Here is a 458,770-nt window from a genome sequence, read left to right as displayed (position 1 = left end):
GACAAGGGTGTATCATCTCCCCTCTGATATTCAATCTGTATTCAAAAAAGATATTTAGAGAGGCTCTGGAAAACGATGATAATGGAATTCTTGTAAACGGTGAACTGCTGAATAATATCCGATATGCAGATGCTACCGTCATAGTTGCAGATAGTATAGAAGGTTTACAACAGCTAATGAACAATGTAAATGAAGTAAGTGAAAGACTATAAATGAACATCAACAAAACGAAATTTATGGTCATAAGTAAAGAAAAGAAAGAAAATTGCCAACTATTTATTAAAAATATACCAATAGAACGGGTATCCAAACTTGTCTACCTGGGAACCTTAATAAACGAAAAGTGGGACCACTCACAAAAGAGAGATGTAGAGATGTAGAATAGAAAAAGCAAGAGATGTATATATACATATATAACCTCAAATTAGGTATCAAAGTAAAACTGCTGCGCTGCTATGTGTTCTCCATATTGTACTATGGCATGGAATCCTGGACATTGACCGAAGCTACACAAAAGAAGCTCGAAGCCTTCGAGATGTGGCTATACAGAAGGATCCTTATGGGTTATTTATTATTTATTTTTGGTTATATATTTATTTATTATCCTTATTTCTTTCGCCAAAAAAATATGAAAATAAACTCGTACAGTTAAGAGATAACAAGTTTTCATGCAAAAATTATCGGTAATTTTTATGCACTCGTGCAATTACCCCCGACAATTCCACTCATGTACAAAAAATGCCATATATACGTCATCAAAACACGTTTTGCTATCGGCTAATAAGGAAGGAAGAGAGTTTGCTAGCGGATAAAAAAATCGGATAAATTTTGCTGTTGATTTCATCGTTTCCACGGATTTTCACTACACTTCTATTGTTGCAATGTCTCACCTTGAGGTTTTTGCTGGCACTGTCAATTTTGATGTTTGTTCGTATTGTTTTGGTTATGGCTCGCTTCGGATAGAGTTCTACTGCAGAAAATCAAAAGAACCAAAAAAATTTATTTCTGCCAGTACAAGGCAGTCGCAGTCTTATTATATTGTTGATTATATTCATGGAATTGTCTTATCAAATACCATTCGAGCTCAGATTTTGAACAGGATAATTTTTCCGCTTGTCTTCTCATACTTTCTTTATGGTACAAAACTCGACCTGTTTGGAAAAATCACTCGAGCTACGCTCTCGTGATTTAGTTACAACAGGTCTCGTGCTGTTACACCAAAAAGAAAGTGTTCTAAGACAAGCACAAAAATTATCCGGCTAAATCTGAGCTCTTATGGTATTGCCCCCGATAATCCTGTCAGTCAGTGAAAATGGCAAAAGCTGGACAAAATTCAAGAAAATATATAAGAAAATGCAGCAAAAACTAACGAAAGGTGGTAACCTAACCTAACCTAACTTAATAAGTCAAGAGCATCCTAGGATAGAGAATACAATATTTTTATGCGCTTTTTTTACAGCTGTACGTTTTTTTACAGCTTTATAATATAGGTATAGCCAATAGCAAACAACAACTGTGCCTAGGGGGTATTACGTAACGGAAAACTATGTGTAATTAGCTATTTACACTGAGGTCGTAGGTAAAATACAATACATCATCATCCTTTCATGTGGCGAAATGTCTTCTAACGCAATAATGGCGTTATTAACATTATTACTTGAGATACGACAAAGCACGTGCTTTCGGCTTCACTAATCAACATCACAAATAGCACCAAACCCGTTCAAAATCAAGGTAATACGACTCCATCGATAAAGAATGGAAAAGTTTAGAATTCAATTTGTATACAAATTAATTTACACTAAACTGTAAAAATGACAATTTTTGTCGTAAACTCCTCCTAAACTATCAAACAGGAGTTTCATTGACCGATATCCAGTCAGTTGAAGTTTAAACTTTAGATTGTCATTAACAGCCAGATATAAAACAGGAACATAATAATAACCCGCAGTTTTATTAAACTCAACTTATGAAACTGAACATGAATGGGGTTCTTAACTCACAATCTAATTTCAGAATATTCTAGTTGTTACACAGTGTAATAAATGATTGATATTTGTATAGTCAATATAATAAAAAAGTGGTTAATCAACATAGGCTACAGGACCATATTCTAAGTTAGTTAAACTTAAGTGTTAAAAAGTATTAAGTTAGTTACACTAAAGTCCAGTACTTTCAGTTCAGAATAACTTTATTCTAAGGATAATATCTATGGAAACCGTGAAATCAGACGCTGCTATTGGTCAATTCCGTCATTTCTATAGAAATTATCTTAAGAATAAATTTATTCGGAGGTAAAAGTACCGGCCTTAGGTTGGTTAGACTTAAGTTACAGGGTGTCTCATTATAGACGGCCCCTCAGTAAAGGGCTAAAAAATGTTCTAACAAAAGTTGTAGAATTTGTTCTAAAGATTTGAACGCAACTTACTTGAATTATACAGGATGTTCCAAAAAAGTGTGACAGACCAAACTTTTGTTTTTTTTAAGTGGAACTGTGGATTTCAACGTTATATGGTTGGCTGGATTTATCTGTACTACTGTTGTGAAAAAAATGAGAAAAAGCAAATCAAGTGTTTAGTTATTAACGAGGCTATTAATAACTATTTTTTTATAATAATTTTTTTGTCAGTAAAGACGGGAGTAATTAGGTATTTACTAAGGCATTTTTGCGATGGAATATGTTGATTCGTCTGTTAATATTCTTTTTTATTTCAGTTTTTTGGGAAGTATTACAGATAAATCCAACAAACCATAGTATATCGTTAAAATCGTCTCGACTATTCAACAGTTGAATAATATACAGGGAGTTTGGAAAAACATAAGTTTGGTCTGTCAGACTTTTTTGGGACATCCTGAATAACTCAAGTCAGTTGCGTTCAAATCTTTAGAACCAATTCTACAACTTTTGTATAAACATTTAAGTTTTTAGAGTCTTTTTAATTTTTTTGTAATTAGTGCACTTTTTTGTTGTTTTGCCAAAACTTTCCAATAGATCGGTAGATAATATATTTTATGTAATTGTTCCAGTTTGTTTATTGTGTTTAATTATGAGGTTGTTAGGCCTTTCTATTTGACAGGTTAAAAATACTAGAGAGCTGTCGCAAAGTACAGACAATTTGACTACTAAAGGAAGAACAAATAGTTTTATTCTAACTTTTAATCAAATGTACACAGAAGCCGAACTATCGCAAACAGATTATCAAAATTGGACTAGCAATGTTCCAACTACAAAATTAATTTTGTAAGTAAAAGTAAGTAATTTAGTCGACGAATTTAGAAAGACATTTGAGAGATACTTTTAGTGGATTTCTGTCTTTGTCTCGCGTATGCAATTATTGTCTGTTTCTTTGTCCGTTACACGGTTTCCCTATGGTCAGTTTTTAAAATTAAATAAATTTGGAAAAAGTTTATAAAAGGATTGAAATATCGATCTTAAATGTTGCTAAATGCTGCTAGCTAAAGCTTACTGAATAACTTTGTGCATAAAATTATACAATCTAAAGTACCTTTAATAATACCTTTAGAAGCAGCACAATTTTTTTCACACATCACAAAAAACAATGTACCGACACTGATTTTTTTTTATTTTCAAGTAAATTCTCCTTCACTGGATTTGTGCAAACAGCATATAAACATGGCCGCCCGTATCAATCAATCGATTTATCAATTATAATCAAGTAACGATAACAGGTCTGCGTATCTGGCATTATATTCAGGTGTGTCTAGGAAGTTACTAAAGTCGGTTTATTTTCCAAATCAACATGGCGGCCACTCTAGAGGACAACATGGATTCAGTGCCAACGAACAAAGAAGATGATCCAGAACCTCAACTGGTAAGATTCTTTTTTATGTACGGTGAACGACATACACATCAGTCTCTTCAGAGTGCTACATTCTACTGACTAATCATATCATGAAAACTTTTGTTGGCTAAAGATTACTATATCTTCGAATGATTAGGTTCTGAAAACAACTCTGATAATAAGCGGAGATAGCTATATTCAATTTAACAGAACAGACTATATGGCAACCATATTATATCATGAAAAATATATTAAAAAATTGTTAACAGAAGAGTCTCGATCGTATGAGGTGTAGGTTGTGTAAACAGCTGAACCAAGCGGGTGCGTATGCAATGTCAAACAAAAGATAAGGCGATTTAGCAATTTTGGTACTAAAAAGTACCGCTTTGACTTGTTTAGGCAAATAACAAAGTAAATCTAACTTAAAATTAACCAGATCATACCAACAATCCACTTTAACTAGTAAATTTATGAAAAATTTAAGCGAAATTATTGAAGTTAGGAAGAATCGTCTTGAAACTGTAGCAAATATCGATGCGACGTTACTTGAACGGAAGTAAATAGTTATTTTGTAGTTATATCAATCACTCATATAAAAAGTATTGCAATTCATCTTGTTGAAACAATCAACTTTGATAGAGAAGAAACTTTTGCACTTTACACTCACTTAAAACTTGAAATTAGCCGAAGAATCACCAAATTAACTGTTAAGATAGATAAAATCTGTGCGGTTATACTAGAAAACTGAACCGACACTGATTAAAAACTCAAACAACTTCCTATGGGGTAGGTAGTTGAATATATGCATGCTAGATTAGAATGTTGACAATATTTTGATAAAAACTTTATTACACTTACCGAGATACTATAAGGTTAAGGTTAGATATAGATAATATCAAAATAAAAAAAAAAATATTTGTAAAAAGACTTTCCATTATTTCATTAGCAAATACGGCAGTTTGTGATTTACGTGCAATATTGATGTGCTAGTCGTAAATCGACCGCCATTTTGTGTTGCAAGATTATTTATATCAGCTGCAGATGGCGCTGAATTACGTACGTATTATTCACCTGAGACAAATTAACCGGTAAACTCAAAACTCGAGTAAATGGTAACGCAGTTACGATACTGCTGGCGGTTACAGACATCCTATACGTATTTCTCTTCCGGTGGCCTTATTTACCCGGTTTTGTTTAAATATATCACAGGATAGAACCAGGTAAGTTTTAAGGTTTGATTTAATTTTATTAAATTTTTACATCAACTTTAAGTAAAAATGCATTTAGTCAACTGCTACTAAAATGGTGGGTTATCATTAAGGAAAATCCAATAAATGTTTTAACAATTTGTTTCAAATAACAGTTATTAAATACAAGAGCAGTACTGTATATATTTTGTTTTGCAATATAAAATTTTATGGTACAGTTTGCTGACATTTTTTGGAAATACTGCAACGTTGTCAAGTTAATAATTATTCGCTTCATTTTTATACAAAAGCCAGCACTGGAATTAAAGATGCAGTAGGTCTAATAATGAGAATTGCCAAAATCAATTTATACTGGGTGAGTCTTTTTCAATGTTAAAAAATGCAGTTTTAGAATATGTAACAACATAAAACCGCTTTGTTTATTTTGAAAAAGGTTGGGACTCACTGTTTTTAAGCAAAAAACTAGCTTTGTCAATATTTTTAATACCATTTAGTCGCGATTTATTGATGCTTCTACAGGGTAGTCCAGTTGTTATGCAAAAGTTACACAGTCGGTTAAATTAGGTTAGGATAGTTGTCAAATTTTGTTTAATTTCAGAGATAACCACACTATTTTTTTATTATATTGAAAACATGTTTTATCCTAATTTTACTAATGCGTTCTCAAAAGTTATAATTTTTACGTGTACTCACCGCTACAGTAGAAGATTTAAAAATGAATAGAGTTTTTAATTATTTTTTAAGTTTTGGTTTTATAAACTGCAAATAACTTTGAACTTGGTTTAGGTCTTTAGGTATTGAAACCTCACATCTAAATAATATTTATGTGTAGAATTAGTTTGTAAATGAAGTTTACAACAATTGAATTAAGCTTATCATTAATCTTCAAACGGTTTAGCATATAATATGGTAAAATAATAAAAAAAGTGTAATACCACTTCTCATCAAAATTTACAAAAAAAAAACTGTGTTTCAGTTTTAGGGACAACAAATGAAATTCCAGTTTCTTTATTTGGTTTTACCTGAAAAATTGTTGCACTCTTTGCAGTTACGTCAGTATTCTGCTGAAGCAACCGTATGGGTGTACCCAAGAATAGCTAGTTGTACTTTTTGTTAAAAATGCACTTTTAACACGAATACCATACAATATTTTTTCTAAAAACGCATTAAAAATTTCAATAATTATTTATATTTGAATATTATTTTTCTGCAAACAGTCAAACCAGTTCTATTTGCCAATAATTCCATAACGACCATTGTTGCCCTCTTCGTTACGAACGCTGTCATCCTGTCTTTAATACGTGTTAATAACAACTTTGTCGCACAAATGTATGAAAAAAGTGCCATGGAACAAATTGATGAAGCTGCAAGAAAGGTTGGACATACTACCAAAAAAGTCCCGACAATGATTCGAAAAAGTATTTAATTAATTGTTTGCTTTTAAAATTTTAAATAAATTAAAAGTAAATTACTTTTAACACGGATGTCTAACACGCTATTTTTAATAGTTCACTAGCATGTTGAAAGTTGAATTTTTAATGCGTTTGTAGAAAAACGTATTTTATTATTGGTATACATACATAAACTGTTCCGCTAATTCTTTTGTTGTTTGCTACATATTTTGGAACTGGCTGGGCCATATACTTTGGTGGTGTGGTGTGGTATCAATACTTCAACTCAAATCAACAGTGTAACAACTCCAAAAATATCAAATTTAAGTTATTGCAGTCATGACGTTGCTAATTTCCACCAATTTCAATATTGTACATATTGTAATTTGAATAGAAGATGATTGTTGTTAGTAGAAAAAAATACATCACTGTTATTATGTTCCAAATTTGTCATTTTCGACTTGTTGGGTATCAATATGTATTAAATCGGTAATTTAGGTACTCCATGATCAGTAATAGTACACAAACACTGCATAGATTATATACATACAATGAGCGACATTACTACGGAATTTTGTTTAAAAATCAAGCAATATTTTTTGAATAATTTGCTCGAACAAGTAATTTAATAGCTTTTTAATCCTGAACCATTCAGGAACTGTTTTCGAACTGACTTGGGCCATCTGCATGAATGGGATTGCTGTGTACTGATTTATAGAACTATGTACAAATTATCATGCTGCAAATGGTCCAAGCCTATATTCGAAACAGTTCAGAATCAATAACCCAAACAAAGCTATTATTTCTGGCCCTACTATAGGTTATGATGGTTTTTTAAATTTCCAGGAAGAGGATTCTAAGATAGGATCTTTGCTCTGATTAAAAATAATATATTTTCTTTTTGTTTTGATTTCGAATTGCTTTCTTAAGATTATAGTCGCCTCTGTTTTCTTAACCAACTCTAATCTTATCTCCTTATTAACAAAATTACCGATTTTCCAATTTGATGAGTGATCGACTGATGGTTATAGGTCATATTGTAATCAGTCGATATCTCGCCCCTTTCTATGAAGGAACTGTTAGAGATTTAGAGAGAGACAGGTATACCATACATTTTGATGTGCAAAAGTACAATAAAAAATCACATTAGAAAATATGTATAATAAGTAAATAAGTAATTTTTTTTTAGCAGTTTATTTTTATACGAAGCCCTATACACTGAGGATGGATTTTCAATTGGAGAGTGTCAATATTTAACGCTTTCCTTATTTTTGTAAAATGTGAAATCACATTAATTATAAATTGTTGGAATTTTTACGAAAGATGACTAAAAACTAACAAGCACCTGTTTTCAGTATTTACTCACTAATCCATGATTAGATAACAATAATTGTCAATATGAAATTTTACCACCTATATAAAATAATAAGTACTTTATAATATGTATTTAAATGAAAATATTAGTAGTATTTTCTGTAAATTCTCAAAGGATAAAATGTCAGTTGAACAGTAATCGTAACATTTACGGTTAACGTCAAGATTGATGCTAATCTCTACTGTTAATTTAACGAGGATGGCATACTGTGAACTCATTTTATGGCCTGCTTCTTACAAATATGGGAAGATTTCAACATAATTTTTTATGTAAACAATATGTCAATCTTAATTAAAATTTAGAATTCGTGCCAACATAATTGGCAACGAAAACAATACTTGCATTAAGATTAAATTAATTTGACGGTTTTGAAGCGGTTCTGGTGTTGCACTTCAACAAAAACTAACAGAGAAGATATTCTTTCAGTTGCAGACAAATAAAGAAAATTTAAATAAACTGGATCTGACGATCTTCTTAAAATCACAGTCAGCAAAATAAAAACCTCCCTCCCAGACAAACAAAATTATCTACACTAATTTTTTTCTCATTTTTACCATCTATTCATAAAAATCACAACAATGTAGCTTAGTCTCATTGTTCTGAGAGTCAAAATAACTGGAAAAAACAACATTCATGATATTGTTTGTCTTAATATCAGACAATAGTGACGAAGCCACGCAAATGCTGGAAAGATGTCAACAATCCGCAAATATGGCTTGATTGCAGATAAACACGTCGAAGTCCCAATTTATAAACAATAGTATATGTAAGTAGACGAATTCTCAGGTAAAACTGAAAAAGCTGCTACATACAAATATCTCAATAAATTCGTATAAAGTCTCCTTCCTTAGCCATCATCATATTTTTGAAGATTATATGACAATTTTTTATGATATGTTGGCAAGTAACAAAAAGTAACTTTCTAAGGATAAATTAAATATGATAAAGTCTACTTACAAAACTATAAAATCGAAATCTGTTGTGGTCTCTTTAGAATTTAGATCATTATGTTCAACCTATCCTTACTAAACTCGTTGTACCATTACGTCTTTATGTTGTTAAATCAATAGTTTGTCTGAGTGTTTAAAAATCCATCTTAATATCATAATATCGTATGTGCCTGTTTCCAATCTAGGCCAATGGACATTCTCCAGAAAGTTCCACAAGAATCCATTAGTTTTTTTGTATGAATAAATAATGAGAAGAGTTCTTTTCGTTGTCTGTGCGTTTTAACCGGGACACTCTGTATAAATCTTATTACGTCATTTGACTCAGTTGTCATAGTCTGCTTTACAATTTACCATGTACTGATTTAAAGAGTACCTATAAATTCCGAGTTATACAGGATGAAAGTTTCAACAGAAAATTACATCAAACTGGTTGTCTGTGCGTCAAAAAGTGCTTATTTTTTTGTTTATTTTTAATGAGACACCGTGTATGTTATTAAAGAATTTGTTTCAGCATGTCATGCCATTATTTACTACCCAAAAAACAAACATTTTCGAAGATATACAGGGTGAAAGTCGCAACAGAAAAACAAAGGTGTGGAAAATCCAAAACTGGCCATAGGAAAACCGTGTAACTGACAGAGAAACAAAGACATAAAACGCAATAGGATATCTAGTAGGCTATAATTTTGCGGCAGCGTTGCCAGATTTGAACGCTTCAAATGGATTAGTTACACACAGTTACATAATTTTATTATTGGACTATTAGACCAATCAAAATTATTTCGATAAAAGGATGTTTACTGTTTGGTTACTGCATTTATTTTTAAATAAAATGAAGAAATATTTGCTTTTTAGCTGTATAGCATTCTAGTTGCGCGTTTGCAACAGCTCCCTAATGTTTTAATTTTTATCTGTCAAAAAATTAGGAATGTTCCATTAGCATGATTAATTAGGTAGAAGTCTATATTCGACGAGTTTAGAAAAACTGGTGACAACGTGACAACGCCGCGGCACAATTCATGACAAACTAAGTTTTTTGACTTGTCTTCCATCTTTGTCTCGCGCATTAATTTGCAATGTTTCTTTGTCTGTTACATGGATTTCTGATGGCCAGTTGCAGATTTAACTAAAAGATGTTTGACTTGACGGTTGACAAAGAAAAATTACATGAATAGGATAGATCCAAAAAGATCGTGAATAAACTAGATTAGATTGCGACAATCAAAGAAACAGGAAGATTAGATGCGTTGTTTGGTACAGTCAACATTTTACCCATTTTAAGTGACGTCAAGCAAGTGATGGAAAGAGGTGTGAGCTTATCTGCACTTGCCTAAAATAGCAAATGTAACTCTGTAAGTGTGCATAAAATTATAAGATAAAATGAGAAATGTATAACAAGATAATAATATAAGAGTAGCTCGGTGAGTTACTAATTAATTGTGGTAAATTCACATGTATCTTAAAGCAATGAAATCCCAAAGCCTTCTTGATTGAATGTGTATAGATAATGCCTAAAAATGTAAATATATCATATTTATTTTTTTTTATCGTGTATTATAATATAACTCTATCTTGTGTACATCCTTCATTATCTGTTCTAAACAGTGCATATAAGCTTAAAAGATAAAATAAGATAATCTATATAACCACAGTGAATCCCAGACATTGTTTGCAAATTCGAAGCTAATCAGGTGATATCGGATTCAAAGTAAATTACTTAAGTTTTTTGGAGACGTTTGGAAAGTTTTTATGTTTCTAAAATTCTCCAAACTTTCTGTGCAAATATTCCATTCAATGATGGTTATTATTTGCGTCAAATAACTATAAATACTTTTTTAAAAAAATAAGAATGAAACACGTATCGAAAGTATCTTATTGTGTTACTTATTCAAATTGCTGGATGTTTCCTGATTACATAAACAGCTATTTTCTAATGCTAACATTCACAACACTGAGTTTTCGTAAATATCTATCAAGTACCAAAGAAATATGTACACATTATTCTCACTTCTACGCATGTGTCTGGCAAAATGTGACTTATATTTGTAAGTTTGCCGAGGCTAAGCAAACAACTTGACTAAATAAACGCGTTTTAAGTATTACTACGGATATTCAGTACTTGTAAACCTTTTTCAAATAATATAACTGTACCAAATGAAACTACGTTTTACATGCCACAATTTGCTTACGGATTTTCGAGGTACAATAAACTTATGCATCATATAGCAATTTTTTATCATGGTTTAAAAAAAAGTGGGGTTTAAACAGTGTGAGAGAGTTGGTGGTGGTAAAGACAAATAATTTCCTTTGTTTTGCGCACATTTAAATTATAGATAGACAAACAAGAAATATGTTTATTGTAGACATTAATTTGTATTGTAAAAAAAAACAAATTTAATTTTATTTTTAAAAGAAATTTCTAAACTTGAAAAATTCACCAAAATACCAAATAAATTTCGAAAAACTTCAATCAACATTCATAAACTCATTCAAAACACTTGCAAAGGTAAGTGTAAAACTATCCCAGGATCCGGAAATAAACAAATCTTTGAATTTCAAAAAACAGCAAATTTAGTGCCACCACAATGGTAGTGAAGTCACTAGCACAAAGTGATAGTCACAAAGGTAGGTAATATAGTTGTAAATAGAAAATATTTGCTTGATTAAACTATGTAATTGGAAATATTTCAAAAGCTATTATACAGGTTGTCCGTTTTTCGAGTCGTCTAACCATGGGGATTTCGGTTATTTGAAGAGATACAAGAAAATTTAAATTGGGGCAAAGTTGCGCAACTTGAAACTGAATAAAAATCCGCTTTAAAAATTTAAAAAGCTTTAGTACATCTGGAGATATCCGAAAATTTGGAAATTAGTTTTTATTTTTTTACTAATTTATTTGATGACATAACTGAAAACTAATGACATTTTACCATTGTCACTTTCTTTCCTCTACAACTTGGCAATATCATATTTTAGATCCGACGTTTCGGTTTTTAGTTACCATAATCAACTTACAAGCGCCATATTGGATTTTTACCTTTTTCCATTGAACGATAATTTGCCATATGTCACGGTTTACACTGGCAGTTGAAAATAATAGCTCAACAGTTCTCTGTTAAGTCACATTTACGTAATTTACTTTAAATCTCCCAGGGATTAGAAGTGCACTTTTAATTCCTAAAGGACATTTAAAAATTTTCCTCGTGACGCTTATTTATTTTGGAGATTACGCTTTTGCAAGAGAGTATTATTTATATTAAAAATACACAACAATACAGTATGTCATACTTTTCACATGCACTGTAAGGAACAATAAGCTTCTGAAACAGGCCTTCCCTCAAGAAAAAGTCACTTGCAGTAGCGGATATCTCGGATATGATTAGGTTGGCTGTGACGTCATCGTAGTTTACTTTGATTTTTCTTATACTAGGTTTACTCATTAAGCGCTAATGACAGTCGGCGGCAATAAACGAATACAGTTTCACGGAAACCTGAATATTTGACAAACGTGACATGGACAACCCCACCCATTTTAAATGATCCGCTTTTGACGCAAACATGAGTACACTGCACTATAGCTCAAGGACTACGGTTTTTTCGGTAATGATCAGACACGCGCGGGAAACGGAAACTCTGTTCAAATATCTCCCAGTATACACCTTCCGATGGTATAACCGGGTCTAATGTGATCGCACCTTTTATACAGGGTGTCCCGAATTAAAATTTCTCCATTTAAGAAGAGTATTATACTTAAAAAACTTTGTTTTAGTTTGCTACTAATGCTAATCACATTGCAACTTAGTGCTATCAACAGAGATGGCACCGAACTCTTCTACTAAAAATGAATGAGCAAAGGTGTAATAAAATATGTTTTATTCCATAAGAGTAGTAGTTATCTTCTTTCACTTTTAGGAGGATAGGATAGTTTTAGGTTACGTACCTACTGTTTTCTGTCTCACTTCTTCATTCATCTTATTCGCCCGATGTTGCACTATCGGATTTTAATTTATCCTCTCAACACTTTCATAACATTTAAAATACAGTCTTCATATTATACTTTGCTCAGAAACGAATTGTTTACATTGAACGTTTTGATTGATTGAAATTGAAAGTTTGCACACTATTTCCAAGGTTGAAGAAAATGAAGGTGGTAATATTATTGATTATAAATAAAAGCTCCTCAAAAATGAATAATCTAAATGCAATAAACGACATTACTTTTTGTTCCTCCTAATACAAAATTGGTATTATATTTTTCACTGTTTACTGTATTCTTTTCCAGAAAATGGAACCTAAAGAAGAAGTTTCTGAAGATTCTTCGCAAGAAGCAAAGATTTCAACCGAAACGGCAAACCTAGACAAAACCCAAGATGATATTAAACAAGAGATCGTAAAACCAGAAGATCAAACGTCCGCTCAACACGAGGATATTCCTGTGATGAGTGTTGCCACCGAACAAGTCGAACAAGACGGCACATCGACTCCCCCAACAGTAATTAGAAGGAATGTTCTAACAACGGCGGGAAAAATTGAGACATCGAACGAAGCACTAGAAATTCAGAATGAAGAAATCGTAAATACTTCAGAGTTGAGTTCTCCTGAAGAAGAAAAGTTGTCTCCCACAGTTTCCCACGAGGTAGCTTCGTTCCAAATAATCAATCAGGATCCCTCAAATCATTTAGAACACTACGTTGTGACAACAGAGGGTGATGGTGAAGGTTACCAACAAACTTTTGAGACATCCTCTAATGGACAACAATCCCAAATTTACACATTGGAAATTCCTACATCGGAAGGTACTACCGTTCCAGTGACAATTGAAACTGCTAACATTGATGCATCCGCTGATTATGCCAATCTGGAAACTGCTCAGTACGCTAATGGGCAGTATCCAGCTGATGGATCACAGTATCTTCAACAACGCCAATACAACACTATGCAGTATCAATTGGACAATAGAAGTAGCGGAGAAAATTCACCAATTAATATTAATAGCAACGTTCTAGTGCGCAGCAATGACCCTATTTTGGCTTCATCTAGGTATCATCATCAGGTAAGTCCGAGACGTTATTACAAAGTTTTAAAGTGGTGATTTTTGTTAGTTTGTTACTGTAGTTTTGTACTGAAAAGTAGTGAAAAAATAAAGTTCACATAAATAGACAAATTTAATTAAAATTAATCGGATCACTGTTGATTTCTGTTGACTCGTCCATACATAGGGACAAAGCTGCTCCTCTGCTCTGTGCCTTATTTTTGTTTATATCTAACGTTATTATTATTCTACTTTTTTCTCTGTCTATTCAAATGGATGTTTACATCATGTTTTTTCTGTCTATACCAGTTCACTGTTGTTGAGCCATTACATTTTCAAATTTTGCAGTGTCATAATTTCTAATTAGAATGAGATACCTAGAGCAAAACGGCTTGCATATGCTTAACTTTTTGAGACCTAATGCGTGGTAATATTGGAAAATTTTACAGGTCAATTTTCTTATTGTTTTTTTAGTTTTGTGCCTCAATATTGTTCTGCTGTCAACCTGGACATAGGGTTTCTGATTATTGGCGTTGTGGCCTCCGGGTAGAAGTCCTTGTTCTGACAATTGAGTAGAATATCTTTCTATTTTTCTGCCTCTTCATTAGCAATGACTTTTCTGAGCTTTTTATTGTTTCTCCCTCGGCAGATTGGAGTGCTGATGATGACCTAGTGGGCCTAAACCGCTTCACAGGTCATCAGTACTCCAACAAGGATCAATAAAACATTTGCACGTTTTTTCTTATTGATACATCCTGAATTCTACACCATGCACCTCCGCATTTCCAACTAGACTTTACTATTTTACCGACTTTTCAAAACTTTCATATCAGTAGTGTTTCTTATATCGATGGACTTCTTCAAAATGGCGATTATTATTCCAGTTATTGTCAATTTGTATGTATGTATTTTTATTGTTCTTCTGCAGTTTCATTTGTCTATAGCTTTGTTTGGGTTATTGATTTGAACTGTTTGTAATATGGGTTTGGATCATTTGCACAATAATTTGTATATAGATTAATACTTATCCCGTAGATCCAGATAGACCAAATAAGTTCGGGAACAGTTTCTGAACGGTTCAGAATCATGAAGCCGAACAAAGCTTATGTGATGGTGCTTCATGTTGACACTAAAGTAAAAAACTATTAAGATCAACCTATTTTAAAACTTTTACTTCAAATTTCTAAAAAAACTAAATACTAGATCAAGTCTTTTTAGGACAATTTAGCTCATCGAATCAAAAGATTAGTAATTCAGAGAACATTGTTGCAGAATAACTACGAGCAACAACTAAACCAAATCACTTTGCCCACCCCACATAGCGGCCAAACATATCAAATAACTCCCACCACCACCTCGGACTCGTGGAATTCAACCACCGCAGTGTCGTACCAAGGTTATCCAGTGCCCGGCAACGTGAGCGTCCATCAAGCTGATAGCAGCACGTCCCAGTACTACATAAACAGCACCTGGACTGGAACAGGGACATTGGAAGATGGCAGCACAGTTTCGGCCGTGCAAAGACAAGCATCATCAGAGGTACTAGTCAAAGAGTGCGTAAATTGTGGGGCGAGCGTCACACCCCTTTGGCGCAGAGACGGTACGGGGCACTACCTGTGCAACGCGTGCGGTCTCTATAACAAAATTAATGGTGTGAACCGACCGCCCATTAGGCCCACCAAGAAACCGCAGGCGGTAAGTCTTCGTGGGGTTGATGTTCGTGTTTTTTTGGGGAGGGGTGCGTGTTTTGAGGGATTATTTGCAGGGTGTTGCTAATTTCGCCCCCGCCAAGTATAATAGTTTTGCCGAGGGTAGATTTCAGAAATGAATACATTTGCCCCCAGAGCCTTATCGTACTGACATGTGATTGTCAACTGACAGTGTTATTTTCCAATTTTGGAGTTAATGGACGTGACTATACCGTGTGTCAGGATAATTGAGACAACCGCTTGAAAAATTCACCAAAATTTCAACTTATCTCAGCTCTTTTTGGAGAACGTTGTTTTTCTAAATGTTTACTCTTACTAGACGTGATGCAAGTGGTAGTCAAAAATTAACAGATCACAGAAATTAGGACAAATTCCAATTAAATTTCAGTTTTAAAATTAGGTTGCTGAACGTCAAACAAGTGCTTAATCAAGTGTCCAGATAGAATTGTACGAAAATTCACCAAAATTGCAGTTTTCCATTTAGAATTTTTATTTTTTAGGTTCAAAGTAGCTTGAAATGATGGAAATTTGAATTTTTTTATTTATGATTTTAGAGGCAACACTGTCCATTTAGAAAGTGGTACGTTACATCATATCCGATATCGTTGACGTACGGCCTGACTGATACACTTAACACCATACAAATTTCAACGCGGTTTCATATAGGATGATATCACTTGTGTAACTGGTGTAAATGGGTCGTATTTACTTTGGCTGATAAGGAAACGAAACGAATTTGGCTCTCCGAATCTTGACGGTACTAAACTAAAAGTGTCATGGGCTATTATTGAAGGAGAAGTTTAAGTCAAAAGTAAATTGCTTAATTCACAAACCGTAAATACTTCAGGTGCTTATCAATTTTGCTGTTTACTTTTTTGCATTCATTTTAAAGAGAACAAAACAAACAATAGTGATTTTTTAAAATTGTTGATAAGTGAGTTGAGTAGTTGTAAATGAATTTCAGTAAAAGTACTTTTAAAAAATTGTATCATAGTTTAGTCGTTTTAGAGTTACTTTTTACTTGCTAGAATTTTTCTCAGAAAATGTTGTTTGCAATATGGAACATTGATGGGTGGAAACCTTTTCATTATTAAAAAATACGACAAATTACAACGGTGCCAATGATGTTTTTTACATGTTTAAACCAACAATATTTAATCTACTCGCAGTTTAACTACAATATTTCCATTAAAGAATAGGAAATATTTTTTGGCATTCGGACATAAGTTAAAAATAGTGTTCCGCATTTAGTCGGACTAGAACCAACGACCTCTATAATATATTTCCGGGGTAACGCTTTTCTATCGAAGACAAGATTTTTGTCTGATTTTTAATTAATGTCTGAATGCCAAAAATTACTTTCTATTATTTAGTATATTTACGGACGATAAACAATTCCACTTAAGTACTCATTATAAGTTAAGTGAATCATAGATAAGCGAAGGTAGCGGTTCCCTGAAATAACCGATAGATCAATTTATTTTTTGTGGAGTGAACTGATTGTGACTGTACCTAGTCAAATTGTTTTTATCTCTTATCACGCGTTGTCTTCCCTTAATTTTATTTTTGACAATTCCAAAGCTATTTTCAGTCCAGGGCTTTAATTTAGAAAAAAAAGCTTTTTTGGCCGATGTAAAAATTTTAATTTGAGAATGTGTCAACTTTGATTAAGTTTTAGTATTTTTATTTTCTTGCAAATAGAACATCGGTTTTGTTAAGGAATATTCCGATCGTAAAGTAGACAAAACCTTCTACTTTTGATTTAGATGAAAAGTAATCCAAAAAGGATGTTTATGTTTTAGTCAGTGGGCATATTCTGCTCTATACTACGACTGTGGGAATGTTGTGGTTCACACATAATTATAGCTCATCCAGGGTCTCCAGTTATTTCAGAAAATGGATAGTCTTTGTGGTCGAGACAATGGGTCTTAAGAATAAAAATCAGCATAGAGTTTATACTCAAAAACGCGGAGCAAATACTCCACAAGGTTTAAATAAAAACAGAAGCAAATACTTTGCTTGAGTAGGTAGGTACTCATGTGCCATTGCTTTTTGGGTTGTCTGTGTGATGCAGGAGATTGTCGGTCTTTATCTTGGAAGACCACTTCATAAATTCCTTAAAATGAACCATCAGCCATAGATTAAATGTCTAAATATTCATCCTAGTTTCATTCCGAAATTAATCTCTTAGATTCATCTCCAAGCAGTACAAGATACATCCGTAGAGAAGTTCCAAACGGTCGCCATTATGTTGTACGCCCTGCTTCCTGTTCTTTTCACCTCGATGCTCCATATTTCGCTAAGTCACAGGTTGTATGGTATTGTCGGTAAGTGACTATCCTCATCTCTTTCTTCATTAAACTTGGACATGGATTAAATTAAAAAAACACTCCAACTCGAAAGTTGGTGTCATTTTCATTTGGCTTGTTTTCGTATTGACAACTTTCCCCAACGCCATAACAAAACTTTTGCTTGTTGAGCGAGACTTTCCTTGTACGGACTCTGGTTTCTTGAAAGTTTTATGGTATTGTTTCACCAGATAAAGAGCAAGCAGTTTGAGAAATTCCTGTTTTCTCCTGCTGGTAAATGTTATACAAGCTCTGTTTTTATGGGAGATTATATCCTTAAGGTTCCTTCTCAGCATAAGCCTGAACATTAACGTCCCACAGGACGAGCATAGGCAATAGATCCACTAAAGGACAGCTAAGGGAGGACGCAACCCCTTTCTTAAGACAAGGGCGATAACCTGAACATCTCCCCCTTGCTGCTCTGTCATTGGTCTTTGCATTAGCAGCGCCTTGATCCAATTTTAGTCGCCACAAGTTTTTCCTTCAAGATTACTCAAAGCTAGGTCTGCTAGGAAAGAGCGTACTGCAGAAGATTTTTGCTGTCAATGCTATGGCCCTAAAATCCACCAGCCTTTCCAGGAACGACGAATGAGAATAGTTTATCCAAGCTGGAGCAGCGCTTAAAAAGTACTATTGGTTCCTGGGAATTTGTGAGACTTAAATGTGGTAATGGCCCGTTTAAGAATACATTGACATCTTGTTCACTCTATTCGGCATTTTTGCTGTACATGTATTTGTTCTGTGACAACAGGTTTGAAATAAAAATTGTATTCAGAAATATATCTAAAATATGTTTGTGACATCCAAATTGATTGTAGGATAATTCAATTCAAGGGTGGAAAGTAAATATAAACTCGACAGTGTCATATAAACTGTAGTCCAAAGGTGACTCGTAGCGGAGCTAGCAAACCTTAAAGATGAGCCACAAAAACCAATTTTTTAACTTTAATTCCTCAAGAAAGAAAAGTAGTACATGTTCATCATTTTTAAGTGATCATTTGGGAATGCTTTAAATTTTTTAAAATAATCTGGTGAGATACGGAGGCCGCTCAAAATGTTTGATGACTTTGTCTGTACATTTTTTTTTCAGTTTGCATAGCTTTTCAAATACCGTCATTTTTATACACTAATGCATGATGAAAAAAATTCTTATCTATCCAGATTATTTTAAAAAAATTAAGGAATTTTTAAATTACCTTCAAAATCGTGCCAAATTTCATAAGTTTTTTTTACAAATTAAAAGTAAAAAACTGTTTTTTTTTTGGGAAACATATCGCTAGCTCCACTAAGGGGAATTTTATAACCATAGTTTGTATGACTTTTGGCGTTTATTTTGTATGTATGTACTTTCCATCTTTTAAGTATCCCACAATCAATTTTGACCAACCTGTTTAAAGTTAGTGGCAACAACGTATTTTTGTTCGACACACCTGATTATATTTTCCGATTTTGTTGCTTAATCTCAACTCTATCTTCAACTTTACAACTCTTTTGCCTGCTAAATATTAATTTTGAGATTCATCAAGGCACCTATGTCAAAATGACACAAATATCAAAAATACAAGATGAGTTATGATTGGTTTATTTTATGTTGCAGGGAAAGAATTGTTTGTGATTGGTCTATTTTATATTTTACTTTTACTTTACTCACTCGTTTAACTAAATAATATAACTACAGAATAGCAGCTACCAAGCAAAACCTATGTGAAAGAAAAGTTAGATTAGTTAACCCCTCCCCCCTCAAAACGTTTAATCCGAAAATCATTCAACCTCACTAGCACTGTATGCTGTCTGAACTAGTATTTCTGATAATATAATACAATATAAAAGTGATGTTTTCAGAACAATAACCGGCGAAATGGAGTTGCTTGTGCTAACTGTAAAACTTTGAATACGACATTGTGGAGAAGAAACAATCAGGGTGAACCAGTATGCAACGCTTGTGGTTTATACTATAAATTGCACGGGGTGAGTACTAACATTTCTTTATAATAAAGAAGTATTGCGCAATAGTTGTATAAATTGTGTTTTGGGCGCACATGCACTTACCTAAATACGTTATTCTAAGCTGCTATTGTTTTCAAATAAGACAGTGGGTTTTTTAAGAGGTATCGATTATCGAAAAGTAAATAGTAATTAAGATACCAAGGGCATTATAAGTATTTAAAAAAAATTAAATTTACTTCACAGAAATTGAAAGTTCTATTTTACTAAAGTTTATTGTGCAAAGCTGTAAATCCTAATATGTTCTCTCACAAAACAATTTGTCGACAACCCTAAGTTTTCGGTTTGTAAACGAAAAAACGTGTTCTGACCAAATTTTTGAGACTAACCTAAATTCGGCAAGTCTCGGTATCTTAACTGGTCAATTTCTTGTCATCAAATTTGACAGCTTTTGTCTAAAGTAAAATTTTTGTCGACTTAAAATAATTAGAATAATATAATATTATACTTAAAATGTGTATTTTCTCCTGAAACACTGAAAAACTAAGATTTGCAGTTATTTTTGTATGGGTTATTTACACTTAGTACCCTTAAAATATAACAATCAAATTTTACTGTTCCAGTTCAAAAATGTGTACTTTTCCTTTATTTACACTAGTTTTTACGTCACCTGACCTATAGGATTACTTGCCTTACTTTAAACACAAACCATCTTTCGTTGTAACGCTATTAATCCCTTTATCAACAATTCCCAGAAATGTCGCATTTATGGTGTTTGTTGCCACTTTTCGTTTGCTAAATTCTTTAAAAAGTCGTGTTTTTGTCTATAATACATATTCATTTGCGTATCTGCTACCTGTTCTGTATCAGAATACGAATTGATAACTCCAGACTAAATGTAACTTATATCTGGACCAACGTAACACCAGATAAAGTGGATATCTTATATTTACCAGAGATTTTTGCGTTGTTATGGCGCCTTTATTCTAAATAAGATATAGCAATTTTGAATATTATCAACCCCATGGATAAACTGATACGATGGCATTATCACAAGAAGATACTGTATCGTTGGGCATATCTTAGATTACAGCTTACCAAACTAACTAGACAGTTTTTCGTGGCAAGTTGATGATGATACAAGTTGCTTTTAAAAGTCTGTCAGATATGGCGACGTGGATAATAATCCGCATAAATTTCAGGTCAACCGGCCAATTAGTATGAAAAAGGAGGGAATCCAGACAAGGAAAAGACGTCCAAAAAGCAATTCCTCGGTACATAATGGCGCAGGTGTGTCAGGAATACAACAAAGAATGAGTGAGTTGGCAATTCAGTTTACTTAACCGTTTCAAAATATCAATAGCAACATAAATTATATTTTTATTAATAACGAATGGTATACGTGCAAATTGAACAGTCGAAAATTTGAAGTCTGTCGAAGATTACACATTTCTAGATAAAAATATAAGTGCTAAGTCAACAAAGCGGCTAAATGCAGGGTAGATAAGAATGATCTGAAAATATCGGTTAATGTGGAAAAACATGGTATATTGTCGCTGTACGACAGCAATAAAATGTGATTATGCTGTATTTCAAGCCATGTCGCATTGCAACCTTGAAAGCTTATAATATAAAATAATCAATAAAACTTAAGAATGTAAAGCCTTTTTTATTAATCTTTTACTTCGAACTACGATTAACAACATATTCAAAGTGCACTAGTACTATCGATTATATGCGTTGATAAAGTTTAATTGATTGGAGTTTATATTATTTTAGAATAATGATTAATTTAATTTGCGCTTCCGTTTTTAAATTTGTTTTTGCTGGATGCTTGATGCAGAACTATTTCATTTTTACTCTAAGCTATTCACAGGAAAGCTACAGAGTACAGACGTATGTGCAAACTTATCAAGCTTGAATGTCTAGTAAATTTGAACAGATCACAAGAGAGCGTAATAACAACTTTAAAATAATAAAGGTCATATATTATCTTTAAATACAATGGCACTTTGAAAATACTTGCAAAAACAAGCTATGTTTACTAGTAACATCTTTAAAAAAAGTCAAAAGTTGCTTAAAGGAAATTGAGATATCGAAACCTTTTGTCGTAGAGTTTGCCACCATTGAAAATAGCAGGTTTTTTCTATTACATGCACTGTACAAAATTGTTTCTGACAGGTGGCACTTTTTACAAAGAATGGAGTCGTCTACCATAGTGGAATTTAAGGTTCAAAATATAAACTTAATACATTTTTATGCGTTACAATGTGCTATTAAGTCTTTGCTTTTCAATATTAAATCGCCAGTATTTTTATACAAGGCTTAAATAAAATGTTAAAATGAGCTTGGCACGATCCCTCGTGACGTAATTAGAGACTCTTCAATTCCATAACGTAAGTGTAGATGGCTAAAGTCGGGAGGCAAATTATTCATTCTTTGTAACCAGTGCATTATTTCCAAAGTTATTAACACTTGCCTAATAATGTTCAATCAAGTATTTTTTATTAACTTGGGTATGTTCTGTTGTACTAGGAAAGATTGCAGATCTAACAAGTAAGAAGCTGCAAAATGTTTTTTTATGATCTGGGTTTAGTTCAGCAGACAGCCACAAATTTCTAGCTTTCTTCTATTTTAAGTTATTCACAGAAAATCTATTTTCAATAAAATCTTCATTTTCCAACTGATGTTTTCAAGCAATTTACAATAAATATTTGGAAAAAGAGTAAGTAGTAGTAGTAGTTTCTGTTATGAACGTTAAAATTTGGTAACGTCAAAACAAATAAGTGGACGCCACGTGAATGACGTCGGTCTTTTTGATAGAGGACGTTGATTGCTTATGGAATAAGTAAACTAAATGGAACATTGTTTTGGGACACTCTACAGAACAGAAAATGCTCTTTAAAATGCCGCAAAAACGAGTTTCTACGATTAGCCGTTTTCGAGATATTTCATTTCTTTCAAAGCAAACTTTGGGTTACTCCTACCACTTTATTTGAAAAGATAGAAAAACAGTTAAATAGGAAAATTCTTCGTAGAGAATAGGGGATTACTTTTATGAGATTTTTACCTTTCTATTTAAATTTTCAGAGTTTTTGGACATTTTTCATTTTAGTGGTATCGAAACGCCCCCTAGCGGTGGATTTAGAAAGCTGAAAATTATTTGCAGCATGTTCCCTTGGCCACATTTACTAAATAAAAAATTTTTTCGTAGCCATTCCATGTATAGTTTTCGAGAAACAGCCGTGTGTACGGCTTATTGGGACACCCGGTACATATGTATACGTATACAAGATGTTCGTCATCAAATTATTTGCAGAATTTTTGGTGATTCATTAGAAAAAACCACCATTATTGACTGTAGCATTTTTATTTTGAATATTTGAATTTAGAATATTTTGGCAGTATTTTTTGATTCAACTTTTTAAATTATGTACATCAAATGAGTATTTCAGTTTTTTAATTAAATACAGGGAAGCCCAAAAAGGGGGTCAATCCTCAGTAAATGACCCTGTACATTACTCGTGTGGTATGGCAAATTAATAAACCACCCTAGTAATGTAAATTACTATTCCATCCTTTCTGCTTCATACTACAAAATATTAGCCTTTTTGCACATACCTACGTGGTACAATATACAATACATACAACAAGTTTCTGGGAATAATGGTGAATGCAATGTATACAGTGTGTCCTAAATTGGTTTCAATATGTTTTGAATTGTTGATGGTAATCATAAAGGTTTACTGAATAAATAGGTTAAATGAGGAATGATAAAAAAGTTTTTTGAGACTTAGTAGTATATCCGATTTCCAGTAGTTTTGGACTCGAAAAATGGGAAATTCTCCGAAAACGTTGACCGTTGACAAAAGAGTGCACTAAACGAAAATTGTGTCTAACTTGCGCTTTATTTCAGATAACAATCAAGGACTGTATTACCAAAACATAGCGCATGATGCTGAGATGCCTATGGATCAGTACCAACTGCCTCACAACATCACAAATTCCACCGTATACCAATACAGACAAATTCAGACCAGTGATCACATCAATCGTCAAATGGGCAAGTAAGTGAGTACGTGTGATTTTCATAAAAAACATTTTTGATCTACACAGGTTAGGTATACTTTTAATCGGGAAAATTGTACTAAACAAAACTATACAACAAAATAAGGAAAACTTTTCATATATACAAGTTTTTACAATTTTGGAAATGCTCCAGATGCTTAAATTTTCAAATAACAAAATTTCGATAAGTTTGTATTTATGCAAAACTCAAAAAGTCAAGCGGAACAAAGCGGAAAGTCTATATTTGACATTCTGCTGGTTTTGCCTAACAACAGTGTTATTATAATCAACAGTGCTATCTAATATGCCAGAAATGTCTAGAACCACTCGGAAAGTTGATCAGCTATACAGGGTGTCCCGCGAAGTTAGGGACAAAAATTTTACTATGTGTTCTTTAGGTAAATTTAAGTCAAACATGGATCCGCAAATGCTTCCTTACCAAGATATGATTTTTTTTTAAATTTAATAGTTGTGTCATGTTTATAGGACATTTTCGACTCGAATTCACCTAAAGAACATGTAGTGAAATTTGACACACTGTATAAACCTGGCAACAACATTCATTACTACCAAAAGCCAACGAAACCTAAATCCACTTAATTTTCATTCAAATTAGTGTGTCACAAGACGAAACATCATGCCTTGCTTGTTGAAAAGAGTCCTGGGATATTATATAGGGTGTCCAAAAAGTCTGGAATATTGCAAATATCTCGAAAACTACTGATTTTATTTTTCCTAAAGATTGCATATTGTTATAGTAAACATGAAGGTGAAACGAGGTTTGCAAGTATACAGGGTCAGTCACAAAGGATACCAACTTTTTTAATTCAAACTTAACACTCTGTATATTACTTCAGTATTCATAAAGACCAATTCAGTGATACACGATTTTATAACTTCATTTGAGTTACTGATATAAAAAAAATCCAAGAATAACTTCCTATGTATACCTATTTGCCTATTTAATTATTCAAAACTAGTGTTTTATGAAAGGTTTACCCACCTATAAGATTGGTAGGAGTAATAATAATAGATATAACGTCAATATGATGTTGAAGTGTTATCAATTTTTCCTGTGTCCTAAAATTAATCAAATTTTTGTACAAGTACATAAAATTACTGTTTTTGACTCTGAAAATAAGTTGTAAAAGTAGTAATTCTGTAAATCGTTGAATTGGTTTTTATGAGTACTCTTAATATACAGGGTGTAAAGTTGGAATACTTTGTGACTAACCTGGTATACTTGCAAACCACGTTTTACCATCACAACATGCGCTTTTATTTGCTACAACAATATGCAAACTTTGAAAAAAATAAAATCAGTAGTTTTCGAGATATTTGCAATACACAAAACCAGAAAAGAAAATATATATACAAAACGAGTATAAAAGCCAAACATTGTGCAATAATTAGTAATATTTTTGGTTACAGTGTGGCGCAACTTCAACCGATAATGGGCCCCGGGGTAGATCCTAATCGAGTAATTAGTTCGAGTTCACCTCAGGTCCAGGTGCAACAGGTGCAATATCACGTGGAAGAAGCCACGGAAGAGACTGACCTTCACTGACGCCAGACGAATTTTTTGTACTTAAATTTTTGTATAGTATTTATTTTCAATTTTATATATTTTTCATGTAATTTAAGAAATTTCTTTATTGAAGCATTTACTTTAAAACAAATTACCAAAAATATGTTAGTTTTGTACAATATTATACACTTACACGCAATTAAGTGGTTTACCAAATGTACAAACTTTAAAAAGATAATAATATAAAGGTAAAAACATTTTTTGCAATCATTATTAAAAATCTATTTATTATAAGCTTGACATAATAATATCCAGAAAGTCGAATTAGTGTACTATGTTTATATCCAGCTAGATTTGCAACATAACTCAGCAAACTGTATCTAAAACTTGTTTAATAGACTATGTTAATATAATATTTCATATTTTTATGTATGAAGTACCTGGGAGTTTTGTAAATGTAACTGTGTTATGTTATTAATAGTCCGGATTTCTAGAAATTTTGCTTTTTGTTAATAATAAAAGCAACCAAACTTTAACATCTAATGTGAACGATTTACGCAAAAACACGTCACGTCTTCTTTCTTTCAGAAGCTTTTCAACTTATCTATAGAAGCTCTCAAAAGATTTCAAGAAAGTAGTCTAAAAAGGTTTTAAAACACTACAGAAACTCCAAAATGCTTCTCAAACAGTCGAAAGCCTTCCAAAATCTTTTAAAACAATCTAAAGGCTTCCAAATGATCTTCAACTAGTCTAAAAGCTCTCAAAAAAATTCAAGGCAGTCTAAAAGCTTCCGTATGCTTCTAAAGCAGTTTAAAAGCTTCCACAAGTTTCTAGAACCAGCCATAAGTTTTCAAATGCTTTAAAAGTAATCCAAAATCTTCAATGCTTTTTAAACTTTTCAGAAACCTTCCAAATGCTCATAAAGTAGTCAAAAAAGATGTCAAAATACTATAGAAACTACAAAATGTTTTTAAAACAGTCTAGAAGCTCTCAAAACATTTCAAGATAGTCTAAAAGATTCAGTATGCTTTTAGAACAGTTTAAGCATCTAGAACCGTCTACAAGGTTTCAAATGTCTTAAAAGCAGTCCAGAACCTTCAATGCTCCTAAAGTGGTCTAAAAAATCTAGAAGCTTCCAAAAACTTTTAGAACAGTTTAAAAGATTCCAAAAAATGCTCTTTAACTAGTCTAGAAGCTTCCAAAAATTTTAGAACTGTCTCAGAATTTCCAAATGCCTCTAAACCTTTTCATCACCTTTAATATGCTCTGTCCAAAAACCTTCCAAATACTCCTCAAGTAGTTTAAAAAGGTTTTTTCTACTCCTACAGGGATATGTTCATTCTTTAACAGTTTAGAGAACGGATAAGTAGGCAATTGCCAACGGTTGAACGAATACAGAATCCTAGAGAAAAATTTGCATCTCTGAAAGAGTTTTGTTCTTTTTTTAAACCTTTTTTACAGATCGGGGAAAATAATTTTGCTCTTTAAGCGCTTTTTTTTACGATTTTAGTGCTTTTTAATATGGACTCTACTGATGAAATTAGGTTAATTTTTGTGTTATTAGCTTGCGTGAGTATTAGAGAAATTTTATAATTATCCGTACAAAATCAAACGTGAGAGAGGACTGTGGAAAATCAAAAATTTCATATAGCTCTCAGATCGATCCTCCAAGTTTTTAAATAGAGTATAGGAGGAGCGAATGTGCATTAAGTTGGTCAAATGTGACTGCCCAGTGAGTGGTATGATTAACACAGCAGAAATCATAAATAAACAAATTATGTCGAAAAACTCAGGTTCTGCCACCATTTAAACATTTTATTTTTAATTTCTGTCAACGATTTTTTTTCTACTCCACGTACAGTTTAGCGGCCGTGAAATGCACTTTTACAAAAATACAGCAAAAAAGTAAATTCACAGTCACTATGTCACCGTTTGTGACATAGTGATGGTTGCTGGTTATGATTTTTCTATGTGACCACTGTGTGCACCATTTACAGCAGTACACCCATCCATACAACAATCTTCGTCTCCCAATTTTATTTTCGCGTATATGAAAAAATTACAGTTTATTAAGCATAACCAGCATAACCAGCAAACATAACAATGTAAACGTCACCGTGATTGCTAGACCCTTCTCATTTTATTTATCAAAAATTAAGAATTTCTTAATAAATATCGTTTGAACAAAAAATGTTGTGTACCTCGGCCGTGAAATATTTTTTCGTCCTCAAGATTTTTTTTTCGGCCTATAAAATACCATTTCACAGCCTAGGTATACAAATAACTAATACGTATACTGATTTACTAGCATTAACAATAATTTCAGACTTTCTGGCCATTATAGTCTGTTACGATTATCAACTCGTAACAAATTTTATAGGTAACAGATATATATAGTCTGAGATAATTTTAAACACCCTACTTTTACGATCTTTTGGTTATACGAGCATGCAACTTATACAAATAAAATTAAAAGCACTAATGCTTTAATTTACCTGTGTAAAGGTCAAACTAAGCAAGTTCTTTGAAGAAGAAGCAAACTTGCATCATCAGCATTAAAACGCGAATAACATCAAAATAACAGATCCAAAGAGTGTTTTCATGTCATGGAGCAGCTAAAAAGTAAAAAAGACAGGTCGTGATTGTTGTTTCGTGCCGCGGTTCCTGGAAACGCCCGTGGGACGCACGAAACGTAATAATATATCGAATGGACTTAAGTCCGTTCGGCTGATATTAATTCAAGCACGAGGCCGATAACGGACTTACATTTTGCATATTTATGCGCTGGACTGTGCAAATAAGTAATGAAACAGAACCGTTTGGTTATTGCTGGATATAGTTCTAGGTAACGCTACTTCTGTGCAACATACAAGTCTTTTTTGATCAAAGCAAAAACTCATGCGCATTATAGGAACTAGGAAACTCACTTTCACATAAACATCAGTAATTATATTAACAAATCTGAAGATTTGGCAAGTATGTCAATTTCGACAAAATATTTTACTTGGAATGGGAAATATTTTTGGGTAGAAGAGTGAACGGCTAGTTGGATTGAACCTGTATTGAACAATGTGTACCGAAATAGTAAATATCGATGACTTACATGAACTTGATTACGACAGCTGTCAATAATTTATTTGGAATAAAAATATTTTACATTTGTAAATAAGAAATAGTTATTTGTATACCTAGGCCGTGAAATGGTATATTATATTCACAACATAATTAACATAAATTAAAATATCAATTAATAGAAAAATGTAACTAATAATCTACACATTTTCTTTGTCGGTATTCGAACTATGAACCGTCAGTTTAAATGAGCAATTTTCAAATTTACAATTCTGCCATAAATGAAATTCCTGCCCCTTTACTTCATGGTCTACATTTAAAGTAGGTTGTTGTTGTGGGTTTGTTGAAATTACTGGTTCTCTGATATCATCTGTGGTATTGTTCTCCATTGGTTTTAAATTACAATCAGTTACATCCAGAATTTTCAGTGGTGTGTCATTTTTATTTCTTAAAGAATCGTCAATGTAGCCTTCTGCTACAGTTGTAGACCTCCAACCACCCTCTTTTCAATCAGCAAATGTCTCCACCATTATCTACAAGAAGAGTTGCAGAGGTTCGGCAAAGGCAGTGACCAGTATATTCTTTGACATCAGCCAATTTCAAAACAACGCTATTTCCTTGGGAATACTTGAGATTTTGTGAATACCCATTACAACTCTGTGGCAAACTCCATTTTGATATTTACCTAATGAAAAAACGATTTGTATCAATAACATCTGGACGAAGAGACAAGTATTTTTTACAAATATTTATGTAAAATTTTCCAACAATTGGGCTTGTAATTTTTCGTGTTTGGAATTTTAACCAGAATTAATTTTTCCATGTATTCAATATCTTGAATTCTCAAGTTTACCAGTTCATTACATCGACATGCCCCTGATATGCCATATATTAAAACAACCTAAAAATGTTAAATATAGGTATTAAAAAAAATCATAAATTCATTTTTGTTTCGGATCTTACCTTCATGGCTAAATACTTTTTGTCAGGTGCTTCTGTTAAAAAAGTATCTACTTGGTTCTTGGTGAAAGTTTTAGACTTTTTAGCTGCATAGTTTTCACTTTTTCGCTTTAAAAATGCTTACTATCTTTAATATTTAGCTCAGCTTTAAGCATGGAATATTGCGCTCACATTGTCGAACTCTTCAATGATTTACTTAAATGGGCAAAATAGGCCAATACAACATTTTCGGTAAAATTGACCGCTTGGTGTTCTCTGGCCCAAGTGGTGAATTTATTGTACGCTCGTTCATACATTTCGTGGGACCTGCCAGGAATCAAATTATTTAGCGTATTTGACGTTATTGCTGCTAAAACAGGTGGTGTACAACTTATTTTATCACTATATCACTCATTTCGGCGATTTAGGATTTAGGTTGCTTTACGGCTTCACTGAAACTTTATTTGACTGAAAATACACGATTTTTGACAGATGACACAGTGAAAGCCTAATAAGGTAAACATAGGATGTGTATCGTTTCCTAGCCAGGTTAACCGATTAATTCGGACTGACGATACATATATAACGGTTACTGAAAAAATATCATTCTCATAGAACAACGGCGATTTGAAGCCAGAAAACCAGAGCAAATGGCCGATAACATTTTTGAAAGCCTATTTTCAAGAACCGCGTTCCGTGTGAATTCGGAGCGCGTAACCGTAATCGACAGATGACGCTAGACAGCCATGATACGCCCTCTGTTAGACAACTTTGGAAATAGCTTCGTGTTGTTATCGTATTAGCCGTGTTGTGTCAATCAGTTTTTGTCTTTTTGTGTCAGTCCGTTTGTTTATGTTGATTTGATTGAATTTGATCACAAATTTAGCCCTGACACCTTCAGGAAAACTGTATTTCAGAATAAGAACATGAAAGGATTGTATTGCAGACCCAAGCCTGACAAGCCAATCAAAGCAAAGTAAGTGTTGCATTAATTTTATCTGCTTTTTTCTAAATGCAACGCTTTTAGTCTGGATCAAGTTCTGGACATTATTTTTTTACCTCATGGGATATGAAATAGCCTTTCTACGCCGGCAGTACAGGTATGTACACAATAGGCTTATTTTAGACCGCTTGAAAAAAAACGATATTTATTTAGAAATTCTTAGTTTTTTGATAAATAAAATGAGAAGGGTCTAGCAATCACGGTGACGTTTATTGTTATGTTTGCTGGTTATGTATTGTTGATATACCTAGTGATGTTTAACGCGTGAACGCAGTGAACCACCCTATACTAGAAAGCCTAAAATGTTAGCTGCCATTAAAAATGTTAACACTTTTAATGGCAGCGGTTTTCGTTTTATACACAAACGTATGCAGATGCAGTAAAAAATATGTTTTTTTTTTTTAAATTGTTTCGTGTAGTTGATTGCAAGTTGTGAGTGAAAAATCAAAAAAAGGTTCATTCTTGATCCAGATATGTATAGATAGAGCTTTTTATACTCAATCAAGTACAGCCTAAACAAATTGGTTAGAACATTTTTCCTGGAAAGTACAACAAACAGCAAACTAGTTTAAACACTGTTCAATGTAAGAAAATCTGTAAATTCAAGGATTTACTAGGTAAGCAAAACTGGTAAATGGTTCTTATGTTATTACCAAGAACATTCATTCAAAATTATTTTTGTTGCTCTCACATTGAAGGATGCTTTAAAATGTAACTCACATACCTGTGCATGTAACAAGTGCCTAATAAGTTTACTGTACTAGAAAGCACTTGTACTTACCATAGTGTTGGAGTAAAATCATCCCACTTCAAAGTGTTCATAAAATGTTGAGTTAGATCCGGTTTTTTGTAAAGTAAAACTGACACGGTTGGGCTTTTTCCTGAATTGCTGTTACAATGTGGCTTGAAACACTTATGAACGGCAGCAAACAAAAATAACTTACTCAAATAACCTCAAGTTTTGATTTTAAACCGTAAAAATACATCTAATCCTCAAAAAACTCAATTTCCACAATACAAACTGTCACCACTATTTCCGCCATATTGGAATTTTTGACAAGCACCTTCTAGGCTTTCTAGTATAGTAGGCGGTGAGTGAATGCGTTAATTAAATTGAGATTATTAATCGCTCATTAATATAAGAGTTGGTTACAACATTTTTCCGTCGACTGTAGTTAATAATAAATGTTTATTATTCTAGAAAGTTTGAAACAAACTAATTGTTAGTTGTATAGGCAATACGGCAAACCGAAATCATAGGCACCCTTGAGAATGACAGTGACAGTTGGTTCTGTCGTTAATGGTGGATGTCAACTGAATAATATGCGTCTATTTCTCTCTGTTTAATACAAATAAAGTAGAATGGAACTATACTATGAGACCTATTTGGTTGCCTTTGATAAAATCGTGCATGAAAGTAAAACAATTGAAAAATCATGCATTAATAGGACTCATTAATGAACGATTTTGTATCCGTTATCGTCCATTAAAAAAGCTTTTAATACGTGGTCGACGGAAAAGTGCATTTCCCGGCCGCTAAACAGTACGTGAAGTGAGTACTTCATGTCCGTTTGAACAAAAATCTCATTTAAAGTAGTGATAATTGAAAAAAAAATTACAAAAAGGGAAAAAACTTTTTTTAAGCCTCTAGTGAATATTTTTTTTTAAATCGTTGCTAAGAGTTGAATAATTACGCTAATAATTGACATACCAATTTTCCGAGAGCTTTCAATGGCCGTTTGGGACCCAAGAAACCCAAAAAAACACCTTCTGTCATACATAACCCAAATTTTGTTAGGTAGTGTAATTAACAATATTCTTATAGGACCATTTTTAATTGAGAGATAGGATCTCAACAGTAATACATTTTTGGATTTTCTTCAAAATCCAATCATGTCAATGATATAAAATTTAGCCATAGGAAATCTGTGGTCTGTGGTTTTAAATGGATGGACTTTTGCTGAGTTAAATTATCAATGTAGAGCTGGTCAAATGATAAATTCCTCGGAAAATAACTAAATCACACTCGATTGAATCTCAGGTGTTTACTTGCTTAGTTCGTAACATCTGCCTGAATCAACTAGGAATTAATCAAATGACGGTAGCAAGCAAACGACAAATTGCAGAATCTTCGAAATTTTGAATTGCTTTGCGATTTGCTATGGCACTTGGTAAACGCCTAGGCAAACGGCTATACTCGTATGCTTACAGATGATTGTCTCCGACATGCTTAAATAGCATGTGAATGGAATGTTAAATTTCTTATTTAATAAAATTTGAAAAACAGTAATTATACGACTATACAAATAAACATCAATCACTAGACGAGACTAAATAGATTTTTTCAATCTTAACAAACGAGTAAATCGAAATCACCGATCAACATCATCACCTTATCGAAATCAACGTAAGCGAATCGAGCTCGCCACAAGTCGCTATAGGCGTGGTCCATGTACGACCGGCCAATCGCTGCCCACCTCATATGACGACGGTCGTTTGACACGATATCGTTTTATTGTAAATGGGCCCTTATTTATGGTGCTTTTACTGGGTGCAGGATCGGAGGCGCCACAGCCTAAAACGCGACTGGCAAATGCACTTAGATTTTTTCTCGTTTTTCGGATCGTTAGAGCTCTAGCATGTCACCAACAGGTATTTTTTATGTTGTGCTATTGATTCTCGTCTTTGGTATTCTTGTCCATTGTTTTCTTGTCACATTATAGTTAAAGTCTCAAGTTTTTAATCTATTCCAGTCGCGTGTTTTAAAGATCCTCTTTTCCTAGAACAACAAAGTAATCATCATATTTTGGCCCTTAAATGAATGCTTATATTTGAGGTTTACTGGAGAGGTTGGAAAAGGTGATGGTTGCAGTTTTTTGCACCAAATTTATTTTTAGTTGCAACTTTTCTGAACATAAGCGTACGATCGTTTAAAACGAACAGATAGCATATTCAAAATTAATTGAAAAACTATTAAAAAAGAAAAGAAGAAAAAATGATGTCACACGAAAACTGCTCTTACGTCACGAGGCACGTCCCGTCGCCTAGATTTCCTACTCAGCGAATTCGCGACCGGTCCGATTTTAATACTATCAATCAATTCTTTGTATGTTTTATATATGAATCATTTTTGCAATGGTTTGAATATATTCGGTTATTAAAAAAAGCTACAACCGCAAGAAAGGGAACAAAAGTATTCCCAAAATGGGTGAAGAAGGATTTGTAAGAAGCTCAATGTAATAATTCATGAGCGTTAAAATCGTTTATTCAAAACTGCTGATGTTAAACTTTACCAATTCAAAGCAAAGATTAGAAGAAGTATTTAAAAAATTTGTAGATTTTTGGAATAAATCAATCATAAATTAAGTCGCTTTACTGATTCTCAGATATAAGTGGTGTCCCATAATTAATGGTAACTAATTTAGTAGCGTTTTTATGGGTTCAGAATAATACGATTTAGCGCCTTATTACCTTATCTTAGATGAAAAGTTAACGGAAACCGAACTACAGGGGGTCAAGTTATTTTATAAAAATGCACTTTTAAATATAAATATAAAAACTTAAAATTTAAAGAGCTTGAAATTTGCAAATGCTGGTTTTCTGGTAAAGGGAAGTGACAATTCAACTTCGAGTATCGTTTATTCAATAGTAGTACGTATTCCAAGATCAATAGTTTTCTAATCATTTATTTCTAAGTATTCGGTGCCATACATGAAGTATGATATGTGTGATAGATAACCGAGACAAATTATTAATTCAGATTCGAAATGCTGTTGAGACATTTTGGAACAACAATAAGCAGTTATTTTAACCAAAACTTCCTTAAAGTTTTCCCGTAAATGACTTATATACTTATATTTTGAAAACCGGTGATTTTAGGGATACTAACTAAATATACCTTTTTTCTACATTCAATAGTGATGCATTTTTCGCTTCCAAATTTCAACGAAAAGTTATCCTTTACTGAGGAGTTTACTTTGGCCGCATTCGTTTTCAAGCTCCATGGAGCGAGCAGAGCGTTTTTGACGTCACAATGACGTAATTTGACAGTTGGTTAAATGATGCTTTTGCTAAATTACGTCATAGTGACGTCAAAAACGCGCTGCTCGCTCCATGGAGCTTGAAAACGAATGAGGCCATAATCGCGCATTGCCAAGGGTAGCGAGCGATAATAGTTATTTACGTACGTTACGTTTTGATCCTGTTTTTGAGTACCTACGCAGTAAGTTTAGTTGTATTAGATATTTAGCGATGTTTGTAGAAAAAATATTGTATGTATTACGCGCACAATGTGACTTTTATGCTCTCGAATGATTGCAAACGTCATTCTCAGAGCATAAAAGTCATGGTTTGCGCTCTTAATACATAAATAACTATGTTGAGTATAATATATTGGAAAATAGATATTCGCTTTCCAGTTTTCACTAGGCTATCGACTATACAAGAAAAGTATGTAAGCAAAGTAGAATAGCAAGTATGTACATTTCATCGAAAAAAAAGTTCTTTAAAATTGCAAAACTACACGAAGTGTTAAATAAAAAAAAATGTTTGCACCTTAAAAACCCTGTCCAGTAGAATAAACAGTAAACAGCTACACTATATCCAAAAAAATTGCTGCTGAAAGATAGTACCTAGACCGTTTTGAAAAAAAGGACAAATTTTCAGGAACACCCTATATCAACTCTTTTCGCCTTTAAGTTTTTTTGTCAAATTTGAGTCTCAGACACCGTTTTGCCTGAAGATAATCTTTATTAGAAACAGGCAGTTGATATTAAAAACATCCAATTTGGCCCGCCCTGTACAAAAGTCTTAACTTTATCTTTCGTAATGGCTAATGTCTAATGCTAATACGTTGTCCGTTAAAATCGGTAGAACGTAAAAAAAGACGATTGATTTACTGAAAGATTCCCAATAATTGGCCCTGTTTGGGTCGGTAAAAAACAACCGATTAGACCTTAATACACTGATCGCGTTTTAGCGACCGGCGCCACCGATCCTACACGATAATGGCATCCAAATGTCCACCGAAAACAATTCGAAAAAATCTTAACGCTCTATCTTATTTGAATTCTTGCTGTCCGACATCAGTGTCTCTTTCTTTTTATTTTGACCGTCCTGCTAAAGTAGGTAGGTATACTCTAATGTTTTTAGACTTCTTATAAACACTGATTTATACTTTAAATACAGGTACACATACCGATAGATTACTGTAGTAATAAATATTACATTAAATATTTAATGTGGAACTTCTTGGAATGCGGTCCCTTATTGGAAAATTTGATCGGCAGAGTATATTCCAGACAGAGAGAATAAGGTAGATATGAAAAACGTTTCAGTAATATTTCCATCTCTTTGTTCATTTTCAGAGAGACCTGTTGTAGATTGTAGCTGTCGGGATGACAATTCACTGCGGTCATGCCCCCCATTACTAGGATTTGGGCTGAGGCTAGTCTTATCACAGTTTCTCCTCCAGTTTCAAGACCTTAATAAAGGCCATCGGCTGAGACGGTTTTAGAGAAGAAATCTCCCCATCATTTAACCTTCATCCCCACAGAATCTGCAGTCTCCGTGTTTTCGAAAGCTTATCCGCTTAAGGTGGCCTCTCAAGCGACAGTGTCCTGAGAGGAAATCTTTGAGTGAGTGTAGGTTTGATTTGCTCAATTTTACAAATTCTTTACTCTTGTCCCGGTTGTCGTTTGCACTCTAAGAAGTTTTTTGTTCTTCCTTCAATTTGAGCTCGAACAACCACAAAAAAGAAAAGTGATTTAGAGATAAATGTAACTGCTAGTTTTGTCAACACATTATAGTGTTTAAATTGTTTTATGCTGGTATTCTAAATGTTTCAAAATGGTCTACCTTTTTCCACAAGGTGAAAGCTACAAATATGGAATTTTGGAATATCCTCCTCCTCCTACTCTTTCCATTATCCTGCAAAGGATGTAGTGACACCGTTAATATTTGATTCAGCAGCTGATTCCATGCTTGCCTATCCTGTGCAATTCTTTTCATGCTTTTTTAGGGTTTTGTTTGGTCTACCCATCTAGTTGGAGATCTGCCTTTTGTGCGTTTGCCTTCTACTTTCCCTTCTATGATTAGTCGTTCCATTGTTCCTGATCTTCTAGCTATATGCCCAAGGTACTGCAGATACATGCGGTTTATTCTGTTTAGCAGCCTTGAACGTGGACCAATTTCTTTGTAATACTATACTAGATCGGGTTTCGTTTTTTTGGTGATAGATCTGTCTTTCCATATTTTATTTAGCTTGGTAGTCGTTGATCTTGCCATAGTAATGCGACGCCGTATTTCGCTTTCACATTTCCCAGTGTTGGTAATCAAGGAACCAAGATAATTGAAATTGTTTACCACTTCATAGCCAGCAATTTCTAATATTTGTCGATAATTGTTGTCTTGTCTATCAACTATCATTATTTTTGTTTTAGATTTATTTATTTTTGACCCATATTTTTCGCTAGTAACTGACAGTCTGCTCATAATTTCCGTTATTTCTGGTATTGTTGACGCTATGATCAGTGTGTCGTCGGCGTAACGGAGGTTGTTAATCCGCCTTCCACCAACTGGTATTCCGCCTTGCCACTCATCTAGAACCTCTCTCATGACGTATTCGCTATAAGCGTTAAATAAGGTAGGTGAAAGAATGCAACCCTGTCTAACTCCTGGGGCATATTCTTGAAATCAAGGAACGGAATTCTCAAAAAGTGTTGATAGAATGTGATAGAAGAAGCTGGCAATGGCGGGTTCCTGTCACATTCTACAGGTTCTAGAGGTTCTACTTATAATTCCCTTCCCTCGTTTCAAGAATACGCACCCTGCAGTAGTTTTGAAGCTCCCCGAGTACCTAAATGCCGTCGATTCTGACTTTCGCGCTGTTTTGATCCTCCTCTCCATTATGATCCAAAGGTATAGCTCCAGTTTACTTTATCAAATGCTTTTTGATAGTCTACAAAGCAGAATTACATTGGGATATTCAATTCTCTAGCTTTTTCAATGAGTTGCCTGGCATTCGTTCCCTAGTTCCTTTTCCTGGGCCAAAACCTGCTTGTTCCTCTGAGAGCTGCGGGAAAAGAAATGGTTTAAGACGGTTATGTATTGATATGGAGGAAGATCTTTCTAGCGTGAGATAAGAGATTTGGAATATCCACATAATGTTAAAAAACCTATTTCTTGATGTCGTATCGAATTTTTAATACCTAGTCTTCGTACGTATTTTTTCTCGTCCGTATTAAGTAAGTAACTCTTGGATTAAATGTTTGCTTCATTTTCTATAAATTTTGTTGCTACGTAGATTCCATTCAGTAGCAATATTAGTCACAGTCAGGCAGGAACAAAATTATCTAAGTAGTTTACTCTTGCAAATGAATTAAGAGTGAATACGAGTACAATCGTATAGTTTGTCATGAAAGATAAAACAAATGTGCTTAGTTTACCTGCATGAGCGAGTAGTGCATACTTACGTTTAATTAACATACGACGGTTTATTATCGAAGAAATGTAATGTGCAGATAAAGTAATTAATTCAACATTTCTTGTACCGATAATTACGATTATATATTGTTTTGATAAACTTGTGTGAAAAATGGGACTGAATCAGACCTATCATTTATTTGCACCGTTTTTAGAATTTAATCCAGATTTCTCCCTATTTTAATAGCAAAGCATTTCAATTTAGGGTTAATTACTTTTTTAAAAAACCTCGAACTTTAACACACATTTGCAATTTCACTGATACCGTCAGTTTATTCTATAGTTATTTAGCCCCAGAGATATGTATTATTGTCCCTTGATTATCCTTGGAGTAGCTACCTCTATACCATGATTGTCGAACCAGGCCTTAGACGAATAGAACAACTGACAAAATGGTATTCATACAAGCTATTTTAAACATTGTTTGTCAAAATGTTATATCCAAAAAACCCTAAATTTATGAACTATTGTTGTTCCGTTCAAAAATACTCAAAAAAATAAGAAAATCACTTTCTGACAACCTAGAAAGTGTTGAACCTAATGAAAAGCCGACTTAGTCCGTCGTTCATTGACAGATCAATAGTAAAAATACATGCGTAATGAGTACAAATGTATGTACCAACACTTTATTGTGCTTATTAATACTTAGTCATTATTTGTTAATTTATGATCTGAGTTCAACAATTTTCACATAAAGGACATTCGACAAAACGGTCATTTATGAATAACAACAAGTGTTATCACTTTATTATAAGATTACATGTTCCTTTTGATATAAAACCGTATTTAGTCACCAAATTCTGCTACTTCCGCCACAAACAGATATGTCATATCACCTTATCAATTCTCCTGTTATTCCACGACATTATAACAAGCTGGCATTTATCGATAAAATGTGGTATAATATTTAATAATAATAAATATCGAGGGACTCAATGAAATTTTAGGGGGTTATTGCGATATTTAAAATTGGTTTCTTAATGACTTGGTTAACATAAATTTGGTATTTTGATCTCATTGTCTAATATTAATAACTTGTCTACCTTATTCAAATTTGATCGTTTCGTTCTTAACAATATTAAACTTGCCTTTTTTAAGCCTATTGTCGTTAAATCATGTTGCAACTTTGGTTGTTAATTAAATATTTACTGTTACTCACCACCTGCAAACGGCATTTATTTCCTACAGTTAAGTTGGTATCGTCAGCATAGTCACGCTACGGAATATACGTCACTGAAAAAAATTACGATTTGACCCAATAAAGTCAACTTTCGTATCCCATATATTTCCATTTTATTTAGTACTAATCGCGATTTAGACAGTACAGGTGGTACAGCAATTTTTATGATAATTTGACATATTTTTAGAACTAATTGTTAAAAACTACCACGCAAATTTACTTTGTTTTTTTATTATTTTATTTTAATGCATATAAGTATATCCAACTTATACAGAGGTTATTTTCTCAGAAATAGCCGAAGATAGATATGGGATATATAAAAAATATGATTGGATTTTTTAGTAGAATCTAAATATCCAATAATATTCATATACAGGGTGTCTCCAAAAAGGTCACACACACATGGCCACCACACAAGGTGGGTTATGTAAAGGGTGATTAAGAGTGGTTTTTACTATTTTAATGATACTTTTGCGTTATTGAGCCTGATGAAAGCTTAGTCTTAGCGTGTTTAGGAGATCCTGAGTTGAAGGTTTTGAGAGCCAATGTGTTTTACTTGGCATTTGTGTATAAACTTTGGGTAATAGTGGAGATATGTTTGTTAGGCCAAGTTCAGGAGTTAACAATTTAAGGTTTTTTTTATTGGTTGGATTAACTTACTTATGTTAGTAAATGGTACTCAGTACTTTAGCTTTAGTGCTGCAGTAGTAGGCTGCAGGGTGCTTCCTTACCAAGATATTTTTTTTTATTTACTTGTGTTATTGTGCCAAAAACTACAATAATGCCGAAGATTAATTTAATTTAACAAAAAAATGTAATACTAGTGAAAACATAGTCTTTTAATGATGTGTCTGATAGCTTTCTCAGTAACACGGGGGTTATTACTTTAGATCCTTAGCAATATTATTAAATTTAAAAAAAAAACATATCTTGGTAAGGAAACATTTTCGACTCGAAATTCTTCGCGGGACACCCTGTATAATAACTATTAAAAAAATGTAGTCCTTATTTAAAAACATCCAATTGGGCCCTGTACAACCGGGTAAACCAGGCCTCATTGATAAAAATTATTTCTCAAATAGGTACTATAAAAATTGTTAATGATAAAGTAAAAAACCTAAACTCATATCATCAGTATTAAAATTTAAAAGCTTGTTATTAAAAAAATTATTCAAATAAGTCAATAATTAAAAACCATAACAAGCTTAACTGATATTATCTAAGACTCGAAATGAATACAATCAGGCAACAAAAAGCTGACAGTCTAAAAATGGAATACTTGTATGCCAAGCACACTCACACACATCAGACCTGTTCAAGCAGCCTATATCAGAAATCTCTTACTAATTTATGGTGATTTGATAAAAAAAGCTTTATCCAGTGGGCGGTGTAACCCCCGCCACGCAAAATTGTGGGGCGGGACTCCGTTAAGCCCCTGTTCAAAGTCAACGTTTTCTTCCTGCTAAGTTTTAGCTCTAGAGTAGGGGCGCGCACAGTCTTTTGTTTTAGCTTCTTCTCGGGTAGTCTGATTAGCTTGCAACACTTTTGATTGGAAGAGTGAGATAGTGCGGACAATTAATTGATTTTGAACGATAAAGTGAACTGAAAGTGCAGAATTTTGATACAGCTACTGTGAAGTGAAGTTTTTCTGATTTTGTTCTCTATGGTTAACATTTGAGGGGTAAGTACATTTTTTTTATATTCAAACTTACTAAGCCCAAACAAACAAAAAAAAACAACTGATAAACATGAAAATAATCTAATTTGACACTGCCCGATTTTTTTGTGCAACAAACGGAAATATGTAGAAAGGATAATTAATGTTACGTTCTAACATTGTCTTATCTGCAACCATTAGGGTTATCTTGAGTGCAGTAGTTGCTATTGCACAGTAAGTATCTATTAGTGATTAGCTATCATACATACAAATGCATTTCCTCTTTTTCAAACATGTTCCTAATCGATAGGACTGACATTTTTAAATTACCGTTGGATAATGTCATTCACTGATAGTGAAAACAAGTAATATTGTAAAACTGAGAAAAAAATCCCTCCAGAAATAGTAATAAGTTAATTAAAATTAAATTCGATTTTAAGCGAAATATTTAAACACTAACAACACCTTAAAATGACATCATAGCTTTTTATGTACCAAGGGCGTTAGAGATAACATACCTACCTATATACAGTCTGTCCCAAATTTGATGCTCACCATTGGGCTCTCAGTTATTATTGAAGTAACAAAAATGTTTAAATTAGAAAAGTTTTTTTGTTTTCAAGATATTTCAAAAAAACTGAACTGCAGTGATGATTTCTTACATGGCCATTATTTTGCAAACTATTTATTGGACAGCCGGTAAACTTCGACATTGTTAGGACACTTTGTTCTGAAGAATAATTTGATTGTCCCAAAAATGTTCTATCTTTAATTATTTTTGAGGTTACGACACTAACGTTTGTTTTACTTATGAAAGCCATATCTAATTTTATTATCTAATAAGCAAAACAATTTTATTGATGTATCGCATGGTATAAAAATATTTATTTTAGTTTAACAGTTGTCCATTAAATGATTTGCACAATAATGGCCAAAGAAAAAATCATCATTCATCATCAATTTACTTATTTTCAAAATCTGTGACGTCGACCTAGAAAATTAAATTGGGCAGTTGTTGCGCAAATTGCACATACAGTTTGAACGATTCTGTATCTGCGCGCTTTAATAAATCAATAACCCTGTATATTGCCTTTAATTGTGTGAAAGAGTGGTGAGGCCAAGGCATTTTATTTCAAACAAATTCCATATAATTTTTTTCTATTTTGCGGTTTTGCGGTACATTTTAGGTAATTTTAACGACTTACAAGTAATAAAGGTATTGTTAGGTTAGGTAGAAAAAAGTTATAATAGTTATTTATACAACAAGTAACATAAATCAAGTTCTTGGAGTGAATAAACAGGAGTAATTTTTTTTTTAATAATTTTTTTTTAAAACCTCTAGTGAATAAAAAATTGTTTTAATCATTGCTAAGCGTTGAATAACTGACTAATAATAGGACGAAATTTAATAAAATATTAATTAAAATTAATAAAAAAAAAGCCTGAGTTGATACTCACCGAGATTGATAACACCGTTTGGCCGCTAGAGGGCGTCAAATTTCCTTTACCATAATATCACATATTATATTGTAAATATTTTTTAGTCAGATTTCATGTAAATCTTAATCCGGCCGAGTTCCTGGCAAAGAAATGGTTAAAATGTTAAATTTTAGGTCCAACTCTGCTAGTTTTTGAGATATCAAAAAACCGACTGCACCAGCGGCAAAAATACAGGGTGAGCCAACTTAGACAATGAATTGAGGGTATGTTTGTTCTTATGGAATGACTGTTTCAATGACAATTTCATAAAACATGTTGTATGGTTAACTTGAACAGTGTGGCAAGTTCTTAAATCATCTAAATTTATCGGTTTTGCTACATATACCTTATTTTGTAAGTTACCTCATAGAAAATAATCTGGAAGCATCAAATTTGGTGATCTAGGCGGCCATTACTTTCAAGCAAAGTTTTCTCCACTTTTTGAGAACTGTTGCCCGCTAATGGTACTAAAATGGATACTAACCTCAAAATTTTTCGATGAATAGCTTATGTATGACTGAAGATTTATAATCATTTCAAATTCTTGTACAGGGGGTGTTAAATAATCAGAACCCTTAAACCCAAATATTAAAAACCATTGTTCCTTTTAATAATAATTACAATAATAATGGTATTTATTTAGCATATAGCTACAAAGTAAACACATAAACATAACATAAAGTATATGCAAATATAAAATAAATGTAAAAATAAAATGGACAAATACGAACATGTTTAAGCCATGTTTCTAATTAAAAATATCCAATCCACCCAAAAATATTGATATAATATCTCGGGTAATACTCCTCTAAAATATTGAGTTACTTTCCGAAAAACATGCTAAAATTGTGATAAAGTGTATTTTTCCATAATATCATGGGTTATACTCCGAGTTATATTCATTTGATTAAAAACAATTGAAATACATTGTCCTATATTATAGGAGAAAATAAAGTTTATAAAAATGTAACCGTTTTGTAAATCAACCATATGCTAGCTTACGAAATATTTTGGAAAGTGAAAAAATAGATTCTCCTCAATGAATTCTAATAAAATTTTAGTGAAAAATGGTACTCTATATTCCTACAGTAAAGGTGTCAGTGTAAGTAAAAAACACACCAGGACATCGAAAGTGTTTTTTTACACTTGTATATTGTAAAACCGGGAAAATATATTACTAATATCACAACAACAAAATTTGCTTGGTACTTACTACTTTATGTTTGTAAGGAAAAACCCATTAGGACAGTGATTTATTTCAAGCAAAAATAGAAGAAAGTTGACATGCAAGGTGAGTGAGTTAATCGAAGATTAACATTTCAATATTCTAAAAACATACATATTTAGATTTTCCTTCTTTTTAAAAATACACTGGAAATAACAAACTTTGATATAAAACAAAATATTATCTAGTTTTCGAGTAAACAAAAATTAATCCTTTTTAATGACAACCAACTGTTAACATTTATTTGCTTAGCATAATACTTTGAAAACAAATAAATAAACAATTACATAATTCAGTCTACATTATAAATATATCCAACCGCGTATTTACATAAAGAATTGATTAGAAATTAATGTATGCAGTAAATTATAATTTACGTTTCTTCAGTCTAACTCATGTTGACTGTCATTTAAATTGCCGAGATAATTTTAATTTTTTTTCTGACCCTTTCAGTGATTATTATTGACTTCCATATATTTATTTAAAAAAGCAGTCGTGGTGAGCAAAGTCTGTTCCCTGTATGGTCAAAAAGTGATTATTTCCTTCACGGTATTCGTAGCCAATAAAATTTTGAAAACCTTTCAAATTCGACCAACGACAATAGTTTTTTTCTTATCGTCGAATTATTTAATCTCAAATGTTTTCCAGGCAAAATTAAGCAAATAACCACTTACGCACATTTAACCCAAATCCCATGAAGGTGTCAGAATATAGTACCTAACCTATGATTATCTCTGCTTCTTTTCTAAAATTTTAAAGTAAATTTACTCTCATGTAGTATTTATTTAGGGACCAAAGTTCATTGAAATATTTATGTGACAATAAAATGTAAAATGAGCACATGGCCAAAACAACTTTTTCAAAGTTTTTCTAACTAATATCTTTTCAGTCAATTCTTCCAATCAGTAGCACACAAACTTAACACGTGACACACAGTTTTGGTTGAGTGTGGCAAAAGCCCGAACAGTCAACAGTATCTTCCAACCAATATAGATTATATTAATTTAAGTAACTGGATTGTTGTTGGGATAAAGAATTGAAATTTCGGAGTAAAAAATAGCTATTAACGGTTGATTTTCGGCAGATGTTAATCTGATGATGATGGTAATGATTATCTTATTTATTTGGTTACAAACCCTACAGAAATACATCCAATTGTAGGGTAGGTTAGTCGAACACATTTATTACTAAACATAACAAATACACAAAGTCACAAGAAAGTTAACAGCATTTTTTGAAGCTTTTTAAATCCATTTAAATGTATATCACATTGTATATTCATCAATTGGCAACCAATTGCTATTTTTTGAAAGAATGGACACGATCACAACCAAAACCTTATGCGACAGACCGGTGCTAATAAGATCTTATCTTTAATCTCGGATCTGTAAACAAGGAGCTGTCAATGACTGGCGCCAACACAGAACCAGAATCACCTTTTTCAGGTAAATTTGGAAACCGGAAGTAGAACCCCATGATACCAACAACGTAAAATTATTTTCAGTTTGAAGTGCGACTTTTTGTTCTTTGGCCAGACAGCGTTTGACGAAATAAACTGAAATCTTATACGGTCAAGTTTTTTTTACGTGACTTCTGCTGACTTAACAATTCAAGGTACCAACCAATTAATTGGCGTACCAGACGTTTTCAAACCTGACAGAAACTTAATGAAGAAATTCCTCTTCTGTTCAGGTGCAGTCGTAGTAACATATCACAGAAAAAGTTAATTGAGACAGAGTGTCCTGGTCGCCAAGTTATAATTGTTTGTTTGCAGGTTGGAAAACACATCATCTAATTAGCGCATAAAATCCGCGTATTTTGACTAGGTCCGCGTCAATATTTCTTTTAATTCACTTTTCATTTTCAAGTTCACAGTGTTCAACGAGGTGTTCAATAAATCCAAAATAATTAGGTGTTTAATTTTAATATTACCAATTTAAAAAAATGCGTAAAATATACGGAATGCCAGGTTAAGTGAAATTTTCTTCACATCCCCAATGACAGTGATGTCCATTTGAATCATACTTCATTATTAGTGACTTCATTATGAGTGCACTTGTTTCTGAATTACAGTTGCCTATTCTGAATTACCTTTGACCTTTTCTGAATCTCACTTGGCCTTTTCTGAACTACATTTGGAAATGATGTAGTAGTGAATTATAAGCTTCTCATCATGTACTATGTAGAATCACAGTCAGATGCAGAAAATCTAGCTCACTCGTGCTTTTTAGTCTTTTCCTAACCTAAACTATTTTTTTAGATTCTGATCATATTGAATCAAGTTTCTTTTCAAATACTCTTCCTTATTTACACTTGTTTTGTCTCTAGGACGCCATTTTAATATTCTCTTCCTCCAGCATCTATTATCAGACTTTACTGCCACGTTGTTTCGTGTTCTTCTACGTAGTTATCCATTCCGTATTTTATGTGAAAATGTCATGCCAAACAAGGATTTATCTATGGCTCGATAAGTTTGAAGAAGAATGCCTATTTGAATTCATGTGTCAACCTGCCAAAGGAGGCCAAAATGTTACGTATTCAATATATTTTTCTTCTATCACTAGATTATTGCTGTCGACTAAATTTGTCATAAATTGGCTTTTGGGAGCTGCGGATAGTGTTCAAACCATCTTCTGCCTCTCATTTAGTCGGTGTGAAATCAGTAAAATAACATCCGGAAAATGTAGGGGTTAAGCTCTAACCTTTTAGACATTCTGCGTTTTTTAAATGATGTTTTTTATTTCTGTTGAGTATTTGTTATAAAAACACTGAAAACACAGGACCAGCGAAAGTAAAAACGGGCGCCAGTAAGCGCAGAAAAAATGTCTTCCTTCGATAAAACTCCCTATAAAACCACCGAACCGCTTGATTTACGGCCTGGATTAGTTGAGTCAATTAAGACTTAAGTGTATTTCTTCGTATTTGAGACGATAAATCGGCCGTGAAATGCGGAGAACGGACTGGGCGCCGCCGAGATCACCGGACACGTCCCTTATTTACCTGAGTTTTTGGCAAATTGGGGTTCATAAATCGAAAGGGCGCGTGGCCTCACGAGATAAACATCAAACGGGGGAGTTATTACTGTTAAGGTAGCGATTGTTTGGATGCCACCCGTAGATACCTTTAAAAGAGATAAAATATTATACTATAATCAGATTTTCATTGATACTTTACATCCAAAAATGTGTTTTTTTTACGCCTTTAAGCACATTTTATTTCTTACAGTTTGCCAAATAGACGTATTAAATTAAATTAAAAGACCCACAAGTTGTGCCCTTAGTGACAAGAATAAGCACCAACGTACAGCTTTGACAATTCGGTTTGCTGGCCATTTTCTAGCAAATAGTTTGAGCCCAATTAGCAAAATTACGTCTCAAGACGTCTAGATTACGTGAGAATGTGACGTAACCTTTGACGTTACTAAACGTTAACTTAATGTCACAACAATAGTGACGTAAATTGGTTCGTAATGAAACGTTGATACCGACCACACACAGCAAATGTAATATGACATCAAGTAACATTTTATAGGGCTATACAACGTTATAAGACGTATTAGGACGTTCCTTCTTAATGCAATTTTTACTAAAAACCTTATAGTCATAGGCGACGTCATACAACTAGCGACGTCAGTCTTCTAGCCGCATTTTAAGGTCATGGCACTGGGAGGTCACTGGTGACTGGCTCACGTGACGTAAGAAAAGTAAAAAAACGTACCTTAACGTCAGAATTGTCAAATTTGATTCCATGGAGCTGTAAAGACTACTTACAGTTTGGTTCCTCCAAGACACACAGTTTATTTGACATTTTATACTTTCTTATCACTGATGAGTGAATTTTGACAGTTATGACAACTGTCACGTGACGCAAGCACAGTATTAAAGTGTTCCTTAACGAACGTGAATCTGAACTGTCAAATTTAACTTTACGGAGTTATGAATAAAAATTTGTGACGTGATTCATCAAATAGACGTAACTATTTGACATTTTTTAGTTTTACGGCACGAAATATACTAAAATGTCACTTGGCTTCACAAATGTCAAGTTTGCGGCTCTATCGAGGTGGAAAAACAATAGGTACCACTGTTTGCATTTGATAAATTCATCTCACTGCTGAATGAGCTTTAATAGTTTTCAACAAGTGTCATCTGACTATAAGCCTACACTGTAAAGTGTCATAATTGTCAAATTGGCAACAATTGAAGACTTGAAGTTTGAGGGTAGATGTTTGAAAATTTTTGTTTTGATTGTCAATAAGTATTTGCTTACAAGACATAACAGTAGAACAGTAAAATGGGTTTATACATATTTTTTGAGCACAGTAATGCGAACATTTGTATGTGATTTAAAATGTACAATCAATTCCACCCAGGGATACTATTTTTATTCAACATATCCCGCTTCAGGCAAGTATACAGAAAAGTTAAAAAAAAAACAAGTTTTCATTTAACAAAACGTTATTAATAAATTATTTAAAAAAAATATTAATTTGTCATAATACTTTTAAATATTCGAAGATTAAATAAGAATTGTTAAAAAAAACTTTTAAAATGTTGCCCAATTGAACCTCTAGAATATTTCGTTATTATTATAATTATTTACAATTTTGTTCAATTTCTATCTGGCTTTTCCCGACTTGTAAAATTTTATTTTTTTACTATCCAATGTAAAACGTATAAAAATGTAAAAATAAATTAATACACAAATATGTGCAATTAACAAATATGACTTGGTACATTACTCAAAATGATAATTTATTAAATATTACCTTTTTTGTTTTATTAATTTTTATAATTGTATTTTTCTAAGCTCAATGAATATTTTATTTTCATTAAACTTTCAAGGCCTTTTTAAAAAGAAAAACAAAAAATTACGTACATTTTTACTCGTGTCAGTCGAACAATACTAAAAGAAGAGCAAAATGGCGTTCATAACATATTATAATATATATTCCAAATCCAATTAGGATATATTTTTTTTCTGAAAAATGTTTATTAATAAACGTACGTAAAGTTCGATGAAGTTATCTTTAAATAAAAACAATCTTTTAAAAGTGCTTTTGGCGTGATTTAAAAACCTTTATTAATCTTTAAGATGCAGTGTTCAATGTTTTCTCATTCTTTAGAAAATGGGAAAAAATAATCTATTTTCGAAAGCAGGTATGAGTTTGTCATAAAATTCGCTAAAACTTTTTTATTTAATCGACCCGGTATTTTTATTATAGATAAATAAAATTTCCATACATGCATTGACAATTTTTTCGAACCGGAACTAACTTTTTTCACTTAAACATGATTCTTATTTGATCTTTGATCTTATTATTTGATAACCAAATGGTATGCACACCATAAAAAGCATATATCAATAAATAAAAAGAAAATTAGATTGAAAGCGGACAGACGCAAGGCTGACACACACGAAGACAGGCCAATCAATTACATCGACAAAACAGGAATTTAAATTAATATTCGTCCCACTGGTCTCGCCAATTAATTGCTGATTAAGCCGCATTAAACTGAAACCAGACTGCTGGTCTGCAGGCCATTTATTTACCAAGCAAATTGGAATATAAGAAATACTTGTCCGTTCAACTATTTCTAGCACAATTGCCGCTTTTATTTGCCAACTGTTCAAAAATTATTTCGTATATTTAATGCGACAAAAAAATATTTTTATTGCTAAATATTCTTAATATCTTTTGCACAGCATATACACAAATACCATTGCACTTTCAGAAATTTTCAAGTTGCATAAATAGTGAAAATAATATGCATCAATTTATCTGCCAATAAATCATAATTTAGGTATGTATTTTACTATATTCTTGCAAAATAATTCTCTAGTGTATAAGCTTTAAAATTACGAGTACTACATAGTTGTGAATCTCGAACTAATGGATGGAATTTGCGTGAGAATTTATATATGAGATTTGATTTAAATGCACCTAAAGTTATCGTACATTAATAACTTACACAAATAATGCAGTAAGCTCTTATACTAATAGTTATTCTGAATTGTCTGTATGTAAAATATCCAGGTACACCCATTTATTTTGTCGAGGTAAATAGTTTAACTTGCTACACGAATAACAGAAGATACACAAATTATTATCATACACTTTGGTACATTATTTCTGTTTGGTGGCTTAAAGATCATCAGATTTTCAACTGTTATTGATAAGATAAATAAATGGTGATTAAAAATGTTCTCCACACAACATTTCAATTCTCCGAGTAAAAAAACTGAAAAATTGATTTTTTGTTTTTATTTATTTCTAACCCTATTTGAAGAAACATTCCAAAACTAAAAGCATCTTTTCATTGCCACTTTTTTGTGGCTATACGACGTTGGTTTCAAACTTTCCGTCCGACGTTTCTTCATCATCACCTCTTGTTTGTTATGTACGCCATATTAGACTTTTACAACAACTTATGATTTGCTGTCTTTTCCATAAGAAATGCATTGCTGTCAAAGTGACATTTCTGACATAAACCAGGTTCAAGGGTTGAACCACTATTGTACAACTGGGCCTTAAAGAAGTCTTATTAATTTCCTCTTAATTTAATTGTGCTTGATTTTCCGCAGATTTTGTATTGTGACGATAATACTACAAAACACGCCCTGCATGTTAAAAAAAATAAACAAATCGGCAGATAATTATTCAGAGGTTTATTTTGAAATTCTCACTATTGTTCGCTTATATCCAAATAAATTTATACCCATTAAGCCATAGAAGTCCGACAATACCTGAATCCAATCTTTCCTAACCAGTGGATAGGAAGACGTGGACCCATTGAATGGCCCCCCCAAGATTGCCGGATCTTACGCTATTAGACTTTTACTTTGAGGTCATTTGAATAATGTTGTATATTAAACTAGACCAGAGAATATTGATCGTCATTATTAGGGTGCAACAAGAGTTTGTTGCCAGATTGGGGTGTTAGAGGGGCGTAATTTTGATCTCTTATTCAAGCCATTTCTACGTTTTTTTAAATTCTCCATTACTAAAGTTATAATAACCAATTTATTGACAAAAAATTAAAAAAAATTTTTTTTTTTTTGTTTAACTGGCTCTAATTTCCGAGCTAATTTCTAAACTATGCTATGAGTATTAGACCATAAGGTACTTGCATTGAAAGCTTCACTAAACAGTAAACAATAGATCCTCGCTTTGACGGACCATCTGGAAGAGGCTACATAAAATCAATATAGGTATATAAATAAAAATGTTATATTTTTGGAAAGAGCGTCTATTGGCGCATTTAAGTTTCCATTAAAAAAAAAAAGATTTATAACACAATTTTTTCTTTCGGGTTTATCCTTGATATTAAATGTATTACCGCTTTGTCATGTCAAAAAACGAACAAGAAATAATAGTTGTCCTAACAAGTGTGCAAAGTAAGTCTTGTATGCACGATGGATGGATATGCACGAACGAGTATTACAAAGTTTTCAAAAAAGGTTTAAAAAATAATGAATTTATTCCATACTTTATGTAGGTACACACTGTTATAATTGGCTTTTGCATCAACTTCATCTTGTTCATGTTTCAGTATGGGCGGTATCATAATCCGTAACTTTTGGGGAACTTTTGGTCACGAAATTTCACAATAACCATAAGTCTTTTTCGGATTAACGCATTGCAAAGGCGGAGGGTGCGTGCTCACGAAAACTGGGTTGGTCCTTGTGATTCGGCTGTGTAGTTCTATTTTTTTCCCGGTTTGTTAGTAACACGTGTGTGCCACGGATCGGTGTCACCGAGGTCTTGAAATATTGCCCTCATCAATTTCAGGCGCCCCATCTGTCCTTTTGTCACTTTTTCAGGACGGATGATTTATTCTTCTTTACTTAAGTGAGGTGACATTCATGTTTATTGACTGGGCTTATTTTTTTATATGGCAATGTGGAAAAGAAAATATTTTACATTAATAAACAACTTATACGGACATAAAAAAACCAGCAATAATTTTCAATACGCTGGATCTCAGAAATGTCTTGACCGCACTTGAAAAACAAAAAAGTCTTATAAAATCAGGTCTGGAGATTGAGTTTAAATAAAAATTAGATCTTTATGATTATACGAGGTATTAAAAAATGCTCAGCAAAATTTGTAGCAATTCGCTGTATCTCACATACGACAAGGACAAATTGCGCGATTTAAAGCTGAACCAAAGTCGTTTTAAAAATTTCGATTCCCAAATACTTCCTAACCCTTAATTTCTAATCTTATTTGAAAAAATATTTCAAAACCGAGAGCATAGTGTCATTTCCACTGGTTTCCAAGGTTTCATATTTGTCGCCCGACGTTTCGTCTTTCCGCAGTTATCATCATCTTTTTTTTTAAAAAACTTTAACTCCGCTGGCTTTGAGTTCATCGACACTTTGATGAACATTACTTGACAGTCCCTGTAAAATGCGATTATTCTGTCTGCACTATTTTCAATTAGAATGATTTCTTTCAAATAAAAAATTTCATTACTCACTTTTATTACATTATTTTTATTTATAGATTCATTAGAAATTTAATACGACAAGAAAAAGGGGATTATTTCGAAAATTTTGATTTATTTTATAACGTTAAGTGTAAGTTAGATTAACCTAACCTTTTTAAAAACACCAAATTTTTTTTAGCACAAATGAAGCTTTTTCCTGGCATACAATGCTGAAGACCTCTCTAATGGATCTAAACCTGTTGAGGTGACCATTTTTGTTAGCTTTCTTTTATGTTATTAACTTACTATCAAGTTTGTGATAAATAGAATCCGGATTTCTAGGAATTTTGCTTTTTGTAAATAATAAAAGCAACCAACCTTGGACATCTAATGTGAACGATGTACGCAAAAACACGTCATTTGACAGATTTTTTTAATGCTTTTATTGCTTCTTTCTTCCTTTTGTGCTTAATTTAGTTTTTTGTGCTGATTTGCTGCTATTTTTTGTATGGTTTTAAGTTGAATAGGCTAATTTACAACTGCAATAGCTATATTGAGATATTGAAGCCTTCTGAGAGACAAAAACATACCAATTATCTGTTTCAAAGTGGGTAAGTGTCAATTTACAAATTTAAACTGACAAAATAAATTCCAAATGCTCCGAAGTAGTCTAAAATGTGTAAAAACATTCCAAAACACTATAGAAGCTTCCCAATGCCTAGCAAAAGCTTACAAAATAGTCTAGAAGCTTCCAAAAGCTTTTAGAACAGTAGAAAAGCTTGTAAATCTTATCTATAGAAGAATCTCTCAAAAGATTTCTAATACAGTCTAAAAGCTTTTGTATGCTTCTAGAGCAGTTTAACAGCTTCCTAAAGTTTTTAGACTGGTCTACAAGGTTTTAAATGCCTTAAGAACAGTCTAGAACCTTCAGTGCTCTTTAAACTGTAAACACTTTCTAAATGCTCCTAAAGTAGTCTAGAACGGCAATTTTAACTAGTTATGGCATGGAGAACACGAACCTGGTGCCCGATTTGCTGTAACTGCCGCCATTTAGTCACTGACTTGGTGACATTTTTAACAGTTTTCAAGTTTTCTACCATTAACCTAAACTAATTAAGGCAGTTAAAGACAGACAGACAGAAATTTCTCAACGTCACGTGATAGCTCTAATCATTAGCCACTTACGCTCATTTAATGTGTCTATACGGTACGTTTCAAATAATCAAGTTATTCGCGATTTTTTGGAAAAATGCACCAAAATTTTCTCAAAATGAAGGTTTTTCCTGGCCTACTATACTGACCGCCGCCTGAATTTAAGTGGTTTTTAGTAAATATTTCGAAAACAGTTAGATTTACATAAAGAGTGCAAAATTGTTCCTAATGGACCACTAAACCAAACTACGTAACGTTTGAACTTCAATACAGTTACCTGTATACAGGGTGTGCCCAAAATTGTTAGTGGATCATTATTTTTGCTCACCCTGTACACAATTTTTTTACTGACTGACTGACTACAGGCCAGTTACCTTTTGCCTTTTTTTAAATTTAACACGAGCAGTTATTAGCGATTTGAGATGATAGTTTGGAAGGATTTCGTTATATTGAAACTAATTTATCTTTTGTTAACTATTAATTGATTTATGATTTAATTGATTTATCAGCATTATGTTGATTGTGATCGATCAATTTTACATTTAGCTGTTTTAATACCCAGGTTACAGGATACCAAATAAGTAAATTATAGCCATATAATTGACTCACTTTAATTCCTTAGCTTCAGCATTAACTGTAAGTATCAAGTTTCTTTGTGGGTGATACCATTTTAGCTTCTAGTTTGGGTCAGAAAACTATCAGAACATCGGAAAGTTTCTGCTCTTAAAAGTCATGCTTATTTGCACGCATTTTTTAAAAAAGAATTAGTGGACTGAACCAAAGTGCCTGTTAATTTTATTTACAATTTTTTTTTTTTTTTAAATGCTTTAATCAACTTTTACGTGTAGCAAATTTCAGGATCGACTAGTCAATCCTAATGGTCGATCCAATTCGTTTATGTCGTGTTTTTTCTACTATAGTCTACCCGGCGAACCTACGGAGTAATAAAAGCGAAAATTAGGAGAGGTTGACCCGCCCTGTCCATTAGTATTGGTCTATATCCGGTCCGTTTTACAATATAATATCTTCTTCTCTCTCTAATATAAGGGCTTCTCGGGTCTCATGTCTCGATTCACTTTTACGTACCTGTTTTACAGTGTAATGCGGACCGACCAAAGTTGCCGCCCATCGAATTTTATTACTCCGTAGGTTCGCCGGATAGACTATAGTTCACCCAATTCGATTGGATAAACGGATCAAAATTACTCGAGATATACGTAGTGTATGAGTATTAGGTCATATGTTTGTTATATGTTTAGAATCAGCATCTTTTGGTGCATTAAGATTTAACAGGAGTTTTAGTTTAAAAAAATTGTTGATTACAATTTTTTTTGTTTTTTGGCCCATCTTGTATATATCGCTTTGATGTCAAAAAATGTGCTGAAGAAAGTAACTATAGATGTGTATGAAAAATTTAATAAAAAAGTTTCATACTTCATGAACACACTGTATGAATTTGGGGGTTATTTTAACACACAAATAAATGAAGTTACAGGAGAATCCGGAAAGTAAAAACTTCTGAAAAATGTCTCCATGTATCAAGAGGACAGGAACCAAAGTACACGGACGACCGCAAAGTGGTGTTAAAATATACCTGGCGCCCAACAATGTCACTTTTATTGGGCTTTGATGAGAAAATGATGTCATTCAAGCGGCATACGTGTATGTGGTCCCATTAGCTCTGGTCCGCCGCTATCTCCCGAGTTGAAGAACCACTTTAAATTTCGAGACAAAAACGACGTCTTCTCTACCAATGACCCCGATCCTCCGATCGTCATTTATTAAAGTCCCCTTTAATTCCTCATACCTGGGTGCGATTCGTTGTTACGCTTCGAGAAGTTGACAACCGGTGAAACGTCTGCATTTCATCGGTCTAGCGAAAAAAAAATTGCAAAGTTACGTGCAGGAATTTAATTAGAGTAATTGCGTACTTCAGCCTATCAAGTTTTAGTTACTTTTTCTAGTGAAACGGCTTAGTGCGTCTCAATCTTTATGCTTGTGGACTTACTTATGAGATATTCATTAAATTGCATTTTAATGTCCCTGATGAGTCTCTCTTTCAGCACACATTATCACTATTATAGGATCATATTTTACATACTTAAATTATTAAAACATATACAGTGTGTCCAGGATAAGGAGAGTCACTATGGGGATCTTGGAAACGGTTAGAGATACAGATTTGGTTAAATGGGAGAAAAATGACATTTAGAAAACATCAAAATATTTTTTGGTTTTGAGATATTTTGAAAAATCCAATTCTCTAGGCATGGTTTGGCCGTTTAACCCTGGCTCACCCTGTATAGTATTATTTCCCAATAATATAATTAATCACTATTTATCACAAAAATTTACTTTATCAAAAAAAAATAATGATTTAGTTAAACAAGCGCAAGGAAGTACTGAAAAACATCAAACCTCACATAAAGAGATAATAAGAGAGACCGCTCAATATATGTTCGTGCTGTGTGTGCATTTTTGTCATACTCTAATGATGTCTTGAACGGAATCTCAAATTTCGAGATCATCATAAAACCATCTAGTAAAATCAGGTTTCTTTGAGGATTCTGTACTGGAACTCCGTGTAATGTAGGTAGACTAGAATTCTATTAGTCTACCATATTCTTGTTATTGGGCCTTTTGTGCTCAAGCCACAACATCTCGTGAATTTGGCACCTCTTCAAAATCTCATGTTTTGGCTTTCTAGCTCTTTGTGCATAGAATGTCCGACATCTAAAATATAGTCGATAAATAGAATTGTACTATACTATCACACGGAGACCCAGTGCTGTGGACCACTCTTCTGAGTGTGATAACTTCTTAACATTTTAATGAGACTGTTATGAAAATTGGAATTACGTAGTCTCAAAAACAAAGATGCCCACGAAAAATGTTGCCCCAGAGACAACGATAAGAATGATAAAATGAAAAAAGTTTTCCGTATCTTAATAGTACTGGCAAGACTACTTAATGTATCAACATTGGACTGGACAACAAAGGACACTGTCGCTTGATTAAATGCCTTAAGCAGATAGAAAGGCAGGAAGACTGCCTGATTTTATGGATATGAGGAAGAAACTCCTAAACATACGCTTTTTGAATAAGGCGCAGTCCGAAACATAAAGCACAACCTGTTTGGTAGCAGTATGATTAATGATGGGAATATTCTTTGTCTAAAGCCGACTCATCTTCATGAAGGCGTTGAAGCTGGAGGGAAGGCTGTGATGAGATGAACCTCAACCGGCATTCTAGAAAGTGTCTTCTTTCAGAATGCACTAATTTGGTATCAAACATTATAATAATTAGGTTCTGTTTTTACATTTTTCCTTACACACATTTAATTGATATTCCGAATAACGGAAATAAAGCAAAAAATAATGCAAACATGCGCCCACAAACCGAACTATCTCGAACTGGCGCATTCCAACTGCACCTATGTATTCGCACACACGTTTTTATTTTTCAGATTTGCTTTTTAATTACCACCATGATACCTTTATTGCGACTTTTGAGATTCACGTGGGCGAGAAAAGGAAAGAGATGCGTATCGAGAAAATTTACGACGATCTCAGGAATACATTAAAAGCTCTTGTCGGCTTCGACCGAAAGGGCAGCGCCGCGTATAAAACAGACTTGGTGTCGTGTGATTGTGGGAGTGAGATGGCCTCTCAAGCGTACTAATAGGGCTTGTTTTTTAGATGGGGTATCGCTTTGATTTTAGGCGCCCCGATCTTAGACAGGCGCCGGATCAACTTGAATGATACATTAATTTGAACCGACAATATATTTTTTTTTAATTCGTCACTCATAGATCTATTTACACTTAACCACCTTGAGCGAGTGTCAAATGTTTTAGAAGGTTTTTAAACTCATAAACTAATAATATTCAGTTAAAAATGGTGAGGTTTTGTTTTTTGTTTATCAATCCCAATCCTCTAACCGGTTTCGCTGTATTACGGCTCATCAGAGAGGCATAGTCAACTGGATGCTAGAAATGACAAACTAAAAATCATGGCTTTCTACGTAAAAGTGACGTCCCGCGATAAGCCCTCTTACGTCACTAGGCACGTTGGAATTCCTACTTAACAAATTTGCGACCCGTCTGATTTTAATACTTCCATTAATTCTTGGTCGTCTTGCATACCTCGTAACCTATGTTTTATTCTTGAATTTATTCTGTTATTAAAAAAGCTCAATCTAATAATTAATCAGCAGTAAAATATTTCAAAATTGCTGCTGTTGATCTTTACCAATTCAAGACGAGACAAAGGTTTTCATATGCCATCAATCAATTTATCGAAATAAAAAAAGAATGCAACGGCCCTTCAGATGATTTTGGTTTTAATGTTTAACTTTCCGAAGCTCAACAGTAAATGCTTTGCTTTAACAGATGTAAAATAATTTATAATAATTGTATTTCAAGTGATTTCAAGTACGAGCATTTGATGAGTTTTGTACACTTCAGACTAAGAGGAACTAAAATAAAATTACATCTTAATTGTATACGTTTTCATAAGGCCCACTGTATAGTTGTTTCTTTATTTGGGCTTAAACAGTAAGGGGAGCTAAATCAGGATATCTCGCAGGCCATACTATATTTTTTATATTTAGTTAGCCGAACATAATCGTGTTATACATCCAGTAGTAGTAGTGTAAGAACTAGAATTAAATAAATTTCAAAGTCGATAGGGGTAGTTTATCTAAAATACTTTTATATTCTTGTATATATTTTTTTGTCGAATTCTAGGCATATTTCAAATTAGTCCATGTTTCCGTTTCTAACTTTCTTTTATGTGAAATTTGACATTTTCAATGGATTTCTGTATCATTCATTTTTTCTAAACACTGCTCTTTAACTTTTAACATACGCACCTTTTTGATGTTGTGCTATAACTCTTACGTACAACAAAACCGTCTCTCAGATACGCAAAAGCGGATTAAATCTTTAATCTCACTGACTGCTTATAAGTGGATACTTTAAACGCTCTGAAACGCTTTTTTTGTTGAAAAGTATACGAGCTGCCGTTTAGCTTAGATCTTTCTTAATTGTTTTGGTTTACCATGCAACATTTAAAATAACCTACACGGTAATCTCCGTTGATATTGATATCTGGAACGAGCTCCAAGAGAAGAAAAATTGTTTTTTGATGCCCTATTTGCAGAAAAATTCCCAATTATAATTCTGTGCGTATTGTATGCAAGCAGCACATTTCAATCACAAAAATTTATCTGTCTGCTGACAACTAACTATGGACTCCGCTGGGTATGTAGTTTTTACCCATAAGGGACCAAAAATTTACATCTACTTACACTTAAACATAAAATTATACATATACAGGTATGTTGTGGTTCTAGTACACCGTGATACTTAAACAGGCCTGTCTTTGTATTAAAGACAATTGCGAGGATTTACCTTACGGTATTCCTTCGAGCATTGAGCACTTCCTGTATTTTCTCTCAACAAACTTTAAGTGCATTAAATTCAACCCCCTTCTGTGAAGATCAGAAGCTTGTTCTCAATCCGCAAGAAAGTCAAAGACAACGACTTAATTGTCACAAAAGCCGACAAAGGCAATTGCGTCGTGGTTTTAAATAAGAACCAATATGTTGACAAGGTTCTTGATTTTCTCAGTTCGGATTCTTTCACAATTTTAACTTATCTTTTCAAATTCTTTGTTAAATTCAAATCAGTCATCAACAGAACCCACACCAGACTTTCTCCTTTAGAATTCAATAAATATAGACTTTTACGTATTAATTCTTCAGTCCCTAAACTACATGGTCTTCCTAAGATTCATAAACAAAACATCCCTCTCAGACTTGTAGTATCCTTTTGTGGTTATCGCTGCCACCGTCTTTCTTCCTGGTTGAACGACACAATTCTTCAAATCACCAACTTTAATAACAAATACTCTATTAAAAATTCCACTAAACTCTGTTCATACCTCCAACCGCTATGATGGTATCTGGTACAAGAGTTACTATCCAGCTGTGAGAACATTGACCCTTTCCAGGTAGAAGATTTGGTGGCTCTAGTAGCTTTGGTTCTTGATCAGAATTTCTTCCAGTTTGACAACAAGTTTTATGCCCAAACTAAAGGCCTTGCAATGGGATCATGTCTTTCACCTCTATTGGCGAAAATTTTCATGGCAAATCTTGAACAAACACTAAGTTCCTACCATTCTTTTAACAAGGTTATGTTTTATAGAAAATATGTCGACATAATATGTATTTTCAATGGCACTAATGCTGAACTACATCAATAGTTTACATGGTTCGATCAAGTTTACCATTGAGCTGGAGTCATCAAATGCGTTAGCTTTCCTTGACATTCTTCTTTACAGATCAGTTGGCCACATAGAATTCTCAATCTACCACAAACCAACCAGCACTGATTGTTTAATACCCTACAACTCCAATCATCCCTTTAACCAGAAAGTTGCATCCTTAAACTCCTTTTTCCATCGCCTTTTCAGCATTCCAATGTCCCAACATAGCTTTAACACTGAACTTTTATGGATAAAAACAATAGCCTTCAATAATAAGCAACCAACCTTTTTAATAAATAAAATTTACAAAACAAACAAACTGTTTCATTACAATTAAAAAACATTTTTAAAGCACACAACATTAACATTTGTTTTAAAGTCCAACACAATTCCAGGCATTTCCTGTGCAGCTTAAAAGATCCCACTCCCTTACTTCAGAGATCTGGAGTGTATCAGTTGTCTTGTTGTACCCCGCAGTGTAGAGCCCTTTACATCGGTCAAACACTTGTGGAAAGCATCTTTTCCACACTCGACTGCTTGACCGAACGACGCGTAACTGCAATCGCTTGCGGAAAAGTATCGCTTTCCGCACTTGTTAGGAAAATAACTATTTTTATTACTCCTAATAGAGATGAAAATGCAGGGTTTTCAAAGAAGTATAAAGAAAAATTAATTACGACTTCTCAGAGCCATTCGATTCTAAATTGTGACTTACGGGTGTAGAATTATATAGCCACGCACTTGGAAAAAAACAATCATTGTGCTAATAAGCATAACGTATATTGAAACACTTTTTGTATATTAAATATCTCAGAACGTCCAAAGACATTGAAAATCTCACATAATTGTAACGCGAATAACTCAATGTTATCGTAAATGCAAATTATCGATATAACAGTGCATAAATAGGCAAAAATAAAATAACCACGACTTAGTACACCGAAAAGTATTACGCGAATCATTTATATAGTGCATAAGAGTATTATAAATGCAAATTAAACTAATCCACCTCATTCATAAAATTTCTTAGTCAGCATTTGCACTTCATGTATGTTTACAACTGTTAAGTAAAAGAACATTTAGTTGGAATGTAGCTCAAGTGCGGCTTGGGTTAGCACCAAATTGCGGAAAACTCTTGACTACTCCGCTAATTAACATCTAATGATAATTTGTTTGACTTTATTTTATTAGACATTGAAAATGTAAAATCCAGTTCAGAAATTGACTGTAACAATAACTCTTAGCAGAAAGTCATTAAGGAAGCAACAAACTAAGGCACTATTAGGCATAAATAACCTAACCAGCAGTGATAAGGTTTAAAACATACGAGAATGTTGATAAGTGATATTTCCATTACATACATAATGGTTGTGATAGCGCAATGGTACTGTACGCGATAATGCCCACATGTACTAAACTGATAAGAAGGTTTGGTGTCATACTTTTTGGTATTATAACAAAGCAAACTCATGCAGGTTGAATTTAGAGTCAGAAATCAACTTTTCTACTTTCAACCATGATATAAAGCGGGTCAGATTAAAAAAAGGCTATTACAGACCGAACAAACGAATGTTATATTTCTAGAACCGAAACCGACGCGACGGAACACAGAAACCCTTTTTGAATGCGGCTCCGCTGTCATCGGTTCGTCTTCCGAAGAAATTGTATCAATTAGGCTTAGGTCGGGCTATTGCGGGGTCCTAATCGCCAATCGATATTCTTTTAATTATACTCAGACCTGATTAATTTAACCTATTAATTTGTCTAGCTTATGTCGGATCTCTGATGGGAACCAATTGATAATGCGGTATTTGGTTCAGATAACTACTGAATATATTATTAAATCAGTCAAACATGAAACAAATTATTACTTTTTTACTTAAACTTTGAAATTCTATGTTGGTGTATTATTTAACAAACCTTTTTATGAGAGTCTTTCAGTGTTAATTATGTCAGCAAATGATTTGATCATATGTGTGTCTCGAGAAAGCTTTTAAAAGGGAAGCTTTTCTACAAGAATTCTAGACGCCATTTGAACGAAAACTATTAAAAATAAATACAGGGTGTGTTATAAAAAATTTGACAACCAGACAAATGAAGACGCATAGACCTGGTATGAGTTGCTTTTGGCAAACTGAGAAACAACACTCTTAAGAAGACACTGCCTATTTGTCTGAAACGGAAAATGTTCATCCAATGTATGCTACTAATAATGACGGAAACTCTGACCTTAACGAACAAATCAATAAAGGAACTTAGTAGCGCAAAGAGCAATGAACTAATCGATGCTGGGAATAACTAAAAGAGGCAGAATGCCGAACACAACAATAAGAAACAGAACAAGATGCCGATATTATCGAACATTAGCTATTCCAAATTCCAAGTGGAGATGGGCGGACGTGGCTCGACAAAACGAAACCGGGAATGGAGACCTAGAGAAGACAAGAGAAGCAGAGGAGGACCTCCCGTCAGATGAGCGGACGACGTTAACGGCGGAAGACATTCTACATCTGTAGAATGTGACAGGAACCCGCCATTGTCAGCTCATTCATCAACACTTCTCTTGAGAATACCGTTCCCTGCTTTCAAGAATTAGGCTCCTGATAGAGGAGACCTAAAAAAGAGGGTTTCCATTTAAAAAAAGTTGGCCTCTTAACTTTTTTCGGGTCATTCAGTATAAATAAAATTTGATTCTGAAAATACGCAATTGAAAACAAGAATGTGAGTGGTCCAAATAAGTGGTGTGGTGTAAATAAAAATGAACAGTTTACTAAACTCAAAACTTTGTAAAATAATTATGGGATATAACAAGATTGAATCCAATTCTGTATCTTGGCAAACTATTATTCACCGTGCTCATGATACCTAGCTTAGTTGTAGCAAATACATGTAAATGCAACTCATCGCTGTTGACTAGTAGTCAATATTTAACAGCAACATCTTCTTCATCAGCCCTTCTCCGTCCACTTCTGAATATAGGCCTCTCCGAGTCTCTTCCAATCTTGTCGATTTTGGGCTTATGTCATCCACCCAGCGTCTTTGTGGTCTTCCTCTATCTCTCTTTTTTCTCTGGGACGCCAATTGATTACTCTAATACTGGTCCATCTGTCATCGTTCTGTCTTGCTCTGCCCATCTTCATTTCATCTCAACTATGCGTTGGATTATGTCGGTTACTTTCGTTCGTCTTCTTATGTCCTCATTTCGGATCCTGTCTTTCAGGACATTGCGTGTTCCATCGTCCTCTGCGTCCTTCTTAGACGGTTTGCGCTGTGCTTTGTGATAGTCATTGTTTCGATGCCGAACGGTGTCACTGGCAGTAGTTTAGTGGAACATCGGGTTTTTTAGGATGTGCTTCAGTTTACCAAAAGCGGTCCAGGTTTAAGTCTAACTAGTCGGTCTAACTGGTCGGATGTTAAATGCGAAAGACCTTTGTATTCTTCTTTTTATGTGTAGTGCCTTTCGTATATTCGACTGTCGTCACAGCAATCTGGACCTTTTTGACTGCACCTCTGAACAGTTGCAAATTGTTACAGTTAAACCAATCGTTTAGAGTTTTTAGCCAGGACACACGTCGTCTACCAATGTCTCGCTTTCCACTAAAATTTCCTTGGACTATCAATTGGAGAAGTTCATATTTCTGTCCTCTCATTATATGACCCAGGTTCCTAGGTATTGAAGCTATCTATCCTTTATGGTTTTAATGACGTTGCAGTCCTTCTAAATCGGGTTCAGCACTTTGGCATTAGTAATTCATTCTATCGGTCCAGGAAATACGCCACATTCTACGGTAGCACCACATTTCGAATGCTTGTAGTTTGTCTTTGTGATTCTTTTTGAGTACAACTCCGTACAACAGGTCAGAAAAAACGTAAAAACGCAGGATCCTCATCTTAAGCTATGTTAATAATCCGACACGTAAATAACTTTCGTTTTTACAAATGTTGATCTTGTTTAGTTTCCCGACTTTTCTACTCAAGTTGTTAGATATTTATGTGTTGAAACACTCTATCTTTAGATTTTGTGGGAATTTTGTAACTACCATTAATAGCAGAATTTACAACATTAGTGCGATAATAAGTGTTTTACTGTACTTAGTCTTTACCAGACTAGTTCCAGATAAATTACTATTTCACTGGTAAATGTCAGTTTGTAAGCAAAAAATGCATCATTAGTTGATGTTTGAAGACAAAAGTGTTTCATGTTTCATTTAATATGGTCCGATATTGTCTTCCTCCAGAATATTTAAATATTAATGACCAAAAATAGACTTCTTTATGTCTGAAAATCAAACTAAAATGCTGAAATTAATGTCAAAATAAATCTAACAAGCTACATCCGCATAACCCAAGAAAAATCTGTCATCGCAAACGTGTGCCCCCAACACGCATTCCAGACGAGACATTAAGCCACAAATCTGCACTAGACATCCGAAAGTTCACTTCAGGAATGCTTCCTTCTTCTTACTAATGAGCTTTCATCATTCCTTAGTACGGTGTATTATGACTCCTCTCAATTAGGAGCGTCAAAAACCCAAAATTGATTTGTGGAATGCAAAATATGTGTAATGCTCAATATCTTATAAAACCGGCTGCTAATCTTTTCATACTTCCTGATTTAACTATTCTATCATTATAGCAATAGTTAAATCCTATTAGAATATAATTACGAAGTGTAATCATCCAACAGTATCGTATTTGTTTCCATTGCGGGTAATTGAAGTGGTGATACTTATTTGTTAGTGTGGTTCACCAACCAATAAAAACCAAATTAAACGAAAGCTTTTAAGCCTAGACGGTTTGTCATTGTTCAATCAGCATTATGGCGTGCCCATCTTTATATTATACAGGGGAATGGCTCTCGAACGGCAATCAACTTAATTGATACTCTAATGGAGACTGGTCGTTGGCCGTCTGCCTGTCCACGGTGTTTCGAAGAATACCGTGTGAGGCGGGGTTTGGTTTAAGCCGGTGCCAGTGGTTGACAATGGCCGATGCAGAATAAGAATCAAAATTATTCAAAACATGTCCGAATACATGAGTTTACTTTGAGATTAACACAGATAATGTTTACTATACCTACTGTTTTTACTATATTTGCAAACTAACCACTGGACACCATACACCATACAAGGTGTCCAGTATCAACTTTCGCCCGAAAAAATTAAATATCGAAAAATTTTCTTCAAAAAAACTGTCGATTTTTTGAAAAACTGCTAAAAGTAATTTTTGATGTATAATACTTCAAGCCTTTAGAAAATGTTTCCTAAGCTCCCAGTTTTTCAGTGACGTAGAGAACTTAAAAGCAAAGAAACATTGTCAAGCTTTCCGCTCCTGGTTTATGAAAAATAAATCGATTTGCACTAAAAAACTGCGTTTCCTAGGAAACTATTCCTGCAAATTTACTTTCAGTACGACAAACGCTTCCGGAGATATTTACAAAAAACGACATTATTTTTTAAATTTGAAATCCTGTATCTTGAATACAGTCATTTAAAAGAGAACTTTTTCTCATATATTTGAATGTAAACTTTGGATATAGCCAGCTATCACAAACTAACAAAAACATTTTTTTTCAACAAACAATTATTGATTTTTATTGAGATAGATATAATTTCGTCTCGTAGAAACAATTTGTTCCATAACATTTGTGAAAAGCATCTTTTTCACCCTGAAACACACATAAGTATGACAATATTGAATACATAGAAAACAGCAGAATCAGTAAAAACAACACCAAAGAAAATCCCCTAACACAGAAATTCTTTCAACAGAAATGTTAATATAATCTATTTACAAGTTTCAAGTTACTTTAAATTATTGAAATTTACGAAAAATAAAAACTAAAAGCCGACTCAAATGTGGTACTTTAGGTGTACGGTGGTTCCCAACAAGACTCACGTTATTATAGGAGATCTCTTGAGTGCCTTCTATGTACAGCCGGTGTTGGTTTGTTCCATCATTGTTTTACTCAATTGTGCTAAAGGGTGCTAGAGGGTTCAGACTTTTGAGAAGATTGATTGCATCGGGTTGGCCTTCGTCCTACCACATTTTACAAGCTCTCAACGAACCGAACAGATAAATATCTATTGAGTACTATAGCTCATACGTTTTAAGCCAAAAATACTATATTTTGGACCATAATTGTCGGTCATAACCTTGCAATGGTCGAAGATAAGAAAAAAGTTTCGTCTCATGGGTCTTTATGTCAAATCTTGAAGAAAAAAGGACCGTTCTCGATAATTTGAGAGTATTTGGTGTTGTTTTTCAGACTTTTTGGCCCCACTGATTAGGAGTATTTTGCCAACTCACCACGAAGCAGGTTCAGTACACCTCTGAAACTCAAAAGACTTTGCAAAAAATATCTGATGAAGGGCACATTCCTAATAAAGACAATAGTTACTTCTCAAGAGGAGTATAACCCTCTCTGTCACATCCACGTGGCGTTATTGTAGGTTTTTACCCTTTCCGCATCCAGGAACTTTTTCCACAGACGACAAGTATCTGCAAACTGTTAGGAATTGACTTTTTCGCTCAGAACTCTCACTTGATCTCTCTGATTGCCACTGACAGCCACTTCTCGGCCACTCCTGAACTTAGGACTTTCCTAATTTCTTCCACTGGTCCCTGACGAGCCTTCTGATATCAATTTTCATCCGTCCACCGTAGTGGGAGTCTGCCTATACTGCGTTTTGTCTCTCTCGGTGTCCATTTACCCATCTTTGATGACCATCTCTCGTCCTTCAGCCTTGCTACGTCGCCTGACCACTGCCAGTTCAGATCTGCAATTTTCTCAACTGTCTTTGACCTTAGTTCTTTATTTGGTATTCTATCCCTCAAACTGATACCGAGCTGAGCATTGACCTTTCCATTGCCCTCTCCATTACGCGGAACCTGTGGGCACTTGCTTGGTTACTGGTAATTGTTCGCTAATTCTTAACCTGTTTGCAAAGTTTACCAAATGCAGCCCAGGAAAGTTTTATTCGCCTTGATATTTCCCTTGATCGGTTTCCTTAGTAATGAACGAGTTATCTATAGAAATCGGTGTATTTATTGGACTCATTATTTTTGTCTTTGCAATTTACATTTTTAATCCCACACTTTTCGATTTTTTGTTTAGCTCCTGGATCATTGACTCGATCTCTTTTATATAGTCTGATAGCAGCATAGTATCATTTGCAAATCTGAGGTTGTTTAGATAGGTTTCATCGATCTTGAATCCCTTGTTTTACCACTTGAGATTCTTGAAGACGTCCTCAACGGCTAATGTAAATAACTTTGATACGTATGTACGATTTTTACATGAAGGAATGCATTTTTGTAGGAATTTGATTGAAAACTTCAAATTTCAATAAACGGCGTTTCAGAAAGCAAATGCGCTTTAGCGATTAAAAAAAAAGCAGCCCAAGAAATTAAAATGTGAACTATTGCATGTTGATTAAGACGTATCTTCTTAAATACTCCCAAAAACACGCACTGTCCATCATACTTCACCCTAAAGTCACTGTAGCCAGCTGACACTCCTATTCTTTGACAGAATAATGTCATCCAACACATAACATTATTACAACTCATGTGACTCTTGCTGATTGATCATTGTTTACGATTTCAATTTGTGGAATATTGTTTGGAATATTAACCTCAAATTAATATGGCAAAAAGACAAACTTTATTACGAACGTAGTATGTTAAAGACGTAGAAAAAGTGATAATTTCTCTCTTGTCAAAAGGCTCTATTATTGGGGTTAAAAGTTAGGTTTTCGAGGGCAGCAAGCTGCACTTTCAGCTGCACACGCCCTAAATAATAATGAGGGGTCGTTAACAAACTAGATAAGATAGTGCGAATAGTGGATGTGCTCTGCTCTAAAGACACAGACCAAACTTGACACTTTAGATCGATAACTCACTTAGGCGTATCTCTTTGCCCTCATTTCTATTTTCGCCGCATGAAGGTAAAGTTTAAAAGTTTTCAAACACAGAGCCGTCTATTTCTTCGGCATTAATACAATAGTAAATACCGAAAAAGCTGTGGTAATAAATCAAAAATTGACACAAGTTATGAAATTTCAATAAAACTTGTTCGACATTATTTTGCGCATATTTTGATAAGCTACTGTTTGGAACGCTTCAAAGGCGTGGGCCGTTTTCGACGATAAGATATGTCTGCGCTATCAATTCCGACTTTCGATACTGTAATGACACTAATTGACTGACGATAAAAAGGCGGGCTTATCGCAAGATCCTCGATAAATTTGACCACATTGTCAAATGAGTTGTGAAGTCGCTTTACTTAATGCTATTACTTAAGTTATGAGTATTTACTAGTACTAAATTAAATATTTGGTTTTTCAAGTTCTTGACAGACAAATTACTTATCACTACTTTATTCATTCTCTTAAGCTTGAAAATTCAGTCAATTCATAAATCCTTAAAAACTGCAACTACCTGTAAATTACCATTTACATCTACATCTAACATAAAATGATTGAATTTTTAGATGAAGTTTCATTAGCATCCCTCTTCACCTCGGTGGATTAGACGAATCATGTTTCATTCGGCGGTCAATTCTGCTGGCTACAACGATACAAATACAGGATTCCATCAGCACCTCCAGCAATCTCCAGTTTACGTGCCAGGGAACAGAACATCGGCAATGCCACAATATGCGGCACCTGCTGGAGGACATTTTGGTACTACAAGCCCCATCTATTTCGTAACTTTTAAGATTTATTATAATTTTTTTAAGGGAGTACAGCGCATCAAAATGCTTGGCATACAAGTACCGGCTATGCAGATATGACAGGTCCATCTGCTCATAGTTTAGGAGCAACTTCTCACCATGCAGGCGCTTTGACCGCTGGCCAGTTTTATGCTCAAAACATGATGATGCGGTCATGGGGCGCTTATGATGGTGGTTTTCAAAGAAGTACCGCCTATGGTGAGTTGTTTCATGCTCTAAGGTCTTAAGAAAGTACAAATTACATCCTGCTTCCAACACAAGTACACGAGCTGTGTATCCTGATTTCTGATAGTTTCCAGACAACTTTAGAGAGAGGAAACAACCGCTTCACGCGGTCGGTCGTAATAGAACATCGATAAAAATGTTAAGTGTCTGGTCGTGTCTGGTGTAAGGCTAATGCCGAAACCGCTTTGATGTCTGATTTACACTGATGCTTTTCTTATCGATGGTACTAATGCGATCTTAAATTATGCGGTTTAACATGAAACACTTTTGCAACTGTACTTTTCAATTCAATTTTTATGCCTGGAGTCAAACTTTATTTCTTGATAATCAGTGGGATGTATGACGAAACTTGATTTGTTGTGTATGGTATCAATCCCTAACACCATTTATACAGCGTACGTAGTTGCCAAAATATGGTATTTTGTACAAGAATTAATTTTAATACCATTAAAATCCAAACAGATATTACAGTAATTTGTAGAATCTGAATTAACACTAATCTCTGACAAATCACACAGAGAAAAATATTATGGCAATGTATCTCGCTTGCAATAAATCCGAAGTCTGACTGATGATTGATTGCAAGCAAGATTGAAGTATAAGTTGTAATTATTATTGCTTTCTTATGTAACTGAATGTCCATAACATCATAAAATAGAAGCCTATGTAGTAATACCTTGTTTCAGTCCTGGTTTAAACAAAATCCAATTTACATACATATGGCTGATATGCTTCTTGCAGGAAAGTGTTTTTTTCTACTTGCATGCAGGATTTGACATTTTTTCGCATGCATGTGATTGCAGAAAGTTAGTCTTTTCCGCACTAGTGGTTAGTTAGTTCATTTAAAGTTACTTTTTTAATTCAAGTTCAATGCAACATACTAGCAAAAAGGCGTCATGTGACTTACCTACGCCGTCAGTGAGGTTATGAATAGTAAACATATCAATTACAAAACGTGAAGTACATCAGTTTGAGTATTATTTGCTGCCAAAATATATTGCAAAATGCAGTCATTGGACTTATCAGATGAAGAATTCGTCCAGAGTTGGCCGTATCCACCGGGTCAACCGCCAAAAGTTTGTATTTATTACCGTCAACATCAACAGCACACTACAACAAGGAATATGTGTTGGAACACAAGGATGAACTGCTTTTAGTGATGAAAAGTACTACGAAGCTAGAAAAAATTAAGATTTCGTTATAATTTCTAACCGCTCGTAAATATTTTGTTCCTAAGACTTGTGGAAAGCATCTTTTCCACATTCGACTGCTTGGCCATCTGCCTGGCAACTGCAATTGCGTGCGGTAAAGTATCGCTTTCCGCACTTGTTAGGAAAATAACTATATTCGTTAGGAGCTTTTCTTTAAATATCGAAAGGTCTTGTAAAGATTAAGCATTCACAAATTTTACGTTATTTTTTTAAAACACTTAGATTACGGCTTTTATTTGTATAGGTAGACTAGGGGAATATGGCTTCTGCTCCCTTTACGAGGCAATTTGCCAGAAATCAACAATCTTCTTCGGAAAGTTGCGATAAAAATCCTTAAAATGCACGATAATTTGGTGGAAAAACCACACTTCACAGGACAGGAAATCAGCTGTTCGGCGCTGTGTCGGTTCGATGTTGCCAAATGATCTACATAATACCTATAAGCTCGAAAACTGCGGCTATTAAAAACCAAAATAATGCTTGGCACCCTAGTGGCCGATTCGTATAAGTGCCAATATTTGTTTATTGCAAATTTAGGAAAAAAATATGCATTAATAACTGACCTAGACTAACCAAGTGCGAAATTGATTCATCCACCCTTCTTGTAAACAAAGGAAAAAGGCGGCAACAATGCTTTAACGTCATAATTGAAGGAACAATGAATGACATCTGAAGTTGACGTACATCCTGTCAAGTATCAGTTATCCTATGTGAATTATGCGACGTTGCCAGACGGTTTTTTTTTTTCATAATAGATTGTGATAAAAAGTGTCATGTTTTGGGTTGCAGTTCTTCAATTTCTTCGCACTTTTTTTCATAAATGGTTTCTTTAGCTTTTTTTTTTTTGCTTATTTTGTGTACTTTATTATACTTTTGTCTACATTTTGTCTTGCAGTCCGAAGATCTTTCCTGTTATCCACTTTGGTCTCTTTTTCTTTTTCTCTCTGATAAGCATATTCTGAGCAGGTTTTATTATAGTTTCTTTTCAATCTTGCCACTTGTCTTCTAATATGCGTGTTCTGTGTCTTTGTCCGAAACTAGTAGAGAGTTTACAAAAAGTACGTGGTCGATTTATTAAAAAATTCTGTTCCTACATGAAATTTCAGACTGTGTTTAAGCAACTTAACTCTTAAAGCACATTTGAAGACCACATTATGTTACTAGTACAATAATGAATTTTTTTTTCGCTCAGTGGACAATCTTCTGAGCTCAGCACAATAATCGCCTCTTTCTACTCCTAGTAACATAATATACTATTTTTCTAGATCCAACGATGGAGTTTCAATTCGGTGAAGGTAGGGAGTGTGTTAACTGCGGGGCAATTTCCACCCCTTTATGGAGAAGAGATGGTACTGGTCATTACTTGTGCAACGCATGCGGACTCTATCACAAAATGAATGGTATGAACCGACCGTTGATCAAACCTTCGAAAAGACTGGTGAGCAATAATGTTTTGCAGTGTTTTATATCCATTTTACCGTTTACTGCAGTTTAATGGTTAATGGTCATGACCTTTCGCTTGTAGTGACATTCACCTTGCTACAAGCCGAAAACCTTGTATTATTTTATAGCTTGAAAAGGCAGTCAATTTTTTTTATTGGACCTGGCTGAGCTTATATCTTTAAGAATTTTTCATATTGAACCTCAAAGGTTGGGCCAAACGCAGCTAAAATAGAAGTATCCTGTTGGGAACGGCCAACAATTAATAATTGTCATTGTCAAGCTGTATGCGCTGTTAATAATTCAGAATGACCAAACCTACACAGGAACGGTTCATTGCGCAAGCAAATAATAACCATCTACCTTTCGCCTATAAATTTATTTTTAATTATCGATATCTGAACCCCACAAACACAGGGTGTTCCTTAATGATATGCTAATATTTAAGGAGGCGATTCCTGGATCTATTAAAAAAAATTGAAACGTAAGACATAAAACGCACTTCCTTTTAAAATTCAGGATGGCAAAGTTTCCAGAAAAAAAATTAATAAATGCTGTGATAGTATTGTAGATATTTCTATAGACCATTTTTTATTTTTTATGGATGCATTGGACGTGATGTACAAATTACTTTATTATTTTTAAGGGTGGTGCTTTTTACAAGGTTGGTTAAATTAGACAACGAATGTCCATTTATAAGAAGAAGAAGTTGTAATAATTGCAATTGATGTTTCTCTCGTACATACTTATTAAGTTATCCTTTAGAAACCGTAAATTTTATTTTACTTTAATTTTAAAAATCTAATGTAGAACGAAATAATCAGGTACAAGGTCAGGTTAAATAAGGAAACATCAAGGAAAATTCAAAATACTTACTGGCGATAAAGCAAATCATAATTTAGTGGCATAGTTAATGGCTATAAGGCCCATTTGTATAACATCAGTGGTTCAAGTTAGAAAAGTCACTTTGACACCAAAGCATTTCATATGGAAAAGTTCATTTACCAGTTGCAGTTCAACTGAACCAGTCTTAAATGTCTAAACTATTTGTAACCAAGACAAAAGTACTCTAAATAATTACAAATGCTGAAAATGTCTTCCATTACTTGTCGGTGCAATCAGCCCTTAAAACTGAAATCCAGGGTCGGACTAAATGAGAATTGTACTCTTTTTAATTAATATATAAATTTTGACAACTGTGTCGCTTGAGATTTTAGCTTGTTATTGAATTTGAGATCTTTTATCTTTTACGGTTTAGAAGATAGGACGTTATATACGTATAGCCCTTTGTACAAACTCGTTCATTTATTATGTAGCAAAATAAAATTTCTAGGCAATACCATAATTCTAATAATGTCAGGGGGAGTGGCACCTACACTAAACAGGAACATGCTCAGAAATAAATAATAAATTTTCCTTTAATCATTCATTTTTCACCAAGAGAATCAATAATTTTAATTATTCTAGAATGTCGCCCGTCGTTTAGGGCTGTGTTGCACCAATTGCGGCACACGAACAACGACGCTATGGCGTCGCAACAACGACGGAGAACCGGTGTGTAACGCCTGCGGTTTATACTTTAAATTGCATGGCGTAAACCGGCCTTTAGCAATGCGTAAGGACGGCATACAAACGCGCAAACGAAAACCAAAGAAACCGGCATCAGGCGGTGGCGCAACGAACGGATCAGAGAGGGAGGACAGCAATCCCGCCCCACATGAAGGTAAGTTCCGCCTATAGGCGGACTTTTATTTAATTCCTTGCTTTATACTTTAAATATATACGAGGAAAGAATAATAAGTGTCAGACCAGTTCATTATTGTGTTTTAACTGCTTAGTCACATAAATTTGAATCGCCACCTAGCAGGAGAGTATCTATCTATAAGGGGGTCTTACAGCTTCTGCCGCATCCCGTATTTCGATCGCCAAACGCTCTTATCTCTCCACAAATCTCTCATTGTTTGCCTAACTCCGCTTATCCATGTAGTTGCTGGTCTTCCCCCTTTGCACTTTCTGGAATGTATTTTAGAGCTCGTTTGGGGCACTTATTCTTGTTCATGCGTTGTACGTGTTCATACCATATTAACTGTCGAGCTTCTATTCTTTCTGAGGTTCTGTGAGTTCTATTTGTTCTCCGCCTAATTTCATTATTCAACCTGTGCTCTCTCCCTGATATGCGACAGGCTCTTCTTAGGTAGTCCATCTCCACACAGACTATCCTTCTTTTTGGCTTTGCAGTCATTTGCCAGCATTCTGCCCCATATGTTAGGATAAGCTTTACAACTGCTGTGTAGATTGTCTTCTTAGTCCTTTGATCCAACCAAACTAATTTGGTTGGATCAAAGTATTGAGTTGAAAATATGTATCGTTCTCTGACCCTGTTGTGCTTTGTGTTTTATGTCATGTTGTGTCCCCCTCTCTCACTCGCATATATTGCGTTTTTGTCATGTCCATTCTCCCATTTTTCGTATTCTTCTTGTAGTTTCCAAAGTATGTAGTCTGCATCTTCTTTGCAACTAGCCATTATTACCTGGGCATCTGCGAATAACAGGGTGGTCAAATAGTAACCATTGATTTCCAGACCCATTCGTGAGCATTTCCATCTCCACTTGCACAGCGCTTCATGGATGTATATTTTGAACAAGGTAGGAGAAAGGCAGCATCCTTCCAAACTAGATCTGTTGAGAGGTTTCGAGTTGTCCGTTTTTTTTTATTAGTTGTTGTAGAGTAAAGATATTATCATTGCAGGATCTTCCCATTCGAAAACCACCCTGTTCTTCTATTTCCACATATTGAGCTTCAATTCTGTTCTTTAGTACCTATACGGCTATACAACCGTCCCATCGATCTGATCACACTGATACCTGTATAATTTTCACACTTTTCTATCTCCCTTTTTATTTTTATATATCGAGCTAATGTAGGCTATATTCGACTCTCCCGGAATATTTTGGCCTTCGATCAGGCACTTATTAAAAATATCTGCTAGTGCATCCAATATGTCCCATACTTCACCAGCTCGATGGGAATGTTTCCCGGCCCTGAAGCTTTTCCGTTCTTCATTTTCTTTAACTCTTTTCTTATTTCTTCTTTATTTACTTGAACATGAACATCTATGTTCTCTACCTCCGTGGTAGCTTCTATCTGCTCTAAAAATTGAGGTCGGTTTTCAGTCAGTAGTGTTTTATAGTGCTCTTCCTATTTTTCTGTTTTGTATCAGGTTAATATTTCCTTCTTCTTTTCTCTCCTTTTTTAGGTTCTTTATAAATTTCCAAGCCTAACTGACCCTAGTTCCCCTTAAGTATCTTTCCATCTCTTCACATTTTTGCTTCCATATTTCGTTTCTTCTTTTGGTAACTAGTCTCTTTGTTTCTCTGTTCAGTCTCGTGTACACTTTCCTGTCTTGTAGTAAGCCATTGGTACGCTTTCTTATAATCGTTGTATCTTGTTTGGCTGTTTTTTTTAAACCCTAGGCATTATTTAACATTCTGATGTTGTGCCTCAGCTGTTTCCCTTCTATTTAAGCCTTTTTATTTAGTTTATACAGAAATTTTCTGACTTTAAGTTCAGAAACTTCCTCGTCCTTCTTATCGTTCTGGTTGCTTGTTCTTATGAAGTGTATGATAATCTTTGTTACCACCATATAATTAATGATCAGACCCGCACTCAGCGCTTTGATACACCCCTTTGAGACATCCTTCGTTTGAAATCTTGTATTTTGAGGTTTATTATTATTGATTTTAATTTTTTCTTTGGTTGTTCCCAGGTGTACTTATGAATGTCATGGTGCTGATAAGAACCATTCATTATTATTAGGTTCAGGCTTTGGCATAATCTGTAAGTCGTGGTTAGATACGCAGTCTTTACAGGTACATTGCATATAAAAAACTGTAATTAGCAGTTTTTAACAAGCAAAAAAGGAACCCAGAACAAAGTTTTTATTTTTATTAGTTAGCAAATTATTATTATTACAGTATTTATAATGTTTTTCAACTTATCACCACACTTCTTCATAATTTATAATCGATAACTGTTTTTTTTATTGTAGAAAACAAAAGTTCGAACTTAATTCACCAACAGTCACCTACAACCCATCAGCAGCAGCAACATTCGAATCAGTCACCTTCACAAAATACTCAGAGTAGTCAGCATGAAAAGTCCTCATTTAATATAGAAAGGCCTTACCTTGGTCAGACTTCTCTGCTACCTGCCACCAGTACGACGAGTTCAATTAAAAGTGAGCCAGGTTACGAATATAGGTAAGTTTTGAGGCAAAGCCTACGCCTTTTTCTTCTTTGTATCATGTTTTCCCGTGTACAGTGAAAAAATTCACTGGATATATGTATTTTTGAGAATGGTGAATGGTATAATCATAGGCTATTAGTGGTTAATAATTGAAAATCAGCTTCCAAGTGACGCATGTGTTTTAATAAACCAGGTTTTGGGAATTAATGTAGGGTAACTTGAAAAGCTGGAATAGTAGGTATATTTCATTACCAGTACCGAAAATAGGGTTTTCTGGTGCGTGCACTACAGTTTGAGTTTGCCGTGGGAGGCAAAGCCGAACTAAACTAACTTACTATACTGACTATTAAACCTCCTGAATATAATACATTAAATGATAACTGAGAATAATTTACCAATACCGTACCATTTAATTACCATTGATTAGCATATTACGGCCATAATACTTCTAATACTCCTAATCTAATTTAACATAATTTTATTTTTTCTAGCTGTCTACAAAATCAACCATCCTATCCTTACCAGCAGCTTTTCGGATTTCCTAGTCAGTCATCTGGCAACAACGAAATGGCATATCACCATCAACACCATGTAACAGCAGCAGCCAAATTGATGGCCTCTTCATAACCTTATTTGTACATTTCGTCCATGTTTTGGTAGCAAGTCGACGCATATTTATTAGTTTAGTAACGTAGGAAAGCCGAAACGTATGTATTTATTGTATAAGGTAAACATAAAATTTATGTTTACATTATTATTTATTCTTATAGTTGAGCGTTTTTTTGTGCTTTAAGTATCAAGATTGTTTTCAAATTGTATAGTTCTTAAATCGGAAAAGTCATCTTTTTAAACGATCACATAGATTGTGGTCCGTAATAAAACCTAAGGATCAATTTTTGTTTGATCGTATGTATATTTTTTTATTGGATCCATAATGCAATTTGACCTTTGTGTTTTATTACCACAACAGCAAGAACCTACCCATAAGCAAATTATTTTTACAGGACGTAGGTATCCTAAGTCTTTTTAGCTATTCTATGAGATAGCAATATTGCAGATTTGTTCGTCTGTTGCGTCATCCTAGTTTACTTTGATTTTCCGTACTTCATATTATAGATACTTAAATTTTTAAACACGTTAATTAATCAATAGTGGAGCTGATTATTGTTGACAATATTATTATTATTTTTTGTTTTGGCTTTAGTAAATGACAAATAGAAAAATATTAGCGACTAGTTACTTCAAGTTAATAATTATATCTTCGATATCACAGAGGTTCTACTAAAATACAACTAGAATAAAAATACTTACTTTTCATATTATAACAAATTTTTATCAAGTGAACCTATAAAAACCGAATTTTAAAATAGTTTGTGTTTAGCAATTCAGTAGGTAATAAATTAATAAAATTTAATTGAAAAGATTATGTTTTTTATGAATTTTTTGGAAATTCAGATTTTTTTCTGATAAATCACATATCAAAATATCAAACAGCTATTTATTAACTTGTAGCTGTAATTAAAAAAAACCAAACAATAGCCATTCTAGATACTTCCAAATATCTGTAAAAATTCGACTGTTCATTGGTATTTTATCCAGCTACCCCACTTTATTTTGATTCTTCTATCCACTGAACTATATGGAAATATCGCATATCATTTATTACACTTAATTCACGTAGAAACCTGGCTCAAAAAACTACTGGTGTTGTTATTTTGTTTTTTGTGTCCGATATTAAAATGTGTAAAAAAGTTATTGGCTTTAATCTGTGTATAATGATATTTTGTTTATTCAATTAAACTAAAATTTGTATTATTTAAATTCTTTTTGGTTACTGTACAGGGATATCCAAGTAAAAGTGTTTAATGGAAGAAAATGTCAAATACGAAATATTTAGGGATGTACTTGGTTTAATCATACAGGGCGTTCCAAGCTATTTGCGTCAGTCTATAGTTAACGCCTTTGCTTAATTAGTATATGGTACATTTTTATTTTGTAGCTTTACCGCCCGTTGTCGGCGGTAAAGCTTGAGAATCGGGCCCCAAAAATAATAGAAATGCAAACAAATATTGAACAATAAAGAATGTTTAACTAAAACTGAGGCTAAAACACAAACCAAAAAAATAAATAAAATAAAGTAAGACAAAATGCACATTCAAAATCAATGTTGTTTATTCAAATTCAAAATTAGATAATATGTGAATGGAAAATACATTATCACATTGACAAGTAAAAAGAGTCAAAGTAAAGCATTTGAAAAAACAAAGCCAATCTTGTATAAATTTACAGTTAAAAGGTACCGTATTAATATTGCTTTTTCAGTATAATTTTACCATAATCTTTGATTGATAAAATAGCTCATTTGCAAGATTAATTAATAAGGTAATTTAGGGAAACTAATGGCGTTTCTGATTGGTATGTTTAGTGCAAAATCAGTGTATTCATATACCGTTTCAATGACATTTGATGGAGCAGAATACATTAGTTTTGCACTAACCCTGCCAATCTAAGACGCCATAAAATAAAATATGTCAATCTTGGCACACCTTTGTCTGCTCTTTGATGGAATGCTGGATAATGACCTCTGTGCTAAATCAATTTCACCTTCAACTTAATCATAAAATGGATACGCATGGTCTGTTATACAAGATATGTGCAAAATACTTTCTAGAATTTAAGAATGTGACCGATTTTCTATTACCTTGCAACGTAATTTGATACTTTATAAGTGAGTGATACTAAGTGTTAACTTGTTTTGATTATGTTGAAAGATTGAAACCTGAAAGCACTACTCATCCCTTATCCACCTTCAAATTATTGGATATTAACAGATATTTTTGTGGATAATGAATAGACCTTCAAAATTTCAATAGCTAATTGGAAATTCTGATACTGAGACAGAATTACAAAAATTTTCGCAAAAATTAATTAAAAATATTACCAATCGTTCTTGGTCCAAAGGTCTAGTTCCTAAAAATTCAAAACCAAACAAAAAATCCTTGACATTTTTTTCTATTTTCAAAAATAAAAAATTGTTTGGATATCCCTATACAATTATAATAAGATATGTAAAGTTAATTGCCTTGTTGCGACTAATAGTAGTACTGATATGTATTATGTAAAATATGACTATGTATAAGCTTTTTGTTAAAAAGACTGCTTAAAAAGACAATTTTAGTATGTAATAACACTAATATATAAATTGTGTTTTTAAATCTCAAATAGAGTTCCTTCATTTAGCTGTACTTTTAGTATTACTATGCAAGTATTTGATTATAAACTATTATGGTGTACGTTTTGTTTCTACTTTTTATAGATGTAATTCATGCAATGAATTTATTTATAAGAACAATTCAATGTGAACCAATAACCGCTTAAAATGGAATATGTAAAATATCGTAATACTTTTTTGCGAAGAAATGTCTTTTTAACTTCAAAAACATTTATCTTTTTGTGTAAAAAATTATTTTTATGTTTATTTGTACTATATTAAGTTTCTTAATTTGTAAATACGTTGTTAATATGACGCAGTATTTGTTATTAAATATTACTTACGTTGTTTGTGTTTGTACATATAGGATAGTGCAATACTGATCTAAGTACTGGCAATAATAAATGTGTTAGCAGAGCAGTGTCTCATTAATTTTTGTATATTATATATTATGTATACAATGTATTATACAGGGTGTTTAAAAAAGACACAGCAATATTGAAGGGGGTGATTGCCCAGGCCATTTTATGATCAAAAGTCACTTCGTCAGATCGGACGAGTGCTGATGACGGCCTAAAAGGTCGAAACCGGTCCACTAAGGATTTAATAAACTACTTGGCAGTTTGAGTGCTGATGATGGCTGAAACCGGTTCGCAAAAGTATAGTAAAAAGTTACACTTTTTCTTCTATCTGTCGAATCATGCTAAATGTATAAGAAACGGAGCAAGAGAAGAAGATATGCTCTTTCCGGGATCAATTATTAGATAAAGAGCTTATTAGGCTGGGTGAAAGTATTTGGTGAATGCAAGTGTGGAAGGCTGGAGTACTACTAAAAATAAAGAAATAAAGAAAAGTTAAAAAAATGGAGAATAGAAAAAAAGGGTGTGTATGTACAGGCTTCTGACTGTAGACTTGTTGAAGTTAGCTTACTTCGGTGCTCAAAAAAATCTGTTTGGATGCAAGGATACAAAATGTTTAAGAATACTTATATGAGTATAGAGACGAATACAAGACGGGAGGTGGAAAAAGCAAACTGGAGTGAGACTAGGTTATGAGAAAGAAAATAGGTTAATGAATGAAAGTCAGAAATAATGGAAATGCTCAGAAAAGGACGAAAAGTTATCCAAGTGTGTTGAAAAGTGAGGTGAAACAGGCTACCACTACTACTACTACTACTACTCCATAGCACTACAACCCAGGGTGGGTCTTGGCTGCCTTGACTATCTGCCTCCACCTGGAGCGGTCGTGGGTCATCTCCCTCCATTCTTGCTGGTCTACACCAAGGATAACCAGATCCTTAATGATGTTATCTCTCCATCTGAGCCTGGTATCCCAGTACTCTTATTCCCAGTACTCTTATAGCCAGCCATCTTCCCAGTACTCTTATTCCTTTTGGTGCTTCCTCCCATACCCATTTAATTAGGCGATCGTTTTGGCTTCTTTGCAGGTGCCCTGCCCATCTTAGTCTGCAGAACTTTATCTCCTGAATAATGCCGGGGCTTTGATATATTTGGGCACCACTACTATTCCAAAAACAAACAGTTCAATTTCAAAGGCAGTTTGGGGAAACTTCCACAGCTGCTTGTGCTCTTTCCAAGCTTTTAGATTAACTTATTCCATAAATTTGGAACTATGGGACACCAAACTAAGTTAACATAACAAATGCTAAAACAATGTAATGTAATTTTCTTGGTTTGTGATTATGTAGTTTTCTTGGGATTATTAGCAGCTGCCTTTGAAATCCTAAATTTAAGGCATTTACTTTTATAGATTCCGACAGTTTATTATATGTATAAAAGGTCGACTTTTGCCTTCAATTCAAATTCAATCAATCAAAAAGTTACAATTAATTTTCAATATGTATACTCAATATTTATTCTATATTTTTTACATTTTCTATTGCACTAAAAATAACTGTCAGTTAAGTCCTACAAAATTGGCTTAAATTTAATATGTGGGTAGACTAAAAATATATATTTGAGTAACCCACCAGTAAAACATAACCTGTCCGAATAATGATGTAGTAATGATCTGTTGTCTTTTCCATTACAATGGTCGAATGATCAAACATTAAATAGACAACCTTTGAGGCACGTGTCAGTGAAAGTGGAAAGTAGGAGGGTTTTGTATTTCTTTCTTCAGTGGCAGTCGGGTTTAAAGAAAAAAATACACAAAACAGTAGGTATTTTAGTTATAACATTATTTGTAAGTTGAATTGTATAATGTGAAATGATACATGTTTTTTTTTGCATAGAACCCCTCTAGCTTCAAAATGTGCTTTCAGTTTAATAAGTAAATTTACTAGCCTTAATACAAATGTGTACGCCATTGTACAAAACCATAATAACAAAAGATTTTCTTGCTGTTATAATCACCACTTCAAAATGCTTGACACCGCAATAATCGCCTCTTTATGTCAATTAGAGCACTACAAACAACTATAAATCAGGTGAAATGCCGCTGAAAGGGTCAATTCACGGAGCACTTCCTAGTGAATATTAAGGGATTTGCTTTTTATAGTAGTTTAGACATCAGCTTTATAACATGGGTAAGTTTTTTTACTTTAGTAGGTTTTATGAAAAAATCAAGACATCTAATGTGCTCGTTAAGTCGGACCAGTATGATAGCTATAAAAGTTTCCTTTGTAAAGCAGACTGCTTAGATATAATTTCCGTATGTCTTTGGGTAACAACCAAAAAGAAAAAAGGCAGAACAGTTCACAAGAACATGTCCCGAGGCCTCTTCATCTTCTACACTCGAGAACCTCAGCAGTACCCATGAAAAAATTATGACAAACCTAAGCCACACTAAGCTGGCAATGACCGTTTGTTTAATAATCCTATTACCGTTCAGTTCAGATTACTTTTGTTGAGTTTCAATCATTTACAAGCTTTAGCACATTTTTCAGTTTCAACTGAACATAACTCAACAAATTAATGTTTTGCTATTGTTTAGAAATACTAATATTATTATGTTTATAGGGCGAACTTTACCAACTCCAATATCGTGTCAAGTTTGCGGAGATCGGTCTTACGGAAAACACTATGGAGTTTATTGTTGTGATGGATGTTCCTGTTTTTTCAAGCGCAGTATTAGAAAAAACGTGTTTTATACTTGCATATGTAAGTAGGTTAGGTTAGGTTAGGTAGGTATTTTAGCCGGTTTAACAGTAATTTCGTTCATTTGCAAGCAGACAGGCATAAAACAATCTAAACAAGTTTCGCTAGATTCACCTTGGACTACATAATGAGCCTAAACTGTCTGACCAAACACAGTTTTAGATAGTTCAAATTGGTTATCAAATTCTAACTTACGTTCTCCAATATTTCTAACATTTTAACCATTAAAGTCAATCAAGATTTCTTTTCAACTCTCCCGGCAGGTTAAGGCTTCAAAAGAAAGAGAACCAAATAGAAAACTCTCCGCCGACATCACTCTACATAAAGAAGTTTTGCGATGACTAGTTTTATCGCTATTTCTGCTTTCTTTGTTAATTAATAATCTATATATCGAATAATACCAATGAAAATACTGACAACTGAGCGTGCTTTTTATTTGTTAAAGCTAAATAAACTTATTCTGGACTTTTTTATATTTGGGCAGATTCATACGCCTTCACTGGAAAACAATGGACTTGCCAAGACTTATAGGTTTACTATACTTTCCTACATTTTCGGATAAAATTTTTTAATGAGACTATTTTATATATAACCCTGTATCCACTAACATAAGAGAAAAGAATTCTACAATATTAACTAACTCCAAACTAAATTTGTAGCAGGAGATGGCTTATGCGTTATTGACAAAGTTAGAAGAAATTGGTGTCCATACTGCCGACTGCAAAAATGTTTTGCTGTCCAAATGAACATATTCGGTAAGCAAATACTTTTTAATACTTATTTCTTAATTATCCAAAATCTCATACAGCCGTTCAAGGAGAACGTGGTCCAAGGAAACCAAGAATCTACTTAGAATGTCAACACAACTATCAGCTGTCGCCACAATCCTACGAGATGATCGCTCATTTATTTTTACTGACCATAAAAGAAGTGAGAAAAAACGCAGGATTTGCACTCATAGACCGGGAAACTCAAAACCACATTCTCGGTTATCTTTGGGCGAGCATTTTCTGCTTTAGAATGGCGCTTTCCAAAACGGAAATTGTAAAAGATATTTTATTTTCACGCGTCAAGTCTACTTTTGACGTAATGAATGAATTGAATTTAGATGGGGCTGAGCAGGAACTTGTAGAAACCATAATTCTTTGTAGAAAAGATCTGTTATCAGATAAAAGACAAGAAACTTATGTGGAAATGCTGCAGGAAAAAGCGTTAGAGGCACTATTTCGAAAAAATGTTGCTAGTAAGAGCAGGTTTTTTAAGTTGATGATATCGTTACCTTTGTTTTCGAATGTCAATGCGGAACAAGTTTACTTAAAATTGTTTAAACCCATTGTAGGGGATGTTCCAATGGAATCTATTATCTGTACTATTTAAAGTAGGTATGAAAAATCAATCATTCCACTTTAGAAGTTGGTATTTGTTTGCAGAGTTATTGACAGTTGTGTGTTTGCACATTATCCTATACATCTAAGAATAACTATAAGGAAAATAGACATAAGAAAAATATAAATTACCTATTAATTATCTTGAATTTGAGTTAAGCTTATCCGGGATTACCTTTCTAGTTTATCTTTTCTCGTTACAATAACTTTTGCATTTTAAAATTAAAAAATAAAATTTGATTTCTTATGTAGTTTTTTGCAGCAGCTTAAAAAACTGACGATATCTAAAAAACTTTGCCAGATAAAAATGTCAAAACAATTTTTTTGTTTGGTTTGACAGGAAAAAGTGATGATACCCCATATACTTAATACTTTATGTGTAGTATCACATCTGCCGCATGCCGCATCAGAACGCCCAAAATCACAGCGTACAGAAATTAAAAAAAATTTATAAACTGTGATAATTTAAATAAATGATTAGCGTTAATAATAGTCTTGATAATACAAATTAAACTGAATAAATGTAATCAAAATCAACAGAGGACTTCTCCTAAGATTAGAAAGGATCAATGTAGTAGAGATTAATACCTAAGTTCAGGCTAGATGGCACTGCGAACTGTAATCTTAGGCCGCATTCGTTTTCAAGCTCCATGGAGCGAGCAAAGCGTTTTTGACGTCACGATGACGTAATTTGCCAAAAGCGTAATTTATCCAACTGTCAAATTACGTCATCATGACGTTAAAAACGCTTTGCTCGCTCCATGGAGCTTGAAAACGAATGCAGCCTTAATTTGTAATTTCAATCTTAATGGTATCAAACTGTCAAATGTCAAAACATTTAATATTTTTCGGAAATCTAACCAAACTTTTTGTGAAAATAAATACTGGACACTAGACTGGTTCTGGGTCTGGGTTTCTTTCCCCATTTTTTACTTAAAGTCGTACTTTTCATATTTAGAAAATACAATTAGATAAATATGAAACCAGCAATTGTAGCAGACGAAATGTTTCCGGAGGGCGCTGGCCCTTATATGGACTTTGATGAGGTAACATGTCAGAATTAATTTCAATTTGTATTGTTATATTATTTTTAAAGGTCAAATGTTAGTTACTAATTAATACCAATTGCAATTTGTTATTATTAGTAGGCTAGTTAGTATTTTAAAGTGGTCCTTTTTCCAAAAGGAATAGCCTCAATTAGCTACCATTTGTCTAGTATCACTGTTGTTCAGAGCCGAATCAATTGTAGTCAATTTAGATGGCTAGGCTTATTCATTCTGATTTTAAATGGACTAAGGGCCTGTATTGCCATCTGCCTATAAACTTTCTTGAAAATATATTAGATAAATAAAACTTAGTTGTGTAATCAATCGCCAAACATACTTTATTCAACCAATAACCCAGTTTATTAGAAGATTTTTTATTTGTTACATAAAGAGCCTGTATTTTCATCTGTCAATAAACTTCCCTATAAATACATTAGACAAATAAAACTTAGTTGCATTGATTTTGCATACAAATAATAAAGTAATTCAAAGAACATTTTTAAGACACATTGAAGAAGGTTTGTGAGAATGGATGTCCTCTTTCAGTTTTATAGTATTCTAACTTGTTCCTACATTTCTTTAGATTAAAAAAGAGGGTTATTTCCCTCACCAATACATCATACTTTCTTTCCAGAACTTAAGATTGTTTTTATAATAATAATATTTTTTTACAATTTTGATTATAGAATTCTAAATTAATATTTCCTTAAGTTTCCTTTTTTGCTTGCAAGTTACTGCATCCGTTTTTTTATTTTTCTAGACCAGATAGATGGGCAAGTACCTACTGTGTAATTATAATTACATAGGGACACCTGATAATGATAAATCTTCTATAATAACTTTTTCTTATTTGGTTTTTCCATTTCATGATCAGGAAAGAGGAATCTTCCAATTCTTCAAATAAATTGTCTTTGGAGGGCTTAATTAACAGACAGAGATTCCGAAGAAATGACAAATTAGACACTTATTCAACAATTAATCTTTGGGATACACTTTAGTGGCCAAATAGTTATTAACTACTTTATACCCAGAGACACCTATTTATAATCTACTATTGCTGACCTTTCTTGCTTATTATTTTCATTTTATGGTCACAAAATATGTCCCTTCTGCTTGTTCAAATAGATTGCGTTTAAAGGGCTTCATAATGCATCTTTTCAATCCATCAAATAACAATTCGACAAATAAAGTTGCAATGAAATAGGGATGCAACTTATTCGACAATTAGGTAATGTTTGGAATACACTTTAGTGGCCAAATAGTTATCAGCAGACGGAAATACCGGCCCTAAAGGGTGGCAATTATTTCAGCCTTTTAGAACACCAGGCAATAACACAATAGAACATTAAGTATTAAGAACAATAAGGAAGCATATTTTAATTGGAAGTCAAAGATTTGACTTGATGCTTAAACTGTAGTATTGATTGTTAAGGGTTCTATGTAGTAGTACCCAATTATCCAATTTTTTTTTAGATATAGACAACTTCAGTACTCAATCTCAAAATGGCAGCAGCTTTCCAACTGTCATTCTTAATTGGGTGTAAATCCAATATTATCTGTTACATAATCTGGAATCAAACCACATGTCTGATAAGACTATACAGGATGTCCATAGACAGTCAAAGTGGGAAAAAAAACTTTAGTTACAGTCACTGTTTTTGTTATTTTTTTACATTTTTAGGTTCTTGTTGTTTAGGTCAATGCTTCAGGATGTTTTAGAATGTTTCTTAATTAATAATGAATAATAATAATCCATTTATTTCATTTTTATATAACATAATAAAATGTAACTGCTTAAAACATTAAAAGATTTAAAAAATGTAATAAAAATACAATAGTAACAAAAGTTAAAATTATGTCTGTCAATCCTCAAAAGCGTCGCAGAACTGAAAACCCGTGCCCTTTAAAAAAATAGCCATACAAATTTACCATTGCCATTAAAATACTAATCCAAGAGTCCGTCCATATTTTCAAAGGAAAACCATATTTGGATTTAAATAATTTATTATAGAGACTCGAACTGTATAAAGTTTAAACAAACGTTTTTCTTTAAATTCACCATGTGTAAAGTTGTTATTGCTCCTAGTTGTGTGTTTAAGTTTTAATTAAGACACTTTTTTCCTTAGGCGGGAGGATCTGCTTCGCTTCTAATAGATCTTACGGCCAATGAGAAGGCAGTTCATGCGGATTTCTTCAATGGTAATTTTATTGATTTGTGTAATGTTTAGTATATTATATTTTTTCTATAGATTTTGAAGACTTGTACGATGACGACGATTTGCAATAAATAAAACAATTTATATGTTGATTTAGTTTTTTATTTTGGGAATGGCTTATTGTTCTGATAAAACTGGCTAATTCGGAAAATGCGCTTAGTAGGATCCTTGGTACTATAAAGTATGCATCAAGGTATGCATCCTTTCCTTGTATAATTTAATTATAACGATCACAGATCAAAACAGTGTAAAATTTATTTTTTTTACAATAATAATAATATTAATAATAATTTTTCAGTGGTTGCGTGCTTGAATTCTTATATATACAATATAGGTACAGTAATTATTCTTATGTGTATGTTAGTAGTAAAATAATAGATGTAATAATGCAATAAATCAAAATGGCATCTTATTAGGACAGTACGTACTATTTGGGATTCTCTCTACACATGCAGTTTTTCATACCAGTCCGAAGATTAAATAATAGATGAGTCTATCATATTTTGTACAATATAACGGTTCTGCAATCGTACTATAAAAAAATATGTCATCTATACAGGGTTTACGATGATGGCATATGAGAAGTATATCTAGAGAACGGCTTAACATACTGTTTATGTCATTTGGAGTGTAGCCTAGGTTGGTCCTAAAGTGTAAAATATTTTCGATTTGCAATGTTTTCCGATCGTACCGATAAGAACTGCCAATTTTTGCATTCCTCATAATCCGCTCAGTAACTTGGTACCTAATTGTAATATATAAGGCGTCTCAGAAACGATGGTACAGATTAATATCGGGCTATAGAGCGTCAAAAAATACACCGACTACGCTAAATATGCATTACAGAAATTTTACTATTTTTTTTACGAGGTGTGAGCAGAAAATAAGTTGCCTTAAAATTTCGTCGGCTACGTCCGTTGGACTTTGATGTTTTTATGTTATTTTGGTACACTGGTATCGAACATCTGTGCACAATTTCCAGTGTATAGCGATATTCTGCTGTCCTAAAACACGGATCAAAGAGTTTTGTGTTAAAATGGAATCAAGTGTTTCAAAACACTTGATTCCATTCCACACAGACAAAAAAAAATGTGTAGAAGTGGTACAAACTCTTCCAAGTAGGCCGAGAAGACACAAATTCGACGTTCTAACGCGCCAACAACTGAAAATATTGTTGGAAAATCGTCGAATTCCCTTCAGAGAAGTTGCTGATATTGGCATCACACTTGATTCGGGCCAACCAATTTTAACGGATGTTTCGGGCATGAGACGTGTGTAAGCGAAGTTTATTCCGAAATTGCCCAATTTTGACGAAAAGAACCGTCGCATGAGCATCGGCCAAGAGCTATTGACTGATGACAACGATGACCTAGATTTACTTAAAAGAGTCTTAACAGATGACGAATACAGTTATGACATCGAATCTAAGGCTCAATCGTCCCAGTGGAGGCATTCTGAATCAGCCAGCCCTGAAAAGCGTGCCAAGTTCGATCAGATGTGAAGGTTTTACTTAGTTTTCTTCGATTGCAGAAGCGTGGTGCACCTTGAGTTCTTCGTTCTGAGTTCCTTGAGTTCAAGGTAGGAGACCAGTACCAGTACAGACTTTTGTATAGCAACTAATGTTTCCTGTTGGTGGTCCACACTTAGTAGGATACAAAATGTATCCAGTAGACTCGTATCTTTACAGTTTCAGAGATTCCCTTGGAGTGCATCCTTATTTTGGACACACTGTATATGTTTTTTTGACGACTGATCGTCTAGAGGGCTCGCAAGCTTCGATTGAAAATCATCAAAAAAGCAGTGTGTATTTCGAGCTGAAAGCTATTTGAAAATCAAACGTTAGAACTTTTTTTCGGTTGATAGGGCAAAATCGCAAATATGTGAGAGTTTGGATCATCTAACTAACAACACTTCCAAATAAAAACAAACAATATTAAACAAATGTTTGACCGTTCTTTGGATACTCCTAATATACCCTCACGGCGAATCTTATCCCTCACACTTGTAATAATTATTATCGTAAATGTAGAACCGATCCTAATTTAGATTGTGCATAGTAAAAGTACTATTTAATTCCTATACTTACTAATTAAAGAAACTTATTAACAGTACAATAAAATATAAACAATCAGCAGAGATGGTAAATGGTAATTTCCTCAAGGACTTCAGATCATCTAAGTATAATTCTTCCAGCTAAACACCTTAAACAAGTTATTGTCACTATGAGGAAATTCATGGTCGTGAAGTGTATCTTGCTGCAAATCATAATAATTATATAAAACACATTATACAGGATGGACCATAAGTAATGATACATAGAGCTACAGCAGGTTCCTCACATTAAATATTACGCTATCGCTGAATCGTTTAAGCCGAAATTTAATATTAAGAAATATGCAGCATGTTAAATTTCCATCTTTATTTTCGATTTTTTATTATATTTTCAGTGGTTGTTCACATGATTACGGTCTATTTTATTGTAACTGGCAGGGCAAACTACCTCTGCAATCATCTCGACTGCTTAAAGAGACTACAAGTTTTTCTGCGCAACTGAAATGGTCATACGTATCACTAGAGATAACCTAAAGTAATTTTCTCATAGATTTTCTTTTACAAATATCCTCTAAAAATGTTGGATTGCTTTTTCGTTAAATTCTCAGTAATTTATTTGAAGGTTTTGAATAAATGCTTGCTTTTTACTACAATAAAAACATGACGTTTTAAGCATGTCATAAAAACTTTAACACCTCTCGATTGTTACTTGGTTAATAAAGATGTATCTGTGGAATAAATCTATATTAACCAAATAACAAGCTAGTGGAAACGAAGAAAGTGTTGAGTTCTATGAGACATTGAACATGCCATTTGATACTCTTTACTACTCTCAATTAGCAAAAAAAAATTATGATAATTAATTCCACAGATAAAATATACGTACAGTACTTTGCATTTGAAAAAGTTGAATATCATACATACTTTGCGTTTCTTTTCTCAAAGATGCCTGTTTGAAATTTACAAATACAAACAGCTATTGTGTGTGTGAGTGGTTTCTCCAAATTCCAAAGACTACATTTTAAATAAATTTGTTTAAGCTTTGCTGTGCATTTTCTTCATAATTCTGTTAAATTGTTCTAAAAATCTTAAATTCACTTGGCATATTCACTAAAAGTAAATTCCTGAGAATTTTCCATCTGTACGTAGCACCTCAAAAAGTAATAGTAATATGCTCCAGAATATTAATCAAACAATAACTATTTTACCTATGTAAGAGATAACTAACTTCTGTGTAATTTTAAATGAACATCAAATTATCATTTATTTTCAGTAATTTAGAACTGATTTTTGATTTGGTTGTTGTACTTGTTTTTGGTAAACATTCTACTATTCTAATTGACGGAGTTGATAGAACACCACTACTTTGTGATTATAATTGCTCCAAGAATGAATGAAAATAGCAGACATTTCAATTCTCGCTTTAAAAGTGCGCAGTCTTGAAAACCCAGTTCAAAAATTAAATTCTAAGTTTTCTATCTCCTGTTTATTTTTTAAATTTGATAGACTCTATAATCATAATGCAACTGCAAAATCTACAAAGATAATAAGGTCAACCTAGTAAAGGTTCTTTTAAGGACCACCATGGAGAAGTTATTTAGTTAAGGCACACACTAAGGTTATTGTTTTGCAAAAATCACAGTTTAAGAAGCAAAATTCATAAACGCTGGGGGTGTTCTTTCCAAAAAAATACGTAAGTGAATTCATTAGCAACGTTGTACTTAGAGAGAACAGTAACAAGTTCTGACATAGTTTTGACACGTTTCAATTTAGATTAGCACTCCATATTTACAAAGAAAATATATTTTGAAGTAATATGACCAATACAGTTGCACAGAAAAAAGTTGGAGCTTTCAGCAGTCAAAATACTCACCTGGCAAAACCCTTTTCTAGCAATTTTCAGTAATTTATATCAAAAGGCTGTGAGAGTACTATAAAAAACCGAAAATAAAATTTCACAACTTTAATACTCCATATCTGTCTTAATATTAACTTTTGGCATTTCACATAGATGGTAATATTTTAATGTCAGAAATCTGACGCACCTTATATGTACCATTACTTATAGTTGATAAATAATGTGGGTCCGAGCAAAAAAAAAACATAATGCAAATTCTTTAATCTTTAGTCAATAAAATTTGAAATAAGAAAAAAAAAACTTAATTACTGTAATTGACCAGCAATCCTACAACCTGGAGTAGCTAAATGTTATTAAGAGTTTGGTTGAAAAATCGTATAAAAATACTAGGTCTGATACTAGACTATTCGAATCAATTTATAAGCAATCTTTCTTTTTTAATCATATACACGTGCATTACCAATAAAAAAAAACAAATTTTCGCTAAAAGCTCAAGACACATATTGTCATTATAGTGCTTGGTTCAGAAGTGCTTTTTCCGGAAATTTCTTAGGTAGACCCACCAGGAAAAACCTCGATCACTATAAAGAAAGTATAAATAAGAATTTAGCAACATAGTGAAGCCAACATGCCCAATCCCATTAAAATATTTTCAATGTCATGACACTTTTGGTTATACCGGAAGTAGACAAATTTGCTTATACTAAATGGAACTTATGGACGTTATCATATTTTAAAAGTACTCCTAACAATTTAAAGTATTGAAAAGAAGCAGTCCATCTTCACAAAGTGGAGCTGTATTGTAAGTTTAAGCAAAAAAGCACAAAGTCGGTCTTCACAAAATATTTATTAGCAGCTAGATGCTGCCCAACATGTTTTGAGTGTATAAACTACTCATCTGGCGGGGCGGCAGCAGGACAAGAAGAGAAACACAAGGACTTCATGTCCTGCTGCCATCCCACCATGACCATTTCATGCGTCATAACTTGAACTATACCTACTCAACCGTTTTCGAGATACTGTCTCAATTGAGACAGATGAGAATAGAGCAAAACGGCTTTTATGTCCCTATATCATAGCTATCACCCAGTAGCATTTTTAATTTAAACAGGTGTCATTTTTATAATTATTTATTTGGCTAGAAAATGACAATTATAAAATAAAATCGCAATTTATAGCAGCTATTGACGTTTCAAGATAAGAGATACTCCCTCTGGTGATCAGTTTTGAAAACAGTTTCGGGCATTCCAGCTGTCATTTCTCCGTTTGTTTACGTTGATTTTGGTTAGAAATTTATCATAAATATGAAGTGACAGTGTCATATTATTTATAATGTTAGGTTAGGAACGGGTTGCCCGATTTGAGTTCAACTTGCGCTGCGATCTTAACTTGAAACGCCAATACACCTTGCAGCAATTTTAATTTTATGCCTTCGTTTTCAAAGAAATATAATGAAAAATATCGTTCATAATTCGTCCAAAAATAGGTTTTCCGTGCTTGCATGACTTCCTGAATTGGTAATACGCGCACGGAAAAACCGTTATTTTTGTACTCCTAATGCAATATACTATTTCAGTTCCATTGCCACTGTTTGTCTATACTTATCATTTAGTCTATGGTCCGTAGTAACTGTAGTGTCGTCAATTATCATATTTGACTATTTTTTAACGTTTAGCCATTGAAAAAATACTAAAATGATTGCAAATGGTCCGGTATGTAAACTTTTATAATATATGACCATTTTTCTATGTTTTGATCTTGAAAGTTTACTATAACGATTGAAAACAGTTGGTCAAACCAATTTTTATGAATCTTGACTGATTTTTAACATTTTAGCCATAAAAATTCACCAAAACTTCAAATGTTCTATTAAGAGTTCAAATGTAACTATTACCACTAAAATTTTAATTATTCTTTGTTTTCAATTTTTAAGAAAAAACCTTACTTTTTGAAAAGTTCCTAACAGAACCTCAGTAAAATATTTTTAAACCCAATTGGGTAAATAAAATACAGGTTGTTCTTTTTAAAACCATCAAAATATGCCTCACAAATAGTGATTTGCTAATTTTGACCTCAATATCTGCCAATTCAATAAAAATACTGCAACTTTGCTAATTTAAACTATGCTGTCAGGTCAAAATTAACGTAGTTTGCTATTGGGTAAAATATAAATAATCGCCCTGTACTTTAGTTAAATTAGGCCTGCTGACTTTACTATATTGTCAAATTTTCACAACTTTCCTGTTTGTAGTTTTTCTTATATGGATCGGTGTCTTTCGTCGTAAGAGACCTAGCATAGGTATCCCATAACAATTTTTAAGTTTTTAAAACTTCCTGCCAACATCCCCAAATATAAAAGTTTTAAAAGTTTGCTATTGCCGATCTCATCTAGCAAACTTGATCTTTTTACAATATTTCGAACCCAGACACTCAACAACTGTTTGAGATGAGACACCTTATACCCTATGCGCACATTTACGTCACCCAAACGATAACTAAAAAAAAAAAACTGTAATACATTACTTCTTTCAGATAATGTACAAGCTAATTGAGATCGTCGCTGTCAAGGTCCGAGTCAGCTTCGTCTTCGGAATAATCCTGCTGCGCGGGGGACATTTCGGGATCGTTCGTGCTGCTCTGGCGCGAGTTTTCCTCTTCGAGCGTGGCTTCGACGAAGTCCGACATATGGGGCATCGTAGAACAGCTGGCGCTCGACGATTCTAAGATGTGTTCTAGAGGATCTTTAGATCCAGTTCCTAATCCTGCATTAACAAGATAGTTTTTAGGCATTTAGGATTTTTATCCTAAGTAATTAGTTGCTGAATATTGCGCTCTCTTTTTCACACACAGTTATTTAAACAGACGCAGATTGGATACAAACGTGACCAACTAAATCTCGATTTTTAAAGAGTTGTGTGACAGATTGCCTGTTAGCACAGTTTGCTGGTTTTATTGTGATGAAAATTGCTTTTCAAATCTTGCGTTATATCCCATATTATTCAAGTGTATTTACAGTTAATAGTCGTTATTGATTAGTGAAGTAGTGCGTTAGTCTGTATACAAGGTAGGCCAAATTAGACGCATTGAAATGGCAAGTTCCCTTATTAATAGAGATAGGCAATTCGTACTTTTCTTCTGTCTAGCTTCTGTGCATTGTTAAAATTTCTTTTTTCCGAGTATTTCCGAAGATATCCGAAAAAAACTGAAAATTTCATTTCTTGTTTTTATTTATTTCTAACCTTATTAGAAGAGATATCCCAAAACTAAAAGTATCTTTCCATTGCCACATTTTCCCAGGTATTTGATGATGGATTAAAATTTGGCACACGACATTTCGTTTGGTTCGTTATTGGATTTTTAGCCCACCAAATAGTACGTTTTATTCTGATTTTAGTGATAACTTATGATTTGCTTCATAAATGACAAAATAATTCAATAAATACTAATTTTATCTTAGTTGTCTTGTAGTCCATTTTTCTCAAAGTGGAGGTGTAAGTGTAAAAGTGATGGAAAAGAACACACAGCCTTCTCCACAAAAAATTTATTCAAACCCCTAAAATGTTAGAGGGGTTGCTCGACATATGTTTTGGGCACATAAGTACCCATCTTCAGGAGCCCATATGACAAGGTGAAACGCCGGCTATCTTTCTTTAAAGGGGAGACAGCAAGACCCAAGTTTGAAATTAATATGCCGTAAGGCCAAACATTACTGTCGCATTTAAAGAAGTATAAAAAATCTTATTATGGAGAAAAGAAAAACACTAAAAACTAATGTAAACCTTAACTAATTAACATAATCAATGTGTGTTAAATACACCTTACGGCATATTCATTTCAAACTTGGGTCTTGCTGTCTCCCCTTTAAAGAAAGATAGCCGGCGTTTCACCTTGTCATATGGGCTCCTGAAGATGGGTACTTATGTGGGGTTTGAATATATATTTGAATATATTTGAGGGGTTTGAATAAATTTTTTGTGGAGAAGGCTGTGTGTTCTTTCCCATCACTTTTAGAAAATATTCTTTCTGATGAGGTAAAAATAAAATATGACTCGAATTTAAAAAAGTAGTTCAGCTTAAAATATAGCAAATCAATAAAAGTAATATTAACATAATCGTAATCTACTTAAAAAATTGGCTTAATAATGTAAAATTCTATTTTCACCAAACTCTCATAATAACGAAGTTACAGGGAATTGTCGAAAATGTCAAAAAGTCAAAACTTGACAATTACAAGAAAACCGATAGCAAAATTCTGCTTGCGGCATCAAACTCCTTGAAAAAAAACTTCAGCAACGCCTTTTCGATTTTTAAATTTCTTAATGGTTCTGGCAGTTTCCATATCAAAACAAGCAAAGTTTGTGTTGAGATGATAAAAAGCATCTGGCAACTATGCGCGTTAAATGTCAATGACGTGCAACGGCCGAATTAATACCGACGACTATACTATAGGTATATTAAAGATGTGTTGATACAAATAAAAAGATAATAATTATACTTACTTTCAACATATGGCCAGAGTGATTCAGGAACAAGGGTCTTTATTCGTTCCAAATCTTCTTTCGAACATTTCCCCGTGTCAAGACCTGTCATATACCATACATAACAAACTTATACAAACTCATTCAATGATTTGAAGGTAAGCTTACCGTGTAACATTCCTATTTGTTTTAATATATCTAGATCGTCGCTAATTTCAAACTTATCATTGAACTGCAGCACGTATTCCATCCTAAAAACGTCAAATAAGTGATTTCTTCTAAGCTTAAGAATTAAGCTTACTTGTCATTTGAGATACTACAGTTAATTACAGTCTTTTTATTGGTATTAATGGTGATGAAGGGCAGCTGAATGTAAGAATTTGGTCCTGGCGGTCCGTAAATTTTTTCCGCCTCTTTATTCCTCTGCGCCAGACTTTTAAAAGCAATCTGGCTTGTTATCAGCTCGTAAAATTGCTTCTCTTTCTCTTTGATACTAAGAGATTTCTTATGAACTTCTTTCTCCAATTGTTGCAATTCCTTTTTAGTATTTATGTTTTTTATTGTTATTATTAACACGAATCAGAACTAACCTGCAGTGAATTAGTGGGCAATCCAATCCATCGAATCTCTTTCTTTTCCTTCGAAATAATATTCATAGCCATAAGTACGTTCAGAGCATCATACACGCGCCGCCTAATATTCTTCTGATCATACTGATCAGCTGCAGGGCTATTCACACTATTCTGTTGCTCAGTAAATTCCCTCACCAAGTCGTCAGCCACTTCGTTATATGTGGTAGTGACTTTTTCTTTTACTTTTTCACATACTTTCATAGAAAAGTGTCGCAAACCTCGGCTTAGTTTTTCAGACTTGCGAAGTCTTTTACTGAAGACCAAAACTGTTAATTTACGACATACGTGCCCAAAAACAAACTACCTTTCTGGAACATAATCAGCAGGCTCTGACTCTGTACGCTTTCTCACCAAAATAGGCGGCGAAATATTTTTGTTCTGCTGTGTGGGTGAGTGCTGAATTACAGAGATTGCTTGGGCAGTATGGCTTGGTTGAGAAGCTACTTTAAAGTTTTGCTGCAAATGTTTTATTCACTACAAAAATTTAATGTCATCGCAACTATTACCATTTGAGCCCTAGAAAGTTGTATGGTTTTGGTTCCTTTTGGCAGAGTGCCAATCGTAATAGGTTCTATAAATAGATTTTTTATGGTTACATGGTATAAAAAGTTTCTAAAACACTTTGCTCACTTGTTCCTAAATTGCCACTGGAAGGAATACCTCGAATAATTTGTTGTTGTTGGACTTGAGATAATGCAGATGTGTGATAAATCTGTGATTAAAAAATTAAGTTTTAGTTCAACAATGAACAACTTCTTGTTTTTATGTTTTAATAAACACAAAATTTTAATTTATTGTGTTATAATGAATATTACAAAGCAAGGAATAAATAACGTCATGTCTCACCTGGGGATGATCACGGGCCATAGAAGATTTAACTATCTTCACTGGTGTTCCTCCCATTGTGGAAACTACACCAGTTATGTGCTTCCCCGAAGGTTCTACTATCTTGACTAACTGTGGATGTCCTGTAAGAAATTAAAACTGAAAGAATTAAAAAAATCTAATTAACATATCCTATTTGTTGTCAAAGTCCAAAAATTTATTAACCAATGCCAGATGTGTCCCAAGAGTAATTTCATTTACAACCCATCAAACGTAGATTTACTAAGAACCATTTTTTAGGGTTCAGCAATAATTCTTTCAAAGCCTAGCAAATTCTAACTTCCTTAAAGAACATATTTATTTATTACCCATAACGGTCACTTTCGCACGTGATGCAAATAAAACTTATCGTTGCTTCCAAGTCAAAAAAGAAACGTACTCTACAGTTACACCTTTAAAAGGCATATTTTACAGTTCTTCTTCTTAAACCGCCGTCTCCCGCCGGAGGTTGGCAATCCAATTGTCAATGATTATTTTGGATGTAGCAGCTCTGAAGATGTCAATTGAGGTACATCCAAACTATCTTCTTAAGTCTTTCAGCCAGGGGTTTTGTCTTCTTCCCACTGATCTTTTTCCTTGTATTTTTCCTTCAATGATCAGTCTCAAGAGTTCATACCTTTCGCCTCTCATTATGTGGTCAGCATCAATTCTTTTGATTTTCCCATCCGCGCAAGGACTTCCAAGTTGGTGATTCTCTGCACCCACGATATTCTTAACATACGGCGGTATAAATACATCTCAAAAGCGTCCAGCTTTTTCTCTGTAATCGCATCGAGTGTCCATCCTTCACTACCATATAACAAGGTTGAAAATATATAACATCTGCTCATGCGCAGTCTAAGTTCTAGGCTCGGTTCAGATCTCGTGAAAAATTGCTTCATATCAATAAATGTTTTTCTGGCCTGCTCAATTCCTGCTTTTATTTCGATCTTGGGGTCGCACTGATTATTAATGATAGTTCCTATTTTACTATTTACCTATTTTACAATTGTAAACATTAAAATTCTGACTAAATATGATTACTATATTTTTCAAATGAGGTGGTTATACTGGCAGTACCTAATTTTTATAGTAAACTCTGTTTCGTTTCGAACTTGGTTTCAAAGCATTTTTTGTTTGTTTTTTGAGTTCATGGACTTAGGGCCGATTACACCCACATATTTAAAGGCACCCTAGACTAGGTTTTAATTTTTCTATCTATTGTCACAGTCAAATCACATCTTAGTCTAGATGAATCTTAGGGGGCCTGTAGGGTAGATGCAAAATACTTGACACAACAAAACATTGTAAATTCTAAATGATTTGTTGTGAACAACTAAGCAATTAGCAATTGGACACTATTGATATTGACATGAAACCTCAGCAGTGCTACTATTGTTATCATACATACATTACTACTTTTGCGTAGTACAGTTTTTTCCTACACAAAAGTAGTAATGTATGTATGATAACAACAATGTTTTGATTCGTTATTTATTGTTTTAGATATTTTGGTTTATCAATATTTTTGCAACCCATTTGCAGTGTGTAAATGACAGTTTTAAGCACATTTTTTTAATCCTCGTTGAATTTCCTATCCAATAACATAAAAAAACTACAAAATTTGGTAAAGGTATTAAGTCACTGCGAGAAGTGGTGTTGAAGTTTAAATTACGAGAAACACAGTTGACAGGGACAAAATCACTTGTAAAACCCTCTTGGAGTAAAAGCACATTCTGGGAATCTCTATTGAAATTCCTATCTAATAACTTGAACAAACACTACAAAATTTGGTACAGTCAGAGATTTATCTGCTAGAATAACTCAGTCTAATCCTCTTTTTCAACTGAATTGAACAAGGAATTGGGAGGGAGCATATCCACAATCATGCAGGTATTTAGGTATGTGTATAGGTTTGAAAACCAATCCAGATTAAACAGACTATAGTACCATGTGACCACCACATTAGTAGATAGATTAATTCTGTAAAATCTTACAGCACTTTCAGTCATGTCTAAATAAAATTTGAAACAAAAAATAAAAACAATACAATGCAGTATGAAACTAAATGAGTACTTTACAGATATGACTATCTTGCTCTGTGTTGAGATTATATCCTATCTTTTTCTAACTTAATTTACAGGGGATGACCAAATTGATCAAGGTCCGTTTTAATCCAAGAGGGAGCAAACTTTGATTGACATTTTTCCATTTTTGACAGCAAACCACAGGTTGTTCAAGAACTTGGTTGAAAGTGGGTTAAGGTTACCGGATTTCAATTATTTGGATATAGCAAATTTAACCACAGTAGTGTCAACTTATTGTCTGCAAATTAAACAAGCATCAGATGCTAAGAAAAACAAAGTTCCTCAAAAAGAGCATTTAAGAAACCTTATGTTAATGGACACAATATGATCTTATTCTCCTTTTAATCACAAACAACAGGATTTGGAGTAAAATATGCAGCTGAGAAAGCTGTGAGTCAATTGTAAATAAAAAATATAATGATCAAGATAGAAAACGTCAGAATGACAAAATGTTTTGCCTGAAATCTGATACTCCAACTAAAGTGTTTTCACCCTAAAAAAAATAATTTAAAGGTCAAACTCAAGGTCCTAAGTGTTTACCTTCTTTTTTATGCTTTTTATAAAATTTGTGATATTAGCATTTTGTATGGAACTGGACTGGATATGTAGTGCATTCTAAATCAATGTTTTTTTTTTAAGCAGGAATACACTTCAAGAAATTATGCTTCAGATTCCTAAATAATGGAGTAGAATAGACAATAGTTTAATATAATTACCACATGTATTCAAAGACAGACTTTTTTATACTTGTTAATAACTGCCATTGTAAGAACATTGGAACAGGTTTTAAAATAAGGCAACAACCAACATTTAAAATGTAGGATCTTCAAAGTAAACTTGGTTCAATTGCCATGACCAGGATTTATTGGAAGAAAAACTTGTTTATGTTACCACAGTCTGCAGATATGTTTAACTTAAAAGAAAAGAAACTATGACCACTAATACTACAACTAAGATTTCAAGTAGTCCAAATATAAGGCATGCAATATCTATAAACTTTAGGGACTTACCATTGGTTCCTTGGACAACCCAATTGGTGGGATTTGGTTGCTGGTTCATCCTTGACATAAGAAAGAAGTGCCGTACAAAAATCGACTTTAACAATCCTCCAAAAAAACCAAAATTTACAGAAAATCAAATTCACACCATCCAAAATATCCTGGACAGAACAAAATGGCGACTTGGACCAAGTATTATTTGTAGGTCTACTGCTCGCGAACGGTTCCACCAAAAATTGATTTGAAAATGTTGTTCTGTTCAGCAATTATTGTTTTTTATCATTTAGAAAAAAACCAAATAGTTGCATTTAAGACAACACCTCTACGGGGTCTCAAATAGCAGCTTTCTGGTGCACGAGCCCTCTTATCCTTCTTTTAGCGGCGGGCACAAACCTGCCTTCGCATTGGTTAGAATTGGTCACGTGGAGCAGCTTTTTCTAGTTCTCCTAAATGCCGAAGCTCGCTTAGTTTCGCGCCCTTTTGGCGCTGGCCTACAATTAATTTCTCTCTGTCTTGTTTATACGACTATCTATAACACCGTCTCATTCTTTCAAGATTGCTCCACGACAATCAGCTGAAACTGACAGCTGATGTCAGAGCGCAATGACATTACTTGAAATCGGTTTGTTTACTGTTGTTAAGACAAGTGGTGCGTTTTTATCCTTGTTTAGCTTGTGGCACTTAATGAAATAGATCTATGAGAAAATGGTGTAGCGCAAAAGTTGGTATTAAAACGAACATGTTGGTTAGGTTTCTACCGGAACGTCAATGACACCCATCAAAGTCAATGCGAATTTTCAATTGCCAATAATAATAAACTTTAAAAATTGTTGTTGTATAAGTAAACACACAATGGATTTAGCGGCAGGTAATTCGGTGCCGGACAATTGTTTAGAACAAATATTTTCTTACTTAAGTTTACGGGACCTCAGGAACTGTTCGTTGGTGTGTAAAAGGTGGTACGAGTTTCTGAACGATGAAAATAATGATGTGTGGCGACTTCACTGCATTCGAAAATTGGCTGAAGAAGCACTTAAATCAGACCTTCTTTCTTCAGTTCCTACTTACAAAGCGAAACTCAGGGCTTTTTATCATGCTTGGAACCCGAACGACTGTTCTAGAAACATTTATATTAAGCCTAATGGATTTACTTTACATAGAAATCCAGTAGCTCAAAGTACAGATGCTTGCCGAGGTAAAATTGGCTTTTGCCATGGAAGGCATGCCTGGGAAGTTATATGGGAGGGCCCTTTGGGTACTGTAGCAGTCATAGGAATAGCTACTAAAGATGCTCCATTGCAGTGTCATGGTTATGTAGCTTTATTAGGCTCAGATGATCAAAGTTGGGGCTGGAATCTTGTAGATAATCATTTGCTGCATAATGGAGATGCACAAGGTAATTATCCCTTGTTAAATAATGCACCCAAATACCAAGTAGGAGAACGAATAAGGGTTATATTAGATTGTGATGACAATACCTTATCATTTGAGAAAAACTATGAATTTCTAGGTGTTGCATTTAGAGGTAATATTTAAAAGTAATTTTCATTCAAACAACTTAAGGTACTGTGTATTTTGATAGGTTTACCAGATAAAAAGTTGTATCCCACAGTATCAGCAGTTTATGGAAATACAGAAGTGTCAATGGTTTACCTTGGAGCACCTCTAGATGGCTAACAAAACCCTTATTATTTATAGCCTAATTCAATGCAAAATGTCAAGTGGAAATGGAGTTTATAAGAAGGGACAGGTAACAATTAATTCATAGTCTCAGGACACATTTTGCCTAATATTAATTGTTAGCAAAGAATGGAAAAAGATCTGGTATTGATTATGTAGTGGCTTTGTATAGCTGTAACATGTACTGATTTATGTCAGTTACAAGTATACATTGTCTAAGCATTTTAATGTAAAAATGTTATATTCTTTTAGTTTGAAAAGATTGGTGGTTGTGTATTATAGAGAAATTTAGGGACTGAATTAGTTTGGTGTGCCATTGTGATATATTTACTTGCCATAGGTAGGTACTTGCACACAATTTTAAAATTTTCAGGTGATTTTATATTAAAATTACCTGAAAGTCAACATAATTCACATTCACATGCAGTTATAATTTATTAATGAAATGTTGAAGTAAACTGGAAAAGAGTGCTTAATTGAATGTTCTGGTGTAAACGTCAACCAATAATGTCTGTCAAAATATAGGACTTTGGTTGGAAAATCTAGAAGGCTGGGTGGATAACAAATAACAGTTTTCATTTGTTTTTATTGACAAATTGAATTTTTAATTGTTTTGACATTTAAACGCAATCAGTGGTGCATATTTGGCTATTTATCTAATAATAATTTGGTTCTAAAGTAATAATGGATAATACTGCAAATTCTGAAACTGCTAAGTCCAATCCATCAAATTCTCAAGATGAGAGTAATGGTCTTGGTGATTTAAATAAAGCCCTGGAGAATTCTTTGGAGTTGATAAATTATTATTCAAAAATAATGAGAAACCTTGAAAAAGATACTGAGGAAGCAAAAGTAATGCTTGATTCATCAAAAATTCTGTTGGAAACTATGGAAATGGAAATTGGAACTCGGATTGAAAGCCCTACTAAGCTAACTCTTAATTCGACTGATTGATTTCTAGTTAACAATAAGCTATAATTAGTCACCAGTTTTGTACTTTGAGAATAAAATATGTTTTTCAATTAATGCATAGGTATGTTTTTTGTGGTATCTTATACAGTTTAAAATAAAAAAAATGTTATTCGAACCATTAAGACATAAAGCTAATTTTCATTAATAGAAATTATTTCAATAAAATCTCAGTATTTTTTACTGTAACATTTTTCAGAATACCTAGGGGCCTCATTTGTTATGGTGAAATCTTTTACATGATATTAAGTTGAAACAAAATTCATTACAAATTATTATAATAATTTACCAATTTTTCAACATTTAAACTACGTTTTTAAGGTCACGTGGGTGTTTTTGACAGGTGTCAACTGGACTTTACGGTGTTGCAAGCTCTAAAATTGCATAATCAAAGTCACATAATGTGTCTCTTACAATTTTAGCTTTTACAACTGTCTAAATTTAATTTACCAAGTTTTTAAAGTTTAAACCACATTTTAACGGTCACGTGATTAATTTTGACAGATATCAACTGGCCTTTACAGTGGTGCAAGCTCAGAATTGCATTATCAACGTCACGTGACGTGTACAGGGTGTCCCATTTTTGACACTTTTGTAGGGTATCTCACTTATTTTTAAAGATACAGGGTTGCGGTTTTCGCAACAGTGTGTTACTTTTTTGTGAAATTCGTTTTTTAATTATGACATAAACATACGTTTTTCTAAATGGAACACCCTGTATATTATTTTTTATTTTTATTAGGCTTATTGTGAGCTTTTCAAAAATATACAGGGTGTCCGGAAAATACGTGTACAACGTTTGACGACAGACTCCTGACGTCAAAATATGTCGATCTAAGCCGACTTAGTTATATCCAAAATTGTCTCGTTTAGCCGGTAGAGGGCGTCAAAAATTTGTAAAAATATTGGGTACAATTTCATTTCTTAAAGAGTATTGATAAGTGTATTCAGCAAGATGGCGGTCATTTTACACATTTGCTTAAGTAATGTTTTTGGTTTACTTAGTTTCTTACAATAAATAATTTCAACTTTATTATACCTACTTTGATGTATGCAGGTAATTGTAAATTTTTTTTTTCTGGCGAAACAGCTCATCCACCGGGAAATATTAAAGAGGTAAAATAGCTTCAAAATACTTCCGGTCACTCGACAAAAATATCTGGGTTGTCATAACGCCGTTCATATAAAAAATGAGGAGAAATGTTGACGTATTATATCACTTTTATAACACTTCCACTTATTTACAGCCGGTGACTATACTACTAGAAAACGTCATTTTATAGTATTAGTCTACATACTAAAATTCATTAAAATCCATTAGCAGGTTTTCACGTAATTTAGTAAAAAACCAATATTTTTACAAATTTTTGACGCCCTCTACCGGCTAAACGAGACAATTTTGGATATAACTAAGTCGGCTTAGATCGACATATTTTGACGTCAGGAGTCTGTCGTCAAACGTTGTACACGTATTTTCCGGACACCCTGTATAATTGTATATAACTATTTTTACAAACAAGGTCAGAATTTAATTTCAGAACGAAAGATTTCAACAAAAAACAAACTACGTCACTGGATTCTACGGAAAAATATCTATAAGAATCCGTTTTCACCTCTTCAAAAAGTTTGAAGATATCGGAGATACGGGGGTAATGTTCTTTGCTAAATTCAGAAATAATAAGGAATAGGGGGTTCCGAAAACAAAAAATAAGGGGGGGGGGTTTCCTGAAAACTTGTTTTGCATGCGTGTAACTAGTTTTTGAGTCAAAGTATTAATGTAACTGGCGTAGCTCTTGTAGGTCAGAGCTTGATGCAAAACTATACGATGTCATTGAAGAAGTAAGGATAACTTTCTATAAAGTGCACTCTTTTTTATGAGAAGTAATTGTTATGCATATTTAAGTCTTCTAATCCGCAAAAGTTGAACACTTTTAGGCTAATAAGGATATTTTGTGTTAATAACAATTTGAAAGACTGTATAGTGTAATAAATATGTACCTTGATTAATCTAGTCATTTATGTGTTTGGTTTACAATTTACATTGTTTTGTTTTTTTTTTAATTCTTTCTTATTTGTTATTTAGTTCTATGTGAACACTAGTTGTAATGTCACCACGTCCAACTTTTTAAGATCTTAAATAGTTAAGTAAATAAGGTAGAGGCATATTTTCCTATCAAGTCAGGAAGTGTTTGATTCCTAAAGTTAAATAGTATACCTATTGCAATACATACATTCCAATACATTTTAGAAGCTAACTTAACTAATTGTAAGCGTACTCATTCATATAATAATTGAAACATTTTCGAAATATTTGGTTGTATCATACCATGGAATCCTTAATAATCTTAATGTCCTATTCAAACACTTTGCCGAATACAATTGTGCACAATGAGATTTTTAAGGGCAATATTCGTTTTATGATTTAGTTTATCTTAATTTTTTTGGAGCAGTTTCTGGAATATGACGTCATGCTTAATGTCACCAGGTAAAAATTTATATAATTCCATTTGACGATAAAACTAAAAAATGCCATACAAATGTTCGTTTTTAGCAGTCGATAATCTTACATAATTTAAATTGGACAACACCTGGTGACATCTGTACTTAACTCTGTGAGTTAGAAAATAATGTACTTACCTATTCGAATCTTATTATTTGTTAGAATAAGTTATAATGAATAGTTTTCAATGTACAAGTAGGTGACACAATAATTGTTTATTCTTTGTACGAGTGTAGTGTACACTTGCTGAGAAAATAATGTACAAATTGGATTTATATTACTAGCAATTTTGAAATATAATTAATTTAATTACAATTCTGGATAGTTTTTCTGATATTTGTCGTTACGAGTGGAGTAAAGTCAGAAAAAAATTTGAGCATTCTTCTAAAGGCGCGTGAAATTGCCGGCGCGACAGGATGTTTTAGGAGAAATGGGAAATAATAGACCAACATTTAATTTTGTAGTATAATAATTCACTAATAAACGACTAGAACAATTAAAAACTAGCTAAAAATTGTTGTAAAGCTATCAAATTCACAATAACTTTAAACTGTAAATTTAAGTGGTGGTATCATGTTAACAACTTAAAATTCATTAGAAGAGGAACACCCAGTTTTAATACTTATTTTTGATTATGTTATACACATGTCGAAACTGTGCTATCTTGAAGTAAAGTGACACAAAAATTCATGCATAAGTAGAAATTGAAAATAAATTTCAAGTTGAAATTTTTGTTGTCGAATTAGGAAAATTTGTAGCGTAGCAGACATAAATTAAGATGTGTTTTTCCGCATTTAGCCAGCTTTGAATCAGCAGCTTTTGGTGAGAGTTTATTTAAGTGAACTCTACTTATCAACTTACGTATTGCACAGATTAGTAATAGTAAGAATTTTACGAGTTTGTAAGTTGTGATACAACTATTGAACAATAAATATAGTATAGAAATAATTATAGCTCTGTTTTCGTTTACACGAAATTCTCTAATATGAATTACAGCTCCCAACTTAAGTATCTACGTAGTTTTTACTAAGGCATCAATGTTTTATTATAGGCACACTTGCCTTAATTACAAACTAGAAACCAAACGACATGAAGGGATGGTCTGATATTAATAATATAACAAAATAATAGACAAAAATCACTTCTTGCAAATATTATTGTCATGTAAGAATTTCTAAACAAATACAATTTATGAAAATTTAATATTTGGATCTATGAAATAATTTATATGCTTTTTTTGGTTTACCAACCCTTCTGTTAACATTGGCATGTTGAACGGAATAGTATATATTACATACTCAGGTGAAAGTGTTTGATTTCTGTTGTGAACTTTATCTCAAGACAGAAATTAAACTCTCCACAGTAGTTTGTATACTATTTTATTTTCAACCATTTATCAGATTTTTACGAGTAGTTATGACTTCAAACAATAAAAAACGACTGGTGATTTTTTACAAACTTGACAACGTCATTATTGTGGGCGCATTCGTTTTCACGCACCATGGAGCGAGCAGAGCGTTTTTGACAGTTGGTCAAATAATGATTTTTCCAAATTACGTCATTGTGACGTCAAAACCGCTCTGCTCGCTCCATATAGAGCTTGAAAACGAATGCGGTTTGTGTATTTAATATTGTGAGATAACCCGATTCTAACCCCCCGTTTGCACCGTCGTTTTGTAAGCCGAGCTTAATTTAAGTGTGGGTCAGACAGTGACAGTACAGATGAAAAAAGTCACACTCTGAACCACACTTAACTTAAGCTATGCTTAAAGTACGACGGTACAAATGGCGGTTGGAGTGCTTTTAACATGGAGAATAATGTTATTACATACATGGTTGAAAATAAACTGATATACCTATGTGCTACACTGTTTACCTATCAATTTTACCGTTTAACTTCATCTAAACAACTTTATTCTGCTTTTGCTACCATATTATCACGGTCACTGCCTAAACTGCTATCACAATTCAAAGATTCTTTTATTTTAGTGTATTTACATTTAGTCAAAAAATAGCTAGCCAAAAGGACGTAAGATTTACAGACTAGAGGACATAGAATACCTTGGTGGAAGAAAACGCCAGTCCTGTACAGCTGTCCTCGGAAAGGATCAGCGTCTAAAGGACACATGATATGGTTCATGTTAATATTAGTTACCTAAAAATATTTAAAAATATTATTAATTCAAATGGTATTGGCAAATCATCAAATTTAAGTATACGTATACAAGGTGTCTCTAAATCATGCGTACAACACCATACAGGTGTTGTATGTGTTTTCTAGACAACTCTAGTCAATATTTTAATTTAAGTGCGCAGTTTTAATTTCATTGGAAGGTATTAAAAAAATGAAAATTTAAAATTTAAACTCTCCCTTCTTAGAATGCCGTGCAGATTCCTGTGTAGGCGTTTATCTTCTTCCTTTTCAGATGATTCTATTGATTGGAGCATGTTGTAATTATTGGAAGTCTTTTATTCTATTTACTAATTATTATTTATTATTTTTTGTTTCTTTCTCCTTTAATTTTTTCCTTGAGAATGCTGTTCCTGTGAATGATTCGCCTAACTTGTATGCCAATAGCAAATTTAGGAACACTCTGTTTAAATAACATTTGATGTTGAACAGAGAAGAAACATAAGCGCTATGCAGATTGAAAATCAGTAATATTTTATATAAAATAATTTCGGTGTAGAATACTATTAATTTCGATGTTGCTTGTTCAGGTTATTTATTTTGAGCACCAATAATTTGGAGACACCCTATAAATAGGTAGTTAGTAATTCTTACAATTGAGACTCCTTGTAGAACCGTAAAATGGTAGGCAACCAAAAAGCTATAGGCCATCACGTTCCATTGAATATCCTTCAAGTTTTCGACGTTGTAGACTCCTGCAAAAAAATACCATAGTAAATAAAAGTATGTAATAGTTATAGCTACATTGGAAACGCAAATACGTTCGAGTGAGTGGATTTTTTCAACGCTGCTACTAGAAAATAGTTATTTTCCTAACAAGTATATGAGGATTGGACTGAATTACTCTATCGGATCAAAATTTCAATCTTACGTGTAACATCGATGTTTTTCAAGTGGATAGAGCTTTATCCGATTCAAGGTTCCGATCGAAAGTTATACGGTGTGTACGTGGTCAATAATAAAAAAATATTCTGTAACTTTGAAAGGTAGATAATGGGCCTGTCCCACAATTTTTTTTTATTTCATAACTACAAAGACGGATTGAAAATATTATACCCGTATTTTTTTGTTTTCAAAAATATTAAGTCTAAATAGAAATAAAATGATGATAAAAACTACATTAATCTCATGTTTAAAACGCCCGCCGCCGGTGACGTACTACACTATCAACCAACCAGCGACAAGAAGTGAAACAGATGGCGTGCAACAGCCAATAAAATCGCCCAGAATTACGTACGTCACATGCGCGCCAAAACAGATTTTTAAATTTAATGGACAAATTCAAACTAATGTAGGAACATTTACGACCCTAATTTTTTCTTCAAGAATATGAAAAATTAGTTTTTTGATCCTATTCTTTCGATTCCAGTCATTAAAACAAAAATTTATGATATGTGGGATAGGCCCATTGTTGACATTAACCGCTATTTTCATAATTTTTGGAACGGTATGATTACGTATAAAATAGTATACCTCCAAGTCTAAGAAGATAATAAGGCACAACAAACATCATTCCATGTTGGACCCAATAAACAGTAGCTTCCAAAGGCAGCTTGAAACATGTACAAGTACCAATAAGAGTTAAGCGTTTGAATACTATTTTATTAGCACTTACCAGTCGGGTTTCGGTCTCTGAAAATACTAAAGCTAAAAGTGGACCGTTTAAGTAATTTAAATGCACCCTAAAGACGACGGTGACTGCTTTACTAGGCTTAGCAGTTAATAAGTAAATCTAGAACAAAAGACACAATACATACAGAGTGTCCCTAAATTAGTTCGTCACACCCCGTAGATCCTACAGGGGTAAAAGTAGAACAAAAATTTGTTAATATTTATACTACAGGTCTTTATAAAGGTTTTACGCCCGTTTAAAAGCTTCCTGTTTGTTAGGTGGCTGCAATAACTATTTCTAATTTTGGATTCATATTATAGACAGACCTCTCTAATGTTGCTGGTAATTAAATGGATTTTTAAAGAGAGATACTTTTTCATTATCTAAATCATTTGAAAATCATACAGAGTGTTCGGAAACTATTTTCCCAAAATTGGAGGGTACGTAGGTAGATCTCGCCAAAACCAACTTTTTTGAAACCTATAGGCAAATGCGCCTTATTCCCGTACTACAAGCTATAAGTGTCACAAAATAAATACAAATGTGTTATTAAACGTCATAAAAACACGGATTTAGTAAAAAACTTAATTTAAAGACGTTTAAAATGCCGACCAATCGCTTGAATGCCTATTTCCTCCTGAATAAGGTAAACAAATTTTGGTATTTCTTGAACTTGCGCAGCAGCCCCAGCAATCCTTCCTACTAACTTTTCCTTTGTTTGAACAGGAGTGTCCTATACAAACGTTTTCATGTGACCCTACAAAAAAAAGTCACATTCGGTCAAGTCTGGTGAACGTGGAGGCACTCTTCTGACACTTGTAGTACAGAAATAGTGTAAAAACCTTCCAATTTTGGCGCAATAGTTTCGGAACACCCTGTATATGCACAAGAACTTTTTGTTTCATGTTTTGGATATGGCATACAAATTTGAAAACCCCCTGTATATTTCGTTCTACGATTTTTTTAATGACTGACCTGCATTGCAGTAATAATATGACAAGGGTTGAGCAGGTAAATGCCAGTTTTTGAAGCGCATTTAAACCCAATTTCCATTCCCCAGCACAAGCAGAGAAGGCTAAGCAAAACTCTGCGACCAACTCTGTCTTTCTCGTTGTAAGTGATTGTAGGCAACCTGCACTGAAATTATTATATGATTCATGTTTAATTGGGTAAAGAAATTATAATAGAAAACTTACTTTGGGGTAGCTCCAACAGAATAAATAAATGCAAGCCACTAAAATTAGAATAGTTTCTATTCGTCTCCAAGTTACATTCACGTAGTCAATGCAGTCTTTTCCGGCGTATTTTACCATTGACATGTCAATGCCACCAGTAGCCCAGTCCATTTTAATGACTGTTATTTCTGGAAAAAAATTTTTCATTTATATTATAAGGTAAACTATACTTTTACTTTTATTAGCGTTAATATAATCAATTAGCAAAAACATCTAAATCTCATAAATCTTTCTATGACTAAAATCAAGATTTGTTTCCTAAAAACCCTTAAAAAAACTTCAACCTACACTAAACATGTTTTTCCTTTCCTGTAAATTCCTGTAAAAATGACTGGAATATAATAAAAATATGTGCATTGTGCCAAATATCAAAGTTTGCTGAAACCCAAAAGATTATGAGCCGACATGAAAATTAAATAATAAATTATTTGTCGAATTTGCATCAATTTTTAAGGTAATTATGTTTCAATTTTATAAATAATGCTATAATCTAACCTTATATCCAGTCTAATTCTCTAGTTGGATGTCAGGAACCATTCCACAATAACTAAAAACACGTTGGAAAAACATAATAGGGAGGTTATTACTGCATTTACGGAATGTATACAGTGCTTTCCTAGACATTGTGTCGCCTGAAAAATAGGTCAAATCTCTCGATCCTTGTCTGCCGTGATCAGCTCTACTTTATAGGGTTTCATGTTCCAGTCTACTTAAATAAAATTGCTACACACCTTTTTATTAGTATACCTAATACCTCACAGTATTTCAATTCACCAACTATATTAAAATGTAATTTAGTTGAAAGCTAATTATTTTATAAAAGCAATGTGGTTTTAATAAAACGCCGCAATTAGGTATTCGCTGCAATGCGCATGTTTGTCAATTTTTCTTTTCATTAAAGTTAATAGCACAATATCAGATTTTGATTTTAAAATTGCAAAAAATTACCTTAAACGTAATAATTCGGAGTCTGTATTAATTGTATTTATTATACTAGTACCTACTTATATTGTTTATAAAATATTTTTAAAAGAAAATATCCTATTGGTTTCACTTGCCAGTGCCCTCTATGCGCGTAGTTCAAAGAACCACTAAGTATTGATTTTCAGTATTTTTATCCAGAGCGGTCCCTCATAGTTTTACATCGGGTTTAGGACCGTTTAGATACTTTGCTTCTAGATGCCGACACATTTATAAGTTTTATGGGTTTTACAATGTGTCCAGGGTGCGTATTCTTGAAACGAGGGAAGTGAGTTATCAAGAGAAAGGTCTGAAGAAAATGTGACAGAAACCCGCCATTGTCAGTTTCTTCAGTCACGTTTTATCAAAACACTTCTCTTGAGAATTCCGTTTCCTGATTTCAAGAATTATGTGTATAATGCCACTATGGGGATCTTGAAAACGGTCAGCGATACAGAGATTTTAGACGTATTTTGGCGTCAGTGTTTACTGGATGCCTGTCTCATTTTAACTCATTCTGATGAAAAAAGATGGCCTATGTTACTACAACTTAAAACTCAGGTTAATTCTGCCGCCAAAATACGCCTTTTGTCAAATGGGAGAAAAGTTTCCTAAACATGACCTTAATAAAATGACATTTAGAGAACATCAATTTATTTTCGATTTTTGTGATATCTTGAAGAAAGTGAGTTTTTTGATTTTTGTTTAACGTTCATATTGCAGGAAAGTATTTTTTGGGTAAATTCCGCAAAAAAGTGAAGCAGAAGGGAACAAGGATGATAACCCGGCGACACGTGTTTCTGCTTTTTGACTTCATCAGGCATAGGTATGTATCTCCATCTGTATGAAAAGAGCTGAATATTCTGTATTATAGAGAACTTTTGGCTCAAATGTGTGTCTTATAGAATGTAGGGGTTTGTGAAAGCCTTAGCCTTAGCCAACAAGTGAAAATTTGCAATGCGGATGAGGTAATAAACTTCTATCGTTGGTACACCCTGTACAAAACATATGTTACTTCATTTTGTTATTTGGGTAAATCTTTTTAGAACTACTTACACTTACAATAAAATGTCTTTATACTTACATATGCTACTTACTTCTGAAAATTCAATTTGTATGTTTTTTAACTTTACGCTTAGTGATTTTTAAAAAAAATCAAGTTATTCTTTATTCATGAAAGTACGGAGAATGCGGTTTAGCTATAGAAAGTAGCTAAAGCATTTTTGTACTAAAGGCACATCATCTACAACCATACATGGAATTTTGCGTGAGAATTACTGCAGATGGTTAGGTCATCCATCCACCGAGCTGACGTGGGGAGATTAGTTCCACTCTTCCCCAAAAGCGGCGCACGTATGTCCGAAAATCTCATTTCAATACAGATTTTCTTATCAGCCTGTAAATGATACGGGATTTTTCCGCTTGGGAATTTTTAACGTAGACATTGTCATCGCATGTTGAGCCGGGTGAAACTTTAAAAACGAAATCATCTGGGCCCCGCTAATAACTTTTTGAAACCGGCGGGGCCCACATCATCAGTAATGAGCTTTTTTAATTTAGTGGGATTTCTGCCGTTTTACCCATTAATTCATTAAGGTTTAATTAAGCCGGTTCTGATACATCGAATCTCTAATTTTCTTTAATTATTTACATTACGTCTGATTAATGTTTAAAATGGTCTGCACTATACGGGCGCTGTTTTTCCACTTAAATGACTAAGCTTGGAAGAGTAGCATGATTGCCTCTGACACCTCCAATTATTTATTTATTTATTATCGTTGTACAAGATTTACTAATTCATTTCATTTCACTCATTAAAGCAAATGTTATTGTTTTCCGCAAATCTGACTAGTACCAAAACGATGGATGTTATAAATAGGAAAAAAAGGGATTTGTGGTTAATTTTACAAAAAAAACTGAGGAAGTAAAAAAAAATATTTTTAAATCTCCGATAATTGAACATAATTTGATGGATGTTATAAATAGGAAAAAAAGGGATTTGTGGTTAATTTTACAAAAAAAACTGAGGAAGTAAAAAAAAATATTTTTAAATCTCCGATAATTGAACATAATTTGATGCCTTTCTTCGATGATTATTTTAGTGGTACCTAAATTTGGTCTTCGCGAACGTGTAGCATCTACTTGACTGGTTCTGCCACAGTTTTTAGTCCGCAACATAATTCAAAACGGTTAAAAAAAATGAATTTTCTAATGTGGAACCAAACTCAACTTATAAATAAACCTTTGATAAACAAAGGATTTTATCAAATCATATACTTTGTGTTTCTCTACTTTTGGAAGTAACAAACCGATGAGAACAAATGAAACGAAACTTTTAGAAACGAAAAAATGTAAAGTTTTTTTAAAGTTTTGGATAAAAAATATAAAAAAATTTGTTATTGTGTTATCATAATCTCTTCACTAACATAAAAATGGTCTTTAAATAAGCTAAATCAATTCTGCAAAAATGTGTACAATTTAAATTTATCACCAGGTATAAATTTATCTACACCTTATATAAGACTATTTATAATAGCAGAGATAAACTAAGGTGTTTTTTAAAAATGATGGTGAAGTTTAGCACGGTTAATAAACACAGAAAATACGGAGCGAAAGCGCAAATCTTGGTGCTGAGGTTTCTGTACAAATGGTGTGAACAGCTCCAGGTGTTCTGGAAGACGTCGTTTAAACACTCTCGGACAAACGAGAGTACGATTTGTCGATGTTTTTCTTGGCAGTGCTTTTCCAAAGCTGAAAATAAATGAATTTGCTTTTGTGTCTCTTTTAGAGGTGTTTGGTTAAATAACTATTCGCATTATTATCCTATGAATATTTTTTGCTTTATACAGAATATTCGAAAAAAGAGTATCCCGATTTGATATCCACACATGTCAGCGTTACTGTAAACGCAGATTGTATGAACCATTTTTTATTGTTGAGAAAAATGTCGTATTTTTTATAAGAATTCGCAAAGACGATAAATCTACGAGACTTGTCCGAGAGTGTGTAAACATCTGGATCTATGTCCTTAGCGCTCGACTACTCTTAACATCCTACACCTGCTTTGGTTCACATCATTTACGAGGTTTAAGATTTGCGCTCCTTTGGTTTAGGGTTTCTTTGATCGTTAAATTAAATTTCTGCGAGATTTTGCTTGAGTACGAAAGTAACGATTGTCTTTATGTTAAAAAAATGGTTGTTTTTCTATCAAGTGCGGAAAGTGATACTTTACCGCACGCCATTGCCGTTGACACAAACGAAGCAAAGATGATTTTTTCTACTACCGTTTATGAAAAATATCGAGGACATCTGAGTTTCTGATACATTATTATAATTCTGACTTCTAATAAATGTACGCACTACGGAAACACGGATTTTCCGTACTGTTTTGTGTGAGGGAAAGAACTATCTATGCAGGGTAGTAGAAAAATAGTGTACTGTACATACAGGGTGTCCGAATAAGAGCATGGAGTATAGCGGTTGGAAAAATTGCTGGAAGTTCATATCACCATCGTTAGGATACGTAACTGCTAACAGGAAACCATAAATTCATTGTATCTCGGAAAATCCACTGATGAGCTATAAATTCCAAAAACGTCATTTGATAACTTGGATAAGATTGCATTTTTTCCTTTAGTGGAATGACTTCTGTTTAAGCATATAATTAAACAGTCGTAGAAAAAAACATATTTGAATTCCCCGAAGCTTTTAGTCATACTAGACATAAAAATCTTAAAGACATAATTGAGTCTGACCGTGATTTAGCTAATCTAATAAAATATAGATTCAATTTCAGTGACGTCATCTCCTGGGTCCGTTTGAACAAGTGGCCGGGCGCCACTTCAATTGAGAAGCCGTTTGTTTTGTTTCTTGTTTGAACCGTTTGATTTATGACAGTCGTTTTAAAACAAATTATTACTTCCTGCTCCAAATATTCATTCATTTTTGCTATTAGGTACATGAAGCCGAATTATAGCATTTACTCATAATTCATTCATAAAAAATAACTCGAACATACAGCGTAATGGATTTGTTTGAAACACTTACTAAGTTAGTTACTTAGTATACTGTTAAGTTCAATAGGTACCTCAAAGTCAAGGTATTGTAACAAACAATAAAACCCAAGTGATATTCCATTGTGCACAAGCACCTTAAATACTTAAATTTCGAAATAGATTATAACTAGTCTATTTGAAAATATGCATAACTAATAATAGTCTTTAGTAAGGGTTAGAGGATTCAGAACTGCAATATAAAAAGGATTATAGGTAAATGAGGTCCAGTCAGGACTACATAGAAAAGGGGATACTGAAGAAAAAATTTAGTCAGTTCTACAATCCTGTAATATAACACTGCAACTATTTTCTGATGAATGCAAAATTGATTACTGATTCAAAAAAACATTACTTAAAAGTCATTTTTCCCATGGAATTCAAAATCCGATTTTTCAATAGCTAATAGATTTGTACTTATAAATGGGGCCATTATTGTAGAACTGTCACAATGTGCAAAATGTATTAATAAAAATTACCTGGATTTGTCTTGAAATAAAAGTGGATTCAAGGGTTTTGGAAGCATTATCACTACGATAGTAAAAGTCTATGGCATCAAAATGATCTGAACAAACTGCAGTTCTTTTCCCTATTACAGGATTTTCATCAAGACCCAAAAGTGCCAACCAGAGCTTTCCAATTTCTGGATTTGCAGGAAATCTAAAATTTACAGAAAATTATGAAGACAACAGTACCAATCAACTCAGTACCTACTACTTATCTCGGGACTAAATTGTAATTTAGCAGAAAAATACCATCAAATATTACTGTTGAATAATTTTTCCTACCTGATACACAACAAAACGTAAACAAGAAATTACTATTCGCACCGCGACGTTGCCATACCCGCTAATAGAAGTTCCTACCATTTTATTTCACGTCCATTTTTTTTCACGTCGCGGTTATGTCATCATTTGCCTTTCTTGTCTATTACATGCGTTACGAGCGCGATAGAATTTTGACGTCATCGGCCGCCATTGTTGGCAAATAGTAAACAAAGAGAAATGTTTTATTTTTTATGTAAATTTTACAATATTTTAACGTAAAGTATTTCGATGTAACTACTGCGATACTAGATAGATAATGTGTGTGTGTGTGTTTCGGGAGGAGGGTTTTGAAAATGCCACCCACCTTCTTAATACCTACACTTTACAACTATCAAGGGGCCCAGTGAAACATTCTGAAGGAAAACAGAAAAGGATGCCTTTTCTAATAAAAAACACTGTCACAATGAAACAGCCCATATAGGTACCTATTTACTTAGTCCCAAGAACCAAGTTTATTCAAGCCAGTGGTTCTCAATCAAAGAAACATGGATATAGAGTAAAGGCGGTGTACTTAGCAGAAGCTGACAAGGTGATTTACCTAATATTATAAAAAGGAGGGACTCTGGTAGAGGTACCTATTAATGAGCTGCTAATACTAAATTGCTTATGTTTCAAGTAGGGACCTTTCTGGAGTTTGCTTATAAAATAATAGCTGTCTAAACCATCCATAGGAATCCAGAGAAATCTGCTAAGTAAACTGCTCGTCAAAAAGAATGGGACAGCAAAATTTTTGGTCTTTTTTGAGCGGCTGTTTCTTCAAATTGATTCACTCGATTTTAATAATTTTTTTGAAGATTAAAAGATATTTTCCTCCTCTTTCTGATGACCTAAATGATCTTTTTAAAAGTTGCCACGGATCCGAGTATATAGGGTGTGACTGAGGTGTAGTCAAAAAATAAAAAATTTGGATTAACGCCTTTTTCCGCAAAAAATTTTTTTGGATTTCACAATAACCTTTATCGAGTCTTAAGGTTAATATCTCTAGACGTTTTCGCCAGTTTGGCGATTAAGGACCATTTACAAAATTTTATGCAAAATTTTTAAAATTTTTGTTATTTTTAATTTTCTTGTTTTAAATTCGAAATTGTTGAATTTAAAACAAGAGAAGCAAGTTCTTTTTACCAGCAAAATGTGATTAGTAAAAAACTAATAAATTATTGAAAACCTCTAGTTAGAGAATGTTAAATTAAATGTACCCATCAGTAAATTTGGTGCAAGAATAAGATTAGGTTTACTATTCGGTTTTGTTTACATGATCTTGAGTCTTATATTAAGATGCCGAATTAAAAAGAATAAAAAGTTGCTTTATTTGCTGCTAGTGGTTCCAGTTAAGCGAGGATGCGTCGTAAATCAATTTAAACAGATTAATTAGCCGCCGCTAATCTGAATCACTTTTGCCAAGATTTCTCACGCTTATTGTAAGCCGAGCTTATAAAAGTCACCCACACACGCCCACCGTTCAATCTAAAAACGTTCAACATTTTAACATTTCTGCTTTATTATTTTCTCTTTTTTATATTATTGACAAATTGCAGTAATAAATAAGTATACTATATTTATGTATATTTCATCTTAATTAAGAAGGTACTATTGATTTAAAAAGGCTGGAAAAACACTCGTGGTTAGTTTCCTGAAATATGCAAAATAGCTAAGTGGAAAAAGTTATCTATACGAAATTAACGATAACAATTATTGCTAATTATTTTTTTTGGTTTAACCTAAAGTAGTTCTATGTAGTGTGGTCCGTAGCACTATAGTCTGGAGGAAAGTAAAACTGAAAAAATTACAATATTTTAGTTTTAGATAGTCGACCCCAATTTTTTTAGTTTTGGTAATATTCAATGCATGTAAAGTTGACGAAAATCGTGCAAGAAGGTTGTTGCCCTACAAAGAGCCTGAATGAATTTTATGGTTATTTGACAAAAATTTTTAGGAAAATAACCTAACCTAACCTAACCTATACATATATTCCAGTTGCTTTCTTTAGAGCAACAAGTCTGAATGCAAGATTTTCTAAAATTTTATTGTAGTTTCAATGGATGAGGGATATAGTCACTTAAATATTGCTAGAGATAGAACATTTACACAATATTGCAGTCGATCAATGTTTACCTATTATTGACACTTCTTACAAAGTTTGTACAATATCATATTGTTCATAAGTTCACAAGAATGAGAAACATTATTTACAAAAGTAATATCGTCCTAGAACAGTACTAAACAAGTTAAAGCATTAATTGATAATTTTACAGATTATACAGATACGAACCATTTTACTTGTCTTATAAACTTTGTTTTGTATTACCATATGAGTCATACATGCATGTAAGACGGCTATTACATGTAACTAAAAACGACAGGATGTGGTTCTCATTTTGCCAGAAAGATTGCAGGAAATCACAAGCTTTACGTAGGATGACTTAAATTATTTGCATTGTTGACTTTCTTAAAACCCACATGTCATACATTTTTTTAATATTGACTTGTCTCTATTTGGAAAATTATACAGGGTGTTCCTACTTTCCACATGATGTACCTCCAAAGGATTTTTTTGGCTTCTCCTATGTCCAGGGTGCTCTTGGACACCTGGTATGAAGAAAAGAAGAGAACATTTTTCTTTTTAAAATACCAAACACCAACACCTAAATAACACATGAGTTGGGTGTAACCGGAAGCTTTGAAGGGCATAACTTGGTTGAATTGATTAGAATTTTGCGTCCTTCTTAAACCAGACATGCCCATTTTTTTTTCTTCTTCTTCTTCTTGAGATATTCTGGTCTTTGCTTCTATTTTTTGGAACTGGTTTTTCCATATAATGTCTTTCAAACATCCGGCTATTCTAGATGCCTTATCTATTTGATTCTTTACCTCAGATCTCCTGTCTTGATGGGCGGTTATTTCTACCCCTAAGTATGTAAAGGACATCACCTGTTCTACTGTTTCGTCGTTAACAGCTAGTTTGCATCTTCTAGGTTCTTTTGCTACAACTAGTGATTTTGTCTTGTTTATTGCAATCGACATATTGTAGCGTTTCGCTGTCAGGTAGAATTGGTGAAGTAGTCTCTGCAGCTCATCATCGTTTTCTGATATAATTGCGTTTTTAACGTCTTTTATTATTTCGTTCATGATTAGCTTAAAGAGTACCGGGCTTAGAGAGTCTCCCTGTCTTATTCCTGTTTATATTGGCACTTCTTGGGTCAGGCTATTGTTCACAAGTATTCTGGTCGTTGTATTGGTGTTCAAGTTTTCAATAGTTCTAACTATTTCTTCCGACATGCTGCCCCGTCTCAATATGGTTGTGATGTCATTTAGTCTCACTTGATCAAACGCTTTGCTCAGATCTATGAAGCACATATATGCCGGTTTCTCGTATTCGATTGAATGAATGAATATGGCGTCTTTGGTAGACCTGTCTTTCCTGAATCCCTGTTGTTATTCTATTATGGCTATTTGTTCTGAGATGATACCTCATATGATTTTCGTGAATAGTTTTATCACAGCGCTTAGGAGAGTTATTCCTCTGTAGTTTCCTGGTTGTTTTTTGTCGCCTTTTTTGAGGATGGGGATAGTGATGCTTTTCTTCCAGTCGGTTGGTATAGTTGTTTCATTTACGCAAACAAAGCTGCGGTTTCAAACATCTACACCATCTCGGAAAATGTCAACCTGATTGAAATAGCACCTCTCGGTTGAGAAATGACAGATGTCCGTTGTGCAACAGTGTGGGGGCTTCGAACTGTAACTAAAGTGTAATGATACGCCTTCTCCCCTATTCTACGCAATACGTCCTACTTTAGCGAGTACAGGCCGGAGTTTTTCTTTTTAGGTCTGTATTCATCAAAACCATGGATTAGGAACAAAAAAATAAATTATTGGTTAAATCACACGAAAAACTGCTGAAACCTGTTAAGGTGTTAAAGAAGATCCTTCTCAAAAATGTTTGTCATCATAAATAAACTTATTCCCTCAGAAGTCCGGTAAATCGTATGAATTTGATTTTGTGCAAAAAGTAGGTATGTAGAAATAATTAAACAGTACAAAATAAACATTCAACAAACTGTGTAGAACACGATATTGTTTAAAAAAACAATGCAAAACCTAAACTGAACGAGAGCAACGAGCATCTGTCGCCAGTGAACCGTGTCACAGAATATTTTCTCAAAGCTGAGGCCTTATTTGGGTTTCTTTACATGCGGAATTCAAATTAAGCACTGTTTTAAAGTTTTTATTTTCTTAACCGTCAAATCTACATAAAATCCTTTGATGTCAGCCAGATGGCTGAAAAGGCTGCCGGAACGCCACGGGCGTAACGCATTTGCATTGCGAAGGGGTTGCCTAAATGGGAGGGGCGGAGCTCAGATATTCCATCTAAGTTTTGTCTTTGTGCTTGAAAAATATTTATATTGAGGGAATTGCTTTACTAACTATTATTGGAGTCGTTACTGTAGTCTCGCTCCTTATAATTTGACAGCTGTTAAAAGCTCTTTGTGGTTGAAACAAAAGGTGCCTATTTGAGCGCGCGTTTAACTTTAAACAAATTTTGAAAACATATAGCTTCTTAGATGTAAATTAAGATATCTGTTGATTTTTTTAAAAGCACAAATAGCCGAACTTAACTGAAAAATAATAAAATTGGCCAATCTTCAGTATTATCAGTCTACTTTAGGAACGAAGTTTAATAAGTCGCAAAAAGCTGTGGACATGTGTCTTGCTTGATCGTTTAAGCAAATGGTCTTGCTGCTTTGTTGAGGTCTAGAAACTTCAAAGGTCTAAAACGTTGGTCTTGTGTTAGGATGACTAGGCTAAGGTTCAACTTAGTTGAAAACCAAAATTTCACTTTCTCAACAAACCTTTGGTTTGATGCGATAAGACGAAAACAGCGCGTGCAGTGTTCCAAAGAGTCAAAAGAAGAAAAACTGCGTACCTGGGGCACATAATGTGAGTCACGAACTACCAGCTTTTAGATCATCGAGGGGAATAAAGAGGGAAGGAGAGGAATGACAAGAAAGAAGATATCATTGCTATCTAACATAAGACAATGAATCGGCTTACAAACAGTGATAGGCCTAATACATATACTGCCAATGACGAAATACAGATGAGATATGTGGTCGCAAACATTCATTAGTGAATATCAATAAAAAGAAGACAATCCTAAGAAAATGTGTAAATCATGTCAAGAATAGCTTCTTTAAATAACTGTCCTTCATCAGTCTTGTTTTTCATGCAAATAACTCAAAGAAGACCAGTTTTCATTTCCGGCAAACACCAGCAATTCCAATAATAAGACATCAGCCAAATTTTACAAGACGATTAGGTACTTCCTTTCCGAGTCCGAGATACTAATGCTTACTACCCTTCCGTTCCAATAGTTGGCAGCGTTTAACACTTTGTTATTTGCCCCGATTAGGTTCTCCATTGTACATGCCTCCCCATATTGGGACATCTGAGAAGGTGGTCGTTCTGAAGTTCCCCGCAGTCGCACAGCTTGTCGTCCACAAGTATTCTTCCCATTTTATCTTATTTGTCCTCATCAGTTACCTGGATGTCTTCTGTTTTAATTTTTGTTTTGTATAAGTTCATTTCAAGTCCAATTTGTAGCGATGCTCGATAAAATTTCCCATCCATGATTTTAAGGTCTTTGACTGTGATGTCCATAAACACAATATCGTCGGCAACTTGTAAAAGGTTTAGACGCACTCCATCAATATTAATCCCGTTCTCTTACCTGTCTAGTTATTTTAAGACATCCGCTAAGGCCAGGGTAAAATGTTTTGGAGAAATGGAGCCTTACACTTTTTTTGATTGGAATCTTGTCGATTTCTAAATCATCATCTTACATAAATGGAAATGTTGTCATTTTTCGTATTCATTTGTTTGATAAGGGTTGCCAGATTTACCTAATTTCGACAGAATCGGTAGTCGGCAAAGGCCAAATGCTTTATTAGTGTTGTATTATACTCTTATTTAGTCCTTTTCTAAAACTTTCTAGAAACCAAATTAATATGTCAAATTTGGCAAAAAAAAATGCGAATCTGGGCTCAATCCATTATTATGATTACAGGTATCCGACTAAATTAGTCTATGGTCCTCTAGTTTGTTATTTGCTTAATAATAACAATTGCAGTTAGCTGAACAGATACAGTTAACTATAACTTAAAAGAATAATCTTTTAACTTTTTCGAAGCACTCTTAGTAATTGAGAGAAAATAAATCATCGACATAATATTATGCGTATAGTCATAGCATTTGCCAGCAAGTCTAATGTCAAAAATAAACAAGACATCAAAATCAACAACAATTAAACCTCGTTTAGAGCATATGAATGATTCACGTATCGTGACATCATCACGTCTTTGCAGGTCACGAGATCGTGCGAATCCGTCGTGGGGATTTAGCCTTAATCAACGACAATTCTTAATTAACCACACTGTAACCGAGTTAAGGATTTAAATTGTAAACAGTCACACATTCATTGATGTTATTTTACTGCTATTACTTTAGAGCGTACAGAATTCTTTTTAGTTTCTGCTTATTTTTAATACTTATTATAGGGATGGGGCAAGGGCTACAAATGTTAAGATTTCCACCCAGATTAGAACCGTACACAATAAATCTAGCTCGCCCATAGAGCAGTGGCAGGCATGTTGACTAACTCTTATAACTCCATAACAATAATTAGGACATAATTACGGCTGTTGTTCAGTTTAGGGGTCTGCAGCGTAAACAGAACCAGTGGACAAAGAATGGGCCCACTATGTGTTGGGGCAAGGCCGGAGATAAATTATGTCTACCCTTATTTAGGGTGTTGGTTATGTTGCTAAAGAAAGTTGATAAAATATGAATTTGGAATGATGACACCAATTTTGGACGCTTGATTTGATTAGTACAAGATTTCTGGAACATCCGTCAAAATAATTCCCTTTACAAATATCGTGTTACAGTCCTACTTAATAGTTTTGTTGGAAAGATTTAGAATATGGTTAGCTAAATGCTATTACATCGTTTATTGACTATTTACCATTCTTCCGGAACCCGCATTATAATAGATTTTTTAATGTTTTGATTATGGTGGTGATAAGCAAAGTTGCGTGCTTTTAGGTAATATAATCCTGATCATGTACAGCTTTTTTTATTATTTTTAAGTGGGTTAGACAAACGCTAATAAAACGAAGCGACCATTTCGTTTTGTGGATTTCCTAGCGTAGAGAATTTTTTACTTGGTCTCATACATTATTAACGAGTCCATTCTGATTCGGAAAACACCTCGGGTGGCACAAAGCAATCCTCTCCGAAACGAGAATCCAAACGGTAATAAGATGCAAATATCGGATGGAAAAGGAATCGCCAGATTCTCTAGGGAACCCTTTCACAGATAGAAAACAGAAACGGTTATTTATGCAATCTAGGATGATTCATTTCAATTTTCGATAAATTAAACTATTCCTACATGTTGATAGTCTATTATTTTGTATAAATCGTTGCAAAGTGCAAAAAAAAGTTTTTAAAAATTTAATATGCTGCCCATGAGAAAATATACAGTTGATTATGGTTACCGAATGAGGAAACGTTGGGCGACAAATTTGAATGCTATTTTATTCCAACATAATAAAGTTTCCAATAAACACGAGTGAATAAACATCTCAAGAAGCATCTATATACATACATATGTGATGACACATGCTCCTGAACTTGATCTAATAATCGAGCTGTTGGACGTAGGAAGTTGTCGAAACGTTATCGCCCCCGAAAAAGACGGAATAGGTTTTAATCGAATAATCTTCGTTTTTGTTGGATCAAATCCAAAGGGTCCTGGTCGTAAACAGTGAAAGTAATCGAATTAAGTGCATTTTTCGCTCGCTGATTTTATGAAAGTGGACTTTGCCAGACTCCCAGATTACACTCTAGGTAAAAGCTTCGACTTGGAACACCTGAGCCTGCTTTCTCGACGTATTCCCTTCCTTGAAATTGTCTTTTCTATAAGACAGGCATGCTATTACTTTCGATTTTATTTTCATGATTTCTGGAGGTTTATAGTTTGTGTGATAATGAAGGTGTGAGAAAATAAGATGGTTTTATTTAACTAAGTTTATCCAGTTTGTTATAATAATTGCTTCACGTTTGTAGTTAATTTCGAACGAAAAACGTTACTTTGAGATATTGCAAATAGTATTTTTTACGTTCGGTGTCCTCAAGGAACCTCATGTTTTTTTCCTTTTCTCTTCTGAATAAGATATGTACGATATGTATCCTCCTAGTCCAAAGTCTTGGTTTTCTGGTTTGATCTCTTGGGTGGCCGCGTGATGCATCTTTTCAAGCCGTTGATGCTGCACAACTGCGACGCGATGTTGGAGAAGGATTTAATTGAACGCTTCCATGGTTCAAAACTTGTCCACATTTATTAGAACATTTGTGAGAATTGGGTTCACCGCCTCAACAGCAGTGAAACCGAGGGCCATTTTCATGTAAGTGGTAGTAGGTAGGATCAATCCTAAATTAGTTCTATTTACAATTTTAGAAGTTATCAAAATTTATATGCCAAACTATATTAGACCAGGATATGGAAGAATTCTGCAGCGTTTCTATAAAAACGCAACTTTGTAGGTAATCCTTTTTACGGTGTTTTGAGAGTTTAATAAAGTTTTCTAGGTTTTGTTGGATTTGCATTCACCCAAAAATTATTACAATATTTAAAAGCGCCCCTAATAATAATCCTCAAAACAGAACATCGTGAATCAGCAAGTGGTAATCCTTCGACGAAAGCGCGCTTTGTCGCCACGACGCCTAATTGTTGAGCTTAATCCCCGTTATTGTCTTTCAACAATGCATTGCGCCCGTAAAACGCCATAAATGTCGCCCCGGGCGGGGCTTAAGCGTTTCTTTTCTAATCTTAAATTAGTCGGGAACAACCGCGGAAACAATAACGCCCGTTATAAATATGATTAGACGCTTTAGTTCCTGTCAGGACTTTATTATATTTCAGACCGTTTTTGCTGAATGATGTTTTGAGTTGATGGGGTGGATTTTGACATATCAACGAAATTATCTAACAAAATGTAACAGTACATTTTTGTCTGATTATAATAAGAGTAGAAAGTGCAGTTTTGCTGCTTGACCATGTAAATTGAACAAGAATGAAAAGCAACATATGTCAAACCTTCTTATGGAAAATCTAACGAAGTGTTTAGTGAAAAGCGAAATTGCTCTAATGTGTAAAATGTTCAGTTTTCTGCTCTAGCGTAGAAAACAGTTACTTTCTGCTCGCAAATCAATCCTTAGTGAGATATTTTAAAGATCAATCGTTGAAACAATTAATTGTAGTTGTTCTCTTCCTCTTTAGATGCCGTCTCCATTTTGAAGGTTGGCAATCATTAGGACAATCTTTACTTCTGAGACCGCGTCTCTAAATAATTTGTTGTTACTGTATCCAAACCACTCCCTCACTCAGGTTATTCAGCAATGAGTGTTGTCTCCTTCCTATGGATCTCTTTTTTTGGATTACATCTTTGGAAGATGCGCCGCAGCTCGACTAAATTACCGAACTCTGTAGTCCTCCCCGGAGGGGATAATTTCCATCTTTTATTATATCAGATAAATCATTTACCTACTTACTGGTATTAAAACACGCATGCATTCTGTCGCCGCTATTGTTCAACATCTACTCGGATATAATCTTCAAACAGGCTTTGCAGGATAAGAACCCTGGGTCATCAACGGTGAACTGATTAATAACATTCGATATGCCGACGACACGGCCATCTTGTGCTGTTGTATTCAAGGCCTTCAAGAATTGTTGGATTGTGTAAACACGACAGGAAGGGAAATGGGTTTGAAAATGAATGTCACTCAGACAAAATTTATGATATTCAATCACAAAACGCACGCCGATGTTTTCTTACAGATAGACCAACAAAACATTGAGAGAGTTACCCAATTCAAATATCTTGTTGCTATATCACGGAACAGCTAGACCTAGATAAAGAAATTAAGTGCAGAATTGAAACCGCTCACACGACTTTTCTGAAAATGAAGAATTCTTCTCTAACGACAACTTAAACCTAAAATTACGCCAAAGAATGATAAAGGGTTACATTTGGACGGTGTTGTTATATGGAGCTGAGACCTGGACTCTAAAGGCTGCTACAATCAATGAGCTGGAAGCGTTTGAGATGTGGTTACATAGAAAAATGCTCCCAATACTCTGGAGAGCAAGGCAGACCAACGAAGCTGTGTTAAATAGAGCAAATGCTGTTCGTGAGTTATTTGAAAATATAAAGATTAGAAAGATAGTATACCTGGGGTATGTTCTCAGAGGAGACCGATACAGAGTGCTTCAACTTATAATGAAGGCAGCCGAGGAATCGGAAGAAAACAGATGTCATGGCTGAAGAACATCCGCATTCTGCTCTCTTCATTAGACAGGAATACGCAGTGCCGAACAACTATTCAGGTTGACTGAATGACTTCATGACAATGAAAAACATAAGCCAAAATGCAATGTTTTGATGCCAACTGTCAGTGAGGATGCCAATCAGAAGAATTATTTTGTTGACGTTCAAGTTTAGCTGTAATTGGTCTATTTCATATCGTACGCTGAAGATTGTCTGTGATTGGTCTATTTCATATCGCACAGTTGCGGAAGTCTAGGATTCTGTATTCGTTCAACCGTTGGCAATTGTCTACTTATCCGATCTCTAAACTGTTAAGGATTGAACCAATATCCCTGTAGGAGTAGAAAAATACATTATCAGTATACTCTCGTTGAAAAATATGTAGTTCGTTAGTTTTCTCCTAGATATCTAAAAATCTAAATTCTGAAAACTATGATACGGTCTTCATAAACGTCTAACCTACCATACACCTCTGGAAACTCTGTATACGTCATATTTTACGATCTAAAGAAATAATTACTGCTCTTATCTAACATCAGGAAACACTGGGGCTACGATCTATTTTACCCAATTCTGGTTTGGTTATTGTTTTTCTGATTGAGGTCTCGATTGTTTAATTAACAGTTAGATCCTGCTGGTGTCTACAATTAGCAGGACTGCCGTATCCGGCAATTATTCCAATTTCATTGTAATCGGTTTTAAATTGATTTATGGCCAGCTTTACCGCCGATTAATTACCGGCCCTTATTCATTAAACTTCCCTCCGACTGAGGATTCATTTTTACGATCGAATGGCAAACAGTCAAATAATCAAGTAATTATTTATTTCAAGCAGCACCAATAAATTGGGTGACAAACTAATAAATTTAATATACAGAACATAATATAATTTACTTTATACGGTCATTTTATCTTTGTTTTTGCCGAAGCAGTCAAGAACTATTTTTGTTATGTTACATCCTTGTGGCCTTTCAACGGAGTCGGCTTCCTTTTGACAAACTGAACCAATTTCTCGAAGAGCTGCCAACTTTTTTAAGTTTCCTTTGGCTGCGGGGGAAAATGTCACCACGAAACCCTTGTGGTTGAACTGGCCATTTTCTATTATTCGAAGTTTGGAAAACAGACATTGCACCATACATATTCCTGAAAATTCATCAATTTACTAGTTTGTACCACAATGATTCGTCAGGGGTTCTTAGGAGTGAAACTACAAAAAGCAAACTGCTACAAAGAAACCAGTCAGCATGTACCGTAGCTAATACGAATTTCAATCGGATTAGAGTTAAGTTACCAATATTTTAAGGCTTTACTTGCTAAGCCAGGTTTAACACTTATCGTATATATTTTGAGGTTCTTGTTGAAAAGAATACATGAAATTACAGAGTATAACGTTATTAAAAACAGTAAAAAAGATTTGTTAAATTTAGATAATGTTAAACCTAGGTCATAATATGTTGGTGTAACAATTCATTATCTCACAGTGGAGGTGTTAGAATACCAGACAGGGGAATAACACAGTGGTTTATCTCGGTGGGTATTCTCGTTTCATTGGTTTGTGGTGCCATCCTTTTTTTCTCCGGTCTGCTCACCTCTTGCAAACTATCAAGTTTTTAAATGTGAAAAAAATTCAAGGAAATGTCAGTTTTGAGTGTCAAAATTCTGATCTTGCAACAGAAAAATGACAGTTTTCCGAAGGACACCAGGAGTGTCAAACTACTAGCTTTGCTAGATCAAAATGACAATCTGATGATCTAATGACTCTTAAAATACGAAATTGTGAAATAGCACAATTACTGTTGATTTATGCACCTAATTATCTAAAATTACGAAATAAACCAAACAAAATTTACCAAGCAACCAAATAAACCCTATATTTATGTACCTACCTGGATCAGTTGTTGGTATTTTCCTCATTTTGATTAGCTCAAAGTCGTCATCGCTGGCATCAGATTCCTCCTGGCAATTTTTAAACCATGACAGTAGTTTTGGATTGTCTTGTCTTGCTGCCAAAGATTGCGGAAGTAAAGTAATAATTGCCAGGCCATCTACAAATAATTTGCAAACATTGTCAACGATATTATGTAGGTAAAAGAAAAATGTTTTAAAATATAATACTTCATCATTACTTACAGGCAGTTAGAAGTTTCCAAGTCAACAGCATCCTACTGAGTATAATCATACACTCATTAGTGTAAATATGAATTAAGTGTCATGCGTTGTAGTTTGGATTGATACAATCAATGCTTAATGACTTTTATCAGGTTAAATCTGCATCACCGCAGAGTAATTTAAAATAATTATTTTTCATGTTTTTGTGCAGAGTGACCGTTTATATTTTATTGAATAGCTAACTCCGTTAATTTTGATCTGACAGCCTAGTTTTAAGTTGCAGTAGATTTTTTTGTATAGTCAGAAACTACAAGTAGCCTTTCTGCTTCTGTATGATCGTTATGATTAATCTTTTTCCATGTTGCAACCAAAACATGTAAAGATGGGGACCTCGTAATCATTTGACCAGCATATCCAAAAGATGTTCAATGCAATTTAGATTGAGCCTGCTTACTGACCAAGCTATATTTATTATGTGAGTTTGGGTAGTAGCATTTGTAAAAAGTACCTTTATTGCTTGATGTTAAAAATAGCCTGTTCGTTTCTTATACAAAGCAGTCCTTTCTTTTTAAACTTATATTTATAATAATTATAGAAGAAGCAGAAAAAATGTAAATATTTCAAATAGAGATTTAATAAATTGATAAATAATATGTATTTGAATTATTAAAAATAATAGTCACTTTATGTTTTGGTTTCGAGCCAGCATTCAAAAGTAAGTTTACAGAAATACAAAAAGTATCTTTGATATGGGACCTACTGGCGGTAAAACTGCTTCGAGTGTCTCAAAATACTTTCCCGATATAGCAAGGCAACAACAATCTCATAACATTCTAATTTTCGTTTAGGAAAATAGCATTTTTCAGTTAGAGCAGCGTCAAATTTGCATGGCAAAAGGGTCCCAATTTCAGCATACGACACCCCGGAGACGCTCGAATCGGAACCGAACCCTTGGATTGACTCGATCCAGCCTCGGTTGCTTTCTATTTAATTCAACCGAAGAAATCTTGCGGCTGGAAGATTACCCGTTTGCCGCAGCTCGAAAATTGAAAATACCTATTTGAATAATATGACCCTGTGATATGATATTATTACCGGCGTTTTGTGTTTGATGGCGTTTTTTCTTCCGTTTTTCTGTTTCCATAAACGAGAGTAGAAAAATCGCGACCGTTTTAACATACAAATTTTGACAATATAGGTATATTATCTCATAATGCTATCTCAGAAACTATAGTTGATTTGGTAAAAAAAAATAAAAAATTTGTATTACGAGATATCCGACAAAAACAGAAGTCAAATTTCTATTTTGTTTTTTTTACCACTTTATTATTGATTATTTTGAAAACTCAATGGCACCTTATGGAGGCACTTATTTATGCTCTTCAAGAAAATAGTTTTAGTTTTCAGCTCCGACGTTTTGTTGCCTATTATCTCACATTCATGCTGAACAAAAAAACAATCTTATTTAATAGTAATTAAGACTACTGCAGCTGTCATCATAAAATTAACAGGATATCCCGCTTGAAAAAAGTCAGAGCAAACCACTGTGTGCATTGTACAAAATGACAAATTCACACGCCTACACTTAATAACTAATTAACACTGGTCGGTCGTTAATTGTTTTAATATTCGATACGTAATGCCTTTGAACGTACGTACGTTTTATAGTTACTTTTCATTCTTTGCAATATAAAAGCAGTAAATCAGTTACTCATGAGGGTATCGTTAGTGACGAGACAAAGATCAATTTACGTACAGCCGGCCAATCCATTTAGGTGAAATTAAATCGGGAGAAAGAGAAAGCGAATAATTCAGACGACTTTTCATGCTGGTCTCTAGGGAAATGCACCCCGCTTTTAAAGAGATAGTTGTAAATTAACGTTGTCGTTAGGTGGAAAATATAGTATCACTTATGCCGTTCGACCATTCTCCTAAACAGATAACAGCTTTAATAAAACTCACTACAGTATGTTTTATAAAATCTTTTTATTCTCTTCTTCACTTGTAGTTCTGAAGGACTTCAACTGATACGTATGGGGAGAGTTTCCTACAATAAGTTAGATGAGCCACTTCCTAGAATCACTCTTATTAATATTTATCATCATGATCACATAGCTTTCTTGTCCTCTGCAGTGTTGAAGGTCTTGTGCTAATCCACAAAGACAAGAACGAGAGGTTTATTATATTCGACGCATTTTTCTACTAAAACCTTTACCACTTGTAAGTAGTGGTCATTTGTACCGAATTTTGCTCTGAAGAAGAAAGTCTGAAGAAGTTCTAGTTTGGAAACAATACGTTTAGTGAACAGCTGATAGAGATGTGATAAAAGGCTAACGAGCCTTAAGTTTTGTTCATTCTTCGTCCGTAAACCCCTCGGAGGAGTGTGATGGCATCATGTAGTGTGTGTCAAGCTGTTAGTGTTGTTGCATTTATTAGGCTTATATTGAAAAGTCTAGTGACAGCCTTTAGTAATTTTATGACAGCCTCTATTATTATGTCATCATCTTCTGGAGTTTTATTAATTTTCATCTCCAATAAGGACATTCTTACTTCGTCTGCTGTTATTTCGGGCATGTCTTCTGAGCCACTTTCCCAATAGATGGCATTTCTTCAATCTCGTTCGCATGATATAGAGTAGTAGAGAAATAATGCAAAATGTATTATTTTTTTCTTATTTTCCACAATTTCACCATCAATATTTTCAAGCTGGCTTAGCTTCAATTAGTCATATTTGTGTGTAAATGGCGCACATGTTTGCTCTTTTGCCAAAATGTTACTATATAAGCCAGACAGACATCTAGAAATCTTAAAAGTTTAGTCAGTCCCTGTTTACCATTTATTTTCTGTTTCGTTTGATTTTAAGGTTTGAGGTTTAGAATTTATTCACTTTTGACAGATGAAAATGAATGAAATAGAGAGCTATCGCAACGCAACAGTAATTCGAATGCTCTGAACAGCTAAACGTAATTTATTTTATTCAAAAGTAAATGCAGAAACCAGACCAAACAGAATCATAGACCAATGGTCCAATAGGCAAATAACAAAATTATGTAACTAATCCAGTGGATGAATTCAGATAAGCTTCTGACAACGTTGCCTGTTTTTCCGGTTTTTTTTACCGTGTATGTCACTTAATGTGTTTAGTTGAAAGAATACAGACACAAAACAAAAAACACCTTACCCTGAGGTTTCAATTTTTTTTTTATTTGTAAAACTTCGGCTAAACTGTAAAGTATGATTAGATATGTATAATGGCTTAACAATTAACAAAATAAATTTGAGAAACACCATAAAGCATTTTTTTCTCAGTTAGTCGACCATGCCTCTCTTACCGATTTTCAGATAGCAACAGTGAGACGATAGTATTTTTGACATCCCTCACTATCCGTTATTTAGCTACCACAAGAACATTTTTTGACCTAATCGGACTTTTTCTACATACAAGCTATATGTTCATTTAAAACAGAGATACTGAAAATGTCAGAAATGGCAACCTGCTTTACTTCAGCCCACACAAGTGGGTTAATGAGGCGCAAACAGAAGAACTCCGAAGAAGCTCGGCAGTTTCATTAATTCAGGGCGTTTTTGCGCCCCGCAAATGGTCGGTTTGATAATTATCATGTCCTCAGAGTCGACAGGGGGATTATTCTTTGTTGTACTCAATAAGGAAACGCGCTGACCGAGACTAATATGGGATATTAGCGGGATTAAAACTCTGCTCTGCGGAAAAGCGAAACTTCCATTCTTTTCATGTGTAACTTAAAGTCAGTTACTTTTTACGATTATTGGCAATGGTTACTGAGCGAGACGGCATTTTCCAATGTTTGTGTTATGTTATCTTCGTTTTTAACTGGTTCAATAAACAAAGATTAGTTTTATTGGTAGGGGACAGCGCACGGTTCTCATATCAAATTTAATTGCGTTTTTACGGGAACTCTTGCAAATTGTATCAGCTGAGTGATTTATAAGTGCCCTAAATCCCCTTCACAAATGACGCTAATAAATCTCTTAATAGCCTACTTATTTTTTTGGGCAAATAAACCCTGATAAAAGTCTACAATTAGATTCAACGTTATACCTATGTGATGTAGCAATTGCCATACTATTATGTAATACAATAATTTGAATTACAGGTTATTGGGCCACCGTTATATTCCGTTAGTTCAGGGAAGAAGACGCTTGTAGACTTTAATTAATATGTTATTATATCAAAATAAAAAGAAGATAAAAGCAACCGTAAGTCCGGGAAAATTCACATAACATTCTAACTTATACTCTACATAACCTCACAAACTCCTCTTCCTCTCTCGGGCGCTTAAATAAGTTTCGGCCTTCATATAACGGTTGTGTTACACTCCCCCTTTACTTTCCCGATACGCCCTCCAAGGAAAAGTAGGATTTACTGGACGTAGTCGTCTTATCTCTTGGGTCGTCCACGCTGCCTAACGGTCCGCAGCGGCTTAGGAGTACCATCATCTTCTCTCTGGGTAAATCCTTCTACATCTGAGACATGGTACTTTCCGATGCTCCGGTTGGATCTTTTAGGATCGATTATTTAAACTGTAACGGGAGTGACATACCTCAGGATCTTATATGGTCCATCTCGTTTGGGGCAAAACTTGCTGGTGAAACCCTTATCGCATGAGTCTTAAGCAAGACATAGTCTCCTTCTTCATAGTTTGGATGAGGACGCCTGGTTTTGTCAGCAATCTCCTTTTGGCGATCCTGCTCTTTCTCAACTCGTGATCTGGCATCTTCAAGAAACTGTCCCATTTTCTTAAGGTAATATGACTGGAACGAAGTTTTCTTGTTGGGCAATGGTTCGAATATCATGGGCGACTTCATCAGAAGTCCGCAGCTCTCTGCCGAACGTCAGAAAAGCTGGGGTGCAGCCAGTATTACCACTACATGGCTTTTATATCTCTCTACTTTCTTTCGCTCTACTGAATTCGAGGCAGGGTGGTAGTAAGAAGTAAATCTTTGATCTATGTTCAGTAGTTACAGTACACACATGTTGTACAACCGCACTGACAAATTGCACACCATTGTCACTTGTAAGAGCACGTGGAACTCCATATCGGAAAAATTCTTCTTCTATTAGTGTAGTTGCAGTGGCAACCACAGTGGCGTCGGGTAGAGCAAACAATTCCACTCATCTGGAAGGTGCATCTTTCACTATTAAGATCCATCGATTGCCTTTCGATCTACACCATCGTGGTATGCTGTTTCTGAATCGTGGTATTTTGCTAACACTTGCTTTCTTTTATGAGCTAGTATCACCAGTTGTGCTTCCTCAGTATCGTTTTCTGCTGAATATCGGTAAAGTACACCTTTCTCCATCAGGTAACCTCGTTTCGCCCATCTGTTACTGTCGTCGCTTAAACTTTCAAACTCTTGGATGATCCAAGTTCTGGGTCTTCCATTTGTTCAGTGCGCAGCTCTTCTGGTGAATATCGCGGTAATTCCACAGTAACATTCCAAATGGCAATCTCTTGGTTCTCGGATAATGCCGGTCTGGATAAGCTGTCGGCTACAACATTATGCTTTCCGGGAGGGTACTCAATCTTCAAATTGTATGATTGCAATAATAATAAAGAATAATATAATATAATTATAAAGAACAACCAAATAACAGTCAATCTCTACAAAATTCTTTATTAGACCTTAAACCCGAAAGCCCAACATGTTTAGAGCGTATACATATACGGTGATTTTCAGCGGCTTACCATATTCAGCAGTCTGTCACTCTGTGGTTGGTAACGTTTCAAGGAAAAAAACGAGGTTAGAAGACCTAGAAAATAATTGGTTTTGCATTCTGTAAACGGAAAAACTATTGTCAAAACCCGGGAAAAAAGTTTTATATAAAAAATAGGCTTGAGAGTGCAGTTGAGAGGTTTGAAATTTATGTGGAAAGAAGCATGTGGTGACCATAGATCCACACACAAACTCATAAATGTAAAACCAAACGAAACAGCAGTCAATTTAATGTTCACTTAAACTGCAGGATTGGTTTTAAAATGATTTGAATCTAATAATGATGGAGCTGTTAATGTGATTAATAAACAAACTGGAAATGAAGGTAAAGCGCAGAATGATGCACTTAGCAAAATGAATTGCATAAAAAGTGAACGGGGTTGCGTGTGATGACGTAGTCAGATAAGGGGCTCGTTTATTACGTGTGGTCGAGTTATAGGGTTAAACAAAGCCAGCGCAATGTTTGCCCCCGGGTTTGTTATGCCTTCATAAAAATGATGGATTTTGGTTTGTATTTAAACAACGTAGGTATACACAGACTTGAGTTTAATGACTATTCATAACCTTATATTATCTTTGTTTAAAGGTGGTTACACATTGGAAAAAATAGATATTCAGTTAAACTTCTCTATAACGGACACTAAAGTACTAAAGGGAACACAATTGTTTGTTATATTCTTCGTTGTGAGGATGTATATGTAAAGTATTATTTATATGTTTCTATCTTAACAACTTTGATTTGAATACACTGCTTTGTAGAGAATACGAAAACTTATTTTGATAAAACTTTAGTTTATACACGTGTAGAAAGAAATAATTCACATCAAAACATAAATATTCTTATTTGTGATGCATCCATCATCCAAATTGTGTTCTATCGTGTTTGTACGTGGAAGTGCCCCCAAATTGAATGAACTTGTAAAAAGCTCAATCCAATAACTAATTGGCGGTAAATTCGTTCATAATCGTTGATTCCTTCAAGTGACCAGATATGAGAAAACTTACTCAAATTATTAATTTACTCATTTTTCCATTCTATCTAAATTTACCAACTACCTACATATTTTGACTGAAAAACTTTTCTTTGTTTAATGTCAGTATTATAAATAATGTTTCCCGGTTTGAACTTAGTGGTACTTGTGCACTTTGACACCACCAATTATTAATGACAAATCACTTTCAGTTCAATAATAAACGAGGAACTAGCAAAGAGGCAATTAATGTACTAGAACACGACAACACCGCATGCGTTGAACGTGACGAAAGTGAAACGTGCCTTGTGACGTCACACGGCACCTATACCAAAACTCGTTTTGACGCGCTTTTTTTTTAACTTTCTTTGGGTGCCGTCTTCATTCTGAAATTTGGCTGTCATCAAAGCTATGCGTAATCGTTGTTTCAACAATAAATTCCTTCTTCTTCTTCTTAAGAAAAAAAATTCAATTTTCACACCCTTTCTTAATATTAACTTTCGGTATAGGACAATTTAGCTAAATAGTATTATATACTAGCATACAGCAGCAGATAATATAACACTTAAAATATAAGTTTTTTTGGTCATTATATTGAATAAAATGGTTCTCATTTGGGGCCTTTTTTTAGATCTTAATTCCGAGGTTAATTCCAACGTTCAAGACCGGCAAAAATCGATTCCTATGTTGCTCTAGTCTGTATAAATGACACTTGAGTTAACTGTGACAATAAAATATTGTTACACTTTAAGGAAATTTTATACTGATTATGCGGCCTTTGTAACAATATCAAAGATTTCTCATCTGGCAATAATAGCGCTTATTGTTGCCAACGTAAATACAGTAAAAATCATAATTCTGATGCAAGAATTATCATTTATGTTGGTACAAAAATTGTGACTTTATTCTAATTGAGTTGAATTTTTCACAGAAATCACGTGTTAACATGTTGTCGTTTTGTTTTATTACGAATAGGTACTTGTATTTATCAATGATTAACAGAAAAGTGAAAAGTTTGATAAATGTCAATAAATCTTCAATATTCTCAGTGCCTAGTGTATATCACTTTCACATGATTTTTGCCAACCGTCAACCCGCCCTAATCTGACATACTCTAATAAATAACCCGGATCAAGCAATAAACATATTTACGAACTAGTTATAGCTGCAACATCTTTTTTTGTCTGATTTTGCCGCCTAATAATAAATTTTCTAACGTCAACTGAACTAACTCATATAAAAATTACGTCTTTATGTTTGTTTTAAAAAGATTATCTTAGTCATAAAACGTATTTGGTATTTAGGCTACTAAAAACAATGCCTTGAAAAACCTTTATATAATTTTTATATTTCACAAGCGCTTACTTTAACAAAATTTTATTTGAAATTATATCTGTACGAAGAAGAGAATAATAAGAAAAAAGAACTATTACAAACCAATATTCTCGACAAAGATTCAACAGTGATCTTGTCAATTTGCCAGAACGTATTTGACAATAATTGGAAACAAAAAATTATTCTCAAGTTTATCGTTATCGCAAAATTGAGTTTTTCTACGCCAGAAGTACAGGTGAAAAGTAAGTGTATTTTTGTTTTACTGCTGAAAAAAGGTAAATATGGACCAGCCTGTAGGTTTTTGCCTCATTCAGCTTATAGCCTCTTCAGGCATGTAACTGAAGAGTTAATAAAGTAGGCTCCTGTTCCAAATTAGACACTAATACTAAACTTACCTCAGGACATAAGTATTTATTGTTTGAACGATGTAAAAAGGGGTGAAAAAAGTACTAAGCTGTCTTCAATAAATTTAAAAATTATATTTAACAAAGATCAATTTCAAGATCCGCATCTGCGAGTACACAAAAAGAGAAAATGAAAAAACGAACTTGAAAATTTGACAATTTCTAAAGATTATTGGGAAACCAAATAAATTTATAAATTTATAAAAATGTTTAATAAATCCAAATAAACTGATAATTTTTTGTAGCAAAATTAAATGATTGAATTCCCAAGAAAACTCATCCAGATGACCAAGGCATGCATGGAAGATGGAAAACCCAGAGTGCGAATAAATAACAGGTTTTCAGATAGTTTTAAGATACGTAGCGGATTGAAACAGGGAGATGTCTTGTCACTTCCGTTTTTTAATATCGCCCTAGAGAAAGCTACGAGGTCAGCAGAAATTCAAACAGAACTTCTGACTGTCCGAGGCCCGAAACTATTGTTAGCATTTGCAGATGACATTGACATCATTGGAGGGAGACACCAACAGTAAAAGGTATATTTCATCGAATACAAGAGAAGTAGGACTCAGGATTAACGTGGAAAAGACCAAATATATGTGAATTAACAGACAGGGAAACAGAGATAGAATAAGGCAGAATCTAACAATTTTCAAATATCTAGGAGATACAATTACAACCGATAACGATGTCAAAGAGGAAATAAAAGGCAGAATACAAGCCGCAAATCGATGTATGGTTCTCCCTAAACAACTTCTTCAAATCCAAAAACATTTCAAGGACCTCAAAGGTGAAAGTCTATAAAAGCACTATAAGGCCAATAATCACTTTTGAATGCTAGACATGGACAATGACTAAGGCTAATAACCTCAACAGCAACCAATATCGCATCAGGACAAACGCCGAGATTAGTCAGCTTTATGGCGACGGTGATATTGTCAAAGAAATTAAGTCCCAACGACTAAGATGCTAGGGGCATGTCCATAACCTACGAGATGACAGACTGATATGGGAGGAAATACTGTCGGGAAAAAGACCACCTGGAAGGCCACGCCAGAGATGGAAAGACAACATCAAAGCAGACCTCGCAAAAATGAATTGGAAGACTGAAAGGACTTGAGGAGCATAGTCAGTAGAACAGTAGAACAGTCAGCCAAGACATACCCTGGGTTGTAGAGCTCCTTTGTATGTATGTATGTGTCTTGAGCGTTCCAAATTCCCTGTGATTTAAGTTTTGTTTTCGTTAAGCCAGACATATTGTAAAATTCGGTTTGGAGCATTTTTACAAAACTATTTTTGTTTTTTGCTACCGATAGATGAAGCTATCGCTCCTAGTGCTCAATGTCAGTACAAGAAAATTGTTTTGTCTATCAATAATTATCAATACATTTTTTACGAGCGAATTTGGCAACATGGCATCAGTGTGCTTTTAATGTTACAGAAACACATTGACAGTGCTTCACAAGAGTGAGGTTAAGCTGGTAAAAAACAGAATCTAAACAACTTTCGAAAAAATAAACTCAGTGTCGTTATTATTTTACTTGAATTGGTAGTGATTCTGGACTGTGTGTTATTTTCTTGATGGTAAATTTGCAAAGTAAGGTAAGCAGCAGCCTTCTGTATGTCACACAAAATATTTTATCAGTCACAAAAATTATAAATTTTAAATGGCGTCGCGGGCAGCCGAATTTTTCTGATTGGTTGACAGGAACGACAATTATTACGTCATTGCCGGCCTGGGATAGACTTTACTATTCCTGTTATTTTTTTTTCACAACAAATTTGGCTCATATTTTGCTAGAGCAGATCTTTTAGCAGACTTGATTGAAAGTATTTACTCGTAAGTAGGTATATAATTCGTCACTACTCTCTTTGCACGTCATCGAAAGCGTAACTAAAACGACGTAGCGTAGCGTAAAACTACATTTCGGTCAACGAATTGAAATAATTTTAGGCAAATAAGATGTAGGAAACAACTGAAAGTCTACTCAATCTAATACTGAAATAAATTACAACTACTACTTTATTGTATAGTTGGCATTTTAGTTACCATATTACTGAATAGTATTATTTCTATATTAGTTTTCTGGGGGTAACTTGATGAGTATCAAGTTTACAACTGTCAGGAAAAATTGGGTTTGTTTTGATAGCAGGTGCCATTGTTTGACATTGTAAAACTGAACTGGCAATTATAGTCAACGCACTTATTGTAGAGGCCAAATCCATCACAATGATTCTCGATACTTTGGAAGACAACCTATAAAAATAAATGAAACTAGTATGTACAAACTTAGAAGAGAAAATTCAGGGCTATATAGCTAATAGATGGAATCGCTGATGGAAATTTGTTGTCCGCTCAAATATTGTCATTTGACAAATTACCTATTTTAGCTGAATAGTTGGGAGATTTGGCTACATTATTTACCTATGACGTCATGATCGTCTAAGAGATGCAGGCAGTGTTATGTGGCAAATCCTATAACACACATAACAGAAGAATGTTAGTTTTTTCTGTAGTTTATCAATAACCTTCTTATATGCTTTGTCACTTAACAATCAATAATTAACTTCTCTTTTAATATGTTTTTTTTTTAAACAAATATACATATTAAAAAAATTGCTGGATACTTTATTGACATCATTCGTGAAATTGGGGCTAGAACGCAGGCCCTGTCAGATTAGAGACTGGGCTACGTTGAGGTGCAATCAGAACAGCGAGTGAAAGAGCTGTGATTTGGGGTCCCGCAATCTCGACAGGACAATGGCTGAGGGCGGAGCCCACATTTTAGTTACCAGGCCAATAATAACATGGTTTACAACAAGCCGGTGACTACTAACCTATTCAGTGCACTATGATAATGAGAAAAATTAGCATTCCTAATTATTTTTTATGCTCCCTACGATAAATAATAATAGTAGATTCTATAATAATCAGAAATTATTCTGTTTAGAACAAAAATTTTGAAATGTCTATGGCTTCTAAGAATTCTGGGACATTTTGTTTATAATTGATGTATACATTTTTCTCTGCGAGTATCCAATAGATACGCATTCCATGTGATTTTTAAATTGATTAATGATATCAATTTTATTACACGCACCTTAATGAATTTCACATTGGAAATCGTTGCTGTTGACCGTTCCTATTTTATTATTCATTCCAGACTGTCAAGTGGGAAATAGTACCAGCAAAGTCGATCAGGTTATTGTCTAAATGACGAAACATGAAAAGTCGCATTTTTTGAGAAAAACAAATTAAATATACAGGGTGTCTCAAAATTATGATATGACCTTCGTTGACATTTTCAAATGAGAACCCCCATTTTTTATTGCAATTATGGATTCTACGTAAAGTTCTGGGCATTTTTCATGTAGCATATCCTGTGTCGATATTCAGTTGTTTTTTGAGAAAATAACAGTTGAAAAATATAACATGTTTTATTGAAAATACTGTTCAATAACAAAAAACACTAATTATTTAGTTAATTAAATGTGAGGTGGCCCCACAAAAAAATCTCAAGGATTGAGATCAGAATATCTTGGAGACAATTCAGTTGATCCACGCCTTAACGATAGTCGCGGGAAACTTGACGAATGCTAATCTGTGGATTTTCTTCCACAGATTCAGTTACGGAATGAGTGATTTTATCACACAAGTGCGATAATAATTGATTTTATCGCACTAATGCAGTAAAGCACCCAAATAGTACAATAAAACATTCATTATCGCACTAGTGGCTGTACAATTTAAAGAGTTAAAAAATTTCTGTGAAAATCGTAGATAAATGTACAATACAGGGTGTCTCATTATAAACGGTCCCCCTTTTAACTTGTTTGTTTATGATTTTAGAAAAGAAATGTTTATACAAAACTTGTAGAATTTGTTCTAAAGATTTGAATGCAACTTACTTGAATTATTCAGGTGTCCCAAAAAAGTGTGACAGACAAACTTATGTCTTTTTAAATGGAACACCCTGTATATTATTCAACTGTTCACTAGAAGCCGTCGAGACGATTTCAACGATATATGGCTAGATGGATTTATTTGTAATACCTTTCCCATAAAAATGAAACAAAAACGAGTATTAACAGACAAATCTACATATTCCATTGCGAAAATACCTAAGTAAATGAGTTCAGTATTATTTATTTATACTGTGTTACTTACCCTCGTCTCTAATGACAAAAGAAAATTATTATTAAAAAAAAAATTAATAACTATTAACTAAGGTATTACAGATAAATCAAACAGTTGAATAATATGCAGAAAAAAATGATTTTTTAAACTAAATTGTGGAGAAGTGTATCTTCCTTAGGAAGCGTTTTTCAGCAAAATGACATAATGCATGTCAACTTATTTTTTGATGAAATACCGGATAGTGGATTATTAACATTTTAAACTGGACCACTCTGTATACGCTTTTGGAAAAACAAACAAAAATAAGTAATAATAGTTTTTACACTAACTTACTTATTTTATATGTCAAACTTTGGCACGTACATATTTGGTTTGTCCTAAGCAATTTAGTTATAATCTTAGTTTAGTTAAGATAACAAAAAGGTAAAAATTAAAAAATTATAAATAAATCGCAAATTATTAATATTAAGTATATGACGTACTTAATAAAAGTTGAAGTGTTTCATAAAAACTATAAAAAAAAAGAATAATGCACAGGGTGTTCTATTTAAAAAAGTTGGGATTTCTTAAGTTGAATTAGTCAAAGTATGTTTTCAAAAGTTGAACGCTTTGTAGCATCTAACGCAAGTTTATTTTGATAAATCTATTTTGTCATCCCTGTAGAACGTTCGCACTAAATATGAGTATTCTACCTTTAGAAACAATGGCAATACAGACAATTTTCCATCATGGTAGAGAAACTAATATATATATATATATACAATCTTTATTCTACAAAAGAAAAGGCTATCGGCCCTAGTGGCCTTTCTGCCCATTGTAATAACAGCATTATAGATTAATAATATACACTATTTATAAGCTATCTCTATGTATGTACAATCTCAATAATACAATACTTATATCTAGAATTAATGTAGGTCTTGGTAGTGTTCTGTCAAAGTTGTGTTTGGCGTCAGGTATCGTGAGGTTTGGGTCTGTCGGGTGAGGCATAACTTATTAATTATTGTCCAGTTGTCTTTTTTGTTTTTCCATTTTGTTTGTATTTTTTGATGTCGGTCCGTTATTTTAATTAAGTTAGTCCGTTCATACAGTAGATCATTAGATGGGTTGAAAAGAGGATTTTCTGGGTGCCGAATTTTTGTAATTAGTCTCAAGGTGATTTGTTCAGAAACTAATATTTTTCTGAAAAAATTGAAATAATAGAAAAACTATTAGGTTTAGGAATATGACAGTTTTAATAAAAAAGTTTTAAAATTTCATAGAGAATCTAAAAATGTTTTAATAATAAGGAATTCCCTTTAAAAAAAAACAATATTTTATGAACCACCCAGTATATCCAAAAGTAATTATATCTATTCCCTATTATTGTGTATTTAACATTTTTCGAAACCAATGAGATAATAAACTTTACTCTATCGTTGACTCACCCTGTACATATTATTTGGACTAGACTAGACTATTTCACATACATATTCATAGTCACTTTGCTTGAAGGAAATGTGATTCCAATTCCGGGTCAAAAATTACTTAAGCGCTACGTGACAACCCGAACGAGAAAAAATTAATCCGAGGGGTCCCATCGAAAACCACCTCAAATTCAAACGCACTCCAGCACGACACACAACAACCCTCAAATCCATAAACTATTTACTATTTCATTCATTGATTCGACTGTCGATAGAGGCGGAGCTTACACTGAAAGCACACTCCCTTAAGCCTTAAGTTCCCTTCACATACAGGCTGTAAATATCCGGGAGCGCTTATTAGGCTCCGCCTTTTCGCTTTGGAATCTGAAGCTTATCAGAGCCGCAACGCTATCAAACAGTTGTCGGCCAACTGTAAGATTATTCGGTAGAAGCAAAAAGTGGTTTTTTGGGGGAGCATTTTCGCGGACTTTGACATAATCGCGTGTTAGTGTAACTTCTAGTGTTTTAATGTAAAAGACCAGTGTGCGAGAATGGCTTTAGAACTCGGTAGTCACAACTCTTCAATGCCTTTAGACTTTAGCAGTCAAAGGGAAAATAGCAGAAGTCCTGAGCTCAATGTTGCTGACTCAGCTCCAGGAAGTCCTCAAGCGACGGAAGAAGTTGCTGCTCCTTCGGGAAGCAGCGCTTTTACTGTAGTCACCCCAAAAGGGCGAAATCCAGGAGAACAAAGTGAGTTTTATAACTATTTTTTCTCAAACATTTAAATGTATTCGATTATAATTTGTGTCTCATATTTACATGAATTAAGAAGATCGCTTTCGACTTAGTCTAGTTGGTACTCAAATATTCATAGTCGAATAGTTATTAAAGTTTTCTTTTATTAAATACAATACATACATATTATTTGACATTACAGTCAAAAAATTAAATTAAATTAAGAAGATTTAAGTTGAAGGAAGGCTAGTTGACTAAATTTTTATACAAAAAAACTATACACTATAACCCATTTTTTTTAAACTATACTCATAAAATATCGAGACCAACTTTTGGTCATTTTTAACACCATTCCCAAAATACCTTAGCCGAATTTGATAAACAAAAATGGTTTTAAAAGACCTCCTAGAATTATTTAGTGACTTTAAATAAAAATGGAATGATTATGATTATACTCTGCCCCCAAGAACTTTCCAAATTATTGTTAAACTTTGAAATTAATTTTCTATGAAATTACAGGCTCGATTTTATTTATTTTTTGCAAAAACTCAAATTACAGTTTTTAAGTGACAAGTACTCTAAATCAAATTTATTAACAGTGGTAGACTTAATTAACGACTCATATTTTCGTTGCTGTTTCTAATGACATTGTGCCAATTACGATTTAAAAACTTTTAATGGCGTTTTTAATCGATTTTTATGTAGTTTTGATCAAAAATTGGATCTGAACGTGAAACAAAAAACCAGAGTTCAATTCCGTTTCAAATGTTGTCAAAGTGTCAAATCCTTAACGAACAAAATGTATCTAATGATTTGTCAGTAACATAGCATCTTGACTTCTAATAACACGTAACCAATGACTGGCATTTTTTTCATAGCTTATTGGAACTCTAAAGCTTATTAGTGATTTTTGTTAAATTAGCACGTTCACATTAAAAGTCTAATATCACAGTTAGATAAAAACTAAAAAAAAAATTCAAATTCGTCAAACTTCATTATTATACTGATGAACCCTCTATATGCTTCAAATTACTATTTTAAAAGGATTTCAAATTTTAGTTCCATTAGGAAAAAAAAAGCTGTATGTCTGTAAAAAATTAATAAAATTTAATCAGTAAAGTTTAGAAGGAAATTGATTTCAAAGTTAAGCAATATTTTAGGAGGTGCGCTAATTTCTTGAAAGTTGCATTGATATATATTTTTTAAATTTCATAATGACTTAAGTTTGTGATAACTAAAATGTAAAATATTTTTTCTACAACTGTTTAATAATATTCTTATTACTCACTAGTTTTGATTAGATAATAACACCTGTTAACTACCCGTAAGTAATGAGTCTCACGGCTATTACTCACTGTTTCAGTCCACCAGCGGACACCAGCATTGTACAGCAAAAATTAAAGTAAATTGCAGTGACGTGTAATATAGCAACGTTGTTTCTTTATTTGTCAAATTCAAAAAACCTAAACATTGATTTACTTTTTTACTACATGTTGCGTCATCCCAATTTACTTTGATTTTTGATTTACCTGTCAAATGGGTATACAAGTTTACATTTATTTTTATGAGATACGTCAGTTAGAAAGATTAACGATTATATAAGAAAATTGCATAGTTTTAAAGGAATTTTTCTAAGATGCTATCAAAATTTCAGTTACAGGATGAAGCAACTAAAATACATATTTCTTAAATGAAACACTCTGTATATTATTACATCTTTAAAAAGATCATTTTCTTCTGATTAACCCTCGGATTAACCGTTATTGAGTTATTGATTATCTGTTATTCGATAATCAATAACTCAATAACTACTAGTAATTCACTTTATTAACTGTTGAATGGTTTATAGTTTTTTTAATATTTTTTCGTATATCTTATCAGAGACTTGGCAATATTTCAAGAAACGTTTGGCGAGTTTTCAACATTTGGTTTACAAATGATATTACGTTATGTTACATTTAGAATGGAAATGTTTAACTAATCATCATTTGCCACAAACCCATTATGTAACACAATAACTTCCAGTTACTGCGAAAAACACTTCTTCCTTCCTTCTTCCTTTAAATGAATATTATATTTATTTAAATATACGAATTTGATTTCACACCCTAATTGTGACAAATAGTTGTGGCGGCATTTATAAAAAAGAAAGCAACAATAAGGGGAAGATGTAAAGATCAATTAACGAAATTTTACCGCCAGAAGGCAGACTCTTGTTTCGGCGATTGAGACAATTTAATTTGAGTGCTTTTGATTACTTCTATGCAGAGTCATCCACCACTTGAAAAGCAAAGAAGTGTCTGTATAAGTTAAGCTTTAAATTACTCAGTTAATGAACTTACGGGATTGACTCAGAAGTATTCATTAAAAACACTGAAATCGAAATTTATGATTCTTTACGACCAAATTATTAGTATTAATTTAAATTTAAACACAATATTATTTGAAAACTCAATAATTAGACGGACCTAATCCACTATAAAACCTTTTTAATAAGCAGCAGTTAAAAAAGCTGAATAACCATTCAAAAATTAAAATGAGTCCATTTTTGCAACATTTATGAAACAAGTGGTACAGTTCGGTTTACAAGCAAAAAAACCATCAATATCCTTGAAATTCAAAAAGTACAAGGTGGTCCAGGTAAAAGGTACCCAAGTTGTCAGTATATTTAAAAAAAAACCGCTAACACAAGTCAAGTTAATATTTAGGGGGAAAAAAGCTTAAAGTAACTTCAACCCTTAAAGAAGGCGACTTTGAAATTTTAAATGGAATGTAATAATAAAAATGAAGGATTTTATGTGTCCAGTGGTTCTTAATTTTGTAGGTAACAAACACAAGTCTTTTGATTTGTTAAATTCCTAAAAATTTTGAGGTTTTTTGCATATATTTCACATGTATGAATTTTGTTCGACTGATTTCTAAAAGTTTTACCGTTAAATCACTTGTAATAACCGTGTTGTTTTCTTGTCTGTCATAAATATTTGTAATTTTAAACACTTTCTAAACAAGCTCTGAATATAGTAATTCTCTCTTCTATCGATCTTTCTATGTCCCGGCTACTCGAATATTTTTTAGAAACATCACACATTTTAAACTCCACTGAAATGGGTCATCACAAACGCTTTTAAATTTTTAATGCACTTAGTATACTTAAACAATTAGTATTTAAAAGTTCACGTGATCTCAAATGTGTTACCCTTCCCATTAATCTAATTAAGTATGTACTCCAGTTTTCTCAATGAATTTGAACTGGGCCAAAACGTATGACGTAGAAAATTGTCTGACGGATAATGTATCCGAAAATCCTTAATAAAATTGAGATATCCTTTAAGTCTCCAACACGCTATATTATCAATTTTTGATTATTATATTATTGGCAATTATTTTTTCCTAAAGTCATAATCGATTAACCGGATTAATTCGTTGTAATAACAATTAACTATGGCAAAATCATTTGATATTTTCGGGTTTATAAAAGCTCTTACGTTCAAACACATGATCAACTAAGGGAATATCACGGTAGCAATTCATATTATTTAATTGCTGCATAAAAAATAATTGCAGCAACAATAGGAAATACACTTAAGCTGCCTAAACTTATCCAGCTCATTAAAGAATTAAGACACTGATAGGATTCACTTTATTTACGTAACCAATCGCTTATCCCAATAATAATCACGTTTTTTTATTAGGTACTGTAAAAGATTGGGTTCGATTTTAAACAGGGCTACATGTTTAGGAGACTTATTTAACTTCATAACTTCGTTATTGTAATAAGTTGGATTAGAAAAACTATTCTAACAAACAAAAATGTGTTTCTTTGGGAGAGTTGATCCTCTCTGCCTTATTACTACTGCGACCCACAAGATTTGTTGATCTCGCTGACAATGTGAATTGGATCGAAGAGGCTCAAATCAGAAACAGATGAATGACACTGCGGGAAGCATTCATTCGGTAGTAGATGACAATTGGCTGATTGATGATAAAACGCGTTCTTACTAGGATATTGCATTTGCAGATAGATGATTTGATATTTCTAGGTTCTCTTCTTGGTAGAATTTGCGTTTTGTATCACTGTTTAATCGGCAGTGGCCTTACAGTATAGCTACTTTCCATTATCCTGACAGTCTTTGCGTCGTCCATGAACACTAAAATACAAACTCCTCCGGACAAGGTACTTTCATTAGAAAACTGTCAGTGGAACACGAGAAAAATGTAGTAGTACAATCATCATCTGAAGACACACACACCATCAAGTACAACATCTGAGGATCATCAAATGGTAATCGGAAGAGTTAAAGATATACGAAGGGGGGGCTAAGACCCAAATACTTTCAGTCAATGGAATGGAAAATTCATGGTCATATTGAGGTTCAGCGTTGTTAATAACTCTGACAACCACGACATTGCAATTTTGTCCAATAGTCTGAGCCTAATTATTGTCAGTCATTGAATGAACTGGGCAAAAATATTAAAGCCACCTCTGAGGTCCAGGACACAGAAAAATCTGAGGAAAATGAGTAAAGAAATATTCTGCTTAAAAAAGATGGTAGAATTCTCTTTACAGAACCAAAACTCTTCAGTGGCTTGTGATAAATTGGCTTAACTACTTTGCAGAAGGGTTCAAGTCCCATCGATTATCCTTTATGGCCCTGGTGCTGCCACTTTATGTTGACTTCAAATTCGTTTAGTGACTTGTAGCAGGCCAGCACTAGCTTTGATGTTATTTTGCTGGATTTCACAGATTTAATTATCACTTCTAATTCCTGTCAAGTTAACCCTCTACTACAATAATAGGAATGTCTGCATATCTTAGGCCAGACAAACTGTCTTTATGATTTGTTTATCCTAAAGTACTATCATCTTGTTCTTTACACTAGTTTCTATTAGCGGATTGTCTACTGGCAACTCGTCTCCTACCCAGCAATCTTCCAACAGAATCGGTTGAAACATGTTTAAAGCCCTTAATGAGGAAACTGGCATAGTTTGTCCTATATTGACATTGAGAGTAGGTTATTATTTTCAAAAATTCAAAGCTGTTTATCGATTTTTCTGGTTGGTAGTTTAGTTAATGTTGATTTGCACGAAAAGCCTGTAAGGTGTGTCGTTGATTACTTATCTACAATCTTTTTGTGATTTAAGGATAAAAGAAGAAAGGATTATTGGTTTGTATTACTAAGGTGTTTAATCCAAAGTTTTAAAACTACTACCATGCGACGCGACAAGACTGACAACTTGACTGTCAGATGTCAATTTTGATTTTTAATAGATGACTTAATTGTAGTAAATGGATAAGACAAAAAACAATAATAGTTATAATTGATACATTAACATTGCAGAATCATCATCATCATCATTCAAAGCGTCTTTTGGTCCAGCTTTGAACATACGCCTCTCCAAGCTGTCTCCATTCAGTTCGGTCAGCTGTTCTGCTCATCTCGCTACTTTCTGGATATCGTCCTTCCATCTATTGTCCTCCGTTAGCATGAGATGTTCTGCTTATTTTCATTTTAATCTTGCTACGTGTTTAGCAATGTCAGTTAACTTTGTTTTCTGGCGGATCCATTCAATGCTCTTTCTATCACGCGGTCGACTCCCAGCATGTTTCGTTCCATCTTCGTGTCCATCATAGGTTAACGTTGGTAGCACATATTGGTTGAAAACATGGGTTTTGAGGTATTGCGGAAATTTGGTCTTAAACATTACAGAATATCTATGAAAAACTCATACACTATGTAGGTAATCCAAAAAAAAGCAGCAAATGTTTTGTGACAAATATCTTCATCAAGTCTTTACTTTTCGAGAGGCTGTTAAGGTTGTGCAAAAAATGAACATTACTATGCTGAACCAGAGAGTTGATAGATAAACAACTATTAGTAACAAATTGTATTTAACTATGCCCATTTTGGCCAATGCCATATTGCCATTTTCCTGAATGTTTAAATTTAGTAACTTGTGTTGTTTCATTGTCAGGTATGAGAAAAAATCTGCGTTCTACGACGAAAATATAAGATAACTTTTTTTGTTACACAAAAGAAGAAGTTATTGCAATAGAAATACAATATATAGAATATATAGAACGTTTTGTTAGGATTATCATATATTTCAGTGCAAACCTATAGTACAAAATTTTCAGTCATTTCGATTCATTTCTGTTTTTTAAATATAAACTTAAACAATGCTTTTTCCAAACAACTTTAACACCTCGTATCTCGAAAACTACAGCTAAATTATAAATTATTATTAACCGTTTTGAGATCACGCAATAACAGGCAGATCCAATATTTCATGTTGAACAAGTTATCTCATTAGACTAAAGTAAACTTTTAAGATATTTAGTAAAACAAAGTAAGAAGAAGAGGCTAATATTTATTTAAGTTTTCTACTGGTTTTCAAGCATTGATAGCGATCTTGACAAAGACCTATAATAAAATGATTTTGTTAATTTTAAATAAGTTAGCTAGTTTAAAGGAGGTACATTGAATAACTAGCTAACTGTAATTTAGTTAGTCATCGCTACTTGTAGTGATACATTTGCTGATACGTCAGTGATTAGCAAACAGCAGTGGCGTATGCCATAAATGTCAATTAAACATTGAACTTCCATCTAGCATCCATAAAGATAAAAATGCCCTATAAAAACTTACAGGCATCAGTGCCGGCGGGCAATGTTAAGCACTAATCCGTACCAGAATAGCAATAAACAAAGATTTACAACTGGAATTAGGGAGCGTCAAAATCGAAACCCGGCACTAAAACCTTATCAAAAAATTTTCAATATTGTGAAAACGATACCTAAGCCGTTTACAGCTGGAAGTTAGCCGCATTTATTGTTTTATCGGTTATTTATTGGCTTGTTATGTTACGCTTACGCTTTTAATTTGAACAAAGTAAGTAATAGGTTATTTTTAAAAATTTGATTACTTTTCCTCTTCTGTGCTTATCAGATTATAACTGTTTCTCTTCACTACTAACAACAGACACAATCCAAATAAAACAAGATCGATCATAGCAATGTGTATTCATATGTACATTGAGAGAGAGACAGAGGGAGACGGTATGTTGATTTAATCCGTTCTGTATTGAAATTACCGACCAATAGAACAGAATAGTGTCAATATTGGACAAGATTGACCGCCATCCGGCAATATTTACATAATTCGGGATTAGCCATGATGTAAATATAATATTTTTTCTACAAACATTTAAAAATGGAAATTTGTAGCATTCAAAATATTACTTTAAGCCCCTAAATTAAAAACAGCGCAAATTTCATATACTTGTCTTGTTAGATAATTACCGAAGAAAAAAAATATTTTGTACATCACTGACTGACAAGAGTGCGTTTTTTTAAGTCCTGTGAGCGATATCACGTATTTACCCTCTTTTTTATTTGATTTCCTCTTCGTAATTATGATTTGGCATCAGATCCCGCGGGATCTCGTTCCAGTAAAGCGGAGCGTTCGTTTATTGGATTTGTTATATAGATTTCTCTTCGGTAGCGGTGTGAAAGATTTCCTTCTGAAAGCAAAGTTTTATGCGCCGTGAGACTACCAATTGAAACTGTTGGGGCGAGACGCGATCAAACTATGTATCTGGTTTCTTTTTCGGAAAAAGATTTGATCAGACGAAGTTTCTCGCTAATTTTCGTGAGCAGATCTATGCTTAAAACAAATAGTTGGAATTCGGATATCTTTACTAAGCGTGAAGAAAATTTATAATTATACAACCAATTCGTGTGAAAGTATGAGAATATGGCGCATTTTGTAGGTCAATACAATGGCGCTTCATAATTTGAAAAATTACGAGCACGTCTGAGCTGTCATTGTTTAAAGCAGGGAACTAGATTTTCAAGAGTAGCGTTGACAGAAAATTTGACAACGGCAGGTTCCTGTCACATTCTGCATACCTTGCTCTTGAAAACTCCCTTCCCTCGTTTCAAGAATGCGCTCCCAGGAGCTATCTATACAAAAACGAAATTTTCGAAATTGGTAATTTTCATGTTATCTAATTTATCAAAAAACTAAAAGTAAATGACAGTTTACCATTGCCACTTTTCCTCTTTTACAACGTGGAAATATCATACTTAAGATCCGACATTTCAACTCGAACAAACAGGTGTTGAAAATTATTCAAATCAGACTGAACAGTACATTCAGAAACAGCTTTAACAATAGGGTCGAGTTTCAAAATTAAGTTAAGAACAGCTGCCAAAAACAGAAATGTCGGATTTCCAAGAGAAAGTTGAAATGACGAAATGTCAATTACTTTAAATTATCTCATCAAATAAGCTCAGAACGAAATAAAAACGGTTTTCTATAATTTATAAGACGACATATTATTGATCTTATAATTACGCTTCGTATTGTCGTTTGACAGTTTGTCATAATAACGTTACGCGAACTACTGTCATTTGACCTAATCAAGGATTGTTGAGATGATGTTTTAAAGTTGCTCTTTGTAAAAACATATTTTTTGTTATTTCGACGTTAGTGCAAGACTGAATCATTACATATGATACATCACTGTAATTAATCATAAAAAGTTGATGATGGTGACCAAAAACTGAAACTGTCCTATCTGAAATATGATGCCAGGTTGTATAGAAGAGGAAAAGTTGCAATGTTAGTTATATATTTTCAGAAATCATCAAGTAATAAATTAGCAAAAAACAAAAACTAATTTCCAAAATTTTGTACTGGGCATTTTATAAAAATCCAAATTGCGCAATTTTGCATAAACCAGCTCTGTATCTTTTAGCGTTTACGAGATCCTCATGCCTAGCTTACTTTATTTACCCTATTTGCACTGTCATACTTTAAGCCAAGCTTAAGTTAGGGGTAGTTCAGACTGTGACAATACAGGTAAAAAAATCACAGTCTGAATCTCACTTAACGTTACACACAAATTTGTGTTATCCTGTCTGTCAATCGATCCATCAACCGCAATGCAAGAAAATGCGTTAGATTTTTGTTTTTTTTTAGAAATATTTAACTTTTACAATTCTTTTACTTTAATTTTGATTTTATATTTAAAAAACTACAAATTTCGTAACCTACATAAGAGAATTGATATTGACATATAGCCCAGTCGATATCCACTTTTTACCTGGAAAAATTCCAAAGTTAATAAAATTTTGACAGGTTTTTGACCTCGAGGAGAATGTGCAAACTTGGAGAAGAGCTAAAAACGTACAAATTATCAGACTTTCAGCAGTTTTCCGCTTATATCTTGTAAACTAACCATAAACTAGATATTTTATTAGGTCTAGGTCTCGCGAATTCAATTATCTATGTTTATCTGTCATTTTTTTGGTTTTCCTATGGCTAGTTTTACTTGTACCACACCTGTATAAAGTAAATCACCCAAATGTAAAAAAAATATTCTTGGTCCAAAAGCAGGACAAGTCTAAAATAGCATTCTTTAACAGCATAATTATGCCATTTTATGAAGAAATTTATTTTTGTCTAGCAGAAGAGAAACATAATTTAGACTAAAAGAATGATGTTGCAACGATTTTTGCATGTAAAATATAATTTTTTGTTTAAATGTTGCATTTCAGTTTTGGCAGTGTTTTAGGATTTCAAATGGTGGGTCAAGATTTGATTATTGTCGTTAGTAGTTTTCAAAGACTTTTTTTTAATTAAAATTTAACCAAACATTTGCATTATCAAAGAGCAGTGGAACTTTTCCAGTCAAAAATTGTTTAATAATTTCTTTTCAAATATCTAATAAGAAAAACTGAACGCATTTTCAATGTAAATCCTCATATTCAATCGATTGACAATATTTACAATAAATAATAGATGAAACAGGCATGAGAGTAACGATTAAATCTTCGTGAAGTTGTGGATTCACGATCTCGTATAAGCAGCTTACGATATCAGAAAGAAGCCAGCGGCTTTATCTTCTCCACAAGATCGGATCACACTAATGATTCTAATAGATTTCCTTTCGTATTATTATTAAAAATTTATGCACCGACAATTGCGCTATTAAGCGAGTATGGCCTAAACCTAGTCGTGAACATTATTTGTTTGGACCAAACGAAATGCCTACCCAGTCTGAACCATACAAAAACAGTTTTGGCAAAAATGATAAATGAAGGGATAACCAGATTGGATATGAGTGAGGACGTTAATTTGATTCCTATATTATTGGATTCCCTTTGAGTTGCTCACCGCTCCGCTGGATTGCCACGTAATTGGAGTTGGCGAAAAAATAATTATTTTTCCATGAATGGATTTTAGTCGAATTAATTCAGTGTTTAAATCAGTCAGTTATTTGTCAGCAGCTTTAAAGTCAAGCATCAATATACAGTGTGTCCATAAAGTATGGAATATATTCGATTACAGTTCACGGAATTATCTTTGATTATTTCCTTCCTATCAATTTTGACCAATCGCTATCAAGAATTAGTATAACAAATGTAAATTTTAAGTGGAAAAATCACTTAACAACTGTCAACTTAGCTGTCAGCAGTTTTTCCGGAAAAAAATTCGACAAAATTTCACACTCCTCACAGCAACATAAAGAATAGTGTTACTCTTTCTAGCTTGAAAGTTATTGTTTTTATTAATTATTGTTCTTATTGTTTTAATTAAAATAAAATGTTTACTTAACTCAGGAAATAATCTTACCAAATATCCCTCGTGCATCTAATTTTTCCTGTGGAAAAATTGAAATACTCGTTTCTAAGTAATTTGTTTTAACAAATAGCATGAGCGAGAGTGGTTTTAAAAATCATCCGAGCCGAAGACGAGAAACAAATTACTTAGAAACTCGTTTTTCCGAATTTTTCCGGAAAAATTAAATGCACTAGGGATATTAAAACACAAAGTCAAAATATTTGTTATATTGCTATGTTGCTGAATCAATCTAAAAGAAGTACCAATTTTCAGTTTTCTAATGGAATGTCCTAATACTATTTTTTCCAACCATTGAAAAAAACAGTAACTACATCGCCCATAATCAGCAAGTTTTACTCAAATAACAATTTCCTTAACACTCTTCCTGATTTAAGTTCGTTAAGGCCGTATTACAAAGTGGAACAATTAAAACCGCGGACAAAAAATTAAGTACCATTTCCTCTTGCATGACGCAAACGCAACGGGTGTACACAATGACAAAATAAATCTTTTTTTAAGCGAGCTCTTTTTTTGCTTTTACCGTATACAGTTACACACTTAAGTAATTCATCCTGTCACTGGAATATGACGGTATGTTTGCCATATGTTTGAATTAGTACAGTGATACTTATTGTTACTCTCAAAGAAGCAACCGGATTTCTAGTTTTTTTTTACTAATATTTGTTAGTTATACAAATTGTTTTTTTTTTCAGGTAGCGAAAGAAACTCAATATCACCTCCACAATTCCACGCTACTCCCGGATTTCAAAGTTACTGCAGATCTTTATGGGGCACATCTTTGCCTGTGGTTCCTAGATATTTATCGACGCTAGCGCATGTGGTAGCTGGAGACTCCAAAGAAAAATCATCCGGTAGGTAAATTTTGGAATTGATATAGAATATTCTTATGGATATAAAGTGCATATTAGCACACTATACACCAGAAAGAGTCAAAGCAAATTTTTATATTCTTCAGAAGAGTTTTTTGTAAGCTGATCTAACGTGTGATAATTTAGCAATACAAAAAGTTTCTTAAGTAGGGTAGAAGGTTAGGTAGCTAAGATGAAACTAACTTGGTGAATAATAGTATCTTATTTAACAAGCTGGTAATGATAGCTATTACTCACGAAAATAAAGTTTGCGTAAATCATCGAGTGAGTAATACCCATTACATGCATGTAGAACACATCTTTTTTTCTACGACTGTGGTAAGTATCCACAACCCAAGAAAATAAAACACCGCGCCATCATACACAATTGAAAATATCATCTTCTCTCAAGCTGACAATCGCCGACAATTTGACAGTTATTTCAAAAATCAATGTCAGTTTAGTGACACAAATTTTGTTACTTTTCAACTATGTTTCGTTGTTTTGTACCTCCATGGGGTGGAATTTGACAGTTTCCAGGTTTAGAACTGTAACTGACGGGCCAAATGTCACAACTGTCAAAATTCAACTCATAAAGCTATAAAATAAGCTTTTCTACGAATTGTATAATTTTGAGTGATTACAGCACCTGTTTTGGAGGCGGGAAGGACTACATAATTCCTTAGTTTCTGGTTGCTTCCCACAAACCGGGAAGTAATTTCATTTTATTTTATAATTAGGGAAATTTTGTTGATGTACAAAAATAGTGTAAGCATTACGAACAGTAACAGCTATACTAATCTCAGACTGCAAACTTTGTCATCGATCAGTAAAGCTTACTTACTGTTCTTGATACTTAATTTACTATTGATACTATACTTACTGATTTTACTGGATTTTGAGAATGTTTTGTAGTTTTACAACTTTATCGAGATTTTGACGGATGTCATATTTAAAAATAGAAAAAAAAATAGAGATAGAAAATTAAGTCAGAAACTCCAAAAAAAAAATTAAAAAAGTTCCAAAAATATCCTGATGATTATAAAATAAATTCAACCACAGTCAAACTGATTTAGTTACTTCTCAAGAATGTTTCATTGTTTTGTACCTCTATGCAAATGAGTTTGACAGTTTTCAGGTTTAGAACAGAATAAAAGGCAGAGCTGTAACTGACAGCCAAATGTCATAACTAAAGTCCGGACTAAAAAGCACAAAAATCGTGAAAAAAACAGCTTAAAAAGCAAAATCATTTTCTTTAAAAAAGCATAAAAAGCTGTAAAAAAGCTTTTATAAAAGCACAAAACTCTTTCAGAGATGCAAGATTTTTTTTCAAAATGCTTGAATGAAGTACGGAAAATTTTAGACTGTTTTGAAAATTTGAAAAATTTCTTTTAACTACTTTGAGAGCATTTGGAATCTTTTACACGGTTCACAAATTTTTTTGGAAGCTTCTAAAATGCTTTAATATTTTCTGGGAGCTTCTAAACTAGTTGAACAGCATTTGGAATCTTTTAGACTGTTCTAAATGGTTTTGGAAGCTTCTAGATTATTTTGAAAGACTTCCGACTGCTTTAGTAGCATTGTGGAGTTGGTTTAGTGTTTTGAAATCTTTTTAAACTACTTTAGGAGCATTGAAGGTTCTGGATTGCTTTTAACACATGTGAATTTGAACTTTTGGAAGCTTTGAAACTGCTTTAGAAGCATACAGAAGCTTTTAGACTGCCTTGAATTTTTTATAGACTAGTAATAGCTTCTAGACTAGTTGAAGTTTGTTTGGAAGCCTTTAGAGTGTTCTAAAAGCTTTTGAAAGCTTCTAGACTATTTTGGAAGGCTTTAGACTGCTTGAGAAGCATTTTGGAGTTTCTGTAGTGTTTTAAAACCTTTTTAGACTACTTTAGGAGCATTTGGAAGGTGTTTGGACAGTTTAAAGAGCCTTGAAGGTTCTGGACTGCCTTTAAGGCATTTGAAACCTTGTAGACGGTTTTAGAAACTTTTGGAAGCTGTTAAACTGCTTTAGAAGCATACGAAAGCTTTTGGGAGCTTCTAGATAAATTGGAAAGCATTTGGAGACTTTTAGAAGGTTCTAGGCTGCTTTGTAAGTTTTGTAAGCATTTTAGAGGTTCTATAGTGTTTTGGAATGTTTTTACATTTTTTTAAACTACATCAGGAGCATTTGGAAATTTTTTGGTCAATTTAAAGTTGTAAATTGATACTTATACATTTTGCAACATGTTTTTGTCATTCAGAAGCTTTCAATATTTCAATATAGCAATTTTTTGTCCAAGCAGTTATTAGTTTAGTTTATTTTTAAATATTTGAAAAGCTTGTTTTGTAAAAAACTAGTTAAGCCATACAAATGAAGACATAAAAGACATTCAACCATAGTTAAACTGATTCCGTTACATTTCAAAAATGTTTTGTTGTTTTGTACCTCTATGGGCTTGAGTTTGGCAATTTTCAGGTTTGAACCGAACAAAAGACTGTAACTGACGGTGAAATAACATAACTGCCAAAATTCCACTCAAGCTAAAAAATACTTGGAGTACTGTAAAACTATAAACATCTACGTTGCCACAGGAAGGTAAATATTTTAAATTTGACAAATGAAAGCAATGAGCAAACGTTTACAAACGTTAGAACAGTTACGTAACTTTATTTTACTATACATATTGGTGGTGTCCGCGGGTGGACTGATCCAGTGAGTAATGACTTATTACTCACGGTTATTATCTATTTGAAACTAGTGATTAATAAGCATAATAAATACTGTTATAGAAAATTCCTAAATACCACTTTGTTACGAAAATACAGGGTGTTTCATTGAAAGTTTTTTTTTTCTGAGAAAGTTTTTCTAAAAAGGGCGTACGATTCTGCATTCAGTTTGCTGGATCGGACTTTTTTCTGCTGCAAAGTAATATTTCAAACAAAGGCGTGAAATCAAGAATTTCAATTCTAATCTACATTGGAAATCCAGATTTGGCTAGCGGCTTTTGGAAAAGAGTTCCATGTTTGATAAACTGCAATCGATAAGCATGTACTAAGCAAGCGATTAAATCCTACCATTGTACGGGAATTAATTTCACATTAAGTAAATCGTGCAATGATTTACATGTTCTTTTCATTAAGTAGATTATTCGTAGGTGCGAAAAACCTAAATCTCAAAAAAGTTTAGTAATTTCACTCGCAAATTAATTAGTTTAAACTAGTCTATGATGACGTCACACATTATTAATTGTTAACGTAAACAAAAGGGATAATAAACAGTTACACTACAGGATATCAAAAATCAAAGTAAAATTGGATGTCGTAACAATAAAATAAAAAGGTTTTGAATGTTTAAAAAAAAATACATTTTTACTTTAATTTTTGCCATGGGCATTCTTAATTTCTACAATTATTTAGTAAACTTGGTTGCAGTATTTTATCTCCAATAAGGCCAATGCGCAGTAAACTAATAAAAATATTAATACAGATCCGCACGCCTATAAAAACATTAACAGTACTACTTTAGGTTAATACGTCAGCCAATAAGGAAGCACGATTCGGTACGCGAAATCGTAATGCATTAGCAAAGCATTAACAACGATAAGATTACGTTGTTTACTCAAATCCCAATTTACCATTTTTCCAAAGTATTAAGCAAGCCCAGAAAAGGCGAAAGTATTTGATAGATAATTTTTCCCTAAGCTGCGGTTTAGTTAACTCGATTGCACTAAATTTAAGCAAGATTCGAGTCAAAGCAAACAAACAACGAACATTGGCTTAACTAAAAGTTCTTGGTAAATAATTAATAAACTAACTGAGCTACAGTGTTTTCGTAAAATACCCATATAGATAGATAGATAAAAGTTTTAGTCATTGGATAACCCGCTGTCCAAATCTGACACCTCTTGACTATTTTCATGAATTTGCCTAGAAGGAGCTGAGTACAGTAAGTAAGACTCATTTACTTTTTAATGAAGTATGCCGCAATCTTCCTGCAAACGCTGACATTTTGAATTCAAGAAGTCCTTGATAGAGACGAGAAGAAAGATTTTTAATATCTAGGTGTTGTTACTATACATTTATTCTCCATAAAATACCGGTATTTGGTAAATTGGTTGGCTGTTAATTGGTAACTAATAACTGGTTAATTGGTAGAATATTGCTGTATCGTAAAGACAGAGCATCTGTTCTGTGGCTTGAAATTGCAAGATGACATAAATACAGGGTGTTCCAAAACTGCAAAATCACCATCATCAATAGCCGTTTTGGGTCCACTGCTGGACATAGCCCTCCCGTAAATCATTCTATTGCTTCCGGTCTTGAGCACTTTGCATCCAAATGTGTTGGATGCGCTTGATGTCCGATCGTCTCGTTTGGGGACGTTCTCGGTCTAGATATGCCTCGGGTTTAGGTTTCTATTCCAGAATTCTCATCTTCCATGTCTGATTCTGACAAAATAACCCCTCCCAGTTCCATTTCAGCGTTGCAATCCATTCAATTGCGTCCGCAACATCGGTTCTTTCCCTAATTATATGATTTGGAACTCTATCTCTGAGAGATAAATTCAACATTGATCTCTCCATCACTCTCTGCGCTACTTGAATTTTGTTTATTACCTTTCTGGTAAGGATCAGCGTTTCTGCTCCATATGTTAGAACCGGAAATGCACACTGATCAAACACCTTCCTTTTTATGAGAATACATGATCTACTCGGTCTGCAATAGAGACTCTATGTCATCTGCGAACCTCAGGTTGACTCCAATATTTTTCCAAACTGTTGTTCTTCGTGACGTTCTGCAGCAGAACGGTTATTAACTGTAAACTGCGACTTTAACACACTCTGCTATCTAGAAGCACAATCTAGAAGTTGAGCTTCATGAATGGAGTTGTATCCAGCAAAAAAGGGTGTATACGTATTGGATATTTGTTATATAATTGTAGATGATTTATATACAAATCATGAAAAGAAACCAAAAACTCTTTCTCTGTTCTTCTTTTTCTTACCTCTCTTCGATGACAGCTTCATCCAGTTTGGAAAGTGCATTCAGAAAATTTGCAAAGTTTTAGTTTTTAAAGCAAAATTCTATGGGACACACAGTTAAATGCCTTAGGCAAGATCAAGAAAGCGTTATGCCTGACCAATATCCAAACCACCCAGAAAAAAAATCATGTATCTCAAAGATTTTTTTGCATTTTTCCTTACCTTTAAAAAGATTAGCTCAAAAAGCACATGCCGATGGTTGTAATAAATATTGTTGTGATAAATATTGAACATTTTCAGTACTTGGAAATGTATTTTCTGTAAGACAGTGATTTATTAACTGGATCAGGGAGAATAATTTTTAATTTTTGTAGATTTTGTTAGAGTATTTCCTATGAAATCCTGTTGAATGAGTTATCATGGTTGATGATCATGGTTTTTCTCTTTTAATTATATTATTCCACATGCATTTAGTTAGGTTTTTGAAGGACTGTATCAATCAGAAGGTTTGGTGTATGATAGAAGGATACTGAATTTGACCTATTTCTTAATTTTTTAGATTACCCTATCAACAAAACAATTAACATTAAGAGGGTAGCATCAGAAAAAAAAAACATAAGCGTTTTAGTAGAATCTGTTATTATCATTAACTTGGCAACATAATTAACTTATTAGACATTTAATGTCACATTCACATTATCACTCTTCCTGTAATGTTAGTTTTTACCGTACTTTATTATGGTAAAATAAGTACGACTTTGTTTGTGATTTAGGAAATAGTGAGTGGTTTTTGATTTGGTTTGTCTGGATCTAATGACCATAGGCTTATCCAGAAACAGAAGAACAAATTTCTTTAAATATTTATCTCAAAATTCACTAACAATACACCATAAAGATAATTATAGTATAATAATATAATAATCTGCAAGATAAATTTTGTCCTTTATTTCTCTAAAAAGCTCCATAATCAGAAATGCCGCATACAGCCGGAAAAAGAAAAGTGTTAAGGCCAAAAACAGAAAAAACTGAGATAGTCATTCAGTAGCTTTAAGTTTTCTTTAAGCCAAAAATCAAACCATTAGAAGGATGGGTTATCACAAATGGTGTATAAAATAAAAAACCTCTGCATTTTGCAAAAGTAATATGGCAACCAATGGATATTTGTATAAAAACCTTAGAATAGAATTATTATGTCTGAGCTGAATATTGGAAGAAATAATGAACATATGCAGTTTTATGCATGTCATTGCAGAGATTAATCATCAGCATTGACGTCAACAATTCCCGAATGACGTGATTCTGGCTGTGTCCTGGAAAAGAAACAAGAGTAGAACCGTGTAAAAACAACCGTTTTCTGATTAACACAAGTCGATCCTAAGACTCCACTGTTCAGTCAGTCAAGATCACGCTGCCATATTTGTAACCTTAAATGGGTTGCCTTTGGATTTGTCACCTCAAAAGCAGGTATCAGTTTTGTTATGATGAGTAAAAAGGAAAATCGTTAGGGAAGGCGAGGCAGCTGGTGTATACAGGAGGATTAGCGCGTCGCAGACATTCCCCGATAGCGGAACGATAAAAGCGAGCGGGCCGATAAAGCAGCGATTTCCGATACCGATGATGGATGAGCCCATCACGGATTGTAAATCACTTTTAATCTAACACAAATTATTGTGCTGCCCGAGATCAAACAGCCAAACAAAATCAATTAGCTGATAAAGAACTATCTGTGTGACGAGTACCTATAGTCACATTGTCAATTCCTCTGTCGGAAAGTGCAATTTTTTCTTCACAACAACAAACACCGGATGTACAAAATAAAAATGATTCAATCAATAAGTGGGAAAGTACATACATACACTGGTTTGTAACGTTGCTATTTTAGCGTTTTAACAGTTTCTCTTCAGAATTGAAAGAACAAAGCTGTGGGTCTTTAGGAATATCAACAAAACTAATCTCCAAAGGTTTTTCAGACCATTAGCTGCTCACCGAAAGGGGGTGCCCTCCAATAAACACAACGATCCCGATAAATGTTCGACATAAAGGATGGGGGTGTTATGTGTACGGGGGTCGGTCTTGAATTATTCATGGGTGACAGCTGGCTCGAGACGACTTCTCTTATTTTAACACTTGCGCTCTATTATTTGGTCTTTTGCTGACTGGTCTATTGAATGTAATTATTATAGCCATTTTACGCAGTATCAACCTGTTCTTATTTTTTAAATTTTTAATGAGATTATGTTTGTCTTTATTTTCCAAAATTGCTAAAACATTTTGAACTCCTTTCACTTTATTACATGCTATATAATATTTAATACTATTTTGTGATCCTGGCTAAATTTATTCTTAAGAAACAATTTGCATTTCCAAATTCCATTACAATCATTCAATTTGAAATGAGTGATACTGATAAGATAAATTAGATATATCATACGTACTTGAATATGTTGTTCAAATCATATCTATTGGTGCTTACTTTTGTATTTACTCCAACTTACTAGCTATTACAGAAGTTTTTAGAAAACTACATTGTTTGAACAGATTTGCTTATATTCGTTTCCCCAACATTGGCTAAGTTGAGTTTAAGGACAGCTTAGATAAGTTTAGTTTAAACTGTGTTGTTATTTTGCACCTAATCTGTCACATTCAAATATCAACTTAGCTTAAGTTGTACTTAAAATCGACTTGGAAGTGTCGGGGAATTAAATAAATAGGTTAATTAAGTGACGCTTGCAATGAACCTTTCATAACTTTCTAACCTAACCTAACCTAACTTCTAACCTAAATTCCAGAAACACATCAGCTAATTTAATCCCTTGATAAATAAGATAGTGTATACGATCATAAGTTTTAAAAACCGTTTTCAGATGATTTTACTTGTAATGGTTAGTTTAGTTTTAAACGTTTTTATACAGGGTATTCTGCATGAAAAAATAATGACAGCTGGCTATTTAAACATGGCAAAAAAACTAAGAGTTGTAAATAGCAAAATTCTTAATTATTGTAAGAAATGCGCGATGACTTTTAAATTTCGATCTGTTTGAAATTAGAATTAAATAAAAAAAAAAGAAAAACTTTAACACTGTCTCTGAAAACAAATTACATTTTTTTAAATAATGGCATTTTCACAAAATTTGCGATTTCATCCTAGAAATCTCGAAAAAATCAAATGCAATGGTATTGCTTTCCATTTCCTATTCCTTAAAGATTCTGATTATCTATCGTGGTATGGTAACTACAGTACTCTATTTCTTATGTAACATGAGATATCTATGGAATAAATTAGTTTAAAAATCAAGGAATAACTTTTCAATAATTTACTAAAACATATATTTATACCAAAGGACCTCAAATTAAGGAAAATAACCACTTTGAACCTTTCAAAAATTCGAAAAATGCCATTTTTTGTCAAAATTTTCAATTTTTTTTTTTGCTCCATAAGGGTTCCAATGCACAGCAAAGGGCATATTTATACAAAAAAACCTTAAATTAAGTGAAATAAGCACAAAAAAAGCACTTTAAAATTTTTTACTTTTCAAAAAAATTGAAAGAAGGGGGGGGTACTAGAGAGGTTTTTTAGGTACTTTTTGAAATTCAATATCTCGGGAACATGAGGAGCTAGAGAAGCGATTTTTAACTCAGTTTGTAGTATTTTTTATACTTTTTCGAATGGCGTAGGAACGAATTTCCTACGAGTCTAAATAAAAGAGCTACGATTTTTCAAAAAGTCAAAAAATTCAATTTTTGTCAAAAGTGCAATTTTGGCAAATTTTTATTTTGCTCCATAAGGGTTCTAATGCACAGCAAAGGATATATTTATACCAAAGGACCTCAAATTAAGGAAAATAACCACTTTGAACCTTTCAAAAATTCGAAAAATGCCATTTTTTGTCAAAATTTTCAATTTTTTTTTTGCTCCATAAGGGTTCCAATGCACAGCAAAGGGCATATTTATACAAAAAAACCTTAAATTAAGTGAAATAAGCACAAAAAAAGCACTTTAAAATTTTTTACTTTTCAAAAAAATTGAAAGAAGGGGGGGGTACTAGAGAGGTTTTTTAGGTACTTTTTGAAATTCAATATCTCGGGAACATGAGCAGCTAGAGAGGCGATTTTTAACTCATTTTGTAGTATTTTTTATGCTTTTTCGAATGGCGTAGGAACGAATTTCCGACGAGTCTAAATAAAAGAGCTACGATTTTTCAAAAAGTCAAAAAATTCAATTTTTGTCAAAAGTGCAATTTTGGCAAATTTTTATTTTGCTCCATAAGGGTTCTAATGCACAGCAAAGGATATATTTATACCAAAGGACCTCAAATTAAGGAAAATAACCACTTTGAACCTTTCAAAAATTCGAAAAATGCCATTTTTTGTCAAAATTTTCAATTTTTTTTTTTTGCTCCATAAGGGTTCCAATGCACAGCAAAGGGCATATTTATACAAAAAAACCTTAAATTAAGTGAAATAAGCACAAAAAAAGCACTTTAAAATTTTTTACTTTTCAAAAAAATTGAAAGAAGGGGGGGGTACTAGAGAGGTTTTTTAGGTACTTTTTGAAATTCAATATCTCGGGAACATGAGGAGCTAGAGAGGCGATTTTTAACTCATTTTGTAGTATTTTTTATGCTTTTTCGAATGGCGTAGGAACGAATTTCCTACGAGTCTAAATAAAAGAGCTATGATTTTTCAAAAAGTCAAAAAATTCAATTTTTGTCAAAAGTGCAATTTTGGCAAATTTTTATTTTGCTCCATAAGGGTTCTAATGCACAGCAAAGGATATATTTATACCAAAGGACCTCAAATTAAGGAAAATAACCACTTTGAACCTTTCAAAAATTCGAAAAATGCCATTTTTTGTCAAAATTTTCAATTTTTTTTTTTGCTCCATAAGGGTTTCAATGCACAGCAAAGGGCATATTTATACAAAAAAACCTTAAATTAAGTGAAATAAGCACAAAAAAAGCACTTTAAAATTTTTTACTTTTCAAAAAAATTGAAAGAAGGGGGGGGTACTAGAGAGGTTTTTTAGGTACTTTTTGAAATTCAATATCTCGGGAACATGAGCAGCTAGAGAGGCGATTTTTAACTCATTTTGTAGTATTTTTTATGCTTTTTCGAATGGCGTAGGAACGAATTTCCGACGAGTCTAAATAAAAGAGCTACGATTTTTCAAAAAGTCAAAAAATTCAATTTTTGTCAAAAGTGCAATTTTGGCAAATTTTTATTTTGCTCCATAAGGGTTCTAATGCACAGCAAAGGATATATTTATACCAAAGGACCTCAAATTAAGGAAAATAACCACTTTGAACCTTTCAAAAATTCGAAAAATGCCATTTTTTGTCAAAATTTTCAATTTTTTTTTTGCTCCATAAGGGTTCCAATGCACAGCAAAGGGCATATTTATAATTAAAAACCTTAAATTAGCTGAAATAAACAAAAAAAAAGCATTTTAAAATTTTTCATTTTTCAAAAAAATTTAAAGAAGGGGGTATTAGGCGTCTTTTTTAAGCACTTTTTAAGATTTAATATCTCGGTAACGCGAGGAGCTAGAGAGGCGTTTTTTGGCTCATTTTATAGTATTTTTTATCATTTTTCTAATGGCGTTTTAGCGAAATTAATTGGAGTTCAAATCAGTTATTGATCCATCATTTGATATCATTTATTGTCCATTTTTGGACGAAGAATTCGCATATACAGGGCGATCAACGTTATAGTTATGATGTCAAATTTGACTTTTTCAAATAGACCGTATATTATAAAGATTTTTGAATTTCTTTTAGCGAGAAGTACACTCTCTCATCCTCAAATGAATGCGCAAAAGTCCACTTTTCCACCCCCAAGTAGGAAAATAACTATTTTTACAACCGTTTGTAAAAAAATTGAGTTTTTGAGGATAAGGATGCACTGCATGGAAATTTCCAAAACACCAAAACCGTTATAATTACGAAATCGGGTATATTACGAAAAAGTGGCGCAACCTGTCTATTACAGGTAAATGTACTGAATGTTCCAAATGTGACAATTAAAGACAGTCAACGTCACATTCAAAACAATTATCTGTCTATTGCATTGCCGCTTTAGCCTGTTTTTCTTCTATGCATTATTATTTCCTTTAATGTCCGACAGGGCTCAATATAGGAAATAATATATGCTATATTATAATGCCCTTGATATCTTAATTACTATTCTTTCCCGTTCTAACCCATACCAAATATAATAATAATAGAGAGTTATTGCATGAAGAACTCTAACATTGCTCTCTTAGATTTGACACCTCGTAATTCCGCCATTTTGACAGATACGCAAGTCTAGATTTGAACACTATATAGCCATGAAATCCTGTTTAAATCTTCCATGAGAAAGTTGCCGCAAAATCTAAAACTTGGGGAGTTATCAGATGGAGAACGTTAATTAGCAGTCAAATTTTGACAACTCATAATTTGGCCATTTTGATAGTTACAAGAGTCTAGTTTTGACTATTGTGTAGCCCTTGAAACCCTCTTCAAATCCCCTATTAGAGAGTTGTAGCAAACGCTAATAGTTAGGGAGTTATTGCATGGAGAACGTTAAATTGCTGCCAAGCTTTGACAGCTCGTAACTACGCCATTTTGACAGTTACAGCGGTCTAGTTTTAATACAAACTTGATTCTTTCAAGTGATGTTATTTAGAGTTTAAAGTTTTGCTTCTTTTTCACTATTTTTTATTGTTATTTAAGGTTTTTATTGCCTTGTAAAATATGTTTTATATTGTCTAAATCCAACTAAATAATAAAATAATTTAGCTAAAGTGTTTTATAATTATTGTAATTAACCGCAGAAACAGTTTTGTATGTGAGTAACTAAATAACGTAGCAAATAATCGTATTGCAAAAAAAAGCCTGTTGCCTATTGATAACAAAACTTGCATAAAGTGTTTTGTCCACACTTGCCTATGCACATATCCGCTTTGCGTCGTTCGGGCATATTGAAATATGGTGTGATCAAGACTTTCCTTTAACACTTCTTAAGAAATATACTGTTTCAGTTTTATGGCGTACGTTTGTCAACAACACCAAAATTACAAATCAAAGAAAGGCAGTTCTTCTAGGAAAACATACTTAAATGCCCTAATAAGCCATCGAATCCCAATCTGTCAATCGGAAAAATATTTTCGTTAGAAACGTGCATGAGGCATTTATGATCGCCTTTAGATAAGGTAACCGACTTACTGGAACAAAAATTATTGATAAAAGCTGAATTCGGTCTAGATCAAGAGAATTAGGCACTTTTTATATTGCAGAGATTATAGTGATCAGGTCGGTTTTGATAAAAATTGATTTACGGGCGACAAATTACGCGGATGTTTGGTTTGTTTTATATGCGGGTATAGTTAGAGCAACATTATAAGCCTTATTTGCTCTTGATTTATTTATTTCAGTATCGATAACCAGGTTATCGTTAAAACGATGACAAATTTTGGAGCGAATTGAGCATTGCGTTTATATAGGGTGAACGCTATGTGGTTACATGAGAGAATAAGTAGGCAGTTGATAACAATACTTCATAGTATATTTACTTGTACCGCAAGAATAGCTTTTTTCCACCAAGTTTGTTAAAACCGGCTTTGTTTTTTCCGAAGGGTAGATCGCCGAAGTAATTTGGTGTACACACTCGAGGTATTATGAGGCACTCTTCCATTATTACGAAGCATTGTGAGGTATTACAAGGCACTACGAGGCATTTTGAGATATTTATAAGCCACTTGAGAATATTTTGAAGCAATATCTGTATATTTCAAAATGTATTAATCTAACAAAATTGAATGAAAATTGAACAGAACAGCATAGGCACATGTAATTATTATGGTAAAATCTTTCTTACATGATATTGAGTTGAAACAATATTCATTACAAATTATTATAATAATTTACCAATTTTTCAACATTTAAACTACATTTTTAAGGTCACGTGACTGCTTTTGGCAGGTGTCAACTGGCATTTACAGTGTTGCAAGCTCCAAATTATTTTATTAATGTCACGCAACGTGTATTTTAAAATTTCAGCTTTTACAACTGTCTAAATTTAATTTACCAAATGACCAACATTTGAATTACATTTTAAAGTCACGTGACTGTTTTTGACAGGTGTCAGTTGGCTTTGCCAGTGTTGCAAGATCTAAAATGGCATAATACAGACTGCATTATTTTGGCCACACTGTTTATAAATCCAGATAACCGCATATGGCAAAAAACACGACATTTTTAAACAATACCCCATTTTTCGGGTCACTTCCTGCAGATTTTCACCCTTTGAGCACTCGCTGTCATCAGTTAAGCCTTCTTAAATCCCTAGCTGGAAACGGGTGCAAATAGGCCTTATTACCTCGTTAAGCAGAATGAGGATATTGAACATCAGGATCGGATAATCTGAAAATTGCTCCGTTTACGGAACAATTTACATATTGAATGGAGGATAATGCAAATCTTAAAATTGGCCAGCTCAACTTAAAACGTTGAAAATAAAAGGGTAGAAACTTCGGCGACGCTCAGGATTAATCCGTGGGGTAAAACACCCCCTCAATAGGAAGCAAGGGGTGGTGCAATGTTGACTTAATACCTTGGGCACGGCTGATGTCAATCGCGCACGCCACAAAGGGCAAATACCGCTGTCTCTATAAAGGATAAGACTTTTTACAAACATTGAAAAGTGTTTAGTAAACATTCTTTTAAAGAGTACAATCTGTTTCAAAAAAAGTGGCACACCTGATTTTTCGGTATAGTCTTCTAACCGTTACAACTACAACTACGTATGTCTCTTTTTATCAATTTTTTTAATCAATGTCAAAATACAGTATTACAGCAAGCTACAAAACTAAATGCTTTGTAGCAGGTTGTTTGGATTGTAAAGATTGAAGCCAAAATAACAAAAGAAAACCAGATGGACTAAATGTAATAGCTGTTTATATTATAGTGCTATTTGGTTCAACAAAGTAAAAACTAGAATAAGAATTACAATCACAACCATGTAATTATTATAACGGATCTAAGCTCTAACCCACTTAGTATCAGACAAATCTGCACTATTAAATAATAACCAAGCAAACACGTCCAAATGGGCCTGTCCCACAATTTTTTTTTATTTCATAACTACAAAGACGAATTGAAAATATTATACCCGTATTTTTTTGTTTTCAAAAATATTAAGTCTAAATAGAAAAAAAATGATGATAAAAACTACATTAATCTCATGTTTCAAACGCCCGCCGCCAGTGACGTACTACACTATCAACCAATCAGCGACAAGAAGTGAAACAGTTGGCGTGCAATAGCCAATAAAATCGCCAGAATTATGTACGTCACATGCGCGCCAAAACAGATCTTTTAAATTTAATGGACAAATTCAAACTAATGTAGGAACATTTACGACCATAATTTTTTCTTCAAGAATATGAAAAATTAGTTTTTTGATCCTATTCTTTCGATTCCAGTCATTAAAACAAAAATTTATGATATGTGGGATAGGCCCATTATACCACTGCTACAACAGCAAATTTGCAAAAGCGGCGTTGTCATTGTTTGTGATAATTCCAGTAAAGCCAGAATTCCTTCGTCTTACACAAAAAGTAGTAGAAGTACTATTTTTAACAGCCTGTTAAACTGGTCTTTTTAACTCTCTAGAAAAACCTACGCCTCTAATATCCTAACTGCTTATTGAAATAGCAACGCAAACAATTAAAAGTAAAAAATGTTAAAAGTTTTATTAACATTTTTGTTATGACTATAATAAATATAAAAATTGTTGGTTTCTGGTAATATAACACAACATAATTAGTGACGACCTGATCGACAGGGATTTGGTGATATTTTTCTCATTATCACGACCTTTGCCTAAAAACCTCGCAAGGCACTTTCCTGCAAAAATTAAATTACACATTTTTGCAGGTTTTGACATGCTTAAGAAAAATATACCTGTAAATTAATCAAGAAATTCGTGGTGTATGACTTACCATGAGAAAGTTGAAACTCTTGAAAACGTTAGTAAAATTGCATTGACAAAAACTGTAAGTCCTAAATAGTGAGTTCTGTTCAAAATTTTAGTTAAATTTTAGTTGCTTTTCAAGTGTGTTATTCGGATGTCTTCTCGTGCAGCTTTTGCAACTGTTGTGGAAGTAGAAGCAGATACAATATGTATGTATATTATCCAATAAACTAATCTAATAATATAATTCTGTCCCAATCAACACACCTTGATGTTGTTATACAAAGTTTCTCGTATCCGAACCAAAAAATTAGGCAAACAAGTCATAAACCTCACTCCGTGGGGACAAACTTTAGTAAACAAATCAAATATTCCATATTTCTAGATAAGCCATGTGTATTTTTTTGTGATATACACGTGATCCGTGTAGCAAATTGCTGATCAAAAATGCGGCTTTCCGAACAAAAATAAATATTCCGTAATAATGACAACAAAGAGTCCGATTCGTGCAGGGTTAATATCGATCGGTGCAAAAGACCTGAACAAACAAAACCCCGACGGGATTGGGACAAAATCCAAATTGAAGCGATTTTCCATATTTGCGCGTGTGACAGTTGGCACTGGCTAATAATAATTATTTTACGTATTAATTGCCTCGGTGTAGATAAAGAGAGCGCAAAACAAAAGCAAACAAAACAATTTCATTCAATATAAATCCCGACATAATCCAGGGTTCTCGGAGCTCCTAATAAGAATTTCCGGGCTGGTAGACAAGAGCGACTCAAACTCAATCAAGTGGACCCCCCACGAAGTGGCGCCCCCTGGCCGCTGACCCCACGATTAAATTAATTGCCTCTTTCAGACAATTGATTTTATTTGAGACCTGAATTTTGAGCCATCTCTTGAGGCAATAATATAATTGGTCGTATTGAAATGACAACACAGTAGTACAAGTTCAGTTAAATTAGACAAAAGTTTGAGCTGTAACTGTGAAAATTTAGTACGGCGTTGTAAAACTGCCAATTTTCCTCAAAAATAGTGGCAACTTCACTAAAACCACTGTTTTTTCTGGTGGAATACCCTTGCCCGAGTTTTTAAGACTGAGGCTAAAATCTACTCAATTTATGACAAAATAATATAGACGCAAAAAGTGGAAGAGTTACCCATTTCTAAGTTTCAGCTCGCAAACTGAAAATTTTACAAAAGTACTTTAAAAAAGCGGTTGAAATGATTTTAAATTTGACGCCCTCTAGCGGCTAAACGGTACTTTTGAATTTTGGCGCAATCAAAAAAGATCAATCTTGAATATATTTTTTAAGTAAAAATTACTACAATTTGACAAAAAGAGTAGTACACCTCTCCGTCTGTTTTTATCCTGTCATATAATTATAATATAATATGTTATATAAAAGTCATTTAAAATATTTTGCAAATGTTTTTGAAAGGGACATGTATAGTTTTTTCAATTTCTATACAAAACCGATGGTTTTATGATAAGAATGCTAATTTTGGGATGGCAAAGCTAAACTGAGAAGTAGTGTAACCTTACCAAACTTTAAATTTTGTTAAGCAAACAAGAATATCGACTCTTTTTGACAATTTAAAAAAAAAGAGGTTAAAATGAGTTATAGTAAAGCAGCTCGACGTTGCCAAACTAAAGAAAACTTAGAGGAATAGAAAACTATGATAATTAAAACATAGTTTAATCCAATCCTCATCAATAATAGTAGACAAGACGATAAATTTCTGACGTTATCAAACGCCATTTTATTAAGCTCATGATTACGCAATATTTTTCCTATTTAACCAAAATTGTATCTCTAACCGTTTTCAAGATTCCTATAGTGGCCCTCCTTATCCTGGAAACACTGTTTTTAGACAGCTTGTGACGCCTTTATGTTTACAGGTAGGAAAAAACTGTTACTACAAAAGTTATAAGGTTTCTCCTAAATTGTCATTAAATAAAACAAAAGACCATGGCAAAGGAGAAAAAAGTACTAAGATGATACATTTTCAATAGAACATCCTGTATATTTTTTGATTACTTTATATTTTTTTGAACTTTCCCATGATGTTTTGTTTTGTGCGCTTTTTGGTAGATTTAAGTTAATTGTGTAAAGCTATAAATCTAATACAATATTTAAGTAAAACTGTTTCCAACAATTTTTCTGCTTTTCAGAGAAACGTTTGCGGCAAAATTTGATTTTTATTTTCAATATTTTGGATACTGAACAAAAGTTGGCAACAGTGTTTCAAAATTCCAATTTGACCAAAGTGGCAACTGTTACGGTTTAAAAGCCTCCACATTCTATTTGAGAATGACAATAGTGGTCCAGAGCAATTGAACCACTGTGTATTGCGTAAAAAAACTAATATGTAATTGGTAACAACGGAGTTTAATTTAATGGACTATAAAGTCAAAAAACTTTTAAGAATAAAAAATCAAGTTGTCAATTTGTCATCATTAACTGTACATTTTACCTATGATGGTGGGCGCAATAGAATCTCCTATTTTTCTGCAAAAATCTGAAACACACTGTATAACAATTTTAAAACAAAAACGCGATTATAATATACATAGGTGATTTTAATTGACCCTCCATCGTATAGTACGTTTAAATTAGGCCTGGCCCATGCAATATACTAACCAACGACCAATAAAGGAGCTGAGTAAATATAATCAATCAAAATGGAATAATTGAAAATTGATAAGTAAATAGAGGCAACGCCGACCGACAGCGTTCATTAATCACTTTTATGGCAAATGAAAATATTACCGGTTTCGGGTAATAACGAAGTGTTTGATTGTAATTATGTGCTAGTTTATAAAGGCGTAAATTGCGGCTTGTTTGATTTGGAAGGCCCCGTAATTAATCGAATGTCACAAAAATGTAACCTTAATGTTTCTTTTAGAAATATAGCGCAGGCTGATTAATAAGATAATATTACTATAAATAATCTTATAAAATAGATAATGAATTTAGTGCGGGGGTCTTGTTTGTTTAGCTTAGTAATGTGTGCATTACAGAGACGATATAATGGATAGACTACAGAATACGAGTTCCTACCTCCCCAATCCTATTCGACCTCCTATAATTAGACAGTTCTCATTTTATTTGACAGTTCGAGACCTCCATCTATGAACCATCTATCATATTTTTAACCATTTTTATTTGTACCAAACCATTTTTCATTCTTCCTTCCACTCTTGATATTAGCGCCTAAATCACTCTGTTCTCTCTCATCTCCCTTCTTACTTACCTTGAATTTGGCAAGCGCGCCGCCACCAAGTGCTACAAAGGCGTGCCCCCGAAAAGATATATTCTGCAAAGCAACTTAACATAAACGAACCCTAACTTACCATAACCTGAGGGCCTACGCGTCCAGGCTCTCCACTTTTCCTACCTCTCTTCACCATCATCTTCACCTCATTCTTTACGAAGTTCAAAGTCATCTCTCAATCATCTCTAAGTTTCCACATATGTTTAACACATTTGTTCGGTATCCCGTCATCCTCACACGCTGTGTTGTATTTCTTCAAATTTCCAATCTCCTTTTCCATCAAAATCCTCTCATTGACGCTCCTCATCTCCATTCAGATGCAAAAAATATAAACCTTCAAAAAGTTGTCTATCCCACCCACCTTTCTACCTCAAGTTACCCACGAGTTTGAGGTCGCTAGTTCCTCTATAATTTCCTGCCCTTTCTGACTGTCTTTATTCACTAACTGCCACTCATATATTTTGGGTATATCCATTAATTTCAGCGCTCGCGCATCCGTTACTTTCCTTCCCCATGCTTCATTCTTTGCATTGAGATCCACTGCCAGTAGCCTGGAACCTTCAATGTTGCTCCATACATCCCCTTTGCTTTTGGTTTGGTTTGACGTTAACTGCAAAAGCTTCAAACACAGTCTCTTCTCACTCTAACACCAAGAACTATATTTTCAACTATTTCACTCTCTATCAGCCATACCTTAAGTTTTTCTGCCATCCAGATGAATGCCTGACCTTTTAATCTCCCATATCCTTTAAAGCCTTTCCATTCATGATTTCTTTTGAAAGGTCCCGTCAGAAACACACCGCTATGCCATTCTGTTCCACATATACTGGCATCCATCGTCTCTTTCCTTCTGCACAAAACCTGTAAAGCCTCGAGATCCATTAGTAACAAATATTTCCAATCTTGTGCTCTATTTTTTTCTTGTACACAGCCCTTGTCGACTGCATTGTTACGTCTTTCTCTCCTGTGTTTACCCTCGTCCTTTTACAGAAGGTATTTACAATTAGTACCCTCACATTTACACTCCTTATGCGTCTGTGCAGATTTATGATACCACTTCTTATCCCTACAAGGCCCTACTATAGTCCATTCGCTCCTACTCTGTTCCCCCATTTCCTCCTTGGATAACGATCCCTCTTCCGAATGAGCATCTTGTTTTGTTCTAATCTGTTTTTATTTTCCTTTTTCCTGCTTTAATTCTGTCTTTTTACCTGTTTGTTTCCTTTTTTTAACTAATTACTTGACGTTTTTCTGCTTTCCTCAAATTTATACAGAGTCTAGTCTACATCCTTTAAATCAGTATAGTCTCCCCACAAACACATCCTAACTCATCAAATCATTCCTAAACTTTTTACTTTCTCTATCCTTTTTCTCAATCACTCTCTCAATTTCTTCAAACTCTAAGCTCTCCCTTAAGTTGCTAGTCTTAATCATTATTTACCAAGTCAACAAAAGTCGCAAGTTATACTTTTTCTATTCTTCTACTGCTTTTCTTTTCTGTTCCCTGGCAACAATACTCGGGGTATGATAGGCGTCTTTTACCTCAATTGACACAACATCACTTTTCCTTGTTTCTGCTCTTTTGGTTTTCTTAGTTGCGGCCTTATTATTCTAGCTCTATATCCTCGTTCTAGCTCTTCGATCGTCCTCTCCAACTCTTCTTCCGATTTGTTTAACAACTCTTTTTCCTCTTTTAGGTAAATGTTTTGACATTTGTTTTGTTACATTGTTACGTCATCCTATTTTTTGTTTGATTTGCTGCATACTATACATAAAGGACACAATATCACAGGGGGGTTCCTTGCTCTGGTCGAAGTGTACAGTCTATTTTCTCTAAAGCTTATTGAAATTGTAGAAAAGTGTAACAGTTAATGTTTGGAACCGATGATGTTCAATTTAAAAATGCCCATACTTATCATTATCATTCATATTATTTGATAGTTAGGATGTGGGAACATTTTGTTTTTGTTTTCAGAACCAATTTCATTTGGAATCAACCGTCTAGTATCAAAATCTGATGATGAAGATGAACACATTAACAACAACAATATTAAATATTGTCGAAAGGAAGATGCAACCAATTACTACAGTGGCGACGAACAAACTTCCCCTCGAAACGACCTCAACTGGGACCATTCTCCTTCTAGACCTTCGCCAAGTACCAGCCCTGAATTGGAAGTGGATTCGCCTGCGCATTCCAGGACAAACAGCCCATCTCCCAGGTTAGTTTCGTTTGTACTAGCTTTCTTAAATTAGATGTTATGAATTTAATTATTTTAGAAATTCACCAAGGCCTTCATCGGCAACGGACGTTAAAAAAACCGAATCTCCTAGCTTGAAGAAAAGTGAAGCGTTTTCGGTCACGGCGCTTCTGAGACCAGATAACCCTAAAAAACATTCCAAGTCTGCGCCCTGCTACCAAGAGACAATTTCGGTGACGCGTTCATATCTGTACCCACCTTTAGTTGACTTAGTTAAAGACGCTCAGTCTGTACAAAGTAAAAACACTCAGGAGTACAACAATGCTAGCATGCTTTCACGAGGTCTAGTCTATCCATCAATATTCACACCAGGCCTCTATCAGCCCAAAGAAGGGGAAGAAAGAAACTTTCTGTCAAACCATACCCAACTATACTTCAGTGCAATGGCTGCAGCTATGGCCAGTGGGAATCAAGCTCAGTACGCCCCTGGTCCTTCAGCTGAGGAAATCTACCGATTGCGACACTTTATGAGCAATCCTAGTGCTATTCATCCACACCATCACCATTTACTGATGAGACCAGGCATGATGCCATTAGGTGCGTAAGCTTTTGGTCTTTATTTCATACATTGCAACCTTAATTATTGTGTTTTTGCACAGGAGACGTCTACTCCTGCATTAAGTGCGAAAAAATGTTCTCTACCCCTCATGGACTGGAGGTTCATGCCAGAAGGTCGCATAACGGAAAAAGACCGTTTGCCTGCGAATTGTGTAATAAAACTTTTGGACATGAAATTAGCTTAAGCCAGCATAGGTAAGCTTTTACTATTTGATAACCAAATTACTTACAAAGTATCGTTCTTAGAACTTTTGCTGGAATAGTGTGGAAAAGAGTTTGACATATAAAGTTTTTCACTTTGTGTTTGCCATCATTTTCAAAGCTGTCTCATCAATGAATGAAGTATTGAACAAACATGTGACAAACTTTTAATTTGTTTTCCTCTGGATAGAACCTCAAAAACTGCTACACACTAAGTAATTAAAGAAATATTTTCATTTCTTTCAGAGCTGTACACAACGTTGAAAAAGTTTTTGAATGCAAGCAGTGTGGAAAAACTTTTAAGCGATCATCCACTTTATCTACACATCTCCTTATCCATTCAGATACTCGACCTTATCCATGCCAATATTGTGGCAAACGTTTCCACCAGAAATCGGATATGAAGAAACATACGTACATTCACACTGGTAAGTAAAACTTCTAGTTTTCTTTTTAAAGTCGTCAAGACAATCACAAATGAGTTAGTAGAAATCATTTATTTATAATACATTCGAGTTAATTAAAATAGAAATTTACACTAGTGTTTGTTTAATAGTGACTGACAATAATTTGCCAGTAAGAACAATACTTTAAAAGGACACTTTACAATGTTACCTTGATAATAATATTAAAATTCATTTTGTCAGAAAATTGAGATAATTTATAACCTACACCAAAGTACGAGCTCAGAAATACCGCGCGGGCACACTTTCCTACATCAATCAACCCTTCAGAGGGCGGATATATTAGCAGATTTGATGTCAAGGGAGAAATTGTCTGTCAAATAATAAGTAAGCGTGCTAGCACTGTGGTAGGACTAAATTAACTATGGTTGCTCGACGATTATGATTGTGATTAGTGTGAGTTATTAATAGGAAGATTTATCAAAAAAGCTGTGAATACCTGCAGTTATTACCGACAGTTTTAAACGTGTTTGGAAAGGAAATTTTTATTACAGTCTTAAATATAAAATACTCTGATTTAGCACTTGTGAGCGTTCCAGAAAAATAATTTACAAAATATGCACGTCTCTGTTTTAAAAGGCAACAAAAAATAATTCCTCAAGATTTTTTTTAATAAATCAAGACTTGCTTTGCCCGAGATTGGAGATTTCCCAACGGCACCGGTCGCCATTTCTAACTTGTTTTGCAACTGTCTCACGTTTTCAGTATTGGATATGTTGCTGAAAGCAACGAGCAATCCGCTTTTCCATAGGCGGCTCCGTCCAATTTTGCCTAAAATTCCGTCCAGGTGCACACACGAAACTTTCTAAATTCCCTCTCAAAGGTCTGAAATTATAGCCTTCTTGTTGTCTAATTAGTAAATAATTCACTGGTAAGCCGCCCCTGCAATTAATAAGAGCCGTCGAGACTCGGGGAAGGGTTGGGGCCGAGATATTGCCGTCTCTTGAGAGGAGATTTCTGTTGACGGGCGCTTAAATTAATTTAATTAAAATCGGTTCAACGTGATCTTAAGTTTTACAGCTCAAAATTAGAAGAAAAAGAACACTCCACATATCTCACAATTGTGTTTTTGGTTTTCGGACTATCAGAAACATCTTGACTGTCAAACGGATGACAAATTTATTTTTGTGTTATCTTACGTAAATTACTTACTAAGTTATACGTAAAAATATATACGGATACATACGGAAATTGTTCATTGCTTCAGTAGAGAAATAAGTTACAAATGCAACAACCCCTGCTATGGTATAGTAGGTGTGGATGGTGACAGATGTACTGCGACCTGCTTAGATCTATTGTACCCCATCTTCTTCTGCTATCTCAAGGTTTCCTTGTTCATAGCAGCCCCTCAAGATTTAGTTCCTTTAGGAATTTCAGGATCTTGAGTGGGTCTGTTCGAGGTATTTCTTCCACAGCCAGCTGGTAGAATCCCAGTGTGTTTAATCTTCTGTGGCGTACAGCATAACACTCCAGCAAGATGTGGTGGGGTGCTTCTGGTAAACCCCGTTAATAGCTTGAGACTAATTTTGCTGAGGTTAATCAGTGTCTTCGATCTTGCTCGGTTAAAATTGCCGAGGAGATCTTTGGCCTGCCTCAGTGCCATTTTATTAAGGCCATGATTGCGCAACTTTCCTCATAGTGGCCCTCCATGAACACACTGTATATGGAAGAGTTTAATGCGGATGTAATGTAAACTGTTTTTTTCTCTCAACCTTAAGAATCCAAGCTACTGAAATCAGTTTTCACTTGGTGACATTTTAAAGAATCAGAATCTACTAATGCCATTTTGGTGTTTGTGACCTGCAAGCACTGTTTGAGAACCTCTTGTAATACTTTCCAGACTCAGAAGTCAGTTTGAATGACACTTGTGACACTTTGGTGTTTGTAAGCTGCAAGAAACTGTTTGAAAGCTTCTATTTCTGCAGGAACTACCACATTTTCGCAAAAACTTGTTGATTTACTAAATCACATTATAAGTTTGTTAAAGTTGGCACCACAGTATTTCATAGCAATACGGAACGAACCTATGATATATTCTGCAACATTTCCTGGCCACATATTAACTTTTTGAGGTTCTTTTCACAGGACTCCAGACTCATTTTTTCAACCAAGCAAATTAGATTACGCCTCAAAACCTCAAAACACAGCAGTACTTCCAAAAAAAATTTCGTACGTATGACGAGAATAAACAGAGTTGAGCGATAACGAAACCTCCTTTAAACTCAATTCTCGGGCCTGAATAACAAATCCATCTCAGCTTTCAGCGAGTCCTGCACAAACTTTAATCTGCCGCCTGTTACCAAGGAAAATATTTAGCCAGGAGCCAATCTAAATTTGCTACTGCTCCATGTTCAACCCACCATGGGCGCCACAAAAGAAATCTCGAACGATCCCCGATACAAGAGAAAGGAATATCGTTATTAACGCCGTCACTGGATTGACGATAGAGCGTATCGAGAGAGCCACCATACCGTCTAGTGTTATTCCAGTCTTGCAAGTGGATTTTTCATTAAACTTTACTGGTTGACGCGACGCTGGGAAAACTTTACGATTTTCCGGACTTCCTCTACTCGATCATAAAATAATTTGGTTCTGGTTGTTTTGATTCCATCACAAGTGATTTTCCGGCAGGAAAAGTTTGATGATGAGGATCGATTGGTTTCCAGGCTCCACTTCTACTTCTTTTTTATTAGGGAATCTTTGAAAACCACGTTCACACAATTACCGAAATTGATTTCGAATAATTTGCTACCTCAAATAAATAAACTTGGAAAAAGACATGGAACAATTGGATGTCACAGGCTTGTGTGTTAACTTAGTTTACTATTAAACTCTGTATCAACATTTAGAAAGTCCCGATTACTTTAAAAGTAACAATCTTGCCTTTGACATTTCCAGCCCGGTTGACGTTAGTTATTATTTGCTAGATCATATTCATTACGTTTTCTTATTTTTATCATTTCTAATTTTGATGCATTTAAAATGTCAGAATAAATTGCAGATGATACCAATCATTAATGACATACTGGCTTTGGAATCACAAACACCTGATAGGGCTCAACTCTGTCAAACTGTCGAAATTCAAATTGTGTTTGAAAATCATGAAAACAGTCACCTGACCCCAAATAATGCAGTTTTTACAGTGAACATTATCTCAGACGTCAAATGATATCTGCCAAAATTCAAATTGAAAAAATTTAGTCTAAAAAATAGAGAAAACTGTCACCTGACCCTAATGACTACAGTTTTAAAATTGAAAATTTTCTGGGACATCAAATTAAATCTGTCAAAGTTTACATTGATAAAGAAATTGAGTTTTAAAATGATTAAAACTAACCAGGGTTATTGTAAACCTGAAAATGTTGCAGAACGTCAAATTTAAAGTGTCAAAGTTTGAATTTGACCATGAAAAAATTGAAGCTCTCAAATTTCAACAGAAGAAAACTGTTGACAAGATGATGACGTTAAAAAAATAGTTAAAACAGTAGTCACTGACACTGAAATCTCCTCACTTGATGATTGTCAATTGACATACAAATATTGATTGCAAATCTACGGTTTCACATGAAAAATGAATAAAATTCTTATTGTAATAAAAAAACAAGATTGTTCTCAAGTTGCACATATGACAACCTGACCTGACAACCCGTTCCCCGAACAACCAACTGTTGTTTCGCACCCGAAAGTTGACAAGACGCTTAAAACGGGCTTTCGTCTTTGTTGTCTCTTAACGAGTCATAACTCTATGATTCCGGGGATTTTCTCGGAGCTTTTAATGATAATTGAACTTTAGTATCTGGAAGTTCGTTCTAAAAGCGAGCTCCCTCGGCACAGTGCGGCACGTGTGGGGCTCAAGTTACACGCCGAAGCCAATAACGTTAATTGTATTAGTATTGAGTGGCATTGGCCATTCTCACGCTTCGCCCCTGCGTATAGGGGGGTGTCATCGTCATCTAGAGAATACCCGAGCAATCTTTATTACTTGGCGGATTATTAATTCGCGAATGGATTGTAGGGCTATTAAATGTGTCATCCCGGAATGCAATTATCGGATTGTATTGCCGTAAGTAAGTATGGGCTGAAAGTTCCCATTCGAACATGTGGAACGAAATCCGGGAGTTCCACGCTGGAAAATCGTAATCTCTCAGTCGGGAAATGAAGCGGCCGGAATGCGCTCTATTGCTGCCATAAATCACGAGAGCCATTAGCCAGCCTGGTCTCGGATTTTGTCGGTATTTCCAAATGGCATTCCGATTCATTTTAATAATACACTGGCTTCTTCATTTCAACTAAATTACTCGTGTACTCTCCTCTTTTTATAATTTTTTTAGATACTAGGTACACACAAGCAAATTTCACTAAGCATTCTTTGTCTTACTAGAGTCTGTTATTATTATTAAGATGACATAATTAATCAAAAAATCTATTTGGCAAATAATGTTATTGTCATTTCATAAAATAAAGCACTGGAATTTCATTCTGTAATGTTGATAGGAGCGTATTGTATCATTTGACGTAAAAGAGTTACGATTGGATTGTGATTTACAGAACAATGATGAGTAATTTTTGGTCCAGTTTGTTTGGTTCTAATTGTTGGGTTTTAATCAGCAGCACGGCAATAACTTTGAACGTTTTATTTATGATAAATAGAAAACTAAACATGACAGCCCAAAAATTACAGGACATCTCCAGAAACACAGTTTTTTAGTTGGTTTAAATTCTGGAGTATTCACTGGTTCTTTAAAGATAACACACATCTAGAGGTTACAATTTTTCTAGTTTTATTGACCCACAGGCGATAACTTCCTAAAGAGTATCCAACAAAAAAGTACTCATCACAACGATAATCAAGCTTTTTGGTTAGTTTCAGCTTTGCCTCCAAAGAATTGTAAATTTTGTAAAAATTCCAAAAATTATGTTTTTGCAAAAGAGCGCCTTGAAAATGACATCTCAAAAATCCGTTGATCGGTCAAATGACACTACTCCACGTGATATTACTGTCATTTGCAAAATAATGATCATGTGACAAACTGTCAGATGATGACATGAAACGCGCTCTAATCTAATAAGAAATTGTTGAATGATATCATGTACATACAATGCACTCTTTGTGAAGATACAATTTGTGATAATTTAGCTAAACTGTAACAAAATGCATTTTAAATAAGTAAAATTCTATGTAATATGGCGTTTCCAAAACAAAAACAAACTTAAAAACTGATGATTGTTATCAAGAACTGAGACTTTTTATGTCATTAATGATAATACTAGGTTGCAAAAAGAGGAAAAGTGAGAGGAAAAGTTTAGATAAATCATCTATTTGATGATCAGGAAAACCCAGAAGAGTGCGATAAAATAACATCAATCAACAATTTATTAGAAAGTCAGAGGGGATTTTGTGACGTCATTTAATAGTATCACATGCTCATCGGTTTGAAAATGTCAATGATGTCACGTGACTTAACAGAAAATTGTTGAGCTGTTATTTTCAAGAGACCCTTTATTAAAACATATGTATTTTTGTTATTTTCAATAAACTGCTAGTTTGAACCATATCATCATAACATCATCATTTTCAAAATTTCGGTTTTTTTCTCCGGAAGTACTAAGAATTTTTAAATTTTAAAGCTGCATTTTAATCTACTCCCAATTGCTCAAATTTGCCCCAATTCAAACTTCCTTGTATCTCTTCAAATAACCGAGTTCCCCATGGTGAGGCTCGTAAAACGAGCACCCTGTAACTTCAAAAATACAGATTTTAATTTTTTCAACATATTTTGTTTTATAAGTTTTAAAATTCCTGACAGTTATCACGTGGTTTTAGAAGATAGTTTAGCTAGGCAGTCACGTGACAACTGTCATAAATTTCAAAAACACGTTTTATATGAAATACTGCAAGAAAACTGCTCGAAACTTTAATTTTTGCAACTTTTGAGAACAATTTAATATTTTAGACGTTAGTGACATAATTTTAGAACACTATTTAGCTAAACTAAACAGTCCCGTGATAATTGTTAAAATAACTGTCATAAATCCCAGAAACACGTCTCGTTTCGAAAACTGTGTTAAACTTATGACTGTTGTAAGCCCATTTTGGAATCCTCATTAAATTTCCTATCCAATAACATGAAAAAACACCACAACATTTGGAACAGTCAGGGAGAAAAGCGGTGTCAAAGCTTGAACTGTCAGAAACCCAATTTGAAAAGACAGTCAAGGACAAAATTGCTGGTAAAACCCACTTGGAGTGAGAAAATGACTGTTTTAAGCACATTTTTGGAATCCTCATTAAATTTCCTATCCAATAACATGAAAAAACGCCACAACATTTGGAACAGTCAGGAGAAAAGCGGTGTCAAAGCTTGAACTGTCAGAAACCCAGTTTAAAAACACAAGGACAAAATTGTTGGTAAACCCACTTGGAGTGAGAAAATTATTCTTTTAAGCACATTCTTGAAATCCTCATTAAATTTCCTATTCAATAACCTGAAAAAAACACTATATAATTTTGTACAGCAAAGGAGAAATACAGTGTCAAAGTTTGAACTGCCAGAAACACAGTTTGAAAGGACAGTAAACTGAAAAAATACTACAAAATAAAACATGTGGATTTGGCCATTCGTAGAATATACATATGTTTCACAACCTGCATGGCAATGTTATTATACACAAAAATAACAACCGGCGAATGGTAGAAGAACCACAAAAACGATTAAACGGTAGACTTGGCAACATTGGTCCAGACTCTCACTCTGTCATGTGGGAAAGTACCACTTTCCGCTCTTGTTAAGGAAATTCACTAGTATTCTTTTTTAATAGCAAATTAACTCAGCAATCATCATTCAAGAACAGAAGATTGCGAAATTCTACTTCCAAGAACGTTCTGCTTAAAAGAGTCGTTTTGAAGCCGCTTACAGTAATTCCTTTTGAAAAATAAAGAAGTTTGAATGTCGTATAAAGTCGAAACAGAGCCAGATTAAAAAGTCATGATATGGCAACCGGGAGTTACATAAACTGGTTAAATGCGGCCCGAATCCCTTTCAGGGAACCCTCTTCGAGCAGTAATAACCGTAAATTCTATTAAAACATAACCACAGCGCGAAATCTGCCGCCATTACGGCGATGCTTCCGCAGTCATCTGTTTTCGGTTCTGGCCGCCCGCGACCTCTTAATAGAACCCATTACGGAGCCCGCTCAATCTTTTTGAAAGCTTTCTCGAACGCCATAACGCTCAATTATTAAGCGTTATTGCCTGCGCTCTATTTTTGATTTTCCGCTTTGTTTTTTACGGGGAGGTAAGATTTACGACGCGAAATTGTGAATTTATGACAACAGTGAGCGATAATATTTCAGAAAAAAAACAAACGTCAGTCGTGCTCTTAAAAGTTATGCAATAATTGTATTAACAATAATAATTGAGAAACCAACACACTTGTGCAACCTGCTTAGAGTAAATACGAACGTGCTCGACAAGTGGCTGAGTGCCTTTGACAAGTGCACATCGCCAGCTGCCGAGGGGTGAATTATGAAAACACCCTATTAAAGGGTGGCTTTTTGTTACCGCTCTTAAACGATGGGGATTATTGACACCGTGAGATGCAGAAATTAAAAAATAATATGCAGTGCGACGCTTATGCCATCTGGTCTGAACCGACAAGCCTGCTCATTTTTAAGGAATAAACAAATTGATTTTCAATTAAAGTAAGTCGATAAAACATGCTTAGGGTAAAAATTTTAGTAATTATTATTTAAGTTTCCTGGACTGTTAGCTGCCTAATTACTAAATCAAAATAAAAAAGAAAAAATGTTAATTTATTACAACAAAATGCCTACTATTTTTTTTCTTCTTCTACTTCTTTAATTAGACCAGTTGATCTTTTAGTTTGGTAGCCTTGGGATGTCGATAGATATTGTCTTTCAATCTGGTTAGGTGGATTTCCTGGAAACTATCTTCCGCTGGTCTGCTCTGGAATGCTATCCGATGCAGTAGATCTTTTGTCATTAGGGTTATATGAGCATGCCATTGTCATTTCCTTTGGTGACACGTCTTGCACCTGACATTCATCTCTTATAACTTCGTTCCTGTCTCCTTCCTTTTTGTCTTAATTGTCCCTTCTCGAGCTTCAATACCGTAAGTAAGTCATGTCTGCGGTCGATACGCATATATTTATTTGCCCATGCCACCTGTCGTAAGCATTCTGCTATTTTGGTGATCTGAAGGCGAACTCTCTAACGAATAGCAAGGAAATTTCTTTGCTATCATAGAAAACCCTTCTCTATCGTAATATATGGTACTCTCTACGTTTCAATTGGCGAAGATCGGCACTCAACGTAGCTATTCGAGTTGTGCAAAATAGAAAAACCAATTGAGGTCTTACTATGATTTTATCTCTCTTGTGGCTATTATAAATTTTGTATTTGCCAATCTTTCTTTTCCGTCGTCTTCTAAAATTCAAATGTTTTGTTTTTTAACCTTTATGCCCGTCAATGTCAACATTGTGTCAATAAAGTTGGATTGGGGACCAATTGATTGTGTTTGCACCCCCCTTTCTTTGTTTTTGAGTTTTTAGTTAAAGTGTTAATGCATCTATTAGTTATTGTTTTTGAGGTGTAAGCTGTTCATGATGGAATGGTTGTGTTATGGCTATATGGGTTCCATCAACACATCCTAAAGTCCCATCCTACTTTCTTCACAAAATGCATAAAAATTGGTAGCATGTTTACAAGCAACTGAAAAATATTAATGGTCTTACAAGAAAATAAGAAACTGAAGAGACAGAACTACAATAAATAAAACCAACAACAAAAATGACAACAAAACGGATTATTTTAGAATGTAAACTTTGAAATATATGATTAATTACTGAAAAAGAAAGTAAAAAACGTAGAATTATTCAAATTATTGTCATTGAAACTTGTCATTAACCCTGGATACGACGAAACAAGTAAAAGCCCTAGATTTATTACTAGAAATTAGTCAATCTTTTTAGAACCGATAAGTTCCCGTTTTCTGTTGACGGTGTCAGCCGAATGTGATAGAAAACAGCTTAGAGAGTACCAACAGTTAATAGAAAGAAATTTTCTTTCTTGTCTATTTCTATGCGTTTTCTATTTCCTACATGGTTACGGAGTTCGCCTTCTGATTTCTCAGAACATTCACCGGATTGTGGTGGTCCGATATGTCCAAGCCCACGTACTTAAACTAGGATACTTGCTTGATAGGATGATTTTGGACTACGAGCTTACATCTTATGGATTCTCTGGTTAGGGTCATGTATGTACATGGATTTTCCTACTGATATGTTCATGTTTAGTTGTGTTGCTGTAAGATGTAATATATGGAGCTGTCGTTTTAGGTCATCCATTGCTTTTGCTATGATTTTGTCCATTAGGTTGAATAGAAATGGGCTACCACTACAAACGCTAATGAGTCCGAATTTTAATAGGAATTTTTCAAGATTTTTTCATTTAAGAAAAAAATAGTATTTAAAGCTATAATGTTTAAAAGGCCCGCCAGTATGACGTAGTACGCTATTGAGCTTGCCTTAGAAAAGGGAAAGAAGGAAAAGTTTGTCCTGTTTTAACTTTGTGAATTACTACCTACCTATCGCATAATAATATTGTCACGTTTAGGAGTGCGTAGTGAGGGTTGGTGGATAAACAGCTTCTGTCACAGAATATACGGTGTAAAGTACATGAGGTTATGTCGAATGCGAATATCTGAACCTGTCACAATATCCATCACATGAAAATATAGAAAATTAAAAATACAGCATAATAAAAAAAACTAATACAGTTAGTTTCAATGAAATAATTGGCAGTAAGACGATGTTTGCATTAAATTATAGAATGAGATTGATAAGCAACGTTTATGATTAATAATAAAACTAGTTAGTAACTTTTTTGATGATCCTGACAACGTTTTAAAGCACCTATTGCGCACAGCTACGTCGCTAAGTTTTGTGCCCTTTTCCAACTATTATACGTGTATCCTTCTCTATTAATCGTCATTGAAACAGCAAAGAAATGCTCTAGTTTTCAACCCATACCAACAAATACAAATATCAACCTAACCACAGTTCGCGGCGTAAACCATGTCACAAATCAAAATAAAAAAGCAAAAAGATTATCACATCCAAAAGTTTGCTACGTTAATAGTTATAGACAGAACAGGAAATAGAATGTTTCGTAAAAACGTGAGCGTTGTATTTTTGGTTGAAATTTGAATATTAAATTTTTGCTTTCATACTTATATTTCAAATTTAATAATTATATAATATAAAATAACATAAATATATATAAAATATTTTCAATATTTCAAATAATGATAAAAACTGTATTTTTTTTTCAATCTATAAGAGTGAAATGCTTGATGTTCAGAAAACCATTACTGTAAATCAATTAATTTTTTTTTTCTAATTTTGGCATATAAAGTGACACTTTTCAAAACTGATAAGAGTGACAAAACGTTTTACTTTTCGTAACTAGTTACGAAAAGATGGAACATTTTCAAGACTTTCTAAGCTGCGACCAACCGTAGCGCTCGCAATTTTGAAATGTCCGTAAAGCGTAGAGCATGAATATGCAACTCTACATACATCTTAAGTAATTTTAATTAATTTAATCATGCGTTTATCAAAGGCATTTGTAAGGATGAGTGGTCTTATTGAAATTTACATGTGTCAGAGATTAATTTGTCTTTCATATTTTATATTATCCTTTTTATTTTTGAATTTAAACTTTTCTTCAATTTCCAGTGAAATAAAACTGTGTATTCCGTCACCCGGGCCACATCTTTTTTTTTCTAATCAATTAAAAAAACGAAAGAGGGCACTTTCATTTATTTTTTAGCCTCGACGGATTTTTCTAGGGACGCTAATTAGGTTTGGACGTGGCGGCACGTACCAGCGCTTCCTTTTTGTCTCGATTCCTCACTGTTTTTTCGACGCTCCCCCGTCTTTTTAAGGACAATTCGTGTAATGAGAATGCCATCTGGATTTTGAAGGCAATCTTTCTGTACGGTATGACTAGAGTTTTAATCAAGCCGGTTTACGTTATTTATTCAGCAACAATAATTATTTAAACTGTTAACAGTAGTACATAAGGCCATGAAAGTTGCATTCAAATGATATACCAACTAATCAAACTCAAAGTCAAAATGCCTTTTGTGATTCTCTTAGGACAAAACAAGTTTTAGAAAAAGTTCACTTATTTTTGAAAAAAAATTAACTTACTCTACTTTACATTCAAATTTTCATGATTAAACAGCTTATGAAAAACTGCCATTTTTGCTATAACAATGCACGTTAGATACATCAATATTTAAAATAATTTGCATTTTTTGCATTCTTGGATAGTGGTTAATACCAATTAAAAACACTGCAACTAATTTTCTAATAGTCATGACTAGAGTCCGGATTTCTAGAAATTTAGTTTTTTGTAAATAATAAAAGCAACCATCCTTTGACATCTAATCTGAACGAGATTTTGTTGATGCTTTTTTTTTCTTTTTGTGCTTATTTAAGTTTTTTGTGCTTATTTACTGCTATTTTTGTATGGTGTAACTAGTTTTTTAAAAACAAGCTTTTCAAGTTTTTAAAAATAAACTAAACTAATAACTGCTTTGACAAAAAATTTCTATATTGAGATATTGAAAGCTTCTGAACGACAAAAACATATTGCTAAATGTATAAGAATCAATTTGACCAAAAAAATTCCAAATGCTCCTGAAGTAGTCTAAAAAAATGTAAAAACATTCCGAAACACTATAGAACCTCTAAAATGCCTTGCAAAGCTTACAAAGCAGCCTAGAAGCTTCTAAAAGCTTCCAAATGCTTTTCAATTTATCTAGAAGCTCTCAAAAGCTTCCGTATGCTTCTAAAGCAGTTTAACAGCTTCCAAAAGTTTCTAAAACCGACTACAAGGTTGCCAATTGCAATGCACAAATGCCTTAAAGGCAGTCCAGCCCCTTCAAGGCTCTTTAAACTGTCCAAACAAACACCTTCCAAATGATCCTAAAGTAGTCTAAAAAGGTTTTAAAACACTACAGAAACTCCAAAACGCTTCTCAAGCAGCCTAAAGCCTTCCAAAATAGTCTAGAAGTTTCCAAAAGCTTTTAGAACACTCTAAAGACTTCCAAACAAACTTCAACTAGTCTAGAAGCTATTCAAAAATTTCAAGGCAGTCTAAAAGCTTCCGTATGATTCTAGAGCAGTTTCAAAGCTTCCAAAAGTTTAAATTCACATGTCTTAAAAGCAGTCCAGAACCTTCAATGCTCCTAAAGTAGTCTAAGAATATTTCAAAACACTACAGAAACTCCAAAATACTTCTTGAAGCTTCCAAAATCATTTAGAAGCGTCTAAAAGATTCCAAATGCTTTTAAACTAGTCCAGAAGCTCCCAGAAGATAGTAAAGCAGTTTAGAAGCTTCGAAAAAATTTTGTGAACCGTGTAAGAGATTCCAAATGCCTCTAAAGCATTCCAAAACCTTCAATATGCTGTTTAAACAGTCCAAAAATCTTCCAAATGCTCTCAAGTAGTTCAAAAAACTTTTGAAAGTTTTCAAAACAGTCTAAAATCTTTCGTGCTTCTAAAGCATTTTGAAAAAAATAATTTGCGTCCGGACTCTAGTCATGACTAATTTTAAAATCTGCTTCTTAGCCTTACACATATTCCCAGAACTTCAATCGGATATCAAATAAATCTGCAAGCATCCGAAGCAGCACTGTATATAAATCGAAGGCGTAAATTAGTTCGCGAGTACTTCAAGTCAAATGGCCACACAAAAAACAAATAATATTAAAAAACCCGCTCACGTAAAACTCATCAAAATAATAAATAAGGCCACCGTTTCAAATAAAAATTACCCTGTCGCGGACCAACATTCTTTTCTTGTTACCAAATCAATTAACGTCCTTCGTGTTTCTTATAATTAGACTTTTCGTAATTAGAAAAACGCCATTTTTAAAATTGCCTCAAAAGAAAAAAGGGGAGAAAACGAGGACGATTTCGCTCTAAATGTCGTGTGTTTTTTCTCTGAGGGTAAACTTGACAAAAAGCGTCACTCCCATTACAAAACGCAATCATATTAAGAAATAATTGCAAACGAGGATCCTGTTACACAAAAATGCTAATTCAAGATTATTCGGTAACATATGCCGTGATATGGCAGTGGGCCATTTGTTGTGCACTAATTTTATTTGCACCCCTATAGAACGCAAACGAGGGGGGTTTTCGTACGCATATCATGATTAGATAGATATGTTCCCAACATACAGAATATTCTGAATTGCAAGGACATATATTTAACAGCACAGTTTGCAACTAAACAAACGTTAAGGTCAATGAAATATATAAAATATCGATTATTGTATGACATTTTACTGTATACACAATTATTTTAAAATTCTATGTAGCTTAAGAATTGTGCTGTAGACGTCAGTCTAAATGCACTTTTTTGATAATTTTTGCAACATTATCTTTGACTGCTTAAGTATCTTTGGAATTTGGAATGGTACTGCCGGTTGAGAATGGAAAAACGGTTAATAAATAGCAGCACTCAAACCCTGTATGGAAAAAAATGCGAAAAAGATAAATATTTTTTAGGAATCATAACAAAAATTCCTTTTTTGAGATGCGTTGAATCCTGATCAGAAAAAATTGCACGCCCTGTCCAATACAAGGTGTAAAATTTCAACAAGAAAATCTTGCTTCACGATCAGTCAAAATCACAATTATGAAGGTGTAAAATACTGTTAGACTGCTCTAAATTGATTCTGCTGTTTTTCAACCATTTTTTATAGTTTCAAATTTTTCTAGATCGGATTATGACAGGTCACACTTATATAAAATTTAAAAAGCGAATATGGCAAATTTTACCATAATAATTCTAAAAGTATCTGGTAAATATTGCATGTTTCTTAGGAAATTTTTTAGAGGCTTCCACTAGCAACTGTAAATATAAGATTTCAATAGAGCTTCTAACACATTTTAGTCTTATTTTTGTAAAGAATAATTTTAAAAATTGTTATTTTTTGTTTTTGTCTAGTCTGGCAACGGTCAAATTTTTGGCGGTTGTGGCGTCACTCTAATTTTGATTGATGTTCGTAACATATTCCCAAAATGTAATTCAATAAAACTCTGTTCCGTATGTGCAATAACACGTTCCTTTAAATCAATCTCCCGTTTAAAATCTCGAAGCTGAAGAAAATCAGGGCTTAATAAACCTCGACCTTTAACCCTTAACACGTCACCTCAATCATTCCCAAGCCGCCTCGTTCATTCCGTTCCCGGTTCATTTTTTTGCTCATTAATTTGCGCTATTGCATTCCTTTTCGCTTGTGTGGATCGTGGATAATTCTGTCTCGCTCTGGAAAGTTTCCATGGAAACGAGAGGGCACGGGCGGGGCCTTTTGGAACGAATCACGGCTCCCACAAAACGATTGCAATCGATAACCGAGTCGTAGAAATGCTTTTTAAGATGTGCTGCTCGTGTACGCGAAGATTGTGGAAAATGGAATTATTACGTCAATTTACGAAAACTACTTCTCTTTGAAATGTGCATCATTGACAGTTTCGCCATAACCAGTTGAAGAAAAGAGCTATATTAAAGAAAGTTAAAAAACATTTCTTAATTTTATAATATAGAGCAAGAACAAGGAACAATGATTGTTTTTAGTTTTTGTTCCAATTTAATATTCATTTTATATTACTAAGAAAATCTTCTTTGTTTTTCAGGTGAGAAGCCGCATAAATGTACTGTGTGTGGAAAAGCTTTCAGCCAATCCAGTAACTTGATAACGCACTCTCGGAAGCACACCGGATTCAAGCCTTTCGCCTGCGATTTATGCGGACGAGCCTTTCAACGAAAAGTCGATCTCAGACGTCACAAAGAGACTCAGCATACCGAACTCAGACCAATTGTCACATAGTGCCAGAGTACCGGAAGTGGTACCGTAACAGGAACGGTGCGATTTCCGGATAGTGCCAACCTGGAACCGACCACTTTCAGGTCTCAGGAATCGGGACTGGCACGGTTCGAGGACGTTTGTTGGACCAATGGTGTTTAAATGTGACGTTAATTTTAATGACGTATATCTGTGATTCTTAGTTTTTTGTGACACAGGGCTGCACTTTATTGTAAATTTGTCTAACTATAAATTTATTCGTACTGTACATTGCCTGCTGCTTATCGATTTTTTTAAATGTAAACCAAAGAAATATTTGAGAATATGACACTGAACTGCCAACATAGGTAAAGAAGGTTTGTCTACACAGAGTGTCTCAACAATGTTTAACTACAGGTAACTGGTATCAAAGCAAGTCGATTTATCTGCAATTCAATATTTTTTAACGTAAAATACAAGGTTTTCTTACTTTTCTTAAAAACTATTAAAACTTACATTACCTTAGATCAAAAATTCAGAGCCATGTTTAATGGCCCCTCTATGAACTACATGACAATAGTCAAAGAAATTGTGACTAAATTGACTTTTATTTTTTAGCAGCTACCTGTGGTCAGGAGTTGTCCAGATCTTTGACAGACACCTTACACATTTCTTTTAATTAATATGAACTGTTTTAAGATCAATAATTTAGTAAAATTTGCAGTTATAGAGAAAACTTTATGTTGATCTTTCAGTGTCCCTTCGTAAAAACCTGAATGTGTACATAAGAGATTTCTGATTGTTAAATGATAAATAGTCCCTTCTTTCTTTGATCTTTTCTCTTTTTTCTAATATATTTATGAAAGTAATATTAAGTGTAATAGCTGTAAAAAGTAAATAAAATTGTGCAATTACTAGAAAGTGCAATACGACATGATACCCGTTTCTACGAAATTTAAAATAAAAAAACATATCAGAGACGTAACAATTAGGGACACATTGTAAAACTCCACTTGTATAGTTAATTTTTCCGGAAAAAAATAATAAAATTGTATTAGATACATCTTGAGGCGTTTTTCTTGTTGAACCAAAAGGAACTAGAAAGTCTTCCCTAAGGCCATGAAAAATTCAGGAAATTGCAGGACAAATCGTCGCTGTGGAACATCGCATGTCCAGGGAGCATTTGTCGGCTTACTCACTTGAGCCGGTCATGTCCCACCAGAAAACAGATAACTCACAATCTCTGTCGGCATTAAATTTTCATCGAGACATATTTTCGTAAATTTGTTGTTTTTTCTGTTAGGAACGTGTACGAAAATCTACGGTTTAAACAGGTTCAACGTTTCTTTCAGAAGCCGTCATTCTAAAGAATTGAAATTCGTCTGCTTTTATGGGGTGGGCTCTCTAGGGAAATTCAATCAGCAACTCGGCCTGTGGTCAGTCTGCCGCCCCACGCAAATTATCGGACCCTTTTACGAGCATCAGGACCGGACTACACAGAAATGTCAATACCTGATTTTTTATGATTGACCGGTTAGTGAAGTCAGCTTATTATGCCAATGAGCATCTTATACGAAATGGAAAATGTATCATTACTGTCGAATGATTGTGTCCAGTTAACTCTAGAGATATTGTCACGTTTAAATTGTAAGCCCTTTTGATAAACGCCTCTACAGAGATCTTGTTTCAGAGGTAGAATCAAACCACTTGGTAGAAAATTCTATTTTAATAACTAAATAGCAGAACACTAAATGACAAAATGGTTGGTTTATCCACTTAGTGAATTGGAATAAAACCTTCAAACATAATTCCTAAAAGTAACACTTTAAACAATACCTTAAAATAACTAAATAGATTATACTTACATTTGTTAAACAATGATGAGGGCAGCTTTCTGGAGGGTTTGGCACTCGCGATTTATTATAATTTAGGAAATAGTTTACTATTCAATTAATTTACGAACCCAGTGCGGGTTGCAGAATTCGGGACGACTACATCATGGGGTTATGAGGCGGAGTCTCCGACCGTCTCCCTTACCAACGCATGTCGAGCTTAATTTATACCCGATTGATTGGCTGACGTAACGCTCTTTCTGTATAGCAGTAGCGGTGATTTGTCATCGCTAAAAATAGCGATGATGCACTAGGTATGTGCATTCTGACTGTAACCTGCCATCTCCGAATATCTGCTTTAATTTAATGAATTTATTATTTTAAATCATAAGTTCATATTTTAAATTAATGGATTTTCCATTCGTGACAATATTCCTTAATTTTCCCATCGAATAAAGAATATCCACATATTTTGAACGAATAACATGTTTATTATCTCATATTAATAAGTCATTAAGCACAAGAAAATAGAGCACAAACATAAACTATACTACCATGAAAAAAACGAATTAAACTGATAAGAAAGTTACCAGTTCTTTAGGCAGTTACCAGCAATTTCTAGAAATTGCCTGCAATCTTGCGTGCATCCGCATTTGAGACCAAAATGACCTCTCTGTGTACTTAGTAGTACCGCCATACTGAACCACTTTTGTCTCCCACTTTAGTTGCTTTTTATGCTATTTTTATCTTAAATAAGAGGCCATGAAGACACAAAATTTGACATTTGATCAAAAGCTATTTCGATAGAATCCGCAGTCGGAGGGAGCCACTTTACTTTTTTTCTAAAAATCACGTGACCCCATGATTACAAAATTATACTGAGGCCACGTGACCTTTGGATCAGATCGCGTTTAGATAAAAAAAAAACGACTAATTACTAGTTGTCATTATTGTTGTCACTATCACATTTATTTTGAATTTAAAACTTGAATATCGTTCACTAAAATGCTAAAAGGTATTAAAAGTAAAGTTTAAGGCCTGCTTTATACCTCCCATTTAAGAATTAAATTAAATTTAAATTTCCACTAAAATTAATATTTAAACTAAGAAATCTTGTTTAGGTTTATACTACAAATTAATAATTAGAAAAATAAATGACTGTTTTGACTTACTGGACGTTCGACGTTAATGTTTGACGTTGACGTTTCTATTGTCATCGTCATTACGCGTGTTTTGTGGATAAAGAAAATTTTTATTAAAATAATTTAAAATATTTGTTCTTAAACCACTTTTCCGGTAAAAAATCCAATTATGGAAATAGACGATTCAAGTCTAATAGACTACGTATCGCAATATCCATACTTATATGACAAAACTAACAAAAGCTATAAAAAGCTATATTCTTTAAATTTTTGCAAGAGTTTAATGAATCAAAAAAATATACACACCAGGAACCAACATTTGTTAGGATTATGATGCTTCACAGACTGACAGAAGACAGCAATTTACATCATGAGTGATGACAAGTATGACAGTGATAGTTCCGAAAGTCAACGAATTTAAACGAATTAAGCCGAACTTTAATAAAGTTGGTTTAACTTTAACTTAAAATTAATTTTAGTTTAGTATAAATGGAAAGTATAAATGGGCTCGCTTGTAAGTTCACTTTCAGCTTTGATAAATTAATTTTAGTTTAGTATAAATGGAAAGTATAAATGGGCTCGCTTGTAAGTTCACTTTCAGCTTTGATAAATTAATTTTAGTTTAAATGAAAGTTTAGTTTAATTGTTAATTGAGAGGTATAAAGCAGGCATAAGTTGTATATTTGTGTTGTTCGTGAGTTTTGTGAGTGATATGAGGCTGTCATATTATGAACCAAGCGCAACTTCTAGCAGTTTTAAGTTTCCTAATTTCGAAAAAAAAAACGACTTATTTAAAGCTTAGAAAAATTCATGGAGCGAGCAGAGCTTTTTTGACGTCACGATGACGTAATTTGGCAAAACTATAATTTGGCAAACTGTCGAATTACGTCATTGTGACGTCAAAAACGCTGAGCGTGAAAACGAATGCGACCATTGTATTACTTGTATGTTGATTGACTATGCAGTATAAAATAGCATCACAAATAGCATGTTGTAGTGTTATCTATAGTATTATTAGATTTGCATTACATTCGATTTACTATTTACTATAGTACACATCGTTTTGTCAAAGCCTGATATTAACAAAAATAGAAAAACAATAAAACATTTCACAACTATTGTAGAGTTTCTGTCTCGGTTTCTGTAGTTTAATGTGAAAGCACACCAAATATAACCGGCTTAGCAAAACATATTCTAATGTGCCATGCAAAACGCCCTCTCGCGGAGAAATTATCGTAATAGCTATGTCCAACCTGTCAAAACGTGACTTCAAACAGTTCCATTGACCTAAATCTAGTGTTTTCTATGATCATAACATTAAAGTACTAAAATTTAATTCTGTATAATGTTTATACATTTGTTTTGAGCGTATTTCCTGATTTGAGGTAAAAGAATTATGATTTGGTTGTGATTTACGAAATAGGGAGTAATCTTTGGTACGGTTTGTCTGGTTCGAATGATCAGAGACTTATCCATAAACAGAAAAACAAATTTTCTGGAAAATTTACCTTAAAATGTACAGAATACACACAGGGTATATCTGTCGCCGTTTTCGAGTTATTTTTCCACTGTAATTATGTTAATTAATCTTACATTTGTCAATAATCTTTAAAAAATCTGAAACTTTTTCACCCTGTATGTAAATTTAAATTGGGGCAAAGTTGCGCAACTTAAAACAACCAAATGCAGGAAATTAAAACAACAATTAAAACTGGACCACCCCGTATTTAATTGAAAATATAAAAGTATTCTGGATAAGAATGTTTTTTGAATACATGCTTGAAGAAATCTTGAATCGCAAGGTATGTATGTACTATTAAAATATTCACTGTGTCACAATATTTTGAAGTTCAAGTTTTTATGGCCAATAGTGGCCTATATTTTAAAACAGACCCAATCCGAACCTGCCGTAAAACAAATTGGATTTTGTTACATTTGGAGAGGAAGCTTTTTTATCTCGGCAGGAGCAGTCCAATGATGAACGATTTCGCCGGGCTCCAGTTATTAAATCTTTTTTCGCTTTTTTGTCGATTTCCGTCTCTACGCCGTTTAAGAATGATTGACCATTGGGGATTATTTCAACGCCAAACCTTACAGAGGGTCGAGAAATAAAGAACAAAACAGAGAAAATAAAGTTAATAACGCAATATTTTATTGAAAATTAAATCCGACAATGACTCCAGAGAATTTTTCATCGGCCATACGTGTAACAGATGATCGAATAATGAAGTATTCACACTCATTACGCAAATAATAATTATAATATACATAAGGGAGAGTTGCGTCATCCAAGAATTCCATTCAAACAAGTTTAATAGCCCACACGAAAGCTTCAAATCTTCATTAAAAACATCATCGTTTTCAAACCGAGTGCACTTGTACTCGGTGATGCAAGATCCAAAAAAACCCGTTAGTTCTGAGAGGGCATCAATTCCTATATCCGCTGAAACAGGTTTTGGCGATGCGTATTGTATTAAATGGTCTACCGCAATGCTCCAGATGTAACTGCATTCAGAATAGCTGATACATTCAAGCACAAAGACGCCTCCAGCCGTTAAATGAATAAAAAGACCTTTACACTCGTGTGTAATTTTGGATATTTCATCCCAATTCAAGCGAAATACTTCTCGTCCTTTGTTGTACGTCCACATTCCTGTATAGTTCATACATAACCTAAGTTCTTGCTTGTCTACATTACGCACAAGAAAAGGCTCTACTCCATATGAAATCAGCTTACTACCCACTCGCAGAAACATATCTTCCACCTCCACTTTGGTCAGTCCAGGTAACAGTTTTTGATATATTTCAAAGGCTCGTTTCTGTGTTGCTGTATAGAACTGTCTTGTACATCTTTCTCTTCGCAACACGTTACTTTCCATATACATCCTATAAAACCAACCAAAACTGCTTCGAAAATCACCGTGAAGATACTGCAAAATCAAAGCCGTTAACATGGCAGCGTCGTTGACTTCGCAAAACAGTCGTCCACCAAGAAAGTCCAGCCGCAGTTGTTGAAAAATTGACTGTCTGATGTTTTGGTTATAGATTTTATACGGTTCTGGCGGATACACTTTCACCCGAAAGTAAAATCTGATTGGACTAATGTTTTTAACTTGGGTCCGAATAAGCTTATCCAAATCTAACCAGTATCTCTGCTCGTCCGTACATAATGTGTTCATAAACTTCAACCCCCAAGGCCTAACATCTTCTATATTTTGAATTTTGCAAATGAATGTTAGCAAATCTCTGCCAATATGGTCCGATTTGTATTCGCAGTCAAGGTTGGTGCCATTAAGAAGAATATGGACTGTGCATGGGTAGCACACTTCAATACCTGTCTTGGACAGTACCGTCTGCATTTCGTTTCAATTTCACGTCTGATATAATTTGGAGAAAAAAAAATTTTGGCTTTGTCTGAGAGATGTCACCTCATAAGTGACAAAGATAGTTTTTGGTTATGACAAGTAATACTTAAGTTCGGTGAATACATTCCGAGCAATATAGACACTCAATTTTCTTTAATGTGTTTGGCAAGGTTAAAACAGGACAGTTGTATTCTCAAGGTGATCCGACAGCCACATTTCTAAGAAAATGTCTATCAGAAAAACCAAAATAACTACATTTATAAAGAATACCATAACAGACCAAATTATGCTAAAATAGAATTATGATGTATTGTAGGACTTTGCTTGACGTCATTTTAGATGGGTCAAATTTTGACTATAGTCTTTAGGACGCTTTTATAAATCTTCTCTTTTTATCTGTAATTGAACTACAGGCTTTCAGAGGAGAATTTGCATGAAGCGAAATATGGAGTAGTTTCTAAGTCATGCCCGTACATGGGATACCCGCTGAGGTAAGGTAGTGTTTTTCAGACGTCTTTTCACTATTCAACAAGTTTGGCGATTTGTTCATAGAGTTTTGGTTTGAATTTTTAATTATTCATTCTTCTTCTTATAGTACACCTCTTATAGGAGGTTTGCTATCATGACAGCAATCCGAACTTTGTTGACTGCACAGGTTGAATGCAGCTCGGAACAGTTGTACATTGCTACATTTAAACCAATCCCTTAGGTTCTTTTACCAGAACACACGTCGTCTGCCAATGCCCCGCTTTCCACTAATCTTTTCTTGGACTATCGATTGGAGAAGTGTATATTTTTGTCCTCTCGTTATATGACTCAGGTATTGAAGTTTTCTTTTCTTTATAGTGTGAATGACTTGACACAGATCCTGACCAAGAGGCTTAAGTCCAGGTATCCTTTCTGGGAAAGAGGTGCTGCCCTGAACAACAAACGTTTTGACATCAACCTGGAGTAGCAGAGAAGATAGACATCGCCTTGTTGAGGACTGCCCACAAGAAAGCTCCATCGCTCCATCGCGAAAGCGGTGTCTTGACTTCGGAACCTCGGTTTAAATATAAAAGCCTTTGTGTTATTTTCAAACTTTTTAGTCTTTGTCTTTCTATCCTATTTGTTATTTACACTTCTTTTTATTTATATTTATACTAGTATTTGGACTACTATAAGTTTTACTCATGGCATTAGAAATATATGAGTTTATCAGGGCTAAGATTTAAAGTGAGAAAGAAACAACTATAATTCAAAATCAAATTGAGGAGAAGCATAACCTCAGACAGTAATTTGTAAACAAGTGTAAAAAACTGTAAAATCAAAATAAAAACCAACTAAATAAGCACAAAATCAGGTAAGTTACTAATCATTTTCAAAAATATACAGTGAACAAATTGTCAAAATTCCATGGATAGAGTAGATCCACAAAGATTGTAATCAGACTAGACTTACCCTGATTAGTGATTACTGTAATAATTACATTAAACAAACTACAAATAACATTATTATCATAACATACTTGTAAATAGGCAGCTTTTGACTGCACTTAAGACTATAAAATGTTTAAATATTTCAGCAAAAATAAATTAAGCTTCAGTAAATAAAAATTTTCCGGTGAGATAAGAACACGTTTCAAAGTAGCTACACTTAATCTGAGATCCCAGGATTACCGGCTTCTTAATTTCAGCGAAGACGGGGGCCCCCGAGCATTAAGATTAAATTGATCGAATTATGTAAAGCGGGCCGCTTTGTCATGTCGCCGAAGTAATTTCATACTCCCCGAGTGCCCGCCCAAAAGCTCCGGTTTCGCTACTGGAAAGCTCTGAAATCAGGAACAAAGTCGAACAATAAATAAGACCAGGCAGTTCTGTCGAGTGGATATTACGCTTTCATAGTTACGTTTTGATTGGTAGCTGCTAAGCCTTACGTAACAAAGATTTTACTTTTACAGTTAATACATCCAGAATTCTATGTGAACTGAAGCGGATATATTCGTTTGTGAAAGGAAATCTTGCATGATGCAGGAACATAAATTTCCGGCCGCTCGTTAAAAATCCAGCAGCAATTCGTGCAAATCCTAAATTTGCAATCTCTTTCGAACGTTGCTTTCCCGATTTTCAATCCGCCGGTTAAAAATCAAGCCCAAAGCTCAATCAAGAGCCCTACTTTATATTCCGGCCTCGCACCAGCCTCGTTGTAAATAAAGATCTAGTCTACGTGCATTGCTCCCGTATTGTCTTTCCGTTCCGGTTTTCATTAAGATCTCTTATTTACCTTAAAATAACAACAGAATTGAGATTGAGACACACACTTGTGTCAAAATTATAGCGAGTTGGTAGATGTTTTCAAAATCAATGTGGTTTGTTTATAAATCCACAGAGAAATTTATTTTGTTTCTGTAGCTTTTCTTTTTGAACATATATTTTCAGTGTAAAAAGTAATTTGCTTTTGTCTCGTAGTGCTCTCAGGATTGCGCTAAATACTGACAGCCAAACAATCATAGTGACTTTATTTGGTTTGCCAATACATTTTACCCGAAATCTACAGCCAGTTAACAAAAATGTTGGGATCTTACAACACATTTCAGGATTTTCCAGTGCAATATAGAAGACATAAGCAGGACAAAGTGTAACGTTCTCCAGGTTTTAAGCTAGAATGACATCGACACCGTGCAATCAAGAATTTTGTATTGAGAATGAAGAGCAATTTAGAAATGGTGTCAAAATATATTGCTACCATAGAAATCTTAACATAAAATAGATATAAATCTCCAATGCAAAAAAGCCAGGCTCCAATGACGTTCGTTCTTTCTTTGTAAAGTAAAAATTGTCCGCAAGGAGATCAGTTAGATTTGAATTATGTCAATACTGTCATGAGTGTCATTTTGTCAGAAATTCTGTTATCTGAGGTTGGCAACCGCTTGAAAAAACACATCTCCTGCCAGTCTGAACAATTCTCCTGCAAACTCGGACTCCAATCCAGTCGCAGATGTTACGCCAACAATATGCCTTCTGCCCACTCGTCATCCATCATCTATCTTGTCTTCCATTATAGTTCTAAGAAAAAAATATTTTTCACCACGCATCAGGTGTCGTAGATACACCACCTACTTATGTTTTACTACTATGATGAGCTCGCGATCTGTCCAAGGAGTCCAAGCTCTTCTTCGTTGGTCATTATTGCAGTCCAGATAATTTTCAGAATCTGTCTTGTCTGAAAAATGCTTCAAGGCTATTCAACGTATTGGTATTTAGTGTCTAGGATTTAACTGTTCCTTGTCGGAGAGTCATATTTAAGCCATTATTACAAAATAGTGGCTGCTGGCGTTTGTCACGCTGTTTAAAAGTTCCGCTTTTATATTCTTTTCGCCATAATCACCGTATCATCTGCATATCTCAAGTTGTTTATAGGAAGTCTTTGATTTGGAGATCTTAACATCAATGTCAGTATCCAATACTTTCCTGAAATGAATGTGCTGCCCTGGCGTACACTCTAACATATCTCCACATTGTTGCTCTGGTTCCCTGATGAAGATTTCCTGATCAATTCCCGCTCTTGCCGTGCTTCAATGAGTTTTGACATGTTGAACACGATTGAACGCCTTTTTGTAGCCAACAAAACAGGAAATGAGACACCACAAGGCCTCTCTGGTTCCAAAGAAGTCATATCTAAAACTAAACTGCGCTCTATCAAAATTGAGTTTGCGTCTCGGTCATAGGCCCAGTTGTACAACAGTGGTTTAACTTTTGAACCTGGTTCAAGTCAGAAACGTCACTTTGACAGCAATGCATTTCATATGACAAAGTTCAGCTAGTGCTTTATTATTCTTTCCAAGATTAATAGCATGTGTGACTATAGCATCTCGTTTTCGATATAAGTGGGCCTATGTCGTGAGGTTCATATGTTGTAGGTTTGTTAGGTTAGGTTAGGCTAGGTACTCCACGTTAATCCGAGGGATAGATGAAACTTCTAAGTAGGAACGTCGAAACCTAAAAGTTATGAGAATGTCACGTGGATGTGACAGTGAATGTTATATTCTCCACGATGACTATTGCCTTTATCCGAATTGTGCTTTTATTCCCAAACTTTCTTGTCTGTGTTATTTTCTTTTGGTGAACAATTCTAGGGATTTAGAGGAACAGGCCCGTCATACTACACCTTTTCTCAAATTGCGCTGGCAAACTGCCTAATTTGTCGAGTAGCAGCGTCAACCAACGAAACAAGCAAGCAACAGATAACCTCGATTTGTTTTCAATTTTTTAGAAAATGGAACTAGCTAGTTGAGTAATTTATTGTTACAAACCAGGCAGTAGTGGTAGTGGCTTTATGCTTCCAAACCTTTTAGGTATACTGTGTAATGTTTTTTTTTTTTGTGAGCAGGCAATTTTAGAAATATTTAATAACATTTGTTCGATCCGAATGGGTTTATCAATAGCTGAAAGCTTGAAAAATCATGATTAATCCTGTATATCTTATACAGGGTTAGCTAAACCTTTGTTTATCACCGAAACAGGCATAAATGACAATGATCGAACCATGGACCAACGTTTTCTACCTCTATTCCTTTTTCATTCTTGACTTTCCTATTAATTTATTATCTACGGATAATTTAAAACTTTTCTTTCACTTGTACGTTAGTCATTTTATTTGACGATATACTTAAATATACGTAAAAAAATAGTTGAACGGATCGACAGAATATACCAGAGACCAGAGACACAAACCCCTTCTAAAGGAAAGACTGGGAAACAATTGGATTTGAAATATCGCCCCCGTAAAGTTCCGGGATGCTAAACAGTTGTCACCGAGATGGGGAAATAAAGGATCTATTTTCGTGTTTTCCCGAGGGGGGGCGGAGCCAGGCGCGTCTCCCCCATCAATTCCGGACGTCGAATCGCCGCCGCTCCACCGCACTATCCCCCCTAAAATTACGTTACCGTCGCCGGGACTTGTATCGTACGTGAGCCTATTGTCAAATAAATAAATAAAATTCGGATAATGTCACATTTTAAAATAATATGGTTTGCATAATGCGCGCTCAGTTGCCGTCTACCGTTTTAACCTCGTCCGTGATCGGGGTGGAAAGCAGCCCTTTCCGTCGATCCGTCCAAATGATATTCATAATCTTTAGGGCTCCCGCTTTTTATTGTCGCTTAATTTTACTCTCCTACTATTATAGAAAGTTTATTAAATTAAAAGTTAGGTGAAAGCATTAGTTTGGCTAATTTAAACGAAACCAAACTTACTTAAATCGTTATTATAATGTATTGACGAGATAACCTTTTTAACCTACTAGAGAGCGAAATCAGGGAGAATTAGCGCAGGATGATGAACAGCGTAAAATCATATGGGAAAACTATATTAGCAATTATCTCAGATTTTTTAGCAATAAATTTCTTCTTCTGGCCTTGTCCTTTCTTTCCCTCAATTTTTCCTTTATTTATGATTTGTAGAGTACTGTATTTACTCTTTCTCATTATGTGTCCAAAGTAACTTGCTTTCCTTTGTTTTACAGTTTTCATTATTTTTGTTTGTTTCGCCATACGGATTAGTATCTCGATGTTGCTAGTATAGCTTGTCCAAGGAATCCTTAACTTACTGCGGTAGCAACACATTTCGAAGACCTCCATTCTTCTTTGTGTTGTCTCTGTGTACCAAAGACGTAACATCTGAGCACATGGAGCATGGTTTTGAGGTTGAGCTTGACATTGCATGCACAAACATTAAAGGATACAAACCAACCACCAGGACACATTGACCACCATGTGGTACTAATCAAATCTAACAAAGAAAGGTCAACCGAAAAGAAATTCAAATTAGGTTAGGGTCATATTAAAGAAGAAAGCATCCAACTGTCATTTAAATAGGAAGTGCAAAGGAGATAATTTGTTTATGTTTAGTTCTGGTTTAGAATAATTTTCAGTTAGTTAATTTTTGTGATATCAGGTGAATAACGAAGGTTAGGCGGAAAACAAAAATATTCTATTTTAGTTGCAAGATAAGACATCAAAATTTAAGTTAAAGCAGTGGAAAGTAGCGTAAACAAATACAATTTTGCATTTTTCAACAAAATGGTGTAGTTAAGGTATAAAACAGACATTCATTCGACCTGCCAAACTGCACTACGTGGTATGGTTATAACAATCAAAAAGTACTTTTAGCCAGCTGCAGAAGAAATTGCATATGCCAGATCGTATACAAAGCAAAATGCTATTTGTAAAATTTGGAAATATTTATAGAACCCTCGATGCTTTAAATGCTTTGGTAGCACTTTTTTTATGGTAATAAGGTGCTTTTATTCCGCTATATCCCAATTTTAATCAAATTATGTAGTTTTAAATCGCGTAAGGGCATACCTAAACTCCGGAGATGAGTCTCGTCGTTGTGTAAATTCAAATTATAATTGTCCTCTAGACGATCTTTCGCTGCTTCAATAAACTTTTATGTCCGTAGCAAAAACCTAGTAAGAATTAATCTTTTACTGGGCGAAATCGTATATCCGTTAGTCTTTGTAGCCGGGCTAATTGGGCGCTCTCGCAAACACCGAATTCGTATGCGAAACGGCTAAACGAATTAGAAGAAATCCACCCGTTCTGCTTTATTTCATGTAAATTTTACGGTCGACGCCGGAGCGCTTTACGGTTATGGCCATACAGTATTAGACAGGTTAGAATAATTAAAATTTTAATTATTGGTTGGACCTTGCCAAGAGAAATACTAAAAAGTACACTTAAACAATCTGACTGGGCAACTGGTCCTCTGACTAGTTCAGTTAAGTTGCATCTTAAAAGTTTTACTTGCCCCAACTACTTACGTATAGATTGTATATTAAGTATCAAGAACAGTAAAGTAGTTAAAAAAAAAGCTTTACTGATGTTGGAACCTAATTTGATGGAGGTTTTGGTGGTGCTCAGTATGATGATTTGCTTGTTTTGGGGTCTAGTTGTGTTTCTTGATCTTACTTGAAAGGGAATTCAAAATTAGAAGAGTCTCTACAGATGTGGTTGGAGTAGTGTGCGTGGCTCTTGTAATACCCAAACCGACCAGCCACTGAAGTTTGTGTATGCAGTTGCATATGCCTGTGTTTTGGGTCACCATATGTTAGGCTGGTACAGTCAGTAAAGTCTATTTTGATTAAGGAAACCGTTACTTTATTTGTACAAATTAGAAATAACATAATACCTTCTTTTTTGCACGCACTTCAGTTATTTTAGAAATATAACATTACAAACCGCATTAAATTCCGTTACTTTGTGTGTCTAATCAACAGTAATTCTTCCTGATTCTTATTTTTTCGTGTAGCGCGCTTGTGGAAATGAGAAGGAATCATAAACGATAACAATTGCTACAGTACGTACACCCTTAAAGTTAAGACGTTATACATATTGATGGACCAATTGGAATCGTGACGATTACTTGATAAAGATGGCCCTCGGGGTATGTACCCTTACTTTAATCAGTGGCGTTGCATGTTCGTTTTAAAGCAATACCGCATTTAAACGACTACGTCACTGTTTGAAGCCCACCCCGTCTATTCGCAGTCTCCCTGCGGAAAATCTATTACACGGCCTACGATTATTGCCCCGTTGAGTTCATCGAAATAGGGACCGGGAGGGCCGCGGTGCCCCAGAATGATTAATAGTTCAACCCCTGCCCTGATAATCGGGTTCATTACAATTACAATATAAACATGTTAATCAATTATTGGGGTGCCTTGACTAATGACTCGTTATTTGTTTAAGTGTGACAGGCGTGAACTTTTTCAATATACATTTCTTTAGTTTTATTTTAAGGTGTTTTACATAGAAAACTAAAAAAACGAGCGTTTCATAAAGTATCCGTTATGTCCTAACATTGCTTACTAATAGCGTTGTACAAAACTGAAATGTAACATTTAACTTATGACATCTCATTAAATAAAACGTATCTTTATTAATTTAATAACCTGCTTCATCGAAATCTTTTTTCAGAGATGGCATTAGACACTTTTTGATTTTGTCGATAAGCCAACTGAAAATACTTTTTAATAATAATAATTTGACAACTTTTAGAAATTTAAGGTTGGTTTGCTGCAACTGTCTTTTATTGAACCATAAGATCAGCTTGGCTACCCAATTACGCGCGAATTCTCAGTTCGGTTACGTACGTACCTATTACCAAAGTTCACAGAGTACAATATTTTTGCTATTACTTACCTACATAATTAGAGAATCAACCAAAACTAGTTTTGCAACTGTCATATTTGAAGATAATACCCATTATTATTATACGCGATAAAAGTAATAATAATAATAGTTATTTGTTCTTTAAATCTCGGCTGCAGAGGGTGTAATTTCGTTCTGTTGCGGTACAGCCGTCATATCCACGTTTATACCTTATTTCTTGTATGTACAATATACTATTTTGGATTTTTGGTCCCAGATTGGGACAATAACATAATGTTAGTGCATTTTTTCTAAGTAGCGATACTTTTGTTGAATATATCCGTGTTTTCCTGTAACATTCCCCAGTTTAAATAATTAATCTAAACAGCTAGACAGAGGGTTAATACAAACACTAAATAGATAACAGTTACTATTTTGGTGGCCATCAATAGCGACATAACACTAAACTTTAAGAAGATCGATCCAATTTACGTTCATGGTTTATTTAAAGCTCGTTTCGGAAGCTGAAAACGACTTTTTACCAATACACTTCTGTCATTACCTTTTAATGGACTCTCTTTCTATAGCTGACTGAGGTACATAAAGATATAACGTAGTATGTGGTCATTTTTATGTATGTACAGGGTGAGTCAGCGATAGATAAAGTTAAAATAAAGTTAATTATCTCATTGGTTTCGAGAAATACAAAAAAATAAATAAAATACCAACGCTTTAGGGGATACTGAGAAGTATAGTTTGAAATTACTTTTGAATATGCAAATTGGTTTATAAAGACAAGGTAAATAAAATACTAGTTTTTTTTTAACAGGACTCTCTTTCAGATTTTCCACACCTAATAGCTATTCCATTTAATTTTTTTCCATAAAATATCAATTTTTATTATGAAGGAAACTTGACTGTATGGCCGTTGTTTCTAATTTAAAATGTTTAATCTTACTCAGTTGATATGTCAAATATAATGTTCAGACTTTACTTTAGTTAAGATAATAAAAATCGAAGGTAAAAGTTAAAAAATATAAATAAATCCCAAACTATTAAAATTGGGTATATGACGTAAAAACTATCAGAAAAAAGAATAATACACAGAGTGTTCCATTAAAAAAGTAGAAATTCATTTAGTTGAATTAGTCAAAATATGTTTTAAAAAATTGAAAGCTCTGTAGCATCTAACATAAATTTATTTACATAAATCTATTTTGACGTCTCTGTTGAACGTTCGTACCAAATTTGAATATTCTTCCTTTAGAAACAATGAGGCAACAATTATTACAGTAAAAACACCTTGTAGGACCGATGATGGATCATCAAAGGCTAAGGGAAAAAAACCAAAAGACAAATTCCCGGTCCTCCAAGTTGGGGGTTGTGGCAATGGTCTAGCTCCTCATTACATGTAAAAACAAATACAATGCTAAAAATTCGCGCACCCAGCCTAGTGGGTATATTATTATACAGGTGTGGTAAATCCAAAACCGACCATAGGAAAACCGTGTAACGGACAGAGAAACGTAGGTAATTGCATGCGCGGGAGAAAGACAGAAAACGAAAAAAATATCAAGTAGGCCATATTTTTAGCGCGCTGTTGCCAAACGCCGTAAGTAAGTTTGTCGAGGGTATTGAATACTTACGGCGTTTGGCAACGGCGCGCTAAAAATATGGCCTACTTGATATTATTTTCGTTTTCTGTCTTTGTCCCGCGCATGCAATAATGTACGTTTCTCTGTCCGTTAGACGGTTTTCCTATGGTCGATTTTGGATTTACCACACCTGTCTGTATTGTATATTATTGAACTTCAAATTGCTGAATTTTGCCATAATTAAACCAACTGTATATCTCTAACTGTTTTCGAGATTCCCATACTTACATACAAAATTGTTTTTGAGATTGATTTTTTGAAAATAAGAGATTATATACATATTTTAATATAAAACATGTCCTGTGCATACATAACTCTTAATATTTTGTCCTATTATAGAGCTATATTTCATGCGTGCGCGCAATGGCGTGAGCTAATTAATTAAATAAACTGGAAACTAAAACTCTGCCGTCCATCAACGAAGAATATAGTTATAAACATGTAATTTTATGTACCCTTGAGAAATCGTATGCATGGACGTTGTTGGCAAAAGCTGCAGGCAAATTGAACCAAATACGAAATTGAACGCCACTGGTCACTAATGAGGGCCCAAAAATGTGACGTGTCACCTAGGGCTCTACTAAAACAAAAAACAAATGGACGGCGCTCCTTATGGATCAGATAAGCAAATGTTGAAAACATTCCGGACACATGCATCTTCATTCGTTCGGCTGCGTGTCACAACAACTTGTTAGGAAATATTGTTTGGATGTCACGGAACTTGATTAAAACCATACATTTTGGTGGTTTTTAATTATTAGAGCTAAGCTGAGTTTATCTAATGCACAACGCACGTTAATGCATACTATAAATCATCAGGGAACAGGCATACGAAAAAGTAATAAGCCATATAAATAATATTTCTCATTAGGCCTCATGAGGATGTAGCAATATTGAAATAGTGCAGAAAAAAAAAATGGGAATTGAAATATGAAAGTTATCCGGGCTTATAAGCCGTGGTCCAATGGAATTTCTTCTTGACGTTTCGTCCACACCTGCGGCCGACATTATCAAAGGCGATGACGTAACGGTCGAAGAATTGGTTTAACATATACACCAACGACCAACCCACTCCTGGTGATACTGAGCACTTCCTCTCTTGTATATAAATAAGCAAATAAATAAATCAATAAAACTAGGACATCAAGATTGGAAAGCAAGAGTTGTGCGTTATGAGCTGTATAAACCCAGTTTAAACGGCAAGTTAAAATTGCATAAAAAGGTCCTGCAGTGAAAACCAAGTGGCTTTTGCTCTTTTGTGTTCTATTATTCCTGGCGACTCCGCAGATATCCCGAGGCTGAATCGAGGACAAACAGGGGGAGTGTTTCTATAGGGGTATCGCTGTCAATCGTTCTTGTAAGCTTAGATTATCCCATTGCAATCACAAGACTATTGTTTGTGGTGCGAACTAAAAGATGTCGTATTAAATGGCTCAATTGGTTACGATCCTTTTGTGGCTTGCGGTGTTTTATTATATTATGGTGAACGACATAGAACTTTCATGCATTGTAAGCGACTCTGAGATTATATTATTTATACAGTGTAAACCAACTAAAAGAACATTTTGAAACTCTACAATTTTCAAGTACAATTAATCGCGTTTAAATGACAACATGGCTTCAACTAGTAAAATTACGAAAAGAAAGACATCTGAATATACTCTCTTTTCAAATGAGACGCAGTAAAGAAAAACAAAATTTTGACGGTTCTGAATTTTGGTATATTTATTAAACAATTTGTATAGTGTCGAAATATCATATTTTTTTGTTTTTTACACATTTTACTACCGCCATAAAACCATTACATTTAATATCCCACCTGCGCAGAATTTTTGTCTATGTACTACCACTTATAAGCCGAATTCTTGGAATCATAAAACATTTTTTACTTTGAGGTCGTTATTTGAAAGGTCCTCGTGGATAATAATTTATTAATGCTGAACGAGTCCCCAAAACGGGTTCGTGGCGAATAAACGGCCGCCATATTTCATAACTTAAAATATTTGGAATCGAGCAGTCCCAGCGGAGATTTTGTCACGTTCGAGAGGCTTAACATCTCCCACTTCGGACGAAACGTATGCATCCACCCAGTGACTTTTGACTGGCCGCTATTGAATTTATTATGAGACGACATTTACCAAATGGAAATTTTATATATTTATACACATATATTCCGATCTGAGAGGTAAAGATCCAGTTTCTTTGTGCTCACGTCCATCGCAAGTTTTGGCAGTACAAAACAGTTGAACTGAAAGAAGAACACATTTTGTTATATGTCAAAATGTAATACGGATCCCAAGAACATTCCATTCAGATCCAACTCTAGCAAAAATATTAAATGAATTAAATTAACTAATGCAGGAAGGTGCAAAAGGCACTAAAAATCAGAAATCAGTGGCGTTTTGTATATTTTTTTCTTAAGTATGATTTTTGTTTTAATTTAACAACAAAGGTTATCTCATGTTATCAAGTTCTGTTAGTGGGTTGGCCTAGAAAGTAGGAAGTAGGTGGCCCCTTCTTCACAACGTATATTATTACTTACATACTTTACTCGATTTACAATAATAATGATGAGATGTAGTCCAATAAGCAACTGTAAATTTTGACCAAACCATTGTATATAAAAATGTCTTTAGCACAAACAACTTGTGGATTTGTGATTCCTTTCTCCTTCCCTATGGTAGAGGAATACCCCGGAAGATATGGATGGCTGACATTTACTGTAGAGCAGACTGCCAAAGATAGAAATTGGAAGCGGAGGGTCTATGTTCAAGAGTGGACAAGAAAAGGCTGCTGAAGAAGAGAAGAAGAGATATACAGCCTGTCCAAGTGGACCCTGGACAGAGGAGATTAACATGGGAAATCAGTTTTTATTTTTATATTATATTTAGAAAAACGCTTTAGATAAAAGTTGTAGAGCACATTTTCAGCGGAGGTCACACACAGGACGAAGTCACACTCCCCTTCCACAGAATAAGTACATAACTCTATCAGTGTTATAACATATTGTCACATTCTATCAACCTTTCTCACAAGGCGAGTGTGACTCCCTCGCCGACAATCGGCCTTTTGGTATTTTCTCCTCGTCAATATATTGCACATTGCAACTGTGCAATTAACAAATGCATTTAGACGAAACAAAGTTTGGCTCAAAAATACGATGATTTGTTGACAAAACTGCATCCGTCCATCAATCGATCATCCTGATGAGATATTCCAAAATTACATCTTTGCAGCTTTCACCTTGTGGCAAAAGTTATTCCCAGAACGTGTGGAAACCCTGTATAAAATACTATTAAGGTTGTCCAATATCATTACTTTATCATATTTTTTAACTAGAGCATTTTTCAGCCAAAACTAATATCTGTAAAGTATTTGAAATGTCGTCGCCATAAATACAAGTTAGCAGAGCTCCCAATCACGAGAGGTTGCATGCCGATCCTAAGTCCTTTGGGTGTTGTAGCAGCCTGGCATTGAGTGTTAATTATGGTCCTCGTCTCTGTTACGTGATGAAAGCGAAAGCTTGTTCTTTTCCTAAAAATCGGTTTACACATGTAGGTAATCTAGCTTGGAACCTTGGAATTCCAGTTGGATCTCAGCAAAATCAAGCACGTGTTAAACCTTGAAGAAAATCCAGTATCCCTACCCAATGCAAAAGATATTCTTTTTAGTAAACAACCAATCAGAATCCTATTTCGTATAGAGTTCTTGTTTCTGGAACGGGCTTTCAGTTAGAGGCATTTTTCACTCAAAGACTTTGTTTCATTTTTCGATGATCCAGTCCAGTTCCCAGTCTTCAGTAACTTCGTAAGTGTTATATTTTATTTTTAGGCAAATAAAACTGATGCCTAAAACAAACCCCGAGCATTACATACTGAAGTTTGAGGATATGCCTCTCTTCAATTTGATTTTGTGTTATAGCCCTGGTAAGCAGTTTTCTCCTTGTCTTTTATTTTAATTGGTTAACTTCATTTTGCTGCTGATTAACTTCCTGTTTTTTTCTGTTTTGTAGTTGAAAACGCGCTCTGGCAGGTTCGGTTAGCTTCGGTAGCCCCCACCGCGTTTCTGGTTGTTCCCTGACTATTTAAACCATGTTGTGTGAACATATGCGAGGACAGACAGTGGTTCTGTCGGCAAGTAAAAATAGGATTAGTTTTCCACACTATTTTTGGCGTGTTACTTCATTTTGTCAAGAGCACTAATTTGCTATAAACACTAGTTGAACCTGTATGTCTCAATGTGGGTGAGTAATTTTATCCATGCAATTGCATGTTCAAATTTCACTGACATAACCAACGGAATATGATAGCAGAGGACAATTTTATTACGTTTAGTCGCGATCAATCCACCATACATTTAAAATATTCAAAAGTCATTGCTCAAGGTATATACGCTTTCAGGTGTCACATAACTCATCGTAAATAAATTTCGCAAACGACGTTACCTGCCGTCATCGAAAGACCATAATATTAACATCCAGATACACTTAAGGTAATACGATAGGATATTCGACAAAACCGTAATAATTTCGTCTCGTGTGCGCCCTAAGGGCGACTCCGCCTGGAAATTAAGTGATTGGCCTTAAAGCCGGCAGAGCGGACTACAAAAGCATTTTCAGATTTGAAGCGGGCAAATTCATGCATCTTTAAAGCGGCTGCCATGTTTTATGGCTGCATATAAGGCGAACAAAATGAACCCCCTCTAGTGCTAATCATAACCTTTTATTATACACGAGAAAGTATTGGAGATTTCCAGCGATGGATTTGATCTTTAAATATTACAACAGTGCATATGAAATGCGCATAAAAAGTTAGGCAATTTTTTGAAAGTTCGAGAAAAATCACAGTATTGAAGATCAGGAGATCTTAGAAAGCTATTTCGTTCCGGACCAAGAGTTACTGGGAGTAATATCAAGTGCTATCAGCTTCCGTACCAAAATTATTGTTGTCCAGTGAAGCTGATTTTGAAGAGGGTTGGTTTCAGAAGTGGTTGAATTTGTAACCAAGGAGGCCTCCGGGCTATTATCGAGGAGCAGCCCTCTGCAGTTACCAGGTGTAAGTAGTTTGTAATTTGTTTATAAAAACCAATTGTATTATCATATATTTAGAGGCAGGTTTTTTTTTAGGTAGAAAGAAGAGTAGATAGGTTTAGTTATTTACCGGAAAAATAACTTGGCATCCCTATAATAGGTTTTTATTCAAATATTTTTTTTAATTTATTTAAATTTTCTTTATTTACTGCATCAGAATGAATCAAATCCAAAAAATCATGATATATACAAAACGCCGAAAAAAATTACTTTAAATTTATGTTTACGTTCATTATGAAAGAAGCATAATAGCTATTTATGTACCAAGGGCGTTAGAGGAAACATTATGTTCTGAAGGCCATGAACCTGTCCCTCGGGCCATAGAACATTATACTCTCCCTAACGGCTGTGGTGCATACAATGTTTTATGTTTCACCTAATTCAGCAATTATTTACTGTTTCTGGCATTGAAAAGTAAGGTATACCTTTACCTGTTGTTTACTTTACCTGAATGATGTGACTTTGATAGTCCTGTCAGTCAGTAAAAATGGCAAAAGTTGAAAAAAAGGTTTGGCCTACAATGCCCTCGGGTTGTTATGAACCCTATAACCTACACCGTTTTCAAGGTATTATGTATTCATAACGTATAGGTGAAACATAAAGATGTTAAACATCTATAAAAAAATCAGTAAACAGTATTAATACCAGTTGATTGAATTTAACCTAACTTGACATAGTTTAGAGTGACATGTCAATTTTATTTTACATTGCATTTTCGCTAATTTTCTGTGTTGAAGTGTACAGAGCTAATCTAAGCTATCAGGAAGTATTTATTGATGTCCCCATCGACCATTTCAGCTTAACCAAAACCAATGAAACGTTTAAGTTAAGATATCTGGTGATTGAACAATTTTATCTGAAGGGCAGTGCAACGTTCTTTTACTGTGGAAACGAAGCTGATATAACAGTATTCTATGAAAACACAGGATTTCTCCTGGACATCGCACCTACCTTCAACGCTTTGGTTGTTTTTGCTGAGCATCGATATTATGGACAGTCCATGCCTTATGGAGTACACTCCCTAACTTCCCCAGAATATTTACGGTACCTTACTACTTCACAGGCATTAGCTGATTTTGTATGTGTGATAGATGCTTTAAACAAGAAATATTACAACACAATGATTACTAACGACACATACCCAATCATAGCATTTGGAGGATCTTACGGCGGAATGCTTGCAGCGTGGCTTCGAATGAAGTATCCTCATATTGTGCTTGGAGCTGTAGCTTCTTCAGCTCCAATGTTGCAAATTAACAATCTGGACCTTTGCAAGTCTTTTTATGATACAGTAACAGCAGCATATTCTAGGAATGGCAATTGCAGTTACCCTATTAAATTGTCTTGGGACATTATTAGGAACTTGACAAAAACTAGTCAAGGGAAGAAAGACGTTTCGGAAATTTTCAGACTATGTAAATATCTGGAAAAGGAAGATGACATCAACAAATTTATAGACAGTTTAACGGACATCTATGTAAATTTAGCCATGCTAAATTATCCTTATCCCACCAAGTTCCTTTCAGTGTTGCCAGCCAATCCAGTCAAAAGTTTTTGTGAAAAATTGCAGAGTTATGGTGTAGTGAATAATACTTTGACATTCCTTAAAGCAATTTCAACTGCTTTGGATATTGCTACAAACTACACTGGTACAACCACATGCAATGTAATTGAGAGCACTCCAAGTCAACCTGTCGATTATGCATGGGATTTTCAAGCATGTTTTGAACTAGTTATGCCCGTGTGTTCTGGAGCCGATGACATGTTTGAGATCACTAACTGGGACTACTCCAACTATTCCAAGGAGTGTTCCAAAAAATACGGCATTATTCCTTATTCCGTGGACCAAATTTTACTTCAGAATGGAGGTAGAAACCTAAAGTATTCTTCCAACATAGTATTCAGCAATGGACTGTTAGACCCATGGGCTAGTGGAGGTATCTTAAAAAATATTTCTGACACGGTGGTTTCCATGTTGATTCCGGAAGCAGCTCACCATTATGATTTAAGAGGGGCAAATCCTGTTGATACAAAGTATGTCATAGACGCTAGGAAATTTCATGTAGCTCAAATCAGAAAGTGGCTTAATATACCATGATTGTTAATAAAATATTTAGGTTTTGAGTAAAATCTGTGGTAAAATTTAATTTATTCTGCGTTTGCTGTTATTATTTTTCTGTAGAACATGTCTAATTTTGAGCGACTACAGAACCTGTTTTGAAAGCGGGAAGAATTATTTCAACTAAAGAAAATGATTTTTTTGCAAAAAATATATACCTAATAGCAGTGTTTTTTTCTCTCTTGATTTGTAATATTTACATAGTACGTACTTTTTCTATACGTAGAAAGATATAAGAAGCATATTATTAATCAGTTCCCTTTCTCTCAAACATTTTAAATATTGATTTTTTCTACTAAACTTTGAAGTTTGATTGCAGGTAAAACTAAAGCCTTTTTGAAAATATTATAGAACGACACTGCTTTTAAGGACAAATTGCTGGTGATTAAGCGTCCGCTGCTTTTCAGTGCCAAATCAGTCCTCCAAATTAAATCCGGCCTGAGATTATTACATACCTCAGTGACTGTTCATAAATATTCGCCCCTGGTGGGTCGTTAAGCGCTGTGGCGTCATGGCTGATATTGCCGATACTCTGCCTAGGAATGATTGGTATTTTTAACGAAACTGTTATTGATATTTTCACATCCAAAATTAACTTTTTGTTTAGCAAATGATTTTATTTACTCTTATATCATTTTATGTAACATATAAATGAGAGTGCTGTTTCCAATCATTTTCTTCGTCAACCAGAGCTTCCTCAAAACAAATCAGTTGTGCCAAGTTAAGTCTAACTCCGGGTATTCTTTTAGAAACTTTGCCTGCCTTAAATGAAGCACTTGCTGCTGGTATTGAGTTTTTCCTATTCTGTTGGAGCAAACATGTCAATTGTGATAAGGACGTGTCAGGGACCGCCCATTTGTGTCTTTCACAAGACAATCATTCAATCCAATAGCCAGTACCACGTGTCGTCAGATAATGAATAATTATAAATTATAACACTGTAATTAATTGAATGTAAAATTAATCCTTTTCTACCTGACTTATCTTCGGAATAACCCACAAATCCACTTTTAATTTATTATTTATTACAACGCTCCACGCCCTCATCAGTCTAGATAATGTATGAATGAAGAAGTCGGTAATAAACACAAGAAACTGTTCTGATCTGATGCTTATTGATAAAAATTCTTATCTGGAAAACGTTTCAGATTACATTGAGTTGATTATTTTTTGATATCCGTTGCCACAGTCGGCAACAAGCCAGTTGGTTTCTTAAAAACCAAACTGTATGTACATACATCCAAATAAAAGCGAACAGATCTTAAATAGATAGATAGAACTTAAATAGAAGAAAAGGTTAAAGATGAAATATTTTGGGATTCACATGGGTCATTTTAATACCACATATAAATTGACCAAAATTATATGTGTAAGGAACACATTTTGAAACTTCTGTTTTATGTAACTTACCTCGCCACCCTCGTTTCACAGAAGTACGTAAATACGAGTAACTATTTTCTACTTGGCACTTGACTTCTCATTTTATTTTCTTCAGCATGAACTAAAATAGTCAAACATTTTTAAGTACATACAGTTTAAGCCATGTAGAACAAAAATCAGGTAAACACGCCACTGAACTATGGGTTTAATACTACAAAATGCCATGAAATATACAAAACTCAAATGGGAATAAAGCGAATTATGGACGGTTATTAATACTTGGCGGTAACCGGTAACCACAATACGATTTGCCCTTCCGTGGTGTTTTATAGGCTTCCAGTTCGATGTGGGCTGCAATTTGCACAGAATGTACGCTTAGGAATTTCCATTTCTCACCTACGAAATACATTCTAGTTATAGAGCTAAGGGGAGTTCATTTAGTAGATTTGCAGACAGTGGCGTGCAACTGGCAAAAACACCAGTTATTTGTATGGATGGTTTATTATGTAATAGCGTTTTTGACTTAATGCACTAATGTTGCACTAGCCTGCACTAAAAAACTGTGGCGTGTTCGACTTATTAAGTGCAATAAGAATCGTGCGTTTTCTGTATTAAAGTTTATACTGCATTAGGTTCGTCGGTGGACGTCTTGAGTCCTGTCCTTCAGCACTGGACATGTGTTCTGTGGCTGATTACGTGGTGGTCTTCGGTGGATCGGCATTGATCTGACGAATTTGTGTGCCGATGATGGCCTAAAGGGCCGAAACCGGTTCACAAAGGATCAATAAATATTTGCACGTAGCATACGCTTTTTACTGAACCACCCTATGTTCTTCACTGTGCACACTTGGCATTACCCGCTAATTTAACAAGAAATAAAGACCGATTTCTCATGCTAATTTGCTTTGTCCAAAGTTCTCTTACAACTGGAATTTGAGATTTTTTTATAAAAAGGTTTGTCATGGACACGCAAAGAGAATTTTCATTTCCTCATCTAATTAAAATTTAAGCAGCTCTTTAAACAAAGAATTACCACAAGAATAACATTTAAAACCCGCTCGAAACATGAATGTTCACTTAAGTGCCATCTTGAGATGCCAATCCTTAACTTTTTAAGCGTTCGCCCTTCTAAATGGTTTCTATCAAATAATAATAAGGCCAGAGGTGGAGCAGTGAAAACTTTTGGAATACTGGGTGTGCCATAACCTATCAAAATTTTTAAAACGTTTCTATAAATAGTTTTTTGCATATCCATCCTTCATCATGTAGTATGCAGTATTTTAGTTTAAAAACATAAATTTAAATGTTAGTTTAAGCCAGAATCTAACCAGATACTTAATATACTATTGCATGACATTGCATGACATATGACAGTATACGTTTTTTTTGCAGTAAAACTGAAAAAAGAAATATTAGATCTCCGTTTAAAAAATGAAATCTAAACATCAATCTTTGGAAATCCAATCACCTTAATGAACAAACAACGAGCAGACTTATTGGAGCGTTTATTTGCCAGGCATTAGAAAATTAAAATCTCCATTGGATCTAGGGGCGGCAAAAATGGCGAAAGTAATCAGGTAATGAGCAAAAACAATCGTAACTCGACACCAATCGAGGTCACTTAGAGTGAGGTACAGGTTAGCATGGTTGCCACTTTAACCCTGTGGACTTTTGATGAACTTGGAAAGCATTGTATACATCGGGAAATATCAGTGGCTCTGGTAACACAGCGATAATCGTCGCTATTAGCTTGATTCGTTAAACGAATACTTTTTAATACACCTGACGCCCTTCCTGTTGTAATAAATTGATCAATCCAATAATGAAATTTTATTAGCCGCTAGTCTTTCCTGTTGATTTTCTGAACGAGCGTTGAGTGATTGATGATATTTCCGGTTGTTGTGGTCTGATGCAACACCTGATGGTGGGTTTATGGAAAAACTAACAATAAAACTAGCAAAGTAGGTACCACGTATTTTGTGCACGCAAAACTGTGCAAAAATTGCTATTTTTGTATTAATCGCAAAAATTATGACAGGTGACACCACGGCTTTGAAACTGAAACAATAAAATAAAATGTACGCCGATTTAGTTCTACAAAGTGATACATTTTTCTCCTTTAATTTTAACATTAATTTTAATATCAATAATTAATTGTTGTTCAATTTAGATACATTTTACTGTCACAATAGAAAATAAAATATCAGAAACTGGTTTTCTTGGAAAATCTCTTTAATTTTTTTGTTAGTGTTTTTTTTGTGTTTTAAAATATCTCAAAAAATGTTGGCTAACTTTTTCCATGCGCTTTTTTGCCTACCCTGTTTAGTACAGTTATACTGCAAGTGTTGTAAGACAAAGTATTTCCCGGCAGTCAAAATCCGTTGTTTTGTTTCAAAATAGTGAGATTTTGAAAATAACCAAAAAAACATGGTTGAGGTGGCGCGCATTTTATTTTGTCAAAATGTGAATGACAAGTTTTTAGAAAAAGTTTTAGAATTTTACCTGAAACCTGTTGGGAATAACAAATACTTTTCATCTTTTGTCTTTATTAATTTAAGTAATTGTCTCTTCTAAAGAGGTCCGCTTATTGTTTTATTATAACCGACTGAAAAATCACCTTCTAGTCCTGTCCAAGTCGTATTTGCACAATAACCACACCACCGTACAAAAGGTCGTAGGTGATTAAGTTTTCGCCTGGTTTGGTCCTAAAATGTTGCTCAAGCTACACCAGTATACTTTATAATCAACCCTTAAAACTGCTACTACTTTCAACCCCCGAGAAACGTGTTAGTTTAGGTTTTATTTTGACAACGCGACGTACGTAAAGTCGCCAAGAGCACTCGACCTTAATAATCACCTTTTTGGGATGAAAGGGCTGTTTGAACAAAAGTCATCAAGCGAAAACAGAAGTAATTATATGGCTTATCTTTACAGTGGGATTATAGAGAGTCATTTAAAAACATTAAAATATAACAAGCAAGATTTATCAACTAACCACTATAAAAGATCTCAAAAACGTTTATAAAAGTCACTTTAACTATTTTTACTAAAATGAAACAAACAGGAAAGATTATTGTTAAATTTGCAAAAATGGCTATTGTTCAAATTGGTTGCGAGTGTTCCTAATAATCCAAATATGTACCATAGTAAATTAGTAATCATACTGTCTTATCTCTCGTTCATAATAAACGATGAAAGCCTCATAGGAGAAGTTAAAAAGTTTGAATTTCTATACAGAGATGCTTTAATAATTGAGTTGGGACGTGATGTTGAAACTATCGTTTGTCAAATACAATATTTCACTTAAAAAAACCTAAATCCAAATTTGTTTTTTTTTTCTTCTTCAAGTGGAATTTGTTTCAAATATTGGCGACCATCCTGGATATGATGAATTTGTTTACGGCTGCTTTAAATAGTTTGGTAGTCGTTTTTGAGAACTATGTTCTTAAGTTATTAAGCCATGATATTTTCCTTCCTGGTGATCTTCTTCCATAAACCTTCTTTTGGAGAAGGGAAGGTGATGTTTGAAACTGGAATACTTTGGCCATCTGATGACACGTCAAATATCGCCTTCAGCAGCTTATCCTTCAGGACAAGGTGGACTGTAGAAAAAGTCCGAGAAGAAGAAAAAACTCTTGGTGGAAAGTCTAAGAAAGTGAAGAATAAATATATGGAACCGATAACTATTGAACCGATAGGGAGAGAGGGATAGCAGTGCTTAGTACAGCATTGCATAATAACAATATTAGGAACCGTTTTGACCAAAACAACATATTTTGCATAAAATCGGAAAAAATCAAACGCAAATCGGAAACTAGAGTTTCCTATCATTAACCAAACACGTAGTAATTAACAAATCTAACAGGCAGGAGACAAATTATACAGCAATATTTCATGTCAACAGGATGACACCTTTGGGAGATCTGAAGGGTTAGGCCAGGCCTCTCCTCTGTCACGACCACCGATATATCACCTAATTATCGGGCATATAGCATGCCTTATCTGACCTGCAGATAGACATTCCGACGTAATAAAATATATTTACCCAACTTTGTAATTATTTCCCGTTTAACTATCCGTTCGTTTAACCTACAAAAATGCAGCGGAAACTCAGTGGTAAACAAGTGTACTAGTAGGTTGAGTTTTTAGGATATTTTCATAAATGATTAAAAATTGTCATTAAAGCTCGTAAATGTATATCGATTCAATTTGGGAGACTCATCGCGGTCCCTTCGGTGCTATCTTTCTTGCTCCATGACAGCTCCATCACATATGATCGCATTCGATGTCCTGATTAAATTTGGAGCGTCATCGTATTAAACAATATTTTAAATTGGATTGAAACCAAATGGGATATAACACCACCCAAGGGCGGTGCTTAGGTATTCTTCGGTGTAGTACTAATCGTTCAGTTATTATATCCGATACTTTTTTCTATGACTAAATAATGATTCCGATTTTTTTTTTCGGAACCAATTTGTTTAATTTTTTTTCCAATTAACATTAACTCAAAGCCAACTTAGGTAAAATTCGTTTTTATTGAATTATGTATTTTGTCATTTATGAAGCAAATCATAAGTTATTATACTATCACTAAGGTCAGAATAAAACGTACTACTTGGTGGGCTAAAAATCCAATATGGCGCCGATAAGAAAAAAATCGAATAGCTGGGGAAAAGTGGAATGAAAAGATGCTTTTAGTTTTGGAATATCTCTTCAAATAAGGTTAGGAATAAATAAAAACAAAAAATAATCAAATTTTAATTTTTTTTTTGGATATCTTCGGAAGCACTAGAAAAATCTAAATGTTTAAAACGGTATTTGGTTGAGCTTTAAATTGCGCAACTTTGCCCCAATTTAAACTTTATCGTATCTGTTATGGTTTCGTGAGGGTCGAATTTGAATTATAATATATATTATTATTATTATAATGTGTACTTTTAATTCTGCTATTATAGCTTGTTATTACTGGACAAAGATTATCTCTTTAGTTAGTATTGATACGAGAACATACATGAAAAAAGCGTATTTAAATAATACAGAAACTGGGGTGTTTATAATGCGAATCGGTACGACAGAAACATAAGTCCCAGTCGAGACCAAACGCAATATAAAGATTCTGAAACATTGCCGAACATTTTTTCTTGTCAGTTTCTTTAAAAAACCTGCGACTAGGCGATTTTTCATCGGTAAAGGTTGACAAGATTGAATATGGGCACGAATAGAAAATCCATTAATTTAAAAGATGGACTTATTATTTAAAAGTATAAATTTATTAAATTAAAGCAGATATGCAGATAAATAGACGAGATATTTTTTCAAGGCATAGAAATAATAAAAATGGCGTGTGGTTATAAACATTATAATATTGGTATTAACATTTTCCTAAGACGGCCTCAATATGACGAGTGAGTAAAAATTTTACCACATATCATAACTTGATTTGGACGCAAATAATGTTTTTTTATTAGTATCTAGATTGACAGTGACGCGTATCTAGATGGCGCAATCTGTGACGTCATCCCAATTGTATTTGAATTTCGGTATATCTTTATTGGATGATCAGAATGAAAATAATTCCACATACAGACGTTATACGACCGTACATTTCGGGTGGAAAATGTCCCATAAGCTGCTTAAAGTAGTTTTATGGAGTCAAATACGACATCGGCTTGTATGATTGAATATTCGCGTCGGGTGGACATAAAACTTAAACGCGGCGTGTCTCCTGTCCCGCGGGGCCGTACATCCTCCCGTTTTACTACCATGGGATACGCGATCGGTCTTTTCAATAACTTTAAAAGGACGGACGTTTGAATTAGACAGTGGCGTACCACGTTTTTTGTTCTTTTTGCGTTAATTTGGAAAGGTAATATATGTACAATTCGTGTGCATATTTTCAAAAACAAATTACATTATTCCTGTGGTTTTGATTAACGTTTGTTTAAAATTTCGTATTTCCAGTTAAGTAGTCAAAAAATAATAGTGGTTTTACGAGTACACCCTGTTCATACACTAAAAGCTGCTCAATAATTGAACGCAACAAAAAATACAAATTTCCTCGTAACTGATTCATATTTTTTTGATTCCTTCCTTCCAGTTTAAGTGGTGATATTTTATGCGAACATAAATTCAATAACTTTATAGCTTTATGATTTAGGCCCTCTTATTTTACAGCTTCTGAAAATAGTATATTGTATGTACAGGGTGAGTCAAATATGTTTTAATTAGATAATAGTATGTTTTTCAAGGAGCGAGTACTTAATAAAGTCTAATATGTGAATGATACACATTATACTCGAGCAATGCTATAATAATAATTGTTCATAGTAAAAAAAGTTAATCACTCAGAATGGTAAAGCGGAAAGCACATGGTGCACTATTCTAGTAGTGGCGGTGGCTTTTGCATACAAAGGACAACATGAATTCAAGAACGGAGCCATTTTAGCCCGCTTTAGGTAAAATATGGCGGCATAATCCCGCCAAGATATGGCCGCATATTTATAAGGTCGCCACTTTGTCATCCGTGAAGTTTAGATTGGATTTTGTGATGTATACGCCGGAAACTCCGTTGTTTCTCCGTAATTTATGATCTTACTTTCACGGCGAGCTTCCTGATTTAAATCCATATTTAGGTTTGCGTTAAAATATTACTGCAACTGAACACAAATTTCTAATAAACAAAGAGGTTAAAAGCAAAACAAAAGATTATATTTATGTCATCAGAAAGAGAGAGAAACTACTTTTTAATTTTTGATGAGACTTTTTTTACTCAAAGTTTTCAATTTTTTTTTTAATTGTTTGGTACATATTTTCAAAATTTTGAAAATGCATTTCTAACATTGATCTCAGAAAATTAAGATAGGTTCATGCAAACCGTTTCGATAATTAAGGAGATAGTAATAACATTAATAATAAACTAACTCTGTTAATTTTTCATATCAATAAGCTTTAATTTAACCAAAAAAAAACATGTATAAAAGTATCTGAAAAAAGCTAATCTTAACAAAACATTGCTAAACCTAAATACAAAAATAAACCTTTAAAACTAGCACAACAAAAACAAAATTAACATTAACAGTCATTACATTTTCTAAATTATAGTAAACGTAAAAACATTATGAAGCAAATCAGTTAAACTGATTTATATTCATTCGCCTTCGATACGATACATTTAAGAAGTGATTCGGCAACTTGGAAAAATATTTTGAATTTAAATGGTGATTAAGCCCTGGAAATTTCATCACTTTTGTCATGTTTGTTAAACTAGAAACAACTTTTTTATATCGAGGAGAGGCTTTTCGCAAAACAGCAATAAAAGCTTTCAGTGAAATAAATTTCAGTAACCTGAAAGTGAAAATATCTTCGCAAAATTTGCCACGACATTTCTTAATGATGTTCATTATCGGTCGAAGATGAGTTTTCAAGATAAAAGAAATGCCTTTAAGCAACTTCTCAGTGAGATCCGTTTCGTTAGAAAATAAATAGGATAAACTATCCACCAGGTAGAAAAACTTAATGGCTACATAACACATTCCATCGTAAATATTACGTAATACTGTGGCTGTTCTGTTCCCGATTGTGTTCAGCTCAAATTTTGAAAAATAGTAGTTTACGGATGAAAACCTGCCAAACACAAATTGCATTAGTAATCAAAAATTGTGAAGAATGTTGCATTAAGAGTTTTTTTATAAAATCTGATCAATGATTTTTAGTGCAAAAAGTTCTTCTTTGTTGCACTAGTGCAAAGTTTTTTTAACATATTAGAAATAACCTTATTCGCAGCACATAAAACTCATATTTTGCGCGCTTAATACATAAATATCTATTAAATAATTAATCAAAGTTATTGAACACAAAATGTCAAAAAACGTTATTCAATGTTTTGGAAAGCAACTCAGACAGATCACACCACCTCAAACTGATTTCAACCATCATCCACAGACAAAATGACAACCTTCAGGTTATGAGGAAAAAGAAGAGAGAGACTATTAGCAATCAATATTTCAACTGAATGATTTATTAAAAGTTCGATGAGATTTTGATAAATGCTTGAAAATAAAATAGTATACAAACCGCGACAGAAAGTTTAATTTCACTTTCACTTTCCACCTGAGTATGTAATATACTATTGTATGCAAAAACTGCTCTTCTTACTAGCCCAAAATTCAATAAACACAGACATTTTGCAGTTGCTTGCAATCAACTTTTGACATACTTTCACCACAATTTAAGAAATGGAGAAAATAGGTTTCAAAATCAAAGTTGCTAGTCGTAATGGGCCTGTCCCACAATTTTTTTTTATTTCATAACTACAAAGACGGATTAAAAATATTATACCCGTATTTTTTTGTTTTCAAAAATATTAAGTCTAAATAGAAAAAAAATGATGATAAAAACTACATTAATCTCATGTTTAAAACGCCCGCCGCCGGTGACGTACTACACTATCAACCAATCAGCGACAAGAAGTGAAACAGATGACGTGCAACAGCCAATAAAATCGCCCAGAACTACGTACGTCACATGCGCGCCAAAACAGATGTTTTAAATTTAATGGAAAATTGAAACTAATGTAGGAACATTTACGACCATAATTTTTTCTTCAAGAATATGAAAAATTAGTTTTTTGATCCTATTCTTTCGATTCCAGTCATTAAAACAAAAATTTATGATATGTGGGATAGGCCCATTGCCGCTTTTATTTGTAATTATTTCTACAGTTGTCATCCTGGTGGAAAATATAGAAAGATGCACTGTCTTGCTGATATTTCACGAAAGTGAAACTATTTTGTAGCAAATATTATCAACGATAATGATACTTACTTCATGCAATGTTGAAAAAACTTTTCATAATCTCGATCGCTGAATTGTTTCCGCGTATTCCAAAATTTGAATTTGCATCTCAGATCCGAACCTTTCTTGAAATTGTAAGCGGTAGAAGTCTCTTTACTTTCCATGTTAAATAGTTTTCCACAAAATGAAAAGTATGGATTATCAACTCCTCGATAAACGTACTTCTTCGTTTTATCCTCGTTTACAATTATTCCATCAATTGGATAGAATTTTAATTCAAACTCGTCTATTTGAAATTTATTACTGGTTACAAATAAAATGTCGTCTACTGTTCTGTGAAACAACGTATTTTCAGTCACCAAGGGTTTGAGCCGATTGTGTGTTAGGTAACTTAAGTATAAATCGCAAAGGGTCGGAGAGAGACTGGCACCTTGCAGCAGACCTAAAAAAATATAGAACATTCTAACATAAGTTTCATTAGTATTACCTGGAATACAGGATAGTTTCCTTTTTTATAATAGAATTTTAACCACATTTTATATATTCCTCTTACTATGCAAAATACTTCATTTTTCTGACATACAATCACCACCATAATTTAAAAAAATATATTATTAACGCATTATTATTAACTGAGATATCAAGGTGTACTCATAAAAAGCGGGACACACTGTATATAGGTATATGAATGAAGAAAGTGTCTTGGAACAAATTGATGAGACTACAAAGGCTACGTTAGACCTACTACCAAAGAGTCCGGACAATAGTACGAAATAGCATTGATTACTTTTAACAGTAGTGCTTTTTAAAAAGCATTTTAAAGCACTAGTTCCTTAAAACGCTATTTTTAATAGTTCAGTAGCGTGTTAAAAGTTGATTTTTTTTTGAACAAAATTATATTACTTTGCCCGACTAGTCTGGAAAAAACATTTTGCCGGGCTAGTATACTAATAACGTAATGAATCAGTTACCGGACGGAAATAAAGGATATTAACAGGAAAAAATGGTTTGCGAGTAATTAAAAAAATCTAAGCAAAGCAGAAAGAAGTACCTACTCACCATGATTCCACTGGTAGACTTTATTTTTTTCTTTAATGTTGACAAAAGCGTTTGAAATTCTATTTATTAGGAACTTCTTCTCATTTGGCGTTAAAACCGATTTATCGTTTTCAAAAACTGATATCAGCTGCTTTATATCCACAACTCCAAACGCATCCACTAAATCTAGTTTTATTGCTGCAAATAAAATGTTTCTATTGTGTGGCAGATACGTACGTTGTCCGCTATAGCCAAGCATTTCAAACAAATTTTGCATCAGTATTTTAAATCTATTGAGCCTTACAGGCCGCACTAGGGTTTGCTGGCAATATTGAATAATGCATTTGTGTTAAATGCATGGCAAATATAGGTGAATTTATAAATATAGGTACACTATTGAAATCATTAAATTGTTTAACTGAAACTTACCATAAATCTTTCGATCTTCATTTCCATTCAAAAAATCAATCCATTTCTGATAAAGACTTTTAGTACCATTTAAATCATATGAGGCACCTAACTTTTTCAGTTTTTTCTTTATAGGACCTATTTCATATTTTAATCGTTTGTTTGTATTAATAACCAAAGGGCGGCATGCCAAATCAGTTATATGTTTTTTTGGAATGAGCATTAATTTTCCCACAGAATTTGGTACTGCTTGGCCTGGACAATGTTTTTCCTTCACTTCAGTCAACAGTCCATTTCTAAGAAAATCAGCTATGGTTTTGTCCATAAACCTACTGCTTTTTCCTAAAACATTTTTTACCCTGCAGATGTTGTTACATTTTTAGCACAAATATTAAGGCTAACACTAAGAACACTCAAATTAAGCCACCTCATTGGAGAGGTGACCAGAAGACTGTAAAATTGACTATTTTTTGTAAAAGATGAGTAAAACATTCAAGTAGGTAGACTAAAAAAATGTAATAACTAAAACTAAGTTGGCCTAATACATTCTAATCTATTCTATATCTGCGTTAATCTCCAACTCTCAAGTAAAGTTTACATTGTTTCTGTGGGAAAAATGTACATGTTACCATAAATAGAAGTACTGAATAGTTATAAAAGATAATGATATTACCCATGTATCAGAATATAATTACGAATTTATGAAATCTGTAGCAGAATTCAAAATTACAAAAAATATGGGGTGTGTACATTTGTGTGCTAAAATATGGAATGTTGCTCTATAAGCAAAACTGAGGTTTGAGCTGTGGTTTTACCTTGGATTTTACTGTAGAAATGAAATAAAACAAGGCAAAAGTATGTATCTTATTTATCACCTAAAATTGTAAAAAGATCAACTTTAGACTGAATTTCCTAATACTGATACTTTCTTCAATATTTTTAGAATGGCAAAAATGCACCATTTCACTTATAGAATCCATGTCCTGTTTTCTAACCTTTTTAAAACACTCTGTAAAGGTCTCTAATCACTGGAATAGAAACAAATCAGTGAGTGGAAAAACAGTATAACACCAAATTCATACTTTTGTGAAAACTGTTAAAATAATATGTTTTGTGGGAAAAGTGTACAGAGGGGTTATAAAGAATAATGTTATGTATCAGAATTTGAATAAGAATTTATGAAATCTGTACAAAAATTGGTTAAGCATTAAGAAGATTATTTTAGAGTTATACAGTTTTTCCACTCACCAATTTAAACCTACTGTCCTACAACCATTTTTCACCTGAAACACCCAAAATGGTACTGTCACCCCTGCAGTAATTCCCAATAATTAATAGCAACAATAGTATATAAATAGTCTGAAAATATTGATAAAATCATTGACAAAATATTTAATACTTACTGACCTCTGTGAGCAAACATAATTCCTCTATCCTTAAATCGCTTCATGACTTTGAAGCAGTGTCTTATGTAACATTTTACTATAGTCCGTAAAACCACAATATTAGCAAAAAAAAGCTGCCATGATCTGTCTCCATTTTTATTAAACCATGGAATATCATCCAAATTATACCCTTTCTTCAAAGCATACAAGTGGATGCACTCACCCTTTGTTTGGGTCAGAATTCTTTTAACCACCCACAAAAACAGCTTCCTATTTTTTGTATTACCAAAATATTCCATTGGAATTATTTCACATATCACCTTCAAAACACCTTTTATGTTCAACTGCTCACTAGGTGGGTTTTTCATATGATGTTTGAGGTTTAAATAAGCAACAGACAAAACATCAGCTAGCTTTAGTGGGTTGTTCTGGTCCGAACTTGAAATGGGGCTAACACTGTTCATTAGTTGCTTTTTCCATTTTTTAAAATTTGCATATATTCTTTTAGTGTAGTTATCATCTTTGCTTTTATCTTCTAAAGATAGTGGAAAGTAGTGTGACATTTTCTGTAAATGCTAAGAACTAATTTAACATTATTTTTAAGTATACTGCGGAACAAAAAATACAAAAAATACACATACAATTTGAAATTTTGGTTATGTTATGTTATGTCCCATTGACATTCCAAATGTCAAATGTCAGAAATGAGAAAATAATAGGCAAATGTGGCGTCGAGTAGTATATACTGACCAGATATTCTATGTGTTAGCTTAAGTGATTTGAAAGATATTTTGTTACTTTATGAGCGACTGCATTAGCTCAACTGTTCCTTGTTTGTAAAGTGTACCTAAATAAATAAATAAATAATTATCGATATCGATATCTAAAATTAGCGTCATTACGTCATACGTAGTCGTGTCATTACTGTCATTCAACTTTCAAGTCAGAATTGTTTTGTTCATGTACCGGTCGGCGTATTTCTATGTTTATTTCTGTGTATTAAAATATTGTGTACGTATTTGTTTCCATAAATATTGAAGATTTTACTCTCTATCACTTCTTTGCAGTCCTACTTTGCCGACCTTGGTTGGGGCTTTCATTCATTATCTCTTTAACCTCAAAATTCGGTCTGCAATCCTATAATGTGGTTTTTCGAGAAAAAAGGAGCTCAAAGCTCTACTCAAGAGTTAAAAAAGCAAGAAACTTTGCTTACAATTTCTATTTTAACGTTGGCCGCGATGTTGTGTAAGTATAATCTTTAGTTTATCTATATAATATTCATTTTCCATTGAGAATTGTAAGAATTCAGAATATGCATAGAAACCAAACACTGCACAAGCTTTATATGAAAATGGAGCCAGTGTATATATTTAAAAAAAAAATTATTGCCAGTACTAGCCTTTGGTTATAGTGTCTTCAGTTTTAAGTCACATACATTAATGGCAATCACCTAGTAGGTTTGTTAAAAATAAATTAAAAACCAATACTGTTTGGTTTTCAAAAGGTAAAACTCAGGAAACTTTGCAATTTAATTTGAGTAATAGCATATTAATCCCTGATTGAGTAAATATTAGTTTTTTGTGTTAGTATATTTTCTTTGAGAAAAAAGAATTGTTATGATGAAAAAGGGGAAAAATTATATTACAGAAGTTATAATAATAATAAACTTTTCTTTATACTTCAAGAAAACCCTGTATTTTCATCTCTATTAGGAGTAATAAATAATGCGTTTTTCTGCGCGCCGGCAGGGAACTGTATATTTCATTACCAGTCCAGAAAAAAGGGTTTTCCCCTGCATGCATGACAGTTTGTCACGGGGGTGGAAAGTAAAAGCAGGTAATTTTTATTGTTCCACCTGGTTTACAGGTAAGAAATATAATATATTAAGTATCAAGAACAGTAGGTAAGCTTTACTAAATGATGACAAAGTTTCGCTTCACTTAGCCTCCAATTTGTCTGAGATTAAAAAAAATGTAAACAAAGGGAGAAATGACAGTTGGAATGCCTGAAACTGTTTTCAAAACTGATCACCAGAGGGAGTATCACTTATCTTGAAACGCCAATATAACATATTTTTCAAATTGACCCCCTATAAACCTTTAATCAAGCCGCTTCACCAAGTCGACTCAGTTAAGCCTCCTAGTTATGTAGTTATCGCAGCTTTTTTGAAGATTGGAAAAATATAAAGTCAATCCTATTTTAAACCTTTACTATTAGAACAAGATGGAATCAAATAAGGTTAAAGATTTAAGCCTTGTTCATAATACAGATCGACAGAAAAAGAAGCCAAATGTCATTTAAAAACTTTACAATCAGTATACAACACATTGTCTTTTTGTTCTAAGCCGCTTCAAATAGACTTGGTAAGTTCAAGCCTGTTAAAAAAGAGACTTGACTTGACTTGAATAAGCTGCTTGAGATAGCAGCTTGTAGAGTATATATCGCAGTTTTTCAAGCCGCTTATGTTCAAGCGCCTTCATTAAGCCTAGGATGTATAGGGGGTCACAACAGTCTAGCTAAAAATTGGTTCTCCTTTGCCTTTTTGTGGCAGTGACGGCATTAACTGTGACGTCATATTGAGATTCATGTATGTCTTATATTGGTTTGCAGGATTTTTTTTGATACTTTGTGGTTGCCGGCTTGAGCTTTGTTTTTGTTAAACCAGACATATTTTTAATGAGCATTTTTTAAAAAACATCTTTTGTGTTGCCAACAAATTAAGGAAAAGTTTCTGATATTGTTTTTTTACTTATCCAGTGTCCAGTATAAGAGGACACTTACTGGCCTAGTTTATTTGAATAAAAAAATGTTTGACCTTTTTGGAAATTAATATTTATTTTTGACTTATTAATCACGTACTATATGTCATTAAAGTGTGGTCACTTAAAACGAAGACACCCTGGACAATAATAATAGTCAAATAAGTTTATATAGAAATTTGTTTTTTCTAGCTTTTGCTACAAGACTATTTTCTGTGCTGCGCTTTGAATCAGTAATTCACGAGTTTGATCCTTACTTTAACTACCGAACCACAAAGTTTTTGGCTGAGAAAGGCTTTTATGCATTCCATAATTGGTTTGATGACAGAGCTTGGTGAGAATGTTCCCTAGTTAAATTACATAATACCTTGAAGTTGTTTGATTTATTAGGTATCCTCTAGGTAGAATAATTGGAGGAACCATATATCCAGGGTTAATGGTGACCTCAGTATTTCTGTACCGTTTGGGACAATTACTGCATATTGACATAGATGTAAGAAATGTGTGTGTGTTTTTAGCTCCATTATTCTCCTCTTTAACAACGCTGATAACTTATTTGCTTACCAAGGAGGTAAGACACCTTAAATAGGCTGCCTGAATGATAGAACATACAAAGTTTTATTTTTAGATTTTTGATAAAGGTGCTGGTCTTACAGCTGCAGCCTTTGTTGCAATAGTGCCAGGCTATATTAGCAGATCTGTAGCTGGTAGTTACGACAATGAAGGAATTGCGATTTTCTGTATGTTATTGACTTATTACACGTGGATTAAAGCTGTTAAAACAGGCACAATTAAATGGGGCACATTAGCTGCTCTGTCCTACTTTTACATGGTGTCGTCTTGGGGTGGTTATGTGTTTCTCATAAACCTAATTCCTTTGCATGTATTGATACTCATGATTACTGGCCGCTTTTCGCATAGAATATACGTTGCTTACAGTACATTATACTGTGTTGGTACAATCTTGTCTATGCAAATATCTTTTGTGGGATTTCAGCCAGTTCAGAGTTCTGAACACATGTTGGTAAGTTTAGGATATCAATAAGTTTTTCTAAAAATATGTTATATGCAATGTTGTTTTAGGCTCTTGGAGTGTTCGGTCTTTGTCAAATTTACGCTTCTATAGAATACATACGTAGCAAATTGAATAATACAGAATTTGATTCTTTAATCTCATTTGCTATGAGCACAATTGGGGCTTTATTGGCGGTTGGGCTAATAGTCTTGAGCATCTCAGGAAAAGTTGCCCCATGGACAGGTCGATTTTATGCGCTTTTAGACCCTTCATATGCCAAAGTACATTGAAGTTCAATTTATTTTACGTAGATATTTATTTGTGCTTGATATTTTAGAACCACATTCCAATAATTGCTTCAGTTTCTGAACATCAACCAACAGCTTGGTCTTCATTCTTTTTTGACCTTCATATACTTACTATGTTGGTGCCTGCAGGGTTATATTTGTGCTTTAAAGATGCAACTGATGCCAAATATTTTTTGGCGTTATATGGGGCTACAGCAGTGTATTTTGCAGGCGTTATGGTGTGTACCGGGTGTCCCGTAAACACAGGACGACGGCTGTATTTATGCAAAAAATAATATTTTAATTTCATTCTTAACCTCTTTTATAGGCCATTGGTTGCACACTTTTTTTATTTTGTTAAATGGTACATATGAAAAATGGTTCTGCAAAAATATCAGAAATACCCAAGGCATAACGAGTTTATCAGCAATTGAAGTTTAAACGCGCCAAAATGACGTATTTCGATCTAAGTGCCGTGTGACGTCACGAGGCACGTTTCAGTTCCGCCGCGTTTAGCGTTTGTGATGTTGTCTGTTGTAGTGTAATTATTAAGTCTCCCTTTCCATTTTTCTCAATTATTATTGAAGAGAAATAATGGTTTGTCAATACTAAATGGTGTCAGAGTAAATCAGTTTCACTCCAGGAAAGTTACTCGTATTATTAAAGAACGATTAAACACAGAAAGGTTAAGAGACTAGGGAGACATTTTTTTACGTTTTTCTAAGGTTTAGGAGACTTGTAGAATTTTCTGATAATTTTTGAGATGTTTCTGATAGTATTAAATCATTTCTGTAAATTAGACTTATTTTTGGATATAAAAATCAGGGTTACAGTCAAGCTCAAAAACACTCGGATTTATGTATATGCAAATCAGTAAAGCAACTTAATTTATAACTGATTTACTTCAAAAATATACAACATTTTTAAATACGGAGATCCTTCGTCTCGTCTTGAATTGGTAAAGATTGAACAGTTTTACTGCTAATGAATTATTAGATTGGGCTTTTTACAAATCTTTCTTGACCCATTTTGGGGACTCTAAACAGTTGTAAACTATTTTTTAATAAGATAATCAGTCGAAAATGATTTAATACAGTATAAAACACAAGACAACAAAGAATTGATAGTATTAAAATCGCGAATTTGCTTAGGAATTCTAGCCGACGAAACGTGCCTCGTGACGTAGGAGCCGTTTAGCGTGACGTCATTTTTACGTAGAATGCTATTGGTAGTCCTTTTTTTAATACTAAGTAATTATTTTTTTCTGAATTTGTTATCGGCACGTTTCTAAACGATCTACACGCTAATATTCAGAAAAGTTTTAACCAAAAATAAATTTGGTGGAAAATCCCTATTGCATTACATTTTCCCTATTGCATATTTTCAGCTCTTTTTCTTAATCGCTTTTATTACTTTTGTATGTTTTCTTATATGTAGTTTCAAACAATAGTTCCAAAGATACAGCCGGCGACCTGTCTCGTTTGAGAGGTTCTCTACCATTGCAAATAGTATAATTTTTTAGGTACGTTTAATGCTAGTTTTGGCACCTGCAGCATGTGCCCTTGCAGGAGGAGGTTTAAGCAGACTGTTAACTAGATTTTTAACGCCAGTGCCTACCACTCAACGTCGTCAAAAGGTGGTTGTTACACGAAATACGCATTGTTATAACGTTACTATAAGTCGAGACAAATTTTAGGTTTTGGCTGCAAATAATGAAAACCGAAGTATAGTGGCTACTGGTTTTGCTGTACTATCTTTCATTATGTTGGCAACTTATACAATGCATTGCACCTGGGTTACTAGCGAGGCTTACAGCTCACCTTCAATTGTTTTAAGTGCGCGAGCCCATGATGGTTCCCGGATTATTTTTGATGATTTTAGAGAGGTAAGCATAAAAAAAATAAGGCAGAACAATTCGCAACTTTTCTTCCATTTTACCATCCTGCTCCAACAGTTTTCAATATTTTCTATATGTATATATTGTTTTCTTCAGGCTTATGGTTGGTTGAAATCAAATACTCCAGAGGATGCTCGCGTAATGTCTTGGTGGGATTACGGCTACCAAATTACTGCTATGGCCAATCGTACTGTTTTGGTAGACAACAACACGTGGAACAATACACATATCAGTCGAGTGGGCCAAGCCATGGCAAGTGGAGAGGAAAAAGCTCTGGAAATCATGCGCGAACTGGATGTGGATTACGTTTTAGTTATATTTGGAGGACTGACTGGTTACTCTTCTGACGATATCAACAAATTCTTGTGGATGGTTCGAATTGGTACGTACAATAAAATATCTTTAAATTTGTGGAACTAGCATCTCGACTGCAAATAAGTTCAATGGATTCTGGTGGAAAATCGGGGTGTCCAAGATAAAAGTGCATAAGTACATAGTGTATTAGATAGCCCTTTTAATAGTGAAATTCAACGATGTATAAAATATGATATCTACTTACGGGTAGCACGAAGTAAAAGAGCAGTTCAAGGTTTTACAGTCGCTGAAACCCCAAAAATGGCAAAGATACGTAATTTTCTAAAATTTTATAAAATTTATCAAAAAAGGTAAAATAGTCAAATGGCTCGGAAACGGAAAGTTACTTAATATTGCAACGGACCAAAAATGTTAAGAATTGCTTTCTGCATCCAATGGACTAAGTTTACACCTACTTAGAATCGGGTGAACGCGGTCACAATTGGCATTGGGTGTCATTTTCAACTTTACTGTTTTTTTTTTTTGTTTCAACACACTGTATATGTTCGATCTACTTAAGCTTTGGCTACGATAGAAGCGGCAGAGCGGTGCCGCTCATATTTATGTACATATATGCCAAATTAAATGCATTTCTGGTTTAAGGGGCTACGATAAGCCGCTGACGTTTATCGTAGCCGGTGATAGGAAAGGTCCAAAAATGACGGAGATAGGAAATTTTGAAAATTTTTATGATTTCTAAACAGATTAAGTTTACAGCTACTTTTGTTAACTACAAACTCTTAAATTAAATGATTTAAACTCTAAAATTTGGTACAGGTGGCAGCACTGAAAAAGGTAAACACATACACGAATCTAACTACTACTCGTCATCGGGTGAATTCAGGGTAGACAAAGACGGTGCTCCAGCTCTACATAATTGTCTTATGTACAAAATGTGCTACTATCGATTTGGAAAAGTGCACACTGAAGGTGGCAAACCACCAGGATGGGACAGAGTCAGAGGCACGTGGAATTGGTAAGAAAACAGCCTGCTAAGTATGACGGACTAAATTTTAGGTGCTGAAATTGGTAATAAAGATTTTGAACTTGACGTACTCGAAGAGGCATATACGACTGAACATTGGCTTGTAAGAATTTACAAAGTTAAAGATCTTCCAAATAGAGGGTCATTATAAATAGGTTCTATGCTCAATTTCAGGTAGTAGAATATTTACATTTAATATCTTTTTAAAAAAGTATTATTTACATTATGCATAGCTATTACCTTTTAAATTCATTTTAAGAATTCTCTGTCTTTATTTTTTTATTTAATCTTAATTGCAAAATCATTTAAATATTTTTATATGTTTGTACATTTTTCTATGGTTTGTTTAGAAGAAAAGTCAAACTTTATACCTATATGTTGCGTGGTTATTTTCCCTTCTCTGCTTCAGGAATATCTGTTCATAGCGCGAAAGAATGAAAACAGTTTTAGAATGTTCTTAGAGTGTCACAATTGACATAAAATTTATACAGGGTGTTCCTAAATATCATGTACAAACGAAAGGGGGTAATTTATTAGATATTTATATAATTGCTAGTTTCATATAAACATGGGTCCGCAAATGCTTGGTTTTCAAGATAAAGGGTGTCAAAAGTTTTTTCTAAAAAACTTTTTTTTATCATATCTCAAAGACCATTTGGCCAATTTTATTGAAATTTGGCAGTGTTTTGAATTTATTTTCTTTTGAAGAAGCAACTAAAAATACAACTTTTGTGTCTATTGATATTTTTTCGTATCTTGCATATCAATTGCTTATTTGCATTTTTTTCCTTTAACGATTTTAGAGCGGTAACAGTCAAGGAAAACATTTAGTTAGCTTTGGAGCCCTCTGGCGGCCAAACGAAGCAACCTATCCTATCAACACAGGCGGCCATACTTTTTTGAAAACCTATTTTATTTTCTATCCATTGAAAAAATATACAGGGTATCCCATTCCGGTTTTTTCTTATTTTTACTTTTTTTTAATTAAAAATGGTTTTTTTAGACTCTCCACTTGTGATAATTCAGGAACTTAGTGGGTATTGTTAGTTAGGCTAGGTTAGGTTAAAATTTGCTGAATTATTAGTTATTAATGATTACTATAAAACCAAAACCAAACAAACTACCTTGTTCATTGAATAGGTTAGATTAAGTTAAGGACAAAATGGCTTTGTTTCAAGAAAAAACCCTCTACATATACTTTACACATTTAATTTTATTAATTTAACCTTTTTTATATAACTGGCGCTTGATTTCAAAAGCAATAATACCTAAAGCAGTACCACTATTCAAACTATCTACATTATTACTTAAAGGTACATTTAATCGAGCACCATTACAACCTTTTGCTAACTTATAAGACTCTAAACTCAAACCTTCTGTTTCTCCCCCAATCACTAAGACAAGTTTTGTAAACCTATTAAACTCTACAGAGAAATAAGGCAAAATTGGAATTGCTTGAAGCATCTCTTTTGCAGAGTTTTGTTCATGACCAGATGATGTTAGAATATTGTTATCTGCCAAGAAAACATTAGCATTTTCAGGCAAAATTGTGGAAACTTCATTCCACTGAACATCTTTACAAACATTTGTGTGAAAATGTGCTCCGCATGCGCTACGTAACACTTTGGAATCCCACAAATTAACACATCCTTTGGTTAAAATCACTTTTTCACATCCCACAGCACTTGCAATACGTAGAATAGCTCCCAAGTTATTTGGTTCTCTTATATTGTCACATATTATAGTTAATGGCAGAGGATCTTTGGGTGTATAAGTGTTCATATCAGGAATATGAAAAACACCCATAATACCTGGAGTTGTAGTTAAATCAGACCATGACTGGATTTCTCTATAAGGCATTTTATATAACTTTCCAACCTTGGGTAGATAGGCTTTTAAATCTTCAACATCAGATAATTGACTAAACAGAAGATACTCCATGTGACAGCCTCTTTGTAATGCTTCTCTAATTAGGCGCTTGCCTTCCAATAAAATTTTAGTTCTCTTCTTCATGTTGTTTTTCACTTCAGCCATAATTTGCATAATTCTTGGGTCCTTGTGTTGCATTTTAACATATACCAGATCACCAGCTTCATCTATAGTGGCTGTGCTCTCTCCCGGACTAGCAAATTGGTATTTATTGCTTTCAAATTTCTTTTTCCTGTTCCCGGTGAGGTTTTCTGACTTTTTTGAAGTGATTGCAAGAGCATCACCTTGAATATGATGCTGGGTTGGTTGTATATGCTGCAGTGACTCATTAGAAAGAACAGAAGTTAGTTGCATCCTAGACTCAGGAAATTTAGTGAAAAATCTCACATGCTGATTGATTACAAATAAAGATTTGAGTAACCTAACCATACTGTTTTAAGATAATCCAACGACGCTTAAATAAATGTATTTGACTACTTAGTTAATTTTTATCAAACAATTTTTTTGTCTTTTCAAGACTTTTAAATAAAATGGAAATTAGAAAATGAGCAAAGGAATAACAATAGAAACATAACCAATACTATTCTTCTTCTTTTTCAACATTTCTACTTCTTTTACTGTCTTTTAGTCAAATCACCGCCCTCTATACTAGAAAGCCTAAAATGTGCCTAAAAACACACAGCAAACTAGTTTAAACACTTCAATGTAAGAAAATCTGTAAATCCTTGAAACTAGGTAAGCAAAACTGGAATATGGTTCTATGTTATTACCAAGAACTTTCATTCAAAATTATTTTTATTGCTCTCACAATGAAGGATGCTTTAAAATGCAACTCACATACCTGTGCATGTAACAAGTACCTAATAAGTTTACTGTACTAGAAAGCACTTGTACCTACTACAACTACTACTAGCAAACAAAAATAACTTTAGCAAATAACCTCAAGTTTTGATTTTAAACCGTAAAAATTCGTCTAATCCTAAAAAACTCAATTTCCATAAAACAAACTGTCACCACTATTCCCGCCATATTGGAATTTTTGACAAGCATTCTCTATTCTTTCTAGTATGGTAGGCGGTGGTCAAATACATTAGAGTAATATGAGTTCGGTTTTCAACTTGGAACGTACCGCACGTCAGTTTCGTGGGTGCCATTTTTGCCACTAAGAAACCACGTTTCTTGAAACGATGTTCAGGGAGATTCTCAAGTTGACGACCGAATTCCGCAGCCGGTCGAGTGGAGATGACGGAATCTCTAAGTGGAAACGTCGATTCCTAAAAGTCTACGGGGAATGGGCCTATCCCACATATCATAAATTTTTGTTTTAATGACAGGATCAAAAAACAAATTTTTCATTTTCTTGAATAAAAAAATATGGTCGTAAATGTTCCTACATTAGTTTGAATTTGTCCATTAAGTTTAAAAGATCTGTTTTGGCGCGCATGTGACGTACGTAATTCTGGGCGATTTTATTGGCTGTTGCACGCCATCTGTTTCACTTCTTGTCGCTGATTGGTTGATAGTGTAGTACGTCACCGGCGGCGGGCGTTTTAAACATGAGATTAATGTAGTTTTTTTACATCATTTTTTTTCTATTTAGACTTAATATTTTTGAAAACAAAAAAATACGGGTATAATATTTTCAATCCGTCTTTGTAGTTATGAAATAAAAAAAAATTGTGGGACAGGCCCATTGTCTTGTGCGGTGTACTTCCAAGAGGCGGAAAGGGTGAAAACCTAGGAGAAGACCACGTGGATGTGACAGTGACGGTTATAATTTCCAAGAGAACTGAAATTCCGACTTGGAAACTTGGCTGAAGTTACAGTGATCACATGACCACATTATAAGAAAACTTGTTTAGCTTCACGTGACCAACTTTCCGATATCGACACCCTCGTCTCCTTGCCCTCGGCCCTTTGATCCAATATGTCTTCTGTGGCAAGTAGCCAGTGGCAACACTATTGTACATTGTACCTCTTAAGTGTCTTGACTATTAGACCAAACGCGCGTTTTCCAATCAATCTTAAGACCAGCAATTTATACTGCAACTCGTTATACCAACGACTGTATATCTGGTTGCCAATAGCCACACCGGCAACTCATTATACAGAATATTGTATGTTGGGTTGCCCAAATCCTAGCTGCAACCCGTTATACATACAGATATATATCAGGTTAGCACTTTTAAATTAAGCAACTTATTATACAAGTTAGTGAATGTTGGGTTGCCAAAAAAAATCCTAGTCGGAACAACACAATAAATTCTTCTGATTTTAAATCTTCTTGACAATTAGTCGATGCCAAGCATCAGAATCAGAGGCTAATAATGACAAAGAAAATCAAATAACGTTTCAATGCAGTGTTTTCTGATTATTAGTTTATTACCGATAATAACTAATGACAAAAACAAATTAACAAATAAAATTAAAAATTACAGATTATAAAATATGATAGATGTTCCGGCCAGTAAAATTAATGAAATTTTCGTTTGGTGCTCCGCGAAATAAAGTCTAACCCTACATACTGTGTGTCCCAAATTGGCGATACACATGAATGAATGGTAACTGTAAGAACAAAAAAGTAAAATGGTGACAGTTCTAGATTTGATTTGAAACACTCCGGGTCGGAACGGGTCCAAGTTTCGTAATAAGATCGTTCTTTCGGTCCGATCAATCCAGTATTCCAGTCAAACTGTGCGGTTTTATGGACCGACTGACCGAATTAAGACCGATTACTGTTTGTACCAGTGCTAACACCAGACTAACAAGACGGTTTTTTCTTCTCTGAGATTGAGTTTTATCATTTTTTGTTTTCATTATATCTCTTTCTAAGGCAACATTTTAATAAGTTATTAAATAGTAACACTTATATCACCTACATTCCTACCCTGCCGTTTTCCTTTTGGGAATATGGGAATGCCAACTTGCCAACCATTCATTTGTCAAACGTCATCTATCAATAGTGTCCACCCTGTCATCAATGTCAATTAGCGCTTTTAATGTGCTTTCCCTTTTGTGTTCTTGTTGTTTCCCGCGCACCATTTTTATAGTAAAAACAAAATGTACATTTTCAGTTTTATAGTGTTTGACCTGTGGAATTAGTATTTAAGCTAAGGTGGAAATATCTAAAAATCTCGCTGTTGCCTGCTTTTGTTTCGTTCGTTAAAGATCTTGGCACCAAGTGCAGTTTAACCATCAACAATGTACACAACAAGGGACATATACAAGAAAATCAAAGCTCTAAGTGAAAAAGGCAATTTAACCGGCGAAATTACCAGCCCAGTGTATACACAATATTTGAAATGTATTAAAACCGAGCTAGAGTCAAGCAAAGAAAAAGATTGGGATTCAGCAATCCAAACCCTGCAAATCCTAGTGGATCACAATGTTCTAAGTGTACGTAGGGATGTGCTAGATATTATTGAAGATGAACAAATAAATCCAAACATGCAAGAAAGTATACTCGTCAGTGTCAGTATACAGTGTCTTCAACAGTATTTAAAGGAGAACAATCTTCCTTTTGTGAGCAAGTTGTATGAAATTTCCAAGAAGCATAATATTGATGTGAGTCCATTTTGAAACTACAGTGCTATAATTTTATTGCTGGTATTTTTAGTTTTCAGCTAGCTTAAAAACTGTACTCTCCCTGGATGTTTATAAACACTGCTGTAAAGACCTGATTTACCATGTTTTGATACCAACAATATTTGACAAAACTAAGTTGGACAAGCCTGAGAATTTAGTCTACTTAGATTTAGCTTTGGTTTTTGCTTCTGCTAAGCCATTTTCATTGTGGTCCCAGCAGAAATTACAAACATTTGTAAATAATATTCCTAGGTAAGTAGGTCAAATGTCATGAGATTCATTCATTTAGTTCAATTTTATGTACTTTATATATATTTTTACAGTGAAATAGCTCAGTCCACCCACTATAAAAAGTGGGGGCATAAGATTGTTCAGTGATTTCTGACTGTTGTGTCAGATTCCTTATCTCATTTCACTAGACATAGATCAAATAAGAATGTGTTTTATAACATGGTGGTACCAGTTATTGTCAGTTTGATGTTTTTATCAGTTTTGAAAATAAACAGAATAGTTATCTTAAATAGAGAAGTTTTGGGTCTAATATGCCATTCAGGTATAGTGAAAAGGAACCTCAAGGAAGGATATCAAAACTTCAAAGACTATTTCAAAAAGTAAAAACTTGCTTGATTCAATTCAGACTGCCAGAATCCTCTAGGTCCATTTTGAAAGTGCCAGAGACCTCTAAATGCTAAGGAGAACCTTCTTAAAACTTCCAGAGGGTTCTACAAGGGTTTTAAATCTTTCTAGAATTGTTGTTGCCAGAGACCTCTAAAATCATTTTGAAAGCTCCATAGACCTCCGAATGGTATTGAAAGTCTTTTAAAAAGTGCTAGCTGCCTTTAGAAGTGTTTTAAACCTTCCTAGAATTGTTTTTAATTGCCAGAAGCCTTTAGAACCATTTTTAAAGTGTCAGAGTCTTCTACAAGTGTCTTAAACCTTCCCAGACTTGTTTTCAATGTGCCAATGACCTCTAAATGCAACTGAAAACCTTCTTAAAAGTCCCAGAGGGTTCTACAAGGGTTTTAAATCTTTCTAGAACTGTCTGATTTGCCAGAGACCTCTAAAATCATTTTGAAAGCTCCATAGACCTCCGAATGGTATTGAAAATCTTTTAAAAAGTGCTAGCTGCCTTTAGAAGTGTTTTAAACCTTCCTAGAATTGTTTTAAATTGCCAGAGGCCTTTAGAACCATTTTTAAAGTGTCAGAGGGTTCTACAAGTGTATTAAACCTTCCCAGAATTGTTTCAAACTGCCAGAGACCTCTAGGAGTATACTGAATGTGATACAGACTTTCTGAAAAATGCCAGAGTCTTCTATAAGTGTCTTAAACCTTCTCAGACTTGTTTTCAATTGCCAATGACCTCTAAATGCAACTGAGAACCTTCTTAAAAGTTCCAGAGGGTTCTACAAGGGTTTTAAATCTTTCTAGAATTGTTTGATTTGCCAGAGACCTCTAAAATCATTTTGAAAGCTCCATAGACCTCTGAATGGTATTGAAAACCTTTTAAAAAGTGCTAGCTGCCTTTAGAAGTGTTTTAAACATTCCTAGAATTTTTTAATTGCCAGAGGCCTTTAGAACCATTTTTAAAGTGTCAGAGGGTTCTACAAGTGTTTTAAACCTTCCCAGAATTGTTTCAAACTGCCAGAGGCCTCTAGGACTATACTGAATGTGATACAGACTTTCTGAAAAATGTCAGAGTCTTCTATAAGTGTCTTAAACCTTCTCAGACTTGTTTTCAATTGCCAATGACCTCTAAATGCAACTGAGAACCTTCTTAAAAGTTCCAGAGGGTTCTACAAGGGTTTTAAATCTTTCTAGAATTGTTTGATTTGCCAGAGACCTCTAAAATCATTTTGAAAGCTCCATAGACCTCCGAATGGTATTGAAAACCTTTTAAAAAGTGCTAGCTGCCTTTAGAAATGTATTAAACCTTCCCAGAATTGTTTCAAACTGCCAGAGGCCTCTAGGACTATACTGAATGTGATACAGACTTTCTAAAAAATGCGAGAGTATGATGTAAATATTATGAGTCTTCTATAAGTGTCTTAAACCTTCTCAGACTTGTTTTCAATGTGCCAATGATCTCTAAATGCAACTGAGAACCTGCTAATGTATATTTTTTATCATACATATCTTCATATTTTGTTAATTATTGTTAAGTCACACTTAACCGCATTAATTCACAAACTAATCTTTTGCAGTAGAGTGAATGTGATCTGTGAATTACACGATCGAAAATTTAATGATTGGTACAAACTCTGGATGTTTCTGGTACGATTCTCTGGAACCAAATTGCACTCTTCAATGACAGCTATCAATAAATTGCTTAGAGCTGCAGAAACTGCTTTCAGGAATCCTTCAGACAGTGAACGGATCAAAGGTTATGAATGCTGGAAGGTATGGATTGCAAATATCGCGACTTTTTCATTCCTCCACCAACTTGAGTGTTTCCAGGAACTTATCATCAATGCCAGCTTAGACTTGAAATATATGACCAGCACAAAACAGCTAAAATTGCTGCTCACGCCGTTAAAAGCGAAATTTTCCAAACATGAAGTAGTGGTTCTAAAGAAGTTTGAAGTGTATGTTCTTTTAATTGAGAAACTTGAATACAAGGCTGTTCTAGTGCTAAAAGATTTTCTGGAGTTTTGTTTTGGACAAGTCAGTGAAAGTACCGATCCAAATAAATGTGGTTTTGGTAAAACTGTGCCGGATTTGTGGCTCAGAATGTCTAAAGTATTTTTGGCCATACTTGGTAGGTTTTAATTTTTTTTTACTTGCCTATGTTATAACAGGTTATTGTAGGTCACTCTCATAATCAAGATGAGACCTGTTTAGACTCATCCACTGAAATCAATTTGAAGTTAGCAGTACTGAATAAAGACAACATTATTGAGTGTGCTGAACATGCAATTAATTCTATGGCTGAGTGTTGCTTGTGTCTTAAAGTTGTTGAGGTAGCCAGTGAAAGACACACTGTATGACTTGTTTTTTTTTGTTTTAATTCCATTTAAAGTCTCTGGTTTTATAGGCTTTGAAGTGCCTTTGGAAGAGTTTGCTTAATATTGTTCTTCATAATGATGCAAGAGAGGTTTGTTACCCATTTATAGGAAAAGTATTGGAGAAGTTCAGTCAGGTTGTATTTGTTGATACTGATTTTAGTAATTAAATAATAGCGCAACATTTTGCAGAATAGCGATCCGTATAGTGCTACTTTGAGTGCCATAGCGTTTCAGGAAATTGTTGATAATGACAGTCCGAACCGTGCAAGTCTGGTTTTAAATCAGTTACATGCGTTGCTTTATATCGTGTTTTCAGTACCTTTAAGTCCGGAATGGTAGTATTTTGTGGGGTATTAAAAATTCAAAGTGTGAGTAATTTAAATTGCAGTGGTAGTAAGGTGAAGGACCTGTTAACAGTTCTTCGTGGGGTAGATTCAGCTGAAATCCAAATAAAACTCCGGAATAGTTTTGTCAATTATCAAATGAACAAAAGCAACGCGAACTTTGTTGCTGATATTTGGAGTTTTTTGGTACACCAAAAGGGCGCCATGGACAGTTCTCTTGATTTGTTGATTTGGCCTATCCGTTATATTCACCTGATCACCGATAAGGTACAGTTTCGATACATTTTGTAATAAACCGCGCATTATCACAACCAGGACAGTAATTTTTAAAACCTCGCCATTTCGAAACGAAATAATAGATTTTTATGCGGTTTGGACTATCATTGAGCTTGATTTATTGGCTTTTGGCTGATGGAAAAAAGTTTTTCTTTAATGCACTACAACTGTACTATATACAGGGTGGGAACGAAGCACGCGCAAAAAAAGTTATATTTTCAAGTAGTCCTCAATTAACCAATAATCTGGTTTGGTTTTATTTTAACATAGGGAAGTGTTGTTTAGGTCCATATCTCGGGACGTGTTTGGTAGTTTTAGTGTCTCAAGACGTTTACAGTGAGAGAACAACTTGTGTTTCAGCTCATTTTGTAGTATTTTTTGTCCCGTTTTTAATGACGATTTAGTCAAATTGATTGAAATTCAAATAAAAAGTTACAACCTTTCAAAAATTGAAAAAATTACAATTTTGGTTAAAAGTACAAATTTGGCAAATTTTTATTTTGCTCTATAAGGGTTCCAAGGCACAGCAAAGGACATATTTATACCAAAGGACCTTAAATTAGGTGAAATAACCACTTTGAACCTTTCGAAAATTCGAAAAATGTAATTTTTTGTCAAAATTTTCAATTTTTTTTTTGGCTCCATAAAGGTTCTAATGCACAGCAAAGGGCATATTTATACCAAAGAACCTTAAAGTAGGTGAAATAAGAGCAAAAAAAAACACTTTAAAATTTTTTATTTTTCAAAAAAATTGAAAGAACGGGGGGGTATTAGGCGTCTTTTTTAAGTACTTTTTAAGATTCAATATCCCGATAACGTGAGGCGCTAGAGAGACGAGTTTTGGCTCATTTTGTAGTATTTTTTATCCTCTTTCTAATGTCGAGTTAGCGAAATCTAGAAGAGTTCAAATAAAAAAGTTACAACCTTTCAAAAATTGAAAAAATGACAGTTTTGGTAAAAAGTGCATTTTTGGCAAATTTTCATTTTGCTCTATAAGGGTTCCAATGCACAGCAAAGGGCATATTTATACCAAAGGACCTTAAATTATGTGAAATAACCACTTTGAACCTTTCGAAAATTCGAAAAATGTAATTTTTTGTCAAAATTTTCAATTTTTTTTTTGGCTCCATAAAGGTTCTAATGCACAGCAAAGGGCATATTTATACCAAAGAACCTTAAATTAGGTGAAATAAGCGCAAAAAAATCACTTTAAAATTTTTCATTTTTCAAAAAAATTGAAAGAATGGGGGGGTATTAGGCGTCTTTTTTAAGTACTTTTTAAGATTCAATATCTCGATAACGTTAGGCGCTAGAGAGACGAGTTTTGGCTCATTTTGTTGTATTTTTTATCATCTTTCTAATGGCGAGTTAGCGAAATCTAGAAGAGTTCAAATAAAAAAGTTACAACCTTTCAAAAATTTAAAAAATGACAGTTTTGGTAAAAAGTGCATTTTTGGCAAATTTTCATTTTGCTCTATAAGGGTTCTAATGCACAGCAAAGGGCATATTTATACCAAAGGACCTTAAATTAGGTGAAATAACCACTTTGAACCTTTCGAAAATTCGAAAAATGTAATTTTTTGTCAAAATTTTCAATTTTTTTTTTGGCTCCATAAAGGTTCTAATGCACAGCAAAGGGCATATTTATACCAAAGAACCTTAAATTAGGTGAAATAAGCGCAAAAAAATCACTTTAAAATTTTTCATTTTTCAAAAAAATTGAAAGAATGGGGGGGTATTAGGCGTCTTTTTTAAGTACTTTTTAAGATTCAATATCTCGATAACGTTAGGTGCTAGAGAGACGAGTTTTGGCTCATTTTGTAGTATTTTTTATCCTCTTTCTAATGTCGAGTTAGCGAAATCTAGAAGAGTTCAAATAAAAAAGTTACAACCTTTCAAAAATTGAAAAAATGACAGTTTTGGTAAAAAGTGCATTTTTGGCAAATTTTCATTTTGCTCTATAAGGGTTCCAATGCACAGCAAAGGGCATATTTATACCAAAGGACCTTAAATTATGTGAAATAACCACTTTGAACCTTTCGAAAATTCGAAAAATGTAATTTTTTGTCAAAATTGTCAATTTTTTTTTTGGCTCCATAAAGGTTCTAATGCACAGCAAAGGGCATATTTATACCAAAGAACCTTAAATTAGGTGAAATAAGCGCAAAAAAATCACTTTAAAATTTTTCATTTTTCAAAAAAATTGAAAGAATGGGGGGGTATTAGGCGTCTTTTTTAAGTACTTTTTAAGATTCAATATGTCGATAACGTTAGGTGCTAGAGAGACGAGTTTTGGCTCATTTTGTAGTATTTTTTATCCTCTTTCTAATGTCGAGTTAGCGAAATCTAGAAGAGTTCAAATAAAAAAGTTACAACCTTTCAAAAATTGAAAAAATGACAGTTTTGGTAAAAAGTGCATTTTTGGCAAATTTTTATTTTGCTCTATAAGGGTTCCAATGCACAGCAAAGGGCATATTTATACCAAAGGACCTTAAATTATGTGAAATAACCACTTTGAACCTTTCGAAAATTCGAAAAATGTAATTTTTTGTCAAAATTTTCAATTTTTTTTTTGGCTCCATAAAGGTTCTAATGCACAGCAAAGGGCATATTTATACCAAAGAACCTTAAATTAGGTGAAATAAGCGCAAAAAAATCACTTTAAAATTTTTCATTTTTCAAAAAAATTGAAAGAATGGGGGGTATTAGGCGTCTTTTTTAAGTACTTTTTAAGATTCAATATCTCGATAACGTTAGGCGCTAGAGAGACGAGTTTTGGCTCATTTTGTTGTATTTTTTATCATCTTTCTAATGGCGAGTTAGCGAAATCTAGAAGAGTTCAAATAAAAAAGTTACAACCTTTCAAAAATTTAAAAAATGACAGTTTTGGTAAAAAGTGCATTTTTGGCAAATTTTCATTTTGCTCTATAAGGGTTCTAATGCACAGCAAAGGGCATATTTATACCAAAGGACCTTAAATTAGGTGAAATAACCACTTTGAACCTTTCGAAAATTCGAAAAATGTAATTTTTTGTCAAAATTTTCAATTTTTTTTTTGGCTCCATAAAGGTTCTAATGCACAGCAAAGGGCATATTTATACCAAAGAACCTTAAATTAGGTGAAATAAGCGCAAAAAAATCACTTTAAAATTTTTCATTTTTCAAAAAAATTGAAAGAATGGGGGGGTATTAGGCGTCTTTTTTAAGTACTTTTTAAGATTCAATATCTCGATAACGTTAGGTGCTAGAGAGACGAGTTTTGGCTCATTTTGTAGTATTTTTTATCCTCTTTCTAATGTCGAGTTAGCGAAATCTAGAAGAGTTCAAATAAAAAAGTTACAACCTTTCAAAAATTGAAAAAATGACAGTTTTGGTAAAAAGTGCATTTTTGGCAAATTTTTATTTTGCTCTATAAGGGTTCCAATGCACAGCAAAGGGCATATTTATACCAAAGGACCTTAAATTATGTGAAATAACCATTTTGAACCTTTCGAAAATTCGAAAAATGTAATTTTTTGTCAAAATTTTCAATTTTTTTTTTGGCTCCATAAAGGTTCTAATACACAGCAAAGGGCATATTTATACCAAAGAACCTTAAATTAGGTGAAATAAGCGCAAAAAAATCACTTTAAAATTTTTCATTTTTCAAAAAAATTGAAAGAATGGGGGGGTATTAGGCGTCTTTTTTAAGTACTTTTTAAGATTCAATATGTCGATAACGTTAGGTGCTAGAGAGACGAGTTTTGGCTCATTTTGTAGTATTTTTTATCCTCTTTCTAATGTCGAGTTAGCGAAATCTAGAAGAGTTCAAATAAAAAAGTTACAACCTTTCAAAAATTTAAAAAATGACAGTTTTGGTAAAAAGTGCATTTTTGGCAAATTTTCATTTTGCTCTATAAGGGTTCTAATGCACAGCAAAGGGCATATTTATACCAAAGGACCTTAAATTAGGTGAAATAACCACTTTGAACCTTTCGAAAATTCGAAAAATGTAATTTTTTGTCAAAATTTTCAATTTTTTTTTTGGCTCCATAAAGGTTCTAATGCACAGCAAAGGGCATATTTATACCAAAGAACCTTAAATTAGGTGAAATAAGCGCAAAAAAATCACTTTAAAATTTTTCATTTTTCAAAAAAATTGAAAGAATGGGGGGGTATTAGGCGTCTTTTTTAAGTACTTTTTAAGATTCAATATCTCGATAACGTTAGGCGCTAGAGAGACGAGTTTTGGCTCATTTTGTTGTATTTTTTATCATCTTTCTAATGGCGAGTTAGCGAAATCTAGAAGAGTTCAAATAAAAAAGTTACAACCTTTCAAAAATTTAAAAAATGACAGTTTTGGTAAAAAGTGCATTTTTGGCAAATTTTCATTTTGCTCTATAAGGGTTCTAATGCACAGCAAAGGGCATATTTATACCAAAGGACCTTAAATTAGGTGAAATAACCACTTTGAACCTTTCGAAAATTCGAAAAATGTAATTTTTTGTCAAAATTTTCAATTTTTTTTTTGGCTCCATAAAGGTTCTAATGCACAGCAAAGGGCATATTTATACCAAAGAACCTTAAATTAGGTGAAATAAGCGCAAAAAAATCACTTTAAAATTTTTCATTTTTCAAAAAAATTGAAAGAATGGGGGGGTATTAGGCGTCTTTTTTAAGTACTTTTTAAGCATTTTTGGCAAATTTTCATTTTGCTCTATAAGGGTTCTAATGCACAGCAAAGGGCATATTTATACCAAAGGACCTTAAATTAGGTGAAATAACCACTTTGAACCTTTCGAAAATTCGAAAAATGTAATTTTTTGTCAAAATTTTCAATTTTTTTTTTGGCTCCATAAAGGTTCTAATGCACAGCAAAGGGCATATTTATACCAAAGAACCTTAAATTAGGTGAAATAAGCGCAAAAAAATCACTTTAAAATTTTTCATTTTTCAAAAAAATTGAAAGAATGGGGGGGTATTAGGCGTCTTTTTTAAGTACTTTTTAAGATTCAATATCTCGATAACGTTAGGCGCTAGAGAGACGAGTTTTGGCTCATTTTGTAGTATTTTTTATCCTCTTTCTAATGTCGAGTTAGCGAAATCTAGAAGAGTTCAAATAAAAAAGTTACAACCTTTCAAAAATTGAAAAAATGACAGTTTTGGTAAAAAGTGCATTTTTGGCAAATTTTCATTTTGCTCTATAAGGGTTCCAATGCACAGCAAAGGGCATATTTATACCAAAGGACCTTAAATTATGTGAAATAACCACTTTGAACCTTTCGAAAATTCGAAAAATGTAATTTTTTGTCAAAATTTTCAATTTTTTTTTTGGCTCCATAAAGGTTCTAATACACAGCAAAGGGCATATTTATACCAAAGAACCTTAAATTAGGTGAAATAAGCGCAAAAAAATCACTTTAAAATTTTTCATTTTTCAAAAAAATTGAAAGAATGGGGGGGTATTAGGCGTCTTTTTTAAGTACTTTTTAAGATTCAATATCTCGATAACTTGAGGAGCTAGAGAGGCGAGTTTTGGCTCATTTTGTAGTATTTTTTATCCTCTTTCTAATGGCGAGTTAGCGAAATCTTGAAGAGTTCAAATAAAAAAGTTACAACCTTTCAAAAATTGAAAAAATGACAGTTTTGGTAAAAAGTGCATTTTTGGCAAATTTTTATTTTGCTCTATAAGGGTTCCAATGCACAGCAAAGGGCATATTTATACCAAAGGACCTTAAATTATGTGAAATAACCACTTTGAACCTTTCGAAAATTCGAAAAATGTAATTTTTTGTCAAAATTTTCAATTTTTTTTTTGGCTCCATAAAGGTTCTAATGCACAGCAAAGGGCATATTTATACCAAAGAACCTTAAATTAGGTGAAATAAGCGCAAAAAAATCACTTTAAAATTTTTCATTTTTCAAAAAAATTGAAAGAATGGGGGGGTATTAGGCGTCTTTTTTAAGTACTTTTTAAGATTCAATATCTCGATAACGTTAGGCGCTAGAGAGACGAGTTTTGGCTCATTTTGTTGTATTTTTTATCATCTTTCTAATGGCGAGTTAGCGAAATCTAGAAGAGTTCAAATAAAAAAGTTACAACCTTTCAAAAATTTAAAAAATGACAGTTTTGGTAAAAAGTGCATTTTTGGCAAATTTTCATTTTGCTCTATAAGGGTTCTAATGCACAGCAAAGGGCATATTTATACCAAAGGACCTTAAATTAGGTGAAATAACCACTTTGAACCTTTCGAAAATTCGAAAAATGTAATTTTTTGTCAAAATTTTCAATTTTTTTTTTGGCTCCATAAAGGTTCTAATGCACAGCAAAGGGCATATTTATACCAAAGAACCTTAAATTAGGTGAAATAAGCGCAAAAAAATCACTTTAAAATTTTTCATTTTTCAAAAAAATTGAAAGAATGGGGGGGTATTAGGCGTCTTTTTTAAGTACTTTTTAAGATTCAATATCTCGATAACGTTAGGCGCTAGAGAGACGAGTTTTGGCTCATTTTGTAGTATTTTTTATCCTCTTTCTAATGTCGAGTTAGCGAAATCTAGAAGAGTTCAAATAAAAAAGTTACAACCTTTCAAAAATTGAAAAAATGACAGTTTTGGTAAAAAGTGCATTTTTGGCAAATTTTTATTTTGCTCTATAAGGGTTCCAATGCACAGCAAAGGGCATATTTATACCAAAGGACCTTAAATTATGTGAAATAACCACTTTGAACCTTTCGAAAATTCGAAAAATGTAATTTTTTGTCAAAATTTTCAATTTTTTTTTTGGCTCCATAAAGGTTCTAATGCACAGCAAAGGGCATATTTATACCAAAGAACCTTAAATTAGGTGAAATAAGCGCAAAAAAATCACTTTAAAATTTTTCATTTTTCAAAAAAATTGAAAGAATGGGGGGGTATTAGGCGTCTTTTTTAAGTACTTTTTAAGATTCAATATCTCGATAACGTGAGGAGCTAGAGAGGCGAGTTTTGGCTCATTTTGTAGTATTTTTTATCCTCTTTCTAATGGCGAGTTAGCGAAATCTAGAAGAGTTCAAATAAAAAAGTTACAACCTTTCAAAAATTGAAAAAATGACAGTTTTGGTAAAAAGTGCATTTTTGGCAAATTTTTATTTTGCTCTATAAGGGTTCCAATGCACAGCAAAGGGCATATTTATACCAAAGGACCTTAAATTATGTGAAATAACCACTTTGAACCTTTCGAAAATTCGAAAAATGTAATTTTTTGTCAAAATTTTCAATTTTTTTTTTGGCTCCATAAAGGTTCTAATGCACAGCAAAGGGCATATTTATACCAAAGAACCTTAAATTAGGTGAAATAAGCGCAAAAAAATCACTTTAAAATTTTTCATTTTTCAAAAAAATTGAAAGAATGGGGGGGTATTAGGCGTCTTTTTTAAGTACTTTTTAAGATTCAATATCTCGATAACGTTAGGCGCTAGAGAGACGAGTTTTGGCTCATTTTGTAGTATTTTTTATCCTCTTTCTAATGTCGAGTTAGCGAAATCTAGAAGAGTTCAAATAAAAAAGTTACAACCTTTCAAAAATTGAAAAAATGACAGTTTTGGTAAAAAGTGCATTTTTGGCAAATTTTCATTTTGCTCTATAAGGGTTCCAATGCACAGCAAAGGGCATATTTATACCAAAGGACCTTAAATTATGTGAAATAACCACTTTGAACCTTTCGAAAATTCGAAAAATGTAATTTTTTGTCAAAATTTTCAATTTTTTTTTTGGCTCCATAAAGGTTCTAATACACAGCAAAGGGCATATTTATACCAAAGAACCTTAAATTAGGTGAAATAAGCGCAAAAAAATCACTTTAAAATTTTTCATTTTTCAAAAAAATTGAAAGAATGGGGGGGTATTAGGCGTCTTTTTTAAGTACTTTTTAAGATTCAATATCTCGATAACTTGAGGAGCTAGAGAGGCGAGTTTTGGCTCATTTTGTAGTATTTTTTATCCTCTTTCTAATGGCGAGTTAGCGAAATCTTGAAGAGTTCAAATAAAAAAGTTACAACCTTTCAAAAATTGAAAAAATGACAGTTTTGGTAAAAAGTGCATTTTTGGCAAATTTTTATTTTGCTCTATAAGGGTTCCAATGCACAGCAAAGGGCATATTTATACCAAAGGACCTTAAATTATGTGAAATAACCACTTTGAACCTTTCGAAAATTCGAAAAATGTAATTTTTTGTCAAAATTTTCAATTTTTTTTTTGGCTCCATAAAGGTTCTAATGCACAGCAAAGGGCATATTTATACCAAAGAACCTTAAATTAGGTGAAATAAGCGCAAAAAAATCACTTTAAAATTTTTCATTTTTCAAAAAAATTGAAAGAATGGGGGGGTATTAGGCGTCTTTTTTAAGTACTTTTTAAGATTCAATATCTCGATAACGTTAGGCGCTAGAGAGACGAGTTTTGGCTCATTTTGTTGTATTTTTTATCATCTTTCTAATGGCGAGTTAGCGAAATCTAGAAGAGTTCAAATAAAAAAGTTACAACCTTTCAAAAATTTAAAAAATGACAGTTTTGGTAAAAAGTGCATTTTTGGCAAATTTTCATTTTGCTCTATAAGGGTTCTAATGCACAGCAAAGGGCATATTTATACCAAAGGACCTTAAATTAGGTGAAATAACCACTTTGAACCTTTCGAAAATTCGAAAAATGTAATTTTTTGTCAAAATTTTCAATTTTTTTTTTGGCTCCATAAAGGTTCTAATACACAGCAAAGGGCATATTTATACCAAAGAACCTTAAATTAGGTGAAATAAGCGCAAAAAAATCACTTTAAAATTTTTCATTTTTCAAAAAAATTGAAAGAATGGGGGGGTATTAGGCGTCTTTTTTAAGTACTTTTTAAGATTCAATATCTCGATAACGTTAGGCGCTAGAGAGACGAGTTTTGGCTCATTTTGTAGTATTTTTTATCATCTTTCTAATGGCGAGTTAGCGAAATCTAGAAGAGTTCAAATAAAAAAGTTACAACCTTTCAAAAATTTAAAAAATGACAGTTTTGGTAAAAAGTGCATTTTTGGCAAATTTTCATTTTGCTCTATAAGGGTTCTAATGCACAGCAAAGGGCATATTTATACCAAAGGACCTTAAATTAGGTGAAATAACCACTTTGAACCTTTCGAAAATTCGAAAAATGTAATTTTTTGTCAAAATTTTCAATTTTTTTTTTGGCTCCATAAAGGTTCTAATGCACAGCAAAGGGCATATTTATACCAAAGAACCTTAAATTAGGTGAAATAAGCGCAAAAAAATCACTTTAAAATTTTTCATTTTTCAAAAAAATTGAAAGAATGGGGGGGTATTAGGCGTCTTTTTTAAGTACTTTTTAAGATTCAATATCTCGATAACGTTAGGCGCTAGAGAGACGAGTTTTGGCTCATTTTGTAGTATTTTTTATCCTCTTTCTAATGGCGAGTTAGCGAAATCTAGAAGAGTTCAAATAAAAAAGTTACAACCTTTCAAAAATTGAAAAAATGACAGTTTTGGTAAAAAGTGCATTTTTGGCAAATTTTTATTTTGCTCTATAAGGGTTCCAATGCACAGCAAAGGGCATATTTATACCAAAGGACCTTAAATTATGTGAAATAACCACTTTGAACCTTTCGAAAATTCGAAAAATGTAATTTTTTGTCAAAATTTTCAATTTTTTTTTTGGCTCCATAAAGGTTCTAATGCACAGCAAAGGGCATATTTATACCAAAGAACCTTAAATTAGGTGAAATAAGCGCAAAAAAATCACTTTAAAATTTTTCATTTTTCAAAAAAATTGAAAGAATGGGGGGGTATTAGGCGTCTTTTTTAAGTACTTTTTAAGATTCAATATCTCGATAACGTTAGGCGCTAGAGAGGACGAGTTTTGGCTCATTTTGTAGTATTTTTTATCCTCTTTCTAATGGCGAGTTAGCGAAATCTAGAAGAGTTCAAATAAAAAAGTTACAACCTTTCAAAAATTGAAAAAATGACAGTTTTGGTAAAAAGTGCATTTTTGGCAAATTTTATTTTGCTCTATAAGGGTTCCAATGCACAGCAAAGGGCATATTTATACCAAAGGACCTTAAATTATGTGAAATAACCACTTTGAACCTTTCGAAAATTCGAAAAATGTAATTTTTTGTCAAAATTTTCAATTTTTTTTTTGGCTCCATAAAGGTTCTAATACACAGCAAAGGGCATATTTATACCAAAGAACCTTAAATTAGGTGAAATAAGCGCAAAAAAATCACTTTAAAATTTTTCATTTTTCAAAAAAATTGAAAGAATGGGGGGGTATTAGGCGTCTTTTTTAAGTACTTTTTAAGATTCAATATCTCGATAACTTGAGGAGCTAGAGAGGCGAGTTTTGGCTCATTTTGTAGTATTTTTTATCCTCTTTCTAATGGCGAGTTAGCGAAATCTTGAAGAGTTCAAATAAAAAAGTTACAACCTTTCAAAAATTTAAAAAATGACAGTTTTGGTAAAAAGTGCATTTTTGGCAAATTTTTATTTTGCTCTATAAGGGTTCCAATGCACAGCAAAGGGCATATTTATACCAAAGGACCTTAAATTATGTGAAATAACCACTTTGAACCTTTCGAAAATTCGAAAAATGTAATTTTTTGTCAAAATTTTCAATTTTTTTTTTGGCTCCATAAAGGTTCTAATACACAGCAAAGGGCATATTTATACCAAAGAACCTTAAATTAGGTGAAATAAGCGCAAAAAAATCACTTTAAAATTTTTCATTTTTCAAAAAAATTGAAAGAATGGGGGGGTATTAGGCGTCTTTTTTAAGTACTTTTTAAGATTCAATATCTCGATAACGTTAGGTGCTAGAGAGACGAGTTTTGGCTCATTTTGTAGTATTTTTTATCCTCTTTCTAATGGCGAGTTAGCGAAATCTTGAAGAGTTCAAATAAAAAAGTTACAACCTTTCAAAAATTTAAAAAATGACAGTTTTGGTAAAAAGTGCATTTTTGGCAAATTTTTATTTTGCTCTATAAGGGTTCCAATGCACAGCAAAGGGCATATTTATACCAAAGGACCTTAAATTATGTGAAATAACCACTTTGAACCTTTCGAAAATTCGAAAAATGTAATTTTTTGTCAAAATTTTCAATTTTTTTTTTGGCTCCATAAAGGTTCTAATGCACAGCAAAGGGCATATTTATACCAAAGAACCTTAAATTAGGTGAAATAAGCGCAAAAAAATCACTTTAAAATTTTTCATTTTTCAAAAAAATTGAAAGAATGGGGGGGTATTAGGCGTCTTTTTTAAGTACTTTTTAAGATTCAATATCTCGATAACGTTAGGTGCTAGAGAGACGAGTTTTGGCTCATTTTGTAGTATTTTTTATCCTCTTTCTAATGTCGAGTTAGCGAAATCTAGAAGAGTTCAAATAAAAAAGTTACAACCTTTCAAAAATTGAAAAAATGACAGTTTTGGTAAAAAGTGCATTTTTGGCAAATTTTTATTTTGCTCTATAAGGGTTCCAATGCACAGCAAAGGGCATATTTATACCAAAGGACCTTAAATTATGTGAAATAACCACTTTGAACCTTTCGAAAATTCGAAAAATGTAATTTTTTGTCAAAATTTTCAATTTTTTTTTTGGCTCCATAAAGGTTCTAATGCACAGCAAAGGGCATATTTATACCAAAGAACCTTAAATTAGGTGAAATAAGCGCAAAAAAATCACTTTAAAATTTTTCATTTTTCAAAAAAATTGAAAGAATGGGGGGGTATTAGGCGTCTTTTTTAAGTACTTTTTAAGATTCAATATCTCGATAACTTGAGGAGCTAGAGAGGCGAGTTTTGGCTCATTTTGTAGTATTTTTTATCCTCTTTCTAATGGCGAGTTAGCGAAATCTAGAAGAGTTCAAATAAAAAAGTTACAACCTTTCAAAAATTTAAAAAATGACAGTTTTGGTAAAAAGTGCATTTTTGGCAAATTTTCATTTTGCTCTATAAGGGTTCTAATGCACAGCAAAGGGCATATTTATACCAAAGGACCTTAAATTAGGTGAAATAACCACTTTGAACCTTTCGAAAATTCGAAAAATGTAATTTTTTGTCAAAATTTTCAATTTTTTTTTTGGCTCCATAAAGGTTCTAATACACAGCAAAGGGCATATTTATACCAAAGAACCTTAAATTAGGTGAAATAAGCGCAAAAAAATCACTTTAAAATTTTTCATTTTTCAAAAAAATTGAAAGAATGGGGGGGTATTAGGCGTCTTTTTTAAGTACTTTTTAAGATTCAATATCTCGATAACTTGAGGAGCTAGAGAGGCGAGTTTTGGCTCATTTTGTAGTATTTTTTATCCTCTTTCTAATGGCGAGTTAGCGAAATCTTGAAGAGTTCAAATAAAAAAGTTACAACCTTTCAAAAATTTAAAAAATGACAGTTTTGGTAAAAAGTGCATTTTTGGCAAATTTTTATTTTGCTCTATAAGGGTTCCAATGCACAGCAAAGGGCATATTTATACCAAAGGACCTTAAATTATGTGAAATAACCACTTTGAACCTTTCGAAAATTCGAAAAATGTAATTTTTTGTCAAAATTTTCAATTTTTTTTTTGGCTCCATAAAGGTTCTAATACACAGCAAAGGGCATATTTATACCAAAGAACCTTAAATTAGGTGAAATAAGCGCAAAAAAATCACTTTAAAATTTTTCATTTTTCAAAAAAATTGAAAGAATGGGGGGGTATTAGGCGTCTTTTTTAAGTACTTTTTAAGATTCAATATCTCGATAACGTTAGGTGCTAGAGAGACGAGTTTTGGCTCATTTTGTAGTATTTTTTATCCTCTTTCTAATGTCGAGTTAGCGAAATCTAGAAGAGTTCAAATAAAAAAGTTACAACCTTTCAAAAATTTAAAAAATGACAGTTTTGGTAAAAAGTGCATTTTTGGCAAATTTTTATTTTGCTCTATAAGGGTTCCAATGCACAGCAAAGGGCATATTTATACCAAAGGACCTTAAATTATGTGAAATAACCACTTTGAACCTTTCGAAAATTCGAAAAATGTAATTTTTTGTCAAAATTTTCAATTTTTTTTTTGGCTCCATAAAGGTTCTAATACACAGCAAAGGGCATATTTATACCAAAGAACCTTAAATTAGGTGAAATAAGCGCAAAAAAATCACTTTAAAATTTTTCATTTTTCAAAAAAATTGAAAGAATGGGGGGGTATTAGGCGTCTTTTTTAAGTACTTTTTAAGATTCAATATCTCGATAACGTTAGGTGCTAGAGAGACGAGTTTTGGCTCATTTTGTAGTATTTTTTATCCTCTTTCTAATGGCGAGTTAGCGAAATCTTGAAGAGTTCAAATAAAAAAGTTACAACCTTTCAAAAATTTAAAAAATGACAGTTTTGGTAAAAAGTGCATTTTTGGCAAATTTTTATTTTGCTCTATAAGGGTTCCAATGCACAGCAAAGGGCATATTTATACCAAAGGACCTTAAATTATGTGAAATAACCACTTTGAACCTTTCGAAAATTCGAAAAATGTAATTTTTTGTCAAAATTTTCAATTTTTTTTTTGGCTCCATAAAGGTTCTAATACACAGCAAAGGGCATATTTATACCAAAGAACCTTAAATTAGGTGAAATAAGCGCAAAAAAATCACTTTAAAATTTTTCATTTTTCAAAAAAATTGAAAGAATGGGGGGGTATTAGGCGTCTTTTTTAAGTACTTTTTAAGATTCAATATCTCGATAACTTGAGGAGCTAGAGAGGCGAGTTTTGGCTCATTTTGTAGTATTTTTTATCCTCTTTCTAATGGCGAGTTAGCGAAATCTTGAAGAGTTCAAATAAAAAAGTTACAACCTTTCAAAAATTTAAAAAATGACAGTTTTGGTAAAAAGTGCATTTTTGGCAAATTTTTATTTTGCTCTATAAGGGTTCCAATGCACAGCAAAGGGCATATTTATACCAAAGGACCTTAAATTATGTGAAATAACCACTTTGAACCTTTCGAAAATTCGAAAAATGTAATTTTTTGTCAAAATTTTCAATTTTTTTTTTGGCTCCATAAAGGTTCTAATGCACAGCAAAGGGCATATTTATACCAAAGAACCTTAAATTAGGTGAAATAAGCGCAAAAAAATCACTTTAAAATTTTTCATTTTTCAAAAAAATTGAAAGAATGGGGGGGTATTAGGCGTCTTTTTTAAGTACTTTTTAAGATTCAATATCTCGATAACGTTAGGTGCTAGAGAGACGAATTTTGGCTCATTTTGTAGTATTTTTTATCCTCTTTCTAATGTCGAGTTAGCGAAATCTAGAAGAGTTCAAATAAAAAAGTTACAACCTTTCAAAAATTGAAAAAATGACAGTTTTGGTAAAAAGTGCATTTTTGGCAAATTTTTATTTTGCTCTATAAGGGTTCCAATGCACAGCAAAGGGCATATTTATACCAAAGGACCTTAAATTATGTGAAATAACCACTTTGAACCTTTCGAAAATTCGAAAAATGTAATTTTTTGTCAAAATTTTAAATTTTTTTTTTTGGCTCCATAAAGGTTCTAATGCACAGCAAAGGGCATATTTATACCAAAGAACCTTAAATTAGGTGAAATAAGCGCAAAAAAATCACTTTAAAATTTTTCATTTTTCAAAGAAATTGAAAGAATGGGGGGGTATTAGGCGTCTTTTTTAAGTACTTTTTAAGATTCAATATCTCGATAACGTGAGGAGCTAGAGAGGCGAGTTTTGGCTCATTTTGTTGTATTTTTTATCATCTTTCTAATGGCGAGTTAGCGAAATCTAGAAGAGTTCAAATAAAAAAGTTACAACCTTTCAAAAATTTAAAAAATGACAGTTTTGGTAAAAAGTGCATTTTTGGCAAATTTTCATTTTGCTCTATAAGGGTTCTAATGCACAGCAAAGGGCATATTTATACCAAAGGACCTTAAATTAGGTGAAATAACCACTTTGAACCTTTCGAAAATTCGAAAAATGTAATTTTTTGTCAAAATTTTCAATTTTTTTTTTGGCTCCATAAAGGTTCTAATACACAGCAAAGGGCATATTTATACCAAAGAACCTTAAATTAGGTGAAATAAGCGCAAAAAAATCACTTTAAAATTTTTCATTTTTCAAAAAAATTGAAAGAATGGGGGGGTATTAGGCGTCTTTTTTAAGTACTTTTTAAGATTCAATATCTCGATAACTTGAGGAGCTAGAGAGGCGAGTTTTGGCTCATTTTGTAGTATTTTTTATCCTCTTTCTAATGGCGAGTTAGCGAAATCTTGAAGAGTTCAAATAAAAAAGTTACAACCTTTCAAAAATTTAAAAAATGACAGTTTTGGTAAAAAGTGCATTTTTGGCAAATTTTTATTTTGCTCTATAAGGGTTCCAATGCACAGCAAAGGGCATATTTATACCAAAGGACCTTAAATTATGTGAAATAACCACTTTGAACCTTTCGAAAATTCGAAAAATGTAATTTTTTGTCAAAATTTTCAATTTTTTTTTTGGCTCCATAAAGGTTCTAATACACAGCAAAGGGCATATTTATACCAAAGAACCTTAAATTAGGTGAAATAAGCGCAAAAAAAATCACTTTAAAATTTTTCATTTTTCAAAAAAATTGAAAGAATGGGGGGGTATTAGGCGTCTTTTTTAAGTACTTTTTAAGATTCAATATCTCGATAACGTTAGGTGCTAGAGAGACGAGTTTTGGCTCATTTTGTAGTATTTTTTATCCTCTTTCTAATGTCGAGTTAGCGAAATCTAGAAGAGTTCAAATAAAAAAGTTACAACCTTTCAAAAATTTAAAAAATGACAGTTTTGGTAAAAAGTGCATTTTTGGCAAATTTTTATTTTGCTCTATAAGGGTTCCAATGCACAGCAAAGGGCATATTTATACCAAAGGACCTTAAATTATGTGAAATAACCACTTTGAACCTTTCGAAAATTCGAAAAATGTAATTTTTTGTCAAAATTTTCAATTTTTTTTTTGGCTCCATAAAGGTTCTAATACACAGCAAAGGGCATATTTATACCAAAGAACCTTAAATTAGGTGAAATAAGCGCAAAAAAATCACTTTAAAATTTTTCATTTTTCAAAAAAATTGAAAGAATGGGGGGGTATTAGGCGTCTTTTTTAAGTACTTTTTAAGATTCAATATCTCGATAACGTTAGGTGCTAGAGAGACGAATTTTGGCTCATTTTGTAGTATTTTTTATCCTCTTTCTAATGTCGAGTTAGCGAAATCTAGAAGAGTTCAAATAAAAAAGTTACAACCTTTCAAAAATTGAAAAAATGACAGTTTTGGTAAAAAGTGCATTTTTGGCAAATTTTTATTTTGCTCTATAAGGGTTCCAATGCACAGCAAAGGGCATATTTATACCAAAGGACCTTAAATTATGTGAAATAACCACTTTGAACCTTTCGAAAATTCGAAAAATGTAATTTTTTGTCAAAATTTTAAATTTTTTTTTTTGGCTCCATAAAGGTTCTAATGCACAGCAAAGGGCATATTTATACCAAAGAACCTTAAATTAGGTGAAATAAGCGCAAAAAAATCACTTTAAAATTTTTCATTTTTCAAAGAAATTGAAAGAATGGGGGGGTATTAGGCGTCTTTTTTAAGTACTTTTTAAGATTCAATATCTCGATAACGTGAGGAGCTAGAGAGGCGAGTTTTGGCTCATTTTGTTGTATTTTTTATCATCTTTCTAATGGCGAGTTAGCGAAATCTAGAAGAGTTCAAATAAAAAAGTTACAACCTTTCAAAAATTTAAAAAATGACAGTTTTGGTAAAAAGTGCATTTTTGGCAAATTTTCATTTTGCTCTATAAGGGTTCGAATGCACAGCAAAGGGCATATTTATACCAAAGGACCTTAAATTAGGTGAAATAACCACTTTGAACCTTTCGAAAATTCGAAAAATGTAATTTTTTGTCAAAATTTTCAATTTTTTTTTTGGCTCCATAAAGGTTCTAATGCACAGCAAAGGGCATATTTATACCAAAGAACCTTAAATTAGGTGAAATAAGCGCAAAAAAATCACTTTAAAATTTTTCATTTTTCAAAAAAATTGAAAGAATGGGGGGGTATTAGGCGTCTTTTTTAAGTACTTTTTAAGATTCAATATGTCGATAACGTTAGGTGCTAGAGAGACGAGTTTTGGCTCATTTTGTAGTATTTTTTATCCTCTTTCTAATGTCGAGTTAGCGAAATCTAGAAGAGTTCAAATAAAAAAGTTACAACCTTTCAAAAATTGAAAAAATGACAGTTTTGGTAAAAAGTGCATTTTTGGCAAATTTTTATTTTGCTCTATAAGGGTTCCAATGCACAGCAAAGGGCATATTTATACCAAAGGACCTTAAATTATGTGAAATAACCACTTTGAACCTTTCGAAAATTCGAAAAATGTAATTTTTTGTCAAAATTTTCAATTTTTTTTTTGGCTCCATAAAGGTTCTAATGCACAGCAAAGGGCATATTTATACCAAAGAACCTTAAATTAGGTGAAATAAGCGCAAAAAAATCACTTTAAAATTTTTCATTTTTCAAAAAAATTGAAAGAATGGGGGGGTATTAGGCGTCTTTTTTAAGTACTTTTTAAGATTCAATATCTCGATAACGTTAGGCGCTAGAGAGACGAGTTTTGGCTCATTTTGTTGTATTTTTTATCATCTTTCTAATGGCGAGTTAGCGAAATCTAGAAGAGTTCAAATAAAAAAGTTACAACCTTTCAAAAATTTAAAAAATGACAGTTTTGGTAAAAAGTGCATTTTTGGCAAATTTTCATTTTGCTCTATAAGGGTTCTAATGCACAGCAAAGGGCATATTTATACCAAAGGACCTTAAATTAGGTGAAATAACCACTTTGAACCTTTCGAAAATTCGAAAAATGTAATTTTTTGTCAAAATTTTCAATTTTTTTTTTGGCTCCATAAAGGTTCTAATGCACAGCAAAGGGCATATTTATACCAAAGGACCTCAAATTAGGTAAAATAACCACTTTGAACCTATCGAAAATTAAAAAAAATTAATTTATTGTCAAAAATTAAATTTTTTTTTGTTCCAAAAAGATGCAGTGCATTAAAGTAAAAGTTTTTCACTCCAGCAAAAAACCAACAAATCAAGCCTAATGACAGTTCAAACCGCATTGATTCGTTTAGAAAATGGTGGAATTTTAAAAATGACCCAAAAATTTTACTGTCCTAGACGTGGCGCGCAGTTTACTTTGAGTATTAACCGAATTTATATTATATTGCAGAGTAAAGAAGTATCAGTCTATAAGCACTACAAAACTGAACTCACGCCTTTTGTTCAAAAATCAGACGAGTTCCACTTGTCCTTATTCAAACAGATAAAAACAACTTTGAGAAACAATCCCTTGTTATTGGGTAATGTTCTTGGAGTGCTAACCACATTTCAACCCAAAACCAAACACAAAGAAATCAGTAAGTCTGTTTTGTTTTATAGTTACCTGATCAGCTAAAATCCCTGGTTTTCTTACAGCTAATGTTACTCTAGATTTATTGATATTTATGCTGTTAATACCTACTACAGATGAAATAGCCATACATCTCGACAGCATAGAGTCTTCCATTAAAAAACTTTTTGAAAATGGTCTGTTGGATCTTCATGAATTTGACTCTATTAAAAAAATATGCACTTGCGTGGAACTGTTACTCAAAATGAAACGTTACGACGTTCTCGAATACTTAGATCAGACATTTGGTTCTTTTCCTGAAAGTGTCAAAATGGCTTATAGTAAAAACTTAAAACTAGTCACACTCACTAACATTTTTGATGCCGAAACTAATGTTGAAAAGCAGACCAAGATTCAGAAATTAATAACTGCTTTACGCAACGCAAAGGCACAGAATTTCTCGTCTGTTATGACCGTAGGAGGGCGCTCCGCCAAAATTGCCAATTTAGTGAAGCAACTGCCATCTAGTACACTCAAACCAGAAACAAACCAATCGCCATTACGACTTTTCGGCAAAGACATAGAGACGCATACACCGTTGAAACCAGTGGCGGGTAGTCAAAGAAATAAATCCACTCCAGTCAGCAAACCCACTTCCGCTTCTAAGATAAAACCCTTAATTGATGAAGAAAGCAGCAGTAAATTTGTGTTAATCGAGTCAGAAGTTAAATTAGATAAAACAAAATTAACCGAACATCAAAAGGAGGTTTTAACAAAACGTCGCGAAGACATCCCTGCCCTCTATCAAGACTTGTCTCAGAGTGTCACTCAAAGCTTAGATTCTAGTGATGCACTTGCTGCAAAACCTGATACCACTAACCAAAACGAAGAAGACGACAAGACATTAGAAATAAAAAAGAAAAAATTTGAAGCAGAAATGAAAAAGTTATCAATGAACCTAGTGGGCGCTGACAAGTTTCTATCACCCGGTACAAAGAGGAAGAGATCTGCAACAATAATCGAGATCGAACCTAAAAGAAAGGCCAAAGAAGAATCTGCAACTCCAGAAGAAAAAAAACGGAAACCGAAACGTTCTAAAACTCCCAAATCTAAGATGACTAAACTAGTATCAGGGAAGAGAGACAGAAGCAAAAGTGAAAATGCTTCAACTCCTGCTAAAAATGACAACACAGAAATTACTCAGAAGAAACGTAAAGGCCGTTCAAAATCCACCAGCAGTCTTACAGAAAAAACTATATTTCTGAACAAATTTTTGTTATCTGAACGAAGCTCAACTTCTAATTTTCCTGTCACTGCAGAAGATGACATGGAAACAGAGCTGTTTGGATCTGAAGCTAACTTGCAAGACACCCACAAGACGATAAATGAGCCAGAGAAGGCTAAAAAAAAATTACACCTCAGTGGCAGTGAAGAAGACGATGTTATCGAGAGTTCGCAAGATACGACGCTCCTGAACAGCAGATGGTCTTTGAATAAAACCAAACGAAACAGCTCCATAGATATGAACCCTATCGACCAGTCTGCTAAAGAAAATTCCGACGATATAAACTTTGTTACTTTCAGACGTCATAAGAAAGGTGCAAATCCAATGACGCTGAAACAGGATGAACAAAAATTGATTCCGGTCGTTAATCTTGAAAATATAAATGTAAGCCCCATTGAAGACAGAAAAAGCGGTTCATCAGAAAAACGGACTAAACATAGAACAGAATCTACTGAGCGACGAAAAAGCCCACGGACACATGACGAAAAACCACAAGAGGGCTATGAAGTAACAAAGAAAGCCTCTCTCACATTTATTTGTACTAATTCCGAGTCAAACCAAGAAGCAGACATATCAAACACGGATTGTGACTTGGACTTGACAGACCAAACTCTCTCTCAAGTCGACGTAATTCATGAAACTCATGCTGAACCAACAAATTTGTTGACAGACAATGAAATCCGCCAAAAATCTACCCAAAGTCAAGACACGGAAACCATTGGAACTGAATCACTGGAAACGGATCAGGAGGCCGTGCCTCTGTTGGATTTACCGCAGAAACTTCCGTTAACCGAATCTGAACAGGATATGGCCGAAATGGATACAGCCTCCTTCACCAGCGTTCACTCTTCTGAATGCACCGTCATTAAGAAGAATGAAACGTCCGAAGAGGTTATAGAAACGGCCAGTGCGGATATACCGTTGACTCAATGCGATGATGTTCAGAACGAAGAAGTTGAAGCGCAAAGGCCGAATAAAGAAAACGAAATGTCGGCGATTAAAGATTTGTTGCTTCTTAATAAATGTGAAGTTCTGGTCGAAGATATTTTGTCTCCTCACAAACGGATTCCGGTTGAAAATTGTGCAGGTGAGATTCTTATTTACTTGTGATTTAGAAGTAGACATGCATTATTGACTTCATCCTTGTTTATTGTTCACTTTCAGAAAGGGTAAATATCTAAGTGAATGTCTTCCAAAAAAAAACATTTACTGATTAGCGCTTCTATTTCAGTCATTGTCAGTTTGACAACCATCGAAATTTATTTGATTTGTTTACTATTAATTCTTTTCCGTTTCTTTATGTTGTTAATCATTTATGAAGTTTTCTATTTACCACACCACCACAGTTCTTTTAAGAGCTATTATTTCTACGCTTTTAACATTCTGTAAGTACTTTCATAATATTATTATTAATATTTTTATTTTTTTTATGTGGCTGTCAGGATCTAACCAAAATTGGCACAATGGGCCTATCCCACATATCATAAATTTTTGTTTTAATAACTGGAATCGAAAGAATAGGATCAAAAAACAAATTTTTCATTTTCTTGAAGAAAAAAATATGGTCGTAAATGTTCCTTCATTAGTTTGAATTTGTCCATTAAGTTTAAAAGATCTGTTTTGGCGCGCATGTGACGTACGTAATTCTGGGCGATTTTATTGGCTGTTGCACGCCAACTGTTTCACTTCTTGTCGCTGATTGGTTGATAGTGTAGTACGTCACCGGCGGCGGGCGTTTTAAACATGAGATTAATGTAGTTTTTATCATCATTTTTTTTCTATTTAGACTTAATATTTTTGAAAACAAAAAAATACGGGTATAATATTTTCAATCCGTCTTTGTAGTTATGAAATAAAAAAAAATTGTGGGACAGGCCCATTACTAACCTGTTTTGAAAAAAAAAGTGGGAGTGTCTTTTATGGTTTTTATTTAGCCATTTGGTTTTTCCTAAATTCGGAATTACTTACTATTACAGTAGTTTATTAGAAATTCCCTGGAAAAATTCTCCACAGACAAGCCCAGCAGTTAATTCTTAACCTTTGTAAATATTTTGAATTGGAAAAAACCAATGGAGGACCTTTAGAAGCTTTACCATCTGTTCAGGAAGAAAATAATAAATTTTAAGACCTTACATGTTCTTACTGATGTATTTTTTTGATACTAGAAGGTTGCAGCTGCTTTGAAAATTTCCCGCAAAACTCTTTATTCTATTCGGAAAAAGCAAGCAAGTAATCTTATGATTTCCTCACTTAGAAAACGTAAATCGAAACGTTATCGAAGGGCCAAGACCACTGATTTATCTGAAAGCATTAAAATGGATGTTCGAAATACATTATATGATATGTACAACGATAGTATGTTAATAATAATAAAATATATCTACTTTTGTAAGAAACATCTATTAACATTTCATTGTTTTCAGGACTGAGATTTTTGGATTGCATTATAGATTTTTTATAAAAATTTCTTAATAAAGTCATAGAAAAAATAAAATAAGCGTCTAAAATGTTTTCCAGCGGGTTTAAAATAAAATAAGTGGATTGCAACCCGAAAATGAGATATGAGATACTACAGCATCACTCAGAATGTCTTATTGAATTTTTAATTTGTTAAGATATATTGATACATGATACAGTGATACATCTCTGCGAATTTTGGTAAATAAATTAGGTTTCCAATTTAGACGGAATTCTATGATCCAAACGGAGACTTCTCATAAATAAAAAATGTTATTTCGGTCAAGATATTGTTGATTTGCTTTGGTATAAAGTTGTTTTAATGCAAATTTTCAGCCAAAGATCTCTACTTTCTGAGTGACAATACACGCAAAATTTTAAACGTGACGAAGCTTTAGACACGCTCTTTTCTATAATATGAACACAACAGGTTTGTTGACAAAAACATGATTTGATAAATGACGTAGCCTTTGTGACTTACGGGTAAACCTGTTTTTTTAAGCTCAGTGATATTCACATTTGTTCTCGTCTGTACTGAATAATATTGTTCATGAGCAGATCAACTTTCAATCCGATTACTGCAATCTTACTACTACAAAGTATTTTAAATGTAATTTAGAGTACTACAGAGTATTCTAAATTATAGAAAACGTCTCTGTTTAAATTCAGCAACTCCTGATCGACGTCAGGCTAGCCTTCCTTCATCGCCTGTTACCGTGGACACGCCGAATCGTACTAGCGAACTACTTACCAGCACTTCTGATATCTCACCAATCGCATCCACTCAGTCTAGTTCGGAAGAAGAGGAGCCGAAAAAATTGGTCCCGATCGTTTTGAACTTTGACTGCGATGAAGACGAGCCAGAGAAAACGGACGAACCTTCTTCAGAGAACAATCAGGAATTGATACAAATTCGAGAAGAGCAAGTTATCTCGTCTCCCCCAAAAAGTGAAGACATTGCCGAACACTTTAAGGACACATTGGTTTGGATGAATCAGGACTATTCTTACAGGTATTTTTAGTGTTGTGATTGTTGCAGTGTAAAAAATTCGTTCGTTCACGCGGTATCAGATCCATTGCAAGGAATAAGTGTAGGAGCGTTCTATCTCCTTCGGCGTCCCGAATTAAAAAACTTATGTCTAAATTCAAACCAAATTCAAAGACGGATAGCTTGGAAGAGGATTATAGTAAGGAGGATGTTTTGACATTTAGTCGAGAGGTTCCCAGTCCTCTGGCCATTCCGAGAAGTAGCATCTTGAAGCGAAAACACCCCGATACACCTGAAGATGGAACTTTACCTTCTGCTAAAGTAAGTTAAAGTCCATTATACTTGCTTGTTCAAATTGTAATTGAAATTTCTAGCGTAAAAGAGTCAACTTTAGCGATCCTTGCATATCATCTAAAAAGCTTTTTATAAGAGAAGAAGCTTTACCATTATCCTATGAATTAGACGAAGTCTCTGACGCAGATATTGACCAACAGCTGCTGGAAGTTCTTAACTTCGGCCAGGAGAAAAATGATGTGTCAACAACAAACAGTTCTTCCATAACTGAAAATAACATCCCCATTTACCCTCTCCTAGTGGACTGTAAAGAAAACGTCCACGATTTCTTAAAATGGGGTTTTGAGGATATGGACAACAATCTGCGAAGCAAATTGAATGAAGGCAATGTCAAAACAATCGGAGATTTGGCAAGGCAGAGCGAAAATAGTATTGAAAAGTTGTCGATTTCTACGCGGGAACAATTAATGTTAGTTGAAATGTTGGACGGTTACCATAAGAAACAATGTTCGGATGAAAACAAATTAAATGGAAATACGGAGGTGGAGAGGGAAGAGAATGAAATGGAATCCCCGCTGGATTTGGCTAAGCGGATGTTGCAGAAGATTGATGTCAAGCTAGAGTTGGACCAAACTGTTGAAAAAGTCAAAAGACAGGTAATGTTGAAAGAATAGCTATTTATGTAACCAGTTACGAAAAGATCGATTTTGTGTAACGAATGAATGTTTGTAGGGCGAGCGCAGCGAGGTCCTACAATTTGAATGAGTTACACAATAAGACATTTTCGAAACGTGTTGCATACATAATTTTTTCTAATTTTGACCAAAAAGTGGTAAAAACCATCTTTTAAAGTGATTTAACACAAATATTCACTTTCATAGCACCTTGTATAAACAGTGACAACGACATGTTATGATGGATGTCGCCCATATGTTTCTACGGAAATGCATAAAAACAGGGAGTGATGAAATGAACTTTTCATAACTAGTTACATAAAGTGATACTTCAGCTGATAAAGTGATACTTTATGTAACTAGTTACATAAAGTAAAACGTTTTGTCACTCTAATCAGTTTTGAAAAGTGTCACTTTATATGCGAAAATTAGAAAAAAAAATTTTTTAATTTGTTATTGGTTTGAAATGTCATATCGCATTGTAATTTACTAAGCTCTGACTGTTGCATCACATTCCTAAATCGTATCAAAACTTGATAGACTATTTCCAAAAGTAAAAAGTGGATTGAAAAACTTGCTTGATTCAATTCAAACTGCCAGAATCTTCTAGGGTCATTTTAAAAATACCAGACATCTCTAAATGCTACTGAGAACCTTCTTAAAAGTGCCAGGTCCCTCTACAAGTGTCTTAAACCTTCCCATAACTGATCTAAATTGCCAGAGGCCTCTAGAATCATTTTGAAAGTGTCAGAGACGTCTAAATGCTATTGAAAACCTCTTATAAACTGCTTTATGCCCATTTGCACAAAAATATCATTACATAATACTTTACAAGGGTTTCCCTAATTTTTAGGTTACCCTAACATAATTTGTTTGCACCAATATTATTTCAACCTTACCTAATAAGGGAACTTAAGCTGGCTGGCAACATTGCATCTTTAGGTAAATATCTAGGAATATTTAAAATGTCTAGTGACATTACTAGATTTATTAAATTCAAATAACTCGTTGTCGCAAAATAAAAGACAGGAAGAAATAAATTTATTTTGCACCTCAAGAATTTCTTCTGATTTACTTGGCATTTTAATATACTGAGGCTGCAAACTTGCTAAAACTTCGAAATTTTGCATTTCCCATAAAATCTGCAATTTTACTGTTAGAGAAATAATTTCATTTCCCAACAAACAAAAATTTCTTTCACTTTCCTGACAGTTAATTTTAGGGAGTCGTTAGGGGCTGAGAAACGACCACCTAAAATAGGTAACACCTAAAGTTAGTTAGGGATCAAAATTCAGATAGTGCAACAAAAACAATACCTAACTTTATTCTTAACCTAATGGGCACTAACCTTTTAAAAATTGTATAATTGTCACATTTTTAATCACCGACATATGTTTTTTGCTTGTGATTGTGACGCAACAGTCAAAAATCACTAAACAGACTATTTAGTTTAACTAAGCAACATTTTTGCTAAGCAAACACTTTTTACTTCCAGGGTATACCGCTGGACACTCTGTTCTCCGTAGTTTTAGGATCAGCTAACCAAACCGATGTTCTAACGTGGGTAAAGTCTCACTTTCGTTTACAAACCGTGGATCTTTTGGAGGAAAAAGATTTTCCGACTGTTCTCCAACATATATCCAACTCCTTAGGGTTTGAAGAAGTATTTAAATCCCTCGAAAAAATATCGAAAAAACACTATAACGCTGCGATTGATAAACGTTTGCAGGAAAAACCTTTAAGTGATATTGTAGCCGCAAGAAGCGCTGAAGAATTAAGTAGTGCCCTGTCAGAAGATAGGAATATTCACATTAAGAAAGAAATTGTAGACAAGTTTTTGCAACAAGCCACTTCAGCTGAGTTAGTTCCATTTTTTAGCCAGAGTAGTTTGGAGGAAATGGTTGGAACTATACAGAATCGTCTAAGTGGAGAAGGTTATGTAGATTTTATAAAAACAATCACGGCTTCATCTGAAAATGTTAAGAAAACAGTATTAGATCAGTGTTCAGATTCTGAATTAATTGCCGAATTATTAAAGAGGCGATCAGTTGAATCCCTTACGTCAGAGTTATTTGATCGACTTACAAAAGGGGAAAAGAAAGATTTGATCGTACTCTTAGTAAAAAGCTTGTAAATGTTTGTTTTCAGTTGCACAAGTTGAAAGTTAGTTTTCACTCTATGAATAGTGCGGCCATTTTGTAATACTTATTATCGGTTGCGTTTAAATTATAATAAAATGTATAGTTTAGTGTTCTACTTTTGTTAAGTTTTAATCAGAAGTTTGAAAAGAAGACTGTTTTTACACTCGCCATATTTCTAATGTTTTGGGATTTTAATATGTGAGTGCTAGAGTTATAATTAATAAAGGTGGTAATTCCGCATAATAAAAAGTTTTTATTTATAAAGACTTTCTGACTAAAATCTGTTTTTATCCCAAAAACAGTTAACTAACTCATTCAAAACTCGTCATTGGCATAAAAGGTAACATTTTATTTCTTCTAGGGTACAAAAGTATGTTCTTAAACTAATAATGACTGGTTATCAGCGTAAAAAATATTCTATCTATATTTAATACCTACTTAACCTAAGCGCAATTTTGGCTTATAACGAGTATTTACATTGAGCAGTAGTTGCACCCTAACAAATTAATAGTATAAGGCAAACCAATTTAAAACATTTCATGATTGTAGGTTGTAAGTTCCTTTAATCACTTCACATAACTATCAATTAATAAGGCCCATGCTCAACAACATTAAACTAGTTTTTGGCATTCACTTTCAGGGAAACCTAGATTCCTTCATATACCTTGGATGTAAAACGTTATGGTAAGAACTGGATCTAACCAGTCCTCCATTAGGTGCATATCCTCTACTAGATTCGTTATTTTCTTGTCTTCTTCTCTGATACCGCCGTCTGTTTTCTTCAACAGGTCCGTAGTCTTCGTCAGGTATTCCAGGTGGTTTGGGATAAAATTCCGCCCCGTATATGTCAATGTGACTTGTCCGATACTGGTGTAAGTGCGCGTCCGAATTTCGTCTCCACGATTCCCTGTAATTGGTTTGTTGCATCTCCGGCTTTTTTTTGTTCGAGTGCGTCGAAGACTGACTAGAATTCTCTTCGGACGTTCCCAGCCCCAGATCCTTGTCAAACTCCCCGTAAGCTTTCAAAGGTCCTTTTCCGTAACGATTTCCCGGCAACAGTTCCGTGTTACGGTAAGTTGCACCCAAATTTCCCCCGTTCAAGGTAAACTGGGGATGGGGGATGCAATAGGGTTGGGGTAAGGATTTTTCGACGTTGGACAGTTTCAAATCATCGTCATCTTGGCGAGAGCTGCTGCACGAGTGCGGACTGAACAATGATAAGAGTACGGGCAGGAGGAACAGACCGTGCATTGCTCCCAGAAACACGACGAGGAAGATCATTTTGAAGAAGACGGAAAAAATGTAGTTGTTGGCCAAGGCTAATGCTAGCATACCTAGTATAGTGCTTACTGAACCTGAAATATGATATAATAACAGTAAAAGTATAGGTGTCTCAGTAAAAATGTCCTTACCTTGGAAAATAGGCAATCCCAAAGCATACAACGCTTCCTTCACTTTGTATTTAGGACTTTTAGCATCAGACGACATATAAGCATAGCAAATGTGAGCGGTAAAATCAACACTGAATCCAATACACATAAGAATGTTAATCATCGATATTGAATCCAAATTGACTTTCCACAAGGCCATGTAGCCGACCACACCCAATTCGATGGAGATGATACTAAAAGCCACCCAGAATCCGCAGAAGATGTTGGGGATAAAAATGAAGGAGACTACCATCATTATGGCGCCTCCCACCACGACGTTTTGGATTGTTAATGGTCTGACCAGCTCAAACTGATTGAGTAAAATAGAGATGTTAGTATACGTTTTCATGTCAAAATTAAATAACAAACCTGATCAAAAAAGACAAAGTAAGGATGGAAAACTGTGGCGTTCAGTGGTGATTCTTTACAAATCTTTCGAAGGGCTCGAACCATTTCTTTTTCGTGTTCAGTGCCGGAAATGTTAACGGCCTGGATCAAGAATCGAATTGCGAGTATTTTTTCGTGTTTTTCGTCAAATTTTACATCGAGTGAGAAGGCACTGGAAGGGTCCAACCATTTTCTCTACAAAGTTACAAAACCCTAAAATATCGACTGGTATATAGAAAATAAGAGATGCAAACCTCTTCAAGGGCGTTCATAAAGTCCTTTTGGGTTTTAAGGGAAATATTCAAATAATCAGAGTTTCTGTCAACGTATTGCAGGAAACTTCGCAGCCATGATTCCGTATACAAACTGTTGGTGATGTATGAGGTATTTTCAAAAGTTTGCGTGAGTTTTTCCACTTCCTGTTGCACCTTTGGGTCTGCATAATCGTACTGCCCCGATATTATCACTTGCACCCTGAATTTAAATCAAATACAGTTATTATTATTTGTAAATTTGTGAAGCTAACCTGTAAGGAAATTCCCTGTAGTAGTCATCCTCCCTATCAAAGAACTCGATGGCGTACGACCCATTTTTCGCTACCTTCCTTCTTTCTAAACCTTCTTCGATTTGGGTTACTCCGTAGCCGGCTCCGGCAATGTACAGCGCGAAAACAACCAGAACCAGAAACTTTACAAATCCATTGCTTATAAACTCTGAAATTAATATAAATCAAAAGTAATGTAAGATTTGGTGTTGATGAGACTTTACCAGCAAAATAATCTCGGAAAAACTTCATGGCTCCGTGTTCTGTGTTGTCTTTGGGATTGTCCATATCGTCCGGATCCACGCCTCCGCTGCAGAACAGACGGTAAAGCCAACATTTGTCTTCTAAAATTTGTAAGCAAATTTAAGAAAAATGTTGCAACCATAAGTTGAAAAAATACGGTAAAATTCGGAACGGAACCGTTCAGTATAACACATTCTGAGGCCGTTTTAAGGACACACGGTACCACTTTCTTTATACAGGGTGGTCCAGTTTTAAATGTCAATAATTCACCAATCAAAAAATAAGTTGACTTGCATTATGTCATTTTTCTGAAAAACGTTTCCTAAGGAAGATACAGTCCTCCAAATTTCAATTTAAAAAATCGTTTTATAGTTTAAAACTGAACATCCAAGACTTGTAAAAGTCCAAATTTGTACTGAATAGTCTAAAAACGTGCTTTTTACTATTAGGAATGGTCTTATGATTCGCTTTCTCAGACTGCCATCCTGGTTGAGTGTCTGAAACTGGCATTCAAGAACTAAAAAAAGTCCGGAAATCAAGACAAAGATTGTATTGTGCATGAAACTCATTTTTTACTACTAAAAATAATATAAAAGTTGACTTTTAATGCTAGAACTGACTTTACTAGGACTAAAGAGAGTCCAAAAGTATATTTTCAAGACTTTAATTGGTGTACAACTCAATTTTCTTCAACTTTTAACAAGTCAAGAAGTAAATTAAATTTTCGGACTATTTTATTTCTAAAAATTAGTTCTCAAGACTATTATTGTAGCATTTGGTACCAACATTTTTTACTTTTATTACTGAAGAAACTTGACTTTTGGAAATAGTCTTAAACTCGTTTTTTTAGTCTTAAAAAGCACTAAAAACAGTCTGAATTTCTTAGAGATGCTACAATTTATTGCACCTATGAGTGTAGAAGTCAATTTAATAGTGACGAAGCTTGAAATAACATTTTCAAAACTATGGTCAGTGGACAAACTGGCTTTTAGGCCTAATAAGTCAAAAACTTTGTAAAGATAGTCTTGAAACTCGATTTGAGGCACTGAAAACAGCCTTAAAACACTAAAAACAGTCTAGTTTATTAAGAAATACCCCAATTTTTGGCACTGAGGTGTCTAGAAGTCGATTTAATAGTGACAAAGCTTGAAATGCTATTTTAAGTTTATGAAGAATGTAAAAATTGTTTTTTAAGTTTGCTATGTCAATAACTTGGTGAAGATAGTCTTGAAACTCGATTTTCCAAGCTGAAAGCAGTTTTGAAGCACTAAAAATAGTCCAGAATTCGAAGAAAATGAAAAGCAAAGTAAAAAGCACGAAGAGTTCGTTTTCAAGGCAATTTTCATGAATCTAATGTTAATGCATCTAAGACTATTTTCAAGACTAAAATATTGAAATTTGTCTTAAAATTATGAAAACTTACTCCAAATGCAAATTTTAAGCTTCTGATGTCACTTTTCATTAGTTCAGTCACATTTTGGGGTTCAAGTCAATTTTTAAGGTTTAAATGTATGAATTTGTTGTAACAAATTCTTGAAAAAGTAGTTTTTTTTGTCTACAAGTCAATTTTCAGTATTAAAGTCTCTCGATTTGCATGAAAACTGGTTACAAACACAATTTTTAAACTTCTGAAATTTTTATCTTTTCTAATTCAATTTTCAAAACTAAAGTCTTTTAGTTTGTCTGGAAACTATGAAAACTGGCTACAATAATATTTTTTAAGTGAATTTTCCGTTTCCAAGACAATTTTTAAGTTGGGTTGGGTTAGTTTTGGGTCTTTGACCGTAATAACGTGTAATAAAGTGCTTGTTCCAAATTTGATCAATATTGCTCCAACGGTCTGACAGTTATGACAAAAAACCGATTTTTTAAATTGAAATTTGAAGGACTGTATTTTTCTTAGGAAGCATTTTTCAGGAAAATGACATAATGCATGTCACCTTATTTTTTAATGGGCCATGCAATGGTGAATTATTGACATTTAAAACTGGACCACCCTGTAAACACAGTTGATTTATGTAAGTTAGGCGCGATGTTCCGCTGATCGTACCAGTTTTTTTCTTATATAAGACACCAGCGTCCTACTTTTGACTGTATTTTCAGATTTGTAGTATGAGAATAATTTTTTTCTCTCAAAATTATCTTACCTGACTTGGATACCGGTAGAACCTTAAAGCAAAACACCGAATGCAGGTTCTTTTGCTCGCAGTAACCGGAAATGGCGACACAAGCAGCAAAAAACGTCAAATGCCAAACAAACAAAAACACTGTGGCAACACCTGAAATTTTACCGTTTTACTTAAAGTTTTTTCGTGGCCGAATTAGAGCAGTTTTACCGGAATAAATGCAGAAAATGGTGACTGAAGGAAAAGGGCTGGAAACTCCTATACAAAAACTGCATAGATCAGTCACTGAGGTGATGGTGATGGACACTGCAGCTTCGCTCAGCATTTGGGCCATTCTTTCCGGTACCGCTTTTTTGATTGAGGTTCTCCTCCATGCGGCCAACATTACGAAAGTGTCGTCAATACCAATACCTATGTTTTTGACACCATTTTGGGACACTCTACATGAATTAACTAATGATAATTACCAATCATCAGAAATGGGGCTGCCAAATTGATTCCAATAAAATCAACACCGGCATACATGCAAAAACCAAAGGCACACAAAGTAGCCATGGCAGCGCTCAAATTTCCCAGCAATCCCAGCCAAGGTTTCGACCTAACCCAGTCAGTCATCATACAGGTTACTGTATAAGTATCACAGTTTTTATAAAACCGACTAAGTCAAGAAAATTCAAACCTACCAACAGAAAATATCGCCATAACAATAAAAGTGGATGCGAAATACGGAATAACCGATCGGGTGTTCTTTTCCAGTTCGTGGTCCAGAGTTTTCGAAGCAAATCGGGCGATTCTGATGTGCTTGAAGCGATCTTCTACTTCCTGGATTTGTTCGATCAGATTTAGAAAAGCTTCCTCCCATGCTCCTCCCCTAGTTTGTTTAAATAGACATAATAAAGAAATTTTTACTAACTGTAATAAATGAAAGTATAACCAAGCCTATTAGTGGTAATCACGGTAATAATTATATTTAGCACATATTTTCTGTGTACACCAGGCAAATATAAAGAGTAATTTTCACTTCACAGATGTTTATTGTGGGTATTTAATTTTTTCTGTTCGTTTACACCGCATTACATTCAGGTAATTTAATCAATCCAAGACCATGAATAACTTATTAATAACAATGCAAATCTTAATAAGTGAGCAAAAAGAGTAGTTTATTCCCTGAGGTCAAATATCAAGAAGAGTGGTGTATAGGGGACAAGGTCCAGACTTATCAACAAATAAAACCTTCAGGTTTCAACATTGACTTACATCGCATCGATTTTCTTATTGTCAGCATTTCCGAAATAGACCAGTTGAATTGATGGAACGCTGACTACAAACCCGTCTTCACTCACTTCAGTTCCTCCAAAAAATACTGGAAGAGCGTGCACATCAAATGTCACTGTGTTTAGTGTTAATGGAAAGGTTAAATTTCGTTCCCCAGCCTCGACCTGAAAATTTTTTTCTGGTTGGATGTTTTCTGGACTGATTTGAAAGTAGGAAGTACCTCTTCCATGATGTACTCCAAGTTAAGGATGTCGTTCTGGAAACACTCGTCGAACCATTTGGCGCAGATATCATTGTAGGTGAAATATTCGTTTTGGTAGTTTACGGTCATATTGTGAATAAGGTCATCTAGGTAGCGTAGTTCTTTCCACACTTCAACCCTTAACATGTTTTTAATTCCATCTTTGGATGTTACTATCACTCTACCGAATCTCCCTAAAATATCACAGTTAGTATACAGAAATACTTTTTTCTCGTTTACACTCTATTAATTAAGCTGTGAATGTAATAATTAAACCTTCCAAACTTGCGGTTCTCATTAAGGTAATGCAAAGTTTAATTATCAAATTCGTATTCAAATCAGTTACGCGTATAAATTGCTTCACTGGGCCTATTACGTTATAGGTTCTAGATTCGTAAATAACAACATTATGCAACAATCACTAACCGGCTCTAGTAATTCTAGCCACGTTGAATCTACTTGAATAGTTCACTTTGAAAAACTCCTCCACCACCGCCCTCTCATATTTTCCTTCCCCATTTAGAGGACTGAACAAGTATTCAGGATCGATATTGTTGTGTATTTTTTGGAATCCAGTCATCCCTAAGGCGGTGATCATAACCGGAACTATGAGGAAGTACCCCGGATGTTTGCCCACCAGTAAACCCAACTTGTAAAAAGATTTGTTCAGGTAGTCGTCAACTATTCGAAGTCCAATCATCTGAAACAATTTTCAATTACTTAACGTTTAGCAAAATAGTTCAGGGGTGAATTTTAAAAGGTTCCAAATACAGAGAACCCGAGGCGCAAATCAAAATTTGAATTCAATGAACGTGCGGCCGTTTGACGATTACATGTTTGAATTTCAATTGAAATTTGGTTACTAAATTGGCTTGTCCCAAAATTTTTTTTGTGCATTACAACAGAAAGTGATTTTTTGGTTTAAATGGTAACTCCCACAAAATCCATTGTGTTTAGTAGTCATTCAAAATCCTCTGTCAGCCTTGTCAAACAAAAAAATATAGAACTTACACTATTCAATGTTAGGTTTCTAAAAGAACCGCAAACCCACAACATTTGTTTATTCATCAATTTTTTTTATGGCCATCATAAGCCAAAACTGTTGCATTTAACTGGTTTTTGAGATCCCATAAAACAATACAGTCGCAATACTTTTGTGCATTTGAAGAAACCGCAGAACGTTACTGAACCGAAATTAATAATTGCAGAAACTTGAAATGATGAAAGCACGGCTCATTTATGATCAGTTTTCTTCATGTTTTAAAGTAGGAAATCAAAAGGAATCATTGCAATATTAACTATTATCCTGACTGAATTCCATGATTTTGCTTCCATTGTAGAAACATTTACAAGAAAAAATATTCTTATTAGAATTTTGTCACTATATTTTTGAAATGTCAAGCAACTTTCTTGATTATTGTTGATTATCTCCTGTCTTAATGTGTTCTACAGGAGTTGATATCTCTAAGTTAAAACTTACCTTAAAAACTGTTTTTTTTCTTTACTTACTTAATTATTTACAAAAAAAACCCTCTTGTAGAAAAATATAGTTATCTAAACTATTTTGCGTATTAAACCGGCATGCACGACTTTAACATTAGTCCCTACATAATTTAAAATAAATGTCAAGCAGAAAATAAGCGCAAAAGGTACGAGAAACTAATTTGAATCGGAAAACGTATGTTTCATGGTGTTTTTAGGGGCAACCATGTGTGAATAAACATTACTCTTTATTGTGTAGTATTGTTCAGATCAAAGGTTCTTGAGACTAAAAGATACAGCTTTCTAGATAATTAACAAAAATAATAACAAAACAGGTTTACCACTTTAATAAATGATCACAATTTGTACGGCCCACTTTTGAGACCTAGTGACTTACTATATTACGAATTTCTGCCTGATGATGGTTGATTGGCAAACACTTTCTCTCCGAATGTAAAACCTACTTTGCTTGGTGTAATCGGCTACGTAGAAACCTCTTAATTAAGTGGCATCTCCGAATTTCCCGAAGGAAAAGGAAATTCTGGTGATTGGAATAAACCCAATTGCCCAACAAAAACAGAGAAAACCCAGCCTTGTATCGACACGTAAAAAACGTTACGTTAATATTTTTATGCACAAACAGTTAACAGCCATAAAAGGCAGGACCGTAAAAATTGTTACAACAAAAAGCCGAAGTAATTGTTGCTGTTTAACGTCGGACCGCAAACGAAATCACCAATCAGAAGGTCGACTAATAAATTAAGCGAGTTATAATTTAAAGCGTATAAACAATAGGTAAGAAAAATTAAGAAATGCATTATTTTGCTCAACAGGTTTGTATCACCCAAAATTTCAAGACAAGAAAGTCGATTCTGGTCAGTTTGACAAAAAATCCGGCAAATATGAAAACTGTTGGATGTGAATTATTATTAGAGCAGTTAATGATAATGATGTATTATTCATTTTTCGGTCGGTATGCCCACTGAATTGTTTACATAATTGCAATTTCTAATGGGAAAAGCCGGGCTATCACAGGGGCTGATCAAATTAAATTATTTCGTCTGATATAGTAACAATAATAATTCTTTTATAAATGTCCGCATGACGGAATTAAGTCACAATTTCAAATTTGGCTGTCCAAATCGAATAATAATAGGCATTTAATTGCTCTGTCTAACAAATCTGATTTGAAGTGGTTTCTGATTTGATATTCACATACTTCAAAATGATCGAACAAAAAAGCAACATTTTCTCATAATTATTATTAAACTAGATGCAATGGAAAATTATATCAAATACAGCGAATGGCTTGTTTAAACATCACAGGAGTCATGAGAACAACACCAACCGCGGCAATGGAATGAATTACTGGTTTGGCCCCTCTGGAATGGAATCAAAGGATGCTGTCTTGCCAGAATCACCCTGGGAAGGAACTCTTAAACGGTTCTAGAAATTGTCGGAAGCTTTTGAACTGTTTTAGAATCATACGGACCATTTTTAGTTGCCAGAAGTCTCTGAAAGCTCTTTGATTCCTAAGAGATTTCTAATAATGCCAGAGGCCTCTGGCAGCCATTTTTAGTTGTTGCCAGAAGTCTCTGAAACCTTCCAAAAGACTTACAAAAGTGCCACAGGACTCTAAACCGCCATTCTGTATTACCAGAAGTCATTTTTACATTCCAGAAGCCTCTAAAACCTTTTGAAGCTAGTCAAGACTGTTTTTTAATGTACCAGAAGCTTCTAGAAGCCATTTTTTAGTTGCCAGAAGCTTCTACAACCCTCATAAGCTTCCCAAGAGAGTTTCAAGAGAGCCAGAGGCCTCTAAACGGCCATTTTTAGTTGCCAGAAGGGTTTGAAACCTTCTTAAGCTTGTATAGACTGTTTTAAAGCTGCCAGATGCCTCTAGAAGCCATTTTTAGTTGCCAGAAGTCTCTGAAATCTTCTAGTGCCAGAGGCCTCTGGCAGCCATTTTTAGTTTGCCAGAAGCTTCTTAAGCTTCCCAAGAGACTTCTAATAGTGCCACAGGCCTCTAAACCGCCATTTTGTATTACCAGAAGTCATTTTTACATGCCAGAAGCCTCTAAAACCTTTTGAAGCTAGTCAAGACTGGTTTTAATGTACCAGAAGCTTCTAGAAGCCATTTTTAGTTGCCAGAAGCTTCTACAACCAAGCTTTCCAAGAGACTTTCAAAAGTGCCAGAGGCCTCTAAACGGCCATTTTTAGTTTCCAGAAGGATTTGAAACCTTCTTAAGCTTACTAAAAGGATTAGGAGGAAGTAGGATTCATTCCTTTTTTTCATAATAAAAACATTTTTATTACTATTCAACAAGCAATAATTCCATTCACTAAAGACACAAGGAAACGTGTAAAGTGGTTACTAAATCTTAGAAAGAGAATGGTTTAATAATAACGGCTGACCAGTCATAGGGAGACAAAAAGTGTGGTTAACCAAGGTAACTTGCCTTACTTACAGTGATAATTGTGTGATTATTATAATTTTTCTCTAATAATTGTAAGTGAACTACATACGATGTGATAATTGGGTCGTGTAACTCCCACGCTGTGGTACACATGATTTATTACCAATAATAACTGGTATATCATAAAACAATAATGCAATTAAGATTTAGTGGGTGTTGGATTTAAAGTTCACCCTAGTCTAGTACTGGAAATTAGTGACGCACATATCCTCCTAGTGGTTGCCAACCATTAGGAAGCTAAAACCTCTTCCAAGGTGTTCTAGGTAATTAGTAAGCCAATTAATATAAATAATACAATACATTGATTTAAAGATGGAAAGAATATGGGCGTTGTTAGCAAATCAAACGACTTTGAAAAATGTTAATGCAATTTTTTTAATATACACTTTTGTTGAAACTTTGCAAAACATGCCACGTAATACCAACCTAAGTGCATGCACTACTTTAAGACGTTAGAAAGTACAAACATTCCGCAAAATGCGGCATGACATGTTCTTATTTTTTCTGCAGGATAACTTAAGCAACCGCTTTGTCATGCTTACAGTGGCCAGTTGCTTGTTGAAGTACTTATAGCGTAAATCAGTAATCGAAGGTGAAGGTGTATTGTTTATTATAATCGATTTATTAACAAACACAGAAGCGTACTAAGATGAAAACAACATAAAACAGAAGATATTTGATTATTCTGTTTAGATATTTGCTGTCTAGAAAAACAACCATAAACTAAAAACAAACTATACCATACACTAAAATTCCTTATATTGGCTAGTGTTGGGCATAATAATCTAATGTGAAACGTTTTTTAAAACGGTTTTAGAGAAATTATATCAGTTAAGGGTTAGCAGGTCTAAAGTTTGAACATTCAGTGATTGAATAAAATGTTTCAACCATTTCCTAATAGAAATCTATCATTCTCAATCATCCACCTGGCTCCAATTCCCAATTAGAAAACAACTCACAACAAGATCCATTGGATCATTAAAAAGCAACAACTTTAAGTGAATAAACTCTACAAGAACTAAACTGGCAACAGGAAGTTTGTATATTGTGAGCGCCAATTGTAGTGGTCGTGTTCTTTAATCCTGGGCCATATCGTTGAAAGACAAGTCCGTGTAAACGGAAGAGAGTCATGATGTAAGTGGATTAATGGGTCCGAAACGGAAGAAGTAATACACCATGTAACCCGAGATAAATTATTTAACAAGCCGCCACACTTTGTAAGAAGAAAGATTAAAAAGAGAAAATAGCGTTGATAGTAAATTTTACTTTAGAAAATGATAAATCTTTTGGATAATTTATTAAAGCAGTGTGCCTTACGGCCAGCATTAACTATTCCATCAGCGGCTGCCTACTTGCTCTTAAATAATCAAATGATCATACACGGGGGTTGCAAGGCAATTAGCAGTGTTGTAATTACTCTTAAGTTGTCAAGAAAAATCAACAAGACTGATCTACTATGTTGTTTATTCAAGTTTCAAGGAGAGTAAGGTTAGTGGTCTAGATCATCCGACAACTCCAGTAGAAATCAGTCCAAGGACTGTATGTAGATGAAAAAATGCTTTTTTTACAAATAAGTAAGTATAGTACGAAGGAGTAGAAGGGCCACAAACATTTTTTTTCTTAAATTCCTCGGAATTTAGGTAAATTTCGACTTACGAACTCAGAATTTACATTGTCACATTGCAAAAGCTCTTCAAACCAAATTAGACAAAATTTTTCAGTTTGGCAACATTGCAAACATTCTTCGAAGCAAATTAGTAAAATTTCTTAACTTTGGCTACATTGCAAACACACTTCAATGAAATTAGTCGGACTTGTCAGTTTGGACAGATTGGAAACACTCTTCAAAACAAAATTGTAGAATTTGTCAGTTTGATAACATTGCATATACTCTTCAAACCAAATTAGTAAAATTAGTCAGTTTGGCAACATTGCAAACACCCTTTGATCTTAATTAGTAGAATTTGTTAATTTGTCAACATTGCAAAAACACTCTTCGAACCAAAATAGTAGAATAGTATAGTGCTAAATATGCGTACACAATGACGTAACAATACACTGCCATGGTTTCTTGTATACTAACCAAGGAAACAAGCAAAAGCAATGAGCTTTAATGACCATTATTTTCCGGTATGGATCTGAAACGATTTTTGACAGAAAACTGTTAGAAAAATACAATTAGACACAGGTTATTTAAGTTGGATGGCTGAAGGCTTCTAAATCCGGTGCTAAAGTTTAAGAAACCTTCTAATGGTAATTTATGAAGACCAACTGTCATCCACTCTGTCTGATCTTATCATTTGTCTGCTGGTTCAGAATTTGCGTGAATCACAGGTTTCTATAATTGCCCTTACTATAAATTTGTAAACTTACCATAAGAGATACACTAGATCAGAAACTTTAAAGCACAGTTGTGAACCTCAACTACCTGCGTTTCGAATTTCTTGGGGGATGAATCAAAGAAGGAAACATTTACCCTCTTCGCACCTGCTGGCAAACCTACCAAACTGAAAAAACGTGACTTCAACAATAAATACCGATCCTCCCCGTTTCGAAAACAGGTTTAAGTTCTTAGAATTCCCACCCCCTACTCTAAGGGTCGAATTAAGTATACGGAAAAAAATCCTTAACAAAGAAGCGGCAACATTCCACGTAGATGGTCGCTTTCAAACAGCATTGTGCAAAAAAAATGCTCTTTTGACGCAATTGGGTGTAAAATTAACGGTCTTCGAATAGCAATAACCCAATGACATAAGTTCGGATAGTTTATAACTGGCTTTAATATTGCGTTAACCTAAGGTGAAATTTTGTAACTGTAGGTTTAGTTGCCGGCAACTCGAGATATAATTACAGCAATTTCGTTAAACGATATAAATTTGTAGATACGACAAAGAGGCGACTTTCTTTTCGTGCTTGTCACTTACCTTTTAGTCATTTCCTTCAATTTTCCTGTTATGCACGAAATCACTCTAACAAGATCCAGCACTCGTTACCGGTTTCTTTAATTATATAATTATTTTTGTTGTTAAGATTATTTCAAAATCTAGTACTCCAGAAAATGCAGATATAACTAAACGTGGCAATTAAAAGTAATACTGTAAGTACAATTACTGTTTTAATAACTACAAATCTTTTGCCACAAATCACAGTAATTTTCGCAATACAGACAACATTGTTAACATTCTGTGCCTTGATATGGTAAACCATATAAGATTTAATCTCCTAGTTTAATGACTTTACTACTGGTTCTTATAACAGCAGATTTGTAAAACAATAAGCTGCAATTAAACACGTTATAGCAAGCAAATGAGACGGATATTGGTTGAGCAAGTGCATTGGGTTCTTGGTCATCGGAAGCAGCCGATCAAAACGCTTTCAAATTGAAGAATTCGAGGTTCTTCAAAAGTTTCTCGATTCTAGTCATACAGTACTGTAACCGATCTAGATATCTAGTCATTTATTTGTCTGATGACGTAAGTGATTGGTTTTAACCTTAAGTCGGTTTTGTGCAATAAAAAGTGTGACTTATAAACAAAACGAGCATTTCGCGTTACTTAAGTCTCTCTCAGTATCTTTGATCATAAATTTTCAGGTCAATTTTCAACCAGCAAAAAGTATTGAACCGTGATTTGAATTGGCAATTTGTAATTAGTAAATTGATCTAGCTTTGCAATTGTGTGTGTACACTGACACCTTGAAAGTTAGACAGCAGACAGTTTTTTTTTTATTTAAATAAGGAGAAAACCACAATATGCTTCTCCCCTGTTACGTAAAATTGAAATATGGGCTCGACCATAAAACCAAAACTCAAGTTTACCGCATTTTTTGGTTTTTAATAGCAAATCTAGATTATAAATGCGGACGACCTTTAACACGTATTATGGAGTGGTCAGTTACGCTCCACTTACACTTCCTTCTACACTTCTATTGGTTAATTTCCTTGAAAGGAGTATATATTTAATAATTTGAAATATTAGTAATTGTATTGACAGATGACATTTTCAATTTTGTCTGCTTTGTCTATTGAACCACTATAAAACATTTTCCTGGTCACATGTTTTTTTCTTTTTTTGCTCTGAATATATTTAAATGCAACAAAAAACGTTAATTAAAAACAAAAAAGTCCCATGTGACGTAGAAAAAGCCAGTTATCCAGCATCTCCTCTGCTTATAGCGAACTAAGCGAAACAAAATATGTTGGACGTATGTCTTGAATGAGTTTTTACCAAAAAATGTCAAAGTTTCAGTTTTCAAAGTGTCAACTGTCATTTTCTGTGGCAACAAATTGAAGAGTCTCCAATTACGTCACGGGGATGTAAAACCCCACCAGAGTTGTAAAAGCGGTAATTTTCGAGTCGAAAAATTTTCATTTTTGGAACGGGGAATTTTGCAAACGGGGTTAAATGATTAAAAGTACATTAAACTTTATTTGAATTGATATTGAATTGTTGTACAATTATTATAATTAAAAAACGAATTATTTTTGAATTTTCAGATTATCCAATTTTTTGCGGAAAATTACCGAAAACATTCCGAAAATTGTTGTAACCCTAACCTCAAAATAATATGAATTTTGAAAAAAATATTGTTTATAAATTTATTCCTTCTGGACCCGGTATAAAAGCTTTAATCTTGATCTACTACATACAGGGTGATCAAGAGACAATTTCAAGGACTACAAATTGATATATTGAACCACCCTATAACTGTCAAAATAACAGAGTTATGGACTGTCACAGTAAAAACTGTCAAAATCAAGCAACTCAGTTTTAACAGTAAATAACTCACTTATTCGACGTTTTAGGTAAAAACGCTATACAAGGTGGTCAAAAGAGAATTTCAAGGGCTACAAATTGATATATTCAACCACCCTATAACTGTCAAAATAACAGAGTTATGGACTGTCACAGTAAAAACTGTCAAAATCAAGCGACTCAGTTTTAACAGTAAATAACTCACTTATTCGACGTTTTAGGTAAAAACGCTATACAAGGTGGTCAAAAGAGAATTTCAAGGGCTACAAATTGGTATATTGAACCACCCTATAATTGTCAAAATAACCGAGTTATTGGCAATACATTGGGTAGTTTACAGGGTGATTCAATACATTTTTAACATCCTTGTAACTTGTGTAATTTTCATTTAAAAAAAATATCAAATATGAATCTTGTAGATATTTGCATTTACTTTATTCCTAGATAATCCATCAGTATACAGGGTGTCCCAAATTTGAGCAACAAACCAAAATTTTTTATTCGATTTTTGGCATCTACGTCAAATTCTAGGCCTACTTGATGTAAAATGTTTGTATCGATATTCAATTGTTTTTGCTCTAGCAGCCTTACTTTGACCACCCTCCTCGAAAGCAGAAATTCCCAATTTGAGCGAAATTTTGGTGCACTTTTCCAGAAAATCGTCCATAACTCGCTTATTTGAAACACCCTGTATAAACTCACCGTATAACAAAAGAAACCTAATGAACGGGGCTATCACGTGACATTGAGCGGGCACGACTATGTTGTCCCGTTTAGCCGCTAGAGAGCGTCAAAGTTGACTTTCGTTTTTTGCAGTTTTCGCTCAATATCTCAGGAACGTTTCAGGTTAGAGGTCTGAAATTACCTCGATGGGATTCAACTTTTACCTTTTATACACTTTTTTGGATCCACGCACCGTTTGACTTTAAAAAATTAAATACTAGAATTGTCAAGAAATTTCAAGTAAAAATTTTTTATTTTCAAAATTAACCTCAATCGCCTAAATACCTTCAAGTTAATAGTACAAAAATGAAAAAAACGAATTGTTTTTGAATTTTCCAATTTTTCCGGAAAATTACTGAAAATGTTCTGGAAAAATTTCCATAAATTTCATTTTCCTGAAATTTTACATCCCTGGTTGTAACACTTTAAGTCTTTTATAAAAATATTGGCGATTTAATATTGAAAAGCAACTGATAAGATTTTCTCATTATGGTAAGTTTATTGTGGTACAACCTTCTAGCTCCTGAAGATGGGTACTTATGTGCCCCCAGGCACAGTATTGTGGAGAAGACTGTAGACTGACTTTTTCCCTTTTTTGGTACTTTGAACAGAAGTCGAGATTTTTGTTAAGGATATAAGCACATTAAAGTAGATAGAATATTGAACAGACAATAAATAACAAATTTTAAAAAACAATATATTAAAGCTTGAATCAATTGTATCACAAAATTTGTCAGGTTCTTTTGTGTTATATGAGAACATTTGCCATAAAAGTGGATTAGTGATTTAGGAAGAAATCAGTGTCGCAACATATAATGAAATGATACTCTGTTTGCGTAAAAAGAATGTATCGACACACATCTTTACTCTTGGATTTAACGGTATGTTATACAGTTGAAGAACGTCTTTAAAGCAAGGAAAAAAGTGGGACATGCAATTAGTAGCAGTTGCCATTTTAAGAGTTTTTGAATGGGGCTGTAGGTTGAATCTTGTTAGCCACAAACAAAACTCAAGAGAAGACTCTTCAAGACTTTGTATCTCATTAAGAAAGATTGTAGTTTAGTTGAGATTACACTAATTCAGATTAGCATGGAATTGGTAACTTTGCTCAACTGAATAGTCTGGTAATTATTCAGGCAGTTACGCCCGTCAAAACTATAATGTTTCAAAATATGCGGAAATTACGATCAAATTATAGCAGACTGTACTTTCTTATAGACACTAAATTTAAAAAAACTGAGTAATACAGTGTGTCATGCTATTGATGTCCTCGTAACAAACCTATAATTGTTTTAACTGACATATTAATATTCCGACAGCGTTCTTTGATAGTGTCGTTTTGATAAAAGTAACTCAAGTTTATATTATTATGAACTGATTTTAATAACAGAATACAGTAAAGTAATAAAACTGGAAAGTGTTCCGGTACGACAAAAACCAGAAATGCGGTCAAATATAGTTTTTTCCATAAATCAGGTGCGTGTCCGCGCGAATGCGAAAGGTTTTCATTAAGTTAAGGTTAGAAAACTTTTACTTTCCTTACTTTTTAACTGTTTTATGTTTAATTACCCAACCACCACCAAAGTTTCAGTTACCTTTAAATTTTTGCTATATATCCTCTACTCAACTTTTTCCAAAAATTTCCAAGCGCACTAACAAAACAAAAATTTATCCGGCAACCATGATGATGATCCAAAATTAAAACACTGCACTTTTGTAACCCCAACGGACTACAAAAACCTAGGGTAACCACCAGAAATCGGCACCCGCAATACCACCACTACGTTGACGACGTCTTTCACTTGGGTGCTCGACTTACAGCACTGCTGATAGATAATCGACTAACTGAAAACGCTCTTGGGCTAGTTTGGACCGTCGAACTCGCGATGACCGAAAGAACCCGACGTCGTACCATGAACGATTAAAAAAAAAACGGAAAATCCTTTTCTGGAAGAAAATCGTTTCAGATCAGCCTGGTAGACTAGTTAGTGCCCGAGTGAACTATTGCACAGCTCCCTATCGTTTCCGCGCCTTGATTAGCAATGATAAAGGAGTAAGCGGAGGCTGAATTTGTTTATGGCATTGTGCTTTAAAAGTTATAAATAAGTAGTGTGATTTATGTGTTTTGTTAGTTTGAATTGTATAAAGCAAATTACCTATTTAATTCTAATAAGGCCATTCAAAACAAGATGAGGCCTTCCAACTTAAAAGCATATAGTAATACATTTTTATATGAGAATCTCATCATATTGGTGAATATACATCACATGATAATATGAGTAGTAGTGTTGGATTTTATCAATAAAAGTAGGACATTTGTGGGTTGATCTGCAAAAAGAAGCTAAGAAGAGAAATTGAGTTGGCGTAGGATGTACGTTACTTTACAAGCAAAAAACAAAAACATCCTCAGTTTCTTTCATCTACTCGGAAATTTAACAAATTAAACAGTTATTAAAGTCGTTTTGCTATTAAATTAACACTGATAATGTGAATTTTTAAATCCACCCACTACAGAAGGATACATTTCTGAATATACTTATACAGACTGCTGTGGAATGTGCCTGGACGTACATATAAGTACTTATTCTAATGTTAAATTACTTGTTAACGCTTAGAGAGCAAGTTTAATAGCGTGACATTAAATGGAGCCTTATCACTAACTTATTGGCGAGATCATTGATAAAGTCTCCTTTGTTTTACCCATCCAAATAGATTTGCCCTACTTTTACAAATTTTATCGTTACTATACTTTGGTTGAATTTTAGTATTTTTAGAGTGACTAACGCCAAAGCCCATTTATGATTATATCACAAGTGAAAGTACTTCGGTTCGATACCAGCGGCGTCCCAATCATTTTAGGCAAATTTCAGAAGTTACAGTAAAATATGACAACGCTACTGCTCACATTACAGCGTCTGCACTAAATGAAATCACCTAAATAAATTACCTACATATTGGGCTTATGTAAACTGATGGAATATGCATATATGCAAGAAAACTTATTATAATTAATATGAATCTATACAGGAATAAGCTGAAATACGCATATACAGCTTGGTAGTACTAATAATGATTCTGGAAAGATTAATGATAAGTCATAGATAACCATTACGTTGAAACCTGCACCGATCAGATTTGCTTTTATCCTGAACAAATATAAATGTAAATCGATTTGTTGTCTTTCATATTAAAATCGCGTTAACGTATTTTTCTCGTTTGTATACTTAAGCACTAAAAATATAACACTAATGTGCCGTCACTTCCTCTCATATATGAAATGCGCTCCGATTCATAACTGGACGCGTAATATTGCAATATTAATCGAAAGTAATATATCCATTCCGATTATGTAAGTCGAATATTTGTGGTTCTGAGTGAATTAAGGAAAAGTATGCAGCTAATAATTTTGTAGTTACTTTAAAAATGTGCGTTGCTTCCGTAAATTTTATTTGCAAAATTTAATTAGTTTTTAGTAGGCATGTTGCTATATTAAGTAAGTTGCAATGTTTCACAGCAATACAAAGTTTGTTTAAATTTTTAATTAAATTCTTACAGAAAGTTCTTGACAACTGGTGAATGCGCATTTACTATGCTTTTTTAATAACTATTGTAAATAAATTTTTACTTGATTTTATTAAGGAAAATTTGATTAAACGGGACTTTTTAGTCAAATGCCCAACTAATAGCTAAAATTACCAGCAGAACTTAACACAATCAATATAAAGCAATAATACTGTAATAAAATTGTTGCAGAGCAGTCACGTGAACAAAAAAAAAATTGAAACGCTATGTTATTTTAATAATGCTATCAGAGAAAATATGGACAATTTCTGTAACACTATTGTAACATTTTTTTAAAAAGAAAAATTTAAAAAAAGTATTTTGTCAGAAGTGGGATTCGAACCCACGCCCACAGAGTGGACTGCGACCTGAACGCAGCGCCTTAGACCGCTCGGCCATCCTGACTATGTCGCCTTAGGCAATAATTATCTAATCATTCTAAGCGTCCATCTCGAAACACTATACTGTATTTTTAATAAACTGTGTTTAAAATACAGTGACTAAATTAAAGTTATCTTGTACACAAAAACATCTAATTACTTATGGCAAAAGGTTGAAAAGTTCAAATGACAGCTGATTGTCCACATCATGCAGTCATTTGCCAAAATGACAGCAATGTTGGTGATTGGTCAAAAAACAACTGTTTCCATTTTAACTTGCCCCTTTTTACCAATCACAAACTACGAACAGTGCTATCTCCAAAAATCCTACATGTCTACTTTCCAAGAATGTTCTGTCATTAAACGGTTTGTCGTTTTATACACAAACGTATGCAGATGTAGTAAGAAATATTATTTTTGTTGCTCTCACAATGAAGGATGCTTTAAAATAAAACTCACATACCTGCGCATGTAACAAGTACCTAATAAGTTTACTGTACTAGAAAGCACTTGTACTTACCATTCAGTATAGTGTTGGAGTAAAATTATCCCACTTCAAAGTGTTCCACCACTATTGAGTTAGATCCGGTTTTTAGTAAAGCAAAAAACTGACACGGTTGGGCTTTTTCCTGAATTGCCGTTACAATGTGGCTTGAAAAACTTATGAACGGCAGCAAACAAAAATAACTTACGCAAATAACCTCAAGTCTTGATTTTAAACCGTAAAAATTTATCTAAACCTTAAAAAACTCAACTTCCACAATACAAACTGTCACCACTATTCCCGCATTTCCCGCCATATTGGAATTTTTGACAAGCACCTTTCCAGTATGGTAGGCGGTGCATTAAACAGATTGAAATACATAAAATATGATCAAAAAGAAAACATGTAAAATGTCAAGAATTAGTTTATTGATATTATGGTGAATATGCATTTGTTAATTCTTTTGTCGGTAACGTTATGAAGTTATTTAGTCCCAAACGAGTCATGAGACAAAGGTCACGTGACCACCATGTGATTTCTTAATCATGGTATCATGTGATTTTTTGCGTCTAAAGCAAGCGCCTACCGCCATTAGATGGAGGTTTAAAGTTTTTCTAACAAAGGTTTCCTACCGCTATTTGCACCCTTGTACTATATAAGCCAGCTTAATTTAAGTGAAGTTCAGACTTTGACTTTTTCACCTGTATTATTATACAGTCTGAACCTTACTACTGAATTTAACTTAAACTTAAAGCTTATACTGGACAGCAGAGTGCAAACTGTCAAAAAGGGCTGGAGTTGACGACATTGTTTTTGGTGCTTTCAGTTCCTCTACAAAAATTTGAATTTTTATGGTTGTCAAAGCTAGCTTGGAAAACTAGAAACAGTAGGTAATTTTGCCCTATTCTATCGTAAATTTGATCCACTGTTAAAAAGGCTCATTTTCAGAACGCACTGGTCAAAAACGCGGCCGCGCAAACGCCATCTCCATCAATTCACAGCGCGCACAAGGTGCGCACGAAAAATGCAGTCGTTTCGTATATCAGTTCAGTCAGTTCTGATCGGGTATATGTTTACCGCGTGTATATCGGGGCCCTGACGTTTATTCAGAACTGATGATGACTATTATTTACATCTGTTATTATTGTTGATATTACGGGACAGGAGCTGAGTGGGTTCGGACACTAGTGCGCGTTCGGTGTTTTACCGCAATCAGGATTAAACCGTTCACGACTGACGGCACTAGTTCCGTAATGTAAGTTGCCTAAATTTAGGTCGTCCGCCGGGCGACTAGATAGATAATCGTCTATCATGTGTCCCAGATATGGAATGTCGTCGCGCACCGCCCTCTATACTAGAAAGCCTAAAATGTCACTTTTAATGGCGGCGTTAGCGGTTTTCGTTTTATACACAAACGTATGCAGATGTAGTAAGAAATATGTTTTTTTTATTATTTCATGTAGTTCATTGCAAGTTGTGAGTGAAAAATCAAAGAAAGGTTCATTCCTGATACAGATATGCATAGATAGAGCGTTTTATACACAAGTCCAGCCTAAACAAATTGGTGAGAACATTTGTTCTGAAAAGTACAACACACAGCAAACTAGTTTAAACACTGTTCAATACAAGAAAATCTGTAAATCCATGAAACTAGGTAAGCAAAACTGGTAAATAGTTCTTATGTTATTACCAAGAACATTCATTCAAAATTATTTTTGTTGCTCTCACAATGAAGGATGCTTTAAAATGTAACTCACATACCTGTGCATGTAACAAGTACCTAATGAGTTTACTGTACTAGAAAGCACTTGTACCTACCACTGAGTATAGTGTTGGAGTAAAATCATTCCACTTCAAAGTGTTCCACCACTGTTGAGTTGGATCCGGTTTTTTGTAAAGTAAAAACCTGACACGGTTGGGCTTTTTCCTGAATTGTTGTTACAATGTGACTTGGAAATCTTATGAACGGCAGCAAACCAAAATATTTTACGCAAATAACCTCCAGTTTTGATTTTAAACCGTAAAAATTCATCTAATCCTCAAAAAAATTCAATTTCCACAATACAAACAAACGTAAACTGTCACCACTATTTCCGCCATATTGGAATATTTGACAAGCACCTTCTAGGCTTTCTAGTATAGTAGGCGGTGCGTCGCGACATTTTTATATTTTCCTCCTCCGACGTATATTATTCTATCCACCATTAACATACCAAAAAAAATCATAGAATACACCACTAGTTGGGTGGCAGTATCTGTGGGTTTTAAATTTGACATAAATACGTAAATAGTGCAGCAACCTAACCTAAAATTTTGGATTCCTTTTTATCTATAAAATGTTTATCAATAAGTGCGACAAGTGGGATGCATTTTGCCGTTTGATAAATAAGACTTCTTTGTGGTTATCGTCCTGTCAATACAATAATTGTTGCATTGCGTATTAATTTAATTATTGTTTTTTTTTTGTATTAATTACTTAGATAGAGTATTATTCCTCGTTTGACCAAGCACTAGACTTAAATTTGACAATTGTCACGTGACATACCATTGTGTACGATTAGGGCAGTCACATGATAACTGTCAGATTATCCTCTGATTAGTAAAAAGAGGTATAACCGAACTTAGTTTGTCTTAAAAGGTATATTCTATTCAGGCATGTGTGACATCCTAGGAAATATGCATTAAGTATTTGTCTCCCAATGCTAAACCTTTAATTCCCAATTAGGCATTGCATAAACAAACTGGCCTAACAAACAACAAATATTAGGTGAACACCTTATGGAAGAACTTGAATTGGACGTTCTTAGAATCTTCTTCTATACCATTACAGAAAGAACCCAATTCAAAATATTTTATTTCATGTGTTCTACTACCGCCAATGATAGAGAGTCATGGAGGAAAGAAAAGGAGGCCTATATTCAAAGATGGATGTTTAGGGCTGATTAGTTAGCTAGTAGATGTGTTAACTTATCTCACATAAGCTTTTAAGTAGAACACTTAATACAGATTTATATATTATGGATTTGATTGAGATTTTCATATAAAAGCAATATCATAAAATACAGCGTTTAATTTTGTGACTACGATATCATAATTTGGTTCATATTCTGTGAAAAGCTTAGCCATAGTCATATCCAATGTAACAACATTTGTATTTAACATATTCTCAGGTTTCCAGCAGTTTTGCAACCATTTTACCACACCTTTTGATACTCTGTCATAAAATGTTATTTCTGGACTTTTACCGCTCTGTCTCCACTGAAACAAAATAGCGTCGCATTTCGTCTTTTTCATGTTGTATTCATTACTAAACATTTGGTTAACAAACCGTCCAATATAATTGACAGCCATTAATCCTATTGAAGTTTCACTAGTGTGTCGTGGGTGTCATCTCATAATACAAAATTTAGTTTTGACGCGAATTTAGTAAAATGACTCCCACCTTTCATAATGAGACTATAAATCATAGCTTCATTCAATTAGATTTGATGGGTCTTCAAAAAAAATAATTTTAATTAATTGCGCCTGCTTGGAAACTTTGGTGAAAAGTAATTTAGCAATTTCAGTCAGCAGTCAGTTGATCTCTTTGAACTCCTTAGCTGGCACTTTTCCGGCCTTTTTTAAACGCTACTCATAATTAATTACCACATTTTGGCAGTCTTTCACATAAGATAGCCAATGCAGTTAATCATCATTAAAACCTATCTCCCCAAACCAGCTTTTGCTGAATTTCTTCTTTGAACTTGTACAGGTTTGACCTTTCTGATTAAGGAAATTCTTTAATTGGAAATCGTTATAATGAAAATCCTACAGTGAAATAAATGCCGCGCATAAAACGCATTCTGGAAGTGTAGGTTATTAGCTTGTGCAGCCGAATCTTGGTGCTAGATAAAATTAAATGGCCGCCTATAAATAGCTCCCCAAGAAACTATTTCTAGAGTAGAGAATCGAGTTGTGCGAGGCAGAGGCGCATTACTTCTAATTAAATTAGCACAACAAAGTGCAGCGGGTTTCTTGGCTATTTTAGCTTTCCTACAACTTTTCGAGCACACCACCTACTTAGGCAGAAGCCCCCAAGATGTGCATTATATTACGAGTTTAAAATCGTTGCTCCAACGTTTAGAATGGGATTTTTAATGCACCTAATGAACAGTACATTAATCTCTAGCTAGGTTTATTTTCTTTAGAGTTGTTTATGTTGCAGTTTCTAACGAGGGCAAAAACCTATCATAGAATTTGATAATTATTAATAAAGAAAAAAACACTACTTGATGAAGAAAAGTACTGCAGAGAACTGTAAAGACATAGTTTTTTGAGAAGAAGATTTGAGTTAGTTATCCATTTTTCATGAGAAATTCTCATCATCTGCTGATGATTAGGATAATGGTCACTACTGACATAATGAGCTTCCCATCTGTCTCATGCTCTCATATAGTTTCTGAAGTGATTACTGGCATGCCTATGGCAGAATAGTTTTGCATTCTAGAATTAGATGATTTGATGATCTGTCTTGGTGCAATATTTATTGATCTCCCTGATTGTATACTTAAAAATTAACTTCAATTCTTTGCTCTATCATTGTTATCATAACCAAGTCACAGACGAGTCAGTCAATTCTATCGAATCCAGATTCACGATTTGAAAATGTTTAAGTTTTTCTCGGTAGAAGCCTTAATAAAAAGGCAACGTGCAAACACGAGCGGATCCGAACTGCCTCGTCTGCATAGAAATAGATTCTTTTGTTTGCAAATGCCAGTGTTATGCATGTTTAAAATACGAAATTGCTTCATGCAGAAAGGGACATGGCTGAGCCGTGTAACACATACTGCGACGGTTTGCTGTTAGCTTCCATTTGCATGTAAATTCCGTTTTGTTGCTGATGAATAACATCAACTACAAAGGGGAATTTGTTGATCTAATCGCTGACTTCGTCCAGACCAAAAATTGTCAAAAAATTTGTATAGAAAGTGAAAATATTGATGACCCATTTTGCGATATTAGATATTGGTAAACTGTAGGTATTTTTAGAAAAGTTTGAATTTAACAAAGACCCGCATGACCTCGATTGGTCGTTCCACTTTACTCTAGTATCGATCCTGCTTTTACTCGCATTTGTAACGATCCATGACCCGGACGATACAAACATTAAAGCCATTTAATTATACGCCAACGAAATTCGGAAAAATACCTTTCCATAGCCCTATTTATGCCTAGTCTTGAACTTCTATGAATTATTCACAAGGGTACGACAGCACTAGCCCTATTTTCGGATTAGAGCAAGACGGATGGGATAATTGAAACATAAACAGTAGATTCATACAGAGTTAACCAAACTGATTATTAAACAGTTTAAAGGCGAGGTTTATGTCCCATCGAGGTGCACTCAGTTTGACCTTGCCCTTTCCTCATTGCAAATTGTTATGGGCCCGCTTTGCATTCGGCTGTTGTGCACAATTGTTTAATGAGCTGCAAAACAATTTTCAATTTCGTTTCCTACATCGAGTCTAGACAGGATCCATGTCTGGGTCAACGCGTTAATAACGCAAATTAACCAGAGCAAAGCCGGAATTCATCACATGTTATCCATTGCAGAAACGACAATTTCACAGCTTCTTTTGAGATACTATTTAGTGTTATTTAATGTCAGCACAAGGGATTGATTGGTCAACAAATTCAGCTTACTGTTTTTTCTTTCTTTCTGCTTCTCAAACGAAAAAAACAATGTAAATTTACTAGTGATGGTCGTTTCACCGGAAGGTAAAGTAAAATTGGAAAAGTAAATTCAGTGTGACAGAAAAATTTACTAATTTTAGCAGTAAATTTCAATTTGACCAGTAAACCCTTTTTGGAAGACAATTTACCTAGACAATCCACTTGGAGTGAGAAAATGACAGTTTTAAGCACATTTTTGAAATCTTCATTTTCCTTCCAATAACATGAAAAAACACTTCAAAATTTACCCATCTACTAAAATTTAGTGTGATTAATCTTATTGCTTACAATAAACTTGTTATTAGATATTAATGCTGGCAAGACATAAATTCTTAGCAATAACCTGAAATGTCCATAATTCCTTTTGGGTAATGACTATACAGTCTACAGTGCTTTGGAGCACTTTATTAGCACCATAATAAGTTTATTTATCTTCCTACACTGTGTACGGCTGTAAAGGATGGAAATTTACTTCTTCATTTAAAGGGATATAGTTATTTTTGCTTGTAATTAAGTCACAAGAGAATAAGAAACAAGAAGAATAAATTGTCGTTATTGAAAGCATTATTTACGCCAATTTACGAAATTGTCCTGTAACTGTCTATCATCTTGAGTCTGTTGGTTAATAGAACCGTCTGGTACCGCTGGTTTTATATTTTATTTGGTTGATTGAGCAATTTATTGCTGACAAAATGTCTGGTAATGAATTTTTTCTAAAGTAAATCAATCTTCTCCTGGAGAATTACACTGTTATTGTTCCTATAATTTTAAAAAAGGACTAGAACTTTGATATCTTATAAACTTAGAGAATATTTCTAGTTTTAACGGTATATTCTTGCAGTTTTCTTTTCCTGTCATGCATTTAAATTCGAGTAGGCCACTTAGGAGTTCCTAGGCAAACGTGTATAGTAAACGGGTCGCTTATAAATAGAATGGTCGTTCAATAGTTTCGTAGTAATGTGTTTGTTCTGAAAGCAAAGACCCCTGCATTGACATTACTTTGTTGATTTTTAGCTGCAAAACTTCCATTTTAATTTATATTGTACTGGTTTAGGTTGAACCAGTTTAGTTTTCAGGTCATCCATTAATAGGCAAACTGTGTTACATAAAGCAAAACAAGGCATAGGACGCACTTTTAGTTTCGTCATTAGCGTGGGTAAGACTGAAAATAGATTTTTCCTCTCTAGAGAGATAAATAGGAAAATTACTTCAGCAGTCGTTACTAATAGTCGACTAAACGACTTTCAATAAAATTTCACTGAAAACGCTCATCAATTTAATAACGAAATTAAACCGTCAGACTACCGAGTAAATAAATAAACGCTACACATTATAGCAACATTATTAATATAACGTGAGAAACCGCTCACGCGCACCAGCATAATCGAAAACTTTTATTATTAATCCGGTTGTTTCAGTTCGCTTTTAATGAATAATTCATTTTATTGCGATAATCTTGAAATTTAAGTAAAAAGTGGCTAAATTGGTGTAGTAACAGCGAATTGTTGAACAGAAGCTCTGAAGCATGGAAATGGGATCAAGGCGTTTCGATACCTTATTGCATTCAATTGCGTTTTAGTGCAACAGCAAATTGATCAAAAATGCTGTTGTTTCCATGTTATGATATCCACGCCAAATCTTGCAATATGTATTAACCTAAAGCATTAACATTGTTTTATCACAAGAAATGAATGGACATGGTTTTTGGCTGGCTGGAAATATCCTGTAAACATTATATTTTTAATTTCGTCAATGTGCAACAACAAGCGAAAACACTGCGCTTATATTATGAATGTCTGGTGACAAAATGATGGAGCACTCATATTTTGTAACTAACCCCCGTATATTTGGTTTTACCAAAAAATTGCAAAATACGAATCTTATAATTGTGAATGTTTTCTTTTTCCAGATAGTCCAACAATATACCGAGTGTCGCAAATTTGCGTAGTGATTTCTTAAATCCTCATAGCTTCATCAGCCTTGATTGGTTTAAATTTGACCACCCCCTTAAGTGTCTTATTTTTTTTGTTTTAAAAAAATTGCAAAATACCCGTATTGTATTGGTCATTCTACGAAATTTGTAAACTATGAAACTACATTGATTTATAAAGGCATACTTCTAGTCAATGTAGTACATCACAATTTACCCAAAGAGCCTTTATATGTACAGGGTGGTCCAGTTTTAAGAGTCAATAATTCACCATTTGATAGCTCATCAAAAAATAAGTTGACTTGCGTTATGTCATTTTTCTGAAAAACGTTTCCTAAGGAAGATACAGTCCTCCAAATTTCAATTTAAAAAATCGTTTTATAGTTTAAAACTGAACATCCAAGACTTGTACTGAATAGTCTAAAAACTTGCTTTTTACTATTAGGAATGGTCTTATGATTCGCTTTCTCAGACTGCCATCCTGGTTGAGTGTCTGAAACTGGCATTGAAGAACTAAAAAAAGTCCGGAAATCAAGACAAAGATTGGATTGTGCATGAAACTCATTTTTTACTACTAAAAATAGTAAAAAGTTGACTTTTAATGCTAGAACTGACTTTACTAGGACTAAAGAGAGTCCAAAAGTATATTTTCAAGACTTTAATTGGTGTACAACTCAATTTTCTGGACTGGACAACAAGTCTAGAAGTAAATTAAATTTTCGAACTATTTTATTTTAAAAAATTAGTTCTCACGACTATTATTGTAGCAGTTGGTACCAACATTTTTTACTTTTATTACTGAAGAAACTTGACTTTTGGAAATAGTCTTAAACTCGATTTTTCAGTCTTAAAAAGCACTAAAAACAGTCTGAATTTCTTAGAGGTACTACAATTTATTGCACATATGAGTGTAGAAGTCAATTTAATAGTGAAGAAGCTTGAAATATCATTTTCAAGATTATGGTCAGTGGACACACTGGCTTTTAGGCCTGATAAGTTAAAAAACTTTGTAAAGATAGTCTTGAAACTCGATTTGAGGCACTGAAAACAGCCTTAAAACACTAAACAGTGTAGTTTATTAAGAAATACCCGATTTTTTAGCACTGAGGTGTCTAGAAGTCGATTTAATAGTGACAAAGCTTGGAATGCTATTTTAAGTCTTTGAAGAATGTAAAAATTGTTTTTTAAGTTTGCTATGTCAATAACTTGATGAAGATAGTCTTGAAACTCGATTTTCCAAGCTGAAAGCAGTTTTGAAGCACTAAAAATAATCCAGAATTCGAAGAAAATGAAAAGCAAAGTAAAAAGCACGAAAAGTTCGTTTTCAAGACAATTTTCATGAATCTAATGTCAATGTCCTGCATCTAAGACTATTTTCAAGACTGAAATATTGAAATTTGTCTTCAAATTATGAAAACTTACTTCAAATGCAAATTTTAAGTTTCTGATGTCACTTTTCATTAGTTCAGTCACATTTTGGGGTTCAAGTCAATTTTTAAGGTTTAAATGTATGAATTTGTAGTAACAAATTCTTGAAAAAGTAGTTTTTATGTCTACAAGTCAATTTTCAAAACTAAAGTCTTTCAGTTTGTTTGGAAACTATGAAAACTGGCTACAATAATATTTTTTAAACTTCTTAAGTGAATTTTCCGTTTCCAAGACAATTTTTAAGTTGGGTTGGGTTAGTTTTGGGTCTTTGACCGTAATAACGGGTAATAAAGTGCTTGTTCCAAATTTGATCAATATTGCTCCAACGGTCTGACAGTTATCACAAAAAAAACGATTTTTTTAAACAGAAATTTGAAGGACTGTGTTTTCCTTAGGAAGCACTTTTCAGGAAAATGACATAATGAATGTCAACTTATTTTTTAATTGGCTATGGATTGGTGAATTATTGACATTTAAAACTGGACCACCCTGTATACAACACTCTAAAGCTGAATCTTCATAAAACCATCAAAAACCAAGTAAAAAACGAATCTGGAACCACCAGTTAGCAAAACAAGACTTGACATTTCAATAAAAACAAAAACTGCTATTCTGTTGGGCTTGTTTTTTCAGTTTTATTAAATTTAATAACGAGCTGAATAATTTACAATGCTAAGTCTGACTGAGAGGACAATATTGAATTGCGAACTGGCAATATGAAATCGAGGAGAAAAAGCGAATCGTTGGAAACCAGTTTTTTTTTCGATAATAATTACGGCATTGAAAGCTATTGAGGTTAATTACGACGAATTTATTTAACTCTTACCTTACAACCCATAATTAATTGAATTGTATTAAACCAAGTTGTTGACCTAAATTTTGGTATCACCAAATAATAATTTATCTTTATCGATAAAAATGTGACTGAAAATAACAATTTTTTTTTATTTACAGAAACTCAAGACACGCATAACGGCCTAATATCTTTAAGGTTGTAGTTACCCTATAAAAGCCGCAAACCAGATTTACCATTTTATGATTACCAACCAAGAAAACTTTCCAGTGCAATTACTAGCTTAAGTCAGGCTGTAGAGTGATATTGACCAACCAACGGGAGTGAGAAAAGTGGCTTTATATAACAGGTTTCCGCGCCGCAAACAGTGAGGTTGTGATTGTGAATTACCCCTACCTTTGCGGATAACTGCCATATTTAAGGTAAGTTTCACGTTTACGTAACTAATTTACCTTAAAAACTGCAACCCTCTTAACCAAACTTGTTAAAAGTGTACCTTAAACCGCAAAAGTTCATCAGCACCATAACCATTGTCTCCCGCACGTTGACATCAATTGCCCTTCCTCCTCTCACCCCTCATTTATGGGGCTTTGTTCCTTTTGAGAAGATGCTCAAGGAAACATCCATGCGCATCATTTATCCGCCTCTCCACCGTGAATGGAGAACTTTTATGCGTCCGGGCTTCTTTAGAGCTTCTAGTTTAATGGAAAAACTCTAAGGTAAAACAGGGGAAAATTGTCTTGAGTCCATATGAGTTTTTTCGTTCCATTTTTAGCTGGTGGTGGCTAGCTTCTTGGGATACCACATTGAATATATTGTATTTATGAAAAATGACATCTAAATTGAAACTTTTAGAATTTGAGTAAACATCATGAGCTATTATTGAATCAGATATTTTCAAGTAGCAAGTATTATTGCAGTTGGAGCAGTTATTTTTCGACACCTGGCCGCATCCGCAACGGCAGTAAAAACATGGAAAACAAAACGAAAGCCTCATAAATAAGCTTATGAACAACGAATCACATCCATTTATTTTTAAACCGTTTCAAGTTCAAGATCACCAAAGGTCAATAATTTGTAATTCCATTGGAGTCCGGTCAGTTTAGCGTGGGCAAACGTTCAAACAGTGACATATTACCGTAATTAGTGTTGCACATTTGTGTCGGTGTCAACAAATAAAATAATCACTCCCAGTTTGCGGTGCCATGAAAAGCGCATCATCGGTTCAATGCCACCCACGCCACCCATAACACCCAGAGCATAAATTATGGCGTTAACAGATTTTCCTCCGGCACATACATATGACTTAATCTGATGGCATTAAAAAAAGGATCGTTCTCCTCCACCCATTGGGCGATCAACATCGCATGTAACATGCATATAGTAGGAACATATCGATTGCCGCATAAACAAGGCCCTTCTATCCATACAATTGAGACCGTGAATCAACAAATAATAATTGATTAGCATAGTAGCGAGACCGTCAAACCGTCACAGTTCACCCAACTACGAAATTATTATGCCGCAGACATTCATTAGCACAAATGAATTCAATTGCACTTGTTAGCAACAGTTTCTGTCATAGGATCACCTAGTTTTAATACTAAATTCAGTCAGTTAAGTAACCAGTTATGCTAGCAAAATCTAGGTGAGTCGAAGATTGCAAGGACAGTATCGTTCATTTTGTTCTACTGATCTGAAAACTGTTTCACTTCTCGTGATAGTTGCTGGTTAATTTCGGATGTTTGGTTTTTGAATATTGACAAGAATTCTGTCATGCACATGTTTTGCCTAAACCCCGCCCTAGTCGCTAAATTTCAATCCTAATTCTATGGAATATCTATGGAACTTATTTTTCTTTTGTTTTTAAGAGTCAAATTAAAAAAAACATAAATATTAAAAAATTTTGTGTTTTTTCCACTCCAAGTGGATTTTACAGGCAATTTTGTCTCTGACAGGAAATTTAGTGAGGATTCCAAAAATGTGCTTAAAACTGTCATTTTCTCACTCCAAATGAGTTTTACAGGCGATTTTGTCCCTGACTGTCCTTTTAAATTGTATTTCTGACAGTTCAAACTTTGACACCGTTTTTCTTCCTGACTGTACCAAATTTTTTAGTGCTTCTTTACGTCATCGGATAGGAAATTTAGTGAGGATTCCAAAAATGTGCTTAAAAACCTGATTCGGTCACTCCAATTGGTTTTACAAGCCATTTTGTCCCTGACTGTCCTTTCAAACTGTGTTTCTGACAGTTCAAACTTTGACACCGTTTTTCTTCCTGACTGTATCAAATTTTTTAGTGTTTTTTTACGTCATCGGATAGGAAATTTAGTGAGGATTCCAAAAATGTGCTTAAAAACCTGATTCGGTCACTCCAAGTGGGTTTTACAAGCCATTTTGTCCCTGACTGTCCTTTCAAACTGTGTTTCTGACAGTTCAAACTTTGACACCGTTTTTCTTCCTGACTGTACCAAATTTTTTAGTGTTTTTTTACGTCATCGGATAGGAAATTTAGTGAGGATTCCAAAAATGTGCTTAAAAACCTGATTCGGTCACTCCAAGTGGGTTTTACAAGCCATTTTGTCCCTGACTGTCCTTTCAAATTGTGTTTCTGACAGTTCAAACTTTGACACCGTTTTTCTTCCTGACTGTACCAAATTTTTTAGTGTTTTTTTACGTCATCGGATAGGAAATGTAGTGAGGATTCCAAAAATGTGCTTAAAACCCTGATTCGGTCACTCCAAGTGGGTTTTACAAGCCATTTTGTCCCTGACTGTCCTTTCAAATTGTGTTTCTGACAGTTCAAACTTTGACACCGTTTTTCTTCCTGACTGTACCAAATTTGTTAGTGTTTTTTTACGTCATCGGATAGGAAATTTAGTGAGGATTCCAAAAATGTGCTTAAAAACCTGATTCGGTCACTGCAAGTGGGTTTTACAAACGATTTTGTCCCTGACTGTCCTTTCAAATTGTGTTTCTGACAGTTCAAACTTTGACACCGTTTTTCTTCCTGACTGTACCAAATTTTTTAGTGTTTTTTAGGTTATCGGATAGGAAATTTAGTGAGGATTCCAAAAATGTGCTTAAAAACCTGATTCGGATAAAATGCCATATTTGTTCTGCTAGAGGAAAGACAGCAACTAAACTAATCACGGAAATTTGATAATCAAAAAATGCTTTCCACGGCCCTTTCTTGTTTTAAATCGCCCATCAAAAAACGAACATCTTGATTTGATCCTGATCTCACAGAATTGATTTACATAAAAAAATACACTACTTTCTATTTTTGAAAAATTTTGAAAATCGAAAATCTGGCTAAAATCAAAATGACCGTTTTACTGATGCAAATCAATTTTTCAATTTATTTTCATTTTCATCAAAAAAATCTTGGATTTTTTTTCAAAAATTTTTAAAACTCATTACTATGATCAAAATGACAGTTTTAATAATGTAAATCAATTTTAAATGCCTTTAAAAACTCCAACAAAACAATCTCAATCAAAAAATGCATTTTTTGAAAAGCGAAAATGTTTGGATTTTAAAATCGCTTATTCAGGCTTCTTTTAAAATTTCTGACCATTTAGCCAGCTCAACATATTTTTTCACATTTTTTCTAGTTAACAGAGTTTAATTTTTTAAAAATTCTGGACAATTAGCTAGGACGTGGAAGAATTCATTTCTTCTATCAAATATGTTTGGCTTTTAAAATCGCTCATAAGTTTACAGACCAAAGATTCATCTGTAAACTCATCTTCGTGTTGATTTCGAGTAATCGCGAATAATACTAAATCTAACAAATTTTCCGGTTATGATTACCGACCGACTTTGAAATTTGCCTTTGATCCCAACGTGATCACCAAGGGTGTAATTAGTAAGACGGAAGTGTTTATTATACACCTGAGGTCCTGCGGCTTTCGGTTTTAAATTGCAAATTAACTTTTGATGCCAGTTAGGCAGCTTCCTGTGAAATGTAGGTAGGTGTTTTACGCCAGTTACACAACTCGAAAAAATACTGGAAATGTTGCTTTTGTACTGCTGTCACTCATTTCGATAACACTTTTACTTAGAAAGGAAGCGGCTTTAATAACTGACATTCTTAGAATGTCACGAACAGATATGATCGTTTATTAGTAATAACATCGGCAATACCTATAGATGCGCTTAGAAATGAAAAACGAAGAGGTAAAATGCACAAACCATAAATTAAAACATTCAAGTCTACTAGCTGGATTGCCACAGGATACGAACAGATGATCTGAGTGATATAATGAATATCAAATAGGTGGTTTCTATTATGTTGAATCTTTATGGCGCAAGGAAAATTATAGATGGAGAATGACGGATGTGCCTTCGCCCTTGGTTACCGCACTAATGATGTACGAGCATTATTTGAAACGGTGCAAAGTGCAAAAAGTCTCCAAGCCAATGTTCTGGGTAGAACAATTAGTAACCCTGACTGATCTTATGAATTCAATCAAAAACAACATTCTTCACTGACAAAAAAGCCAGCAATTGTTGCCATTTAATCAAGCCATATGGTAAGGTAATCAAGTTGGTGCGGCATAAGACGGGTAGATAAATTTTAGGAGCGAATAAAATAAATCGTCCAGGTCCGTAACAGATTATTAAGTGCCGGTATAAATGTTAAAACAATAATTGTAAATTTCGTTGCGCGACTTTAAGTGGTTGCCAAGAAATGGAAACGCGAATCGAGTCGGGCAACATAATGGATTAGGCGTTTCCCGAAGAATTAATGGAATTCTATACACTTTTTATGACGGGTGGATAATGGGAAATTTAGCGTTTTACGTTTTCGTCACGGGTTCTATTATGCGTTCTCTGGATCGTTTTCCAAACTAAAAACTCTATTACGGCAACGTTGTCTCATTCCCTTTCTCAACCTGACACGTGTGACGAAATGTATTGGGGACAACGACATTGTCCGCTCCTTTTGCCATTATATACGTTCGCCGTCTATGGAATCTTAATTGGCTCTTTAGCTGGTGAACGTATATTTACTCGGGTTTTTCCTCTCCGGTGCCGTACTTGTGTTTCTTAATTAATCTTACTACGGTGTGATTCAAATATTGTGTTTATTACATTTTGTTAATACGCATTTATTTGACCTGCATGGGTATTTTCCGGTTAGGCAACCATACCATTTTATGCATGGAATCACATGGACGTCATGCCTTGACTTTTATATTACACGTTTCACCTTGCCCAATTTCTACCAGCAACAATAATAATTCGAATTATATTATGTATATTATTGGGATTTGTTAAAGTTGTCATTTTGGCGCAGTCGGTAGGATGAAAAGGTAATGATTGCATTGTGGAATGGGAGACGCGTACATGGTACATACATTGCTAAAGTTGCAGTAGGAGATGATACTCATCGTAGACATTTCAATCAGATCTGGAAAAGCAGCATTAATACAGATTCTAATTCCATCACCATCTGATTGAACTCCAGTCATTGAGCACAACCAAGGTAACATCAATGATCATCAGATAATTCCGGAGCAGCTTCCAGAACCTACTGACGTCCACCTACAAGATTCTTCAGGCACCACTAACCAGGAGCAGTACACCAATCGGAAACAACCAAGACGTTCTTGTAAAAGGCCAGAACTACCGAACTCTTGCAGGATGTCGACATCGGTGTCGGGACTCCTATAGTAGGGGAGGAGTTGTTGGGTTTGCACCTGCACCTTATGTTAAGTTAGTTGTTAAAGATGTCAGTGGTAAGTCAATAAAGTGAATTCAGTTTACTCTGCCTGTGCTCCCTCTGCCACGACCCAACATTTTGGCGCAGTCGGTAGGATGCAAAGGTAATGATTGCATTGTGAAATGGGAGACGCGTAAATGGTACCATACGGAGCACTGCATTGCTGAAGTTGCGGTAGGAGATTATACTCATCGTAGATATTTCAATCAAATCTGGAAAAGCAGCATGTCATTTGAAGGATAAAAGAGACACTTTTAATCCCGCATCTCTTATATGGTCGAAATCCAATGTCTGGGACTTCTTCGGCTTATACTGGTCATTCTGTCTCTTTAGAAATGCCTGGAGTTTACTGTATTTGCTGATGTCGACGTTTGCTTCAGATGTTATCGTGGCTTTGATCATGGAATATTGGCTCCATAGAGAAGATGCCTTGAGCTTCTTAGACTTCTGCAGGAAGTAAGCCAGGAGCACCTTTTCATCCGTAAAATTCTCTGCATTCTGTTCAACGCACCATTTTTGGTAAACAAGAAACTGTTTTTGGTAAGCCTCGCGAGATTTTTCTGGAAGAAGGCTAGCAATGGCCTCTTGGGCGGCATCTTCAATGTTCATTTTCAAAAAATGCGATTTTTCTGGACTCACTGTTTTGTGCCATAGCAACACTTCCAGGGCACAATAAATTTTAAGTGAATCCACCATGCCAACAACAATCAATAACAACTATCAGTAATACGAGAGTACCGTTGTAACCACTGTTAGTTCTGTAATTTTTTTTATTTTTAGTTTCTCGCATTCTAAAGTGCATAAAATAGTATATAAACCTCGTGACTAAAGTGTCTTTTAATCCCTTAGCGAATTGTAATTAAAAGAACCACTTTACTCCCTAGGTTTATAATACTATTATTATAGACAACTTCACTTCACTTTGAAGTTTTTAAAATTTTAAAACATTTTTCACAAATATTGAAGCTAACTAAATGCCCAATAATTTTGAAAGAAGAATTAAGTTCTATCAGGATGATTGAGCTGACTAATAGCCCAACTTAAGTCAAATATAAAAAAAATATGTATTTTAAAATTATTACTAATCAAGCATGTGAAACACGACATTGGTTTATGTGTTTGGTGATAGTTACAGCCACGTGTAATTGACCTCGCCAAAAAACTTATTTCCATAAATACCAAGAAAAATACTATTGGCGACATTTTTACATTAACCAACAAAAGTATTGCATAAACGCGTTACCTGGTGGTTTTATTTTTAACCATAAGAAAAAATACGTTAATACACTTAAAACCGTGCATCTGTCGTTAATCCCACAGGTACAATTGCCAAAATTAGGTCATAACTCTTGTTAGTGCAAGCAAAATTTCTTGGCTCCGTGTCGTAAAAGTCGAATAATTTATTGTAACGCTTTTGTTTTAGTGCTTCTGTCTGTGTTAACCGAGGTGTTAACTATATCGCTAATTAAAACGCATACATTTGTTATTATTAAACTATAGAATGTTCGTGATGATCTCAACAATGTTTCAGTAATTTTAGTAATTGAAATAGAAGATCCCTAGTTTATAGGCGAACAAGAAGAAGTAGCACAATTACAAGTTTAACAAAAAAATATATAAACAATTAACTATGGTAAGAAAATCATCGCAGCAAGACAAATATAATTTGTCAAAGATGTTTTATCTGCTTGTTATGCTGTATTTAAACAATTTACTCAATAATTTCAATTTAGTTTTTATACAGTTTAGAGTATTGATTAATAAAATTCATAGCCAACATAACATGATCTAATTTCCAATTCCATTAAGTAGCTTTCTACTACTTATTAAAAAGTTGTTTCTGGATTAGCTTGCTTGTTCTCTCTTATCGGTGAATTAGAGTTTAAAAGCATTTTCATTACCAATCCATCATCGTCTACAAACTTTCACGACGTACTACCTGAAAACTAAAAAATCAAAATCGGTTGATAAATATGCGGAATAGGGTTTGGCTTTAAAATTTTTTGATTAAATTTTCTGGATTAATTAAGAGACTGTCTGAAAAATGTGTGCGTAAACTCAGTAAACAACTCAATTTTAGCCCTTTTAATTATAAGAAAATTAACTTTGATTGAAATTTGGTTAGGGTAGTACAAAACCACGATACTTTGAACCTTTCAGTCGTGTTAATGAAGCGAATTTAAAAAATGTTGGCGAGCGTGTGCGTAACGTCGTGTTTTTACAAGCAAATCTCCATAAACCGGCACCGACCTACCACAAAGGCTTATGACCGACACAGTCAACTCGCAAGAACGTTCATTGCAAGTAGTACCGACGTAAAAATAGCGTCCAAAGCCTGCAATAACGCCGGGTTCAGGGTCGAATGGAAATGTTTCATTTCTCGTTGACGTTTTGTTTTAACGTTTTTCAATTCGTTAAAGTTAATTGCCTACTGGTTTATTAGGTTCGAGAGAGTATACGTCTTTTTGATGCAAGGCCCCTTCGGGGTCCTCGGTTAACTTGGGAAATGCAGTTACGAATTCAAGTAGCTAGCCAAACATTGAAGGTTGTATTAATTTGCGAAGGTTAATTTACTTTAACTGTCTGTTGCGCACTCTCGTGTTAATTGAGGAGAAAATTCAGCTTTGTTACAAAAAAAACTCAAAAAAACACATTACAGGGTCCATGTTGCCACCTATACTAAACTTTATCCGCCACATAAACGCCATGGCATAATTAAAACCCGTTTTGCGACGTTTAATCTCTCTAGTTAATGTCGAAGGATGTCGGGTATGAATATACTGTGACTTGGCACGACTAAGGTGTTTAAAGAAACGACCAACTGTTTCACTTTTTTTCTTCTTCTTTTGGTTCTACCCACACCAGAGAAAACCAATATCTTTGCTTCTTGCCAATATCTTAAAAAGGTTTAAAGATGCTGTCCAATTTTGTAAACCCCCTGAAGGCAGAAATATTGTTCGGTCCGTCCGGGAAATGCTCCATCATTGTATAGGATGAAAACACATTTATTACGTATAAGAAGATATCCTTCTGTTTTTTTTTTGAGAAAAAATAATCAAATTTTAGCTCTGTACTTCTCATTTTAACTCATTTCAACAGCCGCATGAGTTTGCAATATGTATGTTATTAAAACCGCTGAGTACAATTTTGTACACTAATTCCTTGTAATGCCCAGTAATTCCTAATAACTTCCAATAACTAACCTAACCTACTCACTAATTTTCTAAATTACCACGACTGAAGAGTCTAAAAAACCTTTTTTAATAAGAAAATATGCGTGCAACGATTTAACCCGAAGTAGATATCAACTGTTGCTTAGTTTAAATGGGACACCTTGTATACTTATTGCATTTTTGGATTCTACCTCAAATTCTAGACATATTTCGTGTATTAATGTCATACACTTTTCTGTATCCGTTTCTGAGATATTTACCGTTTTATGTGAAATTTAATATTTTCAGTCTCCAAAACAATAATTTAAATTTATGCATATCAGGAAACGTGTTTTTGTGTTTTGTCGTCATACAAGGTTTGTTCTAAGAGTGGGTGAAGAAATCGATAAAATATATCATACAGGATGGTCAAAAAAAGAGCTCAAGACAACAGTCCTAAAAAGCACGTTCTCTGATTTTCTGTTCAAAATTAAGGTAAGTTTGCATTAGGTCACTTATTTGAAAAATGTATGCTTTAAATTGATCCATTGAACCACCCTGTAACTGTCAAAATAATCAAGTTATTGAAGGTTAAAGTAGTAGGCTGTCAAATTCAATCAAAACTGTCTTTATTATCAAACAACTCGTTTATTTGCAACACTTTGTATAGACTTTTTTATGTCGATGGATAGAAAATATAACGGACTTTCCAAAAATATGGCCGTTTGTATTAATAGGGTGCTTCGTTTGGCCGCCAGGGGGCTCCAAAGCTAACTAAACTTCTTTGAGGGATTTTTTTTTAATGGGTCAGTTACGGCTCTGATATTTGGCACAAACCTAGCACAGTGAGTGTCAAATTTAGATCCGCAGCAAAACTGTAGAAAAAAAATCATTAAAGTCGATTTTTGCTTGCACTAAGTGGCCAACATAACGCAAAACCCATTGGAATAGTGGTGGCTTTTCAGGCAACTTAGACCCTTACGAAAATTGTCATTTGCAAAATCGGTTTTTCAAGAAATTTCTATGCATTACATCGTAAAAGACCTAGTAGCTTATGTAACCGTGTTTTCTTAATTTTCCAGGGTCAAATAAGCCCTAACCAGTCAAAAAGTGTTTCTTGGGCACCCTGTCTGTAAACCGTAAATAACACTCGTATTTGAAACACCTTGTATTTACTTTTAAATGTCGATGGATATCCAATGAAATGAGCTTTCCATTGACGTACAAAAGTCGGTTGGTTAGTGATACCGTTTGCCCACTAGAGGGCAATTTTTTTGGTGTATCCTTTTGTTTAATATTCAAAAACCCGTTTAATTGCACTATTTTTGCTAGATTTTTATACGTCAATGGAGAGCCAATGGAATGACCTTTCTAAAAAGTTCTTAACATGGATTGATAGGTTAGACGGTTTCGCCGCTAGAGAACGTCAAAGTGAACTATTTTTTTATGACTTTTTCCGTGCATCCTTTTGTTCAATCTTGAATAACTCGTTTATTTGCACCATTTTTACTAGTGTTTTATACGTCAATGGATAGCCAATGAAATGAGCTTTCTAACAGTCTCCCAATTTGAATGGATAGATTAGACAGTTCGGCCGCTAGAGGGTGTCAAAATTGACCAATTTTTTCGTGCATTCTTTCGTTCAATCGTCAATAACTAGCTTATTTGCCACATTTTGTATAAACTTTTATATGTCAATGTATAGCCAATGAAATAAGCTTTTTATTGACGTATAAATGATGATGGGTTAGGGGTACGGTTTTGACGCTAGGGAACGAGAAAGTAAAATTACAAAATTCATAATTTTTCATTGTATTCCAACGGAATTCATTGAAATTACCAAACTTTATTTATGTTTAAATTTGAATTTAGATGTTTTCAAAATACCAATGTTCCTCCAGTAATGCCCATTAATTCCTAAAATTTGTACACCATAATGCCCCAGCGGTTAAAACCCAAAGCTGATTACTGATTTTGAGATATTGCACACTTTCATTCAAATATAACGTGCAACGATGTTGCCTCTTGCATTTCAAATTGTATGGGTTGGGCGGACTTAGATCATTTTTTGGGTTGGGCCCAATCAAAAGTCCGCTTGGTAATTTAATTCGGGTTGGACCCCCTAACAATGTCTGGTTTTTATCCGTTTTACATTCTGTCAATGTAACTAATTTGTCAGTTGATACTTTTTTTTCTGCTGGGGGGCAGTCCAAAATTTTGATGATGAGTAAAACGGATATAGAAGCCGAAGTGACGTCCGCTATGGCTTTGTTGGACGATCTTAGTCCTAGATCTTCGGATAGCGGTTTGAGTGAAGATACCTGCTGGGCCTTATTTGGGGGACCTTGTCCTGAAGCTTTAAGGAAGAAGATCAGACCTAAAGTCGAGACTTACACGGAACCTGAAGAAGTTGAAGAGTGGCACTCTGCTGAAATGATACCGGTTGATGAGAAAAAACAAAGTGTTGACAAGTTTGTACAGGGTGTTGATAAGAAAAAAAGTTCGTCAGTTGTGTTGAAGGCAAGTCAGACCTCAGATGATAAGAATGACAAAACAGTCAGTGAAAACATACCAGTCCAAAAACCTTCATTTAGTGACCAAACTGATACAAAGGAGGAAAGTGTTGTTTTAGGAAACAGTAAAACTTCAGTAAGCAAGATCAATGATGAGAACACTGAAAATGCTGTTCCAGTGGCACCTTCAGCTTTGCAGAAGGTTGACGTGGTAACAAGCAGAAAGTCATTAAACAAACCTTCAAAAGTCCTGGTTAGTAAAACATCACTAGCTACACCCAACAAAGAGAGTGAGTCACTTCAACAACAAGTTTTAGTTGATGACAAAAAAGAAACATCCAGGTCTAGCAAGGAGTCTAATAGACTAGACAAAACAGCAATACTAAATACTAATAGCGCTAATACTATACTTGAAATCCAGAAAGCTCCTTCTCCTTCAGAAAGTCTGCTCGTAGAAATAACCAGTCCTGAAAAAGCTGCTAACCCATCTAAATCTGAATTAGAAGTTGTTTCTTCCATTAAATCACCAAAACCTGAGAGCCTGGAAGTGATTGTACCAACTGAGTCTGTTGAATCTAAATCAAAGACTCCGTCCGCAAGTTCTTTGGAAGTCGAGCCACCATCTTCAGATAGGCAGCAACAAACTGCAAGTCCTATCACTATTAACGCGTCAGCAATGACCTCCAAAGCTTCCATACCTCAGTCACCCAAACAACTCTCGGAGAAGTCTTTTAGTTCTGTTGTGACTCCTCCTTCTTCGCGTTTCTCAACACCGTCTTCGTCAGAGTCTACCAGTGGGTGCTTTTGCCGCTGTTGTGTAGAGCGCCAAGTGCGAAATAGTCGTGGTCGTGGTAATTTCAAAAAACGTAACTGCAAGTGCAATTGTTGCCTCAGCAACTTCAAGATAAAAATTTACGAAGGCCTTGAAGACAGCAGTCGTCCGACCAACTTTTTAAAATTTGTCAGTTTTAACGAGGATGAAATCACTTATCACAACAAAAGAATACAAACTTCAGTGTTAACTTTGCCTAAACCTGCAGGGTTAGAACCAAAAAAATTAAAGGATTGTATCTGTGGTTCAGGGGACTACAAGCAATCTACCACATCTTGCAGCACTAAATCACTTGGTGCACCATCGCCCAGAAATGACCGTAATCTGGTAAAATCCCTGACCAATATCCTCAAAAAACGGAGCACAGTTAAAGAAGTGGTCAACCAGTTCGAGAGTCGTAACGGTCGTTGTTGTGGTCCTTCCAAAAGACCGATGCGTTTGATCGACCCGGTTTACCATCCAGTCAAACCACAACCACCAAGAAATGGTATTTGTATTTGCTGTAGCAAACCTAAAGAAGAGCATCGGACGTGTTTTAAACACAGCAACATGGAACAGAATCACAGATGTTGTACTTGGCAAGAGCATTAAAAAGTCTTTCTTCTCTGACTGAATAAGTTTTTGTGATGCAAACAACTTCTGTAGATATTGGTTTTTATACACAAAACAATTTTAAAGTACGTTTTTAGTTTACTATTGTATAAATTACTAAAAACGAGTTCGTTGAAACGAACAGTTTATTTATTCAAATGCAAACCGTCCTGATTTATTGATTCTGACCTGGTGCACCCTGTAATTCCTCCTAAATTAAACTAACACAACATCGTGTAGTATTTGCCGGTAGGACTGTTTATAAATAAAACGGTTTGCTCCAGACTGTGTGTTTATGCATTCCAGATGAATGCCATAACGAGGTTACAGGGACCGATCTTGACTTTGCTTTTCTTGTGCGTTTTGGCTTTTATTTGAAAAGCGCTGTTGCCACGTTACCACAATATCCCGGTTAATTAAATAAATCTTCGGATCGCTTTGACTCAAAGTGGAAATATCAAACAAACCCCTGTGCAAGGCACATCAAACAGGTTCAGCTTGGTGATATATACTACCAGGAAGACGAGGTAATTGGCAGAACGAAATGAAAAGCGACCGTTAACAAAATTTGTGGCTCCCTTAAGAAAATAAAAATAGCATTCTCGGGTATCTTGCCAGAATAAATTGGAGTGAATTTGTTTCCTTAATAAAATCAGCCAAGAAAATTTCAAAAAAAAATGGTACTTAACTGAGAAAGGTCAGGCTTCCAGGCAAATTTCCTTATTTTGTAATTGTAGTTTAATTCACTAGTGTATTAATCATCAAAGAATAGCGTAAATTTAATCATCAAATTTGTGACGAGCTTCTTCATGCTCCTTCCGTCTTATCTCCTTCCATTTTTCTACGTTTGATTTTGAATTTGCTGGTAATAAGTGAGGTTATTATTTTGTTTAAGAATAAAACGCTGTACTTACACATTTGATTTATGTACCAAAATATCGGTAGGCAAGTGATGAATCCTATGGGATAGTATCGAAAAATCCAATTGTTTTTGTAGTAATATTTGTAAGGAAATTGGGCGATTTTCGCCCCTAACGTATAAGGATATTTCATGTGCCGTGGGGCCTGCTGGCCCCCTTGCTGAGACTGCGCTCCCCCCATGTGGCGAAAGCTTTCCATTAGTTGATGTATAAATCCCGTCAACTGCCTCTTATCGAGGTTTGGAAGCTTAAAATTTTTGGGGAAATCCGGCAGTTTGAAGGATTTAGTGAGTTTCTCCGATGTTTTGGGTTTGTCTTTGTTTTGACACTCACTCCTGTTATCCGGTTTGGCATCTGAATTAATTGTGCATTTTAGTATAAAATTTATATTAAAAAAATACTAACCTTTTGAAAACCAGTTCTTCATGTTTTGTTGATTGTATGAAGCAGAAGCACTGGACAATGGACTCACTGGAGCAGACTAGCAGGTTAATAGAACTTTAGAAGGTAATTTCTTGACACTTGACAGATGTCTGTGTTATTGACAGCTCCAATGTTGCCAAGTGAATTTGATTTGTAGTAAACAGCTAAACTACTGTAATCGAATGGGACCTTCCCCCATAACCGAAATTTAGAGTCTGGAATTTATATTTGGTTCTTTAAACATTTTAAAATTTTTAAAGTTAGTTGAATTAATTCAAATTAAATATGACACAAACCGGCAACTCCCGAGACAGTTGACTTTTGTGTTTTAAATTCGACCTTTGACATTTCCACAAGCATAACTATTGTTTGTTTATTTCTAGTGTCTTCCTGGAATTTTCGGGAAATTTGTGTTTTCAAATAAAAGCTTTTGTAGTGTACTGTGCCTAAACTGGAAACTGCTGTAACAAAGCTTTTGTTGGATTATTAACTTCTGGATGTTACTAATTAAACAAAGGTTTATGAGTGTGAGTGTATAATTAAACAAAATTTTTAATATTTTCTTCCTTTAGGAATATGAAATGTTATCTTTTCTATCTAAGTGCATCATGTGACCTTAAAATCACTTGCAGTGTGTAGGTCACGTGCGTTGAATAATACTTATGCAGGTGTGGTAAATCCAAAAGCGACCATAAGAAAACCGTGTAACGGACAGAGAAACGTAGGTAATTGCATGCGCGGGAGAAAGAGAGAACACGAAAAAAATATCAAGTAGGCCATATTTTTAGCGCGCTGTTGCCAAACGCCGTAAGTAAGTTTGTCGAGGGTATTGGCTAAAAATATGGCCTACTTGATATTTTTTTCGTTTTCTGTCTTTCTCCCGCGCATGCAATTACCTACGTTTCTCTGTCCGTTACACGGTTTTCCTATGGTCGCTTTTGGATTTAGCACACCTGTATAAACTTGGTATGTATGTGATCGAAAAATATATGATATAAAACAAGTAAAATGGTGGTAGTTGAAATTTGCGTTTGACCCTTTGCTTAGATAACTAATATGAAAAATTTTTGTAAATCGGACATTCTGTCATATTTTTAACAAAAATGGCTCCTCTGTGCAACGTTGCCATTTCTCCGCTGTATATTTTTGATACTGTGGTGTTATCTAATTTACGAAACCAGACGCTCTAACATTATTACAGACAATTGTATGTAAATTGTAGTCGAGACACCGGTTATCGCAGTCTCGTTTCGGCGTTATCATCCTCCAAAATTTCCTGTCTATTTTAACAAACCAACAGGCTGATAAAAAACGATGCATTATCAAACTGAATAAAAACTTACTGCCTACCCCAACGTTTAAAAGTTAAATTTGACTTGAAAAAAAAAAGTTTGTTACACACTGTACAGAAATGCAATTGGAGAGCCGCGGCTGGCAACAGAAAACGCGAATATTACAGTTATAATTTGTGCTTAAAGCAAAGTTCAGACACAGTCTGTCAAAATAAACTCGAGTAGAAAACCGACCGATATTTATTTGTAGACATTATCCATGTGCAAATGTATTTCGCAGCCAGACCGAAGTAAACACGACCATGCAGGGCAATGCATCAATCCAAGGTTGCAGTAAAATAACTAAAATAAGGCTGGCAAGGAATGCGGCCCACCTGCACCAACATTAATTTGATGTTTTGTTATAATGTTTCAGGATTTATTATTCATCCGCTAGTATTACAAGTGTACCAGAAGGTCATTATTAATGAATTACATGTCGTATTTGTTATTTAAACAAAACAGATTAAGTATCAAGAACAGTAAGGACGCTTTACTGGTCGATGATAAAGTTTGAATTGAGATCAGTAAAGCTGTTACTGTTTGTGGTGCTTACACTATTTTTTGTAACTATTTATTAAATAAAATGAAAATATTTTAACAAATTACCTATAATCCTGTGTTTTACTTCCCGTTCAGCTGAACGGTAAGTACAGCAGGTATTTACTTCCCGGTTTGCTAGCCTCAGAAACTAGACAGGAACTAGTCCTTCCCGCCTGAAAACAGGTGCTGTAATCACTCAAAATTAGAAAAGTCGGACAAAAAGGTTGATTTGTCGTCTTGTTGTGTTTCTTCCTATCATCCACATTGTTTCTCTTGTTCTGCGCTGTTTCCTCTTCTTCTGTCTACAAAGCGTAATTATTCAGTAAATTTCTGATCAGGGTTTGTTTCTTGTGTTGCTTGTATACGGTTTTGGTTGTGCAGCAAATAGATGGTACACCGTTTGAAATTCCTGCATTTCATGCAAAGGTTCGTTACAAAGGCCACGGTTTCTGCAGGTCATTAGGATCTTACGCAGAGTGTCTGTCTCTAGGCAACGACTTTGACCAAACCTAACGTAAAATCCGACCAAAGCGTTAACCGAACGTCCATCGCGCAGCCTATATAATTGCGGTTGTCCTTGAAAACATATGTACACATGCATTGAGGGCATATCCTATCTATCTGTGCACGGTTGCAAGCGGCAGCATCCACTACGACGAAGGCGTCGTCGTCGACGGTTCTCTCTCTCTCGGCACCAGCTCGAAAACGCCTACGACGAAGCGGCCGGAACGGAACTACGCTCGCTTTTATCTAGCGCATAAACTTAACCGAGACCGACGAAAACAAGCCTTAGCGTTGGCGGCTAACCTACAGTCACTTCGGGTTCAGTGCAAGCGATTGCAACACTGTGTGTACACTGTACAGACGATCGGTGACGTTGTGATAACGCGAAAGTTATTGGATTACCAGAGAACGAGGTTACAAGGTAATTTGTTTTATTTATACGGTGGTTATTGCTTCATTGCTACAAATTGGCCTGCCAGACAGCGTTTGTTGTTATTTATCATTGTTTACTGCCGAAAATGTCACGCGCAAACAATCTGTCACAATTTTGGAAATTTGTTTTGTAAGTTTGATTTCACCACAAACTGTTGGTTCACAGGTGCTTAATTACTTATTTACTTCCATAATTTGTCACAGTGTTGTCATAATATATCAGTCAATTTGACATGTTAGGGGTGAAAATGAATGACAGCTTGTCTTGACACAACCCTACGAACGGACTTGTCATAACTACGAGGCACATGACACACAAATTATTATCGCAGACGCGACTCTTAAAATAATTCTTTTTCCTGATTGTAGAGTTAGTGATAAACAAGTCACTAATGGTAAAATTTGACTGTAGCAGTGTGTTGTATGTGCAAAATATCACAGTCTAAACAATACTTACCCAAAGCTGACTTTAAACATAACACACATTTTAAAGGGTTACGTCTACTTTAAGTTTAGACTGTTAATGTCCAATAGCAAAAAGTTTCATTTGGTTAAAGTGTAAACTATACATTTTGAATCTGTAATCTTACTTAACCTTAACATGTAGGGACATTCCATAATTTACCAATCAACTTTTCTGGCATACATCAAAAAAGTTTTTTTGAGGTCAATTAAGTCTTTTTGTTACTTGACAGGCATTCTTGTTACTCAAAGTGAAAAAGAGCAAAAATTACAGCACAGTGGGTAGTTTGTGATTGGTCAAAAAAAGCAGCTGCTGTTTTTTGTAGTTTTTGTTGACAACAAGTGGATTTACATGCGTGGTTTCACATTTCCAGGGCAATAACTAAAAATAACATGTCATTAACAACTACACTTTCCATTTAATATGAGTTTAATACTTTTTGCCCGAGCTTTTGCAACAAATTCGCAAAATCTGGCTGGCGTAGACGCAATTTACGGCCTAGTAACTGTACTATTTGGTCGAATGCGTAGCAATTTCCATATAATTTACGCCGTTTTTACGTCTAAAATTATATCGTCGCAAGTGCGCGACAATGTTTCAACAACAAGGAATTGTTCAACAAAAATTACATAAATTTTGGCCGGTCCCGAAAATGACTTAAATATAACAACCCGGGAGACTGCATTAAACAATGTTGATATTTTAAGCCGCAGTATTCTGGCATTTGTCATTTAACTCGTAAATCACCGTTATTATCAAAACTGAAACTGTCCAGATTATTTTTTTGGTCGTTTTTTAGATGAAAAAGCATGTTTTAATGTCCAATAAACACTGCAAGTCCGGTGAACGTTCTCATGATCAAATTTTTAAAAAAATTCTTCTTGTGAAGTTGTCATTAACCATTTTTTGGAAGATTATATTTCTAGAAGAAACCTTTGCCGGACTTAGCTAAGAATATTTGCTAGAAACTTGTATAGAAGCATGTGTGGAGGAAATTTCACTTACAGTGTCCTTGGTAACGCCCTATCCCTAAATTTATTGCTCCAGGGACCCGGGAGAAAAGCAGTAAATCTCGATTTATTGCTTTCATCAATTGTTGATTAGTCACTTAATGACAGTATAGTATTAAGTGCTGGAAATAAATAGATGTTCACTATCTCAAAGTATAATAATTTATTTGTAAATTAGGAATTTTGGCTACATTTAACTCAAACGTTGACACTACAGCGAGGGGTAGTCCGTCGATAATTTTTTGTACACCAAAATGCCTTTTTGCATACAAAAAATACCTTAAAATGCTTTTAAAATACCTCACAATGCTTTATTATTGCTCAAAATGCCTTAAAACTGCCTGGCAATTTTTAGGTCAGATTAATTAAGTAGCATGTCTTGTCAAAATGTCATAAGCATTAATGATTCAAATAACATGACTTCCTCAGGTTACCTGATTGCTTTTCCATATTTTAATAACCCAAAAGCTTGAAATTCATTTTTTTTTAAAGTCACGTGACAGTTTTTAGGTTAGGTTAGGTGACAACGTAAAAATTTTTCAAAATTTTTGACACTTGATTTGACTTGGTGCTGAAAGCTTAAAATTTATTTTCTAAGGTCAGGCGACTGTTTTTTCTTATACTAACAAACAAAAATATTTTTTGTACGGTTGTCTGAAATTACAGGTTATATTTTGACGTTTAAACGAATCTTCTAACTGTCATAGTAACCAAGTTAGAACGTGTTAAATAAAGACACCTATCATTTAAAAGAAACTTTGTTTGAAAATTAAATACAATAGTATTTTAAATTTAGACAGTGGTAAAACTGTAAGAACTACGTCACGTGACTTGAATAATTCAATTTTTGAGCTTGCAACACTGTAAAGACTAGTTGACGTTGTCAAAAACAGTCACGTGACCTTCAAAACGCAATTGAAACTTTGGAAAATTGATAAACAAAATTTGGACAGTTGTAAAAACTTAAATTGCAAAATACACGTCACGTGACTTAGATAATTCAATTTTTGAGTTTGCAACACTGTAAAGACCAGTTGACATTGTCAAAAACAGTCACGTGACCTTCAAAACGCAGTTGAAACTTTGGAAAATTCATAAATAAAATTTGGACTGTTGTAAAAACTTAATTTGCAAAATACACGTCACGTGACTTGGATAATTCAATTTTTGAGCTTGCAACACTGTAAAGACTAGTTGACATTGTCAAAAACAGTTACGTGACCTTCAAAACGCAGTTAAAAATTTGGAAAATTCATAAATAAAATTTGGACACTTGTAAAAACTGAAATAGCAAAATACACGTCACGTGACTAGGATAATTCAATTTTTGAGTTTGCAACACTGTAAAGACCAGTTGACGTTGTCAAAAACAGTCACGTGACCTTCAAAACGCAGTTGAAACTTTGGAAAATTGATAAATAAAATTTAGACAGTTGTAAAAACTTAAATTGCAAAATACACGTCACGTGACTTGGATAATTCAATTTTTGAGTTTGCAACACTGTAAAGACCAGTTGACGTTGTCAAAAACAGTCACGTGACCTTCAAAACGCAGTTGAAACTTTGGAAAATTGATAAATAAAATTTGGACAGTTGTAAAAACTTAAATTGCAAAATACACGTCACGTGACTTGGATAATTCAATTTTTGAGCTTGCAACACTGTAAAGACTAGTTGACGTTGTCAAAAACAGTCACGTGACCTTCAAAACGCAGTTGAAACTTTGAAAAATTGATAAATAAAATTTGGACAGTTGTAAAAACTTAAATTGCAAAATTCACGTCACGTGACTTGGATAATTCAATTTTTGAGTTTGCAACACTGTAAAGACCAGTTGACGTTGTCAAAAACAGTCACGTGACCTTCAAAAGGCAGTTGAAACTTTGGAAAATTCATAAATAAAATTTGGACTGTTGTAAAAACTTAAATTGCAAAATTCACGTCACGTGACTTGGATAATTCAATTTTTGAGTTTGCAACACTGTAAAGACCAGTTGACGTTGTCAAAAACAGTCACCTGACCTTCAAAACGCAGTTGAAACTTTGGAAAATTGATAAATAAAATTTGGACAGTTGTAAAAACTTAATTTGCAAAATACACGTCACGTGACTTGGATAATTCAATTTTTGAGCTTGCAACACTGTAAAGACCAGTTGACGTTGTCAAAAACAGTCACGTGACCTTCAAAACGCAGTTGAAACTTTGAAAAATTGATAAATAAAATTTGGACAGTTGTAAAAACTTAAATTGCAAAATACACGTCACGTGACTTGGATAATTCAATTTTTGAGCTTGCACCACTGTAAAGGCGACTTGATATCTGTCAAAACTAATCACATGACCGTTAAAATGTGGTTTAAACTTTAAAAGCTTGGTAAATTATATTTAGACAGTTGTAAAAGCTGAATTTGTAAGAAACACATCACGTGACTTTGATTATGCAATTTTAGAGCTTGCAACACTGTAAAGTCTAGTTGACACCTGTCAAAAACACTCACGTGATCTTAAAAATGACGTTAAAATGTTGAAAAATATGGTAAACTACTACTAATATTAATAAATAAAAAATAATATCATGAACAAAGATTTTACCATAATAATTACTACTGCTTGGTCTACTACAATGTATTCCTTATAATATCGCAAAATGTCCTTTATTTAGGCTTTATTTCGCTCAAAATTTCAGTGAAAATATCGCAAAATATTTTGAAATATACAGTCAATGCCTCAAAATGCTCTAAAGTATATATATATATAATCATTTTATAATATATATACATATTTTTATAATAACATTATAAAAAATGAAATTGGAAACATAAACGAGCGGCATTTGGTTGAGCTTTTTATTGCTCAACTGCCCCAATTTAAACTTTCTCTTATAGTTTCCGAGATCCCAATAGTGTGGGTCGAATTTGAATTACCCTGTATACATACAATGTTTCTTCAAAAACTTTTTTTTGGGAATTTGTCAATACCAATATTGCCATATTTGTTGAAAATGATTCTGATGCATACTAAATTCATAATTCCTTCATATATGAAGCATTTATCTACTCTAGTGTATTAATAGAATAGCTGTCTACTGTTTTAATCGTCAGTTTATGGAAAGAAATCGCTTTCGTTTTCCATTATGGCGTCGTTTCATATGCAGTTATTGAAAAAGCCGAACAAAAGGGAACGTATAATTGTATACACTGTAGATATTTTATCTAAATTGTTTATATGTAAGGATGTACATGTTTAGAATAGCAGCGTCATAAAAATAGTAAAGAAACATCTGCGCGAACTGCCGTGGATGTGTTTATTTATCCGATGCACTAATGTCGGACGGGCTGGGCTCCAGTCAATTGGACTTAAATTCCAAAATTACTTATTTAAATTTCACTCCCACTGAATCACTATGCAATTATGTATTCCGCGACTGACGTGAAATCTCATTCAGTCTAGGCGATTGTAAAATGCTAATGGTTTAGATACTTCAATTCAAAGACAAAAGAGCAATTGATCAGTGTCCGCTAAAAAATATCTTCAACCGACCGGATTCGTGTGTATCTGCATCTTGTGGATGGTATGACGCCAAGGCCATCTTGATTTAAAGTCAGGATTGCTTACGAGAAGCCGTCTGTGATGCCTTTATGTATGTATTAAGTGTGTATATTTATATGTCTGGGTCGTCCCTTTAACGTTTAGTGGCCTTAAACCCACTTAAGCTGACTTTACTCATGGCCATGATGTTTTCACACCACCCCACCACACTGCGCCACCAATTACCAAATTTAATGCACTAATTAGGGTTGATTCCGTTCCATCTACGCCACTGAGCCCCGCCTGAAAGAGGCATCTGTTTTTTATCCATTAGAAGATAAAAACCATTACCATAAGCTGGAACCTTTATCACCACATATTTTAGTGGCTTTTATCCTTTCTTTTCAAAGTCGTTTATTCACTACGTATACAAAGCAATCTTGTAATGTTTGAAATTTCAAATTGCCGTCATAATTCAGTACAATGGCGACCGCCGCCGTCCCTTTGCTTTTAACCGGACTGTCATTATGTGTAGCAGTGTTTTATGGCAATTTTATTGGTTAATTTCGAACGAACTTTTCTTTATATAGGTCAGATTAATCGGCAAGATAAAAATAATTACGTAGTATACTGGTTGGTGCGCTTTCATAAAACGCCAAGCTCGGCTTTATTCAATTGCAATTTATATGCACGTTGAAAGATGGAGACGTCAATTAATTTCCTTTGCATGACGAGAATGAAGAATGCAAAATCAGCGGCGAGAAAAGACAGAACCCAATGGTTGAGGCATCTTTTTTAAGATTCAATATCTGGGTAACGTGAGGAGCTAGAGAGGCGAGTTTTGGCTCATTTTGTAGTATTTTCTAATGGCGTTTCAGTGAAATCTATAACAGTTGAAATAAAAAAGTTACAACCTTTTGAAAAATACAAAAAAATTACAGTTTTGGTAAAAAAGTGCATTTTTGATTTTTTTTTATTTTGCTCCATAAGGGTTCCAATGCACAGCAAAGGGCATATTTATAACTAAAAACCTTAAATTAGCTAAAATAAACACAAAAAAAGCACTTTAAAATTTCTGCCATAAGAACAAAAACTGAAAATAAATTGAAGCAAAAATGACCTCCTATTTGTTAAAAACAAGTGCAAATGATGATTAGAACTTAAACACTAAATTCTCTTAGTTGATAACATGATAACATACAGGGTTTTTCAATGAATAATAGCCACCCTGAATATCTTCCAAAATAATTTATCTGTTAAAAAATGCTAAGACACGTCAACAAAGATTGCAAGGGGGACATCTTTTTACGTAGGATTTGAATTTCTGCCATCAGCCCCTTTGCCGCCATAGCCACCCCCACTAAGTTTTCAAATGGCACCATACCCTGTGTGGCACATCGTTGGAAAGGGTATTTCATAAGGAATTAATTGCTCTATTTTATTTGTACATTTGCTTTGAATTGAGACCAAAAAAAATAAAAACATTTTTTCTGTTATTTTGGTCAAACTGCTGATAACACTACCATTCCAGGTTTTCCATTCCAGGTTTTTGCCTCAGTCGGTCAACTTGTAAGTTCGTTTTGAAGGAACATTGTCAATATGGTTTACACGACTGCCGAAAGAATAGAAATTGTACATTTTTCATCCAGATAAATTAATTGGTCATCAGTATGTCTTAAAGTTGATGCAAAAATTCATGGAAACTGGTTCAGTGACAAACAAAAAACATCAACCTGAAAGACAAATTATTAATGAACCAGTTGAAGTTGCTGTTTTGGGACACGTTGCAATGTTATAATCAGTCTTTAAATCAAATTTCCCATGCATCGGGTGTTTCGACAAGCAGTGTATGGAGAATTAAAAAAAAACACAATTTTCATCCATACGAGGTAAAATTAGTTCAGGAATTAAACGAAGATGACTATGATAGAAGACTACAATTTTGTGAAATTATGTCTACTAATCTGACAAACAACGTGAACTTGTTGTACAATATTTGCTTCAGTGATGAGTGTATGGTTTTTTTGAATGGAGAAGTGAACAGGCATAACTGTAGGTACTGGTCAGACACGAATCCACATTGGTTTAGGGAAACCCATACCCAATATCCAGAAAAATTTAATGTTTGGACAGGTATTTTAGGAGACCACATCGTTGGTCCGTTTTTTATTGACGGTAATTTGAATGGCGCTACTTATCTTGAGCTTCTTGACACCACTGTTGATCCGACAATAACAGAGCTACTAGAAAATGATGAAAATTTATTTGAAAATCAACTAATTTTCCTACAAGACGGTGCACCTCCACACTATTCACTTCCCGTTCGAGAAGATCTGAACAATCGATTTCCTGGAAAATGGATTGGTAGACGTGGTCCCATGGAATGGCCTGCGAGATCACCCGACCTCACTCCGTTGGACTTTTTTCTATGGGGGCATTTAAAATCTAAAATCTATGCAACACGGCCGGCCAATATTGCAGACCTTAGGCAGAGAATAATCCTCGCAAGTCCTCACAAATGTTCGCGAACTCTTCCAAAGTCGCTTGTATTCTTGTATGGAAGTTAACGGAGGTTATTTTGAGCCATTAATTAAATGATAACCGCTATAAACACAAAACGTATTTTTTATTTTTTTTGGTCTCAATTCAAAGCAAATGTACTAATAAAATAGTGCAATTAATTCCTTATGAAATACCCTTTCCAACGATGTGCCACACAGGGTATGGTGCCATTTGAAAACTTAGTGGGGGCAAAGGGGCTGATAGCAGCAATTCAAATCCTACGTAAAAAGATGTCCCCCTTGCAATCTTTGTTGACGTGTCTTAGCATTTTTTAACAGAGAAATTATTTTGGAAGATATTCAGGGTGGCTACTTTTCATTGAAAAACCCTGTATAACAGCTAACAGTTAAAAGTTATAAAAGCCATAAAATAATGAAATCACATGCTGCTCCAAGAAGTTTATGAAATTATTTACAGATCGACATAACTTTTATGTATCCAATTAATTTAATTTAAAATTTTGCTGGAAAACCCGTTTAATGCATACAGTATATTGAAGTCGTATATTTTGTGTGAGAAAACTGTACTAAAGTGTTTGTATTTCTTTCCAGATTGACGTCCGGTGTCTTCCAAAAGGTAAGTCCATTACGCAGTAGTATGTAAATCCAAAATTTATTTTAGACTTGAATGAAAGTAACGTTAAATTTATTTTATACTGAGTAATACGTTCATAATATCGCAAGTTCATTGCCTGGGCGTTTCTGGCGAAAGCGTGGCATCGATTTCCATAGATCTTTCATGACATGGATTGCGCCCGGCCAACATTGTACGCTGGCTATTAACTTAATAAGTAGGCTTTGTACATAAATATTTTATACGAAAAGTGAAACTAATGGGTTTTTAACTTGCTGCTGAGTGAATTTTGAGTGGTACGCAAGGACAGCGTACTTGCATTGATAAACACAATAATACGGTTGCGGGCGCGTTTTGACTGTTCTACTACTACAAGACATTGAATGGTAATTAGGTAGAACGAGCCACATACAAATCAGATACCTCATCGTTTTGCCACAAAGACTTAACTGAGGCAATAAACAATCTGGATTTTATGCTTTCGGCGACGCATTTATCAGATCCATGTAAGGAATTTGTCTTGTTCGATGCCCGATACGAGATTGAACGTTATTTATGGGATTAGTTAACTGTCTGGATTTGTCCTTTAATCCGTTTAAAGATATAATAAACTATAAGGTAGTTTTACCTCAAACACTGGGGTAATGTTAGGTAAATATATGCTTTCAAATTACCAACATACATTGACTCATTTGACCTCGTTAAAATATATACCGGTGCATTGTGATCTAAATTTTTTTACAATCTTCTATTCCAAGGTTTGCTTACTTTAACCAATTTGTATGTAAACAGTTTGCAATGCTGGTTTACATAGTTAATTTAATAGGAACAGGTAATGGATGCTGCAAATTTAAAACACAATTTGATTTTAGTTTAGGTTGAGAAGTAATCATGGAATGTGTGTTATCATTCTAGATCTTATTTAGTAATCCATCTATGAGCCGGGGAAACTAAATTAGGGCGCGGTCCCCCCTACGGACCTGACCTATCTCTAGCGATCATTCCGGACATCCCCTCGGCACCGCTCCATTCAGATGAAATTGGGGCCAACCGTTGCGCTGTTGCCAAACTTAGCAGGGCTAGTTTTCCACCGGATGTGGCTTTTCTTCCAACAACTACTAGCTTAGATCGGATCAACCCGGAGAACCGCGTTTATCTATGAAATATTGTCCTTGAATGCATACAATGAACCTTTGTTGCACGCGATATGCCATGAATTAGAATAATTTTTCCCAGTAAATATTGATTTATGGTATAAAGGTTAGTATGTATTTCTTGAGATAAGAAGCCAGCCTGACATTTAGAACGTGCTTTTACCCTTATTTCGTTTGAGTTTAAAGTCGACGTGCACATGCAATAAGCTGCTTTTTTCACCTAAACTGATTAATGACGTTCGATAATTTTTGAATCTAGAAACGCTCTAAATAGTTTGACACAGAGCGCACAGACAAGGACGGCGTCGTAGCGTCTAGAAATAGAGCAAAAAATCGAGCCAATTAACCGCACAACCCGTAGAAAATAGTTGACATCCATTACGGACACATGCGATAAATGAAAATTTTAATATTAGGACGTGACATCACGGCTCCTGAGTTATTTTCAGCCATTTTCGACATGCAGTCTATTGAGTTGATTATTCATTTTAGTTTGTTGAAAGTTCTGATACTTGTTAAGCCCACACATTACATCGATTAGTCACTGTTTATCACGTTCAAATCTTTGTTTTTTGTTGCTTCATCGTCTAAAATTATTTATAAATTAGGCAGTGAGCCTCTGAATGTGGAAAATCTTAAGTTGATTTAACTTTCAAAGTTTTAAAATCGACAATAATCAATACAAATCCTTTTATAATATTTGACATCAGTACCGGACAATTACATAGATGAAAAGTCCAAAATAAGTAATTTCAGAGTTCTGCAAGAATTCAAAGATTTGAAAAATCTACTTTATACTTTCTCCATGGCTTGGAACACCAGAATTTGTTTGGCAAAACATAATTTTGAATTACATTATCTCGAGAACGTGATATCCAACTGGAAAATCGGTTTGGTGCAGACGATCAAAACCAGACAAACACTAACAAATAGCCCACGCCTAAGTCTGGCGTTTGTATACTAAAAGCAAAAGCAATTTGTATTTTGTCTGACTGCCCGTCATCGAAACGGATGTTTGCTCCTCACGTACTATTTATCTCTTTAGCAGGAAAATCAGAGTGCAAAGAAACGATTTGCGATCATTCTGATCTGAAATACCTATACATCACATTTCAGATTTCACAATGATAGTCCATCAACCATTCATAGTATATCTGAAATAATGTACCCAACAAAAAGTAGTAGTATAGCACGAATTCTAAATTACCTTTCAAAGCTAGAACAAAAACACAAACTACTCGGTTTCCGAACATGTTTACGTACCAATCGGGGCACGGATACAATAACACAAAAACGCATCGTTATAGAGCCGTTCTAGGTTGAGTTTGTTTATAGGAAACGACCTGGCGAATCCCTGTCCTAGTTTCCGGAATGACCCAATTCTGCTGCATCTGGGTGCACCGGCAGGATGCAGTTGTGAGTCTGCGTGGCCTTGGCTGGATCCCTTTGACCTCGACACATTCTGAACGGCATAATTGCGTTTCGAACGGGAGCTTGTTACGTTGTTTGGAAAGTTCAGTTTTTTTCCTGTACCTACAAGGTGATGAGTGTACAGGGTGCTGCATTTTCGATGGTTTTAGGGGGTACAGAGAAAACGGTAATAGATAGAAAAAAAGTAGCATACGTGTTCCGATCTCTTTTTCCGAGCTGAGATGACTGGCGAAAAGTGGGCGACGCAAACTTCTTTTGTTTCAAAGATACGGGGGGTTTTTGAAAAGTGGCCATTTTGGAACCTCCTCTGTATTTCATTTGCTATTAAAGTTATAAAAAAAATAAAAACGGTTTCTGGTACAACTTTTCACGTAGAATCCAATGGCGTAGTCAGTTTTTTTCTATGACGTTTAGTTTCTGACTTATGACAGTAAGTTATATTTTTTTAAATGGAACACCCTATATATTTTTACGTCATTTAATCCTGTTAATTTTTTCCTTTCCAACGATGTATTACAACATATAAATTTGTAAACGTTAAATTTTTAATTAAAGAAAAGGTGTTTCCAAAGGTGTTTCCTATTCAAAAAAGTGCTACTTAATATCTAAAATAAAAATAAAATTTGGCTATGTTTATTTTAACATGGTACATGTGGTTTATGTATGTAAATAGTTTTTAATTTCTACCATAAAGATAGTGTAACCACGTTTCTTATTAAGGCGACAATATTATCGATTCTTCTCGATTTGCTGAATTTTGAGAAGTTGGCCATGGAAGCTTCTCCATGGTTACTTAAATGGCATTTGTTAATCACACATTTTCTGCGTCAGGTGACATTTTCAAAAATTTCTTGGTGTTTTGTTCTTGCAATTTTCTCAAAATGGAAAACACACATAAATGGAACATGATCGAATGTTACATAGAGAGTGGAAAAAATAAAGTCGAAGCTGCGAATTTATATTTTCAACGGTATCCAGAACGTCGGCAACCAGACTGTAGAATTTTTGAACGACTTCAATCAAATCTCTGTGACTTTGGCTCTTTTTGTAAACCCAGATCAAAAACGTATTTTAAAATAACCAGAGAAGTTGAAACAATAAACACAATTGCATATGTCACAGCTGAACCGAAAACATCAACTAGGAAAATAAAAGAAGACTTAGGGATATCTTCAAAAAAGGCTATAAAAATTCTGAAAGAAAATAACTTCCGACCATATGTAATAAGAAAGGTAGGTAAAGAAAATGGAATATTATATAATTTATTTTGCTGATATTCACTTTTTTACGACCATATATAGTAATTAATAAATCCTGCTTGATTTAATAATAACAGAAACGTTGATGATCAGTTAATAATCTTTCGCTCGTAATAATTCAAATATATCAACCTTTTTAGATTTAGCTATATCGATTAATTTTACATATATTATCTGTTATTCTAGGTACAAGATCTGCATCCTGGTGATGATGCTAGAAGGGTGATATTTTGTCAATGGTACTTACATAAATGCAGGGAAAACCCAAATTTTCACCAAAAAATTATTTGGACTGATGAAGCCCATATATCGAGCGATGGAGTTTTTAACAGGCACAATCACCATTACTGGTCTGATATAAATCCCCATCAAACTATTAGGCGCCGTCAGCAAGGAAAATTTGGTTTCAATGTATGGGTAGCGGTTTTTGGAAGTCGAGTTTTAGCATATCAAATTTACAATCAAAATTTAAATTCCGAATTATATTTGTCAGTTTTGGAAGAAAAAATTATTGAAAATTTAGAAAATATGCCACTAAATCAAATTTTGGAGATATACTTCCAGCAAGACGGTGCGCCGCCACATAATGCCAGGAGAGTTTCTGAATTTTTAAATCAAAATTTTAATGCAAAATGGATGGGTACAAATGGGCCAATTAGGTGGCCACCACGGTCACCAGACCTGACACCCCTTGATTTCTTTTTTTGGGGTCACATAAAAGACAAGATATACAAAAATAAATCAAATACTGTTGAAGAACTGCGCGAAAAATTTGAAGAATGCATTTACGCAATTCCAAACCTTTCAATTTTTAATGCTACAAGGGCTGTAGTAAAAAGATGTGAAATGTGTTTAGATAACCATGGACGTCAATTTGAACATCTGCGTTAGTCACTGCTACTTATGGCCAATTACACCAATATATAAGGGCTGCTTAGGGTAAGTTTGGTTTTCACTGCGACATTTGCATCATTATAATGTCATATTGGAATCTCAACGTAGCTATAAGTACTAACATTAATTTAATTTTGTAACCTTAGAATTTTTTAAATTATAATTGTTCTCATATTTTCTTAAATAAATAGTAAGTTATCTGATGTGTTAGTTTATATCTTTTTCCGATTGTTTTTGTTTGGTAATTTAGATATTGGCATATTTTTTATTAGCAAACGTCTTTTTGACCTTTTTTTTTAATTAACGTTTACAAACTTATATGTTGTAATACATCATTGAAAAGGTAAAAATTAACAGGATTAAATGACGTAAAAATATATAGGGTGTTCCATTTAAAAAAATATAACTTACTGTCATAAGTCAGAAACTAAACGTCATAGAAAAAAACTGACTACGCCATTGGATTCTACGTGAAAAGTTGTACCGGAAACCGTTTTTATTTTTTTTATAACTTTAATAGCAAATGAAATACAGAGGAGGTTCCAAAATGGCCACTTTTCAAAAACCCCCCGTATCTTTGAAACAAAAGAAGTTTGCGCAGCCCACTCTTCGCCAGTCATCTCAGCTCAGAAAATGAGATCGGAACACGTATGCTACTTTTTTTCTATCTATTACCGTTTTCTCTGTACCCCCTAAAACCATCGAAAATGCAGCACCCTGTACATTTTGTTTTCGTATCAACTAAAGAGAATCATATTCACCAGTTTCAAAGATTGCTGATTTCTGTCACATTTTGCATACTTCCTTCTTGGTAATTCCCTTCCCTCATTTCAAGAATACGCACCCTGAGGGTAATCATGTGCTATAGAACAGAATCCGATTAACACACACAAACACCCTGTATACTGTACGTGTTTCCGGGATCGGACAATAAAACAGGGGAGGCGTTTTCAAGACCGGGCTTTGTGTGCAATTCGTCCCTGAACGGAAAAGAAAAATAAACCCTTCAATACACTCGATTTTTCCATTTGGGACCTTTGGAATGACACGCCCTTGGTCTCGCAATGGCGTAAACAAGTTTTAGCCTAGAAGTTGTTCAAAGTCGTATTCATGGAAAATGCTAATGCCATTTACGGTCGGTCGCTTTTAATTTACGACGCACTTTTCGAATTTTTCCTCTTTCTGTTTGACTTTGGTAGTGTTGCAGTTTACAGCGATTTTGATGGTAAATAACTAGGTTGGAAGACGCCATTAGATTATAGCCTTGAATGAATTTTCCATTCTGTTATACAGTGTGACCCATTTAGAATGGAAACACCCCTATAAAATTTTAGGTTATTAACCGATTTCAATGATTTTTTTTTTGAAATAATTAGGAATGAAATGTCTATTACGGGAGAAAATTTTAAATATTTATTTCAGTTTTCAGGTCATATTACGGTACTTTTTCTTGATAGAAAATGGAGAATTTTTATTAAAATTTTTAATTTTTTTTTTTTTTATAATTTTTTTTTTTATTAAATTAAATTAATCAATTAATAATTAATAATGAACAAGTAAATAATAACACCATTTCTATGGCAACAGTTGATGCAGGGTGTTCTTTTGTGACCGTTAGCTTAGAGGATTTTTGAATTTGAATTTGTCATAACTTTGTTATTAACGAATGGATTTTTATGAAATTTTGGTCACAGCTATTTGAAAGCACTATAGATCCAGTGGCGTATTCAATAAAAAAATCGCTAATAAAAATTCTCCATTTTCTATCAAGAAAAAGTATCGTAATATGACCTGAAAACTGAAATAAATATTTAAAATTTTCTCCCGTAATAGACATTTCATTCCTAATTATTTCAAAAAAAAAATCATTGAAATCGGTTAATAACCTAAAATTTTATAGGGGTGTTTCCCTTCTAAATGGGTCACACTGTATATGTCAATAGTGTCAGCTATATTCTAGTAAATAACCTATTATACAATAGTGAAGAATTCTTCTTTAGATAATATGTTAATAATATTACTTAGTTGTTTAGATTTTGCACGTGCTTCATTTAGTAAAAAATGTGTCCTATAAATACATTCATTGACTTTAAACTGTTCAGTAAACTAGTTTTCAGCATTGCTAATTATATTAGTGCTGTCCAAGAATCTAAACTAGGGATTGGTTGATAATAAATGTACTATTTACGACGTATTTTACCGCTAAATGTAATAATTTGCCGCACTTATAAATGGGGTTATACCTAATTTAGCACCTACCTTTACTGGTGTATGACATTTAAAATTGTTATTAATCAGAACTTAGGATTTAGAAAATCGATTTCAGTGGTGTGTCTAATTGGACACTTTCTACATTTTAAACTTGAGTAGGTCAATTTGCATTAATCCCAAACTGACTGAATAACACAAAACACTTGAATAGCGTCATGATTCCGAAATACCTACGTGTGAAAAAATGCGAGACAAACCCAAAAAATGCGACATTGTACTGAAAACGACCACTGCAAACTAAAAAATACGGAATTACCTCAAGAAAATTGATAAAACGACCATGGAATATGTAATGAAAGTTAAGGTTCATTTACATTGTTTGTTTGTAGACGCAGAATTTAAATTTTTTTCACTATGCTTATCGCCTGGACTGTCATCATCTTCTTCTACAAACTGAAATGGTCGTGGAATATTTTCCTAACAAAAATTTATTGAAAGTCACTATTTCAACAAAGGATATCGTAGCGTTGCGTGACTTTATGGACCTTTGACCTTTTATACAATCTTAGTAAAAATTTCGGTACTTAAACCAAGCAGTATTTATTTAGTCATTTGTCTACTATTCTATAAGTGTTGTTTCCACATTTTATTTGTTTTTTTTTTCCTACTGTTGATCGATAATAATTGCGTTTTTGTTGCGAATCCAATCATACCAATGATCCGCTAAATTCAGCCGCAATTATTTCGCAAAAAATTCCGATTTCATTGAGCAATAACACGTCCGACCCAGATTCGGCTTCTATGCCGAGCCGTAGGCGTATTATTAGCTAGATTTCGTTACGCTATTGTTTAACGAAATTTGGTTGCAGAAGGGAAAACTTACAATCTGGGATATACATTAAATTGGTTTGACGCCTGTGTTGAATTGGATTTTTTCAGTGCAACTGTTGCAATTGATTTTCCTGTCGTCGTTGAAAGTCGATCAATTACTCCAGTGTCACTCCTTACTTTCGCGTGTTTGTAAGAGTGCTATTACGTGCCAGTTGATGTAAACAGAGCCTTAAGTGTGATTCACCCTCACAAGTTTGGTGTGAAAAATATGTTGTTTAGTCTAAAATACATCTTCTGAAGTCCACTTGAAGTGAAAGAGCTTTAAACTAGAATGAATTTACTTTTTCACTAAATAGCTTCTTGGAGAGCTTTGTTTTTTCTGCAGGTGTACATAAAATCTTTCTCATTTAATGGCTTATTAACTTCGTTAGTTGTTGCCAATAAACGTTAAGTTTACGATTCGTTGATAGACCAGGATTGTATAGCTAGAAGAACAAATAACTCATCGTTCGTTCAGAATTTATGCAAAATATTATAATTACTTTCGGCTTATTATCCAAAGACAATTATCCGCGTTAGGTGGCGTTAATTTGCCGCTTTCTCGTGCTTCTAATAATTGTTGCTACAATAAAAAACGTTTCTTTGCCACCATCAGCACCACATCAAACTGGAAATGTGTTTTAAGAGACGTTGCGGAAAAAAGCCACTCACTGATCCTCGACATTATGAAATCCAGACGTGACCGAACAAAGACGTTTCAAAACGTTGACGGCACAAAAGCTGGCGGCATTTCACCCTCTCGTGCATGTTTGCCGCCTCCGCTTGCGCTCTCTACTGCCCACGCATTTGAAAATAGAGGTTTCTCAAACTGTTTTCCTCGGCTGCCTGGTTGCCTAATGCACTGAAATTTCTTTGAAAAACCAAAACTATTATTGATAGAAATTTGATCAATCAACTGGTCCACATTTGTAATTTGTGATTGGTCAAGAAAACTTTTTTATGATGTGAAAGTCAAAGTTTGACAACGTTGGATCAAACTCCCCCCTTTTGATTCGAAAAGGGCTGAAACGGTTCTCTGGCATATCAGTTGTCATCGTGTCGTGCAGTCTGTGACCTGGATACGGTTTGCGACGGTGCAGCGTCGCTTGGCGTCCACAGGGCGCCACGCTTTCCCCCATGTTGTCTACGCGACGCCGACGACGCTTTAGTTTGTTTTCCTCCAGGAAAAACTACTTTTTCTCGTCGTTCGTTCGTTTTTTCCGGGCCCGCGCTCCTATTTTTATTGCCACCGCTTTAATGGTTACAAAAGGTGAGTCTATTTTTGTCCATCTCTATTAGTGGAGAGTTTGAGCGCAATGGAGAAAGTAATTTCATTCCCTTCAGTTTATCCTGACACCTGATATAGTTATAAAAAAGTACAGACGTCTCGACGCAACTGAACACCGTCGAGACGCTTTTTTTCGTTATTCATTGTGTCTGTTTTTTATTGCTTTATAGCGCATCTATTCTATGGGAAAATTTGATAGTCTTGTTGTTTTTACACTCACTTTCCTCTAAGTAACCTATGTAGTTTAGATAATGCATGTATACTTGACTTTAATCTACAGCTATATTAATTTTTATCATTAAGATTTGTAATTAACAATTTAACAAAGTTAAATGAAGAACCTCTTATTTCATAATAACAATTTGCATTTTTAATAAATTTACTAAAAAAAGTAAATAATTATTTTCGACTTAATAATAGCATTATCAAATACAGGAAACTATTTAATTTGACACAAAGCTAACCTTCCAAGAGGAGGTTTTTCTTGTCAGGAAAAATAAAAAACAAATGACAGAAGAAACAACACAAAAGACTGATAAATACTAAAAACTCTCAAATATCTCAAAAGTTATGTTTGTTCTAACTCATATTTCAGTAGTGACTAGTTTTTGGAGAATAACATACTTTACAAGTTGCTTTAAGCAATGTGTGACTGAAAAAGTTTATTTCAATGTGTCAAAGAACATTTGAGAAAGTACATACAATACAACTTATAAATCAAGGGTGTTTTTTTATTTTTTACATTATTCTCTTTATGTGGTTGCTTGTTCAAATGCTTTGAGTATATTTTGCAGGCAAATTCTTACGAGCAGTAGAAAAGAAAAATCACGCTAAAAGTTGTCAAATAAATCACGTTGGTTGGTAAATTTAGATCTTTCACCAGCGGGGGTGGTAATCTAGGTCGTAGCCTTCAAGGCTGGGTTCAGAGGTCGAATCGAGCTGAATCGGCGGCAATTGCATTTTCCCATTGCGGGGGTGGTTTAGGCGATCTTAGCCGATCGATCAAGCTCGGGATTGTCGGTCCGTATAGCCGGGCGAAGGTCGTTTTCGCCAAAGGTAGGTAGGTTGAGGTCGAGTGTAATTCACCCTTTTACTGCCTCAAGTCTCCCTCATCAACACAAAGTGTCCCTCCACCGGATTGGAGCGCTAACACTCCGAATATTTTAATGTACTAGCGAGGGGCGGAATTGTATGACTCTGGAAATTAAAATTTACGAGCACCGCTTTTACGAAAATGAAAACGGCATTATTAGACTCCCTCACTTTTTCTTTAGGCTGGGAAGTTGCTTTCTTTTGATTTATGTCGCACAAAATTACGCGTTACCCAAGATATACAAGTCCGGAACGTACAGAAGTTTTCTTGGGGGATGTGGATGAGCATATTTTACCTTACAAAGTAGGCGAATAAAAGTCAACTTTGATTAATTTAAAACGCGAAAAATGTTTCAACAAAATAACCGGGGGAAAAAGAGAGATTTTAGTCGATAAATAGGTCAAAGACTTCCATTCTTCCTAGCGGGTTTAATGCGTACTTTCAATGACCTTTCCCTAAAATAGGCGGTAACAAAACAGCAGGTCAGCATAAAGAATACATGACACACTTTACCGGTTTCTGGCACACTCCTTTTTTGAATTGACTGTGTTACGACACAAGCAAACGTTAAGGCCGATTTACAGTGAAAGGTGAAAGATGTTACTTTTTGCCTTTCGGCAAACATGACCGGATTTGTTTGCAACCTTGGCAGCAACAATAACAACATTTTTTTTCCTTGAGAAGTTCTTGGCTTTATTAGGCATGTCACTAGATTTGTCATAAGTTTTTGACTTCCATTTACACTTTTGATTTCTATGTCTTAAACCGTCCTTCTTTGATTTCCTATCACAAAACACCAAAATGTTACTGATCGTTTTAGGAACTAATTTTAGACGTGCAGTTTGGCTTTTATCGTCGACCCCGTCTGGAAGGAAAACAACAAAGCCCAAGAAGCGAAGACAAAATGAGTATCTTGCTGTTTTGTCTGTCCGTATCGATTTCAACCCGAAAAAAAGAACGTCCCGGTGCCGTAGTCTACACTCTGCGCCGCTGTCTAGCCAGTATTATTAAATCCAACTTAAAAGGGGGTGGGAGAGGGTTGTTACAAACCACAACCTCCTCACCACTTAAGGGAGTCGTTATGAAATCCAACTCTATACACGAAATGTTTTTCATTTCCTTTCAGTTAGTAAAAAGCAATCTTTTTCCTAGCATTTGTTTTGCAGACTTTTTGTTGTAACCTTCTGCTTTTTCGTCCAAACAAACCAATTTACTGATAAAAATTGAGGGTTGGTTGGCTTTCAGAAAAAAGTCCGGGAAATTGGTTGGGATTGTAAAGGTTTTTCTGCTTGGGATTTGGATCTTACCTTTTTTTGGTAGCTTTTGTGAAAAATGGAAAATTAATTGAACAGGTTTTACTTAAATGATGATAATATTTTAAACACGCATACTGGACAAATAAAATTGAAAAAATAAAGGTTACTGGTTGATTCGCTCGTTGATATCTAAAGAATATCAATGCTGAAGATGAATAAGAATCGTAGCTACACCACAATATTTGAATTTGAGAAATTTGGCGTTTCTTTATCAATCCAGAGAGAATAAATGCTTTCGTATAACGCAGACCTTGAGTTCTTTTCTTGGCAGAATCGAGATAGGTTACATTGTGTATGATGTACCCAATATGGCTGTGAAGCTCTGATATTTTGTGTTTTGACGATTTTCTTATGCTGCACTTGTCCTCAGTCATTAAGCGGTAAATATTTACCCATTTCATGTAAACCAACTGTGTAGTAATGTTTTTGAGATACTCAAAATTAGTCTTATAGATTAGATAGACGTTATTTACTTGTACTTCATCTTTGTCGATCCCATTGATTTTCAATGATTCTCTCTTCTTACTATTGACTTTGTATAGATACTGTCATGATTATTATCATCCTGAAGATGAGATTTACTCAAATCTCCCTCACCTCCTAGTTGCATGATAATATCATTATAACTGGCATCAGATTCACCCTGACCATTCATTCTAATAATCTAGTAAGTAAAGAAAATTTAAATAAATAAGCTTGAATAAAAATTCTATAATAGGGATGCCAAGTTATTTTTAAGGTAAATAACTCAACCTATCTAACTTACTTTCTACCTAAAAATCCTGTTTTTAAATATATCATTGAAACTAAAAATGTCTTTAATACAAAAAATTACAAACTACTTACAACTAATACTCTTCGTCAAAGAGTCCAAATTGTCCAAAATAAACCGTCAGTTGACCAATCTTCTTCTTTTCCGTTGAGGTGGATTTTTAACTGCAAAGGCTGTATCTCGGTAACAGCCGGGAGGCCTCCTCGGTTATCGATTTAACTACTTCTGGAATAGATCCTCTATCACAATCTGCTCCATGTCATAACGTGGACTAGACGGTACAATTGCTGGTAGCACTTGGTATTACACCCAGTAACTTCCGTTCCGGAAGGAAAAAGCTTTCTAAGATCCCCTGATCTTCAATAGTCTGATTTTTGCTCAAATTTCTCTGTTTTTTAAATTGACTTTACTTAGCTCTCTCAAAGTCTCTCTGACAATCAACCACCATAAAAACAAAAAAAAACTTTTTTCCCACCTTCTACCTCCACGTACCACCTTTTTCACCTCCTTTGAAGTTCATCAAGTAATACTGTTAATTTTCTTAATAACTACATACAATCCTACTAAAACTAACTATAATGGTAAACACTTGACATCCCACCAAAAATGTACCTTTTATATAAATTAAATAAATAAATTTTCTTTATTTTCTTGGAAAAAAAATCCTTATTTTCAAGACAATTTCGGATTTTTTTTTTCATTTGGTCCGTCGCAAATTTCCCTTTTGCAGCAATCATCGGACGAATCCATCGACCTTCGTCCTTGGCTCGGCATAGTCCGCAGTGGCGGCGGCTGCGGCGGGGCATTATCGACTTGGGGGTGGTATTTCGGCCGCCCCGTTTTCCATCCCCGACCCAACCGTCTAGACAACCCCGCGCACAAAGGTGCTCCCAGACGGACTGGGGGAGAGTATTGCACTCTGATAGACATATACGAATGCGTGTGTGTTTTGTTCCGAATTATAACTCGATTGAGGGGCGGTTTCGTTAATATACAATATTCAGTATCGGATGGATGAACAATGAATTTTAATTAAAATAAACTGATAGAAAAGAATCGTTGCAATCGCACACAAAAGTATTATCGTTTCAAGAAAGTTAACTTTTTGTTAACTATTGTAAATCGATTTGTCTAAACTATGAAGAACATGATCCAGTTTTCCAAGTCGTTAACTGTTGTTCAGAAAAAAATAGGTTTGTACACGACTCCCCAAGGGCTTAATGTCATTAATGTGGTGAAATCCCGTTTCGAGTTTCATATGCCACATTTAACCGCCAGCGTATTTTCTTTCAAATGTTATTTATTAGCTTGATGGACGTGAGATGTATGATGAGTGTTAAGTTTGATTGTTCTATACTTTATACAGGGTGGTGCCAGTTTAGTGACTAACAATTTTATTTGTTTTTTTGCAGATCGGAGATTCGTCGTTTCATCGTTAACAAAACAATTCGTCAAAAGTACGAACGACATGCGGCCGTCGTACGTCCGGTGTATACGGTAACTGCCGCCCCCCAGTGCCGTCCATGACCGCGGTACAACGCGTGACAGCCGTCGTCGTCGCCGCCGCCCCCATGGACGTGAAACACGACCTGGTGTACCGTCCCGACGGTACGGCGCAAGTCGTCACCGAGGACGACGTGCTCCTAATCAAAACTGAACCGTTGGTCATACAACCGGTAAGTCAGTCGCGGACTTCCTCAGTCGCCTGGGTGAGTTGTGACCGGGACTCGACGGTATTCCAGAACGGTTTGGTGTCCGTGTCCGCCGGCCAGCAGCAGACCAACGGTAGCCATACGAACGGTCCGTTTAGTAATTTGGGGAATAATTCGCCGGCTTCGTCGAAACCACGTCGGCCGGCTGCTCCGGATAACGACTGGCTTAGTTCACCCAGTCCTAGTGGAGGGGCGCCTTCGTTAACACCTTCTCCTGGCCCACCCACTCACGCTTTCACGGTTATCAGTAACGGATATGCTTCGCCTTTATCCAGTGGGAGCTACGATCCTTACAGTCCTAATGGCAAAATAGGTAAGCTTTCATTTTTTTTTACTTATCACAGTGGGAAAACTGTTCAACTCTACAACAAATAGTATAATACAAACATTTTATCAGAACATCAGATCACAGATCAGTTGAAACTAATCAATAGTCTTTGAGCACAATAGTGTTTATTATTCATTGACATCCAATGCTAGCTATTACCAGGTCACAATGTTATCCTCACTCAAACCAGTTGCATCACCTAGAATGTCTGTTATTATGTATGGTAGGTTAGGTTAGGTAGGTTTATTCAATACTAACACGTGGTGAAATTGGTTTGAGTGGGATACTAAAATTCGTATTTGCAGAAAATCCGATTATTGCCACCTCAAATCTTTTGGAGAATGTCTTATGTAGTTGTCTTCACTGACAAGACTTAGAATGTTGGTAGCATGATATTTATGTAGCCATTAAGAGAACGGAATTTATTCTCTCATTCATGTTTTTGAACACTTCAGAGGCTTCTGGCAAATTTGAGAGCTTCTCGAAAAGTTTCAGACGCTTTTGGCTAAACAAAATGGCTTCCAGAGGCTTTTGACAATTTTGACAGCTTCTCGAGAAGTTTCACAGGCTTCCCGTAAAACAAAATGGTTTCTAGAGGCTTCTGGCAATTTTGTTGACTTCTCAAGAGGTTTCAGACGTTTCTGACAAAACAAAATGGCTTCTAGCAATTTTGTTAACGTCTCGGCAAATTTTAGACGCTTTGTAGCAAAACAAAATAGTTTCCAGAAGGTTCTGGCAGTTTTGACAGCTTTTCGAGAAGTTTCACAGACTTCTGGTAAAACAAAATGGCTTTCAGAGGCTTCTGGCAAGTTTGACAGCTTCTCGAGAGATTTCAAACGTTTCTAGTAAAACAAAATGGCTTCCAGAAGCTTCCGGCAATGTTGACAGCTTCTCAAGAGATTTCAAACGTTTCTAGTAAAACAAAATGGCTTCTAGAGGCTTCTGGCAATTTTGTTAACTTCTCGATAGGTTTTAGACGCTTGTAGCAAAACAAAATAGTTTCCAGAAGGTCCTGGCAGTTTTGACAGCTTTTCAAGAAGTTTCACAGGCTTCTGGTAAACAAAATGGCTTTCAGAGGCTTCTGGCAAATTTGACAGCTTCTCGAGAGGTTTCAAACCTTTCTTGTAAAACAAAATGGCTTCCAGAGGCTTCTGGAAATTTTGACAGCTTTTCGAGAGGTTTCACAAGTTTCTGGTAAAACAAAATGGCTTCTAGCCACTGTGCACATCAAAAGCAACGAATTTGGACTATTTGAAAGTTCATGTGTTTCTTTGAGGAACCACACTGTAAGTTGTGTTTAAAGCTCCATAGAGCCAAGAGTGACAGTTGGGACATTGAGAAACACTTTTATACTTTGTTTACGTCACGTGACACCTGTCATAACTGTCAAAACTCACTCACCAGTAACCTGAAACTATTAAATCACAAACTTACCAAATTCAAGAAACTTGATAGTAGCAGAGATAGAGCCAGAGACTTGTAAATGCAAATCAAGCATGTTGATGATAACGTTTAAAGTAATTCTCAAGTGAAACAGCAGCTATTATAGCATAGGGTAAAGAATCGTTTTGAACAAGAAAAAGGACAACTTTTGTAATTTTTATGTTGTCGGTCATCCATTCATTTTTTCCTGAAAATAATTTGAAATTCCTGGCATCTTGACTAGTTGGCACTTTGGAATTTTTCGAACAATCGCATCCTTGAATGCGGTGTTTAAAAAATATTTATCAATCAACGATACACCAAACACTTTCGCCGCATTGGAAAATCGATCCAAACGTCACCTTGGTGGAAATAAAAAAGTGAAAAACGACATTATTTTTAGTTTGAAATATCGGGCAGATATCACGTTGTACCCGTAGCTCGTTTGCCGCTAACGAAGTGTCGCGGAAAAAATACGGTCGATAAACAACACGACCCGGGCGCTAATGACACAAAAAAAAAATGTAAAAATACCCCTTCAAAATAAATACGAACGGATGGAAGTCTTATTTATAGACCACTCCGACTGTCGTAAAAGAATAAACATTGTTAATATAAAATGTCCGATGGAATGCAATTTTGGGATTCCGCATGAAAGCGAAAACGCGGGACCGGTTTAAAAATAATGCAAAAAAACGCCGCCAATTTAACAATATTTTGACAAGGTTTAATTAAGATCCTGTCTCTCAAAGGATAATGTTTTTTTGTTTTCAATTTTCTTAAAATGTATGACTGGTGTGTGGTACCATATTAAGAAAACACACATGTGAGTAATAGATCTTCTTTTTATGAAGGAGGTTAGGTTAGGTTATACGTTGCCAAATTGACATTTATTAAAAAATGACTAGGATATTGAAAACAAATTTCTTCAACACCACATAAATGTAAAAAAAACTACTCTGTTCTAAATCTTTCTGTTGATCCTTGGTAAAACTAGGTCAGAAGCAAAATCTTGAAAAAATTAAAATTTCTACAGACTTGTAAATAATAGCACTTTGAGAAATATTCGGGGGTAATATCCCTAGTGCATTTAATTTTTCCGGAAAAATTCGGAAAAAACGAGTTTCTAAGTAATTTGTTTTAATAAATTACTTAGAAACGAGTATTCCAATTTTTCCACAGGAAAAATTAAATGCACGAGGGATATTTGGTAAGATTATTTCCTGAGTTAAATAAACATTTTATTTTAATTAAAACAATAGGAACAATAATTAATAAGAACCCTAACTTTCAAGCTAGAAAGGGTAACACTATTCTTTATGTTGCTGTGAGGAGTGTGAAATTTTTTCGAATTTTTTTCCGGAAAAACTGCTGACAGCTAAGTTGACAGTTGTTAAGTGATTTTTCCACTTAAAATTTACATTTGTTATACTAATTCTTGATAGCGATTGGTCAAAATAGATAGGAAGGAAATAATCTTCAAGCAAAGTCAGCTAAGTTACACTCTTAATACTTCTCTTGCACATTGAACGAATTTTGGCTTGATCAGCTGCTAGGTTAAATGGTTTGTTCAACATCAACGCAAGTAGGCAAACAAAAAAAAAATCTAGCGGTGTTAGTTGTTACCTCAATTAATTAAAACCTTAATAATTTCCCGGCAAAGTGGATTTTTAGATTCACAAATAAATCAAACGTTAATGCGAAGCTAATTCAAGGCGAGATTTACAGAAAAAAGCCGGCTCACGGCTGTTTTTTCAACAGGACCGTAATTTGTTCACAGTCACTTTCAATGACAAGCGATAAATATGATTTTCTTTCGAGCATGAGAAATAAACGTAAAACGTCGGAGTTTCTGAAGGAAATTACCATAATTTTTGTGATCAATTTATGATCCTGAGACGAATTCTATTATTTATGGCAGCCCCAAGGGAAAAAATGAGAGACGCATGGAGGAGGGATGTTGGCGAATGCGTCCAATTTCAGATAAATATAAACTAAATTCTATTTTTGCTAATTCGATTTCTTATGGGACTCACTTGGTTACAAAATCAGCTGCTTTTTTAATCAATCACAAACTTATCGCATATACTGCACATGTAGACTTTACATCTATAGCATTTTTCAATGATTTCAAACTAAGTTTGGAAAGAAAAAAACATTGGCAACCAGGTAAAAAGAAAACCGAAAGCGTGGGAGCGTTCCCAGATTTACGTTACACGATCCCCGAATCCAAGGTCCCCCCTTCACGAAAATCCTGTAGGAACTGCATCCTGCAAGATGTACCTACTTAGCGTTCGTTTGACTTGTGTCTTCCGTTTCCTCTCTGCTTTACGCCCTTATTTGTTTGCTTTGTTCGGTCGTAACTAGATGAAACCTGGACGTATCGTAATGCTTGTACTATAATCGATTGGGTCAATTGGCCGGATTGTAAACACACCAAAACGGACACACCGTGTATAATAATAGAAAACTACGTCGTATTTTTATTAATAGAAGCGAAATAATTTTGCGGTTGATAAACCTACCAAGTTCAAGGTCTACCGCGATTAAATCGGAATCTGGATTTTGGCACCGATTTCTCGCTACTACTGGAATTAATTTTCGACTGCAAAAATGTTTGTAGTATACTACACTAAACAGGCGTGTTTGTTTTTACTGGTCGGTTTTCGATTTTAAGGAACTTTAACTCTCGTTACCAGAACCTTAACCTAAAATTACTGTTTTGAACAGCACTTTTCAGTGCAGAAAATTATATTTTGGCATTTTTAAAAGTTCAATTTTATTGTCAATTTTTTTATCACAACGGGTCTTATATTAGGTAAAATAGGCACTTTTTCTTATTTTCCAAACAGCTTCAAGTTATTTGCTTTAATATCTTGGGAACGAAAATACATTTCAAAATGGTGATTGCACAGGAATGTAGAGACAATAACAGAAAATTCCCAAAAAACCAGTACTATAGGTCTTGTACCGGGTGACCCAATACCGGGGAACCGTTCGTCGTATGATTTTGGGGTAAAAATTTTTTTAGGTGAATCGACCATGAAGAATTGCTGGAAAATATTTTCAAGTTCTAAAACGACCACCAGAGGCCGTAACTGTCATCTTAAATTTTTAAATTGCATTTTCTATACATTTTGCACAATAAACTAGAGTTTTTTTTCCTCATTTTTAAAACGAACCAATTTATCCATCATTTTCGTAAAAAACTAATTTCTGTTATTTCAAAAACATACCATAACAACCATACTTTAACTTCTTAACGGTTTGACCAATTTTAACAAATTCGATATTGTTGAAAAGAGCATTTCTTGGGCAATAAGAATCAATCAAAATATAGTTAATTTAGTTGAATCTCTCTGCGCCAGGGGGCTACTTTTGACACCATGAATCAAATTCCAAAAAAATTAAAAAAACAAATGGAATGATATGACTTCTTCTTTATGAAAAAGTAGCAAAATAACATCCAAATAGGCCAGTGAAAACCGTTTTTCAAATTCTCGTTCCTAACCTGAAATATTGAGAAAATGAGTTTATGAAATTGGGTCACCCGGTACAGGGTGAGATTTTAAAGTTGAAAGGAATTTTTTTTTCGTCTTTTTGGGGCTATTTCTGGACATTTTTGTAAATATCTCAAAAGTTTGACAGGACACAATGTGACATTTTGGAGTTAGTGGACAAATATGTGGCTCTTACTATGCCAAAAATTAACTCTATCAAAGTTTGAATTTTGGTTTATGTCGCGCATAGTTTTGCTGCGTTTCTATACAATTTCCACTTTGCGTCAGGTCAAAGTAAAATGAGGGGGCTCATTTAGAACATGTTATTGTTAGGACTTTAAAATGCTGTCAAAAAAGTAGAAAAAGAACTATTTTGGCCCTCTGCAGTGCGACCAACTTTCAGTAGGTAACAAGAGTGGATCTGTCAAAATTAATGGCTGCAAATAATGTAAACATCGACTTTGTGATCTTAATACGTCAAAACCCGCAGGTATTTTACTTGAAATATGTAGAATAGACCTTTTAGAGGTTTTTCTATGTTAAACATCCTAGCCAGGCAGAATTGTTGAATTTTTCTGAACCGTGTGCAAGCAGTGACAGTAAGGTTTGATATTAGAGCTACTAACCCCCATTTACACTGTCGTACTTTAAGCCAAGCTTAGGTTAAGTGTGGTTTAGACTGTGTAGAATACAGTTAAAAAATGTCACAGTCTGAACCGCGCTTAACTTCAGCTGGGCTTAAAGTACGACAGTGTAAATGGGGGTTAGTAGCTCTAATATCAAACCTTACTGTCACTGCTTGCACACGGTTCAGAAAAATTCAACAATTCTGCCTGGCTAGGATGTTTAACATAGAAAAACCTCTAAAAACCTCTACTTTAAGCCAAGCTTAGGTTAAGTGTGGTTTAGACTGCGTAGAATATAGTTAAAAAATGTCACAGTCTCAACCACGCTTAACTTAAGCTGGGCTTGAAGTTCGACGGTGCAAATGGCGGTATGTACAGTGTGTCCCAAATTGGTTCTACATGTATTGGGATCTCGAAAACGGTAAAAGCTAATAGAGTCGGTTAAATGAGGAAAGTTTTAGAGAATTTTATGTGAAACTTATTTCCGGTTTCCAAATTAAATTATCTTTTTCCGTTTTCCGGAAAATTGGGAAAACGTCAGAGACTGCATTTTTAACACTCTTTAACAAAGCCAAAGAGAGTTTTGAAACTAAGACATTATTATGGATGGTAACTTTGTAAATTCTTATGGGCGCCTTCAAGATGGCGTCCTCCGATTTTTTCTAATTACGTCATCGTGTTCTACGTAAAAAAGTGCCTTAATAATGTCTTCATTTCAAAACTCTCTTTGGCTTTGTTAGAGAGTGTTTAAAATGCAGCCTCTGAATAAGTTTCACATAAAATTCTCTAAAACTTTCCCCATTTAACCGACTCTGTAGCTCTTACCGTTTTCGAGATCCCAATACATGTAGAAGCAATTTGGGATACACTGTATATTCAGGTGGTTAATCAAAAATTATTTCCGAATTCCACATGGTTTTTGAAACTTTAAAGTTGTTTTGCATTATTTTTGAGAGTGACGACGAAGGTATTTACAGACAGTGGGGTAAGTTTATAAAAGAATGTTAAAAAGTATTATTAATGCGTACGTTTTAATTACAGAAATCGAAAGATCTATGAAATAAAAAACAAGATGACAAAAAGCTGAAAATATATAGTTTTTTCGAAAACAGTAAAAGTATTAGAGGTGTTTTTTAGATAGTTTTTGAAATTCAATATCTTGGAAACGTGAAGAGTTTGAGAGAAGATTTTTAGCTAATTTTCTAGTATTTTTCTAGAAACTAGAGTTCGAATAAGGGTGACCATTTAAAAATTACAGAAAGTTTCATTTGCACAACATTAATACTTTGTATAAATTATTTTTAATAGAGGGGCACTAGGATCTAACATGAAAGACCCTGTACATAAATTACTTTAGTCGTAACTAATAAGTTTAATACGGTCCTGTCAATGTCACCAGCTGCATGGATTTTGGGGGTAAAAACACCCTTACATAAGGTGGTGAAATCTAAAATTTATTACCCGTTCCAAATTAGGGATGGTAATTAATATAACACGCGTTTGAATGAATTATGATTGTGGTACCTACGCTTACATGTTATTAACTCCCCACTTAACAGACCCGAATAGGTTCGCTATGTTTATTAAGCGTTTTATCGCTAAACTAAGCTCCACCTTTAGCGCTTTCATCAGTTATTGGTCCAAAATTGTAGCGCGTGTGGCTGTTACACATGCAGAAAATTTTCCGTTGACGTCATGGCAGAAATTTCGACCTTTATATCTAATGAATAACATGTTGTGTAGGTTATGCTTTAATCAGACGGGCTATTAACCTATTGAGCGTATTTGCGTTCCATTTTTTTTTCCTAACGACCGATAAAATATTGAGTCCGATTATCGCGGAATGTTTGCCAAAAATTATCCAGATGCTTAATACAATCATTATGGTTAAGTTAGGTTAGATCATTAAATAATTTTGGGGTGGATTCCGTCTGTTGGATTGACATTCCATTACATGGATTAACGGAGGGTTTTATTTGTCTCCCGGGACGCCTCTAAATCGATCCGCCCCTGTACAATTTAAAAGTCTGACAGTGAATTCGTTTCCCTTTGTCCCTACGGTAAATCGTAGGGAATTAACATTTTGCCTTGGACGCTTTCGAATACAAAAAAGGTCCCGCTTTGCATAATTCGAGGCGTCGCTGAACAAGTCATCTATACACGGTATTGTACGTCAGGACAGTACGCGGTAAATCATATTTTGTCATAACTGGGCACCCTAATCTACCTTTTGAGGATTTACTGGGTCGTAATTTGATGGGATTACGGTTTTCGACTTGTATGTTGCGTTTACCTCTCGACCCCTTACTACAAAGGGTGGTTTGTGCTCAACGTTTTTGCACACAAAACATCCTCTTTTGTTTTAATTTATACAGAAAAATTATCTGATAAACCGTGAGCTAAACGTGGCAACAGCGCTTTCAGCTTTTTATATCGTTTGTCCTTGACTTGGCTAAGTGCAACTTCACTTGGTTAACCGAGCTTGCATTGGTGATTCACTGGAGCGGATCGACATTGTTTATTACAAAATTGTTATTCTGTGTTGCCTTATCCGAGAAGACTTACTGGGTTTTGGGTCTGATTTCCACCAACACAATTTTTTTTTAAATTGATTTATCGTTCTGGTGTGGAGGTTATTTACCCTTAAAAAGGTTTTTAAAATACTACTGCACCACCTTAAAAGGTATTGAAGAGAGAAGAAGACTAATGCAAAACTTTACACCATTTACACATGTAGTTTAGAAAATATCACTTGGATTTTAAAAATATAAGTTGGATTTCAGAATCTATAACTTGTTTTTCATTATCGTAAATTTGGTTTTAGAAAACGTAAGTTGTATTTCAGATTCGTCACTTGTATTTTAGAATGCGTTATTTCAATTTCAGATTTTTTTGTGTTTCTACAGTGTGACCCATTTAGAATGGAAACACCCCTATAAAATTTTAAGTTATTAACCGATTTCAATGATTTTTTTTTGGAATAATTAGGAATGAAATGTCTATTACGGGAGAAAATTTTAAATATTTATTTCAGTTTTCAGGTCATTTACTGTCATGGTACTTTTTCTTGATAGAAAATGGAGAATTTTTATTAGAGATTTTTTTATTGAAAAAATTACTACACCACTGGATCTATAGTGCTTTCAAATAGCTGTGACCAAAATTTCATGAAAATCCATTCATTAATAACAAAGTTATGACAAATTAAAATTCAAAAATCCTCTAAGCTAACGGTCACAAACGAACACCCTACATCAACTGTTGCCATAGAAATGGTGTTACTATTTACTTGTTTATTATTATTTATTAATTGATTAATTTCTAAAAAAAAAAAAAAAAAAATCAAAAAAAAATATTAAAAAAAAATTTGGTCACAGCTATTTGAAAGCACTATAGATCCAGTGGCGTAGTAATTTTTTCAATAAAAAAATAGCTAATAAAAATTCTCCATTTTCTATCAAGAAAAAGTATCGTAATATGACCTGAAAACTGAAATAAATATTTAAAATTTTCTCCCGTAATAGACATTTCATTCCTAATTATTTCGAAAAAAAAATCATTGAAATCGGTTAATTACCTAAAATTTTATAGGGGTGTTTCCATTCTAAATGGGTCACACTGTATGTGGTTATTAGTTTATTGTTTTTTTATAATATCACTTTAAGCAAAAAAACCCGCCCATCGGGTGTATTAATTTATATAAAATATACAGGGTGTCCCATAACTATATGACAATCTCTCGGGGGCATGCAGGGGAGGTCAAAATAATACGATTTGTTCATATAATTTTTTTTAAAGTCACTCTTAAGGAAAATATTGAGCCCCAAAGAACTGCCTTCCAATTAACGTTTTTGGCCGTAACTTTTGAAACACTTTGTATATTGTAATCATTATTGGGTTTAATGTTTTATCGAAAGAGACCTATTTGACATGAAAACCAAGTATCTCGTCTTCAAAAGGCAGGAACGAACTGAACCTAAGACACAATTTGCTTAAACTTTGACAGCTGTCATTATTTTCAGCTGCAAACGCCATTAATGCATACTCTTGACATTTTTATCGAAAAATTGTACTCTTCCTTTATTTCGATAAAATAAACGGTTTTCGAGATAAATCAATTTTTCATTAAACTGCTTAAACCACAATGTTATTAAAAATATTCGTTAAACTATTTACTTTTTTTTATTTACTTTTTTTGCTCAACTTTAATTTTCCAAATTACCTGAAATACAAATTGCAATTTCGAAAATCAAAGTTATTATTCTAAAATTGAAAGTACCTTTTCTGAAATACAAGTGATATTTTTTAAATCCATCTTATGGTTTCTAAAATTCCACTGACGCTTTCTAAACTACATGTGTAAATGGTGTAGACATAGATGAAGCATTATTTTGACAGTGTGCCAAAACGGTTGTGAAAGTTGGTCACAGGAAGTCTGATTAATGCACCAACGTGCAAAATTGTTGTAAATCTCAGCAGAATGACTAGTTTGTGATTGGTCACAAAAAGCAGCAAGCTGAAAGCTGCTTTTTTGACCAATCACAAACTTCTTACTATGCAGAATACTGTACTGTCCATTATGGAATAACATACACTTGAAAATAGTGAATAATGTCTAAAGGACCTCAAAGTGCGTATTCTTGAAATAAAGGAAGGGAGTTACCAAAAAAACTTAACTAAACAACATGGTCCAGAACTGTAAACAGTAAACATTTACAATTTACAGATTTACTGTTTTTTGGTAAAAACACATTTCTGACAGAAAGGAAATACGTTCCTCTGGTCCTTAATAACTAATCATAGATTTGCTTTGGGTCATAAATTATAATTAAATGACGATAAAAAACCCTGGCTGTTTTTCAGTGGGAATGGATCCTGTTATTATAACCGCACGGTTTTATGCGTTTTATTTACTATCTTTATGTCTCCAGAGTTATTTTGGATGATCTTAATCTGGCCACTTGGTGGAACAAAACTGGTTTTCAAAGTTATTAATAAAAAACACTGAAATGAAAAAAATCGCGTCTTTCAACAGAATATCGGTCAGGTGTTTTGCTAAATTAATCATTTTTTTTCTTACATTGCCAAGTGTGTGCCAATCATGTCAGTGTCAGTGCAGTAGTAGAAATATCAGGATAGTGTTTTGACAGTAGATAAAAACTCTAAACTAGCAACTGGTTTTAATACCAGAAAAACGAGAATGATCGGCAACGTCGCCGATTCTAACGTAGCAAAGTCAGTGAGGCGTCACTTGACATGGTCACAGAACTGGTTTAGTAAATTAGAACCATCTCTGACCAGTCTTAAGTTCCCCGCTGTCCTGGTCTTGTTTCTTGCCTTCGTAATGCAAGAAGAGAAGGTCTCTCTCTGCCTCTGGTGGTGCATCGTTTATTTTGTTTTTCTGGACTGAATAAAATCCAACATACACACTGCTCTGTTCACATAAGAAATAATGTTACAAGAAGTTAATTACCGACTGGATTTTTATAATAAGCCATATCAAATATCTCGTTTCATGACCCTCGCCTGTTGTTTAACAATCATGTGAAAATACCACAGGAAACATTGTTACCTAATAATGATAATAATATGCGGTACAACGGCTGAATAAAAATAAGAAGCTTATTTCCTGTGAATGGCTGACTGCCAGCCCAGGCTATTCTTGAACTTGATGAACGTAAAAATCATGCTTCTCCGTAAACGAAGACAGGTTGTGGAATATTCAAATGTGTTTCCTACAGTGGTGTGCCACTTCCCCTTCTAGAGAGGAATGAAAAATAAAAGTATATTCCATGATTCACATCGACGCTCCTGACTAGAATACACACTAGCAGCTTTCTTGGGTCTTCGAGTTTTTGCTGTTGGTACCAAAACGCGCTGTTGCCACTCTTAACGACTTGCAGTTAAAGCGTTACTAACCAACCCTAACCGAGCTGAACTTCCACGGTCCGTGAACGTCAAAATCGCAAAATTTTCTCATCATGCAACTTTAGGACGTTAAGGTAGGTCCGGAGGGCTCGATTTTCACGGCACTGTTCACGCAAATTAAATGCAATTGCACGCGTGTTGTTTTTTTTCGGAACTCAACCATCAGTTCGGGTTGGCCTGGTCGATTTTTCGGGGTTTGTGGGTTAGAAGGTGAAGGTTGATTTTTGGAAAGGATGTAATGTTAATTAAATGCGCCGGTTTAATGTCGGAAATCACGTCAGGTCGTGTTGCACGTCTATACAGGGTGGTCTAGTTTTAAATGTCAATAATTCACCAATCCATAGCCAATTAAAAAATAAGTTGACATTCATTATGTCATTTTCCTGAAAAGTGCTTCCTAAGGAAAATACAGTCCTTCAAATTTCTGTTTAAAAAATCGTTTTTTTTTGTCACAACTGTCAGACCGTTGGAGCAATATTGGTCAAATTTGGAACAAGCACTTTATTACACGTTATTACGGTCAAAGACCCAAAACTAACCCAACCCAACATAAAAATTGTCTTGGAAACGGAAAATTCACTTAAGAAGTTTAAAAAATATTATTGTAGCCAGTTTTCATAGTTTCCAGACAAACTAAAAGACTTTAGTTTTGAAAATTGAATTAGAAAAGATAAAAATTTCTGAAGCTTAAAAATTGTGTTTGTAACCAGTTTTCATGCAAATCGAGAGACTTTAATACTAAAAATTGACTTGTAGACATAAAAACTACTTTTTCAAGAATTTGTTACTACAAATTCATACATTTAAACCTTAAAAATTGACTTGAACCCCAAAATGTGACTGAACTAATGAAAAGTGACATCAAAAGCTTAAAATTTGCATTTGAAGTAAGTTTTCATAATTTGAAGACAAATTTCAATATTTTAGTCTTGAAAATAGTCTTAGCTGCAGGACATTGACATTATATTCATAAAAAATTGTCTTAAAAACTAACTTTTCGTGCTTTTTACTTTGCTTTTCATTTTCTTCGAATTCTGGACTATTTTTAGTGCTTCAAAACTGCTTTCAGCTTGGAAAATCGAGTTTCAAGACTATCTTCACCAAGTTATTCACATAGCAAACTTAAAAAACATTTTTTACATTCCTCATAGACTTAAAATGCCATTCCAAGCTTTGTCACTATTAAATCGACTTCTAGACACCTCAGTGCTAAAAATACGGGTATTTCTTAATAAACTAGACTGTTTTTAGTGTTTTAAGGCTGTTTTCAGTGCCTCAAATCGAGTTTCAAGATCAAGATCTTTACAAAATTTTTGACTTATCAGGCCTAAAAGCCAGTTTGTCCATTGACCATAATCTTGAAAATGTTATTTCAAGCTTCTTCATTATTAAATTGACTTCTACACTCATAGGTGCAATAAATTGTAGCATCTCTAAGAAATTCAGACTGTTTTTGGTGCGTGTTTTAAGACTGAAAAATCGAGTTTAAGACTATTTCCAAAAGTCAAGTTTCTTCACTAATAAAAGTAAAAAATTTTGGTACCAAATGCTACAATAATAGTCTTGAGAACTAATTTTTAGAAATAAAATAGTCCGAAAATTTAATTTACTTCTAGACTTGTTGTCCAGTCCAGAAAATTGAGTTGTACACCAATTAAAGTCTTGAAAATATACTTTTGGACTCTCTTTAGTCCTAGTAAAGTCAGTTCTAGCATTAAAAGTCAACTTTTATATTATTTTTAGTAGTAAAAAATGAGTTTCATGCACAATACAATCTTAGTCTTGATTTCCGGACTTTTTTTAGTTCTTGAATGCCAGTTTCAGACACTCAACCAGGATGGCAGTCTGAGAAATCGAATCATCAGACCATTCCTAGTAGTAAAAAAGTTTTTAGACTATTCAGTACAAATTTGGACTTTCACAAGTCTTGAATGTTCAGTTTTAAACTATAAAACGATTTTTTAAATGGAAATTTGAAGGACTGTATCTTCCTTAGGAAACGTTTTTCAGAAAAATGACACAATGCAAGTCAACTTATTTTTTGATTGGCTATCAAATGGTGAATTATCGACACTTAAAACTGGACCACCCTGTATACCCTTATACCATTCTGCTTCATTGCCTCCACTTATATCCTGAATCGATTCATTTGCAACCTGTAATTTTCCGGTACTGTTCGCGTTAATCGCGATTGCAATTAACTTTTATGTAACACCAACACTGTGACACTTTAATTCCATTGTAATATTCCGATTTATTGTTAGGTTGGCCAAATGTGCGTGACCGCCATTTTAGCATTGTACCACAAATATCAACTGACACGTTTATAAGATACGAATGGAAATAGTTTGCTAATGCCCGATTTTCCCGGCAAAACACCTTAAGAAGGGAATAGTTATTGAGTTCCATCGTTTTGTTAAGTGAAAACTGTTGAGTATCAAATTAACTTGGCAACATTGAATATTTTTACGTTTTCTTCCTTTTTTATGACTTAACACCTAATTATATAAATATAGTAGATTTTCACGTTTTTCTGTGTTAAATGTGTTTTGAGTCCTAGGAGAATCTAGAAAAGGAGGTATTGCTATCTTTGGTAGCAAGCTACAAAAATGTTATCTAGAAACTAATGCCGTTTCAAGTGGTGACAAAAACCAAGTTTGATTTGAGATTACAGCAAAATTTAATGGGGCATCTTCAGATAATACAGATTCAGATAATACACTGATTCACTCCCAAGAAATATAATGAAAATCTAAAGGAAGATCTCAGAAAAAGTCCGATTATAAAACAGCGGTGGGCCACCTTCCCCAATTCGAACAATGTGTGAAGATGGTTAGCTTTTAGATATTATTAACAAAAAAAATCTGTTTTTTTGGTTTAGAGAGCCAATGTGATAGTGATAGTGCAATTTCAAGTTCAAATGCAGCTTTTCCTGAAGTAAGCTAAACGAAGGAGGTATAGTTGTGTATAATATTACAATATATTATTTATATTACAAATATTTTACAATTATTTGCTTATACGTAAGTATACATAAATAAATATGTATGTACCTACTAAACAATCTGAAAATTACTCAAAACTAACGAAAAGGCCCCCCGAGGAAAAACTGTGACGGTTACTGTGCGGTGGAACCAAAATTAGCCTGTTAAGGGATACTTAAGCCAAAACCCAACTTAGTCGAGGAAACGGACATAAGTCATATGATTCACACTGTATATTGTTACTGGAAATAAGCTTTAACCTAAGCAACCCACCTGTAGACAATGAAAAAGTATTAAGTAGGTACAGAAATGGCTTTAAATTCAGAGTAGTGCACATCAGAAAGCTTAAAAATGTCAATAAAACAAAATTGATCTCTACGTTATTGAACAAATGTTTAATTCTTTTGTCTTCAAATTGCACAACATTCTACTTTCTTATCTTTCCTGTTTGTAACAAATTACTACCGTTATCTTAAACTATATTTTATTGGTTTGTTTTCTATGGGAATTGTCGTATTTCTGTTACTAACAGAGGCTTCTCCAGAAAGTTTTTGTGCAAAAATTTGGGTTTGTTATTGAAACAAAAAACATTCTTCTGATAACTCTCCTTAATAAATCTCAAAACCTGTTATAGCACCGGTCATTTTTTTCATTAAATGGAACCGGTAACCAATAAAATGACAATAATGATTTTAAGTGGATGACCTCATCCAGTACGGTGATTTCGCCACACGTTAAAAGTACACACCCTTCATCATTGCCATTTACCTCGAAAACACCAATCCATCATTATTACACAAATTTAGAAAAAAAAATTATAGTAACCTCCTAACCTTCACATTGTATCTAATCTGCAGCACAGTTTACTCGCGTCTGTATCAAATTGAAATGTAAACAGGTATTCCAAAACATCAAAGGTTGATATCCTTCTGAAGCCTTGAAGGACAATTATTACCATTTTCAAATTTGTTTGATTACTCAACTAGTCACAAGATTCTAAACGTGAAGATTTTTGTTTGTATCCTGCTTATCGTTCCAGCTAGAAAAATATGAAATTTTGTAGTGTTTAAGGCAATGTCAAACTTAATAATTTGTTGTTTGTTTGTTGTAGTTTAGTAATAGCAGGGTTTAACGTTGAGAACAACAATCTTCTGAAAAGGATTTATGTTTATCTCACAATGTTACATTATCGAATGTTTTATCTGATTCAAAACTAAATAGTGTCTTAATATTGTTTACGTTTAATTTGTAATTTATTTAGTTGGTTGTCATTTATTACTAGAGACTGGATTTTCTACATTTTTTGAATGATGTCCGAGCTGCTTTACCAACCCAAACACAGAAACTATATTTGGTTGAATTTGAATGAAATTAAAACTGAAACAAAGTTTAGTTTGGTGTGCGGACAGGTTACGTAAATCGTCCATCCATGTTTGATATGGGAACGTTCGCCGTTTACTTTCCATCCTAAAAATAATGTTTGCAAACATTCTATTGGATTCAGGTGTGAACGATCAATTAATTATTCGTATTCACGGTTTTTAATTGGGACTCCATTTAGGTTACAATGGCACGGAGCGAATCAGCGCTTTCAAGGTCTCTAGAGCATTCATTAACCTTTAAAGGTCGCGAAAACATTTTGTTGATGCGCGGTGTTATCTTGTCCGGATTTTTTTTTGTTTTGGTAAATTGATTCCAGTGGCGTGTCCACCCGACAAAAATAAGCTCATATCCATAATAAAGTAGTTTTTCTGGTTATTGACGCTACTGACTGACATGTTGTTATTCAAAATTACAGGTCTTCATTTTTCGCATTATTTAGGTGGAACGAACCTCGGCAATTTTTATGATTTATAACGACTGGATTCAGCTACCTCATGCCAATTATCTAACAATTTGCAACAATAGAAAAAAACTTTAATAACCCAAGTTGTCGACCTTGCGCGTGGTGTACCGGTTACAGGGTGTGGTATGCATCAAAATTGTTTTTTCTACTCACGCCCCACTGTATTACGTGGTACAAAAAAAAAAGTGAAACCAGGATCAGTAACCCCCAAGTCAACCAAGCGATGAGACCGGCCTTGCAACCCCTGTATCAACAGGTGCAGGGGTAACAACCCTTAGACTAGACGAGAAATTAAATAATCTTCTATTTGGGTGAGAGAAGGGCTGCTTGGGCTAAAGCTAATATTTGATTTTTGGTATCTGCCTGAAAAATGCATTAGAATTTCACACGTAACATATACAGTTAGTTCCAGGTATGTGAAAGAAGGGTCCCAAATTTCAGGTAAAAATACTTCAGAGACCACCGTTCTCTCTTCCGACTACCGTCTGTAGTTTTTCCATAAATACAACAGTGTGAACCGTCAAAGTGGGTCACTAAACGATGCTTTTGTTTATTTACCCTAAAATAATTTACGGTTATGTTTTATGATGGTTTGGGCCACTATCGAGCCCATCAAACCAACTATTGTTCAGTAAAGTCGGAGAACGGCTTATTCTTGTGAGTTCCAGTACGACTAGTTTGAAACAAAATCCCAAAGTAATCGTGTGTTCACGATGTGGATGTATACCAGACTTAACAACCACCTAGCAAAATGTTCGTTCAAGTCTAGGTAGTCGTTTTCTTCTGCTTGCTCGTTAATTCATTTACACACTGCTCGAACATCACGAACTGCTGATTTTTTTATTTTTTCAATGCATCTTTTAGGATTGTTTGCAAGTATTGCAAAATGTAGATTAAACCTTGATTTTGTAGCATCCTGAGGCTTAATTCTTGAAAGCAGGGAACAAAAGTGTTGATAGAATGTGTCAGAAGAAGCTGACAATGGTGGGTTCCTGTCACATTCTATACAGCTTGATAACTCTAGCTGTGCGAATTTTAAATTATATTAGTGCACACACGCGTTATTGCTTTTAAATGTTTACAGATTTCCAGTAAATCCCTTACACTGATAGTGTAGGAGATGGTTTCCAAATGCACAGCAAAGAGTATATTTTGAATGTTCAATATTCACTGTCCAACTCAGTACTGTAACCATACATTTTGATATGAAATACAAGGTGGTCCAGTTGTAAATGCCAATAATTTACCATTCGATAGCCCATCAAAAAATAAGTTGACATGCATTATGTAATTTTCCTGAAAAATGCTTCCTAAGGAAAATACTGTCGTTTAAAATTCAGTTAAAAAAATCAGTTTTTTGTCATAACTGTCAGTTGAAGCAATTTTGATCAAATTTGGAACAAGTATCTATGAAATTAATACTCCTCATGACGTTTATCAAAACTGTCCAGTGGCATAGATACAGAAAGATCGTGTTCATTTTCGACCTTAATTCCATATCATCCACATCACTGGATATTTTTCAAAAATTACACTTTTTTTACTTTTCTTGTTCAGTTTGAAAAAATAAGTAGGTTAGTCAGGTTATCTACTTCTTATAAAATTCTGATGTGAAACTTCGTTTACAAGATAATTGAGTTATTACATTCAAAGACCCAAAACCAACCCAACCCAACTTAAAAATTGTCTTGGAATCAGTGAAAATTGACTTGAGAGGCTTAAAAATTGTCTTTGTAACCAGTTTTCAGACAAATTGAAAGACTTTAGTCTTGAAAATTGACTTGAAAACTGTGAAAATCGACTTGAGAGGCTTAAAAACTGTCTTTGTAGCCAGTGGTCATAGTTTTCAGGTAAGTTGAAGAACTTTAGTATTCAAAATTGACTTATAGACATGAAAAATTACTTTCACTAAAATTTTTGACTACAAACTCACACATTTAAACTTTGAAAATTGACTTATTAGACACAAAAAACTTGTGACTCTGAACCAACGAAAAGTGACATCAGAAAATTTGAATGTTTGAAAATAGTTTTAAATACAGGATATTGACATTAGATTCATGAAAGTTAACTTGAAGACTAACTTTTCAAGCTTCTTTACTTTGCTTTTCATTTTCTTAGAACTTTGGACTATTTTTAGGGTTTTTTAAACTGCTTTCAGCTTGGAAAATCAAGAATATCTTATCTAAGACTGGCTTTTTCAAAGCCATTTCAAGCTTTGTCACTATTAAATAGACTTTTAGACACTTCAGTGTTAAAAACCATTTCTTACAAATCTAGACTTTTTTAGTGCTTTAAGGCTGATTTTAGCCTGAAAAATAAAGTTTTAAGGCTCTTCTCGATCTTCACAAGGTTTTGACTTATCAGGCCAGTTTGTACACTGTCCATTACTCTTAAAAACGTCATTTCAAACCTCTTCACTATTAAATTGACTTCTACACTCATCGGTGCAACAAATTGGAGCATTTCGGACTGTTTTTAGTGTTGTAACACTGAAAAATCGAGTTTAAAACTATTTATATTAGTGAATATAGTAAAATTTAAGTTTCAGACACTTCAGTACGCTAAATGCTACGATATTAGTCTTAAACACTAATTTTTAGAATTGAAATAGTCCGAAAATTTAATTTGAACTGTTACTAGTGAATTCTAGACTTATTTTAATCCAGAAAATTGAGTTGTACACCAAATAAAGTCCTGAAAATAGACTTTTGGACTATCTTTAATCATAGGAAACTCATTTCTACCTTTAAAATCAACTTTTAGACTCTTAGACTAAAAAATGACTGTTTTTCGTGTTTGAAATCCTGTTTCAGACATTTTTGTTTCAGTCTGAATAACTAATTTTCCTGGTCATAAAATAGTGCCAGATCATAATTTATAAAACTTCAAAAAAACAGTAAAAGTATCGACTTACACCTAGATTGTGATCAAGTCAAGTCAAGGAAGTCTTCTACTCACAGTATACCTACCACCGGCAAGATTAATTAGAATCTAAACTATGAATTATTGTTAGGCATTAATAAATTTACGTCTCTCGACTACAAGTGCGGCAATTATGATTTAATTTCAAGGGTAATTGGAGAAAAATATCGGTGTGTTAATTTATTGTGTTATTGTTTCAGGTATGTATCCCAGCATGGCGGCGGGTTACGGTTTCCATTAATGCAGCCTCGGTAAGAAAGGCATTTCAATTATTCAGACCATAGCAAAATAAACGGTTTAGCAATAAGAACGCACTTGATTTATTGGAAGAGTTCAATGTTAATGTGTGCGCTTCCAACACACGACGTAGCTACAAAAAAACGTTTAAATTAGTTAAATGCGGGCCTTATAGCGCACGTGGTATAATCGGATTGACCTCGAAGTGTTAAACCACGCTAACTTTAGCGGGAAATGTTCGATTTAAAGTACCATTTGTACCATTCAGGTAGCCAATATTGACTTAAGTTGGTATCAAGGTGTTGCCAGTACTAGTTTCTAATTTGGAAGGGTTTTATCACTTCGTGCTATTTTTAGACCTCCAGAAGACCTTTACTGCATATTCATGCAGGATTCGAAAGCCTCATTATTATCTAGGCTTGTACTTGTGTGCTTTAAGAGCAAATATCACTTTAATTTGCATAATTGCATCGATTTCTGTTTAACACTCGACCTTTTAATGCTTTTCCGATGATGTCAGGACCTTTTAAACGCTTACGTTTTTTTTTTGTACATGTCAAGAGGGTAACTCTCCCATAAAAGAGAATTTTGGTACTGTATTTACCTCTCAAAAAATCTAATTTGTTGTCGCACGCCATTGTAATTTGAGTTCCAAGCAGTCGAGTAAAGAAGACTTTTCCGCACTAGTGCGAAAAAGTATCAAATCCTGCACGCAAGTAGAAAATAGTATATTGTACAACAAGGGTGAATAAGATTATTCTTTAATTGAACACTAACTGAAACTCAAAACATAAGCCAAAATGCAATGTTTTGATGCCAACTGTCAGTTTAGATGACATTTAGAAGAATTATTTTGTTTACGTTCAAGATTAGCTGTAATTGGTCTATCTCATATCGCACGCTGACAATTGCCTGTGATTGGTCTATTTCATATCGCACAGTTTCGGTTCTCTAAACTGTTGAGGAATGAACCAATATCCCTGTAGGAGTAGAAAAAGATATTTTTACTAGAAGGCCTGTTAAAATAAGCGTTCTGACTTTAGACTTACTCGTACGTTTGAAATGTCTTTTACTACGTCACAAGGAACCGTGCCTGGCTCATCTTACCATTCTTTTTAAGCTTTTTACAAAATTACTAGGGATGTAATATTAAAACGTAAGACGTAATAGCTCGTTTTAATGCATAAGCATTACAAACTTTATATGGTTTAAGACCCCATTTATCAAACGCTCTAATTTCATAGATTTATGGTTATGTAATAGAATCTTCCAACATTATGATCAAAATATTGATGACTTCACACTGGTTTATAGATAAAAACTAACTATTGGATGCATGAAGCTATCAAGTAAAAGTGACTGTTCCTCATCTTTTGTTAATTTTTGTCCGTAAATGGCAGAATTTCTAGTACCATTTCACTTGATGCTCTCACGGGCAGAAACCGAAACGGATATATTAAATGTATATTGGACATGCATTCTCGCCGGAAACGCCGCCATATGCGTGCCAAACATGCAAAAGAGGCTAGAGCTCGAATCAGCTAAGAAAAGGCCACGGCCGTCATCAAACGATGATGTCACGATCTCTGTACGTCTCGCTTTAAATATTGCTGCCTTCGTTACTTTCCAAGTTGATGCAGCGAGTCAATGGCGTGCTATTCTCTGCTCAGTGAAATGAAATTTAATTAACGTAAATAGGTGTAGTTTTTGCTTTTTCATTTCATAAATTGTATTAAAACAGGATAGGTAAGTAGGTTTTATAAAACAAACCAAATACATATACATACATAATATTGACGCTTTGAGAACAAAATTGGCCTAGGTCTCTGGTCCCATTTCTTTAAATATTAATTTAAAAAATAAACAAGAAAACAAGCAAAGGGTAAATTAAAAAAACATACAGTGTGTTTCGGTTAAAAAGATCTGTGCAAATTATTTTTCTGCTGTAGCTGCAGGGTGATGATTGATGAAGAATATTAAATACCAATTAGTTTAAATCCAAATTATATAACTTAACTTAGGGCAATGTTAACCACAAAAAAACATTGTCTTGGGGCAATTAATCAATTATTGGAAGATAAAAATAGGCAGCTGGTTTCTTTGTTCAATTATTCTTAATTTGAAGGTCCTACAGTGCAGCTAGACCTTGAAAATGAAGTCTCAAAGTAACTTTCAGCTTGCCTTTGCATCGTTTTTGATATACAGGGTTTCATGAAGAAGAGGTAATATTTAAAATTTGTTATCTTTGTTAAATTTAATAATCATATATTTTTATAAATTTGATAATTTTGTTTATTTATAAATACATATACATATACAAATTACGAATTCATAACATAAAACAAAAATCCAAAACTTAGTCTAGGAGTGAGCATCCTAATTCTTCTTCGGATAAACTGGCATCACATTCATCATCATCACCAGAATCTTCATCGCTATCATCAGATGAACCAGTGTTAACAGTAAAAATAAGCTGGTCCACTGTATCATCAAAAATATGCTCTTTTTTTATGAGCTCCTCTTCATACTTTTTTACATGCTGGCAAATGTCAAACCACTCTTTTTCAGACACCTCTTGAAATTTTTGTTTTGTTAAAGCTTCGGTATCAGACAATTTAAAAGTGGTATTATGAGCTGCTACCCAATTTTTAACCAAAGCCCAAATTTTTTCTATTGGGTTTAATTCTGGATGGTAGGGTGGTAAACGCAACACAAGATGCCCATGTTGTTCTAACAGCCTATCTAAGTTATATTGTGGAGGAAATCTAAATTTATTTTCTTGTATGATTTGATACAGCTCTGGCTTTGTTAAATGAGGATCTGCTGGGATTCCTTTTTCCACTAGCCAACTTAACATATCTCCTTTTTTAGTAGCCGTTGTAATATTTTTGTTAACAGTAACATTGTGGTAGGCTGCATTGTCTATAATAAGGACTGAGCGGTCAGGTAAATTAGGAAGCAATTGCTTTTTTACCCAAGTCATGAAATTCTCATGGTTCATATCATCATGATAATCTCCTGTTTTTAAACCTAAAAAAAAAAAAAAAAAATCATAGTACAAACATTATGTGTCTTATATGATGTGTAAAATGTGGTTAAACTTATTAATTACTTGTTATATAAACTTATTTTATTTAAGCAGGAGGAAGTACTTAAGTAGGTTTGAGGTGTACATAAATATTACCTGACTTAAATATAAGCAATCCATTTTCAATAAATCCTTTTTCTCCACCTGCGTGCACTATTATAAGGCGTTGTCCTTTAGAAATTGGTTTTTGTAAGCCTTTAAAACTTTCATCATACCATCCTTTGTCATGAATATGACTACTGTGAATGTATGTCTCATCTGTATATACAATATTGCGACCTTCTGAGCGGTATTGCACCAATTTTTTTAAAAAATTTATTCGTTTTAAGCGAATGTCATATGATTCACACAAGAATTTTCTTTTGTCTGGTGTCTTCTGCCACCTACAAAAGATAAAGTTATTTTGATGTACATGATTGCCAAGATGTAAAACATACTAAAATCCAATGTTCTTAAGCAATCGCCCTAAGCTGCTTACACTAATGGATTCAGTCAAGATTTGCTGGTCAATAATTTTTTGCAAAATACCTGTAAAGATAAAAAATAATCCCATTTTAGTCTAAATTTTGTTGTTTTAAATTTTCAATTAACACATTATCAAGGTTTATACATATAGCAAACTAGGCTTACATTTAATTGTAAAAAACATGGTAAGTTCTGCTAGAAAAACTCTGAAGACTCTGTAGGTATACCTAATGTATTATAAACTTACCTTTTAATGTTGGAAGTTTTTTCTCAAGAATATAGAAATCATAAATAATTTCTCTGATTCTTTTGATTTCATCAGGTTTGATGTTATCCAATTTTAATTTTTTAATCTGTCCCTTCTTTGTAGGAGTGTGAAATGATGAGCTTGGCCCTCCCCATTCAACATGTAGTGCTTCTCTAGATATCTTCTGCACAGTAGATCTAGACACCCCTGTAGCTGCTATAGTTCTCTCTCTAAAATGATATTTATTATATTATTCAACGTTTTCGTCGTTTTTAATCAAAGACAATACCTGTAGTTATTCAAAGGAATGGAAACTCCTTCTGCCTCCTTCTTCATAAATTCTAAGACGTTACTTACAATTTCACGCCCTTGGCTGTGTATCACAACACCTTTCTTCCCAATCTTTTTTGGAGACATTATGACAAATTAACGATTTTTACTTATAACACGTGAACTCAAACTGCGACCATCAACAACACAACCAAAACACCAGACTAAAACGGAAACTAACCTAACCTAATTTTTAAACTCAACCTGTCCGCCACTACATTTTTTTAAACTTGGCAACATCGTTTAGAGTGCCGGCTAGTAAAAGCATGTAAAAGGGTCCATCTGTCCCTGGCCGCACCCGCATTTGTTTTAATTGTGCCCAAGTAAAAAACCGTACTACGTTGCCAAGTGGCTTTTTGACCGCTTAAGAATTTATTTTCGGGAATATTTTAATAGGACGCCTCTGATTATATCTAATGCGACGGCAACTGTAGAAGGAGAAAGAAATAGTTTTAAAAACTGCGTCATTGATGATGCGGTGGCCTTTTCTCATCTGAATCGAGCTCTAGTCATTATTGTTTTTGTTACGGTGTTATAGTTTTATTCTGTGCTGCAGTTAGAGTAGCATATTGGTGCTTATTTTTCTGCCGTTGACTATCTGTGGTGTATTCCCTGAAATTCTGTAAAAAGTTTTCCGTAACCTTAGACGTTTGCCACGACACAAAACTGATTTACTCACGGTTTATAGCGACACCCATGGGAATTCGATTCGCCTATTTTTCTAACAGTAACTCGACTCTCCCTCGATTAGGATGCAGCTTTAATTAACCTTGAGCTTGTACTTTTTGTGATTGAAATCTCACTGAGGGTCAGCGTTGTTCGACGAATATAATAGTTAACTAACAATCTGCATAAACCGCATTTTACAATAATTTCAAGTTGTTCTTATCTTTTGCAAAAAAAATCTTTACAATGTCATTCAGTTATTAAAAATAGTCATAAACTTAATTCCGATTGTTTTGACCTTAGAAATACTCGTCGCACCATGGCGCACAAAAGTTTACTAAACCAAGAAAACAATGCCGGGTCTAACAAACCATGAAAGTAATAAAAAGAAGTTGGTACTTTATAAAAAAAAAACTGGTATTAGAGAAGCCGGAAGCGGCCAAAAAATGCCTAGATTCAAGGCCAAAAACTGTGATATAACGTAGTTCTACGCGTTACGCCGTATAATGTAAACTCGTTGATGATTTTAATCAATTTCCTAATTTTTTTTTCCAGTTGTCCCGGCATTTCAAATCGAAAATCATTGTAATTCATGGCCGTCGCTATCAATAACGCGCATTGTTCTATTGTAGGGTTTCGTCGGGTTTAAAAAGCATTTCCAGGCGTTAATGCAGGATTCCATTACCAACACTGTAATCGCTATACAAAACCGTTAAAACAAACACTCGATATGGAAAAAAATACAAGGATTTACGCCAAAAGTGTGTTAACTGTATAAACATAACCTACACACGCCTTATTCGTTGTGTTTTTTTTTCGGCTAGAAACAATATTGCCAAACTTTCTTAAAAATAACATTGCTTTATAGCTCTATTATAATAAGTAGTTTGTGATTGGTCAAGAAAAAGCAGCAAGCTGAAAGCTGCTTTTTTTGACCAATTACAAACTACTCACTGCTGAGATTTAGGCAATTTCTGCACATGTGGACCAAATTCCCGCTAAAAAACATTAAAAGCGAATTTTCTCGACTATTACCACTCAAACCAGGTTAAGATTAAACTTAACCACTGAATTTTCCTTGACTTATGGTCTAAACCATGACGTCAAACTTAATTAGGATTGTTAGGTTAAATTCGTGTCAACAGGAGCTGTTAAAAGTGCAAAAGTTGTTTGTTTTGATTAGTATTAGTATTATTAATAATTTAAATTCATAATGGAGTGTTCAGTTTTCGTAAATGGCGAAGTTTTTACAATACATATGAAGCAGCTGAAATAGCTTAACAGTTAAAAACATGTATGAACCCTTCACCTAATTAAAATTAAGATTTTAACGATTACCTATTTGTGTAGTCTTTTTCTTTTGTGGATGAGTTTAATTTTTGATAAGTACCCTAGCCTAGAGTTTTATTTTTTTGTTATTTTGTGACCTGCTGATTTATTTTGTAAAATTGTAATTTGCTACAAAGTATAAAAACTTTTCTGTTAGTAGATGTTGCTGTTCTGTTAGTAAACAAATCAAATTTGAGATAATTCAAACCACTTTTTATTGATGTTTCACGTTGACAGATGACAGAGTTAACTATGACGTCACAAAAGTTAACTACTATGAATGTGTGTCGTCACTCCAAAAAGTTTGATCGAGAAAATTGGCCTTAAGAAACATAAAAGATAAGATATATTAGATTAATAATAAAAAAAAAGCTTCAAAATGGTTTTAGAGTACGGAATCATTGATAAACATTATTTGGGATCAAATCGTAAATAATCATATCATATAAAATATCAATTTCTTTAATATGAATGGGTTTTAACGGCTTATCCAGAAGAGTTCTTGATATTAACTAATTGATTGGGATTTCTTGATTTGAGAGTTAATTTTAGGTTATAAAGGGGTTTCTATCCCCAAAAAGCCTAACTAACAAAACGAAATTTGCAGGTTAGGTTATGCATGTTCAATCAGTTTTCAAAGTTTTTGTATTTTTTTGAGTGTCAACATTTTAATTTAAAAAAGTGATTTTAGTAGGCAAAAATTCGAAATTAAATTGGTCTTCTGGTAGGCTACAACAAGCGGCAACATCGCGGTTAACCTCCGCCAAAGCAAAGTTGGTTAATATAACAAAACCCGGTCTCGAGAGCGTTCGGGGCCCGTGCATCGCAAGATGGCCGTGACAGTGGCGGCGCGCCGTTCAAACTTTTCCCCCTCACCCCTCCCTGGTGTGCCGCCCCTCGCTCCTCTTTCCGCGGGTCTCCACACAGGTAAGTCGCTGGAATGCGCCGGAGTGGGGGGCGAGACAAGGTAACAACCTGTTGTGACGTCACGCTTGTTGCCATCCCCACTGCGCCACCACGTACCCGAGTACGACATTAGCGAGACTCGGACTCGACGTTGCCAAATATACTCTATTCTCCTGGTTTTCATTGATTAGGTACCATAATAAGTACCTACTAAACCAGATAGGAATTTTCAAAATATTTTTTTTCAATTTGCCCTGTAGAAGACAAATATTTGACAGACTAGTAAATAGGTACCACCTTCGACTTTTTTATACAAAAAATTTAGAAAGATTTTTTAATCGGAAAGTTGGCAACACTGCTCGAGCTCATCGAGAGTGACTTACAAAGATACTTTCGATAAACAGAACCCACTTACATACATTGCCGCGGTAGCGTCGAACGTAGACATATATAGAGTGTGCCGAAATTTCGATTTTCGACCCGGTACTACTTTCGGGACGTTCGAGTGATCGCGACGTTCAATTAGGCGAGAAACCCTCCGCGCTCGCTTTACGAGGGGGGGCATCGACTATTCGGGGAGCAGTGTGGGTTCCCCAAGGTTTCGTGGGGGAAAATTTTAATGATGAAACGTAGATGGGCAGGGTTGCAAGCGGTGAGATTGACCCCGGAAGATTCTAGTGCGGAAGTGACATCATCGTCGACCACTTTGGTAATGAGTCCGGCGAATTCGCTCGCGTCCACGGACATTGGAGAAGTGGACTTGGAATTTTGGGATTTGGACATTAGTGGACAGAATCATGCCAGAAACTTAATTATTCAAAACGGATACGGTGCGATCAGTGGACATACTATTATCGCCAAATCTGATACCAGCTCTATGTCAGGTACATCTATTTTTTTTTCCCCAAATAGAAAAGTTCCTCAAATATAACCTACTTACAAAAGTAGTTGGACGGAAACTTAAAGCATAAAATTAAGTGTAAATTAGTGAAAACGTGCTAATTATGTTTTTCTTTACAACGCAAAATAAATATTGTTCTGTCATAGTTAAAACATATTTTTGGAAGATATCTAAAGACATTTTTAATAGTTCATATGATTTATAATTCAATTAGTCTAGACTTTGTACTCTTTCTGATCTGAATCTGCTTTTAGCTAAACTAACATCTAACCTATAGCATCTTTCTTGATCAAATCACTTTGTTAGTCAACTACAATGAAATATTTGATTTTAGTAATATTTATTCAGTTATACAGAAAAGCCAATATCAATATCAGCAACTGTGTAGCTGTCTTTATAAAAGAAACGCGGGAGTGTTAATAAATAAACAAATTAGATTACTGTGTCAATAGCTCGTAATAAAGCGAGATAAAACATTCTAAATCACATCGAGTGCATTTACCCACATTTTTTTTTAACGAGCATCTCATATTAAGTTCATGTTCTAAATATACGCGTTTGCCAATTTATAATTCGATAACCTTAAACTTGCGATAAGAGGAGCTTTTAAAAGTAAACGAACTTGTATTTGTCGATGGCGAAATTATTGAATAAATCGATGGGTGAAAGATGACGGAGTTTCTCTTTTTAATTATATATTGGATATCGACGTTTAATTAGCGAATGGGAATTAAAAGCCGGCACGTTTGTTCTTCAAACTGCGAAAAATCACGCTATACAGGGTGGTCCAGTTTTAAGTGTCAATAATTCACCATTTGATGCTAATCAAAAAATAAGTTAACTTGCATTCTTTCATTTTTCTGAAAAACGTTTCCTAAGGAAGATACAGTCCTCCAAATTTCAATTTAAAAAATCGTTTTATAGTTTAAAACTGAGACTCCAAGACTTGTGAAAGTCCAAATTTGTACTGAATAGTCTAAAAACTTTTTTACTACTAAAAATAATATAAAAGTTGACTTTTAATGCTAGAACTGACTTTACTAGGACTAAAGAGAGTCCAAAAGTATATTTTCAAGACTTTAATTGGTGTACAACTGAATTTTCTGGACTGGACAACAAGTCTAGAAGTAAATTAAATTTTCGGACTATTTTATTTCTAAAAATTAGTTCTCAAGGCTATTCTTGTAGCATATGGTACCAAAATTTTTTACTTTTATTACTGAAGAAACTTGACTTTTGGAAATAGTCTTAAACTCGATTTTTCAGTCTTAAAAAGTACTAAAAACAGTCTGAATTTCTTAGAGGTGCTACAATTTATTGCACCTATGAGTGTAGAAGTCAATTTAATAGTGAAGAAGCTTGAAATAACATTTTCAAGATTATGGTCAGTGGACAAACTGGCTTTTAGGCCTGATAAGTCAAGAACTTTGTAAAGATAGTCTTGAAACTCGATTTAAGGCACTGAAAACAGCCTTAAAACACTAAAAACAGTCTAGTTTATTAAGAAATACACGAATTTTTAGCACTGAGGTGTCTAGAAGTCGATTTAATAGTGACAAAGCTTGGAATGCTATTTTAAGTCTATGAAGAATGTAAAAATTATTTTTTAAGTTTGCTATGTCAATAACTTGGTGAAGATAGTCTTGAAACTCGATTTTCCAAGCTGAAAGCAGTTTTGAAGCACTAAAAATAGTCCAGAATTCGAAGAAAATGAAAAGCAAAGTGAAAAGCACGAAAAGTTCGTTTTCAAGACAATTTTCATGAATCTAATGTCAATGTCCTGCATCTAAGTCTATTTTCAAGACTGAAATTTGTCTTCAAATTATGAAAACTTACTTCACATGCAAATTTTAAGCTTCTGATGTCCCTTTTCATTAGTTCAGTCACATTTTGGGGTTCAAGTCAATTTTTAAGGTTTAAATGTATGAATTTGTAGTAACAAATTCTTGAAATAGTAGTTTTTATGTCTACAAGTCAATTTTTAGTATTAAAGTCTCTCGATTTGCATGAAAACTGGTTACAAACACAACTTTGAAGCTTCTGAAATTTTTATCTTTTCTAATTCAATTTTCAAAACTAAAGTCTTTTAGTTTGTCTGGAAACTATGAAAACTGGCTACAATAATATTTTTTAAACTTCTTAAGTGAATTTTCCGTTTTCAAGACAATTTTTAAGTTGGGTTAGGTTAGTTTTAGGTCTTTGACCGTAATAACGTGTAATAAAGTGCTTGTTCCAAATTTGATCAATATTGCTCCAACGGTCTGACAGTTATGACAAAAAAAAAAAACGATTTTTTAAACAGAAGGACTGTATTTTCCTTAAAAAGCATTTTTCAGGAAAATGACATAATGAATGTCAACTTATTTTTTAATTGGCTATGGATTGGTGAATTATTGAAATTTAAAACTGGACCACCCTGTGACATACATGAGCAAACGCTTATTTTTAGTTGTTTGGAATATATTGGAAACAATTTATCATGAATTTTCGATTTTGGGTCAAGAGTAATTTTTTCGAGTTTTCTAACTTGCCTATTAATCCCCGTTTCAGTATTCGTGTTCATTAAAGCTGATATTACAGCACCCCACGATGGGAAGATTGATGACTGTATCCCAGTTAAGTTCCAAGAGGGGTCACGTTGCTCTTTTGTTGTAGCTGGCTTTTGTTCTGGCCCATGAATTATGGCTTGACGTTTCGTAAAAAAAAAACCTCCACCATATATTGACACCGTTTTGTTTTTTTAATTTTCTGGAGGATACGGTGTGATGATTAATTGTATGTAAACTAAACCTGGCGTCCTACTTCAGGAAAGTGATATGGACATTTGATATTTCATTCACCATGTTTTGATATCAAGTGTAACGTTGCATTTTATTGGTCATGGATTATCTGCAGTGTGTCCTTTACGTGTCAGTGTGGTAATGGGATAATGATACACATTAATAGTACAAACTTTACACAATAGTCAAATTCAAGGAATCTTGTTATTAGTCAAGTGCAATGCAAGAATCTATTTGTATAACAAAATGACAAACATGACGTTTTTAGTTCTATTTGTTTAAGAGTCCTCGTGCTAATCCGCGTATACGAAAAATCCCATACACCAAAATTTAATAGCAACAGTTCGTAAAATAAACCGTCTAGACCTGCTCAACAATTATCTGTGTATTCGAGGGCAAGGACCCGATCGTCAAACACACATTTGACTAACCTTTCAAGGGCAAAACGACGTAGAAAAAAATCATTGACCCCTTACGCCGCACTCTAATAATCCGCACCTTATCATTCTTATCATTATTTTGCGTTTATTAGACGAATTTCGCAGAACGAGTCAACACATCCAGGTGCTCTGCGGGGTAATTGCACTTTTTCGGAAAAAGAGGTCATTGCATTTTGGTTTGTCTATGTTTGTATACGATATCGAGGGAATTTGCGAAGATTAGTGGGTCCGTAGAGGTCACACGAGGATCATTGGAAAAAGTGTTATTGATCCTGTGTTTTAGACAGGTTTTAATAAATGTACAAAAAACATTGCTGATTATTTTTCTTATCAGTCATTTTGATATTTTGTCGATAAGTGTGGTAAAACCAATTTAGGTGCATTATATAAGGTGGTCCAGTTTTAAATGTCAATAATTCAACATTCGATAGCCCATCAAAAAATGACATGCATTATGTCATTTTCCTGAAGAACGCTTTCTAGGGAAGACCTCCAAATTCAGTTTAAAAAACTGCCAGACCAATTTTGATCAAATTTGGAACAAGTATTTTCCTGCACTATTTTCTATGGTCACTGGATATTATTCAAAATTCATCTGTGAGGTTAGAAGTTAATTTTTGACACTAAAAATAGCAGAAAAAAAACCTGAGAGTTCAAACTAAACTTTTGAACACCCTGTAAATCAATTCAAAATTTTTATACAGTGTGTCCTGAAATGAAATCGCAACAAAGAGAAACAGCAAATTTCAGCTCGCATGATAATAAATCCACCCTGTTTAACTATGGAGCAATTACCACTGTCTTCCTGGGTTATCGTATCTTTTTAAAATGGTTCAAAAGGATTCAAATCTAATCATCTGAGAGGTTTACTAGTTAATTTTTGACACTGAAAATAATCAAAGAAAAACAGGATTTTTAGACTAATTTAAAACTGTAAAACTGATCATTCAAGACTTGTGAGAGTCCAAATTTGTATTGAATAGTCTAAAAACTTGTTCCTAGAATTCAATTAAACACTGGTAACAGTCCAAATTAAATTTTCGGACTAATTCAATTCTAAAAAATAGTGTTCAAGATTAATATCACAGTATTTAGTGTCAAAATTTGTTACTTTCATCAGTGAGCAGTCTGAAACTTGATTTTTACTGTTATAAATAGTTTTAAAGTCGATTTTTCAGTCTAAAAGCACTAAAAACAGTCGGAGTTTCTGAGAAATGCTTCAATATTTTGCACTGATAAGTGTAGAAGTCAATTTAATAGTGAAGAAGCTTGAAATGAAATTTCCAGGACTATGGACAGTGTACAAACTGGGCTTTCAGGCCTGATAAGTCAAAAACTTTGGGAAGATCTCGAAGAGCTTCAAAAGTTAGTATTCAAGTCAATATTCATGAATCTAATGTCAATATCCTGCATTTAAGACTAAAATAGCAAATTATGTTTTCAAATCATGAAAACTTGCTTCAAATATAAAGTTGAAGCTTCTGATGTCACTTTTGATTGGTACAAAGTCATCTTTTTTGGTGTACAAAGCAATTTTCAAAGTTTAAATGTGTGAATTTGTAGGCAAAAATTTTAGAAAAAATTGTTTTTCATGTCTACAAGTTAATTTTCAATTATCTAAAAACTGTGACAACTGACTTCAAAGTGACAACTGTGACAAATTTTCATCGTTTCAAAGTAAATGTACTGGTTTCTGAGACAATTTTTCTTTATTTTGTCTGGAAACTATGAAAACAGACTACAAAAACCTTTTTTTAAGTCAATGTTCATCGTTTCCAAGATAATTTTTAAGTTGGGTTGGGTTGGTCAAGTTTTTTGAGAGAGATTAACGGAAATTTGTTGTCAGTTTGGTTGTATCAGTCGTTTATTAAGGTCCAGTTTTGGTCATCAAAGTTAGGGTTAGTAGATGTTTGAAAAGCTTTATGAAAATGTCTAGCAAATGCGTTAGCTTTGTCTTGGTCTGTGTATTGTTCGGTGCAATTTTCGTTTATTGTCCCTAGCGGATTTGTTTTCTTGTATGTAGTTTTTTAATTTTCTGCCAGTATGTTTTTTCGTTGTCATGTACGATTTCTTGGCATGCTTGCACCCATTTGTCTTGTTTGTATTGGTCTATTAAAGTCTTCACGTTTCTGTTGAGTTCGTTAAGTTTTCTTTTTAAATCATTGTCTTGTGTGTGGGTGCATTTTTTATTTTTTACTAAATATTCTTGTTAACACTTCTAAAAAGTATTAATCATCAGGCAATGATTTCTTAACTCAATCTTCTGTATCACTTTTATAAGTTGATGTAGCAGTTTGGATAAAATACATGAATCAACTGAACCCAATACCGATCGAAAATTATTATTCTACTCATGTTTTGAATACATCAAACCAATTCTTGCCGACTCATTACAACATAATTCAATAAGTAAAACTCAAGCAGACCATACCTTTTTTGGAATTTTTTTTAGGCATTTCAGATTCTCCTTATTATAAAGGCTGTTGTGCCCATAAGGCTCTCAACTAAAATTTACTGCAAAACTGTGGACTCTGTGGAGAAATTGAAAACTTCTGATTATAATTTTCTACTGGATATTATTCTTTTTAAAATGTTAGTATAAATATCTTTTCCAATCTAAAGTTTTTGGATTTGACTAGATTGAATCAATTTGGTTAATTATAATATAATTCAATATGATATCTAGCAGACCATTTCTTGGGGAGAAAAAAAATTAGTCGAGTCATTCGGGTCTAATCTCGGTCGTTTGAAACCCTACTGTCGGCGCAACTGAAACCATTTGAAAATGCCGTTTTTTTTCGGTTTCGGTCGAAATTAAGCCGCTTAAGTCTTGATTTCTTATGGGAGAGGTAAGACGTAGAATCGAATTTTATACATCTCCAGACTGGTAATTTGGTGAAAGGATAAAATCGTGTACGACGACGCAGGAGCGACCAAACAAATCTCCAAGTATTTCAAGGTTGTCCGAGCCAGTTTCTAAAACGGACGACGTCTTAATGCGTTTTTAACATTTGGGTTCTTGAATAATTTGATACATTCTCGAGGATGTTTTCTGTTGTAGGAATTCCATAGGTGTTACCTTAGACGCGTTGAGGAATTGCGGCGATTTCCCGACCATAAATCTGTCTCCAAAAAAGGGCCTCCAGCGTTAAATATCCATTCTTGACCACTAATAAACGATAACAATTGTTAAAACGGCAGTTTAATGGTTGTCATGGAAGTAGAAAGACATTAAGATATGGTTTTTATGTACATATAAACATTCGGCGGCAATCTACACGTGTTAATCTCGAGAATGTTTACAAACAGTCTCCAAATAATCAGGCTTAGGTTCTTTAATGTTATTGTGGTCACAATGATTGATTGTTTGGTTTTAGGCCCGACTTATATACATTTTAATCAATTTGCCTTTGCATACAAATTAGCTAATGATTTTCAGAAAACTCCTGAAGGCGTTGCGTGAATCACTAAATAACCAGAGGGTGTTTGTTCACTCTGGCCACGTCAGTACGCAGGGAAAGTGCAACATTGTGCAATTATTGCGGTCTCGAAAGCTTTTGTGTAATGTAGGACAACTATACGAAATCATTTTGGTGAATTGTGAGTGATTTGCTATGTTTCAAGTCAAGGTTAATCACCATCGTTATTTTGTCATTATTTCATTCTATATGATGCTTCAGATGTCCGTTTAACGTTTTTCCTTTCTTCAATAACCAACATTTTTTATTAATTGGAGCTTTCCTGTATTGCGGTATCCTGGAGCATATTTTGATTTAATCACTTCAATAAAACCAAGCTTAAGTCCTAATTTATTGACTGGTCGAAACGTTTTGCCTCCAGACTATTAACGGCTCATCCTATCATTATATCGAAGTACTTTATTGTTTACAAAAAAGCTACGCATCGACCATAAAATGTGTTCCTGTCGACATCTTGATATGGACATTTACATTCAGTTCACGTAGTAATGAAATCCAGGCATTGCTTTATTCACCAACGAAGAAACAGCAAACATCAACGATTTTGTTATGAACTGAAAAAAGTGCATTCTTTCACGTTTTGAAGGGATCGCAACCCATATGGCAACGGGCTGCCAAATTGATGTTTTTATTATTAGCCCCGAGACAATGGCAATTTTGGTTTTGAATGCACGTTAGGCCGACAAAAGCAGCAAAATTTGTTTCGGACGATAAAAAAATATGGTTCTCTTGGCAACGGGGAATAGAATTCAAGGTTAGTTATGCAACTAGAACGTCAGGTGCATCTGCAATCAACCGTTTCATCTGACTATTTCCTGTTTTAGAAATTCGATCTCGGGCAACTGTTGCTCCAAAGAATTGTTAACACAATTTTGGTCTATCACTTATTAGAATATTATAGTAATAATTATTGCAAGAGTTCACTGAACCTTAACGTTAATAAATAAATAATGTAAATAGTAAAAACAAAATGTAGGTGCGACAGTTGGGTATGTACCTAACCAGTTATTGCTTTTGTAAACGTTCGTTTTCCACTTTTAACACAGTCTTGTTTTAATTTATCATTTTGTGTGTTGTTCGACGTGACTAAACCGGGTCAAATTCATTAAAACCGATTAAAAAAACACGCCAACAGGTTTTTGGTATTGACCATTTCCAGTATCGCGACCTACTTATGGACCACCCGAAGAAAATGATGATGTCTCGAAGGACCAAGCAGCCGAAACAAGACTCAAAACAGATTTCAACAGGAAATGTCGGGTGTAATTATTATTCAGTTACTCAACGCAACGCCCTTGTCTAATATAGTTTTAATGGGATCTGTCTTCTAATTATATTAATAATAATTATTCGATATTATAAACTCTATTCTGTACCATGTAAATTTATCATGTTAGGCAGTTGATTAAAAACATTTTACGCACATAATGACCTGCCTGTTGGCCTTTTGTTCATTGATGGCGATACAATGTGTGTATGTGGGATATTGAATCGTTAATAATGAATGATTAAAGTTATAGAACGCGTGTGTTTTTTGCTTTCGCGAAGGTCGGGGCAAATTTGAAATTTGTCGCGCTTACTTCTTGTATACAGGGCTTTTCAATGAAAAGTACCTTGAATATCTTCCAAAATTATTTCTCTGTTAAAAAATGCTAAGACACGTCAACAAAGATTGCAAGGGGGACATCTTTTTACGTAGGATTTGAATTTCTGCCATCAGCCCCTTTGCCCCTTTGCCATAGCCACCCCCACTAAGTTGTGGGTATGTATTACTCTCTGCCTAAGGTCTGCAATATTGGCCGGCTGTGTTGCATAGACTTTAGATTTTAAATGCCCCCTTAGAAAAAAGTCCAACGGAGTGAGGTCGGGTGATCACGCAGGCCATTCCATGGGACCACGTCTACCAATCCATCTTCCAGGAAATCGATTGTTCAGATATTCTCGAACGGGAAGTGAATAGTGTGGAGGTGCATCGTCTTGTTGGAAAATTAGTTGATTTTCAAATAAATTTTCATCATTTTCTAGTAGCTCTGTTATGGTCGGATCAACAGTGGTGTCAAGAAGCTCAAGATAAGTAGCGCCATTCAAATTACCATCAATAAAAAACGGACCAACGATGTGGTCTCCTAAAATACCTGCCCAAACATTAAGTTTTTTTGGATATTGGGTATGGGTTTCCCTAAACCAATGTGGATTCGTGTCTGACCAATACCTACAGTTATGCCTGTTCACTTCTCTATTCAAAAAAAACATACACTCATCACTGAAGCAAATATTGTACAACCAGTTCACGTTGTTTGTCAGATTAGTAGACATCATTTCACAAAATTGTAGTCTTCTATCATAGTCATCTTCGTTTAATTCCTGAACCAATTTTACCTTGTATGGATGAAAATTGTGTTTTTTTAAAATTCTCCATACACTGCTTCTCGAAACACCCGATGCATGGGAAATTTGATTTAAAGACTGATTATTATCCATTGCAACGTGTCCCAAAAGAGCAACTTCAATTGGTTCAAAGTCTCAATTCAAAGCAAATGTACAAATAAAATAGTGCAATTAATTCCTTATGAAATACCCTTTCCAACGATGTGCCACACAGGGTATGGTGCCATTTGAAAACTTAGTGGGGGTGGCTATGGCGGCAAAGGGGCTGATGGCAGCAATTCAAATCCTACGTAAAAAGATGTCCCCCTTGCAATCTTTGTTGACGTGTCTTAGCATTTTTTAACAGAGAAATTATTTTGGATAAGATATTCAGGGTGGCTACCTTTCATTGAAAAACCCTGTATAATAAAACGGTTAGCTTTTAACACTAAACGGAAACTAACTTCTTGGTAAAGTAGTCTTAAAAGGGTATCATTATCATTGTAGCATTCTGGGGTATAACAGCTAAAGTACCACCCGTATATGTTTGGTCAAACACCCCTCAGTGCTTAATCAATTAAGTGAATGTGTAAAACGGAGGGTGTCAAACGACAGCTGATAAATAAAATTTGTGTACCGTAAAATTTGATTCACATGCTGTCAAAGTTCTCTAAGAAAACTTAAGTTACCCATGGAGACATAATAATAATTATAATTACCTTGAGTGGCCTGCAAGTATCAGTGATCTAAACCCTATTGCACATTGCTCGCAACGTATACTATTACTGAATCCAGAATTTCAAATATAATGTAAGGACCAATTTTAGAGCATTTTGTACTTCAAACGTAACTAAAACGACTCAATCTCTACCAGCTAACCGCTAAGTTATGTAATCGACCACGAAAACCCAACACGGAAACATAATCTTTTTCTGGGAACTCTGCTAACCCGAGAATAAATCGAAAGGTGCTGGGCCTGAGGATCGACGTGGCACATTCGCCAGTTGCTCTCTCTTCCTAATTTGAATGCGGGGCCACCTCTATAATTACCGAATTGGTTGCATATGGCCCCGGTTCGTCCGAAATGGGTCAGTAGAATGGTATTTTCAGGGTCAGCAAAATTCGGGAACATCTGGTCCAATTTTTTTTCTAAAGCAGGTGTTGTCTGCTTTCTTGTCGAGGCCACAATAATGGCCTAAACGACCGGGATCAATTTGGCGAAAGTATAACCAATCTTTTAATGCTGAAAACGCAGGAATGCACCTGCTAATCGAAAATTCGAGCTTCCTTAAATATGCATCGAACGCCACTGCACAACAGCAAATCTAATATCCGTTCGAGGCTAATGCGATCAGGCTGCATTCGTTGCAAAGCCGGCCTGCATACATTGCAGATGTTGATCAGGTTGACCCTGACATTGACATTGGCCGACCTCTGACGGGTGCGGAAAGGGCAGGTGCGTCGACATTGGGGGCAACAAAAATCAGATGAGCCGTTGCGTGTAGGGCTTCTTTCACCTTGAAGTTCCAGTTCCTTTTTCCCACTGCCCCAAATTTGCACATAATGTGTTGTTTTTTTTTTTTAAATGAATGCGGTTGTTTCTTTCGCATTCACCGACGAACAGAGGACGTTTGCATGTTTTAAACAATTAATATTTATAATAAATTACTATTAGTCACGTCCATTTAATTTTATTTATGAGGTGTGAGTGTTTACTAGCTGACTGACACTCTACGAAACAAAAGCACTTTGACGATGCTTGTACGGTCAGTTGAACTTGGGGCTTATAATTTTATTTCTCAGGTTTTGTCACGATTACCGTAGAAGATGTTTGCGTATGATGTAATTTAACACTCGAGTCAGCTTTGGTCGGCATGCCCGTGTCAAAACAATATAATATTGATGCACGTTGTTATTGAAATTTGACACGGATCTGGATGGGTTTGTTTCAACATGACACAGTTGTGATTTAGTCAGCATTATCAACAACATTGTTGGTAGTCTTACTTAATATGGGCTTCTTTTATAAACATATACAAAACAATCGAGTTATGAGAATGAGAAATACTTTGAATTTAAATTTCTTAATAGCCTAAATATCCGTCTACGTTATTGCTCTGCAGTATTGACACATTTCATAGAATGATTGAAAATAAGGATTTTTTTTCAAGAAAATAAAGAAAATTTATAGAAAAGGTACATTTTTGTAGGGATGTCAAGTGTTTACCATTATAGTTAGTTTTAGTAGGATTGTATGTAGTTATTAAGAAAATTAACAGTATTACTTGATGAACTTCAAAGGAGGTGAAAAAGGTGGTACGTGGAGGTAGAAGGTGGGAAAAAAGGTTGTTTTTGTTTTTGGTTGTTGATTGTCAAGAGAGACTGTTAATGAGAGCTGGAAAGTCAGTTTTCTAAAAAATTCGAGCAAAAATCAGATTATTGAAGATCAGGGGATCTTAGAAAGCTTTTTCCTTCCGGAACGGAAGTTACTGGGTGTAATACCGAGTGCTACCAGCAATTGTACCGTCTAGTCCACGTTATGACATGGAGCAGATTGTGATAGAGGACCTATTCCAGAAGTGGTTAAATCGATAACCGAGGAGGCCTCCCGGCTGTTACCGAGATACAGCCTTTGCAGTTAAAAATCCACCTCAACGGAAAGGAAGAAGATTGGTCAACTGACGGTTTATTTTGGACAATTTGGACTCTTTGACGAAGAGCATTAGTTGTAAGTAGTTTGTAGTTTTTTGTATTAAAGACATTTGTAGTTTCAATGATATATTTAGAAGCAGGTAGAAAGTAAGTTAGATAGGTTTAGTTATTTACCTTATAAATAACTTGGCATCCCTATTATAGAATTTTTATTCAAGCTTATTTATTTAAATTTTCTTTATTTACTAGATTATTAGAATGAATGGTCAGGGTGAATCTGATGCCAGTTATGATGATACTATCATGCAACTAGGAGGTGAGGGAGATTTGAGTAAATCTCATCTTCAGGGTGATAATAATCATGACAATATCTACTCACTTGTTGTAATCGTCCTCGTCAAATCGTAGAAAAAGTCCATGTTGTTTGTCCAGGAACAACGCAAAATCTGCAGTCTCAACCATCCTCCTCAGGTTCCAGCCTCTCTGAAACGGTTTACACTATTAAATAAGTCTTGAAAACTAAACCAATTCTGTCAGTCAATTCAAACGATCTAAATGTAGTTAATGGTAACTGACAGATTTAAAGACTCAGTTTACGACAATTGTATTCTGAAACAGTTTGCTGTTAACCAGATTGAAGTAAATGAAGAACTTTAACTTTTTCTGAAAACTGTAAAATACCGAAATAGTTTACACTCGTCATTTTGACCCGATTTAGAGGTAAACTACATTTACATATAAACTACATTTTTAGCGTAATTGTTTCTTTCTTTACTGAAAAAATACACCAAAACACACAACTCAACCAAACAAAAAATATTAACCGAAGAAGAAAACATGGCGTCAAAAGTATAAACCCAATAAAAACTACTTCTCATAATAAATAGTAACACTTTGGCTTGTACTACAATTCAATTTTAAGTTTTAGAATTACATGTTTAATACATTACAAACAACCTTGTAAATTGGAATTTCATGTCAAAAATTCTTTAAGACTTCTTTGGTTTGTTGTATTGATATGTTAATCTTCTCTGTTGATTATACCTGAGTGTTGGGTTATCTAAGATACCTTTCTATCTCAATAATCCCTTCTAGCCTTTCAGTATCTTAATAAAATGCATTCAACTGATACTATTGGCCAGACAATAAAAAAATTGACATTTCACCTCTAACGATGATGATTGATCGTCTGCTTTTGTGTTGTCTGACCCTCGCGCCTCCTATAGTGCTGTCAAATATTATTCCATCACCATTTTACATTGTGACGTGAATAATTTTCAAATGTTTGCTAATGTGATTCATCCTAAATTGATTACTACATACTTTATAAGGTTGTGTAATTTCGTGACCGTCAACCTCAGACTCGACCGGAGCAAAAAGAAATACTTTCTCGTCGTTTCCACTCCATATGGTTTAAAGTCAATGCCGCCGCTAATGTAATGGTATAGTAACGACCAAATAAAGATTTTCAACAATATAAAGTTGCGTCACTATCAATGCTATTGAAAGTAGGTTTAGTGACCCACTTATCTGGTGTTGCGACGGCGACCAATAAAATCGCATAGTCGATCGATTTGGGTTGTCTTTGTTGGTTATTGGCCGTCAGGAAAGTGATGTGTTGACCAGAAAAAACTGTTTTAAAAATTGAGCAGCTGTTTGCTGTCCGTTAGTCGTCAAAGTTTACTTCCCCTCTCCCTTATAAAACTTTTTATTCGTCCCGTACGTACCCCTATAAGTTTACTTGATTAATGATAATTTCATGAAGGACCCCTGCGTATCGGATATGGCAACCTCTACACGAAAATGCGGGTCATATGGGACTAATTACCGTGATGTAAATTATTACAGTCCCAGCTTGAAACAGCAACTGTTGGTTTCGTAACTTTTGTCAGTTTATACGTACTATTGAACAGGTTTAATTAACAGTCTAAGATTTGAATCTCAAAGTGTTTTAACATCCCTCGCATTGGCAAAACGGTCGCGATTGGGTAATAATGCTGAAATTAGAAAGGTTAACTGTCTAATTGGTCACCTTGAACTTTAACCGATTCGACTGTAGTTTGCACAAAAGTCATATCAATTTGCAACGTATTAACTAGTGCAATTGTTAAAACAGACATTTTTTGATCAACTTTATTACTAAAAGTCTTTGACCTGATCGAAAACTGGTGTATACGTGTCAACTATCTTAAATTTCTGCTCTAATTGGTGCATTGCTGTAAACTCCTATCATGATAGTAATTTATTGTGAATCATTATGTAACTAAATGTTCCAAATTTTTCTAGTAAGATAGTTTAAGAGCAGTTATTAAACTGCTTTACAAATGATTATGAAATGATCCACTTTCATCTCCTCCTTTAAATGCAACTTTCACATCATTTCGAATTGAAGAATGATGTAGCTAACACGAACAGATGATTAACCCATTTTTTTTTGTTTCAGGTAAGGCACACTGTTTCAGCCTGAAGAAAAATTACAAAACGGAGGTGTAAGTGTTGAAATGTCAGATTTTTACGGTCCTCTTTTATCAGGATCAATTGTTTGATTATCGCCAAATGGCGTAACCGCACACAAGGCCTTCCGATTATTTAAACGATTATTAACCTAGAAATTCGAGACGAAAATAAAGTATATAAGATTAAAAAATATTTGTATCGTGACATTGAAGTCGTCTGTTAACTAGGTCGTTTAATTTTAGATAAAAAGCCGGAGAATGTAGTGTTTGATGTCAATTTAATCTTTTTTTTTTGTCGTGCTGGTTGAGCCAGATAACTTGACAGATGATCGTTTATTTATGTCAGATCATAACAATTTAGAACAGAGTATTTGAATATCGAAGGTGCGATGGCTTAAACTTGACTGTCCTTGACGTTCTCCTGGTTCACTCCAAGGCCGTCGCATGCCTCGAAAATAACAATATCTCGAATTCTTGAAGCAGAAGATGCAACCCACGTGGGCTTGTTAACTAATTTGAATAAAATGGCTCCGTGGAGATACGAATAACAATGGAGTCCTCTGGCACTCCTTTCGGTTTAGACGTTTACCGAACAGGCTGACTAAACCGCCTCGTTCGACTACTGAATATCAATGGGAAGTTGTATGGTAACTATGCAATCGATCAATTCGGGTTTTGAATGGTCTCTCCACTTTTAATAACATTACAATCATGTAAAAGACACACCCTCCGAAGAATACTGATGCAATTACAAATGAATTGTCCAACATTTCAACGCTATGCAAGATGCAAGACAAAAGCGATTTTAGAACGTTAAAAAAAATCGAAATCAAAACGTGACGAGCCACTACCTGCATTAACATTACACGTTAACAGTTTACGCAACATTGATGTGATAATATGTGCTTTACCTTCCTTGTATAATAATAATAGTGTAGAACCTTGAGCAGACAATTCTTTCAGATTGAGACTTTAAAGGTCACTCAAGTTAGTTCTTCGCGGTCGATAAAGTGTTATCAAATTTTTGTTACGCTAAACACAAAATTTTAATCTTTTTGTCAAATATTCAATGCCACTGAATTAAGGTCATTTTGTTTTGTTGTCTAAATAAATCGATTAGCCACTTTTAAAATGATTTTGAGACTTGGTGACCTGTTTAGAGTGAGTAAGAGCAATTCTACCAGAAATGTCATAACCCAGCGAGACTACAATAATGGTGTAACATTTTAATTCAACCGAAAGTAGTTCGGTGACATAACACAATTAAAAAAACAATATCCTGGTCCTTGGTGCGTAAACCAACCAATGTTTACCTAACCCAGTTTCGTTAAGCGCTGATAAAACTCGTTTTAAGGTTAGTAATTTGCCATAGTATTAGCATTATCACATTTTCGATAGCCCGTTAACCCACTTTCGAAAAGCGCAGAGTCAGGTGACAGTCTGGAATCTTAAAAATACGACGTATCACACGTCTTCTATGCTAGACTGCCTAAATTCCATAATTACAACCTTGTCAGGTAAGGACAATGGTCTCATGTAGTTACAGCAGTAAAAACCCGAAAACAATAATCACAATTTTTATGTACAATGTAGCATATTTCCCCAAATTACACAGTCGTAAAAGATGAAAGAAGCCAACCGTAGCCATTAGACCTTAGCAGTGAACTGGTTCCTTGGGCCTTGACTATTATTGTTGGTTGCGTGACGTTTACGCTCCTTTTGAACAACCAAGTTCGTGGGAATACGATAAGAATTTTGGTTGCTTAGAAATTATTACTTTTAAATTTCCCAAATGGCCTTAGAACTTCAGCGTAGTTTGATCAATGTTGTCAGCTAATTCATTGTGTTTTTTTTCTACTTCTTTTCGTTAAAAGGATTTCAGTGCCAAGTGAAATTAATTGATCGACAATCTAGATTAATAAATCAGCTTTCAATCAAGAATAACATTTCAAATGAGAAACAGGTTTTATTCGCGGTCGATTAAATTGAAAACAAGATCGCATCTGAAAAACTGGTCTCACAGAGGAATACCATTGCCATTAAGGGGCTCGCGTACATTGAAAGTGTATTTCAAGCATTTAGCGTCTACTCTGGTTATTTAATACTAAAAGATAAATGTATGAATTAATGATAGATTTAATCCATACCAAGTTAAAAAAGATGCAAGATAACAGAGTAAGCAGAAGGAAAGGGGTAAACTTGCCATGTTAAAACTACTATACCTCAGTGAGATTATTGTACAGGGTGGTCCAGTTTTAAGTGTCAATAATTCACCATTTGATAGCTAATCAAAAAATAAGTTGACTTGCATTATGTCATTTTTCTGAAAAACGTTTCCTAAGGAAGATACAATCTTCCAAATTTCAATTTAAAAAATCGTTTTATAGTTTAAAACTGAACATCCAAGACTTGTGAAAGTCCAAATTTGTACTGAATAGTCTAAAAACTTTTTTACTACTAGGAATGGTCTTATGATTCGCTGTCTCATACTGCCATTCTGGTTGAGTGTCTGAAACTGGCATTCAAGAACTAAAAAAAGTCCGAAAATCAAAACAAAGATTGTATTGTGCATGAAACTCATTTTTTACTACTAAAAATAGTATAAAAGTTGACTTTTAATGCTAGAACTGACTTGCTACTGAGTCCAAAAGTATATTTTCAAGACTTTAATTGCTGTACAACTCAATTTTCTGGACTGGACAACAAGTCTAGAAGTAAATTAAATTTTCGGACTATTTTATTTCTAAAAATTAGTTCTCAAGACTATTATTGTAGCATTTGGTACCAAAATTGTTTACTTTTATTACTGAAGAAACTTGACTTTTGGAAATAGTCTTAAACTCGATTTTTCAGTCTTAAAAAGCACTAAAAACAGTCTGAATTTCTTAGAGGTGCTACAATTTATTGCACCTATGAGTGTAGAAGTCAATTTAATAGTGAAGAAGCTTGAAATAACATTTTCAAGACTATGGTCAGTTGACACACTGGCTTTTAGGCCTGATAAGTCAAAAACTTTGTAAAGATAGTCTTGAAACTCGATTTGAGGCACTGAAAACAGCCTTAAAATACTAAAAACAGTCTAGTTTAATAAGAAATACCCGAATTTTTAGCACTGAGGTGTCTAGAAGTCGTTTAATAGTGACAAAGCTTGGAATGCTATTTTAAGTCTATGAAGAATGTAAAAATTGTTTTTTAAGTTTGCTATGTCAATAACTTGGTGAAGATAGTCTTGAAACTCGATTTTCCAAGCTGAAAGCAGTTTTGAAGCACTAAAAATAGTCCAGAATTCGAAGAAAATGAAAAGCAGAGTAAAAAGCACGAAAAGTTCGTTTTCAAGACTAAAATATTGAAATTTGTCTTCAAATTATGAAAACTTACTTCAAATGCAAATTTTAAGCTTCTGAAGTCACTTTTCATTAGTTCAGTCACATTTTGGGGTTCAAGTCAATTTTTAAGGTTTAAATGTATGAATTTGTAGTAACAAATTCTTGAAAACGTAGTTTTTATGTCTACAAGTCAATTTTTAGTATTAAAGTCTCTCGATTTGCATGAAAACTGGTTACAAACACAATTTTTAAGCTTCTGAAATTTTTATCTTTTCTAATTAGATTTTCAAAACTAAAATCTTTTAGTTTGTCTGGAAACTATGAAAACTGGCTACAATAATATTTTTTAAACTTCTTAAGTGAATTTTCCGTTTCCAAGACAATTTTTAAGTTGGGTTGGGTTAGTTTTGGGTTTTTGACCGTAATAACGTGTAATAAAGTGCTTGTTCCAAATTTGATCAATATTGCTCCAACGGTCTGACAGTTATGACAAAAAAAAACGATTTTTTAAACAGAAATTTGAAGGACTGTATTTTCCTTAGGAAGCACTTTTCAAAAAATGACATAATGAATGTCAACTTACTTTTTAATTGGCTATGGATTGGTGAATTATTGACATTTAAAACTGGACCACCCTGTATACTAAAATTTTGACTCTCTATGATAACGATGTGAAAAACGTCAAATACACCAGTTGGCTAGTCTAGAAAAAAATCCTGACCGTAAGTCAAAGACTCTCGGTTTCTGAACATGTAAAACACATTTACAAGAAAAGCAAACTTGTTTCACGAACGGCTAGTATGACCGTGACACAGCTTGAAAGTCATTAGCCAGATGACGCAGTTATGTCATAGGCAGCCGTATTTTATTCTAGATAAATAGAACGTGTGTGTGTGTGTACCTGTGCAGGAATAAATTAGCATTGGCAACAGCAGGCGTGTTTGTTTAATTGAGTTTGTAGGTGTTTTTTTTCGGTACTTTTACAATATTAGTACTGCTTAACAAATGTCAGAAGTGTGATAAGTTACAACGCAACGACTTTAAAATAGACCCACAACGAAACAAGGTCAGTAACTACAATCAAGCCTGTAAACAGATTGTCAAAGGTGAATAGAATCATTTACTGACGGGCGCTAAAAATATAAATTACGTTCCTATTGTGCACCATTACAATATTAATTAGTAAAAGTAACAGGTACCTACATAAATTGCCAATTTACGACTCATAAAAACTTTCCAAAGATGGTAAACACGTGGGTAGCTTGAAAAATGTGGCAAAATTTACAATCATAACATCATAATGAGGGTGATAATCGTCTCATCAACCCACTTCTTTGCAGGAAAAAGTCGCAATTTGGCTGGCAATAGTCGATCGATAGAAATGCACAGTGTAAATAGTTAAATGTTCTATTACCTTCGAAAAGCAAAGTCCGTGGCCATCACGGTTGAAGAAGCAATCGTGAGAAGGTGCGGTGCCTTTGAATAATTCACTCGGAGGTTGAATGCAGAGTGTACTTCGCCTTTACGTTAGCAACATGATAAAACTCTGTTTTCAGTTCTTTTTATTTGAATTTGCCAGGCCGGAATGCGTTTAAACACGAACCGTAAGTCAGACAAGGAAACGTCGAGTTTAAGTTCAAGACCGTCCTTTTCAAGAAGTTCGACACGTCTTCAGCTCGTATACCATCAGATAAGCGTCTTAATTAAACTTCATCCTGAAAGGCAAAATCAATTTACTTGTTGCAGCCACGATCGTTATCAACCATTAGTGGAAGAAAACACTAAGAAAAGAATGGGTCATTCATAGATATTTGAATAAGGATTAAAACAGGAAATAGGGATCAGTTGATTTCTACACGTGTGACCCTGACACTGGTTACAGATAGTGGGTCAATGGTTTTTATGGCCCTATACTTCGTTTCGAATCGATGATCATGCAGATGAATGTTGTCTAGTAGCTCTATATGTACCATTTTTTGAAAATATGGTGAATTTACTGCTCTGATCTGAACCTAAATACTAGTAGTCACATCTAAGAACATTATTAATTACTAATTCGAAGAAAAATGACTTCACTTTCCTTAGCGCAATAATTATGCACAAGCTGTGGCACCGCTACTAAATATAGCATTGTTTTGTAAACCATTAGACTTTCTATAATCAATACTTTATAATAATAATAAAGGAGACTAATAATTGAGGTCGACTGCAAACAACATTATCGGTTTCTTTGTTTTATGTGTAATCGACTTTTAAAAGTGAAATTTGGTTTCATTTTTTCTGTACAAAACCGAGTATTTCCCGCATCAAATCATTTACACCAAAGACCTTGGAATAATAATAATAATTAATACATGCATCTAGAGGTTTAAGCACCTGCAGGTAAAAAAAAATGAACCACATTTCAATCGTCATCGATCTAAACCTACGCCATGGTAAATAATCACTTGAAAATCTTGCATAAATTTTATAGTAAATCATTCTGTGGGCATTATTGTTATTATTATTTGCGGCTTTGTATCTCCTTTTGATCGATTATGTATTGATTCATTTAACCTTGGCAAGGATGAACGACAGTAAGACGGTTCATATAAACAATTTTATACAGGACGAATCAATATAGTTTATCTCTTCAGACTAATGTGGACGTTTGTTCTTTCTATTTAGGAAGTTAAATGTCGTTTATTTATTCCTGGTCGTGGTGTCTCAAGGCCGCATGTTAAACCCTGTAGATAATTTGCTAGTCTGATCAATGATAATGTATGTAAATGTCCTTTTATTTTACCCGTGTAATGGCGTGGTTTGTTATATAAAATGGTTGCTTCAAGTTGCAATTTTTAGTTTAGTATAGCATATCAAAATTAAGTTGGTTTCCTTAAATTATTAGCCAGTAGTACAAAATAGAATTAATCTGAGAGGCATTATAGGAAACAAAATAAGTAAATTGAAAAAATGTTGAAATGAAAACTTCAAACTTGTAATATTGAATAGCTTAGGGTTGTCGTTGTTTTCAAATAATTAGGAAATTGCTAGAGTGACAATTACTTACAAGCACTTCCTCTACTTCCTGGATCTTCTTCCGATAACCTGTAAACAATTTTCAAGATGTAAATGTCTTTTACTCAGGCTCTGTCTCGGTAAATTATTTTCTGGAAACAGCTTCATCAATATTCCAGAATTCTTCTGGATGCAGATAGGCCAATTTGGTGGTTTGATCAGGGTCCTGTAAAAATATTATTTTCAAAATTGATACTGATAAAAAAAACAAAACTAACACACACATTCTGTATAGCCAAAATTTCAAACCCTGCTTCTTTTGTTGCCTCTTGGCTGACGCACCTTAAATAACTTACATAAACGAGTCGGGGATTTCTTTTCGTTTTGGCTTTTTTCTTTCAACGCCTTTTTAAGTGGGTATACCAATAAAACAAGAATACCATCTCAGACAAGGAACAAACAAAGCTCTGTTGAGGACTGGAATTTCTCTCAAAACTCTATCCTCCCGTCGCATGGAGACGTCTGGTTTACAGATGGATCCAAAACCGTGACGGGGGCAGGGGCAGGTGTGTATGGTGCAACTTCGGGGACGAGGCTTAGCTTCCCTCTAGGCTGCCACTGTACCATCTTCCAGGCCGAGATCTTTGCGATCATCCGATGCGGGGAGTTTATTTTAAACTCACCGCTATACCGGAAGGATATATTTATCTGTACGGACAGCAAGGCAGCAATGGCTGCCTTAAAAGCTGATTCAACGACGTCTGCGCTGGTGCTGGATTGTAAGAAAACACTCTTGTCGCTCGCGCGGATGGCCAAGGTACGCCTAACTTGGGTCCCGGGGCACTCCGGTGTTAGGGGAAACGAGGAGGCGGACAGGTTGGCCCTATGTGGCTCCAAAGAGAGCCCCGTAGGGCCCGAACCTATTGTAGGACTTGCCGGTGTGGTCGGATCCGCCATTGTGGACCGTATCTTCTGGCAAAGATCCGATATTGCTTGGGAGGAGGCCGGAGGCATGCGGCAGTCGCGATGTCTCATGGGCTTCTTTTCAAAGAACAAGTCGAAGTCACTGATGGAATTATCCAGAAAGGACCTCAGATGTGTGACAGGACTTCTCACGGGTCACTGTCAGATGAGAAGACACATGCACATTCTGGGTCTGTCACAGGATCCGATATGTCGCTTGTGTCAGGAAGACGAGGAAACTCCGACACATGTTCTCACACAGTGCCCGGCACTTGCGACGATCAGAAAAGAGCTTTGGGGTAAGAGTGTGATCAACCCCTTAGATATTCAAGGTACCCGGCCAAGGAGGCTCTGCAGCTTTGTCAGGGCCACCGAATTGGAGGGGTACTAGCTTGTGATGGGTCACAATGGGCCCGGCTAGCGGCCTAAGTGTCTTCTCCGTAGGGAGCCCATCAAACTACATTCATTCATTCATTCATTCAAGCTCTGTTGATTTTTTTTTCGGTTCTTTGGTTAACACCACTATTATGTTGATGGGGTGTCGAATAAACTTGGTACCTAAATCGGATTTATAATGAAAGTTTTCGGACCGTTTACCTTATTAAACACTGATGACTAATGAGCCTAATTGACCGCTAATTCGTTTGTTAATTCTAATTAGCAAGGTGCTTTTATCAACTAGGTCAAGAAAAAACGCTGCATTTTTTCTGTTTCTATTAAATACTTTCTTACGTGCACAACTCCAATTTGAGCTCTAGACGTGGCTTACCGGTTATTTCTCGCCAAAAGTCGTTTATTTTACTAGCTAAAGTTGCTGGTCTGTAATTGAGGGATACCTGGAACAGATGGGGACTAATGGAGAGCAATTATTTTAAAGTTGCGCTCATTTCCCGTCGCCTTCAGAACGAAATAAGCCGGACAAAGCAAAGCGAAACCAGGCAGTCGAGAAAGGAAACTGATAAAAAATTAGAATCCACCTCGTACTCGGTCGGAATACCAATGCGTTACACTTTCAGCTACTTGGTTGGACAAGTCGGCGTTGTAGAGTCGTTTTTCTTCGTTTCTAGTTCAGCCGGTTAATCGACGGAACGGTTTCTTTTAAAGAAAACGAAGCTTCAGCTTCAGGCAATAAAAATAAGAGTGTTTGGTTCTTTTATGTAGGCGATTACACTAAATCTGTCATTAGTATTCTGGTTCAGTTTTTAAAGTTGACGAAAGCTAACTTCCATATCAAAATGGTGTGCTATTATTCTTTGATGTTTATTGTAAAATTTGACAGAAAAAAACTTATTTTCCCATGCGTCACGATCGTGCCAGATCGCCTCACACAATTCAAGATCATTAACTATATCTTAAACTCAGCATCGAAATCCTATACATTGTGAAATCCGACTTATTGAACCGTTGAGATGGAGAGGAGAAAAAAAACCGCCAGTCACCTTTATTAGTTAATAGGGGACTGCTTTACAATTACTTAAATTAGATAACCCATTACCGAAAAGTTCTCTTCCATATGGCCAGTTTTAATTGGTTAGTAAATAATAGCGTGACCGAGATAAAGATCTGCTGTACCATTATCCTTGAACCATTACCAATACCTTGGTTTTGTAAACTCACTTGACTTGGACGTAAAGAAGATCAACCCTCGATATTTGTGTCATAACGGTTTCGTACTTGCAACTTGTAAAAGAGGTCGCAGAACGAGATTAAACGTTTACACTGAACAATTTTGTTCTTTATAGTGGAGGGTACAATTTTTGTTGTAGAACGAATCCTCAGAGCGGTAAAAGGCATCATTACGATAGCCTGGGCTCGTTCAAGGACAACTGCAATGCAACAACTTGCGATCTGATGATGGCCATAACTACTTTCAGACGGGACGTAAAAAGTTGCATTCGCCTTGCCCATGGTCGTACCTACTTTGCTTTGCAAGTATTACATTTCAACATCAAACCTTTATGAATTTGCTCGGTCAATGCAAATATCTATGAGAAGATTCTGTTGCAATTAAACACGTATCGTTTGTGACGATATTCAGAAGCGCGTCGAAACTGAAGTGCAAAAAAAAAAAACGAAAGTTTGTAGTGGCCTGGCCCACTGACCAACTTTTCGAGTTTAAATTTAAAGTTTACAGTCGATTTTTTTATAAACGGTGCACGCAAACGCCTTTGCTTTAATGTAGAATAAAAAATTTCTAGGTCATCATTTTGTGGATGGGAGTGCTAATAAAACACACAGTGGATACTGGTTTATTATTGTAAAGTAAATATTGTCTGTAACTTTCAAACCGATTGTTACTTGATTGTTTTTTCAGCCCCATGTTATTAAGAAATTACCAATCAAGATTCTTAGGACTATCAAAGGTAGAAACGTTTTTTAATGAAAGTTAAGATTATTTTAGGGCACTGTGTATTCCGAACTCGTGTTTTGAAGACAGTTTTAAACTTAGGCATATTTTCTAATTTATTATGCAGCAGCTAACCTAACCTAACCCAGAAAGTTTCCAAAACAGAAAAAGTAGTTTGCCTTTTGGTTACTTACCTAGAGCAGAAATGAGCTCGCCTCCTGTACTACGATTCAAAGTATGATAAGCCTCCAGTTTTGTGGTTTTTTCTAAATTCTCTTTTTGTCATCAAGATGAGAGTTTTGATTGTGTTTTTCGGATTCTAGGACGTGAAGATTTATCTCCACCGAGCAGCCTGAACGGGTACAGTGCCGACAGTTGCGATGCGAAAAAGAAGAAAGGACCAACACCCCGACAGCAGGAAGAACTGTGCCTGGTCTGCGGGGATCGGGCTTCGGGTTATCACTATAACGCTCTTACCTGTGAGGGATGTAAAGGTAAGTAGAAATATTTGATCATCCAACACAGTTTAACGGACATATTTTTGGGTAGGTTTCTTTCGGCGGAGCATCACCAAGAACGCAGTTTACCAATGTAAATACGGCAACAATTGCGACATCGACATGTACATGAGGCGAAAATGTCAAGAGTGCAGATTGAAGAAGTGTCTAACGGTCGGTATGAGGCCGGAGTGTGTAGTTCCTGAAACCCAGTGTGCTGTGAAGAGAAAGGAGAAGAAGGCCCTTAAGGAAAAGGACAAACCTAACAGTACGACGAATGGATCGCCCACTGGTGTCATCAAAATTGAACCAGAGGTTAGTTAAATATATCATTAAATTCCCATAAGTAGTGAATAATTTTAACCACATCATTATTTAAAGTAAAAAACAACAAAAATGAGAAGTAAAAAATACTGTTACCTTTTCAATAATTCTTTGTACATTTCCAAGTTGTCCCCTATCTTCATATCATACACAACCAATGCTTGTATATAAATACAGCACCAAATCTGCTCCTCATTCAGTCACTATTTCGAAGCTGAATCACTTCAATACAAACCTGGAAAACAGAAACAGACCATCAAAGTTCTTGGATATTTTTATATCAATAACTATTATTATTCTAGTGCAGTTATCCGCACATATGTTCATTGATGAACGATCCATGAATGGACCTATTATAACATTAGCGAGCCCCTTCGAACACTTGCAGTTAATTAGTATGAAAAAAAAACCGTCCTGAGAACCCATTCGCTTGAGCAATTATAGTTTTATCTATTTTAATAAACGCTTTGAGTGCAGGTAATTTGCGCAACACTTTATAAGCTCTATTCCCATACGTTCGCGTTGTGTGCAGAACCTTATTTGGCTCCGTTCGAGTGACAAAGATCGATTTGTTATAGTAGATATTGAAAATTGCACAAATATGCTCATTCTTCTGGGTTTTTTGGTGAGAACTAGCGGATAAAGTTCGATTTATGGTCGCGCCTAACTGCATCCTATGCGCGGATGTTTTCCACTAGGTTAAGTTCATAATACTTAAATATAATAGCTATTTTAATCTGGGAAATTTCTACAAATCCGGTCTGATCAATTAAAATTCTAATTAGTATTAATTTCAGAACTTTATTACATGTAAGCACAAGTGAAAGTAGCGTGGACGATTTTGAATTTCTCATTTTTTTAACGAGCAGCTCTCGGGACCGCTCCTGAATTTTTCTGCTGCGCCTTTCACTTGGGTCCAAATGTAATAATCCAGCCACTCACCACGTTTACTAACAGAATTATTAGCTCTTATTCTCACAGCTGTCCGAAGGCGAAAAGTCCAACGGTGTCAAAGCGATCTCTCCTGAACAGGAAGAACTCATTCATCGACTGGTGTACTTCCAAAACGAATACGAACATCCCTCCGAAGATGACGTAAAACGGATATTGGTAAGTTGTCAAAAAGGGTGTGCATAAGTTTGGTGGCTTAACTGTCTATTTCAAAACAGAACCAGCCGATGGAAGATGAGGACCAGAGGGAAGTCCGGTTCAGGCACATTACAGAAATCACTATCCTCACCGTGCAGCTAATAGTGGAGTTTGCGAAACGGCTACCCGGTTTCGACAAACTGCTTCGCGAAGATCAAATAGCTTTACTAAAGGTAACAGTTTTGCTTCAATAAAGTTCTAAAGTCGGTCTAACTGTGTGCATATTGTTTAGGCTTGTTCCAGTGAGGTAATGATGTTCCGGATGGCCAGGAGGTACGACTTCCAAACAGATTCCATCCTGTTTTCCAACAATCAACCGTACTCTAGGGATAGTTACAATCTTGCCGGTATGGGCGAGACCATCGAAGATCTCTTGCATTTCTGTCGGACCATGTACTCGATGAAAGTCGACAATGCTGAATATGCTTTACTCACTGCCATTGTCATTTTCTCAGGTATGTTCAAGTTTAGTTCAGTACATGATGATCTGGCATAATCATTTTTTCTTACCTTCTAGAACGGCCGTCTTTAATGGAAGGTTGGAAAGTGGAGAAAATCCAAGAAATATACCTCGAAGCATTAAAGGCGTACGTGGATAATCGGCGAAAGCCACGGGCACACGTGATTTTTGCAAAACTTGTGTCGGTGTTAACGGAGCTGCGGACTCTGGGCAACCAAAACTCCGAAATGTGTTTCTCGTTGAAGCTCAAGAACAAAAAGTTGCCGCCCTTCTTGGCGGAGATCTGGGACGTGGACGTAAAGACATAGTGTCGAAAAAGCACCGCGAACGGGTGAACCCGCATGGGTGGTGCCCTTTGCGCTACCTTTGCTAAAGGCGTTCTGCGCCCTTTTTTAGGGCTGAAGACCGCCAGGAACGGCGTTGCGACAAGCAGAGGTGGAGTAGCTCAGGGTGTCCACCAACAGTTGGCTGTGAAATATTGTAAAGTTATTTGTTTTTTTTTTAACTACTGACTACTAGAGAGTTGGACGGCAACTAGGCAATATGTTGAAGATATAGTTTTTATTATTTCGCTGGTCGTCGGGGGGCCGACACTCGGTGTTCGCCACGACCGAGGTTTTAGATCCATTTTTAATTTAGCTCGATTTTTTTCTTAACTAAGGTTTTAAACTAATAAGTAGATTTTATATAAGTCTTGTAAAACTCTTAGAACTTTTTGATAAACGTAACTTTTGGCGACATGCTTACATTACACAAATTGGTAAGACTGGGACAGGGACTGATACTAAACAAAAATAAATGGTGCCTTCATGAACCACTACCATTCAGACTGAGGGCAGGTGCAACCAAATGAATGGGTTTTAGGAGAAATTCTTATGACAAGTTGGCGATTTGTTAAGGTTCGATTAGATAAAAGAAAAAGTGCAATTTAGTTCAATTTTAGGACATTTTCCTATCATATGCGCGAGTTCTTTTTTTTAATGGTCAGAGACAAAAATTTTACTCTAAAATCAATGTGTTATATTTGGTGCTGGGTGTTCAAAGAGTTTTCTGGCAACAAAATTCCAGCTTTCTCAAATGCGGGGGTTGTTTTTTGTCACCCTTATTACTGTTTTCCATACAAATTATACTTTATGACTTAGATTAATTAACTAACGATTTTCTGTAAATTTTTTGCCAACTGACCATTTTACTTTAATTTCTCTATTAAAATGCACCGATTTTCATTTTCTTGCAAGAGAGAGAGTGAGTAGAAAAATGGATGAATGAAGAGGGAAACCTTTAAACATAAAATGGCAGAATTACTTCTATAAAACGAAAAACGAGTCACGTTCTAAGCAGCCGTCCGAATTCATTTCTTTTATTACATAATAAAGACAGTGAATACGAAGTGATTCCAGAGCGACAAAGACAAGAGTGCTATTCTCCCCCGACGCGTGCCATGAGATTTTTTGGGCATAGTCATAAAACGTACTACATTTAAATGTTTAACCGTAAACGGACTATCCTGCCTTTAAAATTATGAAAAAAACCACAACATACACTATCGATGTATAATCTCTTTGAATGTGTAGTTCACAGTCTACTCATTTTTATACTGTATAGTTTTCCGCATTAGTATTTCCGCCGCTAGTTTATAAATAAACAAAATGTTAGAAGCATATACTTATTTTTCATCGTACTGTACATAAAACATATTTTCATACATTAAAAGTAAACAAATCATAATATGAGACAGATATTATATTTTGTTTTTGGGATATGTTTAGCCGGTTAAGGTATATTTCTAACGGTAGTACCATTTTCTGTCTAAAAATACGGTTTACAGTTTCTCGAACTTCTAACTTTCTACTGCCATTGAAAGCAATATTCTAAGTGTCTCTTCCACGTAACTGTTCGTCTAAGTGGTGCACCGTTTCCATAAAATATACCTTAACCAAATTCAGTAACTTTTAACTCGCTGAACTTGTTGAAAGTAACTGAATCCGTCGACGCCATCTAATGCCTTAAAAAAAAAAACGAGAAAAACAACACATATTTGTTCATCTCAGGAGTCAACCCCAAACCTTCAAACTTCAGGTAAATGTTGATAATGTCCGCAAATATACAGAGTGTATAAATATATTTTTTCCGATCGTGGATCGCGAATACTGAAAAGCAAATTAAAGAATTTCTGAAGACGTTGTAGATGTTTGTTAAAAATTGAAAGTATATACTTCTTGAAAGATTTAATAATGCGTATATAATTGTTCAGGATCGGATAGAAGAAAGTTCTTCTTCTATAACAATCCAAATAAATAGAATAGGGACGACCTCAAAGTAAAATGTACAAAACAATGATGGTACAAAAAACTTCAGGAAAAATGTAAAATTGTTTGCGTTTCTCAACAATCGGTTGACTCCGTTAGTTTTCTCTCACTGCCATATATTTTGGCTCTGTCTCATCATCATCCCATACAAAAACACAATGTGTCACTTTTACTATCGGTAATTGAAAAAGTTCCGCAAAACTTACGTCCAAACACTTAAATATGAAGTTACTTAATATTTAGAGACTGAACTCTGCATATTTTTTCAATAACGTTATCAAAACTTCATATTTTTGGGTACTTACGCACGATTTTTTACTATTTTAAATGCAGTAAACCCATCCCTTGTTGTTAGAGAAGAGAAAAAAAGAGAGATTTCAAAAGACTGTACCTTTTAGATTTCGTTTCGACGATTTCGTACTAAATTATTTTCGATTTGCTGGCGCTCTCTAACTTCCTCGAATCATTTTAACGTCGAGGATTGCCCGTAGTTAGGCACAAAAGTGTAAGTTTTGCGGAGTTACTTACTCGAAATCCATGCAGTCTTTTACGAGATTAAATTACCACCTAATCGTAGGTTCCATTACCGTCTTAATCGGATAGGTATTATAATAGTAATCAATGTTAACATTAACGTTAAACGTCGACACACTACACACACATTTATATTATATACGTACGGGTCACATCATTTTTTGGTGACTTTCAAAGAAAAGAAAAACAATAACACCCGTCATACTTTTGGTGTCAACTTATGATTGTTATATTCTAGTTGGTGGGAGAAGGTTTTTTTCTCTCGCCACATTCACAAACACTAAGTATAGATAGATATGAACACTGCCAAAATTGTTCGGACTGCCATCGTTTTACAAGCGTAGCTTCGTGTCGATTATAAGTACATACTCGTAATATGTGTCGCCTAATAAATGTTAAATCATTATCGTGGTTTTACTCTTTCAGTACATTAATAATATTATGATAACATACAAACCGACTGCGTGGATTTTTGTACTCTTTTTAATATTAAGGAAATGAAAACGACTGTAACTGTGTATATTTGATGATTGTTCCGTTTTTTTTTTTTGGGATATTGTGTTAAACTTAAAGTCACCACTTTAATCATAGTGTCGTGGTAGATCTGATTCAAACGCAAAAAATTAAAGTGGTCACCCTAAGAGAAAAAATTCTAGCAGGCATCTTTTTCTTACACACTGTACTACCACTCATTATTATTTATTTATTACGTACTAATTTTAACGTTGTTGTTATAAAAAAATTTAACTTTATATACGAAAATGTTTTCCTCAGAAAAATCTTATTTAATTAAGGATATGTACCATATGTAAATATTTTTTTGAAAAACTACCGTTATTACGTGTATCATTCTTTTAATTTTTGCGTTTCTTCAATTTGCGTTTATTTCTTTTTCCCGAAACGGTTAAAAAAACGCCAGTCACCTGTTTCGAGGCGAAAGGAAAGCATTCCTACAGCCAGAATTACTATAAACAGAAGAGCATAGCTTAATTATTTGGAAACGTGCAATATGTACAAATTTAACTAATTTTTTTTATATATAACTACGTTAGGACTGTATATTTGAGATAAATTAGTTGTGTTAACTTTTACACGAAGAATGCTGATCGGCAGTATTATAAGAGCGTCAGTGAAACATGGATACAGTTTTTGTATTGTTGTTGGTTTTTAGAGCAAAATAGGAGCGCAAATGTCTCCGACAGTCACCACAACACTGTTTTATATACATATTAAATAGTTGATTTTACTGTACGTTACGTTATATGAATGTGACTGGCGGAGATATGGAACGTTCCGAATACAGTTGACCTGCGACAAATGACCTGGTAAATAAAAAAAAAAACAAACGAGAATTGTAAGCAATGAATTTGTTCGATGATATATTTTGTGCAGTAAACCGTAAATTAATAGAAATTTGATGGTTTCATTTCTTTTTCCTATACATGTTTCCTCAACGTAAGCTAAAGTTGCTCAATGTACCCAGTAAATTTTGAGCCTGTCCACTCAACTTGCTGTCTTATGGTGGACATCTCATCAATAACTAGATTACACAAATAGCAGGTTTTCTCACTCTGTTTCTAGCTTTTTGTTTTAAAGCTGCAAGGGCTTGTTCAGTAAATCTCTAATCTTGGTTCTTACTCTCAGAAAAAAAAAATCTGGGTTTGGGGGAGAGTTACGTAAAAAATGAACGTCACCACTGAATTCCCCATCCTCGATTTAGTAGAAAACGAGTACAAACTTGATTTTGTACGAAAATGTCAAAATGACGCTTGTGGAGACCATTTGCAATTTCCGCCATTTTGGATCGAAATAGCATAGGGTTGATGGTACTCGTTTTCGACTAATTTGGGGTCAAGGAATCCATTTCCGCAGTCAGTCCAGTCTGTATCTGTCACTCAGTTTAAAAATATTGTCTTTTTATTAAAAAAATGGGTTTAAATAGAAATTGTGAAAAAATGAATGTCACCACTAAATTCCTCATCCTCGATTTAGTAAAAAACGAGTACAAACTTGATTTTTTACGAAAATGTCAAAATGACGCTTGTGGAGGCCATTTGCAATTTCCGCCATTTTGGATCGAAATAGCATAGGGTTGATGGTACTCGTTTTCGACTAATTCGGGGTCAGGGAATCCATTGCAACTGTCAGTTTCATCCTTGTAGTATTTTTTATGCTTTTTCGAATGGCGTAGGAACGAATTTCCTGCGAATTTAAATAAAAGAGCTACGATTTTTCAAAAAGTCAAAAAATTCAATTTTTGTCAAAAGTGCAATTTTGGCAAATTTAATGGGAATGAATTTAGGGTGGTTTCCACTATTAACACTAAAATTTCATAGTGACACTAGATCAGACACTTGAGTTATAATTATTTCTGTCTTAGACAGATTAATGAGCAAATCGCACAAAACCACTAAAAGAGAGGCCAGTTTTGGCTCATTTTGTAGTATTTTTTATCCTCCTTCAAATGGCGTTTTAGTGAAAACTATAAGAGTTTAAATAAAAAAGTTACAATTATTCCAAAACTGAAAAAATGCCGTTTTTGCTAAAACTGCAATTTTAGCAATTTTTTATTTTGCTCCAGGAGGGTTCTAATGCACAGCAAAAAACATATTTATACCAAAGAACCTTAAATTAAGTGAAATAGAATATTAAACTCTGATCAAAAATGACACCCAAATATTTGATTTCATTTTCATGGATTATTTTTTGGTTGTTAATAACTATATTCAGATTTTGAAAATTTGCAGATTTTAAACTGTGTTTCTTCCCAAACCAACAAAATTTTGACTTTGACAGAGCCAGTTAAATAAACTGTCCAAGTCACTATTCACAGTCCTCTCCATCATATCCAATTCACCTCCCGCCATGTACAACATTGTGTCGTCAGCCAATAATTATAGATTATAGATGTAACAACAACCCCACTTTCATGAACAAACGATAAACATCTTTTTATTAAATCTGCTTTTTGAATCCCCCATTAATTAAAAAATAACCATTTGGTGGTATTTTCCAGGAGTCATTAAGGCACACCAGCATAAAAACAAATGAAACATACCTCTTATTTCAGTTGTTGGTTCTCCAGAACAAAACTTGTGACATCTAGTTGGTAACAAGAAATCGATAAGCTTTTCTGATAATTGGTTATGTGACTACAATTCCCCATCTTCTTGGGTCGTTCCAGTCCAAAGAGGACTTCAAGGCCCTAAAAAAGAGTACAATTAATTTCCAAACAGGACAAACTGGTAACTACAGCATCAACTATCAGAGTTTTCTAAGAGTTTCAATAACTCGTAAGTGCAAGTAGCAATTTCTATTCTTATGTCAAGCTTACTCAAGTAAAAACTACATATTTTATTTATGTATTTATTTTTGATTAATGACCTTTCATTTTTTACCACACACGAAGTACCGTAGACAATGTAAGTGACATTATCATTATTCCACTATACAAAATCTCGGAATTTCTAATCCCCAATTCAAGTGGTCCTAAAATGATTATGAGATATTATCATTAACTTTACGAAATAAAAAAGCGTCGTGATAAAGCTTTGGGTTTAGGTTTATTAACGGCAATTCAATGTGATTTTGATTTAGTTGGGTGACGGCCCCCTCGCAGAGAATGCTGGTGGTAATCTTTAGTATTGATGTAGGCTTGATAATGTGTGATGGGAGGAAATTGCACCAAGCTTAAGCCAGAAAGTTCTTCAGTTGGTGCTTACGTAGCCACAACTAATAATATGGCGCCCAGCACTGAAAGAAACGATAACAATAGTGATGTGGATAGTGACTTTACAGTAGAATCCATAAAAAGAGACGATCTTATGGTGATCGAAGTGATAAAACGCGAACTTAAAGAGTACCCTTCAGTGTTTGTGCTCAACAACATGCTGATGGCTGTGCAATTTTTCACGAATCATAAAGAGTAAGTTGATGACACATTGGAAAATCCAAAATCTGTCAAATAACAATTAAGAAGTCCGATACAATCGAATAGCTTTAAATATACGTAATCAAATCTTAATCCCAATTAATCTTACTAAACCGTTATCAAGACAAAGATTAATAGCATTACAATCAGCTACCGTGATTACATTTCAGTTGTTTCACACAAATTATATAGTGAAAATCGTTTTAAGCTACTTTAAATCCTTTAATCGCAATGGGAAATTGCTGTTGCCAAAACCACAGCAACAGTAACAGACCAATCACGATGCACTCTTCGATGACCGTAAAGTCACCAGTGTACGAAGGTTTAGGGGAACGTGATGTTAACATTCGCATAGAGTCTATTCAAAGAGATGATATGCTGCTGATTAACATTATTAAAAAAGAGATGACGGATAATGTGGCTCTGTTTCTTTTGAATAATGTTATTATGGGTGTTCATTTTTTCAGTGATCACAAAGAGTAAGTACGCTAATAGCTAATTAATACCAAAGTATTTTTACTTAAAAACTGTCAAGGTAAACTAGAGCATAATTTAAAAAATGTAAATTTGGTAAAAACAAAAATCTGATAATGTCAAGATAAAAATTGATGTCTACACTCATGTCAGGTCGTGAAAATGATATCAAAGTATACAAACACATCTAATGAAGTTTCACTAGAACCACTTAAATGCTAATTTGGGTTTAAAAAATATTAAGAAGACGCTTTCTACCAAGATTCCGCCTCGACACATTTGAAAAGATAAAACAATGAAAAAAATTGTTTTTCTCATACAAGAGAAGATTCTTACAGTCTGGTGTTAAGTGACTAAACTTGACAGCGGTTCGAATCAAAAAAGTAATGGTAAAAAACAATTTCTATACATTTTTGTGAATGTATGTAAAGTGTTAAATAGAGAACTAATCAATTTTAGTTGATAATTAGTACTAAATTCAAGCAAATGACTGGAATTCTGCAACTCTATAATTCGCAAAAATATCTTAGTATCAAGTGCACTTGGAATATTTTATCTGATTTTTTAAATTATTATCAAAACTACCGATGAAAGAAAAGTCATGTAAGTGAGTGGTTATATAACTAAAATTTGGTAAACAACTTACAATTACTTGAAATCAATTATTATTGAGTAAATACCAAAAGCAAAATATGTGCCTTTATCTAATAATTGTTTTATAATGAAACAATCTGGTTGCATTTAGTCTTTGTTACATTCCCATAGAGTTTTTTTAAGTTTTAGTAATCTAAAGTATATCAAAAGTGTTATCCTAACACGTCTACGATATTGAAGAGTCAAAACTATCAAGATCGAAGGGTCATATTACTATAGTAGAAACAATACGTTTTTGTTACGAGTACAACTCAACTTGATCCAAAAATAAACAAATTTGAAGTGTGATTAATTACTTTGACGCTCATGTAGTCGATAAGTGACCACATACAAAAACTTTCACTAATTCAATGTGTTAAAATAATATCGTCACCCCACCAAAATGTTAATTTCTTAATTAAAAAATTAAAAAAACAAATCACATACAAAAATGATCATAGAAAATTAGCATCTTGAACTTATAACTTGTTCTAGGGTGATTAAACGACTTCAGCACGTTTCGGTCAGCCCTCAAGAAAAAGAAATGAACAAAACCCTCCTCAAAGACGAAACCATGGAGTGCACCTACCCGGACGCTATCATGGACGAAGTTAACAAAAACGTAATTTTCCGGGAACCTGGTGAAAATAGCCAGTCGCAGATTCTTGTCCCCAAACGAATCTACGTCATTAATGATCTCATAGAAGTTACAAGGTCGGGAGAAGTGCATCAGTACACGTCGATAGATAAGCCTTGTTACCAAGTGAAAATTGAGGAGGGAAGCCGAAAAGGTTGGTTGTTTAATTGTCTAAGGCGTAATTGATTACATGTAATGTTTTTAGGTTTTGTGAAATTGCAACAAATCGAGCACAATTCTCCTTTATTGAAAGAGTACGACGAAAACTACGACCCTTCAGTACCTGGACCGTCATCTAGATCTGATTCAGATTACGAGTATTTACGAATAACTGAACTTAGAACCCCAAAACCTATACAAGTGCAGAACAACATTGAGCGTAGAGACACTCTGCCTGAATCTTGCTTCACTACCACTTTTGTTACATGCAATCCCAAAAAAGATTTGGATCTTGAAGATGATCTTGAAGACAATTCACAAGACGATATCTTGAACGAACTAGACGTAGACGACTTTATCAAAAAAATCATTTACATTAACTCTAACGGTTTTATGAAATACTTCCAAAATGGTCTGTTTCCCATCACGTTAGGAAAATCTCTGGGATTCACTGAAGAGGCCATCCAAAACGCTAAGGCTATTCCAGGAAAGGTATTCTGTAAAGAAGTAGATTCTCAGACTGGGGTTCACAAAGATTTTGAGGTACTTACTGCTAAGTTAAATTGAAGCAAGAAAGAAAACACAATTATTTGAAATAGGTTATACCTGCTGTGGCAATTTCCTGGCCTGATGACCAGACTATAGAATTCGTATACAGAGAGGACAGGCCTACGATAGTGGACACTAGGACGGGGTTCAAGTATCAATGGCCCACCACCGGACCCGGAGGGATGATCGAGGAAATTCGTAACTTAACTGCCGTGTTGGTTCCCAAAGGATATACGAAGAAAAAAGGCGTCAACAAAAATGAAAGTAAGTGGAATTTAAGTGTTTTTATGCTAAAAACATCCTAATCCGCTGATGAGTTTTTTAATACATATTATACACTGATAGCTTAACGTTAAAAGTGGATTTACCAGAATACTACAAAGATTAAAAGTCATCTAAATAAAACAATCAGTAAAAATGGAAAATAAATACGCAAATAATTGTGTTCTTTTTTTTAATTTATAAAGAATAGAGCGCAAAAAATGCTCTCGTCTGTCATTGTATCAAGATAGCAATAATTAAAAAAATCACTGATTGACATGTGAGGTGATTTGATTTTGCGTTGTTAAAGATTGCAATTTTTTCATCATAAATCAGTAACAATAAGTCTGATAATGAAAAGCATTCAAAACCTTGTAAAGCCACACCATTGATTAGGTAGCAAAACCCGCTAATCAAGACAGTTAATAATTGCGTAATTAAGGAAACTGGAATTATGTGTGATGCTAATATTCAAACCATCAAATGTTAATATGGTTACATTTTGAGATAAGCTCCAACACAACAATAGCGCAATTATATGTTATTGATTTGGTAGGAAATTACCTGATCACACAGAAAATTTTTCTTTGGATTAGGCTGATGTTATCTAAACGATAAGCTGAAGCCGTATCCAGAGCAAAAATCAAAATCTACAATTTGTTGTACAAGTCAAGTACTGCTATGCACACAATAGATGTCAATTTTGGTTTGATGGATTGGTGGGTTGCACACATTTACCTCTGTAACTATGTATTTATAAAACTGCACTTAACCCTTACCTTCCTTTTTAAAACGGTTGGTATTTCAATAGATTTGGAATGGGAAATCAACTTTCCAAAAGCGGAGCGATATTTGGAAGCCCGAATGTCTCACGCCCAAATGAAATGCATGCTTTTGCTATTGACTTTACACAAAACCTTTATCCAACCAGTAACTGAACAAAACGGCCTTTTGCCCGAACATATTCGCACTCACATGTTCTGGGAATGCGAACGAGACTACAGGAATTGGCCGGAGCATCGGTTGGGTACTAAAATTCTTAGCGTCATTAAGAATCTGCAACAAAGACTATTCTTAGGTTGGTTTTCTTTTAGGTAAGCTACAGTACAGTTGACATTAATAAAGTTATGTTACAGGTGTGTTGCCTGATTATTTTATCAAGGACCGTAATATTTTTGACAACATACCTAAGAAGTACCTCAACTTTGCTCAAAAAGTTTTGCTAAATATTTTGGACAATCCGTTGCCCTATTTTCTAAAAGCTTTAGGAAATTTGCGTTACTGCAGTGGCAAATTTTATCAACCTTTGGATACGCAAGGATTGTACGAAAAGCTCACATGCAAAGATTCAGCAGGTAAGACCTAAGTCAGAGGTACTAATGAAAGTTAACTTTTGCGTGTGATTCAGCTCAAGAAAACCCCCAGTTAGCATTAAACATTGTGCCGCAGTATAAGAAAAGGATGTACAAAGACCCTGATCGAATGGTGAAGCATCTAAAATACTTAAAGAAGAAAGAGCAAGTGATGAGACAGCGAGTTCAAGAACAGGAAGAGACGAAAGTTAAAGAAAAAGAAGAAATCCCTGATAAGCAGCAAATTAATCTTGACGTAAGTGGCTTTATACCTTTTATGAAAAATTCACTAAGTTTGGGTTGGGACAAACAGGAACACATTGACAAGGAAATGGATTTATGGAAAACCAGGAGCATTCTGGTACAATTCATAGAAACTTTTATTGCAATTGGCAAGAAAAGCTCAAACGTGGCTACTAACAAACAAGCTCTCTTCTACTTCAAGCAAGCCACATACTTGACAAAAATCCTGGAGGACACTGCTGGAGCATTTCTGGATGAGACAAGAGAATGGCGAAGGGTAATCGCCAAAGAAGAAGCTATCATCAAACGAAGATCAGTTAGGTATAGCTCAAACAACTAAAAACCTTCTGATAGTCTAATAAACGTATGGGAAATATTTAGATCTGGTTCTCTAGCAGAGGAACGTCCAATGACTCCCATGAGGAATTCGATGTCCTACAATGAATCAAACTGGTTCGGTTCAATAAGGGTGGCCAATGGAATGGGACCGCCACCAGCCCTGAGGAATTTAAAACCGCCAAACCTACAAAGAAGTGACAGTAACAAACCAAGAAAAACTGTAGTTTTTCTACAGTAGGTCGTTAAGAAGTAGCCTGAAGCTAATTGACAATTTACTTTTAAAATGAATAATAATTTACACAGGAATTGTAGATTATGATTGTTTTTGTCAGGATTGGGACAAAGAAATAACCTTTATGAAATATTAGGTTTTATAGCTGTGTTCAAGTATTGTAAAATATTATAAGATTTGTAATAAATTATATTTTTTAATAATCTGTTCGTTTCTTACATTTTGTTTTGTCACAAAGTATCAAAATAAACTTTTTGTCATTTCAAGCTAACAAAAATGTCAATATTTTTAATCGATTTGAAGATAATTCTGTCAAAATTTATCATATTGTTAGTGAGATTGAGGCAAATAAGGTTTTGACTAAGCTCTACTCAAATGATGCTGCTAAACATAATCTGCAGCAGACAGAAGCTCCACTAGTTCTGTAAAGTTCCATTTACTGTGATTTAGGATAAAAAAACCTGTACAGAAATTATAATGTTAGAGCTACATAATTTTTAAATACAACACACATGACAACAGCGTTTTTGTAACAATTAAGTAAAATCTATAAAAATATGTTGATATAAGTTTTAAAGTATTTACCAAATATTGTGTTTGATAACATCAAAGTTATCTCACTAAAATATCAGGTTGTCTTAAATGAAAAGGGATTATCCACGCTTATCCGGAAAAAGGCCAAATCAGATGAGATGTTAGCAATCATTTTACAACAATAAGAACAGGATTTAGATTAAATTTCAAAAAAGTAGGTGCTTTTTTCTAATAGAAAAACCAAGACGTAATACCAATAATTTATTGGCTATCGCTGACCGCATCAGCATCTCTCGTTCGACCAAATCGATACAATTCCATTTGACCTAACGTTCAAGGTACCGGTTTGTTGACATTTCAATACAGTACACAGTACTAGTCGTACTGTTGTGCTGGTCGGGTATTCCTATCAACAAGATTTGAAGTCTAGAGACATTTTCGGTGTAATACAAATATAAATAATGGTGCAAACGGCGGAAGAGGGCGTTCCCGCTTTCCTAGCTTTGGAAAATGGTTTGGTACTGGCGGGAAAATCGTTTGGTGCCGTAAAACAGACGGACGGCGAAGTTGGTAAGTCAACGCGTACTGCACGTGTTTTGTTTTGGGTTGAGGTTATGGACATGGTTATGTTTATATGGTAGGACTTAGCAACTTCCTACATATATGAAACGACTGGGTTATCGCTCGGTTTTATTTACGTTTAACAGGATCAATTCAGTTAATCGTTTTGTTTGTGCTGAAGTTAAACATGCTGTAGAAGTGTTAGGCTGTGAACAATGTAACACCATCACCATATAAAGTGAATTATATTGAATTTTATTTAATTAGTTTAATAAACTCATTTTGCTTATAATACCTAATCTTAATATTGAAATGCACTGTCCTATATTATACTGTAAAGGTCCTGTAATAGTTATTTATACAATGAGAGTGACTGACCATTGTTTATTTAGGAAAAGGAACACAAAGAAAGTGTCCTTTCTTTGTGTAAATAAATAGATTTCAATCACCTACTTGTTATTTATGCAACAAGTGAGTTAAACAATTAGGTACAGAGCATAGAGAGTGGAATGTTCTTTGAGATAGATAAAGAGAAAAAGATCTGTAAATAAGTTTAGAATAAATTAAACAATTTTAATTTTTTAGTTCACTATTGAATAAAAGATTGTTGTTATTACATAACTGGGCCTTAATAGCCGAAATTTAATAAAATCATTTTATTATAAAATTTACTTACTTTTTTATGGGGTTTTTCCAGTTACATCCTAATTCTGAAAACAACATCCATCATTTTCAATTTATCACTTTAGTATTTAGAATAGTAAGGTTAAATTGAATTGTAAAATGTCCTCCATTACTCTCCTTCTTGAGGAACATCAGTACTTTACAACCTAAAAGCTTAATTCCTCATTACTAAATAGTGCTAATACACTTATTTACCGAATAGTTAAATACCTAATCGATTTTTAATCAATAACAATCACTTCGTATATTCATTAATACTTATTTTATACTTAAATTTGAATCCTAGCTTACAGCGTCACTTTAGCACTGCAGACATTTTGAATGAAAATTAAATAAAAAATTCACAGCCTACCTAGAAAAATTGTAAAAATTGTTTGTTATTGGCGATAATTTGTAAACAAAAGAGGCACGATTCAAAACAACCAATCAGCAGTTAGCCGTTGACGTATGTCAGTGGAACAGTAAACTAAAAAGTTCTAGTACTACATAGAGGTGACACGAGTTACGAATTATTCCATGCCAAATTTAAGCATCAATGATTTACCGTATAATTTGCACCTTCGTATTTTAAGCCTAATTTAGTTTTGAATGTGGCAGAAAAGTGAAAAAAGTTACAGTCTGAACCCCGTTCAACTTAAACTTGGCTTAAGTTTGGTTGGTTAGGAAAATTGATTATTTTACACCACTTCATATTTAAAAATACTATTTTAATATTCTTGTTAGAACCTAATTATTAATAATCTTTTTTTAGTTTTCCAGACTGGAATGGTAGGATATCCAGAATCTCTAACTGATCCAAGTTACTGCTCACAGTTATTGGTATTGACCTACCCCATTATAGGAAACTATGGTGTTCCTGAGGCTAAAACCGACGGAAATGGTCTGCCTTAGTGAGTATTTTCTTTATGTTGGTAATAAAACATTATATAGAGTGTTTTGCAGCTTTTTTGAATCGCATTGTATATGGGCAGCTGGCCTTATTGTGGATGAACATTGTGATAAACCCAGCCATTGGCGTAACGCGCGCACTTTATCTCAATGGATGAAGGAACAGGACATTCCAGGAATACAGGTCAGTTTGAGTAATTTTGTAATAACAACTAAATTATTGTGTTTATAAAATGCAGGGTATCGACACTCGAAATTTGACCAAAATTATTCGAGAAACTGGAACCATGTTAGGTCGAATTTTGTACACCATTCCAGTGGACGCAAGAAAACTATCCATTAGCGATCCCAATTTAAGAAACTTAGTAGCAGAAGTATCAATAGAGGTGAGTAATCAACTTGAATGTGGAATTATATTTTACCTTGTTCGACCTTGCAGCAACCCATAACATATAACATATCAGGAAAACCGAGAATATGTGTGGTGGACTGTGGTTTGAAATACAATCAACTCAGATGTTTTCTCAAACGTGGAGCTAGAGTGGATATGGTTCCTTGGAACTATAAACTGGACGCTGACGAATTTGATGGTCTATTCCTCAGCAACGGACCAGGAAATCCCCAAATGTGCAAGGAGATCATAGAAAATGTTAAATTAGTGCTGGAGCATCCCACGGTAAAGCCAGTGTTTGGTATTTGTCTTGGACATCAGCTGCTGTCTATGGCTATTGGCTGTAATAGTTTTAAAATGAAGTAAGTTGTCGCAAATGCAGTTCAAGGGAACTTTTAATCTAAAAGTGTTATTTAGGTATGGTAACCGTGGTCATAACCAGCCTTGTATTCATCATGGAACATCCCGCTGTTATATGACATCCCAAAATCATGGTTTTGCCATCGATCCTAAAACTCTCCCACCAGGCTGGGAACCTTTGTTCACTAACGCCAATGATCAAACCAACGAAGGAATAGTTCATAGGGAATTGCCTTACTTTAGCGTCCAATTCCATCCTGAACATATGGCGGGACCTGAAGATTTGGAATGTCTCTTTGACGTTTTCTTAGATGCGGTCAAAGAAGGAATTAAATCAACGCCCATAAAACAGAGATTGCATAGTAAGCTGGAGTTTGTCACCCAAACTCCTTACAAGCTGAATGAAGTACCGAAGAAAGTTTTGATTATCGGTTCTGGTGGTTTATCAATCGGGCAGGCTGGCGAGTTTGATTATTCGGGCTCTCAAGCCATCAAAGCTTTGAAGGAGGAAAATATCGAAACCGTTCTAATTAACCCTAACATAGCTACTGTGCAAACCTCCAAAGGTTTAGCTGATAAAGTGTACTTTCTGCCTTTGGTGCCTGAATATGTAGAGCAAGTCATACGCTCTGAACGACCTGGTGGAGTATTACTAACTTTTGGTGGGCAAACTGGCTTAAATTGTGGCATGGAACTACAAAAACAAGGGGTATTTGACAAGTATAATTGTAAAATTTTGGGCACTCCAATTCAAGCTATTATCGACACCGAAGATCGAAAAGTGTTTACTGAAAGGGTGGCGGAAATTGGAGAAAAAGTTGCCCCCAGCATGGCTGTTTACTCAGTAAAGGAGGCCCTGAGTGCTGCTGAACAATTGGGGTATCCTGTTATGGCCAGAGCAGCATTTTCTCTTGGAGGACTTGGATCAGGTATTGTATTTTGTTGTTCATAAAAGTGAGATCACAAATATAATGGGTCTTATTTTAGGTTTTGCTAACACCAAAGAAGAATTGACTGTTTTAGCCACTCAAGCCTTGGCTCATTCCAGCCAGTTAATCATTGACAAATCATTGAAAGGCTGGAAAGAAGTGGAATACGAAGTAGTCCGCGATGCTTACGATAACTGCATCACTGTATGCAACATGGAAAACGTCGATCCTTTAGGAATTCACACGGGAGAATCCATAGTCGTGGCTCCTAGTCAGACTTTATCCAACAAGGAGTACAACATGCTACGTACAACCGCGATAAATGTTATTCGACATTTCGGGGTTGTAGGGGAATGCAACATTCAGTACGCTCTTAATCCATTCTCCGAAGAATATTATATTATTGAAGTGAACGCCAGATTGTCTAGGAGTTCAGCTCTGGCTAGTAAAGCCACGGGATATCCTTTAGCTTATGTGGCGGCTAAATTAGCTCTGGGAACTGCTCTTCCCGATATAAAAAATTCGGTAACAGGAAACACTACAGCCTGTTTTGAACCTAGTTTGGACTATTGTGTGGTCAAAATTCCTCGTTGGGATTTGCACAAATTTTCAAGAGTTAGCACCAAAATCGGGAGTTCTATGAAGAGTGTAGGGGAAGTGATGGCTATCGGGCGAAAGTTTGAAGAAGCTTTCCAGAAGGCTTTGAGGATGGTGGATGAAAACTTTGCGGGATTCGATCCTTATGTTAAAGAGGTAAGCAGATACTGAACTTGTTTTACTCAATGAAAATATAAAATTAATGCTGATTATTTCCCTCATTGTACTAGCAGCCAATAAAATTCAATGAACCTTTCTAGTTTGACCAATGAGAGCCGTTATATACTGAATAAATCCCTAGTTGCTAAAATTTTACACTGAATAAACACCTCCTACCTTTTTCGAATACGTTTTTTTGAAGAACATTTGATATTAAACGAAACGGGATTTAGACACATATAAAATTTAAGCTATTTTCTTCAATATTAACAATTAATAAATCACTATAACGTAGTTTCCATTAAAAAATTACATAAATTAAAATATTATGACGTCTGATTATCAATCTGATATGTAAACAAAAATATACATGGCTGAACGAAAATCTGTCGTCTGCTGGGGTGAGTTCAATATTATCATTAATTTCATCACGTTTAGTTTAGTATTTGTGTTCTAACTAAGGTGTTTTCTTGTTAATAAACTAAAATGTGAGTTTTCAGGAAATAATCTTGACATATACCCCTCGGCGTTCACGTTTTATCACGTAAAAGGTGCATTGGTAGGTTTTTTGCAAAATTTTTCTTTTAAGCAAATGGTTTCGACTAAATAATTCTTTGGAAAAAATCCTTCGACCTGCGGTCTCAGGATTTTATCGTCGAATTATTTAGTCTCATCATTTTCCAAGCAAAATTTTGCAAAAAATCACCTATGCACAGTTTACCCGATAAAACTTGAACGTCTTGGGATATAACCTATGAAAGTCGCATCAACATATATTCTGTATTTACAATAAAACTTTCTATTGTATATTTGCTATTTCTGTACCAAAACAAAATTACCATCATACTTTATCTTATTTTGATCGATTAGGTAAGCTTTTTAATTTGGCACCAATTTTAGGATTTGCTCTAGTCTTTCAAAAATAAGCTTGTTTTTTTTTTTAATTAGCACTTGAAGCACTTGATCTTAATTACCACTGTTATTCGTTATCATTCTCTCAACAGGTCAACGATGCCGAGTTAATGGAGCCTACAGACAAACGAATGTTTGTAATTGCTGCCGCCCTAAAATCAGGTTATTCCATAGAAAAATTGTATGACCTGACTAAAATCGACCGGTGGTTTTTGGAGAAAATGAAAAATATTATTGATTATTACACAGTGATGGAGAACATTAATCAAAATGAGTTGCAGCTGAATCATCATCAATCATTATTGAAGGCTAAGCAATTGGGATTTTCTGACAAGCAAATTGCTCAGGCTGTAGCTAGTACAGAACTGGCAATTAGAAAAATGAGAGAGGAGTGGAATATTAAACCTTGCGTGAAACAAATTGATACTGTTGCAGCAGAATGGCCTGCTACCACAAATTACCTTTATTTAACGTATAATGCCCTTGAACACGACTTGGAGTTTAAAGAAGAACACATTATGGTTATAGGCTCTGGCGTGTACCGAATTGGAAGTTCTGTTGAGTTTGATTGGTGCGCTGTAGGCTGTCTTAGGGAGTTAAAACGATTGGGCAAGAAGACTATAATGATCAATTATAATCCAGAGACAGTGAGTACAGATTATGACATGTCTGACCGCTTGTACTTTGAAGAAATCTCATTCGAAGTGGTCATGGATATTTACAACTTAGAGCAACCCGAAGGAATCATTTTATCTATGGGAGGACAACTGCCTAACAATATTGCCCTTGATTTACACAGGCAACAGGCTAGAATATTGGGAACATCTCCGGATAGTATCGATGGCGCAGAAAACAGATTTAAATTTTCTAGAATGTTGGATCGCATAGGCATAATGCAGCCTGAATGGAAAAATTTAACTTCTTTAGAAGAGGCTATAGAATTCTGTGAAAAAGTTGGTTATCCTTGTCTTGTTCGTCCTTCGTACGTTCTCAGTGGGGCTGCCATGAACGTAGCACATTCTAATCAGGACCTAAAAACTTACCTGAGCCTAGCGAGCAAAGTTAGTAAAGAAAGTCCAGTGGTCATCTCCAAATTCATCCTGGAATCCAAAGAAATCGATGTAGACGCTGTGGCTTACGACGGAATTATCCTTTGCATTGCAGTTTCTGAACATGTTGAAAATGCTGGTGTACACTCTGGAGATGCCACCTTAGTCACACCACCCCAGGACATTAACAAGGAAACTCTAGAAAAAATAATGTACATCAGCAAATCTATCGCAGCGTCTTTGGAGGTGACCGGTCCTTTTAACATGCAACTAATTGCCAAAGACAATGATCTTAAAGTTATCGAATGTAATGTCCGAGTGTCCAGATCGTTTCCTTTTGTTTCTAAGACCCTAAACCACGACTTTGTGGCTATGGCCACTAGAGTAATAATTGGAGAACCAGTAGAACCGGTGGATGTTCTAGGGGGTTGTGGAAAAGTGGGGGTGAAAGTGCCACAGTTCTCATTCTCCAGACTGGCAGGGGCTGATTTCATGTTGGGAGTAGAGATGGCCTCCACTGGAGAAGTAGCCTGTTTTGGAGAGAACCGCTACGAAGCTTACCTTAAGGCTATGATGAGCACTGGCTTTAGTATTCCCAAAAAAAGTATTTTGCTTTCTATTGGAAGTTTTAAGGTGGGTGATTCATTCTTGGTGATCAAAGTGGTTATGTCCTGGTTATTTGCAGCACAAAATGGAATTACTGCCAAGCATGCGGGCATTACAAAAGATGGGTTACCAACTTTGTGCTAGCATGGGAACTGCTGATTTTTATACCGAACATGGAGTGAAGGTAAATTTCTTATATTTTTACGGCTGATCTAATTATTATTAGTATGACGCATTTTTTTAATTGGAAATAAATTGCCTACATAACAAAGAAAGTACTTGCACTTTGACATGCTTTAATGAACAATTACACTCTTTGAAAACAAAAAAGATAAAAGTTAATCGCATGTTTGAAGAAGCTATTCTACTTTTGGATACTCCAGGTTTTCTAATACAACAATTATGTGTTAGCTACTTTTTTTTCGTTGAGGTTTCAATATAGAGCACAACATTTTAAAATCGAACCTTGTATGCCATTTGAAAATTAATTTAGACATATATCTGAGATTTTAGGAAAAATCATATTTATTTGAGTCAGAAAAATTATATTAAAATTGACTATGCATTTATTAGTGAGCAATGATTTAGCCAATCTTCACCTAATATTTGAAATGGGTTTTCTTTAATTGGCATTTTAAATTCTCAGAAATGACAAAACTACTAGTTATACTATAAACTGAGATATTAGATACGTTTCCTTGAAACCGTAATCTAAAGTTCGAGTTTGTAAATTTACACTACATTTCAATGTTAACAAGGACATTTTTCTTGGAGAGGCAGACTTGATCATTGTTCTCAGTTAGGAAATATTTGCACTCTTTATCTGAACTGATTATTAAAATTATCTTGTTTGAATTTAGCGTAAAATCAAATTAATGATCAATAAGGAGGTAACACTTTAGGCTTTTCTGGAAAAATACTATAATGCAGTATAGTTCTTTATTTACACATTTGCTGCTATTATACAATATGTACAGGGAACTTAACTATGAATAAATAATAAATAAAAAATTATCAGTTTTGCATTGTCACATTTTACGTCGTGGACCACTTAGTATATCCATCCAATGTGATCGTTGGCACTTCAGAAAGAAGGCCGTGACATTTTTTCGCAATGTATCTAATCGCTATATTAGGCGTATTAAGTCTTTCAAAACGTACTTATTTATAGATTGAGCTTCTACATAAAGATTATCTACATTGCGCAATTAATATTATATCAATAATAATTGGTGTCTGTTTCTTCTCTGCTAAAACTGGGTCAGCTGGGTCCATAAGAATCTATTTTCACGCGGTTTGGATTAAAGGCCTTACTCAAAGTAGTTAAATTAATTTGAGTTCTTTTAAGTTGCTGATGCATTTCATTGACGATCACATCTTGCTTGATCATCGTTATGTCAGACTTTAACACATCATCTAAATTCTCCAGATCAGCCTCTTCCTCTACTTTCTTCACATGCTCTTCATCCAGATCATCATCCACAACATCATAACTACCGTAATCTTCTACGTTCTTTTGCATACTACCGATTACTAGATCTTCTTGCTTCTTAATCTCCTTAAAGTATTCAGTTACTTCAGCAGCAAAAAGTTGATTTTCAATTTCTAGGATTTTCGTCAAGTACCAGGCTTGTTTTATGTAGAACAAAGTTTGCGTTTTCGAGGATATCCTCATGCAGGTCTTGATGATTTCTATGTAGGTTTTGATGAAGAACTTTAGTAGGGCGATTTTCTTCTGTTGGTCGAATTCTTTTTCGCATTGCCACTGTAATAAAATGATATGTAAGAAATTATTTTTAATAGATAGTAAATAACAAACCTCTTCATTTATACTGTCAGTAGAACTCCTTCTGGCATCATATTCAAAGCCGTAACTATAACCGTTTTTCTTCATATATTCCTCCTCTTCCCTTTTTTGTCGTAACTTCTTTCGTCTCTCTTTTTCCTTGACATATTCTAGCTGTTTTTTTGCATCCTGAAATTTAGGTTTCTTATCCTCTTCCATTGATGTGACACTTGTCGAAATACGATCAATATCTAAACTACTGAAGTAAGGGTTTTCATTCCAGTCTTTTTTATAAAGAATATTTAATAGCTCTTTGTAATTTAAGGGTGGGTAAAAACTGGCACTCAAATATCGAATATTTCTTAGGGCTTTAATGATTAGTATCACAGGAGATTGGGTTATTTCATGAAATTTCCTATTGGCATGTTCCAGATATTCTCTTCGAATATACTTGAAAACGTTCTTTTTTCTGATGAAATAGTCGTTGAACTGCCTCTGGCTTAAATGGTTGGAAAATTTCTTAATCAATCTTATTAATTTCAATCCTAATCGGTGTTCGGGCCATCCTTCGTAGTTTTTTTCTGCTTCCCAGAATATTAAGTTCATAATATGTTCGGGTAGGACTCCAAATCCTTTGGTGTACGGTTCCACGTACTCCTTGAACACGGTGAGTAGAACCAAGTAGCATTTTATTTGTTCAGGCGTCAAAGTGGCTTCGAGGTATCTTTCAGCTAAAGGAAATTGAATTTCCCATTCCAGGTCACCTAGTAATAATAATATGTTTACCTGTTTAGAAAATGGTGTGAATTTAATACAGCTTACCATCTGAATTATTGGTTATAGAAATCTTCTTAGTGTTTCTGTGACTTCTAGTACTACCTCTAGGAATAAGAGCGCAGTCCAAGCTTTTCAAGTGCTGTAACATTCGAGTGTCGGGCCAAGGATACTTTAATTTTCCATTGGTTTTCTGGTTATCCAATTGCTGGATAAACTCAAAAGTTTGCTTATACGGCCAAGTAATTTTCAGACAGGGAAGCAATTCTGCTGGGTAACAGCTTCCCAGATCGTTTCTGATGTTACAAAACACTTTTCCTGGTGCCTGGTTGTAAACCACAGCGTTATCGATTTCATATTGGACGATGCCCAATTGTTCGGCGATTGGTTCTTTGAACACTTTACTCTGAAAGTATTTCATAAACTTTTTCGACGGCAAATACGAGACGATTTCGTAAACGTCGTCTTCTTGAAGGTTTTCGTGGTCTAAATCTTCTAGTTGCATGTTTATGTCTCGTTTTTCGACTTTCCTGAAAATATGATGAAACTATTAAGGATGTAACCAAACATCTGCTATCAAGCATCATATGACTCTTTAACGACAATTGAATTATTCAGCATCATTTCATGCGTCAGAATCGTATAAGTAGTATAACTTCTATTTATATTATTATTATCTCATGTGTGTCTTCAAGATTTGGACTTTTTTGTAACCATTGTATTTTTTATGGGTTAGCTATTGTTTCGAGATTGTTTTAGAATTCATTTCAAGGTGCATTTGTTCTAAAGCTATGCAATTTAGATTATTTTAATGTAAAACTTTGTAAAACAAATAGCTAGTAGACCCAGTATATGAACATTTTTAGAAGTAGTTACATACCTATAAACAAAACAATCATCTGGAGTGCTGTCGTCAATTTCGTCCTTTACCAGCTGTGGATTGTCTGTAGCTGGTAGTTCTGTGTAGGTGGAGGTGGATTCGGTATCGCTGGTACCTGAGGTGCTCGACGAGGCTGCTATCACCAAGATATCTTTGGTAGAACCGGCATCGTGGTTCGTTCCTCCGTTGATTCGTTGTAGTTTCACAAAACCTATCCCAGAAAAAATGTCACCAACGCATTGCTAAAAATCGTGATGTCATTAAGCTTAGGGAAATTCGAGTGTATGTCAATCAAAGGCGCTAAATAAAAGTATAGTAATGCTGATGATGATAGACGGTTACAAGAGGGCCTTAAGATTAGATTGGGATTATAATAACAAGAAAGTCAACAGCCTATAGGGGCCACTTACCGTTCCTTTTGCTCTCCTCCATTTTAACTTGGTACTTGCTCGACTTTGCCGATGACTCATCGGAGTCTTCGAAAGACTCGCACACTTCCACAAACTCGTCCATGGGTACGTAAATTCGTCGGGTGACTAAAGGGATTGGATCGTCCTTTCTAGGACCATGAATCGGTCTGTAAATGACATTACGGTTCGCCTTTTCGATAATGGTGTGGGGTTCCCAAAAGTTCTCTTGGGGTTTTGTAGCATCGCGAAAGGCTGTGAACACCTCCCTAAAAATATCACAGCAACTCATTAAAAACTTATCTAATAGAGTCACTGACGTGTCTTTGGTTTTATATTAATCAGGATTATTTGTTTTTTCTGTCTACTGGTTCATGTTTTGTAATTTTCGAAAATCTTTCCAGGAATTTAATTGAAAAATTGAAATTAATAACAACAAAACATTTGTCCAGGATTATAATTTAATATATCGTTGAACAACCCTTTATTTAATCCAAGTATCAGTAAACACAATTCAGATGAGAACCAGCTAATGTGGGATTTTTTTTGTTTTGGTTGAGTTAATTCGACTGATTGACGTTATCGGACAAAGAGATCATTAATCTCCGTATTCTGTGTGATAATAGATGAAATTTTTCTAAAACACGCTTGTGAATTTAATCATCTATGTTTGGCTATTACGTAATTTGGAAAAAACTCTTATACTAATAATTACCAATATATTCTTATGAATTTTATATGCAGAATATTGATTAAACAATTTTGGACACCAGAATACTCACTCTTTATAGTTTCTCAAAAACATAGTACACATCAAAACATTGTTCAACACAAATATTTCCGGTGTTTTGTTTAAGTCTTTTCTAATCTCACTAATCCACTCTCGATCTTCCTGTTCAATTAGGGCGGCATCACTGAAATCACACTGATCGTTTTTTTCCGGATCTTCATCCATTTCCCTCTTCGATTTCCGATTGGTTTTCTTTAGTTTGGATGGTTGGCACCCCATTTGAACTCACTCACTTAACTGAAAAGGTTATCAGAGAGGCATCGTGGTTCTCACCCTTCGCGGATGTGAATGAGTATCTCACCTATTAAATTTCAGTTAAAATATGATCTGTATATCTCAGTTTGGAGAGTTTTTGCACTTTATGCTAATCATCATTGATCAAATTTTGTTTATCGATAAAAATCAATTAGATTAAAGAGGAAGGTTAGAATTTAAACTGGATTTGCAGATGTAGTTTTTGAATTTTGTTTAGTCTTTTAGTTTTATTGGATGTTATTAATTATTGTTGAAAATTTGTGGGAAAACTCTTTTTCTTATCATGTTTTAGTACAAAGTTTATGAAGTGACAGTACTATCAGGGCTGAATGACTAAAGCTGTGATTTTTTTACTTTTTTTCTTAACAGAAACCCAGTTTTCAGAATTGTAAAGATAACAATCAAAATCGATTTTTATGGATCATTCTTATTATTTTTTTCTCTCATCCATTTAAACGCTGCTGCATTATCATTTATTGGATTTGAGTTGATATTATAAATCAACAAACAATTTGTTGCAATTGACAAAATTATCACAAGAGTAGTATTAGGTAGATTTAAAAGTTAAATTGATTTGAAAGTCTTTGGAATTAAAGCTGTTTCTCTTGAACAAGTGGTGTATATGAGCAAACTTATAAAATATTAGAATATTACAAAGATAAATCTGGAAATAAGTTTCTAATAGTGTTTGAGCCACAGAGCAGAGTAGTTTGCAAGAGGTTTTTATGTTTAAACTACTTCTTATATAGTTAACAGAATCAACAAGAAAGTCCACCACATTTGAGAAAAAAAAGACACGTGACTGGTAATATGTCATTACATATTTTTAGACTGTTTTTTTAGGTTATTGAGATTTTGGAAAATAACGCACATCGACAAAGTAACACTTGATTCTTATCTTTTGTTTCATCACCACTCCAAACACTTAGTAAAAAGTAATTTTCCTACGATCGTACGGAAAAGTGTACTTTACCGCACGATTTTGATTGCAGTTATATTTAGTTATTTTTTTACAGGTTCAGTTTAAGTGACTATTTAATAACTACTTGTTAATTAAAAGGTAGTAGTAGTACATAAAAGGTTTTCCTATTCTGACAACGTCTAAAATCTCAACTGACCACCCACCGGCAAGAAATTTAGTTGACATAAACATTAATTGTAAAATGCTAGTGTTCTCATTGTAGTTTTCTGCAAGATCGTAAGTCTTTTCCGCACTCTATAGCAACTGCAATCAGCGTGCGGAAAAGTGTCACTTCCCGCACTTGTTAGGTAAATAACTATTGCAATAAATGCAGGGTAAAATAAATGCAATTCCAAAAAATAAAACACAATTTAATCCTGATGACCTATCTCTGTTATAAAGTTATATAACAATTTATAATGGTCATAAAAAGTGAACCTATCTACATGTACTTGATAGGATTATTTTCTTGCAGTTTTTTTGTTAAAATCCTCTGAATGACCATTTTGAAGATTAGGGTAACTTTTGTTCTCAGATAATATATGACTATAGTTAATCTTAGTTGATTTAGCGACTAAATCGATCTAGATAATGTTTCTAAAAACAGCTTTTAACCCTTAGTATTCCTTTTTATTGATTATGTTAGTTTGAGGTATAATTATTAGATATATCATTTTAAAAAAAACATTTCTAAATCTGTTGTTATAAAAAGATCAGCCCTATCGAATTTCAAACAGCCAGTAGTAAATCAATCAGGAGAGACAAGTTCTCATTTTACAACATTTTGTTTGTTTAAGATAATTTAAGACTGCTTTTCTTTATCTGGAGGATTGATTTTTTCTGTTCGATAAATAATGGATCATTACCAAAAATAAGATTTATTTATTCACAAAATGTTTTATAAATTTCCCCATTGTTCTGGAAGTAATTAGCTATTAATTGCTCACATATCCGGTTTTAATGACTAAGAGTGTTCGATTCTATAAAACTGATTTTAATGCTGGAAATTACTATGATTAACAGGTTCGATCAGTCCAATGGACCTTTGAAAATATCGACGATATGGCCAGCGAAAGCGAATTGAAACATTTGGCCGAGTTCCTCTCCAACAAACAATTCGAGCTGGTTATTAACATCCCCATGAGGAACGGGGGAGCTAGGAGAGTCTCCTCTTTCATGACTCATGGATATCGAACCAGAAGGTTGGCCATTGATTATTCGATTCCTTTGATTACTGACGTGAAATGTACCAAACTGCTGGTAGAGGTATGTATAACTTGCATGATAATAATTTTTAAAGTAACTTGTACACTCAGTGCTGGTTTCGAATCTTGGAACAATGATAAATCAAGCGGTATAAGATCACTTGAAAAAAATAACGATTATTCAGTAATTACAAGACGATATGCACTTGAGTTTTGTATGATTTCGACAAATTAAACACCAATCAGAAGATCCTATCTCAATTTTGTTAAGATTACGAACTTCTCTTACCAAAAATTGTACTAATCACTGAGGTGATGTGATTTGCTGAACACCTTCTTCAACATAAAAGCTTTTGCAACTCATATGATTGTAAAATTAGTGTATTTAGTACTATATTGATGGTAATCGAAATTTTCTGGGGATTCTCTGCCGATCTACAAAGCAAGCAAATGATCAAAACCTTATAAACCAATAAATGATTCAATGTCAATTAGCGTTTTTTCCAAGAATCAATAAGTTATTTTTTTATTTTATCTAAACCAAATAACCAGTTTATGTTTATTTAAGCTTCTAAAGTAGGATCTTATACTTCAAGTGTGTGTTGGGTCATTTTCATGAGTTTAATGCGTACCTACCTAATTTTATTTGGAAGAAAAATCCACATTAGTGTAATAAACTGTAACAAATTCATGAATTTCAAAAATAATTAGAATTCAAGCTCTTTTGTATACATGAAAACAACGCTCTTGTAATTCCTAACGTTGTAATTCCCTTAATCGTAATCACCAGTTCTTTATGAGCTTATGCTAAATCTTTTATATGGTTTTTACACTTTTTACGTATCTCTGGAATTAATTTTATCCGATTAAAACACGGGATTTTTTTAAAGAAATTACTTTCAGAAATGTCAAAACTACATAACTGATGGGTCACAGGATCCATTAAAATTACTTGCACGAGTTGTTGGCTGACGATATTTATAATTATAAGACAACAACTAATCTTTATTGTTATAAATTATTGTAAGTTACACCACGACTCTCGTCATTAAAATGATATGATACGTTAAAAAATTAATCTCCGATTTCATTTATACTGAGGGACTCCAGGCTATTCTTTCTTTACAGTTACAATCCGCCAGTAAGCTTTAAATTTACTGCCATATCAGGTTTTAGAATAAAGATTTTTTAGCCTATAAACCTTTCAAATTAAGGTACTTAAGTTGATCGAAACGTTAATGATAGCTATTTTAGTTTTGGTTTGTATAACGTATCGATGTCAAAGTCCAAAACTATTGCAAAAAATTTACTTTACCAGAAAAATTGTCATAGTCAAATTAGTTTTTTTGGTCATTGTGACTACTACAGCTACTAATACAATCCGATGTTAAAACAGAATAATATTCCAGGCTATTCGTCTGATTGGTAAAGCTCCACCAATGAAAACGCATACAGACTGTATCAGCTCCAGGAACCTGATCAAGTTGCCTGGGTTCATAGACGCGCACGTGCACGTCCGAGAACCTGGAGCAACCCATAAGGAGGATTACGCATCGTGCACTGCGGCTGCGCTTTCTGGAGGTGTCACCCTCATACTGGCCATGCCCAATACAAATCCTCCCATCGTTGACGAGGAGTCTTTCCTCCTGGTCAAAAAACTGGCCAAAGAGGGTGCCCGGTGTGATTATGCATTATTTGTTGGTACGTTGTGTTGTTTTTGTTGTTTTTTACCCAGATGATTTGGAATAAACCAAGGTCCCTTTCTCCATATAACAAATTTAAGGGTGCATCTGCACAGTCCAATTAAATTTGATTTTAGTTCCCTTTGTGTCAAAGATTTGCCAATGTTATCATAAAATGCATCCATCTTTTTGTCATATTTTTTCTGTGTTTTCCATCTCTTAATCGATGAACAAATTTGACAATTTTTTTTTTTGTTTCTCAACTGTAGATAACGATAGAAAGTAAATGCTACTCTAGTTAACCAAATTGAAGGTAATTGTGATTGATTGATTTCTAGTATTTTATGAAGCATCGTTGTAATCGAGTTTATGATTTGTTTAATCTAGGGAAAGCCTTTAAAATTAATAAATAATTGATTAACCAATTTGCTGCCGATTAATCAACTACCCTCTATAGTAATAAATACCACACCTAGTTGTCAATTTTCTTTTTAATTGGTTTCTGTTTTTTACTATTAAAAGTAAATCCACATTTTAATACCTTTCCAGGTGCTTCTTCCGACAACCCAGTCTCGATTTGCGAATTAGCCCATGAGGCAGCAGGTCTTAAAATGTATCTCAACGAAACTTTTACCACCCTCCGTCTCAATGACCTCACAGTGTGGAACAAACACTTAAACAGCTGGCCAAAACGAGCTCCCTTATGCGTGCACGCCGAAAGTCAAACGACTGCAGCCATCATTTTTATGGCCAGCTTAGTAAATAGGTTTGTATATCTAAGTAACCAAAATCCCTTTACTTATAAAAAACTTAATATAGGCCAGTTCATGTTTGTCACGTGGCCAGAAAAGAGGAGATCCTCATAATCAAGGCAGCTAAAGAGAAAGGGCTAAAAGTCACTTGTGAAGTTTGCCCTCATCACTTGTTTTTGTCTACCAAGGACGTAGCCAAATTGGGTCCTCAAAAAAGTCAAGTTAGACCTGTACGTTACTGAATTACAATTCTTTGTGGATTCCTCACTTTCAGATTTTTTTTAGGTTCTCGTCTCTCCAGAAGATCAGCAAGCCCTCTGGGATAACATACACTTTATTGACTGTTTTGCAACCGACCACGCTCCTCACACTATCGAAGAAAAAATAAGTGATCAGGCTCCTCCAGGTTTTCCAGGTAAATTATAGCTTATTAGTATTAATTTTTTCAATAATCCTGAAACTGCAGGAATTTATTCTGGTATGTTATCACTCACTATAATCTCAAAGAAGCTATTTACGTGCATGACAAATATCGTTTCCACATAAGTCATTAAAAATAGTATATTGACTACAAAACTGCAAATCAGTACATATCTTACAATTAAACATGTCAGCTGAGACGTTATCACAGCTTATTTATAATTATCTTGATAGAAAATGTGAGATACAAAGTAAATATTGTTTATTAATCAGAAAAATGGTTCACAAAAAATTATATTCAATACTTAGCAACCAGTAAGTGTTAATTTTTCAATTGAGAAACCTGTAAACAAACGCAATTTTAGGTTTAGAAACAATTTTGCCTCTACTCCTCAATGCGGTAAACGAAGGGCGCCTAACTCTCGAAGATGTCATCAATAAATTCTACAAAAACCCCAGAAAAATCTTCTCCCTGCCCGAACAGCCTAATACTTATGTAGAAGTTGATATGGATGAAGAATGGGTTATACCTGGTAATATTTCTTGGTTTATACGATTCGAGTGTGTTTGAATGTTTTGGTTTATAGAGGCTATGCCCTATAGTAAATCAAAGTGGACTCCTTTCGCTGGCAAAAAAGTCAAAGGAGCCGTTCACAGAGTTGTACTAAGAGGTGAAGTTGCTTACGTGGATGGTCAAGTTTTAGTACAACCAGGTTTGTGAATCTCAAATTAATTTATTAGTATTTCACTGAGTTGAGTTTGAACAGGTTTTGGTCAAAACGTAAGAGACTGGGAAAAAAGACCATTTTCCAGCCTATCAACCTCATTAAACGATTTGAGACCTCCTTCAGTATTGGATCGTCCAGTATCTCCTTTACCTCATCTGGAAAGGATCGATTATGATACTGACGGTCATACTAATGAAATGTTTTCTAAGCTGCTGGCAGCTGATTCTAAGGTATGTTTTGTCCAGTTACTTAAATCTACTACTCTATAATATTAATAAACAAAATTCTTACAGCATTTGGCCAATATTTGGGCTAGTGTAGGCAAACAGGTAACATGCGAATAGTGGCGTTGCCATCACCACTTGACTCATTTATCTGTAGTAATATTTTCATGTAGTGCTTTCATAATTGCTAACATTGAAACGTTGTAATGCAATACCATTTATTAAACTAAAACAAAAACTTAGGTTCACTTTGCTAGCGAAGTTCACGAGCGTCCAGTAGTCTCTCCCATTCCACCATTGACACTATCATCAAGAATTCGGACAGAAAGCTTTAATCAACAAGAAACCAGACAGTCGAGAGGTAAGGGTGAAGGTCTATTAGCACCTCATCCAATTCCTTCCGAGGTGCAGCACCAGCATAACCCCCACGGTCTTTCTGGCAAGCACATTCTCAGCGTGGAGATGTTCTCCAAAGAACAGCTCAACTACATTTTTAATTTAGCTCAGACCTTCAGGTAAATTTGCTTCTCACTTCTGCCAATAGTTAGTTAGTCTTCTTTATTTCTAATTATGGTCACAATACCTGTAACTACAAAAAACATACATGAAAACACAAAAAGAAACAGCGTCATTTTAAGATGAGCGTACACTTAATAGTCTCTTACATAATCCCTGATATAATATGGCTCTAAATCAATTAACATCGGTTTTACCTTTCTTTTAAATAGTTTCTCATTTCTTTCTAATTTTAAATCATTTTGTAATGTATTAAAAAGCTTTAAACAGGCATAATATGGATTTTTTTCGGTTATAATAAATTTACATTTACGCTTCGAGTGTTATAACTATGATGTACCTCCAGATCAAACATACTTTTGTTTTTGAAAAAGAAAACTATACATTCATAAATATATAGTCCCCACACCGTCAGAATGCCATTAGCTTTGAAAACCCCCCTGAAAAACATCCCATTTTGTAAAACAAAAATTTTTTCCATTAAGCTATTAGAACCCCAAAATATTATCCCATACTTGAGCACAGATTCAAAGTTTGCGTAATATAGGATTTTTAATGTTCTTTCATTCATGTATTTCGCAGTAACTCGTATGCCATAGCAAACTGAACTAAGCTTTTTGTAACTCTAAAATATGATTTGAGGAGTTTAGGAATTCATCCAAGTGAATTCCAAGAAATTTGGTATGTTCTACGAGCTCTGTATTTGATTGTCCAAAAGTTACTGTTCCAGGTTTTTCAATTTTAAATTGTTTTGTTCTAAAGGGTAGAACCTTTGTTTTATTATTATTAAGTAATAATCTGTTACTTTTAAACCAATCTTGTGCTCTGCAAAATAAGTTTTCTCCCGATAGTGCTAGGCTTTCTACATTTCTTCCCCCTGTCAATAAATTCGTATCATCGGCATAACACGTCACATGCTCATTTTCTGAAAGCAGGATGTTGCTCAGGTCATTAAGAAATACAATGAATAAAATAGGTCCCAATATGCTTCCCTGTGTAATTCCAATTTTATTTTCCTTCAGAATTGAGAAATAATTTTGTCCATTTTTTAATATTTTAACTTTTTGTTGCCTATTAGTTAAATATGATGAAAACAAATGTAATGTTTGACCATACTTTCTAATATCCGTTTTGTAAAGTTAAATATTGCAGTCTGCGTGTACCTTCCAGGCACCTGATTTAAGCTCAATAAATTACAATGCATGAAGAAATCTATCACACATACATAATTCAAAAATTTTTGAAAAATCCGGTAACAAACTAATAGGCCTGTAGTTTTCCATCAAATCCGCATTTCCTTTTTTAAATAAAGGCTTAATCAACGCTCATCATCAATCTTTAATTGCTCTGGAAATATACCATGTTTGAAAGAATTATTAATTATATGGCAAAGCACATCTTTAACAACCGGAATAGCTGATGATGCTAGTAGGTAGGTCGTCAATCCCACTACTATGCTTATTTTTTAATTTTGCTGACAATTCACATAACTCCTGAGTGGACATCTTTCTAAGAAACATAGACTGGTCATTCTCCCTAATGCTGCAGTTAAAGGGGATGGTGTTTAATTGTTTTAAAATATCTGGAACAATTGAAAGCAAGTAGTTATTATATTCGTTGGGAATATTTTCCGGATCGCCCTTAATTGCAGTTTCAGGAAAATTATTATTCTGTCCAGTTATCTCTCTGCAAATCCTCCACATACATTTATTCTTGTTGTCTGATAATCTTAGCTTAACCTCATAATAAAATAATAACCTCAACTGGGTTTTTTCTATAGGGTTTACGTATCTAAAGACAGACCGTTAGACCATGTGCTCAAAGGAAAACTAATGGCTTCGATATTCTACGAGGTGAGCACAAGGACAAGCTGTAGTTTTGCAGCTGCTATGCAACGTCTAGGTGGTTCTGTAATTTACATGGATGAAAGCACGTCCTCGGTTAAAAAAGGGGAAACTTTGACCGATACTTTGTCAATAATGACTGGCTATGCTGACGTTATTGTTCTACGACATCCTGGCAAAGAAAATGTTCTTGTAAGCATCCCCTTTGTTCAAATATGTATTATTTCCTAATTAACACAAATTCCAGAAAGCATCAATGCAATGCAGAAAACCGGTCCTAAACGCTGGAAACGGAATCGGAGAACATCCTAGTCAAGCCCTTTTAGATGTGTTTACCATTCGGGAGGAAATAGGAACCGTTAACGGTTTAGTGATTACTTTAGTAGGGGATTTGAAGAACGGCCGCACTGTACATTCGCTGGCCAAACTGCTGACTTTGTACAACGTCAGTTTGCGTTACGTCAGCGCCCCTATGCTGAAGATGCCCTCAGAGGTGACGAAATTTGTTAGCGAAAAGGGAATTCAGCAGCAGGAATTTGATACTTTGGAGGCTGTTCTACCCGACACGGATGTGCTTTACATGACCAGGATACAGCAGGAGAGGTTTGCCACTGTTGAGGAGTATAAGAAGGTTTGTCTGGTTTGTTTTTATGTTGTGAGTATTAATACATTTTGTAATTTTTGCAGGCTTGTGGACAGTTTACAGTGACTCCCCAATTAATGACCAAAGCAAAGAAGAGGATGATTGTAATGCACCCATTACCGAGAGTTGATGAAATAAGTTCTGATTTTGATAGTGATCCTAGAGCTGCTTATTTCAGGCAGGCCGAGTGTGGGATGTATGTTAGAATGGCTCTTTTATCTATTGTTCTCGGACGGTGCTAATTATTTAGTTTCGCAAATATAGTTGTTTTTATATCGACGTTCTTTCATTGAGAATAATTTTCCATATTAATAATACCTGCACATTTAAACTCCCGTAAACTGAAAAAGTAAAAAGTGAAGTGAAAAAGATTGAAAATGCTGTGGAAACCACTTATTCAAGAAGTAAGATAGCTCCGTGTATATCTAATAATTTCCTTGTTAAGGCAACGGATGAAACTGTTTTTATTACTACTGCTGTTACCAAAGTAAAAATCAAGTTTTCAGTGAGATGTATAGCAAATAGTCTTTTAAAATTGGAAAAATCACATTTTTGGTCAAAAGTGCAATTTTTAAGGGTTCCAATGCACAGCAAAGGGCATATTTGTACCAAAGGACCTTAAATTAAGTAAAATAATCACTTGGAACCCCCTTTTTCATTTTTTTTTCAAAAATTGTCAACTTTTTTTTGGCTCCAAAAGGGTTTCAGTTTCCAGTGCACAGTTTATACCAAAGAACAGTAATTCACCATGACATACAGAAAGTACTGGATTTACTTGACTTTATGTAAAGTAGGATGCCTTTAAAGACAGACTTTTTAACTTTAATGTATAGTTGTACTTGTGATAAAAGTCGTTATTAATTATTGAATTAGAAGACTAATTTAAAATTTACATTTATTCCACACGGTAATGTTTTATACAAACTGTTCTTATAAATTGATAAAAAATGTTACAAACAAAACAAAGGTTTGCGTTTTAATGGGTGGTTTATTTGTCCTCCAAGGGGATCAGCTGACTTTGACATTTAGCTGGCTGCCCTTCTATCCATCTTTTATTTACCTACTACATTTTTGTATTAATAACATTTGAAACCTACTCTTTAGTTATATAATAATAATAACCGCTAAATCAATTAAATTACCTTATTAGTCATTATCTATCATTCACCTTCACCGGCATTCAACTTTCAATTTTTTGAACAACCTTGGTAGACGAAAGGTCTTTGTCTGTCGAATGTCGGGTGCTGCCCCCTCCAGGCCGTTGGTCAAAGTGCGGACATTTTTCAAACGGACAAACAATTTGTCCACTAAACGGAAATTCAGTGGAAATTATGTCCGAAAATAGTGATAGTGCCGTAGTAAATGGTGAAAATGGTTCGAATGTGCCTCAAGCCGGCACGGTGTCCGAACCGCAGCAATCAAACGTCGAAAACGGTGAGTTTAGCATTTCTAACCTAGTTTTTGGAGCTTGACAGATGTTTATTTGTTGCATTTTCTTTCCCCTTATTATGCACAATTTTCCCGTTTTCTGTTTCGTTATAGTTCTCTAGAGCGTTTTGCTTTATTTTCTTGCCCGTTTATATCTACACACCTTCATAACGTGGGTTGAATTGATGTTGAAATCCGGGAAGGGATACTCTGCTACTTGTGACTCATTTTAGGCATTTCCAATTAAATCATCTAATTAGTTTAACTTTAAGCGGGTTTTTAATGCTGTTCAAGAGGAATCAAGTTTAGCAACCCTTGGATACAGTTAGAATTACGGCTTAAACAATATAAGTTTCCCATCCTAAATTCAACAATCAACATTCAACAGGCTGTTTATAATGATATACGAGGTGATATCGTAAAGTACTTCATAGTTGGAGTAATCATTACTGAAAATATGCTTTATTTTCAGTTTTGAGGCCGATATTACTTGAAGAATACAAATGCGACGCGTCTCCGGAAAGCCTTCAAAATTTAATGACATTCTTCCAAAACCAGGCTGCTACCCCCTCAAGAATAGATTTTTTCATAGGGCTTACTTTTATTTTAATGACAGAGTCTGGTTTCGTCCCAAAAAACTTCAGTTGCATCGATACACCAACTTTTGAATTTAACTACATACAAGTGATGAGGTTAAGCAGAAATCCACCATTTCGGACATTACCAAGTATAAGTAAAGACTACAGCATGACTTTCATTCTACCAAACCTACAACAGTTTGAAGTTAAATTGATAGTGGTCAGTGCGTCTGAAGACTTTATTGTAAACTGTTTTGTTAAAGGAATAGAGTCCAGTTACTATCAAGTTTTATTAGATCCTTTAACTTACTTCACCTCCTCAAACACTGAATTGAAAAAAGTTAAATTTCAACAGCTGGATCGGCTGTCCAGGCAGATTAAGGGCGATATCGCTTTTCCTGTCAAGTACTCTATCCTTAAGCGAAATGGGATTGCTTTGCCTTGTCTCGAAGACCTACCACCTGAAGTAGTGCTTATTATAATGCGCAAACTACCTCTGGTCGATCTGGCACGACTAGGTAAAACTAATCGTAAGTTTAACGTTTTAACTCGAGATTTATTTAAGAAAATTGGAAAGAAAATGCAATAAATAAGTTACTAGAACAGTGTATAATGTTTGCTTTAAAGTGTAATAATAAAGGTTGTGATTAGTTAAATGTGTTGGTTTATTTACTTCTTCTTAAACTTTCAGATAATACTTTTTTGGATAGCACTTTAGTTCCAGAGGCAACCAGTACAGGTACTACCGGTGTTATTTTGGATGATGGCAAAGTTAATGGAGATGTTGGTAAGTTATACAGTTACTATTATTGAGAGATAAGTATTTAATTTAGTTTAGAAGTTTTGTTATTATTGGCAGTGTTGTTCCAGTGTGATTTTTGTGGTTGTGTATACAAACATCCACTGATTGTGTCCAACTTTGATCACTTTCAATCTCGAGTCAGCTGACGAGGTGCGGCTTTTTGCGATTTTCTCCGAACCTAACCCTGGCGCAGTCAAAGTGCGCCGTCTGGATGCTGGGATGGATCCTGGCAGATATAACCTCACCTATCTAAAAATACACCCCTTTCCAGACGGTCGTGGGGCTTAATCCGATTTTTCCGCTGACAAGCCTGTCGTTAAAAGACTTAATTAGCCAACTGCACGCGACACTCGCACTTTCTATTTTCTTCTTTAGGTGGGGAGTGGTATTTTTGGTACTTCCTTTCTTGCTCAAAACGGCTGTCAGGAGTTTTATGTGAAGTATTTTAGGATGACTTTTTGTATGCGATTTTTTGGGGTTGAGGGGATTGTGTTTGATTTTTTTCGGTGGTAATACGTTGACAATCTGGAGAGGAATATTTGGATGCTAACGCATAGTCACAGCGACGGGGAGTTTTCAAATTATAAACAAGGTAGGACATTTTAGGTTTATGACCTGATAAGTACCAACTTATTTAGGTCAGTTATTTAAACACCCACAGTGTCATTTGGAACAAACTCTCAATCATGTAGTGATGATTTGACAATTGATGGCTTTATATTACACAGAAGTCCCACAAAATCTGTTTTCCATCCATTAACCACACAAACATATCTGGCAACTAAGCTTCCTTTGTCTAGACTGTAGTGCACTATTTTGTAGTATCTGAAACCTTGGATGGCCTTCTTCCTGGATCTGATTGAAACGAAAAGGCTTCTGGAATCAATATTTATTTATTTGATTCTTTATGTTTACCTGGATAGTGTTTATTTACTTAGTCATTGGCATACATTCGAGGTCTTCGTTGACGTATTTTTATATCGTGGTCCTGGTGTTTTCATTAGACCAAGGAATTAAAAACACATTTTAAAACAATACGAGTTAATACCTGAGTTATTTATATGCTGTTTAAGGAAAAGTTCTGATAAGATAAGAAATCACGTAGAATGTGGCCAGGAACTTGATCTAGTAAGGCGTGAATAGTGGTTTATTCAAGTGCGCGTTTAGGAATGTTTTCGAAAAATGTAGTAATTAGTGTAGGTTGTTCTTGTGGTGTGATGTTGCAGTTAAAATAATGAAAATGGCACATTTATTCAGGCGGATATCTAGAAGTAGGAAAAATTTAAATAGGTGCGATTCTATAGACACTATTGATGAAAATGAAGATCTAAACGCTTCTGGTAGGTTTTTAACTGAAATTTTGATATTTTTACATAATACCGTGTGTTTTCAACTGCTAAGAGCAGCCACTCGTGCTTATCAGCTATTCAGTAATTCTCAGAAATAACTTTCAAACTACATAGAGTTAATGCAATTATTGTTTCAGGTACGTCACCAAACTCCAAGAACGACTCAGACAGTGGTAAGTAAAATTTCTCAAGGTTCTGGTATCAACACGAAATTGCCTTAGATTAAGTTATTATGATGAAATAATCTGAGGAGTTGTCAGCGTTATCATCTTGACTCAGACAATTACAATGTCTATCGTTTCCATTAAGCCGGTATAATCATCATTTACATTCTTTTTTTGCAGTCAGAGGCGTTTTCAAACTAAAAATCGAAAAATTGTTGGCTTTTATTGGTTGAATGTTCACCCAGTATCTGGACATATTCCTCTGATTAGTTGGAGATTTATACGAACAAACTTTTAATGAGGAATTAAACATTTCTTCTCCTCCACTGAAATGGAGTCGATGGAGGTGCCCTCCATCACCATAGTTACACGCACAGTCCGTCTCTGCTACAACGTGCTCTGAATTGCTCGCATTGTTGTATCGGATCTCTTTGTCTCTCTATTTTCGAATAACTCTCCTTGTCCCGCAGTGGGAAATTTGAGATGCATTTTCCAAGGAATGACGGAACAGCCTTCTTTAAGCAGGAGTGTACTATTGCTAATTAAAATTCATATTTCCCAACACGAGAGAGTACAGAGGAGGTGGTTCATTATAGTAATTTACATTCATATGTTGAAGGAAGATGGATTATCGAAGCGTTCACGTTCAGTGCATCCAAACATGCACGGTTCGTAATCTGATCCGACCCTGTGTACTGTGACGAGTCGAAATGCAATGTTGCCGCTTATTATCTAAAATGTGTCAAATGGTCTAGTTTTTAAATTACCTTTCAAAAATAACTAATTCTCAAGGTTACTAACTATGAATTTGTTTTGTTACAAATATGCTAATGATTATGCTTAATATTTGACAGGTAACCGTTTATTTTACACTATTTTAGAGCATCAAGATTAGCAAATAGATCCTATTTAAATCCAACCTAACCTAACCACCAATATTAGGCACTCCAATGAAATGTCAGAAACAGCTGATTTAAACTTTTGGAAGTCTTTACATAGAGTTTTAGCTTAAATTTTGCAATTTTCTAAAGACTTTCAGTTGATATTTCATAAAATGAAAATGCCTGCCAAATTCATAAGAAAGTGTGTTTTAATGGCCGTGGTTGCCCTTCCAAAAGTTTAAATCAGCTGTTTCTGACATTTCATTGGAGTGCCTAATTCAGAGTTTTTTTTAAGCCAAGAAACTCTGATGTTTTGAGGTTGAAATAAACTAATGGATTTTCTTAGAACAGAAGCAGTTTATTAACTGAATTTTTAAAAAAATTTAAATTATTTAACTTAAAAACTGTGTTGTGAATAAACTTAACTGAATCAGGATTGGGCAAGGGAAATAAACATAATAAATATCACGAAAACATGAGAAGCTAGAAAGATTATTATGGAAATTGTAGTTGAAATAACGCACAAAAAGAGATTTTTTTTTTTTTACGAAAGGGAATTTGTAATACAAATTGAATTAATGTCTTTAGGTGTGGCAAACGTATTACCATGCCACAGGCTACTTTTAAGGAAGAAAAAAAAATTCTTGGTTTCCTCATCGTTGGAATTCCTCGTAAATTACGATTTCTGGATTTTTTAAAATAGTGTTGTTTAACGTTTGGTTGGTGGTTTTAGTTCTTATTGGAGTCTAGTCTAGACTTCTAGAAGCTTTTTAGTCCTGACTGACAACCTCTCTTAAAAACAGCAAGATTTACTAAGTTTTGGACTCCAAACAGCTGTTTTAATCTGGAGATGAGACAGAATAAAGGTTTGATGCATAATAATGCTATTTTATCAGTTTTTTGTGGTTTGAAGAGTTTGATGCAGGTTTCCATTTAAAGAACTGTACTTTTTGTCTGACTGAAACAAAATGGCTGATAAAATTTTAAGGAATTGTAGGCGGAAAATCCGACAACGTTGCCGGGACGTTCCCTCTCATATTCGTAAACGTTGAACAAACCGAACGTTCGGACATTCGCCGTTTCAGTTTCGAACAATACGAGCTTCATCGTTACGGATTCGCTTCGCAGCTTCGCTTCACACGAGATGTGGCCCTTTAAAAATGAACGCGACTAAACTTGACAAAACGCTTTGCGTGAATTTTCCGGGGCTGTGCAAACGTGCCATATAGAAAACGCTTCTATTTTTTTTTTGTTCCGTGTACACCTGAAACACAGGTGTTTTCTGGTTTCTCCCCACCATTGAAGGGAACTATAGAAAATACAATAAACGATGCTGCTTCGACCCTCGTGTACCTGACCGGCCCTTTTTACCTGTCCTCTCTTCTTCGTGGATTTGTAATGTCGGTTCGATTCAGTGGTGTGTTCGTGGTTCCTGGTTCCGAAAAATCGGGCGCTATGCACGACCGAACCCAGAACAACCCTCCGGCCAAAGTGAAAAACGTCGCTATAGTGGCTCCCACAAGGAGCAACAGTCTGGACTATTTGAATTTTGAGGAGAAGCGACAGTTGATCGCCTCCAGTTTGAGTCTGTCAGATTTTTTGAGTGTAGGCAAAGAGGCCAAAGAAATTAAACAGATTAAGGAAACGGGAGTTACCGCTGTTATTGTTGGTAAGTTTGTTGTGTTAACAATCCAGAAGATTTCTTTAACTTCTCATTGAGATTGTCTTAAAAAATATGTGCATAAACTTTAAAGGTTCCATATTCAGTTCAACATCACTGAAATTTCTCCAAAAACAATTTCATTAGATGAGCGCAGGTAAAAATCTTTCTAAAAGGAACATTATGGTCAAGGGTAGTTCAAGAAGTTTTAAAGCTTGTTTAGTCACGTTTTGAGTAAAATTCTAGAGATTAAGTAAATTGAAGTAAAATGGGCCTGTCCCACAATTTTTTTTTATTTCATAACTACAAAGACGGATTGAAAATATTATACCCGTATTTTTTTGTTTTCAAAAATATTAAGTCTAAATAGAAAAAAAATGACGATAAAAACTACATTAATCTCATGTTTAAAACGCCCGCCGCCGGTGACGTACTACACTATCAACCAATCAGCGACAAGAAGTGAAACAGATGGCGTGCAACAGCCAATAAAATCGCCCAGAATTACGTACGTCACATGCGCGCCAAAACAATCTTTTAAATTTAATGGACAAATTCAAACTAATGTAGGAACATTTACGACCATAATTTTTTCTTCAAGAATATGAAAAATTAGTTTTTTGATCCTATTCTTTCGATTCCAGTCATTAAAACAAAAATTTATGATATGTGGGATAGGCCCATTTAACAGACTTTTAAGCTCTTTTTAAGTACAGAATATGGAGCAATATAATTAATTGAATTAAAAATTAGTATTAATTTTGTGGTTTTTTCTGTGTAAATTAAGACAGGAAAACAGAGAAATATTTCAATTTGTTTCTGACTAGATATGTGCAAACATCTGTTAAAGTTTGCGGTATATCTGTCTGCTATTAAATTATAGTGACAGTCCAGTTGGTATTTTCTAAATTATGGCTTTTTCTACACTGTTAACAGCCAATAAAGGTAAAGTACTGCTTTAACTTGGAACAAACACAACAATAACTCATTTGTAAACAAACTATAACCCACACGCCAAAGATGTTCTATTGTATTTGGTTTTTTACCGCCCATACAAATGCATGAACACAGGATGTTCAGAAAGATTTACAAATTTTGATTATTTCTTGGACTAACTTTATTGTCTTGTCTATTAAAGCAGCCAGAACCCAAACCTGTATAAACATCTTTTATAACTCACAATTTCCCTAAATCACCGCCTATATCCAGCTTTATAGTATTTTTTTGGGTTTTCTTTTCGTTGCTATTTTCTTCAGTCCCAAAACGAGGCACATCAAACGACATAACGACTTTATTACGAGCGTTTTTATTAACTTTTTATAACTTCGTTTTTGCAGACGGCAACGGCGCTAACAGAAAATGTAAGGGCCGCAAACTAAGATATAAAAAAGGTAAAGATTTGTGTTTGTGCTAACCGAGGACGTGTTTGTGTTTACTAAAAAACTTCTCCGTCCTCTCACTTTCTTCATCTTTTGCTGCTGTTTGGTGGAACTTTTTCCTAAACAACTATAACCAACTCGGTTCTTCTACATTGATCTACATAGCTGGTTCTTTTTCGCACCAACTGTTTATAATCACACTAATTACCGGGGACAAACGTTTGTCGATAATCAGACCATGACTAATTACTGTTTATCATTGTTTTTAGATTGTGACTGCTATGATCTACTATTTATTTTCAAACACTTTTTAAAGCAACCAAGCTCGGTTTGAGTGAAATTGTTGCGCGTTATAACAATGATAATCAAAGTTAATGGCGTCCTGCTGTGGAGTAAACAATACATTAGTCAACATAACCGCATTTAAAACTGACTGCGAGGACTGCAAAGAAACGACCCTATTAGTAAAGTGCTTTTCCGTCCGCCTACCTCTTTATGGCACTCTTCTATGCCGAATGGGTCGGAAAGTGCATTAAAGAAGCATGCCATGTATGTAGGTCGTCAGGAAATTTAATATGAATGTTTTTTTGCTTTATGGTTTAATTAGATAAATTGAAGATGCAGTTTTGCAGTCAAACTAACCTAATCAATCTATTATTTATCTCATTGGGGGACATCCTATGGTCACCTTTGTACCACAAACTCTATTAAAAGACAGTTTGGAAAGTTGGGAGTTTTTAATGATATAAAGAGAAGAAAATACTTGCGTTTGTGGCATTCAAAACTACTTATCTAAAGATTTGGGTTGAACTTTGCACACTAATAACCAATTTTGAAAACTTTTCTGGTAAATTACGAATTTTTCTGGTAAAACCTGGCTTATTCTTCTGTTATGTTAATAGTACAAAAATTTATAGTTTTCAAATCGCTGAACAAGTTTGTAATCTTATTAAATCGTAGGGAATATTTAATACAGCTATTATGAAGAAATTTTTCAATAAGTTCCTAGGCTTTACAACATAAAGTGTTGAATCATAAAAAGGTGGTAAAGCACTAGCATAATTAAACCATAATAAAAATGTCGGAATTTTAATTACTCAACCACAAAAATACCTTTGCAAATTAACAATATTAGCACATCGCATAAGTGTTTTTAGACTTGTGATTAGCTGATTCATCTATGCATGTGCAATGTGGGTGGATATTACAAACAAATTGAAGCCGTCCATTACGCTTACTACGACACCAGAGTTGTTTAGACGAGTCGATATAAAATGTGACCTTGTTAAAAATAATGGAGGGAAGTTCCATGTAATTCCCCAAAGAACTTTACCACACCCTTGTATAATAATAATTCGTTATAACGTTATTATAGGAGTGGCTTTCCAACGTTAAAAGAGGTCAACTGGTCGTCTGGAGATCCAGACAGAGCCGGGTTAGTGATCTCGTAAGAAGAACGAAAATAAACTCTATGTGTATATCCAGACTGATATAATTCAAGTTTGAATAGATTGAAGAATGACATGAATGCATTGATATAAGCATGGCTAAAAATAGTCCATTTTAGTGCTCATACTTTTAATAAATAAGGCCAATTGCCTTGTTAAGGCTTATCAAGTCTACCACAAATCACAACAGATTTCTAACATCAAACGTTAAATAACGATCATTAAGTACTTTTTAAGATTCAATATCTCGGTAACGTGAGGAGCTAGAAACGCGAGTTTTGGTTAATTTTATAGTATTTTTTATCCTCTTTCTAATGGCGAAATCTATAAGAGTTAAAAAAGTTACAACCTTACAAAAAATTACAGTTTTAAAATATCTAAATATAAATAAATATTCCAATGCACAGCAAAGGGCATATTAGGCGTCTTTTTTAAGTTAATTATGATTTACTTTAATTGGTTTTGAAGCATCGTGTTTTTCAATTCTATGTCTAAAAACAGTGTATCTCTTACCAAATTTTAGGTTACATACGAATAATACGTAATGCTTAATTGGTGGAAAGGAGTCCAATTATTAGCTAAGTGGTAATTAGTAGTAATCAAAGAATCGAAATACTTTCATATTACAAATTTAGACATAATAAATATTTATATTGTAATTAACACATAATATATTATAGGAGTGGTGATAATTTGATTTGCGAATTGAAGAAGCTAAATTTTATTATGTTTAGAGGCAAAACGTTGTTACTGTTGCTTTCCTAGCTTGAATGTTCTAATGCAAATTCAATCATGTTTGGATTTTCTGCTTTTAAAACTAGCAATTTTCTGACTAAATAATGCAATACTAAGCATTTGATTCAACTAATTTGGGTGCACAAAAGTATTCTGTAGCGTTATGCCAGACATTACCTCATAATAGCACGAAAAGTAGGTATAAACAAATATTCTCATAATTGTTGTGGTACTGCTAATTTATTACGAATATGGGTATATAGGAGAACGGAAGAACTGACTTACTGTTTCGATATAAATTGTGGGAACTGCGATGTGAAAATTGAGTAAATTTAAATTCAGTGAAGACATTTCAGCAGTTTTTCCTGTTCTAATTCCACTAGTTGACTAATCGTTTGTTTAAACCATGGTTGTACAATTTTCTGACTAATGAATCATCCAGACGACAACAATTGTTGGTAATAAACTGTTTCTTGGTAAGTTTCACACGTAGCCACAACATCACTAAAACAGCAAGACGGAAACTACAAAAAAAACATAATGTGTGTTGTATGTAGTGGCTCATTTCCATCCCCGTTTCATTAATGAGTAAAACTGGACCAACATTTAGTCCCGGCACATTTATTTTTATTTATTTATACACACGTATCCGAGCAAACTTGCTTTTTTTAAATCCTCGGGAAGCGACATTGAAATATTTGAAATTCTAAAACGGATTGTAAATAGTTCGTATATCATAACTGGTTATGATGGGGATAGTGTACTGTTATGTTTGTTTAGGCTCGATACTATCTTGGCAGATATTTGCATGTAGAGCATTTTAGTTTTGTTTTATCAGACAATAGACTATAGGCTTGGCTTCGCATTCTTTAACTCATTGTTACTAAATTAAACGTTTACCATTTATGTTATTAAGTGCTTTTAAACCAGTGATGTATTTATTTGGAATTTTAAGTAATATTAGCAAGTCACGTGCTTTCATTTTCTGATAAGATAAAAATATAGGTTTTGCACCTATAAAGCAATCCAAGTTGTTGAGAATAGAAACGTCATTATTATGAATGCACAATGATAGGAATAATTACGATGATTCTGCTTGTGATCTTCATCATCTTGTAGAAATCAACTACATTCAAGGTGAATTCCATCACGCTTATTTACTTCACCTTAAACCGGACTAAACCAACTAATAACATTTATTTGTTGAGTCCGGTTTGACTATGTGCGAAAAATAAGAACTTCCATAAAAGACAAATTAACCTTCAGCGAAAAAATTGATGCAAAACTATGTTTCCCATGACCATTAGGTTTAACTTTAGACGAGGTCGTCGAGCATTGAACATTTATTGCGCATTGCGATTGTTTGATTTCGACTTTGAAACGATGCCCGTACACTAATAAAAATTGGTTTATTAAACAAACGTGTCGTGCGTATACAAAGCTAAAAAAAAAACAAATACGACAGCACAATGCGAATCCATTTTAAGGTTCTGTTTCCATTCAAAAATGCTGCTTGGAAAATAAAAATACATTTGGCTACTGATTAGTTTAAATGGATTCACCGTCCAACTCATAATATGCAATCAGTGAAGCAATTTAAATCACTTTTACTTTTTAAATATCTTTTTTTGCAAGTTTGCTACCAATATGCCCGCCAAAAATCCAGTTTTATATAGCATTCTTGTGCCAATTTTAGTATCTAGTGTATCTAATACCGTTTCAGAGCTTATGATTGTTGTATTTTGTAGTATTTAACAAAGTTTGTTGTTTTTAATATCTCAGGTGAAGGTGTCGCCTTTCTGCCAGCTTTACAATTTAATTTTAGCCCATCCAGGCCAAACATCCTATCTAATTTTGGCGGCTAATTTGCTAGACTAACAAATCATGTTGACTTGATGAGAAACGAACCAACTTCCATGTGTCATCCTGTCTTTTAATTTTATATTGTTTGCAGTTGAGGCAAATCCTTTATGTGTATAAATCTAAGAGTACAATTTCTTTTTATGCATCTTCTGGACATCTCAACAAACTTGGTGTGTTTTATCTTGTGAACACTAAGTATTTAAGAACTGTGTTATCAAGTATCTTGATTTGCAGACTCTTTTCTGTCTTGTAGGATTTTTATCATACAAAACACTTTAATGATAGTAACAGGAAACGTTGAAACATTCTACTTCCACATATTTCCGAGCATATTTCATCAACTTTGTTGTAGACAAGATTGTTTAGGTTTTGATGGCGCCAAATGTTTATCACTGCTGATACTATTTGTGGTGTGGTTTTTCGCAAATAGTTCTCAAACACGTGCTGAGCTGCGTAGAAACTTATTTTGGAAACAGGTCAATGTTTGATGAGTACCTGGAAAATGTCAAAAAACGAAATTGGATCAGTGCATCAACTACGTTCACAGTTATTTTAACGTTTTAATATTACATCGCTCGTCATTTTGTAAAAAGCTTAAAAAGAATGGTAAGATGAGCCAGGCACGGTCCCTTGTGACGTAGTAAAAGACATTTCAAACTTACGTGTAAGTCTAAAGTCAGAACGCTTGTTTTAACAGGCCTTCTCGTAAAAATATCTTTTTCTACTCCTACAGGGATATTGGTTCATTCCTTATTGGTTTATTCCTTCTTTTTCCGCAAGTGTGCAATATGAAATAGACCAATCACAGACAATCTTCAGCGTGCGTAAAGAAATAGACCAATTACAGCGTTTTTCTAGTTTTAGCGGAAAACCTAGAGCATCTGTTACGCGACAGATTTTTATTCAGACAGTTGGAATGTAATCAATAACGTTATTTACTGCGCGTTTGTTTCCGCATAACTGAAAATTCAATCAGGAAAAAAACTGAGATTAATATAAATTATATCGCAGAAAAACATTTCAAATGCGTCTTGCGTAATAACGCAATAAAATATTCAGGGGCCGGTTCGTTGAACCCAATGTGGATAATAACGCAGCCATTTATTGCATAAATAAGATACTTCGGCAAAATGCACCATTCGTATTTGGCTCGAGAGTACCCAATAAGTAGCGTGAATTACACGCCAATTTAAATTACTGACATTTCACGGCTCGTCAAACTGTTTAGTTTCACATTGTTTATTGCTCGCGCTTTTTCTTCATACGCCAACATCTTCAGAGGTTTCAGTTTCACCGCGGTAATAAAACGACCAGAAATATCCGACCGACAAGTTTATCTTCGGCTTAAACAAAACCCTCCAAGAATTCTGGTTCTGGTTTTACTACAGACGGTCACGACGGTCACGCTTCAACCACGTGACGTCACAAATTCCTTTCATGGGCGCATCCTCGAGCAGGTTCTTCGTGGTTCGGCCTGACCTCCACGTGCCAAGTTATTTTGATTTTGTCCCATGTGGGTTTAAGTTTATATGATCATGAACTTCCTTCCATTTTCCTATTAACCTCGCTATTAACTATAGTTGTTGCTAACAATATTATAATTTTTGTGTATTTTAATACATTAAATTTAAAGCCTTTTTTCCACCGTACATATGTCTGAAATTCGATGGTTTTAACGAGGTATCTCCAAAACTAGTAAAGATGCGATTTGCTGCCCCATTTTTGAGCAGAATTTGAAAATATGACAATTTGGAACCTTCCTCGTATTTTCTTTATTATTAGCAAAGATTTTTGGATAGACAGAATAATACTTTTTCAAAAAACTGTCTTCTGATCTGAGTCGCACCAAAAAGTCACCAGTGTCTTTCAAACTGTCTTCTGAGTCTTGAACGTATTACAAGAGGTTCTCAAAAAGGGTTTTTGCAGGTCAGAAAAATCAAAATGGCACTAGTGGATTCTGGTCCTTTAAAATGACCAGAAGTTTGAAAACTGTTGCTTAGATTCTCAAAGTTTACAGAAAAATTGGTTAAGTTTTAAGCTCGGTTACCGGCTTACCGTTTTATGTGAAATTTAATATTTTCAGTCTCCAAAACAATAATTTTACCTTATGCATATCAGGAAACGTGTTTTTCTTGGTTTTTGTGTTTTGTCGTCTTATACAAGGTTTGTTCTAAGAGTGGGTGATGAAATCGATAAAATATATCATACAGGATGGTCAAAAAAAGAGCTCAAGACAACAGTCCTAAAAAAGCACGTTCTCTGATTGTCTGTTCAAAATTAAGGTAAGTTTGTATTAGGTCACTTATTTGAAAAATGTATGCTTTAAATTGATCCATTGAACCACCCTGTAACTGTCAAAATAATCGAGTTATTGAAGGTTAAAGTAGTAGCTGTCAAATTCAATCAAAACTGTCTTTATTATCAAACAACTCGTTTATTTGCAACACTTTGTATAGACTTTTTTATGTCGATGGATAGAAAATATAACGGGCTTTCCAAAAATATGGCCGTTTGTATTAATAGGGTGCTTCGTTTGGCCGCCAGAGGGCTTCAAAGCTAACTAAACGTTTTTCTTGACTGTAACCACTCTAACTTCTTTGAGGGATTTTTTTTTAATCGGTCATGTACGGCTCTGATATTTGGCACAAACCTAGCACAGTGAGTGTCAAATTTAGATCCGCAGCAAAACTGTAGAAAAAAAATCATTAAAGTCGATTTTTGCTTGCACTAAGTGGCCAACATAACGCAAAACTCATTGGAATAGTGGTGGCTTTTCAGGCAACTTAGACCCTTACGAAAATTGTCATTTGCAAAATCAGTTTTTCAAGAAATTTCTATGCTTTACATCGTAGTATACCTAGTAGCTCATGTAACCGTGTTTTCTTAATTTTCCAGGGTCAAATAAGCCCTAACCAGTCAAAAAGTGTTTCTTGGGCACCCTGTCTGTAAACCGTAAATAACACTCGTATTTGAAACACCTTGTATTTACTTTTAAATGTCGATGGATATCCAACGAAATGAGCTTTCCATTGACGTACAAAAGTCGGTTGGTTAGTGATACCGTTTGGCCACTAGAGGGCGTCAACTTTTTTGGTGTATCCTTTTGTTTAATATTCAAAAACTCGTTTAATTGCACTATTTTTGCTAGAGTTTTATACGTCAATGGAGAGCTAATGGAATAACCTTTCTAAAAAGTTTTTAACATGGATTGATAGGTTAGACGGTTTCGCCGCTAGAGAACGTCAAAGTGAACTATTTTTTTATGACTTTTTCCGTGCTTACTTTTGTTCAATCTTGAATAACTCGTTTATTTGCACCATTTTTAGTAGTGTTTTATACGTCAATGGATAGCCAATGAAATGAGCTTTCTAACAGTCTCCCAATTTGAATGGATAGGTTAGACAGTTTGGCCACTAGAGTGCGTCAAAATTGACCAATTTTTTCGTGCATTCTTTCGTTCAATCGTCAATAACTAGCTTCTTTGCCACATTTTGTATAAACTTTTATATGTCAATGTATAGCCAATGAAATAAGCTTTCTATTGAAAAAACGGTCAAAATAGCGGACTTGTGCGCGTATCACGTGACTTCGACAGAACATAAATATGTCAAATTGGCGGAAAAAGTCAAAACAAAAAACAAAAATTGAAGAAAAACAATGAACTGTTTAAGTCTTACTATTTAACTTATTGAGAATATCTACAACAGTGTCAACACTGTTAAGCCTTAAAAATTACAGTGGAAAATGTGCTGATGTTATCGCCTGAGGGTTCTTCGAAAGTGGCCGAATGCATAGTCTGGTAGTCAAGGCAACCCCACATCCAATTATTCCGGGAAGGGTTTCCCTACCGAGTTTTCGGGATCATATTGGCTGGATACACGTAGTTATTTCTGGCAGGCTTAAAATGCAAAATTGATACCCGAAAATTGGAATCGGATTTGACCTCTCTCGCTTTGGGCTGTTTCACTTTGCTCTAATTTTCTTTTTTTTTGTGCATAGTTTGAAATTATTTGTTTTTATTTTTAGCCAAGAAACAAAATGGATCCGCCCTCAGGACGAATAGCCTCGGAAGTGGGGCTAGGACGCCGCCCTCCGAACGAAAAGGAAAGTTTTCGTTAGGCAAATTACTGAGGCCCTGGAAATGGAAACGAAAACGGAAATCGGATAAACTTGAGGCTGTGTCTAGAAGTAGGTTTATTGTTTTTTGTCCTTTTGATTAAACATCCTAATTAACAGTGCAATTAGCGCTGGAGGCTTTGTATAAACTTCTGACCTTTTGCAATTTAAACTTTAAAATACATTCCTTTTTAATGGCTTGTGCCAATGAATGTCAGTTACAGATTCGATCACAACTATTTCAGTTTGAAGCCTTTTCGGGGAATTTCATATCAGAGAATAAATTTCTATTTTTAAACTGCGTCGAATTTGATTCACATTCGAGAAATTAACGAAAAACAGAGCCAGGAAAATAAGTAAAATTATGCCAAGGTTAAGGTTACTTCGCTGAATAAATGCATCGACCCAATTTATTATTTATAGAAACACTCAGCATTGTTTATTGAACAAGAAATCACAGTCAAATTGTGTTAGTCACATTTTTATGACTGTTTTATGGTCCAATTAATCATTTTTAATTTAACTGTGGTTCAGTGGTTGAATTAATTGGACTGGCATTGCGCATTAATGTATATGCAACTGGTTAGTCCTCTAATTGTAATCAATGAAATGATGCAATCAGAAACAATAAATGTTTTCGAGGAATTGACTCAAAACAACACTGTTGTTCTTACTCCTTGGAAAATGTATTAAATACAACTTCTGTTTTAGCTTTAGAAAGAAAAATATCAGTCCGAGCCAATAGAGAAGAATTAGTATCAAAAGGAATTCTACTGCCAGAAAGCCCTTTGTCTCTCAAATCCGAGCCAGGTGAGTTACTCTTTAGTTTGTAGAACCCTTCACGTTTAGCTCCCAACTAAAGATTATACAGACAGAGGGGGTAGTTTGCCATCGATTTCCTTTAAAAGCGCCCTCTCTAGGGGTTGTTCAGTTCTAACATGAATAATGCAGAAGACAACTGCGAAGAAAGCGTAGATAAACACATTTCCGCTCTCATACTGGCAGAATTAAATTCCGATTGCTATAAATTACGAAGCTCTCTAGTTGGTCGATTCTAAATTATTTAATTAGCGAGCGTTTATTAATATTTCTGAATATATCACGCTTTCACGCAGAATTTTACGCTATTTGTTAGGAAATCAGCGAAGCGTCTACCTAATATAGCTTTGTAATTACCTGGCGTTTCTTAGAGTTGTTTGGGAGGCTTTCTCCTTTAATTTTCGTTTTGTTGTGAGGAAGTTGGAAAGATGAAATCCGGCAACATTGAATAAAAATTGGGAATTTTAAGTGGCTAGTCAAGTGGAGCATTATAATAACACTCTTTCACGTTTGCTTACTTGAATTTTTCCCATAAGAAAATTTAATATTTTTAAGTGGTTTTTGTTCAATAAAGAAACTGGAAAAAAAAATGTTATTAGTTTTAATAGATTTACTGTTGTTCAAATCAATTTGGACAGTTGCTGATTATTTTTCCTCTTGAACAAAATTGCTGTATTCACGTTCAGTTAGTAACATTAATCGAAAAAGAGGAAATCGACCGATTTTCCAGTAGTTAAATGTCAATCAGGTTGTTGCTAGGAAAACTGAAAACACTCAAATTGTATAATGAGGAAGTGACGCAAAATGAGCACTTAGGAAAACTACCAAACCAGTTTCAGTTGATTTCCGCAGGCTGTTTTATAGTAGTTTTCAAATTTTCGTCTGAACGTGTCAACACTTTCGTTTTTACTTTTTTTTGCGATTTGTCTGGGTCGTCAAGTAACGAAACGTGACCAGCTGAAATCAAATTACATAATCTTACAACAAATAAGTGGTCCTGTATATTATTTTGAAATTAAAATTCCTTCATGGTAATTTATATTTGATTATAGGATGAGACTGGTTGTGTAATGGTTTAATCTTTCATGAGTTTTTCATAAAACTACTATTCTCGTGATTTGCTGGTTGCTATGAGAACGGTCAAGGTTAGTTTAGACTTCTACACAAAGTTTGAACAAAGTCTTGATTGTTTGGGTACTGTTACTACAGGGTGGTCCAGTTTTAAATGTCAATAATTCACCATTCGATAGCCCATCAAAAAATAAGTTAACATACATTATGTCATTTTCCTGAAAAATGCTTCCCAAGGAAAAAATACAGTCCATAAAAGTTTAGTTTAAAAAATGTCATAACTGTCAGACCGCTGGAGCAATATTTTAATCAAATTTAGAACAAATATATGTGCTAATTAATACTCATTATGTGATGTTAACGACGTTTGTCGAAACTGTCCAGTGATGTAAATACAGAAAGATGGTTTCCATTTTTCTGCTTTATTCTCTACGTCACTGTATATTTTTCAAAAATATTTTTTTACTTGTTCAATTTGACAAAATAAGTGTCTCTTATAAAATTCTGATTTGAAACTTTGTTTACGAGATAATTGAGTTATTACGTTTAAAACAAACCCAACCCAACTTAAAAGTTTTCTTGAAAACAGTGAAAATTCACTTAAGAAGCTTAAAAAACGTCTTTGTAGATAGGTTTCATAGTTTTCAGACAAATTGAAAGACTTTAGTTTTGAAAATTGACTTAGAAACCAGTAAGTTTACTTTGAAACGGTGAAAATTGACTTGAGAGGCTTAAAAATTGTCTTTGTAAGTTTTCACAGTTTTCAGACAAATTGAAAGACTTTAGCCTTGAGAATTGACTTGAAAACTGTGAAAACTGAAAAATTGAACGCCAGTAAACATTAGTCCAAAAATCCTGTTTTTTTACTATTGACTAATATTCAGTGTCAAAAATTAACTCGTAAACCCCACAGATGACCTGATTTGAATCCTTTTGAACCATTTTAAAGTAAAAAACACAATAACCCAATTAGACATTTTTGTCAATTTTGAGACAAGCTAATATACCTATAACATTGGAGGTTTGTGTCTTCCTTAGGAAGCGTTCTTCAGGAAAATGACATAATGCATGTCAACTTATTTTTTGATGGGCTATCGATTGGTGAATTATTGACATTTAAAACTGGACCACCCTGTATAGATAGAGACTAAAGTTGGTTTAATTTGTAGATGACTCAATTCCATCCCCGTTTTACCCTCCGCACCATGGAATCACGTCACAGCACGGTGACACGCAGTGCGTCAATCAGCAGCCGACCAGTTTACCGCCCAGTATGCTGTCGCCTCAGCAAGCCGCCCCCCAACATCCGGTGCTACCGCCGCCCTATCCGGCCGGGGCGTCGCCCTTGATGCCGTCCCTGAATCATCATCAACTCCTGCAACAACAGCTGATGCAGAATTCGCATTTTGCTGCCGCCCGCGATAATCATTCTGGCAGTCCGCCATCTGGTGAGTGATATTCCGGTCGAAATGGCTTTTTTTTGGATCATTTTGTTAGTGCACGCTTCCAAATCTTTGGGTATTTGTAACGTTCACGGTTCACCAACTTACTTCACGGTACAAAAACTTTAAAAAAATAAGCGGAGCTATATCAGGAAATAGTGAAAATGCACGTTTGTAAAAAGTACGTGTTAACAGGGCTTTGTTAGTATACTTACATTATCAGAGTGATTTTACTCCTTTCTGACTATCAATCTTCCAAGCAACATTTACTTAATTGTGACGTTTATTCAAATTCTACTAAACAAAATTTATTATACATTAACCATCAGAACGTCTTAGTTGAAGAGGTAATTAAAGCTTGCCTCGTTAAGTACATCGTTTTATGACTAGAAAGCATCAGCAAGGAAAAATGGATACGGGAGCAAAGCATTATTGCCGTTACGTGCATAATCTTTTCATAAAACCCTCGAAAACGCATCGGAGCGTTCCTCTTTGTCCTGATGTCACGTTTCTTTTTTGAACCATCGGGGCATTAATAGCGAAAGAAAGGCCGTTTTTGTCCATGCCAGAAACCTATTGATTTTACTTTCTTTCGGGACTCTCCAGTTATGTTAGTAAAAACAAAAACCATGGCGTCGTTGCCGTTGCTCTGTTGTTGAAAATTTGCATAACTAATTTATTAGGATATTTCAAGCTTGTGAATTTCCGTAATTGTTGATTAACAATTAGATTCAGTAAAAATTTAAAAAGATTAACTAATAGTTAAGGTTTTTTGGTGTATATAATAAGGCTCGAGTATATAAATTGTATGAATAAGTTTGGAAAATACGTACATTAACTAATCGACTACCCTCTGTAAAATTTGCAAGGTTTAACCACATTTTTTTCTGCAATTACTTTTTGCAAGACAAGGATTTGCTATAGATTATCACAAAAGACGAAGAAAGCTATTTATCGGTTCAATGATAAAGCTTTTTCCATCAATTCTCTTTGTTATGATTTTTTGATTAAGTTTACTTTAGTCCCAAAGCTATTGTGGAGCAGTTTCGTTTTTAATAGAAAATTTGATTTCCAGTATGATGGTGCTGGAGAGCTTTTAAAACATCAAATCTTTAGCTTTTATACCCACTTGTAACCTTCCAGTTACACCTCATTTCTTCCCAGCAGTCACAATGGCCAAGATCAATAGGTCATTGAATCATAATAAATAACACTGATGTGTTTTTGTGGGGGTGTCGGCAACGTCGCCTCAAATTCGAACAAACCCGAAAACGGACAACCTCGACCCCACTCTAACTAATGCACTTCCACATGTTTGAGCCTCCCCGCGTTCAGCTTTGGTACCGGCTCTTGCCGCTAGAGCGCGCCAACCGATTCGATCCTGCCGGGCACAACACAGAGCCCGTTAGACTCCTGCGGTGGCTCCCCGTACAAACTAGTGACATAGTTTTGCGTAGTCCTGGGGCCGACGGTCCCCCCATTTAAACTGTTGTTGTTACCGATCCACGGTCGTGCGAGTCAAGGTTGGGTTCCTGCGATTGCAGTAAGTGAACGTATCACCGAGGAGAACCAAGCGCCGCGATCGTGGGTGTTTTTATATGTGCAAAAGCCGAATCGGGTGCCCCTCGAGGGGGCGAATGGCGGCACGGGAGTTTCCGGGGGGCTCGCTCAATTTAATCGCAAGACGGGGCTTCCCGTCTAGCATCAATGATGGGATACATTATGGGGTGTACTTGCTTTAAGGGTAGGTTTTTTATTTTACAAACAGCAGCAGGTGGTGTCATTTAATTGATTTTCCCCTTGGGAATCGGGAAAATTGTGTGGTAAAGTTTCACGGTCTCTGTTGTACTAGTTACGACACTAAACCAAAAATGTGTTCAAACATAATCTCTCAAGTAATAGAACTTTGATGTTAGGTCCACAGGGTCACTGCAAATACATCAGAAAATACTTTCCTATTGAAACAACGTTCTGCAATATTCCCTATTCACAAACATAAACATTCATCAATGAATGGAACAACCTTGTCAACTTCAGGTTCTTTTCCTGTTATCCTATTCATTTACCGACATACATCAGTAACGCCAGTATAGTTAGTTACGTTATTAGTTTATTCATATTTTTTCCTGTTTTCGCTCTGCTCATTCAACTTGAACCCTTTTATTGGATTTGTTCTGTACCGTATTGATTTTCTGTTTGACGGTCAAAGCCGTGCTTTTCACCACTGAATATTAACGATGTTACTGTTTAAAAGTATGATTTATTGACCCGGAAGAAAAGTATCGGATCAAATCCGATTTCAAAAAAGTTAAAATTGTTTTTAGTAAAACTCTTCAAATCACTTAAAAAAAGTTCTTCAATTAGTAGTACATTAATTATCAAAGTGATGCACATTTCTGATTCTACATAGAAAAGTTCACTTGTTAGGTAGGTTGTTCGATAGGAAATTTTATTAGTATTCCAAAAATGTTCTTAGAACTGTCATTTTCTCACTCCAAGTGAGTTTTACAGTCGATTTTGTCCCTGACTGTCTTTTGAAACGGTGTTTCTGACAGTTCAAACTTGGACAACGCTTTTCTCACTGACTGTACCAAATTTTGTAGTGTTTTTTCAGGATATTCGATAAGAATTTTAACTAGTATTCCAAAAATGTGCTTAAAACAGTCATTTTCTCACTCCAAGTGGGTTTACCAAGCGATTTTGTCTTTTCAAATTGTGTTTCTGGCAGTTGAAATTTTGACGACGCTTTTCTTCCTGACTGTATCAAATTTTGTAGTGTTTTTCAAGGTTGTTGGATAGGAAATTTAATTAGTATTCCAAAAATGTTCTTAGAACAGTCATTTTCTCACTCCAAGTGAGTTTTACAGTCGATTTTGTCCCTGACTGTCTTTTGAAACTGTGTTTCTGACAGTTCAAACTTGGACAACGCTTTTCTCACTGACTGTACCAAATTTTGTAGTGTTTTTTCAGGATATTCGATAAGAATTTTAATTAGTATTCCAAAAATGTGCTTAAAACAGTCATTTTCTCACTCCAAGTGGGTTTACCAAGCGATTTTGTCTTTTCAAATTGTGTTTCTGGCAATTGAAATTTTGACGACGCTTTTCTTCCTGACTGTATCAAATTTTGTAGTGTTTTTCAAGGTTGTTGGATAGGAAATTTAATTAGTATTCCAAAAATGTTCTTAGAACAGTCATTTTCTCACTCCAAGTGAGTTTTACAGTCGATTTTGTCCCTGACTGTCTTTTGAAACTGTGTTTCTGACAGTTCAAACTTTGACAACGTTTGTCTCACTGGCTATACCAAATTTAAAACTTTCCTAACCACTGACACATTCCTTTCTTAAAACTAACTGTAGGTTTAGTCTACTTAGATAACAACAAATATTGTTATAGATATTTAAGCTGGTGACCCACATTATAACGTTTATTAGTTTATCAATTAAATATTTGAGGAGCCAAGCGTTTGCCAACGACATACACTTGTAATATTGAAGTTGGCAAATATTTTGTTTTCTAAGTCTAATAGAGCTGTTTGAGGTGCTTTCCGCCATCCAGTATCGCACTTAATTGCTAATTACAGAAAAGGACATGCTTGCATTGGTTTCGTTTTCTATTCTTTGCATTAAACTTTTAAATCAATATTTTTGCTCGCTTTGCACCTGTACACTTTCGAATCTCCACCACATATTGTATAGTGATCGCTTACAAAACTCGCATAATACGAATTGTTATTACGTAAATATCTACTTTTTCTAGTAATTTTTTTCAATTGGTAAACACGCTCACGTTATTAGCATTTTTCCAATAATTATCAATTAACTGATGTATGAAATGCTTTTCACCTTCAGCGGCAATCCATAAGTTCAGCCAAATTTCCCCACAGGGCCTAGGGTAGTAAACTAGGTCGATTAAAATACGACCATCATAAATATGTGATGAATTAGAATATTGTTCACGTGTATACAGTTATACACGCCAGCACTTGCCATTATGGAGAGCAATTTAATTTTATATACTGGGCACGCACGAAATTCCAAAATAGCTCTATCGATAACTCAATGGTTAGAATGTAAGTTGGCAAGTTCAAATAGTGTGTCTATAGGTTAGGTATATCCGGTCTGTATTTCCACAAAACATGTAGGTCACCTATAAAGCTAGAATTTAGGGAACTCATACTGCATTCACATTCTGCTCAGTCGTATATTACTGGCATAAAGCAGGCACGTGCATTTGAAGGTTCTATATTTATTTCATGTCTTTTCTTGTATGTATATTTAAAGACCCTGTCAATACCGACCTGAAAACGTTATCGCTTTCAACAGAGATCAATATGGTCTGAATCGTATACAATGATACTTTTTATGTGACATAAAATGTATTGATTTGTATGGAAACCCTAGAAGCACATTTAAACTTCTCGTTATTCTTGAAAAATCCTTAAGCTTTGCATATTACTGCCACTACAATAACACGTATTCCAGGAAAACATATCGACCGTGGAGTTAGAGAGGGAAATGGGGAACGCAGAAAAAAGGACACACAATGTATGGTGTATATTTGCCTTCTACCAATTTGTACTATCCTTCATAATCCAATTACATATAAACATGAAAGCTTGGGTTTCTTGAAATTATTCATCATAATAGTTGTCCCACGAGTTTTCCTTAATCCTAGATAGTTCCGTTCTACTTTAGCTACAGTTTCAAAGGGTTGTGGTTAGTACAGTAATTACAGCATGAAATTGACTTCTAATTTCTCATTATCTTTTAAATGGCTTTCCCCACGTTCCCTAGTGGCTCGTGGCTGGCCGAATAACCCTCTTAATTTTTGCATTTAATTTTCTTTTGCCTCCAACATTTTATTCGATTGCCTTGAACGCTGATTCTAATAAGAAGTTTTAACGTATTCACTGAAATGATTTCCGCAAATGTGATTACTTCTCTTTCTGACGTCACGCGGGATGCTGCAGCAGGACGTAGTAACGATCGTGGTTCGGCGACGCCCTCCAGAGCCAAAACTTATCCAGATCCGGGTTGGGCTTTAGGCAACGCGCTGTACTGTTTTTAGTACAAAAGTTTTAGGGTTTGGGGTTTTGTTCGTGTGCGGGGGTGTGTGTGGTTTCGTACAATTCCAAACGTCCTGTACCCCTTTAAATTTGTTTTTATATAACCAAAAACAACCCCGTTAACGCTTTAGTCTGGAGTGTTTCTTGGTTTGGACCTGTTGGTGTGGTGTTTTTCTGTTTTATATCACATGTATAGTGGCTGTTGTAACTTTTTTGTCTAGCTTGTTAGTAACAAAACATAATGGCACTTTTACAAGTAGTAGCTCGCAAACGCACCCATCCACCTTCGACGTTTATAACAATTTTTCTGGCTGTTGCTCTGGTGCTGTACGTGGGCTGTGTGTTTGTAATGTTGGGCTTCTTTGTTTACCGGAACTATTTTAACGACAAGCCTCTGGAGCTTTATGGTAACAAAAGAGTCAGGGCTTAGAAGTAGGATGTGTTTTTGATCAACCGAAAAGGGGCGTAAAATCATTGATTCATCCTTGAAATGTGAACGGAAAATAAATAAAAATAGGAGCGCGATGTTTGAACAACAATACTATTCCGATAATTTATTTTCGTTCTCAAAGTTTCAGTGGGTTATAACGCAAATCCGGAGACTACCTACACAACAACGTTTGGAATTTCCCAATAACATGTTTCAATTCATACATAGAACCGTGTGATTTCGTTAGTATTAGCTAGTCTTCCTGTTAATTTCGGTGTGTTGAAAATATGAGTTTAATTTCCGTTATAGTGATCCATAAACTGAGTTTCCTAATAATAACGCTGCTTCTAGTGGTGTTGTTCAATTTAAATATAGCTCACTCGTAATCCAGGTTGTGCCATACCTTATACTGCCATTTAGTCATCCATTATTATTATAACCACAACGAATTTATGAACAATGAATGCCGGAGTCGGTTTTTTGGTGAAAACTTTCACGCCTGGTGGCCGAAGACGTCGTCGTTGCGAAAAACAACAACCCAAACTGGAATTGCCTGATCCTAATCAGAGCCATCCAGATGTGGTACCTTATTGGGACACCGCGGTACCGATAACACCGCCTGCAATGTTTTTACCTCCGGGTTACAAGAAGGGATCTTCCTTGCGAAAAAGGGGTAAGATTTAAGGGAACCCTTCAAATTTGAAAGCGTTTTAATCCAATTGACGATGCAAAATCAAGAACCGAGAGTTACGTCCTGTAGACGTCGAAGCCTGTTAATGGCACTTAACTAAAGTGGTTTATTTTTAGTAGTTAAGAGCGCCTCATTCATTCAATTTATCATTTAATTGACAATGGCTTATGAATCAAGTTGTCTGACATACACACGGGCGTGTTAACAATAGCGAGACTTCGAAAAATCGCACGTTTGTCGCAATCGCAACTGATAAATCATAACCTTTAGAAATTGTTCTAATAATTAGTTTAATTATTGTTGCAGAGCCCAAAAAAGACAAGACTGATGGAAGCAACAACGCTCAGAACGGTGCAATGTCCCCCAACGGAGAGGGTCCTCTTCACCTCTCACAACCCACCAACCACTCCGGGGACGATCCGCGAAAACCTGAAAGACCCAGTTCGTTGGGGCATGGAAAGCTCACAAGAAGGCTGTTATGTTACCATAGCGAACAATGTGAGCAAATTGGGATTATTTATATCATACAACCAAGCTAATTTGTCTATGTAGTTAATGAAGGGCCTCAAATCGGTCCACCAGGATCGACGCCGCCAGCTCAAGAAAAACAGCCCCACGGTATGCAATATGCGTCCTCAATGCTGGCCTCCCATCAAACTGGAGGGCATCCGCCGTTTATGTTATGCGAATTGCCCGAACCGCCCATACCTGTCTCAGAGATAGGCCCCATTCCTCCACCTCCTATGTTCAGTTCGCCTAGTCCGCAGCCTAGAAGACCGCCGAGCCCTTTACCCAACCCCGCAGATTACGAAGGTTATTACGACTACGAAGGTTAGTTTACAAATTTAGCTTTTCCTAGCATTTAAGTAATATTTTTGGCTAATTTACAGATGATGAGGAAGAAGATAACCACGAAATCGAATGTGACGAGGAGAGTTCGTACATGTACCGAATGCCCCAGCCTGATCCGGCGATCGACACAAGCAGGATCGACGAGATCCCGGCCAAGGAACCCAGATTGAACGCTGTGCCTCTCAAATCGGCGCTGAAGAAGAAAAACAGCGGCGGAGGTACGCCTCAAGGCACTCCAACGCAAGAAAACCGACCGTTGGGTATCCGACAACAGGAACTGAACTCCAGTTTTAAGTAAGTTGGCCACATAATATTAAATCACCATTTTACTAAACGAGATGGTTCATGTGACTTTCTAACTTTTGTTTGTTTTGTTCTTTCAAACGCAGAAGGCCGCTGTCGAGGCCTAGGATTATGTTTAGGTAAATATACTACTGTGTTTGTTTTTGTTGTCATTCATTGTGACACTGTCGTTTTATGTTGACAGTCAGTTTTTAGACACTAATGGTCTAAAGTAAATCGTGCAACAACGCAAACCATGTATCATCGGTTTTTTGTCAGAAAATTTTCAACTACACCATTTACACATGTAGTTTAGAAAGCGTCAGCTGAATTTTAGAAACCATAAGATGGATTTAAAAAATATCACTTGTATTTCAGAAAAGGTACTTTCAATTTTAGAATAATAACTTTGATTTTCGAAATTGCAATTTGTATTTCAGATTAGTCACTTGTATTATAGAAAAAAGCAGTTGGATTTTAGACGTGGTCATTTGTAATTTGGAAAATTAAAGTTGAGCAAAAAAAGTAAATAGTTTAACGAATATTTTTAATAACGTTGTGGTTTAAGCAGTTCAATGAAAAATCGATTTATCTCGAAAACCGTTCATTTTATCGAAATAAAGGAAGAGTACAATTTTTCGATAAAAATATCAAGAGTATCCATTAATAGAGTTTGCAGGTGAAAATAATGACAGCTGTCAAAGTTTAAGCAAATTGTGTCTTAGGTCCAGTTAATTCCTGCCTTTCGAAGACGAGATACCTGGTTTTCATGTCAAATAGTTCTCTTTCGATAAAACATAAAACCCAATAATCATTACAATATACAAAGTGTTTCAAAAGTTACGGCCAAAAACGTTAATTGGAAGGCAGTTCTTTGAGGCTCAATATTTCCCTTAAGAGTGACTTTAAAAAAAAAATTATATGAACAAATCGTATTATTTTGACCTCCCCTGCATGCCCCTGAGAGATTGTCATATAGTTATGGGACACCCTGTATATTTTATATAAATTAATACTCTCGATGGGCTGGTTTTTTTGCTTAAAGTGATATTAAAAAAAAACAATAAACTAATAACCACATAGAAACACAAAAAAATCTGAAATTGTAGTAACGCGTTCTAAAATACAAGTGACCCTTTCTGAAATACAAGTGACGAATCTGAAATACAACTTACGTTTTCTAAAACCAAATTTAGGATAATGAAATACAAGTTATAGAATCTGAAATCCAACTTATACAGTGCGTTTTTTTTAACGCGCAACATAGAATTTTACGTGTTAAATTTTTAAGCCCATGTTAGACCAGTTTATTTTGGAACTGCAAGTCTATAACTTGACTGGTGTGTCTTTAGTACCCTGAAGCTTAAGTAAGTCTACCAAATTGGTCTAAAAAGTGATTAAAAACTGGAAAAAAATCATTTTTTTTCGAAAAGATTTTATCGTTCCATACTCCCTGTATGCATTGTTGTTCCTTGTTGTTTTTATACTGGCAGGGCAGGTAGCAGATAAAGTGACATATTTTGACTGCATCACGACCCGACATTTTTTGAACGTCAAAAGGGCATTTTATGATTGTTTGGAATACTGTTTGGCTTCAAACGGAGGTCACTTTGAACAATTCACTTATAAAAATACTTCTTTTGTTCTTAACTTTCTTGATATAAAGTTAATGATCGCCCTGTTTTACTTTCTACGCCAAATTTTACCTGCTACCTGCCGTGCCAGTATTAAAAACAACAAAGAACAACAATGCATACAGGGAGTATGAAACGATAAAACCTTTTCGAAAAAAGATGATTTTTTGCAAGCTTTTTAACACTTTTTAGGCCGAATTGGTAAACTTACTTAAGCTTCAGGGTACGAAACAGCCACCCGTCAAGTTTTATACTTGTAGTTCCAAAATAACATGGTCTAACATGGGCTTAAAAATTTAACACGTGAAATCCTATGTTGCGCGTTAAAAAAAAACGCACTGTATTTTTGAAATCCAAGTGATATTTTCTAAACTACATGTGTAAATGGTGTAGAAGGTTTTTGTAGAAACTTGTTCATTGTCATACAGAAATCAAATTAATTTTTGATAAGGCTTTTTTAGTGAATTTGTTGTTTTTAGATTTACTGTCTGAATGTTAACGCAAATAAATCCTGACACAAACACTTGCTGGTTCACCGTTTAAGCTTTCCACACAGCATAACTGAGTGACGGTTGTCAGTAACGTAATACGTAAGAATCCTAGAATTCATGGCTCAGATGGAACCCAACTTATTCTTGCGTTACGTTACGTCAAACTGTTTTATTTAGTATCAAACATCATAACTTGAGTGCTTATTTCTTTTCAGTTCAAAACCAAAATTCATCCTGGGTTTGCCAACGACGGCGGAAAACAAGGAAAACGCTCGTCCACACGTCATGGTCAGGGAGGACGATACCGATTCGGATTCCAACGATGGTCCAATACCGTACCGGGAAGACGAAAGTGGTTTATCGGAGGAGACGCGTTTAGCCTTAAAAATTGCGAGAAAAGAAAGTTTGTCTCTCAAGTTGTCCTTAAGACCCGACCGACAGGAACTAATTAATAGGTGAGTGTTGTCTGTACTTCTGGTGCTACTTCTCTGTTAGAGACTGAGAGGTTATGACTTTTAAATAAATTTTTAGAAATATTCTACCAGTTCAATCGGAAAATGAGCGGCAAAGCGAAAAAGAAGCTATTGGGGCGCGACTTATTAGACGGTTGAGCATGCGGCCTACGCAGGAAGAACTGGAGGAGCGCAACATATTAAAAAGTATTATTTTTCACTTTTATTTTCTTCAACTAGTGCTGACGTGTACATTTTAGAACAAAGTCCCGCAGAAGAGAAGAAGCAAAAGGAAGAAAAAAAACGGTTTCTATTGCGGAAGCTCAGTTTCCGGCCTACGGTCGAGGAACTAAAAGAGAAGAAAATCATCCGGTTTAATGATTACATCGAGGTCACGCAAGCGCATGATTACGATCGAAGGGCTGACAAACCTTGGACTAGGTTAGACAGAATTGCTTTGCAATTTGCATGTTGTTAACTAATATTGTTTTTGACAGGTTAACGCCGAAAGATAAGGCGGCCATAAGAAAAGAACTGAACGAATTCAAAAGTTCGGAAATGGACGTGCACCAAGAGAGTCGCCATTTGACTAGGTAAGTCTCAAATATTACACGTACATCTAAAGAGAGAAGCTTTATTTCCCGATAACAACGCTATTAAAATCAAACAAAATCAAAACGTATACGTCGTGTGTGTGATGTGATTTGTTATTTTCAGATATTACAAAGTAAACACTAAAATTGTCCATAGGCCGGGAGTGGTGGTTAGGGCTAGGGCCCCGCTAAAGCCTAATTTTAAACAAAACATGTTTTATGTAGTAGGTTAACTTTTAATTAAATCACTCTACGTAATACCGGCAAACAAAGGTTTATGTAAGTAGCATTCACACGTATGTTTTGTGCCGGTCTCACGATATTTTCTTGATATCAAACGCTTCGCCATTTTTTGTTTTGTTTGTTTTCTTTTATGGTTTATGCAAGTTGCAAAAGTGCACGGTTGGAGGCAAAGGGTCGTCAAAAAACCACCCTCTTTCGATTCAACGCCATATAGCGTCACTTTTGTTATTGCGACTTAAAACGGGATCATTGTTTCGTTTTTACTAACTTTGTCAGGTCATACACGTCAGCTTATAGACAATTTTAGTATTCATACACTTTTACACAGTTTTTTTAAACACTTTTTAATCTTTAATCCAGTTTTCATTGATTGGTCAGTAGGTAGGGGCGTATAGTTTGCTATACAATTTTGACTGGATTTCTTTTATTATTGAAATAACTAGCAAACAATTCAACTTCTTGCATCATCACTCACATACATTAATCAGGCAGCCTTTTTGTTACATCAGCTAACACTAATGCAGGTTAGATGTGTTCCTGTTTTATCTTACCATTTTTTTTAGAAATAATTGGAACACATCGATATCTGCTGCACCAGTGATGTTTATTATGTAATGTTTTATTTTTCAGATTCCATAGGCCTTGACGATTGCAAGGTTTAACTTTAGAAGAAAACCAAATTTCTGTGATGGGCGTAGATTTAGGTTTTATTAATTTTTCCGGCGGTCGGTTAACGAGCCTTCCGTGCTATTGAAAACACGTCGTTTTTATCAAGATTAATATGTATAATAATATTAATATAGCAACAATAATTTAAATTGTACATTAGGCTTAATGAGGGTTACACAACAATCTGTGTAAATATGTGTGTAACAGCAATTGTTTTTGTATATAAGTAATTTTATATTATTCGAGAACATTGAAGACGTTTCTAGTGGTTACAGATAACGAGCTGATTATCAATTTTTCCGGCTGACCACAGCGCGTCGGTTTGACATAATATTGAGGATAATAATTTTTAAATAATGTAGAAACGTATACGTTATTACTTGTAAATATTGCTAATTATTAGATGATTGAGCTAATAATTTTTTTCTTTTCAAATACATCACAATCGTGCAATAAGTAAAAAACCAAGGGCTTACTAACTTTATAGGTATTTCTATATTTATTTGTCACTCTATAAATGTAGTAAATATACCTTTGAATTGCTTGCAAAAAGTATTTTCCACCTTGGTTGCATTATTTGTTTTGTTTGAACCGCGACGTTTAGTATTGCCCAACAAATTTTAGCAGATGTCAAACTTTTACCAAAAAACATCACTTTACAATGTAGCAAACTTGTTTCTTTGCAAAAATGTGATTTTAGGTGTACCTATACATATTTGTATTTTTTAGGAAATTTTATTTTTGTTAAAACTGTTTTTGTTGCAGTCTCGACCTAAACACAGGTTGCGACCGGAAGTATTTTTTAAAGTGCATTTTGCCGGAAAATGTAGTAATTATTCGAAAAGGTTCAGTCTTTAGTGTAGCGTTTCGATTTTTGCAAGACGTGAGATTGTTTAATGTTGCAATTAATATGTAAATGTTACAAAAAAAATGGAACGATTGTAAGATAAAAAAAAGGCCCAAATAAGTAAATGCTTATATAGAAAGGAGAAAAGCAACGCTCTATGATGATATAACCGGTATCTTTTACTACTTTGTATTCATACTCAATCAATTTATACTGATAAAAAAATAGGATGTCTTCCAAATAAATAAGACATTGAAACTGATACTAATGAGTTTTCTTTTGCCTTTATTTTCATCTGAATCCTTGGCTGTAAGCACAGCTGGGCAGTAGCTAGCTACTAAGTAGTTAACATACTAACTTATTAGCTACAATTTGGGTAGTTTGTAGATGTACAAGGACGGTAAACAGGAAAGGATGTGTTTCTGGCAGGTCAAAATTTGACACCGCTTTTCTCCCTGACTGTACCAAATTTTGTAGTATTTTTTTTTATGTTATTGAATAGGAAATTTAATGAGGATTCCAAAAATGTACTTAAAACACTAATTTTCTCACTCTAAGTGGGTTTTACAAGCGATTTTGTTTGAGACTGTTTATTCAAACGGTGTTACTAGCAGTTTAAGCTTTGACACCCATTTTTCCCCTGACTGTATTAAATTTTGTAGTGTTGTTTTATGTTATCAGATAGGAAATTTAATGAGGATTTCAAAAATGTGCTTAAAAATATGATTCGGTCACGCCAAGTGGGTTTTACAGGCAATTTAGTCCTCTAAACCGTGTTCAAAATTTAGATCACAATTTTACTAACTTAAAACAGTGGGTTAAAAAAAATTGCAGGAAAAAATGTTCCTAATCAACGTCTTAACTTAGCAAGGGTGCAGGACCGTTGAGAGAATTTTTTGCTCAACACTACTGATGGAAAGAGGTGCTCAAGACGGCTAATTTAAGCGATTCAACTTCCCTGAACTCCCAAAAAATAAGCGAGTTACAGGCTGTTTGAAAATTGGTTGCACCAAACCAGTTTTTCCTAAATAACTAAACAGATTTTGAAAGAAAGCAGAAATTTTCGTAAAGAAGTGCTAAACTCATCCCTGGAGTTTCACAGTGCCGCTACTATACAGGGGGTGCATGAAAAGTATAGTGATTCAGATTTATGACTTTTCAA

The 458,770-nt window shown here is 34.3% G+C and overlaps 23 protein-coding genes, 4 long non-coding RNA genes, 1 other non-coding gene and 1 pseudogene across 60 annotated transcripts; 15 read left to right on the top strand and 14 right to left on the bottom strand.

Moving 5' to 3' along the window:
• Positions 1 to 3,694: 3,694 nt before the first annotated feature.
• On the top strand, positions 3,695 to 25,769 carry LOC145727866 (uncharacterized). 5 transcript variants are annotated; one of them, XM_081977711.1, is made up of 7 exons: positions 3,695 to 3,833; positions 13,010 to 13,780; positions 15,032 to 15,298; positions 19,659 to 19,784; positions 20,963 to 21,077; positions 23,677 to 23,827; positions 25,260 to 25,769. In XM_081977711.1, the coding sequence occupies exons 1-7, from the start codon at positions 3,762 to 3,764 to the stop codon at positions 25,393 to 25,395; spliced, it is 1,638 nt and encodes a 545-aa protein (XP_081833837.1). In that variant the 5' UTR covers positions 3,695 to 3,761; the 3' UTR covers positions 25,396 to 25,769. The 5 variants fall into 5 exon arrangements, with proteins under 5 accessions (XP_081833837.1, XP_081833833.1, XP_081833835.1 ...); XM_081977707.1 differs by having other exon boundaries at positions 15,032 to 15,454; XM_081977709.1 differs by having other exon boundaries at positions 15,032 to 15,454; positions 23,677 to 23,831; positions 25,260 to 25,465.
• A 2,687-nt stretch (positions 25,770 to 28,456) lies between these two features.
• On the bottom strand, positions 28,457 to 29,796 carry LOC145728245 (uncharacterized). Its single transcript, XR_014178031.1, has 2 exons — positions 29,392 to 29,796; positions 28,457 to 29,329 (listed from the first exon to the last, which is right to left on the bottom strand). It is a non-coding gene; the product is annotated as an uncharacterized LOC145728245 (long non-coding RNA).
• A 10,529-nt stretch (positions 29,797 to 40,325) lies between these two features.
• On the top strand, positions 40,326 to 78,735 carry LOC145728039 (GATA-binding factor A-like). Its single transcript, XM_081977966.1, has 7 exons — positions 40,326 to 40,713; positions 67,741 to 67,933; positions 67,990 to 68,181; positions 70,685 to 70,857; positions 72,327 to 72,582; positions 74,908 to 75,118; positions 75,596 to 78,735. Exons 2-7 carry the CDS (start codon positions 67,789 to 67,791, stop codon positions 75,729 to 75,731), a joined length of 1,113 nt encoding a protein of 370 aa, XP_081834092.1. The 5' UTR covers positions 40,326 to 40,713; positions 67,741 to 67,788; the 3' UTR covers positions 75,732 to 78,735.
• A 1,623-nt stretch (positions 78,736 to 80,358) lies between these two features.
• Positions 80,359 to 82,968, top strand: Hr83 (nuclear hormone receptor 83). The gene is made up of 4 exons (XM_081977725.1): positions 80,359 to 80,863; positions 81,297 to 81,437; positions 82,094 to 82,189; positions 82,243 to 82,968. The coding sequence occupies exons 1-4, from the start codon at positions 80,860 to 80,862 to the stop codon at positions 82,809 to 82,811; spliced, it is 810 nt and encodes a 269-aa protein (XP_081833851.1). The 5' UTR covers positions 80,359 to 80,859; the 3' UTR covers positions 82,812 to 82,968.
• Positions 82,969 to 83,667: 699 nt separating this feature from the next.
• LOC145727879 (COP9 signalosome complex subunit 9) lies at positions 83,668 to 86,173 on the top strand. Its single transcript, XM_081977729.1, has 3 exons — positions 83,668 to 83,865; positions 85,992 to 86,064; positions 86,115 to 86,173. The coding sequence occupies exons 1-3, from the start codon at positions 83,797 to 83,799 to the stop codon at positions 86,150 to 86,152; spliced, it is 180 nt and encodes a 59-aa protein (XP_081833855.1). The 5' UTR covers positions 83,668 to 83,796; the 3' UTR covers positions 86,153 to 86,173.
• On the bottom strand, positions 86,162 to 99,477 carry Dp (transcription factor Dp). 2 transcript variants are annotated; one of them, XM_081977719.1, is made up of 11 exons: positions 99,063 to 99,473; positions 95,948 to 96,069; positions 95,732 to 95,813; positions 95,608 to 95,672; positions 95,406 to 95,557; positions 95,060 to 95,354; positions 94,771 to 95,006; positions 94,638 to 94,720; positions 94,491 to 94,574; positions 92,515 to 92,753; positions 86,162 to 88,336 (listed from the first exon to the last, which is right to left on the bottom strand). In XM_081977719.1, exons 1-10 carry the CDS (start codon positions 99,118 to 99,120, stop codon positions 92,536 to 92,538), a joined length of 1,395 nt encoding a protein of 464 aa, XP_081833845.1. In that variant the 5' UTR covers positions 99,121 to 99,473; the 3' UTR covers positions 86,162 to 88,336; positions 92,515 to 92,535. The 2 variants fall into 2 exon arrangements, with proteins under 2 accessions (XP_081833845.1, XP_081833846.1); XM_081977720.1 differs by lacking the exons at positions 86,162 to 88,336; positions 92,515 to 92,753 and adding an exon at positions 94,371 to 94,434 and having other exon boundaries at positions 99,063 to 99,477.
• A 356-nt stretch (positions 99,478 to 99,833) lies between these two features.
• Fsn (F-box synaptic protein) lies at positions 99,834 to 104,514 on the top strand. The gene is made up of 2 exons (XM_081977314.1): positions 99,834 to 100,575; positions 100,633 to 104,514. The coding sequence occupies exons 1-2, from the start codon at positions 99,903 to 99,905 to the stop codon at positions 100,725 to 100,727; spliced, it is 768 nt and encodes a 255-aa protein (XP_081833440.1). The 5' UTR covers positions 99,834 to 99,902; the 3' UTR covers positions 100,728 to 104,514.
• A 136-nt stretch (positions 104,515 to 104,650) lies between these two features.
• LOC145727625 (transmembrane protein 164) lies at positions 104,651 to 114,862 on the bottom strand. Of its 3 annotated transcripts, XM_081977312.1 has the most exons (8): positions 109,969 to 110,102; positions 109,733 to 109,869; positions 109,199 to 109,365; positions 108,978 to 109,139; positions 108,006 to 108,122; positions 107,864 to 107,942; positions 106,985 to 107,085; positions 104,651 to 106,354 (listed from the first exon to the last, which is right to left on the bottom strand). In XM_081977312.1, the coding sequence occupies exons 3-8, from the start codon at positions 109,346 to 109,348 to the stop codon at positions 106,112 to 106,114; spliced, it is 852 nt and encodes a 283-aa protein (XP_081833438.1). In that variant the 5' UTR covers positions 109,349 to 109,365; positions 109,733 to 109,869; positions 109,969 to 110,102; the 3' UTR covers positions 104,651 to 106,111. The 3 variants fall into 3 exon arrangements, with proteins under 3 accessions (XP_081833438.1, XP_081833439.1, XP_081833437.1); XM_081977313.1 differs by lacking the exons at positions 109,733 to 109,869; positions 109,969 to 110,102 and adding an exon at positions 114,729 to 114,862; XM_081977311.1 differs by having other exon boundaries at positions 109,733 to 110,068.
• On the top strand, positions 110,303 to 111,279 carry LOC145727627 (uncharacterized). The gene is made up of 2 exons (XR_014177908.1): positions 110,303 to 111,023; positions 111,072 to 111,279. It is a non-coding gene; the product is annotated as an uncharacterized LOC145727627 (long non-coding RNA).
• An 11,409-nt stretch (positions 114,863 to 126,271) lies between the features above and the next one.
• LOC145727877 (uncharacterized) lies at positions 126,272 to 141,810 on the bottom strand. Of its 2 annotated transcripts, XM_081977728.1 has the most exons (4): positions 141,603 to 141,810; positions 127,595 to 127,626; positions 127,351 to 127,509; positions 126,272 to 126,607 (listed from the first exon to the last, which is right to left on the bottom strand). In XM_081977728.1, the coding sequence occupies exons 2-4, from the start codon at positions 127,623 to 127,625 to the stop codon at positions 126,360 to 126,362; spliced, it is 438 nt and encodes a 145-aa protein (XP_081833854.1). In that variant the 5' UTR covers position 127,626; positions 141,603 to 141,810; the 3' UTR covers positions 126,272 to 126,359. The 2 variants fall into 2 exon arrangements, with proteins under 2 accessions (XP_081833854.1, XP_081833853.1); XM_081977727.1 differs by lacking the exon at positions 141,603 to 141,810 and having other exon boundaries at positions 127,595 to 127,832.
• Positions 141,811 to 141,987: 177 nt separating this feature from the next.
• LOC145727867 (uncharacterized) lies at positions 141,988 to 198,228 on the top strand. Of its 2 annotated transcripts, none has more exons than XM_081977713.1 (7): positions 141,988 to 142,331; positions 153,658 to 153,816; positions 173,992 to 174,238; positions 174,297 to 174,814; positions 174,877 to 175,030; positions 175,283 to 175,464; positions 197,570 to 198,228. In XM_081977713.1, exons 1-7 carry the CDS (start codon positions 142,133 to 142,135, stop codon positions 197,572 to 197,574), a joined length of 1,464 nt encoding a protein of 487 aa, XP_081833839.1. In that variant the 5' UTR covers positions 141,988 to 142,132; the 3' UTR covers positions 197,575 to 198,228. The 2 variants fall into 2 exon arrangements, with proteins under 2 accessions (XP_081833839.1, XP_081833838.1); XM_081977712.1 differs by lacking the exon at positions 197,570 to 198,228 and adding an exon at positions 190,236 to 191,447 and having other exon boundaries at positions 141,989 to 142,331.
• On the bottom strand, positions 195,489 to 196,811 carry LOC145728330 (FERM domain-containing protein 5-like). Its single transcript, XM_081978461.1, has one exon. It carries the CDS (start codon positions 196,715 to 196,717, stop codon positions 195,494 to 195,496), a length of 1,224 nt encoding a protein of 407 aa, XP_081834587.1. The 5' UTR covers positions 196,718 to 196,811; the 3' UTR covers positions 195,489 to 195,493.
• Positions 198,229 to 212,140: 13,912 nt separating the features above from the next.
• Positions 212,141 to 213,761, top strand: LOC145727672 (lysosomal Pro-X carboxypeptidase pseudogene; annotated as a pseudogene).
• An 8,265-nt stretch (positions 213,762 to 222,026) lies between these two features.
• LOC145727505 (uncharacterized) lies at positions 222,027 to 227,366 on the bottom strand. 2 transcript variants are annotated; one of them, XM_081977097.1, is made up of 5 exons: positions 226,748 to 227,366; positions 225,362 to 225,682; positions 224,954 to 225,130; positions 223,925 to 224,336; positions 222,027 to 222,724 (listed from the first exon to the last, which is right to left on the bottom strand). In XM_081977097.1, the coding sequence occupies exons 1-5, from the start codon at positions 227,286 to 227,288 to the stop codon at positions 222,229 to 222,231; spliced, it is 1,947 nt and encodes a 648-aa protein (XP_081833223.1). In that variant the 5' UTR covers positions 227,289 to 227,366; the 3' UTR covers positions 222,027 to 222,228. The 2 variants fall into 2 exon arrangements, with proteins under 2 accessions (XP_081833223.1, XP_081833224.1); XM_081977098.1 differs by lacking the exon at positions 224,954 to 225,130.
• A 135-nt stretch (positions 227,367 to 227,501) lies between these two features.
• On the top strand, positions 227,502 to 234,396 carry Stt3A (catalytic subunit 3A of the oligosaccharyltransferase complex). The gene is made up of 12 exons (XM_081977096.1): positions 227,502 to 227,736; positions 227,793 to 227,970; positions 229,677 to 229,818; positions 229,875 to 230,055; positions 230,113 to 230,508; positions 230,568 to 230,780; positions 230,837 to 231,025; positions 232,309 to 232,422; positions 232,483 to 232,671; positions 232,780 to 233,065; positions 233,815 to 234,000; positions 234,055 to 234,396. Exons 2-12 carry the CDS (start codon positions 227,868 to 227,870, stop codon positions 234,171 to 234,173), a joined length of 2,118 nt encoding a protein of 705 aa, XP_081833222.1. The 5' UTR covers positions 227,502 to 227,736; positions 227,793 to 227,867; the 3' UTR covers positions 234,174 to 234,396.
• An 819-nt stretch (positions 234,397 to 235,215) lies between these two features.
• On the bottom strand, positions 235,216 to 236,531 carry LOC145727506 (rRNA methyltransferase 3, mitochondrial). Its single transcript, XM_081977099.1, has one exon. The coding sequence runs from the start codon at positions 236,378 to 236,380 to the stop codon at positions 235,244 to 235,246; it is 1,137 nt and encodes a 378-aa protein (XP_081833225.1). The 5' UTR covers positions 236,381 to 236,531; the 3' UTR covers positions 235,216 to 235,243.
• A 2,412-nt stretch (positions 236,532 to 238,943) lies between these two features.
• On the top strand, positions 238,944 to 269,637 carry LOC145727460 (uncharacterized). 3 transcript variants are annotated; one of them, XM_081977027.1, is made up of 15 exons: positions 238,944 to 239,515; positions 239,568 to 239,788; positions 241,738 to 241,933; positions 241,991 to 242,291; positions 242,342 to 242,514; positions 242,568 to 242,672; positions 242,728 to 242,873; positions 242,927 to 243,149; positions 261,391 to 261,577; positions 261,636 to 263,921; positions 265,961 to 266,274; positions 266,331 to 266,600; positions 266,654 to 267,229; positions 268,743 to 268,910; positions 268,977 to 269,637. In XM_081977027.1, exons 1-15 carry the CDS (start codon positions 239,153 to 239,155, stop codon positions 269,379 to 269,381), a joined length of 5,934 nt encoding a protein of 1,977 aa, XP_081833153.1. In that variant the 5' UTR covers positions 238,944 to 239,152; the 3' UTR covers positions 269,382 to 269,637. The 3 variants fall into 3 exon arrangements, with proteins under 3 accessions (XP_081833153.1, XP_081833152.1, XP_081833151.1); XM_081977026.1 differs by having other exon boundaries at positions 238,945 to 239,515; positions 265,961 to 266,303; positions 266,363 to 266,600; positions 268,743 to 269,637; XM_081977025.1 differs by having other exon boundaries at positions 238,946 to 239,515; positions 268,743 to 269,637.
• A 79-nt stretch (positions 269,638 to 269,716) lies between these two features.
• On the bottom strand, positions 269,717 to 289,665 carry Ptr (patched domain-containing protein). Of its 2 annotated transcripts, none has more exons than XM_081977028.1 (14): positions 289,532 to 289,665; positions 276,061 to 276,334; positions 275,614 to 275,828; positions 275,376 to 275,557; positions 274,802 to 274,989; positions 274,586 to 274,744; positions 274,329 to 274,529; positions 274,140 to 274,271; positions 271,974 to 272,093; positions 271,732 to 271,918; positions 271,460 to 271,679; positions 271,188 to 271,400; positions 270,801 to 271,128; positions 269,717 to 270,743 (listed from the first exon to the last, which is right to left on the bottom strand). In XM_081977028.1, the coding sequence occupies exons 1-14, from the start codon at positions 289,532 to 289,534 to the stop codon at positions 270,025 to 270,027; spliced, it is 3,141 nt and encodes a 1,046-aa protein (XP_081833154.1). In that variant the 5' UTR covers positions 289,535 to 289,665; the 3' UTR covers positions 269,717 to 270,024. The 2 variants fall into 2 exon arrangements, with proteins under 2 accessions (XP_081833154.1, XP_081833155.1); XM_081977029.1 differs by lacking the exon at positions 289,532 to 289,665 and adding an exon at positions 286,666 to 287,110.
• On the bottom strand, positions 288,954 to 289,036 carry TRNAL-CAG (transfer RNA leucine (anticodon CAG)). The gene has a single exon. It is a non-coding gene; the product is annotated as a tRNA-Leu (tRNA).
• A 616-nt stretch (positions 289,666 to 290,281) lies between the features above and the next one.
• EcR (Ecdysone receptor) lies at positions 290,282 to 396,688 on the top strand. Of its 7 annotated transcripts, XM_081978620.1 has the most exons (12): positions 290,371 to 290,385; positions 290,444 to 290,750; positions 299,520 to 299,780; positions 324,446 to 324,470; positions 338,168 to 338,431; positions 338,498 to 338,780; positions 390,326 to 390,496; positions 390,552 to 390,814; positions 391,790 to 391,933; positions 391,993 to 392,145; positions 392,205 to 392,427; positions 392,490 to 396,688. In XM_081978620.1, exons 5-12 carry the CDS (start codon positions 338,279 to 338,281, stop codon positions 392,738 to 392,740), a joined length of 1,641 nt encoding a protein of 546 aa, XP_081834746.1. In that variant the 5' UTR covers positions 290,371 to 290,385; positions 290,444 to 290,750; positions 299,520 to 299,780; positions 324,446 to 324,470; positions 338,168 to 338,278; the 3' UTR covers positions 392,741 to 396,688. The 7 variants fall into 7 exon arrangements, with proteins under 7 accessions (XP_081834745.1, XP_081834744.1, XP_081834742.1 ...); XM_081978619.1 differs by having other exon boundaries at positions 290,282 to 290,385; positions 338,168 to 338,780; positions 391,805 to 391,933; XM_081978616.1 differs by having other exon boundaries at positions 290,369 to 290,385; positions 338,168 to 338,780.
• On the top strand, positions 310,395 to 312,266 carry LOC145728398 (uncharacterized). Its single transcript, XM_081978614.1, has one exon. It carries the CDS (start codon positions 310,462 to 310,464, stop codon positions 312,175 to 312,177), a length of 1,716 nt encoding a protein of 571 aa, XP_081834740.1. The 5' UTR covers positions 310,395 to 310,461; the 3' UTR covers positions 312,178 to 312,266.
• On the bottom strand, positions 312,882 to 313,660 carry LOC145728405 (uncharacterized). Its single transcript, XM_081978626.1, has 3 exons — positions 313,503 to 313,660; positions 313,092 to 313,451; positions 312,882 to 313,039 (listed from the first exon to the last, which is right to left on the bottom strand). Exons 1-3 carry the CDS (start codon positions 313,522 to 313,524, stop codon positions 312,957 to 312,959), a joined length of 465 nt encoding a protein of 154 aa, XP_081834752.1. The 5' UTR covers positions 313,525 to 313,660; the 3' UTR covers positions 312,882 to 312,956.
• On the bottom strand, positions 360,038 to 362,896 carry LOC145728402 (uncharacterized). The gene is given in 5 exon segments (XM_081978623.1): positions 360,038 to 361,293; positions 361,448 to 361,734; positions 361,789 to 361,879; positions 362,064 to 362,293; positions 362,353 to 362,896. Coding segments are annotated over 5 exon segments (1,410 nt in total). The 5' UTR covers positions 362,481 to 362,896; the 3' UTR covers positions 360,038 to 360,619.
• LOC145728407 (uncharacterized) lies at positions 385,272 to 390,362 on the bottom strand. The gene is made up of 3 exons (XR_014178083.1): positions 390,197 to 390,362; positions 386,745 to 386,918; positions 385,272 to 385,410 (listed from the first exon to the last, which is right to left on the bottom strand). It is a non-coding gene; the product is annotated as an uncharacterized LOC145728407 (long non-coding RNA).
• LOC145728408 (uncharacterized) lies at positions 390,829 to 402,836 on the bottom strand. The gene is made up of 3 exons (XR_014178084.1): positions 402,699 to 402,836; positions 398,334 to 398,480; positions 390,829 to 391,058 (listed from the first exon to the last, which is right to left on the bottom strand). It is a non-coding gene; the product is annotated as an uncharacterized LOC145728408 (long non-coding RNA).
• On the top strand, positions 398,864 to 404,288 carry LOC145728394 (uncharacterized). Of its 2 annotated transcripts, XM_081978596.1 has the most exons (9): positions 398,864 to 399,200; positions 400,809 to 401,104; positions 401,156 to 401,652; positions 401,709 to 401,922; positions 402,731 to 402,997; positions 403,056 to 403,274; positions 403,328 to 403,527; positions 403,585 to 403,835; positions 403,896 to 404,288. In XM_081978596.1, the coding sequence occupies exons 1-9, from the start codon at positions 398,944 to 398,946 to the stop codon at positions 404,089 to 404,091; spliced, it is 2,397 nt and encodes a 798-aa protein (XP_081834722.1). In that variant the 5' UTR covers positions 398,864 to 398,943; the 3' UTR covers positions 404,092 to 404,288. The 2 variants fall into 2 exon arrangements, with proteins under 2 accessions (XP_081834722.1, XP_081834721.1); XM_081978595.1 differs by lacking the exon at positions 398,864 to 399,200 and adding an exon at positions 399,373 to 399,685 and having other exon boundaries at positions 403,328 to 403,835.
• A 549-nt stretch (positions 404,289 to 404,837) lies between these two features.
• r (carbamoyl-phosphate synthetase 2, aspartate transcarbamylase, and dihydroorotase rudimentary) lies at positions 404,838 to 425,899 on the top strand. Of its 2 annotated transcripts, XM_081978577.1 has the most exons (22): positions 404,838 to 405,189; positions 406,616 to 406,754; positions 406,807 to 406,936; positions 406,992 to 407,138; positions 407,192 to 407,505; positions 407,561 to 408,432; positions 408,491 to 409,185; positions 410,193 to 411,782; positions 411,835 to 411,939; positions 418,632 to 418,874; positions 420,223 to 420,514; positions 421,045 to 421,261; positions 421,315 to 421,477; positions 421,533 to 421,662; positions 422,033 to 422,200; positions 422,255 to 422,380; positions 422,435 to 422,625; positions 422,689 to 422,724; positions 422,863 to 423,134; positions 424,916 to 425,171; positions 425,227 to 425,610; positions 425,667 to 425,899. In XM_081978577.1, the coding sequence occupies exons 1-22, from the start codon at positions 405,081 to 405,083 to the stop codon at positions 425,862 to 425,864; spliced, it is 6,777 nt and encodes a 2,258-aa protein (XP_081834703.1). In that variant the 5' UTR covers positions 404,838 to 405,080; the 3' UTR covers positions 425,865 to 425,899. The 2 variants fall into 2 exon arrangements, with proteins under 2 accessions (XP_081834703.1, XP_081834704.1); XM_081978578.1 differs by lacking the exon at positions 422,689 to 422,724 and having other exon boundaries at positions 404,841 to 405,189.
• Positions 412,680 to 416,694, bottom strand: LOC145728395 (uncharacterized). Its single transcript, XM_081978597.1, has 6 exons — positions 416,385 to 416,694; positions 415,606 to 415,871; positions 415,196 to 415,406; positions 414,364 to 414,845; positions 413,575 to 414,305; positions 412,680 to 413,520 (listed from the first exon to the last, which is right to left on the bottom strand). Exons 1-6 carry the CDS (start codon positions 416,609 to 416,611, stop codon positions 413,017 to 413,019), a joined length of 2,421 nt encoding a protein of 806 aa, XP_081834723.1. The 5' UTR covers positions 416,612 to 416,694; the 3' UTR covers positions 412,680 to 413,016.
• A 980-nt stretch (positions 425,900 to 426,879) lies between the features above and the next one.
• LOC145728396 (phosphatase and actin regulator 4) lies at positions 426,880 to 457,870 on the top strand. Of its 12 annotated transcripts, none has more exons than XM_081978604.1 (17): positions 426,880 to 427,056; positions 428,320 to 428,415; positions 429,917 to 429,952; positions 433,822 to 433,845; positions 441,936 to 442,097; positions 442,737 to 442,835; positions 445,085 to 445,363; positions 451,852 to 452,043; positions 452,098 to 452,376; positions 452,436 to 452,691; positions 452,787 to 452,819; positions 455,020 to 455,259; positions 455,336 to 455,463; positions 455,517 to 455,697; positions 455,754 to 455,849; positions 455,974 to 456,128; positions 456,723 to 457,870. In XM_081978604.1, exons 1-16 carry the CDS (start codon positions 426,954 to 426,956, stop codon positions 456,080 to 456,082), a joined length of 2,313 nt encoding a protein of 770 aa, XP_081834730.1. In that variant the 5' UTR covers positions 426,880 to 426,953; the 3' UTR covers positions 456,083 to 456,128; positions 456,723 to 457,870. The 12 variants fall into 12 exon arrangements, with proteins under 12 accessions (XP_081834730.1, XP_081834728.1, XP_081834731.1 ...); XM_081978602.1 differs by having other exon boundaries at positions 433,822 to 433,875; XM_081978605.1 differs by lacking the exon at positions 433,822 to 433,845.
• The last annotated feature ends 900 nt before the right edge of the window (positions 457,871 to 458,770 follow it).

The sequence above is a fragment of the Ips typographus genome, linkage group LG4 (genome assembly GCF_016097725.1).
Source record: "Ips typographus isolate SLU linkage group LG4, UJ_Ityp_2.0, whole genome shotgun sequence".
Lineage (NCBI taxonomy): Eukaryota > Metazoa > Arthropoda > Insecta > Coleoptera > Curculionidae > Ips > Ips typographus.
Note: the sequence above shows the minus strand (reverse complement) of the source record. Positions and strands in the feature narration are given on the sequence as shown.

Coding starts and splice junctions, on each gene's coding strand:
- LOC145727866 (XM_081977707.1), top strand. CDS start 3,762: ATGGCGGCCACTCTAGAGGACAACATGGATTCAGTGCCAACGAACAAA. Junction 13,781..15,031: donor CATCTAGGTATCATCATCAG/GTAAGTCCGAGA, acceptor ACATTGTTGCAG/AATAACTACGAGCAACAACT. Junction 21,078..23,676: donor AGGAATACAACAAAGAATGA/GTGAGTTGGCAA, acceptor GCTTTATTTCAG/ATAACAATCAAGGACTGTAT.
- LOC145728039 (XM_081977966.1), top strand. CDS start 67,789: ATGTTTCATTCGGCGGTCAATTCTGCTGGCTACAACGATACAAATACA. Junction 67,934..67,989: donor ACCTGCTGGAGGACATTTTG/GTACTACAAGCC, acceptor AATTTTTTTAAG/GGAGTACAGCGCATCAAAAT. Junction 68,182..70,684: donor TCAAAGAAGTACCGCCTATG/GTGAGTTGTTTC, acceptor CTATTTTTCTAG/ATCCAACGATGGAGTTTCAA.
- Hr83 (XM_081977725.1), top strand. Junction 81,438..82,093: donor CGTGTTTTATACTTGCATAT/GTAAGTAGGTTA, acceptor CTAAATTTGTAG/CAGGAGATGGCTTATGCGTT. Junction 82,190..82,242: donor TGTCCAAATGAACATATTCG/GTAAGCAAATAC, acceptor AATCTCATACAG/CCGTTCAAGGAGAACGTGGT.
- LOC145727879 (XM_081977729.1), top strand. CDS start 83,797: ATGAAACCAGCAATTGTAGCAGACGAAATGTTTCCGGAGGGCGCTGGC. Junction 83,866..85,991: donor CTTATATGGACTTTGATGAG/GTAACATGTCAG, acceptor TTTTTTCCTTAG/GCGGGAGGATCTGCTTCGCT. Junction 86,065..86,114: donor TCATGCGGATTTCTTCAATG/GTAATTTTATTG, acceptor TTTTTTCTATAG/ATTTTGAAGACTTGTACGAT.
- Dp (XM_081977719.1), bottom strand. CDS start 99,120: ATGTCAAGGATGAACCAGCAACCAAATCCCACCAATTGGGTTGTCCAA. Junction 96,070..99,062: donor GGTTGTCCAAGGAACCAATG/GTAAGTCCCTAA, acceptor AATTTCTTACAG/GACATCCACAGTTAGTCAAG. Junction 95,355..95,405: donor GCTGATTATGTTCCAGAAAG/GTAGTTTGTTTT, acceptor TTTGGTCTTCAG/TAAAAGACTTCGCAAGTCTG.
- Fsn (XM_081977314.1), top strand. CDS start 99,903: ATGGATTTAGCGGCAGGTAATTCGGTGCCGGACAATTGTTTAGAACAA. Junction 100,576..100,632: donor TCTAGGTGTTGCATTTAGAG/GTAATATTTAAA, acceptor GTATTTTGATAG/GTTTACCAGATAAAAAGTTG.
- LOC145727625 (XM_081977313.1), bottom strand. CDS start 109,348: ATGGACTGGGCTACTGGTGGCATTGACATGTCAATGGTAAAATACGCC. Junction 108,123..108,977: donor ATATTATTACTGCAATGCAG/GTCAGTCATTAA, acceptor CTTTTGTTCTAG/ATTTACTTATTAACTGCTAA. Junction 107,943..108,005: donor CAGAGACCGAAACCCGACTG/GTAAGTGCTAAT, acceptor ACATGTTTCAAG/CTGCCTTTGGAAGCTACTGT.
- LOC145727877 (XM_081977727.1), bottom strand. CDS start 127,643: ATGATTATACTCAGTAGGATGCTGTTGACTTGGAAACTTCTAACTGCC. Junction 127,510..127,594: donor TTGGAAACTTCTAACTGCCT/GTAAGTAATGAT, acceptor AATTATTTGTAG/ATGGCCTGGCAATTATTACT. Junction 126,608..127,350: donor AATACCAACAACTGATCCAG/GTAGGTACATAA, acceptor ATGAATTTTCAG/GAATATGTATGGTGCAATGT.
- LOC145727867 (XM_081977712.1), top strand. CDS start 142,133: ATGGCTTTAGAACTCGGTAGTCACAACTCTTCAATGCCTTTAGACTTT. Junction 142,332..153,657: donor GCGAAATCCAGGAGAACAAA/GTGAGTTTTATA, acceptor TTTTTTTTTCAG/GTAGCGAAAGAAACTCAATA. Junction 175,031..175,282: donor ATTAGCTTAAGCCAGCATAG/GTAAGCTTTTAC, acceptor CATTTCTTTCAG/AGCTGTACACAACGTTGAAA.
- LOC145728330 (XM_081978461.1), bottom strand. CDS start 196,717: ATGCAGACGGTACTGTCCAAGACAGGTATTGAAGTGTGCTACCCATGC.
- LOC145727505 (XM_081977097.1), bottom strand. CDS start 227,288: ATGTCACACTACTTTCCACTATCTTTAGAAGATAAAAGCAAAGATGAT. Junction 225,683..226,747: donor AATTATGTTTGCTCACAGAG/GTCAGTAAGTAT, acceptor AAAATGTTTTAG/GAAAAAGCAGTAGGTTTATG. Junction 224,337..224,953: donor AGTCTACCAGTGGAATCATG/GTGAGTAGGTAC, acceptor ATATTTTTTTAG/GTCTGCTGCAAGGTGCCAGT.
- Stt3A (XM_081977096.1), top strand. CDS start 227,868: ATGTGGTTTTTCGAGAAAAAAGGAGCTCAAAGCTCTACTCAAGAGTTA. Junction 230,781..230,836: donor TAGACCCTTCATATGCCAAA/GTACATTGAAGT, acceptor TTGATATTTTAG/AACCACATTCCAATAATTGC. Junction 232,423..232,482: donor CCACTCAACGTCGTCAAAAG/GTGGTTGTTACA, acceptor GACAAATTTTAG/GTTTTGGCTGCAAATAATGA.
- LOC145727506 (XM_081977099.1), bottom strand. CDS start 236,380: ATGGTTAGGTTACTCAAATCTTTATTTGTAATCAATCAGCATGTGAGA.
- LOC145727460 (XM_081977025.1), top strand. CDS start 239,153: ATGTACACAACAAGGGACATATACAAGAAAATCAAAGCTCTAAGTGAA. Junction 266,601..266,653: donor GAACTTTACCTTCTGCTAAA/GTAAGTTAAAGT, acceptor TGAAATTTCTAG/CGTAAAAGAGTCAACTTTAG. Junction 267,230..268,742: donor TTGAAAAAGTCAAAAGACAG/GTAATGTTGAAA, acceptor TTTTACTTCCAG/GGTATACCGCTGGACACTCT.
- Ptr (XM_081977028.1), bottom strand. Junction 274,272..274,328: donor CATTTTCTGCATTTATTCCG/GTAAAACTGCTC, acceptor GTAAAATTTCAG/GTGTTGCCACAGTGTTTTTG. Junction 271,129..271,187: donor ACTTTGTCTTTTTTGATCAG/GTTTGTTATTTA, acceptor TTACTCAATCAG/TTTGAGCTGGTCAGACCATT.
- LOC145728398 (XM_081978614.1), top strand. CDS start 310,462: ATGATGAGTAAAACGGATATAGAAGCCGAAGTGACGTCCGCTATGGCT.
- LOC145728405 (XM_081978626.1), bottom strand. CDS start 313,524: ATGAAGAACTGGTTTTCAAAAG. Junction 313,452..313,502: donor GAAGAACTGGTTTTCAAAAG/GTTAGTATTTTT, acceptor CAATTAATTCAG/ATGCCAAACCGGATAACAGG. Junction 313,040..313,091: donor TTGGTACATAAATCAAATGT/GTAAGTACAGCG, acceptor ACTTATTACCAG/CAAATTCAAAATCAAACGTA.
- EcR (XM_081978618.1), top strand. CDS start 338,279: ATGACCGCGGTACAACGCGTGACAGCCGTCGTCGTCGCCGCCGCCCCC. Junction 338,781..390,325: donor CAGTCCTAATGGCAAAATAG/GTAAGCTTTCAT, acceptor TTCGGATTCTAG/GACGTGAAGATTTATCTCCA. Junction 392,146..392,204: donor ATCAAATAGCTTTACTAAAG/GTAACAGTTTTG, acceptor CATATTGTTTAG/GCTTGTTCCAGTGAGGTAAT.
- LOC145728394 (XM_081978595.1), top strand. CDS start 399,438: ATGGGAAATTGCTGTTGCCAAAACCACAGCAACAGTAACAGACCAATC. Junction 402,998..403,055: donor GCAACAAAGACTATTCTTAG/GTTGGTTTTCTT, acceptor GTTATGTTACAG/GTGTGTTGCCTGATTATTTT. Junction 403,836..403,895: donor ATCAAACGAAGATCAGTTAG/GTATAGCTCAAA, acceptor GGAAATATTTAG/ATCTGGTTCTCTAGCAGAGG.
- r (XM_081978577.1), top strand. CDS start 405,081: ATGGTGCAAACGGCGGAAGAGGGCGTTCCCGCTTTCCTAGCTTTGGAA. Junction 407,506..407,560: donor TGTAATAGTTTTAAAATGAA/GTAAGTTGTCGC, acceptor AGTGTTATTTAG/GTATGGTAACCGTGGTCATA. Junction 411,783..411,834: donor TTTCTATTGGAAGTTTTAAG/GTGGGTGATTCA, acceptor GGTTATTTGCAG/CACAAAATGGAATTACTGCC.
- LOC145728395 (XM_081978597.1), bottom strand. CDS start 416,611: ATGGGGTGCCAACCATCCAAACTAAAGAAAACCAATCGGAAATCGAAG. Junction 414,846..415,195: donor GATGATTGTTTTGTTTATAG/GTATGTAACTAC, acceptor TCATATTTTCAG/GAAAGTCGAAAAACGAGACA. Junction 413,521..413,574: donor CTGACAGTATAAATGAAGAG/GTTTGTTATTTA, acceptor ATTTTATTACAG/TGGCAATGCGAAAAAGAATT.
- LOC145728396 (XM_081978598.1), top strand. CDS start 432,223: ATGTCGGTTCGATTCAGTGGTGTGTTCGTGGTTCCTGGTTCCGAAAAA. Junction 445,364..451,851: donor TTCTGGCAGTCCGCCATCTG/GTGAGTGATATT, acceptor TTATTGTTGCAG/AGCCCAAAAAAGACAAGACT. Junction 452,692..452,786: donor GAACTGAACTCCAGTTTTAA/GTAAGTTGGCCA, acceptor TTTCAAACGCAG/AAGGCCGCTGTCGAGGCCTA.